Here is a 488,033-nt window from a genome sequence, read left to right as displayed (position 1 = left end):
ACCATTGTTTGCCCTCTCATTAATATTAACAACTAGAATTTTTAATTTAGTGCCCAGCTTTCCTCGCACAACAGCCACACCCAGCACAAATAATCTCAATACTGTTTTCTTTTAACTTCATAGTTTTGACACTTGAGGTGGTACTGGTATAGCACAGTGGGGAGGAGAGCCTGGCTGGGAGTCCAGAGTCTGCAAGTTCAAATCCGTGCTCGTGTCTCCTGGGGGTCAAGGGCCATTTAAAGATCACCCACACAGGGAGTGGCTCAGGGGTTACGTGCCCTGCCACCTGTGCAGCCGTGGGCAAGCGGCATAGTCCCAAAGAGCCCAGTTGCCCCCCAGCTGGCAGTTGCAGACAAGGAAGGGGCTGGCTCGTGCAGCTGGGGCAAGCTGAGCAGGCTCTAGCCAGCTGGGGAGGACTAGCCTCAGAGGGAGGCAGTGGTAAACCCCCTCTGAATACTGCTTACCATGAAATCCCTATTCATAGGGTTGCCATAAGTCGGGATCAACTTGAAGGCAGTCCCATATGAGAAAACTAGGAAAGGTCCTCAAATGCAAAGATATATCATTGAACATTAAAGTCAGGATCATTCAGACCATGGTATTCGCGATCTCTATGTATAGATGTGAAAGTTGGACAGTGAAAAAAGTGGGTAAGAAGAAAATCAACTAATTTGAAGTGTGGTGTTGGGGGAGAGCTTTGCGCTTACCATGGACTGTTCCTGTGGTTAGTGTGTTGGACTACGGCCTGGGAGACCAGGGTTCGAATCCCCACACAGCCATGAAGCTCCCTGGGTGACCTTGGGCCAGTCACTGCCTCTCAGCCTCAGAGGAAGGCAATGGTAAACCACCTCTGAACACCGCTTACCATGAAAACCCTGTTTGTAGGGTTGCCCATAAGGCAGGATTGACTTGAAGGCAGTCCAGTTCCATTTCAGCGGCAGAAGTGCTGAATTCCACCACTCCTGCGCTTCAGTTGCTTGGAGATTCTTTGCTTTCATGCGTCTGAATAATGACACCATAACTTACAAGGGCCCATAACTCAACAGAGCATGGGCTTTGCAGGGGGAAGGTCCCCTGTTTAATCTTGAAATCTCCAGTTTAAAAGATCAGGTAGCAGGTCATAGGAAAGACCTGAAAAGCCTGAGAACCTGGAAAGCAGCCAGTGAGAACAGATCAGGGGTTGGGATCCCTAGGTCTGTAGGGGGACGAATGCGGCCCCCCAGGCCAATCTATTCAGCCCTTGGAATTCTCCCCGGCCCATGCCCCTCACTGGCCCTGCTTTGCACCCCAAGTGTGCTTGCCTGGCTGTAACTCTGACCATGTCTCCTTTGGATGGAGGATAGAGAGGGGGGTATGAGCATGTGTAAAAACTAACCTACCATGGAAAGGTAAAATTAGCATGCTTCTGAATACCAGTTGCTAGAAACTGCAGGAGGGGAGAGTGTTGCTGCACTCATGTCCTCCTTGTGGGCTTCCCATATGGGTATCTGGTTGGCCACTGTGAGAAAGGTGCCCAGAGAGGAGTGCAGCCCTTGGTCTAAAAAAGCTTCCCCTCCCCTAAAAAGACAGACAATATTGGGCTAGAGTCAGACAAACTGATCTGACATAAAACTGCTTCCTGTGTCCCATATACGTGGCCCATGTTTCTTGGTTGTTGTTTAAATGGCTTCTTGAAGACAAACCCTTCTTGGACGAGTGCAGTTCCTGCCTTCCAACCACCTGAGCCGATCCTGTGACCGCTGGTTTGGAAAGAGAAATTAGCAGCCCTTTGTACACATCAAGTGTTACATCCCTGCCCCCCTCAAGCTCTTGGCACCAGCAAAAGAAATAACCTCAGGTTATTTCTAACCGCAGGTTCCCTAAATTGTAACCTCAGTATCCCTAGCTAGGCTAGGTTCCTTCAATTGTAACCTCAGTTTTGCACCACGAAAGGAAGTGGTTGGGTTCTCCATCTGCAAGCATGAGTGATCATTACAATCCAGGATGTGAAAGCTTTTTAGTCTGGCACTGCTGCAGAGTTACCTCTCTTTTTTTCTAGGAGTGAAAAAAATAAAAATCTTATAAATTTTATCAGAAAAGTGCCTTCTGACAAATTTTGGCTTGGGTCTAGTTGAAACTCCTCCTCTCTCTGCAGTACTGTCCATACTGTGACTGCATTCCCCTATCTCTATTTAAAAACAAACAAAAACCTAGATATGTTAAATGCAGTCACAAGTTTTGCCCTCATGACATATAGTTTGATCCTAAGATTGAGAGAATGATGGTTTGCCTCAAAGCCACCTTGTGAGGGTAATTGCTGAGATGATGTCTGAACTATGTTATTCATTGTTCCCAGGTTAACACTTGGGGTATGACTGAGTGGATCCAGGGTGTGGAGGGAGTGGTCCCAGCTGCCTGAAAGAGATGGTGATGCAACCACTCCTGAAAAAGCACAGCCTGGACCCACTGGTTTGTGACAACTACTGCCTGGTCACAAATATTCCCTTTTTAGGGAAGGTGATCGAGATGGTTGTGACACAGCAATTGCAAGTACTTTTGGATTAAACAGATTATCTTGACCCATTCCAATTTGGGTTCAGGCCTACTTATGGGACTGAGTCGCCCTTAGTCGCCCTGATGGATGACCTTTATTGGGAGAAGGATAGGGGAGTGCGACCCTCTTATTCTTACTTGATCTCTTGGTAGCTGTTGATATCATTTACCATGATATCCTTCTGAGCTGACTTGGTGAGATGGGTATCAGAGGCACAGTTTTACCATGGTTCCAATCTATCTGCAGGGTCGGTTTCAGATAACAGCACTGGGTGATTGTCTATCGGCCCCCTGGCATTTGTGCTGTGGGGTGCAACAGGGTACCATCTTGTCTCCCAATGCTGTTTAACATCAGAAGATTTGGAGCGAGGTGTCAGCAGTACATTGATACTATTTCTCGTAACATCTGAATCAGAAGAGGTCATGCAAGCCCTGGACTAGTGCCTGGACTTGGTGGTGGGCTGAATGAGGGCCAATAAACTTAGTCTGAATCCTAGCAAGATGGAAGCACTGTGGGTTGGTGTTTCCCAAGTCCAGATAATTGGTCAATTGCCTGCTTTGGATGGGTCATACTGCCTCTGAAAGAGCAGATTCGTAATCTGGGGGTGCTCCTGGATCCATCTTTATCACCAGAAGCCCAGGTGACCTCAGTGGTTAGCAGTTAGGCTGGTAAGACAGCTGCGACCACTTTTGGACCAGGGTGTCCTGCCCAAACTCGAAGAACTCAGACACAGCTGTGTTTTTTTCTTTTACTGAAGTAAAAGAAAGTTTCAATTCAGTGCGCTTCATGAATCTACCTATGGCTTACTCAGAACTCAGCATCTCTCTAGGTCTAACTGGGCACAACTTTGCTGCACTAAGATGTTGACTCAGCAACTACTCCCCCCTCACTCAGCTTAAGTAAGGCTGGGTGGTCACCCTACTTGTGTGTGCTGTCACTGTTGGGGGTGCGCACGCAGGAGAAGACTCCTCCTCAACTATGCCTGTTGAATTTCCCGCCACATCCGCCTCCTGGCATGAGGCAAAGGTAGTACCCCCGTCTTCCCCCTCAGAGGGAGGAGGGCTGAGGGGAAAGCATCAGGCTGGGAAACAACCAGCTGGTCAGGTTGATTCTTCACAGGTGTATCCAGAGCTGCTGGAGTTGAGCTGTCAAAGTCCAGAGCTGGGGCACCTTCTGAGTCCAACTCCCCGCTTGGCCCCTCACTGGCTTGCTCATCCCACTCTAAGTCCTCCTCCTCCTCCGCTTTGTTCTTGGTGATCCATCCCCCTCTAGCAAGGCCCATGACACAGGGCATCCTGACCACTGTTGTCCATGCACTGGTAACCTCCAGGATGGATTACTGTAATGCACTCTATGTGGGGCTGCCCTTGAGGTTGGTCCAGAAGCTGCAGCTGGTGCAAAATGCAGTGGTGCAACTGCTCACTGGGGCAGGGTATCGCCAAGATGTCACCCTGCTGCTGAAAGAATTGCACTGGCTGCCCATTAACTAGTGGGCTAAATTCATGGTTCTGATTTTGGTGTAACAAAGCCCTACTCAGCTTGGGACCAGGATACCTGACTGTCTTACCCCTTATACACCCAGTCAATCACTACGCTCTGCAGGTGAGGGCCTCCTGCAAATACATCTCATCAGGAGGTCCGTTCTACACAACATGGGAAGTGGAACTTTAATGTTGCAACACCAATACTTTGGAATCCCCCCCTTAAATATTAGACAGGCACCATCTCTGTTATCACCTACTATAGACTTTCCTCTTTCAACAAGCTTTTTAAGTAGAGACCTTATCCCAGTCTGCTTCTGTGTTGGAAATGCTTTTTAAGATGTTTTTAATAAGTCTTTAAAGATGTTTTGTTTTAATATATTTTAAAGTCTTTTGTTTTTCAGATGTTTTCAAGTGATTTCAGTGTTTTTGTTTGCTGTCCTGGGCTCCTTCTGGAAGGAAGGGTGGGATATAAATTTAATAAATAAATAAATTACCACATAACTTATAACTGGCAAAATGCCCTCACAACAATGCCACTCTGTTCTCGCAGTGGCCAACCACATGCCTATGGGAAGCAGCAGCACTCTCTCCACTTGTAATTCCCAGCACCCAACAATGGAGGCAGAACATAACCATTTTGGCTAGTAGCTATTGATAACTTTATTCTCTATTAATTTGTCTCATCCTCTTTCAAAGCCACCCAAGTTGGTGGGCATCCCTGCCTCTTGTGGGAGCGAATTCCCTAATCTAACTGTGCGCTGTGTGAAGAAGTCCTTTATTTTGCCTGTCCTGAATCTTCCAACATTCAGCTTCATTGGATGTCCTAGAATTCTAGTTGAATGAAAGAGGGTGAAAAACATTTCCCTGTCCACTTTCTGGAAAAGCCAACCAGCCTTATCTAGAAAGAGTTTGCCTGTGTTTTGTTCTCAATGTGTGCTGAAACTATTCTAAACAACCACCAGCGCATCCAGCAGGAAGCCAAGCACCCCCAGGAAGCATTCCAGACTAGGAGGCTGGTGCAGACAGTCCTGCAGTAGGAACCAATTAGTTCCATCCACCTAGGCACAAATTCAGACCTAGAGCAGCACATTCCTTCATCATGGCTCAAGCATTCCGTTTTGCGTAGCCACATGATCCCCTGGATGGGACAGATTCACAAGGGAGCACAGGGATAGCTGCCCAGGGATCCAAGTGTCTAACACAGCCTTTCCCAACCAGTGTGCCTCCAGATGTTGTTGGACCACAACTCCCATCAGCCTCAGCTAGCATTGCCAATGGTCAGGAAGATGGGAGTTGTAGTCCAACAACATCTGGAGGCACACTGGTTGGGAAAGGCTGTTCTAACAGGTCTAATCACATCTGGAAGTTGCTGTAACAGGCAAACAACTCAGACGTAAACAAATTAAACCTGCATTAGAAACTCTGTAACAATCCAGGGGCAGGGGGGGATTGCAGCAGCCTCTTTAAGAATAGATCTTTGTACTTTAAAAATACCACCCCAAAGTAACCCAGACTTTGTGCCAAGAGCAGTTGCATTATACGACTTTGTGTACAATAGGCAAACAAACCACATATGGCCTGTGTTTTGCCTAATAAAGTTAGCTAGCTACAGGGAGGAGCAAAGGTCCTACACAGGGCATTAAACTTTTGCCCCATGACAATAGAAAACCCTCCTTTCTGCCCCACCTTAAGGACTAGAAACGTACTATTTTTGGTGTGGGAAAACTGAGATTATCTGGCTTCTCAACAACTAGTTACTTCTCATATATCTTGGGTTAGACTAGATGAGCGGTAGCTAAAATGCTCATTCCTTACCGCTGGCCATGCCAACTAGGGCTGATGGGAGTTGGTCTGGAAACATCTGGAGGACATCACCTTAGCTATCCCTAGAAGGAACAGCTTCATCAAAAGCAAGGTGTCCAGGCAGGCCTGAGCTCTGATACCTCTGAGAAAGTAATTGCTGGGTTCTGTGCCCTTGAATGGTCTTTCAAGTCTTTTGGGGGTCTGGCCTGCCTAACCACCCAACACGAGTATATATTAAGATGTGATACTGGTGTCTTAAACTTCTGGTCTGGTCTGAGCCCATCCCTGTGTGGACAGAACATCACCTTTTTGGGTGGTTGGTTTTGATCACCTGCATTCCACAATATCCTTCCCCTGGGTGTCATCACCTTGCAGGTAACACCCACTCTGTCTGCTGACTGATCAATCCAGGAACCTCCCTCTTCAAAGACAGGTTAAGATGGTTTAAAACGCCAGTCTAATGACACACTATTGTTAGTAACCACCCCATATCTTTTGTTTCTTTCAAGGTTACCCACCTTCTTTCCAACATCCCACCCCAGGTAGCGTCAAAGATGAGAGATGTACCAGGTGGGGTTGTGTCAGCCTGTAATATACAGCACAGGCCACAAACATCCTGTACAAAGTCCTGCCTTTATGACAAACGTGACAGGAGCTGCAGATGAAGGAAGAGAGTTAGGCCACAGCCTGCCTGACATGAGCAATGACTCTAGCCAACACCACCCTCCCTCTGGATGGGCTTTAAGTGCTAGGCTAGGACTTGAGTTCCTATTAAGCTCTTAAGCATGAGGGTAATGACTCTCTCCTTGTGGCTTAGAGATGGCTGTTTTGGAGTAAAGGCTTTCCTTCTGTACTCTTCACCAGTGCTTATATTATACTGGAGGGCATTCCCATTCAAATAACGTTGTGCTCAGAGCAGTCAGTCCCAGAGTTCTCCTCTGTGGCCTTCTGGATGCTGTTGGGACTCCAACTCCCATCAGCCTCAGGCAGCACAGGCAATGGTCAGGGACGATGGGAGACGTAATCAAGTAACATCTGCAGGGCCACAGGTTCCTTATCACTGCTTTAACTGGATGGGCCAGGCACTCTGGGGTTGTACTAGTGCAAGCAGGCTGGTCAGGTGCAGTTGCCAGTTCACTGGTAGTAGGGCAAATGTCTTTGAGACTTGAGGGCATACAGTTCCAAGAAGCTCATGCCACTCAGTTCCAGGGCTAGTCCTTGGGCATGAGAGGCTAGCCTTTGGCCTTTCAGATGTTATCAGACTACTGCTGCCATCATCTCTGCCCATTGGCTATGGTATTTGAGGCTGATGGGAGTTGGAGTCCAGCAACATCTAGGAGGGCCACAGGCTCCCAATTTCCCCCTGAAAAGGGCTGGTATCGCACATGGCTGGAACTTCCAGGATAAATCAAAAGCCATCACTGGCTGCGACTCTCTATGGATGCAGAGCGGCATTGCTTAGCAGGAGATGGCTCTTCTCTTGCTAATTGTAGGCTTTCTGGAGGCATCTGGTTTGCCACTGTGAGATGCTAAACTTGGTGGGCCTTTGGTCTGATCTGGCAGGCCTCTTCTTACGTTTCACCCCCTGAACATGTGGTGAAGTGACAAGGGTTAACAGGGTCAATGCCTTGGGTGAGCAGAAAATGCACTCTAGAAAAGGGCAGGCTGAAAAGTAAGCCATGGTGCATCCATGAACCAATGGGAGGTATTTAAGGCTAGTCCTGCTAAGAGTAGACCCACAGAAGTTAATAGACATGACTAACTTAGGCTCATTAATTTCAGTGGGTCTACTCTGAATAGGACTTAGCTGATTATAACCCATAAGCTAGTTCCTCTTAGACTACCCAGTAGCTGCTGGGATCCTGCCAAAGAACGTTGGACCAGGTAGATCCTGGTTGCTCCAAGAAGACATTTCTTTTTAAAGCAAGAACATAGACTCAGGGTCATTTTACAGAGATAAGATACACCTTTTGAGCTTCCCAGAGGATGTATGCATGCACACACACTGTACATACAAACACACATTGGTGAATAGGGATTTGGGGTTTTTAGAAAGCAAGTGACCTCTGCTCTAGAATATGGCCCCAGAATCCTCTGCTCAGGGTCAGGAATTCCCCTGCAGACAAGTTGATGCGGAAAGGATTAGCTGAAGGTTGAACATTTGAAAACCACTGGTCCAACCACTCAGGCAGACACACACTTCTCTAGAATCTGGCTCCCAGTGGGAAAAAAAAAAGCATAACAGCCCCCTGCGTGGATGAGTGGAGAAATCCCAGCTAACATCTCAATACACTCACACATCTCTGGAATGTTCAGGATCTTGGCGGACAGGAAAGGAGAGGCCACGACCCTGGCTGGACCACTAAGTAGAAAACAAAGGAGGGGGAGGGGAGGCAGAAAAGCAAGGAAAAATGTTGATGGAATTGCAAACAGCAAGGAGGAGGAGGGGGAGAATCCACAGCCAAGTTCGAAACGGCCCAAAATGTGCTCATTTGGTCAGCTGCCAAATTCCCAGCCCTGCTGGAGAATCTCCACATCTGGAGATGGGTTTTATACAGCTGCCTTCTGGAACTTGTCTCCCCCTTTTGCAGTCTACAGAAATCACAGCCACAGCACTAACACACCAGACGGCCTTGGCCTATGCAAAGTGGGCTGTGCAGCAGGGGGAAAATGGCTACGTGGGATCTATAGCCATCTGGCTGCCAACAACAAGAGCCTTTCCAGACAGTCTGCCTTTACATGGACACAGGTGTAAGAGCCTGTGCTTCAAATACAGTGACCTATTTGGGACTAAACACCTTGGATTTGCACTTGTTCCAGACTTACTATGGAGGGTCCCCTTCCTTCCCCACACTAAAGTGTACTGTGTACAGGGAAATCACAGAGGTATCCTGCCGTTTCCCTTTCCTGTGTTTTCCCCACATAATACCTTGCAAGCCCTCGCTGGAAGAACTTTATTTTTAATTTTTTTGTTCCATTTGTACCTCTGTCCTTTCTCAAAGGAATAGGGCAGAGTACATGGGTTGGGTTTTTTTTTTGCTTCACAACAGTCCTGTGAGGCAGGACACGCTGAGAGATGGTCACTTGCTCAAGGTCACCCACTGACCTTCAACTTTGAGTGGGGTTTTGAAGCTCAGGGCTTCCCACCCCATGCTCAACACCATCTCCTACACTGTCAAAATTAGATGAATTTTGTGTCCTTGCTCTAGAGAGGAAGTAGTTATGCCCCTACGTGGTACAAGGTTGCCACCTTCCTGTGTAGACAGAAGTTCTGTACCTTTTAACAGCCACACCACACTTATTGTAGATAGCAACAGGACCAGCATTTTGGATCACTGCAGCACCCTGGTAAGGAAAATTTGATCTGGTCAATTTCTGTCTGCCAAACCACAGTTAAAGGGAGGGACCCTATTTTTATTTTTAAGTGGGAAAATAGCAAGAGTGGTATGCGACTGAGAAGGGCTGATATGTTTGAAAAGTCTATTCAGCACTATACATAGAGGCAATTTTAAGCCTTAAACAGTGCCTTTGACAACGGGCAGAGGGCTTTTGACTCACAATTTGGTAAAACACAACCAGCACCCATGACTGAGATTATGGGGTGCTGCACTACCAACAGAGATGCAAGGTCTGTGTGTCTCAAGGCTACTATATCTTAGAAATTAGCTGCGTACACACTATACATTTAAAGCACATGGCTTCCCCCTAAGAATCCTGGGAACTGCAGTTTACCACTCACAGAGCTCCAGATCCCAGGATTCTTTGGTGAAAGACAGGTGCTTTAAGTGTATGGCATGTACACTGTCTGTGTACACCAATACAGAGTCAGCTCTGCAAACCACCCGGTCCCTTTTACCTTAATACTCTTTTGAAGGTTGCATAAAATGAGGATCCTGGCTCAGGGGAGGCAAACTGACTTGCAGCAGGGCCCAGGAACAACCGGCTCTGAGGAAATACCTCAGAGCTGAGAGAGCACCCTGAGGCCCCTTTCTCAGAAGTGCTTGACAAAGAAAAGTTAAAAATATGAAGAGTAGCAGTGCCAGAGTTTGCCTATAAAGCAGCCCTCAGAGACTGGCTGCAAGCACAGATATACAGCTCCCCATCACTAAGCTATCAATAGTAGCACCCGAAGCACGATGGCGACAGTGTGCTTAATGTCAGCTGATGGTAGCTGCTAGGAAGATGGCCTGGGTAGGTCTGGCGTATGGGTGATGCTTATAAAACAGGCTCGGGCAATTCTTGCAAGTCTTGCCCCAGGGGGTCAGGAGGAGGGGGTGCCTCCATTCTCTCACATGCTTGCTCAGGTAGAGTCAGCTTACAAGGAACAGTGTGGCCTTTCTTCCCAATTTCTGGAGGGATTCCTGAAGTTTTGGGCCCAGTTCCCAGTAGCATGGCCAGCCAGGGAGCTTTATTCCGGCGAGTTCCCAGACGGGAATGAAGACAGATTACAAAATGCATTTGACTGGGGGGCAAGGGGGAGGAGAGGGGTTAGAGAGTGTGCTTTTGATTTACAGGGCAAGATTAGCTATCCAAATGGATTTGAGAGGGAGGGAGGAGAGGGCTTGTTAGACGGATGGATGAGATACCAATTTAGCTAATTAAAAGTTTGGAGCACCTTCCACATCCTCTCTGTGTGCTCCCCTGCCTTAACTCCAGTGTTTCTCAAGCATTTGATCTTAGACCCTCCCCCCTTTAAACTTAATGTACCCCCTGAGGCCCCTGGCAGCCTCTCCTTGGCAGGCAAACCTGAAGAATCCTCACATGCAGCTACACCAATGGAGGCAACCGCTGCCTCCCAAATTATCTTCCCCTACAGATACCGCCTCCATGGCGCAGAGTGGTAAGCAGCAGTAACGCAGCCGAAGCTCTGCTCACGGCCAGAGTTTGATTCCAACGGAAGGAGGAAGTCGAATCTCCGGTAAAAGAGGTCGAGGTCCACTCAGCCTTCCATCCATCCGTGGTTGGTAAAATGAGTACCAGCATATGCTGGGGGGTAAAGAAAGGCCAGGGACGGAACTGGCAATCCCACTCCATATATACGGTCTGCCTAGTAAACATCGCAAGACGTCACCCTGAGTCAGAAACGACTCGCACTATAAGTGCAGGGACACCTTTACCTTTAAGGATGCCAAGGCAATGGAGGACATTCAGAAAGGCCAGCTCCATCAGGCCTCCTCTTCCTCAACTGCCACCAGCTACTAGCAGCCATTCCAGCAAGCTGCCTCAGTGGAAGAGATGGGAAGCCAGGCTCATTCCATCAGCGCTGGTGGAAGACCAGCTCCATCAGGTGCTTCATTCCAGCTAGTCCTTATAATGACTACTACTATTTAATGTCAAGAATTGGCACCGAAGTTTGCTTCCCCCCCCCTTTTCCCTCCTGGCCCTTTTCCTTTCATGCCGTCTTTTGGATTGTAAATCTATGTGCAGGGTTTGTCACCTCAGATTCCGTCCTCAGACAGGCTGGGTGAGGGGGGCAGCGTGGAGAAAGGAGAGAGAAAAAGTTGTGGCCAGAAGCTGCTATAGATCAGGCATGAGAAACTCTGTGGCTGCCATCAGGGGAATGTCCGTTTCCACCTACCTTGCCCCATCCCCCATCCCCGAGAGCCTTCATAATGCAGCTGCTTCCAAAGAACTATGAAGGGGCCTTCTGGCCTTTTGTACTTACGCCATCAACTGTGGGGCTGGTTTTGGATGCAAAGTTCTTGGGCTTTTGGATTTGAAGTTCTTGGATATTTTTACTTTGACCTATTGATGAGTTTTATGCTCACAATTCTGATGTATATTAAATGAACTGTTAATTGTTGGCTGTTTAGTGTTATTCTGTAGTGTTCTCATGCTTTTTATTATGAATCACAGCGGTACCTGCGTTTACACTGTTTTGTCTTTTTTATGTGAACCACTTTTAGGACAAATGCAGTTGCAAAAAGTGTGGTATATATAAAACTGCCTATGACTATGAGCACACTCACTAGAAGCTCAAGGTCCACCAACTGGAATCAAGAGCAGAGTAATGACACCAATTACGTACTGCGCCCCATGAGTCATGCATTGGAACTACCCGCAATATACAAGAACAAATTAACATCTGAGTAACTACCGATGAGGGATTTAGCCTAATGTGAGGAACAGAGGAAACTTTTAGCTGCTGCTATGGTAAAATCCTCCACGGCGCAGAGTGGTAAGCGGCGGTAACACAGCCGAAAGCTCTGCTCACGGCCAGAGTTCGATTCCAACGGAAGGAGGAAGTCGAATCTCCGGTAAAAGAGGTCGAGGTCCACTCAGCCTTCCATCCATCCGTGGTCGGTAAAATGAGTACCAGGCATATGCTGGGGGGTAAAGAAAGGCCAGGGAAGGAACTGGCAATCCCACCCCATATATACGGTCTGCCTAGTAAAACGTCGCAAGACGTCACCCTAAGAGTTGGAAACAACTCGCACTACAAGTGCGGGGACACCTTTACCTTTATGGTAAAACATACCATTGAGAACAACTGCTTTACATGGAATGGCTTCTTCTTTATGCATCCATTTCCCAAAAAAGTCCACTTAACTCAGTGCTTGAGCTGCATCCTAGTCTGTCATCAGCATTACCTCCCTTCCAGGTTGCTACTTCTCATAAGTTTCTAAAGAAGGGGTAGCCAACATGGGCCCCTTCAGATGTTGTTGGACAACAAATCCCATCAGCCCCAGCTAGCATGGCCAAGGGTTGAGGACAGTGGGTGTTGGGAGTTCCAACAGCATCTGGAGGACATCACATTAGAGCAGGGCTGGCCAAAGTCTCCTTCATGCCTCATCTTCCAGTTGGTAGGCTAACACAGGAGTAGCCAACCTGGCACCCTACAGATGCTAGACTACAACTCCCATCAGCCCCAACCAGCATAGCCAATAGAAAGTGATGATGGGAGTTGTAATCAAACACCTGGAGGGCACTACAATGGCTACCACTGGGCTAACAGATTGTAAGCTCATGCAAGGACTACTGTGCTATGTATGCACACACACCCCTCATCTGCCTAACTTCTGGAGGTGGTGTGTGTCTTCTCCAACTGCAACATGCACAGGCAGAAATTTGTTGCAGAGAATTAAGGAGTCTGCAGTGTTGCTTTCAATAAAAACAAAAGGTTTTCTAGTCCAGAAGGCTACAACGGTAGATTTGGAAGAGTGTGAGCGATATCCACCTACTCTCCAAAAGTGGGGGAGAATAAGCAAGAGTTCTGAAAGGTCAGGAGGGCGGGGGCATCAGTACCGTGCAACAGCTCATTGCCTTAACATGCGGCCCTTCCACAGCTGGTGAACACCCAAGTTCCATTTTCTATTTCAGCTCTCTGGCACCATCTAATGGCATTTGTGAGAACAGCAGGTCAACAGACAAGTTTCAGAAGGTCTGACCAAAGCTCACAAGTAGAAACATTTAATTGTTTTGCAGCGAAGGCCACAATGCTGCATTCAATTTGGAAAGTTGTCCACGGGAGGGATCTAAACATTTGGCTGTGTATTTTCACCCTCTTGAGGAAGGAGGAGGACTTGGCACGGTTAGTCAGGATAGCTAGCATTATACACGCCTTCCATTTGTGAAAGGACAGCTATAATGTGTACGCTTGCCACCCTGAAGTGCTCCTCCCATCCACCCCAGCCATAACAAGAGTCAGCTGTAGCCCAGACCAGGGATAGGAAATCTTTTTGCTTCTACGGGCTGGAAACCTACCACGATCTAGCTTTGCGGGCCAAATCTGACAGGTGGGTAGGACTGTCCTCCCAATATCACAATGATGTCAGGTGACTGTGCATGCTGAAATCCTGACTTCAAAGCACCACTCACAGCCGATTCACAGGCTCCGGCCCAACTGCCCATCAGCTGACCTTGGGTAGCCCAGCCAAAGACTGCTTCTGCTCGCCAGTGCACAAGTAGGAGCGCACTTAAGGCTTCTTCTTCACATACGCCAACATGTGAAGTGGTTTGTGAAAAATGGCCTCACAGGCCACATTTGAACTGGGCAGGGCAAGTTTGGCCTGTGGGCTGGATGTTCCCTGCCCTGGCCTAATTGGCCAGCCCTTGGACAAAAGCCACGTAGATGCTTCCTGTCCCTTCCTTCCAAACTCAAAGGCAGAAGGAGGGTGCACATGGCAGCAGCTGAGACAACAATGCTCGGCAGCAAGCAGTCCAGGAGGATGATGGGACAAGGGATGCGGCACACCCCTGCCCATTCCCTCAAACTGAGGATTATCCAATGAGGATATGGAGGCGTGAGGAGGGCATGCGCACCTTTGTCTCCACCCATCTGACACATTTAGACGCCAACCCAGGGCCTTAAGTTGCATCCCACTTCCCAGCCCATGGTCCAGGGATGCACAGTCCTCCAGCTCTTTCCAAGCCATCAGTGCCTTCACCGCTCCCTTGCAGCCCAGATACATCCTTCCCTTTCAATGCACCAACTTCTGTGCCCTAGCAAAACTGGTAGAGCCCGTGGGCAAAACTGAAGCTGCAGCAACACAAGGGGTATAAGCTGGGTAGAGTCATTTATTGGCCACAGTTTTTTTTAAATGGGATGTTAAAATTAAATGCAGCAAGAGACAGGGAAGAGCTGCCAGAAGAGGCCTCACTGTGAAGAAGCCATGATACTGGAAACACCTGAAAGAAAGCAGGAAGAAAGAGAGAGAGAGAGAGAAATTCTTCAGTGGTGGGATCTTTCCAAGACTTACTATTCAAGATCCCTTAGCTGGTGATTAAACTTGGGGCTTTCTGCATGCAAAGCAAGTGCTCTACCACTGAGCTCTATCTTCTATAGCAGAATATAATAGCCATTCTGATTGGTCAACACTATGGTCAATCACAGAGACCGCCCCCACCTGTCAAGCAGAGTATTGAACAAACTAGCATCAACAGCCTTCCCCCTTTCTCATCACAACAGTTAAGAGGAAAGGAGAAGAAATTACAACTTATACAAAATGCTGCGGCTCGACTACTTACAAATTGTCGCCGCCGGGAACACATCACTCCAGTGTTATTCGATCTACACTGGCTTCCAGTTATTTTCCGGGCTCAATTCAAGGTGTTGGTACTAACCTTTAAATCCCTACACGGTTTTGGACCAGTTTACCTGATGGAGCGCCTCCAGCGTCACCAATTATGCCGCCCGACAAGATCAGCCACTCAGGGCCTTCTCTCAGTCCCACCAACGAAAACAGCTAGGTTGGTGGGGACTAGAGAGAGGGCATTTTCAGTGGCGGCCCCCACTCTCTGGAACTCCCTCCCGTACGATCTTCGGCATGCCCCTTCCCTGAATGTATTCCGCAAAGCCTTGAAGACCTGGCTTTTCAGACAGGCCTTTGGGACTTCCGGGGAGGGTTAATTTTCAGGACTAACTGCCTATTACTCTGAACTGTTATCATTCCTATTTATAGCTTCCTTGTTATATTGTATTTTATGTGTATTTTATTGTGCTGCATTTACTGCAACTGATTTGTACGTCGCCTAGAGTGGCCGTTGGCCAGATAGGCGACACATAAATTAAATTATTATTATTATTATTAAGACACTCACTGTCAAAGTCTATCTTTTCCACAATGTTTTTGGGCTTGATGCTCTCCTCCTGGTTGCAGATGAAGATTGTCCCAGGCTCTGTCTCCGTCCAGCCGTATTTGCTCATCCAAGACTTGAGCTGGTTCTCTGCAATGAAGAAGATGTGGGTCAAGAGAGTGGTGGTGGGGCTGGGCAGAGGATGGACAAACTGTAAGAAGTTCTACTCTGCTCTTCAAGCAAATTCTCAGAACAGCTTAGGGAAAAAAACACCACCATCAACACTGAACTAGACACACTGGCCCAAAGCAGCAAAAATCTGAAGAATGCCTAGAATCATGAAACAAAGAAAACAGGTTGAACGGAACAATTAAAAAGCCAGGGAAAATATAAAGGTCTTTGTCTGGCATCAAAATGTCAGAGCAGTGCCAGATGAAGAGTCCTTGGGGAGAGCATTCCATCGTCAGGGTGTCACCACCAAAAAGGCTCTCTTTCCAGAAGTGGTATTGCATATTAAGATCAGAAACAATTTTCAAGATTCGACTTGAGCTCAGTTGATGGAAAATGGACAGAATATCACCTCTCCACCACTGAAGGACATACACAGAAGGCTTCCCAGCTACCCATTTATTTCCTTTCATCTGCCCCAAAAGCTAGTGCTCCCTTTCCTCCATATATAAAAATATTTCTCCAGCTGAAAGCTTAAAAAAGCAGAGGTCTAGGAGGAAGACCACGTTAGATTTCTAGGAAACCAAATAATTCTTCCTTACTCATCTTGGATTAAAATAAACCCTGAGGACAGGGATGGCCAGAGAGTCCCTCTTAGTGTGACCACGCTCTCACATAACACCACGCCAGTTCCCAAACTAGCTCAGTAAAGCAGAAGTAGTTCACAGTTGGAAACTGTGCATAAGCAAATCTGCTAGCACACAGTGGAAGCAAACCACAATCCCTGGCTTACCATAACATCCAAACTAAGTTTCATGGTTTGCTTCAAACAAGCCACTACTGGAAAGCCAATTATCATCATAGTTTGGAGTGAAAAACCCACAATCCCTGGTTTCAATGCAACACTAACCAAGGGTTGCTGTATCTTTTGTCAACATGCTTGTGGGGAAGAGTGAAGCAGACATGATTCACTCGTGCATGGAAAGCCGTAGTTAATGGCTCACTGTGATGGGTGAACATGGCCAACGTTATACACCCTTGGGCTACTGAGAGTGAACGCAGGATATACCTCTGTGTAAAGAGCCACTCACCTGTGAGGTCGCCCAACATCTTGGCCAGAAGCCAGCGGTCAATGTGTTCGTATGTGATCCCCACCACATGACAGATGACTGTGAAGAGACAAGATAACAGGCTTAGGAATGACCCTGAAGCAACAATCCTATGTTTGAACAGGGTTTGGAATCCACACAGGTTGCAATGGGTTTTGGTTTCTCAGTTAAGGGAACCCTTGGTTAATACTACCAAGGAACTAAGCACCAGACTGCCTCCCTCTGCTTTAAGAGTGTGGGTGTATGACTTGCTTTGGGAAAGGGCTGCAGAAAGATGAAGCAGACCATTTGTAAAACCAGAGGCTTACAAATGCTCTTCAGGGCAAAGGAAGAATGAGAAGGGCAAGCATTTACAAGCGAGACGGTATGCAAGGCAAGCACACTTGCTTTAAGCATACTGGACTCACTGATGTAAAGTACAGTTTTTATGGAGAACTGAGGACTTTTCTGTTTAAAAAAAGTAAGGTACTTAAATATTTACAAAGATATATGCAGAGAATTTTAGCATTTGAAGGGGAAAGGAGGAAGAGCGCAGGAGCAGCGGGAAGTACACTTACATTTCCTAACAGAATCCTCAAATCCAGTGATCCCATCCAGGAGTTCCATGTTCTCATCTAGCGCTTGCTATGGAAAATACAAACACAAATTTTGGATGAAGACAGTAGAGACATTCCCCGACACCCCACCCCAATATTAGCAAGACTGGAGGAAAAGCTAGACTTAATTTCTATATCCCAGTTTCCTATATCAGGGATTTTTTGTTTTGTTTTAAAAAGACTGAAATATATATATATACACACACCATTAACAGTTGTACATTTAGAGACATGCAAACAAAAAAGCAAGTGTAGAACATCAGAAATCAACATTTTAGACAGCCCCATCAGTATACTTATTAAAATGCCTACTGAAAGCCATGTGTTTTTACTGCCTAGGAAAAGCAAGTTAAGACTAGGTGACTAGTAGCCTTTTCTTTCATATATTAATTCCAACCCCAGGGAGTCCAGACCCCCACTTTCTTGAAATTTGAAAAACCAATAACTATGCATAAAATATAAAATAAATAAATAAATAAAGGCAAGCCAAGACTGAGCCAGGCAAGCATCCCTACAAAAAACTGTTTGCAAACACAAAGAATTGTCGATATCAGAAGGGCTTGGCTTACCCAGAAAGCCTGGAAGAGGCAAGTTTCCAGCAGCTCGCCCAGATATAAGATCTGACGGATGGGTCTCTCCTCTTGCTGGGAGAAATGGCATTAAGGCGGCAAATGGCATTGGGGAAAGGTGGGGGTTTTCTGCACCAGGTCTCAGGGATGGGCCAGGGTAAGAATTATTAACAGCCCACTATATAGCCGGAAGAGGAAAGGCACATTTACCCACTAATGTAAACTTAACAGCAACTTTCGCTTAATAGCACTGCAGAAACATCACATCCACAGAGAACTCAAAGCCACTGATCTTTTAATTGGTGAACCGTAATCCCACATTTGAGCTCTCCCCACCCACCCCTACCTATGTGGGTCACACACCACCACCACCTTCATTTCTTTCAGGTTAAAACAGGTGTGGGGGACCTTTGGCCCTCCAGATGTTGCTGAACTACAACTTCCATAATCCACTGGCCAAGCTAGCTGGGGCTGATGGGAGTTGTAGTTCAACAACATCTGGAGGTCAGAGGTTCCCTATCCCTGGTTTAAAAAAAGATGGTAAAGGATAAATGGAAAGCAACATAGTTATATGACCAAAGAGTGCTTCTCAGGAGAAGGGAGGAGGAATGCTCTGCTCTGTGGTCTCACACAGCAGCAGTTGCCCCAATCCAACACAAGTTAGATGCTGGATAAATTCTAATACAGTAGGGCCCCGCTTTATAGCGCTTCGCTTTACAGCGATTCACTAATGCGGCAGCTTTCAATTAGGGAAAGTCCCCGCATTAAGGCGCTTGTTCCGCTTTTACGGCGTTTTTTTTCTGTCGTGTGCCATTTTGATGTCATTTTTGCGCAACACGCCCCATTATTATCAATGGGATCCGCTTTACGGCGATTTCCGCTTTACGGCGGCAGTCCGGAACGGAACCTGCCGTATAAATGGGGCCTGCCTGTAACTAATTGCTTTTATATTGCAAAGTGAGAGCAATCACCAGTTTTTGCTTCTACTAGTGAAACACAGCAGAGTTGTAATATCTCCTCCATGCCATCTTACAAAGTGCAGACACAGAATCTCTCTCTCCCCTGCTTCCCACTCCCCTCCTCTTTAACACTCAAGTCACAAGAACAGCTCTAAGGAACTTCAAAGGTTGCTCACAAATACTTTGTGGCATTTTAGTTGCCATTATTCCACAGTTAATACAAGGATTCCCCCCCCCAATGAACTGAAATGGCTTCCTGCAATTAATGTATTCTGGGAAGAGAAAGTCTCCATCACAAAGCATTTAAGTCCTGTTGATTTCAGTTGGACTTAAAACATGGTTTTTGCCTTGTTGGCAAGAGTTGCTATGCAGCTTGAGCTCCCAGGTCCAAAAAGCTGAAGATTTACTGTCTTAGGATGGCAATATTTCACTTTTACACAGTTTTAGCGCATCCATTGCACTATGCATACATTAACTCAGTAATTCAACAACAGCATGAAGCATAATATTGTCCACAGATTGTAGACTGAGGATCAAGCGTTGCCTAATGTTAATCTGGGACTTCTCGGTTCATAGCTCAAGTCTTTGCTCTGTGCAGGTCTACCGTCCCTTTGGATAAAGGATACATGAGTTTGGTCGATCATGCACTTGCAGAGCGTGAAGTCTGTGTGGGGCAGATTGGTCAGAGCTTTCAGCAGGATCTGGGCAGTCACTGTGGTTTGGAAGAAGGCAGGGTTAAACTGATACCTGGATACAAAAGAGAAAGAGAGAGACAGGAATGAATATCTTGGGACTCCAGACAGAAAGAAGATAGGAATGTATCATCACTCAGCTCTACAGTAGAAAATGCTTTACTGTTCTTCAAAGTCTCACACTCAGCTTGCGAGACACTTCATTCCCATACCCATTTTATAGATGGGCAGCTGAAGCCCCTAATGCCCCAGCCCTTTACCAAATCAATGGCTGGGTACAAATGTTTTGCCCTCACCACCAATCTTCTCAGAACTGTTTCAATGTCAGATTCCCTCCAAAGAGTTAAACAAGCAGCCAACTCACAGTTTCAGCACAGCTAGGTTGGCCTCAAGGTCATAGGCATTCTCCTTGGCTTGGGTCTCCACATATCGCTCCAACGTGGCCAGGTTCTCTGGGTTATACCTGAAGTGCAGGAACAGTCGGTTGGAACAGTTGCAAGGAAGCATTGCCAAAATAAGAGGCATCAGAAAGTTACAGTTAGAGTGCTGCCATTCAGCTGGAGACCAGGTTCAAATCTCTACTTATGGAACTTGCCAGCCTGCCACTCTTTCTTTAGCTTGTTACAAGATCATAAAGTGTGTGTCCCTCCCCAACATACACATGTTTCTTATGCTTGCAAGAAACCTATGAGGGAGTTGGGCACAAATAACTTCAATTGGATGAGGGTTACGGTATTTGTTGAGTTATTAAAGTTATGCTTATCAGTACCAACCTGTTAAGATTTACCAGACTGATTTCTCAGGGAGTATGCGTATCGAAATACTCTAACAGAATATTTATTGATATAGGTTATAATAAGGCACAGGAGGTTATATTTGATGTTTTTATTATTAATTATGCATTGTATTTTTTTATATTGTATTCCAACCCCTAGATTGAATTTAACAAGGACTGGGTCAGAAGTGCCTCTGATAAATAAACAAACACCAACCCCAGTGTCTCATGTGGAAAAAGATCTCACAAATTAAAGTCAATTACTAACTAATTACCCAAAAAGGCCATTGCTAGTGGTAGAACACATCTCCAGTCTGTTCTCCTCCCCCTGCAAAAAAGGCAGCAAGTGACAGGAAAGATCCTTCTCCGCCCAAGACTGTGAAGAGCTTCTGACAATCCTGGGCTATACAAACAAGTAGTCTGACCTGGTGTATCCTATTGTTACCAAGGAAGATCATATGGTAGAATACTTCTCTCCCTGCCCCCAAATACCTTTGATTACTTACATTAAAAATAAATATCTTGAAAAAATAAAGAAGGTCAAAGTGGCATACACGGCCTCGTCTCTCTCCCATTTTATCCTCACAACAACCCTATGAGATAGGTTAGCCTGAGATAGGATGACTAGTCCTAGGCCACTCAGGAAGCTTTACAGCTGAGTGGGGGTTTGAACTCTGGCCTCCCAGGTCCTAGTCTGACAATCTAACCCAGCAATGGAGGAACTTTTTCATCAGTCCAAGGGCCACATTTCCTTCTAGTCAACCTTCTGAGGGCCACATGGCAGCAGTGGGCAGGGCAAGAAGCTAAAGTTAATGTAAAATTTACCTTTGTATAGTAGGCTACTTTCTACACACAAACCCTCTCTATCCAAGCAATCAAAATGCATCATCAGAGTTCAAGGACGTCTTCTAGCCAGGGAGAAACATTTGGGGGACGAAGCGGGGTAGGAAGGGCCATAGCCTAGAAATTGCTCCGAGGGCCAGTTGGAGGACTAGATGTGGCCCCCGGAGCCTGAGGTTTCCCACCCCTACTCTAACCACTACACCACGCCACCTTTCAAAGCCCTTTTTAAGAACTCGACTTGAGAAGAGAGATGCTGTATAAAACGTAAAGAGAACATAAGAAGAGCCTGCTGGATCAGGCCAGTGGCCCATCTAGTCCAGCATCCAGTTCTCACAGTGGCCAACCAGGTGCCTGGTTGAGAGCAGGAAGCCACAACAAGGACAGGGCGCCTCCGAGCCACGTGCAGAGGGCGACTCAAGGGAATACGGGAAGCCAAGACATGGCAGACGGCCCTGCGTCACTTCATTTTCTGGTTTCCACAGTCGCCCCCGAAGGGCGGGACGGGGGCTGGTTGCCATGGTAACCCCGACCCGGCAGCAGCTCCTGCTGCTGCTGCTCCTCCACCACCACCAGCAGTCACTCTCTCGGGCCAGTACCTGTCGATACCCTTTAGCAGCTTCCCCACGTTCGCCCGCATCTGCTCGAAGAGCGCCATGGCACACGGAGCCAGGGGAGGAGGGAGAAGCACCACGGCCTCAGGATAAGAAGGGGAAGCAGCCGGAAGGAAGGCCACTTCCGGCCGGGCAGCTTCCGATTTCCGCTTCTGCCGAAGCATGACGGGATCGCCGAGATGAGCAGCGCATGCGGGCGCCAGATACAGATCTACTCCTGGCTGTACGCGAGGCCCCGCCCCCTCTGCAGGAGAGACCTCTCCACCCCGCCTCTTTTCAAAACTTTTTTTCGTTGTAGATCTGCTACCACAAGGACTAGGAACTTGTTAGATTATTATTATTATCATCATCATAATCCCTCCCTGATGGTTTTCTGGAGAGCTTTTCTCATACCATGGACTGCGAAAAAGACAAATAATTGGGTATTAGAACAAATTAAACCAGAACGGTCACTAGAAGCTAAAATGATGAAACTGAGGTTATCATACTTTGGACACATAATGAGAAGACATGATTCACTAGAAGAGACAATAATGCTGGGAAAAACAGAAGGGAGTAGAAAAAGAGGAAGGCCAAACAAGAGATGGATTGATCCCATAAAGGAAGCCATAAAGGAAGAAACAACAAGCAACCTGAACTCTGGGTAGGATGTTCAAATTTTTACAAAACGTTCCAAATGCATGACTATTATTATTTTTTAAAGATTCAAGACGAACAACCAATTTGCACAGCTTTGGAATCAACAACAGCTCCCTTTGTGCCGGGGGGCATATAAGTAAACACAGCACCACCCTGAAGGGATATAAGTAGGCTGTAGGGTCAGCCACTAGTTTTACAGTGCAATCCTATATACAATCTACTCAGAAGTAAGTGCCATTGAATGCAATGAGGATTATTCTCAGGTCAATGGTTCTAAGGTTGAAATCTAAAAGTGGAGATTGTGGTCCAGGACTCCATTTCATCGTCTCAAGATGAGTGAGACCCCACCCCACCCCGCCTTGCTTGCCCCACCCCTTTCTTTTGCTCTGGATTGGCAGTTTCTGATGCCTGCGTTTGAGCAAAGAAAATCTGAATAATAAAGTATATCCCTTTCATCTACAGTCATACGCAGAGTGGCTCAAAGCAACAGCACATACTGTCATAGACACAAAATTCATACAAAAATACAGTTAAAATAATCATGAAAATAAAGACAGCATTTCTGTATCATTATAGTCTGCTGAGATTTTTCATAATTATTTCAGACACAACCAAGGTTGGTCTCAGAAATTTTGCAACTGCAGCATCCATTAGAGTGCATCCTTTGGATCACACGCTGCTGCCTTGGTGCCTCTGGTAAGGTTTCTGTCCCAAGTGACCGCTTCCGTTACTGGCCATGGGGAAACGTGCTGAAAAAACTGAAGGGAAACCGTTATTTAAGCTCCACTTTTGGGTCAGCCAGTGCTGCTAATAGATTTCAGAGGAACGTTCAGTAGGGTCCCATGATACTGGCTTGATATTGCGGGTGACATGGGTGCTGGCTTGCTACCTGCTTGACCTGTGCATTCCTTAATAAGAAGACTAGTCCCCAAAGATATTGTGTCTCTAGTACCATTTCCTGCAAGAGAAAACTGATCCCTCCTGGATGTTAGCTTGCATACTACCTGCTCAACTTGTATACATTGACCAATAAGAAGACTAGTCCCCAAAGACACCATAGGTCTCTCTAGCACCATTTCCTCCAAAAGGAAACATTCTGAAAAGCCTGCCTGGATGCTAGCTTGCCTGCTACCTGCTCAACCTGTGTACATTGACCAATAGGAAGACTAGTCCCTAAGCTTCAGGTTTGGGGGGACCCTGGGCAAGATGCCCTTAATGCCCCCTAGCAGCGCACATCTCAGCCAAATAATAGTTGGCAAACAGGCTGCCTGACTGCTTGTTGGCATGAGTGGCCTGCACCGAGTGAAGCTCCTGACTCACATACCTTGGGTAGGGAGGGATCTTAGCTCAGTGGTGGAGCGCCTGCATTGCATGCAGAAGGTCCCAGGTTCAGATTGCACCCTCTCCAGTTAAAGGGATCAGGTAGCAGGAGATGGCAAAGGCTCATCTCTGCATGAGACCCTAGATAGGTGGGGGCAGTCAGAAAAGACCATACCGGGCAACATCGTCGTCTGACCTGGGAGTACAGAAAGGTTCCTATGCTGTTGCCTTTTCAAGGCACTGTAAGTACATAGTTAAACTATGGAATTCACTCCTGCAAGATTAGACAAAGTCATGCCTAGCTCGGACTGGATGGGCCATTGGCCTGATCCAGCAGGCTCTTCTTATGTCCTTATAAGTGTCTCTAGCACAAGGTGAGGAATCTTTTTCAGGCCAAGGGCCACATTCCCTTCTGGGCAACCTTCTGAGGGCCACATGCCAGGTGAGGCAGAGACAAAAGTGGGCAGGGCAATGAATGTAAATTTTACTTTTGGAAGGACTGGCTAGTTTCTTCACACAACCCTCCTATCCTCCATTCAGATCAGCAAGAGATCAGAGTTCAAGGAGACATTTCAGCCAGGCGAAAACACTCAAGCAGGGTGCAAAGGGGTGTGTGGCCTGGGAAGAGTTCTGGGGGCCAAATAAAGAGGCCCACAGGTCTACATTCGGCCCCCAGGCGCGAGGTTCCTCACCCTTGCTCTGGCACTATCCCTTCCCAAAGGAAATTGATCATGTAAAAGGCTCAGGAAAGGGGAGGAGATATAAAACCCTGCCTGATCTCTGTATACCCGCCACAAGGCTGGCTTGCCTTGCCTAAAGGCTGTAGGGGAGCTCAGCTCACGCAGACCAATCATGCTTCAAATCAGGAAGCAGAACCCTGAGAATTTTATCAGTGCCCTGACCACATTGCTGCTGACGCCCACACACAGAGAGACACAGAGACTTTGCAAACCTCCTCCTTGAGAGGGGAGGGGGGAAGCGCTGAACAATGGATGCCCAAGAAAGAGCAGCCCTAGATATTTCTACCAGAAACCCACAAGAGGACTTTGAACTTCTGCAGAGAGTTGGCGGAGGGACCTACGGGGAAGTCTATAAGGTAACGAACCACACCGTTCCTTTTTGGAGAATTTGTGTCTGTTGGCATTGCTGGGGCCCTTTGAGCTCTGACTTTCACGGCTGCGTGTTAAACTGGGTTTCGTTGCAGGGTTAAACAAATAAATCTCAGGCTTGAAAAAGGCTTTTTTAAAAAAGTTGCAACATTCACCTGTGGAACTCTTGGCTGCATGATATCAGGGAAGTTGATGTGGGTTGCTGATCAATTTTTTAACCCACCCTTCTCCTAAGGACCTCACGAAGCATTCCCCCCCCCATTTTCCCTTCACAACAACCGTGCTGCTGGTTAGCCTTACAAGTAGTGACTAGACTGAAATCACCTGCAGTCCCGTCCGATGTTCAGAATCAAGTACAACTCTGCGCATTGGGGTTGCCTCCCAGTATGTGCATGACTGAAGGAGGGTGTACTGCCACCGGCCCTCAAGGAGGCAATCATAAAACCTATCCTTAAAAAGTCCTCCTTGGATCCCCAAGTCTTGAACAACTTTCGCCCCATTTCGAATTTGCCATTTTTGGGCAAGATCATTGAGCGAGTGGTGGCTAACCAGTTGTCAGCACACTTGGATGAAACGGATTATTTGGATCCATACCAATCGGGTTTCAAGACTGGACATGGTACTGAAACAGCCTTGGTCGCTCTGGTGGATGATATGAGGAGGGCATTAGATAGGGGAGAATTCACCTTTCTTGTCCTCCTGGATCTCTCAGCGGCTTTTGATACCGTTGACCACGGTATCCTGTTAGATTGCCTGGAGGGACTGGGAATAGGAGGCACTGTTTTACAGTGGTTCCGATCCTTTCTCTCTGACAGGCATCAACAGGTAGCATTGAGGGATGAGGTCTCAGACCCTTGGCCCCTCATTTGTGGAGTGCCACAGGGCTCTATCCTCTCTGCCGTGCTATTTAACATCTATGTAAAACCGCTGGGAGCCATCATCAGGAGTTTTGGGCTGCAGTGTCACCAATATGCTGATGACACGCAGCTCTATCTCTCTTTTAAATCCTCACCGGAGTTGGCTGTGGAAACCTTGTCCAAGTGCCTGGAATCCGTGAGTGAGTGGATGGGAAGGAACAGGCTGAAGCTCAATCCTGATAAGACCGAGGTGCTGCTTGTGGGTGACAGGGGAAGGTTAGGTGTTGTTGACCTGAAGCTTAATGGGGTGAGTCTACCCCTGAAGGATCAGGTCCGCAGCCTCGGGATTGTTCTTGATTTTAAGCTGTCCATGGAGGCTCAGATTTCGGCAGTGAGCCGGGCAGCTTGGTATCAGCTACACCTTATACGTAGGCTGCAACCCTACCTCCCTATTCATCAGCTCCCACTGGTAGTACATGCTCTGGTCACCTCTCGATTAGACTACTGCAATGCGCTCTACGTGGGGTTACCCTTGAAAACGGTCCGGAAATTACAACTGGTGCAGAATGCGGCGGCTCGTCTGCTCACAAACAGCCGCCGCCGTGATCACATTACGCCAGTGTTATTTCATCTACATTGGCTCCCAGTTGTTTTCCGGGCCCAATTCAAGGTGTTGGTGTTAACCTTTAAATCCCTATACGGTCTCGGCCCAGTCTACCTGAAGGAGCGCCTCCAGTACCACCAACTAAGCCGCCTGACTAGATCAGCCACGCAGGGCCTTCTCTCAGTCCCACCGACGAAAACAGCTAGGTTGGTGGGGACTAGAGAGAGGGCATTCTCAGTGGCGGCCCCCACTCTCTGGAACTCCCTCCCGTTCGATCTCCGCCATGCCCCTTCCCTGGATACATTTCGCCGGGCATTAAAAACTTGGCTCTTTGGACAGGCCTTTGGGATCTCCGGGGTGGGCTAATTTTTCTATGATTGTTTTAAATTGTTTATTGATGGCCCTACATTGTTCTATACTGCTGCTATTTAAAATGGTTATTGTTGACTGCATTGTATTTTATTCTGTATTTATATTGTATTTTATTGTATTTTAACGCGTACGTCGCCTAGAGTGGCTTCGGCCAGATAGGCGACACAAACATTAAATTTATTATTATTATTATTATTATTACTGTAGTCCTAGTGGGTTTCACAGTTGAGGGACAGATTCGTTGCTCTGTTCAGCACTTTATCCGCTACATGATGCTAGCCTCAGTGTCAAAGGCACTGTTGGCTTTTTATAGCTGCAAGGCAGGCCACACTTCAACAGGTTCAGCTTTCTGCCTCATTCCATGTCAGGAAAAGCCGCAGCCACAACACTTCTGCCTGTCATGTGGCAGTGAAAGGCATAGGAACCCTTGAAGGGTGGGGGGAGTGGTAACCCTCCTTCTGTCTGTTTTGACTACCCTCTCTATGGATCATGTAAGAGATGTAAAGTCCAGAACAGCAACTAGTTTTATGAGATAGCCACGTTAGAGAAGAGAGGGAGATTTACCAAGCAGGCACTCCCTCCTTTGTCAATGTGGACTGCCAGAAATTCCAGTTGCTGCAGCTTTTCCCGCCAAACATATGCCTCTGAGTTGGCAAATGAAGGACCAGTTAGTACTCTGAAGAGGCCAGACTTGGCCCTTGGAACTTCCAGTTCTTCACCCCTCCTGTTCGCCTTCCCCTTGCAACATTCCGGCTGCAGGTCCCACTTGTATATATATCTGTTTCTATTGCTGGCAATTGATTTTTTTGTGGTTTTGACCACAATAGACTGTTGAAGATATTTGGATCTTATCTATTTGTAGGTAGGGCAACTCAACAAACAGCGGATGTCCATCTTTTACTGCATCGTCCTCACAGATAACAGAATCATCAATTGAACAGAATGAACAGAACAATGAAGTTGACGTTAATGCTTCTGAACATATGCAGGCTTTTTCTCATCACTATCGTCTGACATACAGCTCATTCCTGCAGTAGGGATGGAAAGATCTGTCAATTTCGCCTTTCTCCGTTCCTCATTTTTCCAGTCTTAAATTCAGTTCTCCACATTTCTGCAGCAATTTACTATTTTTTTAAAAAAATTCTCCAACATTTTAGTGTGAATTTCTTCTAATAAACACTTTTTTGTAGGCAGCTTTGACTAACGTGGTGCAGAGTGGTAAGCGGCGGTAACGCAGCTGAAGCTCTGCTCACGGCCGGAGTTCGATTCCAACGGAAGGAGGAAGTTGAAACTCCGGTAAAAGGGGTCGAGGTCCACTCAGCCTTCCATCCATCCATGGTCGGTAAAATGAGTACCCGGCATATGCTGGGGGTAAAGAAAGGCCGGGAAAGGAACTGGCAATCCCACCCCATATATACGGTCTGCCTAGTAAACATCGCAAGACGTCACCCTAAGAGTTGGAAACGACTCGCACTACAAGTGCGGGGACACCTTCACCTTTTTTTTTGACTAATGTACACATTTTTGCAAGTCATTTCTCATCATATAATGCATTTTTGCATGTTATTTTCACTCATATATTCATTTTTATGCACACTTAGCCCTAATACATGCATTGTTGTAAACACTGTTTGCTTGGCATACTTCATTCGCAAAATTTGAATAAGTGTGAATTTCAAAGGATGGCTGTGTTTTGATTCTCATATTGTTTCGGAAAGTATAAATTTGATAGTTTAGGCTTGAAATGAGAACTGTATATAAATTCTCACCCATCCCTAAACTGCTCATCTGGGTTTAGGGGTATGGTTCACAGGCAGTATCTGTCCCTTTTTAAAAAGAAACTTACCTGTCTTCCAATGCTACTAGTCTGGGAAGAATTACAGTGGGGAATGAAAAGTTGGGGTGTGCATGTGTGGATGAAACACCCAATTTTTCTATGGCAGGTGGGGTGAACCTCTGGCCCTCCAGATGTTGCTGAACTTCACCTCCCATTGGCCCCAGCAAGCATGGCCAATGGCCAGGGATGATAGTTTTAGTTCAGCCGCATCTGCAGGGTCAAAGGTTCTCCACACGTTTTATGACATCTGCAATAGCTGTTTCTCCTGGGAAGTGTCCTAGGAAATACCCAGAATGACAGGCACAACCTGTATTTTGTCCAGGGAAAGGGGAGAAAGTCAGTTCAGTATGCATTTTAATGTGAACCTTCGTAGTTCACACTTCCTGAAACAATATGCAAACTTAAACACAGCTGTCCTTCAAAACATGCACTTATTTGAATGCATGCAAACACACGCACACAATCTTTATATCTATACCCATATATCTCTGTATAGCTATTATTTATCTAATAATGCCTTTTTGTATGTTCTTTTCACTATATGCATTTTATGCACACTGAAAGTATGCATAAAATGCATATATTAGTGAAAAGAACATACAAAAAGGCATTATTAGATAAAAGTGTTTATAAAAATTCATTTTATTCAGAGAAATGTGCACTAAAATGCTGATGAATTTTCATGAGGATTTTTTATTAAAATTTGCAAACTGATGAGGACATAAAGCAAACTGAATTTAAGAACAGAGAAATGAGAAACTGAAATTGACAGATTCGTCTGTCCCTAATTTTGTGGCAAGCAGCGTTTGATTAGTGTCTTGTTGCTAGTAAGTAGGGGATGAGGAGAAATTCAGTTCAGTTCACATTTAAAGGCGAATCTATCAAATCCACACTTTTGGCCACAAAATGCAGCCACCCTCTGAAATTTGCACTTATCTGACTTTTGCAATGCAGTTTTCCAACCAAACAATGTTTACAAAATGCATATATTAGGGGAAAGTGTACATAAAAATGAATATATTAGTGAAAATAACATATACAAAGCATTATACTAGGAGAAATTGCTTGCAAAAATGTGTAAAAACTGCATAAAATTTGTTTTCATTAGAAATTTGCTAAATGCTAAAGAATTTTCATGATTATTTAAAGAAATATGCAATTTGCTGTAGAAATGTGGAGAACTGAATTTAAGACTGGAAAAAGGAGAAATTGAGAGAATCAAAACTGACAGATCCTTCAATCGCTACTAAGTCAGTGCCTCATTAAAGAGGCACTAACTTTCTCCACAACATGGAAAACATATGGAAACAGCCCTTCTCCTCTGACCTGCCAGTTTTACTCTCCCACACCTCTTGGAGAGAAGGACGGGTAGCCTAGGTTGGAAGCCCCCCCCATCCGCTGAATGTAAAAGGGGGGCATCTTGCCTTTAGAGCAACACACAGCCTGGTTAATAGCATCAAAAGAGCTGAGTGCTGCAGCTGTATCCTCTGCCAAATCTCTTCACTGTGGATTTGTCAGCTTGCGTTCTACTTCCTCTTTCTGGTTTTCCTCTTCAAACTGGGGAACGTAGAGCTGCAAAATGAGGTGACAGAAATTCACAATTGGGTCTCCTATCTTGTCTGTCTGTCTGTTTATTTATTATTGCATTTATATACCACCTTTTCCCAAAGAGCTCAAGGTGGCATACATGGTTGTCCCTGTCTCTGTATTTATCATCACAACAACCCTGTGAGGTAGGTTAGGCTCAGAGGTTTTTTTAGATCACTTCCATTTTTCATTTCTGGTTAGAATTGCTTATAATGGTAACTCACTCTTCAGTAATACCTCTCACATTAGTCTATTTCCCCCCACTATTTTATTTACTTACTATTACATTTATATTCCACCTTTCCTCCAAGGAGCTCAAAGTGGTGCACAGGGTTCTCCTCCCCCTCCACTCCACTTTATTCCCACAACAACCCTGTGAGGTAGGTTCGGCTGAGAGACTGTGACTGGCTCAAGGTCACCCAGTGAGCTTCATGGCTGAGTGGGGATTTGAACCCTGGTCTCCCAGGTCCTAGTCCAACACTCTAGACACAACACCACATGGGGTCTCTTTAAAAAAAAACTGCTGTGGAGGGGAAGCAGATCTGTGCCACTGGGGAAGGGAGTTAACCAATTCCCTTGCTCCATTTCCCCATTTGAAATAGCACCTCTTTCCCAGCTTTGAACCTGCAATTGGACCTGCTACGGAAAATGTACATTTTGCTCTTAGCATCCTCAGGCCTCTGCTTTTCTCATCCATTGTGCCTGCAGTTCACTGCTTTTGAGCCTGAGCAGTTGTCTGTCTTGCCTTCCCTCTTTTTGCCCTTGTGAGCCTTTATTTTCTCTCGGCATCCCAGCTTGCTGCACGTTCCTGTCTCTCTCCTGTTTCCTGAGCCCTCCCCACATCTTGCAATATGGAACCTGTGAGGTTTTCCTGCATACACAGCTCCCCCTTTCATTGAGAACCCCCTTGTCACTGGCCTTTCCGCAAAGACCCTAGATGCTTCCATACTAGACCCTTTCTCTGTAATTGCCATCCTTTGTTCACTTTCTTTTGATGGCGCGTCCAGATGATGTCATTGCCAAACAGTTGCATTCCAAATGTTTCCTGCTCCACCCCCTGGTGTTTTTCCAGACCTGATTTGTGTGGCAAAGGTTTTGGTAGCAAAGAAAGAAAAATAATAGTGAAAGGAAACCAGTATGTTAACACACACACACACACACATCCCACAAGGACCAAAAGCTGGCTAATTAGGGGGCAATAAAAGGGGCAATTCATCACTAATCCTTCAGCCATACTGAATGGGAAGCAATAAAAGTGGCTGAACGTTCATTGAGGAAACATATACAGTAGGGCCCCGCTTTACAGCGCTTCGCTTTACAGCGTTCCGCTAATACAGCGGTTGTGAATTGTAGAAAGGCCCCGCTTTACAGCGCTTGTTCTGCTTTTACGGCGGTTTTTTGCCGCTGGGTGCCATTTTGGTCAATGTAAGTCAATGGGATCCGCTTTACAGCGGTTTTCGCTTTACAGCGGGGGTCTGGAACGTAACCCACTGTATGAGCGGGGCCCTACTGTAGTTAATGCTGTTGGGGCTCTTTGCCGAACAAGAGTTCTTATTATTTCCTTGTTGGGGAGACCACATGTTTGACATGAGTCCTGGCAGCCACTTTTCCTTACGACACTAAACAAATCAGTGGTTTGGGAAACAATAATATCCAGTGACATCATGCTTGTTTTTCCAAAAATTTCAGAACCACTGCTTGGCTGAATTCTTTCTTTCACATAATTTATATCCTGGTCTTCCTTCCAATGGACATCACAGTGCTGTACAGTGAAAACAGTAAAAAAAAAACAAAATCCCACTGCACAATAATATGCAACAGGCAAAATGAAACAACAGGAGATAATTTTATTTATTTATTTATTTATTAGATTTATATTCCACCCTTCCTCCCAGTAGGAGCCGAATATGTCAGCCAAAATATCTAGGAGGGATAAAAAGTGAGGGTTTTTTTTAGATGTTTTAATGTAAGCAGTGAGGGAGCCACACTAATCTCCCCCCCACAGTAAAAGCTCCACTTGTTCACTGTGACCTTACAACAAACAGACAAAAGGACAGTGAGGAGAACTTCTATTGAAGTATATGGAAGAAGAAAGGGAAGCCATTTTAGAGCTGTATAGGGCCCTAAAGAATGTTAAAAAAAAACAATTTAAACACCTTCTCCTTTCTGTATTTCCTCAGGCAAGGAACAAGGAGACGGGGAAACTGGCTGCTATCAAAATGGTAAAGATGGAAGCAGGTGAGTGAGGAAAATGACAATTTTCTTTTCAGTGGGCAGCCATGGCCTAAACTGAGGCTGCATACAAAGACACCATACATTTAAAGCACATGGCTTCCCTCAAAGAAGCCTGGGAACTGTAGTTCAGCACAGAGAGCAACAGTTCCCAGCATCCTTAACAAACTACAGTTCCTAGGGTTCTTTGGAGGAAGTCATGCACTTTAAATGTGCATTCATGTGCCTCGAGATCAGAGCTTGGAAAAGTTACTTGTTTGAACTACAGCTCCCATCAGCCTAATCCAGTGGCCATGTTGCCTAGGGCTGATGGGAGTTGTAGTTCAAAAAAGTACTTTTCCAAGCTCTGCTCGAGATAGGATCCTGTATGAATCCCTTCTTGCCCAATGAGTGCAGAAAGTCACCTCATAGGCCGGAGATGAGTTTGCTGGCTAGCAAAGAACATTTGCTTGAAAACACATTGGCTGACTGGAAAATCCTACCCGCTCCTTCCCAGAAGCATGGATGCTGTTTGCGGTTACTCATTCATGGCATATATAAGCTCAGAAACCTTTTTTTTTTTTTGTAATTATTGTGGGGCAGAAAAAAACAAGTATTGGGGTTAAGGCCTGATGAACTTCAGCTCCTACTACCCTCTTTGGTGCAGCTGCCCGAGCTCTTGAGAAGAACGTACAGGCGAGCCTTCCTGAGGTGACTTTCTTCACTGAGAAAACTGGCTGGCTGTGGGGGCCCTGCTCCCTGAGGAGAGATTCGAGGCTCCTTCCTGAATGTTCTGCATCCTTTTTTCTTAAAAAAGGAACATGGGAGGACAACACGAAAAGCCTCTGACTACAATGATTTAGCATTGGTGGCATCTGGATGTTCAGCAAAAAGTGGATGCCATGAAGGGTGGTGATTCCAGAGAACAGGGTCAGAGTGGAAGCCAGGGTGGTGCAGTGGATTGAGCCTTGGACTACAGCTGGGGTGACCTGAGTTCAAATCCCAGCTCAGCCATGACGTTCATTGGAGGACCTCAGGCCAGTCACTGTCTCTTAGCCTAACCCACCTACAGTATATAACTGTAAACGAATGCAAATAGGTCGGGTGTAAATAAAAGTGTGTTTTGGAACAGTAAGTTTCAAGATCGTGGCTGCCTGTATGTATTCTTTTTTTGCTACGATGTCATTTGTTATTTTAATTTTAATTTTGAGCGTCTCCCTCCACTGTATGTATGCTTGCAAAATTCCTCTTTTCTATTTTTCTTAAAAAAAGAAAGATACTTCCTTCCTTTTGAGGGAACACATGAAATGTGTTAGGCAGATTTGATTACTTCTGTAAATAAGTGCTTTTCTAGCACTTTTTGAGGTTTCTTTGACATTTGGGGAACACATGGCATCACAAAAGGGGAGGGGGAAGGTTAACCTTAGAGATTGCCAGTTGCTGACTTGTAGTTGGCAACTTGCACCAACTCCAAAGCCATCGCTTTTCCTTTGGCAAACACTGCAATAATAATTTGAATTAAAGAGAGTCTACAAAGCCGCGTTTGTAACCTGGTGCCCTGCAGATGCTTTTGAACTTCAACTCCTGTCCGGCAGTTGGAGTCCAAAACAGCCATGCTGGCTGGGGCTGATGGGAGCTGTAGTCCAAAACATCTGGAGGGCACCAGGTTGGCAAAGGCTGCTAGAAAGGCTGCAGCCAAATAAGATCCAAACCAGGATATTGTACTGCTAAGGGGCGCACTAGCTGCGACATTAGTTGTGTGACTGCAGTTAATGTGCAGGTTTAACAAAATGTAAATAGCAACAACAGACAGGGGAAGTGAATCAGAAGTGGCAATGGAGAGGAAGAATGTAATCTTTTTTTCCTTCCTGCTGCATTCCCAACAAAATTCCCCCATGCTGCAAAAATCACCCCTTGCAGTCCTGCTGCTGCTAAGGGGGCCCTGAGGCTTCTATTTATATTTTTTAAAGGGGCTCTTTAGACTTCGTTCTTATTGTGCACTCATGATAATTAGCGCTCATGACACTATTGGGACAATCATCACACTGCTTCATTTTCCAGCCAGTGCATATCCCGTTACTTTCTGTTCCAGTCTCATTACTTTTACACTACAAATGTTCTGGTTTATTTTCCCCCAAACTTCTGTTGTGCTATAGAGCCCTCTGGACAGCAATAACCTGGTAGCACTGGGGAAACATCACAGAATAAATGTTATTTGTGTCGAGAACATGTTGCAGAATACACCTGCAATACAACATCCATCTACAGGGACCAGGGCTGGCACCAGGTGTGACTGGGCCCTTGGGCACCTGCCCGCATGCCCCACCTATCTCTCCCGCCTCCTCATGTGAATGCCACGTGCGCTGCTTGAGCATACCTGCCATCAACCAAGATGGCTGTGGGGGTTTCCATAAGGGGCTGATGTCCTTTCCGCCATCTTGGTTGATGACACGCATGCGCGCTACGCTACGCAGTCACACACACATGCTTGCCATCAACCAAGATGGTGGCAGAGGTGTCGGCCCGTTAGGAAAACCTCCACTTCCATCCTGGTTGATGGCAGGCATGCGCGTGCAGTGCACATGGAATTCACAGCCACAGGAAAGGTAGGTGAGGCATGCTTGCGAGATTATTGAAGCCTGCACAGTCTGTATGGGGGGGAGTGTCTGGGAGCTCCCTTTCTGCGATCTGCAGCAGGGTCGGGAGTCAACCCTGCCGCAGATTGCAGAATGGGAGTGCTACCCTTCCACCCTAAGGAGGGGCCCTTAAGGGGCCCTCAACCAGGGCCCAATCTGGTCGTCCTCTGGCTCCAGCTCTGGGAGGCACCTGTAAAGAAACCCTGCATATTAACTGCATTAACACAATTGATCCCATTTCTAGTTTGATCCTAAAAGTACCTTTTGAATTTAATCACATTTTAAATGCTTGTTTTTCATCCTATTCTGTCCAGACGATGACTGCGCCACCATTCAGCAAGAGATCTTGATGGTGAAGACCTGCCAACATCACAACATTGTAGCCTATTATGGCAGCTACCTCCGGTGAGAGAGCCTTCCCTGATGGTGGGGAGAGGTCCCCTGCCAGCCCCAGGCATGGCCAGCCCACATCACTTTGCTGGACTATATAGCTTCACCTTGCAGTCTGAGAGGTTCATCTCGGAGCCTTTTGCAGGGTCACCTTCCCCAACCTGGTGCCCCTCAGATGTTATGGTTTACAATGAGCCAGAACCAGCGTGGCTTAAAATGTCTGCTCAGTGTGCAGCAGCCATGGAAAAGGCAAATTCCATTAGGAAAGGGCCTGAAAGCAAAACTTCTAATATCAAATGCCGTTATACAAATCTAGGATGCGACCGCACTTAGAATGCTGTGTACAGTTTTGGTTGCCTCACCTCAAAAAGGATATTGTAGAACTGGATAAAGTTCGGAAAAGCCCAATGAAAATTATCAAGGGGATGGAGAAAAGGTTGCAGCATTCGGGGCTTTTTAGTTTAGAGAAAAGGCGAGTCAGAAGTGACATGATAGAAGTCTATAAAATTAGGCATGGCATGGCAAAAGTGGATAGAGAAAAGTTTTCCCCCTTCTCTCGTAACACTAGGACTTGTGAACACCCAGTGAAGCTGAATGTTGGAAGATTCAGGGCAGACAAAAAAAAGTGCTTCTTCACACAACGCATAGTTGAGAAATGAAATTCAGTACCACAAGATGTAGTAATAATGGCCACACCGACTTGGGTGACTTTAGAAGAGGATGATGATGATGATGATGATATCCTGCCCTTCCTTCCAAAGGAGCCCAGGGCAGCTTTGTCTTTTAGACATCAATGGAGGATAAATCTAACAATGGCTACTAGCCCTGATAGCTGTGTACTACCTCCAGGATCAGATGTGGCATGCCTCTGAAAACCTTTTGCTGACAATCGCAAATGGGGAGGGTGACATTGCACTCAGGTCCTGCTTTCAGGCTTCCCATGTAGGCATCTCGTTGGCCACTGTGGGAATAGGGTGCTAGACTAGATGGGCCTTTAGTTTGATCCAGCAAGACAGTGGTGCCTGTTGGCTCCATGTTAGTGGGGCAGTGGAATCCGCTCTGGATTTTAGTCTGAACTTTCAAGGAAAGCTCAGACTAAAACCTGGAGTGCATCCCACTGCCCCACTGACATGAAGCCAACAGCCGCCACTGCAGCAAGGCTTTTCTTATGTTCTTATGACCAGGTTGGTGAAGATTTGGAAAAAACTGGAGACAGCTTCAGGATAACTGGGGTGCAACTGAGGTGGACCTCATCCCCCTTTCAATCCTCCCCCACGTACCTGCTGTTCCTCCACTATAAACCTTCTCATCTCTGCTGTCTCACTAGGGTTAACAAGCTGTGGATTTGCATGGAGTTCTGTGGTGGAGGATCTCTTCAGGACATCTACCAAGGTAACGCTGATTCGCTTCCTCCTTACTTGCCCACCTGCGGACAGGCGTGTGGAATTTAGTCCTTTCTATTCTCCCCACCCACCCCACAGTATTAACAAAAATCTCAGTCAGAGAGAGGGAACCTGTGACCTTCCAGAGGTGGTTGGACACCAGATCCCATCAGCACCAGCCAGCATAGCCAATGGTCAGGGATGAAGGGAATTGTAGTCCAGCAACACCTAGAGGGCCTCAGGTGCCCCATTCCAGCTGTAGGCTGTTTTATAACTGGTTAGAGTTGAAAAGATGCTGATGGCTAGAAGGTGCTATATGAGGGCAAAATGTGCATACAAAATGCTTATGTGAGTGAAAATAACATACAAAAATGTATTACTGCTTTGCAAAAGTGTGTACATTAGGCAAAATTGCATACAAACCTGTGAATCTTAGGAGAATTCACACTTAATGAGAACTTTGTTAAAAAATCGCAAATTGGTGTGGAAATACAGGCATATCCCGCTTTAACATACGCAATGGGACCGGAGCATGTATGTAAAGTGAAAATGTACTTAGAGTGAAGCAATTATCTATGCATGTACTGCACTGCAATCGCCACCAGATGGCAGCGGCGTCATGCCATTAAGTGTCCATTATTGCCAAGCGCGTACGTTAAAGTGGGGTATGGTGGAGTATGGAGCATGTTCTTTATAGTGAGGCGACTTTAAGTGAAGCGACTTTAAGCGGGGCATGCCTGTATGGAGAACTTAACTTTTATTTATTTATTTATTGGATTTCTTAGTCGCCCATCTGGCTGGCTAACCAGTCACTTGACTGGAAAAATGAGGAATGGAGAAAAACTGAAACTGACAGATTCGACCATCCGTTGTGGCAGAACAAATGCAGCGTGACCCAGGCTCAGCCCCAGCAGCATCTCTAGGCAGGGCCGGGAGTGGCCTGAAACCTTAGAGCAGCTTTTCTCAACCAGTGTGCCTCCAGATGTTGTTGGACCACAACTCCCATCAGCCTCAGCCAGCATTGCCAATGGGAGGCTGATGGGAGTTGTGGTCCAAGAACATCTGGAGGCACACTGGTTGGGAAAGGCTGCCTTAGAGAGCTGCTGCTGCCAATCAGTGTAGCAAAGCACAGTCTGACTTGATACAAGTCAGTTTCCTATTTTCTGATCAGAACCCCAAACATTTAAATTTTAAAGCCTCTGCCAGGTGGGGGCGGGAAGAGCTGAGGACAGTGGCCGCTGGTGGCTCCATGTCAGTGGGGGGCAGTGGAATCCGCTCCGGATTCAGCATGAACTTTCCAGTGCCCCACTGACACAGAGACACCAGCCGCCACTGGCCGGGGAGGTCCGACCACGGATGTCCCACGCTTTGTCTCTTTTGCCCCTCCCCACGAGTTCCTTCCTGGCAATGTTGCCAGGGCCAAAACAATTAAGACAGAGAACATCTGTGATCTGCAATCTTAAGCACACACACACACACACACCAATTCAGCACTCTTGTTTGTCGGGAGGATCGGTTGGGGGCAGAAGGGGGGTGGGGCAGCCACAGTTCTGAAGTGCAGAAGTGAAACTGAGTATGTGGTCGGGTCTCTTTCTCTACCGTTTCAGCCAGCCTAGCACCTGTCTCAAAGGAAGAGCCCGTCCCCTGCTTTGCTTGGGTCAGGCTCTGTGGCTCAGACCATGACCCCCCGCCCCCAATTCCACATATACTGCTTTGCATCCTTGAGTCTGCTTCCGTTGCTCACAAAGAAGGGCAAACAGCGATGCAAGACATCGATTCACCATGTTCTCCTCCCCCCCCCCAGTTTCTTTCTGATATGTTACCAGTCATACTCACTGGAAACTTGAAAGTCTGTTATAAAAGAAAAACAGAAACTGCAATTCACAGAATGCAAAATTCTGTACCCAGTACTTTTTTTAAAAAAATGAATGGTCTTTTACATGCATCTTAAGGTGATTTACAAATATAAAGCAATATAAAAATATAAAAGCAGCTCACAATAGTTTTAAAAACAATACCTGCACTCTGGAGCAACAGAAAATTTGCTCCTATGTGACAGCCATACTTAAGAAAATAAGTACGGTTGTAACCTGCCCTGGCACCTTGTGGTAAAGAGTGGATATGAAATAAAATAAAATGAATAAGAAAAGCCCTGTCAGCTGATCAGGCCAAAGGGGGGCCATGTAGCCCAGCATCCAATTCTCACAGCAGCCAACCAGATGCCTATATGGGAAACCCGAAAGTAGAACTTGAGTACAACCACACTCTCCCCATTTATGTTTCTCAGCATCTGCTATTTGGAAGCATACTGCCTTCGACAGCGGAAGGAGAACATAGCCATGGTGGCTAGTGGCCATTGATAGCCTTAACCTCCATGAATTTGCCTCATCTTCTTTTAAAGCTGATGGCCATCACTACTAGGGATGGAAGGATCTGTCAGTTTCTAATTTTTCCAATCTTAAATTCAGTTCTCCCCATTTCTGAAGAAATTTGCATATTTGTAAAAAAATCCTAATGGAAATTCTCTAGCATGTTAGGGCAAATTTCTCCTACTAAACACATTTCCGTATGCATTTTTGACTAATGCACACATTTTTTGCCAGCAATTTCTCATTTTATAATGCATTTTGTATGTTTTTTTCACTAATATATTCATTTTTATGCACAGTTTCCTCTCATATGTGCATTTTCGTAAACATTCTTTGGTTGAAGAACTGCATCGCAAAATTCATGTCAGTGTGAATTTTGGAGGACGGCTGTGTTTCAGTACTCGTATTGTTTTGGTGGGTGCAGCTTTGAAACATTTGGCTTTAAAGGCGAACTGAATCAAATTTCTCTCTCCCCCACCCAATCTTGTGGGAGCGAATTCCCTAGTTGAACTATGCATTGTGTGAAGAAGCTTTTTCTTTCTCTCAAATATGTGTTGTGGTGGGTGTGGTGCAGGTTGGCCAGGATTCTTTGAGTTGCTCTGAGCAATTTGAGATTTTCACCTCCCCTCTCTTTGCGTAGGCGGAACAGCATCGCATGAAATGATCAAAAGCCAACCACAGCACCCCCTTTCTCGTTTTCATTTTCATCAGCTGTCACATCCCCATTGCAACTATGTCTTATCCTGGGTGGCCAGTGGGGTCAAAAGATTCTCGATTGTGGCTCTCATCACTCAGGGGCTGTCAGCCCAGCCAGCCCTTGAGTGGCTCGCCAGCCTCTGTGCATCTCCTGCAAAAGGGCAGGCAGTGGCCCTGCCCCCAAGACATTTACATATAGCTGAGGCAGATGCTCCAGGGATTTGGGCACCTTCAGTAACTGGTGATTGGGCTGGCGCTGGGTTAAAGCCGAAGGGGGCTGGATGGGGATCTGAAGAAAGAGAACACAAATATATGTATATATAAGGGCAAAGAGCGTTTTGAGGAGGGGTGTCTTTATCCTGCATGTTAAATTTCTGAAAGAGAAATTTAATATATGCTATATTTCACATTAATGTTCCCATCATTTTCTCTGCAATCAGCCCTGTTGATTTTGATGGAGGTCACATCCACACCACATACATTTAAAGCACATTTAACACACATTTGAAGCACAAGGCTTTCCCCAAAGGATCCTGGGCACTGTAGTCTCAGCACCCTTTACACACTGCAGCCCCTAGGATTCTTTGGGGGAAGCCATGCGCTGGTGTTGGGGGACAGAGCTCTGTGTGTGTGCGCCGCATGGCCTACCCTGTGCCCCTAAGGTAGCGTGCTGCACTGAGATGCAGTGGAGAATACTGTCCTGTCATCAGTGTTGTTTTTAAAAAAAATACAAAAGAAGAACCAAAACCAGTGAGAGAGTCTGTATTACAAGTTTCAGAAAGCCAAGGTTATGACATCATCATCCAGGAGGGAATATAAAAGTCATCTATATTCATTTGAGATCATCCTTCCATAAATTCCAGTGAGTCAAGGGTGGGTTACTCTTATGTTCAGCTCTTGCAGCATAGATAATGAAACTACTCCAGATGGCGTTAAAATGTGTGGCTGTCCTTTTAACCATTGCTCTGAACTTCAGTGTTAAAGTAAGAAGATTTAGATGCTAGTGCAATTGGCTTCTCTATGGCCACATCACATCTGCACCATACATTTAAATACTGTTGTATCAGTTTTACAGCCAGGGTTCCCCCAAAGAATCCTGGGAACTGTAGCTTCTTAAGGGTCCTGAGAGTTGTTAGGAGACATCCCCCCATTCCCCTCACAGAGCTACAATTCCCTGGGAAGAGGGATTGATTGTTGAAACGACTCCAGGACTTTAAACAACTCAGGCACACCCCACAACTGATGGGCAGACTTGGTGCCAGATCTGGAATATGGGTATCTCAATTGTAAGGGCCCGTAGCCTTGTCGGACCTGGAGTATGGCTATCTCCCAGCCTCAGGGTTAAGCTGGGGTATGGGTGGACCTGGTGCCGAACTGATGTATGTTGGAACTCTGGGATTTGTAGCTCTGTGAGTGGAAGAGGGGTGTCCTAACAACTGTTACCCTTGTCCTTTCCTTCACGCAGGAAAGTGTCTGCGGACATCCCTGCATACCAAGGTTTGAACCTAAGAGGACCATCTACATACATCAAAGCATCTAACCCACTACCATTGAGCCTCTTCAGGCCTTTTGGAATATCAGTTCCATGCCTTGGAGTAGGGTATCAAAGGGGGTGCTCACTGTGTCCCCTTTTCTTTGCAGTCACCGGGCCCCTGTCAGAGCTGCAGATCGCCTACGTATGCCGTGAAACACTGCAAGTGAGTATGAACATATGGATGCACCATACACTTATCGGAGTTTGGTATATATTGCAGCAGAGTACAGAAATGAATCGTCTGGTAAGACCATTGGTTGAAAGAATAAAGAAATTAAAAATGTATTATGACTGGGAAATAAAGTCATTCTGACTACACACATACATGTGGTCATTGACGAGCCAAGAGACTTGTCCTCGCAGGCACTATCTCTCACTGACTAGAAAGGAAGAGGAAGGAAGTAAAGTCTGAGGAAAAACAAACAAGCAGTTACTAAAGAAGGAGTTATTATTATTATTGGATTTATTCATCACTTGATACCCGTAGGTCCCTAAGTGACTTACATAATGTTAAAACACACTATAAAAACATAACAATAACCAAGAATAGGTTGCCTTTCTGTCTATCCATCCCTCCCCAGTTCAGATTATTTGATACAAGTATTGTAATCCTGGCATTTCACTTCAATTTTACGGTTCTTGTGGTTTATTGCTCAGTCAGTAAGGGTCGCTGGTTACATAATGGGTTTTTTCCTCTCCTCCTCCCAGGGTCTGGCTTATCTTCACAACCAGGGGAAGATCCATAGAGACATCAAGGTAGTAATAAACCAAAACGCGGGGTGAGAGTGGGGCTCACCCAGTGGAAATAATTGGGAATGGGCTTATGGGAGACTAAAGAAATCGTTCATTTGTGCAGTGCTGAATCAGTTTCCGGGGTTTTGCTGCACCAGTTTAGGTTTTCAAAAGCAGACTGAGTTAATGGAAGGGAAGCTCATCAATGGCAACATGCCATTCTGCCTTCAGAACTCCACCTTCAAACGGAGCCTCCATCTTCAGGAGCATTCTACCTTGGAATGCCAGCTGTTGGAGACAAACGACAGAGGAGGGTGGTTGTGTTTCTGCCCTGCTTGGCAGCAAAGAATAATATATGAGAACAGAGCTGTTGATTGTTCTGATCCTTGAAGGGCTCAGATAGACGATGAGCAGTGTTTGTTCCATTAACTGGGGAAAGCCGAAATGTGATGGAGAGGGAGTAGGGAGCCTCTGGCCCACAGGCTGAATATGGCCCTCTAAGCCTCTCTGGCCGTCAAGGTGCCACACCCCTTACTGGCTCTGGTCTGCACTCTCAAGTGCTTTTGCATGGCTGGAACGTGTCCTTGAAGTGTAACGTCTCTTGTCTGCCTCGACTGGGAGTTGCCAGTTAGGGATGGGGTTCTCTGCCTAGTTCTGATCCTGACCCACCCTTTTTTTGTTCCTGCTTGCTCTGACACTTGCTGATTCAATTCACTTTTTTTTTTTTTTGGTGGGAAAAAATGTGTAATTTTTAATGTAAATACTTATGTAAATGATCACGGTGTTCCACGTGGTTTATATTTCCTATTTATCACACCTGCACATTGTTATGAATGCATCAACGTAGATGAAATTATGAAGATAATTACATAAAATTGGGGGGGAAATTAGGAAAAGAAACTCTGTGCCGATTATAGCCGCTGCCTGCTGCAAAAATCCATGCCAATTACAGCTGCAGCCCGCCACAAGAAATCAGTGCCAGAAAAGATAGCGGACTGTCGAATTTAATCAGTATCCAGTACTAAGTCCGATTTTACGGATATTCTCTCCCATCCTTATTGCCAACCCAGGGCTCACTCATGTCATAGCACCTACAAAGGCCTCCATTGGTGCCCTTAGTAAAGAGGGCCAGACTCTGAGCTTTTGTTTTTTGACAAAGTAAGTCTCTAGCCCTCCTAGAAAGTAAGTTATGAAGCAAAATGTGCAGGTGCCCTTCTAAGTGTTTTCTATGAAATGAGTCAGCCTGAGTCCTCCCATTTGTCAGTGAATGAAGCCAAAGAGTGAAGTCAGAGCTGTGATTAATGACTGAGTTGTGTGGACACCAGACAATAGGAATCTCTGGGGTCCTAAAGAGCTTTTGTTTTCCCCTCCCTTTTAGTGCACTATCCCAGCTTCTGTGTTTAGGCTCCCTTCACTGGACCCCTCAGTTCCCCCTATTCCAGAGCAGAGGAGGACAATGACAACTATTATGATACAAGGCACTTTATTAAAGGGTAGGGCAATGCCCCAGACTAATTAGACTAGATTCTTAACTACTGCAGATTTTACTGCTTACTTGGAAATATGTAGACATCTAAGGCATCAAAACCCAACATCGTCCCATTTCTCTCCAGAAAGTGAAACTGACTGTAAACATTGCCGTTAAGCAGTCCTGGACTGCCCACATTAGCTCACGCTTCAAATCATCACAGCTACGTTTACTAAACCACTGCCTTTCCAGCTGCATTCTGAAGGAAATGTAATGTTAAAAATTGCATACAAACAAAGGAACATTGATAAAGTAAGGGTTTTTAAAAGCAGCAACAGTGACCGATGGCTGTGGTGCTACTCAGACCTCTGGCAATGATGTCAGAGAGGGGCTGGTTAGGCTGAAGGAACCCTGGCAGTCACTGGGTGAGCTGCTCTGACGCTGCAGAGAGGGCAGGGCAGGCAGAAAGGCCTAAGGAAGCGAGGAGTGGGCGGGATCTAGGCTAGGAGGAGGATGCAGCGAGGCAAGGCAAGCAGCTTGTGCGACATGTAGAAGAGAATAATTGGAAGAGGAAGTAGCTCAGAGGAACAACGAGAAACTCTGATAAGGGAAGGGAAACTAGGACATAAAATGCACAGAGGGTTGTGAGCCAGAAGGCTCAGCGCCTGAAAGCTGAAGTTCACGTATCGGTCAGAAATAACCCACCCAGCTTTGGAGGTGGGGGCTTCTAGTGATGACAAACAGGTCAGGTGTCTCTGAGCATGTGCAGAGTGCCTTTCCCTAAACCACAGCCAACGCCTTACTCCACTGCAATGAGTGAGCGAGGGTTTTCATTTATTATTTTATTTATTTATAAGATTTCTTACCCACCCTTCACCATAACTCCGTCCCGGGACAGGTTATAACAGCAATTTAATACAATGATAAAAATAGACAAGGCAATCACAGTTATAAAAACAAGTAAAGCCATTGCACCCAGAAAGGTGTACCTCCCTCATCAGAGGCAATACAGTAGGCCCCGCTTTTCGGCGTTCTGCTAATACAGCGGCTTTCAATTAGAGTAAGGCCCCACTCATACGGCCCTCGGTCCGCTTTCACGGCATTTTTCGGACGTCGGGCACCATTTTTAATGATGGGAGTTCTGCTTTTCGGCGGGTTTCGCTTTTCGGCGGGGATCTGGAACATAACCCGCCATATGAGTGGGGCTCTACTGTATGCCAGTTGCTAGGAATCAAGTGAGAAGAGAGTGCTGTTGCGCTCAGGTCAGTGGCTGGTGCCCACTGGAAGTGGTGGGGCGGAAGAGAGGGAGACCAACAGTAGGTGGAACCAGAGCCAATGACAAGCAGACCCACCTCCTGACTGGTTGCAATAAGAAAGCAGGCGGGCGGGCGGGCGGAGGTTGGCTAAGGGCAGATTGAGATAGGTGGGGTAGCGCCCCACTTGCCCTAATGGACCAACCTCCACTGGCTCAGGTCCTGCTTGCGGGCTTCCCAGGAGAGGCATGTCGTTGGCCACTGTGAGAAGAGGATGCTGGACTAGATGGACCACTGACCTGATCCAACCGGCTGAACTTATTTTCTTAGTATAGATTCAGTAGAAGAGATGGGGGCCGCACAAAAGGAAACACCTTAATTGTCAAAGGCCAGAGTAAAGAAGTGTGCCTTCAGCAGAGCTTGGAAAAGTTACTTTTTTGAACTACAACTCCAATCAGCCCCAGCCAGCATGGCCACTGGATTAGGATGGGAGTTGTAGTTCAAAAAAGTAACTTTTCCAACCTCTGGTCTTCAGCATGTGGCAAAAGCTGTACAGGGAAGGTGCCAGGCGCACCTCTGTGGGGAGGAAGTTGTCCTGGGGTCTGAATGGCAGCCACCTCGTTAGGAAAGTGCAGAGAAGGAGAGAACTGCCAGGTGTGTCTTCCCCAGGTATCCCTCACTTTGCTTTTGTACCCCTTCACATTTCAGGGAGCCAACGTTCTCCTCAACGACCACGGGCAAGTCAAACTGGGTATGTCTCACCACGTGTGCATGTGTCTTCTGCACTGGCTCACCCTGTTGGCTATTACATCAGGTGTGGGGTGGGGGCAGATTCCTCTGGGCCTATTTTCCACCCCCACTTTTCAGCCTGGTTGTCCACACATATATTCTAAAGTGATACTACGGTTTCTTAAGCAGTCAGAAAAATGCTCAGCAGTACTTGGTTTACTTAAAAAAGAAAAGGAAAAAGAATACACACACAAACACATTGCCACCACCTACTGTGAAGGGAGAGGAGAGTTCACCACCTCCGGGCTGCTAGCAAATCAGTGCTATGCGCAGCTGGCTTCACCTGTAAGCATAGCAGACCCAGTTTCCCTGGGGAGAAAAGAGTGTGTCTCACAAAAAGGTGGAAAGGTCACTCCTAGAGTGCAGTGGATCCTCGTTTTGTGTATGTCAGGGAGCATTCAGAGTGTTAATTACGGTGGGCATGGGTCTGCGTCTAGACCTACCTTTTGTGATTGGTCCCCTTAGCTACTATCTTGGAAGGAAAAAACAGAGGATCCTCATGGAGGATCAGGCTACCAATGGCTACCAGCCATGATGGCAGTACGCTTCTGAAAACCAGTTGCCGGGAGCCGCAGGAGGGGAGAGTGCTCTTGCACTCAGGTACTGTTGCAGGCTTCCCATCGGGGCATTTGGTTGGCCACTGTGAGGACAGGGTGCTGGATTAGATGGGCCACTGGCCTGACCCAGCAGCCAGGCTCTTCTTATGTTCTCATGTAAGGCTCCAGGGGAGCACATGATTTGTCTCACCTGCCTTTACCTCCCATGCCTAGATCTCCCTACCATGTGCCTGGCTCAGGAGGGCAGGCTGGTCTGCACCAGTCCATTACTCTGTTTATTCAATCTTCCATCCAGATACACCTCCATTTAGTGCTTAAATTACAGGGAGGCAGAGGGGTCTGGCTGAACACCTTACTTTCTGTGATGGTTCCCTTAACTATTGATAATGATTCATTGGATTTCTCACCTGCTCTTGACCATAAGGTCCCAGGGTGTGTTACAATAATATAAAATGCAATATTAAAGTCAAACTATATACAATCAGAATAGGTTGGATCCTAAAACATAAGCTACGTGCGCACTTGCTCCTTAAACTGCAGCAAGACCGCTTTGTCTGGGTGTGGTTTGACACAAATCTGTACCCGGCTGTACACATCTTTGTTGTTTGGTGGAATACACACCCAGCCCCACTGCTGATGTCAGATCTTTTAGGACTGCCCTCATTTCCATTGGACACGCCTTAGAGTTGCAACGGGTTAGTTAACCAAACAGTTTTGAAGTTGGTGTGAAGTTGGCTTGAAGGGAAAACGCATCCAATCTCAAAAATCCCAGATTTTGAGTAAAAAGGGGTGGAATTTGGCTGACGTCATATGTCTCCGGATTGACAAAACAGAGGTGGAGACGCACTGAAACCAGTATAACTGCAAGTGTGTACACCCCCCCCCCCAGAAGACTATGAGAGGGTTATGATTTTGACAACATTGGTAAGAGTCACAGGTGGGGCTTGTGGGTTTTATTAAAGGCCCACTTCCTTTTGAGACTGCCCACATTAGCTGGCACGTGTGATTCCAAAAACTCTTCTGTTTCTTCCTTCCTTCTTCCCTGCGTTCCAGCGGATTTTGGAATCTCTGCCCAACTCAGTGCTACCTTTGCCCGGAGAATGTCTTTCATTGGCACCCCTTACTGGTAAAGAGAACCAGCTGTTCAGTGGGGTGGGTGGCCAATCAGCTTTTGTAAATGGGTGGGGTTGGGAGAGTTGAGAGTGACTGGGTGCGCTGAGATTAGGGGTGGTAAAACCTGCCAGTTTTGATTCTCAGTGCACATGTGTCTCTGTTCCAGGATGGCCCCAGAGGTGGCAGCGGTGGAACTGAAAGGCGGGTACAATGAGCTGTGCGATGTGTGGTCAGTGGGGATCACCGCTATTGAGCTTGCAGAGCTTCAGCCCCCCATGTTTGACTTACATCCTTTGCGGTGAGTTGTCCACACCCTGTTGGACCACTCTGTCTTCTGTGTTCCTCACAGAAAGAGAGACAGGAGAGGAAAAGGAAAACCTGCAGTGAAGGGGTTAAAAACTACTGGAGCGGTTGCCAGGCTTACCAAGGCCAACAGCTGGTTGACAAGGGCAACCTTCTAGATAAAAGGCAGAGCACTCAGACAGTGGGTGTGGGGGTTTAGTATGGTGAAAGACTTGTATGTGAAAACCTTAATGTCAGTAAAGACTCTGAAAGATTGCTTCGCCTGGTCTGGCTCATTTGCGGTTGAACCTGTATCAGGATCTTCAAGTAAACCATGCACACGCACACACACTCGCAACAGGGGTTATGGGCCCAGGATCCGGTTTACTTCACTCTCTTCTTGGGACATGGGAGATGGCACAGATCATTTGCTGTAACCAGATGTGGCAGGTGACATTCACACAAGTAGGTGTACCTCTAAGAAGGATTAGTGTCGCTGTTTCCTTGTGGCTTCATCCTCAAATGTTACATTTTTACTCCCTCCGGTTGCTCAGTTACTGGGCATGTGCAAATGTTTTTGACCTGTGCAGTATTTCCACTCCCTCCTGCCCCCACCGCTTCCTGAATTTTGGCAGTTGAAAAGACGTGGAGTCATCTGCTCCCCCCTTCTCTGCTGTCCCTTGCTTTTTCTGAGGTAATTTTCTCCCACTGGAAAAACAAATATATCGATATTTTAAAGAAAATATCAATATCAATATTTTGAGAAAATATCAATATCAATATTTTGAGAAAATATCAATATCAATATTTTGAGAAAATATCAGTATCAATATTTTGAGAAAATATCAATATCAGTATTGATATATTGAGAAAATATTGATATTAATATTGATATTTTTGAGGAGACTTTAAAAAAATCCACTTAAATTTTTTAGAAAAAAAATTAGAAACCAGGTACAGAGAGATGTTACTTCAAAATTCTCTCCACAAAGATAGAGAATATGAGAAAAGACAATAAAATCCAATGGCAATTCCCATTGCTTGTTACAAGGAGTGAAGGAAGTTTACTTGGGGAGAAAAGGGGGAAAGAAGGGAGGGTTGCAGCAAATTCTGAAGGGGGAGGACAGAGCAGACAGAAGTTTCTGGATAAACCACTGGAAACAAAATGGAATTCATGGGAAAGTTAATGGGCAGAGAAAGGGGGGTAGCTGAAAGCGACGATTCACCCGCCCATTAAAAAACATCGAAGCAAACTGTTTGCAAAGACGTGTGGAGTGGAGCCGTAATGTTCTCAACTTTTCGTAGTATCAGCAGATTGGGTTAGTATAGATTTACAAGGGGGGGGGGACTCCGTTCTGTTTGCCAGTAACGTCATGTGAACCATGAGAATTAAAAGGAGATGTGAGTAGCACCAAACACACACTACACCGCCGTGTAGATGAGCCCTGAGTTTGCCAGTATGCGACTGACTCCTACCCACAAAAACTAGCAACAGCCTGGAAGCACCCTTACTTAACAGATTTCATTCCACTTTTCTATGAGACCATTATGTTTATAGCCCACCCTATTCCTTGGATTCAGGCCTGCTTATAGCAATGGCATCTGCTTCAATTTCTGACCCTAATGGGTCTGCAGAATCTATGATATGATTGAAAGCATGTGGGCATCTCCAAATGCTGGGGAGGGGAGGGGAAGAGCAGCTGAATAAGAATCCCACTGGCTGGGGGAGCGGGGATAGGGCTTCACTCCTGACTAGCAGAACAAAATATGCAAAACAAAAGGAAGTTGTGCATATTTGCATAATTTATGCAAAAACAGAACTCAGCCTTTTCTGGTGCATAATCCAAGATTGCTAGCATGATGTAGCATGGAGAGAATGCTACTCAGCAGCTGATGGAGTATGCTTACCTCCTTGTGCCACCTTGCAGGGTCCTGGTCCTGATGACAAAGAGTGGCTACCAGCCCCCAAAGCTCAAGGAGAAAGCCCGGTGGTAAGTACAATTACGCCTTCCCCAGTCAGAGGATTGTGGTGGGGGGTGAATGTGCTGGCGAGTGCAACGCATTTTGCATTGTAATCATTAGCTACCATTGTTTGCTGTCTTCATAGCATGGCAGAAGTAAGGGAGAAACTGAGAGGCAGGATGGTCAGAACGATCCAGGGTGTGACCTTTGCTTGCTGGCAGTGCCCTTGGGTAGAAACACAGTCACTGCTCTGCCAGTTCCAGTGCATCTCCACTCTCTCTTCTGAAAATGGGGGCACACAATGCCAGTCAAACCCCACCCCTTTTTACTGGTGGGAGCAGCTTGAGTGTTGTTTTTTTAAATCAGCTTCAAAGAGATTTCATCACTGATTGGCAGATCAACCCATTCCCCCTCCAGGTGTGGCCAATGGAAATGCTTTGCTGTGGTGACTAGTGTGTTCACAGCCCTTGTAAGGCCTTGCAGGTAGCTGAACCAGGAGACATGCAAGCAAGTGTAAGAAATTTGGGAGCAAGTCACTAAGGCAGAGGGTGTGTGTGTGAGCAGACTTCAGCTTGTGAGATCTACTAGAAGTCCAATGCCCACCAGCCAGGTGAAAAATAGTGACTGGGACATTATGCTCTTAGAATTTTTTTTAAAAGGGTGCCTCTATCTATACACATGAACCATAACTGAGCTCTCAGTTCCTTCCACTCAAGTCCACTCCTGGCCTTCCTCCCAAGCTTTCTTACATAGGAAGCTGCTGAGTCAGGCCATTGGTCCATCTCCCTCAATATTGTCAACACTGACTGGCAGGGGCTCTCCAGGGTATCAGACGGAGCCTTTCCCAGCCTTACCTGGAGATGTTGGACGTCTGAACCTGGACCTTCTGCATCCAAAGCAGATGCTCTGCCACTGAGCTACTTCATCCCAGAAGCCTAATTTAGAAGGGAGAGAGCATTTTTGTTGTCAACAAAGAGCCTTGAGGCACTTTAAAGACCTTTTTTATGGCATCAGCTTTTATGCCATCATAAATGTCTTTAGTCCATAAGGTGCCACAAGACTCTTTGTTTTTGCTGCAAAAGGCTAACGCGGCTACTCCTCTGGAAATCTTTTTTGCTGACCTGCTGCAAGTCACTCCGAGATCTGCCAGTAGATCATCCCTGTTACCTTCTTCCCACCCCTGAGGCCTAAGCAAGTGGGAGCCTATTGGTCCTTTGTTGTCACCTGGCCTCTGCTGAGCTGGAAGCTGCACATCTGGACATCTGCAGCAGTGACACTGCGGCACATCAATGGCTTCCTCTGGCGAAGCACCTCGGTGGGGCCCGGAGTAAGACCCCTTGGTGCCTTACAGCCCTAAACATCCTTCCCGCATTGGGTGCTGCTCTCCCCACAGGACTGCGGCCTTCCACAACTTTGTCAAGGTGGCGTTAACCAAGAACCCCAAGAAGCGGCCCACTGCCTCCAAGATGCTGACTGTGAGTATCGCAGCCCCCTCCTCTTCTGTCTCTACTCATGACCTACTCCAGGGCAGGGTTGGCAGTGCCACCTCCTCCTGTCAGCCCAGCGCACCTCCAAATCACTTTGAGCCTGTCTAGGGTGCGCACACCCATATATCAGAAATGCTTTGCTTCCTCCAAAGAATCTTGGGAACTGTAGTTGGTTAAGAGTGCTGGGAATTGTAGCTCTGTTAGGAGGGATAAACTATAGTTCCCAGGATTCTTTGGGGGAAGCCATGTGCTTTAAATGTGTTTGCAGCCTCTTTTTACACATGGTTTTGGACAAGGTGGTTCTTAAAGTGTACTGTATCAAGAAAAAGTATTCTGGTTTGCTTGCAGTTTGTGAACCACTAAAAAGAGGGGAAAATGAAAGAATATTTATTTTAGGAACAGAATTATCCTTCCTCAGAGTCACAGTAAATATACAAATAATGCATATCCAGGAAGTGGATTAGAAAAAGATAGTCCATTCTCAACGTCATCCCGGATGAATATGAAGCAGAAACTTAAAATACGTAGAAATGTGTATTAAAAAAATGTGTGCAGTAAAACCAAATTAAAAACAGAAGTTCTTGTAACGGGTTTCTGTTGTCTTAAGCACTTGCTGAGAATTGCTGTTCAAAACAGTCACTTTATTTTCTCATGTTTGTGCTTGGTTACATATATTGGTAAGTATTTATATGATTACTATTTAGACATCCTTTTATAAATTTTTATAAAATGTTTCTCTATTTTGAACCTTATTAATCAGTGTTTTTTTGTCCACTTGTAAGTATTGTCTCTATTTTGGTAATTCTGTTTTAAATTTGGTTTCAATAGACACTTTTTTTGTTTTTAATACACAGTACTACATATTTTAAGCTATATATATATATAAATTTGGGCAATTTGTCAAAATAAATAATTCAAAAAAAAATTTTTTGCATCTTTGAGAATTATTTCTACTTTTGGCTCAGTTGTCCTGCCAGGTAGTGCAGAAGGGCATATACTGGGCCAACAATGCATCTATGAGTGAAAATAACGTTTAAATGTATTATATGAAGCAAAATTACATACAAACATGTATAAGGATAAATTTAACTAAAATGCTGACGAATTTTCATTAGAACTTAAAAAAAGCAAATGGACATGGAAATGTGGAAACTGAATTTAAAATTAGAAAAGCAAGGAATTGAGAGCGACTGAAATGGACTGATTTGCCCCTCCCTAGTAGAAACGTCAGTTCCCGAAGCTTCCCTTGCCATTGGTGTGGCTCTGACCCTAGGATGGAGCCTAACCCCCTCCAGCTGACCCCTTCCTTCCCCCAGCATCAGTTCATTGCTCAGCCAGGACTGAGCCTCAGCCTGACCCTTGACCTCCTGGAGAAGCTGCGGGATCCCGACAAGCTGCCCAGCTGCAGAGGTGAGACGGATGAAGAGGAGCAAGAGGTGAGAGCAGGAGAGCGAGAAGAGGAACAGGGGGGGCCTTTTACTCCTTTGGCTAAACCCCCCAGATGCCTTTTGTGATGCCCAGGAGCCACTTCTATCACCCGGTCAGCAAGGAGGAGGGAGAATATCCGCTAAATCGGATTTAGTGCTGGATTTAGTCCAACAATCTGCTGTCTTTTCAGACCAGCATTGCTTTCTTGCAGCGGGTTGTGGCTGTCATCAGCAAATGTTCAATCCGCTCCGAATTTTATGTTATTGTCGTCGCAGTTGGCTTTCCTCTAAGCTGATGCATTCTTAACTGCTGTCTAGGTGATAATGATCGCCATTTACATCCATTAACCTCCCTCCAATTTTAGGCGATTATCTGCCTAATTTATGTGTAAATAGGAAAAAAGGTGGAAGAGCATAAGCTTTTTCATAACCATTTTCATTAAAAATTACATGATTGCTTTTCACTTTAAAAAATCAGAGGATTGGCAATTGTGAAAACAAACCGAAACAAAAAAGGGCGGATCGGGAATGAAAGCTGGACTCTCGGAATTCAAGCAGATTGGAACTAGGCAGCGACCCCATCCCTACCAGTCAATGTCCATGTCAAGAAGCCTGCTTCTCCCACACCCCATACACGGCAGTTTCACTAGAAAGCTATTGACGCTGGTCTGCATGAGGGACATAACAGACATTTGTGGGTTTTCTTCCTGAAGCAAAATGCCTGTATTTGCAGCTACAGATCAGTGCCCTGAATAAAGCAACTTGGTTCCTGAACAGTTATCTCAGATCCATTTGGCAGGGAGGTGGGGATTTCCTGCACAAGATGTCATGCAGTTAAGCCAGTCATGCAGAAGGCTGAATTAGGCGCAATAGTCTGTTGTGCAAGAGCAAGTCAGCCAGATTTTAGACGGGAGCAATGATGGGCCATAGCAAATGAGTCAGCACTTTGAACAGGTAACGCTGAGTAAGATGAGTGAGCACAGCACTGTGTACAACAACAGGTTGCTCTGTGCTTAGGATGTCAGCTAGACATTTGAAAAATCCTACCCTTGTGGAAATGGCATGGCCCACTTGTGCAGATATTAGGACTGTGCGCCAGTTGGCCAAGTTCCAAGTCAAATCAGGCACATTCAGACCTTTTGGGACCTTGGCTGAATAGGGTTCTGACAGCCATGGATGGGTACCAGTCAGATTGGATGACTCAGAGCAACCCAGGGCTCTCAGGGGGCACGGCATCAGGCAGGGAGAAGAGGAAGCCCCAGCTCTCCTTGCCTGAGTGCCACCGCTGCCCCACCAGATTGCTACAGGTGCTAGTTTGTATCACGTGATGCTGGGGGTGGTTGTCTACAAGGCACTTGCACCAATAGAAAGAAAGTGCCTTGCAAAGAACCACCCTCAGGATCGCTCCCTGGGCTCAACAGCCAAGAAGCCAAGGGAGCGATCCTGAACAGAACTGACCCTGCTCTCGGTTGGGGAAGGGGGAAGACATACCATCTCCTTCCCCCAGCCTCTCTCTGCTGTATGTTCAGTTAGGGTTTTTTTTACCTTAATGAAACATTAGCCCCGCCTCCTAAACTTATTTGTGAGTGGCTCTGAGTTGGGGTGGGTGGTCCCCAGGTTGACCCAGGGTGGGTCAGCCTGATGCTCTCCCTCTGGATTGGAGCCGTGGGACAAATGGGAGGGCCTGTGCACAGATATGTATTCTGAACATGTGATGTCACATTTTGGTGACATGGAAATGTCGTGAGAGACTGTTGCTGCTTTGAGGCAATGGCCTCTAAACTCCCCTCCAAACCTGTGATCCTCAGCCCGGCAACTAGTTCATGCAACAAAATGCCTGTTGGGCTGGGAAAGTGCAGGGTCTTCCAAGGTCAGAAGGGGCATCAGGGGATGGCCACTGGGCCAGGAGTTATCAAGCAGAAAACACAAACACATGCTGATACATGCACCATCCCTAACCTGCTGTTTTCTTGTCCACAAAGCCACCTCCACCTCCAGTGCCTCGAAGGATTCGCTCCAGCCAACGGCAGGGCGTGACCTCATCTGGATGCACCACCTCCACGGGTACGTCTGCCCCAGGACACTTTCCCTAAAGGCCCCCCTTGCCTCTCTCTTACTCCCCGTTGCTCATCATCCTTTGCATGCCGGACACAGCCCTCCTCTCCTCTCCTCTCCTCTCCTCTCCTCTCCTCTCCTCTCCTCTCCTCTCTGGAGAGCCCTCTTTCCTCTGCCTCCAGTCACCACAGAGAGACTCTTTTAAAACTCCTTCGTCTCATCTCGTTGCAGTGCATGATTTCGGCCTCGCTCTTGGAAACAGGCAGACTCTGGAGTCCCCAAACTTTACGGTACCTCCTCACCCCCACGCCTGTCTTCCTGTCCCAACTGATGCAGGGCCGCCACTCCGAGATAAGGGAGAGATTCCTTTCTTTAGCCACTTTTTTGACCCTAACACCGGCATTAGAGAGTCACTGGATTTATCTCTTGGGGCTGGGCTTCACCCTGACACCAGGAGCGGGGGACTTAGGGTGCTAGCCAATGCTCCCATTCTGCTAGCACAAGAGATGTACGCTAGCAGAATGGAACTTTCTCCTCCTCACACACCCTCAAAATTAGTACTGGAGGATTGGAGGACACTCCAGAAAAGATATGGGGGGCACACGGAGGGAGGAGAGGAAACAGAAGTCCCATTGCGCCCGTGGATTTCTGCTGACACTACTTAGGAGGATCCTAAATCTCCACCACCCTACGCAAGCTAAGTTTGGTATGTTTGACATTAGGTGACCTTTGAAAGCCGCTTTTAAAGCGCTATCTTGCACAATGCTTGGAAGGGGCTTCTCATGATGGTAGGTCTTGCTCAGTGGGGCAGTGGAATCTGCTCCGCATTTTATTCTGAACTTTCAAGGAACATGTTATCTAGGGATAGGCGAGAAATTTGATTCAGTTTGCATTTCAAGCTGAATCTACTAAATTCTCACTTGCCAAAACTATATGAGCACTGAAACGCAGCCATCCTTTGAAATGTGCACTTAGTTGAATTTTGCAATGCAGTTTGCCAACCAATGAATGCATCTGTTAGGGGAAAGAGTGCCTAAAAACGAATATATGGGTGAATATAACATAAAAATGCATTCTATGACAAGGAATTGCTTGCAAAAATGGTCCATTAGTCAAAACTGCCTACAAAAACGTGTTTTATTTGGATAAATTTGCACTAAAATGCTAGATAATTTTCATGAGGATTTTTTTAAAAAAATTGCAAATTGCTGCAGAAATGTGAAGAACTGAATTTAAGATTGGAAAAAGGAGAAATTGAGAGAACCAAAATTGACAGATCTTCCCATCCTTAGTGCTCTCCTACAGAGTGCTTGCTATACGGCTTTAAGGGAGGCTGGGCCTGATGGGAGTTGTAGTCCAAAACCTCTGGAGGGCACCAGGTTGGCAAAGGCTGCTGTAGAGTGACCAGAAGGTGATGGGATTCAGAGCATACCTACACACTGCAAACCTATAGCGGTTTTATGCCAGTCCTCGTGGCTTCCTCCAAAGAATGCTGGGAATTATATTTCATTGTGGGTGCTGAGAATTCTGCATTAGAGAACTCAAGTGCCTTGGAACTACAGTTCCCAGGGGAAAAGAAGTGACTGTTAAACCAGTTTCCCAGATGCAGCAGAGAAGTGTCCAGAATGTACTGCACTACCAAACTCCCTGGAGAGCCACCCCGGGGTCGCCATTGGCTAACTCTGACCAATAACACTGCTGCTACCACTATGGGCCCTCCTTTGAAGAAGCAGCCATGGCAATGCATCTTCAGGCCTGGATGACACCCCCCCCCAAGCATCAGCTCCTCCAGACTTCACTTTCTGCCTGCAGGAAATCACTGCGGACCCTGGTTATGGTACTGGCAGCCTTCTCTACGTCTCCACATTGGCTCGCAGGTAAGGGCAGTAGCAGGGGACTTGTCTGGAAGTTTGACAGATGCCAGGCAGCTGCTGGGTTGGGCGGAAAGCAAGAGCAGTCACTGTTGGAGATGCCACCAGAAGCAACACTTGCAGTCAGACATTCCATAGGACAAGAATTGGGGACCTTTGTCCCTCCACGATGACAACTCCCGTCAGCCCCAGCAAGCACAGCAAATGGCCAGGGATAATGGGAGTTGTCGTTCAGCAACATCTGGAGGGCCAAAGCTTCTCCACACCTGCCACAGGATGAATCTAACCTGCTTGTAGTTCCCATGTGATGCACTAAAATTGTAACACAGCCAACGCCAACCTGGTGCCCTTGAGATGTTTGGGGTTACAACTCCCATGAGCCGCAGCCAGCACATGTAGGGGAGCTATAGTCCTCAATTTCTATAGGGCACCAGGATGACAAAGGCTGTAATTTAAAACAAGGCTAGAAGTTAATAGCTGCATATGCACCACACATTGAAAGCACATGGCTTCCCCCAAAGAATCTTGGGAACTGCAGTTTACCCGCCACAGAGCTACAGTTGCCTGCACCCTTAGCAAGCTGCAGAAGGGTGTGGAAGCAGTTGGTGTCTCTTTTTTTGGTGCTTGTGAAATCCGTGCGGTAATGCACAAGTGAAAAAAGTTAAAGTTGAGATAGGGAACGTCCCCCTCCACCTCCAGATGTCACTGATTTATAACTCCCATCATCCCTGACCATTGGCCATGCTGGCTGTAGGGAGCTGCACTCCGACAATACCTGGAGGGCCAAAGGATCCTTATCTCTGCCCTTAGCTTGGAATGGGGAGAGGTTTCTTCTAAGTTTTCATTCAGCTGGGCTCATAAATCTCACCCAGTTCTGAACCGCAGCGGGGTCAGCCTCTCCCTCGCTGCTCCCTAGGCCCAGCCAGCTGCCACCTTCCCTGGCTTCCAGCCAATCACCTTCCAGTCTTATATCCTGCTTCCCTTTTCTTTGTAGGGAGGACATAGCCAACTCAGACGATGATTACGATGATGTGGACATGTAAGTGGCAGAGTCTCCACCGAAGGACTATCTCCTCTTGGGGATACAGCCAGTAACTGACAGCCAGAACACGCCTCTTCCCCCTGTCCCACAACCAATCCGTGCTTGCTGGGGCTAATGGGAATTGTGGTCCAAAGCACTAGGAGCACATCCAGTAGGAAACGGTTTCAGCAAGGCATAGGAACTAGGAGGCTGAGCCAGAAGAGTTGGGTAGACGAGTCCCTGAGTGGTGCTTAACCTATCGTTAAGCAAAGTACCACTTTGTTCCTGCTGCTTCCTCAAGGCCATCTTCTAACTCTCATCTCCATTTTCCTCTCTTTCGGACCCAGACCCAGCAGCTATAATACAAGCAGGTAACTCTTTCCCCATATATTTCAAGATGCTATATAATGGTGGGGTGGCCACTGGCTGAATTGCTACGAAGTCATAGAATGTTTCTGACCATCATGACAGCCCCCTAAGGGTCCAATATGGCCCATGAGGCCATTTCCCCCAAACCGTGCCCATCAGCTGATGGCACTAGCGATGTTAGCTGATGAGTGGGAGGACGGGGTTTCATCCTGCCTTGGCAGGGAACAAGGGAAGTGCAGCCAAGGCAGTAGACTTTAATCCCAGCTCACCAGCTAAGCAGGGATTAAAGCCCCATGCAGAAGTGGGCTACTTCAAAGAAGCTTTTACAAAGGCTTTGAGACAGCTCCTAAGCTCCTGTTTTCTCAAAGTTTCTTTTCCAAGTTTCTCTGTGCTACCCTTAAGTCTCCACCATTGGGGAGTTAAAGGGGGAGTCTTAGAGGAGGCTTTTCCACAACTCCTCCCTTCCCCTTTAAGTCTCCCATCTCAGGGACTTAAAAGGAAAGCACAGGGAGACTTCGAAAAGGCTTTTGTAAGTCTCCCCCGTCCCTCTTCAAGTCCCTAATCATGAAGAGTTAAGGGAAGTGCAAGGGATTTTGACTCTGCCCACCTGTCAATTTTTGACCTGCAAGGCAGACTCTGATAAGGATCCACCCCATGAGCCATAACGGTTCCCAACCCCTGTCTTGGAGCAAAAAGGAGTAAAATCTTCAAACAGTGGCTGTTAGCCTTTTGGCTAGTGAGTAGGGCCCTAGGTGTCTTTATCCTTGCTCGTGGGCTTCTTGGTGGGAGTTTGACTAGCCTCTCAGGGAAGCCAGTGGGTAGGATCACCCTGGCTTGCCACTCTCTCCTCTTAGGGGGCAGCCTGCCTTGGTTTTGCACATTTCACTGCAGTGAAGCATCTTGCTAGCGGAATTTTGCCGGGTTGGGGAAGAAAAATAGGCAACAGGAATTGTCCTTCATCCTTGCACCTGACCCCTCCTTTTTCCTTTCAGTGACACCTCAGCTCTTGACCTCCCACCCCCGCTGCCCCCCAAGGTAAGTCACTGCTAGAAGGCAAATAAGCTGCCATTCTTCCTCCTTCCCACACAAACACACCCACATGTGCTCACGGTCAGCAAATTTCAGCATCAGCACAGAGGTCTACCGTGACAAAAAAAGTGGCCAGTGGTAGGCCGAGACCACATGCCCTGCACCCCAAGATGGCTTCTCCCATTGTTCCACAACTCTTTCCATTCTAGTCCATCAGCAGGAAGTTACTGACCCTTATTGTATGCTTCCCCCCCCCCCGGTGAATAGACCATTTTTTAACTCAGGGGTGAGCAACCCTTTTACCCTCCAGAGCCATGAGCAGCAGTGGGTGGGCACTTGGGGGTGGGCTGCATGGCAGTGGCCTGGGTGTGCATACATACACACAAAGCATCCTCCCCACAATCCTGGCTTTCAAAGGATCTCCCTGCTGGGAGCGGGGAGAAGAGCAAACCATCCTTCACCCCAGCAGGGACTGCATAGCTTTTTGGAAAGCAAAGGTATGCACCTTGGACAGCTCCTTGAAAGTTTGGACTAAAACCCGGAGCAGATTCCGCTGCCCCACTGACATGGAGCCACCACCTACCATTGTCATGCACCTTCTTTCCCGAAGAAATCATGCCGCTCTCAGCTGGCCAAGCAGCTGCTCATCCCCCACAGGGGTGTGCACCTTGGACAGCTCCTTGAAAGTTCAGACTAAAACTGGGAGTAAATTCCACTGACCCACTGACATAAGAGCCACCAGCGGCGCATGGAGACGAGTCATCTCTGCCTCCACCTTTCTGTCTGCAGCCCAAGCTCTGGATCCTATCCGATGAGACTGCAGTGGACCGATCTTCTCCGTGGTGTCCCGCCAAACCCATATTCCGGGGACGGTGCTCCAGTGGGCCCGTGACAGGACGAGCCCCTCAACCAGCTATGCCGATGGGGGCCCAGGCCTCCCACCTCACTGCCAAATCAGGTATGACTTACCCAAGAAAACGCAGTAATAAAGAAAGAGAAGCCCTAAACATAGGGCATCAAATGAAGATGAGTAATAATGTTATTGCAGAGCTGTAGCCACAAGGGGTAAGTGATAGAACCTCCCCCACTCAAAAAAGGATATCCCAGTTTCTGTCCCTTACTATTTCATCTCTCATTTAAAAACAACACCACAAGTCCCTAGTCCTCTTGCTTTATGAGTCATAAAGGGGAAATGTTCAGGCAGTATCACACCCAGTTGGTTACTGAGAAGTCAACGCTCTTGTGTGCCTCCCAGAGGCCTGGCCAAAGAGTCTAAAGCCATTGTGATGATGGCTGACAAATGCATGGAAACTCAGCAATTAAAAAAAACTGAGTGGGAAGTCAGGAAGACTAAACTTCAGATGTCGCCTCTGCCTAGAACCCACAAAGTGTCAGGCCTCAGCAAAGCTCAGAGACAAGGATGCGTGAACCGTCAATTTTAGTTTCTCCCATTCTTCCGGTCTTAAATTCAGTTTTCCACATCAGGATGCAATTCTTAAAAAAAGTTCTCATGAAGATTCATCAGCATGCTAGTGCGGATTTCTCCTAACAGACACATTTGCATGCTGTTTGGCCTAATATACACCTTTTTGGAAAGCAATTTCCCCTAATTTATTTTGCATGTTGTTTTCAACAATATAAGCATTTGTATGCATACTTTATTGTATTTATTTTATTTGATTTATATCCCACCGTTCCTCCCAGGAGGAGCCCAGGGCGGCACTTTAACCTCATATGTGCATTTTTGTACGTATTATTTGGCTGGAGATCTGCATTGCCAAATTTAGAGAAGTGCAGATTTTTGAAGGATGTCTTGGGTTTCAGTTTGCATATTGTTTCAGAAAGTGAGAATTAGGCGGGTTTGCCGTTAAATGCAAACTGAACACAATCGTCGTCGTCCCCCATCATTACGCAGAGACAAGTTACAGCTGGAGGTCCAGTTCTAGTACAGGCAGGCCAGGATTCAGAGGCAGGTGATGTGATGGGAGACAGGGTGGTAGTCAGTCTCCTCCGGGCCAAGGAGGCGAGGCACAGGGAAACTCTTCAGCCAGGCACGTTGCTCAGACGTAAGAAGAGCCTGGCTGCAGGATCAGGCCAAAGGCCTATCCAGGCCAGCATCCTGTTCCACAGTGGCCAGCCAGATGCCTCTGGGAAGCCCGTAAGCAGCACATGAGCGCAACAGTGCTTGGTCCCCACTTGCGACTCCCAGCAAGCGGTTTTCAGAGCCATTCTCCCTCTGATTTGGGGCCAAACTAAAAGTTAAGTGTGACTTTGCATGCAGTTTTTTTTTTATTGTAAATGCAGATTGCATCAGGTGTGGTGGAGCTGTTACAAATCTGGCGTTTGCTTCCATCTGAGGAGCGATGGAATCCCTCAGTGGTGCAAATGGGGCGGGGTGGCAGTGGGATGATCCTTCCGGTAGAAGTATTAGTTTCCAGGGAGGCAAACCATACTGCAGGGCTGAAGGGGTCCTCTTCTAATCCCTCTTACACATATCCCAGCTGATGCTATTTGCATTTTTAAAAATCCTACATGTTAAATGCAAAGGGTCATTTAGGGTCGCTTAGACATTAAGGGTTGCATTCAACTAAGTCCTACTCATAGCGTACCTGTTGAAGTTGGTGAACCGAAGTTAGTCATGCTTATTAACTTCAATGGGTCTCCTGTGGGTAAGACTAGTATTCAATACCACCCTAAAGCATTATAAAGCCTGGCAGATCCTGATTGGCTTGTAGATCAGCTGACAGTATTCAGGCTGGTGCTAAATCCTAGAAGGAGCCCTCACCCACAGAATTTAATCTGCCTTGTTCACAGACAAAATTGGTCCCTGGTTGATAGATTACAGCACCGGAGGTCAAGATTTGAGACCCCCCCCCCCAACCTTACAACACTATGGGTTCTTTAGAGAAGCCCTTTCTCTCTTAGCTCCATCTGCAATATGAGGATAAAAGTGCTGACCTACCTTACAGGGTTATTGTAACGATTATTACAGCTGCGTTTCAGTATGTTCTGGCCAGCAATGGGGACCCTGTGGCCCTTGAGATGTTGCTGGACTACCACTGCCTTCATTATATACCCAGCCGATCACTGCACTCTGCAGGTGAGGGCCTCCTGCAGATGCCATCTTATCAGGAGGTCCATTCTGCACAACATAGGAAATGGACCTTTAGTGTGGCAGCACCTACCCTGTGGAATCCCCTCCCCTTAAATATTAGACAGGCCCCATCTCTGTTATCTTTTCGGCGCCTATTGAGGACCTTCCTCTTTCAACAAGCCTTTTAAGTTAAGACCTTCTCCCAGTCTGCGTCTGTATTGAAATTGCTTTTTAATATGTTTTCAAAACTTTTTTTAAAAACAATATGTTTTTTAACCTGTTTTTAAAAGATGTCTTCAAAGCTTTTTAAAAAATGTTTTTAAAGCTGTTTTGTTTTAATGTATTTTAAAGTCTGTTTTTATGATGTTTTAAAATGTTTTTAGTGCTTTCGTTTGCTGCCCTGGGCTCCTGCTGGGAGGAAGGGTGGGATATAAATCAAATAATAAATGAATAAATAAATAAATCCTGACCATTGGGAGCTGGAATCGAGTAACACCTGGAGGACCACAGGTTCCTTATCCCTGGTTATGTCTGAAACAAAATATTTGTGCTAGAATACAGTAACTGAAATGGTTTGCAGATTAAAATGTACACTGTATGCTAGACAAACCTAAAATGTGAGCCATAAAGCCCTCATTGGCTTTGGCTAAAGCTTCTTGCTGAACAATTTGCCCTGTTTTGGAGATCTGACCAACGTCCAGGAATTAAATAAATCAAACATCAAAACAAATATATCTCCTTACACATCAAGAGAAAGGGTAATCAAGCAAAGTAATGAATCCTCAATTGGGTCATGTTCACAGATGCAAAACCACAAACGAACAGGAACATTTCAATATCTGCCATCCACTACAGAAGCAGGCCATTAGCTGAAATCTGAGTATGGTAAAGGCTTCCCTTGGGATAGAAGAGTGTTTATCATTTTCCCTCAAGTCATCTGCCAATTCATGTTCATACATTTGATGGTGTTGTACCACAGGGAGAGCTTGATGCTATTAGAGGAAGTCAAATTGCACTGGGAGAACACGTTTTCAAGTCTAGGGCAATGAACGTACAGTAATTTGAATACTCAAAATAACTGCTTAAATGTTTTTATTTCCCCATGATACCTTTGAGAGACACACACATGCCCCAGACCATAATTGAGTCTAAGTGTGCCACTGAAATAATTGCACATTCTTCTCCATTAACTGCCTCTCTCCAATTCCTCTGAACTTTCCCCAATGTTGAATTTTACTTAGGGCAGGGACCAGTCTTGGAGGGCAGGCCTCTGCCCTGAAGATCTTACACTCTATAACTGGAACATAAATAACAACAACATTACCGTTATTGTTCCAGATTGCCTCCAAGGAGCTCAATATGCTGCTTTCCCTTTCCCTTTCCTCCTCACAGTGACTGGCCGGTGGCCACCCAGTAGAGCTTCATGCAGTGGCAGCTGGTGGCACCATGCCAGTGGAGTAGTGGAATCTGAGTTCAGCACCTTGGACAGCTCCCTGACTGTTCAGGCTAAAACCCGGAGCGGATTCCACTGTTCCGCTGACATGCAGCCACCAGCCGCCACTGGCATCATAGCTGAATAGGGATTTGAAACTTGGCCTCCCAGATCCTGGTCCAGCACTCTTAACTACTGCACCACACTGACTGTCCATGGGACTTCCTTCCAAGTAGACACAGTGAGGAGCACAGCCTAAGACCTGCCAGCTGTGACAAGAGGAGAGGGGCTCTCCTTTGCCCAGCGTTGTGGGTGGCAGGCACCTGGGGTAACATAGGGGTATGGTTGTCCATTGTTGCTCTAGGAATTAGTGGTGTGGCTGCTGGGGACTGATCCTTTCCTTCTTCTCCTGCAGTTCCTGAACTGCGGCCAATCCCCCAGGCCGATGGACCCCCCATTCTCCCACCCAAGCCGGAGAAGCAGAAACCCGTGAGTGCCTTGATCATCCACATCTGTATTCCCCAAACATCTGACAGACCAGATGTTGCTGAACCTCCACTCCCATCCGCAAGCACCGCACAATGGCCAGGCTGTTCAGCTTGTGTGGATGTTCTGCAACATCCGGAGGGCCAAAGGTTCCCCACGTCAGTGGTAGACAAAGCACTATTCCGCCCCCACCCCCCAAATTAAAATGGGGGGAAGCATCTGCAGATTATTCCCAGCCTGGTGCCCTGCAGGTGTTTTGGACTACAACGTCCATCAGCCCCAGTCAGCATCAGCCGAGGGCTGATGGGAGTTGTAGTCCAAATGATGCAGAAGGGCACCGGGTTGGCAAAGGCTGCTCTATACAATGAGAAGAAAAGGGGGGTGATTATACCCCTGATGGGGGTGGGGATAGTGCATAGGCCAGGACGGTTTGTGAGGTTGTCTGCTAATACCGGGTGCCCTCCCCTTATGGATGTCTGTTGCCTCCCTCTTTCCAGGAGAGGGTGCTCTTCAAGAAGGTTTTTGACGAGTGCCCCTTACGTGTCACCTCAGCTACTGCTTGGACCCACCCAAATACCAACGGTAGGGCACAGAAGGGGCGAGGTCTGTGTCTGGGGGGAGGGGAGGGAAATGGGAAGCCAGAACCAAGCCTATGTTATCACACCCAGCCTGCTTGTCAACGTTCCAAGTTTGCTTCAAGGCTCTAGTCCTCATTTCTGAAACTCAGTGATTTGTACTATTATCTCCACCCCGCCTGTCCTCATGCACTTCCTCTTGTGTTTGCACAAGTCCAGTTACTGCCGACCTTCTTCTCCCTAACCCATCTCAGTGGCCTCTTTCGCACCTATCTTTGCATTGCAGGAGCTGCTTCCACCCCACACTGCAGTGGTCTCACCCCTTCCGCCCCCCCTCCGGATGTGCTTTTTGGGCAATACTGAGACATGGGGTGTCTACCCTGTCTCACATGCCTGAAACACCCCAGCCCCCAGCCGAATTCCCAGTTTAGATCCCGGTGAGCCCTTCAGCAGGGGGAACAGAGGCAGGCTTGAACCCCTGCCTAGCACCAAGAAAAGGGGCCTCACTCCATCCCAGCAGGGCTCCATCTTGCTCAAAGCACCCAAGAGCACAGAAGCATATTGAAGAGCCCTGCTGGATCAGACCATTGGTCCGTCTAGTCCAGCTTCCTGCAATGATGGCCAATCAAGTGCCTCCAGGGAGCCCACAGGCAGGGCATGAAGACAACCGCCCCATTATTGGTTCCCAGCATTTGGTACTGTAAGGCTGATTGCTTCTGAACATGGAGGCTCCATTTATCTAACAACAACTGATAGACAGATTGACAGAGGAAAAGGAGACATCTAAGCCAGAGGCTGTCACCACATCTGGTGGCAATAAATGGCAAAAGTTTGAAGGAGGAGGGTTGCAGCTCAGTGTCGGAGCATCTGTCTTGCATGACCCCTGGTTCAGTCCCTGGCAGCATCTCTAGGTTGGGCTAGGGAAAGCTCCCGCATGAAACCCTGCAGGGCCGCTGCCAGTCAGAGTAGATGGTCTGACTTGGCATCAAGCAACATCCTGTATTCCTAAAGTCATGCCCTGTGGCGCCGTTTCCCCCCTCCCTCCCCCCCCTCCCCCCACTTAGAACTGTCTGAATTCCCTTTCCCCTTTGCAGAGCCGCACTTCATTCTGGGTGCTGAAGAAGGGATCTTTGCCTTGAACCGAAGCGAGTCAGAGCCCACCCTAGAGCTGGTGAGACGGAGAGGGTGCTGTGGGGAGGGTCCGGATGGGCAGGAGGGAGGCAGAAAACAAAAAGGGACTGCTAAGTTTTGACAGCATGTAAACCAAACTTTAAAATGCAGAGTCAGTAAGAACTCTCAACAGAGATCAGTTACCCACTGAAAGCATCACCGTGATAAAAAGTGTGGATTGTCCCTCATCCTTTGAATGCATCCAGGTTCATGTGAAGGGTACTGTGAGGATGTAGTCTTGTGTACATGGATTACGGGTGGATTCTGATCCCTGTTATGAATGCTAACCATGAGATGGTAGTTAACTGGGATTAGTGAAGGTGGAGTAGGAGACCTTGATCTTAACTAAGGGGGGAGGGGGCAGAGCTTGGAAAAGTTACTTTGTTGAACTACAACTCCCACCAGCCCAATCCAGTGGCCATGCTGGGAGTTGTAGTTCAAAAAAGTAACTTTTCCAAGCTCTGGGAGGGGGTAGATAAAAGGGCCTGAAGGAGTCAACTTCACATCTCAGTGGAGGCAACTATGGACCTGCTCTGTTGGCTTTCAAAAGCAGTTTGCTGCCTCTTGGCTTCAAGTTTGCTTCCTCTGTATAATGGGCATAATAGGAAGTTGTTACAAGAAGGAATGGATGAATCAAGTGGATGCTGTCTGAGGAACACAAAATAATAAAACACCCTCACCCTTAGCACCTACATGGTTTTTTTTGACAGTCTGAAATACTTGATGTACATCCTGTCAGTAATCCTTCCAACATGAAACCAGATATTTTCTTAAAGAATAAATTAAAATACAACTATAACCTCTTTATTGAAACAGAAAGTAAGAATCAATGATACTTAAAAGCCATAAAATCATGGACCTGGCAGTGGGATAAGAAACACCTAGCTACCTAAACCCAGCCAAAGGCACTCTGCAATCATGAAAATGCCTGAAGCAGACATTCACAGTGAAGGAGTCTGGCAAGCTTCCTTTGGGAGGGAGAACCTTGAGAGGAGTCACCACTGAAAAGCCCCCACGAAATAATGTTTTGTGACCCGCCTCCATAATTCTGACTGCTTTCTCCTCTTTCCCTCCCCTCCCCAAGCTCTATTACAGCCGCACGACTTGGGTATACTGCATTGGAAGTGTCCTCATGTCACTTTCTGGTGAGTTGATCACACTGGACAGAGCTCGTGTGTCTCCAGCAACCAGCAGAGCATGGAAGTAGTGGAGGAAGGCATTGCCAGGCAGAGGGTGGGCTGGGAGGGATCAGTTTTGATACCTGCTGCAGATGCTAAGTTCAAAGTGAGGTGGGGCTAGGGGGCAGCTTCACAATGAGCCAGGCCGCCAGGCCATGCTGTGTATAGCCTATGTCTGCTTCTGGTTGGCTGGATTCCAGTAAAACATCCTCAGTACTGCTAAAGAACTTAAGGGCCTGGCTGCTGGATCAGACCAAAGGCCTGTCAAGCCCAGCGTCTGGTTTAATTATGTAAAATTCCACCACAGCAGACAGCAAGGCCAATACCATAGCTTTTGTTGGAAGCCGAACTGCAGCAGAACGGAAACAGCGCTCCACGTGATGGATACGGGTGGGAACAGAAATCTTACTTGTCTCCCACAGTGGCTCTCCAGATGCCCACAAGCAACCACAAGCAGGGCAACATTTCTTTAGTTTATTTATCTTACAAACGTATAAACTGCTTCACTGCCTGAGGCCATCAAAGTGATGTATAAGATAAACAGTGAAATACAATGTAAATTCTAAAAACATAAGAAGAACCATGCTGGATCAGGCCAGTGGCCCTCTAGTCCAACATCCTGTTCTCATAGTGGCCAACAAGATGCTCAAGGGAAGCCGGCAAGCAGGGCCTGAGCACAAGAGCCCTCTCCCCTCCTGCGGCTTCCGGCAACTGGTTTTCAGAAGCAGACTGCTTCCAATCCTCTTTCAAAGCCATCCAAGTCGGTGGCCGTGGCTGCCTCTTGTGGGAGCGAATTCCACAGTTTTAACTACGTGCTGCAGGACGCTAATAAAGTCTAGTTTCTAAAAAACACCAAAGCCATTCCTACAGATGCACAGCTAAACATTTCGTAAATGATCTCAGGAGAAGCCTTTCTAAGCAAAAACATATTCAGGAGGCGCCTCAACATCACAGCGCTGGGTGACTGTCTAATTTCTAAGCCTGCCTAATGCTGGTGCCCTCCTCTGCTTAGATACACTGCCTCTGACCTTGGAGGCTCCGTTCAGCCATTTTGACTAAAAGCCATGGAGAGGCTACTCCTTCTCAACCGGCCTTTGTGAATTTCACCTGTGGGGGCTGACCAGGAGAATCCCACAGTCCCATCCCTGGGGGTTATGCCCACCGTGAGCAGCGCTGATTCTGTGGTGTTTTTGCCCCCTCCTTTCCCCTCCATCCAGGCAAGGCCTCCCAGCTCTTCTCCCACAACGTGCTGGGCCTCTATGAGCAGAGCAGACGAGACCAGCGCCCCGGCATGTACATTTCCTCCCACCGGCTATTACCCAGGTAACCCATGAGAAGAACTTTGGGACAATGAAGGGGTGTGTGTGTGTCAATGGCCCTTCCTTAATCCGCAGGTGATTTGAAGTTGTCATCTTTTTTTTCCCTGGCAGCGCTCCCGTTCATTTAAGCAGCTGCCCGGGAGGCAGAACATTCAGAAGATCAGGGGCCTCTCCAGACTGGTGTTTCCTATTCTTCAACATCAGTCGTATATTGGCAAATTCAGAAGTGCAGGGTCCCTTCACGTTAGTCACAGCCATGCCCTCTCCCTCTTTTTTGCTGCTGGGCTGGGAATGAGACACTTGTTAATGCCTTCTCCCACAACAACAGACATCCCAAGGAGCCAACAAGCATGAAAGGGAAGAGGGTTAGCTACTGAAAACAGTAATCTCAGTGGCTGACTCACCTCCTTTTACTCCGATTGGCTCCAGTCAGGAGGAAAGGACAAGGAAGCAAGTTAGAAGATTCTTCTTAGTGGCTAACAGTCCCTTTTCATGTTGTTTGGCTCATAGGACACTTGAGACACAAGGATCCTGCTGGGACCCTGCTCCCAAAAAAATAAGGGGTCTAAGAGCCCCTGAGACCCTGGACGACTACACCACTGTGCAACATGTTCTTGACACTAGTGGTGGATTTCTTATGAACGCAGAAAGCCGCTTTATGCTGAGTCAGACCACTGACCTGTCTAACTCAGTATTGTCCACACTGACTGGCAGCAGTTTTCCAGGGTTTCAGGCAGAGGTCTTTCCCTGCCCTACCTGGAGGTGTGGGGATTGAACGGAGAGCCTTCCGGATGCAAGGCAGATGCACTACCACTGAGCTATGGCCCTTTTCCGTTCGGCTTTATGAGTTGTCCTGCAATGCTTCCCCTATGCTGCCACGTTATTGCTGTCTGGAGGGGCTGCGGCCCAACAAAATTGGGACAAAAAACCCTCAAACTTTTGTGATTTCAGCAGGACATTACAGGATATTGCACTGATGGAAAATGAAGGCACAATTAGTATGGAAAGCAGGATCGCACCTGACCGCCCTGAAAGGATCGTGAACACAAATAATCATGGATGTACAATAAACTGGATGTCTGGAGGGGCCTTTAAGTTTCTCTTCCTACCTCCACCATTTGGAGGAAGCTTTGTCTGCTAAGTTTCTGCTTGCAAGGTAGTAGTTAAGGAATAGGAGGCCAGGAGAAAATATATATTGATATTCTAACAATTTTATGAGGATTTGAAATGACAAGTCAAGGGGGAATCAAACAAGTCTTTAAATGTGCCTGGAGTAGACAAGCCTTTTAAGTAGAGCCTAGTCTGCATCTGTGTTGGATTTTTTTTTTAAAAAAAGATGTTTTTAAAAAGATGTTATTTAAAAGATGTTTTTAGTGTTTTATCATTTGTTTACCACCCTGGCCTCCTTATATAAATTTAATAAATAAAATAAACAGGAAAAGAGGGACACAGATGAGATGAAAATGAAGGGCTGCAGAACCAGTTAGACGGGGATGTTTTTCACCTGTTCGTCTCGGCGGCTGCCATTCCAACAGGGTTCCCCCAAAGACAAAACTGCTATATGGGAGACGGATCCTTAAGGATGGATCTCGACACCTGCCCATGGATTAAAAGTGGTATAGTGGTTAGAGTTTCGGACTCGGACCTGGGAGAGCAGGGTTCAAACCCTGCTTAGCCGTGAAGTTCACTGGGTGGCCTTGGGCCAGTTATGGCCTCTCAGCCTAACCTACCTCACAAGGTTGTGGTGAGGATAAAATTGGGAGGGAAAGAACCAAGTGTGTATGCCACCTTGAGCTCCTCAGAGGAAGGTGGTATATAAATGTAATAATAAAATGAAATAAAAGTGAAAGTTTATAACGGGGGTGGGGAACAGGCCTGGAGGGCAAATATACCCCCCTCGGCAACTCTGTCTGGCTCTCAGGATTCTGCACAAGCCACACCCTCACTGGCCCTGCTCCACACTTCAAAGATGTACAAGTAGAAGCCTCTGACTTGTGTGGGGCTGGACAGTGGCACTGCCATAGAAAGATAAGAGTCACATCTGTTGCCGCAATCTCCCTCCGGCATGTGTCCTCCAGAAGGTTGCTCACTAGGGAATGCAGCCTTTAGGCTGAGAAAGGTTCCCCACCCCTGGCCTTATTGGATGAAGTATGAATGCAAAGAGGGAGGAATGCTGACTGCTGTGGCGAGTCCTTGATAGATGGTGGCCAAGTTTATAGGCAGTCTTTAACAGTGATTATAAGTATACCGTCAGTAACAGTAAGTATATCATAGCCAGTGTCTATGACACTTTAGAGAATGTCGTATTTTCTGTGAGGTTGCGATTTTAAGCTGCATTTAATTGTTTTTAATGATGTATTTTAAACTGTTGTAACCTGCCCTGGGACCTCAGGGTGAAGAGCAGAAAATAAATTAATGTATTGTTATTATAAACCATCATCATCACTGACTGGTCCCTGCTCTCATGAAGCTTACACTCTAAAATTGACATTGCTAGAGACAGCAGAGGGAGAGGGGAGGAGATAAAAAGCACCTCACATCTCCTGTTGGAAGGATCAGACCTTGCAGCCAGCCCTAACAACATGGTGAACCTGCCTCCGCTCATCATGTGCCGGTCCCCACAACTGCCCACCATACTCAGCTGACCTTTTTCCTTCCCTCTCAGGAAAAACGCCACCACCACCAAGATTCCGGATACTAAAGGATGCCAGAGATGCTGCGCAGGTGAGTGCAGTCCCAGCCCTGGCCTTCAGGGGGTGCTGCCATTCTCTCTCTCCCTCTCACACAAACAAGCCACATCCTTTCATTTCCTGTCCAAATCATTGTCTGTGCACACAAAATCTCATTTGTTGAAATTTTGACTAAATCCCCAATCAGCAGAGAGGGCAGATGCTGTAGCTTCTGAGCTGCCTTTGCAGCTAACACTACGAGTCCCCCTTTCCTTGCAGCCAGGAACACGCAGACTGGCTGCCACTATCTATGCGGGGCACTGGAGGGAAGCGTGGTGCTGCTGCAATGGTACGAGCCCATGCAGAAGTTCATGCTGGTCAAGGTAAGGGCCTCTCCCTCTACGAGGTCAGAGCCAAGGTGGGCAGCCTGAGGGAGGAAGGGCAGGATACAAATCTAATAAATAAATAAAACAAGGGAGAGATGGGGAGAGCAGCTGGTGTGGTTTTTTTTTTTTTAAAAAAGGCTACATTGGGGCACCTCTTGGATCAAAATGTGAGCACAAGGGAACAAGCACCAAGCAAACAACTCTGCCGCTTGCACTGCAGGTTTGCCCTGGTTGATCACCACAGGTCCTGCCAGATCTCCCCCTCTACTAGGTTGTAGGGTTTTTTCAGAACTGTAATCGGAGCTGCTCAGCATCCTTATATGCAGAGGAACATCAAAAGGCCCCATGTCTGGTCCCCCTCTTCCAACACTCAAACAGCCACAACTACAGGACTGCCTGGCTTCTTCTTGTTTAGTAGGGACTGGGAGTTGCATCACACCCCACTTCCCCCAGTGAATACCCCCCTCCACAGTTCCTGAGGCTTCACACCTCACCCTGTAGCCTGCCAACTCCCCGAATTCCCTGCCAGCTCCTTTCCTGCTGGGCTTTATTATTATTTAAAATATTTCTATCCCACCCTTGTACCCTACAACAGGGCAGTTTTGCCTCCTCTGGAACTCTAGACAGGCCCTCTCTAATTCCAGACATTCCAATTATAAGGAATTCTGAGGCCTCACTGTCAACAGCTGGGTCCCTGCCCAGCTGTTCCTTATCTGGCTGATCTCCCAGCCCTTCTTCAGGGGCCTGATCCTGCATTCACGCAGAAGGGAAGCCAAGGGGACAGAGGGGCAGTCCTTGGTGGGTCCTCCACACCCCCGAAAACTCAGAATTTTCAGGAAGAATCACTCACTTTCAGAGGAATGCCTCCCAGCATTTCTGCAGGTGCCACTGATCCAGATGTTAGCCGCCCTCATAGGAGTGTGTCTGCTGTGTCCCAGCATGAGGCACTGCTCTGGCCTTCTAGTGGTCCTTTCAATACTGTGGTGCCAAACCATTTACCAACCAGCTCAGTATTGTCAGCACTGACTAGCAGCAACTCTCTAGGGTTTCCGGACAGGGGTCTCCTACAGTCCTACGTGGAGATACTGTCGGGTTGAACCTGAGATCTTCATGCAAAGCACAGTCAGCAACTCAGGCTTCGCTGTAATGGCCAGAAAGGTGGCAGCCACACTTCTTGTAGGAGGAACTATAAAGACTTGCTTTTGGCGACGAGCCAGGCGTGTCCAGGAATCTGGTCTTTCTCCTCCCTTCTTTTGCCAGCATTTTGACTTCCCACTCCCCTCGCCGCTTCCCATCTTTGAGATGCTGACGTCTCCTGGTGAGGAATACCCAGCAGTCTGCATCGGCGTGAGCAAGGGGCCACCAGGCCAGGAAGTGCAGTTCCAGATCATCAACCTCAACTCTCTGACCTCCTGGTTCATTGATGATGACAGCGGTAAGGACCCTGAAAGCAAGTCTGCACGTGTGTAAGCATGAGCCAGGCTGAGGCCCTGGTAGCCATGCTCAAATCCAAACCAGGAGGAGCTGCATTCCACTCCAGCAACCCTGAGGACAAAGAGTGCGAAAGCAGACAGTGCCTCTGCTTTGTTGACCAAGCAAAAGCAGGCTCCCACTATTTATGCAAGGCCTGGCTAATCCAGAGGCTTGATAGTGATTAGCAATCATATGCCCCAGGATTGTCTACTCTTGTGCACCCTTAGGACTGACAGCAGTAACAAGGGTGACCAGTACAGGGTGCCGAGTTTTGGCAGAGTAGAAAAGCTGCACTGACCAAAGTTCTCCTCACTAAAAAGAACCTGGCCACTCCACCCCCTGCTCTTCCCTTCCTGTTGGGCTGCTAGGCCAGCCCAGCCCCTCTGCCTTGAAACAGGTGGCAACATTAGGGCCAGATGATTTAGACAGGGTACAAAGTAATACCAAACTCATGATGCTCTAAATAACACAAGCATTTCTTAACAGAACCTGCGTGTTCTGGCCCAGTACAGGTGACCCAGCTGGACAACAAGACTGTGCTGGTTCTGATGGAGAGTAAGTACAGCAAGAAGAGGTAGCTGGCACGTCAGGATGGGGTGTGTGTGTGTGTTGCTGGCGCCAAAACGTTTGTGTTTGTTTTTGCAGGGAGCATCCACTTTGTCAGCCCCCAAGGCTTGCTACTTCAGAGCTCCCCAGAACTCACCTTTGGCATGGCAGTGGAGTCAGTCGGTGGGTTCCTTCTGCTACAGCTGCAGCCTGTTCTTTTCCTCTCCCCCTATTCCAAGCTGTTCCTGGGGGGGCTCAGAGGAAGTTGCATTTTTGGGATCCTGATAGAAATGGCTTCAGCTCCCCAGTGCATCTCAAGGGCAGTTGGAACTGGAGTGCTACACGAAACGATTTCCTCCAAAATGCTGCACTGATGGTGCCTGCTCTCTCTGTGGTGGTCCAGACTCTGAGAACCACCTTGGTTCCTTGGTGGGGTACAGAGAATATAGATGTGGCTTGATGGGCTACAGAGGAGCTTGCATTAGGTAAGGGTTTTGGATCCCTTTTGACCTGAGGTTATTAGACCACTTCTAAAGAATTTTCTCCCCGCTCCAGAGAAAGCATCATCTTTTCCACGTCTGGTGAGAGGCATCTCCCTGTAGCAACACAGGGCTTTCCTCTGCCTTTGGTCTGAAAAAGGGGAAGGAGACTGTGGCAAGTTCTGAATTCCCTCTTCTCTTTCTCTCCCCCCAGCGGTGGTGCAGAACTGTGTGCATGCAATTTGGCGCCATGGTGTGCAGACATGGCTTCTTGGATCAAAACAGGTATGGAGGGAACTCTCCTTCCAGCGTTGCGTTGCAGGGCTTCTTGGGACACCATTACGGCTAAGGGCCATAGTGGGAGGATGATTCCTGATCCCAAAATGGAAATGGACTGCCTTCAAGTCGATCCCGACTTATGGCAACCCTATGAATAGGGTTTTCATGGTAAGCGGAATTAAGAAGGGGTTTGCCATTGCCTTCCTCTGAGGCTGAGAGGCAGTGACTGGCCCAGGGTCACCCAGTGAGCTTCATGGCTGTGTGGGGATTCGAACCCTGGTCTCCCAGGTTGTAGTCCAACACCTTAACCATTACACATCCCAACGCAGCCTAAAACCCCTTCTTCCCCGTTTGTTCTGGGTATTCTGTCAGGCCAAGGTGCTGGAGCTCTCTAAGTGGGGTCTTATTTCCCCTTTCTGGGATCCCGTCTTCTGCTCGTCCCCTCCTATCTGCTACTGTTTGTGCTCCCTCCGCTATTTTTGCAGAAATGGGAGAAAGGAAGCAAACACCGACTGTGGGGGATGTGTGCTTGTAGAATAGTTTCCTGCTTAGCAGCCCCTCTGCCCTCTCCCGGAGCCTTTATCCTGCTTGCTCCAAGGGAACAGTCCTGTCTGCATCCAGACTACCTGAATTTCCTTCATGTAAACCCTGATTTATAAGGCTGGGTACAAAGACTCTTAGCACAAGACTCTGATAATCTCCAACCTAGAGGAGGGGTTGGGGGCTGGTTGGCTTTCTGGTGCAGCCCTTCCTCCTGACACAACCCCACTTCTTCTCAGTTGCAACAGGAGGTGCAGGATCAGCGGTGGACCTTCCGTTTAATAGGAAACTCCAGGTATAAAAACTTCCCAACCCATCACTGTGGTTTTCTGACATCCTTGCAGACACAAACACTCCCGTGCCCCAGTGCAGCCTCCACACCCTTTCTTTGTTTCTATTTGGCACGGATGTCTTGGATGCGTGACTTGGAACCATCCCTTCTGTCCCTTTAAGGCAGGGGTGGCAAACCTGTGGCTCCTCAGAGGTTCCTGGACTCCCACTCCCATCATCCCTCGTATCTTCATTCTAAGGAAGCCTTGACTCGGCTGGGGCATGGGAAGGCTTATGGGGGCTGAAAACATTTTTTCCCCTTCTAATTTACACGCTGAGCAGTGGAACTCTACAGCAACGGTTGTTGTTGCATCTTGCGGCAAAGAGGCGTATGTAAAGAGTTTAATTGACAGGACCACCAGACAAGTATGTCGTATAGATTAACATATATAAAAAACTACGAGAGAAGGACCTCCACGTCAAACTGTGGCAGAAAATTGCCAGCAGGATCAGATTTTACCAGAATAGAAATGCAGTGATGAGAATAACCTAGGTCCGGCCACTCCAACATGGTGCCAATAGGCACCATGGCATCTTTGGACACTCTCCTTAGCACCCACCAAGGTCCCCTGCCCCCTCCCATTTCTATTTTAAATTGATGGTTTTTCTGTTTGTGGGTGTTGCCTGCCTTTGGGGAGGGTGGTGCATTTTTTGTCTATTTTTGGGGGGGGCACAGGGGATTGTAGTCTATTGCCTTGGGGGTCTGAGCATCACCAGTTTTTCCTCTGTGAAATGGGCATTTTGTAGTGCGCCCACCAGAGCCCTAATCCAGGTCTGCCTGATATTTCATCCTGCCCCAATTCAGAGCACTTTTAGGGATGTCCCCAGACAACGGGCCAGGAGTGTCCTATGATCCTTTGCAGTGCCATGCAGGAATCTGAGTTTGCAGCCCCTTGTGATATGTGAAGCCTCCTGCCTGCCTGTCCCAGTCCCTCAAAAGCTCACCATCTGAAGCAGCCACTCAAGTTTTCTTGCTAATTTTTCTTCTCCCTCCTCTGCCAGCACCATCGTGGTAGAGACGCGGCCTGTGGACAATCCCAACTCCACCAGCAATCTCTACGTGCCGGAATGACACTCGCCACACATCAATCTATCAATTGTGCAAACGTGTACAAAGACCCCAGGCCGTCCCAACCCTGTCTCCAGGCCTCGTAGGTATACATCTCAGGCATGGATAGCCTTGTAGGAGGAGATGAGGTGGGGGGAAGAGAGGAAGGAGCCAGCCTGCCTCCGTGCTGCTCCAAAAGGACCACTTGGCATTTGGCCTGCAGCTTCTCCCCAACAGACACAAAAGGGATATCAGGCTCCTGGTTTTGCATCTTTACATATGACTCCACCCTGGTTAAAAAAATGTGTTCCAATTTTGTTCTCCTTTGATTGTTTTTAATAAAGAGCCCATAAAAGTGTTGCTAAGCAAGCTGTCCAACCAGTGTGTGGCTGTCCCTGCCAGGACTGGGCTGGGTCTAAGCATCTGCAAAGCCCTGGAATATCTTGCAGGATGAACAGTGCAGGCTCTTTGCTTGAGAGTGTGTGATTGGGCTGGGAAGTCATGTATAAGGAACCAGAGCTGGGATGGGATTCAGGCTGGCCCAAAGCTGGTTGTCGAGGTGCAGAGCACTTCAAACCCTGGTTCCTGATCCAGGCCGCTGCACCTCTGAATTGAGTAAAGGACTAGGAATGCAAATAAGGAACTCAGATGAGCGACTGGGATCAACCTTGCGCAGTACAGAGAGACAAAGAAGGGTGTGTGTGTGTGAGGGGGGGAATAGTCACATGCACATGTGTGTTATTAGAAAGGCCTTTCATTGGCTGCATGGAGGGATGTGGGAGAATTCTGATAAAAGTGAAAAAGAGATAAATTTGCTGATGTTCGCCAATTCATCCCATGTTTGGAATGGAAATCAATCCAGTGGATATGATCAATATTTGCTGTTGTTGCTGCTTTCAGTCCACAAATGATACAGAATTGATTGGTCCCCCCGTCCCTTGCATTGTGTTTCCTTTGCACTGAAATGAATGGGGTGCAATAAAGTAACGACAACGTTAAGTTACATAACTTCATCACAGCTGACAGTGAGATGAATAATGTAGTTTTCTGGCGGAAGATGGACTGCAGTGGAACAGAAACAGTGCTGCATGGCAGGAATAGAGGGCAGAATGGAAAATGATGCCTTCTTCATGCATAGCTGTACGCAAGGATGACACTCATTTGCTAGTTGCAGCAATCTATGGTTTTATTGGCAGGGAACCAAGCTGGGCTCAGGGGGAAGGACAGAGGGGACTGGGACCCAGGGGCCCCACATACCAGGACTGGCTGAAAAATCTGTATGGCACTGGCAATAGACACAGAGAGTAACTGGATGTGAAGGGGGGGGCTGTGACTTGCAGGAGGGCGATGCACTGTCAAGCCTGGTATCACTGGCTCCCCCCACCTACACACACACACACACACACACAGATTGGGGTCAGATTTATGGGTGCCTCTCCAGCTCCAGAAAGAAGCCATTGGCACAGAGAAGCCCCCACCACACAAACCATAAATAGTGCTAGCCCCACAAGTGAGACACAGCTTTGGTAGGGCAATGCTGCAAGTGATGCTCAAGTGGGAGGGGGCTGCATTGCTGGCACTCCCACCCCTCCTTAGGAACCTGGATTTGAAGACCAACATCTCCCTTCCTCCCTCAGCTTACAGCTCCCGCACCTGATTGCTAGACAACTGACAGACAGCAGCAAAATAATTCCATCCTCCTTGTTAATCTAAAATAGCATCTGGCTCCCCGCCGCCCTCCCTCCCTTCTCCCTTGGGGCAAGAGTCTATAAAAGGCACTTGAAAGTGTGGGGGGTCCTTTGACCCAAGAAGGGAAGTATTGCATGGACACCCCCACAGGGCAGGAAACTGGCAGGAAGAGTTACTGGCCAGGTGGGAACCTAAGTGTGGCCCTGGGTACAAGCTGGCCCGAACAGCCCCGGGCCATCAGATGGTTATTTTTTTCTCTCTGAAGAGCAGGAATACTTGTCTCTTTGGCCCAGGGATGGAGAAAACTGGGCCTGGCTATGGGGTGGGGGGAGTCGGCAGGAGGACACAGAAGGAGCAAAGTGATGTCAGGGTGGGCAGACAAGGGAGCCACCACCTGCTCCTGCACGACTTAGAAAGGAAAAGATCAGATGGGGGGGGTGCTGCTCTGTGTCGCTGCTGCCCCCTCTCCCTCTAGGGCAAGGGAAGGAAGGTGGACCGAGAGCGGTTGCGCCTTCCGTGGCACAGGGCGAGGAAGGAGGCATCTAGCCCAGCTGATCTTCATACTGCTTGCGGAAACAGTCGCCGGCAGGAAAGAAGTCCCAGCAGCGCTCTTGGTACATCTTCCAGACATAGGACTCCTGTGGGGCAGAGAGGAGGTGGGGGCTGGTGAGAGAGAGAAAGGGAGGGCAGGATCCTGCTCCTAGCTGGCCCTGGGGAGACACCCACAGGGAGGAGGGCGGCTTCAGCTAGGGTGGCAGATGGCACGCAGTGGCCCTTCTGGTTCCTTCCTGTTCTGCTCAGCGGCCACAGCCAGCTTTGCCCAAAGGCCACTGACACCTGAATGGGCTGAGGAGGGCCACGTTTCCGCGCTCCCCTCCCCATCACCCCTCCAATGACCTGTCGCCAAATCTTCCCCCAGACCTTTTGCCTCTGGAACTGGCAACTGACCTGCCTTATGCAATGGCTCGGGGTGCAGAAGTGGCCCAGGGCTGCTGCCAGCAGCTGACCCCTCATCAAAGAAGGGATGGGGAAGTCTGCATTCCATTCTGGGGGCCACATGCCAGTGGTGGGCGGAGCCAGAGGCAAAAGTGGGTGGAGCAGCGAAAGTAAATTTGACCTTTGGACACCACCGTTTCTACATGCACTCCTCTCTATCCTCCGCTTGGGGAAGCAAGAGGCGTCAGCAGTGTTCAAGGACCCATCCCAGCCAGGCACACACTCAGGGCCGGGCTAGGAAGGGGTGTGGCCTGGAGAGACCCCCGGGGGCCACACAGAGAGGCCTGGAGGGCTGCATTTGGCTCCCGGGCCTGAGGTTCCCCAACCCTTCCTTAAAGTGACACGGTGGAGTCACCTGGAAAGGTCTGGCAAGTCTCCCCCTACCTGCATCTCTGCCAAGATTAGAGCACCCCCCTCACCTGGCCAGTGTGCTCCGTTTCATCCTTATTGATGAGGTACATGAGGAAGAACCTGTCGAGGGAAGGGAGGCAGAAAGGAATGAGTCCAGAGGGTTGCATCCTGAAGCCTTCGACCCTTGCTGCAGGTAGGCACGGATACTTTTCTGGGTTAGGAAAGGAGCTCCCTGAACCTCCACGTGCTTCCATGCCTGGGTTCGGATTTAGAAAAACCAAGTGATCTGCACACACTCCCTCTGTGTTGCAGAGCCCTGGGAATGTTTCCAGATGGGCTGGTCCGTGGCCAATATGGGTTGCCACCTGCTGTGGAGGGTGTGGGCTCTGCACCTCCCATGCTGGCTTTGTTTGATCAGCCCAGAGAAGGGGTGTTGGGTGATGGGAAGGTAATTGACTTTCCTCAGAACACTTCCTGCAGTCCCAGGTGTAACCTCCCCCACCCCCCACTCCAAACATGTTATCTGGGCATCTCCTGGGCAGACTGATATGCCCCCATTCTGCTTGCCAAGTACCCTCCTGGTTCTTCCAGTGCACTTTGGGCAAGTTCACACATGAGTAGCCATCACTTGATGGCTGAACCTTCACAGGACAACTTGCACCTATAAAACACCCGTCATAGATGATATCTGTATCACATCCAACACAACACTTCAAGGTGTGGAGGGATTCACATCAGATGGTCATCTGAGAGCTACATCAGCATGTGTGAATTGGCCTTTTAACACCCCCCCCAACTGTTTTATGCCTGCCAAGTAGAACTGGAACCGCAGCTGCAGAGCTCAGAGGGTCCCATAGAAAAGGCAGGGAAGAAACTGGCCTCTCCCTCCCCAGCCAGCTGCTCACATGTAATTTGCCAAGTTATGCTCCTCCAGCGTGTGGGTGTCAAAGCCGTGCGGCGTTGTGTCAAAATAGTCACTGCCGATTCCACAGATGAAACATTTGGTCTGTTGGGGCAGAAATAACAGTGTGAAAAGGTGATGAGGTCAAGAGGGAGGTCAGGCCCCAGCTCTCCGTGATGGCCCACCCAAAGTAGCTGCAGCAACATGTTTCCTCCATAGCGAGATCATCAGTACTGGAGGAAGCATTCCCAGAGTTGAATATGTCTGTGCCCACCTTCCATGGCCCCATTCCCCAAATGTTCAGCTTTTGTTAAAAAAAAAAAGGCACCTTAATTCCATTTTCTTATGGAGATAAAAGGAAAAAGGAGGCTCCCCCTTTCCAGTTGCTCAGTAAAAAGAAATGCATTTATTTGTTTGTTTATTGAGATGGCTTATATGCCCCTCTTTTCACGCGCCGCCCCGTCCATCTCTGCATTCCAGCAAGCAACAGGTATTGACATGGTTCAAGGACACATTTCGTCAGGCCTGGAGCAAGGCTGGTGAGGAGGGTGGTTAGGGAAGAGGAGGACAACCGGGAAAAGTGTCCCAAGTGCTGGACAGAGAGGCCCGAGGGCCGCGTTCAGCTCCTGGGCCTAAGCTTCTCCATCCCTGCCCAAGGACAAAACAGACGTCAACACGTCTGTGCTCACAGCCCCGTTGAGTGTCCTGGGCTTTTGCAGGTGAATCAACTGGAGCTTTAATTGATTAACCTACTGATGAAAGCTGGCAGCCCACCCACAGCAGGGAATGGGGGACAGGAAGAAGGGGTGCTTTAGCCAGCTCACCTCCATGTCCTCTTTCACTTGTTCCTGCTGATCTCTCAGCTCCCCAAAGGCATCAATGATCAAACCTGGCAGGTGGAAGGTCGAAGAGATAAGACAGAGAAATAGGAGATGAAATTCAAAAGCCCCAGTGCAGACTCCACCCCTCTCCATGAGCTGGAAATGTAACCAAGGAGACTATTTTGGAGGATGACCACTGACTGCCCTTGGCAAAGGCAGGAGTGAACAGGCAGCAGCATGTGGGCACACTCTAGTTCAACCTTTGTAAGCTTGGCACCCTTTAGATGCTTTGGCCTGCCACTCCCATCAGCCTCAGTCAGCATGACCAGTGGTCAGAGATGATGGGAGTTGTAGTCCACAATATCTGGAGGGCACCATTTTGGCCACCCCTGCTGTAGTTAGTCAACGTCAAGGACACCCTGCACATGCCCAAAGGCACCCTCTTCTCTATGATTACCTAACATGCTCAAAGAGCTGAGCACCAGCACTGAAAAAGAATCCTGGAACTCCAGAGACCCTGGGGTGAAATTAAGCCCTTCCAAGAGCCCAAAAGATCTGACCTCACACTCTTAAGGTCTTCAGATGGGAGACTTATACCCAACTACAGCACCTCATGTGGTGCTCTACAATCCTGGGCCCAGCAGACGACTGCCCTGGGACAAGGGCCCACCCGGCTCACCTTGGATAATGGCCAGCAGGATGACAATGACAAAGAAGAAGAAAGTGATGTCAAAGATGACGCGGTAAAGCTCATACTCGTCACCTGCCGGGTCCTCGATCTCATCGCCGATGCCCCCGCCGGCACGCACCCCGACGTACATGTGAAACAGATAGCACTGTGATGGGGGGAGAGGCAGGGAGGGAAGCAGTCGGGACACTGCTGGCACAAGGTCTGGGCCTCATGCTGTGTGTCGGATCATTTGGAGCAACAACATTGCTGTCCCTTGCCGCCGCGGGATCCGTCCCTGAAATCACTAAAAGGGTGTCCTAATCCCCATGTCACCCATAAGCATTCAAGGGGAAGGAAGATTTTTAATGTGTTTCAAACGTTTGTTTTTATGATGTTTTAAAGTTTTTAGTGCTTTTGTTTGCCGCCCTGGGCTCCTGCTGGGAGGAAGGGCAGAATATAAATCAAATAATAAATAAATAAATAAATACATTTACTTGTGGAGGATCACTCTATCAATGGCTAACAGCCATGACAGCTGAATGGGACCTCCCTCTTCTGAGCCTCTGAGCACCAGATGCTGGGGGCAAAAGGGCAGGGAAAGGCTGTTGTCTGCATGCCCCACTTGTGAATTTCCCAGAGTCATTTGGCTGGATGTTGGGGTGGGGGGAGGGGAAGCTGGAACAGATAGACCTTTGTTCCAACCTATCATTAGGTTCTTTGGGGCCCAACCCATTGCTCATGCCTCCCCATTGGCTTCAAATATGGAGGGAAGAAGATTAAGAACACAAGAAGAGGCCTGAAGCTGGTTCAGGCCAGTGGCTCATCTAGTCCAGGGCCCTGTCCTCCAAGTGCCCAGATGCCCCTCTGGGAACCCAGCAAGCAGGTCACAGAAGGGCAACAGCACTCTCCCAGCTTGCGCCTCCCAGCATCCAACAGAAGAGGCAGAACATAGCCCCTGTGGCTAGTAGCCATCGATAGTATCATCCTCCATGAATTTGTCATCCCCTTGTAAAGCCATCCAAGCTGGTGTGGCCATTACTGCACCTTGTGGGAGCGAATTCCAGAGTTTAACTGTGTGCTGTGTGAAGTACTTCCTTTTTTTGTCTGTCTGTACCTTCCTGAATCCTGCCTGAATCTTCCAACATTCATCTCCATTGGATGGCCCTGGGTTCAAATATTATGAGAGGGGGGGGAAATCTTCTCCCTATCATACATGATTTTAACAGCATGTAAATCCTCCTCCTTCTCCCCAAACTCTGGCACTAACAAACACAGAGCCTCCTCACTGACCCCTCCAAAGGAGGCATGACAAGCCGCACGCACTTCCTGTGGCTCCTTGACCCCCTGCAGGGCATCCGTGGCCTGGAGAGGCATCAGTCGCAGCCACGTTGCCTTGGCAACATGGAAAGCTGTGTTACCCTGAGTCAGGCCACTGGTCCTTCTAGCTCAGTATTGCCTAACACTGACCGTCAGCAGTTCTCCAAGATTCAGACCAGGAATCTTTCCCAGCCCTATCTGGAGGTGCTGGGGATTGAACCTGGAATGTTCTGCCTGCAAAGCAGATGTTCTACCACCGAGCCACAGTTCTAGGTTCCCTTCCTGCTCCTCAACAGCTGTTATGGAGCTGATGACCATGGCTAGCAAATCTGACCTCTTCTTTTGCTTATGATCAACAGGAAGAGGGTGGGCAGCCTTTGGCTCTCTTTCCCCACCACTGCTTGTGCCAGTCATGGTGTCCCATCCTGGGACTGGGACCCCAGACACCCTGCAAAGTCCTTCATATGTTCTTAAAGCTTTTTGCCCTCCTAATTTATGGATTTGAAAAGATGACTCTTGCGTGCGAAGGAGTAATTTAACACATGCTAAGTGATCTGGAGTATCCATTCCAACTCTGGGGTCCTGGACCCCAGTCTCTGTATGTATAGTTCCACCCATAGCATAGTCAGCTCCAATTACTATCTATCCCCTGCACTCCCGAGAACCCAGACTGGAGACAAGCAGTTGTTGTTGTTTTTCAGAGAGTTGAAGGGATTACTCCTTGTAATGTTTGCACTAGCATTTGCCAACCTGGTGCCCTCCAGCAGTTTTGGACTACAACTCCCATCAGCCCGTGCTGGCTGGGGCTGACGGGAGTTGCAGTCCAAAACAGCTAGAGGTCACCAGGTTGGCGATGAATGGGTTTGGCAAGTTCTTGTAGGTATCGACAACCTGCCAAACCTGCTTGACCAGAAGCGACAGGAGAACACAGGAAATGTGCATGCTCACCACAGGAAGTGAAGCCGCTTCCAAACTACTTTAAGCTCTCTGAAAAAAGCCTAGGCAGCCTCCAGCCCAGCTCTTACCGTCATCATGTCATCACATTTCATGTCAGGCTCATCCTCATCCTCACTCTTGTTGTAGAACTTGCGGAAAAAATTGAAGGCGACCACAGTATAGAGGTAGACAATCACCGCCAGCAGCCCCACAGTCATCAGCAGCTGGGAAAAGGATGTCACACACGTGGGAGGAGGAGTTCAGTTAACATGCAGGGATAGAAAGTGAGTAAGTAAATAAAATAAATGCCACTGTGAGATGACTATATGCTCCCTCCCGGAGGGAGTATGCTATGTTTTAGAATGTTTTTAACTATAACTGTGTTTTAGCATGTTTTTAACTTGTTTTGAGAATGCTTTTCTTTTTCTTGTTAAATTGCTTTATTTATATGTTTGCGGCCCTGGGCTTCTTTGGGAGGAAAGGCGGGACATTAATTTAAGTAGTTTATGAATTAAATAAAATGACTCTAACCCGAGGTAGGGAACATTTTTCAGCCCAAGGACCGCACTCCCTTCTAGGCAAATGTCTGAGGGTCACATGCCAGTGGTGGGCAGAGCCAAAGGCAACAGTCGATGGAAGAATGAATGCAATTTTGATCTTTGTACAGTCGGCTAGTTTCTGCACACGTCTCACCTCCCAAGGCCTATTTACCACTGTCAGCCCAGCCCATCAGCCCCTCCCACCTGTTTGCCATTGTGGGTGACGGATGAGAGGATGGTCCGCAGTGTCTTGACACCCATGGCGATGTCCAGGAGGTGGCAGGCAAAGAAGAAGTTGTTGTAGTGGCCAAGGGCGGACATCAGCATGTACCAGAAGAGATACAGGAAGGACTGCACAGGAGGAAAAGGATAGACATGAAGGGGCTGTAATGGAGGCAGGATGGAAGGAGAGCGCACTTTTTGAGAGGTGGGAAAGATGCACAAGTGATGTGGGACAGACGCTTCTGCTGCTATCCTCTGAGCTGAACATATGCACAGAGCAGATTTGCGTAGGAATTTTTACACTATAGGGGTCAGCATCTGGCAGCCCATATTAACAAACCTGGCCCTCACTGTTGGTGCTCTCTGGCCCCTCTATTGCAGGAGGGATGGACGTAGCCTCCTGGCACTGGCATCACTGCCACTTACTGGGACGGTGTGGGGCTAGGCCAGGGCAGTGCAGGAGCACTGGATTGACTCCACCGATGTGCCCACAGTGCAGTGACCTCATCACTGGCCTGCTCTCTCCCCATATTGTCACCGTACATGATTCTGATGCCAGTGGCAGGAAGGCCAAGTCTGCGGTGCTACATCTCCCCTCTGACCACTCCAGCTCTATTGCCAATCCATGAGGAAAAAGAAGAGTATGGGTGAGCACCCCCTGTAAGGATAGGACTCGGGAGGATGTCCTAGTGGGAGATTTGGCTCATGCTTCCCCCCCCCCCCCATTGAAGTGCCCTCTGCAAAACCCGCTGCTGATCAGGACAACACTCTTCTCAACCCTGCCCAGCCAATACACCTGCAGAACACAATCAGTATGCATGCCAACCATATAATGGAACGATTTTGCATAGTTTATTCCGATTAAATTATTCTAGGTAATTTGGTAGGTTTTCAGGTAATTTGGGTACTTTTCTAAACAAAGAAAATGGGCAGCACATGAGCACAGAAACTGGACTAGGATAGAGAGACATATCTGGATTCTTAACCACAACAATGAGGTCTATAAACTCTGTTTTTAGGGGAGAACTATGCTAGTCGGGATTCGGGATGTTGAATTATGTTGAACTTGCTCAGGAAATATGTATAAATTCTGGGAATTTGCTCCACTGTCTACAACCCCCAAAGGAAATGGGTGAAGAGGGGTGGTCCTGCCCTAACTGGCCTCCTGTTTTACCTGGTGGTCACCAATTGGCATAAATATGGCCCCATTCAGTGCTTAAATGTCCTACTCCCAGCCTGATCTCGGCCCTCCGACTGCATTTTCTCACTCACGTTATTGGTGAAGATCACTCCGAATTTCCAGATCTTGTACTTGATGTCAATAGAAGTGATCCTAAAGGTGAGAGGGAAGACAGGTAAGGAGAAAGCTCTGTGTATGTGTGCAGGTGAATTTACACATTATGTTTTGCTAGGAGTACACCAAAGATTGTTTAAGCATGCACTATGTGAACAAGTGGGGAGAAACGTTCATCAAACAAGTGTGCTGTACAGATATGCTCATGAAGACTGGCTATCTCTTATTCTCAGACATGGGTTTGCCTCTGCATAATGTGTGAAAAGGCCCCAACTATGAGCATGAGTTCAGAAGCCTGCTCTTGTGTGTCTTGCTTTGTGCAGTCATAATTTCTACCCCAACTACCTGAACTACTCAAAGCATGTTTCACATTGTAAGACACGTAGGATGACTTGCATGTTACATTTTTAGAGGATACACCTAAGTTGTTGTAGGTGTACTTTTGCAAATGTAAACGTATTATCAAATGGGGACAATCTTGACTTTGCAGACAAGTGCATCATGTTTTAGCTGGGATGGATGAATACGTAATTTTTGGTTTCCCTCAGCTTCTCATTTTTCCAGTCTTAAGTTCACCTTGCCCCATTTCCACATCAGTTTCCAAACTTTAAAAAAATCTACTTTTGTGTAAGCAATTTTCCCTAATAGAATGCATTTTTGTACATTGTTTTCACACAAAAATGTATGCACTGTTGTGCGCACTCTTTCATAATATGTGCTTTATTGTACACTTTTTGGTTGGAGACCTGCACTGCAAAAATGTTTTGGAGAAAATTTCAAAGCACAGTTGTTTGGTTTGCAAAGTGCAAATTAGACAGGTTTGGTTTGTATTAAAATGTATTGTATGCACACAGGGATGGGCGAGAATTTGATTCAGTTCACATTTTAAATTTATTTATTTATTATACATAAATTTATAAACACCAATTATTTGCTGCCCTGGGCTCCTTCTGGGAGGAAGGGATATAAATTTAATAAATAAACAAATAAATAAATATTAGTGAATATAGCATACAAAATTGCATTATGTCAGGAGAAATCGCTTTCAAAAATGTGTCAAAGCTGTGTGCAAAAATTGTTTAGTAGGAGAAATTCTCACTAAAACACTGGAGAATTTTGATGAGGGTTTTCTTTTAAAGAATCACAACTTTGCAGAAATGTGAAGAATCAAATTTAAGGTTGGAAAAAGGAGAAGCTGGGACAACTGAAACTGACAGGTCCTTCCATCCCTAATGCACACACACTCATTTTCAAGAGTTGAGTGGGTTTCAAGACTGACTGTGAATCTGTGCCAAGTCGACTTTGAGGCCAAACCCAGGTTTGTTACTGTGTAATAGGTGAAAAGGCCCTACATTAAACCCTGAAAACGCTACAAATAGTTCCTTTCTCTAACTCCAGCCATCAAGCTGGAACCGTCCAGGCATCAACATTATCACCGCACTGAAGCATCCTCCATTGCCAGCCTTTTGCATCCTTCTCACCAAGTTAAAAACGACTTGTCTGGCTCAGGTTTTTTTTCATTCTGTGCTGACATATCCAGACTAGCCAAATCCATTCCCAGCAGTTCTGCAATTCTCTCCCGCCCATAGATGTCGCCGTATTTCTCTAGCACCTGAAGTAAGTAGGAAAGCAAAACAATTAAAAAAAACTGTGGTTAAGAAAAGCTGGGCTCCAAATCTTGTTACTCATCCTCATGGAAGCCTGAGGCCCTTGTTTCCCTACCCTGGACATCGTGGAAGATCTCACCTTTCTCTTGATGAATTTGTCCCAGTAATTGCTCGGGAATGACCTGGCATGGAGAGAAAACAGGTGGGGAAAGCCCCCATTAATGTTCCTCCCACTCCCATGGAGCCTCCCTGACCTGCTAGGGCTGCTTCTCTTCCTCTGCAAAACACACTTCTTCCCCCAAAGCCCCTCCTGATGCTGCCTGGTCCTCCCTCACCTGATTTTCTCCCCTTCTCCATCCCTACTGTGCATCCGGCAACTCCGGATCTCTTTCGTTGCTCATCATTGTGTCTCTCAGCCCTATGCCCATAAGATCTGACCTGCTGGGATCACATAAAAAGTCCACTTGGCCCAGCTTTCTATTTCCAACAGTGGACAGCTAAATGACTCTAGGAAGCTCACAAGCAGGGGCAAAAAGGCAATGACCTTCCTTCCTGCATTTAGCCACAACATCCAGTACATTGTCTCTGAACCCGGAGGTTCCTTTTGGCTGCCAAGGCATAATAGCCATCGACAATCTCCGTCCATGAATTTATCTAACCCTTTTTTTAAGCTAGTGTGGTCATCACCGTATCTTGTGGCTGTGAGTTCCCCAGCTTAACTACTCATTGTGTGAATCACTCTTTCCTACTATCTTTTTAGCATTACAAGAAAGTGAGAAGCATTTAGCACAGTTGCACTCTGGGAAGCCTTTTTCTATTTTTTTTAAATGCTCAAAATATTAAGATGTTTTGGAGGAGGGACTACTGCCCAAAGGAGGCAGGGGCAGTGCTTAGCCCCTCCCCTTCAAATAGAGCAATTTACGGTTCATTACCAGCTGGCCCCACTGGTTAGCCCCCAGAGGAGGCGGGACCAACACTTAGCCCCTCCCCTTCCCCGAGAGAGACTCACGGTGCATTGAGCACCAGGCGGTCCCACTGGCCCTTAATGTCATCGTCCTCTGGCTGCTCAGTGATATAGAGCCCATCAAACTCCAGCTTGCGGGCCAGCTCCTTTTCACGCTTGAAGATGACCAGCGGCACCTTGAGGCAGTTGTAGCCGATAATGCAGAGGAAGGCCACCAGTGTGTGGATGATGGCCAGGAGCTGCAAGGCTGGCTGCATGTAGCCGGTGCTCTCCTCCAGGAAGTAGTAGACCACACTGTCTTCATCGTCTTCGTCTCCGTTGCCATTTCCGTTACCGTCCCTGCCGCCGTCGTCGTCCCCCCCGCCGAAGCCAGAGCTGGCCCCAGAGCCTGCATCCAGCTCCCCTTCGAACCCGGAGCCCTCAAACTCCTCCTCGCCTGGGGGCGTGTCTGACACCTGGCCGGTAGACAGAAGAGTCAGAGCGGAGGGGTGGGCTGGAAATGAGCAACCACTCCCAAGCCAGGAAGATCTCCACAGTATCCACTAAGCCAGGGCTGGGGAACCTTTTTCGCACAAAGGGCTGCATTCCCTTCTGGGCAATGAATGTAAACTCTATAGGCTAGTTTCTACACATACACATCCCTTTCTGCCACCTGGAAATTTTAAGAGGCATTGTCAGAGTTGAAGGACACATTTTAGCCAAGGCAAGAACACTTGGGGTGCAAAGCAGGGCCAGAGAGGGGTATGGCCTGGGGAGAGTTTCAAGGCCTAGATAGAAAGGCCAAGAGGTCCACAATTGGCCCCTGGGACCGAGGTCCCCCCCACAATAAGACAAGAAACTGGCAAGGGAGCTTGGGCACCTGGTCCCAGCCACTATTCGGCTTCTGCTCTAACTATTATAACAACTGCCCTCCTGCAGGCTCTGCCCAGTTCATCTGGCTCCCAGAATGCTTTGCTATTATGTGCTGGACTCCTGTCCTCTGCCACTCATGCACTTCCCAAACTATGGCAGAAGTCTCTCCCTCTGGCCTTTTCCTTTTGTAACATTCCAGATCTTATTCCATGCTTCTCCTCCTGAATCTGGAGGTGGAAAACTGGGAACCCCAATGTTCTTTCCCTCCACCCACGTATCCCTACTCCAAGGCACCCCTTTCAACCGATTTCCAAGACAATTACCTTGTAGAAGAGCAAGATGAAGTTGATGGCAAAGGCCAAGAAGAGGGCAAGGAAGCGGAGGTTGTAGAAATTCCTGGACAGGTAATTCTGAAAGGAGGGTGGATAAGATAAGAGCAAGGTGATGGTATGCATGCATTTAAGAACATAAGAAAAGTCGTGCTGCTGGATCACGAAGACCCTCCCAAGCAGTTGGCATTCATCAGCAAACCACCTCTGACAATGGAAGCAGAACAGTCATCATGGCTGGTAGCCTTTTCCTCCATGAATTGCCTTGATCCCATTTTACAGCCATTCAAGTTGTTGGCCGTGGCTACATATTGTGGAAACAAAGTCCATGAAGATGTACTTCCTTCTCTCTGTCCTGAGCCTCTCATCATTCAGCTTAAATGGATAGCTCCATTAGGTTCTAGCATTATGACAGAGAGGGGAAAGAAACCAAATGTCGTGAGGCATGGGAACTCAAATTCTCTCACTGCTGAAAACTGTGCTCTGGCCAATGAGACATCATGATTAAGTTCCCATACATTTGCAAGCCTTTCTTTATAGCCTTAAGGGCTACAAATTTGCTTTAAAAAAAATAAAAGGAAAAACCAAGGCTTTATGGATGCTTAATTCTGCACCCAGTAAAGTACCTGCAGTGTGTAAATGAGAAACACACAAGGCTCTGAATATCAGCTGAAGGGATTTGAGAGCAAAAGAGCTTCCTGCTCCACGAGCCTCCACTGTACATGAGAGGAGGGGTGCAGATATTCTGCCACAGGCGTCAATTTTGAAGAAAAGTGAAAACTGAAAACTGAATGCGGGCATAACCTGGGCTTGTTGGGAGATGAAATCTAACAACCTTGGAAGGGCCACAGGTTTCCCACCCAGATTTTAGACATTTGAATATCTTACCAATTACTCTGTTTTATTTCCTGTTTTTTTTTTTTAATAATGTGGTTTTATTGTTTTAATAGTGTAAGCTGCCCTGGAACCAATCCTGGTGAAGGTCGGCATGAAAATATTTTAAATAAATAAAATACGCTAATGGGATGATCTTCTTGAGGAATCACAAGTCGTCTTCTTCTCCCTCCCAGCAATCTACCTTGCTTTTGTGCCAGTTTAACCATCATGGCTTCTCTCCATAGGAATGGGGGACCACAAGAATCTGCCTTATACCAAGTCAGACTATTGGTCCATCTACCTCAGTTTTATCTACATTGACTAGCAAAAGCTCTCCAGGGTTTCAGACGGGGAGTTTTTCCCAGCCCTAGGTGGAGATGTCAGGGATTGAACCTGGGATCTTCAGCGTGCAAAGCTCTACCACTGAACTACGGCCCTTCCCCTATGCTAGCAAGAATAATTCCTGGGAATTGTAGTTTGGTGATTGTGCTTAACCTCACACAATTACAGTTCCCAGGGTGCCTTGGGGAAAGAGAGGAATTATTATTAAACCAACTTCAGTTTGCAGTGCAGACGCCCCCTTTGGGCCATAAGGTCAGAACCAGGAGAACATCCTAGGCTCCTCCCCTTTCCAGAGTTCCCTACCAGGAACTTTGTCCTCTGGATCTCCAGCTCATTCCAAAACTCTGAGCAGCTCTCCTCAGACTCTTTCTTCTCCCTTTGGGCCATCTTCTTCTTCTGCTTGGCCAGTGGCTTTGGCTCTTCCTCCTTTGGCTCTTCCTCCCCCTTCTTCTTCTCTTCCTCCTCCTTTGCTGCTTTCTCCCCATTTTCAGCACTGGAAGAGACAGAGGTGTGTGTGGAGAAAACATGAAAAATGTACCAAAATACCCATGCTTGGATCATCAGCCAAGGCTCTTCTCTCCTTTCCCTCTTTGTTAGGGGTGGCAGCCAGAGAGAAGGGGGACTTTTGGACCATGGCGTCCCTTCACTAGCTCACCTGGCACTGCATTTTGTTTCATGCAGATAATACCCTTTTTATTCTCCTAGGGTGTTTTTTTTTTACAGTTTAAACAAGGGGTGGGGAACTTGTGGCTCTGGAGAAGGTGTTGATTGAGTACAACTCCCATAATCTCCAACCACTGGCCATGCTTGGCAGGGCTGATGGGAGATGGAGTCTTTTGGCCAATCAGGTATTCATCTACAGCAATCCTGATTGGCTAACAGTTTGGTGGAGAATGCAGGCATAACTTGAGCCTGTTGGGAGATGAAGTCTAACAAACTCTGAAAGGTTACAGATTTCCCACCCAGATTTAAGGCATTTTAATATCTTGCTGATTGCTCTGTTTTATTTGCTGGTTTTTTTTTTAATAATGTTGTTTTATTGCCCTGGAACCAATCCTGGCAAAGGTCAGCATGTATATATTTTAAATAAATAAAATACACTAATGGGCAGTTGAGACCCCAGATCTTATTGAGGAAGCACAAACCATGTTCTTCTCCCTCTCAACAATGGGGGGTGCTCTTCTCACAAAACTTGGATATCGACAAGTTCAAATCCATCCTCTCCCCTGATTTAGGCATGCTTATCTTTGAGAAGAGGACTGAGGGGAGATATGATAGCACTCTTCAAGTACTTGAAAGGCTGTCACACAGAGGAGGGGCCAGGATCTCGTCTTGATCATCTCAGAGTGTAGGACATGGAGTAATGGGCTCAAGTTACAGGAAGCCAGATTTTGGCTGAACATCAGAAAAAACTTCCTGTTAGAGCGGTATGACCATGGAACCAACAACCTAGGGAGGTGGTGGGCTCTTCAACACTAGAGGCATTCAAGAGGCAGCTGGACAGCCACCTGTTGAGTATGCTTTAAGTTGGATTCCTGCATTGAGCAGGGTGTTGGACTAGATGGCCTTATAGGCCCCTTCCAACTCTACTACTCCATGATTGTTTAAGGTGAGGATAGGCCCCTTCCAACTCTACTACTCAATGATTGTTTAAGGTGAGAAGAGGAACCCCCGAGTAAATCTCAACCCCTGAAAAAGTAGCTGAAATTGTATAATTTGTATACATTATGCAAATGTGCATGTTTTCTCCTTTTGTTTTGTATAAATTATTTTGGATTTTGTTAGTAATGGGAGCACAAGGATATTTAAGCTCCACACACACACACAATTGTAAATTTTATTCAGCCACCCCTCCAGCTGAGGTGACCCAGACCATGCATAGCTAATGCTGTAGGACTTCAGTTCCCATCAGCCCCAGCCACATTGCCAATGGCCAGGGATGATGGGAGCTGGAGTGCACCATGTTGGCTAGAAGAGATAGAAACCTGCTGTTTGTATTTTTAAATAAAACATGGAGATTTTTTGTGATCTTGTGGAATTTCAGCATACACACAATAACCCTGGAAGTTCCAACCTAACCCAGTGCATCTTCTCTTTCACACATACACACGACTCACTCAGCTTTCTCTGCTTCTACAGGAGGCTCCTCAATCTTCTCTGGCTCAGCCTCCTCTTCCTCCCCTTCCACCTGGAGAGTCACAAGAATGTGAATTGGTGAGTGAGTTGGCGTCACAAGAGGGCTGGGCACAAAATGAGTAGCATGCATGGCCAATATGGGGGAATTATTACACGTCAGGGAGGAGCAATGGACCTAAGTTAGTCATGTCCATTAATTTCAACACATCTCTCCTAAGCGTGATTTAGCGTTGGATACAACCCCATGTCTGGTGCTGGAGAAGTTTCCTGTAGCTGAAATACAAAGAACGGCTCTAGGGTTTTTTCCCCCCAAAAAAGTTACTATACAGTATCTGACTGTTAAGGCACAGCAATACCAACACCAGTAATAATAAGTGATCCAAATTTCCTCTTTTGTCTTAACCAAGAAATGTGCAAAGAACTTAAGAACCCTGAATCCCAGCTGCCCTCCCATCCCTCCAGACTGGGAATGGAACAAATTTCTCAATCACAGAGCTAAAACAGCAAGCAGAAGACTCACATGATAACATTGCTGTGTAATTTTGGACTGATGGGGGGGAGAAATAGAAGGCCTGAACACTTCCTTACGTAAAATATTCCCTGCATATACCCCATGAGCATCACGAACAAACGTAGACTTGGACCGTCTCCCTGATATGTTAGCTTTGAAGGAACAGGAAATACTTTATGTACTGGGAAGGGGGGGATTCAGGCATTTGATTCCCCCACCTGCAGCACAAAATGGCACAGTCCAGTAACACTGACTTCATGGGAAGCTTCTCCTGGCCTCTTCCAGCTCCTAGCCTTCTTTCAACTCCACCTCTAGAACAGGGGAGGCACACCCAGCAGCATCCTTTGGCTGTTACTCTATAGGATATCATTTTCCATGAACAATTAGGGATCAGATTCAGGGGTCCTTGCTGTCTACACCACCTCACATTCTTGTTCACAGATCCAGTTCCCCCAAATGTTGTCGTTCCTCACTCTATGTTCTATCCACACACTGACCCTCATTCCTTCTAGCCAGAGCCAAGGAATGCCTACTGCCATACAGATACCTTCCCAAGCCCCATACATACACCCAGTTTTCTCTTGAGGATGGGTGATCCGTCAGGTGTAGGGGGCTCCACTGGGGTTGTGTCCCCCATATCCCCTAGCCCGCCAGGTGCATCGGGAGCCATGGGTCGGAAATGCTCTTTCTTCAGGTCTACTCCAAAGACCTCCCCACCTTCAACAGGCGTTTCCTCCTTGCCAGGCTCTGCTAACTCCACTTCTTGCCCTTCCTCGTCCACCTGTTCAACCTCCTCAGAAGGGGCAACATCTCCATGCACTTCATCCTGTGTCGGGTCAGGCATGCTGGCCAGCAGTTCGGTTACCGTGATCTTCTTGGCCTCCTCCACCAAGCTACCACCAAAGAGCGTGCTCCAGATCAGGAAGAAGATGCCCTTGAAGATGTTACAGAAAAAGAAGAGGATGCCCATCAAAATGGTGTAGATGAAGGTGGCCACGCCCATGGCCATCTCCTTGACTGTCATCTTCTTGATCTTGCGGAACTGCCGGCGGATGTTGCGGTAATTGAACATGCGGAAGAAGTTCAGGACACTCTCCACAAATTCCCCAAAGACTGAGGATGCCTCTGATGGTGCCGACACCTTCTCGGCTTCCACACTTTCTGCCCCTTCTCCTTCCTCCTCCTCCTCTTCCTTCTCCTGACCTTCTTCCTCTGAAATCTGTGCTGCAATCTGCATCTCAAAGATGGTGTCCTCGCAGAAGTTGATGAAGAGCTCCATCTTCTCTGACTCACCCCCTTCATTGACCACGTCAAAGATGAACTGCCGCTTGGACTCCTTGACCTGGGGCATTTCCCACTGGGCCTTGTTGGTCTCGCTGATTTCAAAGTAGATGCGCTCAATGCGTTTGCTAGCACCCATAATCTCGATGCGGCCTAGATAGGGACTGAAATAATTGAGGATGCATTCTGCCAGTTCTAGGAAGGTCTTGAGGCGGTTGTCATGAGGTATGTGCTCCGAGAGGTTGGTTAGCAGTACAGCAATATTGAAGCCAATATCTTTGGCAGGCTCTTGGAATCGGCTGGCAAACTCCTCATAGTCAATCATCTCGTTCTCATCAGCCTCTGAGCAAGACAGCAAGAACTGGATCTCAGATGGCGTGTATTGCTTTTGGCTGTCCATGGCCTTCTGGAAATCCTTCTTGGAGATGAGACCCCGTGGATCTGTTATGTAGTCCCGGAAGGCATCTGATGCCACAATGTCCTTCAGCTTCAAGAACATATCGAAGAACTTGAGAATCATCTCCACATTACTGGAAGATTCCACCAACATGTCCACCATCTGCCGAGCAATAGTACCATTCACCACGTTCCCTAAATAGACACAAAGAGGATAAAGGTAATGTTAGCAACGGGAATGAGGTGGTGTGTGGGAAAGATGTACGAGTGATGGCTGGGTGGATGTTGCAGCTGCGTGCACACTGTCTGATGGCTGGAGATACATGCAACTTTGGGGAAGGGCCACAAATAAGTGGTGGAACACCTGCTTTGCTTTGTAGACAATACTGAGCTAGATGGACCAATGATCTGGCTCAGTGTAAGGCAGCTTCCTGTGTTCCAATTTGGGGAAGGGCTGCAGTTCAGTGGTGGGGAATCTGTTTTGTCTGCAGAAGGTTCCAGCAATCAGTCCCCAGCATCTCCAGGTAGGGCTGGGAATGCCCACTGCCTGAAATACTACAGATCCTCTGCCAATGAGTGTAAACAATAACGAACTAGGTGGACTAATAACGAACTAGGTGGACTCTGTATAAGGCATCTTCCTATGTTCCTAATGGGATGAGCAAACTGGTGTTGAGTAAACAGAAGATCAACCACCATTGCTGAGAAGCTCCTGGCAAGAAGCATCTGCTGCACTTGGAGACTCCATCTTTGCCCTTAGCCAGTAAAAAGACCCAGTGGGAAGGGAGAGGATATAACACCCCAAAGCAATGCCATGGGCCAAAGGAGGTAGAAGCAGCCCCAGTGTAAATTGTATTATTTTATGTGTCCTTCCTCAGGGGTCTTCTGGATCAAAAGGCAGGACAGAAATCAAATCAAACCAATCAATTAATAAAGGGTTTTCAAGATGTGAGAAGATCATCCAGTCCAGTGGAGAACTGTAACCTTGGGCTTGGGTTCAGATCTGTACTCTGCTTCACTGATGCCTTTGGACTATTCACTCTATCAGGAATACAGCCTTAAAAATGGGGACAACCATGGGAATAGCAACAGGAATAAATGGGAACTACTTCACAGATTAAGTCTGAGGATAAAACAAGAATGACTGAGCACATAGTCTGTGTGGCCAGACAGACAGAAGGTTTGAGAGACGGTGGTGTATGCAGGCTGCAATCTGCTGGGAGCCGCATGTCACCTGTGGGCAAGGCCGAAGCCAGTGGTGGGCAGGGCTAGAGACATAAATGGGCAAGCTAGCTCTTTCTGCCACACTCCTCCATCCCTCTCTCTGCCACCCCCTCCTCTCTGTCTCTCTACACCACCGTCTGTCTCTCTCTCTGCCACCCCTATTTCTCTCTCTCTCTTCCGCCCTATCCAGTGGGCTAACGGGGGAGGGATAGTTCACTCTTGCCAGAGATATGACCTGATCACTTTGTGGTTCTGACAAAAGCTTTTGAAATTAGGTCAATCCTTGACGCATCTCCCCTACTCCTAGTCTGGCTAGCACCAGCTCCCCAAGGCTTCAGACAGAGGTCCCATTCCCAAGCCTTCTACCTCCACCCTTGGGCTATAGCTCTGCTATGGGAAGTTGGCGAGGAGCCCAAACTGGTTCGGCAAGGTGGTGAAGGGTTCTTACCTTCCAGCAGGGACAACAACATCACCACCATGTCCTTCTGCAGATCTAGGAGTTCCTTCAGAAGCCCAATTTGGCTCGAATCCTGTGGGTGGGGTATGGAGAGGAGGAGGAGGAGGAGATATTAAGTGCTGTGGAACTAGAGATGTCTCCTCCCACACCTTCCCTGGGAATCTCTTGAAGGCCTCCATGTACATCTCCACTTCTCCTTCACGTTCACCTCACATTCCATCCGTATTCTCAACTCTCCCCCTCCCATCCTTGCCATACCAGCTGGCTTCCACACTAGACCATGGAAGCCAGGCCACATCTAGGTGTAGGAAAGGAGGGAATGGGTGGTGGAGGAACTCTATTGAGACCAAGGAGTTGGGTGTCAACTTGTGGGCATCATGGGCCATGCTTCAGACCCCTTGGACACTGGTTCCTCAGGATGACCCCGAGGTCTCATGGCACCTGGAATCAGAACCTAAGACTAAAAGTTTGGATATCTGAAGTTAGCTTTAGTCAACTATGAGGCAATGCTGTCACCCTGCAACATGTGAAGGCAACACCTTACTTGTATATGAACATGTTAAGATGGCCCTCGCTTTTTCTCCTCCTCTCACCAAAGGACCACTACAAGAGCTGTGTAATGGGTACATCCATGGGGCACATTTCTCCCTTTGGAGAGGCGGGGGTCTGTTGACCATTGAACCGCACTGTCACTGAGTTTGTTTTCCATCAAGTCTGAAAAACTGTAACTAGGGGGAGTTATGTCTTTGCCCAGTCTGGGAACGGACTGCCAAGGCCGTTGCTATGGTAGCCATCGCGATAAACTGGGAAAAGTTCTAGCAGCTATCTGTGTTAAGCTGTGTCTTCTGTGTAGTGCCTCTGAACTGAGAGGTTCTCTTCTGTGTTTACCTTTGAAGAGAGATGTACCAGAAGGGGGGTGACTGAAGACACTCTACATGTATTTACTCTTAAGCCTTTGGCCATAATGTCTTAATAAAGACTCTTAACATGCTCTAATGCTCTGAAGAAGTTTCTTGCTCAACTTAACTCCAACGTAATGTATGCTGTTTCACGCAACAACGCACACACGTCAACAGGGTCTCCCTTCTTACCTCGGGGTAGGATTCACTCCGAAAATGATCCTTGTGGGCAGTGCAACAAAGAGATAATTTTGGTGAAGGGAGGAAATATCCCCAGTCTGCTTCCCTCCCCATTTCCTAGCCCCACCTCCTTGTGCATTGAGAAGAGGATGCTGGGACCGGTCACAGGACACCGCTTCTTCCCTGCTGCTCTCCCCCAGCGACTAGCATCACGGGCAGATCTATACTGCACACTGAAAGCAGGCTTCCCCAAAAGAATCTTGGGAACTGTAGTCTGGTGAGGACTTTGATCATTCTGTTTGGTATCTATAGCTTCCCTGACAGAACTACAGTTCCCAGGATTCCCTGGGAGAGGGAAAGGCTGCTAAACCAACTTGGGTCTGGAGTCTAGAAAACCCCGTTGCTGGCTTTGGAGGCAATAATTATTTTTAGAAAAAGGGGCTTCGCCAGCTGCAGTAGCGGGTAGTGGGATGTGCCAATGGCGCTTATCTGACCGAAGTGGCAGGGAGTACAGGAGGGACAAGGCGGTGGAGAGGTTGGACTAGCAGGAGCACCATATTGGCTCTGCTGGTGCGTCTGCACAGCACTGACCTCCCCACCACCTCCCCTCTCCCACTCTCCCTCCCAGTAAGCAGCAGCACCTCACTTACTAGGAGGTCAGGTGAGCGCTGTTGTCCCACCCTATTGCCTGCAATTGGCCAGCTGGTGTAAGCCAAGAGAAGAAGGGTGGCTGCCAGCCTTGGTCAACTCGGCATATACCCTCCCATTCGCCCCCAATGCCCATGGTATGACAAAATGAGCTAGGATGGGATGTGAGCCAGCAAGCCAAAGCAATGGCCAACCGTGGAGCTTTTGACAATCCCCTTGATGACAGTGGCTGGAGGGGGCTGGTGGTGGTGGGGAACGAGGGACACAAGAAAGGACAGAAAGAGAGAAAGGAGGGCTGGGGTGATGAGCAAGTGCCAGCTGCTACAGACTCAGGCAGGAGACCAGGCCAGACCAACCACCACGTTCCCCTGTGCTAAAGCATGATGGGAAGCAGCAGCCAATGGTTCTTGTCCTCCTGGCTGGCTCTGCCAACAGAGGCTGAGGGCTCTTCTTTGGGTGCATGGAGTGGGCGAGCAAGGTTTTCCAGGCAGAGGCAGCGAAGAGGGTGGGTATGGGGTTGGTTGGGGGAATTTTGAGATTACGGTTGGTTTCCGCAGAGGAAAGGAAGGGACATTTTGCAGGAACAGCTCTTGTTATGCCAAGGTTCTGCTAGATGGTGGTAAAAACGGGACTGAAAACAATGAGCAGGCTACAGTTTCTCTGAAAGTTGAGGCCTAGGCTGAAGACTGAATGTTGGGGGGCGAGGGTGTGTGTGCTGAACATGCCCTTATTCCTTCCTCGTAACTCGATTTGTGGATGAACACTCACTCTTGCAAATATGTGGAAATGTTTGTTTATTATTATTATCTCATCTAACTATATAGTATTTTCCTCAGCCATCACACAGTGGGCACGCGAGGGCAGGGTGCAGCAGCAGGGCAGCAAACCAGATGAGGGTATGAGCAAAGTCTGTTCATCTCTGTGTATAACATCACATAGATGTGTGTGCGCTGAACTCTGGGGATGCCCAAACCGGGGCTGTGTTTACACTGCAATATGGCATGCAATGGAAACTCAGAAAGTGGCTCTGGGTGCAGAATTCAGCTTCCTGAAAAATTCAGCTTCCATTTAAAAGAATCAACTTTCTAGCATTCATGGCTGAAAATATACCTTATGGGCAAACTCTGACGTCCTTTCTGAAGCCACAAGGGTGTCTGTGCATGCCCACATGCCCATATGTATGTGCAAGTAAGATTTTCAGTGGTGTAGGGTGGGATGTAGTGAAGGGTTTAATTTCCTTGCATCGCTTCTTTCCCCTCTCCATGACCAGAAAAACCACATAATTATGCAGAATTATAAAAACAAAACTGCAAAACCAATTATTCAAAAAGCCAGAACAAATTACAATTTGCATAAATGTATGAGATAAAATTATGCAAATCTGTTCAATGCAATTATTTACACAGGCTGAAAAATGTAGGGCAGGATATGGATTGCCAGGCAGCAGAATTTTAATTTTGTCTCGCTTGGCATACAGCCATAGTCTTATTCTGACCACTGTTCACATTCCCTAGTCATGCATACAAAGGAACAATGGAGACTGGCGGCCCCGATGTTAGCGGGGCAGTAATCTGATCTGGGTTTTAGTGTGAAAGTTCAAGGAGCTGTCCAGAGTGCTGAAACCTATTCAAAAAAATAGGTTCAGCACAGCGGACAGCTGCTTGAAAGTTTCAGACTAAAACCCAGAGCGGCTTCATTGCCCCACTCACATCTTGGATATATCCCTGTATGTTTGGACTAAAACCTGGAGCGGATTCACTGCCGCACTGACATCAGAGCCACCAGTCTCCACTTCAAAGGAAGACAGCAAGATTGATTTAACCCTGACAAAGCAGCAGGAGGGAGCAGAAGGGGGGTGAGGTCATAAGGTGGCCCCAAGGGCAACAGCACCTGGCTTCTTTTGGGGGGGGTGTTAAATTGGTCTGGCCTGTCAAAAGTAAGGGCAGAGAAAAGGAGCTTGGGGAGAGAAGAGCAGTGGATGGGAAAGGAGAAAAAGAAGTGAAAGAGGACAGAAAGGCTCAAAGGAAGAGAAAAGGACGGGCGGGGAAGGAGCAGCCAGAGTGCGTGGGCATGAGATGGCCACGTACTACATAAAAGGTCCTTACGCCATTTCGAAGTCCTGGGGGTTGGGTCATCTGTCACACATCAGAATAAAAATGTTATTCAGAAACATTTTTAAAAGAACATTTTTGTATTTTGCCAGGTTTACCATCCAGCACATTCCTTTATGGCTTGGGAGTCAGAAAAACTGCACTCCCTCTTTGCGAAAAGGTGGGCAGGTGGGTTGGGGGCGAGTGGTGGGAGCAGGTAGGAGAGGTGACATCTGTATGGATCTTGATTCTCCCAGTGGAAGAGTCTGCCATGGGAAGGACACCTGAACTGGGTTCTAACCGCTAGATTTCACTACCTCCCTGAGTCTAACAGAGGCTCCTGGGCTATAGGCTCTGGGCCCCTCCGAATGTCCTTTTTACTGTGCGTTCATTGTGGTTTTTGCTCATGAGTCTATCAGGGCGGCCTTATACGAACCCGTTTTTAATGCTGCTTATGCCTGCAAAAGTGGTGAGGTGGACATACTGCTTCATTTCCAATCAGGGCACAACCCATAACTTTCTGCTGAAATCCTTTAACTATTTATGCCACAAAAGTTTCTCCTTTTTTGTTTGCTTGTTTCTTTCTGTCCTGCTTTTGTTGTGTTGTAGCACAACAGTGCCCCTCAAGATGGGAATAATGTGGTAGCCCTGGGGAAGCATCTCAGAACAACTCATAAAGTGGAATGATTGTGCGGGCAGCCCGGTATAAATCCACTATGACGCACTATTATTGCATCAATGACATGTTGTCGAATACAAAACAGAAACACGGCCACTCTGGAGGGTCTCTCGGTATGTTGCTAAGCTCTGCTGTTTTACAGGGGAGAGAGATCAGGAGACCACGCCGACTCTCCCTCTTTAAATCTCTGTTCTGCACTCTCCTGGGTGTCCAGAGAGGCTCCTGGATCCCAGCCTCCTTTCTCTACATTCAAAAGAGGAGGCTTGGCTTTTTGTCCTCTTTCAAGAGGAAGGAGGGTCTTGGGGGCCCTCTTGGTGCAAGAGGGGCATCACCAGCAGCCTAAATCAGGTTTGAACAGGAGACTGTTCTTGCCATCTCCTTTTTCAAACCTTCAACCTGCAACGAGGGTCTCACTTTTGGCCCTCTGTGCTGATCTGTCTCATCCTCCCCTCTTGTGCTTTATCTTTAAAAAACCCACACAACAGAGGAGCTCAGGGTGCGACCCAGCCATGGCTCACAGCCCACTAGTCAGAGACTGGTGCCCTAGTATAGCATTCGCCAATCTGGTGCCTTCCATATATTTTGAACTACCGCTCCCATCAGCCACAACCAACCCACCCACGTTGCCTGGGGCTGATGGGACTTGTAGTCCAATAGATCTGGAGGGCACCAGGTTGGCGCAGGCTGTGCTAGCAATTCTCTGCCCTGCAGCCTATCCTCTGGCAGGTATGACACTCCCACAGGAATGCTCCTAAAAGGTCTCTCTCTCTAACTCTCTCCAGAGAAGAGGGGAGGCATTTACAATACAGGACAGGAGCATGTGCATCTATCTATCAGGTGCAAAGATGGCATCATGGTTTAAAGAAAGGCCAGATGGCGAAATACAAAAATGGTCCTTTTCAGAAAGAATGCTCAAAGCTGTTGCTGGGGTCAGGAGTGGAAGGGGTGGGGTGAGGAGAGGCACAGAGCAGGCGAGCCTGGGGTTAAAGCAGAGATTAAAAGGGAGACCACACCACACGCAACCTCCCCACCCCCCAACCTGCACTCCTTCCCATAGCTCATCCTGCTATACTCCTACGTCTGGAGAAGGCTGTCCCCTCCTTTCCCCCCCCCGCACACCTCAAAGTTATGATACCACAGGACGGGGGCTCATCCAGATCCTAAAGACCCTGATATGACAGGAACCCAAGTGTGAAGCCCAAACTGGGAGAGATAATGGGAGACCCATTTGTAGTGACCAGTGGCTGAATGGGATTTTTAGTTTGACCGCAAAGGCAGAAAAATAAAATAAAATAGAGATTGCCTTTATAAGGAATTGTACCATGGAGCAATCCAAACATGGCTACTTTGTTTTTACAGTTTGGCTTCCAGATTCACAAGCGTAGCTTTATAAAATGTGGAAAGAGCTTGGTGCACTAAAGTTTGGGCTCGGGGAGAGGAGAAAGTTGGTAAAGTTTGGCTTCTGGGTTAGAAATATGGGGTACAAGACACTGGGTACTTCATTTGAGAACTGGTGAGTTTGGCTACCGGCCTAGAGTTTGGCATCCAAATCCAAAAACCAGGCTACTCTGCTGCCATGGCTTGGCTTCCAAAGTCAACAGTTTGGCAACACAAGGTGCAGAATGTTGGTTTTTCCTGCTTAGCAGTAGTTGCGTGACTGGTTGATAACTGATGCCTGGAGTTTTTGTGCTGCTGGCTACAAAAGACTGGGTCACTGTTGGTAGGCTTATCTGCGAAGTGGGCCATGTGGCCTTGTGCTTCACCCATCTACCAAGGCCCTGTTCCCTCCGTCTGCTCCTGCAACTCCTTTCCTCGGCCAGTGCTCGTAGGAGGCCCTGAAGAGCGACCACCCCCCTGGGCTTCCAGAGATTCAGAAGAAAACTGGCTTTTTTTATTTTTACCTGAGCCAACTTCATCATCATATGAGCAAAAACGTGGAGGAAGCCAATGACAGCATCCCACAGCCTGCTGTGCGCTAAGCTCTGCTGGTTCCCAGTGCATGGCCCCTGATGAAGAAGGAGGAAACATGGTTAGGTGTAAGGTATAGTACCACTCGCATGTAGTAGTCTAAACACAGGCCTCCTCCAGATAGTATATGTATTGACCATTCATCCTCATTTATTTGCACAAAGCTTATGCAGAGGTTAGACTATAACTGGTCTTTACTGAGCATTCGTTCTGATTTGTTTGCAGTAGGGTTGCCAGGGCCATGGCCTGAGACTGATCCTGTATCTTTAGGAGAAGAGAACGTCAGCCAAGTGCAGATGTTCTTGCAACACTGTAATGGGAAAAACCACAAGGTGGAATTCTCCCTTCCCCCTGTACAACTTTTAAAGATACAGAAGACCTCTTGGAGGCCGGGCCTGGCATTTTTGTACACATTGGCTGGAGAAGTGTTGCAAAATTTGGAGAAGAGAGAATTTCAATGGGTGGCTGTGTTTTGGCTCACACATTGTTTTGGAAAGTGCGAATTAGGCAGATTCCCTTTTGAATGTGAAGCGAGTCATATTTCTCCCCCCCATCCCTACACCTGAGGGATATATTTTTAACACCCACCTATTCCTCCGAATGTAAGTTCTTTTAATTGGTTTTAACACTATATTTGTACACTGTTGCCAGCCACCCTGCGGTGAAGGATGGGTAGGAAATCTAAAGAAATAAATACATATATAAATAATACCTGGATGTACTCGGTGAGGCTGTTGAAGACTTGCTTGGCTACAGCTATGGCTTTGGAGAAGTTGCGCTTGCCCTGATCGTCGATCACATCCTTGCCCGAGTAATACCAGTAGAAATCACTAATGGACTCCTGGGAGTTTGGGAGGGAAGGAAAAAAATCAGTAAGTAACTTCACCTGCTCCAGTGCCTCCCCTGCTTAGGGCCTGTGGTCAAGGAAGAGCACTTCCTAGCAATGCTCTCTGGGCCTAGGATACTTACAAAGATGCTGCATCCCAGGTGGAGTGTCTGACTCTATCAGCAGGCTTGATTCTCAGTTCCTCTCCTTGTATGATCTAAACCAGCCCTCCCCAACCTGGTACCCCTCACCCCTTTTGGACTGCAACTCCCATCAGCCCCCAGCCAAAACATCTAGAGGGCACCAGGTTGGGAAAGGCTAATCAAAGCACTGCACAGGCCTACAACTCTCAAGGGTTGCCCTTCAGTGGAGGGTTTTGAGTTCAGACCTAAACAGGCCAGGTGACTACATGCTGTGCTGCACGGAGGAGCAGGCGAGGCACCGGGTGTTATGCTAAGGGTGCAATTGCCACCTTCTGGTTTCATACATTCTTGTGCCAAGGGCAGAGGAGAATGCTCTTTCCCTGGAGATGCATCTTTTAAAAATAAAAAAGTAAGTCAAAGGGCATATCAGCATGTACAGAGAGCTCTTACTCTTGCAGGTAAGGAACCAGATCCTATTTAAAAAGGGACTTTAAGGTTTGCAAAAGGGGATAAAATTCTTGTCCGGTGGCCTCCTTAGTTCAAGAGCCAAAGTGCAGCTATAGCTGGGTGTGGTGCTTTGCCCAATGTCTTGCTGCCTGGACCAGGGTTGGCCTGGGATGAAAACATTCTCACCTGCAGGCGCAGAAGGTAGTCAACAGTGCAGATGATGATGTTGATGGTGTTTGTGTTCCCTGTCTGTGTCCGTAGGTAGTTCTGGAAATCTGGGGCAAAAATCAGCAGCGTGAGGCTGGGACACTTCCTTCCAATGACCATTCTGCCCTGGTTCCCCAGAACCCCATTTAGTTTATCTTTGCGACAACTCTGTTGCAAAGTCGGTCAACACTGAGACTTCTTCCCAAGCTGAGACAGGGTAGGAGGAGGGCTCTTTAACCCTCTCTTGTGCAGGATGGACAGCAAGAGAGGCTTTGGCAGAGCCCTTTGCCCTTACTGTGCACTCTACCAACTCACTCCTGTGTCCAGCCCAACTCAGGGAAAGGGGAGCCAGCAACTTGAGGTGCCTAAACCAGGGATGGAGGACCTGCAGCCCTCCAGATGCTGTTCGGACCCCCAGTTCCCATCAGTCCCAGCCAGCATGTCCAACAGTCAGGGATGATGATGGGAGTTGGAGTCCAGCAATATCTGGAAGGTGAGTGGTTAGTCTTTCCTGGCCTAAAGGAAGGCTTTGCCAAAGCCTCTGTTGTTGCTCCCATTGGTGAAGAGAAGGTTCAAGAACTCTTTGCCCATGTCTCAGCAAAACTGAGAGTCTGTGGGTGATGCCAGTGTTGTCGGTCCTCCAGTCTTTGCTCAGTTGATAATATGGCCCCACGGAGGTAACAACAATTGTTGCTCTTCCTGTCAGCAGGCTCCAGTGCCAGTACGGCAGTGAATCTGCTCTGGGGTTTTGTCAATTTTAACGGATCCATGCATCCATCCATCATGATCTGTCTATTCAGAAGCCTGCTCCACAGGACCTCGGAGCACGATTTTCAGTGGGGCTGCCCCTGACCTGTGGAATGACACTCCTGTTGAGTTACGGCAGGTGCCGTCTATCTGCACCTTTTGGGAAAAAATGAAGACATTTTTGTCCCAACAAGCATTGCCAGCTGGATGAAGAGGTCTCTGCCATGGATGACTATTTGGTATTACTTTTTATCTGCTGCTATTTTGTGTTTTGCTTTAAACTGTTTTTTAGGCATTCTCAACATTGCCTTGAAGCGTATGGAAGGCACCACCACCACCACTCACTCCCATTCCTCTCCCCCAACCTGCTCCATCAGCTCCAGGCAACACCCTTTCCCTCTTGGCTTTCCTGTGCTGAACCTACCGTTGTTATGTCCTTCACAAAGGAGCTGCAGGAACCGAAAGAGGTCCTGTGTAAACAAATCGTCTGCCATCACCTTCTCTCCTAGAGCAGGGAAGGGGTCAAGGGAAGAGACAGAACTGGCCAACATTAGCAGGAACCACATTGGGAGCAGGAAGATGAGGGAGTGGGGTGGGGATAAGGTGGCAGGGGTGGGTGGGGATGGGACAACAGGGGCAGGGGAGGAATGTGCGGTTAGTATAAAACTGGGGTTCTCCAACGCTGGGCTTGAGCAGGGGAAATGGTGTCGGGCAAGGCAATCCACACGGCAAAGATGCTGCAGCACACAGATCAGGGTGCGACCCCGCAGACTTCACTCTGGACTAGGCCCTCACTGAGGTTGCTAAATAAGGAGCGGCTGAGCCTGAATGAAGGACGCTGGGACCCTGGAGGCTTGTTTCAAGGGATGCTCACCTGAATAAAAGCTTAAATAAGACCCTGTATGATTGTCAACGGTAATTAAATAATTTGAGTTGTTTATATAACCCAGTTTGTTGCTGGCTGTACCCTGTGTTACTATGTAGTCTTATTTTATAACTCCCAGCATTATGTTTTATATTAGTGGTCAGTTGACTGTAAATAAAGATTGATGATGATGATGATGATGAATCTTAAATAAGAGCTGTGCTACCCATTAAGCAGATTGGGCTGGGGAAATTCTAGTCTTGCTATTGTGCATCGGTGTTGGGGGATGCATTGTTGAAAGCTCCCTCACATTAAAAACAAAATTTTATGTATGTAGAAAATTAGCACATCAGAGAGAAGGGTTTAGTGTGGCCCTGTTTATTACATGCAGGGAGATTTTTATTGTTATTATTACATGGGGATCATTAAACAAACAAACCCCACAATATTGGCAATAAGAAGTGGTATAGTCCAAATTTTTACCACCTCCTTCTGTGTAATGTGTTGATCTCCTCTAAAGCTCTTGTAAGGTAATCAGGTCAGCACCTCAATGGATTTCCAAAGGCAAGTGGGCCGAATTAGGAGTGAACAAAGCGAGGCTTCTTAAACTGTAATCCATAGGTTACCAGTCATTCCTGCTGTACTTTCATGATAGAAACAATTGAGGAGGAGAAGGCTGGTTAAGGAGAAGGTTAAAGAGCCAACAGTTTCTTTAAAGTTTCCATCATATGCTGAAGAGGCAACCCACTTTTCCTTTTGAAAGCTGGCCTCTTCAGCAGTGCAGGCCACTGTAATTGAAATATTAAAGAAAACTGATAGCACAGAATTACTCAGTTCTTCTCCCCATGTGCACATGTGGCTTTTGCAATGGTTGAGTATTGATTTGGAAGCTTTCTAAGTGTTCCCCAATCTGACAGCCATAATAATTTTTAACTAATGGTGGTCGAGTTAAAGACCTTTACGCAAGAACTCTTAATGGCTGTTTGGTTCTGCTAATCTCAAGCATATCTGCCCTGCTGATGCTGCTTGAATTTGTGAATGATGTTTTATCTTCTTTTCATATAAGCTACCATGGAGTTATTTATTCAATAAAGGGTAAGTTAGAAATCAATGACATAAAACAATTCTTTTCAGAGCAAAAGATGAATTAATCCAGAGAACAGTGTTCCAGTATTAATGGAATGGCAATATCAGTGAGAACTGGACCAGAGTGAGGACTGCAGTGGTTGACCAAAAGTTAGTAGGATCACAAGTGCCATGCATTTGGTTAGGGAATCTTGTGGCTCCATTGTATAGGGAGGACGGAGTTGTGTACAGAGTAATGTTGCTGGGGAAAAGGTTATTGGTTATCTGTGACATTCCAGCAAAGGCTCAATGTCAACAGATATGGACCCTTGCAAGATCCCTGCATGCCTAATAGTGGAATTATATATTTAGTGGAGGATAAGCAGATGTTGAGACTGGAGTGTATGTAGGTAAATAGGAAGAGTTTGATTAAACACCATTAATGCCAATGACTGCTTTATCCTAACTGGGTTTCATTTTTTTTTTAATTGTGTATCCAAGGTTAAATTTTGAAGTGTAGTTCTGGGCAAGTTCTTTTTGGGGATCATAGAACTATGATCAGAGTAAATTACAGGTGGAGTAAGGACTTGGCATGGTACAAAAGACATAAATTCCAAGTAATGGATCAGAATAATGTAACAGCAGTAGGCAGACATGAAAGTGAAATGACAAAGAGAAAAATTAAAGCTGGAGTAAAGTGACCTTAAGATTACACAGTACTTGACCCTACCCTTGGAGGTTAATAGAATTAGTTGCAGAGGGTCAGTGACCAACTCACACCATCCGTTCTGTGGCACTGGTCATTAACAAAGATATGAATCCAACAGCATGGGCAAAGCAGGAATGATGAATGGGTCATTCATTCACAAGAAATCTCCCCTCCATTCCTCCAGGTCGATTCATACTGGCCCACCTGGCATTAATGACGAGCACCTTCCATTTTTTTTCATGAAGTTGCCTCCGCCACTTCATGGATGAAGCCAATTAACCACCTGATATTCTCCCCTCTTGCTTTGTCTTCCCTTTGAGTAGGGGCAACCATGCCACTTGGAAGGCTGGGCGTGGGAGCGTAGGAAGGACAGGAAAAGATGTTGCCCAAAGTCATCTGAGTAAGGCTTATTTTTCTCTGAGGCCTACACTGTGAATCAGAAAGGCCCTAGAGCACCCTTCCCGAGCCTAGCGCCCTCCAGGTATTTGAAAGGTGCACTGGAACGTTAAAAGCAGGAATACAGGACAACGTAATTACTGCAAGGACACTACAAGGACAGCACATTGACTGCAGAGATATTGTGACTCTGGAGTGACGCAAATGTACTACAGTGAGTTACTGTAGGGAGGCTACCACAACAGCACATACAATGCAGAGGGTCTATTATGAAAGACGATGGATCATTAAACAAGAAAAAAAATCTAGAAATGCTACAAGGACAGCCAAAGAGAGAAACAAGGGCTACAAGGATAAAGAAAAAACGTTTACTTGAGAGGGACTATCATGACAGGCCCTAAAACAGAGATGGGGAACCTTAGGCCAGCGGGGACTCTCCCTAGGCCACTCACACCCTGCAGCCCCCCCCTCCTCAGCCCTGTTTGGAATGTGTCCTTGACCTCTGATCATGCTTCTTGATTGCCTGGATAGAGAGGGATGTGCAAATACACAGAAACTAGCCTAATGCAGAAAGGTAAAACTCACATTTGCTGCTCTGCTCACTTTTGACACTAGCCCCGCCCACCATTGGCATGTGGCCCCCAGAAGGTTGCCCAGAAAGAAATGTGGCCCTGGGGCTGAAAAAGGTTTCCCATCTCTGCCCTAACACATTAAAAAGAAAGAGTAAAACAACAGTGACTACAAGGATGGCTTAGAAAAATGATAAGGGCAATATAGTTATTAGGAGACTACTGCAAGGGCAGGACTATCACCAAAGGAGAACTGTCACGACAGACCCTATGAAAGTTTAATATACAGGCAGAATTACTAAAAGGACAAAGCAGTTACATCTTGGCATACTACAAAGGCAGCATGTGGTTATCAGGAGTGAAGTACGTCACCCCTACAAACAGTGGAGACTGGTGGCTCCGAAGTCAGTGAGGCAGTGAATCCTTTCTGGGTTTTAGTCCAAACTTTCAAGGAGCTGTCCAAGATGTCAGTGGGGTAGTGAATCCGCTCTGAGCTTTAGTCTGAACTTTCAAGGAACTGCTAATGTTTGAGTAGGTTTCAGCTCTTTGGACAGCTCCTTGAAAGGTCGGACTAAAACCCAGAGCGGATTCACTGCCGCACTGACATCAGAGCCACCAGTCTCTACTGCCTACATATAAACTATAATTTCATTATGCACACATTCTACACAACATCTTACTAATAAAATCACCAAAGCAGTTATTACTAAATTGCCACACTGCTAATAAAGAGCTCAACATTACTACATTGGTACTAGCTGGTTACTCTATGACGCACTTTGACGGTATAGCTATGAAGACACTGGATCATCACAATATAACATGGTTACCACATACACAAACTAAACTCCCATTGTTATAAATATTGTATACAGCCATCACAAACATTACAAATTTAATAAACAAATATTATTAGCACCTTGCATTGTTACAAATGCCAGAATTCTCACAACATACGCGGCATTTATTGAGACAAGGAAATGTTACAAAGGTGGAACACTGTTACAAAAGAAGGCATCGCAACAAATATACTACACTATGACTTTGCAACATTTCTACTACTTGGTTACTATATCATTTCTATACTTGCGCAATTATAAAGAAGCACTGCACGCGCCTTTTCAAGATATGAAACGCCAGAACACTCCTATGGAGATATAACGCTACAAAGATTTTGCAGCAAACTATTGCAAAGATGCCACTGTGTTACTGAAGAACTTGTTGCAACAACACAGCTAGATGGTTATGCTTACACCCTGAATTGTTACTATTCCAAATAGTTACTACACAGATAATACAGACTGAAGTCACATTTGCTGAACAACTGCTTGCTACAAACACAGCGGGGGCTAGGAGAGGGTCAGAAATGGTGTGTCTACGCTTGTTCCTATTGAAAATTGGCCGAGGACGCTTTCAGGGGTGGTGGTGGTAAATTCTGACCCACATCTTATTGGCTAGTTCTAACTGTCAGAAGCCCAACAGGTCACCTCTTGGTGGCCTTTGTAGGTTTAAGGAATTTGGGGTGGAGTGAGTATTTATAAGAGCACAAGTCTGGAGAGCACGATTAAAGCATTTGGTGGGTGAACATGGTGTGCAGTTAGTGTGCTCAGCACCAATTGTGCATGGGTGCGAGAAATGTGTGGCCTTGGAGAGGTTTGTTTGGTTTGGTTTTTTTGCAGCTGAAGGGCATGCGCCAGACAGAGCTGAGATAAGACTTTCCCTGGCTGGCCCCACCCCACCCGAGACTGATCAGAACCCCCTCCAGCAAGTCAGGCAAGGAGGGGTGGGGGGAAAGGTTGACCTAAGTTTTAATGGAGGATGTGTTCACTTCATCCTACACCACGCTTCTGGTTCTGGCAGCATGTGATATCCTCAGAAGAAGGGGAGGGAAGCCTCCAAAATATTGGGAGGGGGGAACCTCATCCTCCTGACTTCAATGAGCCCATAACTGAAGTGATGGTGGGGAACAGGATAAAAACCATACTTCTGATGTTTAACCAACTTGCGACTTGAAAGCAAATAGTTTCTCTGCTACCACCACTCTTCTAGAGAGACAGTTCTAGACTTGCCTGCTTCTCAGGCCTTCACCCCTCATTTGCCACACTAGGACTAAGCAATGCCAGCCTGCCAGTCAATAGACGTGGCAGAGCCTCAATGGAGTGGACCAGCCCAGATACAGCACATCTGGAGCAACCTCACTATGGGCCAAAGATGGCTTGTATTAATTCTAGGAGCCTGATTATCTGCTATTGCTAAGTCAACAGAGTAGCACCTCCTGCCTGCTGTGCTTCATACTCCCATTCAAGCCTTCATCCTGGCTCCAGAGGGATCCTATGGATTGCACCCAGTGTTGTGCAAGTGGCATTCCACTCGCACAATGGTACTTCCCCATCCACTCCTCTCTCTGCAAGTCCATAAAATCCCCTCTGGAATGGTCACAAGTGGTCGCAAGTGAAAGTCTACCGAGCAAGCACAACGGCAGTGTTGCCTACAATCCCAGGACTCCAGGCCTACTCTGATCATAGAATCGTAAGAGTTGGAAGGGGCCTATAAGGCTATTGAGTCCAACCCACTCCTCAATGCAGGAATCCAATGATGGTGGGTGGAACTTTACTAGGACTAGGGGTAGCTTAAGCCAAAGGTCCCAAAAATCCCAATCAACCAAACTTCCACGAACTGACACCCCACAGGAAACATTATTGGGTGCACCTCCACAGTTCACAATATCCTGCACAATATCCTGGCTTCAGCAGTCCTGATTCTTGGCATCTCATCCTGAACCTCAAGTGCCTGGGCCTTGTGGCCGCTCAACATTCACAGCACAGAATATGTTGAACATCCCTTGTAGATTCCCAGGGCCCAGTGGGGCCCTAAGACAGGACATGGGGGTTCTGATCAGTTTTCAGCCTTAAACCCATCAAGTTAGAGAGAGAAAAGTGGCATAAATAAATAAATAAATCAGGCCAAGAAACTGACCATTAAAGGAAAGAGAGAAAAATGAAGCTTAACAAAAAGCAAAAGGATTATTTACCATTTTCACGACTGATGACTGAGGGAGGGGCATCAGTGAGACCAGGAGAGGGGAGGGGAGGGGAGGGAAGAGAAGGAGGGAGGGGGAGAAAGGAGGTGAGTGCAACACATCACAGCAAAGAAGGAAAAGGAGATGATTAAAAAAAAAAGAAAAACCCAGCGTGTATTAAAATGACATTAATGTGGAATGGAAAAACAGATGAGACCAGAGAACCCAAGGCAAAGGGGGTCAGGTGGGTTGGGAGGGTGAGAATCCATTATTGGTTTATGAAATCTCAATTAATCCACGTCTCACCAGGAGGAAGCTGTGAACACAAAGAGAATATACGCAGCGCACTGGGAAGAGGGAGATGAGGGAGGAGGAATCCAACCCTGGGCCAGGAGCGTGACAAGTCCCTATTACCAAGCATTCCTGGGGGGTCTCAGCTCTTAGCTTTCCCACCCCCGTCCCCTAGGGATGGGGAGAAAAGCCAGAACACACAGCCGATCAACCAGCTAGAATGCCACCCTTGCCCAGAGGCATAAAAAGTCTTCTTCAAACCCTGGCTCCAAGCTCCCCCCCACGTAACCCATAAGCTGCTCTGCTTCTAGGGGCAGAGAGGAGGGAAAGGATTTCTCAGCAACTGAACTGGGAGCTGGAGCCAGACTGCCAGCAGCTGGGCCCCAGTGCAGGGGCGTCATAAACGAGTTTGGTGCCTGGGACCAGGGTGTCAGCACTAGCTATTGTGAGCAGCAAACCGAAGGGCGACTCCCTTTGGGGTGGGCAGGAGGAGCATGTCCTGCCAAACCCGCCTGATAGGGCAGGGGAGTTGATAGGAACAGGAGAAGCCCAGCACTCTGGCTGCCTTACTGGAGAGTCTCAAAAAGGGAGGCCAGGAGGGGACTTACTCGTTCCTTCCTCTGTCACCATTCCCAGGCCTTCGGCTTTGTTTTGCCGCTCAAAGGCATTGAGGTCCAGCACGCTGTGAGTAGAGAAAAGAGAAGCAAGGTCAGCAGAGCCAGGGAACGGTGGAGCAGACGTCGGCGGGCCAAAGGAGAGCAGCCGCAGCAACAGCTGGAACAGCATTGTCCAGGGATGCTGGCTACAGAGCAGTAGCGGGCAGCAGTGCTAACCCGGTGTCTTATCACCAGCATCACGGCAGCTTACTGGGATTAGGGGGAGAGATGTGGCGCTGAGGTCGGTGCAGAGCAAACACACGGGGGGCATGAGTGCTAGATTGGCTCTGCTGCTGTGTTGGCACCCCACTAACCTCGCTCCTTTCTCTCCCAGTAAGCCTCAGCAACGCTGGTGATGGGAGGTTAGGTAAGTGCCGCTGCCCCACACTGCTCACTGCTCCTGCTCCGAGCAAACATACTCCAACTTCAACCTTTTATTTTCTCTGGACCAGACTAGATGTCGGGAAAGGGCCACACCTCTGTGGTTCAGCATCTGCCTTGCATGCAGAGGGTCCCTAGCTCAATCCCGGCGTCTCCAGGTAGAGCTGAGAGAGAGTCCCTGTCTGAAATCCTGGAGAGTCAGTGCTGACAATACTGTGCTGGGATGGACCAGTGGTTCTCACCCATTATAAAGGCAGCTTCCTATGTGACACAACTGCTGCCCCGCTAGCCTGTCATATTTACAGAACACATGTGTGGTGTCTGTTCTTCACATCAGGCCTGGAACAAGCATGTGACAATCTCTTGTGCATTGTGGATTTTGGCGGGGATAGTTACTGTGACCTTCCACAGACATCATTGGAGGTACCGGCGGGCCACACTGGTGCCCATCAACACCACTTTGGCGACCCCCTATCTAGAGGATGGATGGGGTATAAAAACACTGAAATAATTAAATCCGCCTTCCTCTTTGAATAAACAGGGGATAGATCAGCAGATGTGGACTAGGGCCAACCACAAATCTATGATAATGTGGGCCACAATCAGTCTGGCTACAAGGTCATGTTGAAATGCCCCTGGGCTGCAAAAATCACATGAGAAGTAGACAATGCATCTCTTCCCTGAGACAGAGGCCCTTGCCCATGAGCCCTGCACCCCTACCACACGAGAAAAAGAGTTCCAGATGACACACCTAAGAGAGGGTAGGCAACAAAGAAGGGACGTAACTCAGGGGTAGAGCATTTGCTTTGCATGGAGCAGGTCCCAAGTTCAATCACCAGCATCTGCAGGCAGGGCTGGGAGAGGCCTCGTCTCCAACTCTGCTGCCTGTCAATGTTAACAGTACCGAGCTAGATGGACCAATGGTCTGACTCAGCATAAGGCAGCTTCCTATGTTCCTATGTAAGGTGGGAAGAAGAAGAATGCTGGAGCCTGGCTTTTGTCTGGAGCAGCTACATTTCAGCCTATTACACCGGTGCTAAAAGCTCTGCACCGGCTGACAGTACATTATCGAGCTCAGTTCAAGGTATTACTGTTAGTGTACAAAGAGCCAACGATCAAGTGGGCTGGAGGACCGCCTGACTCCTATCCACTGGCTGGATCACCTTAAGAAGTCCTCCCGAATGTCCCCCAGTTATCTCACATTCATTTCGTTTCTATACAAATAAAGCCTTTCAGCATAGTGGCACCAGGACTTTGGAATTCTGTTCCCACTGAAATAAGGCAGACACCCCAAATTCTGCTATTTTGTTACCTGCTGAAAATGTTTCTGTTATCCATTTGTTCTGTATTTTAGGATTTCAAAATTTTACAGCGTCTTAATGCATTTATTGTATACCACTATTCTATTTTTTAATGAGCTGGCAGGCAGTTTAGAAGAACTTGTTTACTGTACATTGGCTCTGTGCCTGGGCCTCTAACCTGTCAGCGCTGGAATGGAATGCTGGCAGAAGTTGAACTGCAGCAAGATCCCCATTGAAGGAGAGATTCTGGCTTTAAGAAAATAATGAACTGGTATTAATTAAAGGAAATACATGTTTGATAGGAAAGATCCTAGTTCTAGCTAACTAAAGTTGGAGATGCAAAGAGTCATGCTTGCTCTTTGATCTCTGCAAGAGAGATAAAGACGAAGGAAAGGTTCTGCTCTCCCAAGGTGGGATGAAGAAGAAGGGAGGAACAGGAAATGAGGTCAGCAATCCTGAGTATCAGTCTGGCACCTGAAGGAAGGTCAGCACAAGCTAGGTCAGAAAAACAGTCTAGGAAGCAAGGGGGTTCCCCTCTTTGTCTACCCTTCCCCATGCAAACCCACCAGCAGGCTGATTTGTGTACCAACATTTTCTGAAGTACTGCTATGAGCAAAATAAAAAGAAACATAAATAGAAAAGAGGGAGAAAGAACAAGATGCTACTACACACCTGCATGTCTGCATTAGCGCCTGAACACTCTGGAAAAATCCAACTTCCCGCTTCTCCTTCAGATAATCCAGCATTTTCTGAGGACAGGGAGAAAAGTCAGCATTAGGAGATGAAGACAAGCCCCAATTTCTGGCTCTTCTGAGAACCAACGTATGTGTTACAAAGGTTACTTTCAATGCATTTATGTGCATGAGTTTCTCTCATGGAGGAACAGCAGCATCAAGAGGCTGAATGTTATCAGGACCACAGTGAAGTGAGAAAGGGTTAAATGTACCCCACCCCATGCCCCATATACCACAGTCCTGATCTGGGTCAGCAGGTCTCCACAGCTGCTATTTTTATAAAAACAATACACACTGAATGTGACTTCTAACTGGATCCTAATTTTTGTTCCTGCTAGTTCTCTCCTTTGATTAAAAATACAACTCCGCACATCATGTTAATAAACAGCAAATTAAATCCAAATCAGCAGTAGAGTCAATATGCAGGGAACAAGTAACTTGCCAAGAAGCCTTGCATCTCCCTCCCCCTTGCCCCCTTACCTGCTGCACTTCTTCATTGCCACCATTCAGGATGGAGATGCCCAGTTTCAGGGTGGAGGATACCATAGCACCAGGCTCTCCTACCAAGACAGGAAAATGAATTATTACACCACTGGCATCTGTCATACTATTGTTACACTGAAATCTATATGGCTTGGGGACCGAGTACTTCAAGGAGCACCTCTCCTTGTATCTACCAGCAAGTGCTCTAAGACCTGCAGAAGAATCCTCCTGATAGTGCCAGCTTCAGCCGCAGCACATACTGCAGTTATTTGTGGTAGGGCCTTCTCAGTAATGGCTCCCTGACTGTGGAATTCCCTTCCACTGGAAATATGCTCACTCCCCTCACTGACCCCTTTTCATCACCTACTGAAAATATATTTGTTCTTTCTGGCTTTAAGAAGGTTAACAAGATGATTGAAGTGTTCTTTTGTGACTATGTACTGTGTTGCTGCTGATTATCCTAATGATATTGAAGTCTTATGGTTTTATTGCTGATATTTTCTTTTGCATTGTATTGTCAACGGACCACCACCCTGGGAATTTTTGTGGCAGGGAGCCTTACAGATAGAATAAATGATAATGACGATATCATCTTGGAGGCCTGGTACAGGGGCAGAGTGACCCTCTTCTCTTCCAAGTTCCAGTTCCAGGCTGGGTCTAATTCAGGGATGAAAGGACCTGTGCCTCTCCAGATGTTCCTGGCCTGCAAATCCCAGCATCCCTGACCATTGGCCATACTGACTGGGGCTGATGGGAGGTGAAGTCCAGCAACATCTAGAGGGCCATCCCTACATCTGGAGGGCTACATGAGAAGGGAACCAAGAAACTTGCTGCTAGTCCTAGGAAGTTTTCTAACTTTGGTTCCAGTCCTGGGCAAAACAGTAGCATAAACATTTGCTTCGGTTCTGAAAAATTTGATGCAGCAGCTTAGGAACGTCAAATGCTTCTCCAGCCCTGTGCAGGGGCTCTGTGTTTACTGTGTCTGACCAGGATCCTAGGGATTTGGTTATGTTTTTTAAAACACACACACACACACACAGGGAAAGTCTCTAGCTAGGCCTTGTGGCTGAAGAGAAAAAAACCCTGCTGGGCAGTCTTCTGAAAATATTGCCCCATCCAACCTCATCCAAGGTTTCCCAACTTGACTGTACCCTGCCCAGGAGGCCATCATATGCTGTGGGTTGTTGCTGTATGCCTTCAAGTTGATTACGACTTATGGCGACCCTATGAATCTTTTTTTTGATATATTCATAGGGTTTTCCTGGTAAGAGGTATTCAGAGGTGGTTTACCTTGCCTTCCTCTAAGCCTATGGCACCTGGTATTCCCAGGCGGTCTCCCATCCAAGTACTAACCAGGCCTGACCCTGCTTAGCTTCTGAGATCAAACGAGATCAGGCGTGTTCTGGGTAGTATGGCCGTATGCTGTGGGTAAGGAGTGAAAATAAAGATGGGTGGCCTCTGACCTTTGCAGGCACTAATCATCTGCAGAACCATCTCGGCCGCCCCGCGGTTGTGCAATCGGGACTGTTGATACAGAAGTTTCTGCTTCTCCATCTCCTTCTCCTGCAAGGGGGCAAGACAGTGCAAATTGAAGGCTGAAGCTCAATGTCAAGCATCTCCTTGGATGGCTGTCCACACCTTCTTCTTATCAGGAAGTGCTTGGCTTGAATCCTGTTGGCTGTTGGTTAGAACAGTGGCGGCCGGTGGCTCCACATCAGAGGGCAGTGAAATCCGCTCGAGCTTTTAGTCTGAACTTTCAAGGAGCTGTCCAAGATGCTGAAAGCTCGGACTAAAGCATGGAACAGATTCCACCACCCCACTGACATGGAGCTAGGGTTGCTCAGCAGGGGAGGGAATCCCAGAAGACTTCTAGCTGGAAAAATCTACATCATAATTTATTTTCCTCCTAGCCTAGGAGGTCAGGTGATCCAGTCTGGTGCCACCAGCTGATAGCTACTTCCCTTCAGTCAGGCAACATATAATTGAGCAAGGTAACCAGGCCCTGATGGCAGCCTTCAATTTTACTGAGCCAGACCCATTTGTCTAGGTAACCCAGTATGGTCTAGTCTGGGGGTTGCTAAGATGGTGCCTGCAAGTGCCATGCATCTCTCCAAGTCTTCCCTAGTACCTGCATCACCCCCTCCCTGCCCTTCCCTTTCCCCATTATAATTAGAATAAAGTACATTAAATTGTTGCAGTGCAAACAATGTAAAAAGCCTTCTATTGTAGCCAATAGATTGTGGGATAAGAACATAAGAACATAAGAAGAGCCTGCTGGATCAGGCCAGTGGCCCATCTAGTCCAGCATCCTGTTCTCACAGTGGCCAACCAGGTGCCTGGGGGAAGCCCGCAAGCAGGACCCGAGTGCAAGAACACTCTCCCCTCCTGAGGCTTCCGGCAACTGGTTTTCAGAAGCATGCTGCCTCTGACTAGGGTGGCACAGCACAGCCATCGTGGCTAGTAGCCATTGATGGCCCTGTCCTCCATGAATTTGTCTAATCTTCTTTTAAAGCCGTCCAAGCTGGTGGCCATTACTGCATCTTGTGGGAGCAAATTCCATAGTTTAACTACGCGCTGAGTAAAGAAGTACTTCCTTTTGTCTGTCCTGAATCTTCCAACATTCAGCTTCTTTGAATGTCCATGAGTTCTAGTATTATGAGAGAGGGAGAAGAACTTTTCTCTATCCACTTTCTCAATGCCATGCATAATTTTATACATTTCTATCATGTCTCCTCTGACCCGCCTTTTCTCTAAACTAAAAAGCCCCAAATGCTGCAACCTTTTCTCGTAAGGGAGTCGCTCCATCCCCTTGATCATTCTGGTTGCCCTCTTCTGAACCTTTTCCAACTCTATAATATCCTTTTTGAGATGAGGTGACCAGAACTGTACACAGTATTCCAAATGCGGCCGCACCATAGATTTATACAACGGCATTATGATATCGGCTGTTTTATTTTCAATACCTTTCCTAATTATCCCTAGCATGGAATTTGCCTTTTTCACAGCTGCCGCACACTGGGTCGACATTTTCATAGTGCTGTCCACTACAACCCCGAGGTCTCTCTCCTGGTCGGTCACCGCCAGTTCAGACCCCATGAGCGTATATGTGAAATTAAGATTTTTTGCTCCAATATGCATAATTTTACACTTGTTTATATTGAATTGCATTTGCCATTTTTCCACCCATTCACTCAGTTTGGAGAGGTCTTTTTGGAGCTCTTCGCAATCCCTTTTTGTTTTAACAACCCTGAACAATTTAGTGTCATCAGCAAACTTAGCCACTTCTCTGCTCACTCCTAATTCTAGGTCATTAATGAACAAGTTGAAAAGTACAGGTCCCAATACCGATCCTTGAGGGACTCCACTTTCTACAGCCCTCCATTGGGAGAACTGTCCGTTTATTCCTACTCTCTGCTTTCTGCTTCTTAACCAATTCCTTATCCATAAGAGGACCTCTCCTCTTATTCCATGATAGATTGACTGAGAAGGAATTGTATAACCTGCTTCCAAACAAATTAGGATGAATGCTCATTATTATTATTATTATTATTTACTGAATTTATTAGTCGCCCATCTGGCTGGCTGTTCAGCCACTCTGGGCGACGTACAAAATAGGCAAACAATACCTAGACATTAAAAATCTAAAAACAATGAAGATAAAATCTAGCCAACCCCAAAAGCCTGCCTGAAAAGCCAGGTCTTCAAGGCCTGGCGGAAACTCATCATGGAAGGGGCAGACATCGTGTAACCTCCACACAAACTTTGTGCAAACAAATTGGATGAAATGCCCAGTAAGCAGGTTGTCTGGAAGTGCTCCTAGATGCAAATTTCTAGAGTTTTGACAAGTGAGAGGCCAAGCAAAGAGGGATCACTCACCTCAAAGGAAATTTCAGCGTCTTCCCCTTCTTCGCCACCTTCTTCTCCTTCATTGATGTGGCAACTCTGGAGCCCAGGGGAGCGAAGGACAACAGAGATGAGCGCATAGGCACAAAGACCCCTCCCACATCTGAACTAGTGAAAGGCTCCTCACGGGACCTCTTGATCCAATATATCCATTGCACCATAGTCAGCGGTTGTGGGTCTCTTAGAGAGACAAATACGGCCCGCTAACCTGCACTCGTTCATAGGGGGACTGGTGAGGGTCGTGCCTGAGTACCATGTTGGTCTTCCTGTTTCCTACTAGTACGGCAGCCTTCCCCAACCTGGTGCCCTCCTGATGTTTTGGACCACTACAGCAGTGCTGGCTGGGGCTGATGGGTGTGGTGGTCCAAAACATCAGGAGGGCACCGGGTTGGGGAAGGCTGCCGTACTACATAGAACCTACATATTCAGTATGAACACTGTTCTCCCTAAATTGTTGTTGCATTTTGCGTCAGGGATAGAACCCTGGGCTACGGGAGGGCACTTCCAGTCTGTTTCCAGCCTGTGCCACTTCCGCCCGTGTTTGCCCCGGGGCTCGTTTTCTTTCACTGCCACATTAACTTGCGATTACTATTTTGAATCTGCAGAAGAAAGATCACATTTAAGTGTGTATTTAAATGAGTATCTAAAGACATATCTCCTGTCAGCAATGCATTGCTATGTGTATTTTCTCTCAAAATACACATTTTCACTTTATTTTGACGCCACTCTGTGGAAGCCACCAAGGTGAAGGGAGAAGATTTGCTAAGGATGGATGAATCTGTCAATTTTGGTTTCTCTCCTTTCCTCATTTTTCCAATCTTAAGTTCAGTTCTTCTAATTTCCACATCAGTTTTTGATTTCTTTTTTGTTAACAGTCCTCATGAAAGTTTGTCAGCATTTTAGTGCAAATTTTCCTAAAACATACATATCTTTGTATGCAATTTTACCTTATACATACATTTTCGCGAGCACTTTTCCCTTATATAAATGCTCTTTCATTTATTTTCACTATGCACACTTTATTTAAGACATTTATATACCACTTAATCACATGTAGTTCTAAGCGATGTACATAGAAACAAGCCACACATAAAATAAAACAATAAAATCATCATAGAACTAAACACGACCTTAAAATGCCTGCCGGAATAAACACATTTTAGGGAGCAATCTAACTGCTGGGCAGAGGAGGAGCCGGCGAAAAGCTCTGCAGGATCCTCTTCCCGTTCGGGAGCCGCCAGCACAAACTGGCCAGAAAGCTCCAGCTCCAGTCAACAGGCCTCCCAGGGAATAGGTGCTCCCCATAGGCCACAATGGGATTTAAAATGTTTTTTTTCACTCCAGCGGAGTTCAGAGGGGGATTGGGACCCAGGGGAGGGGTCTGAAAGTGAGAAGGATCTCATGTAAGTCCCCTCCCCATGGCTCCTTCCCCGGCATGCCTCTGGAACGCCCCGTTTTCAGGCTTTCCACTGGCTTTCACCAGGCCTCCATTCCCCGGGCTGGCTGTCCCTGGTGGATCCCCATCGGCTCGTGGAGGCTCCTGGAAGAGCCACATCTCCACTATGGTGAAGGGCTGCTGCTGGTGGAGCCCGGCACAGCCAGGAGCCTCCTGGTGCTGTCGGGGATCTGTGGCATCCAACTCACCCCAGCCCGGTGGAAGGATAAGTTGGATTGCTCCCTTAATCATGTGCCTGAAGTTCAACAAAGGGGGTGTCTATCTAATCTCAATTGGGAGGGAGTCCCACAGGCTTGGGCCCACTACACTGAATGTACGACTTTACTTAGTATATGCATTTTTGAACACGTTACTCGGAGAACTACACTGCAAAATCTGGAGAACTGCAAATTTGGAAGGATGGCTGTTTCAGTTCGTGCAGTTTTGGAAAGTGCAAATCATTTAGGTTCACCTTTAAATGTGAACTGAATCAAATTTCTCCCCCATCCCTAGCTGCTTTACCTCCTTAATTTTCTGTGTCAGGCTACTACTAAAGGCACAGGAGCAGGGCTGATAAAAAGGAGTGGCAACCCTTTTGATAGTAAAAATATAGCCTGTGCTACGAAGGCATCAATCCGTCTTCTGGGACTAATTGTATATTACATTTTTTCTTTTCTTTAGTTTGAGAAATCAAATTAAAATGGCTGAAAATGGCAGTTCAGGGCCCAGTGGCTCACCTTCGCCATGATGTCAGCATATGCCATGTACAGATAGTCTTCATCCAGTTTGCTGAAACAAAACAGAGGCGGCTCAGGATCTAACCGTTGATGCCGGGCTCTTCCAACTCTGCTCTTGGGCAACTCACAGTAATTTTTGTTATTGTGTGTGTGTGTGTGTGTACTTTCACATAATACAGAAAAAGAATAACACACAGTTATTAAGCCAAGATTATGAAGCAAAGATTTGACTCAGATTTCAAACTAAGGAAAATAATGAATATCATCATACCGTCATCAAATTTCTCATTCCAGAAGGAGGGGCCAAGTTCCCCTCATTCGTTGGATTTGTTTTCATACATTTTCTTTTGTTCAGATATGGTAAGTCAGCTTATTCATTATTACTATATCCCACATTCTAAAGAACCATTCTGACCCAAATTCTGTTTCCCTTTTGGTAATTTCCAGTGATTTTGATGGCTCTTGTGCAGAAGAATTTCTGACCTCTCATTCATCAGGAAGACTACAGGCCAATTTGAATGGACTCTTATGAAGTGAAATCACTGTGACTTGACATTTTTGGCTATAGTATGAGTTTCAGCACTTTTTTTTTTTTTGTTTACAAAAAACAAATTAACCGCTGGCAGTAGAAATTGTTTGTGGGAATTCAGGGCCAAACTAGATGTGGCTGCGTTTGAGAAAAACAACTGCTGGTTTATAAAGCATCTATTAAGTGGAGTGGGAGGGGTCTACTTTTATTCATGAACTGAGTGCACAGGGGGGGGGGAGATAAACCCTGATTCCCTTCTTCCTCCATCTTACCTCACTGTGTGTGGCTGCTTTAAGTCATTCCCCCCTTCCCCCAGCTCAGCTCTCATAGCAGAAGTGTGCCAGGCTGAGTGAAAACAGCTGAAAGCATCCCAGTGCTCCCAGGTAACACAGGGAGGGGAGGTGGGCTTTGCTCCCCTCCCCCTCATGCTCACTTAAGATATTAAAAGTAGACACCCCCCTCACCCCGCCCCGCTCTGCCAAATGGGACAGTGCATATCTAGTTTGGCCTACAGCCTTATGGGATTGGGCCACAGCTCGGTGGCAGAACCTCTGTTTTGCATGTGGAAGATCCTAGGTTGAACCCCCAATATTGCCAGGTAGGGATGGGAAGGACCCCTGCCTGGAGAGCCACTGCCAGTCCGTGTGGACAATACTGAGCTAGATAGACCAATGGTGCAACTCAGTATAAGGCAGCTTGTGATGTTCCTAGCCTCAGTAATCTCATGCCCACCAGAAAAGCTCAACCTGGCTCCAGTTCCACCCCACCTACCCTCACCTGCAACTCACCTCTTCTCTGTCAGCGCTGTCCTGCTGAAATGCAGGATGAGCTGGTGCAGGGGATCCGGTTTCTTTTCTGCCACCTCTTCCTCCTCTTCCTCCTCCTCCCCTGGTTTCTACATCCCATCCCCCCGGCAGGAAAAAAGCAACACAGCGTTAGAGGTTAGCTTAGGACAGCTGTGAACATGTGGCAGGTGCCCCAAAGGGTAGAATTTCCTTATCCTAGGAAAAACAAAACCACACAAAAGCCTCTTCCTGGGGTATGACAGAGGGGAGGAGGCACAGATAAGACCGATCAGACCTCAGGCACATGCAAAAGTTGAATTTCCTGGTGTGAATTTCCTCCCAACTGCCACCCTAATCAGAGCTTGGAAAAGTTACTTTTTTGAACTACAACTCCCATCAGCCCAATCCAGTGGCCATGCTGGCAGGGGCTGATGGGAATTGTAGTTCAAAAAAGTAACTTCCAAGCTCTGACCCTAATGTACGGGTTGAAAACAGTGTCCAAACTCTCCAATCCAGCTACGGCGGGTATATTGCTTTATATTTCATTAGTTATGTGGACATGTGGATTGTTCTAATTTACAAACAGAATAACAGAGAGCCAAGAGCTGAAGAACCCATTTTCAAGATTCTTTGGGAGTGGGGCAGAAGACCCCTGTGTCATGCGGAAGCACTTAAACCGCTCGATTTAAAATCTGTTCTATAGATGAACCCTAAAGGAAGCTAACCATAATTTCAGAGTGAAAAAATACATGTCAGTCCCCACACAGGAAGTCCCTCCTTTATCCCCCTTTCATTTCCTGGTTTCCTCTGGTGACATGAAAATGGAAATGGACTGCCTTCAAGTCGATCCCGACTTATGGCGATCTTATGAATAGGGTTTTCATGGTAAGGTATTCAAAGGGGGTTTACCATTGCCTCCCTCTGAGGCTGAGAGGCAGTGACTGGCCCCAGGTCACCCAGTGAGCTTCATGGCTGTGTGGGGATTTGAACCCCAGTCTCCCAGGTCATAGTCCAACACTCTAACCACTACACCACACTGGCTCGACTGAAAAGCCCTATGGTCCATTGCACATGGCCAACAACCTCAAGACCCCTCTTCTCTCTCGCAGCCAAGGGGATCAAGACACTGTCCTTCTAGGCCATCCAGGCGTTAAACTGACATCAGAGCACTGCTCTTCATTGCCAATGTGCCAGGCATATTTCACCATAAAGACTCAAAGACAGACTGGCGCCACCCTCCCTCTTCCTGCATCCATGGGGATCCATTACTAAGGACAGCTTTCGGTTTAGCACTAGAGCTGGAGGCTGCGTATCATTTGGCCTTGTCCTCTCCATTATTTTCCCAGGACTCACAGACAGATCATCGATCATCCTGTCTTCAAAGGGATGCTCTTCGGTGAAGATCCAGGACAGCTTGTAGCTCTCCAAGAACATGTTGCAAGCCCGGTGCCTGGAAAGCAGATGGGGCGGGTCAGCAGCTAGCCCACCTGTGCCCTAACGTACTTTGTGAAGAGGTGCAGAGGAGCGGGACAACATTTTTCCAGTGGTGGGGCCAGCTGGTGATCCCAGCAATGAAGTGTCTGTATGGCCAGAGACCTCCCTGCAGCTGAGATCAGCAGGGGCAGGATGCGGAGCCAGGGCCAATGGCAGGGCAGAGAGAGCCCCTGCCTGGTTGTAAGTTAAGGTGGCAAGCAAGCAGGGGCTGGCTGAAGGTAGGGTGAGGCTAGTGGGGCAGTGTCTTGTTCGCCCTAATGGACCAGCCTCCACCAGTCGGGATGCTGTGGAGGGTTTAATGTGGATCAAGCCATATGCAAATGTCTCCACACTCCCCTCTGACTCACCTGGGCAGGTTGTAGATGGGCGTCATGCGGAAGCAGGCTACCACAGCCCGCCGGCGTTGCTTGGAGAGCAGCTTGTGCCACACAGCTTTCTTTGACTTGTAAGGGTGCTCCGTCTGTGGGGCATGCACAAGGCTCACTGGAGTTGTTGGAGGGCTGGGCAACCGGCAGCCCTCCCCCTCCTTGCTTCCCACCAGCTTCTCCTGACCTACTTTCCCTCCCCTTCTATGACCCCCTTTTCTCTGAAGGATCCTATGAAGGCGGCTTCCAGGTAGAAAATGATTTGCAGAGGTCTGCTAGGGCACAGAATCTGTAGCTCAGTGACAGAGCATCTCCTCTGCATCCCTGGTTCAATCCCTCGCATCTCCAGGCAGAGCTGGGAACATCCCATATCTGAAACCTGGGAGAGCCCCTGCCGGTCAGGGTAGACACTACTGAGCTGGATAGACCAATGGTCTGATTCAGGGGAAGGCAGCTGCCTATGTTCCTGTCCTACCCTTGCCATATCTGCGGAGGTTATTCCAAACGCACTAGAGTTAACTAGACAGCCCCAAAGGGCACTGAATTGTTGTGTGCTTATCCCTTCAAGCTGTCAGAGAGTGCAGTCATTTTAAAGAACTCCATTGTAAGGAGCACTCCAGTTTACAGGATGGCAACCCTGGTGGAGGCCCTTAACCAGATGGGCCATGAAAGGGGCCTCGGACAGTTGCCTAGTACGTCTGATGGCTAATCTGGCCACATCCTTCTTACCTGCTCCAGGTGATACAACACAGCGGAGACCTCCTGCACCCGTTTGACAATCTTCACTGGGTTGTTGGAGTCCTCGGCTTTGCCAGACATCTCCTTGTAAAGGGCCATTTGCCAGCGCATGGATGTGGAGTTCTCACACTGCAAGGGCAAAGGTGGGTGTCGGCGTGGCTGAGAAAGTTGGGAAGATGTTGTTCCTCCCTCAGGGTGAAGGGGGCCTGCCTCACCCCGCCCCTCCTTCTCAGCTTCATCTGGAGATGTGTATACCAGCCTTTGCCAACCTGGCACCCTCCAGATGTTTTAGACTACATCTCCCATCAGCCCCTGGTCAGGTAGGGGAAGGCTGGTGTGTGCACTTGGCTGATGCGGACAGCTTGTGTGAGGGTAAACGAGCTGAAGATGTCTCCTGGATGCCAGAAAAAACACACATTTCTCGCAATGGGCCTGCCATGATTAGTGCACGAGTGTTTGCTCAGAGGCTGGCTACAGTGGCCAAACAGAGGAGGCCCCAAGGCCTTCAAGGCTGATTGTAAAGCCTTGGAGGCAAGTCCACACCGTGTGCAGCTAGGGATGGACACAATCCATGTGTTTTGGGTCTGAGTCACTTTTGCATGTATTCACTCCTACGTCTGTTACTTCCCATTGCCACGTTAATCTGTGATTTATTTTTCAATCTGCACAAAAATTTGCATTTAAATACTAAATTAAATACAGGCTTTCCTCTCGATGCACACATTTCTAAACATATGACAGTATCAAAGACAGCCACTGAAAAACACATTTTGATAGTTTTCTGAACTGAGATCTGTGTTGCAACATTTGGAGAAGTACAAAATCTGATAGATAGCTTATCTCCCGGAGGTGGAGATCAGGTTCGTTTGTATCAGAATTTGCAAAGATCACATTCCTTAAGCGTCCCTATGCATGGCATCAACACTCACCTTGTCCTGGAGGTGGAGGTTGCTGTGTAGGAATTCACGCACTTCCTCGTCGGTGTCTTTCTGAAGACAGAGAGAACGACAATGGTCATTTCTGTATTTTTTAGGAACAAGTACCTGTGATCTTGCACTGTTCACATAAGCTTTATGGTATTATATTATTTATGTATTATATTTCTACCCCAACCTTTCCTCCATGGAGCTCAAGGCTGGTCTACGTGGTTCTCCTCCTTCTCCATTTCATCCTCACAACAACCCTGTGAGGTGGGTTAAGGCTGAGAAGCAGTGACTGGCCCAATGTCACCCAGTGAGCTTCATGTCTGAGCCAGGATTTGAACCCTGGTCTCCCAGGTCCTAGTCTGTTACTCTAACCACTACACCAAACTGGCTCTTGTTCAGGGTCATCATGGGGGGATCCTGTACTCTGACTAAGCAATAGTCCCAGCATCCTGGGAAGAAGACATTCATGTAAATAAATGAATAAATCAGGAATAGGCTTATAAACTCCTATTTTTATTTTGAAAAAAGGACCCTTATTACAAACATCCTCACAATCCTTACTCAAAACACAATAGCTGGCTTGAGGGGCTCTGGAGGGCTGAATTGTCTCATAAATTAGATGATCTAGTCTAGCCTTCGCCAACCTGACAGCCTCCAGACAGATGTCAACTGGCCCTTCGGGTTGGGAGGCTTGCCCCTCCATGTCCTCCAGTCCCCACCCGTATGTTCTTACCAGGGCATAGCGTGTCTTGGCCAAGTTGATCAGCTCCTGGTCAGTGGGGGAGCACATGTTCAGCCCAATGGGGAGCATCTTCTTGAGGGTGGCCACAATGAGCGAGGTCTGCACAGAATAGCGGTCCCCGCGGCGCTTCTTCTTGGTCCGCTCCTGGTCTGAGCCGCCCGACTGGGAGAAAGGTTAGGAGAGGAAGAGAGGGGTCAGCATATGGGGAGATGGAGATCTCTCCACTCGGGCTAACCAACATGCTAAGGTATCGCCTGGGCAGAAGCTTAATGGCCAAGCGCCACTCTGAGGATTCGGTGAGGTAAGGTGGGTTGGGGGGTTTAGGGAGGGCAGGCTACAGGCTCCTCCCGTGGGGGGAATAAGGGGCGAGTGCTTCCTTCGTAGGAGAGAAGAGGAAGGAGAACCCATGGCAACAGCCAGCCCCTTGTTCCTGGCCCAGCCATCCCACAGGGAGGCATCCTGCGAGGCCTGCTCCAAACGCATGCAGGCCTTTAAAACATGGAACCTCCAAAGAGGAGAAAAGAAAAAGCCGCCCATTGTTACTTCTGAGGTGTTCTGCCAGGAGTACATGGATCAAAAGCCCACATCATGCAACAGCTTCTTGATCCATAAACTGGAGACAAAAAATAAATAAAATAAAAATTAGATAAAAACACACCAGACTTCAAAAGTGGCAATGTACATGTTTTTGGCTACAAGTAGGAACTTTCCTCATGTAGGGAAAACGTCCTTTACAAATTAGCCTCTGGGGTGCGCAGAGGGAAAGGAGCCTGGGATCCAGCGCATGGCACTATGGGCCTGGGGGAGCTGTGGGTTGGGTGGCACAAAAGGTCCAGGGATGTGGAGTCAGAGGTAGAGAGAAGGTGTAAGAGGCTCAGCAGGGAGAATTAATCTGACCTTTTGAAGGGATCTAGGCAGTTGCAGGAGAGAACGGTGGAAGTGATTAGGTCACATGTGGCCTTCTCCAACCTGGTGACCTCCAGATGTTTTGGACTACAACTCCCATCAGCCCCAGCTCGCATAGCCAATGGTCAAGGATTATGAAAGTTGGAGACCAAAATGCCTGGAGGGCTCTAGGTTGGGGAAGGCTGGTCTCAGCTGTACAAGACAAAGAGTTCCTAGTAGCAGGAGACAAGACTTTCACTGAAGGCAGGCTGGAAAAGAGTTTTGGGTTTCTTGGACCTAGCATCAAATTCTCAGGCATCGGGGTGGCTTGGCACCTGGGATCCTGCCAGCTCTGTGGAAAGCAACGGCTTGTGAGGAGGGGGAAGGATTGGACTGGCATGAAATGGAGCGGTCACCATCCCCACCCTGGAAAATCATACTAAATCAGGACGGCACCTAATTCACACTGCTTTTGCCTTCCTACATTCAGCCTTGCAAAAGAGCCTTTCTAACCTCTACACATAACCACACACAAGACACATAGCACCGTTGGCAGCCAAGACACATAAATCTGCCACGTGTGGCATCGTGAGCAACCACTCCCTTCCTCCCTCCCACATGGTGGCAGGGCAGCTGGTGATGAAGGACGTCACAATAATACTGGGATCCAAAAGGCAGGGGAGGAAATAGAGATGGCAAATAAAGGAACATGTAGGACATAGACCCAGATTAGGGGAAGGAGGCTTGTGCATGGCCCAGTGCATGCTGGGAGAGAAAGAAGGCTTCCAAAAAGAAACACACAACTGGAGGTTTTCAGGAAGGGGCCACTTGAGGCCGGAGGCTTTTAGGCAGCCTGGTCAGTTAGATGAAATGGCATGTCAGTGTGATTCCAGCAGCAGGGGGCACCCGCCTACAATGTGATGTCTTGCTCATGTGTAAGATGGAAGATCAGTCCCACCAACAGGGCGCTTGATGGCTCATCGATGCCAACCCATCAGATGCATGATGTGTCGCTGCCACAACTGCAGAAAGCCACTGCGCTCTTGCTATCGTCCATGCAGCCGTGTCCCCTTCCCTCTCCCCCTGATTGTTTTGGAATTTTGATTCCCGCCGCTCTCCCTAGGGGAGGGAGGGGAGGGTCACGGCAGAGATGTGCATTGCGCCATGCTGTCTCCGCAGGATCCCCCCCAAACGACAACAAAACATGGGTGGCGGAACGGCCGTTGTTTCTCTAACCTGGCCTTCTCCAGACTAAACTCACACAGGTGCAGGGAGAAGAGAGAGACAAGACAGAAGAGGAGAAAGAGAAGGGTTAGATGAAGTGGCAAACTCCCCCACACACACACCCGGCATGGACTCAGGAAAAGAACCTATTGCTCAGAACTTGGAGGATCCAAGACAGTATAAAGGCTCCCACCTGCTTCTCCTCTCCCCGCCCCACTGCCCACCCCAAACCAGTCAAGAGTGAAAAAATTGTGTACAGAAAGAGGCCTCAGCTTGAAGCTTGGGCAGAATTTGGCTGTCTCAGAAGCTTGCCATTCTTTGTTCTTCAAAAGAAGAAAACAAGGTTTCTAGTTCTCATTGATTGCAACAGTGAAAATCCGCAGTCAGGGTCTGCTGAGGGATCCTTGAGCAGGGCGTTCAGAAAGTAAGTAGTTTGGCTCCCTGGCCATCCCTGTACCACAACTGCCTTCTTCAACTCCCTGACTACCTCTCCTAGCTCTCCATCACAATCCTTGCCCAGACTTTCGGAATGCAGCAAAGCGATAAAAACTGAATTATGCAACTGTGTCATGTTTAAGGAAACACACAGTGGTGGTTCAAAGAGCAGGCCCAGCTTATTCAGATCTTGCTAGCCAGTTGCACCCATATTTAAAGGGGAGGAAGGTAACCTGTAACACATTGTGGAGCAGCTGACATGGTTGGAGATGGGGGGTGGGGCGAGTGCATTTGGCTTAGGTGGGGCTCCTCTGCTAGGTCATCACATGTACCCCACAAGAAAAGGGAAAGTATAACATTAATGTTACTTAAGTTACATAGGGCTTTTTCACTTGAAGCGTTTCACATCCATTATCTCATTATCCATGCAACATCACTGCAAGGCAGGGGAGTATTATCACTGCCACATTAGGAGGAAGAGGGACAGAGACTGATCAACAAAGGTTGGCTGGACAGTAACTAATGATCTTGTGGCGGTGTTCACATTTGAACTGGAGACTTTCTGTTCCACAGGAAGTCGATTCTTGTCTTCTGGGCTATGAAAGCCATTAGGCACTTCCTGCAGGAATGGAGCCCAGAGGCAGTTGCTTCAAAGATTCTTTTCGGCTCCCCCTTGCAAGGTGACATTCTGGCTCCAGTCAATGGGGAGACCTCCCCCCCCCCAAGCATTCCTCTCACCTTGGACATTTTGCTCTTGCTGTCGGCGGTCAGGAAGGACATGTTGTTGATTTCATTCTGCACTACGAAGTTTTGCTCTTCCCGTTTGAAGTTCTGAGGGATGGAAAAGAAACAGATGAGCCCCACCTGTGCCTTCGCGGCAGCGCGCTGGTAGATGCCCTCTGGGAGAGCCGGATGTTTGACATCCGTCTACAAGAGAGGGGGCTGCTGTTACACTCAGGTCCTGCTTGCAGGCTTCCCGTTGGGGGATCTGTCTGGCCACTGTGAGAACAGGATGCTGGGCTACCTGGGCTTTGGCCTAGCCAAAAGTTATTCTGGTGTTCTTAAGATTTTGACTCCAACTTGGAGCCCCAAGAAAGATCATTCTCGCTCCCTGGCAGTTTCCAGTATTTTCCTCACGGATGTCAGTGGCTACTAACCCTGACAGGTACGTTCTACCTCCACTGTCGGAGGCAGTATGCTTCTGAATACCAGTCGCTGGAAACCGCAGGAGGGGAGATTGTTGTTGCACCCATCTAACCTGCTTGCAGGCTTCCCATATGGGCATCTGGTGAGGATACTGGATTAGATGGGCCGCTCCAGCACTGGAATGTAACAGACCACCAGTGGCCGAGGGCACCCAAGAGTCTGCAGCTTGTGATCGAAGAGATGCCTCTCAGGTTCCCTTGTGATGTCCACCCGCCAGAGCGCATGCTTCTTGGTCGGCACCCATACAGCCACAACTCCCTGCTGAAAAGCTCACTCACGTGCGACTTGGACCAGTAAATGAACACCTCCCCGACCATCCGGAACAGCTCCTCAGCATCTGAGTTCGGTTCCGTCAACCAATTGGCCCTGTAGATCCACACAGAACTGTCAGCAAATATCCCCTTACCACTTCCATAGCTGTCAGGATTTATTCTATGGAAAGCCAACATTGGCAGGACATAGCAGCATGTCCCGCTTTCCCCTAAAAGCTGGATATATTTTTTTAAAAAAAGCTAATCTAAAGTGTGATATTATTTATTTATTTATTTATTATTTGATTTATATCCTGCCCTTCCTCCCAGCAGGAGCCCAGATTCTCTCTCTTTCCCCCCACCTTTTCTTCCATCCCAGTAATGGGACAATCTGCAGTGCAAGTCACTGTTTGATGGTGCAGTTATCTAGAGATGAGCATTGGGAGGTGAAGGTCACCCACACTTTGTGTGTGAGGGTGGTGTGATGTTTGAATCAGGTACTGAGACAGCAATGCCCAGACATCTTACTCCCTGCACCACAGGATAGACTAAGGGCATATCCACCCCATACATTTAAAGCACATCCAATGCACATTTAAAACACACGATTTCCCCCAAAGAATTCTGGAAACTGTGGTTTTCCCTTCACAGAACTACAAATCCATAGCATCCTTAACACACTACAGTTCCAATGATTCTCTGGAAGAGATCGTGTAATTTAAATGTGCATTGGATGTGCTTTAAATGTATGGGGTGGAGCTGCCCAAAGGCATTATTAGGCCGGTATCTGATGTGCTGCAGTGCCACCCTGTATGGTGGCAAGAGCTGGAACTTCAGCTCTTCAGACCAGCCAGATCCATGTGACAGGGGAGCCAACAGCAGCCTTGCTCCTGTATCTAGGATTCTATACCACTTTTGCTCCAAGCTGTGTTCTTCAGTCTGAGTAATTACGGGATGGAGTAACAGCACAGGTGGCCCACCTTGGGACCCATCTCTGAGGGAGAGGGACAGGGGGAGTGTGACCCTGTTGATTCTCCTTGATCTCTCAGCTGCTTTTGATACCATCGACCATGGTATCCTTCTGGGAAAGCTCACGGAGTTGGGAGTTGGGGGTAATGCTTGGCACTGGCTCCGCTCCTACTTGGTGGGTCGTCAACAGAAGATAGTGCTTGGGGAACACTGCTCGACACCCTGGACTCTCCATTGTGGAGTCCCACAGGGATCGGTACTGTCCCCCATGCTTTTTAACATCTATATGAAGCCGCTGGGTGCGGTCATCAGGAGTTTTGGAGTGCGTTGTCACCAGTACGCTGATGACACGCAACTTTATTTCTCCTTTTCATCTTCCTCAGGTGAGGCTGTTAACGTACTAAACCGTTGCCTGGCCACGATAATGGATTGGATGGGAGCTAACAGACTGAAGCTTAATCCAGACAAGACCGAGATGCTGTTAGTGAGTGCCTTCTCTGCCCAGATGGTGGATGTTCACCCTGTTCTGGATGGGGTTACACTCCCCTTGAAAGAACAGGTTCGTAGCTTGGGAGTTCTTTTCGACCCTTCCCTGTCTCTTGAGGCTCAGGTAGCCTCAGTGGCACGGAATGCTTTCTACCATCTTCGATTGGTAGCCCAGCTACGTCCCTATCTGGACAGTGACGACCTCGCCTCAGTCGTTCATGCTCTGGTAACTTCTAGATTGGACTACTGCAATGCGCTCTACATTGGGCTGCCCTTGAAGACAGTTCGGAAACTACAGTTAGTCCAGAATGCAGCGGCCAGATTGTTGACGCGGACCAGAAGGTCTGCTCATATAACACCCGTTCTGGCCCGCCTGCACTGGCTTCCTATTTGTTTCCGGGCTAAATTCAAAGTGCTGGTTTTGACCTATAAAGCCTTACACGGCATGGGACCGCAATACCTGGTGGAGCGCCTCTCCCAATATGAAACTACCCGTACACTGCGCTCAACATCTAAGGCCCTCCTCCGAGTACCATCCCATCGAGAAGCTCGGAGGGTGGTGACTAGAAATAGGGCCTTTTCGGTTGTGGCCCCCAAACTGTGGAATGGTCTCCCTGATGAGGTGCACCTGGCGCCGACGCTGCTATCTTTTCGGCGCCAGGTGAAAACCTTTTTATATTCCCAGGCATTTTAATGTGTACTATTAATATTTATTGATGTATTTTGCTGCTGTTTTGATTTTTGTTTACGTCTGTTTGGTTTGATTCCATTGTATTATTGTATTTATATATTTTCTGATTAGTTTTATTGTTATGTACACCGCCCAGAGAGCCCTTGGGCTTAGGGCGGTATATAAATTAAATAAAATAAATAAATAAATAAAATATATTTCTGCCTTATCTGCCCAACCTGCTACCTGCCTTTTGACTCCTATTGGAACTACTGTGAGATCTTGAATTTGAAGTACCTGTTGTTGTCAACATAGCGGATGAGCAGTGGGTAGAGGGCATAGAGGTCACGGCAGAGCACAGAGAACTCATCCCGGATTAGCAGCTCGGCATCCGCCAACTCCGCCTTTGCTTCCAGACGCAACTGTTCCTCCTCAGCCACCACCTTCCCAGAGCGCTTCTTCAGCTTCTCCATGGTAGGGATGAAGTGGGAGCGGAGCAGTTCCGGCTTGGCCTTGCTGACAATAGGCTGAGCGAAGACTAGGGGGGAAAGAATTGAGAGGGAAAAGGCCTTGGATAAGGAAATGTGGCCCTCCTCCTCCATCACCACAACCCCTGCATCGCCTCAGTCTCTTGGGCAGGGCATGGGAGTTTCCAGGGCCCCTCTGATGACCTGTTTATTGGCCTTTCGTCTTGATTCGCTGGCGCAAAGCTTACATGGAGGACAGATTGTATCCGGTCTTAACTGAGCATTTGTTCTGCTTGCAGGGAGGTTATACGACAATGAGCATTCATCCTGATTTGCTTGCAGGGTCTTTATAAGTCTTTCCCCATTAAGGTAAAGGTGTCCCCGCACTTATAGTGCGAGTCGTTTCCGACTCTTAGGGTGACGTCTTGTGACGTTTACTAGGCAGACCGTATATATGGGGTGGGATTGCCAGTTCCTTCCCCGGCCTTTCTTTACCCTGCAGCGTGCGCCAGGTACTCATTTTACCGACCACGGATGGATGGAAGGCTGAATGGACCTCGACCCCTTTTACCAGAGATTCGACTTCCTCCTTCCGTTGGAATCGAACTCCGGCCGTGAGCAGAGCTTCAGCTGTGTTACCGCCGCTTACCACTCTGCGCCACGGAGGGTCTTGCTTTCCCCATTAGTCATTCATTTATCTCATACTTTTCAAAACATTTCCCCATCACTTTCCTAACTGCAAAAAGTCAGTTGGTCTTTTTTTTTTTTTTATGGATTTGTTGCAACAGAGTGCTTTAATCCACTTTAATAGCACAAATCCAAATTTCCAGTTTATGCCAGAACCCCTTCCGCAAAATAGTAACTGTCTGGAGGTGCCCTCAGTTACTTGGACTCTTGAAACTGTAATGTCATCACATGGAAACCTGAATTTTTCCTCCAGTCCTGAAAATTAAGGATCTAATGTTTGCCCTTTGGGCCTGGAAACGGATTTCTGGCACGTGTAGACTGAGGTAGGGATGGAAGGATCTGTCCATTTTGGTTCTTTCAGTTTCTCACTTTTCTAATCTTAAATTCAGTTCTCCACATTTCTACAGCAATTTGCAATTTTTTTAAAAAAATCCTCATGAAAATTCTTCAGCATTTAGTGTGAATTCCTTTTAATAAATGTATTTTTGTCTGGAGTTTTGACTAATGTACGCATTTTTGCAAGCAATTTCTCCTAATGTTACTGGGAATTTCTTCTAATAAACACATTTTTGTATGCAATTTTGTCTAATATACATTTTTCCAAAGCAATTTCGTCTAATCCAATGCTTCTTCTGTGTTATTTTTACTAATATATTCATTTTTACGCACGTTTTCCCCTAATGTATTCATTTTTGTAAACATTGGCTGGAGAACTGCATTGCAAAAGTCAGGGAAGTGTGAACTTTGAACGATGGCTGTTTCATTTCTTGTGTTGTTTCAGAAAGGGTGAATTTGATAGATTCGCCTTGAAATGCAAACTGAATTGAATTTCTCCCCCATCCCTAGTCTGAAGTTACACTGGAGAAAGAAATTCTATGTAGCCTTGCCTATACTCGCCAGGATTCCTGAATTCTCTTCCTTGACCCTTTCTACCAGTTTTGCCAAGGGGTTCCAGCCCCTATGAAGTCTGAATGCTACTTCTGGTACCCCATTGAATATGGCCACATTGAGTGGTTACCAACGCTAGGCACAGATGGTTTGTACCCACAGAAATGCAAGGGTAGAGGCACTCCCCTCTTTGCCATGGCTCCGTTGCTCCAATGGCAGTATTCAGTTCAACAGAGGAAATTCAGGCTGTGTCATTCTAGCCTTTGCTTAGCTCTATGCAACTTGCCTCCCTCTGCCAACATCCCACCACGGATTCTTCCTTTAAAGGAAAAAGCTCCCCAAATCCTACATCCCACCCTTGTTCTTTGACCCTTCATACCTGCCAATCGCTTCATCCAGGAAGCTTCGTCTATGCCCAGGTTGTTGACTATGATCTTCAGGATGTTGCCCAGTAAGGTGTTGAGGTGGTCGGACGTCACTTCGGTGCACCAGGGCCCCTGGGGGTTGGTTTCAGGGCCCCGCTCCCACCAGCGAGGCAAGTAGTTGCACAGCATTGGCAAGGTGACCTCGATCACGTGCGGCATCTCAGTGTAGCGGGCCCCGGACTCCGCCAGTCCGCTGATATCCTTCATGAGCCTGTCCAGGGCAGGGATGTCTGGGCACATCTCCTCCACACGGTTTGGAAGGCCTAGAACTGGGGATGCGAAGGGGAGGGCATGAAACCCATTTAACTGGAACAGAGGAGTAGATGTCTAGAGTGGGACTATGCACCAAGAGCCCCATCAAGAACGTAGCATAAACCTCAAGACAAGGATCTCCAAAATATATCAAACAGCAATAGATTAATGCTGGAGATGTGCCGGTACTAAAGTGGACTGTTTACACATATTTTGGAATTGCTCGAAAATACAGATATATTGGACAATTATTCTAAATCGTACATGGGGTATTTGTTACCACACAATTATTTTGTCATCCTGTCAAATTATTTGAAAGATACTGTTTAGGATGAAGATCTGGAAATAGTCACAACCCTTTTAACAATGGCAAAGATTGAAATTGCAAAAAGAAAAAGACAAAAGGAAACAACTAAGCCACCTGTAGTTTTAGACTGGCTCAACAGAATATAGGATAATACAAATCTGATCTAACTTGCATACTACACCTAAGGGGAAAAAAACAGACGAACAAATAGATATATATTTATTATTTATTTATTACATTTGTACCCCACCTTTCTTTTTTCATGAAACCCAAGGTGGCTTACATATGGTTCCCAGGCGGTCTCCTGTCCAGGCACTGACCAGACCTGATCCGAGCTGGCCTTATGTACCTTCAGACCATAGCCTGGGACTATAGAAAACTGGGCAATTTTCATCTTGACGTGGAACCGGAAATATCAGGGGAATAAATACCCTTATAAGTTATTTTTGCTAATTTAGTAAATGCAATGTACGTATTATTTAACCCATTTCTTTCTTTCTCTGTTAGTTGTTAATATGTTGTCTTTTAATCTTTCAATACAGAAGAATATAAAAAGACACTTCAAGGCAAAGGCGGGGTGTTCACGATCTGCACACTCTTTCTTCCGCTGTGGTACTCACTGGCTCGCTCCCTCGGCGACTTGGTAGTGTAGACGGAGCAGGGGTTGTATTCATTGAAATGAGGCTCCAGGAAGGCCACAGGCATCGCGGCCGCCAGCCGTGCCAAGCATTCCCCAAGTTGCGGACGTTGCCTGCAGAGGTGAGCATAACCGACAAGGAGAAGATGGACACAGCTCAGGTAGATGAAACCTAAGGCCACATTCACACCACACATGTATTCCACTATTATTCCACGTGAAACAGTCATGGCTTCCCCCAAAGAATCCTGGGAAGTGTAGTTTGTGAAGGGGGAAGAGGGACTGACTGTTAAACCTCTCTGGGAATTGTAGCTCTGTGGGGGAAATCGGAGTCTCCCCTCAGCAGCCTTCACAAACTACATTCCGTAGGATTCATTGGCGGAAGCCGCAACTGATTAAAGTGGAACAGTAGTGGAATAAATGTCTGTGTGAATGTGGCCCAAATGACACATCAGCGTCAAGCTCTTTGTCCCAATAGGGCAGAATCCAGAAGCTGCTGGACTCCACCTCCCATCAGCCCCAGCCAGAACGGCAAATGATCAGAGATGATGGGAACTGTAGTACGGCAATGTCTGGAGAGCCACACGTTCCTCACCTTTGCAATCTGGAGATGTCACTGGCCCACCAAAGCTGAAATGCACCCCTTTTTTAAAATAGGAGTGACTTGTGGTTTCTTCATGCAAACTTGCAGTGCGGGAATAGGGATACATAACTCCTCTTTAAAGAAAACTCTGTGTTCCTGCTTCTTCTTCACTTCAATGCCACATGCACAAATATGGTTTTTTTAAACTGGAGCAATTGAGGTGAAGACAGGCATAACACACACACACCCCATCAGAGCAATTTTACACTTGCCTTTTATTTTTGTAATTAAGAAGGGATGAATGATCAGATAAGTGCCTGATAGCTCATGCGATTTTTTGTTAAGCATTTGTAGTGGTTAGAGTGTTGGACTACAACCTGGGAGACCAGGGTTCGAATCCTCACACAGCCATGAAGCTCACTGGGTGACCTTGGGCCAGTCACTGCCTCTCAGCCTCAGAGGAAGGCAATGGTAAACCCCCTCTGAATTCCGCTTACCATGAAAACCCTATTCGCAGGGTCACCATAAGTCGGGATCGACTTGAAGGCAGTCCATTTCCGTTTTCAGTTCACTGGGATGCCTGCCTGTCATTTCCATTGTGAAGCCTTGCTCATCCCACAACTGGGAGAAATGCCATGAACTCACTTTCTGTAATTATGTCTCTTTTCACCCTGACTGTGTAGACTTCAGTGGTGGGCGGCACCCTTCTTGGCTGCACCTCCCCAGGGCATAGTCCCCCCCCTTCCCAATTGTACACAGGCCCCTTGCTCCAAGCTTCTCCTGCCCCTGCACTCACCTCTCTACATAAGGATTTTTGGTTGTGCCCAGGGAATAGATACTGCAGAGAGTTCGGTAGCAGGATACCTGTACATCATCCACTGTGGGGGACACAAAAAAGAGGGAGGTGGCTTCAGAACCTCGCTGGTTCAGGCCAGTAGCCCATCTAGTCCACCATCTTGCTCACGGAGTGGCCAGCCAGATGCCTATGGGAAGCCTGCAAGCAGGACCTGACCACAACAGCACTCTCCCCTTCTGTGGCTTCCAGAAACTGGTATTCAGAAGAATACTGCCTCCAACAGCAGAGGATGAACATTTCAATCAGGATTAGTAGGCAGTGTTAACGTTATCCTCCATGAATTTGTCTAAACCTATTTTAAAGCCATCCAAGTTGGTGGCCTTCACTGCCTCTTGTGGGAGCAAATTTCATAGTTTAACTATGCGTTGTGTGAAGAACTACTTTCTTTTTTTTGTCCTGAATCCTCCAACATTCAGCTTCACTGAATGCCCCAAAGTTTTGCTGTTATGAGAGAGGGTGATATGGCTTCTCCTTAGCACAGTCCTCTTTAGTCAGAGAGTTATAGCTGTCCTGTCACCACATCTTCTCCCAGAAGAGCAGCTATCTTGGATTCGTCCAGCGCTTCCACTAAGACCACCAGCTCCTTCTCTGCCACCACGGCCGTGCCCCAGAGAACCTTGGCTCCATTCACAACAGGAATGGGAAAATCTGCCAGTTTTAGTTTCTCGTTTTTATAGTCAAGTTCAGTTAAGCACATTTTCACATCAGTTTGTGATTATTATTTTTAAAAAGTCATCACATGATATTCTTCTTAATATACACTTTTTCCTATGTAATTTTGCCTCATATACACATTTTTAAAGGCATCTTCTCTAATATAATGTATTTTTGTATGTTATTTGTACCAATACATGAATTTTAATATACACGCTTCCCCTAATATATGCATTTTTCTACGTAATATTTGTTTGGAAATATCACAACATTCAAAGAAGTGCAAATTTCAAAGGATAACTGCATTTCAGTTCACATATATTTCAGGAAGTACAAATCAGGGAGGTTTGTATTTCAGTAGTGCAGTGGCAAATTCAGAAGTGCAGGGTCCCTTCAAAATAGTCACAGCCACCCCTCCTCACAGCCATGCCCCCTTCTAAGATTATACAACCTTCTATGATGACAGAATAATCTGGCCAGGCTTGAATACTATTTTCTGCTTCTCTGTCACTGTCACCACCTGAATGTCCTTTCTCACTGTTAGAGATATTGCTTGAATTACTGAATTCCATGTCTACACGTTTATCTCCTGCTTTTACCAAACCGCTTGATGATGTAGATGGGATGCTATCATCAGAATTCACTGTCTCTACTTCTGCAATTACAGAATTCTCACTGTCCACAACTTGGCTTTTTAAAGTAGGAACTAACAGGATTTCACTCTGATTGGCTCCAATCACAGGAAACTGCAAAGAAGCAAGTTTTCATGCTGCTTTGCTCATAGGACGCTGGAGACATAGGGACCCTGTTTGGACCTGGCTCCTGAAAAAGTAAGGGGTCTAAGACCCCCTAAGACCATGGATGACTACACCCTTGATTAAAATGCAAAGCAAACAGAATTTCTTCCCCATTCCTAATTCACAGTCCTTGCCCAGGAGTGACCAGCCTAGTTTCTGTGGCCCATTCAGGCCCTGCTTGCATTGCTAATGGCAACCAACATCAGGCCTAGCCACAACCTGAGGCCCAGTTCCACCCATTCATCCCCTTTGCTTGCTCACAGATGACGTCGTCCCCAAATTGGTGCTGGGCGATGTGCTCAAAGAAGGAGGTGAGCACAGGTAGCAGAGCCACAGTGGTGTAGGTGATATTTTGGCCCACGCCCTTGACCTGGGTGCGAGCCTGCGACACTTTGCCCAGTTTGAGGTTCTCCACCATCTTCTCAATGTCATCCGAGGCACCTTCAAAAAAAGAGCGCAGCCCAGCTTTCACAATCTCAGGGCCTGATTTCATCACGGTCCTGCAGGAAACAGGTGTGAAGGTCAGATTTCTGCATGCTTGCCATCATCGTCAGAATTACAAAATTAATTGTTAATGGCCCATAAAAGTGTGCCAACACATCAGGAAGTATATTAAACAACTTTAAAAAATACTTTATTTTTTATTTTCAACTTGAATAAAACATATGCAACCAAGGTCCCAGACATTCACAGAAGGAAGCATTTGAACTTACAGTGCACAAAAATGTATAGTCAGATCATATGCTAGAAGAATCATTCACCCCATCCCAGAGATGTCCATGTGCTAGAAGACTGCACATGATGTTCTCTTTGTGCCCGCATATAATAAAGCAAGACCAGACTCTGTTTAGTTGCACTTGCTTCGTCAGTTTTTCAATCAACATTGTTCGCCGCACTTGTTGCAGACAGTCCCCCCACCCCAAGCGAGGTTATTCAAGCTCTTCCAACATTTAGCAACAGTTAAACATGCAGGCAGAAATAACAATAAAAAGTATTTCTTTTGGCTGCACATCCTTCAATTCCACGTCATGTATGGAACAACAATGTTACTTTCAGGTTGCATGGAATTCTTTGTCCTGTCAACATTCTTCATCTATTTACACACCTTAACTCAGGTAGTAAGTACACCTTTGCAACCCCGCCACATTTTAAATACAGTTACTTATAAAAACTGCAGTTGGCAAGCACCATCTTAGCACAGGTATCCCCTCCCTTTCTCTCACACATGGGAGGAAACATCTCTTCTGTGCCTGCTAGGAATATATGTACATATCATCTAAAGATAAAGTATGGTTTTTGCTTTAGAACTTTTGTTTTTGCTCATATGCACCCCTCCTCCAATTTAACTGATTCATTATTGAATTCACTGACTAATATGACAAATTGACTTGTCACCTTGAATTGGGTTGCAGCCCTACCCACCATCACGTTCCCTCCGTCCCAACTTTCAGTTACTTTCCAGCTCCTCAATGTACAAACCTTTCTAAAACAAATCATAGGACCCAGGATCCAGATTAGAATGCAGCTAGAATAAATATGTCAGGAGAGGGGAACCTCAGGTCAGGGGGTCAAATGAAGCCCTCAAAGCCTTTCTATTGGTCCTCGGGCCTCTCCCCAGGCCACGCCCCTCACTAGCCCTGAAAGCTTTTGCCTGGCTGGAAAGTGTCCTTCAGCTCTGAGAAACACCTCGTGCTTGTCTGGATGGAGGTGAAAAAGGGATTTGTGAGAGTGTAGAAACTAGCCTACTCGGCACAGGTAACATTTACATTCATTGCTCCACCCACTTTTGCCTCTGGCCCCGCCTGCCACTGACGTGTGACCCTTGGAAGGTTGTCTAGAAAAGAATGTAGCCTTTGGGCTGTCAAAGTTCCCTTTGATAGCACTCTTCAAGTACTTGAAAGGTTGTCACAAAGAGGAGGACTGGATGTCTTCCCAATCGTCCCAGAGTGCAGGACATGGAATAATGGGCTCAAGATGCAGGAAGCCAGATTTCGGGTGAACATCAGAAAAACACTCCTAACTGTTAGAGCAATACAACAATGGAACCCATAACCTAGGGAGGTGGTGGGCTCTCCAACACTGGAGGCATTCAAGAGGCAGTTAGACAGCCACCTGTTGGGGATAATTTAAATTGGATTCCTGCATTGAGCAAGGGGTTGGACTCAGTGGCTTTATAGGCCCCTTCCAACTCTACTATTCTATGAGTCTATGAAGCTTGATATATTTATCTGTAATTTCACAGAACACAGATAAAGGAGGCAGTCATCTTGCGATAAGGCATTCATTTTTATAGTTCCCCTTGGCAGGGGTGTGTGTGTGTTATTTGGGGGGACAGGAGACAAAGCTGCTCACCTGGCATCCAAAGAGCGACCCAGGATATGTAGGCAGTTGACCACAGCGGCGGCATCCGTGCCTGGAGGGAGACAGAATGCCTGCATTTAGGGCCTGGATTAGGGATTAAGCAGGCAAGAGAAATATGGCATCGCAGGTACAGGGAGAAATGGAGGAACAGCAGGTTTGTTTGTGGATAAGGTAACGAAGGGTGAGAGGGCAGTCAGGATGCAGGAAGCAGAGCAGACTTGTAGGGTGTTCAAACTCCACTGAGCCAGCAAGAGAGGGAAGAAATGAAGAGGAGTGGAGCGATATAGGCAGAGACCCCCTCCCCCCCCAAGACAGGAGAAGAGGAAGGATGCTGCTTACCAAAGAGAGAGACCCGGTGCCTGACCAGGGCTGCCAGTTTGCAGAGAAGGCTGAAGGGTGGAAAAGAGAGATGCAGAAGGAGAGAGTGAAACAGATCGTTGGAAGGAAGAGTTCACCCAATGGGGAAGAAGGTGGGTGGAAGGGGGCCTTTGAGCCTTGGTGAGGCTGCTTGGAGAGGCTGGTGTACGTGCTCTCTCCCTCTCCCATTTACACACACAAACCCCTCTCACGCTGGGCCAACAGAGAGAGCAAGAAGCAGAATTCACAGCCATGGAACTGGTCATAAAACCACAGCCATTTGTTCCAGATTACACAATCTGGAATAGGTGCTCTCTACTCATATAAGGGTTCCTTTGTGTACAACTTTTTTTCCCAAGCAGGTGTTCACAAATCTCAAGAAAAAAAGATTACAACCATGTTCACAAAAGCATACATGAATGAAATGAATTTTGGGAGCGTGGGCTTGGGAATTTTCAAGCAGAAATGTTTGGTTTGCAAAAATGTAAATTTATATTCTCATCATTTGATGATTCCTTTCCTTTTCCCCAAGCAACATTCCCAGTCATGAATGTTGCTGGATCAGGGCTGCTGGAATTAATAGTTAAAAACCATGCTCAATTTTAGAAATTTGATTTGTAAATTATTATTGTCATATAGTTAATACACAAGACTTGTCCCCCCCAAAGAACCCTTCAAAGTCTTACATTTCAAACCTGAAATTTGTAAGTATTTGAAATTCAAAAAGAGCCCAATTCTACCAATTTTCAAATTTGTGAAAAGTTTCATCTCAGCTCTAACAAGAACCTTTTCACACATTACAGTCTAGCCAATCCAAAGTCTTCTCCGCAGGGAACTACCGATAGTCCTGGTCTGACAAGTATTTCTGTATAATAAGCATGTTCACAAATTGATGTTCACACCTTACGTTTCTTCAGGATTACTCCTAAGATGAACACTTGAAAATGCAATGTGTGAATTGGTCTATGCACATGTGCACGCCAAGACACACACACACACAGTGGCGGCTGGTTGCTCCATGTTAAAGCACCTTGGACAGCTCCTTGAAAGTTCAGGCTAAAACCTGGAGCAAATTCCACTGTCCCACTGACATGGAGCCACCAGCCACCACTGCAAGCACGCACATGCACACACATCCAGCTCTTGCTGGGAGTTCCTAGTTACTCACCTGGTTATCATCTCCTTCTCTTTGTTGGAGGCGTGGCCCCCACTGCCTAGGACTTTGGCCGGCGTGGACAAGAAGTAGAGGCAATGGTTAGTGAAGTACTGGTTGATGAGAGGCAACAGGATCTGAGAAGGGAGCATGGATATTAAATAAACCAATCTACTGATTTCTGACGTAATTTGTACTAGCTTTATGGTTTTATGCTGTTCAGTGCCATTTTTTCCTTAACAGTGGTATAATATATATTTTTTCAAACAAATAAATAAATAAAGCAAGCAAGGCAGAAAGGGCCAGTGAATTCTGAGTCTTCGGAGTATAACTCAAACATACTCCTCCAAGGTTTGCTATTTAACACTTTTAGAAGGGGGGGCACTGTTGTGATGATGATGAGAGAGAGAGGGAGAGATAAAGAGAGAGGGAGGGAGGGAGAGGGAGGGAGAGAGAGTGGAGGGAGAGGGGAGGGAGGGGAGGGAGAGAGAGGGAGGTGAGGGAGGGAGGGAGGGAGGGGGAGAGATAGGGAGGGGGTGAGGGAGAGAGAGAGGGAGAGATAGAGAGAGGGGGGAGAGGGAGAGAGAGAGAGAGAGGGGAGAGAGAGAGAGGGAGAGAGAGGGAGGGAGAGAGAGAGGGAGAGAGAGGGAGGGAGGGAGGGAGAGAGAGAGGGAGGGAGGGAGAGAGAGAGGGAGGGAGGAAGGGAGAGAGAGAGGGAGGGAGGAAGGGAGAGAGGGGGCGAGGGAGAGAGGGGGGAGACAGGGGGGGAGGGGAGGGAGACAGAGAGAGAGAGAAAAAGAGAGACTGACCTTGGCAAAGAACTTGATCTCTTGTTCATGAGGGGATTTCTCCACCCGTCCGCTGCTCACCACAGCCTCTGAGGCAGAAAGAATCCCAGTGAGTTCCAGCAAGGGATGAGAAGGCAGAACAAGAAACGCTTGTAGCAAATGAACCACTTGGCCCCTGCCCCTGTTCAACTGCCTGGGTAACTGAGCATAAGGATCCCTCCAGACAACCTATTAGTGAGCATTCATCCTGATTTATTTGTACAAAGTTTACAGGGAGGTGAGATGACATCAGTTATTTATTGAGCATTCACTCTGATTTCTGTGTGGGAAGGTTAAGCGATGTGGCGTCAAGCAAATGTCATCCTGCTCTTTCCAGGGCATTTTCCTGTCACTTTCTTTGTCACATAAAAAATTTCAATTTTTAAGGGAAGCCGGTTTGTTACACAAGAGCACCAAAACAACTTTAATTGTGCAACCTGAATTTGGTGGCATGTGATTGAATCCCACCTGAAAATGGAGAGAGTTTGGAAGCGCCCTTAAACAGCTTGATTTTTGCCCAAGGATCAGCTGGCCTCAAAAGAGAACCCAAAGCAGACTCAAATTTCCCAACCATATCTGACAACAGAATTCAGGAGTCCTAGCTCCTATATATTTACCTGTTTCAACCACTAGATTTCCCCTTCCCATGTACCATAACTAAGAACAGAACCCCAGGCAGCCTGGCTCGACTGGCTTTCCTACAACAGAGTCCATTCCCCTCCCAAGTGGCAAAAACAGATGGCAGGAGTCCTCATTCCAAAGCTTCCTTCTCTCCCAACAGTGGCGGCTGGTAGCTCCATGTCAGTGGGGCAGTGGAATCCGCTGCAGGTTTTAGTCTAACTTTCAAGGAACTCTCCAAGGTGCTGTCAGCTTGGACAGACCCTTGAAAGTTTGGACTAAAATCCAGAGTGGATTCCACTGTCCCACTGACATGGGAGCCACCAGCCACCACTGCCTCCTACCCGCAGAGACCCTTGGAGGGGTGAATTCTAAAGGGCTCAGTGTGCAGCTCCTCACAGGTTGCCAAGATAGCTACTGGGAGGCAAAACAGAGCAGCTCCTTTACCCAGGTGGGCAATGAACTCCTGAGAGATGTCCATCCATTTCAGCAGCTGCTGCAGGAACCCATAGGCAAAGCGTTTCTCAATGGACGATGTGTCCAGTTCCATGTCCTTCAACCCCCTGTGAGAAACAACAGGACGTGGACTTAGGAGACAGCAAGACGGGTTTTGGCTGGTACGCTAGAGGCACTTGCCTGCAAGAGCCAGGTCTCTGAAACATGCCAGGCTGAAAATTCAAGGGGCCCTGCAAGATCCTTCCTACTTGCCTCCCCTAAGCTGAGTTGTAAAAAGAGGTTGTCTATGGCAGGTGTGAAGGTCCTGAGGCCTGAGGATTAAATGCAGCCCTGCGGGCCTCTGTCTGGCTTTTAGAACACTCCTCAGGCTGCACCCGTCATTGGCCCTGCTTTGCATCCCAAGTGTTTCTGCCTGGCTGGACTGTGTCCTTGAATTCTGATCATGCCTCTGGCTTGCCGGGATGGAGGACACAGAAGGGTGCGCGAAGAGACTAGCCTACTGGACAAAAGTAGCACGTACATTCATTGCTCTGCCTGCTTTTGCCTCTGGCCCCGGCCACCACTGGCATGTGAAGACTGCCCAGAAGGGCCTGCAGCTTCCTGGCTGGAAAAGGTTCCCTTAACCACAGTTAAATCTTAAACTAGTTCAACTAGCAAAATCTCCTCCAAAGGAACCCTGGGAACTGCAGTTCTGTAAGAGGGTATGTTTCAGCATCAGAGAACCCGCAGCATCTTGACAAAACTACAGTTCCCAGAATCCCTCAGGGGGAAGCCATGATATGCCTGAGAACTTTTATTCTAAAGCGGAAATGGCCCTCACCCCACGCTTTCACGATGAACCTCGTATGGAAGCTCAGCTAAAATTCACTCCCTCCCTGCCCTTTTGAAGATGAGATTTGCTAAGGAGGTGGAGAACATCACATCCCTGGAGCGTGTAGGGCACATTTTCCCCGTCCCTTGCCCTTTCTGATACAGAACATGCTGTCAGTATAAAAAAACTCCTTCCATGCTCACCTTGTCACTGCATAGCCATGAAGCTGCAGGAATTTGAGCAACTCCTGGGCCTTTTCGCGGTCCCGGGCCTTCTCCTTGGCTGTCAGCGTATCATAAGGCACCAGCAAGGGATGGGTGCCACCCCCTTGGGGATGAAAAGAGAGAAGGGGGAGCCATGAAGCCTGCTGGGGGAAAAGGGGGGGACACCAGCACCCTACAAGGGAAAGGCAAAGAAAGATGCAGAGACTCACCTTTGGCTTCCAGCTCTACCTTCTTCTTGCGTCCCCAGGTGTTGTGGTAGTTTTCAGCCAGCTGCTCCGCCATGGCCTGTGGGTGGGAAGGGGACAAGAGTCAAAAGTTCTAGAACTTGGGGGAGTTACACTGTGGCATCAAGGTGAACATAATTAGCTGCCTATTGAATGGGAAACTCAAGATTCCTTCAAAACATACACAAATTGCCAGCCAAGTTGCTAGCTCTCATGGCTCAGGGGGCAAACAACGTGAAACTAAGCAGACAGTATATATTAAGGAACTCAGAAAAAAATGAGAGGTCTGTTTAGAATGTCCCGCCCTGGAGCCTCAAGTGAAAGGCCAGATTAAAATTGGTACAGGACCTTAGGCAGTAATAAGAGAACCACACAAAGTCTTTCCCATCTTCCGTGGCTCAATGTTCACTCTGCTTAATCATTTCCCTCACCCACCTCACACCACCCCATGTTTTCAGAAAAAGAGAATTACAAGTTAATTCCATTAGGCTGCAGCAGAAGCAGGAAGAGATAGGATGTAGGGACATCCCATGGGCACAGCTAAAAGAGCAACAACTTTTGGGGTCTCCCCTCCTTGAACTTTTCCATCCTGAGTGGTTGGTCATTAGAGCAACCTGTAACTAAGAACTTGAACCTGAGTTTGCTTATTTCCTCTTCCCTCCCAATCCATTTTCCTATCGTATCATATTTTTTTAGGTTGTAAGCCTGAGGGCAGGGGGCTACATTTTTAATTTTTATATTTGGTGATTTATGACCAGCTCTGGGGGCCCTTTTGGTTGGAGAGCACTGAGATTAGACAGGTGCATGCCTTGTTTTCAAGCGCATGACTAAGATTTTCTTGTTCCAGCAGGCATTTTAAGGTACTGTTTAGTTTTATGATGATTTTGTTTTATTTTACTTTTGTCTTGTTTTTAAGTACACTGTTTAGAAATGCAAATTATTATGCAATATAGAAATGTCTTAAAATAAATAAATATGCAAAAAATAAATAAAATGTACCTCCTCCTCCAAGTTTGCAAATAAAATATTGTAGGGAAAATTTTTATTTTAAATCATGTACTGTATATTGGGATAGTTTATGGTGACTGCAGACTTTTCCATTTTCCAGCTGCGGGAAATTCTCTCCACTTTGGGCTCACTCACCTGCAGTTCCCTGGAAAGGGTCACTCCAGACAGGTCCATGGGCTGGGGGTTGTAGCCATGGCTGGGGTCGTAGGTCTGAGAGAGAACACATGAAAACAAGGACTGTTGACATTTACTGGATTTCCCCCCGCCCCAGTAGCATTTCCCCTAAGTTCCCAACCCCAAATGTCCTTTCTCGACCTAAGGCCAGACTGGGACAAACCTGTGCTGACTGGGAGATCTTGCGGGTCTTTTTCTTCTCAGGCTTCTCCTCATCGCCCTCGCGGGCCTTCTCTATCGTCCACTCCCAAGCAATCATGGCCTTCAGAGATTCCTTGATGGGCCAGCGGTAAATTTCCTTATCCTATAGGAAGGAAAGAGGATACTGAATGATGGAAGGAGAAAAACGGAGAGGATCGAGGTGAAGACTGAAGCCAAGATGTCCAGTTATGTCTTCAGAGTGATCCAGCCAGCCTGCAATTCAGGAACACCAATATGGTGCAATCTGGCTCCATGAGAGGAGGGCCCTCTGCCAAGGTGATTAATAGCCAAGTTAATATTTTAAGTCAAAACTGCAAACAAGAAATCTGATTTACATCTCTCAAATATCATAATATCCCTAATCTTGGAACCAGCTGGATCCCTGACCTTTTAACGATACAAAATATTCATTTGGCAATTGAATACTTAATATTTCTGCCTTAATATTTCTTTTTCAGATAGATTAGATTTAGTTTGATAAAACAGTGTCAAATTCCTATTTTAAAACGGCAATATTTTGCTGGTTTGAAATTCAGGATTTCAGATTTGAACTCTGAAGGTTTGTCAAATGCCAGAATTCTGTGACATCTGCCTTCAGCTCCCACCTGGAGCAGGGAGTTATGTTGTGCCACCCTGCTTCTATGGGGTGGGGTGGGGACATTTACCTTTTCTGAGTATGTTTTATAAGGGCGCAACATGGAGCTTGTCTTTGCCTCTTCATCGTATGCTTCCCCAAAGGACCAGTTATTCTGAATCTGCAAGTGGGAGATCAAGAGATGTCATATCCAATTGAGAGTCATTTGGCCAAGCCACATCATCCCAGAGCCAGGGTCACAAGGAGGATAAGGTTATCAATGGCTACTAGCCATGATGGCTGTGCTTTGCCTCCACTGTTAGAGGCTGTTTGCTTTGGAATACCAGTTTCCGGAAACCACAGGAAGCGAAAGTACTCTTGTGCTCGGGTCCTGCTTGCAGGATTCTCATGGGCATCTGATTGGTCACTGTGAGAACAGGATGCTGGACTAGATGGGCCACTGGCCTCATCCAGCAGGCTCTTCTTATGTTCTCCCTACCTTGTCAAAGGCCCACTTCTCGTGAGTATACTCGGCATACTTGTTGATGAAAGAGTCCAGCTTCTCAGGAATGATGACACTGCAAGGAAGGAAGGATGGAAGGAGGCATTTAGTAGCTGGCCACCAGCAGGAAGACAGGCACAGAAGGTAGGACCCTGCTTTGCTACTGCAGGAACCCTTTAACTCTTATTTAACATCTTTAACACTAGTAAGGAAGCTAAATGTTGGGGTTTGCCACTAGAGATTCTAGCAGCAAAAAGGTTGCTATCCTGAGATGCTTTGACACAAGCAAAGTTCTGAGACCTGAATAGAAGGGGGGTAGGGATGGGGAGGGGACCTCTGATAACAGAACCCCTGAAGGATCAAGAGTCATCATATAATGCTGTGCATATTTTCCATTAGTATGTGTGTGTCTGTGAGTGAAAGAGGTCTCCGATAATACCTAGGAATACTTGCTTTTGTCTTTCCTTTAAAACAAAGGTTTCCAGCCCTCATGGATGTGAAGAGTAAACCCTAAAAATATGGTGGCAGTTCTTCCACCTGCCTTACAAACCAGAGGGATGGTGATGGAATTATAACAGCCATTGAGGAACCAGCCATGTCGCCATCAGAGCTAGAACCTTGATGGCTAGAAAGAAACTGCTGGCCCTCACATTGATAATATTAGGGCAGAAGTGCACATTATAAGGAAAATGCAAGGATCCCAACCCCACTTTTTTCTTCATACGGAAGGCTGGGCAGTTGGAGAGGAGAAGTGGTGGGCAGGAGTAGGTTCCTTACCCCCACAAATGTCCTCCCCCCGTGCAATGCTTAGTTATTCCCCCTCAGTTGGGTTCCATATCCTGAAATAAATCCAGCTTGGGGAGCTGAGGGGGAAGACACATCTGAAGGGGGTGGCGAGAGTCTGCAGGGCAAGACTGGCAGGGGGCAGGAGGGCTCAGTCACTCTTCCCCTCCTCCTTCAGCCTTTCCCTAAATGTGCCTCACCTGTTCCTGCATTGGCATTACTTCAGCAAAAGCAGGCCTGCTGAGGTAATATTTATCGTTTTCATTATTACATTTATATCCCACCTTTGCTCCAAGTGGCATACACACTTATCCCCTCCCCATTTTATCCTCACCACAACCCTGCGAGGTAATTTAGTCTGAGAGAGGATGACTGGCCCAAGGTCACTTAGTGAGTTTTATGGCCGAGTGGGGATTTGAACCCTGGTCTTCCCAGGTCCTAGTCCGACATCCTAACCACTACACCACACGGTCCCTGCTATTCATTCAGAATAAGGTTTTCTTAACCATCACTCACTTGAGGGTCTCCACAGGCTTGGGGTCGAAGTTGCCCTCGGCATCCACAGAGGCCTTCTTCTCGGTCTTGGAGGAGTAGCTGGCATCCACATAGTCAGGTGGGATGGCGCCTGCAATGGCACACAGGCAGGGCATGGCGAGCTTGTACAGGTCAGGGTCAAATTTCTGGGCACCGATAGGTACAGAAGGTGGCAGACAGAGAAGAAGCTCAGTGAGGCAGACAGATAGCACCATTCCAGCCCCCCAATGACACTCTTTCTAGCCATTTTTCCACAACTAAGTTGTTATTTCTAATAACCTGTCAGGCACTCCTAGCCAAGGGCAACCAGCAGAGAGGTAGACAGACAGGTGAAAGTCAAAGGTCAGAAGCCAATTTAAGCAGGCTGAAGGCTTGAGGCAGTTAGCCTGATAGCTGGTCATCCAATAGTACAGAGGGAGGAACTTCTTAAATTATTAGCATGTAAGGCCCTATACAGCTTGGAACCACGTTACTTGAGTGGCTGCCTCTCCCCCTATGCCCATCTGGTCACTATGGTCTGCTGAGATGGTCTTCTGATGGAGTGATATGACTCTGTGGCTTGGCTCAGCTCTACACGGAACAGTGTATTCAGTGCTATTGCCTTTGGAACTCACTCCTTCTTGAAATGCATTTTTCTTGAATAATAATTATGGAATAATAATTGTGCAATTGTAGAAATTGTTTTATTGCCTCTAGTTTACAGAGTTTGTAATCTTTTGCATTTTATCTTGTTTTATTGTAACCGCTTCAGTAACAAAGATAAACAAAGGCAGGTGCCTACAATCTTGAGTTTTCAGCTTATGACAAAGATCTTTCTTTTCTCTCAAGCCTTCCCACATTTGTATTAGCGTTGCTAATTTCTGCCCAAAGCTAATCTAGTGATCATGTGAATTTTGTTTTTAGATTGTTATGATATTTTATTGCTTTCATATTATGTACAGTAGGGCCCTGCTTGTCGGCACCCCGCTTTCCGGCATTCCACTAATAAGGCGGCACCAGTGGGTCAATCAGCTGTAGCTCAGGGAGCTCCAGCCACCACGCTCCAGCTGACAGCGATCAGCTGTAGCGCAGGGAGCTCGCACGCTCCAACTGATCGCTGTCAGCTGGAGTGCAGCGGCTGGAGCTTCCCACACTACAGCTGATGGCGCGATCAGCTGTAGGGCGGGGAGTTCACGCGCTACAGCTGAGTAGGGCCCCACTTTCCAGCGGTTTTCGCTTTTCGGCAGGGGCCTGGAACGGAACCTGCCGTATGAGTGGAGCCCTACTGTAGTTTCTCTTTTTCTGTACGCTGCTTCAGTATTTCAGTGTTAATTTAAGATACTGTTATTGTTTCATTGCTTGTTTGCTGCCATGGGCTTTTGGGAGGAACGGTGGGATATACACTTAATACAAAACAGTAACAGTAATGTTAACCGGTCTAAACGTTTTGTTAAGTAAGGAAAACAAACTGGTCACCTCACTCAGTGATTTTGTCCCAACTGAGGAAGGCCACTATTTCTTTCCTCAGCACTACTGGGCAACTAGTTTTCAGGCTGCCTGATTGGCCCTTTAGTGTCACCTGACATTTTCCATGCTAGGAGGAAGTACAACTGGAACAGAAATTCCCTCCTCAGAGCAGCAGCCAAGAAACTGGATTCAGCCCATTAGTGCCAGACTCCTCCCAGCTCTTAATCACCTTCCTTTTGACTAACACATGCATTAAGGTCTACAAAAGTAGACACTGCTTCAAGAACACTTCCAGGCATGTCCCCTTCTCAGACACAGTTGCTCTGTTCCTATTTGGACCCAATTTGTCCTACCTGACAGCAAAGGTGGGTCCACTGCTCACCTTATGGGACAATGACTCAAAGATGCCCCAGAAGAGCTTCCGGGTCAGGTGAAGCTCCTCCTCAGAACTGACCCCGTAGTTAGCCCAGCCAGTGGGCAAGCAGTAATACTTCCAGCAACGCTCGTAATGATTGGTCAGGAGCTGTGCAGGGTGAAGGAAAGGAGGAGTTAGCTAGCAAGAAGGCTACTTAATGCAAGAGAGAGACAGAGAGAGACTATCTTTTTAGAACACAATATTGTCCCCCTCCAGACCAGCTTTTGTTAACCCAGAGCCCTCCAGCTGTTCTGGACTACAATTCCAATCAGCTGTGCTGGCTGGGGCTGATGGGGGGTGGGTTGCAATCCAAAACATCTGGGGGCACCAGGTTGGCAAAAGCTGCTCCAGACAGCCTGGCATGTTCCATATGATAACATCTCCCACCACCACCACTGCAACATTGCTCACCTTCAAGGACATCTTTGCAAACTCATTGAGGATGGGCACATCAAATACCAGCCGGCGCAGGAGGTGCTGGAGCATGGAGGGCCGGATAAACCTGGAAAAATGATGGGCAAGAAAATGTTGTGTGATGGGGACCAAATATGTTAAGAAGAAGTAGGGAGGCTTAAAGGAGCGATGGTTCTCACACCTGCTCTTCATCTTAAGTGTATTTGTATAGAGGGATCATGTTTCCTCAGAAGGAGCACTCGTTGTGACAAGTTGTGAGAGCCAATCTACTATATATTTTGGAAAGTTGTTAGCTATGCATTTGAGTACCTCTTAAGGCAGTCTTTCTCAACCCTTGGGTCCCTCAGATGTTGTTGGACTACAACTCCCATCAGCCTCAGCCAGCATGGCCAATGGATAGGACTGATGGGAATTGTAGTCCAGCAACATCTGGAGACCCAAAGGTTGGGAAAGGCTGTCTTAAGGTATCATAACCACATTTTTCATGATGGTTTCTGAGATCAAGGAGCAGCTTTTTGCCTACGTGTGGATATAATTGGACGCCATTTTGAATCAAGATGGCAGACTGAACCTCTCAAAACTATACTGACTTTGAATTAATATTGGGGTTTTTGGAGGGGGAATTTGCAAGCAATTATGGGTATGAAGCTGCTAGTATATATATAGTTTAGAGATACAGCCTTCACAAAGCAACACACAAAGGACTGAGAAAAACAAACACATCATGTTCTGATGTGAGCATTGACTTCAGCAAAGGCAAGGAAGGACATGCAGGGCTCAGGCTGAATATAGCATGACAGCAGAGCTCAGATGTTGCTTCAGCAGTAGAAGTGGCAGTTACTCTCAGGCCAAGCCTTATATAGGAGCTGCAGCTCTGTCTCAACAGCTAGCTGTGTCTTCACTTAGAGGTGCCTCTTTATTTGAAAGGAGCACAGCCTTCTCCAGCAGTCATGTACTCCGATGGAGCAGGGAAGACTCCAATGGCACTGGGGCTTCTGAGACGGAGTCTTCTGAGTCAGAGGAGGGCAATACAGCATCCATGGGGTAGAGTGGTACTGGTTCCACAGACTCTTCTTGTGGAAGCAGTTCTGGGGCTGGCCTTGAGGACAATTCCTCCTCCTCCGATCCTGAATCCCTGGTCTCATCTCCCAAACAAGGAGAGTGCAACCCCAGGGTCATGGCAGAGTAGAACAAATGTATGCAGATTAATAAGAGAAGCTGTTCTGAAGACCCAAATGATGCATGTTATCAGTAAAAGAGAGATAAAGGTCTTCAAAGCTTGCCAAAATGTCAGCATTGAAGGGTCAAAGCATCTGCCTGCTGGAACCGTTTCACAATTTCGGGGCCACACCAAGAAGCCACTGTCTTTTGTGCACACCACCCTAACTGGCCATTTGAGAAGGACCCCTAAAGTAGCTCTGAATGCATGGGCAGGACTATATGAGTGAAAGCAGTACTTCCAATAACCCAAACTGTGCAGGACTTAAGAGATCTACCAAAGGTCTACTCAATACCTGCACAGTGCCATGAGACACTCCTCAATGACGTCACGCTGTGCCTTGGTAAGGGAGCGCCCACGTGACAGCCGGTAGATGGTATGCAGCATGGAGTCCACCATGATGGCCCGGTGCTCAGTGCCAGCGAAAAGGGGAGCACACTTGGTGATGAGCGGTAGCACAGCCAAGCACAGATAGCGATTCATGGCCAGTGCCATCTCTGTGGTGCTGAAGGCAGCCTGTAGTTGAAGAAAGGAATCGGTAGAAGGGTAAGAGAGGATATGAATCAGAAGGCAAGGCATAAGAACATTAGACAAACCCTGCTGGATCAGGCCAGTGGGCCATCTAGTTATTATTATTTATTATTATTATCATTAGATTTTATTTATACCCTGCCTTTCAGCCAAAGGCCCTCAAGGCAGCTTACAAGAAAAATAAACACAGGTATAAAAATACAATATACAATATAAACAATACAATATACAAACATTAAATTAAATAGAAACAACATTATCATTATTGGCACCGCCAAGAAAGAGGAGGTGGTGTTAGCAGGGGCGGCAGTATTTAGTGTATGTATTTAGGCATTTTGAAATACACAGTGGCTTAACAATCAATCGCTCTTTCCATTGAACTCTGGGAATTGTATCTCTGTGAGGAGAATGGGGGTCTCCTAACAACTCTCAGCACCCTTCACACACTACGGTTCCCAGGATTCTTTCATGACTGTTTAAAGTGCTATCATAGTGCTTTAAATGTAACATGCAGATGGGGCCTAAGGGTGTGAAGGGGGAACCCCCACAGCCAAACATTTTGTCTACACTGTGCTTTTGACTGCTCGCCCTGTCTGAGGGGGAGAAGCAAAAACACCTCCGTTTCACAGATTGAGTAACAAGGATGCCTTGACCAGATGTCAGTGGAGACGGGTGGCTCCGATGTCAGTGGGGCAGTGGTTCTGAAAGCTCCTTGAAAGTTCAGACTAAAACCCAGAACGGATTCACTGCCCCACTGACGTTGGAGCCACTAGCCTCCACTGCAAGATGGACCTTGATTTGCCCCAACAAGGCTACATTCCTCTTGTGTTGGAGAATGTGTTGGAGAAAGCTTTCTGGCTGTGTAGAAATTACTTAGCAATTTTCATATCCTTGCCAGCAAATGAGTGACTTGTGTTCTTAGGGCAGAAGCCCAAACAGGAAGTTACCATGAGGAAGGGGAACCGGATAACGGATAACAGGGGAAAGACCATCGCTAAGCAGTTAGAACACTTGGCTGTGCATGCAGAAAGTCCCAGGATCAATCCTATTTTTTTTAATTAAGCAGTGTATAAATCTTGCTAAACAGACAAGTCCCTAGCTTCTCCAGTTAAAAGGATCAGAGACCAGGAGATGAGAAAGTTCTCCACCTAAGATTTTCACCTAAGATCGCAGAGAACTCTTGCCAGTCAGAGTGAGATGGTGTGGGGAGATTTCAAGTTTGCGGAGTCTACTTTGGTTTTTACTAGAACCCCAGCGTTCACCAACCAGAGCCAGGAGCAGAAGAGAATGCACAGAGTGAGAACAGGAGGTGAAAAAACCAGGGGCATCTCTGAGCAAATTCTGCACCTAGGAATTTGCTTTCAGTACCAGAACTGAACTTATATTCTTTCATATAAAGCCCACTCCTGGTTAACACAGGGTTTCTTCGTTTTAGCAGGCTAAATCAAGGGGGAGTGCAATGCCTTTCTGTTGTTGCCACTGTTTTGTTTTATTTTATTTATAAAAGTATTGATATATAGCCTACTCACATAAAATGTCAAGGAGGTGCACCACATGAAGTACCATAAAACAATATGAAATAAATGACAAAAATGGCTGACATCTAAAAAAGAAAATTAAACAACTGAATAAGCCTTGGGAATCAGAAGCCCTTGCCGGACCACCACAAAGCACACAGAGATGTGCAGATCCCTGTCTACCCACCTCTGGAGTAGATAATCCTAAATTTGTTGTTGTTGTTGTTATGTGCCTTCAAGTCGATTATGACTTATGGTGACCCTATCAATCAGCATCTGTCGTGAACCATCCGTCTGTTCAGATCTTGTAAGTTCAGGTCTGTGGCTTCCTTCATGGAATCAATCCATCTCTTGTTTGGCCTTCCTCTTTTTCTACTCCCTTGTTTTTCCCAGCATTATTGTCTTTTCTAGTGAATCATGTCTTCTCATGATGTGTCCAAAGTATGATAACCTCACTTTCATCATTTTAGCTTCCAGAGATAGTTCTGGTTTAATTTGTTCTAACACCCAAATATTTGTCTTTTTCGCAGTCCATGGTATACGCAAAGCTCTTCTCCAACACCACATTTCAAATGTGTTGATTTTTCTCTTATCAGCTTTTTTCACTGTCCAACTTTCACATCCATACATAGAGATCGGAAATACCATGGTCTGAATGATCCTGACTTTATTGTTCAGTGATACATCTTTGCATTTGAGGACCTTTTCTAGTTCTCTCATAGCTGCCCTCGCCAGTCCTAGCCTTCTTCTGATTTCTTGACTATGGTCTCCATTTTGGTTAATGACTGTGCCCAGGTATTGATAATCCTTGACAAGTTCAATGTCCTCGTTGTCAACTTTACATAAATCTTCATCCTAAGCTGAGACAGTCAGAAAGCCTGACCTGGTATAAGGCAGCTCCCTGTGTTTCTACAATCAAGCCTGCCTAATGGGAATTTCTGAGTACAAGGAGAGACTCCATTCGTTCTCCCAGTGGGCCACCCATCTAAGTTTCTGACCTGATAGATGCCTTATCACGCAAGAATATTCCCTTAAGCATCTATTTTCGTTGCTGGGGGTAGGGCAACAATGCCCATCCCTTCTCTTCCCATCCTGCCCCAGCACTCACCGTGTCCAATGAGGCAGCGGCTCTCATGTCAGGCAAAAAGCCCACCTCCAGCACATGGAGAAGGAAGTCCTGGTTTTCAATGCCATAGACTCGGTCCAGGAACAACACCATGGGGGCCTTGTGGTCAGGCACGAAGCTCGCAGACATCTTGGGCTCGATAACGTTGCCATCTAGCACGGGCAGGAGAAGACCGTTAGCAGGGGCCTCAGGATATGTGGTGGAGAGAGCAAGCGAGTGTGCCTGAAGCCGGCCGGTGAGGGTGGGGGCGGGGAGGAGAGGTGGGCAGAGGAGGGAGCAGCCGGTGGGGATGCCACAATTATCTGAGGCCAGGAAGGTGCTCAGGCGAGGAGATGAATGTGAGGGAGCCTGGAAGAGACCAGCATAAAAGGAGGGCTAGAGCCAGAGTTTCCAGGCTGCTGGGTGGGTGCGAGCAAAAAGCCCAAGTGCAAAGAAGAGAGAGAGGATGTGGAGATGACCCTGAAGGAGGAATTTGGGAGGTTGGGGGCTTTAGAGCTACAGAAAAAAGGGTAGTATCCTGCAACTGCAGAGACTGCAGAGGAGGTAATTAAAACACAAACAGGAGGTTTGTTTCATGTAACAAGGAGCCTGGGCAGGAAGCCAGGAATGGGTTTGTGTGCAACAACAACCCTTCGAGGAGGGGTCCGGGGATGAGAATTCACAGCTTCTTGCTGATGAAAAAGAGAACTGACTGAATCCTGAGAATCTTATTTATTTCATTTATTTTAATTTATTATCTGATTTATATCCCGTCCTTCCTCCCAGCAGGTGCCCTTGATTTGTGAATTCCTAACAATGAAATATCCTAGAATTCTTCTCTGCCCTGTCCAGCCACCATACCTTTGCCGAATGAAGGGATCTGCAGTGGGAGGCTGATGACTCCAACGAGGTCCTCAATGGGCACCAAAGAGCGCAATATGGCTCTGATCCGGAGGGCTTCACCTTTCCCAGCCTGGATGAGCTGTTCAGATAGGAGGCAAGGTAGGAGGAGTGAGCCAGCTAGGTAGGAAACTGATCCAATGCCAGTTTGGGAGGAAAAGATGTTGAGGGCGAGAGCCACCAGAGGACCATCCTCGAGGATGTGTGGGATCTAGTGGAGATTGGTGGCTCTGATGTTAGTGGGGCCGTGAATCCACTCCAGGTTTTAGTCTGAACATGAGGAGCTTTCAGCAGCTTGGTCAACTCCTTGAAAGTTCAGACTAAAACCAGGAGCGGATTCATGACCCCACTTACATTGGAGCCACCAGTCTCTGGTGGTGGGATCAGTGCCAGGTGAGATGCGCCAAATGTCAAAATCATGCAAGGTTGTTGTGGGGATGGGGTTGGGGGGTAGACATATTTTTACCTCTAGCACTGCAGACAGTGAAGGGGAATGGAGTGGTGCTTACATGCATCTCAGGAGCACAGCGCCCCAGCAAATCGATGAGGGCAGCATAGAAGGACATGACTGCATTGCCCAAATGGACCCGGTTCTCCTCGTGAGTTTCCTCTCCCCCAAATCTGGTAGAGAGAGAGAGAGAGAAAGAGGCAGGAAAGGGGGGAAGGGAGCATCAGCCATCCATGCAGCAAAGGTAAGGAGCATGGGGGAGGGGTAACATAATGGAGTCCTGATCCTAAACCAAAAAAAAGGGGGGGAGAGGCAAGAGTGAACATATGTCAGAAAGTGTGTGTGAACATGCAGCTATAGTCAGAGAGCTCAGAGAACTGGTTGCTGCAACCATCATATTGCAAAATGCAGAATCAGCTCAGAATATTGTGGCACCTTCAAAACCTCAATTTCTCCGCTTTTACATTAAAGAAACACACACACACACACAAACAGATCATGTTTCCAGTGCTCACGGGGGTGTGGGAGAAAGAAAATTTAAGAAAAAAGGAAGAGAATTGTTGCTTCAGAAATGAATCTGGGACTGGTTATACTTTTATAATGTTTTGGAGAGTATGCGAAGCAACTGTGCCACAGAGCATATGCAGACCATATGTGTGGATGTGCATTGTGGCGGGTGGTAAGGTCGTCTAAAAGGCCCTCTGGCAGGACTCAACCCTGTAGCAAGGGAACCTTGGGAGAGGGGTGTCATTCGTCTTGTGTGCCACAGGAGCTGTTACGTTGGGAAGGGCCACCGCTCACTGGCACAGCATCTGCTGTGCATGCAAAGGTCCCAGGGTTCGAGCCCTGGCATTTCCAGGGAGGGCTGTGAATGTTCCCACTCTGAAACCCTGGAGAGCTACTGCCAGTCAGTGCAGGCAATACTGAGCTACATGGACCAATGGTCCATCTCAGCCTATGACATGCTCCTATGTTCTGGATTGGATTGGATCTGCATCCATGGGATGTGTCTATTAACTCTATATTCTGCCCACCCAAATTACAAAATGGGCCTCCCCTCCCCATAGACATGTGCAGTGCCCACAACCCCTCCCCTTCACACACAGCTCCCGACGGCGATCTTTCTTGATCGTGGGGCCATCGCGGGCAGGGTCCTGGGAGATCTGCATGGCCTCCTCTATGGCGGCCAACAACCCATTGCCACCTTCACCCCGTAGGGCGGGGCCGAAGCACTCTGGACGCCGGATCAACAGGCGCACAACCACATTGGCGTTCTCTTCCACGCTCTCACCTGTGTGGACAAGAATGAACCAGGAAGCTAAGCAGAAAGCATGGGAATGGGAGGAGGGATCCCCCTATGGGAAGCCAGTACCATCCAGGCTCTGCATATTCTGCACTTGGCACAAAATCTCCTAGTCTGAACATTTCTGCTTTAATTTGCTTTCTCAAAATAAGGATCTGTTCCTTACGCTTGTGACACAAGGCTTAGAAATATGTGGGCTATGCCCAGCATGATCACAGAATCTGGACGAGGCCTTGGAAGGGGTTTTAGAAGGGGAAGGAGAAAGGGAACAGAGGCCTAACTGGCTGGTTTGAGACACTTGGCGGGACTGATTTGGCCCACCGGCTAACCTAGTGGGAGACCAAGGTTCTAGGCCATTACAAACAGGCCCCATCTCATTCATCAATTCCTTGTGTCTCCCCAAATCGACCCTACAGTCATGAAATCTGCTACAGGCTACCTCCAGTACAGTCTTTGGCAACCTGGTGCCCTCCAGACATTTTGGATAACTGATGGGAGTAGCTGTAGTCCCAAACATCTGAAGGGTACCAGGTTGCTAAAGACGGCTCCACTGCAACACCCCCAAATGATATCCCCAACAGTGACTCCTCCAGTCTGGGAAGCTGCAGTTTTGAAGGAAGGAAGGCCCAGCCAGAGTGGGTAACAGAATACAGCCAACTGTAGCCTGAGCTAGCAGGTGGTGGTGATGAGGTTGGACTTTCTCTTCTAAGCCCTGAATAATTTGTGATAATGGCCATATTAGAACTGCCACTGATAGAACGCACACACCCCGCCCCAGTGGCCACTCCCTCCCTCTCCATCACCAACCTCACCGTTGACAAAGACAGTGAAGCGCAGGAAGTCAAGATAACGCTCTCCTCCACAGGGGTTCCAGCCAATGTCGGGGTATCCCTTAGAGACCAGCATAGAACAGCTCTGAAGGCCAGACCCTGCCAGGTACGTCACCACCTAGGGAAGCCAAGAGGGAAGCAATAATTGATGACAAAGCTCTGGCCCTTCCACGTCACCTCCGTAGGGCCCCACCTGTGGGAGTAGAAGCGACGGAAGGCCAGGTCTTTGGCCAGGATAATTCACCCTCATTTTTCTGGGCTTCAAAAGCGGTTAGGCTCATAACTAACAAAATAAGAAGGTTGCACATGAGCGGCAGGGTTGCATTCATGAAATCAAAAGGCAGGAAGGGTATTTATTGATCCTGGCATTGTTTATGACTTTTAAATAGCTAGCTCCAGCCTCGCTGACCAGGAACGGAAGAGAGGTGGGATGCAGTTGCTAGGTGGCCACAAAGGCGCTTACTCCCTTCCTCACAACCGGATAAAAAGAAAGCCTAGGTTGCAGCACCGCAACTGCTGTAACAGCAAGGAACAGCTAAGACAGGTTGCCAACTTTTTAAAGCCTGCGAGCACATTCTGATCTTTGAGCGAGTGCAGTGGTTGCCACCCCCTCTTGTCTCTTCTCTCCCCTGAATCAGCCTTTCCTCCACAAGACACAGGAAGAGGGAAAGCAGGTGTGCACAAGCCACACTTTCCCAAGGGATCTGGATAGAAGAATTAACTAGAACCTTGGAAAGCACATAAAGAGGAAATGGGAAGGAATGTCACTCTTCCAACTTCCTCTTTCAGTTCTATATACTTGCCACAGGAGAAAAGATAAGCGCGCTCACTGCCCCGTGGCCAAGAAGGCAGTGAGGGGGGAAGGGAGCTAAGATGGTTCACGGGCACCAAAGAAGACCTCAAGGGCACCATAGCGGCAACCCCTGAGAACAGAAATAAAAGGGATGGCAGCAGTTACATGGACTTGGAGCTGGAGGAAGGAGAGGGGTAAAGTTGTGGGAGGGGGAGTGCATTGGAAGCCAGACTGCTGACAAACCCCCACAGCTGGCCCTTAGCCACTCTTCCCCTTCCTTGCCGCCATCCTCCATGCATTAGTATTTTCCGGCCATGCCCATTACCTTCTCCAGATCTTGCTCCTGCAAGGCCAGAGCCAACTCATTGTTATCAATAACAGAAGCAGCCGCCACGTCCAAGGGTGTGGATCCGCGCATGCCTAGAGGAGCAAGGCAAATGGTAAGACAGGCAGACATTCAGGGGTTCAAGGGGCAGAGCGTGGTCTGACCACAGAAGCATATTGGGGTAGTGTGGGGGAGGCCACTGCACACAGAGGGTGGGGCTGGGGTGACACAACTTGGGCATGTCTGTGTTAGAGGCAAAATGAAAATTTCAAGTAAATTTCAACATCTGAAAAACCAACAGTTTAATTTTTTAAAACAGGATTTAGGTGGTTGTTTTTCAGCAGCACGGATCCTTTTTGTTTTTAAGGCTACATCTCATGCTTTATCAATATATCTTAAACAGCATTAAATCAGAATTTTACAGGATAGTGCTTAGACCAAAAAGGGTTTGCCCTTCAGCTAAGGCACCAGACATATATGAAAATGGAGGAGCATATTTTACCTGGGTGAGAATAATCTCAAAATCCCAATTAAAAGAAAGTTAGAAAACCCTCCTTTTCCCAAAGTTTAATTATTTCTTATTTATTTATTTAATTTATATCCCACCTTTCCTCCAAGGAGCTTGAGGCAGAGTATATGGTGTGCCTCCCTTTTGTCCTCACAACAACCCTGTGAGGCTGAAAAATTGTGTCTGACTGTAGGTCACCTTAAGTGCAGATTTGAACCTGGATCTGCTCAGTCTTAGTTCCAACACTCTAAACCACTACACCACACTGGTTCTCTTAAGTTCCACTGCCACCTCTGGTCAAACAGATTTGACAGGTTTTTGAAACAATTCTGAAAACCTGCTGAACCTGTTTATCAGAGGAAAAAGTGAGATGAGTATAGATACCATGAGAAGCCATAAGTCCTTCAAACTCCCTCAAGTCCTCTGGGAAAAAAAAGATCCCCTGTCTCAGACAGAGGTGAGGTGCCTGGGGAAAGGGGGCATGGCCTGGTGAGGGCGGGTGAGAGGTGTGGTCTAGGGAGAGGGGGCGTGGCCTGTGGAGAGGGGGCATAGCCTGGTGAGAGGGGGCATGGCCTGGTGAGAGGGGGCATGGCCTGGTGAGAGGTGTGGCCTAGGGAGAGGGGGTGTGGCCTGAGGAGAGGGCACATGGCCTGAGGAGAGGGGGCATGGCCTGGTATGGGATGGGGAAAGGTGTGGCCTAGGGAGAAGGGGCGTGGCTTGGTATGGGCTGGGGAGAGGTGTCGCCTGGGAATAGAGGGAGTGGCCTAGGGAGAGGTGGCATGGTCTGGTGAGAGGTGTGGCCTGGGGACCGGGGGCATGGCCTGGTGAGAGGGCAGCCTAGGGAGGGGGGGCTGGTGTGGCATGAGAAGAGAGGGCATGACCCGGGAGAGTCCCAAGGGCTGAACAAAGAGTTCTGGATGTCTGTCTTTGGTCCCCAGCAGTAGAGGCTGGTGCTCTTTGGAAATGGCAAGGCGGAAGGCAGGGAGGCAAACAGTTGATAGAGCCAAAGCGGATGGCTGGCAGAGCTAGAGCCAACAAGAGGCAGAGCAGATTCTGGTTTTGTCCTCCTCCTTCCTTCTCCTTTGTTCTACAGAGGCAGTGCTGAGACTAAAAAGGAGGCTGTGAACCAGTGTCACCCACTAGACAAGAGAGCTAGTGTGGTGGTGTAGTGGTTAGAGCGTTGGACTAGGACCTGGGTTCAAATCCCCACTCCACCATGAAGCTTGGTGGGTGTCCTTGGGCCTGTCATAGTCTCTCAGCCTAACCAACTTCACAGGGTTGTTGTAAGGATAAAATGGAGAGGGAGGAGAACCATGTATGCCACCTTGACCTCCTTGGAGGAAAGGTGGGATATAAATGTAATAATGAAATAAACAATAAAATAAACAGACTGATTGCAAGCAAGGAGGTAGGCAGGTGGGGACTAGAGAAGGGCAGACTGAGCTTGACAGGGCAGTGCCCCACTTGCCCTAACAGCCTAGCCTCCAGTGGGCCCCAGGGCTGAGGTTCTCAGGCTATGAGTTGACACTTGATTTTGATCCACCCCCTACAGCGTACACCCATAAATGGATATCCATCATCTTTGGGAGAGCTGATACTGACTGCGTTCGTCCCCATGCCAGCCCTTGCCCACTGCACACCAGCTCACCCAGTCCAATGCCGCTGTTCTCCAGCAGGTAGCTGAGGTGGTCAAACATGGAGCGCTGGTTCTGGCGACTGATGCGGCAGAAGTAGCACAGGAAGCGGCAGCAGTTGGTCACCATCTTCGGGAAGCGGATCTCCTGCTCAGGGACGAGAGGGCTTCCATTAAGACCTTTGCTGAAGGCAGCTGCCTCGTCATCTCACCTGCCCCATCTCCCTCTCAGCTGCTGGCTTAAGACAATTCCATATATAAAGATGCTAAGGTCTGTCTCACTGACTGGAGGCATAGGGATTTTTAGGGTACTTCTGGATGACTCCTGAAATGTCGTATGCAGGTCGTCCAAGGCATCCCAGTTACTAAGCAAAAATCTAAACACCGCAACTTTTTTTAAAAAAAAAAAGTCCCTCAAAAGCGAATCCAAATATAGCCAAGCTAAAAGTGGACATATATACATAGTTCAAAGCAGGGCTGTGGAGTCGTGGAGTCGGAAACAATTTTGGGTGGAGTCGGAGACGGTAGAAATGTACCGACTCTGGCTTCAAAATAAAAACTTTCATAGGAATTTGGGAAAGTTTTCTTGTTCAGAAATTTTAATCAAATAAATATATTTTATGTTCTATCAATCTAGCCTGATGATTCAGGTGATGAAATGCCTTGTGCTACCATTTTACTACAGTAAATTTGTTATTACTAGTTAATATACATTTGCCATTTATGAAGGAGTTGGAGTCGGACAGTAGAAAAACAGAGGAGTTACAGTCGAAGGTTTGGCGTACCGACTCCACAGCCCTGGTTCAAAGCACTCTGCTTACCAAAACAAGTTGACATTGAGGCATATTATTTAAAATTGGGGGGAAGGGAGACAGAGAACTTCCCTCCCATGATTAAGACATTTCTAGGCCATCCAAGAAGTTGAACCTTGGTATGTATCCAGCCCAAGATACATTGATCAGGAGAAAAATTGATTAGTGGGAAGCTTTTACATCTAACACTCCATACTTGGGCCATGATGTTTATCTCACAAAAGAGGCTAATGTTCCAGTACAGAGTCTGCTGAGCTGCAAATGGGACAGAATATTTGGCTGTGGGAGTTCTGCTGCCTCTTGGTTCTCTTGAATTAGTTCTAGTCTACACACACACAGCAAAATGAGGTGGGAAAGGGAACCACTTCAGAATGCAGGAGGCACGTAGGACATTTTGGAATGCTCCTCACGTGGCAATGTAGAAACTAGCACAGCAAAGGATCTTCCTTTCTGTTGCTGCTGGCACTTCCACACAGGAGTTTACTGTGGACGGCTCATGAAAGTTTTGTGCAGCATCCACACAACATCTTCATCAAAAAGCCGTCCCATGTTCTTTTCCCATTTGATCTGGATTTACCGTTTCTGCAGGAAATCCAGTAACTAACAAAAATAATAATGGAAGCCGTAAATGTGGATTAAATGGCAGGGTGGAATACGGGATGGCATTTGGATGAGAACAACATTGTGCAAAATTTGCATGCATGAGTAGTACTAACTCCACAATAAGCTTCGGTGCAGAAGCACCCTGAGTGTGTGTTCTCACTTGGAGGGAGATTTTTTTAAAGTGGGAAGTGTTCAAAAATGTGATATATACCCCTCAAGACTAAAGTGGTTCATAGTCCACTTTACCACCTCATTCTGTTGCACTGTAGTCTATACCTAGTTTGTTAAGGGTGCTGAGAGTTGTTAAGAGACTTCCTATTCCCCTCTCAGAGCTACAACTCCCAGGGGAGTATGTGTGCATGAACCCATTAGCAGCTATGACCTACGCTGTCAGAAAGCCAGCCATCTTACCTTTGAATCTCCTCCTCCAAGCACGTTCACCATCACCTCCATGACTGTCTCATGCATTCCTAGGGCCCTCATCAGGTTGGGGTGCTGGTAGAAGACTTTGTTGTTCATAATGTTGCTGCCAAGGAGAAATGCATTGAAGCAAGCTGCTGAGTACCAGAGAACGCAACAATAGTGCAAGGACCGTGAGAGAGGTATGAGTCTTTGAGGAAAAGGGCTTCTTCAGACTGTGAAGTCCACAGGGCAAGAGATGCAGGTAGCTCAGCGGGGGGGGAAACACAGCACTAGAATCACAGAAACATAGAATCATAGAATTGCAGAGTTGGAAGGGGCCTATAAGGCCATAAAGTCCAACCTCTTGTGCAATGCAGGAATCCAAATTAAAGCATCCCCGACAGGTGGCTGTCCAGCTGCCTCTTGAAGGCCTCCAGTGCTGGAAAGCCCACCACCTCCCTAGGTAATTGGTACCGCTGTCGTACCACTCTAACAGTTAAGAATTTTTTCCTGACGTTCAGTCGAAATATGTCTTCCTGTAACTTGAGCCCTGCACTCTGGGACGATCGAGCAGAGATCCTGGGCCTCCTCTGTGTGGGGAAGTGGCTGCAGTTTGAGAGGACGTGTAGGGAAAACTGCTGGTAGGGAGATATTTGCTTTAGGAGAGTGGTGTGTGAAGAATTGTGGGAGAGAAGGGGCTCCAATGGAAGAGGTGAGCTGAAGCTGTTATGCTGTTAAAGGGAAGTGGGTCTCAGCCTGACTCTGATCTCCCTGAAGGAACAGTACAGGAAATACATTGTCACTGGGGTCATGATGGTTTATGCAAGTCCAACAAAGTCAAAGCCAGAGGCCTGGCAAGGTTTGGGCACCCACCATCTCAGGCACCAGCTACACCAGACATTTAAAGCACTATTATACCACTTTATTTATTTATTTATTTATTATTGGATTTATATCCCGCCCTTCCTCCCAGCAGGCCATGGCTTCCCCAAAGAGTCCTGGGAACTGTAGTTTAAGGGTGCTGAGCATTTTTAAGAGCCCCCCCATTCCCCTCACAGAGCTCCAATTCCCAGAGTAGTTTAACAACCAATCCTTTTTCCCAGGGAACTCTGGGAATTGTAGTTCTGTGAGGGGAATGGGGCGGCCTCTTAAAAACCCTCAGCACCCTTAACAAACTACAGTTCCCAGAATTCTTTGGGGGAAGCTGGACTGTTAAAGAATGCTTTAAGTGTATGGTGCGGATGTGGCCTCAGACAGAGATATTTTCCCTACAAATGAGGAGTTGAAATTAGTGGAGCGGGGTAATAGCTCAGCAACACAGCAGATGCTTCGCAAACATCTCAAGCTTGTAGGCCCTCAGGTAGCAGGGAACGACCTTTGCCTCAGACCTTTGGGCAGAGCTCATTACTGGGAAGGGGAATCAATGGTGTAAGACTGCAGGTGGCTGAGTAATATGAAGAGAAGCGTAAGTCTGCATGAGACGCAACAGGCAGCTCACTAGAGGAAAGGGTTCCGTTTGAGCAGGAGCCCAGGGATCTGCTTCAGGGTGGGATGAAGAAGGGGACTGCAATTCAGGAAGGGCCTGGAGCGTTCCATGGGGTGGAGGCACATACCCAATACTCTGTATCATCAGGTTCTCCTCCTCAGGCCCCATCTGGACGATGAGCAGCGAGCGGATCTGGCCCAGGCACTCCAACAGGCTCATGGTGTCATCCACAGAATTGGCGTTGATGGTGTAGGCCTTGGGCAGGGCACGGATTAACTCCCCAAGGCCATCGTACTGACGATGGAGAAGGCTGAACATGACCCGCACAAGCTCTGGGCTCTGGATGAAGGACTCTTGGGCCCAGTGGACCATGGTGTGCGAGATCAGCTCCTGCAGAGTGCCTGCATGGTCGGGGAGACAGAGAGTGAGATCTGTTAGAGAGCTACACTAAGGAACATTGACTCAAGACGTGGAGTAAGAGGGGATTTCCCATCTCTACAAAGAATTCCTAAGGCAGCCTTCATCATGGTGGCTGGGTCTGATTGGAGCTGTAGTCCAAATCAGCTGGAGGGCACCAGGTTGGTGAAGGCTGCCTTAAGGACATTTCTGGTCTAGATTGCAGAGACTGAAGCAACTTGGTTGGTTGCCTGCTTACACATGGTCATGATCCTCAGCTCTCAGCAAAGTAGCCCTTTAATCATCCTCCCCCGCCCCCAAACTCCTTTGTTGCACCTACTGGGTTTTGACTCCTCTTCTGGAGGCTGTTCCCCTTCTGTTTCCTCTTTCTTCTTGCGGAAGCTCACTACCTTCTCCACTAAGCTCATCAACCGTCGGTGGAAGGGTGCGTCTTCCTCCTCCTGTTCCTCCTCACCCTCTGGTTGGATACCTGTTGGGGAGCATGCAAAGCTAATGAGTTCATATGTCAAAAATGGGGGATACCAGACTGGTAGACCTGGTACCCAAGGCAGTAATAGGCCTGGTGTGTTGCGGAAAAACACACTGCGCAAGTGTGGGACTTGGCATCTGGAGCACAATGCAGCATCTTGAAAACCCAAACTTTCCATGTTTATTTTTCAATGCAAGTTTCTAGCCCTCATTGCTGCAGAAATAAGCTTGGAGAACTGTGGCTTGCATCTAAAAAAAACCGTAAGGAAGCTATGCAGCACTTGTGAGAAGGCAGGGCAAACATGGGAGCCTCTGGCTGATGGACAGGTGTCCTAATTTGACCCGCGAGGGACTTTTCCCCAAACCACACCCACCTGCCCCACACTTGATGTCATATGCAATGTCAGGTGTACAGCATGTAAAGATATGGCTGCAAAGGAACAATCGAGAACTTAATGTGCACTCCCGATTGGTCCTTGACAAGCAGGGCTCACTGACAGTACCAATCAGCTGAGTGGACTACCAGCAAGCCCCACTGGAATTGGGTACACGAGGGAGTTCCCCAACTGTTACCTGACATCATAATCACGTCAGGTGATTGACAGGTGGGCAGCCCCATCCACCTGTTAAAGTGGCCCACATGAGGTGGGGGAGGTTAGGATCTGGCCTGCCAGCCAGTAAAAGTTCACCACCGTGGGATAGAGGCTTCCTTGCTCTGCCTAGCTGCCTGCCCCTCTTTATGGCTACCAGAAGCAAGATAAATGATACAAAGTAAGTGTGATATAAGCAAACTTTCTTGATACAGAGTGCGAGTTACGTTGACACAAAAGTTAGTTAGTTATGTTAGCACAGAGACCACTGAATCTTGGCATCAGTGATGTAGCTGGGATCAAGAGGTCTGGCGTGATGCAGAATCTGGGTATTATTTTACTTCAATTCTTCATGTACCCCACCTTCCAGCCCTTCAGAGTTCCTTGAGGTGGCTCAAAATGAGCATTATCAAACAAAACAACGACCTTAAATTTGCATAACATAGATGCAGAGAAAGACAGCTGCCTACCATCCCGTCCTAATTAAAAGAGCTGCTCTATATAGTATGTAGAATGAGGTAGTATTCTGGACTGTACCACTGCAAGCTGTGGGAGAAGCAGGGGACTAACATTTTTGAACGCTCCCCTCACATAGTCAACTAGCCCACCAGGGTCAACCTCTCTCTCTCTCTCTCTCTCTGATGTGCTGATTTTCTATATGCAGGTAGATTTTTCTCCTCCCACCCAGTTTGGGAGAGAATTCAAAAAATATTACATCCTCCATCTCCTTCCTGTAGTACAATCCAGAATCTGAGTCACATGCAGATTGGCTTTCAGGACGTGTGGTATGGGAAGGAGTAACAAGGAGGTGCTTCATACCACAGTGAGCCAGCAAGTCAGTGTGAAATTCCAGCAGTTCATCTCGGATCTCCTCTGGTATTGGGCACTCCTCCTCATCGGCACCATTCTTAAACTGCAGCAGCATGTTAATCTGTAGTGAAGAGAAGGCGCAGGTTGCACTGGATGCAGGATGCAGGCTGTATATCCACCGGACATGGTTTTTGTCCCATGCTGTGTACAGCATCTAACACAATGGTGGTATTAAGTACTGGTAAGCAGCGGATCCAGGCCTTTCCACTAGAATGAAATACACCTGTCTTCCCCAACCTTGTGCCCCCCAGATGTTCTGGACTACAACTGTCTGGGGCTGATGAATGTTGAAAGCCAAAACATCTGGAAGGCACCAGGTTGGGGAAGGCTGCACTACACCATTCTAACAATTTCCCCCCTTGCTCATTTCTCATTGCATGAATACTTAGGACACCAGTAGCTGCTTAGGATACAAATTGGAATGGAACTGCAAACCTTCAGGAGCTGCATTGTAAGCTAGCGACCAGAACTTATGTTCTGAAACTTAATTTGCAAGCGTAATGGACTTCTGTCCAGAGCTTGGAAAAGTTACTTTTTTGAACTACAACTCCCATCAGCCCCAGCCAGCATGGTAGTTCAAAAAAGTAACTTTTCCAAGCTCTGCTTCTGTCCTAGTTATGTCAGTTAGTGGCTAGCACCATGACTTTCAAACTGTGTTCTGCGGGTCCCCAGGACCCCTCAGAACCTTTTCAGGGGTTCCTCAGTGAGGTGGTCAGTAATGGTGGAGGAGCTTCCTCGAAGAAGAAAGCACACCCACCACTACAGAGCTTCTTCCCTGCGATGCACAGCCACAAGGTGATGTAAAATAAAACAAAAACAACCAACCTGCTCAGTTGATTTTTTTGTATAGTTTGAGGCATTTGATGGAACGTATCTGTGTTTGTTTATAATGACTTTACCTTGTAATTGTCAGAAGTCGGCTTTTGCTGACATTTTGCTGACATTCCATAATGCATGTGAAATGGATTCCTGAATTTCATTAGTTTGAATTATTACAGGACCGCCATGTGATCCTTATTGTATATTTTGTCATGTCTATGTGTTGCAAACCAACTTGAGTAGAGTAATGAAGAAAGGAAGTATACAAATTAAAAAATGAAAGGAACAATATTAGTTTTGTTATCGTTGCTTACCATATTGCGATTTTTATTGTAAGCTACTTTGGTTATTATTTGAAGACAAAAAGTGGGATGTAAATGATACGTAAAATAAACTAACAACTAAAGGCTCATTAGGTGTGTTCCAGAGCTCATTTTCAGCTTAGGCACCGATAGTAAGACTCATAGGCCAGCCAGTGCCCTTGTGAACTAGCTGTGCACCCATCCAGATATCCCAGAATCCTCTGTAACATAGACAGGTTCTGTGGCAGACAAGCTGATATGGGAAGTATTTCCTGAGGGCAGATTTTTCTTTAAAAAAAACAACGCTCAATGAACTAGCTTAATAGGTCTTTTGGCTCACTCAGGCACCTAAAAAGGAGTGGTTGCATTACTGTCTAAATGAACCCTATATTTTCTGAAGTGCTGTATATGAATATTATTGGCTTTTAAAATATTAGCACTATGGGAAGTTATGCCTTTCCACTGGCTGGAGTTCCTCCTATTTGTCCCTGTTAGCCCCTCCCACTGCCGCCCCACCCAGTACCTGCTCCTGAGGAGGGGAGCGGAACTCTCGGGTACGCCGGGCTGTCTCAGCAGCTGTCATGGTGAAGGCCTGCATGAGGGTGCCATAGCGCTGGCGCTGGTTGGTCTGCAGCCTGTCCACATAGCGCTCCGAGAAAGCAATGATTGCTTCCACGCGGTGCTGCAGCTCACGGTCACAGAAGAACTGCAGCAGGTTGCACATCTGTGGGAAGAGGGAGGGAGGGAGGGAGGGAAATGGGCACAATGGTGAGAGGAGCCAGTTACCAGGGCTGGGTGGAAGGGACTGAGAAGGAGAGAGGAAGTTTCTGGCTTCATATTTATCACAGCTAGAGATAGGACGTGGAGTGGGCACAGAGGAGGTGGATCACACAGAAATGGTCATTCAGGGTCACCCGGTAGTTGAATTATGCTCACAGGGCTGGCTCAAGACATTACATAAGAACATAAGAAGAGACTGGCTTCAGGATCAGCACAGTGGTCAATCAGATGCCAAAGATGAGATGGGCATGCCTCCATTAAAGGTGGGTGGCCCACTGTTTGTGCAGGGAATTGAATTAGCCTACCCCAACCATGGGGATAAGATGGCTGGGAAGACTCTGTTGAAGGATCCCAGCAGCTGGGCGAACTGGCAAGGAGGCAGAAGCCCCAAACTCACATCCTTTACCTGCAGCTTGACGGATTCGGGAAGCTTCATCTGCAGCAGGCCTTCCTCCAACCCCTCCTCCTCCTGTTTGGCTTCTGCCTCCCCGGCCTCGATGGCTTTCAGCTCCCTCTTCTCGCCTTCCTCAGCTCCTTCCTTCTGACCTCCTCCGGCCTCTTTCTCCACCTCCTCTTCTTCTTCCGCCTCCTCCTCCACTGCAGCCAATTCCTCCTCCTCCTCTTCCTCCACAGGTGCTGGCTCTTCTCCTTCTTCACCCTCCTCTTTGGCATCTGCCAGCTCTTGCTCTTCCTCCTTGGACTCCACAAAGACGTTGGGCTCGATCATCTTGAGGATGTGGCGCACGTCCTCGTCCTCAAAGACACCCATGATGAGGAGGGTACAGATCAACTTGAGGACGGGCACGAACTGGAACTCCACGCTGCCCCCTACGGGGTCGCGGGTGTGCTGCCCACCATCTTGGACAGCCTCAGTCAGCATGTTAATGGCTTTCACCTTCAGCACATCCAAGGGAATGGAAGGACTCAGCTGGTACAGCTCGGAGGTGGTGCTGACAAAGCAAGTGTCTGAGAAGTGCAGCGGAGGGCGCAAGCAAGTGCTCATGCCGACGCCAGGCAAACCGGGGTTCTTGGTGTCATCCGGGAAGAGCGTGATGCTCTTGGTCTCGTCTGTCATGGGGACGATGAACTCACTGTTCATCATGAGGCGGGAGCGCTTGGCCGACTCCAGGTGCATGCTGATAAGCAGGTCATAGTAGCCACTGCGCAGGAGGCCAGGCAGGTGGTTGCTCTCAATGGTGTACAGCAGCTGCGACTCATCCACATGGCTGCACAGGGCATGCGCCACCCGGTTGTTGCCCAAGGCACACACAGCGCAGTAAAGCTTCAGGGTATGCGAATGGAACTTCAGCAGGTCCAGGCGCTCTGACAACTCCAGGATGTCTATGCACCTGAAAAGGGGTGGCAGAGAGAAAGAGGTGAACATTAGTGCACTGCCATTAAGGCAGCCGTCTGTGGGAAGAACTGTGCGGCAGGAACTGCCCTGTCCACCTGGCTCGAAAGCTGTCATTTCACCTCCAGCCCTTGTGAAAGTTAAGCTGCTCACTAGGAGCTCTCCATGGTGCTGAAACAGCTGAACCGCTTTGCCCTACGGGCTCTTCAGCGGAAAGAGAATAGGACAACATCAGAACTTGGGACTCCTCTGCTGTATCCATGCAGGGGCTTACGGGAGACTCACCGACTTTCCTCTGGGATGTGGAGGGCCATCATGATGTTGGGGTCTGTACACTCCACCATCCACCCATGCCGGTCACTAAAACGGGCGACATCCACCCGCAGGAACTCATTGGGCATGCGGCTCCAGGTCATCGGCATCAGCATCTGGATGACAAGCCGTGGCGGGCACTGGGGTTCTGGGTTCTTCCGCTCACTGTGGAACATGGCAGCTGAGATGGGCATGATGTTCTGTCAGGGGAGGAGAGGGAGAGAGGTAGAAGAAGGAAGTTACTCAGAGCATCACAACTACAAGCTCTCCTCTGTTCTATTGTATCACTGTTTGGTGGGACGAGCCTTACCTTCAACTTGCCCAGTTCAAACTGGATTACATTCTGGTTTGTTGGGAGAACGACAACAGCAGGAAACAGTTTCGTGTTTGGCTCCACCTACGGTGGGACAGGTGTGTAAGACAATGCAGAAAAACACAGAAAAAAGTATTTAATTTCATGTTTTTCTCCCTAAGAATTCTGAGAATTGCAGCATTGTAACTGTGCCAAACAATGTGGGGATGCAGGATTTTTTCCCCCAGCAGGTCCTTTGCCAGCAGGTCCCAGGGCTGGTCACAACAATATAAAATATATTCAGAACAGTTTAAAACAGATTACATTCACAACATAACTGGAGAGGGTGCTAAAAGTATGTATCTCAATATTATCAGCTTTTTCCAATTGTTTCAAGGCAGTTTGCAAAACAGTATTAGTGAGTTCCTGCAGTCTCTGAATTAGGGATTTCAAGACACATAAATCACACTTTTAGCCACTATGCTAGAGCAGCTACACCAGTTAAAACACTTTTAAGTTTGTAGTGTGGGGGAGCCTTTACACTTGTGCATACAAATTGGCATCCCTTACCAACCTCTAAGAAGAGGCCTGTTTCTGGAAAGCCTCACAGCAAGACATGAAAGCTGCAGATTTCCCCTCTGTTTGTCCCCAACTTTGGTGGTTAGAGGTATACTGCTTTTGAAAATGGGGGTTCCATTAAGTTATTATTTATAAATAGAGCCTGCATCTGTAAATTAAAGATAAAGCCATTATGGGCTCCTGCTGGAAGGGCAGGATATAAATCAAATAATCAAATAAATAAATAAATTGCCTCATCCCATTTCAAAGCCATCTAAGCCTGCATCCATCACCACATCTTGTGTCAGCAAATTCCATAAATGAATTATGTATACTTGAAGACCACCTCCTGTAGTCCATGGTCTCCTGAAGAATATGTCTGCCCATCATGAAGGTGTCTCACTCACCTGGAAGAAAGTGTTGACCTCTTTCCCATTGGCCGTGAAAGTCATGAGACCTGTTGCCAGGTCAATCAGGCAGCCAATCACCAGGTCCACAGTGCTGACCCGAGTCTGCTGGGTATTGCTGACAAAGTCTCCTCCCCAGACCATGTAGCAATTGCTTCGCTTGATGCTGACAGACAGAGAGAAAGAGAGAGAGTTGAAGAGCCTTGCCAACCACCCTTTCCTGAGCTTCTAGGCCAGCCTTCCTCAACCTGGTGCCCTCCAGACATTGTTGGACTACAACTCCCATAATCCTTCTTGTTTGTGCCCTCTTTTGGTTGGGTGGATTGGATCTATCTTTTTAGAAAAATTTATGAACGAGAATTTTCGATTCCTGTTTTATTCTTGTTCTTATACTTGGTTTAATGGGTTGCATCATTTGAAGTCAAATCTAACAAATTTGCACTTTCTGAAATGATATGAGGACCAAAACACAGCCATCCTTTGAAATCAATACTTATCTGAATTTTGCAAAAATGTATGTATTGGGGAAAATGTGAATGAAAAGGAATTTATCAGTGAAAACAACATGCAAAGATGCATTATGTTATGAGACGCTTGTAAAAGTATGTACATTAGTCAAAGCTGCCTACAAAAATGTGTCTATTAGGAGGAATGTGCACTAAAATGCTGGAGAATTTTCATGAGCATTTTTTTTAAAACATTGAAAATTGCTGCAGAAATGTGAAGAACTGAATTTAAGATTGGAAAAATGCTATCTTTGTAATTATTTTTAAATAGTATACTTTTTTTAAAAAAAGATTGGAAAAATGAGAGAACTGAAATTTACAGATTCTTCCAACCCTAGCTGTATCCAACTCAAAGCAGAGGCATTGAAATTAATGGATCTACGTTAGTCATGTCCGTTAATCTCAATGGGTTTAATCTGAGTAGCACTAGCATTGGATACAACCCAGCGTTTTTGGTTGTTTCTATTCTTATACTGTAAGTCGCTTTGAGAGACTTTCATGTAAAAAGCAATGAATAAATATAATAAATAAGAAGAAGAACCCCATGCGGGCTGGGAGCTGTAGTCCGGCACCACATTGGCTCCCCTGCTCTAAGCCATGCTGCAGGTACTCACACCACTGGTCAGGCCTCCTCTCAACCCTTGCCCACTTCCCGTCAGGCAAGACACAGTCTTGAAGACATGCTTTTGACAGACCCACAGTGCACTGCAAGTCTGGCTAACTCTCACCTGTCATGGATGTTTCCCTTGTCATCACCCATGGTGACGGTGACGTTGCGCACCTTGGTGAGGTCAAAGTTCATGTCGTGCTGGTGGTAGTCAGGTGTGACCCAGCCTACCCAGACACAGGTAGGCTCCTGACCCGCAAAGATCCGAACTGAGTAGAAATACTGTGAGGGTTGGAAGGACAGAGAAAGAGATAGGACATAAGCCATTAGAAGTGGGGCTCCAGCAGACAAAAGCACAATAGGAGTTTTTTTGTTTCTCCCCAAAGAGAAGCCATTTATTGAAAGATATAAGGCTCATTCTTCAACAGATATAATAACATCCTTATTAAATATGCTGTAAGGAGATGGATGTTAAATTTATTTTCAAAAAAGATTTTATCTTGCTACTATATTCTAAATTTGTTTTAAGTAATAAAATATTGAGTAACTGAAGAAGTGGGTCTATGATAAACATGGATGGCTGCAAAGCTGGGTTCAGCATTTCAGTCAACTGTTGGTGGGTCATTTTATTTATTTAAAAATAAATATATTCCACACAGACACTCACACACACACATTGCTTTTTTGGTAAAGAATGAGGGGCTAGTAATCATATCTTGATAAAAGTGCTGCGGCTGCCAGCACAAAATGGCCGCCATGGGCAGCAAAAGAGGTGATGGCACTCCATATCACTGCGTACTATCATAAAAAGGAAGAAAAAGCACACACAAACCAATTCTCTTTTTCTTCCCCACAGCTGGAGCTCAAAGGGAGATATAATAATTTAAAAATCCATACAACTGCATGAATAAAAATGTAAAAAATATTATTGTTAGATATATTATTAAATACTAAATATTATTCTAGGGCAAGGATGGCTATTCTTTTTTAAGGATAAGGGCCACAACAACCCAGGGTCAACCTTCCAGAGGGCCTCATGTCAAACGTAGGCATGGCTGAGGTGTTAAGGCGGGCATGGATTTTTTTTTTTTTAATTACAGGACAACTTTCTTTGGGGGGTGTCTTGGCAGGTGGGGTCACACAGACCTTTTGGCATCACAGAATCACAGGGAGTAGTCCGTAAAACACATTATTTTTAAAAAATCAAATGGACAAATGTGAAGGGTTTGGGGGTCCCCACAAAAAGCCTCTTGGCACCACAGCCTACAGGAACAGGCAATAATTCTAAAACAAAAATGGACAAATTTGAGGGCTTTGGGGCTGTTACAAAAAAACCTGTTGAGGAGCCAGATGCGGCCTACAGGCTTTAGGTTAACCACCTCCATTCTAGGGGGCGGGGCAAGCAATTCACTAACTGCTAGGCATTGCACTCATATTCTGGTACCAATATATATTCTGGTGTTTGCAAAACATTAAAAAACTGCACAACCAGCGATTGTAAAAAAAGTTGTAAAAAAGAGGGGCTTCTGCTCTCATGCTTATTCTTTGATCCAGACAGTCCTGCCCACTAAACCCAGATGTATTGTCTTAGTCAATAGTCAAAGAAAGGACTCTGCAGATGACCAGAGACATTTCATTATTTTTTAAAATTCCTCATGCTTCAAACAGGTCTGATCCTTGGGACACAAGTACTCCTTTTCCCCTCTCTTCCTCTGGCATGGCATTTGGTGTTATATACAATGAAGACAATATGTAGCCAGTTTAAAGTATGGTTTATTGAAACAATCGAATACCAAACTATGTTTTTTTTAAATCCTGCCTTGTTTCAAAAAACATAGTGTAAAAAGTTTAAACTAACCACAGTTCCTGGTCTGGAAATAGTGACAAACTGGTTCACCTTATCACCAAACCAGGAGCTATGCACATGATTTTTGACTTAAATGTTTTTTCAAGCATTCCCAGTTAAAAATGCAGGACAAGGCCACATGCTCTGGTCTGTGTATCTGTGTATCCTATCACCCCCAAGGTAAAGATGGAATGCTGCCTTCTCTCAAAAGATTGCACGCCAAGCCCTACAAAGAGCCAAGTCCCTGTTACCGTTGTGGTGTTCATGATGATTTCTGGGTCATCTCGGTCATCTGGAACCACCTCCTCTTCCAACCGAGGTACTGTAGGGACCACTGGAGCAGGGGTGATGAAGGTGGTGGCCTTCTTGGCTTTGAACAGGAAGCTGGAGAAGATTTATATATGGCTTAAATCAACAAAAACCTTTACGCAATTTACATAAAATATAAAAGGGTTCAATTCCCCCCCCCGCACAATAACTCTGCCACTACTGTCCGTGTGCACGGCAGGGGCCAGAAGTCTTTCTAGGTGGTGGCTGATGCCCATTGGGACTGGCAGGACAGAAAGCAGAGTGGCTAAAAATAGATGGGACCAGAGCCAATGAGAGACGACACCAACTAATTCTGGGCTTGTCTCCATCCTCCTCCTCCTCTTCCCTACTGAGTTCTACAAAGGCAACAAAGAGACTACGGAAGGGCAAGCTGGCAGGCAGTGCTGCCCCCCTCGGACTGACTCTAAATAAGGCAGGTGGGGGGGGGCTGGCTGAAGGCAAATTGAGGCTGGCAGGGCAGTGCCCCATTTGTCCAAACGGACCAGCCTCCACTGGTGGCCAGCACCTGCACCTGCAGCAGCAAAGGAAACAAGCAAATTTATTTATTTATTGTACTTATATACAGCCCCATAGCTGAAGCTCTCTGGGCGGTTTACAGTAACTTGCTCTACACAGGCCTCACCCTCGCTTTGTCTTGCTCTTTTCTGTTGAGGCGTCCTTTTCGTTCTCGGACCTGGGGTGCTCCCTCGGGGTGGCGGATGGCGCAGGGCCTTGCTTCTCCTTCTCGGCCTCCTCAGCCTCCTTCGGGCTGGCCGTTTTCTTCAGCTGCTCAAACTCCGAATCGAGGTCGACGTCCTTGACCTCGTCTTCGGGGATGGTGAGGGCGTGCGTGAGGGGAGTGGTGCCGGCCGGGAACTTGAATCTCTCGTGGAACTCCACGGGCATGCTGAGGCGAAGGAAGAGGAGCTCCACGACCGCATTCTGCGAGCCAAACGTCCGGTGCGTCAGCTTCAGGCACGGTGGGCTGTCCACGGTGCCGTCGATCCGCGATACCTGCAAAGGGAGGAGAGGAGAGGGATGGGGGAGCAATGTGATTTATTTTTCCTTTTAATGAGAAACTAAGTAATTCACACTTCTTGAACCAGCACACAAACACTGAAACACAGTTATCCTTTGAAATTTCCATTTCTCCAAATTCTGCGATGTAGTTCTCCACATCCCAAAACACGTATGTTAGGAGAAAAAAATGTAGGAAAAAAGCATTATATTAGGAAAAAGTTTATAAAAGTGTGTATGTTTGTCATAAGTGCACAAAAATGTGTTTTTAAAGGAGAAACTCACACTAAAATGCTGACTTCTTTTTCATAAGGATTTAAAAAAAAATCCTTATGAAAAAGAAGTCAGCATTTTAGTGTGAATTCTCCTTTAAAAACAAATTGCTGAGGACATGTGAAGAAATTAATTTAGGACTGGAAAAATGAGGTGAGAGAACTGAAATTGACAGATTTCTCCACCCTCGAAAGGAGCACAGCTTCACAGTGGCAGAGGAGCCACATTGCTTTCCCTGCTCAAGTTGACCCTGCATTCTGGGGAACAGCAGCATCTCCTGGAGGCTTATTGGGGTTTCTTAATGAAAAAATCAGAAACAGCAGATAAATGTCCCCAAAATACTGTCTGTGCACTGCAACTGTTCTTCTCTTACAGCAGGAACTGGGGAATCTCAGACTCGGGGGCTAAATGTGGCCTAATAGGCCAGGGGTTGCCAACCTGTCACTCATGGGCACCATGGCACCCACGAAGGCCTTCAATGGCCCCAGCGGGTAGCCCAGAATCTGACCTTTCATTTTTTAAAAAAGTAAATCTCTAGTCCTCCTAGAAGGAATGTTTTGGAGCAAAATGTGCAGGTAGCCTTCTAAGCAGTTTCTGTGAAATGAGCCAGCCTGGCTGCTCCTGCCTATCAGTGTTATTAGCCAACAAGTGAAGCCAGAGCTGTGCTTGATAAGTGAGTTGTTTGAACACCAGGCAATAGCAATCCCTGGGGCCCTAAAGAGCTGCTGTTTTCCCTCCCTTTTAGTGCACTTTTCTTGCTTTTGTCTTTTTTTTTTTTTGTCCTTGGAATCTCCATAGTTTGCCCGTTTCCCTTATCACCTTTCTGGAGTGTTCTCTGCAGCTATCATCTGTTCTGAACCACGTAACTCCTCTCTGTCTACAAAACTAGTCTCTGGTGCACCCTCCAAACAGGCACTGGATGTCACTCCCCTATGTCTTAGTCCACAAGCATGGGCAAAGCTCACCTCATAATGAGGGTGCTCCGTTGGCACCAGGGAGAACTGGGGCAGGCTCTTGCTGAACCACATGGTGATGTCCCGCTTCATGTTGATAGCGAAAGGCTCAAAGCCTTCCTGCAGGCCACAGATGGTGAAGTAGCGGAGGCTGCTGACATCCTGGCCTAAGTTGAGGCGCCCAACCTGAGACAAGCCCAAACTGCACACTGGGATGAAGCCTGAAAATGATGAACAGAGGGCACAGGATCTGGGTCTCCTGGTCACAGAATAGTAGAGTTGGAAGGGGCCTATAAGCCCATCGAGTCCAACTCCCTGCTCAGTGCAGGAATCCAAGTGAAAGCATACTCTACAGGTGGCTGTCCAGCTGCCTCTTGAAGGCCTCCAATATTTGAGAGCCCACCACCTCCTTAGGTAATTGGTTCCACTGTCGTACCACTTTAACAGGCAGTTTTTCCTGATGTTCAGTCAAAATCTGGCTTCCTGTAACTTGAGCGCATTATTCTGTGTCCTGCACTCTGGGACGACTGAGAAGAGATCCCGGCCCTCCTTTATGTGGCGACCTTTCAAGTACTTGAAGAGTGCTGTCATGTCTCCCCTCAGTTTTGGCCCCTGTCCACTCCCACAAGAACCCCTTGTCCTCTGCTTACCATCCCCAATCTCAATTTCTTTGAAGGCCAGTTCTGACCCCGAGTCACTGATCAACATCTCCCCATTGAGCGTGAACATGATGTTGTTGTCGGTGAGGTCTATCATGCAGCCAACCACATCGCCTGGTTGCCACGGGCGGCCAAAAGGCTCACTTCCCACATGCCAGCGCTGTCCCTAAAGGTTAGGAGACAGGAAGATGTGTGTGTCAAGTAATGGGTAACAAGAGGGCAAAGGCCAAGGCAAGGCTGTGGGGAGACAAAGTAGGCTTCAGTGGGGAGGGGTCCACCCCCATGATTAGGGGTACATATAGTCCATCGTCTCTGACTCACCCGATGTCCATTAAAAACATAGGAAAGGTCATCTGCACCCAGCTCCACGTCAGGGCGCACATTTGGTCGTGCCCAGCCCACACGCATCTCGCCGGTGGTGACTGCTTCAAATTCAAAGTACCATTTCCCCGACTTCACTGCATAGAACTGCTCAGCCCGGAAGATGCGGACCCTGTCTGACCGTCTCTTGGTCAGGTCTAGACCTGAGGAGATGAAACAGTAACACCTGCTTATAGATCTACAGACTGGCATCTGTTTACTCTCTTCTAGAGAGATGCATTCAGAGTGTTTGGAACTGTAACATTTCAGGGCTGCAAATGGAAGGGCAGATTCTTCACTCTGACATCAAAACTTCCCTATCTATGGAAAAGTAGCATTTCAGGGACAAAATTCTAGCTTAAACATTTTTATGTGATAGCTTTCTACATGCAGAAAGGTCCTGAACATAGAAAACTAGCATATCAGGGGGAAGGCTGAATTAGAATTATTCTTCTTGAAATGTATTTTTTTTATGCAAAAGGGTTTTTTTAAAAAACGCTGGGCAAACAATTTGCCGCTCTATCTCCGAGTCTCAAGTGGTACAGTCTGTTATGTTTATTTATTTAAAATATCTATTTAAAATATTTTAAACCCTTGTTGTTCCATCTCAGTAGCACCCCTCCAAAGGTTGCTTACATCAAGTGGAAAAAACCCCATGCAATCCACTGTAAAATATTCCTACAATTACTCTAAAATAGAAACCCAGCCATAAGTCAACAGAAGCTTCTTCGTATCAGTTTGTCAAAGGCTCAGGCATCTAAAATTGTCTCAAGCCGCCATCACAAAGAGAGAAGAGATGGTGTCAAATAAATGTTAATCAGATGCCAGCACCCAGAAGGCCCTACTAACCCCCATCTAGTCTCCAAAGGCAAGGATACCCAGAGCAAAGCTTCTGAGAATAGTTTTAGCAGAGAGGCAGGCCCATATGATTCTCTTATCTCTATCACCCTGCTCTTATCTACTCTCCTGCTGAAGTGAGCAGAAGCACAAACCAGGAGGAGGCGGAGGAGGTGGATGAGGAGAAGGAGGAGACCTACAAGCTTCCTGGTCTGGCGGCTCAATGTTGTATCCGTAGCCAATGAGGGTGCGCACTGCCTCACGCAAGCTGTCCCGGTTTGTTTTCTTAGTCCGCTCGTCTAACAGGCTGTAGGGCACCAGGCGGGGGTTGCGTTTGTTTTTGATGTCCTAAGAAGGGCACAGCAGGAAAAGGAATGCAGATGTAAATATATGCTATACAGTACCAAGGCCGCTATAGAAACATGTCGCAGAGCAAAGTGTGCCTGGCTAGAAAGGCGAAATGAGCAGGAGACGAGACTCAGGAGTCCTGGCTCACACACCTCTTTCTCTCTTAAGTTCTGTGGTCACCGAGATCATCCAGAGGAGCAGCCTCATGCTATGGAACACTCTTCCAAGCAGAGATTTGGCAGGCATCCCTGCTTTTGACTTTCAGAAGCCTCTTGAAGACCAACTTTGTGATGCCAACAGGCCTTTATGGCTATATAATTTTTATTTTTGATTAGCCAGTCACCTTAATTATTATTTTTAAATAATCATTACTTTTTATTAAAAAAAGATTCTTTTAAAATTATGTTCTTATGTTTTAAGGCTGAACACTACCCTGATATTTTATGATATGGCGGTATAGAAAATTTTTCATAAATAAATTAAAATAATTGGCCAGACGCAAAGATAGTCAACGTGGTGCCTTCTAGGTGTTGTTGGACTCCAACTCCCGTTAGCCCCAGCCAGCATGGCCTATGGTCAAGGATGATGGGAGTTGTAGTCCAAGAACTTCTGGAGGGCACCACATTGGCTATCCCAGGTCTAACGTTATGCTTTCTGTCTCCTCCCGTCACATAGAACTGTGCCAGGTTCTGGGTTCTAGCATTTGCAAAACATCAGCCTCATGGCAAGTGTCGTCCCTCTGGAATGCCATACCTGCAGGACACTGTAGGTCCACCCCTGCTGGACACGATCTCTTGCCCAGACATTGTGCCCATTCTCTGCCAGCTTGTCCACAAGTGTGTTCTGGGCTGGGGTGAGCTTGATGTGGTTGAGATCCAGCGGAGCTGGTTTGTAACCATTGGACATCATGTACCTGTCAAGGGGTAAAAGCAGGACTTTCTTTGGCAAGGCCTACGTCTCAGAAGCCTTTCTTCCTACCTATCCACAAGTACTACCAGCCCAACTCATTGGGCTGTTTTGGACAGCGCTCCTTCCTCCTTTGCCAGGTCATTTGGCCATCCAGACAAATGAAGAATTCTGCATCTGCTCAGTAGGGACGTAGCTCAACGAATCAAGTTTCCAGTCTTTCCTGCAGGGGCAGCGGAATCCACTCTGAGTTTTAGTCTGCACTTTCAATGAACTGTCCAATCTACTGAAGCTGCCCCACTGACATGGGGCCACCAGCTGCCACTGGGAAAGTATCAAGTTTCACTAAGACCTGCTGGGGAGAAGCAGCAGCATCATTTTTAATCAGAGATGTTAAGAATCAAAACTAGGACCTTCTGTACGTATCTTGATCTGTTTAAGGTTCAGTGATGGCCACCAACTTGGATGGCTTTAAAAGAGGATTAGAAAACTCCATGGCTATCAGCAGCTACTAGGCACCATGACTGTGTTCCACTTTCAGAGGCAGGATGCCTTTGAATATCAGTTGCTGGGAATCACAAGGAGGGAGAGAGCTGTAGCTTTCAGGTTGCTTATAGGCTTCCCATAGTCATCTGGTTGGTCACTGTGAGACCAGGATGCTGAACTAGATGGGCCTTCAACCTGATCCAGCAGGGCTCTTACATATGCAGAGCATGTGCTCTACCACTGGCCCACAGGCCCTTCAACATGTCGGAGTGAAGATCAAAGGTAACGTTTCAACACATACATACACAAACACACACAGAGCTATACTTGGCCTCTGCTTGCAGACTGGCACTAGACCACCTACGTTTTGGGAAGCTTCGTCCTCTTGAGGTTCTCTTCAGCTTTCTCATCTGCCATCCCCACATGGCAGCCCAAAGCAAGCAAGGTCCTACAGGGAACAGAGCAGTGGGTAAATAAACTCTGGTATGTTCTTATGAGCCACCTAATTTTCAGTGGGCAGCTGTCAATCAGGGATGACACAGAATGTTTCATGTTTAGAGTTTCAAAGAGAATTTAACTGGGAAGAGACTACTGAATCAGCATTCAATTTACAGGCTGATACATCTATCCAATGTGAACTTGTGGGGTGTGTGTGTAACCTGGGTTTAGCATGCAAGAGATAAAGGGCAAGTCTTGATTTGCATGGGTGTTTGCCTACACCCTGAATGGTGCTATAAATACCGTCCTACTATGGTTTGTGCCCAACTAGGTTTTACTCAGAGTAGTCCATCTGAAATTAATAGACCTAACTAAGTCACATTCATTAATTTCAATGGGCCTACTGTGAGTAGGACTAGCACTGGATTGAACTATATATACAGACAGAACAGGCAGAAACAAGCAGCTTTTGGATCCAGAGAAAATGGTCGGAGAGCACACTGTGCAGTTATATCATTTATGCCAGTGGAGACTGGTAGCTCTGATGTCAATGGGGCAGTGATTCTGCTCCAAGTTTTAGTCCAAACTTTCAAACAGTTGTCCCACCCTGGACAGTTCCTTGAAAGTTTGGACTAAAACCCAGGGTTGATTCACTGCCCCACTGACATGAGAGCCTCCAGTCTCCACTGGTTAAAGCTAAGTGGGCACGAGCCTGGTCAAAGCCTAGATGGAAAATACTGGGAGCCCCTTGGAAGTACCTCTGAGCCTGAAGTGGGGTATCGGTGCAAGAAATAAAGCAGTAAAGAAGGTCTGCTTGGAGCAAGTCCTGACAAACAGGACCAGAGGTCTCACCCAACGGCACAACCCAAAGGCCTCCTTTGCAACAGAGCCATGACCAATCCCCCTGGTATTATTCACTAAGGCAAGGGTGTGTGATCTGTGGCTTGACGGTTTAATTTCATGCTGGTGGCAAGAAGGGGGAAATGGAAGGAAAGGAGGTGGCAGAAAGCAGGAAAAGGGGATGGCAGGAAGAGAGACAGGGATAATTAAAACTTCATTCAAGTCTTTCTACAGCAGACAGCTTTTAACTTTGCAGATTATGGACAGTCCAACAATTCACCAGAGGAGAAAAAAATAAGCAGGACATAAAGAGGCTAATCCTGATGATAAAAGGTACCTATTTACTCATATCATTTTAATCACAGGATAGGAAACATCACACATTAGCATTATCTATATGATCAGCATTATCTATATCATCAGCATATATAATATGCTCAATATAGTATCCAACTATATTATCAATATTAGATTATACTCAGAAGCACAGGGTGTTTTGTTTAATCTGTATGGTGTAGCTTTTGCTTAGAATTGTTTCATCTGTTTTATAATTGTATACAAATTGTTTTACTTTTTTCACTTGTTTTTAATTGTATGATCATATTGCTGTAATCTGCCTTGGGACCTTAAGGTGAAGGGCAGATAAGAAATCTTATAAATAAATGAAGGAGTGTGTGGAGAGAGATTGACAAAGAAAGAGGGGGGGGGAGACAGAAATGTGGGTGTCCCATCCACTTTTGATTCTGGCCCCAGCCCACCCCCAGCATGAAGCCCCCAAAGGGTTACTCCCCAGAGAATACGACTTTGGCAGAAGCCATCATGCATTTTTCTTGGTTTATTTCTGTTTGCTTTTCTGGATCCTGATGCTGCTACTGTATACCACTTTATCCTGTCCCACAATCTGCACATGTAGAGTGGATCACACCCCCTCTCAACAGAAAGTCGACCCACTTAGATTTAACTTGGTTCCTCACTTGGGACTTTCCACCATCAACTCACTTGAGTGTCTCTCCCGACATCTGCAGGTTGTAATTGCGTTCTGGTTCAGGCAGGCTGTGGAAATCCAGCAAACACGGGTGCAAGCGCTTATTGTCATCCCGGATCTGAAAAGGGGCAGAGGCACAAAGTGTGATGCAAGTACCCCTGTCCAAGTCCTTCCTCACTTGCTATGAGTAACAATTCAGAGGTCCAACGCAAGCTTGTTGTATGGTGCATAGGAGTGGGGTGGAGGAAATGTCATCTTACGGGCCTGTATACTGATTGAGGGCAGAGGGATAGAAGTCATGGACTCAGAAGTCCCACTGATGGGCAGCAAACACTCACAGGGCCGTAAGTCCATCCTTGCTCGATGCGGGTCAAGGCCCAAAGTTCGTGGATGTTCTCTGCCAGCTTCTCCCGGATCCGCTCAAGATGCGGGGGCAAAACAATCTACAAAACAGGAAAAATAAACAACACCCAATAGTAAATCTTGTTTAGTAGAAAAAACTACTAACGCCAAATTGAGTATATTTCCTTTCCATCACGTTTGTCTTAAACCTCAAAATCCATCATCATCACATTATAAATTCTCTCTTTTTTTTGCAAGCAAGCAAGTAAAAGAGAATTCCCCCACAAATTTATTTCAGGTCTAGAAAATACATAATTTTAAAATGACTTAATACCCCATGCACAGATCCCCCTACATTATCTGCCCAGTTCAAAGGTAGCCTCTTTTGATCTAGCGCCCCCCCCGTGCCCTCCTTGACATGCTCTGTTGCCACTTCTTTTGATGAAGGACACCAAGCCATTTTACCTGGATAGTGTCCACAGGGTACGGGGTGAAGGAGGTATGGGATAAAGACTGCATAGGCCCTAGAAGATTTCGGAACCCATTGAAGTCATGCTTATACTCCTTGATGGGCTCCACGCGCATCTTCTCACGGGGCAAGAGGGCCTCATAGCAGGGCGAATAGCCTGGTGGAGGCAGGAACTTGAAGTCCCCATGACGACCCCCCAGGAGGAACCGCACCCTGGCAGAGAGAGAGAAAAAAAAAAAGGTTGGATGCTGGCCTCCATTGCACAATAACCGATTGTCTTAAATTGTTTGCCATTTTAAAGGTCTTTTGCAGCGGCTGCTGGTGGCTCCATCTCAGTAGATCAGTGGAAATGCCTCTGGGGTTTAGTCCAAATGTTCAGCACCCTGGACAGTTCCTTGCGTGCTCAGACTAAAACCCAGAGCGGACTCCACCGACTCTCTGACATGGAGCCACCAGCGGCCACAGGTCTTTGGTTAGAAAAGCAAGCTAGAAATATTAAGATAAACAGGTAAGCAGGTCATTGTCATGTCTGCAGACACATGGTCTGAAAAAAGAACTCTCCCCTCACCTCCTTTTCCCTTTTCTCAGGCCTTGATTGGCTTGCAAAATCTGGGGAAGTGGAATTTCAAAGGATGGCTGTGTTCCGGTTCACGTATTTTTTCGGAAAGAGTGAATTTTGTAGGTTCACCTTTAAAAGCAGACTGGATTTCCCCCCCATCCCTACTCAGAGGTAAACCCAGAAGATTTCAAAGGCATTTATTCCTTTTGTTTCCTCCTTAGTAAGTGGACACAGGACCGCAGTCTAAGGCTCATTTTCATGCTACCTGGGCTGAGCTTACTTGATGCCAGCAGAAAAGCTGACCACAGGGAAGAAGAGCCCATCCAGGTTGAAGTTCTCAAACATGCCCTGGACAGGGAAACCGTTGATGCGGAAGGAAATGCTGGGAACACTCAGATCAAGGCAGCAGCTCACCACGTCGTCCGCCCCCAGAGTGTGCTGCCCGGGTGATGTCACGGCCCGAGCCACGCGGCCTGTGCCGAGGACAGAGGAGGCAAGAAATTAAAAATGGACCACATGGAGAGAGAAGACCCTCCTCTGCATGCAAACAACAGAGTCCAAGCAAGCAAGGCTGTGCATGTTTAGAACATTTTTAAAAAAAAAATATTTGTAATCAGCAGACCTTTTTCTCTGTACATGATTATTGGTTCATTGAATGTTTGTTTTACTGGAGGGAGGATGGAGTGATGTGGTAGGTGTAAGGACAGTGCAATGGCTGAGTGATTGTATATGTGGGATTTGCTGTATTTTAAAGCATCTCTTCACAATCATAAGAGCTAGAAGTTTGCTTTAAAACAATCAGGAAAGCAGGAATTCTACAGAAACTAAATCCCACATTTAGCACAGTTTGTGCTTTGCTGGGCTTGCACAAACTCACAAACATATGCACAGCTCCTTTAGCAGGAATGTGAACAGAATCCCGTGATCTGATTAAGTAACATAAACTAAATCGAATCTATAATTTGGGCAGCACAAATGCTTTCTACTTTTGCTAGCTAGAGAAACCACCTGGAACATGGGAAGCTGCCTTGTACTGAGTGAGACCTTTGATCCTCCTTGCCCAGCATTGTCTACCCTGACCGGCAGAGGCTTTTCAGGACCAAAGTATCTTTCTCATCATCTGCTATTTGAACCTTTACTTGGAGATGCCAGAGGCTGGTCCCTGTGCTCTGCCACTGAGCTACAGTCTTTTCCCTGAGCTATGGGGAACACTGAAACCTCACATCTTCCTAACTACAGCGAAGTCCAGCCAAGCCCCATTCTAGTGTCTAAAATCTCATAATTTTTGCCATGGCCTAATGATTCTTGGCTTGTGGTGACTCGGAGGCAGACCTTTCCTCGGGTGGAATGCACTCCCTGCTGAAATAAGAGGTGCTGTCTGGTTTTCGAGATACGGCTAGTTACGCAGGCATTTCCTTGATCTTTCAGCCTGATTCTCCTGATACAGTGTTGTTTTAATGGGGCTGTTTTCTTGCATATTTTAATTGTGGATGTTTATGTTTTAATGGGATTGTTGTATTGTATATTTTAACTATGGACGTTTATATTTTAATATCTTAATGGGATTGCTGTATTGTGTATTTTACTTAAGGATGTTTATATTTCAATTGCTTCTGCAGTTGGTTTCTATACTTGTAAACCACTTAGAAGCCAATGTCGACAGCACTGGGCAGTATACGATCATCACCTTTCCTTCCAGCTCTCATTGCTTTAGGTGTCATGTTTGTCAACGCAACCAGTTCTCATTTCAAGCAAGAAGCGACCCAGCTGTGTATCCATGCATGTGTGAACCACTCCAAACAAATTCTCTACCTGACCACAGATGCAGGCCATCGAAGCCGAAGGAGTAGAGGTCGTCCCCAACGCCGTTGCCTCCCCAACCTTCCCCGCCCCCAGGGTAGGGGCTGTAGCCCTCCACCATGGCCCAGCCAACTCGCAGATGGGTGGTCTGTGAAGTCACAAACGGTTCCACGTAATCCACAATCAGCTCGTAGTACCACTTCTTGTACTGGGTGGAGCCTTCGTGCGTGCCCACAAAGATGTTGGGGCGCATGCTGTTGAAAGGCGGAAAAGGGCACGAGAAGAATGAGGGAGGGTGGGAAAAGGAGGAATGAAGATGAAAGACCACCCAGTCCCAAAGGGAAGAGAAGTCGCAGAACATGACTGGGCCTCCTCTATTTGGGATCTGGTGACCGGCCTTCCTTCCCCTGAACTTAGATTCTAAGATTCCAGCTATATTCTAACCAGAGTTGCATATGCTCCACATTAAAAAAAAAATCTGCAATGCAAATTCTGTGCCAAGGAGAGCTGGATTCTGCTGCAAGTATATATTGTGCAAACTGGAAAAATAGTATGCAAATAATATCTTTCATTTGCATAATTTATTATATGTCTCAATCAATCTGGTGATGCAAAGGGGCAAGAGCACTGAAGCTCTGCTGACCTCACCAATGGGAAAATTTTATTCCACCACTCCTCTGGCTTCTGAAAGTGATGTCCAGCTGGGTCACGCTTAAGAGTAAACACACTGAAATTGATAGACTTTAGTTGCTTCAGTCAAACTTATTTAAATGAGTCTGCTCTGAATATGACTATTATTGTATATTGTCCTGAAATTTTAACAGGCATTCCTAGACACCTTTGAAACTCATGAGGACTAGAAACATAAGACTTTTTTCTTTCAAATGAAATCTGAGGTTTTGCAAAGCCTAATTATGTTCCCAAATCTGTATTCTGCAATTTTTCTCCACTCCTGCAGAAATGTAGCATACAAACGCCAAGACACATTAAAACAGCGAAATACCAACCTGGTGACATGGTTGATGAGCTTCGTCTGCAAAAGCAGATCCCTCCCCGGGAGCAAGTTTTCAGTGATGAGGTTTTGGTTAGAGCGAACGGCCACACCATTGCAGACACACAGAGAACAAAGGACGTCCAGGACCTGCCAAGATTGGAGGGAAGGAGCATCAGAATTTAAGACCCAGTATAGCACATTTAGAGCAGGGGGGAAGGGATGGAACGGATGGTGGAGCTGATAGAGCAGCCAAATGGAGAAACTTTGGCCAGCCACGCTGCTGAAGAAAAGAATGTGCTAAAGAAGCACACCTGCTCACACTGTTTGTAGAACCCAAACTTCAGATGTAGTTGGGCCGGGGGGGGGGGGGAATGGCCTTGAAACTGTGGACAGTCCTCCCACACACACCCCAAAATCTGGAGTAACACCCCTTCCCTTCTCTACTTTCGCCCCTGTATGCAACTGGACAAACCTGCACAGAATCTACCTGGTATGGAATCCAGCGATCAGTGCATGATGCTCAGATCCCGTTTTAATTTCAATATAAAAAGGGGAGATTGCTAGCCCTCGTTAATTTTCCCAGCCCTTGTTGTTTCAATGTTTTAAATGCTTTGGAAGTTTGGATCTCAGAAGGGAAGTAAATGATGCATGAATATATGAAGATATATTTCATCTGCATGGTGCACTATGTGAATATTAAGGTATTTATCAGAGCACAGCATGTGAACTCTTTCATCGTCCATGGGTTGCTGCGTTCAGTCTGGCCCAGAAGGGTGGAGTTGCTCCCACCCAGCCTGCAGAGAGAAAGCTTCTTGCCAGACGATGCACGTCTGCTAGAAGAGCCACTGGCACATGTGAGGCTTGACATACCTTGTGGTTGCGCCCATGCTTGTCCAACAGTGAGATGATGGACTTGATGTGGTTCTCTTGGATGATGTTCAGAACTTCAGGGCTTTCAATGAGCACACAGTATAAAACCTCCAAGATGCCTGCCAGAAAAGAACAGGTTTAAAGAGAGAGACAACACACATTGGGCGCAACTGTATACAGCAGCCTTTGCCAACCTGGTGCCCTCCAGATGTCGTTGGAGTACAACCCCCATTAGCCCCAGCCAGCATGGTGGTGGGAGTTGCTGTCTCAAAACATCTAGAGGGCACCAGGTTGGTAAAGGCTGATTTATAGCCACAATGGGCTCAAGGAGCACTAGAAAGAGGAGATGTGGCTGGTATAGGGCAGAAACATACAATGGCCGATCCCTTATTTTGGGGGACGGGGAGAATTAAAATAGGGAATCAACCATTGTACGTTTATACCAGCAGCCCCAGGGGCAGCCATGAGTGCTGTTCTAAAGTTTTGTTCTATGATGTTTTAATGAATGTTTTAAATTTTGTGTATATACAAAATTGGAAGCTGTTTTAAGACCTGGATGTCATAAAAAGCAGGGTATAACATTTAAAACTAAAAATATAAATAAATAAATCTCTTTTCCATCCTTGCCACCTGAGATACTTTTAATGTGGGGGCACAGTCTTGCAGAAAAAAGAAAAACACCTGTGATGCCACTGAGCTATGACTGCCTCCCCCTGTTCCTGCAAAGGCCACTCACCTCCCAGCAATAGCGGCTGGTTGGCTTTAGGAAGGCTATAAGGTAGCTCAGCCCCACCTGCTTCTCATGGTATAGGCTAAGCCCAGACTGCCTCATATGCTCACCAGAAGAGGCTTCCAGTCGATCCAGCTTGCTGACCAGCCAGTCCAAGTTGTTGGAGAAAAGGGCACAGTTGGAGCGATTCCTACGGATCAGTGAGGCTGCATGGAAAAGCACAAAGGAAATGCGAGGGGGGGGAGTTATTAACTGGCTAGTTACTGCCACAAAATCATGAGTCCAACACTGGTTTTGTGACTAAGAATGTAAGAAGAGCTCTGCTAGATCTGACCAAAGGCCTATCTAGTTCAGCATCCTGTTCTCTCAATGGCCAACCAGAAGCTTATGAGTAGCCCCAAGCGGCACATGAGTGCAAAAGCACTCTCTCACTCACAAACGATCCCTTTCCTTACTAACCAGGCCAAAATCCCAAAAAGTCTTTGGGATCTGCTGATCTCACAAACTCAGAGCAAACGTGCAACCAAATCCAGACTGAATCAGAGCTAGACACTGATGCCCACCCCCTTGCACTCCCCAGCCCCGCTGGCCACGTGAGAGCTCCCCGGAGTGCTTCAGGAGCACTCCAAGAGCTGGGTCGTGCCAGTCATGCCCTGGCAGCTGCTATCCTGGAGGCCTCCGTACCAAGTAGCTCATACAGCAGGTTGACAATCTCCTTCCAGGACTCGGCTGCATCCTCCCCAGCGTACTCAGCGAAGTGTGCAGAGGTGCTGTACACGTTAAGGCGGTCGATGCAGTTCAGAACGAGTGTGATCATGCCCTGCAAAGCAGCAGAGAGGTGCTCAGGACCTGGAGTCATCCTGACTGTTGTGCCTCTTCCAGTCCCACCCTAGTGAGCCCAACCTTTGAAATGCTTTGAGATTACTTTGGTGGCCACCTCAAAATCCTATCTGAGTCTTTGCGATCTGCTTAGTCTATTGGGACATCAGAGTTGCTGTTCCAATGGTGGACAACGGCCTACTATGGCACCAGAACAGATCAGCCAATGGGGTGGGGCAAGCGGAGGGGTCAGAGGTCAAGCTGGAGACCACAGGAGCAAAGAAGCCAGAGGGCAAGCAGGTGGATTTTGGACAGGATGGCAATACATGCCTGTTGTGCTGAAGGACACTTTTAGCTGATTGTTTATTTATTTATTGCAAAGCATGTATACTCCGCTTATCCTCAACAGAAACTAGTGCAGCTTGCAGTCAGAAGCCACTTGCTAGGTGGAGCAGAGCTGCTATTTTAGCTTCCCAGCAAGTGGGTCACTGTTGCCTACTGGGAGGGAGAGGAGGGGCAAAGCAGTGGGGAAGCTGCCACAGTGCAAATGCTGTCCTCCCTTAGAGATGTGAAGGCCCAGAAAATATAGGTAAAAAATGGAGGAAAGGTTGTTTCCCCCCTCCCAATTTTCAGGGGGGGGAAATCCAGAAAAACCTGGGGGGAAAACATTCCCCCTGCCCCTGATTTTTTCTGGTTCCCCCCCCCCCGGCCTTCACATCTCCAACCTCCCCACCATCTTGCCACTCCCAGTAAGCAACAGAGACCCACTGCCAGGAAACTGGTGCAGCAGCTCTGAACCATCTGGCAAGTAAAAACCCTAACCCTAAAAATAAAAGTATATGACTACAAACAGAGTAAAAAGAAGAGAGCAAAGGCATTTAATATAATGAAACTGAAGCAGCAGCAGCCAATCAAAGGAGGAGAACAACCCTTCCCCTCCACACACAAACACATCACGAAGAGAAAACACCCCTTAGCTAGAGTTAGACAACCTTTAGCAGGCAACCGTGTACAGCTAGGGTAGGAAAGCTGTGGCTCTCCAGATGTTGTTGGACTACAACTCCCATCATTCCTAACTATGGACCATGCTGGCTGGGGCTGATGGGAGTTGGCGTCCAGCAACACCTGGAAGGCATCAGATTGGTGAAGGCTGCTCCAAGCCACCCTCCTGGGTCCAGCCCCACTGGCTTACCTCCTCCTGGAAGAGGTTCTGCCTGTTTTTGAGGGAACGGAGCTTGGTCTGCTTCTCCTCGTGCTGCAGCTCTTCCTCAGGGTGCTGGAAGTAGCTGATCAGATCCTGCAAGCTGAGAATCATCCCATCGATGGGAAGTGTCACTGGGGTGCTTGACTTGACCTTTCCGCTCAGGGTGTCCAGGCCCCTGGAGAAGGATGGAGAAGGAACGGCAAGACCTGAGATTAACACATTGGAGACTAGAGATGGTGTAGAATATTCGCAAAATCGGATTTGGTACTGAATTCTGGGATAATCTGCAAGTTCGTCTCGTCGTCAAATAGGCTCCCCACTCTTTGCACGTGTTTGCAGCTGTTGGAGACATCGTAATTTTTTAAAAATCTGCACAGAGAATTATGTAATTATTTTTCTAATCAGCAGCTGCTGTATACCTTATATAAATTATACAGCATCAAAGGAATAATGGGGGGAAATTACATAATTTTCCAGAAAAAATAGTGGGGACAGAACCAGGAATCACGATAACTAGCAGAACACAATTTATGGCAAATCGTAACTGGCAGCCTACTTGACGAAAACATACTTGAAAAACGAAACATAATCAGATAGCGAACCCATCCCTATTGGATGCAGCGAGGGAAGAGTGACCCGTCTAGGTGGCTGCAAGTCAATACATGGACTTTACACTCTTTCCCCACGCCCAGCCTGCCTTGCTCATCAACGCTCATTCCCGCAGCAGCATAACATGTGGGCACGCTGGCTGGGGCTGATGTGACATCTGGAGGGTACCAAGCTGGGGAAGGCTGCCTTAGTCAAGGCCACTGGTCCCCTTACTGCCTGCTCCAGCTGGGAGTGGTTCTCATAGGAAGCTGCATTACTTGGAGTCAGACCACTGGTCCATCTAGTTCAGTATTGTCAACAGTGACTGGCAGCGGCTCTCCAGAGTTTGACACGGTTCTCTCCCAGCCTGACCTGGAGATGCTGGGGATGGAACTTGGGACCTTCTGCGTACAAGGCACATCCTCTTCCACTGAGCTAGGGCCCTTCCCTGCCCAGGGTTCCCAAAGGCATGCATTTATTTATTTAAAGCACTTGTTCCCTGCTCTTCGGCCAAAAAGGCTCTCATAGTGGGTTATATGCAATCAATTAAAACAAGACAGCCCCTTTCTGCAGGCTTACTGTCTAAGAAAACATGACACACAAGGGAAAAGGGACAGGGAGGGAAGGGGGGGAAAGCAAACTCAGGCACCTGTTTCTTAAACTGTCATTCTTATGATGGCCGTCTGGCATAGAAACAGTTTAGGGGCAGGAGGTGCTTGATGGAGCAACACTGGTGGAATGATCCCAGCTTCCCATCTCTCCCACTGAGGCAGCCTGATGCAATGGCTGCTACAAGGGGACAGTGGAGGGAGAGAAGGGCTAATAGAGCTTGTCTTGCCCATCACCTGCTGCACGACCCTACTTCTTCTTCCCTCCCTTTTGCTCAGGTCTCTCCCCATGGCCTCAGCTTGCCTTGGCTTGAGACCTTCTTTCCACCCAGCTTCTATGCCCTCCCTCTCCCTCCGTGCCTACCTGCCCAGCACCACAGCTTTTCCGGTTCTGCGTTTCCCTTCCAGCCAAACTGACCTCTCTCTTTCCTTGCATGAGCTATGCAGTTTTGTTAGCATTATGACAAACTACCTTTCCCCTTCGCACCTATCAGAATGTTGGTGGACATTCTATGGCATCCCAACAGATCAGCCCATGGAGATGGTGGGGGTGGAGCCACAAATGGATGCCAGGTGACAGCCAGGCACAGAACATAATATACAACTCAAGTGGCGAATTTCTTGCTTTCCTTGGAATGAAATCTGCTCAGCACCTACTTGATGAACTGGTTGTAAAGCCCGGAAGTGCTGTAGATCATCCGGGCCGCCTGTGACTCCTCACGCTGGCAGCGGGTCAGTGAAAGAGCATCGTCCATGTGTCCTTCCTGATGCAAGATGGCCTGTAGGGTGAGCGGGCAAACAGATATGTGTTGAGAAAGGCTCAAAGCACAAAACGAGAGGGGGAATCTTGACCCGGAGATTCCTGGCAATGGGACCTAGGCGCTTTTACTCTCTGTGCCATGACGACAGCTTGCAGTGCCACTGTTTCAGGGGGGCAGAAGGTGGTATTGCAGCTACCAACTCCAAAAGGGACCAACTGACGCAATGAGCCAATCAGGTTCTGCCTGGTCCTATGAAGCTGCTGACCTGGGCCAGGCTCCCCAGCATAAGCAACATGGTGCTTAGGTGCTGAATGAGCTGCTTACAGGTTCACCCTCCCCAGTCTTGATAGAAAGCCAGGCCAGGCCAAGGCAGGCAGCCACGTCTCACCCTTCTCTTGACCAGCCCCAGTCGCAGAGCCTTGGCATCAGCCGCCGCATATGTCACCCAGAGGCCGCTGTCGACATGCTGGACAAAACACATGGACTCCCCGTACTTAATCTCAGGGGCTCCCATTCCCTCCACGTCTCGCTTCGGAGCCACGTCCAGTTTTTCCTAAAAGGGAAAGAATTGGGTGCCCAGTAAATTCAGAGGGGCAAGAGAGCAGATGATGCTACAGGCTGGTGAAAGGGCTCTCCTTGTAAAGTTTAAACTGCAGAAAACCTGGGATTATAAGACAGAGGGAGGTGTAAGTCCCCCTTTACAAGGTTCATCCCTCTCTAACTTCTCAAGGCTGGAACGTCAGGAAAGGCGGATTTGAGGAGCACCTGTGGTCCAGAGAGAGAAATACCTTCAAGATTGCAAAATCTGGGGAGATTTGGAAAGAGATACAAAAGGAACCCCTCTAAAGCAGGGGTAGCCAACACTGTGCCCTCCAGATGGTATGGACTACAACTCCCATCATGCTTAACCATTGGCTGTGCAAGCTGGGAATGATGGGGATTATAGCACAAAACATCTGGAGGGCACAATGTCACCTATCTGTGCTCTAAAAGCATGTTTGGAAGAGTTGCAGCCTTGGTAAAAAGCAATGATGCAGCCACTTCTGGGGATGGGGGCAGCTCTCTGTCCAGGAACTTGCCTCTAGGACCACATGAAGTGTAGTGTGGGGAAAGTGGACAGGGAGAGGGGTTTTTTTTGCCTTCTCTCAATAATCGAACTTGGGGCCATCCAATGAAGTTGAATGTTGGAAGATTCAAGAGGTTCCCACACAAGGCAGCGACGGCCACCGACTTCGATGGCTTTAGAAAAGGATTAGCCGAATTCATGGAGGAGAAGGTTATCAATGGGTATTAGCCACGGCACATGCCTATGAATACCAGATGCTGGAAACTGCAGGAGGGGAGAGTGCTCTTGTCCTGCTTGTGGGCTTCCCACGGGGATCTGGTTGGCTGCTATGAGAACAGTAAGCTGAACTAGGAGGGCCTACCTCATCCAACAGCCAGGCTCCTCTGAAGTTCTTATATTCTTAAAAGACAAAGGGGTGTTAGACGGCACCGCTTCAGATGAGGGCAATTACAGGGGCTCCTCTCACCTTAGAGATCCGGAAGCAGAAGGCCGTGGCTTTGGTGTTCGCTTTCTCAGCGTCTACCACAACCAGCCCCTTCTCCTCGGTCAATGCCAGGTAGCGGCCCGTGGTGACATGGCGGACGCGGAAGGGCTGGCCCCACTTCTTGTGGCTGCCGCTCCAGCTGTTGGGAAATAAGGAGACCCACTGTTCAAAGAAATTCCATTATGTTCACAGCCAGGCTTATTTCCTTTTGAGGCCTAGAGACACATCGCTCTGGCGAAAGTAGTACATTTGCCCTCCAGAAGCTGCTGGACTCCAATTCCCATTAGCCCCAGCCAGCATGGCCAATAGTCAAGGATGATGGGAGTTGTAGTTCATCAGCATCTGGAGCGCATTGTGTTAGCTACCCCTGCTAAGGCCCACCATTTATTGCTATGAAGATAGTAATATATTACAGTCAACCCCACGTCTCCTCACAGGCTGTTCCTTTCCTCAGTGGTTGTCAAACAGTATTCCATGGGATCTTGGCTTCTTTACAGGCAGGGACTGTTCTAGATTTGATTTCCCAGTGCTCTCTGTTGGTCTCCTCCTAAGTCAGTGCCCTCACTCCCCACACGGGTGAGCCTTGACAAACTTACTTGGTGATGATGGCAGCAGTATTCTGATCAGTGTCAGGGAGCTGCCATTTTAATTTCCCACAATGCCTCAGAACAACACTGCAGTGAGGGCATTGGGGGAAATTAAAATGGCAGCTCCCAGACTCAGCTTCCCAATGCTGAATGGAGCACCAGAGAGATTGTTTAAAGGGTGCAGCATGCTGGTACCGGAACCACTTACAGGTCTGATTAAAAGGCCAGGAAGGGTAGAAAGCAGATCAAAGAAAATATTCAAGACAGGGTCGACAATTAAAGACAAAAAGGTGGCAGGATTGTGTACCAATATGAGAGGCAGCTAAATTGTACTATTGGTTTTCAGATAATAAGTAGGCCACAAGGCAAGGACTATTATTTGTACACAGAAGGTTCCAGGTTCAATCCCTGGCATCTCCAGGTAGGGCTAGGAGAGACTCCTGCCTAAAACCTGGACAGCCGCTGCCAGTCAGTATAGACAATACTGAGCTATTGCTGACAATGCCAGTGATCTGACCTGGCATAAGGCAGTGTCCTATGTTCCTAAAGGTACAGCCCTAAAATGGAACTTTGTACCTGGCTGGCTCAAAAGGCAGTGAACTGACTATGTACCCTTGAGCACACCCCAAAATCCTTTGCAGCATTCAACGGTTTCGAGGCAGACAAATTCCATGGCCATACCTGATGCGTAAGGGCTCCAGACGCCAGAGCGAACGGGCCTGGGAACAGACAGCTCCACCTTCGTAATTCACCACCCTACAGAAGTTAGGTGACAGAAAGATTATTTGGGTAGCTCATCCACAAACAGGATTCAAAACCAGCCAGCCTAGGACATGGAGATAACGTACTTCGTTCACTACAGTAGCATTTGCCAACCTGGTGCCCTCCAGATGTTTTGGACTAAGACTCTTATCAGCCCTAGCCAGCAGTGCTGGAGGGCGCCAGTTTGGCTAAGGCTGCCTATGCCTTGCTTGCATCCACCTGTGCTGGTCTTGCCATTTTAGGGGATTTTTGCTTTAAGGGGAGTTCTGAGTATGAATTCAGCATTGCAGCACAACCCTAAAAAAAACCTCACTCTGGATAGGAGGCACATTCTCCGCCACCTCCTGCCCTGCAAGACAGTACATCTCTTTGGGGTCAGAGAGACTTCTACGGGTAGAGGCATGAGTAAAGGGGTAGAGAAGAAAGGGAAGGCTTATATTATCTTTTCCTTCAAACTCCCTTGAAACCCCATCTCTTCCATGCACATTTTAGACTCTCTCTCCTCACCCCCTTGTGAATCAAAGCTTATGTTACTGCATTCACATCAAGACAATGGATGATCCTGCAGGGTTGTCTTATGCTACTACCTCTCAGCTCACCAGCAGCAGCAATATAACAACTTTGGCCTCCTTTGCAGGGCTGATGTAACCTATGCTCCCTCAACCACAATGACCATCCCTCTAGTAATATGGATATAGTAATAAATATATACTATTTGCATTTGCATTAGCGTAGCTTTTTAAACACATACTTGGGGGGGGGAATAACAAAATATTTGCATTAAATTAAAATCTAAGTTCGAAAGAGCATGAACTCCTGTATTTCCTGCTACCTTTTCCTTTTTGGTAGACATGCTACTGCCAAGTCACAGCTACACTCAGGCTGTGTATGCACCATACATTTAAAGAATCCTTTAATTAATTAATTTAATTAATGTAGTTTGTTAAAGATGCTGGGAACAGTAGCTCTGTTCTTCTTTTTTGGGGGGGGTGTGCTATAAATGTATGGTCTGTACATAGCCTCAAATCCTGGATGCCTTCCCTCTATTATCCCTTCCCCATTACTGTAAGCTCTTTCGGGCAGGGACCTCTTTCTGTCTGCCCGCCTGTCTCTCTCTTTTCCCCACCCTCGTTTTTTTTCCTTTTGCTCTTTAAAGCAGCATGTTTATGCCGACGGCCCCGTATCCGATACCCACTTGCGCTGCTCTTCGTTCTGGTCCGTGGTGGAGATGGTGAGGCATTCATCCATGTGGCCGTGGAAGAGGCGCATGACGTGGCCTCCAGTCACGTACCCTATGTGGGCCGGAAAGAGAGGGATCAGCGAGCAAGTGGCTAGAAGAGGAAATCTAGTCCACAGGAGTGTAAATGAGGAATGTATGAATCGTTCTGCGCACATTATCTCAGTAAGCCTTTGGACAGTCCTGCATCATAGGGAGGGACGGGACAAGCCTGCCCACTTCAGTCTCCCTCTGTTTCCCATTTCTCCAATAATACGTTCAGTTCTCCACATCGGGTTACAATGTTAAAAAAGGAAGTCACGTGAAAATTCATCAGCATTTTAGCATGCATTCTGCAAGCAGTTTTCCCTAATGTAACACATTTCTGTACGTCATTTTTGCCAATACATGCATTTGCCAATATACACATGCTATGATTGGAGGATGGCATCTCAAAGATTCAGAGAAGTGTGGCTTTCAAAGGACTGTATTTCATTACACATGTTGTTTCAGGAAGTGCAACTCTGGTAGGTTCATAACAAAATGTGAACTGTACCAAATTTCTCCCTCAGCCCAAACGTAGGCCGGAATTACCACCTCCAGATAAATGCAGTTAAGGCAGAGTTGCATGGGGTCCTGAGGCGGTCTCCCATTCACACACTGACCAGACCCAAACCTGCTTAGCTTCAGCAAGGTGTCTGCCTCAAGTGCCCTCGGACCACGCCTTAAAGGAAGCACATACCTTCTTCACAGCCGGAGCAGATGGGGTTCATGTTCCAAAGCGTTTGCATGAAGGAGGCATCCACTTGAAGTTCTCCACTGGCTGTGGACAGGTGCTGCAGGACAGGGAGGACATTGGTGAGATATAGTAGAAAGAAACAAAGGAGGTAAGGCGGCGGTGAGGAGTAAGACCAGGGTCCCCATGGATTCAATCAAGGATTCAACTGGCATCAGATCTCATCAGGGCTTGCAGCCCATGTTCGTTAGCAGGGCTCAGCCTTGGGACGGTCAAAGCAATAATAAAGAAGAAAGTGCCCCTGAGCATGTGAGGATGTTACCCTCCCCACCGAATAACCACCACAAGGCCTTGTAAAACTGGGGCAAGGTTACTAGGTTAAGCAGAGCAACTTCTAGGCATGTTAGGAAATATGCTTCAGGTGTGATGATGAAAAGGAAGGGAAAAGGAGCTCAGCTGTGCAGCAAGACATCACCAGCCCTTTCTTTTCAAGGGGGTCAAGGGGGAAGAAGAGGGGAGAGGGAGGAGCAAAGGAGATTTCTGCTTGCTATTTCAGGATCTGGCAGGTGTGATGCAAAAATAATTGCAGGCAGACTAGGAACACTGCTGGTGGCGGAAGGGGGGGTTATGGATGCCTAGCTCCCTTAATGATATTCCAGCCCCCTCCATTAATGTTCACCTTACGTTAAAAACAAAGTCTCTAATCTCTTTTATTTTTATTTAAACGTAAACATACTGCCTTCAAGTCGATTCTGACTTATGGGGACCCTATGAATAGGGTTTTCATGAGGCTGCGAGGCAGTGACTGGCCCAAGGTCACCCAGTGAGCTTCATGGCTGTGTGGGGTTTGAACCCTGGTCTCCCAGGTCGTAGTCCAACGCCTTAACCACTACACTATATTGGCTCTCTTTTATTTTTCTTTACCTAGAAATAATTATAGAGTTCCTTAATCAGCAGAACTCCCTCAAGGCAGCTTATCTTATCTTATTTATTTATTTAAAAGCATTTATAAACCACTTAGTATTACCAGGAAGTAAAATCAAAACTTAATTTCTGGGCTGGCTGCATACTTATTATTACTGGCCTTATTAATTCTGTGGTTATATCGGATGATTTCTATTGAATTTCATCTTATGGCTGCTTAAGCAACTGAGAAGGAAATACAACATGAATTGTCCAACATAACAACAACATAAATAAACTCAGTCATAAAAAGTACACAGACGAGCCAGGAAATAAAACACAGTTTTAACAAATTCATCAGTCAAAAGGTGTACAATAATGAGATGAAACATCACTCTGGAGTAAGCCATTGAGAAGAAGTGGGTTTCCAAGGCCTTTCGAAAACCTGAATTGTAGTCGCTTTATGGCAGTGGAGGGAACCTTGGGCCCAGGGGCTGAATGTGGCCCTCCAGCCCACTCTGTCCGGCCCTTGGAACACTCCTCAGGCCACACTCCTCACCGGCCCTGATTTGCACACTCCTTGAGTGTTTCTGCCTGGCTGAAATCTGTCTCTGAACTCTGACAATGCCTCTTCCTTGTCTGGATGGAGGACAGAGAGAGGTGTGCGTGAGTGTGTATGGAAACTAGCCTACTGCACAAAGGTAACATTCACATTTGTTACTCTGCCCAGTTCTGCCGCTGGCCCTGCCCACCACTGGTATGTGGCCCTGGAAGGCTTCCCAGGAGGTACTGTGGCTCTCAGGCTAAAAAACATCCCACATGAGTCACAGGCATGGCATTCAATGTGTCTTCGCATTTAACATGCACATTTCAAAAAATGCCAATAGCTTCAAATGTGGTTTTTATCAGGACCTCAGCAGGGGAAGAAAGGGTTAATCTCTCCCACCTCCACCTACTGCATTCGATGTAGTTATTGGCTCTCCTAGTGGCTGCTGCCTGCACCTTCCCAAAAGTGCCCATCAAAAGCAAAAGACACATTTAATATCATTTACACAGACTGTGGAAAGTTATGTAACGGAAAGTGTGCAAGACAGGATCCTATACTCTGTTGCTCACTGGGAATTAATTTAATTAAATAATTTTAAACATGTAAAGTTCTGCAATGATTCCCCACCACTGCAAACCTCCTGAGCACAGAACTTCTGGTTGCATGCGCAAGGTAGACAAACATGCATTCAAGATGCAGCTCCCCTAAATGGATGCCTTCCACACTCACCAGGTATCGTTCAGAGGAGACGCTGACAAGGATGAGGTCATCACCAACCCGCACCTTCTCCCCTTCTGATCGCTGCTTGGAGGCAGGGTGGATAGTCCACCAACAGGCTTCACCTGGTGGTGGAAGAAGAGGTTGTGGGTGCCTGCCTATGAGCAACTAGTTAAAAATGGATGTGGATCGCCTTCAAGTTGCTCCCGACTTATGGTGACCCTATCAACAGGGTTTTCATGGTAAGCGGTATTCAGAGGGGGTTTACCATTGCCTTCCTCTGACACTGAAAGGTAGTGACTGGCCCAAGGTCACCCAGTGAGCTTCATGGCTGTGTGGGGATTCGAACCCTGGACTCCCAGGTTGTAGTCCAGCACGCTAACCACTACACCACACTAGCTCTAAGCAGTAAATAAATATCAGGCAGGCACCTGCAGGACTGGCATCTAGGTACCTGCTTAGAGCCTGCCTAGGGCTTTCTCCCAAGGGGTGATCCAGCTATGTTCGATGCATTAAGCTGATCTAGTGATTTGTAATGTATTTTGAACTTTTGTGAATGAAGTCTTATTGTTGATCTTAAGCTGTTAACTGCCATTGTAGTTTCTTTCTTTAATTATATTTTATTACATTTTCATAGAGCATATCACAAAAACCAAACACGGAGTGCAGTGTGCATAAGGGAAAGCAAACTGATAACAATAATCAAATTCCACACCCAAACATCTGAAAGTTTCATTGTATAGCATCAAGTGTTATCATTTCTGCTTATTTAATCTCTATGAGTTGAAGAGAGAACTCCTAACCCCCTCAATAGCGAGACATGAGAGAGCCATTGCTTTCTTCTTCTTAATGTTGGCAGTACAATTTTTTTTGCAAATAAATAAATAAAAATAAAAATAAGTACAAGGAAGTACATGGCAGGACAAAAAGAAAAAGAACTGCCTGTCACCAGATGCCACCAGAGAGGATACAAGTAGGCCCACGCAGATGGCACCATTCTGGAGGGGAACTGAAAAGGTTCAGACATAGAATCATAGAGTTGGAAGGGGCTTATAAAGCCACTGAGTCCACCCCTTGCTCAATGCAAGAATCCAACTTAAAGCATCCCTGAGTGGTGCCTGTCCAGCTGCCTCTTGAATGCCTCCAAGGTTGGAGAGCCCACTACCTCTCTAGGTCATTGCTTCCATGGTCGTACCACTCTAACAGTTAGGAAGTTTTTTCTGATGTTCAGTCAAAATCTGACTTCCTGCAACTTGGGTCCATCATTCAGTGTCCTGCCCTCTGGCATGTTCGAGAAGAGATCCTGGCCCTCCTCTGGGCATCTGGTCGGCCACTATGAGAACAGGAAGCTGGACTAGATGGGCCACCGGCCTGATGTTCCTATGCAAGTTATGTTTGGGAAGGGCATGCTTGAAAATGAGCGGGCAATGTCTAGTGGGGTCTCAAAAGCTTAGAGGGCGTTGCTGAATGAAAGATTTCTAGATGTCAGAGTGGGAACTAGTGAGGCTTCATTGTCTTGTGTAGCTCCTTGCTCCTCCTCATCAGAATGAGCTACACAGGACAATGAAGCAAAATCATAAAAAGTACAGGGGACAAAAATGCAGCATAAATGATGCAGTTCCACTTAATATGCACAATTCATGAAGGTCGCAGAATTCTTTTTTTCTTAATGCAGAATTTCAAAGGCCTGGGGGCAGATTTTTGTTTGGTATTTGTACGGCGTGTACACATAGCCCTGGATGCGCACAACCCTTCATGACAGTCATGCCACAACCCCTCACAGCCACACCCCTTTTTCCACCTTCCCTCGTCTCCCTTGCCCTCCCTGTCATCTCGCAAGTCCACACTCCACTACGACAGACCTCCCTAGGAGCCAATCAGCATGGAAGGGGAGGCTGTGTGTTAGCTACTGAGGAGAGTCTTCTCAGTTATTAACTCACCTCCTTTAATTCTGATTGGTTCCAATCAGAACGAAAGGACAAGGATTCTTCTAATGGCTAGCTCCCTTTTAATGCTGATTGGCTCATACACAGGGACCTAGCTGGGACCCTGCTCCCAAAAAAGTAACGGGTCCACCACCCCCCACAACCCCAGATGACTACACCTCTGCCCCAGAGATTCAGCACAGTCTGGTTACCAGTGAACAGGACCTGGAGTGTAGAATGATATAAGAAGATTCTTTACCTCCCACTCCCTCCAAATAACACGCACACTTTCCCTGGAGCACATCGTCAACATACCTGTTGCATCCTCCTGAAGGCCCACGTCAAAGGCAAGTTTATCCGTCAGGGAACGGGATGTGGTTAGGCAGCTTAAATACTAAAAATTGGAAAGGAAAGAAGATCAGGAAACCTTCTCTTAACCTCAAAAGTGTGAAAAACAAATCTACCAAACTGAAGTCTGCTCCTTAAACCACAGCTCAACAATGTAACCTTATGACTGCATGTGGCCTCAGTCCTTTGCGTTGAAGGAACGGCTACTGAAAATAAGAGGTCAGTCCCAATGCAGTTTGTTGCTCCTTGCTGAAAACCAGTGCAAGGCAAATATGGTTTGCCCTACAGAGGTGGGTATACAGCTATTCCACTGAGTCACAGGATGGCACCCAAATGGCGGCTTTCAAAAAAGAACCAGAAGTGAGAGCTGTGACGTTATCTTTGTCCTTTGCTTGAAAAGGACACTCTAGCCAACTATCTCTCTGCCCAGGAAGACAGAAGTAGCTCTGCTCCTCAGCTACTTGTTATTCAGAGCTTGGTCCATCTAGCCTGGGACTGATTACTCTGCCTGGCAGTGGCTGTCCAGGGTCTTCCCCAGCCCTAACACCCAAGTTCCTTTTCAACCTGAAAGAGTGGAGATTGAAACCAGCATGCCAAGCTATGGAGGGCCAGCCCTACCATTAGGCAGAGTGAGGTGGCTGGTTCAATTAGCAGATGCTGGCGGGAGGGGGCAATAATGTCAACCCCACAACTGTTCCTCCGGAGCTGTTGTCTTCTGTCAGATGACAAAGCTGTGTGTACACGGCCTGTCATTGGCCCCCTAAACATATCTGCTGGCTCAGATGTGCGGGAGGATGCTATCACATAGTCACGCTTCTGTGCATGGAACAGGGAGGGGGCACCATCTTGCCCTTGGCTGTCTTGGGCCAGGCCCCTCCACCACCATCTCCACTAATTTTCAAACATCTGAGGGAAACATTTGAAGGGTGGATTTATAAATGATTTTGAGTACCAGAGGCCGGGGACAAAGAACAACACTGTTTGTCACCTTCACGACTTGCTTGTGGATTTCCTAGAAGCGTTTGGCTGACCTCTGGCAGGGGAGAAAATGCTTGAGTGGATGGGCCCTTGGTCAAATCTAGCAACACCATCTTAATGTTCCTACTGTGGCATCCTCCGGCTGAAATTTAAGACGGAATTGCCACTGATAAAATGAAATCCTAAAGCCGGAATGGGGAATGCTAATCATCACCCTTGACCATTGGCTATGCTGGCTGGGGCTGATGGGAGTTGGAGTCCAACAACATCTGCAGGGCCCCACAGCTTCCCCAACCCTGCCCTAAAGCAAGTAAGGTCATCTCAAGCAATAGTCCCAGCAATAAATTAGCGGTGGAAAGCCAATGTGAATACACACTCAACTCAAAGGAGGTCCAATCAAGGCCCTGTCCTACTAGCAATGTTGACACAGAAGGAAAGTACTGTACAGCCGACACCACCTCAGCCCGGATGACCTCAGCTTCTTGACTTAGAACTTAAATCTGGCCTTCAGAATGCCTCTCAGCCCTTTTGACGTTTGACACCTCCTTGGCTGAGAAATGTGCCCACCTCCTAAAACCCCTCTGTGGATTCCTTGCAATTTCTGTGTCCTGGGCGGAGAGCATATGACACATGTTTGAAAATAAATCTGCTTGGCTCAGGGACAGGGGGTGTTCAGTGCAAAATGGCTTGGCAGTAGCTGTGTGAAACAGCCTTTTCTACCCTGCTGGGCATTGGAGCTACCCTGCTTTGTGCCATGCTCCTGAGCTTCCTGGTCTCCCCCTTCTTCAAGGCGTACAACTTCCCCAACTTCCCCTCTCCTTACCATGCCACTGTGGGAATGCCGGAGAAGAATAGCGTGTCCATACAGGAGTGTCCTGTGTCCGCCACCTTGAGAAGACTAGGAACAGCAGGGCAAAAGATGGACCCAAGTCAGTCTGTGAATTGGACAATCCCATCTGTGGAACATCCAGTTTGGAGTTTCCCTCAACCCCAAGTCCCATCCCACAACAATACAAGTTGCTGGCTCCTTCCTTTAAGGCAACCTTGGCTCACCTGTTGCCCTCCAGGTGCTTTGGACTACAAATCCCATCCACCCCAGGCCAGCTGGCTGGGGCTGATGGGAATTGTAGTCCAAAACACCAGGAGAGCGACAGGGGAGCAAAAGCTGCTCTGTAATGCCTGACAGGGTTCTGGGCCTTGTGTTTGGCAAAACAGAAGCCAAGAAATGAAGGCTGGTGCTAGGCCTATCAAACTCCTGTAAATACACAGACGGCCTTGTGAAGAAGCAAGCAAATACCCCCCATGTCTCGGATTTAAATCAGGGAAGGTCGTAAAAACCAGGCCAGGCAAATTAGCTGGGTGCATGGATGGATACAAATTACTTTTTTAACCAGACACTTTACCACACAAGTGCACTCAACGTTTGGTCAAATTCTCCTTGGCCGGGCAGTGCAACAACCAGCTTACCAAGCGGCTACCATGCACATCACGGTAGGTCACTGGTTCACCGACAGCCATTTGTTGTGACAGCCACACAACAAACCCATTCTATTTACTGAAGAGATTTCCAGCATGGAAGAATTTCTTCCGAGTTATCCTTCCAAGGGACCCGAGGGCAGGCAAGGCAAAGTTGCATTCTCCATCAAGAGGACTTGCTTCTTGGCCTGAAAAGGGGTCAGCAAAGAACAGCCCCTTCCCACAACTAGGGGCAATGATGTTTGACCCAAAGGAGCTTCCTGGTTTCCTGCAGAGATGCTCTAAGGAGACATCTCTAGAAGACATTTGCAAATACTCTTCTCTTACTTTCTCTCTCTAAAATCAGCCAAGCCAAGGAAGAGGCTTACGCCTACTACACACACGCTAACACCATCATGACGGGGCATTACAAAACAACTGGCGTTTGATTGGCATTTGTTTCCTGGTAATTAAAAACAATAGCCATTCTTACCACAAGTCATATATATATGGTTGTATCCAACAAAGTTCATAGTAGACCCACTGATATTAATGAACCTAAGGCCCCATCTGCCCTACATAGTATTTAAAGCAGCATTATACCTTTCCCCAAACAATCCTGGGCACTGGAGTTTATTCCCCTCGCAGAGCTACAATTCCCAGAGCGGGGTTTAACAATCAGTCCCTCTTCCCAGGGAGCTGGGAATTGTAGCTCTGTGAGGGGAACTGGGCTCTCCTAACAGCACCCTCCACAAACTACAGTTCCCAGGATTCTTTGGGGAAAGCTGTGACTATTTAAAGTCGCATGATGCTGCTTTAAATATATAGTGCAGGTATAGTTAGTCATGTTCATTAATTTCAGCAGAAGGACTAAAGTTGGATGGAGCCCATAGTCAATATATAATGGGCCATACCTCTACAGTATACTGTATAGTCATAATTTGTACAGATTGGTTACTACTGTAAATATGCTAATAATGACTTAGCCTGCTGGACTACATTATCTACAGCCGTTGTTACTGTCATATACATCTGCAGTATAAATGCCCATAAGTCCACAGGCCATATTATTATATGGTCATTATTGTATGACTTGTGTTGCTGCAATCAATATGGCCAGAATACTTAAGACCACAAAACTACAGCACATATTTGCGACCTACAGTGCAGAGGTCATATTGCAGCAGTAGACAGGGTCACAAATATTTGGGCCATGTTGTTGCATCGCATTTAGTATGGCAGTGTTTCCCTGGTTTTTTTATAGTTGAGGTGTGCTGTTTTTTCTTCTTCTGAATGAAAATTATAGGCATACTTTCTCTTATAGATGAGAAGATTTACTCTTACGGTGTAAAAATAGTAAATGCCATAAATTTTAATTCGTAATCAAATACAATTAAAACATGATTTTTGGGAGCACCTGTGATGCTCTGATCTTGTTTCTAAGTGCACACTTCAGGATGCAACAAAACGGCCCACCCTCATAGGAGGAGGTCGTTCGCTGTGTCCCACATGGATGGATGCATCAGGTGACATCCTCCGAGGATGGATTATGCTGCTGTGTCTTTGTAGTGGGTGTAGACTGAATCATTCCTTCACCCCTAATGAAGGCACACACACAGAGGTCAAGCAAATATGTCTAGGACTTTACGGGAAACACTAACTATTTCACCAATTTATTTCCTGCAGAAATGACTTCAAATCACACAACCAGGCACACAATTTGGGAATGAATGTTGTACGTATGGTCATTACAGCAGCTCCGTATGACTGTGGTATGGATTTTAATCATTTGGGCCTTAATAATAGAGCATCTATGGCTGTATGACTACAGTACATGTGATGGATACTGAACCGTTCAAATTACATACAGCCATAACATTTCATCTGGACCATACACCCACCCCAGAATGGAAGGAGCCCAATTTTCAGTTAGTATCTACCACATGTGCGGACTGCCCCTTACTTCCATGGAGTTCAAGCCAATGTACTGGGAGTTATCCCATTTTATCCCAATATAGTCATTAGAGAACATGCTCTATTGTTTGGCACGACCAGAGTAGGTTGCTTACAGCCAATATTTCATGGGCATTCTTTCCATTCTCCCCTGCGTTGGGCACATGATCACCCGTCAGGCAGGCTGCATTCCGTGATCATTACCACTCCAGATGCCCTTAGAAGGAATGCTGCAAACCACTGTGGGAATGGTCACCATTTCCCAAGCAGTGCCCCAACAGCTGTGAGAAGGGGCACAGCCAACGTTTGCAGAGCAAAGGAGTGGGGACAAAATACAAGGCACTACAGCAGGCAAGGATGGAGAATCTGCCCACAGTGGATCCATCTCGACCTCCAAGATCAAGCACATTTGGCGCAGTGCTCCCAACAACTGCTCTAAGTCACAGTGCAAAAGCCCATGAACACTTCCAGACTGTTGCTAGTTTGCTGGTGGGATTCAATTGCATACCAGCAAATTTGGGTTGCACAATTAAAGTGGATTTGGTGCTCTTGTACAACAAAGCCACTCCTCCCCACACACACAAAAAGTGGGGTTTTTGCAAATATAGAAAGTAATGGGGAAATACATTGGAAAGTGTGGGATAACAATTGCTTGACATGGTTAGGGATGGGCAAATCTGTCAGTTTCTCAATTTCTCATTTTCCAAGTTCAGTTGTCCACAATTCCACATCAGTTTGCAATTTTTTTAAAATGCTCATGAAAATCATCAGCATTTTATTATTTATTTATTCATTGCATTTATATACCGCCCCATAGCCGAAGCTCTCTGGGCAGTTTACAACAATTACATTTTAGTGTGAATTTGTCCAAATACACACCTTTTTGTATGCTATTTTGCCTAATCTACACAGTTTTGCGAAGCAATTTTCTCTAATTTATAATGCATTTTTGTATGTTATTTTGACTAAAATATGCATTTGTATGCACACTTTACCCCAATATATGGATTTTTGTACACATTATTTGGCTGGAAAATTGCTTTGCGAAACTCAGAGAAGGGTGGATTTTGAAGTATAAGCTATGTTTCAGTTTGCATATTGTTTCAGAAAGAGGGAATGAGGTTGGTTCGCCTTTACATGTAAACTAAATCAAATTTCTCCCCTGTGCCTAAATGTAGTGCTGTATAACCTCCCCGCAAACAAATCAGAATGAATACCCAATAAACTGTGAATGCCATATAACATTCCTGCAAACAAATTGTGCAACCAAATCAGGACAAATGCTGAAGACACAGGTGACCTGGAAGCGACCCGCGCCCGTTTTGCCCACACTGTGCTCTCATCATCAGCTGGTAACATATGCCCCATATTGGGAGAAGGACTCTCCCTGTTGAACCATGCAATGAAGTGAGAAGAGGAAAAGGATGGGGGGAGCGGGGAGGGATCAGGATGAGGAAGGAGTAACCGCAGCCAAGGATGGAGGAATCTAGTGGAAGAGGAAGTGTGTTGTGGAGATGGAGGAAAGGATGGGAAGTTTAAAGGAAGGAGGGAGAGGAGAATTATTTAGGAGGAGAGGGGGTTCCACCTTATTTCCATCACGGGAGAAAGACAGAGACCTCTGTTGCCTCTCATTAAGCTTCCTTCTAGAGGGAGGTCCCCCAAAACTGTGCAATCAAATATTTCACAACACTATGCATTTGAAAAGGAAAGGCCACCCTCTTTGGAACAGAAATACAAGACAGTCCCTCTCGAGGAGGAGGAGAAGATTGTTCATACAAGGAGACATTGCTTCCTGCTCAAATGCAGCTGTTCCTGGGCTACCTTGAATGGGAAGGGGTATCACAATAATATATAGCATAAGTCCATGGGATGGGGGTCTAGCAGAAAGCCTTTCCAACCAGAGGCCTCAATTTTTGTCCTGCACCTTTCACAACAGGCTGACCCACAGAAATTACACAATGAACCCTTTATTGATGGATTGATTTGATTTGATTTATATCCCGCCCTTTCTCCCAGGAGGAGCCCAGGGCGGCAAACAAAAGTACTAAAAACACTTTAAAACATCATAAAAACAGACTTCAAAATCTATTAAAACACAACAACCATTAAACAACCACCATGTGGTTTTCCCTTCACATGATATCCATGTGGAGAAAGCTTCACCTGTTGAATTTCTGTGCATCAAGACTACTGTTACAGATGCAGGAGTGACGCTAGTAAAACAAGATGGAACTTCTCCCATCATCCACCCTGCTAACTTCTCCCATCATCCACCCTGCTAACTCGGCAGAGGCCTCTCAGCTAGAATAGCAAAAAGACCAAAAGAGGTATCCACTTAACTCAAAAAAGGTGCTCATTTACAGGGCAATAGTGGAAGGAGAGCACTCATCAGCCGGGGCTTTCTTATAAGTGGTAGAAATAGAAATGATTTTGGTCTCTTGTGTTGGGGGCCCTGCAAGAGAGGGCTGCAGAGGGGGATTGAGGGGCCCTGAACAGAAATGCCAGTTTCCCTAGACCTGCCACACACATCTGCTTCTGGCTAAGCTTGGAGAGGTGGGAACCCCGAGAAGAGGAGAGGAGATGGGTGTGCACACCAAAACCAGGACAGGGAGAAGGGGAGAGAGAAGGGGTTTAGAAAGGAAGTGCGTGGGTGGGATCACGGCAGTGAAGACGGCACCTACCCACTTGTCCAAGTCAACACCCTAGAGGGTCAGCCAGCAGAATTGAGAAGCCAAAGGAAAGAAGAGGAAGAAAAGATAAACCACTCTTGATACTCAGACCGCACGCCAAGGTGGACAGCAGGAGACCTGGGAACGCTTGGCCGCCCCAGCCAGTACCCTGAAGACACAGACCCTCAGCCTCCCTCAGCACTCCCCTTTCGTGAGGGGACTCAGGCCAGTCCTCACCCCACCTTAATACCAAAGCTTGGAAAAGTTATTTTTTTGAACTACAACTCCCAACAGCCCAATCCAGTGTCCATGCTGGCTGGGGCTGATGGGAGTTGTAGTTTTAAAAAAAGTAACTTTTCCAAGCTTTGCTAAATACACACCCACACATGTAGGGATCTTCTTAACCATACCAGCACAGTACACATCTGGGTAATGTTTGGAACCAAGTGGAAGCATTGCGATGAACCACAAGATCACAAATTCGGATGACACAATAGCCTGATTTAAGCATTCCATTTCAGGGGGAGGAGGGAAGGGAGGGCACACTTAACAGACACCCCCCCATCGTACTCCAAGTGGCCCGGCTTTGCTGCCCTTTGCGTGCTGGGGCTGAACATCTGCATGACTCTACTGCATGATCAGGGTCCTAAATCGTGCGAGGAACCTCCACAAATAGAACCAGCTCTCTCCCAGAAAGGTTCAGTCCCAACATGCAGAGTAGGGGTGGGGAACCCCAGGCCCAGGGACCAAAGGTGGCCCTCCAGGCCTCTCTGTCAGGCCCTTGGCACTCTCCCCAGGCCACACCCCTCGCTAGCCTTGCTTTGCTCCCTCCATGAGTGTTTTCTATCTGGTTAGAATGTCTCCTTGTGACTCTTGTTTGCCAAGATGGACAAGAGAGGCATGTAACATTTAAAGGTAACATTTAAATGTGCTGCTCTGCATTAAATGTGTTGCCCCAGGCCTTCACATCTCTTGTTCTTCCCCTTTTATTGCTGGGGATTAGTGACAAATTGCACCTTAACTATTCAGCTTCTGTTTGGGGAGCAGGTTGGTCATTTTTAATTACTGGTTTTCTTTCATAATTTTTAAAAATTTCTTTTATAGTAAAATTGAGTTGTCTGTATGTACACACTCATACACATGCAAATCACAAAAGGAAACCAGTAGTTAAACTCCCCCCAGTGTAGAGAACAAAAGCAGGCCAATTACAAGGCAATAAAGGGCTAATTAATCACTAATCCCCCAGATACACGGAGAAGCCACTTGGGCCAAGATACTAACAAAAGGTGAAGTAGGCCTGAAAAGGAGACACTGACTCTGCAATTGTGTTTCTTTGCAAACAGAGCTGCCACAAATCAGGTCTGAAATAGCACAACACTGAAAACAAGAGAATTCAATGATTTGGCAGCAATGTCATCTGGCTTTTCCACACAATGGCAGGGAACAAAGGATGGTGATTTCAGAGAGGAGGGATCTTGTGGAAGCAACCACTGTCAATAAACAGTGCTGCCATCTCTGTCCTACCCCCCTTAAACTCCAGCTCCATTGTTCCCCCTCCCAAACCAACTCAGGACCAACAATTCTAAAGACGTATGGGCAGTGGCGGTTGGTTGCTCCATGTTAGCAGAGCAGTGGAATCCACTCCAGGTTTTAGTCTGACCTTTCAAGGAGCTGAAAGCACCGTGGACAGCTCCTTGAAGGTTCGGAGCAGATTCCACTGCCCCGCCCACCCATTCCCCCTGATGCCTGGACCCATGAGAAACATGTACCCCTCAGACACATACACACATGTTCACATGTTTAAGCTGTAGCACATCCTTTCTTGCCACGCTGTCTCAAAAGGAAAGGAAGTTGACTGTTCTTACCTCGGAACCCACCTCCACGGTATTGGCCAGCATCTCCTGCAAGGCTCGTACGGACAAGGACTGTTCCAGGCTGAAGCAACATATGGCCAGATCTGGGGGGACTTTCTGTATGTGTAGAGAACACAAGGTGCTTTTTTTTTTTTAACTGGGAGCGTATCTCAAAATCCCAGAGATAGCAGACAAGTCACAGCGATTTCTTCACGCAAAAAACCCTTCACACAGTGCATGATTGAATTAGGGAATTTGGTGGACATGTCAAAGTAAACACAGAACTAAGTGCTCCCCACTACAATAGCAGTGTAGAAAATACAGAACTGAAGTACGTTACTGCTGGAATGAACAGCTTCTATGTGAGAATGTAGGTGCGGAGACACCTGGGGACTTTGATGAAGTTGCCAGATTTAATATTAGACAGAATTTTGGATTACTAGGCAAGCCTCACCTTCAGAGCAGCCCTCACAGGCCCTTCCTGTCTCTCCCCCCCCCCTGTAATCTCCCACTACCTTCATGTCCCAGTGACCATGATGAACTGGAAACACACAAACCCATGAACATCAAGTTTTGAGGCAGTCTTCAAAGAACAAGAATTTTGTATGTTAAGATTTTCTTGTCTCTTGCACTTTATTACCAGCCAATTACGGCGTTCACGCATAATGCTATGCCATAGTTTGTTCTAACCATTGTTTCTTCAACAAACCATTAGTCGACTCACAGGCAAGCAAACAAGCCATGGCATGTTTCTACAAAGGTTTGTTTGTTTTCCTATTCTTGCTTTATATCTCTGTAGTTTGGCAAACATCTGGGATGGGTGACCAAACAAACCATGGTTAAGTAAGGCCATTGAGCTCAGAAACAGTTAAAACAATCCATGGTTTGTAAGCCATCAACAAACCATTGCTTCACATCATGGTTTGTTGTCAGAAAACAACCCATGGCTGATTATTATTTATTTCATTTTTGAATTGCTTCCCATGAGGCATCTCGAAGTGATTCACAATAATCTGCAGGGCTGGGTTTGGGTTCAAACAAGCCACACGCTGGCTACACGAACCATGGTTTAGCATTATGTGTGAAGCAGGCCACTGTCATAAGGTCTGACATAAAACTTTCCCTCAAATCAGTTGTCTGACCCAGATTGCAACCACTCAACCTTCAATGCCTTAATGAACTCTGGTCACATCCTATTATCAACCGTTTGAGCTACTATCAGTGGCAGCTGGTGGCTCCATGTCAGCGGAGCAGTGGAACCCACTCCGGGTTTTAGCCCAGACTTTCAAAGAGCTGTTCTAAGTGCTTCAGCTTGGTGATTTGACAGGTCCTTGAAAGTTTAGACTGAAACCCGGAGTGGCTTCCACTACCCCACTGACAGGAGCCACCAGACACAATTGGCTATTATACATATTTCCTTCCGAGTTCCCCTTTCCTCAGAATGTACCTGAGCATTGGAGGTAGTTTCCAGAAAACAGAGCCGGTTCCCAAAGCCTTCTGCAGCCAGACATAACTTCAGCTGTTCCTTCAAGATGGTGGCAGAACACTGAAGAACAACTTCGTCATCCTGAGGGAGAAAAGGGTGTCTCAGAATGTATACAAAGAAGGCCAAGACCGTTGGGTTGCCTAGTCTAAACCCTTGATCTACAACGGATTGTGCTGTATGTGAAACCATTCCTGAGAGGTGCCGAGCCAAGCTTGAAAAAGAAGGAGATTCTGGAACTTCCCTGAAAGCACAGCAAAGTGATTTTCTAGGCCTTCCTGATTTTCACCTTGCATCTGGTTTTCTGATTAAGAAAGTCTTTCTCATTTCCCCCATGTCTATTTTTCACTTGTCTAAAAACAATTATCTTTGTTCCACTTCAGTTTTATTGTCTCTCTAGAATACGCTCAATCAAACTGATTCAAGCTATCCTCGTGTTACACTTTTTAAAAAATGTGAGACTTATACGGAAGTAACATCCATCAAGGAAACAGCAAGAAGCCCAGATGTTGCTACTCACATATGCCAACTGCATGCAACGTTTTGCACCTTCTGTACATCATCCACTCTAGGCTATGCAACTTTCTTGATGCCTTCCCACACAAAAAACTGTCCCTGGAACATGCTTCCCCCACCCAATCTCTCCGGACAGCGAGAAGTACACAACAGATCCCTTTGTGTAATGCACAGGAGTAGGTGGCCTGTTTATGTCCTAGAGCCAGAGAGGGGGCCAGGGAGCAAGCCTGCCCAGGTACTTGGGTGGAGTGGGGAAAGGGAAAACGTTGTTTTGAAGGATGCATGTGAGGAAGGGGGCACTGCTAGCTAGGGATGGGCAAGAAATTTTATTTATTTTATTGATTGATTGATTGATTGGTTGCACTTTTATACCGCCCCATAACCGAAGCTCACTGGCTGGTTTACAGCAATCAAAAACATTGAAACAAATATACAATTTAAAACACATATTTTAAAAACAATTTAAAACACAATTTATTTATTTCGATCCAGTTCACATTTAAAGCTGAATTTATCAAACTTGCACTTTCCGAAAACACAGCCATCCTTTGAAATCTGCACTTCTGCAGATTTTACAATGTGGTTCTCAAAGTAAGCAGTGCTTACAAAAATGCAGATATTAGGGGAAAGTGTGCGTATATTGGTGAAAATAATGTACAAAAATGCATTATATTAGGCTAAATTGCTTGCAAAAACTGTGTACATTAGTCAAAACTGCATACAAAATGCTGGAGAATTTTCATGAGGATTTCTTTAAAAAATTGCAAATTGCTGCAGGAATGTAGAGAACTGAATTCATTATTAGAAAAATGAGAAACTGAGAGAACTGAAATGGGCAGATCATTCCATCTCTACTGCTCGAGTAGACTTTTTGGTGGCGAGCGTTAAATATTTCAGGAAAGTCTTCCTTTTAAGCTTTCTCCATCTTCTATGATTTGTCTTCCAATTAAAAAAAAAACTGTCTTTTTAAACAACAAAGATGAAAGAGATGGCTGCACAGCAAGTCTTGACTTCTGGGTTCTTCTGCCTCCAGCTGTGAAGGAGGAATGTGACCCTAGGGTTTAGGGATTTAGTGGAATGGAAAGAACCAGTGGGACACTGTTATCTCTTGAAGTAAATTCTATAGGAAGGACAGGGAAGGGCATATTGGAGGTGGTGTCACTCTGTACATCAAAGAGGTCATTGAGTCCAGCAAGCTGGAAATCCCCAAAGGAGTAGACTCTTCCACATATTTGTTGTGGGTGGTGATGCTGGGCCCCATGAATAATTTCATCCCCCTGATCAAAAGTACTTCTTCACTCAGCACATAGTTAAATGATGGATTTCGCTCCCACAGGAGGAATTGGTGGCCACCCATTTGGAAGGCTTTAAAGGAGGATTAGACAAATTAATAGAGGATAAGGTTATCAGTGGCTACCAGCAGCCGTGATGCCTATCCTCCGCCTCCCTATTGCTGTGACCACAGGTGCCTATTCAAAACTTTTTACCCCTTAGCATGACAGCTGGTATAGCACAGTGGGGAGGAGAGCCTGGCTGGGAGTCCAGAGTCTGTGAGTTCAAATCCCCGCTTGTGTCTCCTGGGTATCAAGGGCCAGCTAAAGATCACCCGCAGTAAGTGGCTCAGGGGTTACGTGCCCTGCCACCTGTGCAGCCGTGGGCAAGCTGCAGAGTCCCAAGGAGCCCAGTTGCCCCCCAGCTGGCAGTTGCGGACAAGGAAGGGGCTGGCTTGTGCAGCTGTGGCAAGCAGAGGAGGCCCTAGCCAGCTGGGGAGGACTAGCCTCAGAGAGAGGCATGGATACCGCTTACCATGAAAACCCTATTCATAGGGTGACCATAAGTTGGGATTGACTTGAAGGCAGTCCACCCCTTAGCAACCTTTAGCCACCATGTTGCATTCACCCAGTAAAATAATGCATTTTTCCCACCTTTGTACAAATGACGAAGTAGAAATTTTTAATCCACTTTTAATTAGCAGCTAAATAGCAACTACTTGGCTGTTGTTGTTATGTGCCTTCACGTAGATTACGACTTATGGCGACCCTATGAATCAGCGACCTCCCAGAGCATCTGCCATGAACCACCCTGTTCAGATCTTGTAAGTTCAGGTCTGTGGCTTCCTTTATAGAATCAATCCATCTCTTGTTTGGCTTTCCTCTTTTTCTACTCCCTGCTGTTTTTCCCAGCATTATTGTCTTTTCTAGTGAATCAAGTCTTCTCATGATGTGTCCAAAGTATGATAACCTCAGTTTCATCATTTTGGCTTCTAGTGACAGTTCTGGTTTAATTTGTTCTAACACCCAATTATTTGTCTTTTTCGCAGTCCATGGTATGCGCAAAGCTCTCCTCCAGCACCACATTTTAAATGCGTTGATTTTCTCTTATCCACCTTTTTCACTGTCCAACTTTCACATCCATACATAGAGATCGGAAATACCATGGTCTGAATGATCCTGACTTTGGTGTTCAGTGATACATCTTTGCATTTGAGGACCTTTTCTAGTTCTCTCACAGCTGCCCTCCCCAGTCCTAGCCTTCTTCTGATTTCTTGACTATTGTCTCCATTTTGGTTAATGACTGTGCCGAGGTATTGATCCTCGACAAGTTCAATGTCCTCATTGTCAACTGTAAAGTTACATAAATCTTCTGTTGTCATTACTTTAGTCTTCCTGACGTTCAGCTGTAGTCCTGCTTTTGTGCTTTCCTCTTTAACATTCATCAGCAGTCATTTCAAATTATTACTGGTTTCTGCTAAGAGTATGGTATCGTCTCCATATCTTAAATTATTGATGTTTCTCCCTCCAATTTTCACACCTCCTTCATCTTGGTCCAATCCCGCTTTCCATATGATATGTTCTGCGTACAGATTAAATAAATAGGGTGATAAAATACACCCCTGTCTCACACCCTTTCCGATGGGGAACCAATCGGTTTCTCCATATTCTGTCCTTACAGTAGCCTCTTGTCCAGAGTATAGGTTGCGCATCAGGACAATCAGATGCTGTGGCACCCCCATTTCTTTTAAAGCATTCCATAGTTTTTCATGATCTACACAGTTACAGGCTTTGCTGTAGTCTATAAAGCACAGGGTGATTTTCTTCTGAAATTCCTTGCTCCATTCCATTATCCAACGTATGTTTGCGATATGATCTCTGGTGCCTCTTCCCTTTCTAAATCCAGCTTGGGCATCTGGCATTTCTCGCTCCATATATGGGAAGAGCCTTTGTTGTAGAATCTTGAGCATTACTTTACTTGCATGGAATATTAAGGCAATAGTTCGGTAATTACTGCATTCCCTGGGATCCCCTTTCTTTGGAAGTGGGATATATATTGAATGTTTCCAGTCTGTGGGCCATTGTTTAGTTTTCCATATTTCTTGACAAATTTTTGTCAAAATTTGGACAGATTCAGTCTCAGTAGCTTGTAGCAACTCTATTGATATGCCGTCTATTCCTGGTGATTTGTTTCTTCCAAGAATTTTAAGAGCAGCTTTCACCTCACATTCTAAAATTTCTGGTTCTTCATCATATGGTTACTCCGTGAATGAATCTGTCATCCTGTCATCTCTTTTATAGAGTTCTTCAGTGTATTGCTTCCATCTTCCTTTTATTTCATCTCGGACAGTCAGTGCGTTCCCCTGCTGATTATTCAACATCCCTACTTGTGGTTTAAATTTCCCTTTCATTTCTCTAATCTTTTGTTCTTCCCATTTTGTTGTCCTTTTCTATTTCTATACAATAACTAATTGGCTGCCTATTTCAAAACCATTCAATCAAACTAGAGAAACAGATTGATCTTCCACATCAGCTGATGCAGTCATGCTCTTGTGTTAAGTCGCGTCTATTATACATTTAGGCTCAGTTTACACGTTAAGAAGGAGAAAATAAATCCCTGCAATTCTCCTATAGTCCTTTAAATACGTCTGTAGGTGCTGAAGGATAGGTGCAACCACGGAATAAAGCAGCTTTAACATTTTAAATGGCTGAACCTCCTCAGTGCATTGTGGGGAACTTGTTTATAAGAACATTAACTGTGAAACAGAGCTCCAAACTCCTGGTTTAAAAATCTAAGTTAAAAAGACCCTGCGTAAACAGAATGTCTCTTCCCCCAGAGTAGGGCAGCTGGTGACCTCTTCCTTGATAGCTCAGTGTCAGCTGAGCCATCTTAGGACACTGGGGACCAGGCTTGAGCAGTTTCTGTGTGATGATATAACTGGAGTGCCTGTCTGTGGATATGCTGCTCCAGAATGAGGCCCTGTTCCTCAGTTCATCACAACCCAATAAACTGCTGATGAGTCTATATCTATCTCATCTCATTTCTCTTTCTCTCCCAAGACTGTGGCTCAGTGACAGAGGGTGTGCTTGCATGCAGGAGATCCCACCAGATCCAATTAAATCCTTATCCCGGTCTGCATCTGTATTGTAATTGTTTTAAAGGTTTTTTTTAAGATGTTTTGTTTTAAAGTTGTTTTGCTTTTAAGATTATTTTTTAAAGATGTTTTTAGTGTTTTATCGCTTGTTTGCCACACTGGGTTCCCTTCGGGAGGAAGGGCAGGATATAAATTTAATAATAATAAAAAAATAATCCCTGGAATCTCAGAGAGCAGACGATGGGGAAGACCCTGGAGAGCTGCTGTCAATCAGAGCAGACAATCATGGACAGACAGGCAAAAAGGGGCTCTCCAGATGTCCTCTTTATTGAGTATTCATCTGGATTTGCTTGCACAAAGCTTACACAGAGGTTAGACTATATCCGGTCTTTATGGAGCATTTGTTCTGATCTGTCTGCAGGACAGTTATATGACAATCAGCATCTCTCCTTCATTCAGCCTGATTTGTTTGTGGGGTGTTTATACTCCTTCCTGTTAGTCACTTGTTTATGCCATGGTTTTTAATGCATCACTTTCCCTTGCACCCTGCCTCCACTGCTTTTGCCTGGCCGGATTGTGCCCTTGAACTGTAATCATGCCTTTTGGTTTCCTGGATGGAGGATGGAAAGGGGTGTGTGTGTGTGTCTAAACGTTTTGGTAGTACAATAAAAACCTCTGTTTTGTTAATCACGATTACGTGTACTGTATATATATACATTTCTGTGTGACTGAGATGTAGTCTACCGAACAAAGACAGGAGTCACAGACACAGCTCCACCCACTTTTATCTCTGGCTCCACCTACCATTGGCATGTGGCCCCCAGAAGGCCACCCATGAAGGAATATGACCCTCGGGCTGGAAAACGTTCTCCAACCCTGATTTAGCATCACATGATAAGTATAACTTGCAAGTTGATAAAACAAAAAAGTACAATTCATTGTTATATGGAAAGGCCATCTTGAATATTTGCCTTTTCTGTTACAGTAGCACAGCCAGAACCAAAATATAAACACCTGGATCATTAACTTGAAGCCCCACCAATTCACATTTTCTTTTCCAATGAAAGCTATAACTGATTACACCAACTAAAGCTTGAGGACTCCTAAAGAGCGGTGAAGAACCATTACCTCGGGGGCCTATCCACTGTGTACAGACCATACATTTAAAGCACACGACTTCTCCCAATGAATCCTGGGGGTTATATAGTTTCCCCCTCACAGAGCTACAACCCCCAGGACCCTTAACAAACTACAGTTCCCAGGATTGTTTGGGGAAAGTCGTGTGTTTTAAAGGTGCTTTAAATGCGTGGTGTGTACACAAGCCTTATGTCTCCCAAGCTGCCTTTGCCACAATATATAAATGTTCCCAGTTTACAGCTACCTGACATAATTAAAGGAAGAAAGGGGGAAGGGGATGTGTCCCGCTGCCCTTTACCAGCAGGGGGAATATAACTAGCTTCCCTCCAAGTGCATGTGGAGGAAAATAGCTTTTGACTGCCACTTTCATTCTCTGTTTTAGAAAGGCTGCTTTGTGTGGTGCCTGTCGAGCTAAAGCGAGGGAAAGGCCAGAACCCATTCGATGAATGATTACAATTTATTCAGCGCTATTTCAGCGCATGCCTGCCCACCACCTCCTCGCTTTCTTCATCCTGCTCTCACAGTAAAAGAGCTACACGAGCCTGAATCTCCTTTTACCTCCAGCCACACCACACAACAAAGGAGGGTGTGGTGGCCATTTTAGGCACTGTCACAGGGCAGCGAGATGTTGGTGATTCAGTTATACTTCTACTGTGTGTGTTTTTGGTGGTGATGGTGGGCTTGGATTTCCCATCTCAGAGGCCAAAATACCTGAGATTGGCTCTGTACACAATGTCAAGTTTATGACCCACTGTTCCTCCAATATGTATGATGTACAGTTACACATGCTCATTCCTTAGCTCACCTTCCCTGCCCTGTGGCCTCTAGACCATTACACCAGACCTTGAGGACTGGCACACTGTTATTTTACTGGAATGGGGAAAGTTGAAGCATTTATTTGTATTACAGAGATAATGCAATTAACTGAGACTTGTTTCTCCACAATATAGCACCGCTCACTTTAAAATGTCCACACAACTAAGAGCAAGGCCAGTGTTTACCATGTTTATGTAACTAAGCCCTATTCTTGTGCCTTTAAGAGCAGACTTGCATATAGAAATTCAACAGGTAAACCTTTCCACCATTCCATGTTATTTATTTATAAAAGTAGTTATACACTGCCCTCTCTCAAATCATCAGGGAGATGTACAACAATACAAAAGCATTTAAAAACAATACCAAACAATCATTAAAATGACTGGCTACTAAAAAACACACATTTAAAACAGCTGCATAGGCCTGTTGGCACAAAAAAAGTCTTCAAGAGATGCCTGAAAGCCAAAAGTGAGAATGCCTGCCAAATCTCGGCTAGAATAGTGATCCATAGCATGGATCGCGTGCAGTCAGGCATCTATAACACAGGGGACAACTAACAGCGCTACTCTGGATAATCTCAATGATTGGGCTGGGATACAAGGACTCTCAGGTGATCCTGGACCCAAGTTGTTCAGGGCTTTGTATATCAACACAAGAGCCTTGAACCTGGCCTGGCAGCATATGGGCAGCCAGTGCAGATGTTTTAGCAGAGTTGTCACATGCTGTTGGTATCTGCCCCCATCAGGAGTCTAGTCACTGCATTCTGCACCAGTTGGAGCTTCCGGACCAGACCCCAGGGCAGTCCAGTTTTGGCTTGTTTCGTCTAGAGCTTCTAGGCCAAGGGCAGCCCAGTTTGGGCTTGTTTCATCTTGGGGAAAGGTGGCATGGGAAAGGTTTCATCTGGGGGGAAAGGTGGCTTGCACCAGTATGCTGCTCCTTCACATTAAACTGTAGTTTCCTTTAAACTATCATTTAATGTGACATGGAAACCAGTCCAAAGAAGGATTGTGGCGCATTTTGGGTGCTGAAAACCCTGCATTGGTCAATGATAATAATCGACTCATAAGAAGCACAGCCCAGCAGGTGTGATATCACCAGAGCCTGCCATTTCCTGCAGCCATCATCGATCAAGAGCATGGGAACATGACACAGCGTCACCAATGCCGGAAATCAACAAGAGAAAGGGCACATTGGCCACAGACAGTGGTGGGGGCCTTGGAGTATGGCCAAATGTGGAGAGAGTGACTCAGAAATGATGCAGGAAAGAGAAAGCAATATCCATGGCCCTCCTTTCAGCTGCCTCTTGGCAACAAGCAACATTAGTAGTACAGGGTTCCATTTCTGGAAAAGGAGTCCTAGCTTGGCATTGCTAACTCTGGAAAAGAAGGATAGAAAAGAGTGAGAACATGCAGGACAAGGGTAAGGAGGAGCTCAAACGTCAGTGGAAGGGAAATGAAGCCCAAACAAGCTCTCTTATTTTTATTTGCCTTAAATGTCTGTTTATTGTTCTTACATCCTGATCCCACAAAATTGTGTGGGCCCTGGATCTCTAAAATAAATTTAAAATAGATGTAGTGGCTTAAGAGTGGATGAGATTCAGAGCTAGAACATTTGGATCAGAGATGGGGAATCTCCAGCCCTCTAGATGTTTTGGACTACAACTCCCATCAGCCAGCAAGGAAGCTGATGGAAGTTGTAGCCCAAACATTTGGAGGAATCAGGTAAGGGAATATTGCCCTATTTCCTGCATCCTTGCACAGGAGGAAGGCTTCTCAAGGTCTTTGCCTGCACAGTCATGTGGATTAATAGGGGTGGTGTAGGGAGAATTCATTTGCAATTGAGTCGATTAATTGCACTAGCTTAAACTTGAACTCCTGCTATTGTGAGAGAGGAAATCACCAAATAAAATCTCAGCTCAGCCAAAAGCAGGCAGGAGGCTTCAGATAAGCCCTTCTCTCACAGGGTGCCTCCAGACTGGTGGCATACCAGGACTCTAAGTTTGTGCATTTAAAGTGTTATTAAAGACAGCTGGTATAGCACAGCAGGTAGGAGAGCTTGGCTGGGAGTCCAGAGTCTGTGAGTTCAAATCCCCGCTCGTGTCTCCTCGATGTCAAGGGCCAGCTAAAGATCACCCCTGCAATGAGTGGCTCAGGGGTTACATGCCCTGCCATCTGTGCAGCCGTAGGCAAGCTACACAGTCCCAAGGATCCCAGTTGCCCCCCAGCTGCCAGGTGCGGACAAGGAAGGGGCTGGCTTGTGCAGCTGTGGCAAGCAGAGGAGGCTCCAGCCAGCTAGGGAGGACTAGCCTCAGAGGGATGCAATGGTAAACCCCCTCTGAATACCGCTTACCATGAAAACCCTATTCATAGGGTAGCCATAAGTCGGGATCGACTTGAAAGCAGTCCATTTCCATTTTTCAAAGTACTCTGACAACCTAGCATAACAAATCCACTTTAAAACAAACAAACACTGAGACTTTTTACAGTTTGGAAAGCGATGGAGAAATGCATCGAAAAGTGCTATGCGGAAATGATTAACAGGAAGATGTGTAAACACTCTGTAAGCAAAAATGAATGCTGGATGAATGCTCATTGTCATATAACCACCCTGTGAACAAATCAGAACAAATGCTCAATAAAGACCGGACAGAGTCTAACCACTGCATAAAGTTCATACAAGCAAATCAGGATGACTCTGTGATGTTCCTATATATTAGTGTATATATGGTAAGTGCTGGTTGTTTAGAGTATACATGGTAAGTAGTGAAAGAGGAGGGGGAGTGAATGGGCAATAGAATGCTTGATGATTGGCTGAATGTTTAAAACGGCTGACAGTATAAATGAAAGGATGACAGGTAAATCTGGGTGAATGGGAGGTGGTAAATTGTGGAATCTGGGGGGAGAAGAGAAAGAGTGGATTGCTTGGTGGGGTTTAGAGAGTTGTTTACCAGGAGGGAGGTGGAGTTCGGATTAGTATTGAGTAAAACCATATGCTTATGTGCCTTAAGAAGAAATCTTGTTAATCTTGTTAGCTTTGTTATCTTTAATAAATACTTAATTTGGTTTACCAAAGGCCTGATCCTTGGCTGGAGTTTCACAGACCAGAAGGGAGGGTAAGGTAATGACCAAGGCTGAAGGGGAACTGTAACAAATGGTGGCAGCGGTGAAGAGAATAACAATACCAGTATTCAGAGTCTCTGGGAATACTAGTATTGGGACGTTACTGGTGGTTGCCTAGCAGGGGGATCTGTTGAGATCTGTGCTAGAGCGGGGAGAGAAACCATAAGAGAGAGCGGTCCGGACTGGTGGAGTCCCTGGTGGTGCCTAGAGACAGGCAGTAACCACGAGCAGGTAGGAACCTGACAGGGAGAGCCAGGGAAGGACGCATCACATGTGTCAGTAGCGGTGGGATACGAACAACAGAGAATCCAGATACGAATACTAGAGAATCCCTACCAGTGGTGTGGCAAACAGAAATAACAAAACAAGATTTCTTGTGAGAGTGACTGGCAAAGAGTGTGTGGCAAAGAGTGAGTGAACTCAAACACCATGGCTGAATACATAAAAATGAAAAGAGAGGAGCTGGTGGAGAAGTGCATAACATTCAATTTACCTCATGAGGGTAAAGGGGTAGATGAATTGAGGGTAGCACTTATAGGATTTGCAACTGCCCAGCAAAAACAACCTGTCAGAGAAGAGACCCCAGAAGGATATTTAAGCAATCCCGCTTATATAGAGTACTTGAGAGAGAAGTTGAGGATGGAAGGTGCAGAGAAGGAAAAACAGAGAGAGTTGGAAGCTGAGAGATTGAGGATGGAGGCTGAGGAAAAAGATAAACAGCGGGAGTTGGAAGCTGAGAGATTGAGGATGGAAGGTGCAGAGAAGGAAAAACAGAGGGAGTTGGAAATTGAGAGAATGAGATTGGGGTTTGAGGAGAGGGAGAAGCAACGAGCATTGGATGCTGAATTACAAGTAGAAAAGTTAAAATTTGATAGAGAGAAATTTCACTCTGAGGAGACAAGGAAAGACAGAGATGGAGCAAAAATAAAAATTACTCCAAAGGACTTTGCTGTCTATGAGCCTGGTCAAGATCCTCAAATTTACCTCAGCACCTTTGAAAAGGCAGCTCAGTTGTGGGGAGATTGCAGAGAAGCTAAATGAATTCTTTGCATCTGTCTTCACAGTGGAAGATATAGGGCAGATCCCTGAACCTGAACTAACATTTGCAGGAAGGGATTCTGAGAAAGGATGACAGGTAAATCTGGGGGAATGTGAGGTAGTGAATTGTGGAATCTGGGGGGAGAAGAGAAAGAGGTGGATGTTGATAGGTGGATGTGGTGTGAATTTGAGAGAGTTGTTTGCCAGGAGAGCGTGAAGAAGGAGGGAGGTGGAGTTCGGATTAGTATTGAGTAAAACCATATGCTTATGTGCCTTAAGAAGAAATCTTGTTAATCTTGTTAGCTTTGTTATCTTTAATAAATACTTAATTTGGTTTACCAAAGGCCTGATCCTTGGCTGGGGTTTCACAGACCAGAAGGGAGGGTAAGGTAATGACCAAGGCTGAAGGGGAACTGTAACAAATGGTGGCAGCGGTGAAGAGAATAACAATACCAGTATTCAGAGTCTCTGGGAATACTAGTATTGGGACGTTACTGGTGGTTGCCTAGCAGGGGGATCTGTTGAGATCTGTGCTAGAGCGGATAGGTAAACCATAAGAGAGTGCGGTCCGGACTGGTGGAGTCCCTGGTGGTGCCTAGAGACAGGCAGTAACCACGAGCAGGTAGGAACCTGACAGGGAGACCCAGGGAAGGACGCATCACAGACTCTACTATATTTTTGGAAAGTTGTTTGTCTGCGATGCATCTGGGCACCTCTTAACGCAAATTTTGCATGATGACTCTTGAGATCAAGGACCAGGTTTTCATCTATGTTTGGATACAACTGAACATCATTTTGAATCAAGATGGTGGACTTAAACTTTCAAAATTGCACTGATTTTAACCACTGAGTTTTTGGTTTCATAGAATTCCTGAGCAACACTAGTTACAAATATGCTGGTGCTCAATAAATAGGTTGCCTGGACAAGCCATTAGCCTCAGTCCCTCCATCTGCAATATGTGGTAATAATATGGATGGACTGCCCCAAATGGATTGTTGTAAACTGATTACAGCAGGATTATGGATTCGAAGTGCTTTGGAGAACACTAAAAACCAATGAAGAAATGCTGTTATTATATTTTAGATTCCCAATGTGTTTTAACTATCCACTGTTTTCAGAAATCTTGCACAGAAATGAACCCACTCTTAAATCTTTAGGTACACCAGCCTCCCCTTCCTGCTCTCTCTTCCTCCCCAGTAACTTCCCACCTACTCCCGTTTTCAACAACAGCAGGATAAATAAACTAAGAGGTGAAAAGCTGATGCTAGGAATTACATGTCTGCCTCCGCAACCCTTTCCCAGGCCATTGGGAGGAGAAAGCCACAAATTCTAAGGACATTTTTTCCAATGCCTTCACAAAACAGGGACCAGCGAATCAACTCAGTTTGGAGGCCCTTGCTGGCCTCCCCAAAAACTTCTCTATGCTAATGAGCATTCTTCTTAGCTATTTTGGGGTGGGAGGGCCAGAGAGAGAGGATCTGGGACAGTTTTGAAATGGAAGTTTTGAAATATAAGTTTCTCTATTCTTCTCATTCCACTCATTCCTGAACAATCGGCTCCAGGGAAGAGATGAATGTCATTGAATGATGCCTTCGTCAGCCCTTAGATGCCTAATGGGGGAGACTGCAAGGGCTGAACCTGGGTCCTCATGCATGCAAAGTGTGAGGCCTACTAGCAACATGAGAAGGTACTTTATAGTGGGTCAGACCATTGGTCTAGCAAGCTTACTGTTATATAAACCAATTGGCAACCGTTCCCTCGGGCAAGAATGGGGAACCTCCAGCCCTCCAGATGTTGTTGGACTATGGTTACATCCACGTCATACATTTAAAGCACATGACTTCCCCTAAAGAATCCTGGGAACTATAGTTACCCCTCACAAAGCTACAATTCCCAGGACCTTTAACAAACTACACTTCCCAGGATTCTTTGGAGGAAGTCATGTTCTTTAAATGGATGGTCTGGATGTCATCTGCAAGTCCCATCATCCCAACCTAGCATGGCTAATGGTCAGGGATGATGGGAGTTGCAGTCCAACGACATCTGGATGACCACAGGTTCCCCATCTCTGTTCCAGCGAGTCAGACAGGAGATTTTCTGAGCACTACCTGAAGATGCCAGAGATTGAACCTGGGGCCTTCTGTTGGCAAAGCATGCAGTCTACCACTGAGCCATGGGCCTTCATTAAAGCATTGCTGTTGCTTCCAAGTAAGCCCACTAGGGCCCACCAATGTAGGCAACCCTGGAGCTAGCCTGCCTCCTCACTGGCCAAGCCCAGAGTGGCAACTCATGCAGAGACACAACAAGCAACTTCTCCTGAGGGCAGGTAACCCTGCTGCATCTCTGACCCAATCCTACCCAATGCTGAGATGTGCCCACTCCCTGGTAGAGGCTAGCTGGAAGAATGTCAGGCCAATAGAAAATCAAATCATGCAGCGACACAGCAAACAGACTCCTTCTCGTCAGCAGGTCCCTCATCACATAGGAACCTTTAATTTTTGAAATTAATTTATTTCTCATGCTACACTAAGGTGCCCCAGGCCACAGTTTCAGAATTACTGCATGAACCCCCTTCAGGTGAGAGCAATTAAGCAAGGTCTGGGAGAAGACCAAAATAGCAATAAACTGACAGGTTATAAAATTCTTCAGGGGGTTCCAAGGAGGACTGTCTGCTCCTCTGAGATCTGGGCTCCGATAGTTAGCTTTATGAGCAAGCAGGATTCAGCTCAAGATGATGATATACAATATTTGTGTTTCATTTACCTACCGAGCTGGCATATGTCGTTTCCACTTAAGCCTGGATCTAAATCGATATGCATACTTGGAAACTATAGGTGCTTCCAGACCGTCACGATTTTTGGACGGGATTCAAACATACCGGCAAATCTAAGTAGCACAATTGTAGCTGAAAGGGAGGTCCTGCACAACAAACCCACTTCTGCCCCCCCCCCAAATCAGCCTTTTTGCAATAAGGAAAGTAACAGGAACATGCACCGGGAAGTGTGAGCTTACACATGCTCTGACACAATGTCATCTAACTTCCCCACAAACAAATCAAAATCAATGCATTAAATAGCCAACATTGGCTAATCTCCCTGCAAACAAATCAGGATGAATGCTCAATTAACAGGTCGTCTGGAGGCAGCCTGTTGTTGAGCTGGAAAAGGTTTTGAAAAAGAGGGGGGGGAATGAGGGAAAGCAAGCCAATAGTCTCCATGTGACTGCATGGATGAGGGGCAGTTTTCGAAGTCCCATCTACGCAATGGACTCAATTGTACAATCTCTTGGCCTTTGTTCTCCATCTCTAAAATGGGAACAACAGTGATCCTCCTCACAGAGCCGTTGCAAGAGCAAGTACAAGAGCAGACACCAGGGAAGCATCACACATTGCAGTGGACGGGGAAAGGGGCTGTGCTTTCTTTAGCTGTGCCTCCCTGCACGCAATTACCCATGCCCACCCTCTCTCTGCCCTCCCCCCCAGCTGCTTTCATTCCACCTACCTGGACTCCCAGCCCAACCCATCTTGCCTCCCACTCTAGCTTCGGCCCTCCCCAGAGATCAAATTTCTCAGTGGTCCTATTTCTGCCCAAGGAATGTGCAGCATCAGCACAGGGTTATGCTCCATTTACAAAGAGATCAGCCTCTCCTGCTGCCTCTCTGATCACCGGGGGCAAGAATGCAGCCCGTCCCGCTAACCCACAACTGCACAGAGCTATAAATGTGGTGGGGGTAGGCAAGGGATACATGCACTCCCAAAACCCAGCCCAGGGGCAGGTGGAGGGTTGGGGGCTACCAGGAGGCTAGGTTGATCTATAATGTCCCGGTTGGGGGCCCAGCAGAGGAAAGTAAAGTGGATTAGATCCCATTTTAACTCTGTCTGCTGACCAGTCACTACCTCCCCACACACACACATGGCTGTGATTCCCTCCCCTCCTCATTCGTCCTCATCTCCTTTCCTGACTGCTTGAAGCATTTTTCTTTGGCAAGGAGAACTGGAGTTAGCAACACCAGGCTAGGCAACTCCACTGAAAAGGCCAGTTTGGGCACAGGGGAACACCAGCTGTCGATTTCTACTGTTATTCCAAGTGTGAGGATTATGCTGTTGACTGGCATCCACATAGGCTACAAGAAATGTATTCTGTGTCAGGTAAACACACAGTGGACTAGAACCTTGCTTTTCCAATGTATACGCAAAGAGAATCTCAATAACGTAAAAGTTCAGCACCTGACACAGAATCAGAACACAGATCCTGGCTCTGCACCTTTCTTTGTCAAGAGAGAACATCTGAAGAGTTCAACGCCTCTGTGCGCTGGACTCTTGGCAGGGATTCAGAAAGCTTGGAAGCTTATCCAAGTTGCAGCTTTGGAAAAAATGTGGCTGTCTGAGTAGCCTAGAATAGCAGGAATTGCCTGCATGGCTAACCGAGCAGGAAAAAAAAACTTTATTAGCAGAGTGACAAATCTGTAAGGCAGCGATGGGGAACCTCTGGCTCTCCAGATGTTGTTGAGACTACAATTCCCATCAGCCTCAACTAGCAGAACCATTGTTCAGGGAAGATGGGAGTTGAAGTCCAACAACAGCCAGAGGGCCACAGGTTCTCCACCCCTCCCATTAGGGTAGCCACCACAGTGCCCATCAATGCTACCTCCAGTAAAGTCCAGTAGATTGGGCTGACTCTGTAAAATAATAATCTACGGGTCAGTTTAACACGCATCTGCACAAAGAAGCACAAGGCTGCTCGTACAACCTTCATTACTTCACAGAGTGGATGAGCATGCAAGCCTGTCACCCGTTTGGCACCCCTAAGATCCAGTTTGCACATGTGCATGTGGGACCCTTGATTTCTCAGCACCGGAGTCACAACTGAATGTGCAAACCAAATTCATTGGAAAAGGCAAGGTGAATCTTTTTTAACTGTGACGGCGCATTTCATCAATGACATGCACGAATGAAGCAGCTCTGAGAGCAGGTGGCGTACAAATCAGATTTCCCCAATCTGGTGCCCTCCAGAGGTCACTCAAAAGGGATAAGTTGTCTTCTCAAGTCTTTCTCTCTTCTGTTTCTTTTCCCTGCTTTGCCTGTCTCTCTCCATCTGTTCTACTAAAGGCTTCCAGTGAGGGAAAAGAACGGGGGATTTTGCATGATACAAAAAAACCCTTAAAAGCCGGTTTTTAAAAGAGAGAGAGAGATTTGGAAAAGGGCTTGTTAGTACAAAATCTCCAGTTTCCCAAAGTGAAGAAAATCCCCCCAAGCAAAGTAAAGCTTGTTTGCTTTAAGGGGAGGGGGGGAAACCGGTAAATCCCCCAACCTCACTCTCTCTACAATGTTGCTTTAAACAGATGATTTAAAACAGGAAACTACTCTCCACGGCTTGGAAGAGATGAAAAGGCCTTCTTTGGCAGTGACCTTGAGGAAGGAAAGGAGCTGCAGTCCTTTCAAGAAAGGCAGGCACAAAGTTTGGGGGCGATTCCCCAGGGACGTCTCCCACCCCCTCCCACTTCCCTACCATCCCGGGCAACCTCATTGCCTCTCATCCTGCTCCTGCCGCCAGCCCCACAGGCTTGGGGAGGGAGGCGACAAGTATTTTTGGAGACTGCACCTGTTCAAAGCATTCCTGCAAACTCTGGGTAAGCACATTGCTTAAGGCTGGGGAACTTGCTGACAAACAGACAGGACACGCACGACACACACATGACACAGGCCTTATGGATGGTTCGGGAAATTCCTTTTAGGCAAGGAAAAAACCCCAAAGAGGCAGAAAAGCTCTTCTAGAGAACCCTGATGAGGGAAGAGATCTGTCCAGGAGTTTATGCACTTAGCATCCTCACAGAGCTAAGGGACAGGGTGGCCCAGGGCTGTTGTGCTCTCCAGAGGTGTGCAGAAGAGAGAATTTAGGCAGGTGCCACTTGTCACGTCAGAGTGGTGCTGGGGTGAGAAAAGCTGCACCTCCTAAAAAATCCCTCTTCTGCTTAGATCAGTGTGGTGCCCCCCCCCAGGTGTTTCGGACTACAACTCCCATCAGCCCCAGCCAAGCATGGCAATGCTGGCTAGAGCCGGTGGGAGTTGTGATCTGAAACATTTGGAGGGTGACAGGCTGGCCAAGGCCGCTTCAGATGAACAATTTTCAGAGAGGTCGCCCTGTTAGACCGTTGTACCAAAAACAGTCTTGACAAGCAACCTGAGAAAAGTATGACTGGATCAGGCCCAAGGTGCATCTAGTCCAGCATTCTGTCCTCACAGGAAACCCACAAGCGATCCTGAATGCAACAGCCCGTTCCCCACTTGCAGTTCCCAGCAAGAGTAACACATTTATTATGTTATATATGGAAACCTGCAAGAGTTTGGAGGGGGTTGTGTTTGTTGGGGGGGGGTCAAAGAAGACCCTGTAAGGGAGGAGTAGGCTAATTTCTCAAAAAAAAAAAGTCTGTACATTTGATCTTATTATCTCTGGCTCTACAAATATTAGAAACTTTATCTCTCTCTCTCTCTCTTTATCTCTTTATCTCTGCTATGATACATGCATACCTCATTGAGAAACAAAGAAAAATCCAACTTAGTCAGGATTTATGAGCCAACTTCAGAACTACCATTTTGATCCATCTGCAAATATAACTCAACTAATCAACAGGGCTGGCCCAAGCCATTTTGCTGCCTGAGGCAGAGTATAAGGAAGGTACCAATCCATTCCACGTACAAAAGCCAACCAGACTGATGGCTGAATTTTACTTCATCAATGGCAATGGGACAGAATCTCCCATTGCACCTCAGGGTAGCAGGGTAGCTTAGCTGGGGACAAGGCAGGCCATATGCCACTCATAACTGTGTCAATGTCTCACCATTAGAGCCTGACCCCCAGTATCCTCTGCCTGACACAGCTGTCCCACTCTGTCTAATGGTAGGACCGGCCCTGTTAAACAAGTTCAAGGTTCTAGTTTTGGTGTACAAAGCCCTATACAGTTTGGGACCAGGATACCTGAAAGACCGTCTTATATACCCAGTTGATCACTGCGCTCTGCAGGTGAGGGCCTCCTGCAGATACCATCTTATCAGGAGGTCCGTTCTGCACAACATAGGAAACGGACCTTTAGTGTGGTGGCACTTACCCGGTGGAATCCCCTCCCTTTAAATATTAGACAGGCAACATCTCTGTTATCTTTTCAGCACCTATTGAAGACTTTCCCCTTTCAACAAGCCTTTTAAGTTGAGACTTATCCCAGTCTTTGTCTGTGTTAGAATTGCTTTTTAATATGTTCTTAAACTTTTTAAAAAATGTTTTTAATCTTAGATGTTTTGAAAGTTTTTCTTAAGTAATGTTTTTGAAGATGTTTTGTTTTAATGTGTTTTAAAGTTTGTTTTTATGATGTTTTAATGTTTTTGGTGCTTTTGTTTGCCTGGGAGGAAGGGCAAGATATAAATCAAATAATAATTTCAGGGAGTCCAGCTGCTTTTAATGCAGAGATCAGGGACATTGTTAAGAAGGTGACAGCCCTAGTAAGATGACCATCATTTTTCTTAACTTTGCTATTATTTCTATTTTACAGAAAAGGCACCTGAAAGAAAACTGCCTGAGGTGGGGCTGCCAATTTTTTAATTTTTGAAACACTATACCTTTAAAAAGCCACATAAGTGGAAAATGATGGAGCTGCCGTGCTGGGAGAAATGTCGCCTGTTGAATTTTTACCTGCTGTCATGCAGCTGCTAAAAAAGCACAGAGTGGCATTTGCCCCGTTTAAAAAATATGGCAACCTCAGGAAATGAGTCATTCACATTAACTGAGTTGGGGATGAGGCAAGGAGTGAGCGCAATCGGAAACTGATGCGCTACTTGAAATTGGATTTTCCCAGTGAAAGCATATTGATGATTGTGTCTTGGGAAAAGAGAATGTCTCCCATTGCAATTGAAGCAGTCTCACAACCTAGATCTATACCACAATAACAACAACACACACACACACCATATTTATTGTGGGATAGGAACATTGTTCACAAAACATCAGGATCTTTTTCTCTTTCTAAAGATGAAAGATCTAGAGCAGCCTTTCCCAACCAGTGTGCCTCCAGATGTTGGACCACAATTCCCATCTTTCCTGACCATTGGCAATGCTGGCTGAGGCTGATGGGAGTTGTGGTCCAACAACATCTGGAGGCACACTGGTTGGGAAAGGCTAATCTAGAGACCTCATCACACAGTTGCAGCAACCAGTTTCATATGCAAACCTATCATGAAGGCAACAGACAACACACAGGCTCCCAGTAGTGGCTTAAGTTTTGAGGAGGCCTTGGGCAAGACGGTCTCAGTGGCCTCATCTCCTCCTCACCACTGCCCATTTGCTTGCCCCCCCCTCTGCCTGGGCCCAATCCACACTACCACCTAGCATGCAAGGCAAGTGGAGGAAGCTTCTCTATCTCCCTGCTCTTGTTCCTGTCTGCATGCTCAATGAGGGCACTTGAACAGGCCATGACAGCAAGGAAAAGGAGCTGCAAGCCCAAGAGAGCTCTGGGGGTCAGCAGGGGCAGGGGCCTCGGTGATGCCGACCCTGCAAGCGCCGTCCAAATTCCAGCTGGCATTTTAGATTACATATGCCGATTCCTCAAAAGCAAACAGCTGCAACAAAACTTCTTAAAATAAAATCTTGTTGCCTCCCCACTCTGCTGCAACAGGGACAGTTAACCTGTGGCCCTCCAACTCTCACCATCCCTGACCCTTGGCCATGCTTAGGAATATAGGAAGCTGCCTTATACCGAGTCCGAACGTTGGGTCCACCAGGCTCAGTGCTGTCTACGCTGACCACCAGCAGCTCTCTGTGGTTTCAGGCAGACATCTCTCCCAGCCCTCTCTGGAGATGCTGCTGGGGATTGAACCCGGGACCTTCTGCACGCAAAGCAGATGCTCTGTCACTGGGGCTGATGGGACTTGGAGTCCAACCACATCTGGAGGGCCACAGGTTAAGCCACTCAGCACTACAGAACCCACACAGGGCATCCTGCTTCTCTTCCACGCAGAACTCTTGCCTAGCTCTGCCTCACCCCAAGCAAGCAAGAGTTCTCTGGAAAACACTCTCTGCTGGGGTGTCTTTCTCTGCTGAGCATGAAATAAATATTCATTTATTTCCCTCTTGGGATAGGAGAAGGGCCAAATGGGCGAAGAGAGGAAATGAGGCTTAGCTCTAGAATCTGTTTCATTTCCCCACCCCATTGCTCAGTTCTGCAATGCATGAAGTGATCAGGCATCTCTGAGTATATGCAGAGTGTCTCCATCTTTGCCAAGAACCAGCCCACTCCCAACTGGCATTAGAGAGATAGCTTTGCTTATTTGTTTAGCTAGCTACCCATGGAATGTTTTTAACTGGTTTTAAAGTGGTTTTGTTTGTGTGTGCTGCCCTGGGTTCCATCGGAAGGAAGCGCAGGACATAAATTCAATTTTTACTTTTTTATTTATTGGTCACTTTTTTTCCAAAAGAAACTCAAAGCAACTGACATTAAAAACAGATATAAAAACAAGAATAAAAGCATCCTGAAATACGCAAAAACAAGAACCAACTCTTCCCCACCTGATGAAAAACAATGCTATCATTTATTATGTTTGTTAGGTCGCTTGTTCGTTTTTTAACAGGGAATAGGAAGGGTGAGTCCTAGCATCATCTCTCATTTCTTCCGGATGAAGCATTAAAGACATATTGACTGTGTGTGTGGAGAAGATGTCATGAACTCATACAGGGGGTCCAAATAATAATAATTTTGGAAGTGACGGATGCGCCAAGACCTGTGTACAGCACCACACACCAATACCGTTGCGTATGCCATGCTATCACACATACACACACACACCCTGCATATCCTTCCAAATCCGCCTACACATCCTTGGGCCTGCCCCGCATATTCATAGGTGGAAGTATACATAGCATTTGGATCAGCTTTGCTGCATTTATTTGATGTATGAGGAGGGGGTGGTTAACTTAAAAGTATAAGAAGCAAGTTTCTGGCCCCTTTCAATCTTGAATGTGAGCTTGAAACTGCACAAGTGGATTGGGACCCATGACTCATGAGCTGTTCATCTCTCCCTCTGCAGTGCTTTAATGGCACCCACAACCCACCATCTGGGCCCACCCTTGTCATCTTGCCATGGGGTGGAAACTGTCCCGTCTGCACTCAGGAACTGAGGGAGCTGCCTTAGACCGAGGCAGACCATTGCTCCATCTAGCTTAGAGCTGCCCACAGCAGGGAGGGGGAGCCTGTACGCCCCCCCCCCCAGAAGTTGTTGGACTCCAACTCCCATCATCCCTGACTATTAACCAGCTTGGGTTGGGAGAGACTCTTCCCTGAAAACCTGCTGCCAATCAGTGTAAACAATACTGAGCTAGATGACCAACAGTCTTTAAAGGCAGCCCCACATACAGCACATTACAGTTGTCCAGCCTGGACATCACAAATGTCCGCATAATAGAAGCATAATAGAAGCAAGGTCAGACCTTTCCAGATCGGGCCACAGCTGTTATACCAGCCTGAGCTGGCAAAAAGCTCCATTATGTCAGGGTCAGAATGAAACAGCCACTTTTTATCCCCCCAGCAAAATAATAATAATAATAATAATAATAATAATACAAAAAGAGAGAGGACGTTTTCCCAGCCGTCTCTGAATCTGCATTATTAAACTCTCCAAGTGTGGACTTTGGATTTCTTGGAAGAAGAATCTGGGGTTTTGTTTCTGGACAGAGAATCTGAAGCACCAATAGCTAATTGAGGATGAGTCAACAACGCAACACCCATCAAGGGGGCAGAGGCTATTCAGACTGCATTAAAAAGCTTTTCCCCAGGTTTGGGAAGTTAGCAGCACTGATCTAATCCTGCACTGTAAGCAAGGTTTTACCTAGAATATGGCCTTTATAGTCCTTGCAAGATGTATAGAATTCCACCCTCTCTCTTTTTTTTAAATGGATACATGGACTAACTTAAGTGCAGTTCTGAAGGATGACAGGAAATGCTAGCCTTGTAACAGGGACAGGCAACTGGATGCACAAGGGCTCATTCCAGGTCCAGCACAGCTCATGATTCTTCATCCCCTTTATTCAAGCAAGTAAAACTGTCAAGCAAGGGATTCTTAGCTCCCACCTTCCCAGCACAAATAGCAACAAAGGCTTTGTTCAAACACTCTACCGCTTATGCCGCTTAGCTGTACCCAAGGACAGCGGCTTGTCAGTGGTGGCTCCCCTCCTAGGGAAAATCCAGCAGGCCCTCCTTTGCTTTCTTTAGATCTGCTGTGAAAACCTTTTAGTTCTGCATGGCTGCGAATACCTTGCAGTCTCTATGCTGACTCTTTACCTAGACACCGTTTTAAAATTGTTTCCACTGCTGCGTTGTTCATTTTTAAATGTTCTTAACAACTGTGTTCCGTTCCCCCATGCTGTACGTTGTCTTCTAGAAAGTTTGTGTCTTGAAATTGGGGAAAGACAGAAAGAAAAAGAGCTCTACCAAGTGTTTTGCTGCTGGGGAGAAGGGAATTAAAAAAGATTTGGTTTCATTTTATGTGGGGACTAGACAGGAGGCAGAGCAAATGTTGGGGGCCCTGAAAGGCATTGCTCAGTTCATAATATGGCTGTGGCTTCATTACTCCTTTGCCTGTCCTTGAGTGTGTTTGCCATATACCAGTTGCTGCCTGGGAATCTCACGTGAGGAAAGTGTTGCTGCTGCGCTTGGGACCTGCAGGTGGGCTTCCCAGCGGCGTCTGATTAGCCACTGTGAGGACAGGTGAATGGATTAGATAGGCCTTTGGCCTGATCCTGCATCCAGGCTCTTCTTATGTTCAAAAAGCCTTTGCCATCCCTCCCCCTCCCTCCTCCCCAAACATTCAGATAAACAGCTGCATCCTTCAGCTCAGCTGTCTCCCGTCATCCAATATCCATTTGCATCCCATAGATGAATCACAGGTCACATCTACCCCATGCATTGAAAGCATATTTAAAGCACATGGCTACCTCCCAAGGAATCCTGGGAACTGTAGTTTACCTCTCACAGGGCTACAATTCCCAGCACTCTTTAACAAACTATAGTCTCCCCAGGATTCTTGGGGGGGGGAGTCATGCACCTCAAATGTACCTTCATATACCGTGTGGATGTGATCACAGAGAAAACGACTAAGCATGACCAAGGAAAAAGAAGGTCTCCTGTCCTCCTCATTCCCAGTGTCCTCAGCCTACAACCTAAGACCATCCCACCCAGTTCTGGTTTAACCCTTTGAAGGAGCAACCAGCTTTTCCTGACCCTTGCAGCTAGAACAGCCGTGCAAACCACTCCCTCCCTAAACCTGAGATGCCACCCTGTGATGAATGGCACTCAGCTGTCAGCCCAGGATAAATAAAGGTTAGTAACTGGAGAGGCTGCCCTGGAAAAGGATCAGCGTTAACCCCATGCCACCCAGGGTGCATACACACCACACATACTTGCCCATGAGTATGTAAACTTCCCTGGTGCAACTGACTACACAGAGTATGCTGTTAAGACTCGCCTGCTTTCTGCAAGCTTCCTTTTTTGCGCATTTCAACATGCACAACCTTGCATCCTCCCTCCACACAGAATATAAGCAATCATTTTCTCACACATGCTTTGCTATGCAGTCAAGGCCTCTCAGGGCCAGACGGAGATGGAGTCTATGCCCCAAAGAAACTACAGAGATCAAAACCTTCTTAACATGAATTTATTTAGGGACTGGGGCTGAAGAGTTATTGGAGTGAAAAAGATCCAAAGAAAGTATTATCCACAGCTTATTACCCATGCTAGCCAAGTGAAGTCTCCATATTCAGAGGCTGAATATCTCTGAACAAAGGATGAGGATGGTGGTAAACAGCCAGCAAGGTCTGCGGCCTCCATACTCTGCTTTCAAACTTCACAGAAGTATCTGGCTGATGAATGGTGGACTAGATGGACCTTTGATCCAAAATCTAGCAGGGCTCTTCCTATGTCATGAGGACAGCACCTTGCGGAAGCTAAGCAGGTCTGGCCAGTGCCTGGATGGCAGACTGCCTACAAACCACATGTATGCTGCCTGGGGTTCCTTGATGAGATAAAGGCGGGATATAAATGTAATAAATAAACAAATAAATAATAAGCGGGGGGGGGGAGAGAAGAAAGAGGCGGCGGCGAGAAACTGGGTCTAATCCAACCTCACTGTGGACACCACCTGTTCTCAGGCAGCTTGGTGACTGATGTCCCATTGACAACAGGACTATCTCTAAATTTAGCCCCCGCTGAAGGAGATGGGGGGGAGAGACCAAGGCTGAAAGCCTCCCCTATGAGGGCCTCCAAACAGAGACTGAAGGGAAGAGGGCTCATCAGAGCAGATCCCCTCACCCAGACAGATTGCTTAAGGCTGCATTCGAATTTTGCTTTGCGAGGAGAATTTATCTTTCCCACTTAGCACATCTGTCTTGTATGCTTACTCACTCAGACTGCAAATCCACATTTTACAAAATGCTTTGTTTTTTAAAAAAAAATCTCTGAAGACTTTTCTAAATCATGCATTACCCCCTAGCCCCCTCCCCAAACAAGCATTCTTTTCTCTGAAACCCCCCCCCCCACACACAGGTTGTACAGACACATGGGCAATGACACAGAAGAGCCTTTGCCAACCTCCAGAATTTCTGGACCAAGACAACTCCCAGCATGGTCAGTGGTCTGCCTCCCTCCCCTCCCCACTCCGCCTCCATCTTTGACACCAAACTTTGCACGGGAACCCTCCCTCCGCACAGGGCCCAACTTGCCTTCACTCCCCCCACCCACACAGATTTGTCCTTCAGTTCTCTCCCCCCCCCTCAACCTCAGCCACTGCCTACCCACTGTCTTCTACTCAGAAGTCCTAACTGAATTCACTGGGGGCTCCTTCCCAGGTCAGTGGGGTTTTAGGGTTGCAGAATCAGCCCCCCCCAACTTTCTCCCTATAACTACCAGCTATTTGCGATTTCTTCTTGAAGTGGCAGCATGTACATTCTAATTAATTACTTCACCATAGACCTTTGCCAGCCCTCATTCCTCCCCTTTTCCCTAACCTCGCCGATACCCCGTTTCACCCCCCCCTACACACTTCACCTTGCCATCCCCGCTCGCCCTCCAAAACCTGCTTCCCTTTGCCTCTCTCCTGCCCCCGACTCACGGTCCGGAGGAAGAGCACGTCGTCTTCTCCTTCCCCGCCTCCTTCGGCCATGGCTGAGCTGGGCTGAGCTGAGGGTGCCGGGCTTGGCTGGCGGAGAGGGCGGAGGGAGCCGCCCGGCTTGGTTCGTTCGTAGCTACCCGGCCGGAGCCGCGGAGACACTAACCCGAGGAGCGTCCCGGCTCAGGCAGCGCCAGCCAGCCAGCCAGCCAGCCGCCCCTCCGGCTCTCCGCCCCCCGGCCCGCCCCTAGGAGGGGAGCGGAGGGGAGGCGAAGGAAGGAAGGTGCGAGAGAAATGCAGAGGGAGGATGGATGGGGAGGAAGGATGCTCCGGTCATTTCATTCTCGAGAGCCGGATCAAGGGTGCGGGGCGCTGGCTATCAGTCACCAGAGCTCCATGGAACCTCTATGGTCAGGGGCAGTCTATCTCAACGTGTGTGTTTTGTGGCGGGGAAGCAAACGGGGGCAGGCTGCTGGGGTCTTTAGGTCGACTGCTTGCCAACTTCCATGGGGCATCTGCCCACTGTTGTAGGAGGGAGGCCTAGGCACTGTCCCTGAGTGGCACCCTTCATTTGATCCAGCAGGTCTCTTATATATTGGGGGGGGAAGAGATAATTATATGCCATGTAACACCCTCCCCCTCACTGTTCTTCGAAATCAGTTATATTATGATTGATTGGACGTCTAGCCCACTCTTCACCACAGGGTTGCAGGGCAGGCTTCAACAATATAAAATATTAATATAACGTTTGTGTGTGTGTTTGTTTATTACAGCACTTTTATGTTCATGTGTGTTCTTGGAATAGTCCTTGCAACAAGACCTGAAAGGTCGGTCAGTCTGAATTATTCTCATGGATGAAGAAGAGCCAGACATAATTTTAAAATGCAAAACAGGGTTCCTAGGGGAAGGTGATGGTGTTTGATGCAGTCCATACAGCTGGGTCCTTGCACTTCCCAAGAAAAGGGGAGTCTAAAATATATATCTATTTAGCTAATTTGAAGGGGGAGAAGGAGTAGGTATACAAGGAGACTGAAAACAACCACTTGGAAAGTGGATAATGACCTTAGGGAGGTGAAATTCCAGCTTAGCTTTTCTACTACAGTTAAGAGAGACACTGATGAAACTGAGGTTATCATACGCTGGACACATAATGAGAAGACATGATCCACTAGAAAAGACAACAATGCTGGGAAAAGCAGAAGGGAGTAGAAAAAAAGGAAGGCCAAGCAAGAGGTGGATTGATTCCATCAAGGAAGCCACAGACCTGAACTTACAAGATCTGAACAGGGTGGTTCATGCCAGATGCTGTTGGAGGTCGTTGATTCATAGGGTCGCCATACGTCGTAGTTGACTTGGAGGCACATAACAACTTGGGTCTGTATTACTAAAGAATAAAATCACTATCATTTCAGTGGTTTATTTGCTAAACAAACTGTAGGACTCTGATACTAGAGGTCATATTGTACTGGTCAGAACTTATACCTAATTTCTTCATTCCTTGGTTAGCATGGACAATCCCTTCTCAGGGTAAGCCTTGTTCTGCCAGGAAAGAGAGAAGGGATTTCCCCCCTTAAATAATTCATGTGAGGACACATTGGCTTTGTGCATGTACAGAGTGCCCTCATGAGGATTTTTTTTAAAAAACCCTAACATATCTGCATCTTTAGAGAGCAAGACAATATAACACTAACCATACATCCCCCCCCCCGGCTTCATATGCTCCTGTTCTGGCTCGTAGCCAAAAACAGAAAAATCTAGAGAGGCTGCTAAAATCTCAAGCAGTTAGCAATCCTAAATTCCTCACCTCTGAAAGTGTTTTCTGGGAAGTGTGGAAACGCTGAAGGTGGAAACGGCAGGGAAAGAAAGAGACAGCCGTGCTTGCAAGACTGGGTAAGGTAACAGACACCAGTGAGCCAAGCCGGACGAGAGGAGAAGGCAAGCAAGAAGAAAAATGTTCAGTTTTGCACAGTCATGCAGGTGGCAGGGGGAAAAAAAGATATAAACACAGACCAAAGCAGCAGGGCAAGCTAAGCAACGCTAGAAGCTTTTCACAATCAAGCGCTACGTACATTTTGTTAAATAAAATAACATTAAAATAAGATAGCACAGCAATAACAGGGGGAAGGGCCATAGTTCAGTGGTGGAACACGTGCTTTGTATGCAGAAGGTTCAATCCCAGGCATCTCCAGGTAGAGCCAGGGAAAAGACTCGCGTCCGAAGCCCTATAGAACCACTGCCAGCTGTGGCAGGTAACACTAGGCTTACTGGATCACTGGTCTGACCCAGTATAAGGTGCCTTCTCATGTTGCTAGTAGGGCTCACAATTTGCATGCATGAGGACCCAGGTTCAGCCCTTGCAGTCTCCCCCATTAGGGATCTAAGGGCTGACGAAGGCATCGGTCAAAGACAAAGCGGATCTAACCAGCAACACTGTGCCTGTTGATCTGAAGCAATACAAAAATGCTACGTTAAGATCTGCAAGATCAGGCCCACCTAGCTGGCAATGCTGGAATGTAAAAGCATTCTGAGCATGGACAGAGTGTAGGCAATATTGATCTAGGTGGACCCCACAGTCTGTCTCAGGATAAGGTAGTTTCTCATGTTGCTAGTAGGGCTCACACATTGCATGCGTGAGGACCCAGGTTCCGCCCTTACGATCTCCCACATTAGACACCCACGGAGGTATCAGCCAAAGACAGCGTCTAGCCATCAATGCTGTGCCCGTTAACAAAGCATTTTTGTACTGCTTCAGGTCAAGATCTGCAAGAGCAGGTCCACGAAGCTGCTGGTGCTGGAACGCATTCTGAGAATGGACAGAGTGCATTTCACCAACATGGAACACACTGATGGAATTAGGAAGGCAACAGGTGGATTGGTGGTGCCTAGTTGGGACATATCTGCACTACAAATATCTATTTGATTTATGCCAATTTCGCTGTTCAGGCTTGTAAGAAACAGAATTTATAAACAGGCTTCATGAACAGAACAGCCTGGCTGCTGGATCAGGCCAATGGCCCATCTAGTCCAGCATCCTGTTCTCCCAGGGGCCAACCAGATGTGTCACTGGGAAGCCCACAAGGAGGACCTGAGTGCAAGGGCGCTCTCTCCACTTCTGACCCCCAGCAACTGGGATTCAGAAGCATACTGTCTGCAACAGTAGAGGTAGAATAGCCATTGATAGGTTTATTCTCTTGTTGTTGTTATATGCCTTCAAGTCGATTATGACTTATGGAAACCCTATGCATCTTTTTGGGATATATTCATAGGCTTTTCCTGGTAAGAGGTATTCAGAGGTGGTTTACCATTGCCTTCCTGTGAGCCTACAGCACCCAGTATTCCCAGGCGGTCTCCCATCTAAGTACTAACCAGGCCTGACCCTGCTTAGCTTCCGAGATCAGATGCGATCGGGCGTGTTCAGGGTAGTGTGCCCGTAGGCTTATTCTCTGTAGATTTGTCTAATCTCATTTCAAAGCCGTCCAAGTTGGTGGCCATTATTACTTCCTGTGGGAGCAAATTCTGTTGCTGAACTATGTGCTGTGTGAAGAAGTATTTCCTTTTGTCTGTCCTGAAACTTCCAGCATTCAGCTCATCAACAGAATCTGGGGAAATGTAAATTTTGCAAGGGTGCTGAGATTTATATGTTAAAGATCCCTACTCCACAGCTTACCTACGGTTCCCAGGGTGCCCTGGGGAGAGGGAATGGCTGATAAAGGAGTCATTAGGCTGCACTGGAGATTTAGTAGTGCTGGAGAAAGTAGCAGCCCGATAAGGTAATATAACCCCCTGTGGTGACCGGCAGGCCTAAGCCTCAACCCCACAGTGTTCAGCTGCTGTTAGGAATGCTGGGATAATGTATGAGTCACTTCTGAACACATATAGTAGCAAATTCAGAAGTGCAGTGTCCCTTCATGATAGTCATAGACGCCCCCTCCCATCCTTTCTTTTTCATTCTTTCTTTTTTGCAGCTGGGTGATATCCTTGTTAATGCCTTATCCCACAGCAACAGACATCCCTAAGAGCCAATAAAAAGGGAGGGTATTGGCTACTGAGAAGAGTCTTCTCAGTGGCTGACTCACCTCCTTTCACTCTGATTGGCTCCAGTCCAGGAAAGGACAAAGAGGTGTGTTAGAAGTCTCTTCTCAGTGGCTAACACACTCCCATTTCATGCTCTTTGGCTCACAGGATGCTAGAGACATAGCGACCCCGCTAGGATCCTGCTCCTAAAAAAGGTAGGGGTCTAAGATGCCCCAAGACCCCAGATGACTATACCCCTGTAAAACACTACAGAAATATAGATCTATTAGCCTTAATAATAGCAGTATGAAATCCAGAAATTAACTCTGTACCATAGACTACAGGGTTTACTTTGCCCACCCCTAAGTTATAAAGCAAATATCCATTTAGTTTATATGCACGCTTTGGTTTAACAAAACAGCTTTGCAAATAAATTACTGCTGATGCAAATTAGCCAAAGGGGGGGGGAACCCTTTGTAATTCCAGCTGAAAATTACATTTTTTCCACTATGGGTGCTGAGGTGTCCCATGGAACCACAAAGCTTGCACACGGCTGCAACCAACAGACGCTGATATCATAGGAGGAGAAGCCAGCTATTCTGGATTTATCTTTGCTACTTTGACACCAAAATATTCATTGATAACATCTGCAATTTCACACCAACTTCCATCCTCACAGAATTTGCATGAAAAAGCCAAACATACAGGTTGCGGCTAAAACTATTTCAATACCACCCAATCCAAAAAATAACTTGGTTGATGATAAAACGCTTTTAATATTTGGCACTTGAACCAGGAGTGCTACTTTTTAAAAAATGCTTGTCTTTATCTCAGTGCAAAAAAAAGAAAAGAAAAAAAACCAAAAGAAGCAAAAGTGCAGAGAAAAACTTATAGCGCTATACTCAAGCTTTGGATAGATCCCGAATATGAAACTGATTCCCTTGAGGGAGAGGGCTTCTCAGGGACAACAGATTCTATCTTTGCTCTGTCACTCCACAGCTTTTGAAATCACCCATAATAAACTACCATGACTTTCTGCTTATGACTTACCAATAGATTCGCTCTCTTTCCACCTCCCCCTGCCCGCCATCGGAACACCATCAGAGGGCACTGGCCGCGGGTGGCTCCAAGTCAGTGGGGCAGTGGAATCTGTTCTGGGTTTTAGTCCAAACAAGGTACTGACAGCCTCTCCTGCCTTTTCCTTGCCATTCTTTTAAATTCCCCATAAGGCCCCAGAGCCTTTTTGACAATGAAATTGATGAGCAAAGACTCAGGCGTGTTATGCAGTACCAGGGAAGGCTAGCTTTAAAAAATATGGCCAAGAGAAATGCTGGCAAAACTGCTAAAAGGGAAAGGGAAATGAATATTTAGAGCCTGCAAACAGCCAAGGATTTGGCTGGTTGCTTCAAATTATGACAGAGCCTTTGTCACCTTTAGAGGCAGAGACCATTCACGCCGCCTGGATCTGAAGATCAGGAAGGCCAAACTGCCCCCAAATGGAATCAGATTTTTCTGTATCTCTTTCTTATTCCCATATTCTAGTGTTAGCCACATTGACCGTCAGAGAAAGACTAATGAAAAGTGCAGGGCAATTAAAAGGAAAGCTAATAATTGACGTAACATTTTATGGAGGAAGATGTCATTTAGGAGAAACAGCAGCCACGTGGTATTTCTTGCTTTTAATTATTTAGTGTAAGGATTAGAAAAAGGCATACAAGGTTTTACAAACATACTCATCAGAAAACATTTTTTTAAAAAACATACAGAGTATATTTGGAAACCAGGGAAGCACTTGACTGCCCCCTGGAGGGAGACTGAAGAAACTACGTACACAAACACACCGAGACCAAGCAGAATTATCTCTATTAAGATAGAATGTGAATGAGGAATTTTCTTTTTAGTCTTACCCCTTTTCCAGTTACCAATAATTTGGGGAAGGCCCGAGGGGGACGACTGAAATGGACCTTACCCCATTCTCCCATTCACCTTTGCTATGAGCGACAAGAGAGAAGCAGTTTTGATTTTAAATGGTGACATTTAAAGCCAGTGGTGATTTTGAAGATCTTGCTGCACCAGAATTTGTTCTCCGAATATGCATATCCCCATAGGCAGTGGGGAAATAACATCATGGGTATAAAATACAGTCAGAGCTGCTCTTTCAGGGCTGCTAGTAGTGGGTGGTTTTTTTAGGGGGGGGGAGAGCCAGGGGGTGATGGGGGTGAGAGAGGTTGCTAAATATATACTTTTTAAACACTCACAATCAAGAGGTTTTATACAAAAGTTTGTACATAATTAGCTGGTGAAAAGGCGATAAAAACACAGGAAGCGGGGGAAGAATGAGTATGGGACATCAGAATATGAGCAACAGCAGGGCTGGTGTTAACATTAGGGGTCTTGTTAATGGCAGGGACAGGGAGCATCTGTGGCCCTCTAGATGTTGTTAGACTACAACTCTCATCATGGCCAATGGTCAAGGATGGTGGGAGTTGTAGTGCAATGACATCTGGAGGGCCACAGGTGCTCCAACCCTGAGTAAAAAGCAAAGTGTCATGGATTAAAGCCCATGGCTTTAACCACCAGGAATTGTTTACAGGAGTCTAGCACTTTCATCAGTCCTGCAAACACACACATCTGTGCCCAAAGCTACAATGAGATATCCAACTTCATCGTCTGACAACTGGAGTCCAAGCTGATTGATTCACCTGTTAATAGTAGTCACAGACAGGACAGCATCAAACTCACCAGGCTGAAAGGCTTGCCGTCACTGGGCTCCAGCCACAGCCAGATTTTGCCACAAGTCCAGGGGATTTGGGTTGGCCATAAGCTGCATTTCCCCACAAAGGGGGTTTGGGAAGGAGGGAAGGAGGGAGGGAGCCCAACGCGGCTGTCCCTCTAGCAGGTGCTCTGGTGGGGATTGGGGGAATCCGCACTTAGCAGGCCAGAGTTCTGATGGCTTGGCAGCTCCCTCTTCACACGCAGCCCAGCAAAGGACATCATGATATGCTTGCGGGTTATGAAGATTTGCCGCCCGTAGGCCTTGAAGGACTGCAAGGGGCTCTTGGCGAGCACCCCCCTCGTTGCCACTTGCCCAGCCTGCCCAGCGACTGTCTCCTGTCCGCCCTGCAGGGGCAGCCCACTTTCGTGGCTCACGGACCGACCAAATCGGCGCCCCCCCTTGCGCTTGGGGAGGCTGAGCTTTGCAACCTCTGTCCCTTTGTTGGGCTGGGGTGAGGAGCGCTGAAAGTGGAGGGTCAGGCACTTCAGGCCAGCTCTGGGAGCCTCGTCAAGGTGGCAGAGGTGGCTGGCAGGAGCAACGCAGGAGTCAGACAGGTCTGGCTTGGAGGAAAGTGGGCATTTGGATGTGCCCCTAGGCCCGTCCTCTGGGCAGCCAGCTGCACGGCTGTCTGCCTGGGTGACACAAACCGCAGAGATGCCCAGTTGCCTCATGCCTGCCACTATTACTTCCACACCAGGCTGCGGTGGCTCAGCTAGGCCAAACACCTGGGCCTGACATTCCCCGAGACTGACAGCAGCCTCGTCTGGAGAGGAATCAATTTCCTTTTCTTCTATGACATCCCTCCCTGACAGTTCCTCAGGCCAACTCACCGAACGGCGAAGAGTTCTGTCGTGTCTGGGCAGAGGAGCTGGCTGCCTGCTCTCCCTTGCCAAGGCTTCATTCTCACCCAGTGGCTCTCTGCTTCCAGACAAGGCACCCAAATCCAGCTCTTGGTGCCCAGGAGTGACGCCATCCAAAGAGGAGCTTGGCTGAGGCCCATCTTTACATTTCACAACTACAAGTGAGGCCTCTGGGTTTGCACAGCTAGGACTGCAAGCATTTTCTTTGGATGACTGGCTTGGAGATCCTAAAAATAACACATCCCCAACAGGGGAGCCATGTTTAGTGCCTTATAGCAATATGGAGCCCTGTGGTACCCAGTAAATGCGGGATGAGCTTCTGTGGGCTAAAACCCACCTCTGACAAATGCATCTGCAAGCAGGTTCTACAGTGCCCAAGAGCTCTTGCTGAATGAACTTGGCTGTCTGTAAAGGAGCCACGGGACTCTGCAGTTTTAAAAAGATGCACCAGCTGAGTGATAGCAAAGTTTGCCAACCTGGTGCCCTCCAAACAGTTTGGACTAGAACTCTGGGCTAGCTGGGGCTCATGAGAGTTATGGTCAAAAACATCTGGCACAGTCTGGGTGCTGTTGGCGCGTTCTTGCATGCAGAAGGTCCCAGATTCAATCCCTGGCATCTCCAGGTAGAACGAGGAGAGAAATGTCTGAAATCCTGGAGAGGTGCTGCCAGTCAGTGTGGACATTATTGAGCTAGATGGACCAAAGGCAGCTTCCTATGTTTCAGCTGAGGTAATCTCTCCACTACCTTCACCCCATTACTTAGGCTAGCTCAAGACCACCATGCCCCAATGGGAGGAAACCTTTCGTTTTCAAAAGACGTTGTTTCCCCTTGTAGCAGTCTTGGTGAGTTTTTGTTTACATGCCCAGAACGATGGATTAGGGTAGGGGTTTGTCAACGCGGTGCGCTCCACATGTTGCTGGACTCCCATGAGTTCCCCAGCCAGCATCGCCAATGGTTAAAGATAGGGATGGGCAAGAAATTAGATTCAGTTCAATTTCAAGCCAAATCTATCAAATTTGCACTTTCCAAAACTATATGAGAACCGAAACACTTCAAAATTCACACTTATCTGAATTTTGCGATGCAGTTTGCCAACCAAAGTTTAAAAAATGCATCTGTTAGGGGAAAGTGTGCATAAAAATGATTATATGAGTGAAAATAACATGGAAAAATGCGCTATAAGACAAGGAACGGCTTGCAAAAATGTGTATGTGAGTCAAAACTGCCGACAAAAATGTGCTTATCTGGAGAAATTTGCACAACGCTAGAGAATTTTCACAAGGATTTTTTTTTAAAAAAAATCGTTAATTGCTGCAGAAATGTGGAGCACTGAATTTAAGATTGGAGAAATGAGGAAGTGAGAGAACCAAAAAGGGCAGAACTTCCCATCCCTGGTCAGGGAAGACGGGAGCAGCTGTCCAACAGCATCTGGGGGGCATCATATTGGCTTCCCTGGATTAGGGCATAGGCACAGCGAAAGCAAATCTTTTCAAAGGGAACCCCCCCAGGCAGGATCAGGCAGCCAATCCGGGACAAGAGCCCGTGGTGTCCACCACACCCAATTGAGCTCTTCTCATTAGTTAGGCTACCAGCTGGAATATTGCACTTGACTTTGAAGAACTGGAAGCTGGCAACTTGCAGTCATCACCTTGAAGAGGAAGGGCCACATAGCTCAGTGGCAGAGCCGCTGCTTTGTGTGCAGAAGGTCCCAAGTTCAATCCTGGTCAGCATCTCCAGATAGGGCTGGGAATCAGGGCCGGCGCCAAAGGGCAGCCAGGGTGGGCCCTAGCTGAGAGCCCCTTGGTTCCAAGGGGCCCCTAATGGGCCCCTCCTTAGGGTGGGTGGGTGGGTAGCACTCCCTTCTGTGATCCACAGCAGTGTCAGCTCCGGACCCTGATGGCTGCCATGGATCGCAGAGAGGGAGCTCCCAGACGCCCCCCTACTGCCGCGCAGGCCCATGATGCCCGCCTGCATGCCATATCTACCTCTCCCTTGACGTAAATGCTGAAAGCGCTGCGGACGCAAGCCTGTCATCAACGAAGATGGCAGCCCAGATTTCCCTAAGGGCTTGATGCATCTGCTGCCACCTTGGTTGATGGCATGCTTGTACCTGCAGCGCAACCAGCATTCACCAAGGGAGAGGTAGGTAAGTTGTGCATGCGAGTGCCAGGGCCCAGAGCAGGCTGGTGCCCAAGGGCCCCGGCATGCCTCGTGCCGGCCCTGCTGGGAATGTCCCCTTTCTGAAACCCTAGAGTGCTGCTGCCAGTCAGCGTAGACTGGTGTGGGGACCTTTGGCCCTCCAGATGTTGCTGTATTACAACTCCCATCAGCACTAGCAAGCATGGCCTATGGGCAGGGATGATGGGAATTGTAGTTCAGCAACATCTTGAGCGCCAAAGATTCCCCACACCTGGGGTAGACAATACTAAGCTAGCTGGACCAATGGTCTGACTCAGTATAAAGTCAGTTCCCTATACTGTTTCCTCCGACAAGGGTGACCTTGCACCTTTCCTACCCATCTGGCTAAGAGGAATTGCCACCTCCCTCCCAAACCTGCTGAACTTGGTCAGGTTACAGATTAGATATGCAGAGCAATCCCAAAACCTGCAAGAACTGACACATCCAGTGAAGGGCCCATACCTGTCTCACTTCCTTTGAGCTTGTATGTCTGCAGCCGGGCCCATCTCTGTTGGGAAGAAGTGGGTCCTTCCAGGGCGTCTGTCACCACCTTCTTCATCAGAGGCCAGCCATTTGGCTCTGCTGCTTTGGCAGAGGCAGGAAGGGGTTGCTGAAAGGGACAACAGAGGAACCAATAAAGCAGGGACCGGGAACCGTTTTCAGCCCCCCAAGGGCCACATTACCTTTTGGGTGACCTTCCCAGGGCCACATGCCAGCAGTGGGTGGGCCCAGAAGCAAAAGTGGGTGGAACAACTAGTCGGCTTTGTACAGTCGGCTTGTTTCTACACACATTGAAACACAGGACGCTGCCTTGTACTGAGTCAGACTGCTGGTCAATCTAGCCCCTAGTCCTAGCTGGAGGTACCGGGGACTGACCCTGGGACCTCCTGTCTGCAAACCAGATGCTCTACTGCTGAGGTACTAACAACAACAACAACAACAACGATATATTATTAATATATTTGTTGGTTGCTTGTTACTCTAAGGGCTCCAAGCAACTTACAACATTGTTAAAAACCAAAATAAATATACCATAAAAACAAAAACAAAACAACAAAACAATGACGACAACTCTCGCACAGCCACAGGAAGCTTTGGCAGCACACTAATAACAAATAGCATCACCTTGGTCTATCAAACGACTTGAAAACAACCCGGAAATTACAGCTTATACAGAATGCGGCGGCGCGCTTACTTACTAACAGCTGCCGACGGGATCACATCACGCCAGTGTTGTTTGACCTACACTGGCTGCCGGTTGTTTTCCGGGCCCGATTCAAGGTGTTGGTTTTAACCTTTAAAACCCTGTACGGTTTCGGCCCAGCTTACCTGAAAGAGCGCCTCCACCGCCACCAATTATGCCGCCCAACTAGATCAGCCACACAAGGCCTTCTCTCAATCCCTCCAACCAAAACAGTTAGGTTGGTGGGTACTAGGGAGAAGGCCTTTTCTGTGGTGGCCCCCACTCTCTGGAACTCCCTCCCATATGATCTTCGACATGCCCCTTCCCTAGATGTATTCCGCAAGGCCCTGAAGACGTGGCTATTCCAGCAAGCCTTTGAGGTCATTGGGTAAATCACCATGATTCTGTCATTTATTGTATGTTGTTATTATAATTGCTTTTATATGTATTGATGACTGTCCAGTATTTTATCTATTGTTATTAATGTGATTACATCTGTTATTATTGTATTTTATCTCTTTTAATGTACGTCGCCTAGAGTGGCTAATTGACAGATAGGCGACAAACAAATTTATTATTATTATTATTATTATTATTTGCCTGGCGCCAAAAAGACGTCAATGAAGGCACCAGGCAGTCCTCACTGGGGAGCACATTCCACAGGTAGGGAGCCACAACTGGAAAGGCCCTCTCCTTCACAGAGGGTGCAAAGCAGGGCTGGTGTGGTCTGGCAAAGTGTACAGAGGGCCTGATAGAAAAGCCTGGAGGGCGCATCAGGAGGTTCCCCATCCCCGCAATAAAGAGCCCATCTGTACATTTTCCAAGGTGCTTTTGTTTTACATTGGACACCAGCGTCTTGCCAACAAGGCAGGGGCAAGAGTTTTGGTGGTAATGGCAAGGAGAAGCAGCTCGACACAAGTCAGCCTTTTTGGGGATGAAACAGCCCAGCCCCATACAAGCACAGCTTGTTCACTTACAGTTCAAAAATCAGTAGGTGGGACAAACCACTCAGCTGCAGTAAAATATAGATAGAGAGTCCAAGGCAAAGTGGCACAACCTTGAGAATGCCCTTGGTGCCACTTCTTGTCCCTAAGGGAACGGGCTTCCCACTTTCCAATGCGCAGTATATAGGGTTTTCTCCCCAGAGATGCCAAGAGGCAGAGCAACCCCAGTCCACAATCATAGGGCACTTCCTGGCCAATGGTTAAAGTGGCAGGTACCCACGTTAGTCCATTAGGCATAAAAAAATATTGGAAGTAACAGTAAGGCAATACTTTTATTAAGAGCAACAAAGAGGCAAGAGAGTCCCAAAAGCTTCTTTGTGATTTTTTTTTTACTTGGCCCTAGTAATGCTGTGTGACTAACACTGGTATTCAGTTTTTATTAGGATTGAGCCTGTGTGCGACTCTAACCTTTTCTGATCACCTCTGGTCCCACTTTCCATGAGGTGAAGGCCCATAGAAGCTAGAACAGCTTTCCCCAACCTGGTGTCCTCCAAATACTGTTGGACTACAACTCCCATCAGCCCCAGCCAGCCTGGCCAATGGTCAGGGACGATGGGAGTTGCTCTCCAAGTTGGGGAAGGCAGTGTTAGAACAACAAGTTACAGCACACAAGCCACTTGCTGCCCCTGCTGGTTGGAGTGGGAAGTGCAGAACCAGGGAACCAAAGGGAGGATGGCCCTCAGTCTCTAAAGGACTCACCAAGTCTTTGCTGTTGCGGGAGAAGATGCGCAAAGATTTGCGCCCCATTTCCTTCCGCTCAAAAGGCACCGGAGAGCAGCAGGGGGAAGTGCAAACCGAATGTTTCCTGAAAGGGAAGAGGAGAGAGGGAAGCAGCCAGAGAATTTAGTCACTTCCATGACATACCTTTAAAGTGCATGGTTTCCCCCAAAGAATCCTGGGAACTATAGCTGGTTGACAGTGCTCAGGATTGTGCCTCTGTGAGAGGTAAACTACAGTTCCCAGGATCCTTTGGGGAAAGCCATGTGCTTTAAATGTATGGTGTGGAAGTGGCCTTTGCACACAGAAATCATGATAAAGCTAAGCGAGACCTCCATGTTCAGAGGCAGGCTACAGCAAGGTACAAGACAGGACCAATAAGGGTCACTTAGCAACCAACCCTCTTGTGAGCATCCAGAGGCTGTAAGAGAACATCTTATTATAGGGGGATCCTCTGGTCGGATTCAGGCAGGCAACGGAGAGGTTGATAGTATTGCTATTCTGCAGATGGGGAACTGAGGCTGAGAATTTGTGACTTGCACCCAAGGCTGCATGGAAGATTCCATAGCAGAGGCAAGATCTGAATCGAGGGCTCCCCAATCCAGCTTGAAGCCTTCTGGCTTCTAGTCCAGTGCTGGCTCTCAGAAAATGGTGCGTTTTCCATTAGCATCTATGCTACAGTTTGAGAAGGGAAAGGCACAAGGGGAAACTTAGGAAGGAATGGGAGGATTCTAAGCTTGGTGATCAGAGAAAACTCTACAGCTAACAGCTTTGTGACTGCAGAAATCCAACAGGTGCAGCCTTTTTCCAACATGAAGGTGCTATTCCAGGAATTGTTGATTTATGAGCCCTGCTAGAGGCAGGGGAGAGAGTGGCAGCCTAATGGGACTCTCCCATAGCAAGAACTAGTGACTGGACTAGGAACAGAAAGACCCAGGTTCGCATCCCCTCTCACCTGTGAAGCTTAATGGATAACCTTGGGCCAGTCACAATCTCTCTCAGCCTAGCCTACCTTACATGGTGACCGTAAGGATAAAAAACAAGAGACGGAAACCAGGAATGCCATCCTGTGCTTCCTTGGAAAGGAACAGCAGCATAGAAACACCATAAAATAAAACAGAGCGCATTTGCTGTGCAGGTTTATTAAACTGGGTGAGTCACTGACTATTGCACTGAAAGGATGGACAAGAAATTAAAGTACATACGAATTAAGCAATTTAGTGCTATCTAGTATTTAGCTATTTGTATACAAATAGCTAAATACTAGATAGCACTAAATTGCTTAATTCGTATGTACTTTAATTTCTTGTCCATCCTTTCAGTGCAATAGTCAGTGACTCACAGTTTAATACACCAACACAGCAAATGCACTGTAGAAATGGAAAGCCAGTGTGGTGTAGTGGTTAAGGTGTTGGACTATGACCTGGGAGACCAGGGTTCAAATCCCCACATAGCCATGAAGCTCACTGGGTGACCTTGGGCCAGTCACTGCCTCGCAGCCTCATGAAAACCCTATTCATAGGGTCCCCATAATTCAGAATCGACTTGAAGGCAGTACATTTACATTTTAAAGCAGAAATATGATCCGACATTAAGAAAATATTGTAAGGTAATACGTCTTAATAGATATGTAAGTCTCCTGAATATAATGAAAATTACCTATAGTATATAAAGTATATTTATAATTATAGTATAGCATATTAAACATAGCATCAAATTAAACATTAAGGGTTGTCTCCAACTGAGTTCTGCTCAGAGTAGCCCCACTGAAATTAATGGACCTAATTTAGTTAAATGAAACCAGAACTATCACTAGAAGCTACAATGATGAAACTGAGGTTTGAACACATAATGAGAAGACATGATTCACTAGAAGAGACAATAATGCTGGGGAAAAAAGAATGGAGTAGAAAAAGAGGAAGGCCAAACAAGAGATGGATTGATTCCATAAAGGAAGCCACAGACCTGAACTTACAAGATCTGAACAGGGTGGTTCACAACAGATGCTGTTGGAGGTCACTGATTCATGGAAAATGGAAATGGACTGCCTTCAAGTAGATTCCAACTTATGGGCAACCCTATGAAGAGGGTTTTCATGGTAAGTGGTGTTCAGAGAGGGTTGACCATTGCCTTCCTCTGAGGCTGAGAGGCAGTGACTGGCCCAAGGTCACCCAGTGAGCTTCATGGCTGTGTGGGGATTCGAACCCTGATCTCCCAGGTCGTAGTCCAACTCCTGAACTTAACCACTACACCACACTGGCTTTTGCCGATTCATAGGGTCTCCATAAGTCGTAATCGACTTGAAGGCACATAACAACAACAAGTTAGTCATGTCCATTAATTTCAAGGAGTCATAGCATTGCCCACACAAAAGGGGGGGGGAACCCTGACTGACGTACGTGTATCTGTATATCTATATCTATCATAGAATTACTATGTAGCTTTTTATATGCATACATGTATATGCATTTTATATGCATGCATGGGCTCCTTCTGGGAGGAAGGCTGGGGTATAAATTTAATAAATAAATAATTTTGGAATAATACACAAATATAAATAAAATAACATGCCTAATCTGCTGAATCATAACGCATCAAACGTAAGACAACTTGCATCCATTATTACATTCACTGGTCTGCAGGTAAGAACCCTCATATTTCAAGACTGAATTAATGCATTTATCATTTATTTCTATATTCCCACCTTTCCTCCCAAAGAGAGCCCGGGGTAGCAATACAAAATGCAACAACAAAAAGCCTACTTAAAATACCAACAGTGACACAGAAATGCTGACACTCCCCAAAGACTTGGTGAAATAAAAAAGGTTGCATATATCTGCATATGTAACAGTCTTCCTATCACCATTCCCACCGTAGCTCCGCCCCCCCCCAACTGAAAGACGCATTCACGACAACCCCACCTCTGAGGATGTTTCCGGCAGCTGGTGCGTTTCCTCTGAACTTTTGCAACCGGGGTTCGCGGGCTGCCAAGGGGGGGTCTGGTATCCAAGAATCGATTGGAGGTTTCGGCAAGAAAAACTGGAGCAGGACTTGCAGGAGCTGAGTTAGGTGAAGATGGATTTATTTCATTCCATTTATGAACTGCTCCCTACGAAAACTCTTAAAGCAATTTATCATTACCATCATCATCAAATTAATTAATTACCATGATCATCAAATTAATTAATTAATATTTATATCCTGTCCTTCCTCCCAGTAGGAGCCCAGGGCAGGTTACAACAGTTAAAAACAACCTAAACAGCATCACAGAAAACAGGGTGAGTCCTAAAAATATACATCTCAGAAGTCAAAGGCCAGGGCAAAGAGGTGCATCTTCAGCATTCGCCAAAAGGTGTACAATGAAGTTTCCAGATGCACCTCGGTGGAGAGGAAGTTCCACAGCTTAGGGGCTGCCACAGAGAATGCCGTCTCCCAGGCCACCACCACCCTGAACTTCCAAGGGTAGCAGAATTACCAAAAGGGCCCCCTCTGCTGATCTCAAGAGTGTCTGTAGGGAAAGAGGCCATCTTTTAGATTATAAAAACATATGGTATATAAAACATTTTCATACATAAAAACTATTTCAAATCAAATACAGATAGTGATAAGAATCTCCACTCAAAAGGCTTGTTGGAAGAGGATGGTCTTCAACAGGCACCAAAAAGACAATAGAGAAGGCGCTTGCCTGACATTTAACAGGTGGGAGTTTCAAAGGGTAGGTGTCACCACACAAAACGCCCCAAATCCTACGGAACGGACCTCCTTCATGAGATGGTATCTGCAAGAGGTTCTCTCCTGCAGAGCATAGTGATCAGCTGGGTATGTCTAAGGGGTGAGTTTCGGCATCCAAATATTTAGGGACAAAGGAACAGGTGAGATAATTGAGATTCCACTTTGTATGTATATTCCAGCTGGTCCTTTGCCTTTCTTCTTAATACGTACACTGGAATTACAAGTTAATGTAAGAGCCTGCCAATAGATTTGGGAATTTTCAGCTCACCTGTCACCTGCCTTTTAAAGCAATTAATCCATAGATTAAAGTTATATATGCATACTACCAGCAGTGGCGTAGTAGTCAATTTTTAAGTGCAGGAGCTGCACCCTCAAGGGGAGTTGAAAAATGCAGGCAGCTGTGCTCACAGTAACAAATGCACAGCAGGGATGAGGAAGTGGATCTGACTGGCGGACCAGATCTTTACTTCTCTCGTGGGCCAACTTTGCCAGGCAGGAGGGGCTGTCCACCTGCCAAATGCCTGACACAATTGTGATGCAGTGACAGCTTCCAAGGGGCTTGCTCTCAGGGTCCATCAGCTGATCAGTGCTGAGAGCAAACACCATTGGCTATACTAGGGGAGCTTCCAAAAGTGGAGTCTCTGATGCAGTCAATCCCAGACACATCTTTATCTGACTCACACCTGATGTTGCATATTATGTCAGATGTGGGACAGGTGGGCATGGTTTGAGGGAAACAGCCTTGCGGGTCTAATTTGGGCCTGTGGGTCCTTTTTGTGATTAAATGCATCGTTCTGGGATCCAGGGCAAACATGTCTGAAGAGCTGTATGACGCATTAAGTACGTGTGGCACATCAACCATTTCATTAGAATCATAGCACAATGAGCTGGGACATGGTGGCCTAATGGTTAGAATGCTGGGGTTATCTCCACTTAAGTCCTACTCAGAGTTAGGGATGGGCGAGAAATTGGATTCAGTTCGCACTTCAAGCCAAATCTTTCAAATCTGCACTTTCCAAAACAATATGAGAACCGCAACACAGCCACATTTCAAAATTCACACTTATTCAAATTTTGCAACACAGTTCTGAAATTGCTGCAGAAATGAATTTAAAACTGGAAAAATTAGAAACTAAGAGAAGTGAAACTGAGCAGGGCGGTGGCGGGGAGGAAATTGCCGCCCAGGGCTCCTGCTGGGAGGAAGGGCGGGATATAAGTCAAATAAATAAATAAATAAATACATACCTTGCAAGGAACCCATATCCACTGATTGATCAAATGGGTGCCCAGCATCCTCCAAGGGATCTGTGTTGGCTGAATCCAAGGACGACCTCCTGCAGAGGGGAACAGGAGAAAAAGGAGGGATACACTTGTGTGTTTGTTTATTTATTATTGCATTTCTACCTCCCATGTGGCCAGACATCCAATCAGATGAGAGGCCTCCTTGCTTTGAGTGAAGCAGCAAGCTACCTCGAATTGCCATCTCTAATCAACAGGGCTGGTGTCAAGGGTTGGCACAGTCAGGCATCCCCTGAGGGCCCACTGGATCTGATGCTCTTCTTCACCCCAGCCTCTCACTCCGGGCCAGACAGCAGCAGTGGCGAGCAGCAGCAGCAGCAGCAGCAGCAGATGCCACTCCTTGCTTGTTCATTGTCTCTCTGGCAAGGATGCAGGTGGTAGCCATGAGGAAGAGGAGGAACTAGGCTCGCCAGGTCTCCCCACTTGGCCAAGCCAAGCCACAACCACCTGCCCTACACCTGATGTCAGGTGTAGGTCAGCTAAAGGTCTGGTTGGGTCAAAAAAGGGGGGTTGCAGGCACCACCAATTAGGTGATCATCAGAGCTTGCACAGCGCTATGCATAAACAGGTCACCTGACATCATTGTGAGGTCAGGTGATTGGCCAGTGGGTGGTGCTGCCTACCTATCAAACTTGGTCTGCAGGAGGTGGGGCAGAAAAGGATCTGGCCCCACTTGTAGGACTCGTAATCATTTTATTTGTTTAGCAATATGCCATTACAGACAAGGCCTGCAAAGATGTCTATGCTGTGCTTGACCAGGTGGTGCAAGAGCATCTGCAGGAGGCCACTGCTCTGCTGGGCAAGTGAGCACTGATCCTCTGCCTGGGAGGGATGAAGGAAGGGGCTCCCATTGCCGCAGTGAGAGGAACAGCCTCTGCCTGCCCACGATGGCTGATGTTCTTGCCACCCTTTGCTTGCTCTGGGTGGTAAACTTAGCAGTGTGGACATCTGAGGGTGTGTGGACGTGTGTTGCATGGCCTGTGGCAGTTTGCACTGGCTGGAATCAGTTCTCTGCTACATTAGTAAAGGCAGTAAGGAGATAGACCCCCTGAGGGAGGAAAGCCCATAGAGCAGGTCTTGTGCCTTCCAACCCAGGGGCTGGTGTTGGGTCCCAATCTCAATTGGCAGAGCTCCAAGGGAAATTGAAAGGCATAGCCCACCCAGGCTGCTCCAGCCCAGCTGGTTCTATGGGTTATAAGAGTCCCAACAGTACCTCTTCTTGGCTGAAACTTCAGCAGCCCAGGCAACATCATTGGAGGCCTTCCGTTTAGAGTTGAAAGAAGCTTTCAGAGTTGTGGTACTTGTGGAGTCTGTGGGGAAAGGAGAACAGCTTCACAGTGACAACCTCAAAGCAAACATTAGGACAATTCAACTTATTTCAGTTGTCCGAAATGATGACATGGGGCACTGCAATACACGCCCCACAATGAACTCTCTTACAAGCCACAAAGTGCCATTTCAATTCTACCAAACACTTTGCAAGTCAAGTGAAGCGAGAATCAATCAACAGCCAATTAAAAATCAGCACCAATTAACTTGCTTCTCTGGTGCCACTAATAGATGTGATGTTTCACAGCAGCCTTCCCAAACCTCTCATCAGACCCAAATCTAATAATAAGAATCTAAATTCTTCCCAATGGCGAATGAACCGTTCAAGAACGATTATATTGCCAACACTTCATCCTTAACCAGCAGTGAACTCCAAGACCATTCCTCCACCGAGGGCTCTGGAAAATGTGGGTGGTATTCAGTGGGTCAGAGTAGACTCATTGAAGTTAACGAACATGACTACCTTAGAGTCACTGATTTCAATGGGTCTACTCTGAGTAGGACTTACTTGACTACCACCCTGTATTCTTTTAGTTCCTCTCAGCCCTGTCTCCCTTCTCCTGAGTTGTGACCCTCCCAAAAAAGGGATGGGTCAGGAATTAAATTCAGTTCTCATTTAAAGGCAAAATTGCCTAATTCACACTCTGCAAAACAATATGTGAACTGAAATGCAGCCATCCTTCAAAACCTGCACTTCTTCAAATTTTGCAATGCAGTTTTCCCACCAAGTGTACAAAAATGCATATACTAGTGTAAAGCATGCATATAAATGGACATATCAGTGAAATCAACATAAGAAGAATGCATTGGTATAAGGGAAAACTGCTTTGTAAAAATGTGTATATTACGTATAATTGCATACAAATGTGTGTAAATTAGAAGAAATTCACACTAAAATGCTGATGAAGATTCGTAAGGACTTTAAAAAAAACTGATGTAGAAAGTGGAGAACTGAGCTTAAGACTGGAAAATGAGAAACAGAGTGAATCAGAATTGACATATTTGCCCATCCCAACCCCTCCTAGACTCACTCTGCCACTACTCTCCAACTCACCCTCACGGACCTCCTGGGAAGGGACAGCGGAAAGGGCTCGGCCTGTCCTGAATTTGCTCAGGGCCTCCATGACAATGTCTGAAAGGAAGAGAAACAAAGAGTGGTATGAAAAGGAGTTAAAGGTCTGAGCGAGAGAAAGAGAGCTGAAATGCTGCAAGAGAACTGGAACACAGTGGATGTTCGAGAGCACAGTTGGGACACGGCAGCAGAGAAGCCGGGGGGGGGGCTGGATGCCAGTAGGCTCAGAAGCTGAACTAAAGGCTAGAAATCAATGAGGCTTGGTTAGGGAAACGGATCTTATACAGACATCTCTCTCCCCTCCAGCGAGAGTGACTATTGGCTTCCGTCTGAGACATCAATATTCAGAAATAAAAAGTCAAAACAATGGTGAATCCTTAATGCCCAAGTGCCGTTTCTCAAACAAGACCAGGTAAGTTGGGATTCCACAATCCAGGCCCCATCTGCGCTACACATTTAAAGCAGGATCATGCCACTTTAAACAACCACAGCTTCCCAAAGGGAATCCTAGGAGCTGTTGTTTGTGAAAGGCGCTGAGATTTGTTCGGAGACCTGTGTTTCCCGCAGAGGGCTACAATTCCTAGAGTGGCCAATCCCTCTTTCCCAGGGACCTCTGAGAAGGTGACAAGAGGGGGTCTCCTAACAACTCTCGGCACCCTTCGACAAACTGCCGTTCCCAGGATTCTTTCGGGGAAGCCATGACTGCTTAAAGCGGCATGATGGGCCTCCAGAGAGAAATCTGGAAGTGTCCCTAATCCCAACAGCCCAGCTTGGGAAATCTGTGTCTGGCCTCAAGCACTCACTGCCCACGCTGCACCGCCGTCTTCTTCGCCTCCCTTCCAAAGCCTTTTCTCTAGCTCCTTCTGGCCCTGGTGGCGACCGCCTCTCGCTTTCCACATCTGAAAAGGCAGCTTGCACTTTCTCCCAGAGAAGCTCAGGAACTGTGCCTGCAGCCAAGAGGAAAGGCCAGGGAGGGAAAATGAAGGGCAATGCTTCATGTTATAAATCAGCAAATGCAGTGGCAAGGAAACTTTTTCAGCCTGAGGGCCGCATTCCCTTCTGAATATCCTTCCGGGGACCATATGCCAGTGGCAGGTGGAGCCAGAGGCAAAAGTGTGCGGAGCAAGCAATGTACAGTTTACCTTTGCATGCTCAGGTAGTTTCTACACATGCGCACACACACACACACACACACTTCTCTCTCTCCTCCATTCGGGCAAGCAAGAGGCATTATCGCAATTCAAGGGCATATTCTAGCCAAGCAAAAACATTTGGGGGCAAGCTTGGGGAGACTTCCAAGGGCCAAACAGAGAAATCTGGAGACCTGTTTTTATAACAGCAATTGTTTTACCTGTTTTTATTATATTGTGAAGTGCTTTGAGATGCTTCACAAGAAGTGATTCATGAACTGAATGAAGGGCCGCATTTGGCCCGCGGGGCTGAGGTTCCCCGCCCCTGAACTAATATGTTGCCGTCATCTTCCAGAGAGGCAGCGATGTTCCTCTGCTGTAGCAAAAGCAGCAAGATGTAGCAAGAGATTTTTGTACTATAGCTAGGTATGGACAAGTCTGTCATTTGGCTTTCCTCAGTTTCTCATTTCCCCCCAATCTTAAATTAAGTTTGCCACATTTCCATAGTGGGTTGAGTTGTTGTTGTTTTTCAGATCCACATGAAAATCTGTCTGCATTCTCCTAATGGGCACCTCCCCCCCAATTTACACATTTTCCCCCAAAACAATGCATTTTATATGCTACCTTCCCTAACAAATGCATTGTTATGTACACTTTCTCCTGACATAAGCATTTTTGGTACACGTTATTTGATAACAGTGTCGCAAAAATCAGAGAAGAGAAAATTTCAAAGGATGGCTGCATTTCAGTCTATGTATTAGCTCAAGATAGAGATGAGAAGAAATTCAATTCAGTTCACATTTAAAGCTGAATTTATCAAATTCACACTTTCCAAAACAACATGTGGACCAATATTTTGAAATTTGCACATATCTGAATTTTGCAATATAGTTCTCCAGCTAAAGAATATTGACAAAAATATATGTATTAGGGGAAGGTGCACATGAAGATGATTATATTAGTGAAAATAACATACAAAAATGCATTATATTAGGAGAAATTGTTAGCAAAAATGTGTATATTAGTCAAACCCTCATACAAAAATGTGTTCTTTAGGAAAAGTTTGCACTACAATGCTGAAGAATTTTCATGAGGATTTTTTTAAATTCACAAACTGCTACAGAAGGGCAGAGAACTAAATTTTACATCAGAAAAATAAGAAATGGAGAGAACCAAAGCTGACTAGATCCTTCCATCCTTAGTTGGAGAATAATGAATAAAGGTAGATTTGCATTAAAATGGGAACTGAGCCAAATTTCTCTCACTTATTCCTAACTATGGACCACTCCATCATCAGATGCATTCAAAAATTAGGAGGTCAATGCAACCATCACCACCAGCAATATCCTGATGAGGAGTGTGGGAGAAGGAACGTTCAAAAGAGAGAGCATTAATGGTGGCAGTGTCGGGGGGGAACCAGGTTTCTGTGAGGGCAAGCAGCTGGAAGGATCGAGAAATGGATATATCACAGACAGTGACTGTTCTCTGCATGCAGAAGCAACAACTCCAGAGGAGAAGGGAGGGAAGGACTGGCAGTCAATGCACAGGGATTAGATTAGGAGGCAGGGTAGGTGGGTGCCTTTATGCTCTTGCTTACCACCCACCTGCCTCTCTTCTCCCTTGAATTTCTGTCTGCTTGCCCTGCCCGGTGACCCTCCTACAGCAACTTTTTCCCCCAATTCACTCCCCTACTCTTAAGTACCACACTAGTGAGTCACCAAGTAGGCAATGCTGTCCCACCTCCATCCAGCAGAGGGCAGCATGCATAATTTTGTTAGCACACAAGCTGAGCATCACTACTTGCTCCCCCTTTTCAACATCTCCGTTGTGTTAGGTGCTGCACAGCAAGGGGCAGCAGAGTTCAGGCTATCAGGATCTACTTTGTTTCTTATCAGAACCTCAAGATCCACCAACTGGAGCCTGGTGCAAAAGAGGTATGCTAAGAATTAGGTAATGTTGAGCCCAGGAATTTGTTTTGAGTATCAGAACAGAACCACAGCCCTTCCACACAGACAGCATTTACTCCTAGGTACATACATATACTTGCACACACTCGTCACTTCAGCAGTATAATTTAGCAGGGGGTAGCCATTTTGTTGTTGAATTGTTTAACAACTGGCAGTCAGAAATCTACTTTTGAGGACAGGGCCTTTGCTCAGTGGAAGAGCATGCGTTTCGCATGCAGAAGATCCCAGGTTCGGTCCCTGGCATCTTCAGGTATGGCATGAATCCAGCCAAAGCTGCTGCCAGCCAGTGCAGGCAATGGTAAAAAATGGGAGAAATTTAGTTCAGTTCACATTTTAATGTGAAACTACCTAATTCACACCTTTTGAAAAAATATGCAAACTGAAACACAGCTGTCGTTCGAAATTCACTGAATTTTGTGACTATGGAATTTGCTCCCACAAGAGGCAGTGATGGCCACCAACTAGGATGGATTTAAAAGAGGATTAGACAAATTCATGGAGGAGAAGGCTATTTAATGGCTACCAGCCATTATGGCTACATTCTGCCTCCACTGGCAGAAGCAGTATGCTTCTGAATACCAGTTGGTGGAAACTACAGGAGAGAAGAGGAGCGCTGTTGCACTTGGGTTCTGCTTGCAGGCTTCCCATAGGCATCTGGCTGGCCACCGTGAGAACCGGATGCTGGACTAGATGGGCCACTGGCCTGATTCACCTAGCTACAGTAGGGCCCCACTCATACAGCGGGTTACATTCCGGACCCCCGCTGTAAAGCGAAAACCACTGTAAAGCGGAACGCATTGAAGATAATGGTGCGTGTCGTGCGAAAATGAAGCAAAAATGGCGCGCGACAAGCAAAAACCGCCGTAAAAGTGGAACAAGCGCCGTAGGAGCGGGGCCTTTCTGCAATTGACAACCACTGTATTAGCGGAACGCTGTAAAGCGGGGCCCTACTGTATTATGTTCTTAATACACACATCCTTTCCAGATGTGCCCCACTGAATTTACCACCACTCCTCGTTTTGCATCCATGAGGATCAGACTTACCAATCTGTGACGCGTGGCTGATCAAAGCCTGGACCACAGCTGCCTGTCTCCGCAGCTGCACCTCTGCCCTGCCACTCAGCTGGCTGCAAACCTCATCAGGAAAGAGGTTGGGTGCGAAGATGACAGCCAGGTTGGCCAAGTCCATTTTGTTCTGAGCACTCCTAAAAAGAATTGCAAGGAAGGAGACAAAAGAGTTACCCTGGGATTAGCAAGGACCAGCGCAAGAAGGGGAGTCTCCTCACCAGTAATCTTGGGTGGCTGTTCTGTCCATGTATTAGCAAGGTCGTGTGTATTTCACACACATACACACCAGCACAAGCTGAAAAGGCAACCCAGTACAGAATTCGTCATCCTGAGATTTTCAACTTTTGTTAATTTTGAAAAAGTCGCTAGTCCTCATGGCTGCTGAGATTTGCATGCACAAGGTCCCAATTTAAAGAAGGCACTCTACCACTCAGCTGTGGCCCTCTAAAGCAGGGATGGGAACAAAAACTCCCATCACCCCCAGCTATTGGCCATGCTGGCTGGACCTGACAGGAACTGGAGTCCAACAATGCTTGCAGTACTCCAGATTTCCCATCCCAGGTCTAATGGCACTGTTTCCCCTCCGGCAGGGAGGCAAACTGGAAGCTGTAGCAGAAACCCAAAGCTCACTGCTCAGCTGGCTCTACCTGGGGAACTTAGGGGATAATGGGGGCAATGTTCCACATGCCTGATGCAGAAACCTTTGGGAGGGATTCACACCTCTAGCCACAGCAAAGAAAACCATTATCTTCTGAAGCTGTATTTTAAGTTCCTCCCTTCCCTTATATATATAAAGTTGAGATTACATTCCTAGCCCTCAAGCCTGCAAAATATGCATGACAGTGTGGTGATATCTTAGAAGCCAAACCAATGGGCTGAATTATGATTTCCACTAGCCAGAAGGCAGGGCTTCAGTGGTGATTAACATGACTCCTTGTCTCGCCCCATAACTAGCAGTAACAGAATAAATTATGCAGAACTTCAACAGCTATTATGGAAATATGGGATGGGGAACATGGTAATTGAGTATGCCTAATTTAGGACTTCCGGGAAGGGTGACTTAGCCTGTGCCTGCTTTTGAGACGGGCTCCTGCCTCAAAAGAAGCTTATTCAGATATATCAGTCAGTTTTTTTTTTTTTTTTTGACTGATTAAACTTCTCCCGGGTAGGGAGAAACGAAGAGATTAACCTCAAAGCCTATTTTTGTTGGGACGACCAGATCTCATTAATTTATGGGACGAGGTCCAGCCGACGAAGGTGGGACGGATTTTCAACAACAAGCTCTATCTGATAAAGCGAACGTTCATCTTATCTTCTAAGAGAGAACGCACTAACAGGCAAGCACCCTTCTTTCTATATTTTTCTTTTACTTGACTTAAATTGTTGCTGTTTAAAAGAGATTTGCCAGATTGATCGGTTTTTGACATCTCACTGGGGAGCCATAACTTCTCTCTGCTACTCACTAATTAATAGCTTATCTCTGTTTTTGTTGCAAAAAGCTGTCCTGGATTTGCATTCTAAAGATATACACAGAAGAGGGATTTCTATTCCAGATTTTTATTTTGAAGAATATTATATTGTCTGAGACTACTCTCTTTTTGGTCTATTTTATTTTGACGAATCTGTTTCCTGACGACCGCCATTAATTGTTTCGATCCTGGGAACTGCATTTTGTTTACTTAAGCATGGAGAGATAAGGCTGTCTGCTCTGTTTATACTGTGATGTCACCAAGTTTGGAGTATTAACCCAATTGTTGCTGAAATAAGAAGTGGTTTTCCTATATTTTTCTTTTAAAATGGCAATTAAGAAAGTGGCTGAGAATCTGGAAATAACTATGTTTCAGAAAATAATGGATGAGATTGAGATAACGAAACAAAACCTGCGACAGGGTTGTAAGGAGCTGAAAATTGAATTGAGTAAAATGAAGCAGGAGATTAAAGATATAGGGGTCCCTGTGAGAGAGGTGACCCTGGAAGGGGTCCCTGTGAGAGAGGAGACCCCGGAGATTGGAACAAACGTGGAACAGGAAAAAGATTTGGAGTCTATGGACTTTAGAAACAAAATCTATTGTTTGGAGACACAGGAGATTAAAGACATAGGGGTCCTTGTGAGAGAGGAGACCCTGGAGACTGGAACAGGGGTCCCTGTGAGAGAGGAGACCCTGGAGACTGGAACAGGGGTCCCTGTGAGAGAGGAGATCCCGGAGATTGGAACAAACGTGGAACAGGAACAAGATTTGGAGTCTATGGACTTTAGAAATAAAATCTATTGTTTGGAACTCAATGTTATCTCTGAAGAAATTAATGAAGATTCTAGAGATAAAGTTATCAATGGCATGGATAATCTTCTGGACTGGAATGATGTGATGGAGCCCAATATAGAGAAAATCTATGGAATTAACTGCAGCCATGTGACAATGGAAAAACTTTCAAGAGATGACCCAGTGTATTTTGAAAAAAAGAACAGAGATATGATTTTACAGCAGTATTTCAGCAACCTATTCAGAATGGATGGCAAGAAAATATTTGGGATAGAGGTAATTCCCATCAGACTCTTACTATATGACTATGGCTTTGACAGCAAGATTATTATGGAATACTGATAATGGAAGATTGGATACTGAAATTACTGGACTTAACAAGACTACTGAAGATGGAAGATGGAAAATGGAACTAATAGGGATAATAGAACAATGGCTACTGAAATTACTGAACCTAACAGATTCTGATGTGATGGATTAATTGAAATGTTTATTTTGACTATGGTTATGACAATAAGATTATCATAATTAGTAATGAGATGGATTAATCGATATGCTTATCTGGAAAAAAAAATTGATAGATATATTTCTTAAAGAATTGAAACCTCTCTTTGACTTTTTGTGGAAAGAATAAAGTAATGTTTATGAGATTTGATGATTAAGTAAGATAACTACTGGAGGAAAGTGATTTTATAATATGACTTAAGAGACAGGATTGTTATATATTATAGACTTATAACTGATTTGATCTTTGACAAATGGGAAGTCAATATTTTACTCTTTATTTTTTATTTTTGTTTTTTTTTTCTTTTTTTCTTTTTGTTTAACTATTTTTGATTTTGTTTTTTGTCTTTGAATGTTTTATGATTTCGTCTTGTATGTTTTATGAAAATCTGAATAAAAATTATTGAAAAAAAAAAAAAAGAGTATGCCTAATTTACACAGATGGCATAATTCAGCTTGCCTCAATTGTTATTTATTTTTAAATGCAAATGGCCCACAGGTTTGCTTCTGCCAGCCTCCTTTCTCTACTACAAACATAGGAAGTTACCTCAAAATGAACTAGACCATTGGTCCATCTACCTCAGTATTGTCTACACTGATCGGCAGCAGCTCTCCAGGGTTTCAGGCAGGGGACATTCTCAGCCCTACCTGGAGATACTGGCGACTGAACCTGGGACCTTCTGCATGCAAGGCAGATGCTCTGCCCCTGAGCTACGGCCCTTCCCCGAGTGCAAATAAGCCATTCAGAGAGGCAAAGGCCTGACTCATAGCTGGACACATAAAGCTGGGGTGGTCAAAAAGGAGATGGGGATCTACGGGCAGGCCCCTGGGTGATTTGCAGTAGATTTGAGGGTTTTTCTGAGTCCCAACTGTTGAACAACAGTGGCAACAACAAAAGAACATGAAAAAATAAAGGGAACCCTGTAGTTAGATCAAGCCAGTGGCCCATCTAGACCAGCTTCCTGTTCTCACAGTGGCCAACCACATGCTGAAAGCACCCTGGACAGCTCCTTGAAAGTTTGGACTAAAACCTGGAGCAGATTCCACTGCCCCACTGACATCAGAGCCACCAGCTGCCACTGGCTCTGCCCAATTGGTTGATCTTGAGGGTCTAGCTTTGAAAAAGGAAGTGGATCCAACAAGTTTGATGTCTGCCCACGTTTGACCTGAACTGGCAGCTGTCCACACCTGAGCCCTTGATGAAGGGTGGGCAACATGAATCAAGTGGAGCAAATCTACCTGTCCCCTAGGTGGATGCAGCTCAGGGGCATCAATGGGGAGTGGGGCAGGGGAAAACCCATAGTTCCCCATGGCTAAGCTGCACGGTTGGAAAGCACCAGGAACAGTGCATTCATTACTGCGGACCCAGTTCTTTAAATAATTCTCTTCTAGTTGAGGCCAGATACACACCCTTCCCTGTTAACTTCAGGCACCTACTGAACGCTTTCTTTATTTCAGCAGGCAGTTTAACTGAATTCTGACTTTATGGTTTTAATTGATTGTGTTAATAAATAATAATTAATAATTATGTCTTCTGTCATCACCTTAAGGTAATGTATAATAAAACAGCATTAATACAGTTTTAAAAACACAGCAGATATATTTAAAACAAAACAAAATTGCTACTCATGGCAGAGACCCATCTATCCAGCTGGGAAAACCTGTCAGAACCTTCAACAGTTTCCGGAAAGCGCAGGTAGTGGACAGCTCTCATATTCCACGTAGGGATGGGTGAGAATTTCAACTCAGTTCTCATTTCAAGCCAAATCTATCAAATTTGCACTTTCTGAAACAATATGAGAACCAAAACACACCATCCTTCGAAATTCACACTTATTCAAATTTTGCAATGCTTTTCTCTAACCAATGTTTACAAAAATGTGTATGTTGGGGAAAGTGTGCATAAAAATGACTATATGGGTGAAAATAACATGCATAACGGCATTATATGACAAGAAATTGCTTTCAGAAATGTGTACATTAGTCAGAACTACCTACAAAAATGTGTTTATTCTGAGAAATTCACACTAAAAAGCTGGGGGATCTTCATAAGGATTTCTTTAAAAAAATCATAAATTGCTGCAGAAATTTGGAGAACGAAACTTAAGACTGGAAAAAGGAGAAATGGAGAACCCAAGGAGAACCCAAACTGACAAATCTTTCCATCTTAATCCCAACTGTTTTGAGTTACGTCTACACCACTTACAGACAGTATATAATGTGTTAAATTAAAAATAAATAAATCAACCACATACAGGCCTGGAGCAGCTCAGAGGGCTGTTGGAGCACAGCAACAAGTTCTGGGCAGGGATTAAGGGGACAAAGTGGCTCCCCATTCCCACCCTACCCCCCCATCAACCTACCTGGCTGCCACGTCCCACAGAAAGCTGAAGAAGTAACGAAGGAGATCAGTGCTCCTTTGAGGGAGCAGGCAGGTGAGCAGGAGTGTCAGCTGGGCCTGGCCGTCATCATCTTCGCCGCCGCCTCCTCCTCCTTGCTGGACCCGGCACAGGGGCCCCTGGAGCCCAGCTGGAATCAGAGGCTCAGGCAAGTCCCTCAGGAATTGCTTCACCAGGGTTGCCACGTCACACGGTAGAGCCATCACCAGACAGCGTTCACCAGCCTCCAGCCGGGTCTGGAAGGACGCAACAGGAGGAATGGGCTGCCGTGAACCTCCAGGGGGTCTGTTCCATGGAACAGGTTCCCCAACTCTCAGTTATAAGCAGGAGGACCCACCAGATTCATCTCTTTGCTAAGAACAGCAGGATTGGCTAGCTGGATTGGGTCAAAGGTCCACCCAGGCTAGGGGTCACCGAACCATGGTGCCCATGTGGCAGTGAGGTCTTCCTCAACACCCACAGGGTTCCCTCCCCCATCTGAAATTAGGCTTGAAATTGATCATGGACATGGACTGTCTTCACATCGATCTCGACTTATGCGACCTTATGAATAGGGTTTTTGTGGTAAGCGGTATTCAGAGGGGGTTTGCCAATGCCTCCCTCTGAGGCTGAGAGACCCAAGGTCACCCAGTGAGCTTCATGGCTGTGTGGGGATTCGAACCTTGGTCTTCCAGGTCATAGTCCAACACCTTAACCACTACACCACACTGGCTCTCTGAAATTGATCAGTGGACTGGAAACAAAGCCCTAAGAGGAGAGACTGAAAAAACTGGACATGTTTAGCCTTGAGAAGAGAAGACTGAGGGGAGATATGATAGCACTCTTCAAGTATTCAGTATATTGACACACAGAAGAGGGCCAGGATCTCTTCTTTATCATCCCAGAGAGCTGGTGGGCTCTCCAACACTGGAGATATTCAAGAGGCAGCTGGACAGCCACCTGGACAGCCATCATTAAACCAAAGCTATTTAGCCTTGCATTGAAAACAAAAAAACCCCCACCACCAGAACTTGATTTGAGAAATGCAAATATACCATAACAAATCTATGTTTATATATGTTAACAATTGCAAGAGAAAATCCACTCCTTCCAAGCCTTCCAATCCCCACCTTTTCCTTCCATGTAAATGCCCTCATTTGCACTATACTTTTAAAGCAGTATAATACCATTCACATCCACAGCTTCCCCCAAACAATCCTGGGAACTATAGTTTGTTAAGGGTGCTGAGAGGAGAGCCCCTCACAGAGCTACAGTTCCCAGAGTGGTTTAACAATCAATCCCTGTTCCCAGGCAAAAATGGAAACTGTAGCTGTGTGAGGGAAACAGGAGTCTGTTTTTGCAGTAATTAAAAACAATAGCCATTCTTACCCCAATTTTTCTATATGTGGCTGTATCCAACAGAGTAGACCCACTGAAATTAGTGAACCCAAGGCCCCATCTGCACTTCATATTTAAAGCAGTATTATACCACTTGGAACAGTCATGGCTTCCCCCAAAGAATCCTGGGAATTGGAGCTTACTCCCTTCCCAGAGTGATTTCACAATCCGACCCTCTTCCCAGGGAACTCTGGGAACAGGAGCTGTGTGAGGGAAACAGTGGTCTCCTAACAACCCTCAGCACAATTCCCAGGGTTCTTTGGGGGAAGGCATGACTGTTTAAAGTGGCATGATAGTGCTTTAAATATGTAGTGCAGATGAGGCCATAAGAGAGAGATGGGACGGGGGGGGGGAAGAGTTGTGACTTGTAAGACAAAAAAGTTTCCTGGCAAGACAATTGCTCAAGTTCCCCTCTTTAAGCAACCTCTTCTCATACGGATGTCAACATTCCTCTGCTGCTCCCCACCATCTTTATGAGGAAAGAGAGGACTGATAAGGCCATTATTCTGGAGAATCCCAGCCTCAGGCCTTCTCCAGGAACTTGATGAAACATGGATTCCAGGGCACAGATCTACCTTGAGATTTTTGCCCCCTGCCCCCCACCCCTGAAAAAATTCTTGTGGACGCACACGTTTCAGAGGTCTACTCCAGGAGTGGATTGAACAGGTAAACAGAGCAGCTCTACCTCAAATTCTGGAAAGGTAGGCTAGCGATTAAAGCAGGGGATGGCAGAACAGCTGGAAAAGGAAGGAATGTTGGTGGCCCAGTTCTGGGAAAGGAAACCAGGATTTATTCCCAGATATGGGATAAGAGTCTAGTGGTTAAAAAGCAGCAGCAAAAAAATACATCTTGGGACCCCTTGACTAGAGGATCCAAGCGCTGGGTCCAACAGCTCTGCCTTTTGCTAAGGATTCATTGCATAGCTTTGGGCAAATCACACACACACACACTCTCCTCAGTTTTCCTATCTGTAAAATGGGAACGGCAACTACTTACCTATATGGGTGTTGCGAAGGCAAAACACAAGACCCAGAAGCCATTTCAAAATTTATAAATGGTCTCACTCTCTCTATATATACAGTAAATAGGAAGAATCAGGACCTGACAGTTAAGAGAGAGCAATGGAGGATGATGATAGGCCTCTGGACATGAGGACACACACACACCAACCAAGCAGTGGAGGCTAGTGGCTCCATGTCAGTGGCATAGTGGAATCCACTCTGTGTTTTAGTCCGAACTTTCAAGGAGCTGTCCAAAGTGCTTTACTACCTTGGACAGCTCCTTGAAAGTTTGGACTAAAACCCAGAGCAGATTCCACTGCACCACTGACAGTTGCCCGCCGCCCCTGCAACCAAGTCCCTGTAGATCTGTAGTCCTATATTTTACCTTTAAGGCTTTGATACGGGTCATTGAGCCGCATTTCCGGAAGAGCCCTTCAACGTGAAGGTGAGGCCGGAGCAGTTCGCAGGCATCCACAAGGAACCTTGGGTCAAAATGGAAAGAGGCAATTATGAAACAGTGTGAACTCTTTGGAGATGAGTTAGAAGGGGACAGAGGAAGGGGCGATAAGTTTCTACTGGGGTGCCTAGCGTTAATGGAAAGAGAGGGATTTGATAGATAAGGGTGGAGGCTAAAATGTATAGGACATCCTGGGAGGATGGAAGGAAACCAGTAGATGTGACATGGGATGGCCAAAACAGAATACGTTGCCAGAGCAGAGTGCCCACATCACTACTGTGCAGGTAATGCTGTGCGGTCAACATAAACGAAGCCTTGGCACTGTGGTACAGCTGCTGCTTTGCAAGCTGGAGGTCTGAGGTTCAATCCCCAGCAGCATCTCTAGGTAGGGCAGGGAGAGACCCCTGCCTGAAACCTGAAGAGCCACTGCCAGTCCCCACAACAGCAATGCTTGCATTTGGTGAAGTTATGGGCAGACTACCCAGGATTTTCTTTGAGTGGAAGCTCACTGGGTGACCTTGGGCCAGTCACTGCCTCTCAGCCTCAGAGGAAGGCAATGGTAAACCCCCTCTGAACACCGCTCACCATGAAAACCTCAATACCTTGTGGAACGCCTCTCTCGCTATGAACCTACCCGTTCACTTCGTTCAGAATCTAAGGCCCTCCTCCGGGTACCAACCCATCTGGAAGCCCGGAGGGTGGTTACGAGATCTAGGGCCTTTTCTGTGGTGGCCCCTGAGTTGTGGAACAGCCTCCCCGAAGAGGTACGCCTGGCGCCTACACTTCCATCTTTTCGGTGCCAGGTAAAGACCTTTTTATGCTCCCAGGCATTTTAATCTTCTTAACTTTTTTAATCTTTTAATCTGTATTTTAATTTTTGTAGTATTTATTTTGTTTTTGCTGTGCTTTTCGTTGTTTGTTTGTATATGTTTTGTATTTTTATTATGATATATTGTATTTTATTTTGTTTGTTCACCGCCCTGAGAGCTATTTCGCTAAGGGCGGTATATAAATTGAAACAATAAATAAATAAATAAATAAATAAATAAAACCCTGTTCACAGGGTCACCATAGGTTGGGAGTGACTTGAAGGCAGTCCATGCATGCAATTCCTTCTAGGCAAAAGTGCCCCTTTTTCTCTATGGCAGACAGAGGCATCCTGGGAAAAGGTGGAGCAGGCTCCTCTTGGTCACATGATCCAAATAGGGATCTTCACATTCTTTACCACAGGGGATTGGTCATCTGGAGAGCATGGATGTGTTACAAATTACTCACTGTGGCACCCCCTCTACATGCTCCGAAATGGGTAGCAAGTGCAGCGGAACGCCAAAGAGACCACCAGATACAGGCAGCGGCACAAGGCTGTTCTCCTACAAGACAGCAAATCGAAAGGGTGTCCATTCAATTGAATTCCTTGGCTCTAGTAAGAAGCAAGAGAGCCAGTGTGGTGTAGTGGTTAGAGTGTTGGACTACGACCTGGGAGACCAGGGTTCGAATCCCCACGCAGCCGTGAAGCTCACTGGGTGTCCTTGGGCCAGTCACTGCCTCTCAGCCTCAGAGGAAGGCAATGGCAAACCCCCTCTGAATACCCCTTGCCATGAAAACCCTGTTCATAGGGTAGCCATAAGTCAGGAGCGACTTGAAGGCAGTCTGTTTCCATTTCAGCAAGAACAAAAACAACATCAACTCCCCCCAAACAAGAGCTTCTCCTGCATTCCTCCACAAGGCTGCTGTTTGCTAGCCAGCTGTAAAAACTTAAGACATGTTTCTCTTTTGCAGGATATATTTAAACCCATAAACACTTTTTGTTATGTCCACCCCACTGGCAAAATACTTGTTAGAGACTGCACACACTAAAAACCCATGGCTTCCTCACTTCCCCCCACAAAGAATCCTGGGAACTGTAGATTCCCCGAGCTATAATTACTAGCAGCAAACTACAGTTCCCAAGATTCTTTGAGGCAAGGCAAGTGTCTGAAATGTATGCTGTGCACACAACCTCAGCCTCTTTGCTCTTCAGTGGATGCAACCTGCATTCTTGGCTCTAGACAGAAGATTGAAAGGACCACCAGTTAAGGAAAAACCGTCACCTATTAAGTTAAACAAAAGTCTAGGGAAATAGCTATTTCCTTAGTTTGACCGACATTTAAGGGGCAGGAAATAAAACGACCCTCCCCTTAGAGGCAGACGTAACAACAACAAAGGAAGCGATTATTTTCTCTCCAAGAGATGGGTGGAGGGTCCCTCCCCACTCTCCAATTCAGCCATGTTTTAAGAGTTTCGGTTGACTCAGAGGCTCAGCCACAAGGGGTGTGTGACTTTGGAGGCAAAGGCCGCCTTGGGCTGCAAAGGGAAAACATCCTGTTTGGAACTCACACGCTGGGGAAGAGCACAAGAGAAGGCTTTTCTACTTATCCTGGTTGCCAAATCCATTTTGCTAGCATTTGAGAGCCCAACCCTGCCTCAAGTGGCTATGACCCGCCAAGATGGCTGGATGGTGCTTCTAGGAACAACCTCTAAATACCAGTTGCTGGGGGAACAACGGCAGGAGGGTCCTCTCCTACTCATGCCTCCGCAAGTGGGCCTCCCAGAAGCATCTGACTGGCCACTGTAGGGAAACAGGTGACTTGGCTAGATGGGCCTTTGGTCTGGTCCAGCAGGGCTCTTCTTAGGTTCTCGGAAGTCAAGAAATTTTCCCCACTTCCCCAGTCAGATACACCTGGGTGAAACTGAAGCACTTTGCACATGCTCAGAGACCATGTTGGTACAGTTGAAAGTAAGATCCAGAACCTAAGGCACTCTTGCCTATGTTTGGAGGGAAACCACTTTAATTAGGAGTTTATATGTTCCAAGGCTGAGTCCGAACATTCACAATGAGTCCCAGGGCTCCACTTTGCCATAAATGAAGCCCTGCACCTGGTACTTCTGACTTCGGCTACCAGCAAAAGTGACTTTCAACATACAAAGCATTTATCCATCACTGCATCTAAATGCTGTTGGTAGCATAGAGCTAGTTTCACCTGTGGAAATTCAGCCTGCCACATGCAGCTTTTATACAGGAAAGTAGCAAGCTGCCTTATACCAAGTCAGACCTTTGATCCATCTAGCTCAGTATTGTCTACACTGACTGGCAGCAGCGGTCCAGCGTTCCAGGCAGGGGGTCTCTCCCAGTCCTGGAAACTGAACCTGGAACCTTCTGTGAGGAAAGCAGATGCTCTCCCCTAGCTATGATTTGGATTCCTGCATTGAGCAGGGGGTTGGACTTGATGGCCTTATAGGCCCCTTCCAACTCTACTATTCTATGATTCTATGGCCCCTTCCCCAAAATATAGGGGAAAGATATAGGTAGATATGCCTATATGCTGCTATGTTTTCACTTTTTTAAACTTTTATTGTTTTATTTGGTATCATAGCTTTTTCAAGATTCATTTGTTATATATCAGAAAGAAAGAGAAAGAGTTTATTTACTGTAAACTGCCTAAGAGACTGTTTTGGTATTTAAGAAGTATACAAATATATGAAATAAACATAATATAAATAAATAACATGTTCAAGATATAGAAGCCCTTTTGGGAAAATAAAGTGGCAACTGAACTCTAGCATATTATATTTTATTTCCCTAAGGATTAAAGCCACCACTAATAATAATCTATACAAGAGTGAAAAAAATAAAAGGAAGAATGGGGCAATCTTCATCCAGTTTTGCCTTGCCCACAACCTTGTGAGGTGGCACTAGCAGAGCTTGGAAAAGTTACTTTTTTGAACTACAACTCCCATCAGCCCAATCCAGTAGCCATGCTGGCTGGGGCTGATGGGAGTTGTAGTTTTAAAAAAGTAACTTTTCTAAGCTCTGGGCACTAGTCACTCATCTACCCAACCCACCACTTACCAATCACCACTCACCTTGCTGTGGGCTCTGGAATCCCAAGCCAAAGAAAGCTTCCCAACCCGATTCCCTCCAAATGTTTTGGGCTATAGCTCTCATCAGCTGTGCTGGCTGGGGCTGATGGGAGCTGTAGTCCGGAGTATCTGGAGGGCACCAGGTTGGAGATGATTGTCTTATGACAACGGCTAGCCAAGACTATCCACTTTTACAAGGGCCTTTGGCTTGCATAACATCTGTCCTTACAGCAGCTCAATCAGCATGATTTCATACTGCTGACATGAGGTGGTAATTGTTTTGTTTCCCGTTTGCTACTCTTATTGTTTATTTTTATTATTGCATTTATATCCCACCTTTCCCCCAAGGCGCTCAAGGTGGTTTACAAACATGGTCCCAATTTTATACTCACAATAACCCTGTGAGGTAGGCTAGGCTGAGACACAGTGATGGGCCCAAGGTCACCTAGCGAGCTTCACAGTCTAGCAAGGATTTGGACTCTCTCCTTAGCTTTGCAGCTGATTTTTAAAAAATATTTTTTAGTGATCAGTGGTGGCCAGTCCCCACTGAGACTGGTAGGGCGGAAGGGGGGGAGGCCAACAGTAGGGGGGGAGGCCAACAGTAGGGGGAGCCAGAGCCAATGACAGGCAGAGCCGATTGATTCTAGTTTTGCTCCCATCTTCCTCCCTGCCGAATTCTACCAGGGCAATCCTGACTGTGGAGGAGGAAGCTGGCAGCCAAGGCCACCCCTTGGACTGGTTGTAAGAAGGCAGGCAGATGAAGGCTAGCTGAGGGCAGACTGAGGTTGGTGGGAGAGTGCCCCATTCACCCTAATGGACCAGCTTCCACTGCCAATTATGCTGTTGGCTTCCTTTGGGTTACATTTTGGGAAAGGCGGGCTTTAAATCTTATAAATAAATAACTCCCTGTCCAGATGCAGAAGCCCAGAAAAGACAGACTGGTTGCAAAATACACTGTGGTAGTCCTCCTCAGGTTGCACTGGTAGGCATATCTACCAGTGGCCAACGATGCCCACAGTGCCTTACTGCCATTTTAAATTCACAGCTGTGCCTTACTGCCATTTTAATATATCTCCAATGTCCTTGACATAGCGTTGTTCCAGGGCAATTAAAACATGTCTAGACCCAGCCATCCCGTGCTGCTCAGAGCAGTGAGCCAGGAAGCCGTTTTTGAAAGTGGGCCCCGGGCAGGTGTTAGCAGGAACCCTGGCATCTACCCAAGAATACCAGGTTCTGACACCAGCCCTGCCCTAGGCACAAGATGCAATGTCTTCATTCCTTGTTCAGGGATTTAACTCCAAGGGTTGGCTGAAAGGAAGCTGAGCCCTGAACAAGGATGTTACTAATAACCAGGGCCAGACTTATGATTAGGCAATGCTGCCCCAGGCAGAAGATACTGAGGGGCGGAGCGCAGAGTCAAGGTGTAAGAGAACAGAACTGGCCTGCTTTGTGCCCCTTAATCTAACCTGCAGCCCTCAACAGCGGTGGAGGACGGTGTCCCATGTCCAGTACGGTTGGTCACATTGGCACCATATATTTAAAGCATGTGACGTCCCCCAAAGAATCCTGGGAACTGTAGTTTGTTAAGGCTGCTGGGAATATGCACCGTGAGGAGGGGTAAACTACAGCTCCCAGGATTCTTTGGGGGAAGCTGTGTGCTTTAAATGTGTGGTGTGGATGTGACCAAAGTAAGGTTCAACTGCTGATTTGGTTGACTTCTCTACGTGGCACTGGGGAGCCACCATCTTGGCCTCTACCTCAGGCACCAGAATGTCTTGGACCCTGCAAACTCCTCACATCACCAGAACCTTTACTCAGCACCATCAAGAGGCTGAAAACAGGGCCTAAGTACAAACAAGGATTGCCTAACAGGCTGGGCCCAGAAAAATAAATTAGTTAGAAAACATTTTTAAAAAATGGTTTTCCAAAGCACTATTAAACACTTTGGATAAGATCCTTGCCCCACTCACCTGGCTAGGATTGGTCTTCCAATGTCGGACATGAATTCCAATACTTGTGAGGTACTGGATGATTGCACACGAGGACACTCCTTTCTCGGCGCTAGGCATGGTCCGTGCCCAACTGGCTAACTTTCACATGTTAAGGCCTAAAGAGCCTGCAAAGCCAAACTCAAAAGTGTCTTTTCCTCTGGGAGGAAAAAAGGTGGGCAGACCTCACCCAAATAATCCACCAATTTTGCAAGAACCACACCCCAAATTTGCAAGAACCAGATCCCAAGTCTGGCCTCCTTAGAAAAAAGCATAAACTCTACTACAAGGATGATTCCCCTTGTATTCCGGGTTAGTTAGCCATCCAGGTTGCCTCCAGGGAGCCCAACGGGGCGAGGGTTCAGGTTTGCTTCTGATCTTCCCCCAGCCCAGAGATTGATCTCATTTTAGTTCTACTCATAAACTGAGCAACAAAGACCGCCAAACAGCCAGCCTTTACTTTGCAACCCTTAAAAAAAAGGCCTAATTTAAAATCTTTATGAATTTACTAAACTCTCACGCACCAAGATCTGATCTCTCCCTTACCAAATGGAAACTTTCAATTCTGAGTAACAGTCTTTCCCCACATCCAACAACCCTCTTTGGTCAAACAGAAAGGGTTAGAAAAGGGGGGTTTGAAGTAGAAGTGGCCCATTTATAAATTCACTCTGGGAGGGCAAGACAATATTTAAAGGGACACACACCTCCCCTAAAGACAGAGGTGAATCTTTAAGGAAAGGTGTGGGTGGAAACTCTTGGTGAAAGGGATGGAGACCAAGGTGTTGTTGGACTACAGGTCCCATCATCCCTGATCATTGGCTGTGCTGGCAGGGGCTGATGGGAGTTCCAGTCCAACTACACATAGAAGGCCAGAGGACCCCCAATTCTGGGTTAAGAGGGCTCCAGTGATGGAAGTGGGGTGCAGGAATCAGAACACCTAGATTCTGTTTCCTAGCTGGGGTTAAGGGAGGTCTTGTCTTGTATTGTCTGGTATTTGGGGGTGGATTTTGTTTTATTAGTTTTAATGTATTATCTTTTTAGATGTAACCTGCCCTGAGACCTTAGGATGAAGGGTATGCAATAAATGTAATACATAGATTAAAAATACAGATGAATAGCTAATACCCAGGAGGACACAAACAAAATTCAAAATGATCTTTATAGGCTGGAGCATTGGGCTAAAAACAACAGAATTAAATTTAACAGGGATAAGTCCAAAGTTCTACCCCAAGGAAAGAGGAACCAAGTGCACAGTTGTAAGATAGGGGATACTTGGATCAGCAATACTACATGCAAGAAGGATCTTGGAATTGTTGTTGAACACAAGCTGAATATAAGCCAACCATGTGATGTGGCTGCAAAAAAAGCAAATGCCATCTTAGGCTATATTAATAGAAGTATGGTTTTCAAATCAAATGAAGTACTGTTCCCCTCTGTTTGGCACTGGTTAGGCCTCATATTGAGTACTGCGTCCGGTTGTAGACACCACACTTTAAGAAGGATATAGACAAACAGGTTCAGAGGAGGACAACAAGGATGATCAGGGGACTGGAAACAAAGTCCAATGAGGAGAGACTGAATAAACTAGGCATGTTTAGCCTTAAGAATAAAAGACTGAGGGAAGATATGATAGCACTGTTAATGTACTTGAAAGATTGTCACACAGAGGAGGGCCAGGATCTCTTCTAGATCGTCCCAGAGTGCAGGACACGGAATAATGAGCTCAAGTTACAGGAAGCCAGATTTCAATTGAACATAAGGAAAAATATCCTAATTGTAACAGCGGTAAGACAATGGAGCCAATGACCTAGGGAAGTGGTGGGCTCTCTAATGCTGGAGGCATTCAAGAGGCAGCTTGACAGCCACCTGTTGGGGATGCTTTCAGTTGGATTCCTGCATTGAGCAGGGGGTGGACTTGATGGCCTTAGAGGACCCTTGCAACTCTACTATTCTACAATTAGATTCTGGACAGAAGGCAGGATCCTTTTTAACACATACCACCCTCTTCCCTCCCCCACTTTTGACATTTATATTTTAAGCTCAACCAGGGGATGGGGAGGGGGCACAAGTGCTTAACCCTTAATTCTGGTAGTGCTAATAGAGTTGCCAACTGACCAGGATTTTTTTTTTTTAACAATATCAGCTTGATCTGCTCTTGTGCCTTTCACAGCAGCTCACTCCATCTGCAGAGATCATCAGCTGAAGCTTTTCATGGCAACTTGGGGAAACATTCTCACCTGCTCTGCATATCAAGCTTCTATTAAAAGCACAAGGGCCACTTGAAAAGTTGGCAACTTTCAACCCTAAATAACTAATTGACCATCCTGGTGTCTGGGTTTGTGTCTATGTGGCAGCTGTGATTATCTTGTCTATTGATTAGAAAGAGCCCTGTTGGTATTTCTCAGTTGCTCCAAGTATGCTGGTGGTATATACTGTATACTCAGTGGTAGGGCTGTGAGTATCTGCTTTTGCACGCAGAAGGGCCCAGATTCAATCCTCAGCAGCATCTTCAGGAAGAGCTGAGAAAGGAATGTGGGGAGCTGCTGCCAGTCAGTGTAGAGAATGCTGAACTTGATGGATCAATAGTTCAACTTAATATGGTAGTTTCCAGGTGGCTGGAGTGTACAGCGAATGTGGGGAACATCTGTGGCCCTCTGGATGCTGTTGGATTCCAACTCCCACCAGCCCCAGCCAGCATGGCCAATGGTCAGAGGTGGTGGGAGTTGTAGTCTGGTAACAGCTGGAGGCTTCCCATCCCTAGAGTAAGTGTTTGGGATTAGTGGGGTATTTATTCTTTTTTGCTGTTTTGGAATGTTTTACTATTTTGGGGGGAAGGCTAATCTACCACCTCTTTGTTTTTTAAAATGCTTGTGTTTTTTTCACAGCTTATTATTTACTTTCTAAATGTTTTTTTAATAAAATATATCCAAGTCACCTTGAACATTATGTAGCAGAAACGAAGGATGCAAATGTTTCCATAAATAAATAAAATTAAAGATCTGCTGCCTTAAGACTCCTGAGTTCTATCCTTTACTCTGGTGGGAGCTCAGTTTAGTTATTAGAGGAGGGCTGGCTAACCTGTGGCCCATGGACATATCTAGCCCTCCTTTTGGAAGGGGCTTGGGACATTTTGTTGCCTCCCTAAAATCCCTCTAAAATTTGACATTTAAAAATATTAATTTTAATATATATATTGATGACCCCTGTGGGTCTGCTGCCATAATGCCGAAAGCAGTTTTGCACCCCCAGCCTCCCACCCATTTAATGGTTTTTTTAACTGAATTTAGTTATTTATTAAATAATTAGTTATTAAAAAAACATTTAAAATAACATAGAATAGCTGATGGGAAAGTCTTTTGGAAGGTAGCCTTATTACGACACCTGCTTTAATATGCAGTTCTGGAGGGCCGACCATTGGTCAAGGTGGCCCTCAGCCTGAAAAAGATTAGCCACCTCTGGATTAGAGCATGTAGCAATGAGACTTCTGGAATCAAAGTGTGTGTGTATGTATGCAAGCCAGTACTCCTTAGTGTTATTCCTGGCGGATAATTTGAGTGGGATGCACAGGGTAAACAGGGAGAAAAACTTCACATTCCCCCGATTTCCCTCCCCCACAAGCAATGCCCTGGAGTTACCATCTTCCCCTCTCCCCCTGCTCTTTTCTGATTTTGTTTGTTGCATGACAGGCAGAAATTCAAGTGATGCAGCTTTCCACCCCAGCGTGAACGTGCATTACTAAGGAAACATCTTTTTTTTCCCCTGCTAAACCAATAATGAATTTCTGCCTATCATGCAACTGTCAAAGACAGAGGAATCTTGTTCATTAAAAAAAATCCAGTGGTAATGCAACAATTGCCATAGTTCAATTTTGCCTCTTTCTCTTACTCACATGCATGCGCAGACACACACGCAGACACACACGCAGACACACACACAGACACAGACACAGACACACACACACACACACACGCGCGCGCGCGCGTAACCCAGTTCCTTTTAACTGTACATCAGCAAAAAATCAACCAGTTCTGTTTGACTCGGCTTGCTGTGCCAGAGAGAAGCGGTCTTCTGCTGTACAACTTGTCTTTGCACGGATTCGGGCTTGGCCAGCAGTGCCTGGCTAGGCGATTGCATCTGGGAAAGCAAAAAGGGCATCCCCCTACCCCCCTCACCAAAGCAAATTCAGAGCAAAACATTGACTGGTTTGGAAGAACTGCAGTGGGCTGGGAAAACAATGATCCGACTAGAGAGTAAGAGGTAAGCAGAACCCCCACCTCCCTTGCGTTTCTAACTGGGATTTTCCTGGTACTTCCAAAGTTTCATGTCATGGTGTGCTGGGGGATTTTTATTTGCTTTCATGTTTACTAGGGGTTTACATTCTAATTTTGATCAGCATTGGTCATTCCTCTATGAACACTTGGCTGACAGATGAAGTGCAACTGTTCTCAATATCAGCTGGGGGGGGGGGGTGCTGTGCATTTAAAACAGCTTTGTGGCAGGCCAGAAACCCAACGGAGAATGCTTCCCCCTTTTTCCTAGAAGGAAAAGCTGTACTGTTGAATTTCTGCCTGTCACGCAACTGCAAGCAAAGCACCCTGATGCCCACATGGTGAGACTGCTAGTTCCAACAGCTGAGTTGCCCTGATGAACGTGCCCCTGGACAGGTGGGGACTTTCTGCTGAAGTTTCTTCTGTCCCCTGGCAAAAAATGAAAACAACACAAAACAAAACCAGGTCCAAATTGGGAGGCACACAGTTGTCGAATTTTAAATATTCAAAGAGGGAGATTTGCAACCAGAGCCACTGCATGTTTGAAGTGCCCCACCCTGATTTCAGGGGAGAGACCTACAAATAACTGTACCTAGGAATGATTACAGGTTTTATATCCATCTTCTGACAGGTACCAACTTCAGCGTAATTGAAAAGGTTGGAGGGGAAAAAGGGGCTGTGACTGGTAAATGTGATGTTGGATATGTTTTGAGTGGTAGCATAAGCCATTTTCTTAAGGTTTTGAAATTTTTATTCCAAAAGGAACTATTGTGTTCTGACTAATAACATGCCTATTTCTAAAGCCAGTGTAATTATTTTTATTATTATGATTATATTTACATCCCACCTTTCCTCCAAGGAGTTCAAGGTGGCATATATGGTTTTCCTCCCTCTTCACATTATCTTCACAACAACCCTGTGAGGTAGGTTAGGCTGAAAGACTGTGCCCAGCTCAAGGTCACCCAGCAAGCTTCATGGCTGAATGGGGGATTTGAACCCTGGGTTCCAGGTCTTATAATAATAATAATAAAATTTTATTTTTAGGCCACCTATCTGGCTGAATAAACAGCCACTCTAGGCGGCATACATAATTAAAATTTAAAATACACATATAAATACAATCATAACATATTCAGTTTACCCACATCTGTACACTATAGAATTAAAATTAACTAGTGATTCTGTATGCCCGCTGAAACAGCCATGTTTTTAGTCCTTGGCGGAAGCCTACCAAGCACAGCACATGGCATAGGTCGTATGGCAGAGAGTTCCAGAGGGCGGGGGCCACAACCGAAAATGCCCTCTCTCTGGTCCGCACCAGTCTAGCTGTTCTAACTGGTGGGACCGAGAGAAGGTCTTGAGAGGCTGATCTCGTCAGGCGGCATACTTGGTGATGCTGGAGGCGCTCCTTTAGATACACTGGACCGAAACCGTGTAGGGCTTTAAAGGTTAACACCAACACCTTGAATTGGGCTCGGTAAACAACTGGTAGCCAGTGCAGATCTTCAAGCACTGGGGTGATGTGATCCCGCCAGCGGCTATTCTTAATCAATCGTGCCGCCGCATTCTGTACCAGCTGTAATTTCCGGACCGTCTTCAAGGGTAGCCCAACGTAGAGCGCATTACAGTAGTCTAAGCGAGAGGAGACCAGGGCATGCACTACCCGCGGGAGCAGATGAACCGGAAGATAGGGTCGCAGCCACTACACTGGCTTAACACTGGGTGAATTAATATGTTGTACAGCAGGGCAGAGAATGGGCATCAGCAATGTGGAATTACCATTCTGCTCCTGATCCTTAAACATTGTTTGTTTAGCTGGCTGACTGGCAAGAGGTCTGAGGTCTTGCATAGGTCTACTTTTGCACTTCAGGTTTAGCAGTGCCTAACTTGTGGGTGGGGCTGGGGAAACCGAGATTTTGTGAAAGAGCTCTGCTCTGAATCTGGCAATCCGGCATGTGTGTGTATCTGCATGGCAAATTTGAATTACATGCAAAGCAGAGGTGTGCTTTGCTTTGACCCAGTTGTCAGCTCAGCTTTTGGAAAATGGAAAGGCTGATCCCACAGCAGGCAAAAAAGGGAGGAGAGTGATTGGCCTCTTCCTCAGAGCTTGAAGACAAAATCGGAGAGCTGACAGGCCTTGAGGATAGGCGGGGTGGGGTGGAGAGAGAGAGACACTGTATGCATACAAGGAAGTTGGGCAAGGGGAGGAAGTTTCTTGGTATAATTTTGGATTCCCAAGAACAGCCACTAGACTAGAGAGTGGAATGGGGGAAGTGCACTCTTAGGTGGGGAAATGCAGAAGTCCAAAGATTTGTGCGTTGGGGAAGTTGGGAGGTGTGGGTTACCAAAATGTTGTGTGTGGGGGGAGAAGATTTCAGATTCTTAGCAATCAGTTGCTGGAACCACTGTATCAGGACCATATATAGGGCAGGGAGAGCTTGCAAGCTCTGAAGGTGGGGTCGAATGATTAACAAGATGACATATAAACAAGAAAGTCCTCAACGGCAGAACAGGCAGAGGATAACAATGTGTATGTTACAACGGCTGTGAAGGTGGATGAAGGCTGCAGCAGATAAAGGACTTCCAATCGTCATGGTACCCATGCCATTGGATCAAAGCCTTTTTCTGTCAAGATTGTGTGTTGATCGTGGTGCACCGATCTCCCCACATAAAACAAATTCATGCACAGGCGTCTTCCATAACAAAAGTCCCATGGCGATTGGCAAATGGCGATGGGGGCAGGACTGTGAAATCCAGAAGCCCCTAGTCATGGACTGGTACATCAGCGGTGGATACAGATTCAGATGGATCCATTATTAAAGACTATATCTTGGAAGACAATCTTACTCGGGCATGAGTGATCGCCAAGAAGAAAACATCCCAGATGCAGTAGAGCCAGGTGACTCCATGTCAGTGGGGCAGTGGAATCCGCATTATTATTATTATTATTATTATTATTATTATTATTATTATTATTATTATTATTATTATTATATCCCACTCTTTCTCCCAATAGGAGCCCAGGGTGGCAAGCAAAAGCACTAAAAACACTTTAACACGTTGTAAAAACAGACTTTAAAATATATTTAAACGAAACCACCATTAAAAACATATTAAAACAAAACATTTTAAAAAGTTTTAAAAATCTATTTAAAAAAAAAAAAGGTTTAAAAACATATTAAAAAGCAATTCCAACACAGACGCCTACTGGGTTAGTGTCTCTACTTAAAAGGCTTGTTGAAAGAGGAAGGTCTTCAGCAGACACTGGAAAGATAACAGAGATGACTTTAGGTTTTAGTCCAAACTTGAAAGCTCAGACTAAACCCAGAGCAGATTCCACTGCCCCACTGACATAGAGCCACCAGATGCCACTGCCCAAATGTAATCCAAGACGAATGGTTGTTGTCATATGACTGCCCTGCAAGCAAATCAGCTCAGTAAAGACCAGATATAAACAAATTGGGACAAATGCTCAGTCCATAGGCCGTCTGGAGGAGGGCTGAAAGATGAGCCCCCAATTTTTCCATTTACAAGAGACGGTTTTGATTTTCTGGTACTTTTCCTTGGAAAAAAAAATCACAGGCCTTATTTTGCTTTTGGGGGAGATTTTGGGCATCCATACCTGCACAGCTTCTAAGGTTTTGTCAGTGACTGCAAGCATACAAGCCTATCTTGTTAGGCATGAGGGCTAGAAACTTGCTTGTTCAGCTTAAAAAATAAAGAAAGCTGAGTTTCTCAGGATGCTGGGCCAAATTTGGTGGCTTTCCTGGGCCTGCACAGAACACACACAATTGTTAGGCTGGCTGGGGTAGCTGGGACAGTGGGATGGTGATGCAGATTCACACTCCTGACCCTGGCGTCTCTGCCACTTACCCGGACTGGGCAGGAGTGGAGCAAAGGGGCAGTGAGAGTGGGTCTGTCTAGGCACACAGTGGGAGAACCAACTTGGTTCCGTTGATGTGCCTGTGTAGCCCCAGCATCACCACTGCCCTGCATCTGTGGATGGAAGGATTTGTCCATCTCAGTTTCTCATTTTCCCAGTCTTAAAATAAATTTTCCACATTTCTGCAGCAATTTGTGAAGTTTTTTTTTATCCTCCTGGAAATTCATCAGCATTTTAGTGCAGATTCCTTCTAATAAATATGTTTTTGTCTGCAGTTTTGACTAATGTACACATTTTTGCAAGCTACTTCTCCTAATATAATGCATTTTTGCATATTATTTTTGCTAACGTATTCATTTTCATGTGTACATTAGAGGGAAATTGCATTAAAATGCTAATGAAATTTTACAAGGACTCTTTTTTAAAAAAAACATTTACAATGATGTGGAGAACCTAATTTAAAACTGGAAAAAGGAGAAACTGAAATTGACAGATCCACCCGTACCTCATCACATTCACACCAGGCATTTAAAGCGCTCTTTGTGGTGTAGTGGTTCAGGTGTTGGACTACGACCTGGGAGACCAGGGTTCAAATCACCACACAGCCATGAAGCTCACTGGTTGACCTTGGGCCAGTCTCAGAAGGAGGCAATGGTAAAACCCCTCTGCATACCACTTACAATGAAAACCCTATTCATAGAGTCGCCATATGTCAGAATCAACTTGAAGGCAGTCCATTCATTAATTACACCACGTTAACAGTCATGGCTTCCCCCAAATAATCCTGGGTACTGTAGTTTGTTAAAGGTGCTGACCTCACAGACCTACAGTTCCGAGCACCCTTAGCAACCTACAGTTCCCAGGCTTCTCCATGGCTGCTAAAGTGGTATAAGAATGCTTTAAAGATATTGTGAGTAGGATATGGCTGGCTGAGGTTATGCTGCAACATTTTGTTGCAGGTCCCTTTTGTTCAGAATTTAAAATAAATTGCCAAATGTTCGCAGACTGATCACTCACTTTGGTGTATCCGGGAGAAAGTGGGGACCTGGCTTGTCACCTTTCCCCAAATGCAACATAAACCTGAGCTTCCTACTGTTTCTGTTGGCTTGGAGAGGGTTGGGTGGGGAGAGATTGGCAGCAGAGTCTTCCGATCTATGACGAATGATTTAATGTAGGAAGACTGTATACTGATCGTAATCTCCTATTCAGTCCTGATTTTATGTATTTTATATGGCTTTGATTTATTATTGATGATGTGTATGTACTGGTCTGTGACCAAAATAAAATTTTACTTGCTTCCATTTGCTTCTTCTGTATGCCAGTTTTGCAGGTTGGTAATGCCACACCTGGGGAAGGGCTGGCACCTGGCCAATTTTTCAACTAGTCCAACTAGGTTTTGTCACTCTGCCGGATTTGGTGGTGGTGTTTTTAAAGCTGTCTCTCAGTGCGAAGCAATTGCCGCTTCACACATATTTAAACTGTTGGTTTTGAAATGTCTGATGGCTTCACCTTTTTTCTGAATTAAAATAAGAGACGCTGTCAGGCTTACACATGAAAATACTTCCTTTCAGGCAGTGTAAGAGTATAACTGATTTGCCTTTAGAAGAGTGCCCACCCCTGCATTTCTTCATGAGTCCCTGTTCTGAGTGTGCTTCCTGACTGAAAGAAGACAGGAACATGGGAAGTTGCCTTACACTAAGTCAGACCATTGGTCTCATCTAGGCTAGTACAGACCACTCTGACTGGCAGCAGCTCTTTCCCAGCCCTACTTGGAGATGTCAGGGTTTGATCCTGGGACCTTTTGCCAGGTCTGCGGTTAGCACCTAGCGGCTGCTGGAGCCCAAGTGCCCTAACAGGCTTACAGTTGATACTGACCCTTAGACCCTGCAGGCAGGCTTTCAACCTGGGAGCCTCCTGCCATGTAGTGTTGCTGGGACACTGTGGGAGACATAAAATGGCAGCTTAGGGCTCAGTGATGTAGCAGAGGGCCCCTGTCATCATGACTGTCCCCCCTCCCACACAACGTGGAACTGGCTGCATCTTCTGCAGCATGCAAACATGTGCTGTACTACTGAGCTCTGTGACCTCCACATTATTTATGCATTCATTTAGTTATTTATATCCTGCTTTTCCATGCAAAAGTGACCACAAAGCAGCTGGCAAAAAATAGGCCCAGAGCAGTGACTCGTGCAGAAACACAACAGATAGCTTCTTCTGAGGAAGAGTAGTTCTGCTCCATCTCTGAATCACCCACTCATTCCCAAAGCACACACTTAATACAAAGTGGTGTTGGAATTTCCTGCTCTCTGCAGGAAATGTGAAAGGTGACACCAGAGACACTGAGTGACAGCGGGCCTCCTCCTGTATGTGTGTGGGCAATTCTGAAGAAACAGGGAAGGTCCTAACCCAACTCCTTATTTTACTGCTGACTGTGGCAAATTCAGAAGGGCAGGGTATCTTCATGATGGTCACACCACGACCCCTCACAGCTACTCCTCCATTCAATTGCTAGCTCTCTGTCATCATCTGTACACTTCTCAGTCCTTCCTGCACATGCTTTCTTCTACAAAGGCAGACATCCCTAGGAGCCAATCAGCATGAAAGGGGAGTGTGTTAGCTACTGTGAAGAGTCTTCTCAGTGGCTGACTCACCTCCTTTCACTCTGACTGGCTCGAATCAGTAGGAAAGGACAAGGAGGCAGGTTAGAAGACTCTTCTCAGTGGCTAACACACACCCCTTTCATGCTGATTGACTCGTGGGATGCTGGAGACATAGGGACATGGCTGAGATCCTGCCCCCCAAAAAGGTAGGGGTCTAAAAACCCCTAAGACCCTGGACAATTACACCCCTGCCAGTGCTGACCACTGGATTACAGGCACTGAAACTTGAACAAAAATATTTGTTTAAAAAAATCACATTTCTATCCCTCCCTGTCTTCTTTCTCCAAAAAGGTCAAACCACACAGCAAACAAGATGGTTATCCCTTTTTTAAATATATTCCCAACAACTCTATGAGGCAGATTCTAAGCAACCCTGTGAGATCACTGACTTAGCCAAAGTCACCCAGTTAAACTTCATGACTGAGTGGGGATCTGACCTCAGCTCTCCCAAGTCCAAAACACTCTCTCTATTATATCCCACAGGCATAAGCTAACAGAAGAGCATCCGTGCTGTATATATATAATTAGCTCTGTTACTTGGATAGCAGGAAGTGGATAGCCAGTCTGGTCTTACTGTGGTGGACCTTGGAAGTTTGCATTGTCCTACCCTTAAAGCACCTGTTGTCTCTCTGGCTTTGCATTCTGTTATCTTGGAGGCAGTGACGACTGGTTTCTCCATGTCAGTGGGACAATGGAATCCACTCCAGGTTTTACTCCTTGCAAGATGAGGCTAAAACCCAGAGCGGATTCCACCGCCCCGCTGACGTGGAGCCACCAGCCACCATTGCAAGGAGCCACCACCAGCTGCAGTCAATGTGCCTAAAGCTTTTGGTCAGTTTGAAAGTTACTTCTTTTGCAGGAAATCCCGAGCAGAAGCCTGCAAACTGACAGATGCCGGTACCCTCCCTGGTGCTGGCAAGATTTCCAGGCGGAAGAGTCGACGGCGGATGACCTGCCCTAACCCTCGGGAAATCAACCAGGCCTTGGCCTCCATCTCACTGGGAGACCTGAACCGATCCTGCACCCTGGATGAGTTGATCGAGAAATGCCTTCGCACCTTTGGTAACGTGGAGCGAGGGGAAAGCTGAGGGATTGGGGCCCTTCTCCTGGACCAGGCATGCTTTGGGGCTGTCGTGACTTTTGTTGGAATCACAACGTGACTGAACCTGGTGAAGTTCCAGCTACCAATTGTGCCTAGTTTGACCAATGGGGGGGGGTCTGGGCAGCCCATCATTTTTTTTTTCTTTAACCAGAATATTCCCTCTGTCAGAGAGTCTATAAAATCAACAATGCTGCTATTGAGCAAACAAACAAGGGACGTCAATACACTTTAATGTTGTTAATTATCTGTACTTCACTTTCAGTAACAACTTGATGCACAACGTTTTAATGATAGTGAGGTTACTATATTCAAAGGGTATCAACCAGCTTTCATCTGTCCCAAACTTACTGCTGTTCTGATAAGCCTTTTTCAAGTCCTCTCTGCAGCCCAGTTCTTCTCCCTTTCTGCCTCCAAATAAATCAAGCTTTTCCTCCTAGATCTGGATGGGAACCTGTGTATCAGCAACTTCATGGTAAACATGACATTGACAGCGCACAGTTGGGTGGTACCGTCTGCAGAGCTGGCTCGTCATCTCCTGACTTTATATCCTTTTGGAAGTAGCGCTGAGCTGCTTCGGCCATAACACAGAAACACCCTTGGTATTGCTTCCCCTACCTTGTGCTCAAATGAAAAGGAGCCTCTGTCGAATTAAGGGAAATGGTGTTAGAAGTGGAATACTCTGAACTGTTCTCTGTTACCCCCTCAACCACTGCCAGAGTTAACAAGGTCAGAGGCTCTGAATTTAGTTCTTAACCTAGCAGAGTTCCCTGCAAAACCTTCAAATTAATGTTAAAGGGATAGCTTAATAATGGTACTATGCTACAATCCTAAACGGGGTTTAAAGCTGTTCTGACAACTATGGCTTCCCCCTAAGGAGCCCTGGGAGTTTTAGTTCAATTCAGGGGGTGGCAATTCCATGTTAAGAATTCATTGGCCTCTGGTAGAGCTACTGTAGTAGTCCCAGCCTAAACTTTCCCAATTGATTAGTTTTAATTTTGCAGTCTAGACAGGATTGGCACTATGGCTGGGGTGAGGAACCTGCAGCCCTCCATCTAACTCTACAAAGCTAATGGAAATGGGGTGGCAGAGAGAAGGGGGGAAGAGGGGGTAACACTATGCTGTGAACTCTGCCCAATGTTGGCTCTGTCTTCACACTCCACCAGCTGCTGCCAGTGGAGGCTGGTGGCTCCAGTATCGGTGGGGCAGTGAAACTGCTCCGGGTTTTAGTCCAAACTCTCAAGGTACTGAGCGCCGCTGGCTGCTCCCCTCGACTGACTTTCCTGTGGGTCCATAGCCCTGCATAAGTATAAGGATTCTCCTTCATGCTGCAGAGTGGGGCTAGGGGGCCTGTGGCCCTCCCGATGTTGTCAGACTACAGCTCCCATCATCCCATCGGTTGTGCTGATGGGAGCTGGAGCCCAGCAGCATCTGGAGGGCCGCAGGTGCCCCACCCCTGATCTTAGAAGGTGGTGAGGTCAGCCATGTGCTGGGGCCCTAGCTCTGCCAAGGGCTCTCCATCCCAACTGCAAGTCTATGCTTGCTTTCCCTGGAACATCCCGAGAAGATCAGGGTCTTCACGCTCCACCTCTTTCCTGTCAAGGTGTGCCTTCCAAGAGGGTCTCCCCTGCCCCTCAACCTGAACTGGCAACTCTGGATGGAAGGGGAGAGGTGTAGATTCCGCCTGGGTAGCGGCAGGGTCCCAGAATGCCTGGGTCCTTTGCCTAGCAACCTAAGAGGGATGAAACCTTAACTCAGTTGCTACATACCAAGAAGCATCCAAGAAGAATCAGCAGGAGCGCCAGCGGAGGATTTGCCACTTTATCCGGTCTGAGTTCCCTCCCCATAATTCCCTTCCATGCAATGGAGACTGGCGGCTTCAATGTCAGTGGGGCATTGAATCCGCTCCGGCTTTTAGTCTAAACTTTCAAGGAGCTGTCCAAGGTGCTGCAAGTGGAGCTGATCCATTGCCTCACTGACATCGGAGCCACCAGTCTCTGCTTCCCCCTCCCGGATCCTGGCTGAGTGGGCCTTTCTCCAAGTCTGAGAGAGAGAAGCCACCTGCAGCTCCAGGCTGAACCCTCTCGCTCTGGCTTCAGGTACTGGCTCACCAACTATCCAGAGGCCTTCCACCTGGACCCACACCTGGAGGAGGCGATGGCTGAGATCTTGGAGGTGGTGAGGAAAGAGGGTCAGGAAGAACACTGCCACCTGCTTAACACCTCTGGCACGTGAGTGAGACTGCCCAGCGGCTCAGAAACCGAGCTCTGCAATGGAAGGCAGAGAGAGAGAACAGTGGGTGGGGTTGGGGGGCGCATGGCACAGGTTGGAAGAAAAGTCCAAATGGGATGACTCTGTGCTCCAAGATATTGGATGTTCACTCAACTTTGGCTTGACCGCGTGAGCGTTCAAAGGATGCCTTTACACTCTCATCTGGCTTGTTTGTTTGTCTAGAACTAGAGAATCTCACCACCTGTAGTTCCTGTGTGGTGTTCTTCTAAAATGCATCCCCATGGAGTGAGAGAGATAATCCACCACAAGGGGACTTTTTTTCTTTAAGCGACACCAAGTGGTGAGCAGATTTCTTAATTTGTCAGAGCAGGGTGAACACGGAATAATTTGCAAGGGCATTTTAACTGCCCTGTTTTGATTGATTGTAACATTGCTCTGAGTCTGGGAGCCTTTTTTGGCTGAAGAACAGAGTGGAAATGCCATAAAAAAATTCCCACCCCCATCAACCTTGCCAGCATGACCAACGGCAAGAGATTATGGGAGTTGTAGTCAATGAAATGTGGCAAGCCACAGGTTCCCCATCCTTGGCTTACACATTGGCCTTGTCTGTTTGTCACCTTAAACTGTAGTTAAGCTGAAGTTGAACTATGGTTTAAAGGCAGTGGAGACTGATGGTCCCGATGGTGCAGTGCAGTGAATCTGCTCTGGGTTTTGGTCCAAACCTTGGATAGTTCCTTGAAAGCTCAGACTAAAAACCCAGAGTGGATTCACTGTCACATTGACATCGGAGCCACCAGTCTCTCCAAGATGTTGTCAAAGCTATTTGGGGGAAGCCCAGGAGAATGGCCTCTCTCTCTCTCTCTCTTCCTTCCCCCCTCCCACTTTCATATACTTGACTTTGGGAGAAGCTACAGCCTTTGCCCTGGAAGCTATATCTCTTGGTCCTCACTACATATGGCCTGTCTATGGTATTCAATGGCAAGGGAAATATACTTTGCACCTTCTCTGATGTGTCGTGTGGAAGAGATGAGCCCGGGCACCAAGGAAAATGCTGGAGAGGAGGCCTCCTCCTCCTCCTACCCAGCATCCAAGGCCTCTGTGATCCACCAGTAAGCGCTACCCCCATGCTTTGACATCCCAAACTCCGGATGTTTGGGCTCCACACCTATGATTCTGATTTAGTCATGCAAGTGCATTTCTCCCCAGATTTTTCTAATAATCCCCCTTCCTTTCCAGAACTGCAAATGGAACCCAGGACTTTGGTTTCCCAGTATCTTTCCCTCCCACCTTCCACATCCCCATTGTCCCTCGTTTACCATGTTCCCCAGAGCCACCTGCATTTCTAGGCAAGAGTTCCTCTGAGCATGCAAAGAGTTCAGAGCCTAACTTAGCCTTTTGGCCTTGTTTCCCTCCAGGATGACCCGTACGTGGACCCGGTCCCTCAGCTGCCAAAGCAGCCCCGGCTGTGGCAAGAAGCGGAAAGTCTCGCTGCTTTTCGATCACCTTGACGCAGGCGAGTTGGCCAACCACCTGAGTTACCTGGAGTTCAAGGCGTTCTGCTGCCTCTCGGTAGGGACCAGCTGACCCTCAGGAATGGTGGAGGATTATAAACTGTTGCAGAGATGGGCAGCTGCATAGATCTAAGAAAGAGCTCCAGCCTTTTCTTAACCAGGTGCCTTCCAGATGTTTAGGACTCCAACTCCCATCAGCCCAACCCTGGGGCCGATGGGAGATGTAGTCCAAAACATCTGGAGGGCACCTGGTTAGGAAAAGGATGATACTAACTAGAGGCGCAGTCCTTTTGGTCACTGAGCGGATTTCCTGGCTATTTTTGAAGCCTGTGCTTGTCTGTGTGTTTCCTCCTGTTCCTGCAAAGCGAGAGTAAAGACAGATATTAATGGTCTCTCAGATTCAGGACTTCTTATGGGGGGGCAGGGAATGTGATTTTTCTTTCATTTAGATTTAAAAAGTGTCCTGCAAATGGAAATGTATCCCATTGTTGTTAGTTCCATAATGTGACAGGGCCCTGTATCATCAAAATTTCCAGAATTGTGATGGGGACCACTCCGCCCCCCTTTCCTTTGGATAACTGTCTGTCAGTGACTGTTTTGGGTTTCTTTCTGCAAAGGGTATTCCACAACAAATACATATCGCTGATTGCAGCAAAGCTGAATCAAGTGAAATGACTAGGGATGGGTGAGCATTTCGATTCAGTTCACATTTCAAGCAGAATTTATCAAATTCGCCCTTTCTGAAACAATATGAGAACCGAAACACAGCCATCCTTCGAAATTCAACCTATTAGAATTTTGGGATGCAGTTCGCCAACTAAACAATATTTACAAAAATGCATCTTAGGGGAAAGTGTGCATAGAAAGGAATACATGAGGGAAAATAACATGCAAAAAGGCATGATATGATGAGATATTGCTTGCAAAAAATGTGTACCTTTATCAAAACTTCCTACCAAAATTGAGAAATTTGTACTAAAATGGTGGAGAATTTTCATGAGGACTTAAATTTTTTTTGCAGATTGCTGCAGAAAGGTAGAGGACTGAATTTAACATTAGAAAAGTGAGAAACTGAGAGACCCGAAATTGACAGGTCTTTCCATCCCTAGAAATGACCATCTCCATCACCCACTCAGTTCTCCCAAACCATACTTGGCTTGTTGTACGCAAAGGCAGACACACTAGCATGCAGACGCCTTGTGGTCTTGGTACTCTAGAAGAGATTGAGGGAGGTTCCATATCAAACCAAAAGCTGGGGCATGGCTTACTATGATGTTTCTTCTTCTGTGGGCAGCTAGGGCTGAATTCCGCCACCAGTCGGGGGGAAAAGAATAGAATGCCTTGCAGCTGTAGAATGCCAAGTCCTAAAATTGGACCATCTCCTGATGCAACAGCTAGAAGCTCAACCCCACCACCATTCAAATGGAAGGGGTGCATTTGTTCCATGCAACCCTTACAAGCAGAAACTGCCAGTTTTCGGGTCATTGACCTATGATATTCTGAAGGGTGCAGTATCATGAGGAGAATTTCCCCTGATGATCTAAATGATCTTGCGTCTTTATACAGGGGGAGGCGGTCTCTAGATCCAATCAGTTCCCAGAAGCGGGTTTTGAGGGTGTGGCTCTCAGAGCTTTGCAGACAGGCAAGCTGTCTGGTTGAGGGTCTCAGACAGAGCACCCCCAGTCCAGGAGGCACAGTGATGTGTTGGGGAAGAAGCATCAGCAGCTAGAATCATATGTCCCCCATTGAAAGGTCCAAGAGGCTTTCTAGGATGTCTACTTTCCAAGATGTCTGTTTCCACCTTCACCCCCCAATTTCGCTTAACTTCACTTACTGGGGGGTGAAAAAGGCAGTACACAGTCGATTGTTCACTATCAGAATTCACCATCCCAAGATGTAGCAATGGCTTTTAAAAGGGGTTAGGCAAATTCAGAGGGAGGCAATGGGAAACCTCCTCTGAATACCTCTTACCATGAAAACCCTATTCATAGGGTCGCCATAAGTCAGGATCGACTTAAAGGTAGGCCGTTTTCAGGCAAACTCACAGAGGTCTATCAAACCTCTAAATCTAGAGGCAGATGCTTGGGAGTAAGAGAGCTGGTTTGTGGGCATTCCCTTCACACCCCTTTTGCAAGCTTGCCCAGTAGGTCACCTGGCAGGCCTTTATTGAAAAGAGGTTGCTGCATTTTGATCGATCTTTGGTCTGACCCAGTAAGGCAATTTTTTAAAACTTTTTTTTTGGTCTTATATCATGGGCAGTACTTGGACTTCCAGAATTATGTGCTACGTGGGTCAGTGCGTGGCAGTCCTGCACTGGAGCGTGCAATCGCCCTCTGCAATAGCATCTCCCAGTGGGTGCAGGTCATGATCCTCAACCGGCCCACACCCCAGCAGCGGGCTGAAGTCTTCACCAAATTCATCCATGTTACTCAGGTAAGATTGCTGAGGGTTCATGTTGCTGGAAGAAATAGCAGCGCAGGTAGCAGATAGGGGAGGGGGAAATTGAAGGGGATGTGGGGAAGGAAGAAGTCACAGTTCACCATAGTGCAAGGAGGGAGAACCTCTAGATCTGAGGTGGCTAGCACATGGCCTTGAATGGCATCTGCCCCTGAGGCTTTAGCTACCTTGCCCCCCCAAATTGTCCTTTTAAAACAAATTGACCTACTTTGGCATGTGGCCTCCAGAGGGTTGACCCAAGGGTTAATGTAGCCTTTGGCCTGAAAAAGTTTAGCCATCCCTACTCCAGACTAAGTCCCGCAAAACAACCACATACATTGGGGGGAGGGCGACCCATTTTCCCCCTGAATTTTCCCAGTGTTTTGTTGTTGTTGAAAATAATAATAATAATAAACCTGGAGAAACCCCTTTTTAAAAAATCCATTTTTCCCCTTGAGTCTTCACATCTCTACTCTAGACATTGCTGGACTACAGCTCTGGCCATTGGCTCCACCAACTGGGGCTGATGGGACTTGGAGTCTAACAAGATTAGGAAGGCCACTTCCTTACCTCTACCATAGCGGTTTCCCAAGGATGAGCGATTGCTAAAATAATGCTGGCCACCAGGACTACTGTTGTTTGGGACCTAGAACAAGGGTTGCCACCTTGTGCCTTAAGCAACTATTCTGATATCTGGGTGCGGGAAGGGAATGGAACCCTGAGTAGGTTACCTGGAGCGCAGCCTACTGGCTTTGGGTGGTTGAAGTCAGGTCGCAGCAATTTGGGGAGGGCCTAGTCTGGGGAGTAGACCCTAATTTAAATGCTGTCTTCACTTAAGGTGCACAGCTTTTAAAAAATGGCTGCAGGTGGAGGGAACAACTTGGTTTTCTGGCAACTACCCCACAGCAGGTCCCAGGCTGGGGGGGGGGGTCCAACCTCCCTTGAAAATTCTCTGCCCCTAATTTTTTCTACAAAAAAATGTTAAATTTATTACAGAAAAAGAACCCCCTACTTTTTTGGTGCCCCCTTTAATGTTTAGGCTGGCTACGAGCCGGTCCCCTAGCAACCCCCCCTCCAGCTAAGCTTTTTTTGTGTGTGTGGTTGAGTGGACCCAAATCCCTTACGCTCAAATCAGTGGGGGACCATCTACTACCCATGTACTTGCTGGGTAGAGAAGGGAGTTCCTCCGAGCATGTTCAAAGCACATTCTCTCTGAGATTATCACATCTAGTGCCCAGTTTCCAATGTGGCTTAGTGGGAGGCGTTTAAATCTGACAAATTAAGATCTGGGAGAGGATATGTGCGCATGTATTTCAAACCCAGCTCCCATGACTTGCTGGCGATTATTTCTCAACATCTTCCTGCCCCACCTCTCACCCCTCTGTTTCCCCCCCCCCCACTCATCTTGTTGCAGAAGCTGAGACAATTGCAGAACTTCAGTACGCTCATGGCAATTGTGGGGGGGCTATGCCACAGCGCCATTGCCCGCCTCAAGGATACACATGCTCTCCTGCCTTCTGAGATTACTAAGGTAGGAACTTTGGGGGGAAAGAGAGAGAATATTTTAGCTTCAGGGACAGGGATTGCTAGAGAGGGAGCCATGCTCTCTTTCCAAGTGCCGAGTCACCTGAAGCCCTCAGGTTTGGGGGTCAGGATGGCACTGAGCTGCCAAAATGGCTAACAGTGGCAAACTCTCTACCAGAAAGGGCAAGATGGCTGGGGAATGAAGTGGGAGCCGGCCCTACCATTAGGTAGAATGAAGTAGCTGCCTCTGGCAGCAGACACTGACTGGCAGAGAGTGCCGGCTGGCCCAAGACATTTGGCTGTCTGAGGCAAAGCAGCAAATGGTGCCTTATCCATCTCCGCCAGTGACAAGGCCAGTCAAATTATTTTAGCACCTTACTCAGAACATTCCAAAAGCACCTCTACTTCTCTGGCAGTAAAAAGAAAAGAAAAAAAAGAAAAGCAAATTAGGCCCCCTCTACACTATACATTGAAAGTGGTATTGTGATGCGTCCTTCCCTGGCTCTCCCTGTCAGGTTCCTACCTGCTCGTGGTTACTGCCTGTCTCTAGGCACCACCAGGGACTCCACCAGTCCGGACCGCTCTCTCTTATGATTTCTCTCCCCGCTCTAGCACAGATCTCAACAGATCCCCCTGCTAGGCAACCACCAGTAACGTCCCAATACCAGTATTCCCAGAGACTCTGAATACTGGTATTGTTATTCTCTTCACCGCTGCCACCATTTGTTACAGTTCCCCTTCAGCCTTGGTCATTACCTTACCCTCCCTTCTGGTCTGTGAAACCCCAGCCAAGGATCAGGCCTTTGGTAAACCAAATTAAGTATTTATTAAAGATAACAAAGCTAACAAGATTAACAAGATTTCTTCTTAAGGCACATAAGCATATGGTTTTACTCAATACTAATCCGAACTCCACCTCCCTCCTGGTAAACAACTCTCTAAACCCCACCAAGCAACCCACTCTTTCTCTTCTCCCCCCAGATTCCACAATTCACCACCTCCCATTCACCCAGATTTACCTGTCATCCTTTCATTTATACTGTCAGCCATTTTAAACATTCAGCCAATCATCAAGCATTCTATTGCCCATTCACTCCCCCTCCTCTTTCACTACTTACCATGTATACTCTAAACAACCAGCACTTACCATATATACACTAATATATAGGAACATCACAGGTATCATACTACTTTAAACAGCCGTGGCTTTCCCCAAAGAACCCCGAGACCTGTCGTTTGTTAAGGGTGCTGAGAGCTGTTAGAAGACCCCTATTCTGTTCCCAGAGCTACAATTCCCAGAGTTCCTTGGGAAGAGAGATTGACTGTTAACCACTCTGGAAACTGTAGCTCTGGGAGAGGAATAAGGGGTGTTCTAACAACTTTCGGCACCCTTGACAAACTACAGTTCTCAGGATTTTTGGGGGGCAGCCATGACTATTAAAGTGGTATAATACTGCTTTAAATGTATGGAGTGGATGCGGCCTTAAATAAGTAATGGTTTGCTGCTCCTTCATGACACCCCAAAAACTGCTGCTTCACTCTGCCTAATGGTAGGGCTGGCCCCCAGAGAGCCAACAGAGTTGTGGGCCATGTGGCCTGCCCTGCACCCCTAACCTAACTGAGTTTGCAGTATTTTAAATGTTGTTAAATGGTTTGAATATTTCAATAGTTGAATTATATTTTAATGCAGATTTTTGTATGTTCTTAATTATGTGTACTTTTTATCCGGAAGCCGCCTTGAGTTCCAGTTTGGAAAAAGGGCGGGGTATAAATAAAGATAATAATACAGGAATACCCCACTATATGGACCTTCACTTTACGGACACTCGCGAGTACGGACATATTTACAATAGCACCTTTCTCCTGTTTACGTACGCTCGCTTCGCAAGAACGGACACTTAACGGCATGATGCCGCCGCCCGATCAGTTTCCAACTACAAACATTTTTGTTAAAATAAGGCCTACTGTGTTTATTTTAGTTATAAATGCGTTATTTACATCAGTTCTGCCCGTATATGACGATTGCAGTGCAGTACATGCATCGATAAGTGAAAAAAGGTAGTGCTTCACTTTAAGTACATTTTCGGTTTACGTACTCGCTCTGGATTGCGTACGTTAATGTGGGGTATTCCTGTAATAATAATAATAACGTAGCTTGCTACCCTCAGGGATGGAGGTGGACACTGTTCCATCCTCACCAGCGCTGAAGTCAGATTCAATGGCCTGGTCAACTTTTGTAGATGGAATGCACCATCTTGTCCTTTGCCTCCGCAGCAAAATGTTATAAAGCCGGCCCTGACCTTAGCACTGACCACAACATCCTCTTAGATTTTGCTCCCTCCTCTCTTGCAGATACTGTCTGAGATGACAGAATTGCTCTCATCATGTGGCAACTACAGGACATACCGGCAGGTGTATGCAGATTGCAATGGCTTCAAGATCCCCATTGTGGGCATCCACCTCAAGGACTTGGTGACGCTTCACGAGGCCCTGCCCGACCACGTGGATGGCGGGCGACTCAACCTGAGCAAGCTGCAGAGTTTGTATGAACCGGCGAGGGAGTTCAGGGTTCTACAGCAAGCAAGCCCCCCATTCCAAGCCAACAAGGACCTGGTCCACCTGCTCACTGTGAGAGATGGTCTTGGATGACCTACATTGCAAGGAGGAGGAATGGGGGACATGGGTGTGGGGTTGGGCACACGTGGTAGGATGAGTGTATGTGTGCGCCAGACATCCAGGGATGCTAATCCCACTTCCAGTAAGACAAGACAGAATGCTGCCACCATGTGGCTAACGTACTCACAAACCTGGATGGATTTAAAAGAGGATGAAACAAATTCATGGAGGATAAGGCTATCGGTGGCTGCTAGCCATGATGGTTATGTTCTCCCTCCACTGCTGGAGGCAGTATGCCTCTGAATCCAAGCTTCTGGAAATTGCAAGTAGGGAGAGTCCTGCAGCTCTCCACTCCGTTTGTGGGCTTCTCATATAGGCATATGGTTGGACAGATCCGGCAGCCAGGCTCTTCTTGTGATCTTACAAGAGGCAGAATCCCACAACAGGGCATCATTTAGAAGAGGGATGGGGAATCTGTGGCCTTCCCATCTGTTGCTGGACTACAACTCCCATCAGCCCTAACCACTGATCATGCTGGCTGGGGCTGGTGGGAGTTGGAGTCCATCAACATCTGGAGGGCCACAGAGTATCCCACCCTTGATTTAGGAACTACCCCTGTCCTGACTGAGGCAGAATGCCATTTTTTTTGAGAGAGAGTGAGTGAGTTTGGGAAGCTAGGCTCACAACAGCCCTGTTGCTTAGCAACCCCTGCTACTGGGGGGAATGCCACAGTTGCCTAACAACCACCCGCTATAGGCAAAGAGAGAGTTCTGCGCTGTGCATGGCCTAGCTGTCAGTTCATATATATGACTCAGTAACCACAACCTCTGAGTTGCCTAGCAACTATTACTATAGGGAAATTGAGCCGTACATGTTGCGTGGCCCAGTAAACTGGGGGAGAGAAAGGTGCTCTCCCAACCCCAGCTTGCCCTTCACATATCCTCTTGCTCAGCACATAGTGCGTTGCCTAGCAACAACCACTATAGAAGGGGCCAAGGAGCAATGGGACCTACATGTTGCTTAGCAACCAGAGCAGGGGGCAAGGCACCAACTGCCTTGACAGGCCCAGCCGTTATCATACCACTAACAAGGACGCAGTTTGACATGTGTGGATATAGGGTAGAAGTCAACTAAGTCCTACCCAGAGTATGAATGAGCCTAGTTTAGGCATACCTATTAACTTCAATGGGCCTACTCTGAGTAGGACCAGCACTGAATAATGCCCATCATTGGACGTTGTGCCAGAATGGTGGGCACTGGTGTACACCCGCATGTATCCATGAGCTTAAGGCAGAGGTGGGGAACTGGGGGCCAAATGGAGTCCTTCAACCTCTCTGTCTGGCCCTTGGGACTCTCCCTGGGCCACGCCTCCTCTCATCCCAGGCCGCACCCCACACCAGCCCCACTCTGCACCCTCCTTGAGTGTGTTTGCCTTCCTGGAATGCGTCCTTGAGCACGGATAATGCGTGGATGGAGAATGCAGGAGTGTGTCTGCATGTGTGTATCTTTGCATAAACCTCTGGCTTGCTTCACTACAATGTAGCCTACTGGCAAGGGAACATCCATTGCTCCACTCACATTTGCCTCTGACCATGCTCACCACTAGCATGTGTCCCCCAGAATATGGCCCATAAGGGGATGTGGCTAGCGGAGACTGGTGGCTCCGATGTTAGTGGGGCAGTGAATCCACTCTGGGTGTTAATCCGAAGGTTCAAGGAGCTCCTTGAAGTTCAGACTAAAACTCGAAGCAGATTCACTGCCCTACTGACATTGGAGCCACCAGTCTTCACAATGTGGCTGTCAGGCCAGAAAAGGTGCCTGACCCCTCTCTTAAGGTGTTCTACTGAGCCTGAATTGCAGGAAGAAGGGGGCCATGCATACTAACCTCCTCCGTCTCCAAAAATCCATCCTCCTTGGCAGACCTTCATGTGTTTGGGGGGAAGGTCTGAAGGGGGAGTCTTCATGCGTTCAGCTGAGTGCACTTTAAATCCTCACAGCTGGGAACTCTAGTTGTACAGGATGCTCCTAATCATGAAGAGATTTCTAAGTAGGTTCAGCTGAAATAATGTGCTTTTGAATCCCCATTCAGAGCTTCCCATTCCACCCTTTCGTCCTTGCCACCCCCACCCCCCATTCTGCATTCTTTGAGCCCCTGCACAGGACTCTTGATTGCCGCCAGTCTTGAGGTCAACAAGTTCCCTGCCGATAATGATGATGTGAGTGACTTAATGGGGCCTGAGTGTGGTTTCTGTTCCCTTCTATAACTTTTCTTCCATCTCCCAGCTCTCTCTTGACCTCTTCTACACGGATGAGGAGATCTATACGCTCTCGTACGCCCGCGAGCCTCGTGGCCCCAAGTCACTGGTAAGAGGATAGCAAAGGTGTGAGGAAACCAGGGAGGGGAAGAGCCCTTATTAGTTGGTCCTTATCGGATCCTTAGCTCAGGCCCACCTCTCAGACTTGCTTCCCTGTCTCCACAGCCACCAACGCAGTTCAAACCGCCTGTGGTAGTGGAGTGGGTGCCTGGGGTGACTCCCAAGCCTGACCGGAGAACTGTGAAGAGACACGTCCTGCAGATGATCGAGGTAAGAACAGGCCAGTCTGCACCTGTGTGGAAAAGGCAGACAAATTTACCAAGCTTCTAGTCCTGCACGCCATTTATTTTTTAAATAAACAGTAGTGAACGCATGCATCCAAATGGACCTTAATGTTTTCCCTTTAGTCCTTAAGGCCATGTAGAGAGACTCCACAGTTTCTCTTATAAAGTTAAGAACCAGTAGCCTACAGCAGGGTACCCAAACCTTTTTGGGGTTGGGAGCACATCTGGAAATCTAGGAGACTGTAATGGCCGACACAAAATACAATTTCATGGAAGAAAAGCTGGTGATGCTCAGAAGCCCACTGACTCCCCCCCTCTAAATATCTACACATACCCTAGGAAAAAAATAAAACACACACACAAAAAGGAGCAAACACCCACGAAAACCAAGCAAAAGACCTCCCAAGAAAAAAGCAGGCCAAGCACCCCTCCGTGAGGCCGTGAGGCATTTGGAGAAGGTGGTTGGATGCCAGCATTTTGGTTTCCGGCCAACCCAGCACCACTCATGGTAAAAAAAAAAAAAGATGCCAAAAAAGCCTTGGTTTTTAAAACTGGGGAAACTGGGGGGCCTTAGCAGTATGCCTGAGGATGCTGGGTACCTGCAGGTGCCACAGTGGGGACCCCACGTATCTAGCATGACAGAGTGCATGCACAGGAGGTTGACATCACGAGGGACATTATTGTAATTTCCATCGATATTTCATTGTGCTTGGTAACGTGCCTGCCCAGCCACTATCTTGGTTTGTACATGAACTGAATGCAACCCTGTCTCTGGATTGGAGCTATAGACGCCTCTCTTTCTGTCCATAAGCAGATACTGAAAGGTTGCCTAAGACAATGTTAGTTGGCAGTAAAGAGCAAATAAAGATGGCAAATAAGGTAGATGGTGTGTGCTCTTTAAGGAGCATGTCGTATTTTGCAGGCTTAGTGGGTCACCTGCGTATAAGTACAAAACAAAAGTGTTGTGTTTTGAGGAGTTGTAAGCCTGTGCTTGCATTGAGGTATATAGGCTGTTTGACGTGTGCATTGTTTCTATGTGGGTTGCAGGTTGATAATGGTGACATCACGGCTATATGTTGCATTTATGCTGTAGCAGGTAGAGTTTGTTCACTTGCCTTCTTGTGCTGCTTTGCTCAGCTACACTGGGAGCATTTTTGGTGACTGAAGTAGTGAGAGAGAGGGTATTGTAACAGTGTCAGCATGTGTTTCATGGGCATTTGTTATTGATGAATTGAGATTTTTTGCTGTGGGTGTGTGCTGAGCACTGATGCTTTCTACTGCATCATTGTATGTTAACTTATTTTTTGTTCCTAAGCCATGATTGTCAGCAAATGTCAATTTTCACCGCATTGTATTGTTGCTAGCCAGTATTGTGTTAAAGTTAAGCCACAGCCTGACTACCCCCACATCTGACGGTTTTCGCTATTTGTAGCACACAGGTGGGTGGTGGTGTGATCTGGTATCGTGTTTTGATGCTCCACGACCCCAGTGAATGCAGTCAGGGGGCCCTCAGTTGTGCCTGTTCCTGCTTGACTCCTCCCCCTTCCACGCAACACACCCCTTCGGTGAAGGAAGAGGCTCAAATCCGGCCACTCCAACCACTTCCTTTTCTGCAAATAAAAGTTTGCTGCAGAGGCAGGCTTTCTGCGTGCCTGGGGAGGGGAGAGAGGAGAGGGGAAGACACCCTGCCCTCCCCTGTTTCACAGATGAAAACAGTGGCTTGCTGATCTCTCTCTCACACACACACCATACATTTATTCCACCATTATTCCACTTTAAACAGTCATGACTTCCCTCAAAGAATATTGGGAAGTGTAGTTTGTGAAGGGTACTGAAAGGCCTCTATTCCTCTCAGAGAGCTACATTTCCTTGAGTGGTTTAATGATCAATCCCTCTTCCCAGAGAACTCTGGGAACTGCAGGTCTGTGAGGGGAATTGGGGTCTCCTAACAACTCTCAGCTCCCTCCGCAAACTACACTTCCCAGAATTCTTTGGGGAAAGCCACAACTGTTTAAAATGTTATAATAGTGGAATAAATATACAGTGTGAATGCAGCCCCCCCTCCCTCTCTCACACACACACCCCTCCACCCTATTCCCTATTACAAATTGCTTACTTCTAGAGATGGAGGAGAAATTTGATTCAGTTCACATTTAAAGGCAAACTTAACAAATCCACGTTTTCTTCAACAACATGAGGGCCAAAACACAGCTATCCATCCTTCAAAATTTGCACTTGTCCATGTTTTGCAGTGCAGCTCTCCAGGCAAGAAATGTGTACGGAAATACATAACCTAGGGTAAAGCATGCATATGAATGAAAATAAGATACAAAATTGGATTACATGAGGGGAAATTGCAAAAATGTGCATATTAGGCAAAATTGTATACAGAAATGTGTATAGTAGGAGGAATTTGCACAAAAATGCTAACAAGGACTTTAAAAATAAATTGCAAACCAGTATCATGCCACTTTGAGCAGCTATGTTTCCCCCCAAACAATCCTGGGAGCTGTAGTTTGTCAAGGGTGCTTGCTAGGAGACCCCTGTCCCCCTCACAGAACCACCGTGGCTTAACAGTCACTGGGAACTGTAGTTCTGTGTGGGTGATAGGAAGGGAGCTGTCAGCACCCTTGACAAATTTCAGTCCCCAGGATTCTTTGGGGGAAGCAACCATGCCTGTGTAAAATGGTATGATGCTACTTTAAATGCGTAATGCAGATGAGGCCTCAGACACACGTTTCCTTGACCTCCAAATGAAGTGGATGGGAAGGTACAGAATTATAGACAGCATCTGACACAGCCTCCTAGTCTTCCTAACCTCGCATCATTGCACATGGTTCCTGTTTACCCCTGCCTCTATCTCCCCCCTCCCCCTTGCTCCGCTGTTTTCCTTGTCAGCATTTGGATTTTAAACCCGTTGTGCTAAGGAAGGCCCAGTCATCTCATTCTTTTGTGAAATGCAAGTGGAGCTGAATAACTAACCTCATCCCTTCAGGCCGGAGAGCTGTCCATACAGAGGCTGCGGTCCACCCATATTGCCTGCTCATCATCTCCCTATGGCTTCTTACTCACTCTTTCCCTCCACTCCTTCTCCCCCAGACGGTGTTCAAGAATTACGATCCTGACCAAAAGGGTTACATCTCCCAGGAGGATTTTGAGATCATCTCCACCAGTTTCCCCTTCTCCTTCTACGGGCTGGAAAGAGAGTGGTAAATGAAAAGAGGCTGAGTTGCTCAAAGGGTAGGAGCAGCATGGCCCTGGCCTTTATGGAAGGCGTTTATGGCAGACTAAGAGCACCTTTTCGGAACTAGCACTAGGGGTCAGAGTTGCATGAGGACTTTATTTAGGTATGGGGGGTGTTAGGAAGACCCTCTGTCTCAGGGGTGGAGAAGCTTTGGCCTCCAGATGTTGCTGAAACACAACTTCCATCACCCCTAGCTGTTGGCCTGCTTGCTGGGCCTGATGGAGTTGTAGTTCAGCAACATCTGGAAGGCCAAAGGTTCCCCACACCTGTTCTGTTGGGAGATATGAGCACTGCTGGACCAAGCAAATTAGGCCAAAGCCTCACTCTGTCTGTCTGTCTCCCCCAACCACAGTGAAGGAGCCTGGAGTCGGGAAGACCTGTCCAAGTATTTCATGCGGGCCTGTGCCATCTTCTCCAAACTGGGCCTTGGTTTCCTGCACAACTTCCATGAGGCCACCTTCAAAAAGCCCACCTTCTGCGACAGTTGCAATGGCTTTGTGAGTTTATTGACACATCATTTATTTTCACCTCCACCACCAAACAAGCTTACCAGGCTATGTTCAGTCAAGGTGCTGGTTTTGGTGAGCAAAGCCCTATACAGCTTGAGACCAGGATAACTGAAAGACTATGTTACCCTTTATATACCCAGTCAATCACTGTGCTCTGCAGGTGAGGGCTTCCTGCAGATACCATCTTACCAGGACGTCCGTTCTGCACAACATTGGAAGTGGACCTTTAGTGTAGTGGCACCTACCCTTTGGAATTCCCTCCCCTTAAATATTAGACAGGAGCCATCTGTTATCTTTCCGGTGCCTACTGAAGACCTTTCCTCTTTCAACAAGCCTTTTAAGTAGAGACCTTATCACAGTCTGTGTCTGTGTTGGAATTAATTTTAAGAGGTTTTAAAACTTTTAAAAGATTTTTTTGTTTTTATATTATAAGGTGATCTGTTTTAAGATGTTTTAAAGAATACGTTAGTGTTTTATCATTTGTTTGCAACCTTGAGCTCCTTCCAGAAGGAAGTGCAGGATATAAATTAAATAAACAAACAAATAATAAACCATCAATCCATCCATTGCAGTGACAGAAGTGGCACCTGTTGAACCAAGATGCCAAACTGAAGAATCCGTTTGTTTGCTTTACTCTCAACAATAGTAGTGAAAATGGCCTGCTTGGTGGGAGGAAGTAGAAATTCAGTTCCATCATCCACATTTACGGCAAACCTACCCAATTTGCACTTTCTGAAAGAAGACGCAAACTGACACACACTGAAACACAGCCCTTCTCCAAATTTTGCAATGTCGTCTCCAGCCAAGGAATGTGTACAAAAATGTATATACTACGGCAAAGTTTATATATGTGCAAGAACTGATTAAAAAAACATACAAAATGCATTACATTAGAGAAAATTGCTTTGCAACAATGTGCATATTAGGTAGAATTACATACAAACGTGAATATTAGAAGAAATTTTCATGTGGACTTAAATTGCAAACTATGTTGATGAGTGGAGAACTGAACTTAAGACTGGAAAAATGAGAAACCGAAATGGACGTATTTGCCCATCTTTACTGAGTGGTGGTAACAACCAGCAGCAGGTGGGATTGGAGTATAAAAGGACTGGGGGCCCCTAGGGAGAAGTAGGAGAGATCTGTAGACAAATTCTCTCCAGAGCAGCCTTCCTGAACTTGGTGCCTTCAGGTTTTTGGATTACTCCAGGCTGGGCAAAGCTGCTACAGGAGAACCAGCCCTGCTTGTTTTGCAGCCTTTATAACCATTAAGGTTTTTTTCTGGAACCATGTGGTCTAGCAACCTGCTGTTTCAAAACCCAAAGTTGGGATTCCGAGAACCCTGCAGCTACCACGCTGCTGGAATCCAACTTTTGCAATTGGCAGTAAAGTTGCAACCCCAGACACAAGTTAAACCAAGTTTCCCCACCTCCCATACTTTTACATTCCTTGAAATTTAGGGCAGGAGCTCAGGAAGCCCCTGCAATGCCATTCCCCAAAATGAGGTGACTATCAGTGCAACTTAACACCTCCATGTTTTTTTCTCTTCTTCTGTTCTAGCTCTGGGGAGTCTCCAAGCAGGGATACAGATGTCGAGGTAAGCATGCCCCCTAGTGGGCAGTAAAAGGCACTCTAGATGCAACTTTCGCCTGAAGCTTTTTTTTCCCAGTCAGGGAGGCTAATTCTCTTTGAATGCTAGCCAAGGGCTGTTGCATGAGCAGCCATCAGGATCTTATCCCAGCATGCGGGCCTGCATCTTTGCATCCCCTGTTGAGTTAAATAATCACACCCGGTGATTCCATAATTGCAAGTTTTGGATCCGTGCAGGAGCGTAGCCCACTGTTCTTTTTTATTTATTTTATCTTTTTAAGGTCTTTATATGCCTCTTTTCAGGTAGACCTCACAAAGTGTTTCAGAAAAGAGCATTGCAAGACTGTCTTGTCAAGATGGATAAGATCCTATCTAAATTAAGCTGGTGAAATGAAGAAAGCTAAGCAGGAGTAGAGTTCTGTGGGAAAAGGCTCTGAGCTATGTTCTGGTACAGAAAACAAATTCCTAGGCTGAGAATGTGCTCAGAGGCATCCTCATCCTTTCATTCTGCCTGTGTATCTTTTGCACCAGGCTGTGTTGGTCGATGTTGAGGTTCTAGTAAAAAAAAAAAAGTGGATCTGACACGTTTGCCGTCATTCTGTGCAGCAGAGTCACAAAGTCATAGAACAGACTATACCACTGCAGGTGGAGGATACTATATTTGAATGCTCCTCCCTACATGTAGAAAACTAACCCAGCAGGGAGAATGGTTCTTTGTCCCTATTCATTTTCACCTTGCAGGGACTTAAGAACATTTTAAAAAGTAGTCTACACAGCTCATCCAGTTCATTTAAATAATTCTGCTGCTTTGACCTCAGATGGATCCCTCCAAAGCGATCCACAAACGTAACAACAACATCAATTTAAAAAATGGAACTGATCAAAACCAGCATCATCATAAATCTCATACGTACACAACATATGCTTAAAGCACATTTCTCCCACTCCCCAAAAAAGATTGGGAACTATTTTTTTTAAAGGGTGCTGGGAATTGTCCTGTGAGGGGTATACCACAGTTCCCATGATTCTTTGGGGGAAGCCATGTGCTTTAAATGCATGGTGTGTATGCAGCCTCATTCTGCTTCATGTGTAGACTCAACCTAAGCTAGGGCCAGGGAAGGCTGTGGGTATTAACGTTCCTGCCTCCTGTGCTGATCACCTCTGTCTCTTCTGCAGACTGCGGCATGATCTGTCACAAGCAATGCAAGGACCAGGTGGAGGTGGAGTGCCAACGGCGCTTCCGTTCTTGCACCTCTGAGAGCACCCTGCCTCAGACTGCCACGCTGGTTGCCACCCATCACACTAGTTCTGGTAAGGAGATGCAAGCATGGAATCCTTGCATGGGCTGGCAAACGGAACCTGCTACAGCGTTCATGGTGGCAAAGAGTTCTGTTTTCGCTCCAGCCTTGCAATCTATGGGACGACTTGTATAAAACAGTAAAATGCAAATCAAACCCACTTGAACCCATCAATGGCAGTTTGAACCACTTGTTCAGAGCCTGTAAGGCAGGTGTGGGGAATTTTTGGCCCTCCAGATGTTGCTGAACTGCACCTCCCATCAGCCTCAGCCAGCATGGCCAATGGGAGCTGTAGTTCAGCAACATCCTGAGGGCCAAAAGGCCCCCCACGCCTGGTGCAAGAGAAAGTGCAGATACGCCCATAGATGTCAGCTTGAGTAGACCACAGTGGCTGTGTACACATCATACTTTAAAACAGATGACTTTCCCCCCAAAAATCCTGGGAACTGTGGTTTGCCCCAACAGAGCTATAGTTCCCAGGATTCTTTGGGGGAAGTAATGTGCTTTAAAGGTATGGTCGGTACACAGCCTGGATGCCCCTTTTCCCATCTCTCCTGGGATCAATTTGTGTGAAGGCTTGGCTGTGGATCATGTGAACAGACAAAACAGATACAAAGTAAAACAGCCTTCGCCAACCTGGTGTCTTCCAGATATTTTGGACTACAACTCCCATCAGGCCCAGCCGGCACAGCTGATGGGAGTTGTAGTCCAAAACATCTGGAGGGCACCAAGTTGGCAAAAGCTGAAGTGCACTTTCCTCTCTACTGAGTATTGATGAAGTCCTCACAGAACAAGAATGAGGGGGGCTTCCAGAGCAGAGGGTGGCATTTCCAGAAAGTCTTGAATCCTCAGCATCTTTTTCTGAAACATTACGTAGTAGTCCCTCCACCCTGGATAGCGGCAGCCTGATGTTCACCCTGCTCTTGGAACTAGTGATGTGTGAACACTTCTCCCATTCTCCTCCTGAGCTTCCTTGGGCGTTCCTGCCCTCCTTGGATGCTGCTTTAGGAAACACCCAATGGCAACTCGTGTGGACAGCATAACTCAGAGTGACATTAGCTGCCTTCTAAACCCATGTTTCTGGCTGGCCACCCTCCCACCAGAGACTAGTAGTAGTCACCTTTGGGGATCACTGCTGCGGCATTGGACCGGCTAAATCAGGTTGGCGCTGTGTGCCTTCGGCCAACCAAGGGACTTGCCTCCATGCAAGGTTTTCTTTATTATTACATTTATGCCCCAGCTTTCCTCTGAGGAGCTCAAAGTGGCATGCATGGTTCTCCTCCTCCCCATTTTATCCCCACAACAACCCTGTGAGGTGGCCTCCCAAGTCCTAGTCCAGCACTCTAACTATGATAACACACTGGTGATAGGAATGATCTCCATTCAGTGGCCACGTCTCTACAATCCCTTGCAAAAGTAATCAGATCTCTGACCAGTGCTCTCATTATTACTGAATGACAAATGGTACATTGTAATTTTGTTCTATATGACATTTTGAAATACTGAAAACCCAAAATCAATTATTGTAAGGTGACATTGGTTTTATGTTGGGCAATGTTTGTAAGAAACAAAAAAACTGAAACATATTGCTTGCATAAGTATTCAACCCCCAAATATTAATATTTGGTAGAGCCACCTTTCGCTGCAGTAACAGATTTTGGGGTAGGTATGTACCAGCTTTGCACAGTGTCGGAGGGATTTCAGCCCATTCTTCTTGGCAGATTCGCTGCAGGTCGTTCCGGTTGCTTGGACATCGCTTGTGGACCGCAATTTTCAAAGAGAGCCACAGATTCTCGATGGGATTGAGATCAGGAGTTTCATTGGGCCACTGTAGGACATTCACCTTTTGGTACTTGAGCCACTCCAATGTGGCTTTGGCCTTGTGCTTGGGATCATTGTCCTGCTGAAAAGTGAATTTTCCCCAAGCTGCAGTTTTTTAGTGGACCAAAGCAGGTTCTCTTGCAGTATTTCCTTGTAGTTTGCTCCATCCATTCTTCCTTCAGTTTTAACAAGATGCCCAGTCCCTGCCGATAAGCATCCCCACAGCATGATGCTGCCATCACCATACTTCACTGCAAGGATGGTGTGTCTTGAGGCTTGGGCAGTGGTAGGTTTGCACCACACATAGCACTTTGGCCAAAAAGCTGTCTTGGTCTCATCTGACCACAAAACGTTTTCCCGCATTGCAGCTGGGGCACTCTCATGCTTTCTGGCAAACTCCAGACGTGCTTTCAGATGGTACTTTTGAGCAATGGCTTCTTTCTTGCCCCCTTCTCATACAGGCCAGTGTTATGCAGAGCTCTTGATATGGTTGACTGGTGCACCATTACTCCACTCCCAGCCACTGAACTCTGTAGCTCCTTCAAAGTGATGATTGGCCTCTCTGTGGCTTCTCTCACAAGTCTCCTCGTCTGAATGCCGAGTTTTGAGGGACAGCCTTTTCTTGGCAGTGCCTGGGTGGTGTGATGCACCTGCCATTTCCTGATTATTGATCCTACTGTGCTCACCGGGATATCCAAACACTTGGATATTATTTTGAACCCCTTTCCTAATCTATGCATTTGTATTACGTTATCTCTCACTTCTGTAGAATGCTCTTTGGTCTTCATTTTCCTTCCTTACAAACATTTCCCAACATAAAACCAATGTCACCTTACAATAACTGATTTTGAGTTTCAGTGTTTCAAAATAAAATATCATGCAGAATAAAATTACAACGTACCATTTGTCATTCAGTAATATGAGAGTATTGGTCAGGGGTCTGATTACTTTTGCAAGGCACTGTAACCACACCTCCTTTCTTCCACGTGGCAGGCTCAGAAGAAGAAGCTTTTCTCTCCCCCCTTGGATGGGAACAGAGCAAGAGGCCCAACGTCATGTGGTTGAGCACAACGGGCAGCCGGCGGGTGAAAAATGCCAGCACACAAACAGAGGCTGACAGTCCGCAGGAGCCACAAGGCCACAGCAAGAGTCTAAAGCAGCTACTGGAAGAGCTGAAGGAGGTGGAAAAGGTGAGGATATCTATGGGGGAACTCCACGTCCTGACTTCTGCGGGAGGAGGAGGGGAGGCTTCTTATGACCGATGTGGGGATCTGTAACTAGGATTTCTGGGTGGGGATTTTTTTGCTGACTGAGGAAGTGACAAACACTTTCTGTCCGCCTTTGACCTTCCCATCGCCTAAAACACGGATGGGGCACCTCTTTCAGCTGGAGAGCTGCATTCCTAACTGGGCAACCCTCCTAGGGCCATGTGCTAGTGTTTTTGGGTGGGGCCAGAGGTAAAAGTTGGGTGGATGAACAAGCATGAAATTTACCTTTATAACACAGGCTGGTTTCTATACACACTCACACTCTCCTCCCTCCAGGCAGGCAAGAATCATTGTCAGAGGTCAGATACATTCCAACACTTGGAGTGTGAAGAAGGGCAATGTAAGAATGAGTGGCCTGGAGAGGGTGCCAAGGGAAGCCCTAGAGGGCAGCATTTGGCCCTCAGGCTGGAGGTTCCCCACCCCTGAATTAAACCATGCCCCCCTCCCCCAAAGCTACTATCAGCTCCACATGGCTGGCGATGTGCGGGCGGTGGTGGTGGTGGGAGATCTCCTGCATCATGTCTAATGCAGCCTAGAGATTTTAGCGATTTAAGAGTTACCATGCGCCAACAAGGACTGGGCTCTAGGACACTCCTCTAGTTGCTGATCGGCCCTGGACGGGAATGGGGTTGGCTTTGCTTTCTGAACTGGCCCTGCTGCAGCCCCCTTGATGGTCACAATTAGACCTGAGGCTTATTCCTCAATGTGGATGAGAACCCAGAAGCCAGAGCAACCCCTCCAAACGGTCCTTTCTGGTTTCTGCAGCAAAGCAATGGGGAAGGGGGGGGTACATGCAACCCCTTCATTTCCCCTCTTCAGGCCTCAGGTGTACTCCATTTGAGAGAGGAGGAGCAGGTCCAACCTGGCTGGACAGCAGATGGCACCCGTTCCAAAGCTAGAAGGGGCTCAGTCCGGCCAGCTGTTGTCCTTATCTCCCCCGCATGCCTGCCAGCTGTGACACATCTGAAAGACTCTGGGGCTTCACCCACAGAAATCTCCTTGCTCCTGTGCTGACAAGCCCAAGGTTGCGTGGGGTGGTGGTAGGGATGAACAGCTCGTATACCCTTTTAAGCTGACAGCAGGCCGCCCTCTTTTGCAGGAGCGGGACAGGTTGCTGCTGGCCAATCGGAGACTCCAGAGACGCAACTCCCAGCTGGAGGCCGAGAACAGCTGCTTGCTGAAAGCAGATCCATCGACCCTCTCTCCCTTCTCCTGCTGGGAGGCCTGGGCTACCTGCGGCTCCCACCTACCTCCAAAGCCTAACTGAGCACCGGGGCCAGGAGCTGCAGGGAAGAAGGATCACTCTCTGGCCAGTGTGGAAGGAAATGGAGAGGGGAGAAGGTCCATGGAGCTCAGTGGCAGAGAACACGGATGCTTTGCACGCAGAAGGCCACAGGCTCAATCCCTGGCCTCTGCAGGTAGAGCAGGGATACACTCCTCCCGGCTGAAAGCTGCTGCCAGTCGGGGTCAACAATACTAAGCTAGATGGACCAACAGTCTGACTCTGTATAAAAGTAGCTTCCTCTGTTCCACATAAAAGGACTATTTATTGAGTGGCGAGTCCTACAAGCTTGTTTCCCCTGCTGCTGTAGATACAGTTTAGTTCTCCTGCTCAAGCCATCTGGATTGCTTAACCAAGTTGCCTGCTGGCTTTGTATAATAAGGTGACTTGTCAAGGAGTGTTCTCTGCAGCACACGGCAACCAAAGTGTGAGTGTGGAAAGAGACCCTGCCTTGATTGCGGGGCCAGAGTGGGTGACCTCCTGGTGAACCACCACTGCTAAGCCTAGAGGCTGGGGTGGTGAAGGAGGGAAAGGCAGTCTCCAAAGGGGGAAGATGGAGAGGCGATACAGAAGCACTAAGTGAAACACTTTCCCCTGCCTGCCTCATTTTAACAAATCCTCTTTTCATTGGGGGGGGGGGGGAGGGGAAGAGATGCATTATTTGCTGGAAATAGTTGCAATATATTGTAGCAAATACAGAAATTATGTATTTTGAACCAAACTCTCTCCCACTAAGATCCCATTCATATTTGCCTGCACAGTCCATTCCAGCTTTCAGTAACCTCCCGCTTTTTTGGGGGGGGGGGAGGAAACTTATTCCCCCCTTTTTTGGAAAATCTTCAAAAAGCAAACAGTTCCTCACTTTCAAAGTATTCTGCTCTTGCAAACCTTGCCAGCACAATAAGAGACAGGTGATGGTGGTGAACAGAGGGCAAAAAATGAAGTTTTCAAAATGAAATATACCTTCACACAAGGAGTTTGAATTACAAGGGGAAAAAATTTAATCTCAGGGTTACACTGAACCCAGCCGTGCAATTTCAGTCCTACCCCTTCAAAACAGGGCTTGTGGGGCAAATATTACTTGATTTAAACCAAAACTCCATATAATCTCTTCGGCTGTTACAATGTGCCCCCATGTAGATAATTCAGAGGATAAGCTACAGAGGAGTTTGTGTGGCTTTAAAAAGTCCAAAGGAATTGTTTTCCTGTGTTGTCTGGTTACATACTGTTCCACTAGACTTAAAGATGGTATGGATGGATTCTTCATAAATATTGCCCCCTATGCCCCAGAAAGGACAGCTGCCTGACCCCCAAATTCACTAGCTAAAGCCCCAAAACAAATCTTGAGAAATCCAGACTGTCGCCAACTTCTGTTCTGTAGGTTTTGTGTTATCTACAACAGGGATGGGAACCTGGTGGCCCTTCAGATGCTGCTGGACTGCAACTCCCATCATGCCTGCACATGGCCCTGCTGGCTGGGGTGGATGGGAAGTGGGAGTCCAACACCATCTGGAGGGCCACAGATCTTCTCCACCACTGCTCCAAAAGAGCAGTTCACCTGGCACCAAGCTGTAATGCCGACAATGCAAGCATCGGTCTGACAGCTCTAAAGCAATTAGAAAAAGGAAGCAGGAGACTTCTCCACAGGTGCACACCCCTCCGCTCTCTTATATCGAACTCAACACACTTATTTTAAAGCTGCATTTTCCCCAGTCCTGGGGAAAGGCAACACTGAAACCATCTTTGACAGGGTCAGCCACAGCCTCTAGTCAACGGCTCAGCCAATCAAAATTGAGAAGAAAAGAAAAACCTGCTCCTTCCCCTCTCTGCAGTTTACTTCCTAAACCCTGTTCCCTGCATTAAGCTAGAGGAGTTCTGACCACATCCCACAGTGGAGGGGTCCAGAATCCCCATGCTATTTCTTCTTCTTGCCCTGTTTGCCCCATCGTTGGTGGCTGCCTCCTCCTCCTCCTCGCCTCTTCTCCCACATGGGCATAGGGGGCTCGATCTCATTTGGACGCCCACCCCGGTCTGGGACGCTACCGGTCATCAGCACCTGTGAAGGAGGAAGGGAGGAGTTACTCCAGGAGGTAGCCACTGTGGGCGCAGGGAGATAAAGATGTGGGAGCAAACAGGAAGTGCTACATTACTTCCTGTCTCCCTCTCCCACCATCAATGATTAACACTCAAACATTTCCTCTCAGGGAAGGGGGGGGTGGAGGAGTCAGCAATCAGCACCCTTAGGAGATAGAAGAATGCTGGGAAAAAGCATGGACTTACCTTACGTCCCATTTGGGGTTGCCAGGTTCAATCCCTGAGACTGATCCTGTATCTTTAGGAGAAGAGAAAGTCAGCCAAGTGCAGGTGTTCTTGCAACACAGTAATGGGAAAAACCACAAGGTGGAATTCTCCCTTCCCCCTGCACAACTTGTAAAGATACAAAAGACCTCTTGGTCGCCAGGCCCAGCCTCTAAGTAAGAGGCCTTTTGTATCTTTAAAAGTTGTGCAGGGGGGAGGATTCCACCTTGTGGTTTTTCCTGTTACAGGGTTGCAAGAACACCTGCACTTGGCTGACTTTCTCTTCTCCTAAAGATACAGGATCAGTCTCAGGGAATGAACCTGGCAACCCTAGTCCCATTATCCAGGGCACCTGGGGGAAAACAGGTGGCTTGATTAATCTGTGCACGTCATCTGGAGCCATTGCAGAGGAAGCAGTTTTATCGAGTCTCTGCGCACATGCGCGTACCCACAGGCCTGCTACAGAGCTCTCTTCTACCGCACCCAAACATCTGGGGATGAGTATTCCTCCCCACCCCTGTACCTTGTTGATGGCACAGCACGTTTTGTCCCGTGAGGCTCCGCTGCTGGTCTTGACAACACGCGAGAAATCCTCCCGAGCCGCCAGCAGATGGGGAAGGGTGACCTGAGAATCTGCCAGCAAGGACTGCCGCAAGGGTCTAAAGGCCTTGGACATGGCCGCACTACAGTCCTAGAAGAGGATGAAAGTTGCAGGAAATAAAACAAGGGCTCGGGGATGCCAATGTTTCACCACCACCCCTTCAAAAAGCCGCTCCAGGGAGTAGGCAGGGCAATGTTGCTGAACTAAATTGTTAAATTTTTTTTTTAAAGTGTTTTTAAATTTGTATATCTGTTTATTTGTTTTTAATTGTTGTAAACTGCCCAGAGAGCTTCGGCTATGGGGTGGTATACAAATGTAATAAATAACAATATTATTAACAACAACAACAAAAATAACTACTGCCCTGCGCCACCCTCTCACCTTTGCCCTCTCAGACCAATGGAAAGACTCAACGGTGACATTGAAACGGGTGATCATCATGTGTCGGCGGCACTGATACTCTGTCAGCAGCGCTTTGTGGATGCCTTCCAATGCTTCCTGGTGTTTTTGTTTGGAGGAGAGACAAGGGCCGGGGAAGACACAGTCGTTTAAATATCCATCCGTCACAGATCCATCCTCAATAATCTCACTTGCCACAAAGGCAGGTATGTATGACAGGAGTCAACTTGCCCCTACCCAGGCATCAGATGTCAGCGGGACCTTAAGGAGTGGCGCCATCTCCTGGTGCTCAGTGGGTAGTGCAGAAAGTAACCCCGAAATCTAAGGAGGAGACAAGTTTAGCTGTTTGGGGAAAGAGAAAGAAACAGACAATTTTCATATTGGGATGGAACTAAAGTAGCACAAGGGAAGGAGGAACAAGGTGGCCCCATCCCTCCAACCACCCAAGGCAAGACCTCCACCTGAAAAGCCTTTTCAAAGACCAACATTCTAACATCTAAAGGTAGTGGCGGCATGAACAGGTTACTGTGAGGTTGCAAGAAGACAGCAGAGAGCGAGCAGTGGGCAAGCTGCTAGTGCTTTATTTTGAACACCTTCGCCACTCGGGACCTGTGCAGAGCAGAGTTACCGGCAGAGGTGCCGTTGTGCCACCTTTATTTTCAAAAAGCTCCGGAGCTATCGAATGCCGCCTGCTCATCATCGCCGCCGCGTCTTCCTTGCTGCCGCTCTCCCTGCTGGGCTTTTTGTTGTCCAGTTTGGTGGAGGGGCAGCTGTGCCACCTTCACCTTTGAAAGCCCCAGAGCCACCAAGCGCCGCCTGCCTGTCTTCACCACCACATCTTTTTTGCCACCGCCCTCTCCGCTGGGCCTCTCATCATCCAACCCAGCCGTGGTGGCAGACCCATACCAACTCTCCAAAGATATGAGCTCTGGTGCCGTGGCCTCCCTCGGGGGTAGATCCAACTATGCCAAGCAGCCCTCCACCCCTTTCCTCTCTGAGCCCGTCGTTTCCATTCCTCCCATGGACAGACCCACCCATGCTGAGCAGGCTTCTACTTCTTTCCTCTCCTTTCTTTCTGAGCCTGTCATTTCCACCTTTGCAACGACCTATGAGAGCCGGAACGTCTACTGCTTCATCCCCATGATCAAGGTGAAGTACTGCTTACCATGGACATTGTCTGTGTTGGCAAAAAGCTGGACTGCTCCTGCTCCTTATCCTGTATTAGGACTGGCAGATGCAGTACCAGCAGGACACCTCAGTGGTATCACGTTCTGATGTCAACATATTGATGTAAGAACAAACAGACATTGTCTAATTTTTAGGAATTTATTAGAAAGGTGTTAGGAAAGTGTGACTTGTTATTGTATTTTCATCGAAAGTTGTTATTGTTGCTTTTTAAAATGTTATTACCTTGTTATTTAATTTTTGTAAATTGTACTGTTTTTATTGATATGTATTTCTTTATTTGTGTTTATTTTTTGTAAGCTGCCTTGAGGGCCTTTTGGCCAAAAGGCAAGATAGAAATAAACCATAATAATAATAATAATAATAATAATAATAATAATAATAAAACATTCAGCATGACGTTTAGCATTTAGACAGAACACTGGAAGCAAATTGAGAGCTTCAAATATATTATCTCAGTAACCCTTACAACAGTCCTGTAAGTATCCGTTTTATCCACCTATTACCTCTTGCTAGCCTACTTTTATTTTATTGTGTGGGCCCTGCCAAGTAATCAAAGATATAGTGCTTCTGACCATGGAGTTTCTGTGTAGCAACAACAGCTAACAGTTGATAAGACAACCTTTTCCAAATCCCCTCTAAGCCAGTGGCCATCAGCATATCTGAGCAGAGTCACTTTTCCCAGCATTCCACCTGACTGAAAAAAGTCAAGCCCAGAGCAGCGACTCATGCTGAGAGACACCAGGGAACCTCTTCTGTGGGGTGGGGGATCCTGGGGTGGCCCTGTATCAGAGCAGGTGAATGATCCAACTGCAGCCAGAGAAGCTGCAACAGAATCCTCCAACTCCTCACCAGCAGGAGACAAGAACAGAGCTGGAAATGGTGCAGCAATCAGGGCCCACTGCCTCATTAGGAGTCCATTATTTCATTGTTAATTCCACGCTAAAACAGTGGTGGGAAACTTTGGTCCCTGGGATTAATTAGGCCTGCCAGCCTCGGAGATCAGCCCACCAGACTATTTTGGCAAACCACCACCACCTTTCTTGGGCCTGACGTCATAGGACGCCAGGTGCAGAAAAGGTCAAAGAAGAATTAGGAGCACAACATTGGCACTTCTTGAATTTGGCACCTTTACCTACCACCTTGCACATATGAGATTAGGTGACTCACATTAGGCCCCTGCCCAGCTGCCAAAGCAGTCTGTGGAGTGGGGGCCACTTTTGGATCTGGCACTGTGGTCAAAGCCTGTTCCCCACCCCTGTGCTAGAAGCTTATGCCACGCGGCTTGGGAATGTCTGCCTTTGAAGTTTTGTGGGTGCAGGTCAGACGTACAATGCAAGAAGAGGTCTGGATCCCTACCTCTCCTGCCCCAACTTATCACTGCCTATCACTGGCAGACTGGGACCCCATACATGAAACTCCTTTTGAGTGTTACAGAGACCAGAAGCATATGCATGTCAAGCAGCCTCTCCCCGAAACCCACCTTGGCTTCTATGTCAGTCATGGCCTGACGGATGGGGCAGCCTGGATCCAGTTCAGGCATTCCCAGGGCTTGGCAGATGTGCTGGAGCTCGCTCACCACTTCACCAGCTCTGTTGTCTTGCTCTGGTGGTGAACGGGGCCTTTTCCGAGCCTGGAGCCGGGCCGCAAGGAGCTCTGAGCTCAAAAAGTCTTGCAAGGGAAAGAGGAAGAGGCGAATTCATATTTTTTTCAATTATGTTCTTAAATTTATACCAACAAACCAATACACACACACACACACACAACGCCTTTCTGGGAACGGAACGAGCGTTATTAACCACCCCTTTACTGATCCCACCTGCATGCTTGCTCTGCACAGAAGCAGCTCATTCCTGCCTGGTCTTACACAGGAGCTGGAGGCAGCGGTCTGGGGTGCTGAGCCTGGCTGTCACATCCCCCGTGGTCAGTGACGAGTAGGGACAACGCAGCTCACCAAGAAGGCCGCTCACTTCAATCTGGAACGTCTCAGCATCTGCAGGACCTGATAGAGCAAAACGGTTTGTGAAGATCTGTTTATGCCAGAAGGATTTTTTAAAAAAAATCCAACCTGAAGATATAAAACTAGGACGACAAGAGGGGCGTCCTCTGTATTAGCCAATATGACTGCCCACACAACCAGTCAGTGTAAGCTGGTTCCCCCGCCACCCACTCCACAGTTCCAACCAGCTATGAGCTCCATTAGCACTGCTGATCTGCCCTTTTCATCCAGGTGACAGACTGAAGTCACAGAACTTTACAGCAAGCAGTTCCACAGGTTAATCATCCAATGCAAGCACAGGATCCAGACAATGAAATCCCATAGATGCTGAGTTATGTTATATTTGGGTTGCTTCTTCTTGGACCTTAACAGCCATGGGATGATGCCAAAGGCCCCATATGGGATTATTTGTGGGGCCATGTGCCTTCCCCTATACCACATCCTTTAGCTCCTGCACAAGGAACTATTTTGATGTACCCATCTCTCCTAAAAAAGCCAGAGTGCCTACCACGAGTGGGATTCACGTCCTCTTCCAGCGGACAAAGGGCTCGGAGCTCTGAAACTAGCCAGGAGCAAAGAGCTGTGAACTGGGGGCTGGAGATGCCAGCTTCAGCTACCTGAGTAAAGGTGTCCATCGACAGGCACCTGGGAACAAGAGGTGAGGAAGATTTTATCTACAATATTTATTAAAAATAATTAAAACCTGCCAGTGGCGGCTAGTGGTTCCATGTCACTGGGCTAGTGGAATCCACTCCGGGTTTTAATCTGAACTTTCCAGGAGCTGTCCAAGATGCTGACATGGAGGCACCAGCCGTCACTGTAACCTGCCCTTCCTTTAAACCAGCCTTCCCCAACCTGGTGCCCTCCAGATGTTTTGGACTACACCTCCCACCAGTCCCAACCAGTATGGCAAGGGGCTGATGGGAGTTGTAGTTCAAAACATCTGGAGAATACCAGGTTGCAGAAGGTTGTACTACACAAATAGATGCAGCTGTGAAATCAAGCAGAACAGAGTAACAGTAACAAACTGAAATTAAGATGCCTGGATAAATAAGCACATTTGAACCTGGTTGTAAAGTTGGCACTTGTCATACTGCTAATAGGATGGGCATTCCACATATTTTCATTACTGCCCAGGAAGAAACATTCCTGGAACCATAAAAAGTAGAGCACCAATGACATCTAAAATAAATAAAGCCACCAGCACAGCTCAAGATTAAAATGCCTGAGAAAATAAAAACTATGAAGACTATAACATGGGCACCTGACAATTATTATTATTATTAGATTTATTTCGCTCAATACCCGAAGGTGCCCAAGCGCCTTACTCAATGTTACACAAAACAAATAAAGGAGGCTATAAAAACATAACAACAAAACGAGCAACAACTCTCTTTGGGGAGGACATTCCGCAAAGGAGACACCACGGCTTCCTTCCTTTGGGAAGGCACGGCCCGAGCTCAGTGGCAGAGCAGGTGCCTTGCATGCAGAAAATCCCAAGCTCAATCTCAGGCATCTCCAGATAGGGCTGGGAAAGCCTCTCTATCTAAACCCCTGGAGAGCCGCTGCCAGTCAGTGTAGGCAACACTGAGCTAGATGGACCAATGGTTTGAATCAGTATAAAGCAGCTTCCAACGGGCCTAAAGTCCCCTTGTGCCCTTTGAGCAAGGTGTATTGAAGCGAGAACCTGACAGCAGCCCTGGCACATTCCTCGCCACAACCCCCTAGTTATAGTCCATTCTCACACATCTGGATCGGCAAAGACAGGATTTTGGGGCACATTCCAGCAGGCCTGAGCCTGCTGCATTAAGAGAAGTATAGTTTCCAAATCGCGTGAAGTATTAGTTCCCCTCGATTCAGCACTGGTTAGGCCTCATCTTGAATACCGCATCCAGTTCTGGTCTCCACACTTCAAGAAGGATGCAGACAAACTGGAACAGGTTCAGAGGAGGGCAACAAGGATGATCAGGGGACTGGAAACAAAGCCCTGTGAGGAGAGACTGAAAGAACTGGGCATGTTTAGCCTGGAGAAGAGAAGACTGAGGGGAGATATGATAGCACTCTTCAAGTACATGAAAGGTTGTCACATAGAGGAGGGCCGGGATCTCTTCTCGGTCGCCCCAGAGTGCAGGACATGGAATAATGGGCTTAAGTTGCAGGAAGCCAGATTTCGACTGGACATCAGGAAAAACGTCCTAACTGTTACAGCCATACGACAATGGAATCAATTACCTAGAGAGGTAGTGGGCTCTTCAACACTGGAGGCATTCAAGAGGCAGCTGGAGAGCCATCTGTCGGGAATGCTTTGATTTGGATTCCTGAATTGAGCAGGGGGTTGGACTTGATGGCCTTATAGGCCCCTTCAACTCTTCTATGATTCTATGAGCCCCCGGCACCTCTCCCTCTAGAAATTAAGCTCCAGTGCTAAGGCCGACAGATAAATATCCCCCTTTTGTGCTTTAACCGCCTATTCAAGCAGTATGTGAACACTGTGGCAGGCTAATGCGGAGATGGGAACCCACCAGCTCGCCAACTGAATGCGGCCCTCCAGGCCTCCCTATCTGGCCCCCGGGTCTGTCAGGCCATGTCCCTCACTTGCCCTGCTCCGTATCTTCTCGGCCCGTCTTTTGCCTGGCGCGAAGGGGCCCCTGAACAACCTGTATGAGTGGAAGATGGAGAGGCGTGTGGGTGTGAGAGTGGAATGTCACCTCCCTGTGCAAAAGGTCGGAGTCACACCCATTAGTCTGCCCTGCCCACCGCTGGCATGTAGCTCTTGGAAGGCTGCCCATGAGAGAATGCAACCCTTGGGCTGAGAAAGGTGCCATGAATGCCACTGCTTGTCCTTACATCTGTGGACGGGGCACTAAAAATGGAATTTGGTTGTGTTGGTATATTTATTTGTTAATAATTTGTATTATATATGATTTCTTTGTATTATAGCTTTATTGTGTACTTTTTATAATGTGGTTTTTCCTTTTAGAGATATTTTTATATATTAAGCAGTATAGAAATAGTCTAAATAAATAAATAATAAAAACAGGCTCAGGGGCAGAAAATGGGCTCCTTGGAAGCCTTGCTCCTTGCACTCCTGAAGTTGTTACCAACTGACTGCACATCAAACAGGCTGGGTGGTGTCACCTCATAAACCCACCGGTGCCACCCTCTTCTTCAAACCCAGCTTTGACACCATGCAGACCCCACTCCATCCCCCACCCCACCCCACCCAACTGTGTGCAACTCCACTGGCTCACACATGCATCCCCCATTACCCTCTCACTATTCGCTCCCATTGACCAGCTTTAGACTGTAAGCTCTTTGCAAAAGGGACCTGTTACTGCTGCTGCGAAGCACTAAATACCTCTTTGGCCCACATTACTCCCCCTGCCTCCCTCAACTGCCGTCCCCAGCTTCAGTATTTCCTCAGCCAGCTCCAAGAATTTGACTTGCTGCTTGAGTTGCAAAACAGCTTTTTCAGCGGGAGGGCCACATTTCCCCACGGGCAACCTTCCGGGGGCCACACGCTGGCGGCTGGTGGGTCAACGGCTGCAACTCTTTGCTTTGCACAGTGGGCAGCTTTCCAGTCACGCAATAATCGGAGATCAGATGTGGCCCAGAGCTGGTGAGGGGGTGCGTGGCCGAGGGGGGAGTCCTGAGGGCAGAATGTCCTAAATCCCCGCACCTCTTTTCTGCCCCCAATCGCGTGAGCCCCGGGACCTCCTGCTCCCTCAACTGTGGGCCCCCAAACTTCTTTCCTCCTCCTGCCGCGTGGCCCCCGAGCCTCTTACCTCCCCACACACCCCCTCTTACCCCTGGATTCCGACCCCCGCCATGTCTTGGCCGGCATCCAACGCAATCCGTCACCGCGGAACTCCCTCGTTCCTACAGCGCATGCGCATAGCTGGAAAGCTGCAAGCTGTTCCGCTCCGCGTCAATTGGCTCAAGCGAGGTCCGCCTCAGAAACAGAGGAAGCCCTTTTCATTGGCTGAGCTTCCCAGCCAGTAAGATCCTTTCTTGGCGCTACGCTCTATCCACACCACCAATTACAGCCCGTTCTTACTTGAACGCACTGACATCCCTCCCTCCTACTCAATCAAACGATCTTCTCACCAGATGGTGGCTTTGATTGGCTAACAACTCTCATAGCAACCAAGCGCTCGTTCTGTCCCCCCTCCCCAGTCAACCAGAAGCTTCTTCTTGCATTAAAACGAAAACCCAGCCAATTAAAAGAGCCCATCATGACATACACCCTCCCTTTTCCCTATGGCAACCAGCTAGACACTGGTGAAGATCAAAGTCCCACTTGCCATCCAATCAGAGCCTTGCGCATCCCCACGGCCTGATCCTACCTGCTTTGCAAGCAAGCAGAGGGCGTGGCCTTTGGAGAGAAGTGACCCCCCCACCTATTCTTTATTATCCTATACAGCAAATAGCAAGGATGTCCATTCAATTGAATTCCTTGGCTCTAGTAAGAAGCAAGAGAGCCAGTGTGGTGTAGTGGTTAGAGTGTTGGACTAGGACCCAGGAGACCAGGGTTCGAATTCCCACACAGCCATGAAGCTCACTGGGTGACCTTGGGAAGGCAGTCCATTTCCATTTTCCATTGCAGGAGCGTGGAAGAGCGTTGTGGGCACATCTGCGTGCTTGGCCTCACGTGTGTGTTTAGTTATTGTTAAATTTATATCCTACCCTTCTTCCCAGGAGCCCAGAGCACCAAACAAAAACATTGAGAACACTCTAAAACTTCTTAAAAACAGAACTTAAAATATATTAAAACAAAACCGCTCTAAAAACATATTGAAAAGCAATCCCAGCACAGATGCAGACTGGGATAAGGTCTCTACTTAAATGGATTGTTGAAAGAGGAAGGTCTTCAGTAGGGACGGAAAAGATAACAGAGGTGGCGCCTAATATTTAAGGGGAGGGAATTCCACAGTGTGGGTGCTACTACACTAAAAGGCAGCTTCCTATGTTGTGAGGAGGGGACCTCCTGATAAGATGGTAGGAGGCCTTCACCTGCAGAGCGTAGTGATCAACTGAACATAAGAACATAAGAAGAGCCTGCTGGATCAGGCCAGTGGCCCATCTAGTCCAGCATCCTGTTCTCACAGTAGCCAATCAGATGCCTGAGGGAAGCCCGCAAGCAGGACCCGAGTGCAAGAACACTCTCCCCTCCTGAGGCTTCCGGCAACCGGTTTTCAGAAGCATGCTGCCTCTGACTAGGGTGGCAGAGCACATACTGGGTATAAAAGAGGTAAGACAATATTTCAGGGTTTTTTTTTAAAAAAAACCCCACCAACCAGGAGCGCTAGGCACAGTGCCTCTGAGCATGTGCTGAGCTTACGCCCCCTTTTCACGGTGAAACAAGCTTGTTGCAACAAAAAAAAACCAAGGTCAAATTGCCCCTGAGCATGTGCAGATAGGTTTGCTCAGGTTATAGAGCATTGCAGTGTGATTCAATTGGATTTACTCCCCATGAGAGTGTGTTTAGGTTGGAATTACAGGTGGGTTAATGGGTAAAATAAAAAACGGTTGTGTCTCCATATCTAACTCAGGCGACGCTGTTTCAGGATCCAATGATGTCAGCCAGCCACAACTTCAAGGGCTTGTTCACCTGTTCAGCTTCCCATCCGATACATGCCACCATCTGCCAGCAATGCCCTTCTGCAGCCTACATAGGGCAACTAGGCTTGGTTCTGTCTACACAAAACTGGCATCAGAAATGGCATTATTCAGACACCAGTTGGAGAACCATTTCCTTCCACTGGGACTCTTTGCTTCTCATCTTAAGATCGCCACACATGAACAACGACATTCCAAAGGTGGGTTTCCATTCTGAAACTGTTGAATGACACAATGCATTAAGTAGTTCTATTCATTTGGGTCTGAATGGCAGAGCTTGGAAAAGTTACTTTTTTGAACTACAACTCCCATCAGCCCAATCCAGTGGCCATACTGGCTGGGGCTGATGGGAGTTGTAGTTTTAAAAAGTAACTTTTTCAAGCTCTGCTGAATGGAAACAATCGTTAATTAGCTCAGAATTACCAAGTTGCTTGTTTTGGTGCCTATCGTTGCTGTTGCATAAAGTGTTACTGTGCTTATGTTGTATTCATTCTGTGTTTCATTTCTGTCTGACCTCACTGCGGACAACCTGCCTCACCCCCCCAAAAAAACTCAGGCAACTGAGGTTTACAAATAAATTTGTCAGTCTTTACACAAGGCTATTTCCTGTTTTTGCTGTGGACTAGTAACATTTACAGATTTGTTTGCAAGGCTTGGCTGAAGATGCTAAATGATCTTTGATGGCTACAGACTACTCCACGCCAAGGGAATGTCTCACACTCCATTTGCCTAGGTTTTGGGAGTTCGGCAGGGGCTAAAGGAGAGCACTTTACAGTTTTAAATTTAAGAGAGAGAAAAGAGAAACAAATCTTGCTGCTTTTTTTTGAGCTGGCTGGAAAGAAGGGATGTTTATATGCTAATTCCAGGTAAATGGGGTTAGGATTGCAGCCACTGGCTGTCCACACACCATCCATTTAAAGCACATGGATTACCACAAAGAATCCCAGGAATTGTAGTTGGTTAAGAGTGCTGGGAATTGTAGTTCTGAAAAGGGTGAACTACAGTTCTCAGGATTCTTTGGGGGAAGCCATGTGCTTTAAATGGATGGTGTGTACCCAACCTTACTCTCTAAAGTGCCACATATATGAAACAATGTATTGCAGTACCCAAAGTTGATAATAGAGTAAACCGACTTATATTAATGGACATGATTTAATTTCAGCAGGTCTGTCCTTAGCTGGATAAAACTTACAACCCAATAAGTATACATCATACTGGATGAGATTTTTTCTTTTCCTTCTGTACCCCATTATCATCAATTTAAAAAATAGGACTGAGAAAAAACAACAACCCCTTTCTCACCCTACGAAAACAAGAAATGAACAGAATACCAGGCTGTTTCTCTCTCTCCTTGTGTGTGTGTTTTTAATTGACAACATACAGGTTTTTTAAAATAACAGAGCATTATCTTCCAGTGTCCTTAGAACTGCTCTTTTAAAAATCTTTTCTTTTAAAATACACAGAAATTACAATATTGAATATACAAATCTGATAAAATACTTAAAACGGGGGGGGGGAATCAGATTGGCAACCACAGAAAAAAATGCTTGTCATAGGATTATGGTTGGAATATGAACCTCCCCCCCATCTGTTTTGCTTTTCATTAACCCCTCCCTTTCTTTTAAATATATAAAACAGAATGAAAAGAAACCCAGGCAACAATATATGATACTCTTTGACGCAAATTTCCCTTCTCTCCGTTCCCATGGTTTGGGTTCCCTGCTGTGAAGCCCCCGTGAGCGATGCGAACCTAGTGCAAAGTGCAACAGCCCACAGGCACACATGTAAGAGCTCCAGGCGTGTATGATTTGGCTCTGGACTCTGGTGTGAAATTTAAACAAGAAACAAGAGATAGAGCTGAAAAAAATTGTGAGATGAGTCACTTTTGACACCCTAATTAGAGGCGGCCTGAACACCAGACTAGGGGAGGTTGTTGCCCGAGACGGCAGATTTTGGGTGCCGTGAAGGTGGTGGAGGGCAATAAAGACAGATCTAACTCATTAATGTGAGTTGTACCAGCTTGTTGTGGTCTGTTCAAGGATGTTTGAACAGGAGCTGGTAGGACCCATGTCAATTAGTGGGAGAGATGCAGAGGCATTAGCAGTACCAGTTCTGGGATTTGGGAAGACCTCGGACACAGGCCTTCCTTGCAAGGGCCCGTGTTAAAATTTAGATTGTAAGCTCTTTGGGGCAGGGGCCTTCTATTTTGTAGTTTCTCTGCAAAGCACCATAAGCCATAGAAAGTGCAAGCTGATAATTCTGTTGCCTCTGGCTTCTGCAGGTGCTTCATGGCAACAGAGAAGGGTGGCGCTATGGGGACAGGAGCCCCAGCAGGTGTGTCAGCTCTCCTACCATCCGCAGCCAGAGCCAGCCATTTAGGATTTCTCTGTGCCAACATGCCTTGTTGCCAACCCTCTCGTCCTGATGCACAGCACATTTACCCTAAAGTAAACCCCATTGTTTTAGAGAGGCTTATTTACAGGTAACTATTGTTATAAACAAACAGGAAGCAGCGGCACTTTAAAAAAAGCATAAAAATTACTGATCCACAGTCTTAGAAATCTATCTTCGGTATCTGATGGGGAGTGAATTAACCATAAGGTAAGACAAGCATTGCCATTGTGGGTTTTGTTTTCATGATGACCTTTTTAGGGAGTGTTTTTTCACATAACCCAAACACACTCTTTTGGATTGCTACCTTCTATAAAGCATGCATTTCATCTACGCCTACACCATTTCATTCCAAAGAGGCTGTCATCCTAGAAGCAGTTGGCTACACACCATTCTCTCTGTCTCTCTCTCTCACTCACTCACTCACTCATTCACTCTCACTCACTCACTCACTCACTCACTCACTCACTCACTCACACACCTTAAAGTGACCCTTCACAAGATATATGATTCTGATTTAAGGATCTTTTCTGAAAACAAGGATGTGTTTTGGGGTGGGAGAGTGACATTTCACTACTTGGTAACTGAGTGAGAGCATTTTATTTATTTTTAATTGGAAATCTCTGTTAACAGTGGTTTGTCAAATGATGTAACTTCCTCACCTGTATCTATTTAATACATAGTACCAATTTTCTTACTGCCACTTTACTTCCTGGCTCAGTGGCTCTGCCTCAGTTTCTCAGGCAATAAAATGGGAACCGCAGTAATCTATAGTGGAATGACTGAGATATATAAAGACATAGGAACCTGCTTTATACTGAGTCAGACACTGGTCTATCTTGCTCAGTGCTGTCTGTACTAAGCTGAAAATGTTGGGACTACAATACACCTCCTGCCTAGAAATAAAGACTGATATTGTCATCAGGATTGAACAGGAGTGCGTTTGCTTGTTTATAAAATTTAATAGGTGAATTTCAAAATACAGTATTTTCCCAAGGCGGCTTACAATAGCTGATAAAATCAGGCTGTGAACTCACTAGTCGCCAGATCAAAGTGTTTCCATTAGCCACACCTGGAGGGGGAACGGGTTGATCTGCTGATCAGTTGCAAAATCTCTGTGAAGCTGAATTAAAAAAAAAACGCACTCAAGCTGATCCCACCAGGTTTTACAGTAAAAAGTGGCCGGGTTTGACTAGCGTTGTGTGCCCCCATTTTCAGAAGAGAGAAGTGGAGACGCACTGGAACCAGCAAAACAGGGAGTGTGTTTCTACCCTCAGATAATGAATTGAAAAGAGGCTGAGAAGTCAGACCCCTCCATTAAGAATGGGTAAGGTCTCATCTAGGAACTTCATACAGTTATCCACCCTGACACTTAAGAAAGGATGTTACTATCTATTCAATTAAATGGGAGAATCCTGACCCCCATTTTTTTTTCAATTTGGCATAGTAGCCATTCTCTTTCACAAAAGTTGTGAGCCCTGTTTACTCCAGCTCAGTTTCAGAATTAATTAAAGCCTTAGAAAAAGTGTGCACATGCAAACTCACACACATACAAACGGAAAACAATGAAAATAAGGGGAGCAAGATAGCTGTGTACCCTGTAAACCGAACCCTGTTTACATAAGCACCCTTATTCAAAGAGCACTACTACATCTTGCACCAAACCAAATTTATCCTATGTTACTTTTCTGACATTAAGAAAAACAAACGTTTGATCACTTTTTATATATCAAGGGTTTGTGTGGTTTGCCAACACAAGTGAATGCTGGGAAATGTAGCTCCAATCCCATTCATCCGCAGGATGACCTTCTTGCACATCCCTTAATGCACCCAACAATTACCACTTAAAAGCAAGGCAGCAAGCACACAGGTTTGGTTTTCCCATGTTCCATTCCTTAAAGGTTCTAATATGTTACGGAGATAGTCTGAAATCCTAAGGAATCTCTATACCAGTTCGTATGTAATGACTTGTTTTTATTCTGTGCGCATAAAAATGTAAAGAAAAGGGCTAAAAGCTTTGAATAGTCTCTTCTCCGTTTAAATGTTTTTCACTCATTGTTCATACTTTTCTAGAGAGAGAGAGAGAAGCCAAAGCCATCAAGCCAGCCTTTACCAACTTGGTACCCTCCAGGTGTTCTGGACTACAACTCTCTTCAGCTCTGTAGTCCAAAAAACATTTGGAAGGACACCATGTTGGCAAAGGATTCCCTAAACGATCACACTTTTTCAACTGTCTCTTTGGGTTCCTACAGTGAAATTGCAAAAGTGAAGAAGCAACATCCTTTCAAAATAATAATTATATTCCTCATATAATTATATTCCTTCCTTTAAATTTCCAGTTGAAAAACCAACGATTTACAAGTTTTGGATCTTTCCAAAGGATTTTCTTAAAAAAAAATAATCCTCCCATGCTAAGGGAAGGGGGGGGGGAACCAGCAGCACTCACAGTCTAAATCTGCTTATTCAAAGGTCCGATGCAGATCCCTGTTTTGCCTGGGTTTTTAACACAGCAATGTAGAGTCTGGGACAAAATCTAAAAGAAACCATCTACAATCAAATTTTGTACCAAGGATATCCACCTTCTGCACTTTACATGAATTATATGCAAATAATGGAAATTTGTATATCTCAGTGGGTTTCCCCCCCCCCCCCGTAATTCCTATAGTTTCAAAGATTTAGGTTATTCAAGAATTCTCTCTCTCTTTTTTTTGCAAGGATTGGGAGGAGGGGAATTGGACCGGACAGTCAGAAACACCACAAAGGGTAGCAATGGGGAAAATGATGGAGAGATTCCCAGCCCCATCATTGGGCCTCTGAAAATTCCTAATTGCCCCTCTCCAGGCAGCTCACATTTCATGGACCAGTCCACATGGGCCAACCACACTCTTCTCTGTATCTTGGAAAGACCAGAACTGAAGGCCCAGACAAACCGGTGAAAAATTTGGTGGGGTGAGAGCAGAGGCAAGGCTGGTCCACCAATGGGAAAAGCACAGAGGAAAGAAAATATCCCTAACTTTCAGAACCAAGGCCTTTCCGCAGATACGGGAGTCCCTTTGCACCTGCATCCAAACTATGTCAAGCCCTGGATGCCAGGTGTTGGGTGTCTACCACCCAAAATAGTTCCACTGAAATGGATACCGGAAGTGCCGAGCACACGGCATTGTGACGGGGAGTCCCTGGGCAGCGCCAGGGCAGTTCAGCTGGGCCAACCTTCAGGAGGGAGAGCCAAGTACAAGGTTAATGTAGGATTTTCACCTCCATGCATGATTGTGCCTTCTTGAGTTTTGCCTAGTTCACTCCCTGAACTCCATCCAGTTATGGAACATAGAAAGCTGCCTTGTGCCATCAAAACTATCAATCCATCTAGTGCCTGGTTACCTACCCCTCTCCAGGGCTGCAGACACGGGAGTCTTTCCCAGCCTTACTTGGAATGCTGCCAGGGACTGAACCCGGAATCTTCTGCATGCAAAGCATGTGCTCTGCCAGTGAGTGACAGCCCCCTGTACTGCTTGAGGAGAGATTTGCACGACGATTATCCACCAAGCCAAACAGCCTGAAGCAGAAAGCCAAAATGCCAATCTAAACTCCCCCACTCCAGACTAGAGCTCAGTTGTTGTGTGTTGTTTTTAAGGCGACACAAGCTAGAGCTGGGGGGGGGGGGGCGGGCGCTGTGGCCCTCCAGTACTGCTGGACTACATCTCCTATAATCCCTGACCAGTAGCCACACTGGCTGAGGTTGATGGGAGCTGGTCTCCTGCAACACCTGGAGGGCCCCAGAAGTTTCCCGTCCCTGGTCCAGAGGCCAGAGATCTGAGGCAGGAAAGCAATGCCACCTCTGGGATTTGCTCCCGGAAACAAATGCTTCCGACTGTCTCGCTGTAAGCAAAGTAAACCTCATAAAGGAGAGAAGTGTTTAATGGAACATTAGAGGTCACCGGTCAGCCTTTGCCAACCTGGCACCTTCCAGATGTTTTGAACTACAACTCCCGTAAGTCTAAGCCAACACTGCCATGCTGACTGGGGCTGATGTAGTTCAAAACATCAAGAAGGTGCCGGGTTGGCGAAGGCTGCCATAGGCCAAACAACCTATAAAGACAAATGTGGGTGTTTAATCCATACTAAGTGATTGGGAGTGATTTTTTTCATTTTTTTAGGTGGTGGTGAAGAACTAGAAGAAAGTTAAGCAGCCCTCACAACTTGTAATCTACACCAAGGCAAATCCAGACTCACCTATCATGTAGGGTTCCCTATGTGGTGCTTGACAAAGGCCTTCTCTGTTGTCCTTTCTCCTGCCTGCCTGGAGAGAGGGGGTGGTGGTGATGGGTTGTTGAGCACCTGGGAGGCCCCCATAAAGACACAGCTGGTGAGCTGCACCTGACTTGGTAGAATCGGAGTTGCCCAGGCCTGCCTAACCTTACGTTAATATCAGTAGCAGTTGTGCAAACGGGGGAGATTTCATGGATATGGCAGATGATGCTCGCCTGTTAAAATGCAGGAGGGTCTGTGAGTCGACAGGTAAACATCACTTCCTTTTCTCACTGTGTCCTCATTTACTTCGTTCCTCCAAATTAATACCGTTTTCATTTCTTTTTAAGTCCCCATGGGGTTTAAAACAGAAAACCATAGGGAGGTAATTAACAACCTGTTACCTTCCATATCTGATCACCAAGCTCGCCATACTGTTTGTGGTCAACCATATTTCCTTGGATCTTTCCCTCCTTACCACCCTGCTCTCCATAAAAAGGGCCCCCAAAACAGAGAGGAAGAAAACAGCAAAAACAAAACAAACCAGGAATTCCACCAGCCACCATCGGAACACAACACTCCTTCCCCAAAAGTATCATAAGAGGAGGGGAAGGGAGAGAGATCAGGCAGGGGGCGGATTGGACCCCTAGCAAACCTCCGGCTTTGTAGCAAGCCGCCTGGCACACCTGCCTGCCACTGTGGTGGCCAAAACTCTGCGCCCCATGTCGGATCCTGCTGGTTTCACTGCACGGCCTTGTGCTTGCCACCGCAGCAGCCGCAATGCTCACCACACCAGTGGCATGCGTGGAGGGGTAGATAACAGCACATGCAAGGGACCACAAGGGAGAGGGTGACCAAGGCCATCCAGCGGATGCAGAAGTGCGGGTGGCCAGTGTCGCAGGAGCAAGGGTCCGAATACTCTCCTTCAGAGTCTGACATGCAGTGGTAGAGCATGCTCTCTGCGCACCACATGCAGGTGAACTGGTAGACACAGCGGCCGATGGGGTCAGGTGCATCCTGGCACTGCCCGCGTCCATTCTCCTCATTGTTAAAGACGTCCCGGCAGTAGACACAGCGAGAAGGCACGGTGTCCTCCTCTACCGCTATCGCCCCAGGCGGTGGTTGTGGCTGCTGCTCCTTCAGGGCCTTGTGTTTGGGGGGCGACGGGGCACCGTGTATACGGCAGGAGGGAGAGGCCTTGGGGTCCTTGAGTCGCCCTTCAGCCCCGGGCGGGAAGCAATACTCCTTCTCCCGCGGGGACTTGCCACCACCCTTCTCAAAGTGCACACACATGTCAATCTTATCAGGGTCCAGCTGGTGCTTCTGAACCACAGCCCGGCGATAGTCCTCATAACCTTTGGTTACCCAGAGGTCTTTGCAAGGGGTGATGCTCTCCAGCTCTTCTTCATCCGGGAGGCTCAGCTGCTGCAAGGGCTGGGGTTGTACCTGCCGCGTTGAAGACAGCAGAAATGACACGGGTGTGTTCACAGAGCAGAAGCAGAACTGAGAACCTTAGATGGGAGCATTAGCCATTAAGCCTCTAGCTATGCCAGAGGGTAGCCAAAGTGGTGCTCTCCAAATACTGTTGGACTACAACACCCATGATCCTTGACTATTGGCCATGCTAGCTGGGGCTGATGGGAAATGTAATCCAGCAACATTTCCAGGGCACCATGCTGGTCACCCGGATCTACACTACAGGCCTAAATTGGTTTAATAGTTGTGTTCCTGCTACACAGGGAAGCTCTGGAAACTGTAATTCAATGCAAGGGGTGAGGATTCACTCGGAGTGATTATTTAATTAATGTATTTAAAATGTTTCCATCCCACCTTTCTACCCTACAGTGGGGCACTCAGGGTGGTTTACAATGCCACCATACACAGTAAATAAAAACACACCAAAAAACCATTACAACAGATTTAAAAATACATAAAATACAGTTAACAATTCAAGGGGAGTAATAGTAAAAGGTGACTAAAGAGGTAAAACTAGAAAGGGGGAAAAGTCAGTTTCAGGCTCTACCTTCAGTCCCTACCAAAGGCTCCCTGGAACCAGATGGTTTTCAGAAGTCTCCGAAACACCATCAGGGAAGGAGCAGAGTGGGCTTCTCCAACAGCCCTGCCAAACAGAAATTCCCAAGATTTTTTGGAGGAAGCCATGTCAGTTAACCTAATGAAAAAACTGTTTTTAGATCTGCCTTCCCTCCAAAACAACTTGGCTTCCTGCAAGTGGTCAAAGCAAGCAGAACTGACTAAGGGTGTTGCTTTCAGCATCTTGGATAGCTCCTTGAAAGTCTGGATGAAAGACCGGAGTGGATTCCCCTGACCTACTGACATGGAGCCACTAGCCACTAAGCTCAGAAGCCACTGAGACGGCCAGGCTTCAGACACCTACCTGTCCGGTTGACATGGCCCCCTGTGCTGTGCCGAAGGAGAACTCTTCAGAGACAGGGGAATGGATGTAGCAGCTAGATGAGGACTCACTGGTCACAATGGTGATGGGTTTGGGGAGCATTTCCTTCTGGCTGTTTGTGGAGGACTCGCTGTCTGTGTGAACCTGGAGAGAAGGAGAGAGAGGCCACTGCAGAGGTTGTGTTCCTCACTCCCCTAGCCCTGGTGTTGGCTTCTCCATCCAGTTGCCTGGCCCATAGTGCCCCCTGCTGGCATGGAGGTGGCAAAACATGGCTTGCCAAAAAATTGTGACTCAAATTATATTTCAATTTCTGAAGGCACAAATTCAGTTTTGCAGTAGTCCAAGTCAAGAGGCATGGAGAGTTTGCAAACTTGGGTTATTTAATTATGCACATCTGGATGCGACTGTGGCCTCCAAATATATGAAGGGCTGCCTGTGGGCAAGGGCTAGGAGTCATATAAGGCATCAAAAACACTTTCTCCTTGCACATCACCGGGTATCATAGTTAATCCACCTACCCGCAGATCCTGGCTTTCTGAAATTTACCAGCAATGGGTGCACATCTTAAACCTTCTGGGTTGTATTCAGCTAAGTCCTGCTCAAAGTAGACCCACTGAAATTAATGTACCAAAAGTAGTCATGTCAATGGGTCTACTCTGAGTAGGGTTAATATTGAACACCACCCTCTGTTGGCAATCAAAAGCAAAAGAAACCTGGTTGTTGTTTTTAAAAATAAAACAAAACCTGCATTCTGGGATTTCTTAGGATACTCAGTTTCATGGCCAATCCCTGATTCTGAGCTTGTGCAGAATTTGGGTTGCATCCAACTAAGGCTGCATCCAACTAAGAGTGGACCCACTGAAATTAATTGAGCTGTTAGTCATCCAGTGGGTCTACTCTGAGTATGACTAACGTTGGGATACAGCCCTTTGGTGTTTTTTTTAAAAGAAAGCTGCTTCCCGTCAAAGGGGAAAGGTGCTCTGTACATGCTCAGAAGCACCAAGCCTGTACTGTCAGAAAATTATTATTATTTGTTCGATTTCTTACCCATCCTTCACCATAAGGTCTCAGGGCAGGTTGTATAGCTATTTAAAAATAGAATGATTAAAAACAGTACAACAAAATAGGCTTACTGCAAGAGCTTCGTCCGTCCCATCAGCGTCACCCTGAGAGGAAGAGGTGGAGGAAGGTGAGAGGGAACCTGAATGGAAAAACAACAACAGAGGAATAAAAGCTACACTAACACTAAAAAAAACCCTCATTTAAAACAGCAGAGTTTTGGCTTATCTGGGGCATTAAGTAAGTTGGAAATAGCACACTAAACTTTGAACCCAGCTGGTTTCCAGGGCAGATTAAGAGAGAGTCCAGAATGTCAGACGGATTCTCTAAGATGCTGTGCAAAGGGTTCTGGCAGAGCTTGGAAAAGTTACTTTTTTGAACTACAACTCCCATCAGCTGGCTGGGGCTGATGGGAGTTGTAGTTCAAAAAAGTAACTTTTCCAAGCTCTGGGTTCCTGGATGCATCCTAGGCATGTTTCCCAGGTGTGAAGCACACTGGCCAGGCCATAAACACTAATGCTAACAATATTACTTAGCATTTATATATTGTTCTGTACGTACATTGCAATTTATTTATTTGCTTATTTATAAGAGTATTTACATACCGCCCTCTCGCAAAACATCCGAGCAGAGTACAGCAAGATAAAAACATTTAAAAGCCATACAAAATAATCATGAGAAATGACTGGCTACTCAAGAGACATTTTAAAACTGCATAAAAAAAACTACTAGTAAGGTATGATCATCATTCCGTGTTGAGCAGATGCCAGGAAGGGAATGCAGCCGAGAGAACAATGCCTTCCTTAAGGCTACCTAGTGAGTTTGAGGCTGAAGTAAGAGTGGCACTGGGGGACTTCTCAGCTCTCTTAACTACTATGCTCCACCAGCACATATGCTCACACTGCTTTGGGCATGGTGGCATGTAGTAAACAAAGCTCTGCCGCAGGCTCAGTAAATATTACTGGTGTCTCTGACGGGTACCCTCTGCATGTCACCGTGCCCCCCACTGCAAGTCACCGTGCCCCCCACTGCAAATCACCATGCCCCCCACTGCAGCCTCCCCACTTCCCTGCTCCCCCTCACCTTCAGCAATCTCCTCCAGGGCAGCTTGCACTCCTCTCTCAAAGGCCACAGCGTCTGCAGGGCTCTGGAAAGTGAGGCCAAACTTGCTGTCTCCGACTTTCCAGTGGTGGAAAATAGGGTTCACCTTGTTGTAGACAAGGTCCCGCTTCAGCGTGCATTCCAAGATGGTCTGCCGTGGGGAAAGAAGGGGGTTAAGGGAAAGGCTGGCGGAGAATCTATGGCTGTCACTCTGGGCTGGATGTTTACCTCAGCCCTCCCCTGAAGTGGAAGGCCGCCCACCCTAAGCAATAGCTCCACTCCCCACAGCCCTCAACCAAAGACAGCAGTACCACAACCCCATTGAAGTCCCCTGACACAGGGGGCCACATCTCTGTCCTCTTACTGCCACCACCACCACAGTCTGGGAAGCCTTTTTGAAAGCTGAGAAAATTAGGAACCTCACAGCCTTATGCTGACTCAGACCATTGGTCCATCCAGGCCAGTACTGTCTACACTGATTGGCAGCAGCCCTCCATGGTTTCAGACTAGGGTCTCTCCCAGGTGCCCCAGCCCTCTCTGGAGATGCTGCCAAGATTGAACCTGGGACCTTCTCCACGCAAAGCAAATGCTCTGCCACTGAGCTATGGCTCAGTGAGAACTCGGAGGATGGCAGATTGGCAAAGGCTGTGTTACAGGATTTCGGGGAGAAAGGATGGAAGAAACCCTTGGACTGAGACACAGGAACAAAAGGAGATGCCTTATACCAAAAGAAACCAAGAAGTATGTCTCAACAAACTGAAATGTAGAAAAACAAGGAATTGGGAACCCAAAAAACCCTCAAAGCTGCCTACGATAAGGATGCGGATGCTTTATAATTTAAATATATATATATACACACACACATCTATCATAGCAGATTGAGCAAGAGTAAATATAACCAATATATATAAAAACAGTTTCTGCAATACAATATCAAAACATAACCAAACGTGTTTCGACAAAGTCTTCTACAGTGGTTAATAAATGTACAACTATACAATTCAGCATAAGTGTAACAATACAATTCACAGTACAACTCCCTTTAAAACCACAGAACTAAGATCTGGAGATTTCCTGAATGCTGCACCAAAATATATACATAGGAGATGCTCTCCAGCTCTGTGAGCATTATAAGACTGTCCCTCCAATTCAAACCTAATATAATTCACTAATAGGCAAAAAAAAACTTGCGGTTTAAGAATGTACCTATAGCCAAAATATATTTCTATCAAACTTTAAAAAGCAGGGAAATAGGGCAGCTATAGTGAATGCACCAGGGGAGCAGGAGACCTGACTTCCTCTCTGAAATATTGTATTGCACTACAAATTTTTTAAAAATACAAACACAATTTGGGTCGGTCTTTCACAGTCCAACCCACTTCCTGTGTAGCTTGGAAGAATTTGGAAATGTGGGTGGGCACTGGGCAGAGGGGAAGCCCCTTTCCTTTCCAAAAGGAAAACATTGTGAACAGTATCATTCTTTTTCAGCATTTCCCCCACTTTTTTATTCTACAGCAGGCACATGTAGCCTCCTACCCAAATTTAAACCAAAGCTGTCCCTGGCCACATCCACACCAGACTGTTAGTTCACTTCAGAAAGTCATGGCTTCTCCCAAAGAATCCTGGGAAGTGTAGTTAGTGAAGGGTGCTGAGAGTTGCTAGGAGATGTCCTGTTCCCCTCACAGAGCTTCAATCAGAACGGCTGACTGTTAAACCACTCTGGCCACTGGAGCTCTGTCAGGGGAATAGGAGTCTCCTGTCAGCACCCTTCACAAACTACACTTCCCAGGATTCTCTGGGGGAAGCCATGATTGTCTCACATGAAATCAAAGTCTGGTGTGGGTGTGGTCCCCTGATTAGGCAAGCCCAGCAGCTGAGAGTCTGGCTTTGGGAACACAGACAGTTGGTTCTTACTGAGCATGCCCAACATTATCATTGAGTTCAAGCCAAAATTTCTTGAATTAATTAAAAATCAGCCAGGCATTCTTTTAATTTTTAAACTGCAGAAGATGAAGGTCAGAGTATGGGGCAAGGTCAGTAATAGGATTACAGGTACTCTGGGAACATGGCTGATATTTAATTAATTTCAACAGATGATGAGAACTCTGACAGAAAAAAGTCCAAAAGGGGTCTGTTTTTTCTCTCTTTCTTTTTACACTTTGAACTCTCAATTCTCTCCGACTGTTTTGTATATCACCATGAAAATTTAGAGAGTTGTTAAGCAAGCGTTTCTGAGTTCAGGACTATAAGTTTGATACGGTTTTGTTTTGAAATGAGGTTATAGGAAGCATCAGAATGGCATGGGGGTATTTTCAATTTAACATTGCAGAATGCAAAAAATCCATGCTGCCTATAGTATACAGTCACTCTTGTGGCTGTATAATAAAAAGCAAATACATGTATATACACAAGAAAAATCTAATACATTCTACATTTAATTTAGTAAAAATAAAAACAATATATATATATTGTATATATTGGTTATATTTACTCTTGCTCAGTCAGCTATGACAGCTGTTATACCAAGCCACACATTCGGCCCAAGTAGCTCAGTGTTGTCAACTCTGACTGGCAGCCAGTCTCCAGAATTCTAGGCAGGAGCCTTTTCCCAGTCCTATCCAGAGATGCCAGGGATTGAACCTGGGACCTTCTGGAAGCAAAGCAGATGTTTGGCCACTGAGCGATGGCCTTTCTGTCGAGTTCAGCTTAACGATATTTTCTTCAGCTTGCAGCCTCCTCCTATCAGTTGTGCCTGCCCCCCCCCATCCGCACAGATCTCACCGTCTGGTCCCGGAGGCGTTCTCCGCTGATCAGGTACTGGCGGCTTCGCCCTTCTTCTGGGCATCGGACTTTACAGATCATGACGTGGCTCAGGCCCCCGCCGCCCATGGGCACCCAACCCCCACTTGAGTCGTCTCGGGTCATCACCACAGCCCGCACCCGAACCATGTAACTGGGGAGGAAACAGAGGAGAGGAGTGATCAGGAAGGAGCCGCTCACCTACCCGACGGGCCCCAGAAGTGTCTGTCGTCCAGAGGAGGAAAGAAGCGCTTCTCTTAACCCTCCCTTCCCAACCACTAGGCACCCGTCTCCTATGAAGCCGCCTGCTCTGACTGATGGTGATTCCTCGAGGCCTTGGATCAGGGGTGGAGAACCTGTGGCCCTCCAGAGATTGCTGGACTGCAACTCCCATCAGCCCCAGCCAGCATAGCCAACAGTCAGGGACGATGGGAGGTGGACGCCAGTTCCCCATCCCTGCCTTAGGTGGAGGCCTTTAGCTGCCCTAAAAGCACCATGTCAAATTTCCATTTCCCCCACCAAATGGCAATCAACCCTGTTTAAATTTGCAGCAATATAACAACAAGCAAAGTGTTTCTGCTCATGTGCAGAGTGCCTTTCCCTCGCCACTGCTGCTGGTCTGTAGATGCATACAATGTAGAGCCTGGGAAAGGGTTCCAGGGCTGGTCAGCACAACTCCCAGGATAGTACAGCCATGCTACACTGGTTTTTTAAGCACAGCCTTACCTCCTTTGCTAGAATTCTACACAGTTCATTCCCTACAACACAAAACTCCATGCCATTTTCCCTCTGCACCTCTCTTTCAGCCAGTTTTAAGCAAAAAGAGAGAGTTCAGAATTTGCTCCATCAAAGTCTGTACTTGCTTTAGCTTAATTAGTGCCTATACTCAGGAGGAACACATTATGGAAGTACAGCAAAGCTTTTCCAGCCTGAGGGCCACATTCCCTTCTGGGCAACCTTCCAGGGGCCACTTGCCAAGGGTGAGCGGGGCCAGAACAAATGTGGATTTTACCTTTGCCCAGGAGACCCGTTTCAACCCACAGGTGCCCTCCTCTCTATCCCCCATCAAGGCAAGCAAGAGATAGTACCGGTTTGTGGATACCAAGCCAGGCAAGAATAATCAAGGTGGGTGCGAAGTAGGAGTGGAAAGGGGGTGGATGGCCTGCGGAGGGGGCGTGGTGTGGGGAGAGTCCCAAGGGTCAGATGGAGCAGCTTGGAGGGTGGCATCCCCCACTGGCCTTGGATTCCCTATCTCTTCTGTGCAGACTGTCGAGTGTCCCCACCTTGATCCAATTAAGAGGGGGGAAAGAGGTGGGAGGGGGTGGAAGGATCCCCACTCTCTGAAATGATGTACCTTTTCACTACGCAAGGGGACTAGTCTTGCTAGGGAGCCGGAAAGGTGCCTCAGCCACATATTCTTGAGGTGGCCTTAAGCTGTTATTCTCTCAGCCTCCCCACTCCTCTACCTTTCACCTGTATAGTGGGTCTAACAACAACACTGGCCTACCTTACAAGCAGTGGAGACTGATAGCTCCGATGTCAGGGGGGAAGGGAATCTGCTCCGGGTTGTAGTCCGAACTTTCAAGGAGCTGCCCAATGTGCTGAAAGCAACTTCTTGAAAGTTTGGACTAAAATCTGGAGTGGATTCCTTGCCCCACTGACAATGGAGCCACTAGGGGCCTAGAGCTAAGGATGTGGCTGCTTTCAGCACCTTGAAAGTTCAGACTAAAAACCCACCGCGGATTCCCTGTCCCACTGACATGGAGCCACCAGCAACCTAGAGCTGCTTTCAGCAACTTGGACAATTTCTTGAAAGTTCAGACAAAATCCTGGAGCGGATTCCATCGCCCCACTGACAACGGAGCCACCAGCCTCCACTGCTGACAAGGTTATTGGAAGGACTAATGACACAATGATATGTGCAGCAGCATTTAGGAAAAAGCACCAGGTAGATATTAAATATTATCATTACTTTTTAAATCACTTGCACTATACTTAGAGAAGGTAGTGAGCAGTGTCTGATGGATTTACAAGTTTGCATTTACTGGTGTTGGCAACAACACAGGAATCTGCTTTATCCCAGGCTGGACTCTCCCAGGAGGGTCTAAGGGCCGCCCCCAAGCTGTCACAATTTTGCAGGAGGGAATCAAGTGCCTAGCTTTGTGGGGGGAAAACCACCCAGACTGGACTATTTGAGGTTAATAAAGTGACAGGGGAACACACTGACAAGTGTGGGATGAACAAATCATTATCGGGAAGGCGTGAAAACACCCTCCAAGCAAATCCGGATGAATGCAGGATGAACGCTTGGTGCTGTACAGCCTCCCTGCAAACAAATCAGAAGGAACGCTCAAATAAAGACAGAACGTTGTCTAACTAGTGCAACCAACTCTGTGCAATAATGAATGCTGAGTGAAAAAAGGTTGCCTGGAGGGGCCCTGAGGAAGCCTTCACCAAGCCGGTGCCCTCTAGATGTTTTAGACTACAGCTCTCATCAGCCCCAGCCTGCACACTGAGCTGGGAAACTGTCTGGAGCTGATGGGAAGTTGCAGTCCAAAATGTCTGGAGGGCACCAGGTTGGCACAGGCTGGCAGCAGCCGCAGGGTCTCCGGCAGAGATCCTTGCCATCACTTGCTATCTAACCCCTTCAAAAAGTAGATTATCTGAAGAAGCGAAGGACTGAACCTGGGACCTTCAGCATGCAAAGCAGGTGTTCTGCCACTGAGCTAGTGCCCTGGTAGCAAAATGCAGCTGGCTTGAGATATGCCTTTACCCTCCCCTCCCAGTTGCCTGAGTCTCTCCACCCCCTCCCCAGCACAGTAGCCTCCCCTGCCAAGTGCTATGCAAACTCAGCCCTAATCTGATTCTTACAGCAAGCAGATGCTTTTCAGTACCTTGCTCACAAAGTTAATCATTACATTGCTTAGGGCGGGGCGGGGGTGGGCATGATGGGAAGGAAAGGGAGGGCAGAGGGTATTGGTGCTGATCATGCGGAAAGAGCCAATGGAGGCCTTTGAATGCAGTTGTTGTGACACAATCAGAGATGTCCTTGATACAAGAGAGTGAACAAAAAAGAAAAAAAGAAAAAAGGGGGGGTGAGCATGCAAGACCAGTTGCACATGTACAGTTAATATAAAGAAACGGGGCAAGTCAGACATGGGCCATTTACAGCTAGGGACAGGAGAGAGATTTGATTCAGGCTGCATTAAAAACCCAATCTATCAAAACATCCGGAGAAGTGAAACACAGCTATCCTTTGACATTATTCAAATTTTGTGATGCAGTTCTCCAGCCAAAGTTTACAAAAATAAGCATCTTACGAGAAAGCGTGCATAATAATGAATATATTAGTGAAAGTAACATACAAAAATGCATTGCATTTGTTAAAACTGCACACAAAAATGAGTTTATTAGGAGAGATTTGCGGAAAAATGCTGAAGAATGGTCATGAGGATTTTTTTTTAAAAAAATGGCAGATTGCTGCAGAAATGTGGAGAACTGAATTTAAGACTGGAAAAATGAGAAACTGAGAGAACCGAAAAGCAGGCCTGGCACCAGCAGGTGGCCAGATTAGGCCCTGGACAAGGGCCCCTGCAGCTGGGAGGGTGGAGTTCCTGCTCTATGATCCCTGCCAGCATTGGGTCACAGGGATAGCAAAGCGGGTACTCCTCTCTCCCAGGCAGCATCAGCCCTGCACACGTGTACAGATGGTAGGCACTTAAATATGCCCAGTTGCTTCACCTTGCACGTCAGCGCACATGCGTGCCATCACCTAAGATGGTGGCAGGGCACCAACACGCCTCTACTGATATATTGGGTGATGACTGGCATGCACGCTGATGTGTGCGGTGAAGCAACTGGGAGTATTTAAGAGCATGGGGGAGGTGGGGCCTTGCAGCAGGCTGGGGCTGGTCCTGCCGAAACAGACAGATCCCTCCATCCCTACTGACAGCTATTCTAAGCAGGCAAAGCGAGGGCCCCTCCATATGACCTCCTTATTTAGCATCCATCCTGATCTGCTTGCACAAAGCTTATGCAGAGGTTAAGCTACGTCTGGTCAGACACAGAAGATGCGTGAGACCACCTTTTGAATGGGTGACGGTCAGGTTTTTTTGCAAGTGTCTTTAAATGTGGCTACTGGTGCATTTGTGGTCGCAAGACATGTGGCCTCTCCACAACTTATGTGGGGAACTGCACACAATTTGTAAGAGCACCATCAATTCAGTGTTGACTAGGTGTAGAGGAGACAATGGCACCCCTACAGTCACCACCCAAAAAAAGGAAACACCTCCCACCAGAAAGAATGAATCACACCAATTCAGTCTTATACTGCAAGTTCTACAAAGCAAAAATGACACAGGAGAATTAGGAACAATGGCTGCTGCCAAGACTAAGGGACCACCATTTCCCCTCTACACCAGTACAACTTTGCAATGTGTGTGCATAAACAGAAACACACACACATATATGGCCTACACAATCCAGTTGGGGCACAGGTTGCCAGCTTCAGAAGCAGTAGTGCTCTTCTGCAGCTCCTGTTCATTTCACAGGAGACTGCTCAGAAGAGCTTCCTGGTGGATCAGGCCTCAAATAAGGATGCTGCTTGGATTGCACCTGGGTGAGGGCTGAGAAAGCTGCCGGCAACATGATGCGTGGCCCCCAGGGACTCTGTCCTGACTTCTCCAGGGCACCCTCTTAAGTCTCAGGAGCTGAGGGGTGCTGGCCTCTATCTCTGCTGCTCTGAGGCACCATCTCTGCGGGTGGCCAAAGGGGGATACTACAGCTCCCAGCCCAGCAGCGACCCGCTGACCCAAGGAGTCAACACAATGCCAGTCTGGCCCCACAAAGCTGCTGACTCTGGCCTGGGGCCTCAACCTGAGCAACTTGCCATTCGGTAGCAGGCTAGGGTGCTTCCTCATCTGCCTCAAACGCTGTTTCTCTGCTTGCTTTGCCCCTCCCAATCCTTCCACCGGCCTCCAGCCCACCTTCAAAACATTCAGCCTTCCTCTTGCCCACTATTTATGTGCACAAGTGAACACTGATGAGGAACACAGTGCAGAGAACAGCTGCTTCCCAATCACATGCGCAACCGCGCCAATGCCATTTCTGCATCTACCTCAGCCGATTAACAACCGCAAAATGTTGGAGACAGTATATGCTAGATCCTGGGAGCAAACGATGAGGGATGGGGCGGCCTTTGTTTGGACTTGCTGGCTGGCCGGCCACTGCTCAGAACAGCACACTGAGCTTGGCAGATCTTTGGCCTGATTCTGCAAGGCAATATCTTACATCAGTATAAACCATTTAAGCCTTGTGTACAAAAATGCCCTCTGCAATGGGGGCCTGGATTGGGATCTCCGTGGATTAAAAGTAACATTGGAGGCAGCTATCTTTAATCCAGAACAGATCCAGCCAAAAACTGCTACTCCTCTGGAATATCATGGGGCTGCTCCATACAACAGTCTTCCTAAGTAAATCTCCACCTGGGGCTAAAACTCATGTATGATGGCCTTTTTGGAAAGCAAATGTGGATTTATGCCACCAGCATTCGAGTCAGGAAACCCCTGCATTCAAATATTCTTCAATGCCGAAAAAAATTACCACCAAGTGTGCAAAGTGGCCCTCAGCTGTTTGGGAGACCAAGAGTAAATGTTCCTTAAAAGCAATGGATCTGCAATGGATGCAGATCGCAGGATCTGCTTTATGTCAGCTCTCTGGTAATGGAGAAAAAGGCCTGCATGTTGCTTTCGCTGCAAGTTGATTGCATCACGGCTTCAGGAACTAGACAGCAGGCAAAATCCTGGTTTAATCGTACTGGAGTCTGCACACGACTTGGAGCATTTTTGGAGTAATTCTGCCCCTAGAAACAATTGCATGATTGGTTCTAAATGGGGCTGGCAGAATGAACAATCCACACCAAAAGTCCTAACCTGGCATCATTACGTAAAAGAGAGCCTAGAGCCGTCAACCGATTAATCATCTCAGTTTTAGTAGATTAAAGATGGCCGCATATTACCCAAATCTCAATATCAATGCTCCTTTGAAACACTGAAGGAAACGAGAGAGAATTTAGTTTAACAAAAGAAAACCACTCACCATTAGAAGGAAAGACCATCTTTAACTTTTTTTTAAAGAAAAATTAATTTCCCATCACAGCAATGCATTAGAATGGAAGAACAGTCTCAGTAATCCCACATGTGTGGCCTTCCTTCAATTTACAGATCTGCTCCCCCCAACATAAAAAATGGGCAAAGCTTTCACTTATTAACAAACACAAAAAATATTCACTACACAAAATAGTCACCAAAGCCTGCAGTCACACCCTTCGCCCCAGGCCACTGGTGGCTGGTGGCTCCATGTGGGTGGGCCAGTGGAATCTGCTCTGAGCTTTAGTCCGAACTTTCAAGGAGCTGTCCAAGCTGACAGCACTGTGGACAGCTCCTTGAAAGTCCACACTAAAACCTGGAGCAGATTCCACTGCCCCACTGACATGGATCTGTCAGCCACCACTGCTGTGGGCAAAGGTTGCTTGTCCAGATGCCTTGCAATGACCTCCACCCCTGCCTCCCACCCTAGAAATCTTCCTCTTTTTGCTAAGGATTTTTAATTAATAATAATAAAATTAAAACACTCAAGGGGTACCTCTGCAGTCTCCCCTTGCAGTCTCCTGTTTTCAGCATGGTTTTTCTAATTTTTTTCTCCACCACAGCCTAAGAAGCAATTTTCTTGTGCAGATTAGAAATTAACAACTCCCCTCTTCCCCCCCGCCCCTTCACCACTAATTTCTGTACACCGCTGTATATTTAGCCACATTTTAAAAAGGCGTGCATTTCTGGCAGGGGGCAACTGGCCCAATTTTGAAATCAAATCAAAACGAAACAAAAACTAAGAGGAAATGAAAAGAACGGCCCAGGTTACTGGAAAAGGAAGCTTGCATGAATATACCCCTGAACAGATCTTGAAGCCGAGGAACAATGCAACAAGAAACAGAATGCTAAGGAGTGAGAAGGGAGGTAGCTTTCCTCTTGCTTCAGAGTGACAGCAGCAAGGAAGGCAGACACCGGCTCATATGCAAGGGCCTGAGGGTGCAGCAGGCTGAATTGTCTGATTCACAATTCCACGGGGAAGCACAGAATACGGCCTCTAAAACATCACAATAGCTTGTGCTAGATGCTGAGCCTCTTAAGTTTCTCAGGTGTCAATGTTCCGTTTTGTTTTTATAAAAAAAAAAGGTTCTAGTCCTCATGGACTCTCAAAAAAATCTTAAAATATGAGGGTAGTTTCTGCCAAAGAATTAGGGCCGCTTCAGTCACTGAAGGGCTCCTACACTGAGAGCGCTTCCGCTTTGGGGTGGTGGAGGAAGCATGCATAGAATGTGTTCAGTGTTGACCACACACATATGCCTGATTTGGCTGCAAGATGATCTAGCTGTGGTTTGCATATTTTTACTGGTACAGGGTGGTATGGGGGAAATAGGGAGGAGGAGTACTGAGGTGTATGAGAGCTGTGGGTGGGAGGCTTCCACACAGCCACACTCAGATCCTAATCCCTCCTTGCATTTACCTCAGTTACAGCCTCTGCCCCCCACAACAGAACTTTGCTACTCCTCCACCTTTCCCCCCCCAACCTTTTGACCCTAGTAAAAGTGTGCAAATGTAAACAATTTGTTAAAGATATCCCAGCTGTAAGATTAGGGATGTCACCGCACTGACTCCCAGATATTTTCTACTAAGGGATCATTATTATTATTAATTATTATTAAATTTATATCCCGCCTTTCCTCCCAAAGGGAGCCCAGGGTGGCAAACAGAAGATAAAGCACTAAATACATCATAAAAGCAATTCCAGTACAAATGCAGACTGGGTTAAGGATTCGTTGAGGACTGAGGGTCTACGGTTCAGGAAATCCAAACCTGAGGCCCCCTGAGACCAGGCAGTCGAGGCAAACTTTTTTTAGGCAGACAATTTCATCCTTTAGTTTCAAGCCAATAATAATAATAATAATAATAATAATAATAATAATAATAATAATAAAAACACCAAGAAGATTCAGAAAACAGTTTTTGTCCCAGAGTCAGCTTTAGGCTGTTCACACACAGAGACACATCCAAGCATTTCTGGGGAAAGTTTTGTGATTAAAAAAGAAAATCCAAAGACCCTCCTGATTTAGGCACCTTGAAGTGTAGAGATTGGGTTGTACACTACACCACAAACATAACGCCAGTTTTTCATTACTTTCAGCATCATGGTCTCCTACAAAGAAGTCCAACAACTGTAACATAGGGAGGATCACAAACACACACACACTTGCAGTACTAGAAGGGAGTGACTATTAGTCTTTTGGTGTGGAGTGCATCTATACCCTTTGAGGTGCAAACCCAAGATTCATAAGCAGTTGTTCTCATTTCTGCTGCATATGCCAGTTACCCAACTGAATTGTGGGCCAGCAGCCTATGTAACATGCTGACCTGTCCATGGCTGCCATCACCTGCCTCATCATTAGGAGGTCCACAATTTATTGCCACAGCAGCAACCATCTTCCCCTCCTCTGGAGATGAGCTCTGTGGCACACTGGCTCTCCTGACCTCTGAGCTGGGTACGGGTGGTGTGTCGTCCCCACAATTGCTTCTGAGAGACTCTACTTTTCATGCTGCATTTTTGGGGCATTCAAAGAGCCTTGGAAGGGTGGCACTAACACACACGCAGACGTACTACTCTGCTAAATCTCAGAATGAAGTCGTAAGAACCTAAGAAGAGCCCTGCTGGATCAGGCCAGTGGCCCATCTAGTCCAGCATCCTGTTCTCACAGTGGCCAACCAGATCCTCATATGGGAAGCCGGCAAGCAGGACTTGAGTACAAAAGCACTCTCCTCTCCTGCGGCTTCCGGCAACTGGTATTCGGAAGTATATTGCCTCCAACTATGGAGGCAGCACATAGCCATCCTGGCTAGTAGCCACTGATAGCCTTCTCTTCCATGAATTTGTCTCATTCGCTTTAAAATCCACCCAGGTTGGTGGCCCTGGCTGACTCTTGTGGAAGCGAATCCCAGAGTTTAACTCTGCGCCGTGTGAATAAGTTCTTTCTTTTGTCTTTCCTGAAACTTCCAATATTTGCCATGTTTAATTTTATACACTTCTGTCATGTCACCTCTGACTCGCCTTTTCTCTCAACTAAAAAGACTCAAGTGCTGCAACTTTTCCTCGCAGGGGAATTGCTCCATCCCCTTGATCATTTTGGTTGCCCTGCTTGGAACCTTTTCAGGATGCATAGTATCCTTTTTCAGGTGAGGCGACCAGAACCATACACGGTATTCCAAATGTGGCTGCCCCATAGATGTATATAAAGACATTGTGCTATTGGTAATTTCATTTTCTATACCTTTCCTAATGATCCCTTGCATGGACTTTGCCTTTTTCACAGCTGCCGCACACCGGGTCGACGTCTTCATCGAGCTATCTGCTATGACTCCAAGGTATAGTTCTTGGTCAGTCACTGCCAGGTCAGGGACAAGACACGAGACCCAGGCCCTTGGGTGAGGGGCAGGGTCCTGGCAAAATTAGTGACAGCTCCCATCTTCTCAACCATTTTCTCCCTACTTACAATGGCTGTTGGCGACTAAATTTCCCTCCCTCTATTTTTTATAATACTGCTCACACCTAAGTGGGACCCCTGTGCTTTGAGCCAGTCTAGCTCTGAATACCAATAGCTGGGGACAAATGACAGAGGGTGGCCTTCATGTCTTTCTTATCAGACCAAGATGGTGGATAGACCTTTGACCTGATGAACCTCTGGCCTGATCCAGCAGGAGGTCTTTATATGATCTTGCCCCAGAGTAGAATTGCCTCTGCTGCAAGGCCAGAGGTAGTCAACAAGGTGCCCTCCAGATATTGTTGGGCAACAACTCCCATCAGCCTCGGACAACATGGTCAACAGTCAGGGATAATGGGGCGCTGCAGTCCAGCAGCAAATGGAGAGCACCTTGTTGGCTATCCTGTCCTAGAACTTTAAGAATCTAAGATGAGCCCTGCAAAAACAGGCCAAAGGCCCATCTATTCCAGCATCCTGTAGATGCTCATCTCAAATGCCCGGTGCACAGTGGCCAACCGGTTGAGATGGCAATGGAAGGCCTGCAAGATGGACCTGAGTGCAATAGCACTCTCTCCACTTAGGATTCCTAATAACTGCTATTCAGATGCCTACTGCCAACTAGGGATATGGTAGAATTCCACCCAATTCAGATTTGGCACTGAATTTCCCATTAATTTGCTTATTGTTGCTGATTGGATTTTTATGTAGTGATTTTCCACAGCTATATTCGAAAATCCACCTCTAAAATACAGATACGAAGAACGATAATTTGATTGATATTTCCTTTAAAATTATTGGTATTAATATCATTTCCCCCCCGTAAAAGCAGCAGCTAACGGAGAAAGAATGAGCTTGAATTCAATACCAGTTAGTTAGGTTGGCAAAATGATTTTGAACAGGCACCGGCCAATGGATCCCATCCCTACTGCCAACAGTCCCAGGCTATGGTGTGAAGGCACATGAGGCCAGCTCCCTGCTGAAGTTAAGCAGAGTCAGTGCCTGGATGGGAGACCGCCTGGGAACCATATGTAAGCCGCCTTGGGTTTCTATCACGAAAAGAAAGGCGGGGTATAAATGTAATAAATAAAAATAACAGTGGAGGCAGAGCCTACCCATCGTGGCTAGTGACTGTTAATAGCCTTCTCCTTTGTGAGTTTGTCTAATTCCCTTTTACAGCTGCCCATTCAATGTTTTAATCCAAGATCTGGAACCTTGTGCCCTCCAAAAGTTGTGGGTTCCCAGTTCCCATCAGCCCCAAGAGGCAACATAGTCAGCTGTCACGGATGATGGAAATGTGAAGTTCAGCAACACTGGGAGGGCACTTTTCCTTTATCACTAGCTTCTATATCTTTCCTACAATTTTCACTGGCTAAGAGGTGTGTTTTTAACCACATGCAAGACATATTCCCACTGGGCCTCAGTTACCAAAGACCTAGGCCCTTAAGGAGGCTCATGGATGCATTATAGAACTGCATCTCTTGCACCAAAGGCAGCGTCTCAGTACTGATGTAAAGAAACGTCCTCTTCTGTAGTGAATTGGAGCCTCCCACCAGCACTTTTTAAAAGGAAGGATTGTATGCTCTGCAAATAAGAACTGATCTTATCCGATATCATTGGGACTGTGTTTTCTTCACTATACTCATTTCACAGATGGGGAAAATGTACGGTTGTCACCTGATGGAAATCTTTGCTAATTAATGGATTAAAATTCATACAATCAATGAATTAAATCAGTGTGCACCTGCATATAAACAAAACAGAGCAGATTCTTTTAAAATGCATTTGCTGCTTTTAGGTGACACTCATTCCATGTTCTAGCAGGCACCATCTTAGAACAGGCATTTCCTCCTATGTATGAGAGAAAGGGGGCTTCCTCCTTTAAAACAGCACTTGCCATTCATGTTTCATCTAACTGCTTGCATTAATTATATATATATATATGTAAAGATCTGATGGCCAATTAAATCAGGAACATCTTTTTAATCAATCAAATAATTTTAATTGATTTTTCTAACCAACTAATTGACCAAATGTTGCAGCCTAAGTAAATGGGAAGGAAGGACCGACCAAGGCTACACAATGAGTCAGCAGTGCAAATGCTGAGGTCGTATCTATAATGCAAACATACAATCAATTCTGTACCATTTTCGCCATCATGGCTTCCTTGCAAAGGATCTTGGGGATTTGGGATTTACCAGTTAGCAAAGGTGCTGGGGATTCTCTCTTTAGACACCCCTAGGCCCTAACTGACAGAATAACAGGAGTTAGGTTCCCTTACAGCAAAAAACAGACCGATAAAACTGGTTAAAGTTGGTGATGTAGATTTTCCCTGAGCATCCTGATGCACCCAGGCTAACTCTTCCCAAAATTAATCAAAGAACCCGATACCAGATGTTGCCTCCAGTTCCTGACTCGGCTTAAACTACTGAACCGTATTCCTTCCCTGCATTAGTAACCAATTTGAGAAACCTTCTTTTCTAGTAACTTCATTGCTTTGACATTCCCATGAAAAAATAAAGCTTTTTTTTTTTAATGCCACACTGCAAAAGAAGCCCCTTCTCCTCATATGCTGGAGAAAATCCACCAACTTTTTAATGGAAAAACCCTGGAAATTTGGATAAAGAAAAAAAGAGACAGAAGAAGAAAAGAAAGACCTCAATTCTTGCCTTTCACACTCCACATCATGTTTCCTGCTTTAATGGTGCAAAGAGGGGGTTCAGACTGCAAGGGAAGGGGAAAAAGAAAGAAGGAGAAAATATATAATCAAGTATCACCACTATGCAATATAGGAAGAGCCCCTCATTCCTATCACTAAGAATGTGTAGCAGCGCCCAACTGTTCAGGATAAGGACGGAGATTTATTTTCTATCAAAAAGAAAAAAGATCATTGCTACAAAAGTCAAAGGAAAGCATCAGAACCTCACTCAATATAATAATATAATATAATATAGATATATCTCACACAGTGTTTTCAACATACAGGTGACATCACAACGCGTTGCCATGGAAAATGACATTATGTATTACAAGATCAAAGATGTTGAAGCAAAGTGGAGAGATGTATTCCTCATTTTCGTGGCAAAGGGAAGAAATGAAGAAAAACATTGTCAATTTATTTATTTTTTGAAGGGAAAAAAAAGGATTTTTTTTTGCCAAAACATAAACAATCCCCATTTCACGAAAATGCACAAGACCAAAGCAAATCCCCCATTTTCCAGTGCAAATACATTTACCCTGCTTCCCCACAATGTTCTTATATCTCCCCTTTTTGGTTTACTAAAAGAGGGAGATGTGAACATATTCAGTATAAAGTTTTGCTGATTTTTTAAATTTATTTTTAAAAACCTATTTAATCGTAAGCCTCTCCGGCTGGCATAAACACAAATTCAGAAGAAAAACACAAAACCCTGCTACCATTATGATGAAAGGAGGGGAAAAGATCTTCCCTCATCCCAGCACACACACCTTTTCCATCAAAAGCAACAATCTGAGATACACAACATGCCACAAAAGAAATGTGATGCACACACACCTCTCTCTTTCTCTCTGGCCTTGGCGTAGGCAAGAATTTGATTCTGGTGGAAAGGGGGATATTAAATAAATTCCCATCCAATCTCTCCTTCCACTGCAACCCACAAACGAAGGTAACATCCTGGAGACCACTCTATAGGAATCAAACTCCCCCATTTATAATATCTTGAAAGGAAAAGGCAGGCATATAGTTCATTTCCTTTCATGACAAATATACAGATATTTCCCCAATCATGCAATAAAGGTTATATAGTTCATATTTAAATACATACTTCCAGTTTCAAACCTCGTTGCAGAAATGTGGTCTGTTGGTGTAAATATTGAAGGAATAATTTTTTTTAAAAAAAAAATCTGTGCCCTCTGTGCCCTCCCCCCTCCCCAGTCAGACGTATGATGTAGGTTGTCAACAATTTCTTCTTGAGAACTGCAAACCCTCACACCCACCCACCCACCCACCTCCCTCCCTCCCTCTCCTCTTTCTCCCTCTCTGTCTCACCCCCACCCCTCTATCTCCCTTTCTGCCAGTGCGATGCAATAAAGGTACGTCTCTCTATGGCCCAGCTGCCTGTTCCTTCAGCCCATCTCAATGGAAACCCTGGGCTGGATTTTTGTGAATGGAGGGTCACATGACCTAGACTAGGTTCTTTGTCCCTGTTTCTTGAATAAACAACAGGTGAACAGGGGGGAAATTAATACATCTATTATATATATATATATATATATATATATATATATATATATATATATATATATATATATATATATATATATATATATATATTTCTATATCAAATTGAGGCTATACAAAGGAAAAATAATATATAGACATGGAGGAGCTCATCTCTCCCCCCCACCCCCGCTCCCAACACCTCTAGGGCTTTAAAAAAACCCTAAAACAGTCCCAGAACCTTCCACTATGACACAGCCGGCTAAACAGCCCCCCTTGTAGCCCCCCTCCCCATCTGTCCAAAAGTGACAGGCAAGAAAAGAGAAAATGCAGCCCACCATCATGAATCTTATAGATCAACCCTGCCGTTTTATGAATGGATCCAGATGCAAATGGCTTTGATTCACAAACAAATAGACCCCCACCCTCTTTTTTTCCAGTGGGATCGAATTTCATTCATAAAAAAAGACCCACCATCATCTGAGGAAAAAGAAAGCCTCATTGAAGATCTCTCTCTCTCTGTATCTACCTACATACATATATGGACAGATAAACATCATTTAAAAAAGGGGGAAAAATACAGCTAGATCTAGCAGGTATAGGTTTGGGGGGGAAAGCAGAGATGAAAAGATTAAAAAATAAAATAAAAACATGCCCCCCAAATGTGTTTAAAATGTGCAGATTTTTATGAATGGAGGTGATGTTTTCTCATCTCTTTTATCTATATCTCCCATTACTTTGCAAAGACTGGGGTGGGAGTGGGGATGAGACAACACACTACTCACCTCCACTTGTGATTTCTAGATACATATATTCATATATTTCAAGGAAGAGGAAATCTTTAAGGGAAAACTTATTTATATATATATAGAGAGAGCAGAAGAATGACTCACTGTGAATCCACGGCTCTTATAGCTGGCACGCTAGGGTTGCATATTCATGTTGACAGGACCGACTCCTCTCCCCCCATTAGAATTTCATATGCATACACAGATATATATATATATATATGTATATATATATATATATATATATATATATACATATACACACACATACATATATATTACTGTATACAGATATGCATAGGTTGCAATTCACCATCATAAAGCGGATGACAAAGTAGCAGCCATTTTCCCAGCTAGTACAAATTAGCATCTTTTCTAACACACACCCCCACAAATCCTCCCCCCCCGCCCACCTCTGCCCAGAGTCCCCCTCCCCTGCCAATCCCTCTTGCCTCCCTCGCTGCACCTGTTTTGAATCGCCTAGTCCAAGTCTGATACTAACCAAAAACTGGGTGCAAGGAACTGGGTCTCTTACACCGATGGTGCAAGGCCAGAGCTGGGGGGTGGGTGGGTGGGGGGAAACAGAATCCAAAGCTGAGAAAGGAAGAAAGAGTCAGTGGTTTCCACCTGGTCCTAATGCCCTGGAATAATCTAAAGGGAAATCAAAAGGAAAGAGAGGAGAGAGAGGCAGACCTGAAAGAAACGTTATTCATCCAATCATGTGTCTCTTGCTTCCAGGGAGAAGCCAGCTGGAGGCAGCAACTGGAACAGCGGCTTGAAAGGTGTATTGGTGGTAAATGGTGGTCCCGATCCAAATTCAACTCCTCTTCCTCCCCCACCCCCACCCCCACCCCCACCCCATCCTTCCTGAAGCCAGGTTTGAATGGGATGACTGGCTCTTTGCTTTGAGCTCATTGAATGCTGGAGGAAAAGCTTTGGTGAGAGAAGGGTTTGTGGGTAGCAGGGAAGAGGATGGATGGCAAAGCGCTTAAGCAGAAACAAGTCATTGTGTTGCACTTCTGATTTATTAATCTGGAACACTGACTGGCAAGCACGACCAATCTGCTTCTGTGGTGGTAACACAGGACAGAATCCCCACTACAGCTGTAAACATGAAACGTGTGTGCATCTATATATCTATGAATGAAGTATGTGTGTGTGTATCTAGATGAATGAAGTGTGTGTATGTATCTATATATCTATATGAATGAAATGTGTGTGTGTATATCTGTATCTATATGAATGAAATGTGTGTGTGTGTCCAGCAACCTGGTGCCCTCCAGAAGTTTTGGACTACAACTCCCATCACCTCCAACTGTGCTGGCTGGGACTGATGTGAGTAGGCAGTCCAAAACAAGTGGCGAGCACCAGGTTGGCGGGCACGCGCACACAGACAGGTGGGAAGGGACTCCATCTTGGTGGCACTATCTAAATTGCTTGTACAAATGGACGGTGAAGATACGTTAAATAATCGGCAGTGAGTGGCTTTGGAGAACACAGGGTGCTTGCATTTCATACCGCAGGTTGTGGATGACTCAGCTTCAGTATTGCTGGGTAGGACGGGGTGGCGTTCTACACTGCTCTCCAGATGGTGGTCATGAGGCCTGTTACTGTGCCACAAAACGCCAGGGGCCAGCATCACTGAGCACCTGCCAAGGTCCATATTCCCAAGAAGAACCCTGCTCCCTGGTGCCCCCTTGCTGGCACTGCCTGCTCTTCCTTTCTCCTCCAAGCGAGTGAGTCTTGAGAAGCGCAAAGCGCATCATCATCACTCCTTCACCGACCTAGCCCTCTCCTGCATGGCTGGGGGTGGGGGGCTTGGACCCAACGGAAGTGGGCAGGAGAATAGGCAGCAATGGCAACAACAGCCAGAGGGAGAGGGTCCCAACTCAAGGAAGGGGCCAGTCATAGAGATCTTGCTCAAGGGCTCCCCAAAATCTGGAGCCTCCCAGGTTATCCCATTCTGGAATGACTAATAAGGGCTTCAGAGTTGGGAGCATGTGCCGCCAAAGTCTGGCAGGTATGACATGCTAAATCCAAAGAGACAGAAGACAGGAAGCCAGCTTAAACGGAATCAGGCCATGGTCCCGTCTAGCTCAGTACTGTCAACACTGGCCGGCAGCAGCTCCCCAGGGTTTCAGGCAAAGGTCTCTCCCAGTCCTACCTGGAGATGCTGCTGGGGATTGAAGCTGCACGCTACAGCCTTTCCCCCGAGGATGGGGAACTCTTTGTCACAACTAAAAAGAAAAGAAACCCAAACAGGCAACTTGTGTTTTGTTTTTAAATCGGACCTTCCATTCAGTTTTGCTACAGCCATCCAGAGCCAGACATAATTGAATTGCCAGGCTTGATTTTGCTGGTGGGCTGCCAGCTGGGAATGTCTGCCATACGATAGGCAAAACCGGCTCCTGGAAGATCCCAAGCCCCTTGTGGCTTCATCCCACCTCTTCCTCCAGTAGTTCCTAAAAAAGACAAAGCAAACACCCCTCACACAAAAATGCCTCCTTGATCCTAGCAATTTGAGATTTCCATATGGAAAAGCAGTTTATGGTGAGAAATGAGTGCAAAGTTCCTTACTGGCTGGCTTTTTTCCATTTTAAAGGAAAAGAAATTGAAGCATTTTGATTGTCATTTCTTAAAAAAGGATTTCCTACATGTCAACGAATTGCCATGCTGGATTAAATCAGTCCTTTAGTCTTGCTCTGCATACAGTCCCTGATAGTGGACAGCCAGACTCCCCAGTCAGACTACTGCTTCACCTGGTATCGTCTACCCCAGGGATGGGAGACTTCTGGGTCTCCAGATACTGTAGGACGCCAACTCCCATCAGCTCCAGACAGCATGCCTAATGGTCAGGGACTATGGGAGTTGGAGTCAGACAGTATCTAGAGGCCCAGTTTCCTCATTCCTGGTCTACACCGGGGGTAGCCAACCTGGTGCCCTCCAGATGTTTCGAACTACAACTCCCACCAGCCCCAGACAGCACAACCATCCACCCTGGGGCTGATGGGAGCTGTAGTCCGAACCATCTGTAAACCTTTTGGGAAGGTTGGCCTAGAATAGTAGTTGTCCCTGTTATCATACCTGGGCTTCAACTTTAATCCCAGTAGCCATTTGGGGACCCATTTCTTCATTTTCGACCATATAACTGTACAATGGCAATGCTGCTATTGCAAACCATCTTAGATCAGGTCCAGGCTCACCAAATGAAGACCAACAGCCTAGATCTGGGATAGTCAATAAGGTGCCCTCCAGATGTTGTTCGGCCACCCATCAGCCCCAGCAAGTGTGGCCTATGTTCAGGAATGATGGGAGTTGTAGCCTAGCAACATCTGGAGGGCACCATGTTAGCTACCCCTGACGTAGAGTCTGCAGTGGAGTGGTAAATTCTGTTCATGATAATCCTCATAGCCACACCCCCATGGCCACACCCCTTCTACGACAGTACAATAAAAAAAGATTTTTTTTTAACCAATGCAGACTTTATGGCTTCAGTATAAAACTTTTTTTCCAGTTCCCACTTTACTTAATGTCCATCTTGACAAAATGCTTGGGCAGACTCAAAAGCCTGCATGGTGTTTTATGACATTTTGATTGGTCATAACAATGGGACTTGGGAATTTTTCAGAAAGTAAATGGCAATTTAACCCTCAGCTGCGCTTGCAAATATAACCTATCTCTCTTCCTCTGGTAATTTCTTTTTCGTCAGTAGCTAAGGTAGTGCTCTGCAGAATGTTGCAGACTACAGCTCCCATAATCCCTGATCAATGGCTAAGATGACTGGGGCGTTGAACGCTGATGGGCGTTGAAGTCCATCGATATATAAAGTGCCATGGATTTCTCATTCCACTTCTGTGAGCCTTTGGTCGCCTACAAAATGCACTTAAATGTGACTTACCTGATGAATTTAAACATTTGTTTGGTCACACAGCAAGATGACTTCAATCCCCTACTTATTTGTTTGCTTGTTTAACTCGGGGCAATAAACCCTGATTTTGAAACGTGCTTCTTTGTGTGTGGGGAGCGTCTTCTGAGGAGTCAAGATTGCAATAACTCTACGCATACCCAGCTGGAAATACGCCCTATTGAGCAAAGCAGGACTTACTTCTGCGCGTAACCACGCCCAGAACCGAGGTAGGTGCGGCACTTCGCAACTCTCGCAGGAAAAAGGGGCGGAGCGTCCGTTATATCCGTTGCGGCTCCGCCCACTCGTTCCATTTCCCCAGCTCCGTCTGGGAGCAGCCACAAAGCCAGGCGGTGAGTGGGAGGGGCCGCAATTTGGAGGAGGTGGCAAGAGGAGGAGGGGCTTTAGGACCAGGGGGAGGAGTCCAGCCCAGAGGGGAGGGGCAAATCTAGAGAAGGGCAGGAGTGGAGAGAGGAACATGCTTCCCCAACCAGGGAGAGAGGGAGGGGTGAGTTTCTTTTTTAAACTCGCTGTGTAAGAAAAGCAAAAGGTGCCTTTTAAAGTAGTTGAGGAGGGATCCAAAGTGGAAACTGAACCAAGATCCAATAAGGAGGGATCTAAAGGACAGGTAGAGGCATTTTTTTTAAACTCAGTGAGTACGATCCACTGGGAAGAGATCCAAAGGGGAGAGGTGGCCGTTTACCCAGGGAGCAAGGATCGAAAAGAGGGATGCACTGTTTTACCCAGTGAGTAGGATCCAAAGAGTGGATGTCACTTTTTTACCCAGTGAACAGGATCCAGCTGGGAAGGACCCAAGCAAGGGGTGGTGTCAGTGCCTTCACGAACTGGGGATCATCTAGTCAAGAGGGATCAAAGGGGGTGGCTGGCACTTTTTTTTTTGAGCTCAGTTTGGAAGGATCAAAAGCAAGTGGGGCATTTTAAAAAAACCCGCAGTGAGCAAGCAGAGGTTCTGTTTGGGATGGCTCTGCATGTATGCGTGAGGAAGACTACGAATCCACTGTATGGTGGCAGGAATAAGGACAGTTCCCAACAGGCTCTGCCACTCTAGGCAGAGAATCCAGGTATCCTGGCTCACCGCTACTCAGTTACCTCCCCAGCTCCAGCCCACACACCCTCCTTCCTCAGAACTATTAAGCTTGACTCTGGCTCATACCAGGTCAGACCACTGCTCTGCCTGGCTCAGTATTGTCGACACTGACTGGCAGCGGCTCTTCAGGTTTGCAAACAGGGAGTCTCCCTCAGCCCTACCTGGAGATGACAGGGACCGAGCGTGGGACCATCTGCACGCAAAGCGGGTGCTCAGCCACTGAGTTAGGGCCCTTTCCCTAAAGGAAGAAGAACTGGTTCCCAGCCAGACCTTTTAGAGGCCATTTTCCGCTCTTGAGATGGCAGGTTGATGGACACCCTTCTTAACTGCTCCTGCACCTGTGCTTTTCAACAGCAGTCTGAAATGCAGATGTTTAGGAAGCGGAGCTTTCCTGGGAGACAGTGTGTGGTAAGATACTGTTAAAAGCACAGGATGGACTGCCTTCAAGTCGATCCCGACTTATGGCGACCCTATGAATAGGGTTTTCATGGTGAGTGGTATTCAGAGGGGGTTTACTATCGCCTCCCTCTGAGGCTGAGAGGCAGTGACTGGCCCAAGGTCACTCAGTGAGCTTCATGGCTGTGTGGGGATTTGAACCCTGGTCTCCCAGGTCGTAGTCCAACACCTTAACCACTACACCACACTGGCTCTGATAGAATCACTCATCTTCTCCCCATTAGATACAGTGGGACATATGTCAAGATTTTACCTTAGTTATTTAATTAAGAATTTACACACACACACACTTTGCAGCCTCCAAAAGCACCACTAACAGTCAATAACCAATATTTCCTATATCACAGACTAATTGTACCTATTTATTCTTGTTTTTTGCTTGACGTGTCAGATTGCAGAAAAAGATAATCTTCAAATATATGCACAGTGTAGTCTCACTGAAATGGACTGCCTTCAAGTCAATCCCGACTTATGGCGACCCTAAGAATAGGGTTTTCATGGTGAGCGGTATTCAGATGGGGTTGACCATTGCCTCCCTCTGAGGCTGAGAGGCAGTGACTGGCCCAAGGTCACCCAATGAGCTTCGGGGCTGTGTGGGGATTCGAACCCTGGTCTCCCAGGCCGTAGTCCAACACCCTAACCACAGGAACATGGAGACAAATAAAAAGACAATAAAATTGGCTACCCTGCCAAAGAGTTGTCACTGCTAGCTTCCATTCCCCCACCCCGGCAGAAGCCAGGAGTCTTCGTCTCCCAGCTGTGCTCCATGCCCACACCTTAGGCCTCATGTTCCTCCATGGGCTTGGGACTTGAACACAGGAGCCCTTCCTTCCAGCCCATGTTTCATTTCCACAAGCAGGGTTAACAATGGGTAGTACAAATGTGGTGTAGTGGTTAGAGTGTTGGACTACGCCCTGGGAGACCAGGGTTTGAATCCCCACGCAGCCGTGAAGCTCACTGGGTGACCCTGGGCCAGTCACTGCCTCTCAGCCTCAGAGGAAGGCAATGGCAAACCTCCTCTGAATACTGCTTACCATGAAAACCCCGTTCGTAGGGTCGCCATAAGTCGGGAGCGACTTCAAGGCAGTCTATTTCCATTTCAGTACAAGTAAGACCCTAGGATAAGCCATGCTGGATTTCAGCATCTAGTCCAGCAGCCTGTTCTCATATTGGCCTACAAGAGGAAGCAGGAACCAGGGCCTGAGAGCAAGAGCCCTCCCCCACCCCATTTGTGATTCCCAGCAACTGGCATATTGCCATCCTTTTCAACTGATCCTTCGCTTTTCAACAATGAAATGCAGACATTTAGGAAGTGGAGCGTTCCTGAGAGAAAGTGTGTGGTAAGCTACTGCTAAAAGCACAAGAACGCAGGATCAATTAAGGGGGGAAAATTGGCTACCCTGCCAAAGAGTTGTCACTGCTCGCTTTTATTCCCCCCCATCCCCCCCCCCAAAGCAGTGTTGACCTTCCAGCTGTACTCCATGCCAGCATCTTAGGCCTGGTGTTCCTCTCCAGGTTTGGGATACGAACACAGGAATCTTCCCTTCCAGCTCATGTTTCAGTTCCACAAGCAGAGTTCACAATGGGTGGTGCAAACACCTCAATCCCCTATCAAAGCAATCTGGATTTCTCTGCCCAAGTGCTGCGTTCTGTGCTTATGTGAAATTAGGGCATACTCGTGGCCCTGTCTGTGGGCCTTCATGGCTATCACTCTTCTTGGTGCCACCTGCTCTAACCATTGCCGCCGCCACCTCCTCCTCTTGTCACACTCCACCCTTTTATTCCTAGGATGACTGTATATAATGGGCAATGTCCAATCAGAAGCAACACAAGAATCAGAGACTGCCAAAGACGGGGAGGAGAAAGCCAACCCAGACGGGAGCAAGCCGGATCGGGGTCCCAGTAGCACTAAACATGAATTGCGGAGCCGGTCCCCCAGTCTTCAGGCCCCTGAACAGAAAGCGGCCAGCCAGCCGTTGAGCAGCGAGCCAGGGGGAGGGGACAGGTCGGCAGGAGCTGCAGAAATGGGGAAGAATCACTCAAAAAAGTCCAAGCTGAAACTCTCGTCCATGTGGGCCCAGAACTCGGCTTGTGGTGGGACGAAGGAGGCCAGTCTCTGCGATAAGGACCTGGGGACAGAGAAGCGGGGACTGGCTTGTGTGGGCAGGGTTGACCTCCAGAGCAGTCAGAGCTCGGGATCCGTTCTGCAAGAGGAATCCAAGGGGCTGAAGGGAGCTCTGAGACCTCCCCAGGCGGCGGCCTCTGACCCCAGAGACTTGAGTACCAAAAGAGCACCAACTAAGGGGAAGGGCAAGCCAGAGAATGTTCACCTTGCCAAGAATGCAGGGGGGCTGCTGCTGCAGCAGCAGCAGCAGACAGAGAAGCTGGTGGAACTGGGCCCAGCAACAGACACACACAAAGATGTCGTGGAAACGGAGGTCTGCTGGACCCAGCACATCAAAGCAAGTGCTAAGGAATATTTAGATAATGAGGGACGGCTGCCAGAATCACGGCTGTCGGGCAAAAAACAGCCAGCGAGCTCGGCCCACGGCGTGGAGCCTTCGAAGATGCCTGAGGACATGTCAGCAGGCCCTCGATGTCTGAACGAGAAGAACGGAAGCCGGCCAGTTCCTTCCAGCTGCATGGCTCCACCTGGAGGGAAGAAAGCCCTCTTGTCATGGGGATCTGGTCAGAAGGAGAAAAAGCGTGCAGGCCAGCGGGACAGCGCTCCCGGGAGTGACGGGGACTCCAGGGGCCCCTCCTTTGCATCCCAGCTGCCTGTGGAACTTGCAAAGACACCGGGCAGTCCTGTGGAAAAGCCTCAAGACTCAGGAAGTGATGCGAAGGCCGGGGTGAAGAGCGAGGCTCTAGGGGCGGAAGGTGTCAGCTCTGAGACTATGCAGGAGCTGCTGGAGAAAGGGCTCAACTTCCTGTACAAAGTCACCATCCAGCCAGGGCAGTGGCCACCCAGCATCAAGGCTGTAAAGCAAAAAGCCGGCGTGATTTCCTCCGGCATCTCCTATGCTGACGTTCTCAAGCAGTGCCCTCAGAAGAAGTCCCCCGCCGCCGGTGCCCCGGTGTTGCCTAAAGCTCTGCACCATCTCAACACGGCGGGCAAGAAGCTCCTGTCATTCAAAGGTCTGGACCGGAGCAACCCCGAGGACTTCTCTTCGCTTAGCCAGTTGTTTCTGGAGCACTTCAAGAAAGTCACCCCTAAAGAGCCTGCCCCCCGTGCTCCCAATCAACAGGTGGTCACGTTCTTTGAGGAACTGTCTGCTGGCAACACCACGCGGCCAGAATGGCAAAGACCCCGGCCTCCGACGCCATACCCTCAGCGCCGCAAGGGGCAGGGCAGGAAGTTGCCCAAGTTCGGCACTGCAGTGTCCCAAGTTGTTGCCTTCCTGGGGAGCGATCCAAAATGTGATTGGCGTGACGACAGTCAGATATCACTGGATGAGGCCACAGCGACAGCTGAAGAAGGGGGCAAGGACTGCGCCGACCCACCCAGCCCTAGTGACAAAGGGGCCGAAGCGATGGCCTCCTCTCAACCTGTTGCAACAACCCTCTTGATGGAGCAGGAAATGACAACGGAAGTTGATGAGGCTCCCCAGAGATCGCGAAGGAGGCTGCAGGACCTGGAAGGGGACGCAACTAAGTCAGTACCGTATAATGCTGTTCAGAGCATCCTTTGCCCGCTGGCTGATACCCCATCTCTCCACAGGGAAGACCAACCTCCGGTGGCACTGCTAAGCTCAAGGCCACATTCTCCCAGGGAGTTGCTGGAGGTGCCCAGTCCTGCCATCTCTGCTCCTTGTGCTCCTGTGAGACTGATTCCAGACCAGAAGGTGCCGGCTGTGACCCAAGCAAGGCCCAAGATCCGAAAACAAGGCCCTTCCGCTCCAAAATCTAAAGAGAAACTCAAACCTTCGGGGCAGTCCAAAGTGAAAGCACCTAAAGGGAAAGGGCAAAAGCAGTGGCCTCGAGGCTACGGAATGACCTCCCCGCTGAGGTTAGAGGGTGTTCCTCTCTTCCCGCCTTTCGAAAAGGTTGCAAGACCTTTTTATTTTGGCGAGTCTTTGGTGAGTCTTGTTGATTTGGCTGCGTTTCATTTAATTTGTCAGTTGCTACTACCCACTGTTTTCATTTGATCTTTTATGATGTGCTATGATTATTTAAATCCTTTTCAGCCTGGTTTTAAACCTGATTTTCAGACAGAAATGGCCTTGGATGCCCCGATGTATGACTCATATTGGGAGATGGATAAGGAGAACAGAAGGTCTCTTTTGATCCTCCTGAACCTCTCAGTGATTATTGCTGCAGTGTGAACTTATGGACCGCGGGCCCAGCAGGGATCTAATTAGCCCTCAGGGCTATTTTCCCCAAACCATGGCCACCTACCCAACACCTAACATCATATGTAACAACAAGGATGGAGCTGATAAAAATTTATTTATTATTTATTTATTGCATTTGTATACCGCCCCATAGCTGAAGTTCTCTGAGCGGTTTACAACAGTTGAAAACAAATATACACATTTAAAAACATATTTTTTAAAAAGCAATTTAAAAACATGCTAAAATGCCTGGGAGAAGAGGAAAGTCTTGACCTGGCACCGAAAAGATAACAGTGTTGGCGCCAGGCACACCTTGTCAGGGAGATCATTCCATAATTTGGGGGCCACCACTGAGAAGGCCCTTGTTGCCATCCTTCCAGCTTCCTTCAGAGTAGGCACCTGCAGGAGGGCCTTTGATGCTGAGCATAGTGTACGGGTGGGTTCATGTTGGGAGAGGTGTTCCATCAGGTATTGTGGTATTAAGATGTGTAAGGCTTTAAAACCAGCACCTTGAATCGAGCTCGGAAACATACAGGCAGCCAATGCAAGCGGCCCAGAATCGGTTTTATATGTTCGAACCATCTGGTCCCTGTTACCAATCAAAAATGTGGATGGAATTGATCTGGAACTCCCTAGAGCAGCCAGCGGGGCTCGCTCTCAGTGCCAATCAGCTGATCGGTGTTGTGAGGAGTTCCTTTGAAAATGCAGCCCCAATCAGTTGATGGGTGCTGAGAGCAAGCTCCTTTGAAGAAGTGCTATGAGCACCAATGATTAGTGCTCACAGTGCCCATCAGCTAATCGGCAGTGAGAGGAGCTCCTTTGAAGGTGATTTGTCCATTAGCGCTGGCAGCGCACCTTCAAAGGAGCTGGCTGTCAGTGCCATTCAGCTGATGGGCATTGAGAGGGAATTGCTTTGAAGTCATAACTTGACATCATAATGATGTAGGTGGCCCCTCCCACCTATTGGCCCTTGGGGGTGGGGGAGGTAATTTCCCATACCTGGGCTAGGGTGTCCTCCTGGCATGCCTTGCAAGTGGATTAGAGGCCACTGGTTTCCAAAAGTCCCACTCATTCCTGGTGGGTCAATTCCAAAAGGTGGTGATGTGTGACCTCTCTCCCACTGATTGGTACGAGGAAGACCACAAAGTCCCATCTAATTTCTCTTGCTTTTTAAATAATTCGGAGCTTTCAGCAGAAGTGTCATCAGTATGTAACTCTGGACTTCTATTTAGCCAATCACCTGGTCGCCAATGGTGACCAGGAATTCCACACAGGCAAGTGCATGGAATTTCCTCCATGTGAATGACCAGGCTGGTGAAGCAGGGACAGAGATTTTGGATTTTCCAGCCCAACTGGCTTCCATACTGGCTGCGGAAGAAGTGGCTTCACTCTGTGGCCAGTATGGGAGCTGATTGGGCAGCTGAAGCCAGTACTGAGCACTCTGCTTTGTCAGACTGATTGCCATCTGTGGAAGCTCTGCCTGAGCTGGCTTCAGCCACAGTAGCTGCATGGGATCCAGGGGCACTCTGGGCAAATGCAGACAGCAGGCACAGGCAGCAGTTTCCTGTGAGAAAAAAAAAAGAAATAAAAGGCAGGCCCAAGAACTCTTTCCTAGGACACTGCCTGGTAAAGGAAAAAGACTAGGGTGACAGGGAAGGAAGAGAAAGTGGGGTGCTGGGAGAAGTTGTGAGGAGTGGAGAGCATGGTGCCTTTTACTAACTTTGGCTTGTCCACCCTCTCTGGAGAAGACGGACCTGGTTTCATGCCCAGGTTACCGCAAAGGACCCCATGTGGGATCTTCTTTAAAAACACTCCAAAAACAACACTAGTGCAAAATGCTACTGCCAGGCTATTGTTTGGCGCCCAACGACTGGAGCACATCACTCCAATCTTATTTTGTCTTAGTTGGCTGCCTGCTTGTTTCCCGGTTTAAAGTGGCCTTTTGAAGCCTTCAGCTTCTCAAAACCAGGTTATATCCAAAACTGCCTGTCCCCATGCAAACCAGCCCGACCTTTGAAACTTGCCCCGGAGGCCCTGCTCTCTGCTCTGTCCAAATGTGAGACTAGGGAGACAGGAGACAACAGGCAGAGTCTTCTTGGAGCTGGTGCCACGATGTCAAGAACTCCCTTCCTGCTGGCGATTTGCCAGATACCTTCCCTTGCTCTGACTTCCAATGGATGTTAAAAACAGTTTTTCATTTTTTCTTTTTAAATTAAGCTAGCTTTAATTCAGGGACAGGGAACATCTGAGGCCCTGCAGATGTTTCTGGACTTCAACTTGTATCAGCTACAGCCAGCATGGCCAACAGTCAGGGATGATTGCGGTTGTAGTCCAATAACATCTGGAGGGCCACAGGTTCCCTATCCCTGCTTTAATTAGTAACTTGCTGGTTTTATGGTGTCCATGATGACGTTTTAGTGCTGCTGTCTCTTCATATTTCATTACTGAGATTTTGTTCTCTTCTAGTGCTTGTTTTATTCTTGCTTTACTTTGTATTTGCTTTTTTTTGGTCAGCCAATTTGGTTGATATTATTTTAATATAAAAGCAATGCGTAAATAACAAATTAATCAGAGCAGAACTTCTCTGGAAGCCACTTTAAGCATAGGAAATATGGTCTGTAAACTTTTAAAGTAAATGAATAACTGTATGTGCAGGAGGCACCCCTTTCTCTGGAGAAACCAGCCAGCATTGACCAGGATGCAACCTCCGCCCAGGCTGGCCCAGACCAAGACCGAGAGGCTGATCAATCCCCTGCGCACCACCAGTGGCCGGCTTTCCAGGTGGCAGATTCATGTTCCAGGAAGTGCTACTGCAAACATCAGGATCAGAGGAAACTGCCCAAGAACGTTGTGGCTTGGTGAGCAGGAGGCGGCCTTGAGTGGAAATCCTGAACGGCCCGTCACAAACTGAACAGGGTCATGTCTACACTGCACACGTTTTATGCCAACTTCAACTGTCAACTGAAGAGTTCTGGGGACTGTAGGTTGAAGAGGATGCTGAAAAGTTTTAGATCCTTCACAGACATTCCCCACCCCTCCACAAACCACAGTTCCCAGGATTCCCTGGGAAGTCAAAATGACTGAAACAGAACTAGTTTTAAGTATGTGTTGTAGCCATGTCCGGGGCATTGCAAAAGGCTCAAAGGCTACAAGGGCTACCGGTATCCCAAAAATGCAAAATGTTCTACCTGCTGACCAACTGGTTCCCTATTCCAGCTACTCTGTGCAATCTTAATCAGCTTGCCAAACCTAGACAGTAATGACAGCACACTCCAGGTGTGGTGACCCCTGCAATTTCCTGAAATGCAGGAAACTCAACTGCATAATTTGTGGTAGCTACAGAAGTGGCTACAGAACTATGCTCCTCAAAGGCAAGGCCAGGGAACCTATGGTCCTCCAGATGTTGTTGGTCTACAACTCCCACCATCCCAGACTGTTTGCAATGGTGGCTGTGGCTGATGCGAGTTGGAATCCAGCAACATCTAGAGGGCCATAGGTTCTCCACTGCTGTTCAAAGGGTTGGCCTGTATGAGAGGTAGCATGAGGAAACTTGACGGGTGAGAGCCATTGCAATCAAATATTTCATGAGACAGGTTATGGCCCATGGCCATTCCTAGAGCTGCTGCTGTGGCAGCATATTGGCTAAGACAGTGAGATATAAAGCAAGTAAGTCCCTGGTTCAAATCTCACCTTTGCCATAAACTCACTAGATGGCCTCAAGGAAGGTATGATATCTCAGCCTATCTACAAGATGCGCATAATAATGCTGGTTTGTTGTCAGGATTACCAAAATCACTGTGTGGTTTGGTCACTTAAAAAGCATGTCACAATGATGCCAGCTAGCTGGACCATCCATTGCATAGGGTAAAGACAGGGTGTGGCAAAGTGATTCAACTGTTGGACTAGGACCAAAGGGACTTGGTGTCATATCCTCCCCCCCTTAGCCATGAAGTGACCAGTCACTATCGCTCATACCGACCTTTCTCACAGGCTTGTTGCGAGGATAAAAAGCAGGAGGGAGTGGAAAGACCATGTATACCTTTCTGAGTTTCTACCAATAAGACTTCCACAGAGCTTCTTGGAGGACAAAGAAAAAACAAAGTTTTAAGGAAGTTAAACCTGGAGTGGGGAGGGAACCAGCCAAGCTGTCATGGAGAAACATTCTGTATTGGTCCCAGATATATGGCTATCAGTTACATTTTATTATATTTGTACCCTGTGGCCAAGACCAGGAAGGTGTATGTGGTATGCTATTCCATTTTATCCTCTCAACAACCCTGTGAGGCCAACCAGAGTGTACGTCTGTGACTGGGCCTCTCAGCCAAGTCTATACTACTTTTTTAGAGTAAGTGGGAGAGAACAGCCAAGAAATGTGTCCATTTTACAATTTTTGTTAGGGGGTACGCATGCTTTGATAACATATAGCCTGTGTGTGGGGTGACCCAGCTGGTGCTGACCCATAACAGGGTACTTTTTGGGGCGGTTCCCCATTTGTGGAACATCCTCCCTGGTGAGGTATGTCTGTCTCCCTCATTATTAACATCCAGGAGGAATTTAAAAACATTTCCCTTCACCCAGGAATCTGATGGCTGAAAGCTACTGTTCCCAGCAACTGTGAAATTATTCGTTGTAAGGATATGTGACTGTTTAAAAATATTTTTTAGATGTTCTTAATGCTTTTATTTTTAAAGGCATCGATTGCTGCTTTCATTGTTTGCTGCCCTGGCTCCTGTGGAAGATGGGTGGGATAGAAATGTATTAAATAAATAAATACAGTTCTCTGAGCGTGGATAGGACAGAGGCCTAGTATTCTGGGAGGGGAGGACATAGGCCTAGCAACCACCCTTATTTTTGACATTGCATAGGCCAGAGGTTGCCTAGCAACGTGTTACATCTCCTGCATGCTGGCCATGGTCTTCAGCCCAAGACCCTTGCAACAATGGCAGCTGTTGGGAACACTAGGTTGGCCAGTTTTATAACTGGAATAATTGGCCCTTATTAGGCCAGCATGCTGTGCTGGAGGGGTTGATGGGAATAATAGTCCAAAACAGCTGGAGGGTACCAGGTTTGGGAAGGCTGCAGCCTAGTCCCATTTTATTTACCACTGCTGTTTCTTCTACTTTTTGCTAATCTCTGCACCCCACCTCCCCAAGTACTTTCTCTAAGGCTGCAATCCAGTACACACTTAAGTGGGAGTAAGTCCTATTAAACTCAATGGAATTTACCTTTGAGTAGACTTGTACTGGATTGCAACCTAAATCAGATTTCAGAAACATTTGGGCCTCCAGTTATTGCTACTGCTCCCATCAGCCCATGGCTGTTGGCCATGCTTGCTGGGACTCTAAAATGTAGTTTATAAACGGAACTGTAGGTATCCTGACAATTCATAGGAGTTGTGGGGCAGGGGGAGAAGGGCAGAATGCAATGTCAGGTACAGAATTGAGCTTCCTAATATTCTTGATTTTCCCCTTTTAGCTTCTGGCCTTTGACATTCTTGTAACTATGTAGGTAGCGTCTGCTGGAATTTACAAAACCACAGCTATGTAAGATTGGCAAGGGCAGGGCCTTAGACGTCTGCATTAACTCCCCAGGACAAACAAAAGCACAATGATGAAAAATAGGTTCAAATGTAGCAGAATAAATTATGCAAAATAAGAGACGTGAAAATCCCCTCAATCTGCATCATTTACACAGCACACAGAACCAGTGCCTCTCCAGATATAGTTGAGACTCCACTTCCAGTTAGCCTCAGCCAGCATCACCAATAGTCAGGGCATTATGGGAGTTGTAGTCCCAATACCATCAGGTTCCCCTTCTCCTGGATTGGATGGAGCTACAAAGGCAGCATACTGGCGTAGCTCCTGTAAAAAAACCAAACATTGGGTATCCCTTCCCCAGGAACTGTCCTGAGTGTGGATCCTTGTGGTCCTAGCATGGAGAGAAATCTGAATTATTACAACTGTATTTGATAATGCTGCTACCAACTGTGTTAGGTACTGGACATTTTGGAAGCACTATGGTTGTGGCCCAGGGACCTTAGGGCTACATCTGTGCTCCACTGTATTAGAAGCAGGATTAAGTACTGAGAAAAGCTGGATTCTCAACTTACTCCAACCCATGAACCAGTTGATCAAACACTTATTACAGTGCAATCCTATTGCAATGGGATCCTTTGGAAGGGTGGGATATAAATTCAATTAATAATAAAAAATATTCATAGTAATGTCTACTCAGAAGCAAGCCCCACTGAATTCATTGGGATTTACTCCCAGGAAAATATGTACAGGATTGCAGCCCTAATCAGTTGACAAAATGCCTGTGATTATTTTGGAGTTAAAAAGGAAAAAATGGTGTTAGATTTTACTAAGCATAGTTTTTACTCTCATATGTAGTTAGGCAGATTTAATACACCGAGGCTCATATTGTGCTTTCTTTAACCAGCTGTCCTTCTGTAGTTGCATTTCAGTAAAGCCACCGTAAAAGGCTTAGCTCTGCAGAGAAGCTCCATCGCTCACCTGCACCTCTTTTTTTTTTTAACCCCTTCCATGTAGGCTCAACCCCTCTTCCAACCATCTGACAGAACCACCCTGGGTCGCTACTGCCATGCTGGCTGTCTCACTGGTTGCCGGGGCGAAGTTTTGCCTGGACTCTTACGAACAGCAGCGCATTGCCAATGAGGACTGAATCCCATTCCCTTCCCCAGCCTCTCTTGTCAATAAACCCTCTAACATCATCGGCCTGGTCTGTAGCTTTATTCATGCAGCAGAGGTTCACTGCAGTTCTTGTTGGGGATGGTAAAGGTGAGGGTAGCATCTGTGCTGTAGAAAGGAGGCACTATATGGGCCTGGGCAAGCACTCATTTTCCATTGAGCAATGGCTGAAGGCCCAGGAATGCTTGGCTCCAATTGCTCATAGGAAAAGGGCTGATTTAACCCTTCAAATCTCAGTGCAAGCAACAGAGGCTGTGGCAGAGTTTCTACCCGTTATGGGCCTCAGCTGCTCACTCACCTGGCCCTGTGTCTTGGCCTATGCATAGGAGTGAGCAGCTGAACTGCATAAGGGGGAGGAATGTAGGAAGCTACCTTATACCCTAGCCCTGTATTGTCAACACTGAGTGGAAATGGCCCTCTGGCATTTCTGAGGAGTGTGCCCATTAGCCCTATCTGGAGATTCAATCTGGGACCTTCTGCATGCAAAGCAGATGCCTTACTACTGCTACAGCCTTCCCCATGCCTTTGTTGCTGTATATGCTGGCGATAGCAAATGATGGGAGCCCTTTGATCATACCACTATCAAGATTCTTAGGAAAGGGAGGACATTTCTGAGAGCCCTGACAAAAACTCCTGGACCACCAGTTGCCTCTGGCTACCATGTGTCCCTTGCACTGAGAGGCCCTTGAGCAAGGGAGATCACAGTTCAGCACACACCTTGAGAAGACAGGCACATCATCACAACCATCTTTCTATATAAACGTAAGAGTTCTAAACAGATGTTTTGGAAAGGAAAAAACATGTGTTCTGATCTTCCCAATTTCATGTGAAAGTTGTTACATGAAAGCTCCACTCTGAAAATTTCACAAATATTGGAAGCAAATGGATTTTCGGTTCTGCAGATGGCTTTAGAGATCACAATCTTACTGCCCAGCTATGCCAATTTTGGGCCTTGATGATTGCTGGGCACCCCTGTAAGTGATACATGTCTATACAAGCTCAGCAGAGGCAATGGAATTCATATGGCTGAGACAACACAGACAAATGAGAAAGGACATTTGTCTATTACAGTGCCCATGCAAGAGTATGGCAAGTCCTTACTGGCCACGTCTGGAGGATGCCAGCCCTGTTAATTCTGTAGCTTCTGCTAGGCCTGTTACCAGCAGCAGGGAGCTCCGGGCTAGCCATGATCTATACCAGTTGTCCCCCTTCAGACGCTGAATTCCAGCTCCCAATCATCCCTGACCATCAGCCACACTGGCAGGGGCTGATGAGTTGGAGGCTCACAGGTCTCCCACTCCTGATATACACCAACAATTTGGTCTGGAAGGGTCAGCATGGATGTCCCAAGGTGGGCTCTTCTGTCCTTTTGATTAACTGTAGGTAGGTGCTATGGAATTATTTGCTGGATCCTAAGTTGCACCTGGGGCAGGTCAAAAACAAAGTTTTTTTGCTAGTCAACACAGCTAAAGCTGGCAGGCCATGCTTGCACTTAGGATTCTCAGAAAAGTTAGAAACTGTGAACAACCCCACAGGTATTGTCACTTGCTATCCAGCCTCTGTGCAAGAGATTACTAAAGACACACATACTGCAGTTGGGACAGTAGCAGGCATAATGGCAGGCTGTGACTCATCTCAATAACCTGCGACCAATGTGTGCATTTGTTAACTGGAACATTTTGGCAATTGGTCAAAAAGCCAGATGAGCTTTTTTAAAACTAGTTGACAATTGTAACTGCATCAGACCAAAGCAGTGTTTAATACTCCAGCACTGTTACCCAGCCACTGCCTAGTTTGCCTCCAGCATCTGGTACCCACTGGCACCCACTAGCCTGCCAGATCAAGCCACAGGGAGCATTCTACTGCAACCATTAAACGATATAGTTTAGTGTAATATGTACAACGTCAGTCTGTCTCCCCTCTTCTCCTGCAGCATGTCTGCATGGAAATCTGAGCATCTGTTTTAAACTAACTACTGTTTGTCCTTGTTTGGACAAAATGACAAACTCTGGTTAGTTTAAAATGGAAAAGGATGGGTCAGATCTTGGGGCCATGCAGGCTTACACATGCAATGCTAAACTATGGCTTAGCATTACATTCAAATTAGATCTTAACAGCTGAGACTTCCCCTATTAATAACTTTGGGATGTACTTTTGACAGTTAGAAAATTCAATTTGTATAAGAAATTGTGTTTATTTAACCTACAGCCATTCCTTTAAGTGACTTGCACCAAAAGATGACAGCGAGGTACCAAATAAAAACCCAAAGTCAGAGCGTAATTATGGGAGGCCAGCTTAAGCCTGTGCTGCAGAGAAAGTCTCTGTTTCTAGTGCAACCAGACATTCCTGGCATTACTTTTGACCATTAGCAAAGGATAGGCTGGCATATGACACTAGGGGGCCAATTATAAAGGCGATTTCTACCCCTCTGAGGTCAGAAAAGCCCAAGATCAACCAGTCCCCTCCCATTCACATCCAGAATATCTTTCCACCTGGGACCAAGGAACAATGTAACTGTTAATGACACAGGAGTAGGCACAATTTTTTACTCTGGCATCCCGGGACAAAAAAAAAAAAAAAGTGAGAACCCTACCCTTTCGGTATAAGCAAAATGACTGCCAGCTGAATGGGAACTGAATTACAAAGACTAGAATGAGAAAAAACAGAAGCCCACAGTCCCAGCCTATGGTGGCTGCAGCATGCTAGACGATCATCTCCAGCTGCCGAGCGTATTCAATAACTTGTTTGGCTAGTTCTGTCGAGGGGATGGTGGCATCTTCGGGTTTCTGCTGCTGGCCCATGAAACAGTAGTGGTTGTTTGGGCCTAGAACCCAACCACGCTGGAAAGGACAAGAATAAGTTACATGATAAGTTTGTTTTTTAAAACAAGGCAGCAGTCTCACCTCACCCCCCTCCCCGCCGTCGCCTGCCAATGAACATTAAGTTTGGTTTCTCCAGCACAGTTCTTTCCTGTCTTGGCCTTAATGGCTCAACTTACACAGCTGTTTTTATATACATATATAAATTTATTTATTTATTTATTTATTTTGTTAAATTTTTATACCGCCCCACTAGCATTAGCTCTCTGGGCGGTGAACAAGAAGAATACAATAAGAACTGTCAGTAAACCAAGACATGGACAGTTTGGTAGTTGGTTTATATAAAACATATATAAAAAGCAAGGAACTCCCCACATGAGACATGCCTTCAGTTCTTCCATGGTTATTCTTAGAAATGCACCCCCACATTCGGGGAGAGAGGAAAAACTCTGCAGTTCTATCATCTCTGCTTGGTGGGAATGCATCTAAAGATGTATTGTGGTCCTTTAAAACACACATCCATGCTTACTCAGTAGGTCTCACTGAATTACATAGGATTTGCTCCCAAAGTGTGCACAGGATTGAATCCTTGGCTACTGAAGTGAAACTCCTCATTCCAAAACATAACGGATCCATAAAAATGCAGGTATCTTTTTACTTTCTGGGGCAGGGAGGGAGAGAGGGAGAATCCAGATTCCTAAAGAGGATGTTAACATCTCCAGAAATATGCTTATTTTGCGCTAACAGGGAACATCTCCCCCTTCCCAAAGTGTTTTTAATTTAATTCAGATCTTTCCTTTTCCCTTGCATTACGTCTATTACATCATGAGACAAAAAATTTCAACATTGAGCTGGTGTTAAACAGGACTGCCAGTGCTAGAAACTCCTTTTGTACATTGCTGAACTTGCCAGAATCATTCCAGAATAAAGGGGCTCTTAAGCCTCCTAAAGGATCAAAGTTAAGATCAATGGAGGGGGCAGCTTATGGTAGATCCATCATCCTCAGAAATTTAAGGAGCGGCAGTCTAACAGACAGCATTCTCTGTGGCAACCTCTAAATGATGGAATTCCCTCCTCCACAAAGGTGCATCTGCTAAAGATGCACCTCTTTACCCTAGCCTTTGACATGGAGAGAGATATTTTTAGGGCCTCCATTATTCTTCTAACTGTAATTTGTTTCAAACTGTTTTCAATTTCTGTAACCTGCAATGGGACCTTATGGTGAAGGGCGGTAAAGAAAATGAATATATCAGGGGCCGCACCTCACTGCCACCATGGCACCTGCAAAGGCCTTCACTGGTGCCCCCAGAAAGGGCCCCCAGTCTTCATTTTAAAAAAGAAAGTAAGTTTCTAGCCTTCCTAGAAAGAGACTTATGAAACAGGTACACTTCTAAGTGATTTCGGTCAAATGAGCCAGCCTGGCTGCTCCCACCTGTCAGTGTTTTTAGTCAATGAGTGAAGTCAGAGCTGTTGTTTGGGTACCAGGCAACGGAAATCTCCAGGGTCATGAAAAGGTTTCCCCCTCCCCTATAGGGCACTTTTTCTGCCTCATTTTATTTTGTAGCAGTCTTTGGAATCTCCCTAGCTTGCCCTTCCTTTTTAACCTAGCAACCAGGATGTATCTTTCATGTGATGGGTTTGTCTGAGATTAGGTACTCCCTAGAAATTGTTTTCTGCAAATCCCACTACACAATAAGTGTTGGTGGACGCTAAAAAAAAATCCCCTCCCAAATGGCAAAAACTATAACCTGCGTGAAGAAGTACTTTTTTTGTCTGTCCTGAATCTTCCAACATTCAGCTTCACTGGGTGTCCCGAAGTTCAATGTTATGACAGAGAAGGAGAAAAAACTTTTGTCTGTCCACTTTCTCCACTCCTGGCATAGCTTCAAGTGGCTATGGCATTTACAAGACCTTGCCCTAAGATACCCTAGGCATGGGGTGGGGTGGGAGGTCTCCAAGGGAGGAAGCTCTGTACAGCTCAAGATCCCCCCCCACAAGAGTAGGATTTTCAACTGACTTTAAAATATATTAAAACAAAACATCTTTTTTAAAGCTTTTTTAAAAAAGCTTTAAAAACATGTTAAAAAAAAGGTTTAAAAACGTATTAAAAGCAATTGTGGAGGATTTGTGGAGAAAGAGGGAGCAACCAGGCCATGATAACCAGTGCTCTGGCAGACTCACCTTCTTGGCATAGTCTGTCATCTTCTTGGGAGTGAAGAAGAGCATGCGTGTGGCCTCATTGAACAGGATCTTCTCATAGGCTTTTTCAATGCAGCTGGCAATTTCATCCCTAGGGTGGAAAGAAAAATGAGAACACACACAAGCGGTTCACTCAGACTGAACTCCTGGGACACAATTCAGACAACGCTCAGCATTTTTTAATGCCCTACCAATGTCAGTAGAAGAGTAAAGCAGGTGCTAAATTTTCTCCCATTGAAACTGATGGGGACTTTGAAGCACTTAACATTTGGCTGGACTGTGATGTTACCAAGTTTCCATCACATACATTCTCTCAGTAATCCTTACAACTCAGTTGTGTAGGCTAGTATTACTCCCATATCACATAAAGGGATTAGGCGAAGTTGCAAAGGCAACTAGGCAGAAACTTTGGTCAAGTCTTCCCCATATATTCAAAGTACATCCAATGCGCATTTAAAGCACATAACTTCCCCCTAAAGAATCCTGGGAACTGTAGTTTGTTAAGGGGTCTGGGAATCTATAGCTTGGTGAGGAGAAAAACACAGTTCCCAAGATTCTTTAGGGGAAGTCATATACTTTAACCGTATGATGTCTATCTGCCCTTTGTAACAAGTTTCTCAGACTTCTTGTAGATCAGGCACCTTTTTCCTAATTCCAGGTATACTACACTCTGAAAGTTTACCTCTGGTGTATACTGGATGAGCGTCATCCACCCTTGGAGAAGGCTCACCCTTCCTTTTCAGACTTCTTTAGAAAGCCAACTAGATGAGTTTAAGATGGCTGCTGGCAGATACAGATACATTTGTCACTTATAGGGCAGCCTTGTTTGCATTAGCCGCAATGAAAATCAGAACGGCTTTTCTGAATTACGCCAGTGTTAAAAGCTAAGGGGAGCTCATTTGAGTTTGCCCCTAATTTAATTAAATGTAGCAAACTACTATTATTCCAATTTGTAGTTTTAGGGTTTTATCCACATTTATTGGATTGAATTTTAATATTTTATAAAGATATCCTTTTGTACGTCTCTTCATATTGTAATGGCCATTGGCTAAAAACAATAACAATAAAAAACTGCCGTATTATTAGGCTCCACCCAGTTTTTAAAAAGACGCACTGTTATAGATGTGTCCCTGTTTGAAAGGGGAAGGTGACTCATGCAGAGGTCAGTCTCCTCCAATGGTGGGTAATCCTGGGGTGCCCTTGACTCATGAACAACTGCATGATCTAATTACACCTGATACAGAGGTGTCAGCAGTATTAAGTATCCAGTTTGGTGGAGGCCAGTTTGGAAAGAGCCGTGAATCATGCATTGACACACAGGATGGCCTCTTTTGATGACAAGTGCTTTTGGCTCACAGGAGCCCATAATTATGTAAACCACATACACACACTTGTAGCATATGATTTGGCAATTATAGGTCTAGGTCACTACAGCAAAGACAAGATCCAAACTGAGAACTTTTTGGTTCCCAACTCAGTCTCTTAAGCCACTATGCTACAACATCTCTGTGTCAGTTAAAAAAATTGTGAAGAAGGCAAGAATCTTTAAAGTGATGGTGATGGTGTACCTGTGGCGCTCCAGATGTTGTTGGAAACCAGCTCTCATCACCTCTGTTTATTGGCCATGCTGCCAAGGGCTGATGGGAGTTGGAGTCTAACAATATCTGGAGAGCAGCAGGTTCCATTTCAAAGGGCCTATTTTTGAGGCAGGTAAATGTTATCTCTTTTTGGATTAACAAGTTTTCACACTCTATGCACTTATGAAGCATTTCCTCATACAAACCATGACCAACATGATTCACTGCCACAAGACATGGTGACAGCCAACTGACTTCGATGCTTTAAAAAGAGAGTCGATCATAAGAGGAATATTGTTCACAGACCTATTAGCCAAGTGGAGCCTCCATGTATAGAGGCAGTATACTTTAGAGTACCCAGATGCTGGGGACAATCGCATTGCATTCACACCCTGCTTCCCAAAGGAACCTGGCTAACACAATTCTGGCCAAGAGGGATTTGGTCTAATCCAGAAAGGCTATTTTTATATGTTTATATTCACATATCTTCTATCAGGCAAGATGTGTGGAAATTTTAAATTTTGTAATTCAAGAATTAGACTTCAAGAGTTCATATCTATATTCTGTGGCTTGTGGGAATTTCAGTGGAACCAAAAGTAGGAAAACCAATAATGCTGAATATGGAAGAACATATACATGCCCTGTAAGTGTTCTATCATATTCAGAGAGCTTCAGCCTCCAAAAAGCAGTTTTTAAAGTAGGTTGGGGAAGCTGTGGCTCTATCAGGTGTTCTGGGGACTTCAACTCACATCAGCTCCAATAACAGCCTCAACAGCCAATAACGATGGGAATTGTAGTCGGACAACTATCTTTGTTCTCAATCAACAAAATCCCCTGGAAATTCTTGTGTGTCATGTCTCCCAAAAGAGGAGGAAGAGTTGTCTGCATAGGTGGTGCAATTTGCTAGCAAACCCAAGATCCTAAGTAGAGCTGTTGTGAAAAATCTGGGAACTGCCTGCAGCAGAATGGCCACAGTCAAGACAAGCAGCCATATCTTGTGCCTGTTAGCCTTTTGAGAAAACAAAGTGAGAATTTCCATCTACAGGTGCAACATTCCTGCCTGTGTCTCTGAAGTTTGGCAAGGGGCTCACTGGGCTTCTATGCTGCCTGAATCATTCATACCAATGAAGTTAAGAGAGGATGGCTAACCTGACAGTGTCCAATAGGATGTCGATGAAGAAAGCATAGCTCTCTGCTGGGATATTGCCTTTTGCCAGAAAGACTTTGTTGTAACTGCCTTCCATCAGATACTGAGGCAGGAGGAAACAGGAGGAACATCACATAGATAAAAAAGTATTAGTCACCTTCTCAAAATTCCTGCAGAGGCCATGCACAACTGGTAACACAACAATTAATGCACAATAAAAAGGGGAATGTGGCTGCTTCAAGACTCCTGGCCTAGTCACTGTGAATTCTGGGACAGCATATGACATCAGCAGGCTCTTATCAAAGTATAAAAATATTATATTGTATTTCTGTTTTGTAAAATGCTTTAAGGTTCTTTTCAATATAAAACAATTAAGAAATTTCTAAATAAAGGCTTAACAGTTATACTGTAAGCTTTCCTGGATGTTTAATCCCATTTCAAAGGCATTAAGTGTTATCCTGAGCTGCAAGTATATGTACTTACAGTGGGGAGGGGGGGCAGGATGGGATTATAAACTCCTGCTGGGAAGAAGGTGGGATATAAATCAAATAATAAATAAATAAATAAAATAAACAGTGACCAATGCCAGGATGTCAGCATCAAGTGTTTTATGAATTACCCCATAGTTATTACTGTCTGTCCTTTTGGCATTTCACTTCCCTCTGACCTCTCTATTTTACAGTTCTGCACCTCACCACCTACAAAACAACGTGTGCGTGATTACAGCACTACAACTCAGGATAACACTTTATGCATCTGATGAAGTAGACTGTAGTCCATGAAGGCTTATGCCATAATAAACTGGTTAGTCTTGAAGATGTCACAGAACATTGCTGGTTTTGCTATACAAGGGACTGAGGCCCCGTCTGCACTACACATTTAAAGCAGTATCATACCATTTTGGGGTCATGGCTACCCCAAAAAATCCTGGGAACTGTACTTCGTTAAGTGCTGAGAGTTGTTAGGAGACTCTCCCCTTCCCCTCACAGAGCTGCAATTCCCAGAGTTCCCTGGGAAGACAGAATTGCAATTGAAGCTCTGTGAAGGGAATAGGGGTCTCCTAACAACTCTCAGCTGCCTTAATGAACTACAGTTCCCAGGGTTCTTTGGGGGAAGCCATGGGTGTTTTAAAGTGGTAGGATACTGCTTTAAACGTCCAGCAGAGATTTATTTATTTTATTTTGGGAATTTGTATACCGCTTAATATAAAAAAAACTCTAAGCTGACAACCATACACAATAAAACCATTAATACAAGTTACTAATAAATAAATACCAATACAAATTCCTTCACACTTCCCCACTCAACATCTCTCAACCTCCTTGCTCTCACCCAGGTCTCAAACAAACACAGATCACCCTCAAAACCTCACAAGAAAGACGGTTCCTGGAACCTGCTGACATCACCTAACATGGTCACCCTTCAGGGAAAAAAAGATGACGTTTGAAGCCATCCGAAGGTCTCATTGCCCGATTGTGCCCTTTCTCCCTTGTTGCCCCCTATGCCTTAAACTGCCCCACAGAACTCCTCTGTGATAAACCACTCTTCTTTCCTTCAACCCTCCGCCCCCAATTCACCTTTTTGGTTAAGCCTTTGAGCATGTTGTTTTGGGTTGGGAGAATGTGCCTTTATTTTAGTTACATAAAAAAAGACTCAGTGTACAGAGCATTTCTGCGTGGAATATAGAGCAATGTGCTGCGTGCATGCAGACATACACGCGTCCCTTTAGAATGGATGACCTAGGTCCCAGCTATTTCAAGAAAATCTTCTCCTATACAGGCCTTCCCCCAGCAGTAGTAGTAGTAGTCTTTATTACGGTCACAAGACCAGCCTTAAACAAACACATTTTAATTACATAGAAGAGGATATAAATAAGTAAATTTAAAATTACAGACATCATAGTATGAGTCCTATGATCAAACAGCATAAATCTTAAATGTTAAAAACTACATAGGTGTCAATTATATGAGTCGATTAGAAACAAATTAATCTGATAATTAAAATTAAAATTAATAGTGAAGTTTTAGTTCACTTCAAAAGTCAGATGAAATTTAAAAGAAATCAGTTCAGTTATTTTTCTTAAAATTTATAACTATCAGACTAAACTTAGCAACTGCTAAAGTTATCTCTGGGTAGTGGTCTGATAATAAATAATCCATCCAAAAGGATTCCAGCAGGGTTTTAAGATCCACTGATAAATGTACCATTTTGCGTGTGTGCGTGTGCAAAGATTAGCTTCCACAAGAAGCAGAGCACTTTCACAGCTCTCCCTTGTGAGAATTGTCTGCATTTTTCTTTAGGCTTGATCCAGAGAACATAGGAAAGCTGCTTTAGAGCATTGGCCCATCTTGCTCAGTATAGCCAATCCGGACTGGCAGTGGCGTCCAGGCATTCAAGAAGGAGTTTCCCCTTATCTGGAGATACCATCTGGGATTGAATTTAGGACCTTTTGCATGCTACTACTAAGCTACTGCCCTTCCCAAAGACAAGCAGGGGTTTGAAATTCAACTGGAAGGTGCTTTTACTGCTGCTTTTGTTATCATTTTATAGTGTACTAAATTTTTAATTGTTGTATTTCATTCCTTGCTTGTGGGAGGGAAGCAGCACAGAACTGTGGTAAATAATTGAATACACCCCCTCCCTTCCCAATAAGGGTGCTCTGTTAGTTAATAATTTCTTCTGCACTTGTGTGGCAAAGCCTCTGATGAAATCCCACAGGGCCTGAGCAGGGGAAAAACAAGAAGGAGAGACGTCACCTGCTCCAGAGATACAGGGTGCTTGATGTAGACATTCGTCTGAATGTCCTTTGCTGGCAGCCTTTCAAGCTCAGTGTGGAACTCAGCAACACGGTTTTGAGACAATAGAAAGAGAAGGTTGAGGCCCAGCAGTTGGTGCTTGTAGGCTGACTCTGGTAACTCATCTCTGAGGTGGGAAACGGGAGACATAGAGAGAAAGAATGAGGATGAATTTGTTTTATGAGGGACCTCTAGTAAGAGGATCAGAAAAAAAAAGTAGAGGAGTGATACAGCAAGCCAAATGAATGCTTTTGCCTCTTCTGTCCCCTATGAGGTGCTCCCATCCTTTGCATATCACAGGTGCGTGTGAGTGGGTACAGAGTCCAGGTCTCCTATTTGTAATGAGCTGCTGGGATTTTTAATTTTTTTTAAAAAAAAATGTATAAACGACTTCATCAAAAAGTCTCTAAATGGTGTACGTAAAGCAATATAGAAGATCATTATCAACAGTATACTCCATCAACCAGCTAAGATACTGTGTTAAATTTAATGCTCCACAAACACCGTTGCCAGCAATCATAGGAATTTAATTGTGGCGACCACCTTCTCTGGACACTCAGCCCAAAGATAGAAACCTCCTTCCCCAAGTGCTTGATTCATTAATATCGTATTTTAAGTTTTTGTAATCCACTCTGGGGCCTTAATGGTGAAGGGTGGGTAAAAACTGAAACAGCAGCAGTGAACCTGGGCAAGAAGAAGGAATCCAAATTCCTTCCTGGCTTTGCAAAAACTTAAAAGTATGAGTTTGCCTTGCTGTCTGTGATGAAGGATAGCAAGGGCTCTTGTTCCAAAGGTCTCTGAGGAGGACTCAAGATTGCACTGGATATTCCATGCATCTCATCGCAGTGAGGGACAAGAGCAGAGACAAGGTGATCAAAGATATTGTCTGGCTTCCAAACCAAATCAAGTTTTCCCTACTCTGGAACCATTCATCATTTTCAGGATATTTACCTGGTCAGGATCTGACGGTGGAAATTTGCACAGGAGTGAGCTTTCGCAGCTCTCTCTAAAAGAGCGGATCCTTCCTCAGAGTTTTAGTGCTGGAAGCTGCCCCAAGCCTTTTGGGATAAAACTCGTGATGAGTAAAACAATTTGTTGAAAGGCTTCGACATAGGAACACTTACTTGTAATCAAAGTAGTAGCACTTCAGCTGCGCCATGTACCTCTCAAAAGATGGGATGTCTTTCTTCAGGATACTCCATTGTGCTCCAATTTCTAGGATATCTCCTTGGGTGGCAGGGAGAGGAATGAGGGACAGAGCATTAGCCTTAACTACCGCCACCAGAGGAGCTGCAGTATTAGGAGCAAACGAATCAATCCAGGATCTTGTCTCCAACTGGCAAAACTTCCTGCCCTTCAGTCAGTTCAACACATGCAACAGGGTGGACAAGTAACTCAACCACAGAAATAAAGATACAGTACCTGGAATCTTGCAACGGAGCGGGGAGGGCTAATGGGTTCTTGTTCTTTTTGTTAAAAATGTAATGCATGTAAATCCTGGAATGTGATGTGCGCAATACATGTTTACATTTGGAAAACCATAAATCAGAGTTAAAAAAAAACAAGATGAAAAGCAGTTAACACTATAAAATTAGAATTGAGTTAAAATGCCTGCTGAAAGTTTTTTAAAAAGTCTTCGGTAGACGCTGGAAGTTCAACAGGGAGGGGGCCTGCCTGACCTCAACATACAATTGGGCCCTCAATACAGAATGCATGGCCCCAGAGGGAAAGGAGCCGTGCATCCGAGCCAGGGGGGACCACTAACAGTGACTCCCCTGAATGCCTCAGTGATTGGGCAGGGATATAAAGAATCAGGCAGTCCTTAAGGCTTCACAGACACAGGCTGTCAAGGGCCTTGCAAATTCATCTAAGAACAAGCTTGAACCTGGCCCTGTAGCATATGGTCAGCCACTGCAAGTTTGTAAGCACTGGAGTTACGAGCTGGCTAGTCTGTCCTCGTGATGCAGCACAGAGGTTAAGAGACTGAACTACAGACCAGGAAGCACCAGGCTTGTATTGTGCCCCTGCCATGAACATACTAGCCCTCACATCAGAAGTATGGGAATAATAATACTGGTTTACCTCACTGAGCTTTTGCGTAAGAAGAGAACAAGTTACTGTATGTGAAGCACTTTGAACCCTCTCTCTAAACACTAAACCCCAGGTCCTGTCTGAGGCATATGACATAGCAGCCTTGCTGAAGTTATGGTGCAGTCCCAGTCCCCAGATATGCCAACTGGCATGCAACTTCTCACCCCAGCTCAGCTGGTCTGAAAGTAGCGTAAGTGACTCGCCCTGGCATATCTAGCTGCCCCGCCAATGGAGAGAAAGCCCTGCCGGCAGATGTTATGTTGGTGTAAAGGACAAAAAGGGGGCATGTCAAAGGTACAGAACGGGCAAGCTGGGGAGGGAGAGAGGGATAAACAGGGTGATGCTGCATCCAAACTCCTTTCACTCCCAGGTCCTACCCACAGAGCTCAGTGTAACTTACACCACCAAACATGTAGGTGTAGCTAAGTCCACCCCACAGGAGCCACTAGAAGGGGACAAAATGAAAGTTTACACTGCCCACCAACCCCACCAGGAACAGCTGAATGTACACAGGAGGTATCCTGGCATATCTGCCTGTTTAGGATTGCTCTGCTCAGCAGGGTTCTGCTTCCAGTCGGTGCTTGAATGGAACTACCTGGGAACCCTCTAAACGTGGCCTTGAGTTGATTAATGAAAGGCAGAGCTTAAATATAACAGACAAATAATTTTACAGCAGCACATAGACAAGGGGAAGGCTCTTTCTTGCCCTTTCCCCCCTCCCACAATGTGATTTGGCCACTTTCTCTCAAGCTGAGGTGCAAGCAAAGGTGCATTTTTAAAATCATCATCAATAACAGGAGTGATGGTTATTCTTGGAATCGGACTGTGTTGGCAGCCAGATGGAAGCTTGTGGGGTTGAATTTGCCTCCTAGGCTTCTCTCTGTGTTAAGAGATCCCTATCAAACGTGTCCTTGGCCCTGGGCATGATTAGAATATACTCACTTGCCAAGATAAGCTGCTGTTTAGTCAGTTTTGTGCCTGTAGTGGGCAGAAAGTTGAGTTCAAGCAGAGCTAACTGGAACAGCAGAGAGAGAAGAGGGGGGTTACAGACAATCCACATCGCCAACAACAAAGACTCCCCCATGAACCCTACAAGCTTTTGGGCAAAATGAGGGAATTATACTAAGACAAGCTGGTTTCCCATCTCAAAGGCTCACAGTGCATAATTCACTGATAGGCAACTGGCAGCCCATGATGACTGGCAGAGGTGAGCCCACCACTCACCAGAACCCATCACCTCTTAAAAAAGAGCCTTTAAGCCGTAGCCAACCTCCTTGCAGGTCACTTTGGAAGGGAGGAGAAACTTAGCACCAAGAAAACCTAGTCTCTCCAGCAATGAAGGCTGGTCACCAGCTAAACCTGTCATTATTATTATTATTATTTATTAAACTTATATACCGCCCGACTAGCAATAGCTCTCTGGGCGGTTAACATAAAATACAATAAAATTACAGAATCCTTGGCAGGGCAACCAATGCCAGGCAAATAGTGTGGGGTGGGGGTAGCACCCACTATCTGCACTGTGCTCCTGCCCCCCCCCCCGGCCTTCCAAATGGGATCCACAAGCATGGTGGTCTTTCTCCCTCTCTTTAAAGAGCAGCTGTTTTTAAGTTTTCTGTCTACAAGTGAACTCTTTCCGCATCGACTTGTCTGCCAAGGAATCCCTCTCGCCGGTACATTCTGCAGAGATTCTGGGGCACATTTCAGGATGCACACTGTCCACACAGGGCACCTGCTGGGACTTACTGTTGATTTGTTAAATCTGAGAGGGCATCCTAAAAAATGTGCATGGCAGGGGAAGATCAGATGATGAGAGCCGTAATCCAAAATATCTAGAGGATACCAAGTTGGCTAACGCTGGTTTATTTTGGTATGAATTAACACACTGCTGCTGAAAGCAGTGATGGCTGCAAGCCTAAAGGCTTGGGGAAAGGGGAAAGAACTGGATAAATTTGTGGAGCTAGAAGCTAAGAAATAAAGGAAGGCAGCTTTCCACCTTAAGTGACAGCATGGCAGGGGACCAGAAGCTGTGGCCGTCCAAATGTTGTTGGACTCCGTTTCCCATAAGCCCCAGCCAGTATGGCTGATGGGCAGGGGCGTTGGGAGCTGAAGTACAGCATCATCTGGAGGGCCTCAGCTTCCACACCTCTGCAGGATACCCTTGCTTACAAGATGGTTGCAGAAGGGGTGGGGGATGCTCTGGCATGTTACCTTGTTTGAGCTCTCCGCTTTTCACCAACTAAAGGCAACCAAACTTGCTGGCAAAATACTGAGATAGATCTCAGCCAAGGCAAGTCTTAGCAACCTACTTGAGAACCTTATAAACAGGTTTGGGCTCAGGCAAAAACATCCCAGCTGAGTCATTCCCCTCTCTTCCGGCAACCTCCTGGGAAGCAGAGGCCATCTCTGGAATGGGAGGCGAACCGCAAAGCCATCTGACACAGGCACATCAGAATCTGCCTTATGCAGAATCAGTCCACTGCTCCATCTAGCTCAGTATTGCCTACACTGGCTGGCAGCTGCTCTCTAGAATTCCAGGCACACAGCCTTCCCCAGTCCGGCCTGGGGACGTCAGGCACTGAACCTGGGGCCATCTAACACTTCCCTATCGACCATCACACGTTACCGGCTAGGGTTGCCACCCTGGGCTCCTTCTGCGAGGAAGGGTTGGATATAAATTTAATAAATAAGTCGGCCAGTTAGTCAGTCCACCCACTTTCCCTCGTTGCCACTTCCAGACGGGCACACTAAGCTCTAGGTTCTGATCCCCCTCCAACGCAGGCCGCCCGTTTTCTTTATTTCCCATAACTGAATTTCCAGGCAGTGTCCCCGACCCCCTTCAAGGCTAGTTTTCACCCTTCCCTTCCCTAACTTTCTTAGGGGGCAAAGGCGTTCCGCCCCTGCGCTGCCTTTTCCCAGGGGCTCCGTATTAGCGCTTGCTGGGTGCCACTTCTCTCTCTCTCTCTCTCTCTCACACACACACACACTCTTTTTCGGGCTGCTGCGACATCTCCTACCGCATCCTGCCTCTACCTACCTACCTTCCTTCCTCCCCCCCAACTGCACCCGTGCCGCAGCCCCCTGCCATAACTGGTTCCTCCCTGTAACCCTCGAGATAGCTCTCCGGCCACCCTACCCCAGCTCCCCTTTTCTCCTCGTGCCTGTTTCCCCTATCCCCCCTCTCCCCCTTTCAGGCTGGTTCCGAGGGCCGCCGCCTTTCAAAGGGCAGTTTCCAGACTCCCCATTGCCCACCCCGCGGGTCGGTTTCTAGGCCCCACCCTCGTCCCCTTGCCTTGAGTCGGCCCAGCAAGTCGCCGCACTTGCTCAGGTTGAGGTTCTTGCGGTTCCACTCCGCCCTCAGCTGCTCGTACATGCCCGCCGCCTCTTTCAGCCCCGCGGCGCCCGCGTCCGCCCCATTCAACACCGGCCCTCCGGCCGCCGCCGCCGCCGCCATCACAGTCACCCCCGCTGCCATGAATCGGCACCCGGCGGAGCAGTTGTCATAAAAGCGAGCGCGACCGGCTTTGCTTTGCGGCCGCTCCTTCGGTCTCCATGGGAACTGCCTCGAGGCCAGCGCGCGCCTCGGCGACGCTCAAACGGCTCCGTTCCCGATATGGCCCGAAGGTTTGAGCGCATGCGCGTAGGGAAAACAGCCGCTCTGAGGCGAGGAGCGAAGCGAGCGGATGCGTCTGAGAGGGAGGTGGGAGAAGGGACTGACGCTGTAACGGGGAGAATTTGGTGTATCCGGTTGGGGGGCGGCGGCGAAGAGGTAATGACGACCGAGGGAAAGGACGTCTGAGAAGAGTGGCGCCATGAATTAGCTGTGGTTTAGTACGTCACCGAAGTGACGACTAGTAGATGGGCTGCTACGTGAAGCCCTATGACGTCACGACTCGAGGGCCTAGGCGTGTGATGTCATAAGGTGAACTGTAGGCCTGTTACACTGGCAGCCAGTTCAGTAGCTGAATAAGTTTATTTGAAAGCACGCAAATTAAAAAAAAAACCCTCCATCGCTAATCGGTAACAATGAAATTAAAACACATGCACATTTGATTTGGTCAGACCAAATCTAACGGCTTGAGATGGGCACTGAGAATGTGGTGCTGGAGTCTCTTAACTTGATTGTATTGGGTGACTTCAGTACCCTTGGCCAGGCCACCTGATTGACAGGGCTTCCTGGCCTCAGTGACAACCATGGGGTTACCCCAAATGATACCTCATTCACCACTGGTGATACAGTTTTGAAGTGCAAGAGCTCATTGTGACAGTCCTCTCCCGTGAAAAGTCCAGAAATTCTGTGTTATTTTGTATTCAAACACACTAAAGAGCAGCCTACATAATTATTAAGATTAGCACCACTGCATTCTATTGAACCGTGTCCTGCGTACTTCTGACTGCATAGGTTCAACTTGTAAACCACATTAGGCTTTAACAAAAGATGTTGGAATGCAATCTTTAGCTAATAATTGGAAACGCAAACAATCTTACAAAGGTATGCTAATTTAAGATGAAGTAGGAACCCAAGGAAAGGAAAGAAGTATTCAGGCACTTGCTTGATTCTTTTTCTAATTCTTTGATTTACTTGAGTCATCTTTCACAAACAAACCTGGAAGCCTCATGATGACCTCATTTGCTTGCCAGAGCAAGGAAACTCCCTCAGTTACTCTGCTATTCCTGCAGATGACATCATTGCTTTTGCTCTGGAAAAAAGTGCCGGAGCTATGTTCCCCTGAATTCTCCCTCCACTACGCTATTAAGCAGGACACAGCCTAGATCTGGGGTTCCCAAACTGGTTCATGGACCACCAGGAGTCTGCGAGCTTCATTCAGGTGGTCTGCGGCCTGCCTACGTTAAGTATATTGTTTTTAATTGCATTTTTATTCCTTTTAATTCTTCAGTTGTATTTTGTTGTATTACAATTTGAATTCTATTAAATGCAAGTTGTAATACAATAAAATCCCTGGCTATGGTATGAAGGCACATGTGGCCATTGCCTTGTTGCAGCTAAGCACATCTGGGTGTGGCCAGTGCCTGGATGGGAGACCGCCTGGGAACCATATGTATCCTACCCAGGTTCTATGATGAAAGAAAGGTGGGATATAAATGTAATAGATTAACAAATAAAATACAATTTAAGAAACAAAAGAAGCAATAAAATACTATTAAATCATGCAACATTTAGCATAGCATTACAGTTGCTACAACAGGCAGAAAAATCATTAAGTGGTCCACCAAGACGATCAGCAATTTTCAGCTGGTCCATGGGGAAAAAGTTTGGGAACCACTGGCCTGCATCGTGCATGTGTGTGTTGTGCTGGTTCAAATATGATGATGATCTGGGTATGGAGCAGAGCTTGGCAAAGTTACTTTTTTTGAACTACAACTCCCATCAGCCCAATCCAGTGGCCATGCTGGCTGGGCTGATGGGAGTTGTAGTTCAAAAAAAGTAACTTTTCCAAGCTCTAGTATGGAGGAATAATATGCTTCCCTTTGTCATGAACAGATCACTCGCTAGTTGCGTTTAGGCTTACAAGGAGTCCTAAGCTTTGGAGAAGAGGTGGGCCTGTTAGAAAGTTCCACCTTCAGAGCATGATGGATCCAAACAGTTTCCTGACTGCTCTGGGGGAATTTTCCAATCACCTCACCTGGTGATTCTGTCAAAGCCCTGTTTGATCTCTGAAGTAGGGAAGAAATGACCCAGGCAGTGGACATAATTGCTCATGAGTGTCCATTCTCATCTTGTGGAGCCAAGCAGATTCCCTGATTTTCCAAATACTGTGGGGTGATGAAATGGCAAGGATGGTGAAGGACAAAGTGGGAGAAGCCTAACTTAGCACAAGACTACAACTAGGACCTGCTCTGTGGCAATAAAGGCAGCAAAGTAATTGTATTTTTTGCCATCATTGCATCCAGAGTTGCCCAATGGTGCTGTTCTGAGTAGTTAATGGGCCTGTGACATCAAGGGTGTCAAATGGTGAGGAAGCATTATTCAGTGAGGTCTGCTTGACTGTTTTGCTAGACATTTCATAGAAAAATTTCCAGAAGAGGTACCTTGTTACTCTGTGCAGCAAAAACAAGAGTTGTAGCATATCTGTTTCATTCTGCATCTGTTTCAGCTTGGTTGCCACAGTTATAGGAGATTCAGCAGTTACTTATCCTGTTGTCAGGAATGCTCTTCAATTTGTGTAGTCTCAAGACATGGACAAGAACCTTGGAAGTGTGAAGTTGGGCAGCTGTATGCTTGACCTTTGCCTATCTTGGCTTATTAAAGTGGCCAGAGGAAACTTGGCCAAATAGGTTGGTAGAGTGGTTAATGCCTTCTTAGACGGGTGCTGTTCCAACTATCCTTTAGGTAGCTGCTGCAAGACCTTTACTGAAGAAACCTTTGGATCCTACTGTGGTGGATAAGTTCCAGCCTGTCTTGAATGTTCCAGTTTTGTGCAGGGGTACATAATCCTTGGAATGTCCAAGACTCATTGGAAACAGTTCTTCAGGACAGACTAGAAACATAAAACAGGGCCTCCAAAGTCCATCCTAGCCAGGTAATCCTAAAGAATACTGTGACCAATGATATCAAATACCACTGAGAAGTCCAACAGAACCAAGAGAGACATGCTCCCCTGTTCACAGCATGTCATTCACCAGGGTGACCAAAGCCTTTGTCCAGAATCTAGGCCTGAAGCTAGAATGAAATAAACCTAGATAATCCATATAACCCAGGAATCCTTATAGCGAGCTACAAGGATTCTTGAATAACTGTTTCCAGAAGGTGATGCTGGGGAACTCCTGCTTGACATTGTAGCCTATGGTGTCTTACAGGAATCTGTCTTGTCCCCCATGTGATTTAACATCTTCTTGAAACCCCTGCGAGGTTTCTGGCAATTTGAAATGCATTGTCATCAGCATGTGGATGACATGCAGCTTTCTCTCTGTCTGTTTCTCTCCTTCCTATCTGATTTCAGAAAAGCTGTTGATGTTCAGAATCTTTCGTTGGAGGTAGTAAGGGGCTGGGTGAAGACAGAGGCACTTCAGATAAGATTTACCATTTGAGAGTACACCTGGACACACCTTTGCTTCTGGATGTGGCCAACTGCTGCCTGGGATGCTTTTGCACAGCTTAGGCTGGTGTGCCAATGACAACCATTCCAGGGAAGGTCAGATCTGTCTATGGTGATATATACCTTGGTTACATCCAGAATTGATTACTTCACTGCACTTTACATGAGGCTCCATTTGAAAAAACTTCAGTTAGTTCAAAATGAGGTGGTGTAGGTGAATGTCTATGAGAGCATATAACTTATTTTACCACAGCTGCTCTGGCTTTCAGTTGGTTTCCAGGCACAATTTAAAATGATGGTGATTGCCTTTAAAGCCCTAAATGGCTTGGTTTCAGGATACCTAAAGGATTATCTCCTTCCAGATCAGCCTGCCTGCTGCTGAAGATCTGCTAGAGAGGCTGTTCTTCGCATCCTCCTGATTGTATCTGAGATAGTAGCGGCTGGGAGCTGGAAAGGTTCTTCTCTTTGGCCACACCTAGATTATGGAGCTCCTTACTTTAGCAGTCTCTTTGGCCCTTTCTTTCCTGCCACCTAAGAAATTTTTAAATTATTCTGGCAGGTATTTGACCTGAAAGGCTGAGGAGTTTTAGTAGTTTCACTCCTTGCTTTTTGGCTGCTTTCACCTGCTGTTCCTGTTCTTACTGTTTAATTGTGTGGTCAGAGCTGGTGCCAGGCATGACTGGGCCCTTTGGTGCCAGCCTGCCTGGGGCCCAGGCCCCCTGCTCCCAGCCCCCCTACAGACCGTGTGGGACTGCTCCATCTACCTCTTCTCTCTTTCTGTGAATGTCCTGCATGCTGGGTGTGCAGGTTGCTGCCACCACCAAGATGCCGGCGGAGGCTTCTCTAAGGGGCTGATACTCTTGCCGCCATCTTTGTTGATGGCATGCATGCACATGCCTGCCATCAGTCAAGATGGTGGTAGGGGCATTAGCCCCTTAGAGAAGCCTCTGCTGCCTTCATGGTTGATGGCAACTGTGTGCACAGCATGCAGGGCATTCACAGAAAGGGAGGAGAGGTAGGTGGAGCGGGCGGGCGGGCGCTGCATGCCCATAGAGTCCGTAGGGGGGGAGTTGACCCTGCCAAGGTTTGCAGAAGGGGGAGCGCTACCCCCACACCCTAAGGAGTGGCCTTCAGGGGTTCCTCTGGGCTGCAGGGGCCCTCAGCCAGGCCCTGACCTGGCCATCCTTTGGCACCAGCCCTGTGTGTGGTAAATAGTTTTTATTTACTTGGTAATTTTTAAATTGTTGAAAGCTGCCCTGAACCCTGTTTCTAGAGTGGAAAAGTGGGATATAAATAATCTTACATAAATACAGGTATAAAGGATAAGGTTGAACCCTCTTGCTGTTATCCCAGATTAATACCATAATACCCCACCTCAATTTTTTATATTCTTCTTTGATCATTGCTATTTCAGTTGATCCTTAGAGGGCAGTCTAAGCTCACTGTAGTGTAGTTATGTTACACTTGATACAGATTATCTTCAGTAAACCTTCTGACATCTGAGCGTCATCTGGGAGTAGGTTATTTTGTTGTTGCCTCAAAATGAAGACCAAATTCTGTGTTCTTTGAGGAGAGGGTTATTCTCCAATGAACAATGTTGATCTCCCTAGTAGTAGTTGTGTAACAATGGATGATGTGTGCTCAGGTAGAGTATTATGCACAAATATGTATCTTGACCTGTTATAAGTATGCACAAAAACCCAATGTGAAAACCCAACATTATTTTTATTTATTAATTAAAAGATTTTTAAATCTCTCCATCTATTACATAAAAATGGCCTTGCAACCATAGAATATAAAAAACCATATAATAAACTTTTAAAAGGGAGTCAAAACACAATAGGATAGTGTAAACAAGTAAATGTTAACAATATGAAATCAAACATAAACATTAAAAGCATAGAATTCCTTTCTGTTTCTTACAAACAACACTTTTTTCCTTTTCATTAGGAGTGACATTATGGACAAACCTTAATTAAATTAATTTTGATAGGCCAGATACAAATTGCTTTTGAAGCTGGATTTGGTCTGTGTGCTTGCCTTGTCAGCTGTCAAATCCAGCACAGAACAGCAGCGAAAAAGATCCCCCACAAAGAGGGGGGATCTTCATGCAGGGAATGTTGAATTAAAACAACCCAGAGTCTCAAGCAAGTAACTGTTACCACACACATTAGAGGTTATGGCAAAGGCCAGACAAGCAAGAATGACCTTGTAACTTGTTTCTTCCTTTGCAGAGTCCCACTCAGTAAAGGCAAGCAGCCCAATGCCAGAGTGGAATGGACTGGTTCTGCCTTTTGTGCAACAGGGCAGCACCTGCTACTTTCCCCTCTGGAGCGAAAGGCAGCTATTCTCTAATATCAGAAAGTGGAAATGTGTGCATTCAAGGGATAGAATGCATGTGGGACTTAAATCTGCTTCTTTGACTCCATTGAACCATACCATGAAATATTGAGCCAGTCCATCTCCGCAAAGCCCTCTCTTAGTTAAATGTGACTATATATTGGGGGTAAGTGGGCCAGAATATTGGGAAGAGGCTTGCTTATTCATTCATTTATGACACCTACATAAAAGGGGTGATTAAAATAAGAATCTCAGTTCCAGGTGTGAGTGTGTGTGGTTTTTTTTTTGTAGGTTTCTTTACAAAGGAGCATCTGTGAAGTCTGTGATGTGGCAACCTTTTGCAGCCACCCTGCCCCTCCTCCTGTATGCGAAGCATTATCTGTGCCAAACAGATTGCCAGTGGATAGCTGTGGTCAACAGGTTTAGTCGCCCTGGGGACGACCGAGATATCTTCCTCTACCAGAATAAAATTGACAGTGTGTCTAAAGTCTTCCAGGAATTCATGGACTCGGCTATAGACCCTAAAGACAAAAATGCAGTGAGTACAACTTGCCTTTGGGAGCAGGAGAGGAGAAGATCATTCCCTGTCCAGCAAGGGCAGCTTGGGTACCATGTTTCTTGAACTGGGGCTGTTAGGAGATTGGGCAATAGGCCGCTTGGGTGGGAGGCAAGAGTTTCCAGAACCAAGGCCTGAAGGAAATTAGACAGACCAGAAATAGTCACTCGTGTGCCCCAAAGCCAAGCCTTGACAGACAAGGGCAAGTCTGACTCTCATCCAGGCAAAGCCCAAGCCTGACTTGGAAACTTTATAGCTCCCACAGTGAGAGAACCAATGGGCTGCTTGCATGGGTGGAGTCAACCTGGAGCTTAGGAGAAATCATAGTTGGGGGACCCTCTCAAACTGCAGCCCTGACCAGCTCACCACAGCAGTGCACAAATCTGGAGCTTCTCGGGTCCATCCTTGGTGGTTCCTGACAGGCACAAGTGTTTGGATCCCTAACATTCTCAGCTACACTTGCTTATTTTATTATATAAACAATTTTATTCAGGGCTGCATTTGGCTCTCTGGTACATCAGTTTACCAAAACTTTAGCTGATTACTTTGTGGGGGCCAGGCCAGCAATTTAGCCCCAGGATCTAACAAGGCTTGTCCTCCAAGTGGAGAGAACTCCTGAAATAACTGTCTCTTTTTACAGAATTACCTGGGATTTCCATACTTCCTGAAAATTAATCTGAGCTGCACACAGATGGTAAGGGAAGAGCCATGCACTTCATGAGGGCAGGAGATACTTACATATTTTATTTAAGGGGCACTTCTTGTTGCTCCTCCATTGCTTCAACAGTGGGCAGATCTGTACTGGGAAGATACAGTGGCATTGTTACATCTTTTTCCAGCCATGCTTTGTTGCTGGTGAGATGTCTGATAATTTCATAGTTAGCAGACCTCTGAATGTAATGAGGAGCCAGCACTGGCAAGTGATTGGGTAATTTTGTTGTAAGGGCTCTGGGTCAACCAACTCATGAGAGACCAACTGCCCTCTGCTCCCCTTTCCAGAACTCAGAAATGGCTCTTCGGACTGCTCACTACACTGGACTGAGACCAATTGTGACTGTCACTTTTGAAGAACCTGTCCACTCTGTGCGTCGGAAACAGGAACAGTTGCAGATTGAAATGATGGCTGCTCCATACAGAATTAAAGGTATTCTCGGTCAGCGGGGTCGTGGAGCATACAGGAATGGTTAACTCCTCCTGTAGGCAGAGTCAAACTATAACAAAGTGTTAGGCAGTGGCCAGCCGGAAGGGGAGGGAACTACCCTCTAAATGCCAGTCTTGACTCTGCCTCCAGCAAGTTAACAGAGTCATCTGTATGCTCCTGTATCTCTTTAGGGATACGGGGTTGGAAAAGTGTTCTTTGTTTGACTTTTTCCTCAGAATTTCTCTTCCTCACCCTGCCCGTCAGTGATTAGTTCAGATGGGGGGGGGGAGGAGAAAGGACTTTCCTTTTTGAAGACATTGAGCGGGGCGGTAGCCACTGCCCCACGAAGATCACCATTCCTCTGGGGGGAAGGAGGTAGCCGGGACTTGTCCCTGGCCCCTACATTGCTACCCATGGGCGTCGGATGACAGCAGAGGCAGGAGGTAGCCAGGAGGAGTCCCAGGCCCCTCCATTGCCTCAGGGTGGAGGTGAGTGGCATTGCGCCAGCCCTACTTCTCTTCCATTGGATCGGGGCGGGAGGTAGCTGGGAGGCGTCCCAGGCTCCTCTGTTGCCTCAGGGCGATGGGGAGTTCTTTTCCCACCAGGCCTCTTCCCACTGCCTGCAGTTTTTGTTGCTGGAAGGGGGGGTAGCTGGGAGGTGTCCCAGGTCCCCTCCAGACCTTCGTACCACCGGCAGCACTCAGCTGCTGGGCGCGGTGCCTCACAGTGCCTGGGAGAAGGCGTGGGGCTTCATATGAGGTGACCCAGTGTTTGGAGACTTCACGATCGTCCTTTAAGGGGCCAGGAGGAAGGTAGTGGGGGAGCGTTCTCTGTTTTTCATTAACAAGGCGGCTGCTAGGTCTGTGGGGGAAGGGTGTTTTCCTGTCATCGCCAGTCTTTCTCAGAGGTGGGAAGGCACTGCACGATTTGAGCAGGAAAGGAAAGTGCGTAAGTTCAACGCCATTTCCCCCCCGATTCCCCCAACCTCCAGAGTGCAGAGAGTGTGCCTGGGGGGCACTTTATGTAGTCATGACCCCCCCCCCAATTTTTTTTTTGGACTTCAATGGCTGAGGCAATGGAGCAACCGTCCTCCTTGGAGGAGGATGTCATGTCTCACAGTGAGGGGGTTGCTCCTCTCAGAACTCTGGCCTTAGTGGCAGGGGTCATGTTACCTTCCCCTTCTGCGGGGAGGACTCCGACTCAGTTGGCATCCATGCAATGGGGGGGGGGATCATCACAAGAAGACCAGGCATCGTCATGGTTCAAAGGAACGCTCTTCCTCATCCATGATGGAGTGGATTAGTAAGGCGATGATGAGGGAAGTGGGGGCCTCATTGGCCAAGTGCGTAGCTCGCTCTCACAGGAAGAAACGGGCCAGACATGGCAGGGTGCGCTCTCTGTCTTCATCCTCTTCTAGCTCAGCTTCATGGTCCTTCTCCTCTTCTGGCTGTAGTCCAGTTGCGACGAACAGCAGGACCAAGTGCAAAGACCACCACAGATCTGGGGGGCATGGCAAGGGGTGCTCTTCTGGGACCAGAAGTTCCTACAGAGAAGAGGGCCTTAGTCCAGATTCCTTAGAGGCAGCTGGGCCTTTGGATTCAGGTTTGGAAGAGTCAGAGAGGGACACAGTGATGAAGGGGTATTCCCTGGAGTTCTCAGCCATTCTGGCAGAGAAGTGGAGAATGGCTCCCACAGTGCATGACCCGGAAATAAGGCAGAGAACCCTGGACGCCATAGCTCATCTCATTGACATAGGCGCCACAGAGCAGGTGCCAACACTACAGTGTGGGTCCGTGGGTCTTCTCTGTCTTTTTTATGGTGCCCAAATGCAATGGCGACCTCTGTGCCATTTTGGACTTGAAGTTTCTGAACCGGTTCATCCGGCCCAGGAAATTAAAAATGGAGACACTCCAGTCGATTGCGGAGGCAATTTAGCCCAGAGACTTCCTTGTCTCTGTAGACCTTACAGAGGTGTATCTGCACGTTCTGATTCTGCTGCAGCATCGCCAGTATCTGCACTTTGCACATGGAGGGCAGCAATTGCAGTACAGAGCTCTGCTGTTCGGTCTCTCTTCCTCTCCCAGAGTTTTCACGAAACTCATGGCAGCAGTGGTGGGGCATCTACGCACTCAGGCGGTACACATGTACTCCTACTTGGATGACCTTATCTGGGCCCCATCTCTTCAGAGAGCAAGGTGGGGCATGGAGAGTACTATCTGCTGTCTGGATGCCCATGGCTTCATCGTCAGCATGTCCAAGAGTCATCTACTACTGATGCAGCATCTGCAACATCTTGGGGTAGTGATAGATAAGGAGCAGGCCAAGTTGTTCTTGTCGGAGGACAGGATAGCCAATCTCCAGTGTCAACTTCTTACCTGTCTCAGCAGCAGTTGAGTTCCACTGAGCGACCTGGCCAAGCTCCAGGGCTCTATGATAGCAGCAATCGACTCAGTACCCAAGACATTGCAGTGGCTTCTACTGCCTTTCCAGGACAAAATGGCTTGCCGGTGGACGGGTTCAGTTATGGTCAGCAGAGAGGTGAAGGACTCTCTGCACTGGTGGCGCCACCTGCCCAACCTACAGAAGGGACTCTCACTCAGGATTCCTTCAGTCACTGTTGTTACCATGGATGCCAGCCTCACAGGATAGGGTGCTACATGCCTGAATCAATTTGCACAGGGAACATGGCAGGTGCAGGAGAGGGCGCAGTCCATCAACTGGCTGGAACTCAGGGCAGTCAGACTGGCTGCCTAGCACTTCCTACACATCCTGGCACAAGCGCATGTGCTGATCCGGACGGACAACGTCTCCACGATGGCTCATTTGAACCGTCAGGGCCCCCTCTGAGATTGAGTATTCTGCAGAAGTAAACCAGTCTCCTCTTCAGGTGGGCAGAGCAGCACCTAATATCCATTGCGGCTGTTCATCTGAAGGGGACACTGAAAACCCAGGCAAATTGGCTCAGCAGAGAACAGGTGCAGCAGGGTAATTGGGCTTTACACAGGGAGGTCTTTCATCAGCTGGTACAGAGATGGAGGACTCCTTGCATAGATCTCTTTGCATCTGAGACGAACACACAGGTTGACAGCTTCATGTCACATTACTGGGAGCCCGAGGCTCAGAAAGCAGACACACTCTCTGCACCCTGGCCCTGGGGTCTTCTGTATGCATTTCCACCTCTGCCCCTCCTGACCAGGTTCTTACGCAGGCGTAGGGCTCTTTGAGCGCAGGCAGTGGTTATAGCTCCCCTCTGGCCCAGACTTCCATGGTTCTCTGACCTGGTGGACCTCAGCTCGGAACCGCCCTGGAGGCTCCCCCGGAGACAAGACCTTCTCTCCCAGGGACCCTTGCTCCACCCAGATCCAGACTGGCTACAGCTTCATGCATGGAGATTGAGCGGCGATCATTGAAAAGAGAGGGATTCTCAGATAGAGTCATAGGCACTATATTGGCCTCATGCAGGTCCTCCACACAGAGGATTTATGAGACCACGTGGAGAGCTTTCAATTGGTGGCGCAGGCATAAGCACCTGACGCACAGTGAGTGCCATCTTAGGATCATCCTGGATTTTCTGCAGGATGGTCTGGATCAGGGGTTGGCCCCTAGCATGCTGAAGCGACAGGCAGTTGCGCTGGGAACTGTGTTTTCTCCTCTGGGAGGCTGTTCTTTAGCATCCCACCCCAGGGTTAAACACTTTCTGAGGGGGGCATCCATCATATCTCCCCCCACTCTGCATAGATTTCCCTCTTGGGTTCTTCCCCTGGTACTTAGAGTTCTCTGTTCTTTGCCATTTGAACCAGCTCACACATTGTCTATTAAGTTGCTCACCCTTAAGAGGGTGTTTTTGGTGGCGGTGACATTGGCTCCGAGGGTGGGAGAGATAGGAGCGCTCTCAGCCTGAGAGGAGCTTTGCACGTTCCACGCAGACAAAGTGGTGCTTTGGCCAGATCCCACTTTTCTGCCCAGGGTGAATTCAGTGTTCCACGGGGGCAGGACATTTCCTTGGCTAACTTCTGTTCACACCCTATATATCCTAGGGAAAAGGAATGCCACAAACTGGACATCAAGCGGATACCCAAGATCTACCTAGACAGGACAGAGTCTTTCCAAAAGATGGAGTCCCTATTTGTTTCCTTCAAAAAGGGGGCACAGGGACGGAAGGTGTCATGCTCCACTATCAGCAGATGGGTCAGGGAGTGTGTGGCCATGGCATATCAGGCGGCCGAGAGATCTCTGCCAAGCGGCATTACTGCTCACTCAGTCAGAGGAGCGGCTGCTACGGCCGCACTCCACAGGGAGGCTCCGTTGGAGGAGATCTGTAAGGCAGCGACATGGACACAACCATCCACCTTCATCAGGCACCACAAGATGGATAAGTTCGCCTCCGCCGATGCAGCCTTCGGCAGGAGGGTTCTTCAGAGAGTAGTGGCCTAGCCCTGCATCCCCCCCTAGAGATGTGGGGTTCACTGCTTCGGTACATCCCATTCCTGTATGCTCCACGACCCCACTGACCGAGAACGGAAAGTTGGACTTACTGTGAAGTGTCCTTCTGGTCAGCGGGGAGTGGAGCATACAGTCCCAGCCTGCAGGGGTGGCTAGGCCAAGGGTAGGAAGGATCTCCTGTTCGAGGTCCATAGGCAAATCGTGTTTGTGCGGAAACCCAGATAGGATGGGGAAGGCCTCCCATGACAACCTGCACTGTCTGCTATTATTCCGTATTCTTTTACTGTCCACGGTGTGCTCGTTGCACTAGTTTTTTATGATGTTTAGGTGGTTGGCCTCACCGGGTCAGCTTTATCATGACTGGCAGTTAGAGGGTGGTTCCCTCCCCTTCCGGCTGGCAACCGTCTAACGCTTTGTTATAGTTTGACTCTGCCTACAGGAGGAGTTAACCATTCCTGTATGCTCCACTCCCTGCTGACCAACACTTCACGGTAAGTCCAACTTTCTGTTTTGTTACCATTGGAGTGCTTCAGCATTTGTCCTGAGAGGAATTCTGGGAAAGCATGAAGCCCAAAAGGAAATACCTCATTAAAGAACATCTTTCTCTTGAGATGATTTGCAGCTACTTTCAGATTTTGGCCTCAGGCCACAGATTAGCAGACAGACAGAACAGACTCAGTTTGGTACACTTCACTTGGAAGTTCTGTCTCCCTGCCCACTCCCCAAGCTTACACTGGTAGACTGTGATAGTGTGGTATCAGGAGATAGTGGACACAGTAGAATGTGCAGTAGCTTAATTAGTGGAAGGGGAGTTACCATTTAGATTTTCTGTCTTGGATGATAATAGCTTACAGTAGGGCCCCACTCATACAGCGGGTTACGTTCCAGACCCCCGCCTAAAAGCGAAACACGCTGAAAAGCGGAACTCATTCAATAGAATGGCACCCGATGCCCGAAAAACACCGTAAAAGTGGAACAAGCACCGTATGAGTGGGGCCTTGCTCTAATTGAAAGCTGCTGTATTAGCGGAATGCCTTAAAGTGGGCTGCCGCAAAGCGGAGCCCTACTGTATTACCTCACCTAGTGTGTGGACTAGCAGAACGAGGATCACCATCCAAACATCTGGCTTGTGGGTGAGCAGTTCTCTAATTTAGAGCGCTGATCATTTTTAATCTTGCTCATCTGCCAACACGAGTAAGATTCTGCCTCTAGCACTGGGTGGTGCAGGCATGTGCTGGGGTGTAGTCTGTTTTCTCTGCTTTCCAGCTGACATTGTAGGGTCCTTTAGCGGTGCTGAGGCATTGCTTCGCCACAATCAGCTAGAAGTGGAATTAAACAATGACTATATACATATAGTACTACATGTAGCACTATATTATTTAAATGCCTAGTCCATGGCCAGGATCCTCCTTTAAAGTTTACTGAGAAATAAGTACTGTTACAACAGATGCCCCCCTCTCTGCTACTTTGTTTTACTTTTTTAAGAGCACAATTTCTAAAAGATCTCAGTCTTTTTTTAAAAAATAATGAGCTATTGCTCTGCCTGGAAAAAGGAAACCAGTAATTAAATCCCCAGGAAACAAGGGCTGGCTAACTAACTAAGGGCCAGTTATAGGAATATATGAGAGGACAATATGGAAAACAATGGAATTCATTAATTTGGTAGTGATGTCTTCTGATTTTTCCCTAAAAAATGAATGGAAAGTTGTGCCATTTCCAGAGTATGGAAGCAACCAGTGAGTACTCTTAGTGACACCAAACTTGCCAACAAATCTAAAAAGTTACTAGCTCATAATAATTGAGCTTTCCCAACATAAACTTGTGGTTGTAGTTGAGGGACATCAATTGCTTGTCTTGAAGGAAAATGAGAATCATCTCTTCAGTTGTTGGAGTATTTTGGGTGTATGTTTTTTAAATGCTTCCTTGTCTGGTCACTTGGAAGAAATTCCTGCTCATCACAGGTGGCTGAAAAAGTGGCTGTTTGTAAGTCTCTTTGACTTCAGCTTGTTGTTCATGCCTTCTCTACTTCCAGGAAATTGTGACAGTGAGGATGTTTGCATGATGTGCTGGATCACACCAATGCCCTTCATGAACGGCAGTGTTGTGATGAACGTGTTGGTGGAGAGCAATGGCCTTGGTCTCCCTGTTGATACAAAGAGGTGAGGCATGTGTTTTCAGTTTTTAGACCCAACAAGAACATCTTCAAGTGTGCCAGGATCTTTCTTGCTTCATATTTTGTTTTTTTTTCAATAATTTTTATTCAGATTTTCATAAAACATACAAGACAAAATCATAAAACATTCAAAGACAAAAAACAAAATCAAAAATAGTTAAACAAAAAGAAAAAAAGAAAAAAAAAAAAACAAAAATAAAAAATAAAGAGTAAAATATTGACTTCCCATTTGTCAAAGATCAAATCAGTTATAAGTCTATAATATATAACAATCCTGTCTCTTAAGTCATATTATAAAATCACTTTCCTCCAGTAGTTATCTTACTTAATCATCAAATCTCATAAACATTACTTTATTCTTTCCACAAAAAGTCAAAGAGAGGTTTCAATTCTTTAAGAAATATATCTATCAATTTTTTTTTCCAGATAAGCATATCGATTAATCCATCTCATTACTAATTATGATAATCTTGTTGTCATAACCATAGTCAAAATAAACATTTCAATTAATCCATCACATCAGAATCTGTTAGGTTCAGTAATTTCAGTAGCCATTGTTCTATTATCCCTATTAGTTCCATTTTCCATCTTCCATCTTCAGTAGTCTTGTTAAGTCCAGTAATTTCAGTATCCAATCTTCCATTATCAGTATTCCATAATAATCTTGCTGTCAAAGCCATAGTCATATAGTAAGAGTCTGATGGGAATTACCTCTATCCCAAATATTTTCTTGCCATCCATTCTAAATAGGTTGCTGAAATACTGCTGTAAAATCATATCTCTGTTCTTTTTTTCAAAATACACTGGGTCATCTCTTGAAAGTTTTTCCATTGTCACACGGCTGCAGTTAATTCCATAGATTTTCTCTATATTGGGCTCCATCACATCATTCCAGTCCAGAAGATTATCCATGCCATTGATAACTTTATCTCTAGAATCTTCATTAATTTCTTCAGAGATAACATTGAGTTCCAAACAATAGATTTTATTTCTAAAGTCCATAGACTCCAAATCTTGTTCCTGTTCCACGTTTGTTCCAATCTCCGGGATCTCCTCTCTCACAGGGACCCCTGTTCCAGTCTCCAGGGTCTCCTCTCTCACAGGGACCCCTGTTCCAGTCTCCAGGGTCTCCTCTCTCACAAGGACCCCTATGTCTTTAATCTCCTGTGTCTCCAAACAATAAATTTTGTTTCTAAAGTCCATAGACTCCAAATCTTTTTCCTGTTCCACGTTTGTTCCAATCTCCGGGGTCTCCTCTCTCACAGGGACCCCTTCCAGGGTCACCTCTCTCACAGGGACCCCTATATCTTTAATCTCCTGCTTCATTTTACTCAATTCAATTTTCAGCTCCTTACAACCCTGTCGCAGGTTTTGTTTCGTTATCTCAATCTCATCCATTATTTTCTGAAACATAGTTATTTCCAGCTTCTCAGCCACTTTCTTAATTGCCATTTTAAAAGAAAAATATAGGAAAACCACTTCTTATTTCAGCAACAATTGGGTTAATACTCCAAACTTGGTGACATCACAGTATAAACAGAGCAGACAGCCTTATCTCTCCATGCTTAAGTAAACAAAATGCAGTTCCCAGGATCGAAACAATTAATGGCGGTCGTCAGAAAACAGATTCGTCAAAATAAAATAGACCAAAAAGAGAGTAGTCTCAAACAATATAATATTCTTCAAAATAAAAATCTGGAATAGAAATCCCTCTTCTGTGTATATCTTTAGAATGCAAATCCAGGACAGCTTTTTGCAACAAAAACAGAGATAAGCTATTAATTAGTGAGTAGCAGAGAGAAGTTATGGCTCCCCAGTGAGATGTCAAAAACCGATCAATCTGGCAAATCTCTTTTAAACAGCAACAATTTAAGTCAAGTAAAAGAAAAATATAGAAAGAAGGGTGCTTGCCTGTTAGTGCGTTCTCTCTTAGAAGATAAGATGAACGTTCGCTTTTCCAGATAGAGCTTGTTGTTAAAAATCCGTCCCACCTTCGTCGGCTGGACCTCGTCCCATAAATTAATGAGATCTGGTCGTCCCAACAAAAATAGGCTTTGAGGTTAATCTCTTCGTTTCTCCCTACCCGGGAGAAGTTTAATCAGTCAAAAAAAGAAAAAATCTGACTGATATATCTGAATAAGCTTCTTTTGAGGCAGGAGCCCGTCTCAAAAGCAGGCACAGGCTAAGTCACCCTTCCCGGAAGTCTCTTGCTTCATATTTTGGAGAACTTTTTTATTTTTAAACTGCAATCTAACAGAGGAAGGACTGACAGAAGAGCTCTCTCAGTCATCTCAGCTGGACTAACTGCCATTTGGCTCCTCCCTTCCCAAAACCATCTTCCCTCAGTTGCCATTCCACCTAGGGGACAGGACACAGTGAGGTCCATTCTGTCAGCCTGCGTGGGATCAGCTGCCATATGGCTCCTCTCCTCCCAGAACTGTCTCCTACACTGACCATTCTACCTGACCATTATGTAATGATTACATGCCAATGTTGGTATCTGAACTTGCTGGTTTTCTTCTTCCCTTCCTATCTTTATCCTTTTGTATTGTGTCTCTCAGATTGCAAACCATTATATTAAAATGAATTGAGGGCTTTAGGTGGGAAAGCAATATATAAATGTACTAAAAAAAATACATGCATCCTCTTTCTCCTTATTCCTAGCTTTTCCATCAATATCAATGGCTACGTGGGATTCGTTCAAAATGCGGTCAAAGTCAAGATTGGAGAGAAGGTGAATTGCTAAAGTTGATAGGGATCCTGAGTGCTAACAGGGCCAGCTAGTCGTCTTATGGCATGTTAATAACTGCTGCTTGCAGTCTGTAAATGTTGATGCATGTGCCCAGCTGCCTTTTGAAAATCCCTTTCCAATCCCTGTGAAACTCCCATAGCCTCATCAATTTGTGTATATCAAATTTCAGGTTTTTAGGTGGTGTGGAATTTCCTGTTAGTCCCAGGCGTCATTCTGTCTATAATAATAATGCATTCTGCTGATTTTTCTTTTGCTTCTTCTGGAATTTACTCCCCTTCACCTTCCTAAACTGATACGAGGGTATGAAAGCATGACAGAGCTCCCACAGCCCAGCCTTCTGCCCCATATGTAGCCATGCTTTGTGCTGGAGCACTGCCCTCTATGATGAAAGGAATTTCAGGTTTAGATACACCGATGTCTAATTTTTCAAACTCTTTTTTTTTTTTAGTAATCAGAGTTGTTTTAGACTCTGTGTGTTTCACATTTCAAAATTTTCAGGTGTGTAGAAGTGCCTCATGTTTTCAACATCCCCATGAGTCACTCAGTCCCAAGCGTCTTTATATTATGCTAGTATATTATTAAATTTGAACCTTGCAAGTGTAGATTCATACTCCTGGCTGCCTGCTACTGAGAATTCCCCCAGCGCTGATTCAAGTGTATGAGGAGGCTTTGGAACTTTCATAGCGTAACTTTTCTGTCCCAAGTGTGGCCTGCTTTTGCTTGCTCTGTGCTCAAGTGCTTCCCTATTTTATAAGGCTAGCTTCACGTCCTGAGGTTTAACTGTTGGGTATAAAAATGTCTCAACAAGTCCACAAACATAAGTTTGACTTACTAGCAACTTGCAAGCTTTTATTTATTCTTCTTACCAAGTTCTCCCCCTTGCCCCAGTACTCTGACACGCATGGAGGGCTTTTGGGGGGACAGGCAAGGGTTTCTCTCGTTTGCTCAGGGCAGAGGGGTATGGGGAAAGGAAGAAGGAGCCAGAGTCTCTTCTGCTGTTTCTTCTCCAAACTGGTTGGCTTGGAAGAGAGGCAGAATCTTGTTTCATATGTGTGGAGGTTTAGATAAGATAAAGAAGTAATAGGAAAAGATCCTGCTGTTTCTTCCCTTCTTCAGAGCCTCTCAGAGGCTTCTGGGAGTTCATCCAGTTGATCTTTGTTTTTATTGTATTTTTAAGGTTTTCTGTTCTATAGTGGTGGCTGTTTTTAATGCTTTGCAAACAGCTTTGATGTTTTTAACAAAATAGCGGTATAAAAATATTTTTATAAATAAAATAAATAAATACATCCTGCCAGAGGGCCAGAATATTTGTGAATAGATCTGTGAATATTTGTGCCTCGGGCTTTGGCCTCCTGGGAGAAAATCAGGGAACCTGCTACTGATGGGTTCCTGCTCCTAGAGGGCATCCAGAGGAAGCTCTTCCCGCCTCTTGCTTTAGGCTGCAGTCCATAACATACTTGCTTGGAAGTAAATCCTGCTAAAATCAATAGGACTTCTGAGAAAACATGTTAAGGACTGAGTTATTGTGCTCACAGAAAGACTGGAGAGCCTTTAACTGTGGCTACATTCCCTTTTCCATTAGCTGGACAGAGTGGGAAATGTAAACCTCTAAGCAAGTGGGTGTGTCTACACAGAACATGCTTAACTGGCTTAGCAGTCATTCCCTCTTCCCAGGAAAAGGGCTTGTAGGGATGCCTCACAGAATTCTCAGCAGCCTCATCAAAGCATATTTCCCAAGGTTTGGGAGGCCATGAGTGAGAAGCCCTGACAATTAAACTGGTGCATGAGTGTGTAGTGGAAACATACCCAGCACCATTTCACTCTTTCTAACTGATCAAATTGTGTGTGCTGCTGGCTTTTCATTAAACTAGCAAAGTGCTGAAAAACCTTTATCTTGCAATCTTCACATAAACCTTGAAAGTTAAGCTTCCATTTTTGTGCAAGCAACTTTGCAGTTTGTTAGGTTCACTGGTGTGGGGATGCATGGAGTAGGTGGACTTAGAAGGGGTGAAGGGAAAAAGACCTGAGCCTTCAGGAGCAGTGACTCTCAGGAAAAATCCCTACCTCTTCTGTAATCTCATGCCCAGCTTACACATGTAGCCAAACGAGGTGGTAAAGCATTTTCTAGACTGCACCACATCAGAGCGAGTTGGTGGCTGGCACAGTCCAGATAAAATTTTACCATGTTATTCTGTAAAATGTATCTGTTGGCCCTTGCTGGTTTTGGTGTGATGGACAAATGTTAACCATACCCTTACACTCTCCTCTCTGGTTCCTTCTTGCCAAATACAGTTGAGCAGTTTGAGGAACGTCATGTCTCTGACAGACCCGTCACGCCCCTTGTGGAGCACTTATGCACAAACCCCTGTGCTCATCCTTGGCGGATTTCCCCGGAACAAGATCACCTTCATGTCTGACTCAGCGTTTGAAGATTTCATTCCAATAGAGGTAAAGAGGAAATGAGCCCTTTGTGTGGCACATCTCTGACAAGGCATCTCTCTGTCAGTTGTGGTGTGGCAGGACTCCATTAGTGGCACATGCAAACTTGGCAGTGGTATGTGAAGTTGCCAGCTCTAGGTTTGATAGCAGCAGACAAACAGTGGTGGAACTCAACTTTGACAGAGTACAGGTTACGTTCTCAGCATCTCCAGCTTAAAGAATCAAGCTGCAGAGCTGGGAAAGACCTCTACCAGTCAGAGTAGAAATCTGGTTGGCAACTAAATGTTTGACCCAGGGGGCCTATTTTGAACCCCTGTTTAAAAGGGGCCTTCCCCTGCCCACTAATTCACTCTGTAATCATAGGTAAAGGGTTTTATTTAAAGCTTTTCGTACTCCACGATGACATCCACAGAGGCCCTTGGCACAGCCCTCCTGTTGTTATGCCCTTAGCTGCTAACTCCAGTTTGCTTGGGTCATGCCCCCTGCACAGGAATAAGTAACTCAGTTGTCTTAAGAACATTCCTTATTATTTGCCTAGGCATGACAACCAGGACAGGACAAAGACAGGAAATGCTGCCTGAATAATATTGGTTCCATATGGTCACCATATGGTCCATATGTTTCTGTTCTGATTTGAATGTAGTTTTTATTTTGAGAATCTTTTGTAAGCCATTTTTGAGATCCCCTTGGGGCTCTAAAGCGAGATATACATATTCCACCTAAAGAAATACTGCCATCAATGTGCATGGTGTCTTGCAGTTTAATAAACAAAAATAAATAGGTTCCTGTCCCCAGGAGCTTACAGTCTAAAAAGATAATGCTTTTGCTACTATTCATATGGGGGAAGAAGGCTTATGTCTTGGCTAAGAATGTTGGAGAAATTAACCAAATTTGAATTAATGTGCAGATTTAGGGTGTCCTGGCACCCTGAAGTCTGCTCCAGAACAAATTTGCTCTGCCTGCCCCTTTGTATATGCTCTGCTGTTTTGAGGAACAAATTATTGAGTGGTTGTTGTGTGTGTGGTTTGGGGGTCTTAAAAAAAAAAAGAATTTGTTTTGTAAACCTAACCGATATTCTTAGATACAGCTCTAGTCTGGTCACTACTGTTATTGATTAAACTTGTTAGTTCTTGTTACACAAAAAGGTCCATCTGAACAATTTACTGCATGTTTAAAAACATAAGCATAAGTGAAAATACATTATAATATAGGCACATTCATACAAAAACACATGCATTTTCCTGGAAGACTCACCCACATAGCCCCACACTGGGTTATCAATGTCTAGCAGCCCAGGCAGGAAATCTGGCTTGCTATTAGGCTTTGTTAGTTTTTCCCTTGGGCGTTTTCTCTATTATCTTAAAATTGGCATTAAACGCACCAAGATATTTAGGTTGACCACTAGTTTGTCCGTTTCCTTCCATACCTCCTCCTTGGGGGAAAAACGGCCCATTTGCCAACCATTGCCAAATGGGTCAGAGCCTGTATTGCATTAGCTTATGAATCTCAATTGCTTAGGGCTCCTGGTCATATTACAGCTCACAGGGCAGCGGCAACTTCTGCAACTTTAGCCACTAATGCCAGCATTGCAGAACTCTGCAGTTCAGCCACCTGGGCAGTACCGTCTACATTCACTAGACACTATAAAGTGACTACTTATGCTTCTGCTGAAGCGGCCGTTGGACGGTGTGTCCTCTAATCAGTGCTGTCTTCACAGTGAGCGGAGTTGCAAATTCCCACCCAAAATAGACTTAGGCTACGGTGGGTGTGGGGCTATGTGGGTGAGTCTGCCAGGAAAATGGAAAGTTGGTCATTACAGTGAAGGGTCTTTTTCTGGTAGTGTAACCAACATAGCCACACCTCATCCTACACTCATCTGCTCACTCTGTCAACACATAGGTTCTTCCTGTTAGGATATGTGTTGCAGTGTTCTGTTTTTTGGAGCATGGCCCAGTTCTGTGTTTTGTTGTTCTAAGGTTTTACTCCACAGGTCCACATAGTCTTTTTTTTTTTTTTTCAATAATTTTTATTCAGATTTTCATAAAACATACAAGACGAAATCATAAAACATTCAAAGACAAAAAACAAAATCAAAAATAGTTAAACAAAAAAAAAAAAAGAAAAAAAAAAACAAAAATAATAAAGAGTAAAATATTGACTTCCCATTTGTCAAAGATCAAATCAGTTATAAGTCTATAATATATAACAATCCTGTCTCTTAAGTCATATTATAAAATCACTTTCCTCCAGTAGTTATCTTACTTAATCATCAAATCTCATAAACATTACTTTATTCTTTCCACAAAAAGTCAAAGAGAGGTTTCAATTCTTTAAGAAATATATCTATCAATTTTTTTTTCCAGATAAGCATATCGATTAATCCATCTCATTACTAATTATGATAATCTTATTGTCATAACCATAGTCAAAATAAACATTTCAATTAATCCATCACATCAGAATCTGTTAGGTTCAGTAATTTCAGTAGCCATTGTTCTATTATCCCTATTAGTTCCATTTTCCATCTTCCATCTTCAGTAGTCTTGTTAAGTCCAGTAATTTCAGTATCCAATCTTCCATTATCAGTATTCCATAATAATCTTGCTGTCAAAGCCATAGTCATATAGTAAGAGTCTGATGGGAATTACCTCTATCCCAAATATTTTCTTGCCATCCATTCTGAATAGGTTGCTGAAATACTGCTGTAAAATCATATCTCTGTTCTTTTTTTCAAAATACACTGGGTCATCTCTTGAAAGTTTTTCCATTGTCACATGGCTGCAGTTAATTCCATAGATTTTCTCTATATTGGGCTCCATCACATCATTCCAGTCCAGAAGATTATCCATGCCATTGATAACTTTATCTCTAGAATCTTCATTAATTTCTTCAGAGATAACATTGAGTTCCAAACAATAGATTTTATTTCTAAAGTCCATAGACTCCAAATCTTGTTCCTGTTCCACGTTTGTTCCAATCTCCGGGATCTCCTCTCTCACAGGGACCCCTGTTCCAGTCTCCAGGGTCTCCTCTCTCACAGGGACCCCTGTTCCAGTCTCCAGGGTCTCCTCTCTCACAAGGACCCCTATGTCTTTAATCTCCTGTGTCTCCAAACAATAGATTTTGTTTCTAAAGTCCATAGACTCCAAATCTTTTTCCTGTTCCACGTTTGTTCCAATCTCCGGGGTCTCCTCTCTCACAGGGACCCCTTCCAGGGTCACCTCTCTCACAGGGACCCCTATATCTTTAATCTCCTGCTTCATTTTACTCAATTCAATTTTCAGCTCCTTACAACCCTGTCGCAGGTTTTGTTTCGTTATCTCAATCTCATCCATTATTTTCTGAAACATAGTTATTTCCAGATTCTCAGCCACTTTCTTAATTGCCATTTTAAAAGAAAAATATAGGAAAACCACTTCTTATTTCAGCAACAATTGGGTTAATACTCCAAACTTGGTGACATCACAGTATAAACAGAGCAGACAGCCTTATCTCTCCATGCTTAAGTAAACAAAATGCAGTTCCCAGGATCGAAACAATTAATGGCGGTCGTCAGGAAACAGATTCGTCAAAATAAAATAGACCAAAAAGAGAGTAGTCTCAGACAATATAATATTCTTCAAAATAAGAATCTGGAATAGAAATCCCTCTTCTGTGTATATCTTTAGAATGCAAATCCAGGACAGCTTTTTGCAACAAAAACAGAGATAAGCTATTAATTAGTGAGTAGCAGAGAGAAGTTATGGCTCCCCAGTGAGATGTCAAAAACCGATCAATCTGGCAAATCTCTTTTAAACAGCAACAATTTAAGTCAAGTAAAAGAAAAATATAGAAAGAAGGGTGCTTGCCTGTTAGTGTGTTCTCTCTTAGAAGATAAGATGAACGTTCGCTTTATCAGATAGAGCTTGTTGTTGAAAATCCGTCCCACCTTCGTCGGCTGGACCTCGTCCCATAAATTAATGAGATCTGGTCGTCCCAACAAAAATAGGCTTTGAGGTTAATCTCTTCGTTTCTCCCTACCCGGGAGAAGTTTAATCAGTCAAAAAAAAAAAAATCTGACTGATATATCTGAATAAGCTTCTTTTGAGGCAGGAGCCCGTCTCAAAAGCAGGCACAGGCTAAGTCACCCTTCCCGGAAGACTCAGGTCCACATAGTCTTAGGGGTGGGCTGGAAGAAAAACTGAGGAGACACTGAGAGGGAAAGGAGGAGGAACCTTCAAATATTCATTTTCTGCCTGGGCTGCTAGAGGTTGATAACCCAGTGTGGGGCTATGTGGATTTTGTCTGCCAGAAAAAGAACCTTCATGGTAAGTGATCACTGTTCCAATTCTTAAAAAATACAGAAAATCACCTTAGTGGTGTGTCTCCCTTTTTTCCAAATTTGTAATGCCCATATCTGATTTTATATTATTTATTTATGTCCTGCTCTTCATCCTGAAGTTGCTTAGAGCAGCAAACATCTCAATAATAAGTGTTGTGTCAGCAGCTCTCCCAGCCTAGCAGTGAGGCTTTAAAGCCAGAGCTGCCAGAATTCCACCCAGGGTTCAGCTGACGCTCCTTAGCAGATTCTAAAAGAAGTACTCCTTCTGAGGGCAGTACTCATGAGGAGTCCTACTCTGCAGCTGAGCACTCCTCTGGAATGTGAGGATCTGGGCCTGCCTCTTCAGGCACTCTCTTTCCCGAGGGCTCAGCTGTTCTGCGCCAGCTTCTGAGGCTGAGCTCCCCTACTGTGGAGAGGGACCCTGGCCCTGCCAGTCTTCCCCAGAGTCCAGGCTCCTCCTGGACCATCAACATGCATTGCTCATTGCTCATCAACATGCATTGCAACCATGCATGCATAGTTTCTGGGGGCATCGGATCTTTGGAACAGAGTTCCTCTAGCATAGGCGTGGCCATTGGGGGTGCAATAGTGCCCTGCGACACTCCATAATACAGCTTGCAAGGGACTGAGAAGCACTGTCCCAGTGCTACTGTTTGGACTTAACTACATAGATAAGCCCATCCCAAAATCAAGAGGCTTTCTAGTAAAGCAGATGGTACTTGACAGTGGCAACAGCCCACCCCCCTGCCATCCCAGTCTGTCTTGGTGCTGTATTGAGTACTTCGGCAGGCACAGCTGAGTTAGGTCAGGCCCACTCAGCTCCCCCCCCAACTCTCCGTAATACATGCCAGGTCACCCCCTTCATCCATGATCAAATTGTGGGTGAGCATAGTCTTGTTTTGGAATGACTGCCATTAAGTAGGAGCACCATCAGATCAGCAGATAAGCCACCAAAAACCTCGAGTTCATACTCTGTAATCAACTCCAAAACTCCTTTTATCTAAAGGCAGATATCAAACAAGACAGACAAACCACCAAACTGGTGCAGACAAATAAATACACACATGCACATGCACATTCTTACTGGCTGAGGGCAGACCAGGCAAGGGACAGGATTTGTCAGCCAGCACCATACTGCTTAGTCTTCTGTTGGAATGCAGTCTTGTCAGATATGCACATTTTTGCAATGTAATTTTCCCTAAAATAATGTGGTTTTGTCCTTTCATTTGGGAACAACACTCTATCAAACTACAATTCCCAGGGTTCTCTGAGGGTTATTACTTTTAAACTCAGATGTTATCCATTGTAGCTGTCAAAGCAGAGCATCATGGGAGTTTCCATGCTACTCTTAACCTAGTAGTAACCCAGTGACCCTGTTTCCACACAGAAGATAAGACTTGCATTTTTTTTGTCTCCTTTTCTGCTGTAGGTGGGCATTGACAGCTGCTGGATTGGCTCCCTGTCATGCCCACAGAAGGTATTCTCCTCTGCCATTGTTGACAGCATCTGTACAGAAAGCACCCTCTTCATCCGACAGAACCAGCTAGTCTATTACTTCACAGGAAAGTACCCAATCTTGTTCGTGAACACATCTGGGTCTGGTATGTGAGCCTGAAAAACCAAAGCATATATAAAGTACAAGCTTATATTGATTTTATGTCAGTTTAACTGTCATGGTTGAAGAGAGTTGCTTTATGCAGCAGAGTTCATTGGAGATATACAAAGAATATGAGAGTGGTATTTATCTTAAACAAAATAAAACTCATTTAATGAAGAAGGTACATGTGGATAGGAAAGCCTAATCATCTACACTAGCTGAATTCAAAAGGTAGGGGGAGAGAGAATTGTGGGAAGGAGGAGGAAGAACTGGAAGTGATGATAACCCTGAGAATATAACCAATCAAAGGCTTAAACTTGAGGAAAATAACAAGGAGAGAATTCGAGCAGGGGGCCTTTAAACTGACTAATTATATCTATTGCCCCTAATGGTCAATAGATTCAGAACACACAACAAGACAATGCATTGACTGAAGTGAAACTTCCAACACCCCTTCTCATTGTCTTATACTCCAACTCACAACTCCAATCACTTCACAAAGATCCTAAAAATGCTTTCTGGGCAGTGACTTGGTAAGAACATCTGCCACCATTTCTTCTGTCGGGCAGTACTTCAGCTCAGTGAGCCCTTTCTGTTGTGCATCTCTCACACAGTGGTACTTGGTATCAATGTGCTTTGTTTGCGGTCTCGCCCTTTCTGATTGGGAGACCAAAATACAGCTCTTGTCTTCATGCATTCTAGTTGGCTTTGGTTCATTTATTCCAAGGAGTAGTCTGTGTAACCATGTTGCTTCTTGACATGCTTGCACTGCAGATATGTATTCTGCTTCTGTAGAGGAGAGGACTGCAACTGACTGTTTATTACTAGTCCAACTGATGACTCCTCCATAATAGAACAGATTCCCACTAGTGGACTTTCAGTCTTCTCTGTCTTCAGCCCAGTTTGCATCCATATAGCCCACCAGTCTGGGATTACTGTTTGCAGGTAGTATTAATCTCAGATCTGCAGTTCCCTTTAGATATCTTCCTACCCTCTTGACTGCAGTCCAGTCTTTCTTTGTTGGTGTATCAACTTTTCTGCATGAGATCCCAACTGTTGCTGCAGTGTCCGGTCTTGTTACAGTTGATATGTATAGGAGCTTTCCAATTGCTGTCCTGTACTGACTGACATCTTGCAGTGGTTTCTTGGTGTCATTGTCTTTAAAGAAGCCTACTTTCATTGGTGTTTCTGCTACATTGGCTTATGTCAGCCCAAGGTGCTCTATCAGGTCCATTAACTGTTTCTGGTTAATGAAGATGCTTCTATTTTCTCTCCCTTTCATCTAGATTCCAAGATAGTAAGAGACCTTCCAGCTCTTTCACTTCTATTTCCTTGTTAAGATTTCTCATGATTTCATCGCTGTCTTCCTTGTCTTTGTGACATAAGACCAAATCATCCACATAGGCCAAGATGAATGACCATCTGTTATTCTTGAACCTCGAGTATAGCTTTCCTTGCGTGAACTCCTCCTTAAGTAGTAGTTAGTTAGGTTTGTCATTCCATGCCCTAGCAGCTTGCTTCAGGCTATAAATGCTTTTCTAAAGCTTCCACACTAGTCCTTCTTTCCCAGGTTCTTCAAATCATGGTGGTTGCTGCATATATATATCTTCCTCAATGTCTCCATATAGGAAGGCTCTTTACATCCAGGTGTTGAACCTGCATCTTCCTTGAGGCGGCAGTACTGAGGAGTGTCCTTATAGAAGTGTGTTTGACCACAAATACAAAAGTTTCATAGTAATCTTCATTGTACTTTTGGGAGTATTCCTTAGCCACTAGTCTAGCTTTGTAGCACTGGATATCCCCTTTTGCACCTCATTTAGTTGTAAAGATTCATTTACATCCAATGGTCTTTCTCCCTTTTCATAGCTCTGTAAGAGTCCATGTTTTATTTTTGTGAAGAGATTCTATTTTGTCTCCAGCAGCTTGCAGTCATTTGTCTGTCTCAGTATGTAGCATCCCTTCAACATCTCGCCAATTGGAGGGCTTTGGTGTCTCCTCCACTCTGGTTAGAAGAGACAGCCTATTGGGTGGTATCTCTTTGTTCGGTCTGCTTGAGCGTCTCACCTCTTGATCAGCTCTTGCACCCCATTCTTGCTCAGGTTCACTTGAAGTTTCAAAGTCACAGCCTCTTCTTGCTGCGGCTGATGCATTGTTTCTTCTCCTGTTGGAATGTGTGGTTTGATTTCCGATATTTTCCTAGTATTTGTCTCTCATCAGATATGCAATACTATGCACCTTGATTGTTTCTGTGGTAGGATCAAGTATTCTATAGCCTTTGCAGCCCATTTCATAAACAACAGATATGCCTTCTTCACTTCTGCAGTCTAGTTTGCCTGTCTTTTCTTTGGGAATGTAACATACACCTTAGATCCATACACTCTAATATTTATTTATTTAGTTATTATTTGATTTATATCCCTCCCATCAGGAGCCCAGGGTGACAAACAAAAGCACTAAAAACACTTTAAAAATCATAAAAACAGACCTTAAAATACATTAAAACAAAACAACTTTAAAAACATTTTTAAAAGCTTTTAAAACATCTTAAATAAAAAGGGTTAAAAAATGTTGTTTAAAAAAAAGGTTTAAAAAAACCTATTAAAAAGCAATTCCAACACAGACACAGACTGGGATAGGTCTCAACTTAGAAGGCTTGTTAAAAGAGGAAAGTTTTCAATAGGCGCCGAAAAGATAACAGAGATGGTGCCTGCCTAATATTTAAGGGGAGGGAATTCCACAGGGTAGGTGCTGTCACACTAAAGGTCCATTTCCTATGTTGTGCAGAACAGACCTCCTGATAAGATGGTATCTGCAGGAGGCCCTCACCTGCAGAGCGCAGTGATCGACTGGGTATATAAGGGGTAAGGTATCCTGGTCCCAAACTGTATAGGGCTTTGTACGCCAAAACTAGAACCTTGAACTTGGCCTGGTAGCAAATGGGCAGCTAGTGCAATTCTTTCAGCAGCGGGGTGACATGTTGGCGATACCCTGCCTCAGTGAGTAGTCTCGCTGCCGCATTTTGCACCAGCTGCAACTTCCGGACCAACCTCAAGGGCAGCCCCACATAGAGCACATTACAGTAATCCAGCCTGGAGGTTACCAGATGCATGGACAACAGTGGTCAGGCTATCCCGGTCCAGAAACGGGTGCAGCTGTCTTACCAGCCAAAGCTGGTAAAAGGCACTCCTAGCCACGGAGGTCACCTGGACCTCTAGTGACAAAGACGGATCCAGGAGCACCCCCAGACTATGAACCTGCTCTTTCAGAGGGAGTAGAACCCCATCCAAAGCAGGCAACTGACCAATTATTTGAACTCAGGAACCACCAACCCACAGTGCCTCCATCTTGCTAGGATTCAGACTCAGTTTATTGGCCCTCATCCAGCCCACCACTGAGTCTAGGCACCAGTCCAGGGCTTGCATGGCCTCTTCTGATTCAAATGTTACAGAGAAATAGAGCTGGGTATCGTAGCATACTGCTGACACCTCACCCCAAATCTCCTGATGACCACTCCTAAGGGCTTCATATAGATGTTCAACAGCATGGGGGACAAGATGGTACCCTGCGGCACCCCACAGCACAACTGCCAGGGGGCTGAAAGACAGTCAACCAATGCTATTCTGTGAGAGTGACCTTGGAGATAGGATTGGAACCACTGTAAAACAGTGCCTCCAATACCCATCTCACCAAGTCGGCCCAGAAGGATACCATGGTCAATGCTATCAAAAGCCACTGAGAGATCAAGTAAGAATAACAGGTCACACTCCCCTGGTGCTTCTCCCAATAAAGGTCATCCATCAGGGCAACCAAGGCCGATTCAGTCCCATAACCAGGCCTGAACCCAGACTGGGATGGGTCAAGATAATCAGTTTCATCTAAGAGCACTTGCAATTGCTGCGCCACAACCCTCTCAATCACCTTCCCTAAAAAGGGGGTATTTGTAACCAGTCAGTAGTTGTCGGTAGTTGTCCAGAGTGCGCTTTTTCAGGAGTGGTCGGATCACTGCCTCTTTCAAGGCGACTGGAACCACTCCTTCCCACAATGATGCATTGACCACACCCTGGATCCACTCGTTCAAACCCCCTCGGCAAGCTTTAATAAGCCAAGAAGGGCAAAGGTCCAGAGGACATGTTGCCGGCCTCATTATCGCAAGCACGTTGTCTATGTCATCTGGCCACATCAACTGAAACAGTTCCCAAGAAGTTGCAGCACATGTTGCATTGGACACCTCATTGGGGACTACAGTAGATGTGGATGGGGCATCAAGATTGCTGCAGAGGCGAGCAACTTTACTCTCAAAGTGCCTTGCAAACAATTCACAGTGGGCCTCTGAAGGGTCTAAAACTCCATTTCCTGGAGTTGATTTCAACAGACTCCTGACAATACGGAAAAGCTCCGCTGGACGGCTACTTGAGGATGTGATGGAGGCAGAGAAGTGGGCCTTCTTCGCAGCCCTCACCACCGCACAGTAGGCACGGTTATGATGTTTTACTCATGCCCAATCAGCCTCGCAGCACATCTTTCGCCACTTGCGCCCTAGCCATCATCCAGCCTTTTTCATTGCCCTTAGCTCACTGGTGTACCAAGGGGCAAACCGGGCTCCACAATACCGTAGATGGTGCTCGGGGGCAACCATATCAAGAGCCAGATGCGCCTCGCTGTTCGACAGCGTGACAGGGGCCTCAACAGGGTCACCTGCTCTATCTACTGGGAACTCCCCCAGGGCATTCAGGAATCCTATGGATTCCATTAGTTTCCGGGGGTGAACCATCTTAATCTGTCCACCACCCCTGCAGGGAAGGATCGGAGTCATAAGTTTAAACTTCACCAGGAAGTGATCTGACCATGACAATGGGGTGACATCCACTCCCCCTATCTCCAGACCACCCCTTCCTCCATCTGGAGCAAAAACTAAGTCGAGGGTGAGCCCTGCCCTACACTTTGGGCCAGTGACAATTTGAGACAGGCGATCAGCTATAGCGTGAAAGCTCCCCACGCTCCAGCTGATCGCACGCTACAGCTGATCGTGCTCCCCATGCTCCAGCTGATTGCGCGCTCCAGGTGATGGCTGCCAGCTGGAGCGTGGCGGCTAGAGGTCCCCGCGCTCCAGCTAATTGGTGTCAGCTGGAGCGCAGTGGCTAGAACTCCCTGTGCTCCAGCTGATTGCGTGCTCCAGCTGATCGCTGTCAGCTGGAGCGTGCAATCAGCTGGAGTGTGGGGAGCTTGTGCTCTAGCTGATCGCTGTCAGCTGAAGTGCGGCGGCTAGAACTCCCCACGCTCCAGCTGATCGCGCGCTACAGCTGATCACTGTCAGCTGGAGCACGGCAGCTGGAATACAGTAGGGCCCCACTTTCTGGCAGTTTTCACTTTTTGGCGGGGGCCTGAATGTAACCTGCTGTATGAGAGGGGCCCTACTGTATTAGAGTCCACAGACTCCTTTTTCTTTTATAAATCTCCAATTATGTCTGGGCCCATAACCCTATGAAGAGAGTTGCTTTATGCAGCAGAATTCATTGGAGATATAAAAAGAATATGAAAGAGTGGTGCTTATCTTAAACAAAATAAAGTCATTGTATTAAGAAAGTACACTTGCATAGCAAAGCCTAATAATCTACACTAGCTGAATTCAAAAGGTAAGGAAAGAGAATTGTGGGAAGAAGGAGGAGGAACTGGAAGTGACGATATCCCTGAAAATATCAGTCTAACCAATCAGAGGCATGCATAAACTTGAGAAAAGTAACAAGGAGGGAATTCAAGGAGGGGCCCTTTCAACTGACTAACTATATCTATTGCCTCTAGTGGTCAATAGATTCAGAATATACAGTGAGACAATGCATTGATTGAATTAAAATTCCAACAATGGTTTCCCTTAAAAGAATCCTCGGAATTGTAGTTCAGTGAGAGTGTTGAGAATTCACTTCATGGGACAAAAAGACCCTTAATCTCCTACGACAGAGCTACGCTCTTCAGGTTTCCCTGAGAGGGAATTATTAGGCATGTTAACTGGCTTGCTCTGGCTGGACAAGGGTACAGTACTGGCCAAGGCCTCCTGTGGTTGTGGATTTGCCAACATGGAGGATCCACACCCATGTAGCACCGTGGTGGCGGTGATTGTTATTATTATTTATTAGATTTATTAGTCACTTGATACCTGAAGATAACTGCATAACATTATACCAGTGTAAATGTAATAACAGCACAGCCCTGCAATGGAAGGGCCAAAAGTAGACAACTGGGGAGAAGCAGAACTTGCTCAGAACATAAACCTGCTGGATCAGGCCAAAGTACCATCTAGTCCAGCATCCTGTTCTCACAGTGGCCAAGCATATGCCTATGGTAAGTCCTGTCTGCAAAACTCTCTCCTTGTTTTTGATTCCCAGCAACAGGTATTCAGAGACATACAGCCTCCAACAGTGGAGATACAACATATCCATTGTGGCTAGTACCTGTTAATAGCCTTATCCTTCAAGAATTTGTCTAATCTTCTTTTAAAGCCAGTCAAACTGGTGGGCGTCACTACATCCTGTGAGAATTCATTCCATATTCGAACTATGCACTGTGTGAAAAAGTAACTTATTTTCTGTCCTGAATTTTCCAATATTCAGCTTAATTTAATGATCCTGGCTTTTAGTGTTATAAGAGAAGAAGAAAACATTATTTCTATCCACTATGCATGCTATCTATAATTCTATAGACCTCTGTCACGTCCCCCCCCTTTACCTTTTTTTTTCCAAACTGAAAAGCCCCAAATGTGATAACCTTTCCTCATAGGGGACTTGCTCCAGTCCCTTGAACACTTTGTTTGCCCTTTTCTGAACCTTTCCCAGCTCTCTAATATCTTTTTTGAGATGTTGGTGACCACAACAGCACACAATAGATCTGTATAATGGCATTATGATGTTTGCAGTTTTGCTCTCGATTCCTTTGCTAATGTTCTCTAACCATTACTAAATCTAGAGCTGTTCCAAAACTTCGTAGGGTGTTGGGAATAGGCTTAAGCTGGAGGAGAACATCAGTTAGTTTTGTAGAGCAAGAGAAAATGACAAAATTTTGGAGACAGGCATGTCTTCATTTGCTTTAGTGGAAATTACGCAGTACAGAACAGCTGCCATAAGCAACCATTTCCCCACAATGCCTTGGTTGGAACCATCTCTCTTCTTTGGAATTTGCTATGACAGGTGGTAGTGATGACCACCATCTTGGACAGCTTTAAAAGCGGATTAGACAAATTCACGGAGGAGAAGGCTATCAGTGACTAATAGTATTACCCCAGGATCAGACGTAGCATGCCTTTGAATACCAGTTGCTGGGAATTAATAGCCACAGTGGGCTACTTCCTTCATGTCCTGCGTGGCGGTTTCCCAGAGGCATCTGGTTGGCTACTGTGGGAAACAGGATGCTGGACTAGGTGGGCCTTCCTTGACCTGACCCAGCAGGGCTCTTACATTTTCTTTGATGTTCCTTTAGAACTCTGGACGCGCATATTGAACAACGTCTGTGTGAAAAAATTAAACCCGGTATTTTTTACGAAGAATAACACCGAATATGTGATTGTCCTCGGTGGTGGCTGGCAGGAAGGAGAATTCTTTGTTATTAATATTAAAGGTAATAATCTTGGGCCATGCAGACTGTAGTGCACAATGGATAGTGTCTAGCTTGAGGGGGGCCATGCCCCCTCACTCTGTTCTATCAATGAGCTGGGCTGAGAGCCTTTGGTGTACTGAGCAAGGCTTGAATGGGGTGTGCTCATCTGAAGGTGGAGCTGTCCAGCACCAATCAGTGGGTATTGGCAAAAGATACTGGGTTCCAGAGAGCCCAAATAAAACAGGAGGGGAAATAATTAAAAATATGAACCCCAAAGTTCCCCCAGGTCTTATAGAAATCAAAATTTCCCCAAGATCATGATATATTTTTTTATGGCTGGAGTCCAGACTGTCCTTAGATTTTAGGCTATATATGCTGTAAACCGCCCAGAGAGCTTCGGCTATGGGGCAGTATATAAGTGTAATAAATAAATAAATAAATCTGCTGGTATGTTTGATATTTTCCCCTTTTTCAGTGTGATTGTAGGATGGATGGATGTATTTATTTATCCAAGTCCATTTGGACTTTATTAGGGAAGAATGAGACTAAATTTATTGTGTTGTTGAGTGATACACTTACACTTGGAGAATATTTCTTATTGGGGGGTTGAGGAATGAATAAATACAAATAAAGACAATGGGACGAAGCAGAGCATGTCTTCTGGGAGTGTGATAATTAAGTAGGATATAAATGTGCTGGGAGTTGGAGGCCATTTCCATTGGGGAGTGAGAAGGGAGGGAGTGATCCAGTCATTTTAACCCTATCGGTGCTTTTCTTTTGCTTTGCAGATGGAATTGTGAAGGTCTCTGGCTCTTTGAGGTCTGGGGCTGAGACAGTATGTCAATTTTTTAAAAGTAGGTCCATTTTGATTTTTAAAATCTGCTTGCTCCAGAGTAGCCTTGTAGGGGGGTGGGTAAAGCCAGAATGGGCTCGATATGTCTTTGTTTCACTTCCCTTGGCTAACCAGCATTCAGAACCAAAAATCCACCTATGAACATGAATTGAAAAAAAGTACATGGGCTGGAGAGACCTGCTCTTTGCACTGTTTAACTTTTATAGTTAACTCTTCTGGGCATATCTGCATTTCAGCCACATATGATTTAACAGTCACTCCCACTTCCCAGGGAATTCTGGGAATTGTTTATTTATAATATATTTATAAAAATATTTGTATACTGCTTTTTCGTTAAAAATATCAGAGGGTTTGCAACATGTAAAACAACCACCACCACCATAGAATTTAAAAACACACATTAAAAATACAATAATAACAAAGGTCAATTGTGAAAAAGCATGTTCTTAATTGCCTGCATAAGCCTGGCAAAACAGAAAGGTTTTCAGCAGGACAGAAAGCTCCTGCTGAATCTCTTGGCAGAGCATTCCAGAGAACTGGGCTGATGACACTGAAGGCTCGATTTCGTGTTGATGTTAAATGAGCCTCGCCAACTCAGGAACAACCAGAGCTGCTCCTGCAGAAGATCTCAGTGACTGAGATGGGATATAAGGGTTCAGGTGGTCCTTAAGATACCCTGGACCTAAGTTGTTTGGGGCTTTGTAAATTAATACAAGGACCTTGAATCTGGCTTGATAGCAGATGGGCAGCCAGTGCAGATGTTTTAAAATTGGTGTCACATGTTGTTGGCCATATGCTCCCATCAACAATCTGGCCACTGTATTTTGCACCGGCTGCAGCTTCCAAATCAGGGCCAAGGGCAGCCCCACACAGAGCACATTGCAGTAATCCAGCCTTGAGGTTACCAAGGCATGGACTGCAGAGGTCAGGCTATCCCTGTCCAGGAATGGCTGTAGCTGACGAACCATACAAAGCTGGTAAAAGACACTAGCCACAGAAGATACTTGGGCCTCTAATGACAAAGATGAATCAGGAGTACCCCAAGGCTATGGACCTGCTCCTTCAGAGGGAGCACGACCCCATCCAGAACAGGTAACTTGCCCCTCTCCCGGACATGGGAACCACCTACCCAAAGAGCCTCCATCTTCTCAGGATTCAAGCACAGTTTATTGGCCCTCATCCAGTCCACTACAGCATTCAGACACCGATCCAGAGCATTCACAGCCCCTTCTGATTCAGATGTTATGGAGAAATAGAGCTGCGTGTCATCAGCATATTGCTGACACCTTGCTCCTAATGGCTTCATATAGATGTTGAATAGCACTGGGGAGAGAATAGTACCCTGCGGAACCCCATAGTACAAGTGCCAGAGGCTGAGGAACACTCACCCAGTGTTACTCTCTGAACACGACCTTGAAGGTAAGAGCAGACCCACCGTAATACAGTGCCTCCAATACCCATCCCACTGAGTCAGTCCAGGAGGATACCATGGTCAATGGTATCAAATGCCTCAGAGATCAAACAGAAGTAACAGGGTCAGGGCAACCAAGGCTGATTCTGTTCTGAAACCAGGTCTGAATCCAGATTGTGATGAATTGTAGCTCCTTGGGGGGCAGCACTAAGGATTTCTTTCAGTGAATTTTCACAGCTTCACAAAACTACAGTTCCCAGGGCTTTTTAGAGGATGACAATTAAGCTAATATCAAAATCAAGACAAGGGTAAAGAGAGACAAGACACAGTAGAAGCTGTGTGGTCTCTTTGAAGCCCCTACAAAAAGGTTTTGTAAGTTTGCAGCAAAAGCTGACTGTGGTTGACAGACACTGACTAGCAAGCCTGTATTTATTTTATTTATTTATTTAATTAAGCTTATATACCGCCCGACTAGCAACAGCTCTCTGGGCGGTGAACATTAAAAATACAATAAAAATAACACAATACAGTATATCACAATACAAAACTGTACAAAAAACTGTACAGTCTAAAATCAAAATATAATAATTTAGAATTAACAGGAATTAAAATGTCTCAGAGAAGAGAAAGGTTTTAACCTGGCGCCGAAAAGATGATAGTGTCGGGGCCAGGCGCACCTCCTCGGGGAGACCATTCCATAGTTTGGGGGCCACCACTGAGAAGGCCCTAGATCTTGTCACCACTCTCCGGGCTTCCCTATGAGTCGGAACCCGGAGGAGGGCCTTCGTAGTAGACCGTAGTGTACGGGCCGGTTCATATCGGGAGAGGCGTTCCGACAGATATCGTGCTCCCACGCCGTATAAGGCTTTATAGGTAAGTACCAACACTTTGAATCTGGCCCGGAAGCATATTGGAAGCCAGTGCAAACGGGCTAGCACAGGTGTTATATGCTCAGACCGCTTAGTTCTTGTTAGCAGTCTGGCCGCCGCATTTTGCACTAGCTGTAGCTTCCGAATCGTCTTGAAAGGTAGCCCTACATAAAGCGCATTGCAGTAGTCCAGACACGAGGTTACCATAGCATGTACCACTGATGTGAGGTCTTCCTTACTCAGATAGGGACGTAGCTGGGCTACCAACCGAAGTTGGTAGAACGCATTCCGGGCCACCGAGGCTACATGAGCCTCAAGTGTGAGGGAAGAGTCTAAGATGACTCCCAGACTACGCACCTGTTCCTTTAGGGGGAGTGTAACCCCATCCAGGACAGGGTATATATCCACCATCCGATCAGAAAAACCATTACCAAGATGCTTCCTCTCAGTCATTTAATTATTAAAATATTTCTGTACTTTTCTTTTTTAAAGCAGAGGTGAATGTATAAATGCATAGGTGTAGGGGTGGAGCCTGAAGCATGTGGAGTGGTTAAATCTGACAATGGAACCAGTGTCCAGTTTGCTGCTCTGCCTGTAATGCGAATGGCCAGCAGGAAGCTGGGCTCATGCCATGAATGCAAAACCCAGAGTGACTTTTCTCTAAATAATACAGTTAATATCCTAAGTGTTTGGGTATGTATCAATATGAAAAAGTTCTTAAAGTATGTAAAGAGTTGTGGTATGGTTAACTAGGCATTCAATACATGGCCAAAGCATTGACTGCTTTTTCTCCCTCAAGGGAAGCAGTTTTATCTTGGTATAGTAGCCCCAGGGCATCAAGGGACCTGAAGCTACTATATAATCTATTAGACGAGGGGTCACCAGTCTGGTGCCCACAGGAGCTGTGACGTCCATGAAAACCTTCTTTGGAGCACAAATTCCCAGGTTTCGTTTTTTTTTAAAAGAGTAAGTTTTGTAGGATTTTTAAAATCTGAGATATGAGGCAAAATGTACAGACACCATTCTTCTCATTTTTTTCTGAGAAATATTAGTGGGTCCACCCTTTCAGTGTTTTCCTACCCACCCCCCTGGAAAAATACCCCCCATTTGTATTTTGCATCTGTGTGTGTGAGAGAGAGCGAGTGAGAGCAGGCATGTATGAATATGTGGCCTGAGACAGTGGGATTTGGCAGAGACAGGAGAGATGTATATGTGAACTCTCTCTCTCTCTCTCTCTCTGTGTGTGCGTGTGTGTGTGTGTGTGTGTGTGTGTGTGTGTGTGTGTGAGAGAGAGAGAGAGAGAGAGAGAGAGAGAGAGAGAGAGAGAGAGAGAGAGAGAGAGATGTATGTCTGTGGTCTGTATGTTTATGTTTAGACACTAACAGCATCATTGTGTGTGCGTGTGTATGAGTGATTTATTTATTTATTATTTGATTTATATCCCACCCTTCCTCCCAGCAGGAGCCCAGGGCGGTAAACAAAAGCACTAAAAACACTTTAAAGCATCATAAAAACACACATTAAAATACATTAAAACAAAACAACTTTAAAAACATTTTTTTTAAAAAAGCTTTGAAGATATTTTTTAAAAAAGTTAAACATATTGTTTAAAAAAAAGGTTTAAAAGCATATTAAAAAGCAATTCCAACACAGAAGCAGTCCCATAACCAGGCCTGAACCCAGACTGGAACTGGTGAAGAGAATCTGTTTCATCCAAGAGTACTTGCAATTGCTGTGCCATAACCCTCTCAATCACCTTCCCTAAAAAGGGGGTATTTGCGACTGGTTGGTAATTGTTGCAGATCAATGGGTCCAGGGTGGGCTTTTTCAGGAGCAGTCAGATCACCACCTCTTTCAGGGTGGCTGGAACCACTCCCTCCTGCAATGATGCTTTGACCACACCCTGGATCCACTCTGTCAAACTCCCACGGCAAGCTTTAATAAGCCAAGAAGCTCTAGAGGACACGTTGGTGGCTGCATCATCGCAACCACGTTGTCTACATCATCAGGCCGCATCAACGGAAACCGTTCCCAAGAAGTTGCAGCAGACGTTGCACTGGACACCTCATTGGGAACTACCGTAGACATGGATGGAGCATCAAGACTGCTACAGAGACGAGCAACTTTACCCTCAAAGTGCCTTGCAAACAATTCACAGTGGGCCTCTGAAGGTCTAAAACTCCTTTTCCTGGAGTTGATGTCAACAGACTCCTGACAATATGGAAAAGCTCCACTGGACGGCTACTTGAGGATGGAGGCAGAGAAGTGGGCCTTCTTCGCCGCCCTCACCGCCACACAGTAGGCACAGTTACAATGTTTTACTTTTGCCTGATCAGCCTCACAGCATGTCTTTCACCACTTGCGCTCTAGCCGTTGTCCAGCCTGTTTCATTGCCCTTAGCTCACTGGTGTTAGAAATCAATATTGTGTGATCTCCATAGTCGTGACCAGCAGGATATATTGGACCTCTCAGGGTAAGACCAAGGATGTTGGGGAGGTGGGATGGGGTGGAGCATCAATGACAGTACTCTCTCTAATTTTGTATTACTCCCTTCCCCCATGGCAGCCATTTCATTAGTGGTGCCAACAGCACTTTCTCAAAATTCAAAATGTGCCCACTGGTCCAAAAAGATTGGCAACGCTCACATTAGAGCAGGGCTACAAATAGGGCACACGTCTGCCAGAGCAAAGAAAAACTGCATAATTTTTGGAAACTGGTATAATTTCCAGAGGGGTGTTTGCGTTAAATCTTTTGCAGTGAAAACAAAGAATCTTGTTGCACCTTAAATACTAACAAACTTGTTATGGCATAAGCCTTTGTGGACTATGGTCATCAGATACATGAAGCATTATCCTCAGTACATGCAAGCTTATATACATGTGGGGGTGGGAAAACAATGTACATGTTTTAATTGGCTTACCATGTTAGGATATCAGTATAACCAGCACAGCTGTTTTTTGTGAACAACCACAGATAAGTATGTAATTATCTTTTCTGTACTTTTTTACATCTTATTTTCCTTTGACCTCACTAATTAAAATGTCCCCCTTTGTGCATATATAGTTGCAAATGAGGTTATCACTTCATGCATCTGATGAAGTGGACTGCAGTTCACAAAAGCTTATGCCACAATAAATGTGATAAGTCTTTAAGGTGCCACAAGACTCTGCTATTGATGCCAATTTCATAATCTATGCAGGCCACAGAAGTCAGCATTTTGTGGTGTAGAATTTGAATTCTTACTATTTTTTGACATGGAATATGCATGGCCCTATGTTTCAGGCCCCTGTGTACTGTACACTGTGCAATTGCAGCATTTCTGGATGTGTACGCATGTACTTCATCTTCCCATTCCCAGTGCATTTCCAAATCTTGAGTGGCATTATCTCCCCTCCAGTTGCACCATGCTCCATACTATGGGCCGTCTACTCCTTGAATGAGAACAAGATATTTTTGCTGTTGAACAAGGTGGGAACAGATGTTCACTACATTGTGGCATACTACCGAGGTTAGATTGATCCTCTTAAGCATTTTTGGTATTATTTATTGCATTTAAAATTCAACTCTGCAGTCGGGCGGTGGCAGCAAGGCGGGGCAAGTGCCCCCATATCTCCCCACCTGGAAATATACTTTGCCCCTTCTGTGCCCCTCCCATTTTTTCTGGTGCTGTGGCTGTTGGCAGTGTACCAAAAAATTATCAAAGATTCTGGTTAGGGACCTGTCTAATAAGCATAAACCCAAAATACACAGGGACAGAGGAGGAAGAGTAAGATGAGCAAATTCAGGAACATTGAAGTTTCGGAATGATCAGGTAGAATGGCCACAGATTAGGGATGAGTGAACTTCTTCGGTCTCCCCTTTGATTGACCTGGAAATGAGCTGTCATAGTTCAGTGGGTTAATCTACCATGATCAGGACCTACCTTGGTCCCTGCACCAGAGGTGAGGGGAAAGCTAGATCCACAGGAGAATGGGCTGGCAAGACTCCATAGGGTGAAGGGAACAGTCAAATATCAGGGCAGTGCAGAAAAGCAGGATCTTAAGGCAAAGCTGAGGTCAACTGAGGTAGTCCAAAGTGGTCCAATAGCAGTGTAGTGAGACAAAGCTGAGGTTAAACTCAACAGAGCAGTCCAAAGGTAGGCAGGATTCCAAGGACAAGGTATTAGCAGAGGTCCAGGAATCAGTACTATAGGGTCAGTCAAGGTAGGAATCAGGAACAGCTGGGTGGCACAGAGCTAATGACTTACGATATTCCAGCAATCAGCCAGTCTTCAACTGGAAGCTTATGTAGCCTGGTCACCCAGACCCTGCTGCAATTGTTTTGCCAAACTTTCAAGGTTCCCTGCTTCTGAGAAGGAACCTGGTTCTTCTGAGCCTTGAGGCATGCACAGTACTGACAGATGGCTGCCAATACCTTCTCACACCAGTGTTCCATGGGGCTAGAAGATAGTTCAACCTCTCTGATTCTGCAGGTGAAGGAACTGCCACAGATGAGTCAGGAACCTTGTCTGTTTGTCCCTCTAGGTCCTCTGCTGCAGATGGGCCTAGTGTTGCTTCTCCAGAGATGCTGGAGGCATCTGCCCTCATGTCCTGCTTATAGACTTCCCATAGGTGGCTAGTTGGCCATTGTGGGAAACTATGGACTTTGTTCTGATCTAGTTGGGTTATGTTTTCTCTTTTGTAATGTTAGCATGTGTGAAGATCAACAATGTGTTATGCAGGTACACAGACATAAGATGGTTCCCGCATGCATGCATATCACTTGATTACGTAACATTGCCTCCAAGCATTGAACTGACTATGCTGTTATCTGGTGATCTAACTGGGGTTCAGATTTGCTTTTTAGCAACCCAGTAGGTCAGGGAGTAAACCATAAAGGTGATAAAGACTACAGATGCAAGATTGTAACTGAAATGAATCACTTGGTGTATTGTTATACAATACTTCATTTTCTATATTCTAATATAGAAAATAATATTAGGGACTTTGGAAAAAGACATAGCAACATAAGTGAAAATGCAGTATAGCAATATAATACTTAGAAAATTATTCACAAAGCACACAGTCATCTAACTGAAGATTTTTCATCCTTCTAAATTCCTCCAGCCCATTTAGTTTTAAAACGAATGTCTAAGTTCCCCAGCATGAACTTAACTGTCCTAGCACCCTAGTATCTGGAATAAAGTTTAAAGTTACCCAGCTAGAGCCGTGAGCCAAGATTCTTTTGCTTTCAGCTGTGTGGGAGCGTATGAGTTAGATAGATAGCAGAAAATAAATAAATAAAAATATTTAAATACCTTTTTATATTGATAAGGAGGATGGAATGTTCTGCATATTATGTCACTATTTTTATTTACATAGGCGACTCCATGAAAGGGTAACTGGGATCCCTGCTTTCTTAGGAACATAAGAAGCCGCCTTATACCGAGTCAGACCACAGGGCTGGTCAGTTTCACTTTAGCAATGCAAAGGCATCAGCTAGTCAATTCCACGTTAGCAAAGGAAAAACACAGTCTTGTCAGGCGAATATGACTTCATATTCTGAAATCAAGATAGAAATCCACTGTGATTTGAATATTTCCAAATCTGTTTAAATGTCCAAGTATATCTCAGAGTCTGTGAATGAATAAGAGAGCTAAAGAATCTTAGAAGCTAACAATTAAGATTAATAAACATATGTTAGCAAAAATATATCAGTTATTACTTAAATAATATCATACTTAAATATGATACAGAGCAAGAACAGGTTAAAGAATATATGATAAAATGGGCTCAATATTGGAGAAAATATTCCAGTGGTTGTTTGGGAAAAATCTTTGGACAACAGCCCACAGGTTCTCCCTAAACTCAGGCATAAGAAAAAAATGTTTGATAGTCATGAGCAGATAGTACATTACTTCTGCGAGAATACATACAATCAATAAAAATGATCCTGCCGCACGCTGGAAGTGCCAAAAAGAGAGACACAATTTTTTCCACATGTGGTGGAAATGCAGTCTGGCAAAAAACAAAGAAACAAACCTGGAGGAAAATAAAATACCATTTGGAAGGATTTGGGGATATGGAGTCCCATTTCACCTAGTTATTTTCCTATTAAACTAACTAAAAGACTTTGTAGGGCAAGAGCATGTAGAATTGGTTTCCTATTTATTAGCAGCAACCAGAAGTTTATATGGGGGGAAATAGAAAGAGACAAAGGTACAGTTGATTAAAGATTGGTATGCTAAAATATGGGACAATGCTTTAATGGCTAAACTACCTTACTTTATTAGATTTGGAGAACAAAATCAAAGATAGGATACATTCAGGCAATTAATCAGGATTAATTTTACTGATTTCTTCAGGAGTCATGAGTTGTTACTAGTATGATATGGATTCACTGTATTCTGACAGGAGGAAATGTATTCAGTCCATGTCAATTGCTATTATATTCCATAGAAAATTCATTCATAAGTGTAATTTCAGTCAGATTAGTTGCAATGATACCATCTTTTTATTTTTTCCATGATTATGTATTTTACATTATAAATGGAATAAAATAAATATATGAGTGAACTTAACATTTGGATTTTTTTCTCTGTTCACTTTGTAGTAAAAGAATATTTTGAGATGGTTTATGAGCTCCCTGAGTTGGTTCCCAAAGGTAAGGATCACAGCATCTGAAATAGACAGAATCTGTTGCTTCTTTCAGAAGACCAGACCTGTGCACTCTGCATCAAGCCATAAAAATTAACAGCTAGGACTCTACAATTGGTAACATCAATTATCATCTCTGCATTCAAAGGGATGAAGAGAAATGCCCTTGAACCTCTTTCTTTGTGAGTACAGGAAGATAGTTAAAAGGCAGACAAAATGAAGAGGCCTTGAGTATATATGCATCCTCAAATTCTTTGCAAAAACTCCCAAGTTCTGAATTAAGGGGAATTCAAAATGAGATAAAGTTATTCAAATCTATGGTGGGGGATTCATGGGACATATCTAAACTACTTGCCAGTACTAGTTTTATATCACTGTGTCATGGTTCCTTACAAAGCATCCCATTAGACTGGTGAGGGTCATCAGAATTCCCTGCTTAAAAGACAAATTACTTGTGTCATTAAATATACTGTATGTAAGCATTTAACATGCACATGTTTTCCTATTTAAATGCCAGCCACTGGCAGGGGTTAGGGATAAGGATCAGGACTGTAACAGGGAGGTTTTTTTCCTTAATTTCCCACATGCCAGTAATGTTATGTCATGGTTTATTTCTAGGCCGCCTTTTGGCCAAAAAGGCCCCCAAGGCAGCTTACACACAAATAGAAAAACACAAATACAAATAAAAACAATACAATTTACAAAAATTCAAGCAAAGAAAATCCTAGCATTTCTAAAAAGCAACAACAGCTAAAAACCAAAAGCATTCATCTTCCTAGTGAAGGACAGTCCCCAGAAAAATGTCACTAAGAGCAGGGGTGAGGGGGCAAAGCAGGTGGACAAACTTGCCTCTTGATGGTCCCAGCACGGTCTCACTCCTGCAGCAGCACCTGTGGCTGTCCAGATGTTGTGAGACTCCAACTCCCATCAGCCGTAGCCAGCATACCTTATTGTCTGGGGTGATGAGAGTTGTCCACCATCATCTGGCAGACTACAAGTTCCTCAACCCTGCCATATGCTATGATTCCACCATGTTCCCAAGCCAATACCCCTGAGAGAGAAGCTTCTATTGGTGTCAGTGGGATCTTCCCTCCTGGGGCTAATAGCTGAGGAGCATTTTTGGCAGCATATGGGGAAGGATTGAGCCTCCTTCCTTGAAAGCCAGAGTCTTGGTCCACTTTGTCCTCATCCCCATTTGCTTTTAAACGTGTCCTGTTATAATATTTGTTTTGTGATCACCTGAGTTTGTGTGTATTTTAGACTGGTCTCTGACTGTAATAAATTACTTACTGTCCTCATCTCCATAGCTGAAATGGGACTTTGCATAATAAAGAGTTGGCCAGGTATAGGTGATTGTTGACCTCTCTGACCTTTTGCTGCTGTGGCATTTAAAAGCAGTGTTAGCAGGAAGTGTGTATTACAAATAAACATTTTCTGTTTTGCAGAGTCAAAATACTCTAAACAGACATGAAAACTGAGCATATAAGATTTGGGGGAGTCATTTTGGGGTGGACTTTGGGTGCTGGAACACCCCAAATTAATGCAAAAATGAGAAATTCTCCAAAGCTTATAAGAAAAATTCTACTTTCACGTGTGGGATGGGACAGTACAGTGGGAGTGGGGATTCAGGCTACATATGGAGACAGATAAGTAGAGATTCACACATTCCTATGGGTTCCCTTTGTTTTACTTGTACATTTGGATTTCAAAACACATGCATGCACAAAAGCAAACCTCCTATGCACTCTTCTCTCTAGAAAACTGTGTCCATTGTAATCTGTGTCACAGAGCGGCAAGGAACGCAAAAACTGTGCAGATGCTCCTGTTCCAAAAACTCAAACTGAGTTTTGAAACATATAGAGGGGAAAGAGTTGGGGGGAAGAGAGGGTTCCTTCTACTGCATCCTTTTTTAAAAAAGTTACTCTGTAGTCTTAACTGTCATCACCTCCAGTTAGAACATCCATTGTAATCCACTTCTTTTCTTTTTTTCCTTTGCAGGCTCTGATAAAGGGTTTGTGATGTTGCTGGGACTTGAGCCATACACAAATACAACCCTCATACCAAGAGGTTTGGCTTTAAACCCCTTCAGTAAGATGTTTTACATCTGGGGAAATGTTATCTTGGAAAGGTAAAATTCCCTACTCAAAGCCTTTCACTATTTTTACTTGTATAGGTGACTCCAGTGTGGAGAACCAGTGTGGTATAGTGGTTAGAGTGTTGGACTACGACCTGGGAGACCAGGGTTCAAATCCCCACATGGCCATGAAGCTCACTGGGTGACCTTGGGCCAATCACTGCCTCTCCGCCTCAGAGGGAGGCAATGGTAAACCACCTCTGTATACTGCTTACCATGAAAACCCTATTCATAGGGTCGCCATAAGTCAGGATCGACTTGAAGGCAGTCCATTTCCATTTGCAGGCAACTCCATGTACAATTTGTACTATGGATGCCTATTAACTATCTGCAGGAAAGGGTAACTGGGACCCCCTGCTTTCTTCCCTGCTGGGGCTGTCCTTGCAGATGACTTGGGAATTTCAGCTGGTCCAAAATGCAGTAGCTAGATTACTGGGGGTGTGTGTGTCCCTTTAGATCTCATATAACCCGTTTTTAAAAACAGCTGCATTGGTTGCCAGTTCCAGACAGCATTCTCTTTATAATGTATTCCTTTAGTCTTCAGAAGTTACTGACCCTGCTGCCCAGAAATCAAAATCTGTAGACTTCTGACTGTACCCTAGTAATGGTGGACTGTCCTATGATGCTGGGCATTGTTTTGCATTCTCCTATCCTTATATGTAGTTTTCTCACACTGCTGTTTGCTGTAAAACATGGAGTAGGGACATCAAATGGCATAAACCAAAAACAACAGAGTCTTGTGGCACCTGAAAAACTAACAAATTTATTATGGTATAAAGTTTTGTGGACCATAGTCCACTTCATCACATGCATGAAGTGTAATACTGACTAGGCAAGCATATAGTCATGTGTGGCGGGGAGGGGAATTGTCAGAAGGATATGCAATGCAAAAAGAATGTAAAGGGCTGCCCACACTTGAGTTTACTGTGTGTTTGCAGCTGTTTGCATTCCAATTTAATTTGGTGTTGTTTGAGGGTGGACTACACAGTCTTGATGCTTTTCTCTTGTAAATTCAGATTACCTGATAAGGGGATAATCTGAAAAACTGGAGAAAATTGGGCTCCAAACCACTTTACTCAGGGTCGCATATGATTTGTTTCAGTGTATTGGTGGGTGGATCAATTGCTTTCATTTCTTTTCCAGCCTGCTAGTAAGGGCTCATCAGAAACTTAACCTTTAATATATATATTTGTACAAATTTGCACAAAACTGGAAAACTGTGCAAGCAAATTGCACTAGCCATATTCTTCTAATATCTCAAATTTGCACAAAACCAGAAAACTGCACAAGCAAATTTACAATTGCCTGACTGTGTGCTTTTGCACACTTCTTGGGTATTAGGGATTTAACAAAAAAGGTGTGTGTGTGTGCAGCATGCATGCCCTGTTGGTACTTAATAGGCATAATAGAATCAGCAGATTAGAGGCAGGGTGGAACACAAAAGGGAACACCTACTTCTATGAATGAGAAAGAGCAAAGTTGTTTCTTGTATACAAATTCAAATACATGCAGATTCTGCTAATTCGAATGCGGAAAACATGGAGTAACAGCTAAATAACACTCAAATGTGGACAAGCCCAAGGTGACAATTACTGGAAAGTAAAATAGTGACCCATTCACAAGGAAGCATTGGTAACACAAACATACTGGCATTAGTAAGCTAATTATCACAAGAAAGGGTGAGATATAAATCAAACAAACAAATAAATAAATAATATAGTATTATTTTTTAAAAAAATCTTGATTCAAGCCATATAAGCAGAGCTCTGCTAGATCAGACGAAAGGCACATCTAGTCCAGCATCCTGTTCTCACAATGGTCAACCAGATGCCCCCAAAGGAAGCCCATAAGCAGGATGTGAGCACAGTTGCCCTCTCCCACTTGTGATTTCTTGCACCTGGTATAGCAATTCTGATACTGGAGGTAGGTCACAGCCATCATAACTATTTATTTGTTTGATGCCATTTATGAATTGCTCCCTAAAAATATATTGGAAGTGATTTCACAGTAAAACATCAACAATAGAATAATCCACATATAAAAACAAATTCAAATATGCAGTACAGATACAGACTGATAGTAGGCATTGCTGGCCTTATCATCCATGAATTTGTCTGTACCCCCTTTTAAAGCCATCCAAGATGGTGGCCATCACTTCTTGTGGCAGTAAATTCCATAGTTTAACTACGCACTGTAATTTCCTTTATTCTGTCCTCAATTCTGCAACATTCAGCTTCATTAGATGTTTCTGAGTTCTAGTATTATGTGTGAGAGAAAAATGAATCTCTATACACGTTTTCCACACTCTGCACAGTTTTCTACACCTCTGTCATATCCTCTGCCCTGATTCCCGATGAGGTGCGCCTGGCGCCGACGTTACTATCTTTTCGGCGCCAGGTGAAAACCTTTTTATTCTCCCAGGCATTTTAAAGTGTATTTTAAAGTGTATTTTAAACAGCATTTTCCGTATTTTGGATGTTGTTTGGTTCGTTATTGTTTATTTGTTTTGTTTTTGATTTATTGTATTTATATATTGTGCTTGTTTTTATCTTTTGTACACCGCCCAGAGAGCCTTTGGGCTTAGGGCGGTATATAAATTAAACTAAATAAATATTTACTTTTTTTTCTGAACTAAAAAGCCCCAAATGTGGTAAACTTTTCTCACAGGGGAGTTGCTCCAGCCTATTGATCATTTTTGATTGCCCTTTTTGTTATGAAAATATGCAGAGATACTCAGCATTTGAGCTGCTTGTGTGCCAGTGTATGTATTTACCTAAGTAGCAGTCTTTTAGCCTGCATTGAGATCACTGAGACTTAAGACGTAGTAAAATAAGAAAAGCTACTTTATTTATAGAAATACATAGTAGATAGGAAAGGCATACCTAGTTCTAACTAAGTTGGAGGTGCAATGCCCAGACTTGGGCATTGCCTTCATGGCTCAGGAGAGAGAGCAAAGACAAAGATGTCTCCTCTTTCCTCGGATATCTTCCATTAGTTTATGTGTGAACTTAGATTTTTTTTGTCCCAGTTAGGGATGGAAAGATCTGTCAATTTTAGTTTTTTCCATTTCTCAATTTTCTAATCTTAAATTCGGTTTTCCACATTTCTGCAGCAATTTGGATTTTTTTTTTTAAATCCTCTTGAAAATTCTTCAGCGTTTTGGTGTGAATTTCTCCTAACAAATACATTTTTATAAGAATTAAGAATAATAAAATTATTGTCTGCCTCTCATCTGGAATTCGGGTCCTGAGGCAGATTACATAGATTTAAAATACAAATATGCAGTTTTGGCTAATGTATACATTTTTTGCAATCACTTTATCCCAATATACTGCATTTTTGTATGTTTTTTTAACCAATATATTTATTTTGTGCACACTTTCCCCTAATATATGCATTTTTGTAAACATTGTTTGGTTGGAGAACTGCCTTGAAAAATTGGATAAGCACAAATTTTGAAGGATGGCTATGTTTTGGTTCTCATATTGTTTCAGAAAGTGCAAATTTGATAAATTTGGTTTTAAATGCAAACTGGATTGAATTTCTCCCCATCCCTAGTCCCAGTGTGTATCACTTTACACTTGCTTACATTGAATTGCATTTGCTATTTTAATACCCTTTCACCCACTATGGAGAGATCTTTCTGGAGCTCCTCACAATCCCTTTTTATTTTTACCACCCTTAATAATTGGGTGTCCTCTCCAAATGTGGCCACCTTATCCCGAATTCTAAATCCTTTATGAACAAAGTAAAAAGTACAGGTCCCAAAACATCCACACAAGGTGAGGACTGTCCATTTCTATTCTTTGCTTCCTGTTATTTTACCAGTGACTGACTCAGGTGACAGAATTGAATGGCCTGATAAATTGTAATTTTTGATCAATTGTAATTCTGTCCCTTTTATGTTTATATATGCTTGCCAGTTAGGATTGCACATTATACATCTAATGAAAGGGACTGTGCATCAATACAAGAAAGTCCCCATTAACTGCTACCAATTGTTGCTTAGATTGCTGCTTAGAATAACCTTTTAGTAGGGCTGGCTCATCACCTGGTCTTAGTTTTGAGCCCTGTGCAATGCTTGACTCTTATAATCTCCTCCAATTTGTCACCTAGTTTAAAGTAAGATGTACCAGTGAGATTGTTTGGAAGCATTTTTCAATAGAAAAGCCAGGCAGCCTTTAAGTCAGGGATGGGGAGCTGGATCCCCCGCCTCCTGCAAGCCAGCTTTGACAGGTGGGTGGGTAGTTATGATGTCAGGTGACAATTTGAAAAGTGCCCTGCCATTCCTAATTAGGCTCATGGGCTGGCGGTTCCTCATCGCTGCTCTAGATGGAATGGTAACACGGATGGCTGATCCAGTGTTGGACTCGATATAGTTATGGAATTAGGCTCACACAGTGGGCAAAGCATCTGCTGTGACTTTTCTTTAAATATTACATTTGTCTTCAACCAAAATGGAGGAGGTGGCAGGGAGATGGGGGGGAAGGAGGAGACAAATTGAAAACAAAAATTTCTCCTCTGTTTCTTTACAGCAATGACATGTGGAGTTACATATATCTCTCCAACTTCCCAAGTAATTCCGCCATCAAATACTTTGTTCTGTCATTTACTGGGGATATTGCCTTTGTGACAGACCTAGAAGAGGTATGTATGTATGTATTTATTTATTACATTTATATACCACCCCATAGCTGCAGCTCTCTGGGCAGTTTACAGCAATTAAAAACATTGAAAACAAATATACAAATTTTAAAACACAAACAATTTAAAAACACAATTTAATTTTTTTTTAAATATGCTTGCTTATCTTCCTTAATTATCTAGTGGCTTGTTGTTTTGAGAGAGCAAGGCTTCATAGTGCTTTGTGGCATGCGTGGTATTCTTGCTTATTTATTTAAATGATTTCTGTCTCATCTTTCTGTCCTTGTGGGACCCTCAAGGTGGTTAACAAATAATTAAACACCCTCCCCCAAGTAGCAGGGAGATTATAAGAGCAGAGGAACCCACAGAAATTAAGCATCATAACTATGAGAGCTGCATAACCACTTGAAGACACAAACAAGGCAAAGAGTTCCAAAGAGTGGGCACCACCACCAAGAGAACCCTAACCTGTGTCATCCTTCACACCTTAGAAAGGCGGTGGAATGCAGAGCAAGGCTTTGGTTGGAGAACTAAGCATGTCAGTAGGTTCATATGAGAGGAGGCAGCCTTTTAGAAGTCCTGGCTCCAAACCATTTGCTCAGTATTATTATACCAGTGTTACCAGTATCCCTGCAGAGCAGCTGAGACAATAAGGGCTTGCCTAAGGATACTTCAGGAATTCATATCAAGGGCAAGATATGGACTAGAGATTGAAAAGTTAATCGTGTGCAATCTGATCCTATCCATATATTTTTTTCTGTCTAGATCTGGGTTTCCAAAGAAAGTAGCATAGAAGTTAAAAAGGTATATCCGTCAGAAGCCTGGACTGTCTACAACACTCTGCAGGTGATGAAAGGTTCACCGAACTATGGGTTGAACTGGAAGCAGTCCTTAGTCACCATTTTCTTCAACGGAGAGGGGATGCAAGAGGTGGGTGCATCAGGCTGCATTTGTACTAACTGGGGACTCAGGAGGTAGCTGGTAAGAAAAGGAGCCTCATAGCCAGTAAAGGCATGTGTGGTGGTGAGGTGGAGATGCTCCCCCAAATTTGGTGTCACTGCTGCTTACTTGGATGGGGCTGGGGTATGGCACGGGTGACAGAGGTGAGAGCATCCTTTCTCTTGTCTCTCTACTCCTAGAATAACTGGAACTCAAGTAGTTGTGTATCTGGATTGTATTTATTGTTTTAAATTGTTGCTTTGATTGACAGGGCAAAAAGATTGTTTATCTATCTATCAACTAGCTATTAGAAATGGACCATTATGTGGCAGGTTGTAGTTAAAAGCGGGCCCTGGGTTGGAGTTGGAAAAGGTTGAAGTCTGCTATAATGTAGTGTCACTAAACGTTGCAGAGTGTAATGTAGTTGAACACTGGAGGAGAGGAGAGATTTGACACTTGTGTTTTGGGTACCTGAATGCTCTAATCTAAAACTATTAATCTGGGCTTCTTTTCTTTCAGCTGGTTTATTTGGTAGATACTAAGGGCAAAGGAAGGTTAGTCAAGAGGCAATTCCCTCTGGATTATGTCCTGACCTATGACCAGTTGATAAGCACCCCTAACAAAGAGATGACATACAAGTGAGTGAAACATGCAAGGAGTGGAGCCATTGATTCTGAACTTTTCTCAAACATCTGCGAAGGGGGTACAAGGGCTGCCAGATCCTGATCATCCTGACTGAAAGGCTGTCCAGAGTCTTAAGCCTATTGCCCTTTCATATGCAAGATTCCTGGTCTCTGTCCTCTTGTTGCTCTTTTGAACTTCCATTTCTATCCTTTCTGAGCAGCTTTTGCAACATCAGACCATTGGCTGCTCCCACACTGCCTAAGACGTGGCCATGGATAGGTCCCCTTCACCTTAGATTGTGGGCTTTGCTCAAATCCCCAGTTCTTCTCAACTTGGAAAAAAGAACTGATTGCAGGGGCAGCTCATGGGGAAGAGCATCATCATGCACCTGGCCTCCTGCCAGCTGCATCACCAGGAGGTTGGCACAGAGCAGGTGCAATGGCGGGAGCGCTGCATTGGCTGCACTGCTGCACTCGCACAATGCTGACCTCTCCCTTCCGGTAAGTGCAGTGAGGTGGCTGATGGGAAGCCAGGTGCGCACAGTGCTACTCCCGCTTGACAGTGATATGCTCCTTCATATATATAAGTGCAGCAAGAGCCAGTGTATACATGCAGCAGAATCAAGCAGGAAAGTCATTCCTGGACTGTCCCACTTTAGGCTTTAGTATTTTGTAAGCTACCGGGGGTGGGGGGGAGAACCAACCCGTCTTACACTTTTTTTTAAATGTCATTTATAATTCACATCTTCAACATAGATTTATGTTCCTGGGATGGCTAAAAGAGTAGTAAGAAATAAAAAGCACAATTTAAAATAAAAATAAAGCATATAAACTTATTCATCAGATTAAACAACAAACTAAAACAGCCAGTTTGAATAGATGGTAAAATCAAAGTGTCCTTTGTAAACAATGCTTGCATCAGCTGGTCTTAAAAATCTGGGAAAACAGAAATGTTTTTGCCTGGCACCTAAATGAGAGTAATGAGATTTCCAGATGTGCTTCCTTGGGGAGAGCGTTTCAAAGGCAAGGAGCCACCACAGAAAAGACTCTTCTCCAGTGGGCACCAGGACACCCCCAAGTGGGTATTGTCTTCCTTGCTAGTGCTTGAGGCAAGAAAGAGTTAACACTCAAAACAGACCGTTACTGTGGCCCCTCCCACGGAGTGCTAGTTCATTTTCCTGCCTCGCTTGAGCGGTACTGATTTTCGCCTTGCTCTTCAGTCTGGCCAAGTTATATCCTTAAGACTCTTCAGTCACTACCTGCTGTATGTCAGACAGTGGAGGCACCCAGAGAAAGAAATCAGGTGACAATCTAAAATGGGGGATACTTGGCACAGCAATACTACATGCGAGGAGGATCTTGGAACTGGTGTTGATAACAAGCTAAATATGAACCAAGAGTGCTATGTGGCTGCAAAAAAGGCAAATGGCATTTTAGGCTGCATTAACAGAAGTATCCAAATTGTCATCAAGGGCAGTAACATATAAAGCATTGTAGTAGTACAATCTCAAATTTACCAGGGCATGGATAACTATGACTAAGCTATCTCTGCTTAAGAGGGACATGTAGGAAAATAGCTTAGAGCTGCAACTCAAATGATTCCTTCTAATACTAAAGCTTTTAAGTTTGGAAGGGAAACAGGGCCATCCAAAAATAAGGTGGTGGTTTCTGCATACTTGGAGGATTACCCAGGTCTGTAGAAATATGCTTGCTGGTAAATTTAAGCAATTTTTCAAAACAACAAACTACCCATCAAGGAGTTGTGCTTAATGCCTTCAGTACATATGGAATGTTGAAGCAGTTGAGCTATAGAGGCTCAAGGGGGCAATGGGGAAAGGAAAATGTCATTCTCCCTACACATAATATTCCAGTCAAGGTCTAGGTGGCTGCCGTAATGGACTACATGAGAGCCAATGAACTGAGACTGAATCCTGACAAGATGGAGGCACAGTGGGGTGGTGTACTCTAGATGGGATTGCACTTCCCCTGAAGCAGAAGGTGTGTAGTGTGGGGGTACTTCTATATCCAGCTCTGCTACAAGTGTACATGTGGATCCCCAATGAGTGTTTACCCACATGAAACCCAAACATACCCCAAAGAGTGGAGCAGAGCCTCGAGGAATTGTTCTTGCTGTGCCAGTTAGACTGGAGGGCAGGATAACTCCTCCCCCTGGAGAGGAGGTAAAGGATTCTGGACCCTGTCATTCCAGTTGGAGGGGTCATCCCTACAATAGAATGTCCTCCACTGCCAACATCAAATAGAAATTCACAGTATGTCAAATTTCCATTTTTCCAATATGAATTCAAGGTGTTGGTTATAATCCATAAAGCCTTAAATTACTTGGAACCTCAATACATGAAGGAGCACCTCTCCCTGTCCTATCCAAGCATTGAGATCTTCCAGGGAGGCCCTCCCTTGTGACTCATCATTGGGTATTTCATAGTATGTGGTGTCATGGAGGATCTTCTCTGCGGTGGCTCTCCACTTGTGAAATGCCCTGCCTACAGAGATCTGCCTGGCATTTATTTTTATTTCCTTTAAAACCTGATTATCTACTCAAGTTTTTAATAATTGTTAATCTCACAGTTCAATTTTGTAATGACTGTTGCTTGTGTTTTAAGTTTATTGTTTTGTTGTTTTGTCTGCTCCTGACTTGTAGCTGGATTTATTGTTTTAATTACTGGTGTACCATGCCCCGAAATCTTTGTACAGAGGGCACAGGTTACAGGGCTTGGGAATTATGTTCTTAGTCTGCTCCTTTGCTTTTTAGGGGATTAAACTACATCAGATTCACCCACCTTTGCCCATTTGCCGTTATGCGCCTTGTGAACCTGCCTCTCCCACAAGGCTTCACCCGGATGGAGCATTACCAGGCTGAGCCTCCTGAGATCATGGAGAAAACTGGCTTCCATGATGAGAAGTCACTGACTGTGTACCAGGGACTCGTCTACCAGCTGCTCCAGTTGCACTCATCTTACCACAGAGTGAGAATACATTTAGCTTTTCTGTTTTTCTCTTGAGGGTGTGAAAAGAAGGTGGCCTAAGCATTGCCACAGTGTGCAGGCTCTAGCTTCTGGCTCATATTTTGTGGCACCCAATTTAATCCTGAGAAATTTTGTTTTCAATTTCAAAATAGAAGATGCTGCTTGCTCTCATGTTTCTTTTGGAAAATGAAAAAGGCAAGACTTCAGAGAGAGTTGGGAGTGTCAAGGCATATGAATTTAACTCCTCGCTTGTTTATACCTCTCCTTTCTAAATTGCTGAGGCTTGTATAGGTAGAGTTCTCTCTTTTTATTCTTGTAACAATCCTGTAATCCTGAGAGAAAATGACCGTTATGGCTGGACAAAGATTCCAGCGCTCTATTGACTACATCACATCAGCTCTTGATTCTTTCTTGTGCCCAGGAACAGCTGTTCACTGCAAGCTGAACACCTAAAATCTGCAAGTGTAATTTTGTCTTTCAAGAGCTGCTACCACCTTCCATTGCAACCTTCCAGATCAATTATCATTACTCCTGGTTGGTTTGGACAGAGCAGGAATCTGTGCCATCCCATACTAAATAAAACTGCAATGTTTTTCTCCATTTCTAGACAGATTTTGATGCCAGCTTAGTGATGGTTTCTTTCTGTCATCTTACCAATTTTTTTCCTCCTTAGTCTTATGCTGACCCAGTCCATGACCCCACATGGAGATGGTGGAAGAACAAGAAAGAAGATGCAGTAAGAAAAAATATATTTTGAAACATTCCTCAGAAATAATCTTTCTCAGCATCCCAAGATTAATATTTGTCTGATCTTAAACTTGTTTTTCCCCTTAAGTAATATAAAGGAGGTTGTTTACCTTGATCTTCAAGGAGAGAGAGGGATGCTATTGTATTGTTTCAACTGGAGAAACCATATTTTGATATCTTGCCAGTAGGCTTTAACAGTCGATGTTCTTTGAAAGAGATGGGAAAATATACATACGCTGCACATACTCCTGATTGTTTTTAATTATATACATACGTACAGTGCTTTTTTGGGTAAAAAATGAGGTGCCAGTACTCATATCTTGATAAACGTGTCATGGGTGCCAGCACAAAATGGTTGACTCAGGCAGCAAAAAAAGAGGTAGTCTTACTCTGTGCCGGGGAGTACCATCACCACCTCTCTCCCACTGTGTGAGTGTATATATCACATCTGGTAATTAAACATTCATACTTTCAGAGAATGAATGGTCCTTTTTTCTGACAAGACGCTCTGGACCTTTAACAAAGGCCAGTCATTTTAATGATTGTTTTGTACTGCTTTAAATGTTGTTTATGTTGCTGTACGCTTCCTTGATGTTTTGTGAGAGGTCAGTATATAAATACATTTATAAATAAATAAACTACACACCCAGTTTGCTCCTAGGCTTTGCCTTATCCTCACTGGATACCTTATTTTAGGCGCAAGCCATTACTTATCAGTCACTCCTTTCCCAACTGTAATATGTAGATAGTAACAGCGGCCTATTTTCCAGGGCAGTTGTAACCATTACTGAGGTATTGTATTGGGAGGAAAAGTATGCAGCTGTTAAAGACACTGTGTTGGGAAAAGAATGTGATCATATTTCCTTGCTTTCCAGGAATACTACTCCTATGTGGCAAGCAACTGGAATTCCTCAGGAGGTATCTATGTTGACATGGCCAACTACATCAAGATCTACAACCTGATGCCCAATAATTTATTGCCTGGCAAGATCTACCTGGACAAGAATAAATACTTCACCTTCTTTGTGTACCTGAGCATCAGGACGGCCCAACAGAGCAGTAAGTGATGTGGCACCCAGGAACTGCTGTGATGGAGGAAGGGAGGGAGGGATGGGTAATTTAAAATACAAGTATAGCTGGTAGGGATGGCGGAGATGAAGACTCTGTGTGTTTGTGTGTCTCTACCTTCCAAATCTGCAACTACTGGTGACCAGCCAGTCCTGGGGGTGGTTTATGGAGAAAATCACTGACAATAATATAGAGTGACATAAAGCTGCCTTTACCAACCTGGAGCTGTCCAGATGTTTTGGATGACAACTCCCATTGGCCACAGCCAGCACAGCCGTGCTCCCATAAGCCCAGTATCATATGGCCCCAGCATCACACGGTAGTCCAAAATAACTGGAGGACACCAGATCAGTGAAGGCTGATGTAAAAGAAGGCTATTTAAATAATAGTTTAAATCACCAAGCAAAGAGACTGATTCAAACCAAATATGATTGCTCAGAGTGTATGTTGTGCGCCAGAAAGAAAGTCTCTTGTTCACAAACTCATACTAGGGGACCTTGGACAACCTAGTCTCTCTCACGCTCAGTCCCTTATGTAAGATATGGGAATAATCTGCACTGCCTTACAAGGGACGGTGAAAGGATTATTGAGCAAATGTAAGTGATGCACTTTGAAAGAGTTCTTAAAGTTCCATATAAATGTGAAGCAGTGTTAAGTATTTTGATTACATTTACCCAATAGTAGTGCAGGTATCTTCCGAAAATCACATACAAATTGATCAGTACAAAGGAGTGGTTTTGTCCATTAGAACATGTTATTATCCAGACTACCAAAGAAGATACATTTTAGTGTGAAATAATGTTAAGTGGATAATATAATAAAAGTTTAATTATTTTTGAAAATGGTACATGAGACATTCCTTACTAGATATTTTTCTTTGTTCATTAAGCCTAGAACTTCATCTCTCATCGCCGTTCAGTTCCTCAGTCTCCCTGCAAATTCAGGGATCTGCCATATATCCTTTACTGTGAAGACAGATGCAAAAAATATCATTTGGCTTCTCTGCAATAAGAACATAAGAAGATCCTGCTGGATCAGGCCAGTGGCCCATCTAGTCCAGCATCCTGTTCTCACAGTGGCCAACCAGGTGCCTGGGGGAAGCCCACAAGCAGGACCCGAGTGCAAGAACACTCGCCCCTCCTGAGGCTTCCGGCAACTGGTTTTCAGAAGCATGCTGCCTCTGACTAGGGTGGCAGAGCACAGCCATCACGGCTAGTAGCCATTAATAACCCTGTCCTCCATGAATTTGTCTAATCTTCTTTTAAAGCCATCCAAGCTGGTGGCCATTACTGCATCTTGTGCAAGCAAATTCCATAGTTTAACTATGCGCTGAGTAAAGAAGTACTTCCTTTTGTCTGTCCTGAATCTTCCAACATTCAGCTTCTTTGAATGTCCCCGAGTTCTTGTATTATGAGAGAGGGAGAAGAACTTTTCTCTATCCCCTTTCTCAATGCCATGCATAATTTTATACGCTTCTATCATGTCTCCTCTGACCCGCCTTTTTTCTAAACTAAAAAGCCCCAAATGCTGCAACCTTTCCTCGTAAGGGAGTCGCTCCATCCCCTTGATCATTCTGGTTGCCCTCTTCTGAACCTTTTCCAACTCTATAATATCCTTTTTGAGATGAGGCGGCCAGAACTGTACATGGTATTCCAAATGTGGCCGCACCATAGATTTATACAACGGCATTATGATATCGGCTGTTTTATTTTCAATACCTTTCCTAATTATCGCTAGCATGGAATTTGCCTTTTTCACAGCTGCCGCACACTGGGTCGACATTTTCATCGTGCTGTCCACTACAACCCCGAGGTCTCTCTCCTGGTCGGTCACCGCCAGTTCAGACCCCATGAGCGTATATGTGAAATTAAGATTTTTTGCTCCAATATGCATAATTTTACACTTGTTTATATTGAATTGCATTTGCCATTTTTCCACCCATTCACGCAGTTTGGAGAGGTCTTTTTGGAGCTCTTCGCAATCCCTTTTTGTTTTAACAACCCTGAACAATTTAGTGTCTCCTTATCTTGCTTTAGTACACCTTTGACTTCCTTACCATCCAAGGATCCAACTGCCTCCCTAGACAGTCTCCTACTCTGAATGTATTTAAATAATTTTTTGTTGTTGGTGTTCATGTTTTTAGTAATGTACTCGTCAAATTCTTTTTTAGCATCCCTTATTGTCGCCTTGCATTTTTTTGCCAGTTTGTGTTCCTTTTTATTTTCCTCATTTGGACGAGACTTGCATTTTTTTTTTGAAGAAAGCCTTCTTTCCTCTAATAAGCTTCTTTGACTGAGCTTGTTAACCATGCTGGCATTCTCTTGGCCCTGGTGGTACCTTTCCTGGTCTAGAGTATACACTCCAGTTGCGCTTCTATTATTGTGTTTTAAAACAACTCCCAAGCATTTTGGAGTGATTTGACCCTCTGGACTTTAACTTTCTTTTTACTAATCCCCTCATTTTTAGGAAGTTTCCTCTTTTGAAGTCAAATGTGACCGTGTTTATTTTCTTGTCAATTGGCTATTTACATGTACATTTAATTTAATAGCACTATGGCCACTGTTCCCAATTAGTTCAACAACACTTACATCTTGCACGAGGTCCTGGTTGCTACTTAAGGTTAAGTCAAGGGTCGCTGTCCCTCTGGTCAGTTCCATGACCAACTGTTCTAGGGCACAGTCATATAGGGTATCTAGAAATTTTGCTTTTGTGAGTGGAACACCTATGTAGCCAGGCTATGTCAGAGTAGTTCGGATGCTTCCTCAATTTCATTTCTCATCTCAAGATTTCCCGGAGCATGCTCTCCTCTGAGGCCAATCACTCCAGGGGCTTATTCATACGGGAGCCTAACTGCATACTAGAGATGCTGCTTTACCATTGTAATAGATTTTCAAGGTCCACCCTTCTTGCTCAATGGTAGCTTCCAGTCCACTGTTTTCCATTTACACAAATAGGTGTTCCTCTGGGAAGGATTTGTGTATTTGTTTCCTTGTGGCCCTGCCCCCAATTTTACATGTTTACTCCCTCCAGAGTATCAAGGGAAGGCAACAATTCCCTCAGTTGCAACCCCCATGCCTCGCATGCAGTTGACAAGAAACAATGAAACTGACTAGGCCCCCCTCCCCTTCTCTATTGACCAAGCCTGCGTGAAAGTCAAATTGGACAGCGGCGTTAGCAGATTTTGCGGGTGGCAGGTGCAATGAAAGCATCCGGGGGAAAAGGCTGGGGAGAAAGGGGGATGTCTGACTAGCACTGGCTTAAAAATAATACTGTTCTGAACTTCCAGTTAAGGTAGCTTTTCCACCTCTTTCCAAGTAGAAATTAAGTCTTATAGGAATTTATCCAGTTAGTTTGATTGTAAATAACTTTGGATTCACTTTTGTGAAGAAAAGCGACTAACAAATTAAATAAATAAATAAATAAAATTCTGCACCTGGGAAAGTGGGGATACGAACCCCTTGGCAGGATGAAATACAATGGCAATTCTGATTAGATCGCTGGTTACAAGGCATGAAGGAAGGAAGTTTACTGGGGGAAAAGGGGGGGAAAGAAAGGAGAGCTGCAGCAAACTCCTATGCGGGAGGACAGAGCAGTCAGTCAGAAGTTGCTGGTTACGCTGCTGGAAACAAAATGGAATTCATGGGAGAGTTACAGTGGGCAGAGAAAGGGGAACAGCTGAAAGTGATGATTCACCCGCCCACTAAAAAAATATTGAAGCAAAGCACCTACAAGGAGGAGCACAGTGCAGCTGAGATGGTTTTTCCTTTCCTTTTTGCATTAACTGCGGATTGTGTTAATAGGGATTTAAAGGGGAAAATTGCATGATAGCTTCTGCTTGCCTGCAACATCATGTGAACCATGCAAATTAAAAGGGGATGCAAATAGCACCAAACACGCAGTAAATCGCTGTGTGGATGAGCCCCAGTTCTCCCATTCTAGTTTCTAACATTAGTGTATAGACACTTTTAGCATTAGCATATAGACTCTTGTATACAGTGTCTCTTTCAAGTGTCTTTGGCACTTTGGGTTTAGCCTGTAGTTTTGCCTTTCTGGATTGCTATCCTGTGTCCCTGTATTCACAATGCTTCGTTATAGGCCTTACCCCATTCAAATTTTCATCATTTGTTTTTTTGCCCTTATCCTGGGGGGAGATTTATTCTGAAGCACACCATCCTCAGCTCCTGTTGACTTTCCCCCTCAATCAGTTTAAAAGCTGCTCTACCACATTTCGGATTTTAAGTGCCATCATTCTTGTTCAAGTGGAATATGTCCCTTTTGTACAGGCCTGGCTTGTCCCAAAATGTTCCCCAGTGCCTAACAAATCCAAACCCCCTCCTCCCGACACCAGCATGTCGTCCATGCATTGAGACTACAAAGCTGTTCCTGTCTGGCTGGCCCTGTGTGTAGAACTGGTGGCATTCCAGACAAAGCTACTTTGGAGATCCTGGCTTTCAGCATTCACCTAGCAAAAAAATTGAATTTTACTTCCAGGACCTCATGGCTACATTTCCCCATGTCATTGGTGCCAGCATGCACCACAACCACTGACTCCTCCCCATCATTATCTACCAAGCTATCTAAACAATGGGCAACATCCGCAACTTTCATGCCAGGCAGGCAAATTACCTTGCGGTCTGTGTGCCCATCACACACACCACTCTCTATGTTTGTAATGAATCATCCCCCAGAAGTATCCTCAGCATGAGAGGATATCTGCTTGTCCCCCAAGGAATGGGTCCTTGTAAGGGATTGTTTCCCTCTTCCTTGATGGACGCTCTCCTTCCCGGAGGCATTCATACTCCATATGATAGCAGAAAAGCTATCATCCTTGGAGTAGGACACAGCTATCATGTCCCCAAAGGCCTCATCCACAAAGCTCTGTGCCTCTCTCAGCTTCTTCAGGTCAGTCGCCTTGGCCTCACGGAAAAAACTTGTTGCCAGAGAGCCAGGAGCTCATTGTGCCGAGGGCACACCCACAACATCTGTCCAACAGGTAGATAGTCGTACATGTTACAGACAGTGCAAAACACTGGAATTATCTGCATAATTGTGTTTGTAGTTTATTGAGTTAATTTATTGAAAGCTAAGGTTTTGTTCAGGTCAAGGGACAGATGGGCAGAGTGGGATGCCATGGCCTGCTCGCCCTGCTGCTAAACTCACTCTGCTGCTTAACTTGTCTTGATGCTTTGTCAGTTGGGGCCTTTGTCAGCTGGGGTTGGGGCGTGCGACAAAGTGCACAAAAGTAATGGATTCTTTATGGAATAAAATGGATTCTTTATGGAGATGGTGTTTATTCAGAAAGTTAAGCAAGTTCTCAGGAGCTAGCACCCATAGAAACAGCTAAACATTTATGCTAAGCTACCTGAACCATCTCCCTAGAAGGAACAGAGGAATAAAGAAAGTCAACTCAACCAAGGTCTAAATGCTCCATGGTGGGCCCAGGGCACATAGTGAGCAAAGGGGTCAGAACCATGAGCAGGAAGCCCCCCCCCAGTCAGCAATCAGATCCCACAGAAGGGGAATGGAACGAGGGTTCCAAAATGTTGGATTATCCTAATGCCAGACTTTGAAACAATTTCTCACCATTGTTATCAAAGGCTATTTCTTCCTTAGGTCTCCAACCAGGACCACCAGAGGCAGAGTTTGTACCACCCAAAGAAGCATACTTGCTTCCAGAGTTCATATCACCTCAAAGGCCAGTTCCTTTCTCTGTTGTTTTGAAATACATTGTTAAGTCAGAATGGGCTGCCTAATTACATAGCAAAAAATCTTAACAATTTTGCTCTAAAACATACCCTAGTTTAGAAAATGTAGCAGAATGTAGATCAGGATGTACTGGTAGATTTCTGGATGATTTGTAGTAGATCAGAATTGTCAGTTATTTAACAATAGCAATATCAACAAGCAGGCTCAGCTGCATAATCTCATTCCTCCCATTCTGAGACCTGTTCTTCCAGGGTCTGCCACTCCTGATCTGAATCGGAGTCCTCAGAGGAAATCACAACACCTTTCATTTGGTCTTTCCTCAGTCCCACATACTTCTTTACCAAGCTTATTGCCAACCTAGTGACACACCTATCCCTTCCTCAACAATCTGATGATTCGGTCCTCATCTTGCCATCAAACCTTTCAAGATTTTCAGATCACACTGGTTTTCTTGAAGGATCACTGGCCTGTCTTCAATCAGAACAAAGGTTATCAACATCCTATGTGCAAAATCCAGCATCTGAGAGCCATGATACATACTGCTCAAGGCACCTTCTCACTATCCTTAGAGAGACTCCAGATGATTCACCTCACCATGGTCTCTGTAATCTCCAGCAGGAGAGCAGATGTCCTGGTCTTTCCTTAAGCTCTGCGACTAATGATATCATGCCTAGAAGTAATGTCATGGGCAAGACTCCAGGTCCCTATAATCGACACTACTCTCACAGCTGATTGGGTGAGTTGGTGGACTGTCCTTCCAAGGAAGTGGCATTGCTCCAGAAGTCACTTTGGCTGCAAGAGAGTAGATCTCATCACTTCAGAGACCAATAATTACCAGATCAAGTGATAGTTCATAAGTTACCTGACTCCAGGGACAGAAGCAATAGATGCCCTCGCAGCACCATGTGCCTCAGGCCTCTTTTATGCTTTCTCATTAATTTATCTGCTGTTGCATGTTATTTTCAAGGTCTGTCTGGAAAAGGCTGTGGTCATCTTGGTGGTCCTTCACTGGCCCCGATGTTCCTGGTCTCAGAAATCCTCTGGCAAATGGAATACCCCCTTCCCCGTAGTTTTTCCCAATCATACCAGAACTTCACTCACAGGGACCCCTACAAATCCCGATCCAGCCTGGCTCCAATTAGCCACCAGGAGAGAACTGCATTCTCTCCTGAGGAGGGGTTCCCACCAGAGGTTGGCTGAATTCTCCTGGGCTCAAGAAAGACGTCCACACTCAAAATTTATGAATCAGCTTGGATAGCTTTTCTCAGATGGTGCAAGTACATCAGAAAAGCTGGCATCAGAGCCCTTCTAGACTTCCTGCGGGTGGGGTTACACCTAGGGTTCAGACTCAACATAAACACCAAGCCTCAGCACGATTTTCAGCCCTATAAAAACTGGGTACACATTCCTTCAAGTCCCATCCCCTTCTCAAGAGATTCCTATGGGGAGTGACATTACTTAATTCACCAGTAGTCTACCAATTTCCCTCTTGGAGTCTATTAAATATATCAGACTGAAAAGCCATGTAACTCGGTGCACACAAAATGTCTCTCAAGCACAAAGCAGCCTGCTCAAAAAACCTGGTGGAAAAGGAGAGTCTTCAGCTAGTGCTGAAAAATAACCAAGGTCGATGCCAGTCAAAGCTTGAAGGGGAGAGTTTTCCATAGCTGGGGTACTATTGCCAAGAAATAAAAGGGATCATAATCCACCTGGGTGCTGCACACCCAACAAAAAGATGCCCATGGTACGTACCAATGTTCTGTTCCAAATGTGCATGCACTATAGATTTATTTGGGCTGATGGCTTTTCTGTTTTGCCTGCAGTGGGGGAGACAGCAGCTGAAAATTCTCTCGATTACATGTGGCTCACTGTCATTTTAGCCCATCCTGAATATCTCCATGCAAGTCTGCAGAGGAGTGAACTCATCAGCAGAGGCTCAGTGCTGTATGCGGTAAGGCCTCTCAAATCCCAGAAGTGAAATGAGACAAAACAATACTTTCTCACTTTTAAAGGCAGCCCTACTCTGATCAACATTCTGAAATATGAAACACCTCAATCCCTTCCTTATACTGAGACATATTTACAGTTAAGTTTGCTTGTGCAAAATTTATGGCACCTAGAGCAAAGCATCTCTGGGCATATACAGAGTGCCTTTCTGCAAGTGTATAGGTTTACAAACCTTGATTTATTATGTTAAATAATAGGATTGTATATAATTGAAACCAGTACAAGCAACACCCAAAATTAAAGTACTGCAGAGAAGAAGCTCTGTATTACTTATTCATACCCCAACAGCCTGAGCAAAAAGGTGCATCATAAGCATTCACTGCAAAACATATCGTGAAGATACCAGACTTGCCAACATTTATTTCTTATTTTTTATTTGTTAATTAAAATGTTTATAAGCCAACTGTTTTATTTATTTATTAATTAAAATGTTTATAAGCTGCACTTTTCATAAAAGTATATCAAGATGGCATTACGAAATATAAAAACATAATAGAATTAATAACCAATAAAAACATTGTTAAAAACAACCATACAGACATCCATAAGTACTGCATTGGTTGGAAAAGAACATTCATTTTAAAAGGTCTGTTTAAAAAGTTCAGTTTATTATTATGAGGCTGATGTAGTGCTGGAAGATGGGAAGAGGTGGGGATCCAAGTGTTCTTGACCACCTGCAGCACAGAGTGGCTTACAATAAGGGGGAAACAACATAAGAGATCTGGTTTCTCTGTTTTAAATTCCTGTTTCTTTTGCCCCACTGCATTCCTTCCTCTCCACAACAACCCCCAGGTGACAATTAGTGACAGAGGTCTTTACCCACACCAACAGCTTAGTGGGAAGAACCTTCTGAAGAGTTCTGTCAGCGTACAGGTAAGAAGACAGTATTTGTCATCTCCAACTCTGAAGCTCCATGGCCTGATTTTTCTATTGCAAAATTGTTACTCTTGGGTTAGAATGGCTCATCTTGTGCCACTTGAGTGTACCAAATCTAGTATGTGGAACCAGCCTCCAACTTGCTGCTTCATGCTCCTGGCCAATGGTACAAGTGGCTAGAAGTTGCCTTTTCCTTAATGTTTGCTTAGATTGTATTTCCTTTTCCTAGGTTGCACATTCAGGAATGGACTGCTATGAATACACAGCTCAGGGACCACAGATGAAGGTAATGGTGGCTTTGATTTCTTGAAGGGAAGATGATTTATCTCAGTTCTCTCCTCCAGCCAGCAGCCCCAGAAGCACAGGGAATAGACGGTTAGCATCTGATATTCAGGATTCCCAGTCTAAACTACTCCCCACCATGATACCAGACATCAGCCACCTGTAGCAATCCTGAAACAATCTGACTGTTCATCTCCCTCTATCTGCTGTTATGGAGGAAGGGCTGGATAAAAATTTAATACATAAATAAATAAAATAATAAATACTACTCTTACCCCCCTTTCATCTATTTGCCATTCCTTCTTTCCATTTCAGTCTGTTCTGTTGTTGACTCATCTTAACCCACTTGCTCTGTCTCCTATTAGAATAATACTAGTCCAAGATTCAGAGGAAAAGGACAGATTGAAACCAACTTCTGGGGCCCCAAGCCTCTGTGCCACCATAGAAAAGCCTTGACCCCAGGAATAAGCCCTTGCTATAGGTGGTATTCATTGCCAGCCCTACTCAGAGTAGACCCATTGAAGTTAATAGGCATGACTAACTGAAGTTCATTAATTTCAATGGTCTACTCTCAGTCGGATTTACTTGAATACAGTCCTGTACTTCCCACAGTAAGGAGATCTGAGGCAAAGCTTCTAAGGAGGATCTTAAAGACTAGGTCATTTTACATGGCTGAAGGGCTGCTTAGGATCTTCCTTGTACTCTTCCAGGGAAACTTGGAGTTTCTTGGAAGCTTGTTTGGGAGGAGCTAAGCAATCCCTGAAAAGCAGCTTATCTGCCATGAACAGTCTTTCTCTGCAGTCATCAGCCATAGGAGAGGTTTAGGTGTATGCTTACCACCTTGTGTGGCCTTGCTTCTGTGCCTTTTTCAGAGTATTATCACTCACAATTAAGCAAGTGATGTTTTTCATCCATATAATCCTCATGCCAGAAAAAATTAACTTCTTAAAAAAACGTGCAGGCCAGAAGGCACAGGACGAGAGCCGGTACAAAAGGGTGATGAATCCTATTTGGGTGCATTCCAGGGCACCTTCTCTGTTTGAATGGCAATGGCACGGCTTAACGGGCCTCCCTGTCATGCAGCAATTGACTCAGGGGGACTCCTAGGAGTCGTCTATTCAAATAGTCCTCTGCAACATGCAGGGGGTCTGTAGCAGATACAAAGAAGTGAAAGGGGGTCCCCTGAAGAGAGGGAGTTTGAAATTCACTGTTCTAAAGCAAAAGGCAGCTTCTGTTTTCCTTTTTTCCTGCCCCAACAGGGCAACATTATGGTGGCTGTCAACATTGGATGCCCCCCAGGCAAGAGGCTAGCTTTTGACATTACTTTCACTAAGAATCACACCACCAGCAAGAACAAGCGCTACTTTGACTGCATCGATCCAGACCCCGAGATGCCCTGCTTCTTCTTTAGTGATGGTAAGGCTAGGGTGAGACGGAATGCCTGGATGTGTTGGATTTTTGGAGGAGGATGTGTAGCAACAGAGTTGATGCATATTACTATCGTTGTTGCTAATAATCAAGTTTATATCCTGCCCCTCCTCCCAGTAGGAGCCCAGGGCGGCAAACAAAAACACTAAACACTCTATCACAAAAACAAACTGTAATATATATTAAAACAAAATGTCTTTAAAAACATATTAAAATAAAACATCTTTAAAAACATATTTTTAAAAAAGCTGTAAAAACATCTTAAAAAGCGATTCCGACACAGACGCAGACTGGGATAAGGTCTTTATTTACAAGGCTTGTTGAAAGAGGAAGGTCTTCAATAGGTGCCAAAAAGATAGCAGAGATGGTGCCTGTCTACATATATAAGGGGAGGGAATTCCAAAGGGTAGGTGCCACTACACTAAATGTCCGCTTCCTATGTTGTGCACAACGGACCTCCTAATAAGATGGTATCTGCAGGAGGCCCTCACAGAGTGTAGTGCAGAGCGTAGTGATCAACTGGGTATATGAGGGGTAAGACAATCTTTCAGATATCCTGGTCCCAAGCTGTATAGGGCTTTGTACACCAAAACCTTGAACTTGGCCCGGTAGCTAATGGGCAGCCAGTGCAATTCTTTAAGCAGCGGGGTGACATGTTGGCGATATCCTGCCCCAGTGAGCAATTGTGCTGCCGCATTTTGCACCAGCTGCAGCTTCTGGATCAATCTCAAGAGCAGCTTGGAGGTAACCAGTGCATGGACAACAGTGGTCAGGCTATCTCGATCCAGAAATGGCAGCAGCTGTCTTACCAGCTGAAGCTGGTAAATGGCACTCCTAGCTGGGCCTCTAGTGACAAAGATGGATCTAGGAGCACCCTCAGACTGTGAACCTGCTCTTTCAGAGGGAGTATGATCCCATCCAAAGCAGGCAACTGACCAATTAACTCGGGAACCATCAACCCACAGTGCCTCCGTCTTGCTAGGATTCAGACTTAATTTATTGGCCCTCATCCAGCCCACCACCGAGTCCAGGCACCGGTCCAGGTCTTGCATGACCTCTCCCGATTCAGATGTTACGGAGAAATAGAGCTGGGTATCATTAGCATACTGCTACCTTGCCCCAAATCTCCTGATGACCACTCCCAAGAGCTTCATATAGATGTTGAGTCGAGTTCTTTATTTGCATGTAGCCATAGGCCATTGCACAGTACAAAATAAACGAAGTAGGCAAAATAGACAATTTAAAACCATGAAACATAAAACATGCGGTCACGTCGGGCTTGTGGCCAGGATGGTTTTCGCATAATAACTTTTGTGCAGCTAGAGCAAAGTTAGCCACGGCAGTTGTGACCTGCTTGTGATTATCGGTTAAAAGCTCAACCACCAAATTGTCAAAAGGTATCCCCCCTCTAGAACTAATAAAAGCAGCTAAAATTTTTCCCTGGGGTGCTTGTAAAACAGCATTGGGGATAAGATGGTACCCTGTGGCACCCCACAGCGCAGCTGCCAGGGGACTGAAAGACAATCACCCGATGCCATTCTCTGAAAACAACCCTGGAGATAGGATTGGCACCACTGTAAAACATTGCCTCTGATACCCATCTCTCTAAGTTGGCTCAGAAGATATCATGGTCAATAGTATCAAAAGCTGCTGAGAGATCAAGTAAGAATAACAGGGTTGCACTCCCCCTGTCCTTCTCCTGATAAAGATCATCCATCAGGGTGACATCAGTGTCAATTATAACAAACAGAGTAACAAAAGGAGAAAATAGAGACAGATCCGTGTCCCCAAAGAGATTACATTTGAGAAGAGCAAGAGACACCCCAATACATGGGTGAGAAACTTGCCCTATGACATACATGGACAGGTGTGTGTGTGTTTTAAAGTATTTAAGTGATGGTAGACTGGAATTGGTGCTACCTGAGTGCAGATTCCAGTGTTCATGCAGCCTCCATCATGGATGGAGAAGGGAGAATGCAGTGAGTATGTGGTGTTACCTATCCCCTTTCCTCTTTGTGGGTTGTAATGAGCCTTTGTGTGTGGAGATGACTTTCAGTGTTTCCCACAACCAGGCTCTGATTCTGCAGCACAACAGTGCAGGTGGCTGATTAGGCGACCTCAGTGGATGGAGTGGATTAGTTAGCCTAAATCCCTGTCCCCTGGAGGCTGTGTAGCATGTTGTAGATGCTGTTTGGGGCTGTTGCAGTGGAGAAGGCCACTAGTTGATTGCAGATGTAAAGGGGATGGGTGAAGACGGGGGACATTGTATCAGCAGCTAGCCATGATAACATGTGCTCCCCCCTTTTCATAGATTATAGTCTTATGGCTTACAGCGTTTCATGGCTATAGTCTTAGGTATGGCAACTTGCAGAGGCTCTCCACAGAGAAGTGTTAGCATGATGGGAAGGCACCCACATGTTTTGTGGGCATAAACCTTTTGCAAAGCCCCCCTTTAAGTGCAGAATGCTCCCTTGTTTTGTACAAAGTGGCGGTTCTCCCTAATTTGACATTACTAGAGTTCCCTCTTGTGAGCTCAAAGTGTACATGACATGCAGTCAAAGAGCTATACCCCTACATCACATGTCCTATCATCTAAGTAGTCTTCTCCTTGTGTGGGGTTTAAGTATTCCTGGAGGTGTACTCTGGGTGGGGAATTGTGCTGAATCTTGGTTCACTCATTCTGATATGAGCATAGTGAGTGGTGTATTTGAGAGTCATTTGTCCTCTGTTTGGCTTCAAGAGTGAAGGAATTGCTTGCACCAGCACCAGCACCATAGTTGTGGTCATATCTTCCCTGGTGCAGCATATTTGCTGACAGATCTCTCCATCAGTGGAAGAAAGGTGATCTGCCACTGAAGGGATATTATGGCAATAGAGGGGCGCTTTCTCATCCTACCCCCCAATCTTTGAGTTAGGATTGCTCTGAAATTATGACAGTGGGGAGACAACAGAGAAGGGGAAGGAAGAGTCAAGCAGATGAGTGAGGTCACAAAATTATTTAGGTTACTGCTGCCACACTAGCTCCTTTTTTTGGAATTGCCATCCTTTGTTCACTCACTTTTTAAAGAGAATCCAGATGGCATTCTTGTTAAATTGTTTCTGTCCAGTGACTTCTATATTGCCTCCCATATTTTTCATCGCTTGCTTGTGCCTTTCTTTTTTACAGTAAAACTAAATTGTAGCCCCACACTATTGAGACTTTTTGGGCTCAGTTTCCTGTTTGCATATCCTGACCATTTTCTAGTTGATTATGGCTGAGTATTAGTGCTACGTATCCTCTCTTGATTGTCAAAATGCCAGTTTCTGTTCCCACAATGGGCAGGAAAAAGGCTATAATTTCATAGAATCATAGAATCATAGGATAGTAGAATTGGAAGGGGCCTGTAAGGCCATCGAGTCCAACCGCCTGCTCTATGCTGGAATCCAAGTTATATTCCCGACAGGAGGAGAGGATATCAGGGGAAGATATCAGAAATTAATGGTTCCCTCAGTCCCCATGGAAACAGAAACATTTAATCAATATTAGAAAGGAATATTCTAGAAGAATAATGTCTCAGAGACCCTAAAAGACTCCAGTTTGCAAGCAACTGTAGTTGGATAAGGGCGTTTCTGCATGTTCACAGAAAATCTATCATATTCACCTTTGTGGGGAAAGACTTTTATTGCTATCTGAACCATGTTTCTGATAGCATCCCCATGGCAACCTTGTAAGGTGTTCTCTGTCTCCAAGCCAGACCATGAGAAGGACCAGAAATTCAATCACCCTCAAGGTTATGGGGCAGGAGCTGTTACATCACCAGAGTCATCAAGGGTCAAGTATGTTACTGTAATTATGCTGGTGTTGTATCTTGATGTATTTTGGTGGTTCATACATGATTTACCTTTGTTCTTATTTATTTTACTTGTGTACATTGCTTTGAGGTGCTTAATTATGTTACTTAAAATGTGGAGTTAGCATTTGTATTGCAATATGCAATTTGTATTGTACTTTTTAAATCTATTGATTTTTTTGTTGGGATATGTACACCACATAGAGATTTTTTTTCTTTTGAAATATGAAGTGGTGTACAGTATGTTAATTAAGTAACATTTTCTGATGAAGTTTTTTTTATGGCAGCAGTCATGAGACCTGCAGAATGGGCATGGGGCAGTGAGAACAAAGAGGAGTTGGACTTTGAGTGGAAAGGAGATGTCAGTGAGGTATCTTCAGGCGCGCAGGAGTCTATGAGCTCCTACGCTGTAGCCAATGACAGTTCCACCCCTTTAGATCCAGTTACCAGTGAGGATGCCTGTCCCAGTCGTGAAGACGATTCCTCGTCTACCTTTCACCGCCTTCCTTTGCCTGCTCTGCCGTTGCCACCACACAGCCCCCCTCTTCCTGTTGGGGAGGACCTCATTGAGGCTGTTCAGCCATCTCCCCAGACTTGAAGGAGGTGGCGTCAGCAATCTCAATAGGCTCTCACTATCCCTCTGAGAAGGAGTGCTAGTTTGTGTGTGCACTCTCCGCCATGACACATGTGAGGTGCCTGCCCATCCTTATTTAAGTTTGGTGAGGAGGTATGTCTAGTTGCTGTGGCAATGTCTTAGTGCAGTGTAGTCAAGCCTAGCTATTCCTAGTAATGAAGCTGAATCCTGTGTAACCTGTAAGCTGATTCATAAGCTCTCTGAACTGAAACTTTCCATTAAATCTACTAAAGAAAACACACCTCTGCGTTTGTGTCTGACTTCAGTGGGTTCAGGCAGGACAGCAGCTGTGGGACAATGTTGGAAGACTTGCACCCTTTGCCTCCATCAAAAGTCAGCAGTGTGACTGAGGGGCAAAGAAAAAGGGACTGTAGCAGGAAATGGAAGTTAAGATACTGGAAGCAGTTGCACTCGGGGAATCCCTGGGTGCCCCAGAGCTCTTCCCAGGTTCTTGCTTTGATGAGACCAGGGGACATGGGAAGGGCAAACTCTTAGTTCACCTGGTCAAGAAGGCTCCAGTCACACTCTCTTGAACTTTTCATTGTCTGATGGAAGAAAGGGGTGTGTCCTCAAGAGAAGAGAACCATTAAGAGCTTAAGCTGCCTTCACAGTAGTCAAGATGTCTAACCTGAGCAGGAACCCAGGAGATGGGAATGTTGTTGCCCAGCAGCAACATCTATCTGTCTGTGGCCAGCTGTGAGGAACAGCTTGCTCTTGTGCCACGTTTCGTTTGGCTACATGGCAGATTCAGAGGCTGTCCTGGGTGACTTGAAACGTGTGAAGTGAAAGGAGGATGTGTTAATCCAGTAGCTCCCCAGTTAGCATCACCAATAATTTTTGGGTTTTAAGCAGCCACAGGCAAGACTTCAGGAGGGTTTGGAATGGAACTTGCTCCACTTGAGGCCCTTGGAGCTAGGCATCAGACAGATGATGATACCAGACATGTTTGCTTCATTTGCAGTGTTCTACCCTTTCTTTTTGATTCAAGACATGGTGACAGGAGACTCAGGGCGCTTCAATGGAAGGTAAGGGCTGAGCAGTGCTTTTTATGGCATTGTAGCTATGCTGAATTGAACTCAGTGGATCCTTGCTGAGCACTTTGTTCAAAGGCCTGGGAGATAAGATGGAAGCGCCTTGGTCAAAGCCAGAATGCCAAGGCCCAAGGGCTGGCAAGATCCAGGGAGCTGAAGGCCAGGCAGGCCTGTTTTCACTAGGGACAGATAAGGCTATTTCCAGACCATATCATTTTTGTATGTGTTCATAAGTCCGTTCCATCCCATTTGCACATTAATTTGCAAATTTGTAAAAATTTGCAAAAACATTCACATCTAGATACATGTTTTAACATATTTTCTCACAAAATACACATTTCTAAACATATTTTCTCTCAAAATAGGCATTTTAAAATGCATTTTGATGTTTCTGAGCTGGGTACTGCATCACAAACTTTGGAGAAGTGTGATATCCAAAGGATGACTGCGTTCTGATTTGCATATAAGTGTGGGAGGTGTTGATCAGGTCAGTTCGTATCAGAATGTGCAAAGAAAGAATTCCCATAAGCCCCTAGTTGTCATGTGACACATTGAAAGGCAGGAAAATGGTTGAGTTTCCTTATCACACTGCAGACTAAAAATGCTGTTCTGCTTATGGATCTGAAGAATATGATTCTGGAGATGCCACTATGATTCTAATAACAAAATGGATAGATATATGTTTGTACTAATGGTAGTCAGTAGTGATCTAGCATCATGGCTAAGTATGTGGCCTGTAAGCTTGGAAAGTCACCTCAGCCATGTGCCCAGTGTCACCACTAGCTATGACATATAGGAGATTCACAAAAAGGATTTCCTGAATTTAAAAGGGATAAGGCGCTCGAGATTGGTGGTGGACTGGTGGTCCAGCTTACAGGCACACTTGGAGGAAGTGGATTGACCAATTTCAATCCGGTTTCAGGCCTGGACATGGCTCTGAAACTGCCTTGGTCACCCTGGTTGGTGATCTTTGTCAAGAGATGTGCAGAAGGAATTCAGCTCTGTTGATTCTCCCTGACTTCTCAGTGGCCTTTGATACCTTTGACAGGTATCCTCCTGGAGTGGTTCCCTGGTTTATGCCAGTATCCTCTCTGTGTAGTAGGGGAGAGAAATGGAAAGAGAAGTGGAAGTTTTGTCCCAGCTGCTTGGATTGTATATGAAAGGTTGTGTTGGTGTGTGTTAGATTGCTAAAGCCTGTGTGAACTCACCTTTGCCTTCCTTGTTCTTCTGGCAGCTACATCTTCAAAATCATTGGTGGAGGAGCGTTTTCAATACAGAACATCAAATACTTCTCCAAGGAAGAGATCTTTCAGTACAATACTGTGAATGGCAGGTGACTACATTTTGTAGCTTCCCGCAGTGCCCACCAATACGACATTAACTGTATGATAAATGGGTCTTATTCAAATGCAACATTTTTTGTCAGTTTAAAAGGTCATCATGTGGGAACAGTCATTCCATACATGCCCACAAGGGCATATGAGCATGCCCATGCAAGAGAAGTGCTGATGTGCCCCGAGGGAGAGAGACTAATTGCATAATCAAAGGCTTCTGTGGTCCCCAAAATCCCCATCCATAGAGGAGGTAGCTTGTTGCATTTCTGCATGATTCACTGCTCTGGCCTTGCCTCCTTTGAATCAGTTTTCAATGAGACTGGGGAATCCTGTCGGTCTATCAGCTGTGATGCAATATTAATTCATTCCCAATGCTGAGAGGTGTCAAGAGTTACCAATTTCTTCCACCCCATGCATAATTGTATAAACCTCTATCATATCGCCCTTTAGGTTTTTTCCCAGAACTAAAAAGCAGAAATGCTTTAGCATTTCCTTGTAGGGAAGATGCTCCAATCCTGCAATCATTTTGATTTTCCCTTTTTGCACCTTTTCCAGCTCTACAATCACCTTTTAAATTCCTGCTGTCCTTATTCCCCACCCCTTTTTATTAGGTGTCCTGTGGAGTGATCATTTTATTTCTATTTCAGACTGATTATGTAAAGGCAGCGCCTCAGTAGTGCTACATGGCCCTAGTGCAGAAGCAATCAATGGCAGCAATCCCAGGATTATGGCTGTAGGAAACTGCCTCACACTCCATCAATCCATCTCTTGTTTGGCCTTCCTCTTTTTCTACTCCCTTCTGTTTTCCCCAGCATTATTGTCTTTTCTAGTGAATCATGTCTTCTCATTATGGGTCCAAAATATGATAACCTCAGTTTCATCATTTTAGCTTCTAGTGATAGTTCTGGTTTAATTTGTTCTAACACCCAATTATTTGTCTTTTTTGCAGTCCATGGTATGCACAAAGCTTTTCTCCAACACCACATTTCAAATCAGTTGATTTTTCTCTTATCTGCTTTTTTCCCTTCTCAACTTTCACATCCATACATAGAGATTGGGAATACCATGGTCTGAATGATCCTGACTTTAGTGTTCAGTGATACACGTTTGAATTTGCGGACCTTTTCTAGTTCTCTCATAGCTGCCCTCCCCAGTCCTAGCCTTCTTCTGATTTCTTGACTATTGTCTCCATTTTGGTTAATGACTGTGCTGAGGTATTGATAATCCTTGACACGTTCAATGTCCTTGTTGTCAACTTTAACGTTTAATTGGAGATATCAGTGCTTAAACCTGAATCCTTTTGAATACAAGGCATGTGCTGTAACTGCTGAACTATGGCCCCTCAAATTGTGGCTTGCAAAACAGCCATTTGTCTGTTCTATGGTGGGCAAGAATTGCCTCCAGTCTGGGTTTTCTTTATTTAATTAAATATTTAGAAACTGCACTTCTATAAAAATACAAGGAGGTGTGCACCATACAAAAATAACAATAAAAACATAAGTAAAAACAATAAATACTGGCTGTTTAAAAAAAAATCACATTGCAACGGCCTATCTTAATGACACCATTTTTAGGAGACGTCTAATAGAAGGCAGGAATGATTCCTGCTGAATCTCTGCTAGCAGGGAATTCCACAGGGCAGGGCCTGCCACACTAAAGACTCAGCCCGTAGTAAAGGCCATCCGAACCTCAGGGGTGTGGGGAAGCACAAGTAGTGCCCCATCAGAGGATCTCAGTGATAAAGGTAGATTAGATGGTCCTTAAGGTACTTTGGACCAAAGTTGTGTATTGCTTTGTGAATTAACACAAGAACCTTGAACCTGGACTGGTAGCAAATTGGCAAGCATTGCAGCTCTTTCAGCAGAGGAGTAACATGTTGCCAGTAGGCTGCCCATGTGAGCAGTCTGGTTGCTGCATTCTGCAGTAGTTGCAGCTTCTGGACCAGATACAGGGGTAGCCCCACATAGAGCTCGTTACAGTAATCTTGAAATTTTACTCTAATAAAGCAGAGGAATGGTTGTGAGCTGTAAGAGATTTGATTCACCCTCCCCCAAAGTTCTCTTTTGAAGCTGTTAATGAGCCATAGCTGACTAAAATAGGAAAGTGTGCATTGGGGGCAACAGCTGGTAAGAATGTGAGAAGACTAATAACCTGTTTTAGATGACTGTCCTCGTTTATGCTTGGTTTCATTTTCTCTTCCTAGCGAAACGTCAAGTCTGATCTGGCTTAGGGCTGACACTGAAGCAACAGTTAGCCTCGATGGTTTCCACGTCCTCTCTCAAGCACAATCTGGAATTTTGTAAGGAAATATTTGCTGTGTCCTTGGGCGTGTGTGACAGTTTCTGATCTAAAAGCTCTAAATTTTGCTTCCCAAGAAAAAGACCCAATTTAGTCATTTTTAATGAATCTATAGGAAGAGCACTGCTGTATCAGGCCAGTAGCCCATCTAGTTCAGCATCCCCTTCTCACAATGGCCAACCAGATGCCTATGGGAAGCCCACAAGTGGAACCGGAGTGTTACAGCACTCTCCACTTTTGATTCCCAACATCTGGTATTCAGAGACATATGACAGTGGAGATACAACATAGCCATTGATAGCCTGTCCTCTATGAATTTGTTCAACTCCCTTTTAAAGCCATCCAAGTTTATGGCCATCACTACCTCTTGCAGAAGTAAATTCCACAGTTTAGCAGTGCATTGCTTTTTTTATGTCCTTAGCCCTCCAGTATTCAGCTTCATTGGATGTCCATGACTTATCCATCATTGGATGTCTAGACTTATGATGAGAGAGGGAGAAAAAAGAACTTCTCTCTGTCCACTTTCTCCACACCATGCATAAGTTTATACACCTCTCTTATGCCCCTCTTTTTTGTCACTTGCCTTTCCCCCCCGAACTAAAAAGCCTTCAAGCTGTAACCTTTCCTCATAGGGGAGTTGGTTCAACTAGGGATGGGGGAGAAATTCAATTAAGTTCACATTTCATTAGCACTTTCTGAAACAAGATGTGAACTAAAACCCAGATGTCTTGTGAAATCTGCACTTCTCCAAATTTTGCAATGCAGTTCTCCAGCCAAGTAACATGTATGAAAATTCATACACTGAGCCAGAGTGTGCATATAAATGCATATATTAGTGAAAACAACATACAAAAATCCATTATATTAGGGGAAATAGCTTTACAAAAATGTGTACATTAGCAGAAATTTGCATGGGAACTTTTATTTTTAATTTGCAAACTAATGCAGAAATGTGGGGAACTAAACTCAAGATTTGGGTGAGTCCAGATACTTTCACCAGGGGGTGGTTGCTGCACCATTTTTTAAAAAAATTAAAAAATAATTCCTTTCCATATTGAGACACCAAAACACAATTAGAAAAAATTTACGTGGCACCCCTGATTTACAGGGGGGTCGGAAAAGGTGGAGGGTCATCTCAAAACTGGCACTGCAAGGGTTTATGTTATCTTTAATTTCTCTGCTTCTATAAATGATATCAACTTCAACCAAAAAAGGTTTTATTCATCATAGTCTGGATGTAATTTTTATGTAGTTGCTAATTATTTTTTACCAAATACAGAGTGAGCAGCAAGCAAGCAAAGATAGAAAAAGAATTGGGGTGGTTTTTTGTTTTTGTTTTGCTAACTCTGATCTCTCCATAAGGCCCTTAATTTCAATATCACCAGTTCCATTATTTTTTTACGATTTCCCTATCCAGAGGAGAGAAAGATAAACCCCACAGAGTTTAATTTAAGTATCTTCTTCTAAGGGGGAAAAATCCTAAAGCTGGACATTGCAGCTGGTTTGTCTTAGTAATGTATCAGATGCCGGACTTCCGGGAAGGGTGACTTAGCCTGTGCCTGCTTTTGAGACGGGCTCCTGCCTCAAAAGAAGCTTATTCAGATATATCAGTCAGTTTTTTCTTTTTTTTTGACTGATTAAACTTCTCCCGGGTAGGGAGAAACGAAGAGATTAACCTCAAAGCCTATTTTTGTTGGGACGACCAGATCTCATTAATTTATGGGACGAGGTCCAGCCGACGAAGGTGGGACGGATTTTCAACAGCAAGCTCTATCTGATAAAGCGAACGTTCATCTTATCTTCTAAGAGAGAACGCACTAACAGGCAAGCACCCTTCTTTCTATATTTTTCTTTTACTTGACTTAAATTGTTGCTGTTTAAAAGAGATTTGCCAGATTGATCGGTTTTTGACATCTCACTGGGGAGCCATAACTTCTCTCTGCTACGCACTAATTAATAGCTTATCTCTGTTTTTGTTGCAAAAAGCTGTCCTGGATTTGCATTCTAAAGATATACACAGAAGAGGGATTTCTATTCCAGATTTTTATTTTGAAGAATATTATATTGTCTGAGACTACTCTCTTTTTGGTCTATTTTATTTTGACGAATCTGTTTTCTGACGACTGCCATTAATTGTTTCGATCCTGGGAACTGCATTTTGTTTACTTAACTATGGAGAGATAAGGCTGTCTGCTCTGTTTATACTGTGATGTCACCAAGTTTGGAGTATTAACCCAATTGTTGCTGAAATAAGAAGTGGTTTTCCTATATTTTTCTTTTAAAATGGCAATTAAGAAAGTGGCTGAGAATCTGGAAATAACTATGTTTCAGAAAATAATGGATGAGATTGAGATAACGAAACAAAACCTGCGACAGGGTTGTAAGGAGTTGAAAATTGAATTGAGTAAAATGACGCAGGAGATTAAAGATATAGGGGTCCCTGTGAGAGAGGTGACCCTGGAAGGGGTCCCTGTGAGAGAGGAGACCCCGGAGATTGGAACAAACGTGGAACAGGAAAAAGATTTGGAGTCTATGGACTTTAGAAATAAAATCTATTGTTTGGAGACACAGGAGATTAAAGACATAGGGGTCCTTGTGAGAGAGGAGACCCTGGAGACTGGAACAGGGGTCCCTGTGAGAGAGGAGACCCTGGAGACTGGAACAGGGGTCCCTGTGAGAGAGGAGACCCCGGAGATTGGAACAAACGTGGAACAGGAAAAAGATTTGGAGTCTATGGACTTTAGAAATAAAATCTATTGTTTGGAACTCAATGTTATCTCTGAAGAAATTAATGAAGATTCTAGAGATAAAGTTATCAATGGCATGGATAATCTTTTGGACTGGAATGATGTGATGGAGCCCAATATAGAGAAAATCTATGGAATTAACTGCAGCCATGTGACAATGGAAAAACTTTCAAGAGATGACCCAGTGTATTTTGAAAAAAAGAACAGAGATATGATTTTACAGCAGTATTTCAGCAACCTATTCAGAATGGATGGCAAGAAAATATTTGGGATAGAGGTAATTCCCATCAGACTCTTACTATATGACTATGGCTTTGACAGCAAGATTATTATGGAATACTGATAATGGAAGATTGGATACTGAAATTACTGGACTTAACAAGACTACTGAAGATGGAAGATGGAAAATGGAACTAATAGGGATAATAGAACAATGGCTACTGAAATTACTGAACCTAACAGATTCTGATGTGATGGATTAATTGAAATGTTTATTTTGACTATGGTTATGACAATAAGATTATCATAATTAGTAATGAGATGGATTAATCGATATGCTTATCTGGAAAAAAAAAATTGATAGATATATTTCTTAAAGAATTGAAACCTCTCTTTGACTTTTTGTGGAAAGAATAAAGTAATGTTTATGAGATTTGATGATTAAGTAAGATAACTATTGGAGGAAAGTGATTTTATAATATGACTTAAGAGACAGGATTGTTATATATTATAGACTTATAACTGATCTGATCTTTGACAAATGGGAAGTCAATATTTTACTCTTTATTTTTTATTTTTATTTTTATTTATTTTTTTTTTTTTGTTTAACTATTTTTGATTTTGTTTTTTGTCTTTGAATGTTTTATGATTTCGTCTTGTATGTTTTATGAAAATTTGAATAAAAATTATTGAAAAAAAAAAAAAAAAAAAAAAGTAATGTATCAGATGCCCGAGGGTTTAATTTTGTGTTGCATTATGATAATGATTTTACTTTACAATTGTTACACTTTCCCCCCCCAGTAACATTGACTACAACAAATGTGGCAAAAATGAAAAAAAAATCTTAGATGCTAGGTAAAACCCCATGATGAAAATTGGTGGTGAAGCTTGCGCTGACTGAGGCTTTCTGTGAGCAAAATTTTAAAATTAACCTCCTTTTGAGATTTCAAGACTCAAGTTACAAACAATGTTACAAAACTTATGTTTGAGTCTGGTGAATTCTGTTGGAATGACTTGATGGGAAAAAACAAGAAACTGAGAGAAACCAAAATGGACATATTTGTCCATCCTGACCTCCAACTCCTTGATCGTTTTGGTTGTCCATCTCTGAACCGTTTACAGCTCTACAATATTCTTTTTAGGATATCAGCTTCATTTCCCTTCCCTTCTCCTCCCCATTGGGTCTTACTTGCCTAAAAACTCTGTTGGTTCAGCCACAAGCATGAAACAACTCACCATAAGACAAAAATCTCTGTCTTCCCATAGGTGGGTTTGCCAGCAGAAGTCTCCATGCTATGACATTGTCCCTCAGGGTTTGAGCACTCCCGATTATTACTTTGTGGTGAGGGTATCAAACAGGTAAGTGTCATTTTAAAAAGTTTATTAAAATATTAAATTAAGTTATTTGTAATTGAATGAGTTATACTGGCAGGCCATCTTTTAACCATAATGACTCCCAAGTTGTTTGACAATTAACATAAGTTAAAACAATGACAACTAAAGTAAATTAAAATTTAAGGGCTACAAAGTTTAATTGCACGAGTGGCTTGAATAAGGAACGGAAGTTTAGGCCACATCATTCCAATTCAAGCCTTGGTCTACCCCGTATCATACATATCCATGGCCAGGTTGACCCTTCAATAATAATAATAATAATAAATTTAATTTCTTCGTCGCCTATCTGGCCAATGGCCACTCTAGGCGACTTACAAAATTATTAAAATACAATTAATAAAATACAGTAATACAATAAAAACAATCGATCTACAACAACAATATTAAAACTGGGTAGGAGGCATTACAATTATATCGATTAACCCTCCCCGGATACCCCGAAGGCCTGCTGAAAAAGCCAGGTCTTTAAGGCTTTCCGAAATACATTTAGGGAAGAGGCATGCCGGAGATCTTGTGGGAGGGAGTTCCAAAGAGTGGGGGCCACCACTGAGAATGCCCTCTCTCTTGTACCCGCCAATCTGGCTGTTTTTGTTGGCGGGATTCTCTTGGTTTTGTGCAATGTATTTTAACAAGTCATGATATCAAATCACACTTACAAACAAGGAATTGGGGATTTTTTACACCAAAATAAGCTTTGGTCCTTGGCGCACCAAAAGTGATATATCCGCATCAACAATAGAAAGCCCTCTACCAGATACCCTAGTATTATGCCCGTCTTATTTTGCCACAAGTCACTCCAAGTTGTGCTGCCCCTATGCCAGTACTTGCCAACATATGTACAAATGAATGAGCACCTAGAGTATGCAGCCCAAAATGAGCATTGGACCACCCCAATTCATCTACAAACACAACTGGAAGATTGCTCCCTGTGAGACACTACACAAATTGTATATATGTCAGATATAATAAGTGAGCAGGAAACTCTCTCCTTTGAAATGCACCACCATTTATTCATGTCGAAAGTCAAAACAGGTGCAAGTCAGAGATTTGGAAACTAAATTGGCTCAAAAGAAGGGTGTGATGCTAGGATGATGAGACATGGGAATAATCTTCTTCCTTTTCACCCTAAAGTCTCAGAGGTTAGGCCTAAGGAGAAGTGTTATTCAGTTTTGTGCAGAGTAGTGCATAAGCCACTGTAGGACTAAAATAACATGCACACACTCACATATCCTTGATAAACTATAGGAAGAAAGAGGACAAACACAGAGATCATAAGGCATATCACAGCCACAAATAGCTAGAAGCTGAAAAAAAGCAGAAGTGACTCTTGACGCACAACTGCTTATCCCTGGGCAAGATTTTTAAATACAAAGTTGATGAACGCAGGTTTCAGCAGAAAATATGCTTAGATCAGGATACAGACAGGAATGCGGATTCAACAGAGAGTCTCCAGGTACCATTGAAGGGTAAAGGATTTGGTAATATGTTCTAGTTTGGAACAACCAGAACAAGGGAAATGTCAGGGAACAGGGAACTGAAAATTAGGGTTTAATTGAGAAGGCACTCTGCACATGCCCAGTACACATGATGAATACCTGGGATGACATATGATGATATAGGAGACCAGAAGAAACCTATGTAGAGATCTAATCATTGTGATGTGTGAGAGCTATAAAAAGGAATTGACCAAAGGCAAGCTGCCCTGCTCAACCCGTGCCCAGTAGTCAACCTGTGTCATCCCTTTTTTGCTTCCATAGGGGTGTAGACCAAACCACCTATTGTGACTACGCCTTGGAATTCATTGTCCATGTCCATGGCTTGCGTCTCAGCCCCTCCCGGTCCATCTATCTCTTGAAGGTAACGGTAGCTGTGCCTTGACCATCCTTATTCATTCTGCAGGGTTTGGAATGGCCCCAGTAGTTGTGCAGTGCCACCTGTTTGTTCGCAATGTTTAAAACATTTGTATGCTGCCTTTTAGTTTGGAAAAAAACAAACAGATCAGCAAAAAGAAAAAAATATGAACAAAACTCAAATCAACATCAGTAGAATCCAAGTGATAAAATCAGAAGAATCAGTACATCAACCAGTAATTTAATCATCAGTTCAAGCTAGCTTAGATGGCATGCTGGAAGCCCGGGCAAAATGAAAATGCCTCTGAGAAGCCCTCAAGCAGGTCCTGAGTGTAACTTGTGATTCCCAGCAACTGGTGTTAGGAATGGGATTCTTTGTCAGCTGTCTGCTACTTTTACCAGTCTGATTTTTCCATCCCCAAAATATTGATATTAATAGCAATATTTTATTTCAAAATATTGATATATTGAAAGTAAATAGCGATAAATGAAATATCAATATTAGTGAAAGAAAATATCAATAGTGAAAATATAAATATTTTGAAATAAAATATTGATAATTTGAAATAAAATATTGACTGAGGCTGGTCGGTTTTCCTTTTGGAAAGAAATGAGAAAAGCAGCTTTCAGTGCCCCACCCCCACCTCCTCCTCGGAAAGCCCTGAGTCCTTAACATGAGCAAGACTTGGCTTGCTTCCTTCCGCTTGGAGCTTGGATTATTCAGATGGAGATGGGTGGTAGAGAGAGAGAAACCTGTACTGCTGTGTTGTTCTGTGGATAAAATCAATAAAGGAACAATATACTTGAGGGGAAAATATCCAGTGTCAGCGGAAAGCTGCTGAACTTTGGAACAAACAGGATCACTGGGCACAGATGGAAAATATGCCGGCCATTGAAAAATCTGGTACTAAGTACAAATTCAGCTGAATTCTTGCCCATCCCTAACTGGTATATGGAAGTATGCTGCCTCTGACAGTGGAGGTGGAACATAGCCATAATGACTAGTAACCATTGATATTCTTATCTTCCATGAATTTGTTGGACCCATTTTAAAGCCATCCAAGTTGGTGGCCATCACTACATCTTATGGAAGTGAATTGTAAAGTGGGAGCAAATACCATAGTTTTTACTATGCATTGTGTGAAGTAGCAGTTTCTTTGGTTTTTTCCTGAATCTTCCAACCCATTTATTTATGTATTTATTTAGTAAATTTGTTTACCATTCGACTAGAGTCGTCAATGCAGCTAACAACATTTATAAACACAACAGAACATGAAAGAAAACCACCAGCCCCATAAGCAGAAGCTGGCAGTTGATGTTCCTTTCCACAAGGCAGTTGGTGTCCATTGGCCTTGATAACCTCCATCCACTGAAGAGAATAAACTTCTTTCATAGATGCCAGTGAGGTCTCCACGTGGGTTATAGTCCCCAATCAGCTCGAGACAGGAACCTGTCATAATTTTTTCTTGGCTCCTCCCCTTCTTACTGAGGTGATGCCAGTTCTGTTCCTGTCTCAGCTCGGGCAACAACCTTTGGCTGTTTTTCTCTCACTTCTGTAGACTATCAGCCTACGGCTCCTCTATTTTCCTTCGTTCTTTTCTATACTTCTTATTCTGTTATATATTTGGTTAATTAGTTCAAACAAACAAACAAACAAACAAACAAACAAATATATAGATATATAGATATATAGATATTATCTTTCTCTTCCTCTTTTCGTACCTATTCTTTCTCTCCTGGCTGAGATATGGAAGCACTGCTGTCTTCTCAGACCGCCAGGACAAAAACCCTTAGAGGAACAGGGCAGCACACAGTGGCTACTGTGGTCGGATCCCTGCAAGGCCATAAGGGGTCAGGGCAGCACTCAGCTCCTGCTGCAGTCAGTTCCCGGCTGCCGTCTGTCCCACAATCCCAGAACAAGAAGGGACACAAAAAAATCAGGGCAGCACCCAGCTCCTGCTGCGGTCAGTTCCCTGCAGATATTGGGCATGACGGCGACAGCTCTAGCGGACGCGCAACGTCTGGCCAGGGAGCATAGGCAAGAAGCCTCACGTCAGAGCGTGAATTTCGCCGCTACATCGCGGCACAGCTCTAATCGCCCCTTCGATTTGGACAATCGGGGCGGAGGCCTACTGTGCGAAGTGAGCCTTTCACCACCGCCTACTGCCTCTTCCAGCTCCCTAATGATTTTTCCCGCCGAAAAGGCGGCGGCGGCCATCTTGAGTGGCACTCAAGAGACGTGTTCGATAGAGCCTGCAGTCCAGCGCCATCTACTGGAGCAGCCGGACGACAGCAGATCGGAGGATGAGGGAACGACGGAAGCCCATGGGCAGTATGGCCCCCCCGTCTCTCCACCCCAGCTCTCTCCTCAGCCTATGCCAGCTCCTTTAATAACCCCTTCAATGACGCTGGCACAGTTGTTTTCGCCTGATGTAATTCGGCAACTTAAACAGGCACTATTAGAGGAGGTCCCACCATTTACTGTGATACCCCCCAATACTCCACAATGCCCACAGCCTACGGCAGTAGCCGCCCCCCCCCATGTAAGAGACCACGCCAGGTTGCCAGACAGCTTTCCCCTGACTGGACTTTGGTGGCTATGGGTACGGGGTATTATGAGCGGGACCACCAGGATGCCCTATCAGAAATCGGATCTACAGGGTCCATGGATGACGGAGAATGGACCGATGCCTCAGAAACAGAGGCTCAAAACTCGGTCAGACTATTTTTGGAAGTTCATTTTGAACCATTATTAAAAAAAGGTGATTGCTTCCCTGGAGCTGACTGCTCCTTCTGAGGAACAACCTACCTCCTCCAGGCCAGCTATGGTACTGCCTACTGTTAAGACCGGGCCTAAGGGCATTCCGTGCCCACCTATGCTGTTGGCTAATATTCAACAGGAGTGGGAGCTACCGCTATACCCCAAAAGAGGGACTAACTGGGCTAATAGACTATATACCTTAGAACCCAGTGTTATGGAACAGTTGCGGGCCCCAGACATGGATGGGCCTATTACTGCGCTCCTGTCACATTCGATCTTGCCACGGGATGGGGATGCTCATCTCAAAGATCCCATACAGCGCAAGTCAGATCTAGCACTTAAGCGGGTACATGAAGCGACGGCTATGTCCATAAGAGCCTCTGTGGCAGCTTCAGTATTCTCTAGGGCATCACTGCTGTGGATTTAGGACCTAGCCCAAAATCAGGAGCTGGAGGTCTCCAAGTTACGAAAGTCCATTTTAAAACTCTCTCGCTGCATGGCCTTCGTAGCAGACGCTACCATGGATTCCTCACAATTTGCAGCCAGGGCTATGGCCACAGCAGTGGTAGCCAGGCGCCTAGTATGGCTTTCACACTGGGATGAGGACAATGCATCCAGATTTAATCTAGCCACGGCTAAATATACAGGTGGGAAATTATTTGGGGAAGACAATCTGGCGGAGGTATTGGTGGACAATAAGGATAAAAAGAAAGTTATGCCCTCACAGGGGAAAGAGGAAAGAAAGCCATTCCGACGCTATACTCCCACTTTCCAGACGCGTTCCTTTCGTGGCTCAAGGCCCTTCTTCAGCAACAGACAGAGGGATTTTAGAGGCTCTCGTTTTCCCTGGCAAAACCAGAAGCCTCCACAGAGATTCCACCAGAATAGACAGCAGTCCTACCAGACTAGGCAGCAGCGTCAACCACAACAACGTTTCTGACTCTATACCTGTCGGAGGTCGACTCAATTACTTCCTAAACCAATGGCAGACAACAACAAAAGACAAATGGGTCCTGAGCATTATCAAAGACGGGTACAGACTGGAGTTACATCAGTATCCACCCCCATGTTTCATCTTCTCACACAGACCGACATCACTACAAAAACACGGAACATTCCTAGCAGAAATAGAGCACCTTCTACAAATCTCAGCTATAGAACCCGTCCCCATGGATGAACAGTTCTCAGGAGTGTACTCCCTCTTCTTTTTGGTGGCAAAAAAGGACAGTTCATTCAGGGGGGTGCTCGACCTCAGGTTTGTCAACCAGTTCCTGAAACGCAAGACTTTCCGCATGGAAACTATAGCTTCAATCAGAGAGGCACTCCAACCCCAGGACTATTTGGCATCCATAGACCTCAAGGAGGCCTACCTGCACATCCCAATTCACCCCACGCACAGAAGGTTGCTCAGGTTCACATACGACAAGAAACACTTTCAGTACAAAGCCCTGCCATTTGGACTTGCCACGGCACCCAGGGTCTTCACCAAGGTGCTGGCAGCAGCACTCTCAGGCCTACGTCTGAAAGGGGTGCACCTCTCCCCTTATCTGGACGACCTACTTCTCAGGTCTCAGTCGTTTACCCAGGCAAACAAAGACTTAAATCTTACACTCAGTTTCCTACAAAACCACGGTTTTTTAGTGAATGTTCAAAAGAGTCACCTCTACCCCACGCAATCACTTATACACCTGGGCACGGTGATAGACACCCTTGCTCAAACTATAACGCTGGCGCCACAACGAATCCGGGCCATCACAGACCTAGCACGCTCCATACGCGACCAAACGAAATCAGACTTGATGCGCCTGGCAAAACTGCTCGGGATGATGGCATCATCTATAGCAGTTACACCATGGGCCAGACTTCATTCACGTCCTCTTCAACATCTTCTGATCAAGTTCCAGAGAGACATTGCCTCGAGGCGACACCGTGTGATTGCCTTACCACACAAAGTGCGTCAGTCTCTCACCTGGTGGCATCAGGACTCGAATTTGTCCAGGGGGATCCCAATACAGGACCCGCCTCGCGCAATAATTACTTCAGATGCCAGCCTCTGGGGCTGGGGGGCTCATTATATGGATCTCTTTGTACAAGGACGTTGGAGTCCACCAGAGACAGCCAGGCTCATCAACTGGCTGGAACTGAGAGCAGCTCACCTGGCGCTGAAGCATTTCTTTCCCAGTCTTCACTACCCCGATGTATTGATCAAAACAGACAACACCTCGACCAGATCATACATAATGAGACAAGGAGGGACCCGATCCAAGCTCCTCAGCGGAGAAGCAATAGCCATGCTGTCCTGGGCAGAGCAGCGCCTTACATCTGTATCGGCGGAATACCTGCAGGGAGCAATGAACGATCGGGCGGATTGGCTCAGCAGATGTCAGATATTCCCAGGGGAATTGGCACTCAACAGAAGCGTCTTCCTGATGGTTCAACAACACTTCGGAAAATTAGAGGTGGACCTCTTTGACTCGGACACAAACTATCAGATCCCTCGATATTTTGCAAGATTCCACACGCGTGGGGCGGAACAGATAGATGCACTGATGGCGAGTTGGCCACAGCTCCTACTGTATGCGTTTCCACCAATTCCTCTCCTCGCCAGAGTCCTCAGCAAGATCAGGAGGGAAGAGGCGCAGGTGGTCCTAATAGCCCCATACTGGCCGAGAAGACCGTGGTTTGCAGACCTAGTCCAGCTGTCTGTCAAAACCCCCCTTCCACTTCCAAATCGACACGACCTGTTACATCAGTCCTCCACCCAGACCCAGCCTGGCTTCAGCTAGTCGCCTGGAGGTTGAACGGAGCAGGCTGTTAGCATTAAATATTTCACCTGATGCGACAGCAACTATCCTGGCGTCACATAGGCCATCTGCGCTCAGGATATACCAGTCCACTTGGGCAGCTTTCCTGCGTTGGTGTACAGCACACGACACCAATCCTATGACGGCATCCGCACCACATATCCTGCAGTTCCTCCAGGACAGCCTCCACCAGGGTCTACGTCCTAACACCCTCAAACGTCAGCTATCGGCGCTTGCATCCGTTATATCTTTAGATGAAGGGGTCTCTCCAGCGTCACATTCGCTGCTCAAGAGATTTCTAAGAGGAGCAGCCGTTATCAGCCCTCCGGTAGTGCACAGATTTCCTTCATGGCACCTCCATACAGTGTTGACCGCACTACAGAAATCTCCATTCGAACCCCTGCAGACGGTTCCTTTGCGAATACTCACCTTCAAAGTCACGTTCCTCATAGCAATCACGTCAGCACGCAGGATATCAGAGATTCAGGCTCTATCAGTGCAAAAACACCTCTGCATTTTCCATAACAATAGAGTTGTACTGAGTATCGACCCTAGCTTCATACCAAAGGTCAGGTCTCAGTTTCACCTGCAACAGGAGATCGTGCTGCCCACGTGCTGCCCAAATCCTAAACACCCCATGGAAAGGGCATGGCACTCCCTCAATGCGAGGAGGGCGTTGAAGGTATACATCAAAAGGACAGCTCAATTCCGTAGATCGGAATCTCTGCTGGTATCATTCCATCCTCCGACTCTAGGCCACAAGGTGTCAAAATCAACTATAGCTAGATGGCTAAAGGCATGTATTTCCTTAGCCTACAGATCACTCAGTAAACCTGTGCCACAGGGAATCACGGCGCATTCCACTAGAGCGGCAGCCACAACAGCAGCCTTTTCAGCTAATGCCCCATTGGAGGAGATCTGCAGGGCAGCAACTTGGGCCTCACCTTCGTCGTTTACCCAACACTACAAAATGGACTTATACACATCTGCGGAGGCCGCATTCGGTCGTAGGGTTCTCCAGCAGGTTCTTCCTCAATAGATCCACCCTATGGCCGAGCTTTGGTACGTCCCACGTGGAGACCTCACTGGCATCCATGAAAGAAGGTACGGTTGGACTTACCGTGAACAGTGTTTCTTCATGGATGCCATCAGGTCTCCACGACCCTCCCTATGAGGGGCTGGGAAATCCATCTGCAATCTGTGTTATCTGCTCTTATTCTGTTGTTATATCTTCTGATTTGTTCTTTCTATGTTACACTGAGGTGAAGTTCCGAGCTGGTCAAGAAAGAGAACTGGCATCACCTCAGTAAGAAGGGGAGGAGCCAAGAAAAAATTATGACAGGTTCCTGTCTCGAGCTGATTGGGGACTATAACCCATGTGGAGACCTCATGGCATCCATGAAGAAACACCATTCACGGTAAGTCCAACCGTACCATTCATGACCAGCAACAATCCTTTCTTGCCCTCTCTCCCAGCAATTTCTGCAGTATATATTCACATACTAATGATTGCCAAGGAATTAAAATGTAAATGTACTGCCTTCAAGTTGATTCCGACTTATGGTGACCCTATGAATAGGTTTTCATGAGGCTGAGAGGCAGTGACTGGCCCAAGGTCACCCAGTGAGCTTCATGGCTATGTGGGGATTTGAACCCTAGTCTCCCAGATCGTAGTCCCACATCTTAACCATTTTTTTCCTCTCTCTCTCTCTTTGCTCCAAGATTACACTGGCCATCATCCTTGGCTTGCTTTTTCTATATGTAGCAATTTACATCATGGGCCCCAAGGTAAAGGCCATCTTCGGCAAAACATTCCGGAGACTGGAGGAAGCCTTCGCTTTTCGGGCTGGTGAGTTGGCAACCAGTGGAGACACTTGAGGACCAAACCTACTTGGGATTTTTTAATGTCTGTCTCCCCCTTTTCTGCTTTACCAGCCACAAAGCTGGGATTAACCATAGTCCACTGCACTAGTTTAGCAGCAAACACCTTGAGCCTCTGTGTTTCCTGTGAGGTGCTTCTTCAACCAGGTATTTCTAGGAACCCTTTGAATATTTCTGTCTCTGTCTCTTTTCTTTCCCCTACCAGAATCAAGCCTCACTTTCTCATCTTCATTCACCAGTCAAGGATCCCTGCACTATATGCCCTCTGAAGTCAGCCGTAACAGCTCGCCACCATTTACAATGAAAGGGACCACAGCACCAGGAGCAGCACAATAACATCAGCTTCAACATCTTCCAGGCCTCTTCTGCTATTAGCCACTTCCTGTCTCTGGGTACACTCTCCCTCCATGGCTCTGCTTCTTCCGACTGTCTTGCAAAGCCCTGGTCTTTGCTTGCGGTTTCCTGGCACAGATGATTTCTGGAATTAACTAAACAACAGCCAGTTCATGACAACTGAATGACTTCTGGATTACAATTTTAAAAAAATGCAGCATGCTGGGACGAGGCACACAACTTGTATGAAGATAAAGCCAGCAAGGGAGTCTGTAGATATAGATTGTCTGTGAGCAAGTCATTTGGTTGGCCCATTCACATGAGGCATGGGCATGAGTGTCTGGGAATTGCTCCAGAAATCATCTGTTGTCAGTAAAACTGCTAAGGCTAGTTGGTGGGCGATAGTTAAAATCAGGTCATCTCTGGCTATCTCACCCTAGGAGAAATGTCTTTTTCACCAGGGCCTGGGGAATCCTGATAAAAGGCTGCATCTGTCTCTGGTTTTCAGTTTGCTATTCCCCACACACCTGCAGCCATCTCAGGCCAATATGCATTGTCCTCCAACTATATATGAATTGTATTCCCTTGCCCTGATGCTTTCTCAGGTTCTGTATATCCTCCTGGTGCTAGGTAACTGCCATGGAATTAAACCAGGCAGGGCTGAAAAGGTAACAGTTAAAAAACCAAGAACTGATATTTCCACCTTATTAGTGGAAGGTGATGCGAATGGCAAGTGCGTGATCCTCTGTGTAAAATTTCAGACCTGCTTTCAGTTTAACAACTGTCTGTGTGAAAGCAGTTTGTGAATGGATAGAAAGCCCAGCATTGTAGTTTCTTCCAATTATTTCTGCAACCTTCTTAATAAGGAGGCAGCTGTCCTTTTTACCAGTTTCTTCTTATCTTTACACTTTCCTCTTAATGTTGTTGATAGTTTTCCAGAACACTGCATTGTTCAATAAACACGTAGTTACTGTGTAGTTTGCTTTCCTAAGGAGTGCCTTTTGCCATCCAATAACTGCAGTCAGCTTCCCACTGCACAGATGTGACCCTATGTGTAGGTAATGACAGATCCGCTGGCCAGCATGACGAGAGCAAAAACTTTCCCCTTCTTCTGCGCTCCCTCCCCGAGGACAGAGCGCTTCATGCATTTTAAAGAATGCAAGGTTGATTTTATAGGCAAACACTTGGGCATAGGGGAACTGCAAGGTCTTCCCCTGAGGGCTTTTATTAAAGGCTTTTCTAAGAGGAGTCCTTTTAGGCATGCTTAACTATCTTTGTTTGCAAAGAGGATTAGCTTACAAGTTGGAAGGAGAGAAGGGGGGGGATGTCAGGCTCAATTCTCCTTTTCTCCCTCCTTGAAGTCTGGCAGTAAAGCAGAGAAAAAGAGGTGTTGGTGCAAAAGTCCTAAGAGCAGCTCTGTCCCTCACATGAGGCTTTAAATCCACTTTGGCTAACATGGTGTTTTCCTCAGATGTTTTGGACAACCATTCCCAGCATACCTGGCTGGTGTTGATGGGAGTTGTAGTCCCAAAACCATCCGAAGGAGGGCATCAGGTTAGCAAAGACTGATTTAAATACTTTCCTTTTAAAAGCTACTCAGGACAGAGGCTCGGAGAAAGGGGGTGGAGAACAGTAATGGACCATGGACAGCTCCCTGAAAGTTCAGACTAAAACACGAAGCAGTTTCCACTGCCCCACTGACATGGAGCCACCAGCCACCACTGGCCTAGATACAACTAGCAATTCATTTAAGGTATAATCCTAAGCATCCTTGCTGAGAAGGAAAGGCTAACTGACTTTGTGATACGACTGGAAATTGCAGCTGGCTGCAAAAGAATAAAGCCTGGCTAGGAAGACCAGCCACAATTCATAGACTTCTGCTTGTGTAAGATATGCAGAGGCTTCTTAACCCCTCCGCTCTAGTCTACTAGATAGCAGCCAGGCAACAAATCCCGTTTAAACCCTGATCATCCTTTTCCTAAGAAGTGTTTCCAGTTCTAATCTCAGTCCAAAGAAATGTGGCCCTACCTGACTAGCACTTCTTCCATGCAGGGTGAATTAGCTAAACTCTTATAAAGAGTCATTTCCCGGAAAAGAGAGGTATTGCCTCTGTTTCATATCTGATTTTCTAGTCAACTCATTTCCCCCACCCAAGAATTTGTGAAACAGGAGCTATTTACTTACTTTTCACTATGCTTATATACAGTCAATGCAATGATGGCGGTTTACAATTTGACACAATGGCTTACAGACTAGCCTTTCCCAACCTGGTGCCCACCAGATGCTTTGGACTATAATTCCCTCCAGTCCCAGCCAGCACAGCCATGCTAATCATCTCACATTCTTAATCGCTGGTTCCCAAAAGGTCCTGTATCCAGAAGCTTTTGCCTAACTATTTAACACATCACCAAGTTATTCACAAGTCCAAGGCTCTGCACAGGTATTGCTGCAGGCAACCTACACTGGAGCCCTAAATGTAAATGTACTGCCTTTAAGTCGATTCCGACTTATGGCGACCCTGTGAAGAGGGTTTTCATGAGGCTGAGAGGCAGCGACTGGCCCAAGGGCACCCAGTGAGCTTCATGGCTATGTGGGGATTTGAACCCTGGTCTCCTAGGTCGTAGTCCAACACCTTAACCACTACACCACATTGGAACCCTACTCCTAGAAATTTGACAGGAAAACCCATGATAACATGGATGAAATACTACAATTGTTCCATCTCCTTAAAACCTGATTTTTATTGCTTTTATATCTGTGTTGCTGGTATTCCACTAGAGGGCAGTCTGCATCCACTACAATCCCAAATCATGATTTCTGAACTTGACTGCATACTAGAAAATGAGTTGTTAACAAAAAAACAAGAAGAAAAGAAATTTCCCCAAGAGTGAAAGGGTCTATAAATGTATCTGATTGCCTTGCCTGGTGATCCCCAAACTTCTGATAGCTGACAGGCACTCCTTTTTCTTGAATTAAAATCGGGAGCATGTTTCACTCGTACAACAGAAAGAATCCCTATCTGTGTATGTTTACTCAGAAGTAACTTCCTTTGATTTCATAGGGACAGACACCCATGAGTATATTACTGGCTGCAGCTGTCCAGGCACACTTGCTCAGAAATTACTTCCACTGAATTCAGTGGGGTTTCTTCTCAAGTTAGTGAGTATAAGATTGCAGTCATAAAGAGTATAAAAGAGTAAGGATCATTGAAAAGTGGCAAGCCTAGAACAATGACTCATGAAGAGAAGTAACAGGCAGCCTCCTTTGAGGACTGGTAAGTTGCAAACATGGGGGTAAGGATGTGACCTCAGGGCTGCCTCTTCCTCTTCCTTGCTCCAAACATAAAGATAAGGCTGGGATAATTATCATTGTCTAGAGATGGATTGATCTTCCAGGTTTGTTTTTAAGGCCTTTTTTTTGTCCCCCCAGGTGAAAGTGTTGCGGTTCTTATAGATATGTTTTCACACCCCAGTATCTAAGCAAACTGAGTTGCTTGTGTTAACAGGAATGTGTGAGATTACCCATAAAGAATATACACCTGTATTTTGTGTAGGTCCTGATTGGCATTGTAAGGACATGAAATATGAAACAAATTACTTGAGAAAAAGACCCTTTTTAAATAAAAACTAGTTTGCTTTGAAATATCAAACAATATATATAAGGTACGGTATGAGAGCATAGAACCTATACAAAAACACAACTGTGGTATTTGTAATAAGCAAAACCACATTTCCAAAGCTTGCTGAGGAATCTAAAGGAGTTTATCCTTTCTTTGAACGAATTCTACTTAAGTGATCTCTGTGAGCTTGTCCAGAGAGAAGAGAAGCCAAGATGATCTTGCCCCAGACAATCCGTGAGCTATAACCAAAGTAGCTCAGTTATCACAGAACCATGGAGAGCTCCCAGTGAGCAACTTGCCCCACAAGGACTGGGGGTGAACTGAGGCCTTCTGAGCCTCTGCCTCCAGCCCACCTCTCCTAGACTTGGCTCCGTTGTGGAGAACTAGAAAGGTTTTTGTTTGTTTTTTATAAAAGGAGCAACCCTCTGGAATAAAGATGGCCAATTCTCCTACGCTCTGTGAACTCCTGCCTGATGCACTCCTGGTGGTGTTGGACTGTAGTCTGGGAGTCACTTAGTTCCTTAGGCCCCAGGGTAAGGCCCTCATGAGGGTCCTGTCTCTGGTTCTGTGCACTCTGTCCCTGTGGCATTTGGCTCAGTGGCCTCCGACATGGCAGCCTTGGGTTCAGCAACCCCCTGATCACTAGCATCAGGCTCACAACCTGGAACCTGGCCTAACTTTCTAGGTATCACTGTAGCCTCTGACTTACTGTCCTGGTCACTGCTGGGCTTAATCATGACATTCACTGGTGCAGAGGTGTGTCCTGGTATGGCTTAGTCATCCCACATGCACCAACAAGCAGGGCCACGCAAATTAGATTTTGTCCCTTTTAATGGGAAGAGAGTGATGCCTCCACACACACACACAACAGTCCTTTTCCTGCTTGTGCTGGGTTGACAGAAGTTGAGGGGAACTCTGGTCCATTACTCTTTACAGACATTTGTCCCCCTAGCTTTTCCCAGTCCCAGGCTGGTCCAGCCATGAGAAGCAGGGATTTTATTGTTGGGCTTTTCCCATTGTTTCAAAGGCCCCGTACTCACTAATACTCCATTCAAGAGAAATAGTTGGCTGCTCCCAACTATTACCTTAATCAGTGGACCAAAACCAGGGTGGGGGAGGTTCACAGTGAGGCAACTTAAAGAACTACTGAGGAGATTTAAGAGATAAGGTCACCTATAAGTGCCTCAGTGGAATATGGGCCAGGTAGCATGCAGCACAGTGAGGCTTCGCTGAGGAGATTTAAGAGACAGTCCAGCTGTTAACACCGCTTCAGCTGAGAAGAATTGAAGGGGCAAGGTCACTTATAAACTGCCTTTGGGCCAAGCGACATGTTATGTTATTCATGCGTTTTTTAAAAGAGTGCTTAAGGTGGCCATTTTTATTTTGAAGAAATAGCAGCCATGGGGCCCCAATCCATAGCATGCTGGGGCACTGCTTGAGTTTCCTACTGAAAATTGTCCCCTTCCTGGCTGCTCCTGATGATGAGGCTTGCAGTATGCAGCACTTGTTAGCGCAAATAGCAGCATGTGAGGTGATTTTCATCGGGAAACTCGTGTAGGGTCCCAGCATGCTCTGGACTGAAGCCCTATGGCTGCTGTTTCTTCAAAATAAAAGTGGTCAGCTTAAACACACTTAAGAAATACACAAATAGCATAACATATAGTTTGGCCCTGAGTGGAATGTGGCCAGGTGGTGCTCACAGTCAAGGTGCAGCTGAGGAGACTTAAGGGGCAACTGTGCTTCTATAAATGAACCAAGTGTGGGAGAAAGGGCAGGAAATAAATAAATAACCAGTGAGGTGCCCCTCAGAGCCATTGAGATTTAAGGAACAAGTCTGCTTAAATCAACCTCAGCAGAATGTGGCCAGGTAGTTGGCCCAGTGAAGCACCTGTGAGTGACACAGAAGGAGACTCTTATGAAGGCTTATGGACAGGTGATGTTTTTAAAGATTTTTTTAAAAAAGATGTTTCAAAAATATTTTTACAGACATTTTGCTTTTAATATGTTTTATAGATGTTGAGGTTTGTGGTTTGTTTGCTGCCCTGGGCAAAGAACAATAACAATAATAAAGGTGGCACAGGGAGTGATGCTTCCCATATACGAGTTGTTGCTACCCCTCGTTTTGGCATAGAGAAAGGATGGAGGGAACCTGTGGTCCTCCAAATGCTGTTGGACTCTTAAATCTCATCAGCCCTAGCCAGAATGGCCAATGGTCAGGATTGACAGGAGCTGCAGTCCAACGATATCGAGCTCTTCAACCACAGAGAAGCCTTTTAAACAACTTACGCCTTATTAACCACTTAACCCAGATGGATGAAAAATATTACAAGCCAAAATGGATGTGGTAAGGGAGATTTGTGACTGGATCTCTCAGCATTTTTTTCTTTGTTTCAGAGCAGCTGCAGAGAGCTGCTAAATTGTTCAGGGAAGCAGCACTGGGGGACGGGGTGCTCAACCTTCCCCCCTCCCCGATGTTTTCCTGGTCTAAATCACCCCCTGAAGTAGCTATTAGTGTCACTGAAGACAAACAACAGGCATGATATATATATCCCACCACCCTGCTAATAGCTGAAGATGAAGGAGGCAATCTAGATTGGGAATCCGTGGTCGTGTCAAAAGTTAAACATCTTCCCGCAGTGCTGCTGCTCTGGTAAAAATGGAAACTCCTGTCCCATGGCTGTTGTGAAGTTTTTTAAAAATGGAGCACTGAAAAAACAGAACGAGAACAGCCATAGCTCAGTAGTAGAGCATCTGCATCTGCAGGCAGAGAAATCCCAGGTTCAGTCTCCAGCAACTCCTGGTAAGACAAGGAATGGCCCCTGCCTGACAGCTGCTGCCTGTCAGTGATTACAATACTGAGCTAGATAGAGCAACGATCTGACTCGGTATAAGGCAGCATCCCATCTTCCTATGGACCAGTAATACCGCTAGTAACAGGAGCGAACACTATCTACAATGTGGCATGTAAGTAGTTTTCAAGGTCAGAATTTGTGTTCCTAATTTCGGGTCCCTTTGTTTGTTTAATATCCCGCCCTTCCTCCTAGAAAGACAAAACAGTATAAAACATGAAAACAAAAGATTTTAAAACATATTGAAACAAAACACCTTTAAAAACACATTCAAACAAAGCATCATTAAAAACATATTATAACAAAAGTCTTTAAAAACATCTTTTAAAAAAAAAGCTTTAAAAACATCTAAAAAAGTAATTCCAACACAGTCTGTGATAAAGTCTGTAGCCTCATTACAAGCAATGCTAAGGGTTTGACAGCCCTTTGCCCCCCTCGCTCTCCCCATCTTCCTCCTCATGAAGCTTTGCCAGCTGGAGAGAGATTGCAAATTACAAGCTATGGCGCTTTGGCAAGCTTCACCTTTGCAGGAATCAAGGTGTACTCTTCAACCAGGATAGATACCAACATGTCTGAAACCTTCAAGGACCTCCGTTGTAAACCCAGAAATGCCGTAAGTGCTGATTGCTGTAGAAGGGTGGTGATCATGGCTGGTGGAGGACTAGCCTTTCTTGGCTGGGATGTGTCTTTAATTTGTGATAAGACATGGGGAGAGGTGTGTGGGGAGTGTAGAAACCTCCTACTATGCAGAGTAAGTGTTACATCCATTACTCCGCCCACATTTGTCCCTGGTCACACCCATTTTTGCTCTGCTAGTTGACTCTGGCAGCTTAATTTCCTGTAATCATCTGCTTGCTGCCTGTGTATCCCCCGCCCGAGCCATGTCCCCAAAGTCTCCCCCCATAGGCCTGATCCATACTGTCATAAGACATATATAACTACTCTAGCCCCAGTGCTGAATCCAACATTAGTTTAGCTCTGTTCCAAGAATAAAGCTCTCAGGATGGTAACTCTACCCTTCTCAGTGCTCTTCTGTTTCTTGCATCCAGCAGTAGCCTGGAACTCAGTGACAAGATCTCTCAAAGCTGGCTCTGGCTTCATAGGGCTTGGTTTTATCTCTCAGCAGCAGCGTTGCATCTTAGCCGGCAGACAGCGACACTGCTGACCCCAGGGACCCAAAGAGAGAGAGGGAGGTTTCTCCATTCAGTAAACTCTTTCAAGGGTCAGCTCCTTTTCATCACTACTTGCCATTTATTAATCCACAACAGTTCTTAGAAAGATAAAGGGTCTGGGAAGTGCCTTTCAGACAGCCCTCCACTGGTTCCTTTTTAGTCTCCTTTTCAGTCAGAATTATGAAGGTCTCAACTCCCAAAAGGAGGAGGAAAAAGAGAGAGTGAGAGTAAGCAAAGATAAAGGACACCAAGTCTGCATTGCGTAATTCTGCTCTCCTCCCCTCCCCATCTCATTCCTCCAGGGACCATAACCACCAAATCGGAGCTTTCAACCAATATTGCTGCTTGGGTGTCTCTGAAAAAAACATGCAGGAGAATTTCCAGGGGGCTTTGGGTTGGTGCCAACAAATGGCCCACTTTTTTCTTTGTGCCCACAGCAGCCACTCCCTTCCTCAAAGCAAACAAGCTAGAGGTTTATTTAACTGCTCAGTAATTCAGAGTTAAGAACATCCCTGTTCATTTGCTTATACTACTTCTGGTACTGGTTTGTATTGTTGTAAATTATGGATCAACACAGAAAACATTTCAGATGGCCTTTTCATCAAACACAGCCTCCCCTAAACCAGTCCCTTCCAGATATTTTGGTCAACAATTTAATCAGCCCTAGCCGGCACAGCAGTACAGGCTGGGGCTGATGGGAGCTACAATAACCTAAGTTCAAATGCTTTCTGTATGAATTGTCGATACCTGCGAACCAGTCTTGCAAATTCTAGCTAATTAGGAGAGGATAGTGGTCATGCTCTGGGGAGGCTGCTATGTTCTTCAGATCCACTTGATACTATAAATGCTCCAACACACATCCTTATTTATTCTAATGGACATTATGAGGGGGTTTGTACAATTATTCATGGTAGGCAGGCTGAAGTCCACCTAAACACGAGTGAGGGCAAAATAAAAGAGAACTGCTAGAGGTGTTATAAATGTTTCAACAATATTCTGTTTAAGAAAGCAAGCTTTCATCATTTTAAGTGGAAGATTAATCAACTGAAGCTTCACATTTACATTCCCCCCACAAGTTGTTGGGGGTACAAAGAGAATTCATAGCTGAAGGCCAAAAGGCCACTCTGGCTCCCCCATATCACCAAGTCAAGTTTGATAAAGGTAGAGGGGAAGCACCCTAGGGCTGCAATGCTCTCCCTACTTAGCTGGGAGTAATCCCTGTTGAACTCCATGGGACCTTTGAGTAGACGCATATGGGAAAGCACTGTAAATATATTTTCCTTCCTGTTTGCATCCAGAGCTTGCAAATATTTTGCCATTTCTTCTACCAATAAGAGCTAGAAGAAAATGAAGCTAACATGAACTCTTTGTGAATATCTTTTACATAATAATCTTCTAGATGAGATTCGAACTTGTTCAGTTTCTGAGCAATTTTGGCTCTGGTGTAATACTGTAATAAGGAATATTCTAGATTCTAGATTCTTGGAAAGCAATGCAAAAAGAAAAAAAGAAAAGACTGTATTTCCTTCTAACCATGGCCCAGTTTACATGTAATGGCTTCATTTGCTCTCCCCTCTCATGCTCTGCTTAAATAGTTGCTTCCTGGTTTTCAACAAACCATGGTTTGCAATTACATCTCAACTAGCAAAATATGGTTTGCACTTGCTCTCCAAGCCATAGCTGCAAACCAAGATTTGATGGTGAGGTGACATTTATTCATCATGTAGTAGATTACCTCATACTTGAGGATCCATGATTTTTAAAAATGTGTAAGGAGACATTCAAAGTAATCTGTGCCCCTTGCACCCAACAATGGATCTGCCAGGTTTTACTCATTAACATTTGGCACAATTCTGTCAGTGTTCTTAGGGAACTGGAGCTCATAACCTTTCCATTCTTCTCTGAAGCGTGAATTTCTCGTGATATTATTTCTTGGAGTGAGATATGGTGTGAACATATCCAGAGGTGAAAAATTCACCTGGATGGATAGGGTCTGTTTATTTCGACTTTTCAGCTCATCAGTGGATCATGTTGCTAGACCTTGTTTTATTTACTTTATTTGTGAGACATCTCATAAAATAACTTCTCCAGGCATCATACAGTAAAAATAGAATAAAACCATAAGAATAAAACCATACTAAAATAAAACCACAATATACTTAAGAGGTAACCAGCATCAAAACCCAGATACAAATCAGCACAACAAAGTGCTATATATGGGGCAAAACTAAAACAGCTATCAGATGCAAACCAATATACAAAACCACCAACTGTGCTGCAGGAACTTTAAAAACTAGATATTTAAAGTCCTGGAAGTTCAGAAAAGTCTTAATGTGGTGTGGAAATATCAACAATATGGGTGCCCAGTCCACTATCAGGTGAATCCACAGTTGGCTACAGAATTGTTCTCAAAGAGTGCTTATCAATGGTTCCTTCTCAAAATTGGGGGAGATAACAAGTGGGGTGGCACAGGGTTCAGTCCTGGCAGGCTGGCACCAGGCATGACTGGGCCCTTGGGCACCAGCTTGCCCCGGGCACGTGGCTCCTGCCTATTTCACCTACCTCTCTCTTGTTTCCTGTTGCTGTGTGCGCTGCCGCACAGGGCTGCCATCAACCAAGATGGCAGCGGAGGCTTCTCTCAGGGGCTGATGTCCCCACTGCCATCTTGGTTGATGGCATGCATGCACGGTATGCTACGAGTACACATGTGCACATGCATCCCATCAACCAAGATGGTGGTAGGAGCATCAGTCCCTTAAAAAGCCTCAGCCGCCATCTTGGTTGATAGCAACCCTGCGTGCACAGCGCGTGCAGCCTCAAGACAGGAGACAGAGGTAGTTGGAGTGAGCGAGCGAATGGGAGGGCAGCCTGAAAGCTCCCTCCCTGCAATCCGCGGCAGGGAGCCAGCTGCAGATCGCAAAAGGGGAGCGCTACTCCCCCACCCTAATGAGGGGCCCTTCAGGGTCCCCTGTGGGTGATGGGGCCCTTGGCCACGACATGACCTGGCTGCCCTTTGGCACTGGCCCTGAGTCCTGGGCCCAGTGCTCTTCAACATTTCTATTAATGACTTGGATGAGGAGGTGCAGGGAATACTTATCAAAGTTACAGATGATATAAAATTGGGAGGGAGAACTAATACACTGGGAGGGAGAACTAATACACTGGAAGGCAGAAACAAAGTTCAAAGTGATGTTGCCATGCTGGAGCATTTTGCTGAAAACAACGAA

The 488,033-nt window shown here is 46.1% G+C and overlaps 10 protein-coding genes, 1 long non-coding RNA gene and 2 other non-coding genes across 36 annotated transcripts; 4 read left to right on the top strand and 9 right to left on the bottom strand.

The window, feature by feature from the left end:
- Positions 1–14,319: 14,319 nt before the first annotated feature.
- EIF3K (eukaryotic translation initiation factor 3 subunit K) lies at positions 14,320–21,833 on the bottom strand. Its single transcript, XM_061596432.1, has 8 exons — positions 21,644–21,833; positions 19,794–19,892; positions 19,364–19,484; positions 17,779–17,853; positions 17,171–17,237; positions 16,596–16,673; positions 15,361–15,486; positions 14,320–14,448 (listed from the first exon to the last, which is right to left on the bottom strand). The coding sequence occupies exons 1-8, from the start codon at positions 21,820–21,822 to the stop codon at positions 14,417–14,419; spliced, it is 777 nt and encodes a 258-aa protein (XP_061452416.1). The 5' UTR covers positions 21,823–21,833; the 3' UTR covers positions 14,320–14,416.
- Positions 21,834–24,463: 2,630 nt separating this feature from the next.
- Positions 24,464–75,980, top strand: MAP4K1 (mitogen-activated protein kinase kinase kinase kinase 1). Of its 3 annotated transcripts, XM_061596448.1 has the most exons (32): positions 24,464–24,713; positions 32,164–32,221; positions 35,145–35,235; positions 36,548–36,612; positions 41,309–41,364; positions 41,910–41,957; positions 45,363–45,405; positions 47,054–47,126; positions 47,280–47,411; positions 49,324–49,386; positions 50,751–50,832; positions 52,161–52,280; positions 54,254–54,335; positions 54,558–54,616; positions 56,139–56,203; positions 57,192–57,236; positions 57,566–57,589; positions 58,580–58,622; positions 59,406–59,574; positions 63,558–63,631; positions 64,126–64,210; positions 65,298–65,374; positions 66,458–66,518; positions 67,769–67,874; positions 70,536–70,594; positions 70,819–70,922; positions 72,186–72,360; positions 72,885–72,953; positions 73,044–73,127; positions 73,638–73,708; positions 74,482–74,537; positions 75,575–75,980. In XM_061596448.1, the coding sequence occupies exons 1-32, from the start codon at positions 24,606–24,608 to the stop codon at positions 75,642–75,644; spliced, it is 2,517 nt and encodes an 838-aa protein (XP_061452432.1). In that variant the 5' UTR covers positions 24,464–24,605; the 3' UTR covers positions 75,645–75,980. The 3 variants fall into 3 exon arrangements, with proteins under 3 accessions (XP_061452432.1, XP_061452433.1, XP_061452434.1); XM_061596449.1 differs by lacking the exon at positions 57,566–57,589; XM_061596450.1 differs by lacking the exon at positions 52,161–52,280 and having other exon boundaries at positions 24,465–24,713.
- Positions 75,981–76,780: 800 nt separating this feature from the next.
- RYR1 (ryanodine receptor 1) lies at positions 76,781–240,771 on the bottom strand. Of its 7 annotated transcripts, XM_061596439.1 has the most exons (104): positions 240,563–240,771; positions 215,391–215,510; positions 213,956–214,060; positions 212,103–212,123; positions 206,837–206,911; positions 205,003–205,081; positions 202,775–202,887; positions 200,602–200,695; positions 199,839–199,935; positions 198,563–198,637; positions 197,277–197,433; positions 196,133–196,297; positions 195,641–195,762; positions 193,776–193,962; positions 192,449–192,584; positions 191,875–191,970; positions 191,035–191,153; positions 190,178–190,311; positions 189,183–189,424; positions 187,651–187,843; positions 186,808–187,024; positions 186,339–186,443; positions 186,015–186,118; positions 184,102–184,185; positions 183,099–183,258; positions 182,198–182,345; positions 181,122–181,324; positions 180,792–180,966; positions 180,154–180,362; positions 178,542–178,912; positions 177,841–177,973; positions 175,865–176,025; positions 174,631–174,796; positions 173,684–173,770; positions 173,347–173,573; positions 172,117–173,059; positions 171,454–171,654; positions 169,759–169,870; positions 168,201–168,350; positions 167,592–167,865; positions 165,988–166,102; positions 164,177–164,309; positions 162,021–162,115; positions 160,885–161,020; positions 159,874–160,060; positions 158,831–158,942; positions 158,283–158,403; positions 157,425–157,594; positions 154,564–154,784; positions 153,047–153,137; positions 152,603–152,743; positions 150,757–150,920; positions 149,455–149,533; positions 149,047–149,136; positions 148,344–148,484; positions 148,142–148,216; positions 146,984–147,059; positions 146,754–146,877; positions 145,731–145,846; positions 144,648–144,715; positions 143,854–143,975; positions 142,668–142,717; positions 142,320–142,380; positions 140,229–140,467; positions 138,457–138,538; positions 137,061–137,191; positions 135,836–136,150; positions 133,712–133,952; positions 131,317–131,404; positions 130,571–130,663; positions 129,410–129,424; positions 127,280–127,450; positions 126,550–126,609; positions 125,612–125,749; positions 124,865–124,977; positions 124,377–124,473; positions 123,027–123,133; positions 121,710–121,761; positions 119,511–119,576; positions 117,098–117,197; positions 115,632–115,711; positions 115,090–115,166; positions 112,688–112,761; positions 111,801–111,818; positions 105,590–105,670; positions 104,398–104,486; positions 103,508–103,636; positions 102,729–102,833; positions 96,323–96,404; positions 93,542–94,845; positions 92,444–92,514; positions 90,630–90,819; positions 89,103–89,189; positions 87,973–88,382; positions 87,103–87,145; positions 86,838–86,968; positions 85,335–85,395; positions 84,045–84,191; positions 83,391–83,525; positions 81,058–81,214; positions 80,382–80,446; positions 79,562–79,662; positions 78,725–78,776; positions 76,781–77,947 (listed from the first exon to the last, which is right to left on the bottom strand). In XM_061596439.1, the coding sequence occupies exons 1-104, from the start codon at positions 240,611–240,613 to the stop codon at positions 77,852–77,854; spliced, it is 15,192 nt and encodes a 5,063-aa protein (XP_061452423.1). In that variant the 5' UTR covers positions 240,614–240,771; the 3' UTR covers positions 76,781–77,851. The 7 variants fall into 7 exon arrangements, with proteins under 7 accessions (XP_061452423.1, XP_061452425.1, XP_061452424.1 ...); XM_061596441.1 differs by lacking the exon at positions 111,801–111,818; XM_061596440.1 differs by lacking the exon at positions 129,410–129,424.
- On the bottom strand, positions 116,939–117,057 carry LOC133371019 (5S ribosomal RNA). Its single transcript, XR_009759234.1, has one exon. It is a non-coding gene; the product is annotated as a 5S ribosomal RNA (ribosomal RNA).
- Positions 240,772–243,876: 3,105 nt separating the features above from the next.
- LOC133371065 (5S ribosomal RNA) lies at positions 243,877–243,995 on the bottom strand. Its single transcript, XR_009759256.1, has one exon. It is a non-coding gene; the product is annotated as a 5S ribosomal RNA (ribosomal RNA).
- Positions 243,996–246,233: 2,238 nt separating this feature from the next.
- On the bottom strand, positions 246,234–279,425 carry LOC133370779 (rho GTPase-activating protein 11A-like). Of its 6 annotated transcripts, none has more exons than XM_061597587.1 (13): positions 278,758–279,424; positions 274,163–274,257; positions 272,816–272,912; positions 270,017–270,315; positions 264,865–265,025; positions 261,527–261,670; positions 260,706–260,783; positions 259,536–259,632; positions 258,269–258,357; positions 256,213–256,351; positions 253,274–253,379; positions 250,850–250,997; positions 246,234–248,436 (listed from the first exon to the last, which is right to left on the bottom strand). In XM_061597587.1, exons 1-13 carry the CDS (start codon positions 278,854–278,856, stop codon positions 247,466–247,468), a joined length of 2,523 nt encoding a protein of 840 aa, XP_061453571.1. In that variant the 5' UTR covers positions 278,857–279,424; the 3' UTR covers positions 246,234–247,465. The 6 variants fall into 6 exon arrangements, with proteins under 6 accessions (XP_061453571.1, XP_061453572.1, XP_061453576.1 ...); XM_061597588.1 differs by having other exon boundaries at positions 270,017–270,288; XM_061597592.1 differs by having other exon boundaries at positions 279,322–279,413.
- A 3,392-nt stretch (positions 279,426–282,817) lies between these two features.
- RASGRP4 (RAS guanyl releasing protein 4) lies at positions 282,818–316,951 on the top strand. The gene is made up of 17 exons (XM_061598007.1): positions 282,818–283,032; positions 290,446–290,648; positions 291,126–291,234; positions 292,454–292,513; positions 292,785–292,916; positions 294,333–294,486; positions 296,688–296,861; positions 298,279–298,395; positions 300,741–301,016; positions 303,288–303,368; positions 303,485–303,589; positions 306,703–306,812; positions 307,200–307,344; positions 308,917–308,953; positions 310,123–310,257; positions 313,059–313,255; positions 314,433–316,951. The coding sequence occupies exons 1-17, from the start codon at positions 283,010–283,012 to the stop codon at positions 314,598–314,600; spliced, it is 2,226 nt and encodes a 741-aa protein (XP_061453991.1). The 5' UTR covers positions 282,818–283,009; the 3' UTR covers positions 314,601–316,951.
- Positions 302,800–306,794, bottom strand: LOC133370989 (uncharacterized). The gene is made up of 3 exons (XR_009759227.1): positions 306,586–306,794; positions 305,720–305,896; positions 302,800–303,611 (listed from the first exon to the last, which is right to left on the bottom strand). It is a non-coding gene; the product is annotated as an uncharacterized LOC133370989 (long non-coding RNA).
- On the bottom strand, positions 315,593–325,064 carry FAM98C (family with sequence similarity 98 member C). Its single transcript, XM_061598008.1, has 8 exons — positions 324,905–325,064; positions 321,606–321,742; positions 320,966–321,100; positions 320,582–320,769; positions 318,151–318,234; positions 317,896–318,012; positions 317,437–317,604; positions 315,593–316,671 (listed from the first exon to the last, which is right to left on the bottom strand). Exons 1-8 carry the CDS (start codon positions 324,925–324,927, stop codon positions 316,531–316,533), a joined length of 993 nt encoding a protein of 330 aa, XP_061453992.1. The 5' UTR covers positions 324,928–325,064; the 3' UTR covers positions 315,593–316,530.
- Positions 325,065–334,093: 9,029 nt separating this feature from the next.
- On the bottom strand, positions 334,094–345,924 carry SPRED3 (sprouty related EVH1 domain containing 3). Its single transcript, XM_061596848.1, has 6 exons — positions 345,841–345,924; positions 340,707–340,878; positions 337,908–338,076; positions 336,899–336,966; positions 335,748–335,909; positions 334,094–334,798 (listed from the first exon to the last, which is right to left on the bottom strand). Exons 2-6 carry the CDS (start codon positions 340,872–340,874, stop codon positions 334,094–334,096), a joined length of 1,272 nt encoding a protein of 423 aa, XP_061452832.1. The 5' UTR covers positions 340,875–340,878; positions 345,841–345,924.
- A 13,138-nt stretch (positions 345,925–359,062) lies between these two features.
- On the top strand, positions 359,063–371,834 carry GGN (gametogenetin). Its single transcript, XM_061597630.1, has 4 exons — positions 359,063–359,433; positions 362,556–364,846; positions 367,757–367,959; positions 371,653–371,834. Exons 2-4 carry the CDS (start codon positions 362,570–362,572, stop codon positions 371,783–371,785), a joined length of 2,613 nt encoding a protein of 870 aa, XP_061453614.1. The 5' UTR covers positions 359,063–359,433; positions 362,556–362,569; the 3' UTR covers positions 371,786–371,834.
- A 2,151-nt stretch (positions 371,835–373,985) lies between these two features.
- Positions 373,986–388,202, bottom strand: PSMD8 (proteasome 26S subunit, non-ATPase 8). Its single transcript, XM_061597631.1, has 7 exons — positions 387,732–388,202; positions 385,382–385,454; positions 383,473–383,575; positions 382,310–382,475; positions 379,556–379,656; positions 376,812–376,920; positions 373,986–374,651 (listed from the first exon to the last, which is right to left on the bottom strand). Exons 1-7 carry the CDS (start codon positions 387,912–387,914, stop codon positions 374,514–374,516), a joined length of 873 nt encoding a protein of 290 aa, XP_061453615.1. The 5' UTR covers positions 387,915–388,202; the 3' UTR covers positions 373,986–374,513.
- On the top strand, positions 387,745–478,107 carry CATSPERG (cation channel sperm associated auxiliary subunit gamma). Of its 11 annotated transcripts, none has more exons than XM_061597621.1 (31): positions 387,745–388,139; positions 390,792–390,981; positions 394,129–394,375; positions 395,034–395,087; positions 395,393–395,537; positions 402,010–402,136; positions 404,815–404,884; positions 407,195–407,350; positions 413,092–413,263; positions 420,727–420,864; positions 421,632–421,697; positions 427,374–427,484; positions 430,568–430,618; positions 432,610–432,739; positions 437,281–437,392; positions 438,155–438,319; positions 438,848–438,966; positions 441,722–441,935; positions 442,609–442,671; positions 443,558–443,741; positions 451,280–451,407; positions 452,256–452,336; positions 452,569–452,625; positions 453,881–454,037; positions 459,475–459,538; positions 460,779–460,877; positions 463,082–463,177; positions 467,409–467,501; positions 469,295–469,394; positions 476,675–476,801; positions 477,039–478,107. In XM_061597621.1, the coding sequence occupies exons 3-31, from the start codon at positions 394,163–394,165 to the stop codon at positions 477,167–477,169; spliced, it is 3,423 nt and encodes a 1,140-aa protein (XP_061453605.1). In that variant the 5' UTR covers positions 387,745–388,139; positions 390,792–390,981; positions 394,129–394,162; the 3' UTR covers positions 477,170–478,107. The 11 variants fall into 11 exon arrangements, with proteins under 11 accessions (XP_061453605.1, XP_061453603.1, XP_061453602.1 ...); XM_061597619.1 differs by having other exon boundaries at positions 387,745–388,208; XM_061597618.1 differs by lacking the exon at positions 390,792–390,981.
- Positions 478,108–488,033: the final 9,926 nt, after the last annotated feature.

Source organism: Rhineura floridana, chromosome 15 (assembly GCF_030035675.1).
Source record: "Rhineura floridana isolate rRhiFlo1 chromosome 15, rRhiFlo1.hap2, whole genome shotgun sequence".
In the NCBI taxonomy this organism is placed as follows: domain Eukaryota; kingdom Metazoa; phylum Chordata; class Lepidosauria; order Squamata; family Rhineuridae; genus Rhineura; species Rhineura floridana.
The sequence above is the reverse complement of the archived record's forward strand: the minus strand, read 5'-3'. Positions and strand labels throughout refer to the sequence as shown.

Bases quoted from the DNA above. Each gene is read 5' to 3' on its own strand.
- CATSPERG (XM_061597618.1), top strand. The intron at 395,538-402,009 runs GTATTCTCGGTC...CTCTACTTCCAG, and splicing joins TGCTCCATACAGAATTAAAG to GAAATTGTGACAGTGAGGAT. The intron at 442,672-443,557 runs GTAAGAAAAAAT...CTTGCTTTCCAG, and splicing joins AGAACAAGAAAGAAGATGCA to GAATACTACTCCTATGTGGC.
- EIF3K (XM_061596432.1), bottom strand. From the start codon at position 21,822: ATGCTTCGGCAGAAGCGGAAATCGGAAGCTGCCCGGCCGGAAGTGGCC. The intron at 19,485-19,793 runs GTGAGTTGGCTG...TTTTGTATCCAG, and splicing joins AACCTAGCTGTGCTGAAACT to GTATCAGTTTAACCCTGCCT. The intron at 17,238-17,778 runs GTAAGCCAAGCC...TATTTTCCATAG, and splicing joins GCCTCTTCCAGGCTTTCTGG to CAAGCGCTAGATGAGAACAT.
- RASGRP4 (XM_061598007.1), top strand. From the start codon at position 283,010: ATGATCCGACTAGAGAGTAAGAG. The intron at 298,396-300,740 runs GTAGGAACTTTG...CCTCTCTTGCAG, and splicing joins TGCCTTCTGAGATTACTAAG to ATACTGTCTGAGATGACAGA. The intron at 301,017-303,287 runs GTGAGAGATGGT...TCCATCTCCCAG, and splicing joins ACCTGGTCCACCTGCTCACT to CTCTCTCTTGACCTCTTCTA.
- PSMD8 (XM_061597631.1), bottom strand. From the start codon at position 387,914: ATGGCAGCGGGGGTGACTGTGATGGCGGCGGCGGCGGCGGCCGGAGGG. The intron at 383,576-385,381 runs GTGAGTATATTC...CTGCCACCCAAG, and splicing joins ACAGCAGCTTATCTTGGCAA to GAGATATCCTAGAAATTGGA. The intron at 376,921-379,555 runs GTTAGCCATCCT...TTTCCACCCTAG, and splicing joins ATCCTATTGGACACTGTCAG to GGATGAAATTGCCAGCTGCA.
- FAM98C (XM_061598008.1), bottom strand. From the start codon at position 324,927: ATGGCGGGGGTCGGAATCCAGGG. The intron at 321,743-324,904 runs GTAAGAGGGGGT...TCTTGTTCCCAG, and splicing joins GCGGGGGTCGGAATCCAGGG to GTGCCTGTCGATGGACACCT. The intron at 320,770-320,965 runs GTAAGACCAGGC...TTCCCTTGCAAG, and splicing joins CCGCTGCCTCCAGCTCCTGT to ACTTTTTGAGCTCAGAGCTC.
- LOC133370779 (XM_061597587.1), bottom strand. From the start codon at position 278,856: ATGCCTAGCGCCGAGAAAGGAGTGTCCTCGTGTGCAATCATCCAGTAC. The intron at 274,258-278,757 runs GTGAGTGGGGCA...GCTGTCTTGTAG, and splicing joins GGAAGACCAATCCTAGCCAG to GAGAACAGCCTTGTGCCGCT. The intron at 250,998-253,273 runs GTGAGTCCTTTA...TGTCCCTTTCAG, and splicing joins CCCGCAACAGCAAAGACTTG to CAACCCCTTCCTGCCTCTGC.
- SPRED3 (XM_061596848.1), bottom strand. From the start codon at position 340,874: ATGGTTCGGGTGCGGGCTGTGGTGATGACCCGAGACGACTCAAGTGGG. The intron at 338,077-340,706 runs GTGAGATCTGTG...TCCCCACGGCAG, and splicing joins AACGCCTCCGGGACCAGACG to ACCATCTTGGAATGCACGCT. The intron at 335,910-336,898 runs GTAAGCCTATTT...CCTTCTCTCCAG, and splicing joins GGACGGACGAAGCTCTTGCA to GTTCACACAGACAGCGAGTC.
- GGN (XM_061597630.1), top strand. From the start codon at position 362,570: ATGGGCAATGTCCAATCAGAAGCAACACAAGAATCAGAGACTGCCAAA. The intron at 364,847-367,756 runs GTGAGTCTTGTT...CTGTATGTGCAG, and splicing joins TTTATTTTGGCGAGTCTTTG to GAGGCACCCCTTTCTCTGGA. The intron at 367,960-371,652 runs GTGAGCAGGAGG...CCTTCCATGTAG, and splicing joins CCCAAGAACGTTGTGGCTTG to GCTCAACCCCTCTTCCAACC.
- MAP4K1 (XM_061596448.1), top strand. From the start codon at position 24,606: ATGGATGCCCAAGAAAGAGCAGCCCTAGATATTTCTACCAGAAACCCA. The intron at 41,365-41,909 runs GTGAGTATGAAC...TCCTCCTCCCAG, and splicing joins TATGCCGTGAAACACTGCAA to GGTCTGGCTTATCTTCACAA. The intron at 59,575-63,557 runs GTATGACTTACC...CTTCTCCTGCAG, and splicing joins CCACCTCACTGCCAAATCAG to TTCCTGAACTGCGGCCAATC.
- RYR1 (XM_061596439.1), bottom strand. From the start codon at position 240,613: ATGGCCGAAGGAGGCGGGGAAGGAGAAGACGACGTGCTCTTCCTCCGG. The intron at 202,888-205,002 runs GTATGTTGACGA...TTCCACCACCAG, and splicing joins CCTTCAGGAGGATGCAACAG to GTGAAGCCTGTTGGTGGACT. The intron at 117,198-119,510 runs GTGAGTGATCCC...GCCCCCTTGCAG, and splicing joins ACGCTGAAATTTCCTTTGAG to GAGAAGGAGATGGAGAAGCA.